General features: G+C 40.3%; 7 protein-coding genes and 2 long non-coding RNA genes across 20 annotated transcripts in view; 7 read left to right on the top strand and 2 right to left on the bottom strand.

Moving 5' to 3' along the window:
* Window positions 1-16,529: 16,529 nt before the first annotated feature.
* ZFYVE28 (zinc finger FYVE-type containing 28) lies at window positions 16,530-182,394 on the bottom strand. Of its 4 annotated transcripts, none has more exons than XM_056351085.1 (14): window positions 182,056-182,394; window positions 102,676-102,816; window positions 81,042-81,179; window positions 77,997-78,199; window positions 76,189-76,278; window positions 73,348-73,437; window positions 70,053-70,154; window positions 60,695-62,059; window positions 50,157-50,261; window positions 34,526-34,677; window positions 33,833-33,949; window positions 32,106-32,210; window positions 19,804-19,907; window positions 16,530-18,848 (listed from the first exon to the last, which is right to left on the bottom strand). In XM_056351085.1, the coding sequence occupies exons 1-14, from the start codon at window positions 182,092-182,094 to the stop codon at window positions 18,717-18,719; spliced, it is 2,883 nt and encodes a 960-aa protein (XP_056207060.1). In that variant the 5' UTR covers window positions 182,095-182,394; the 3' UTR covers window positions 16,530-18,716. The 4 variants fall into 4 exon arrangements, with proteins under 4 accessions (XP_056207060.1, XP_056207050.1, XP_056207079.1 ...); XM_056351075.1 differs by having other exon boundaries at window positions 34,526-34,680; window positions 182,056-182,393; XM_056351104.1 differs by lacking the exon at window positions 50,157-50,261.
* Window positions 182,395-182,781: 387 nt separating this feature from the next.
* On the top strand, window positions 182,782-246,457 carry CFAP99 (cilia and flagella associated protein 99). Of its 3 annotated transcripts, XR_008819372.1 has the most exons (17): window positions 182,783-183,075; window positions 185,860-185,987; window positions 197,834-197,978; window positions 200,825-200,919; window positions 207,380-207,492; window positions 210,198-210,372; window positions 215,038-215,118; window positions 217,287-217,352; window positions 218,307-218,366; window positions 222,320-222,408; window positions 224,628-224,832; window positions 226,575-226,716; window positions 227,888-228,039; window positions 233,537-233,742; window positions 243,418-244,460; window positions 244,550-244,750; window positions 245,944-246,053. XR_008819372.1 is itself a non-coding variant. In XM_056324117.1 (16 exons), the coding sequence occupies exons 2-16, from the start codon at window positions 185,868-185,870 to the stop codon at window positions 246,108-246,110; spliced, it is 2,070 nt and encodes a 689-aa protein (XP_056180092.1). In that variant the 5' UTR covers window positions 182,782-183,075; window positions 185,860-185,867; the 3' UTR covers window positions 246,111-246,457. The 3 variants fall into 3 exon arrangements, 1 of the variants encoding a protein (XP_056180092.1); XM_056324117.1 differs by lacking the exon at window positions 244,550-244,750 and having other exon boundaries at window positions 182,782-183,075; window positions 243,418-243,671; window positions 245,944-246,457; XR_008819369.1 differs by having other exon boundaries at window positions 244,550-246,086.
* A 4,123-nt stretch (window positions 246,458-250,580) lies between these two features.
* Window positions 250,581-267,826, top strand: LOC130149699 (E3 ubiquitin-protein ligase RNF4-like). Of its 2 annotated transcripts, none has more exons than XM_056339637.1 (8): window positions 250,581-250,717; window positions 255,578-255,742; window positions 256,106-256,226; window positions 257,176-257,255; window positions 258,400-258,409; window positions 259,747-259,912; window positions 264,648-264,696; window positions 265,050-267,826. In XM_056339637.1, exons 2-8 carry the CDS (start codon window positions 255,734-255,736, stop codon window positions 265,197-265,199), a joined length of 585 nt encoding a protein of 194 aa, XP_056195612.1. In that variant the 5' UTR covers window positions 250,581-250,717; window positions 255,578-255,733; the 3' UTR covers window positions 265,200-267,826. The 2 variants fall into 2 exon arrangements, with proteins under 2 accessions (XP_056195612.1, XP_056195621.1); XM_056339646.1 differs by lacking the exon at window positions 250,581-250,717 and adding an exon at window positions 250,824-250,856.
* Window positions 267,827-268,063: 237 nt separating this feature from the next.
* On the top strand, window positions 268,064-272,875 carry RNF4 (ring finger protein 4). Its single transcript, XM_056325554.1, has 6 exons — window positions 268,064-268,940; window positions 269,542-269,704; window positions 270,053-270,233; window positions 271,310-271,415; window positions 272,194-272,242; window positions 272,596-272,875. The coding sequence occupies exons 2-6, from the start codon at window positions 269,696-269,698 to the stop codon at window positions 272,743-272,745; spliced, it is 495 nt and encodes a 164-aa protein (XP_056181529.1). The 5' UTR covers window positions 268,064-268,940; window positions 269,542-269,695; the 3' UTR covers window positions 272,746-272,875.
* A 27,065-nt stretch (window positions 272,876-299,940) lies between these two features.
* On the top strand, window positions 299,941-390,390 carry FAM193A (family with sequence similarity 193 member A). 3 transcript variants are annotated; one of them, XM_056339747.1, is made up of 23 exons: window positions 299,941-300,457; window positions 334,952-335,017; window positions 337,701-337,946; window positions 338,959-339,125; window positions 339,398-339,565; window positions 341,985-342,219; window positions 345,467-345,591; window positions 352,894-353,038; window positions 357,886-357,963; window positions 359,556-359,668; window positions 359,816-360,058; window positions 362,030-362,183; window positions 362,285-362,464; window positions 365,537-365,788; window positions 368,248-368,446; window positions 369,631-369,903; window positions 370,242-370,524; window positions 372,747-372,933; window positions 374,836-375,066; window positions 376,936-377,779; window positions 380,536-380,617; window positions 388,226-388,353; window positions 390,302-390,390. In XM_056339747.1, exons 1-23 carry the CDS (start codon window positions 300,185-300,187, stop codon window positions 390,373-390,375), a joined length of 4,746 nt encoding a protein of 1,581 aa, XP_056195722.1. In that variant the 5' UTR covers window positions 299,941-300,184; the 3' UTR covers window positions 390,376-390,390. The 3 variants fall into 3 exon arrangements, with proteins under 3 accessions (XP_056195722.1, XP_056195730.1, XP_056195740.1); XM_056339755.1 differs by lacking the exon at window positions 357,886-357,963; XM_056339765.1 differs by lacking the exons at window positions 388,226-388,353; window positions 390,302-390,390 and adding an exon at window positions 383,392-384,273.
* A 16,631-nt stretch (window positions 390,391-407,021) lies between these two features.
* On the top strand, window positions 407,022-425,427 carry LOC130149615 (uncharacterized). 3 transcript variants are annotated; one of them, XR_008821962.1, is made up of 5 exons: window positions 407,022-412,806; window positions 412,902-412,991; window positions 414,821-414,970; window positions 419,317-420,785; window positions 421,701-425,427. It is a non-coding gene; the product is annotated as an uncharacterized LOC130149615 (long non-coding RNA). The 3 variants fall into 3 exon arrangements; XR_008821959.1 differs by having other exon boundaries at window positions 419,317-425,427; XR_008821961.1 differs by lacking the exon at window positions 414,821-414,970 and having other exon boundaries at window positions 419,317-425,427.
* A 239-nt stretch (window positions 425,428-425,666) lies between these two features.
* TNIP2 (TNFAIP3 interacting protein 2) lies at window positions 425,667-433,713 on the bottom strand. 2 transcript variants are annotated; one of them, XM_056339434.1, is made up of 6 exons: window positions 433,141-433,713; window positions 430,423-430,728; window positions 428,436-428,519; window positions 427,602-427,883; window positions 427,113-427,232; window positions 425,667-426,615 (listed from the first exon to the last, which is right to left on the bottom strand). In XM_056339434.1, exons 1-6 carry the CDS (start codon window positions 433,606-433,608, stop codon window positions 426,334-426,336), a joined length of 1,542 nt encoding a protein of 513 aa, XP_056195409.1. In that variant the 5' UTR covers window positions 433,609-433,713; the 3' UTR covers window positions 425,667-426,333. The 2 variants fall into 2 exon arrangements, with proteins under 2 accessions (XP_056195409.1, XP_056195416.1); XM_056339441.1 differs by having other exon boundaries at window positions 433,519-433,712.
* Window positions 428,600-432,019, top strand: LOC130149623 (uncharacterized). Its single transcript, XR_008821965.1, has 2 exons — window positions 428,600-429,672; window positions 430,492-432,019. It is a non-coding gene; the product is annotated as an uncharacterized LOC130149623 (long non-coding RNA).
* Window positions 433,714-434,526: 813 nt separating the features above from the next.
* The window catches only part of SH3BP2 (SH3 domain binding protein 2), a 92,786-nt gene continuing 89,630 nt past the window's right edge, over window positions 434,527-437,682 (top strand). Inside the window, exon 1 of the mRNA XM_056339406.1 lies at window positions 434,527-434,665. The gene's annotated coding sequence lies outside the window, so the exon portion shown is untranslated. The remainder of the gene's footprint in view (window positions 434,666-437,682) is intronic.

The raw sequence follows: 437,682 nt of genomic DNA, 5'->3' as shown, positions 1-437,682 counted from the left end.
TGGATGGGTTTCCTCAGTTTGCCAAGGATTCTGCTGCTTGTGGTCTGTGCTTTTGTGATAAAAAATTCACGTGGAGATAAGGAGCTGAACTCAAACCGACCAACCTCATGGGGTGGTTTAGGACTGCAAACCTAAATCTTTATCTGATCATTCACCACCGCAACTCTTCCCGCAGAAGCAAAGACCTTCTCAGCCACAATTGCTTCTTGACATCCCCACTTTGCACCTCATCTCTGGATGGTCAGAGCAGTGGCCAGTCTGACCCCCACATTAGACAGGGGAACTTCAGCTGAAGCAGAGGACGTCAAGTCACAAAGTCAAACCAGGTAACAGACTACCCCCATCTCAGTCCCGACTCAAGGTGACAGCATTCCTCCATCCCCTGGAAATGAAAGGTAGAACCATATTGCACCACAGAGCATGAAAGGGTGCACTTTGCCCCCCAGAACATCTTTTCCAGCTGGTACTTCGCTCCCCCCTCAATATACATTCCTACGTGCACAGTTCTGCTGAGCAATAAACTTATATAGAGCCTTTAAGGCACAGTCCTTCCTGTCTGTCCCAGGGTTTCTGCAGCATTTCCACTGCTCATGTTAATGGTACAGCTCTTGTTCAAACACACACCTCTTCCCCGCTCGCCTCAGCGCCGCTGCAGTCCCTCTCACACCAAGCAGCTGCGTCTCTACACCTGACAGCAGATTAAACCACTGCCGGCAGGATTTTACCACCTTATGTTCACAGACTGTTAATGTGCAAACACTTTCTCCAGTTTGTTTTAAAATATTTAGTACCTTTTTTTTATTATTATTTCATGTGATTTGTGGCTCACCCCTCACAGCTCAGCTTCAGAATCTCACTGGGACTGGTTCCTCCTCCTTCACGGGCAAGCGGTGCCTTTGCAGTCAGGGTCTCGGTGCTAACACTGAAGGAGACGCAGCTTTAAATTCCCTTTCCACCTGTCCTGAAGATGGGAGATTATGGCTGTACAGCAACATAAAGGACGTGTAATACAGTCAGCATGCAGGGATTTGAACAGCAACTATCGAAAGAAACCTCATTCTGACACATATTTGCTTAGTCCTTTTCAAAGAAGTGAAGATTTCCAATGCCATAAGAGCTTTCTTTTGGTGCAGACTGACAGCAGTTCTCCAAGGGGAAATCAGAAGCTAAATGGCAAAACAAATATTTCTCCACTCAAAATAGGCCAAAGATAAGAAAGTTATCCTTTATTGCATCCATGTGGTAAAAGGTGGGTGCCCAGCCAGTACAGACCCATATGTTCAAGGGACAGTTGAACCATATAACTTGGCTGATTTGGAGGTTTAGTCATTCCTCATCAAAAGTCTCTTCCATAAAATAAATGAAAACAAAACAGTAAAAGAAAAGGTGTCATTTTGTTCCTGCCTCAGGTTGAGAGATGGGAGATACAACATTGTCAAAATGGCCCCATTCAGTTTTGTCAAGAGACAATTTCTTCATCCTTTCCATGGGCTGTGGGGGTCCCTGAGGCAGTACGGCCACATCAGGACAGCACTGGGAGAGGAAAACCCTACTGTTATGCACACTGTCTGGAGCTGGGGGTTTAACAGGCAGTTTCCCACCATTTGTGGCTTAGCCATATCCACAGGTGTTAGGAAAAGCAGCGTGAAACTGTCCTTCATAGGATGCTGCTGGCTTAGGCCACCTCCACCTTCGTTCTTCTGGCTGCAGAGGTGTCCCCCTCATGTTGTCCTTGCAGAGGGTGGGCTCGCTGCTCGGTTTCAGTGGGCGGGAGGAAGAGAGGATGCTCTCCCAGATGTGAGCTGGAGATTTGCCTGTGGAAGGGCAGCTGCACTGGCCTTCAAAGACTTTTTTTTTTTTTTTTTTTTAAATAGCACATCAAGATTATCTCTTTTTTCAACTCTGCACCCATTTTAAAGAGACGTCCCAGTGTAATTTCCATGCTAATCAGATGAAAGCTTGAAAAATACATTCCCTTCAAGATATAAGGGCATGTATTAAGTTAACTCTGGGTGACCTGTGACTCTGTCAGTGACACACACCATTTAAATCCATGCAAATGAAAACCTTGCCCATGCTGCAAGCAAATTCTTTGCTTTTCCCATGCTGCTCACATGGATCTGGAAACATTCGATGAGTGAAGTCTTAGTGATGCATTTCAGCAATAATTCATATGCTATACATAATTTAGGACCTCGCTGCAGTCTCCCCCGTAACACACGTTGTACAGCATGTACACACAGGGGCAGACAACAGCTTTAAGGAGGCTCCAGGCATAATCCACAGTAAGAAGAAGTTTGATCCATCTCCAATTTGCACCTGCCAGATCATGAAGGGAGCTAATTGGATTAAAATACTGTAATTATCATTTCATTTATGTGTGGTAAAACCTTAGGGAAACATTCTAAATGGCAGAAAATTTGAGGATGCAGTGTCTGAAGTCTGCTTCTTAAAAGCCTAATGCTCTCTCCATCCTCCGTTGCCTGAGACTGGAGTTTTATTCCTAGGAAAAAGTGAGCTTGATGAGCAATGTGTTTGTAGCCGGTGTAGTGCACAGACCACAAAACACTGCTTGGTTTGATCACGGTTATATTTATCGAGGCTACTTAGATGCCTTTGGTATCATCAGTCCACAGTGACTGTGCCAAACTCTCCCTGCTGTCCCTACCCAGGAAAAATTAGTCTTAAAACACCCAAAAAGGACTTGACCCTGGAATCCAATGGACAGCTGGTTACAGGGTGACTGTGAGTCCAGAGGAGTGGAAAGACCCTTTTCTTGGGTTACAGTAGCAGGCCCTGTTTCTTCTCCACAGGGAGACAGTCCCATGTTTTAGGGCCAAGAAGCTGCTCCTGGATGCCCCAAGGAGGGTTAAACGAGGAGCAGCACCCAGCCCCACTGACCCACCTCACAAGCAGGACACACATCCCCAGATGGGGCTGGAAAACCACCTGCCTCCCAGCGCATCTCCTAGGACAGCATCCACCAGGTCCACGGCAGCCCAGCACTGCCATGCCCTGTGAAACGGCAGAGAACAGGGATGGCGTGATGCCTCTGTGCTGATGGCTGCCACCAAAGAGCAGGGAAACTACACGCACACTGTGGCATACAATCAGTTTCAGAGAATAACGAAGCAGAATATAAGAAAGGCCAAAAATAATGCAAAGCCACGTCTCCTCACACCCAATGTGTGCTCCTTAGGGGAGATCACCATGTAGGGCAGCAGATTTGCTTAGCAGATTTACAAGCCAGACCTGGGCTTTCCTCAATCCTACACCAGTTGAATACCTCATCTTGGATCAGGTATGATGCCACTCCTGTCAACCAGGTGAGTGCTCAACAGCGCATTCTGCATCGGAAGACATCTAATTAACTTCTGTATTTCTTCTGTGACACTAGTTCAGGAGTAAACAGTCACAGCCACCATGAGAAATAACATATAATGTTGCAATGCTCTTGTTTTCACAATAGCCTTAGGGTCTGCTCCAGCCTCCTGTGGAGCTGACAGGGAGCTACTGATCAAGAACAACTTCAAGCCTCATTGAGCGGCCAGGCCTAAGCATGAGGCAATTTTACGTGTTCTTCAAGAGCAGAAAGGTGGCAACAGGAGAACAAATATTACCCTTGGCGGGGGGTGGGAGGAAACAAACTCCATTTTAAAGAGTATATTAACCCTTTACATCAGAACATGAGGCTTTAAAAAATCTAGTTTGTAATTCAGGCCCTACTTACGTCAACAGTGAAGCATGGGAGCACGCGAGGGCAGCTTTAGTAGCTGCCTCAGCACCTTCCTGTTGGCAGCCTGAAGCCTACTACTGACACACTTACCTGATCTCAAGGTTACAGTTTCTTTTTTGGGGCAGCCAACTCAATACACAATACATGGATCTGATTTTCAAAGGGCAAGCACCCCACCCAGTCTGGAAACTGGAGACTTTGTAAGACACATCCCATCAGACAGGCAAAAATCAATGCCTGCTCAGTCATTAGTCATTCTGGAAACCTCCGCCTTGGTGAGTCAGCTGAGGCGCCTGGCACACCTGGCAAGCTGGAAGGGAATCCGGTTTGGGGATTATTTTTTTTCCCACCACCCCAAAGTTTCCAACCTAAGCTGCACAGACAGCAGTCAGCCTCCCTGGGAAACTGCCTGGTAGGGAATGCAAGATGAAACCCATTTCTGGTCTCACCATGTCACATCCAACACGTCTAAAGAATATTTGGCTACTAAGTTCACTTACTCCATAAAAAGCAAACAAGCAAATCTCACCAAAGCCAGTTATGTGATGATCTTCTGTTAAATGCACAAGCCCAAGGGAGAGGAGAAAAACATCTAAAAAGTAGAATTTGCTGTTACCTGTTTTTCGCTGGGGTATCTCCAAAAAGAGCAGCACCAAGGATAGCTGTGCAGAAACACATCAAACACAGCTGGTTCAGCTGGATCAGAAACAGCATTACCATTCACACAGTTCCTCCAACCTCAAAGTCAGCCATGACAGATCTAGCCTACATTTCTATTCTCCGCCTGGCCAACCCGGAAAATCATCAGATCTGCCCATTTCCAACAGGCATAGCTTGCTATGGACTGCAATGGAAAGCTAAGCAAGATAGCTCTTGTTACTACAACAACCCTAACTGCTGTGGATGGATGCAACATGTAAAGGTGTTTTACAACCATAAGTACTTACCGTTGAATTTCCTTGCCTTAGCTGGACACCATGCAAGAACTTCAGCCTTCCCAGGTTTAGGCCACCAACACACCTCTGTATGCAGTCAGTGCATCCTCCCCAGGGGGAGGATCCACACATCAGCAACCATTTTACATCCCCACTCAACAAGCTTTTGCCAATTCTGTGTCTCACTCGTGCTATGAAAGTATGTTTGGTCTTTCAGGTCTCTGCACTTGAACAGTGTTGATCCCAACCTGACTTTACTACAAAAAACAAAACAGGTCAATGGAAATAAAACTTTCAACATTTAGCTGTTGAATGCACGCTAATCGTGATTTGTAACCATTGCATTTCCGTGAACCAAGGGGTATGACCTAGGTGCTTTGGAGAGGAAAGCAGCCCATCAGAACAACTGTTGCCTTAATTTCTTTGAGACACAATAGCAAGTCACCATTTCCACAGTACAGGAGCTTCTGATTGTCCAACAGAGCTGCCTAGGTGAGCACCAAAGCATACAAGCAAGCTGACAAAACCCTGAAAGGCAGGGGATCTCGAGACCTGATGGCTCCTCAGCTCAGCATCACTACATTGAACCATTCAGTGGCAGAGCTGCTTGGGAACCATGATGCAGCTGACTCTCCCCAACCATGGATGGCTGCGGAGCCAAAGGGTGTAAAACTTTAATGCTCTGTTATTCTAGAGATCCCAGCACCAGTGGCAGTGGTCTCCTGAGCTTTGCACTCACAAGTACACACTCACCATAAGGCAGCATCTGAGTTTTATAACACAGTTTTCCACCACCACTGGCTACAGTGAGCTCCATAGTCCTACCACAGTCCCTACCAGGATCAAGGGATCATTTATTCATAGATGTGATGGTACCCTGCAGGTCAGAGCTTCTTAGCTTGTGTTGTTTTGCCTCACCAGTGACACTGGCTTGCTGGCTGCTGAGGGACACTTGAACAACTCGTTAAACATCATTAAGCCTTTAACACTGCTCATAAGCAGCCCTACTCTTTTCTTTGTGCTGTAGTGTAGTGTTTGTTTTTCCCTTTGGTTTTTAATGATCCATAGCATTTACTTGGCATTGCGACCTTACTCCCTCATCTCCTTGGAGGTTATCGGGGAGATCCCCAGGAGATTGCCTCCCCAGAGAGATACGTTTCTATGATCACCCATGAAAGGTGCCTGCCTCTTGTGATAGGACAAGAAAGGAGGCAACATGCAACTGGGACATACGAGAGCTAGAGCAAGACTCCTAGGGGTATGCTCCAAGCTGCTCCAGACTTTGGCTATTTCACAGGAAGAGACCAGCAGAAAGACAAACCAGTCTGGCCAAAGGGACATAGCTGGCCAACCCTGGTCCTCTGCGCTTCGGAAAGGACACAGACGTGATGAAAGAGCTGCTGTCTGCCACCCCACAGAGGAATTTCACTTGTGGTGTGAACTGTCTGCCTGAGCGCCACAGAACAGATCGCTCAAGGTTAAATTGGATTAAACTATTACAACTCTACTTTCCCACGTGTGGTTTAAATTTAAACGCTATAAATTTCACGGTGAGTTATTAAAACCTTCTTGGCAAGGAGAACTCATCTCTGCAAGAAAACAATATTTCTCCAAGTTTGCAAACCGGCAGGGAAGTCTTAAGCCAAGTTAACGGTGCGCTTTGCAAGCGGAGGAGAAGGAAGAGCTGCGGTATTTACGTGGTGGCCGGTGGGAGCGGCAGCCCTGCAGCCTGGCCCTGCTTCGCCGCCTCTGCCACGCACCAGGGCTTTGCTGCCAGCGCCGCAGCCCCACGGGCGCTGTGGGGACAGGAGCCCAGGGCCACATGGCACACCACGGTGCCCCGGGCTGGGGACCTGGGTGTTTTGGTAAATACTCATTGGCGTAAATGAACAAACGAGGAAGCCTTAAAACACCGTTATCTTCTGAGGAGTCCCAGCCTTTCAGCTCCTGGTACCACCGGCATGCGGGGCTCTGTGCATGGGCAGGGGTCGGCGCCATGCCGAAGGCCTTCCCCCTGCTGCTCATGGGCCGCTCCCCAAAGGGCCAAGGCAGGCAGCCGGCAAGCGCAGACAGAGAACGGTGAAGGGAAAAGGCCGAGACCAAGTGTTCGTGGCCGGGCGAGCGAGGCGCAGGCCCTTCTGCCCCGGGAGAGGCCACGGAAGGCCGGCCCGCGGGAGGAGAGCGGAGCGGCCTCAGGCCCGTCCCGCCGCCCCGCGCTGCCGCCTGGAGCGACGAGCCGCCAAGCCAGCCGCCAGCGGGGGGGGACGCCGGCACAGCCCGGGGGGCTGAACACGCCTGACAGCAAAAACCGATTTTTTTTTTAATTTTTTTTTTTTAAATAAGACCGGAGGTTAACGGGACTGTAAAAGCCTGGAAGCTGTAGTATTGCAGGAACGGCACCCTGCCCCCCGCGCCCCGGGGGCAGAAGCACGGCCCTCCCGCAGCCGGCTGCCCGCGCCCCGGCACTGCGCCCGGCGGCCGCACGGTGTCACACCGAGCCTGCGCCTGCCCGCCCCTGCCCGCCGCCGATCTGTCTCTGCCAGCCCGTGTCTGCCTGACCCTGCCCGCTTCCCGTCCCCCTGCCAGACCCGGGCTGCTGCCGGCTCCTGCTGCCTCCCACCCACTGCCTGCCTGCCTGCCCACAGCACCAGAAGCAGCTCTTTACAGGGCCAAACCTGCCACCTCCATATCCCCGGGGCTGACAGACAGAGCCCCGGGCCAGAGCGACGTGGTGGCGAGGGCAGTGTCAGCTGCATTTTGGCCCGCAGAAGCTAGAAGTAAAAACCTGAATTGCTGCTTTCATCCCACCCGTGGAAGTGGCTCCCTCGATGGAAGGCTCAGCAGCTTCACGCTGCAGCTGGTGGTCCCCGCTGGGCTCACAGAGCACTGAAAAAGGGCTTGAACTTCACACTCGAGCAGTGAGCAGGGCCCCGCGGGGCTGCAGCTTCCCCGGCAGCTGGAAGCATGTGCACCTGGCCCAGCACCAGCTTTACCGCACAGCAGTTAAGCAGAGAACGGAAGGACCCGGCACTCACGCACTCACCCCCTGCAAATTAGCTCCCACACAGCTCCAGCCCTTGACCTAGAAGTATGATTGACCCAGCCCAGCCGAAGCCCAGCAGGTAAAGCAGGCTTGTAGGTGAGAGCACTGTCTCCTCCCCACCCCAAGCTACTGGGCCATTAGAGGAGAAATTATGATTTGGCAGGAAGACTTGGAAAAAATAGCTCTGCTGCATTTTGAATATGCAACAGGGTTTTTTTTTGTGGGAAGATGACTTTAGGACACCAGGCCAAACCTTAAAAAAAGTTCAAAGGCCCCAGTGGAGAAACTACCCTGCATCAACCCCTCCCCCCCCCCCCCCAAAAAAAAAAAAACAACCAAAAAACCAAAACAAACCCCAGCCTTGTAGCTGTGTGATTCAATGCCAGAGCAGCAGATCACACCCCAGCAGAACAGGGGGACAAGGACTTATCGGTGGGGTTGGAAAGGAAGGGAAATGTTCTAGCACATGGCAGACTGCATCACAAGGCAGAGGCTCCGCACACCCAAAACACTGGAGGAGAGCGAGAAGCTGCAGCAGGAAGCATACGCAGCAGCAATAACACGCCGATTTGGCAGCACAACCACCAGCTCCTGCGGGTCCGGGGCCACCCCAGTGGTGCTGTGCCAGCAGCTCCAGTGCCTGGGCATCCTCAGGAGGAGCTTGTGCTGGCACAGGCACCTCTTATGCTGCGAATCAGTGCAAGCAACATTTAGCACTGAGGGCTGGCGAAACGTGGAGATAAAATGTGTGTTTGGAATGAACAAAACAAGCCAACAAGGCATCCAGGAAATCCAGGCAGCCTGGGACGCGGGAGATAGCCTGGATGTGCTTACACAGCCCAGGATCCGTGCAGCAAGCCTGTAAGATGCTTTGAGCAGCCAGGCAGAGCCAGCTATTACTAAGTGCAATTAACTGCTTCATTACCATCTCAGCAAAACAAATTAATCTCTGCAAATTTACCCAGAGAAGAAACTGATCTCCAGACACAAATATTGTCATCAAAGCGGCAGCTGTGACCCACACCCTCCAGCCCAGCATGGTGGCTCAGCTCCCCAGCCAGTCCCTGGGAGCAGATTTTAGGTGTCCTCTGCTCTTTTGGGCATTCTGACACCTCACCAGTGAGCCAGTGCTCAGCACCCTCATGAGCTGAGCCACCCCACGATGTCAGTAAATACCTGCTGAGTTGGAGCTGTAGACCCAGATGGGAGCGATGGAGACTAGTGTCACAGCACCGTCAAAACTAGCCAGCTACAACAAGGTTTTTACCATCCCATACCAGGTTAACTTCCATAAGTAGTTCCCACGCCTTGCCACAGCACAGCCACCAATCCCTCACAAGGTTTCAAAAGTTTATCTACCGTCCGTGCGGTTTCTTCAGCCTCTTCAGGTCAGTCCACCCTGCTCCTTCTCTCTGCTGCATCAGTATTCTCTCTTCTCCAGGCTCCTCTTCCAGCCAGCCTCTCCTCATCTGGGCTCCCTTCTACTCCCTGCTTCTCCCGGGCCTCTCCTCATCTCTCTTACATCCAGGGCACTCTCTCTCTCCTCCCTCTGCTTCTTCTGGGTCTCTCTTCATCCAGAGCTCCTCTTTCATACCCCTTAGAGCTATTTAACTACTTAGGAGGAACCAGTCACAGCTGCGCATAGCCCATGTCAATCACCCCACTGCCTTCGAGGCAAGGCCACAGCTGCATGTTATCAATGTTAATCACCCCACTGCCTTCATTCCTCTACAGACAACAGCAAAATTTAGCCTTCAGAGGTCCACCTTGACCGCTGGTGCCTATGCTTGATGCGTCCTGGAGATCTGGGAAGTTTTATCAAGCCAAATGAAAGCCAGAGATCACTTGTAAAATAAAAGCAGCCTGCCAAAGGCAAAGGGAACTTACACAGACTGATCACTGTCAGAGAACCAGGAGGAGCTGTGATTTTCGAGCTAGAGCTCAGAGCCACCACACGCCTCAATTTACATGGCATAACACCCTTCTTGTACAGACAAGGATAGACATTTCCCACAAGCTTTTCCCTTCCCACCAGACACATCTCTAGAAAGTGAATAAATCCCTTTAGAGTAGGACGCTTACTTACATCTTCTGTTGTACCTCACCGCAATCAATGTCTGTGCAGGGCTGGCCACCGTGTTCCATGCCCAGCTCCTCAAGGCAAACAAGCTTCTTGCCCTGTGGCACAGGAACCAAGGCACAGAAAGGATTTTGAAGTCTGATGCAGCACTCCTAGAAGGGGCTGCAAAGACTGTACCTGTACCCCAAAATGACCAACCTAAAGTTCACGAGGAGCAGGAACACAACTCACCGGCTCCTCAAATCCCAGCTTGCTGCCTCCATCACCCAAGGCCCAGCTACAAGGGCTGGCTCAGCTGAGCAGCAGAGTCGCACTCAGCAGTTTTAAAGAAAAATGAAGTGGAAGGATTTTTTCTTCTTTAACTGTAGTCTGGGTCTGGGAGAGCAGCGATTTTATACACCCAACCCTACTTGGTTCCCACGCATGGCATGCTGACGGCACCCACAGCCCAGCTTGGTCTTCTGCAGGGGTGATGCTTTCAGCATCACAGCAGCATTGATGAGCACTGCAGGAAATCACAGCCAGCTCACAAGGGCAGAACTGCTGCTGGCAAACTGAGGATTTCAGTTGTTTAGCTGATTATGAATTGCACATAGGGAGATTTTTGTGGTTGAGGATTTTCCTTCCTCTCGTTTTGATGCTGGGCTCCCAAATGGCAATGTATTTCCCCCTGCTTCCTTCTTCCTTGCGTTTGACCCGTTACCTTTCTTTCCCTACCGCTTATAACAGTCCCATGCCAGTATGACTCCAGCCCCAACACAGTATTAACTCCAGAGTGAAATGGGGAGATGGGGAGTGCCAAGTGGCTTTGCCTGGGCTGCTGCATCTCTCCCGCATGTCAGCCCATGAAAAATCCCTCTTCTTGGTAATTCCTGAATTGATTTAGAAACCTGAGACCACCATGACCAGCACCGCCCCTGACCTCTGGCACAGGGCAGCCCCACTGAGCATTCATTTCTGCCTTAGTACCAACACAGGTGGCCACACTGCTGTGCCTGTAGGAAGGCCCTGATGTAATGTTAAAAATTATCATAAGTAACCACAACTATTAGTTCTCTCTTTCAACAGCTCATTACCCACATGAGAATTGGCATCGTCTTTCTGAGGTGGATTTGTTCAAGTTGGCTCAGTTTTTGGCCGCTGGTTCCCATTAGACACCCGCCAGCTGGGCAGAGGAGCCCTGCTTATCAGATTTGTGCACCCAGTGTAGGCATTTACAGGGTAGTCAACTGTGTGTGCAATTAGTCTTCTCTTTGATACATTCAATAGATTACAACGCTGAAGATTCCCGGTCCCTTAGTCCCTTGCACAGCTTTTCCCTCAGAGCAAAATACACAGAAACGCTGGGTTTAGCAGTATGCTAGCTCAACACCTTCCCTCATTCAGCTACATCTTCCTTTTTGCCAGGTGCTTAAACCATTTTATAAAGATCACAAATAAAAGCAACCCTGCAGAGGCTCAGAGCGCCATCAGTGCTGAACCCCAGCAGCACCCAGAGCAGCAATGAAGATATGATTTGGCAAGATGCAATTTCCTCTGGCAGCTAATGCCGTGACAACATCTGAAGCTTGGGAGGGCACTGGAAAGCCTCCAGGAGTGGCACGCCAGGCAGAGAGGGTTTTATCAGACCGCGCTGGTATTCTCAATGGCTTCTGAGCTGTTGGTACTCAGAGGAAGCGCTTTTGTAATGCCTTGATTTAGGGTTAATGATTCTTCTGTTTAAAACCAAACTAATATTATTTAATGATGGGGCATTTATTCGCACTATGCAATTAGACCATATTATGAAAATTATTTGTTGTATGAATGGGAATTTGAGATTTTAAAAAGTGAACACTTTTTCTTACTACAGCAAGCACGCAGAAAATAGATTAAAAAGACAATCAATAGCAAAAAGACAACAGCCTCTTGCTGTCTCCCTCCACCTGCCAAGAACTAGTACTTCTGTTAACACTGGGTGGCAACATAGAAGTTAACACACCCAATGTGCTTGACTGGATTTTTCTCCAAGCTGCTTGAAAATACCCTCAATATAGAAGGTAAAGACAACACCTCATGTTCCTCTTGGCATTTGATTTTAGCAAAACAGTGGGGAAAAAAAAAAAAAATCCCCTTCGGGCTGTATCCCTTGGGCTGGCTCCTCCTCAGCTTCTCCCTTCAGCCTGGCCAGGGCTCAGCTGCTCCTGCTGAGCCAGATCCTGGGTCCCCACCACAGAGCTGCACCTGTGGGATCCTCCTTTCAGTGACTGAGGCTAGCTCTCTACTTTTATTTTTAGTAAGCACTCCCAAAAAGTTGCTTCCCAAGAACCCCTTAAACCTTCAACACTTTACACCAGCCTGATTTTTGTTTTCTTTACTGCAGAAACTACTTTGTTCTTGTTCCAGTGTAAGACAAAAGTTACAAGGAGGCAGCATTTGAATGCAAGACTGCATCTAAAACCTTCACTTTTTGTAACATGAGTTTGAGATGGACAGACACAGAAAACCAGCCACATTTCAAATGCTGCCTACAGGAAAGAAACATGGAAGTATTTTCCCTGACACTTTAGTCTTAACTCCAAATTTATTCCTTTAAAGAGAAAAAAAGTGAGAGAAAAAGTAGAAAGCAGAATGTGAGGAGCTAATGTGATGGAGAAAACCTCCTCTCAAGAGTACAGCTGGGCAAGGTTTTCCTACTTTGCTCTCCAAGCAAGGCTGATGTCCTGTCTTGAAACAAACTCTCAAAAATGCAGTAATTAGAGGCTATAAAATTGGTCACCATAGGAGTTTGTGGCAGCTTTATATTCTGTTCTAATACACTTGGCCCACATTGGTTGGATCTTATTTGAACAGAGCTTCTTTACGTAGGGAGAAATTTCCTTAAATTATTGTTTAAAATTAGGCGAGAGTTATTTCTAGACAAACATGAGTTACAAGCACTGGCTCAAGCCTTTTGTTTTTGTTCCCCACTAGAGACATTTTCCCCGGAGACCATCCATCCATACTACTCTTTCCACTAGCTAAAAGAAGTCCTCCTAGACAAAACCAGATGGTTCAGAGACCAGCATCCAGGACTTTTGAACTATTTGGGGTTCTGTTTGACAGTCAAGGGATCACAGGGTAGTTCCCTTTTAAATGTATTTATGAACTTGCAAAAGTGATTATTTTTCTGTTTATATCTTCAATTAATAATTTCCAGCTTTCTGCAGATAAGCCAAACTGAAATTAATTTTTTTTTAAAAAAAGAACAAACCAGAACAAACCATCCCCAACCCAGCAGGCTTTACTGCTACACAATAAACAGAAAAGCTGTTAACAAAGCAACAATCACAAATGGTCTTGGCCAGAAAAAAATAATTATCTATCAGGTGCCTCAGAACATGATCTCAGAGGCTCCTCAAACACAAAGGAAGATGGCACGGTGCAAGTCATTTGTTAATATTAAGCCAGGGCAGTCTCACTGCTCTGAATGTTCCTGACAGTGACTTCTCACGATCATGCCCAAGGCGGAGTCATCATCCCAGGCCCTGAAGGATGAGGGATGACTTTCTCCAACTGCCTGTTTTCAGACATTTCTTTTAAGAAAGATGGATATTTTCAGCATGTTTTACAGGACAGCATAAGTTACCAGCAGAAACACTATTCAGGACTATTTCTTCTCAGCATCTTACCCTGTACTGAAAAGCCCATTGGTTCTGCAGCCCAATTCCAGCTAAAAACCTGAAGTATGGTCACTGCTGAAATATTACCTAGAAATCGGTCACCTCAAACACCTCCCCGCTGCTGTTTTATCTCTTTTTTTTATTATTAACTCAGCAAATAAAGTCATGGCAGTAACAACGTTTTATGGCCCTGTGAAGAACTGCAAAAATATGTAAATAAGACTTTCTAGAGCAAGACATGAGTTTAGTGCTTGCTTAAGTGGCAGGAGCGGCTGGCATGGGGTTATTTTCAGAAAATAAAATCTCTGTAATGTCTGAGGTAGTTGCAGGTAAATGCTGGCTGGCTCTGCTGCTCCCAGACACAGCGGTCGCTCGCATCCCGGGCTGTGTCAGCCACCTCATGCTCATGAGAAAGAGCAGACGGCAGCATCACTCAGCAGCTGGGCACGGGCAACAGCCCCATTTGCAGGTGCCTAGTGCCCAGGGGCACACACAGCCCCCCCTCAGTGAGGCTCTGGAGCCTGGGCAGCAGCATGCAGGAGGCCCGGAGGCCCCACAGCTGGCTGCATCACTCCAGGGGCACAAGTTTCTCTTTTGCAGACAAGCTCAGTCAGAGCCCTAACAGGCTGGTGGTTCTTTGCAGAGAGAAAAATGAGAAGCAAATCGACTTCATACCTTTGAGTGAAACATGAGGGAAAATCATGCGTTACACTTCAGAGCCTTCATGTTTAGTGAAAACAAGAAATGAAATGAGTTCATGAAAGACTAATTGCCCAGTTTGTTTTATGCATGAGCCCCAGCATTCCTAGCACATGCGATTACAGCTTGTTTTCAAAGAGACCAATTATTTCATTAGAACATCATCTTCACACTTCCCCGTTTGCTATAACAGGTCTTCTCTTCATCCTTCTGGGCTGAATATTCTGCCATTTTTTTGGTTTAAGAGCAATGAGAAGAGCTGAATGAAAAAAATAGTCTTTGCAGTATCTATAATTTACTAACAGCTATTAAGACCTGGGATTTATTATCTGCCTTTTCTCCTCCACAAAGTAAAGAAATACTGGCAAGACTTTAAACACCTCAGTGCTAGTCCCACGGCAGCACAGGCAGCCAGGAGGGAGCTGTGTGGCAGGATGCTCTTGCAGGTACAAGGACACCAAATGAGGGTTAGAAATGAGCCTGTGCCTGGGAACATGAAGGGCAAGATCAGGAAGCAATAGGGACGAAAGCTCCTTGAATTGTCTATATTGCATCTAATATTTCGTTATCTGTAAAATATGCAAGGAGGCTACGTAAGACATCTAGTTTATACACAGCACAAATGGAAAGCTGGGTGATGGGGTGGGGTAAAAGGTGAAAGAAGGGAAAGGAAAACAGCTAAGGAGCCCTCAAAAGCAATCAGAAGGATGCCCACAGAGATTTCTGCCAGACAAGCAACAGAAATAAAGCATAATTCAGTAAAATATTATCATCAGAATACAGAGTTCACAGTAAGCATCTGACTCTGCAGCATAAATCCTCATTACAAATAAAGATGTTTGAGCAACCACAATCCCTCCTATGAACCAGAAAGCGGAAGCCTCTGTGCCTGCCTGTGCAGGAACAGAGTGCTGCAGTCTTGGCACTTGGTGGAGAGATGCTATCAGGGGTTGCCACGGCAACAGGAGGATGCAGACCCAGCAGCCTTGACTTTGCATAAACTGACAGTGAGTTCAGCTGGAGACAAGACACTGAGCACTGGTGGTTTCCTCCAGCTCCCAGGCAGAATTGTGATGGGGCTGCACTAGAAGCAGGAGACTTGACTGTACAACTTCCACCACCCACCTTTCGTGTCCCCTCACCCGTGTACAGGCACAACCACACGTGCATGCACCCCGATTTCCTCCTCCTTCCCAGATTAGGCAACAGACACAAAGGTTATTTTCCTCTCCCATCTCTTCCATCCAGGTTCTTCCTCACTGAGCTGCTCCGTCTGACAGCTCTTAAGTATTTTTAACTTTTCTGGACAGGGGTGTTCTCTGGAGCACCTCTTTTTTATTGAGGTTCCTTTCATTGCAGGGGGAGCTGTGATATCCCACCTCCTTTTACAAGCAAGAAACGCTGTACGATTTGTACAGATCTAGAACGGGTAACTTCAAAGTTTATTGTAATAATGTTTTTTCTGATAACAGCCTTGACTCAGAGAGAACGTGTCATACAGAAGAGCCCGACACCAGCTGAATTCCTGCCGCCTATGGCAATGCTGCTCTTACCTTATTATCCTGTATCGCTCTTTTTGGGGTATCCCCAACAGGAAAACCGCTGTGGAACACATCATTGTGGTTTAGAGAAAAGACATCCCCCTTTTCCCTCAAAACCCTGAGAAGATTTAAGTTTAATTTAAGAAGCCCCTTTACGACAAATTCCTACTGTTCATTTATTTATGCACACCTTAAGGCAGCATTATTTGCCCATAAATATTACATACGTTAATTCAAATGCCGTCTTAAACTTGTGTGCAGGCCTCCCATAAAATTTTCCTGTTGTTGCACCACTGAAGCCCAGATCCTAGTGTCATACAGATGCAACATGTTTTTTCCTCAAGTGAAATGGCATCCCAGAGCCATGCATTAAGTCCTCTGGAAAATAAAGTTAATTTTCATAAAACCTCCAACAGTTATATCTCATACAAGGAGTAGCACAAATCAGTACTGGGCATTTATGCTTCTTAAGAACAACTGTGCAGGTAAATCCAAGGAGCGCTGTTTTCATTGCAGACTTGCATCCCCCCCCCCCGACAAGATTATTCAAAAAGATGTGACAGGGGCAGATCAAATATGCCTGATGTGTGAAGTGGCCATTGACACAAGATATTCTGGGAAGGGAGATTTTCAGCTGGTGGCAAGAGAGAGCACAAGGCAATATTAAGTGACAGGCTAGTATACCAGTCTTGATTTACAACCCCTTCTCTGTACAGGAAACTTCCATTTTCAAATTTAAACTCATTTCTTTCATGTTATTTGCAAAGCGAGAAAGACTTAAGGCCAGTTTGCCAGGGTGGCAGCTGTCACTCCATGTAAACAGACCCCAAAATGAAAGAGCAAACCAGCACATGGAAGTAGAAAGTCCTGACACTTTAATTATCTGAAGAGATTACAAGATGAAAGTCTTCCTTGAGGCAAATGTATATTAGTATTGATATAGTCATTGTGCTTTTCAGTAAGAGAAATAGGAGTCTGTATTTACATAAGAAACTATAGTGTCTGAGATCTTTAAATATCATATTTATGGAAATGATTCTGAATTACAGCATTTACAAAATAAAAACAAGCTTGAATAAATATTCAGTCCTTTAAATAAGATATTTTTTTTCACAGAAGCAACTTTTGTGCATATTTATTTCACAATTGAAGTTTGTTGTATTTTTTTATCCTATAAAAGATGCATTTAATTTGATTTTTTTTTTCTTCTAAAAATAAAACTGCAATAATCATTGCAATGTGAAGCCTGAGATTTAAGCCTGAATAAGTATCATCACTTGTACCACACTACCCACCTCCCACCAATCACCCAGCCCCATGCCTCTTTCCAAACTCTGGTGAATGCTGACACTCCAGCTCAAGAATTCCATGGGAAGGATTTCAGGGAAATAATAATTAAAAAAAAAATAAATAAGGTGAAGACTACACATCATAGCTGACATCGTCTACACACAGCATCATAAGGCTTGTCATATCAACTAAGTGAAGGAGTTTCATCTGATTCAAAACGACAGTAGTGCCAAACTGTTGTACCCTTAATATGGCTCATTAACGCTGAACATTAAACCGCTTAAAGGGAATGTCCCTGTTCGCTCCCCCCCACCAATAATATTAAAAAAACAAAAACAAAAACCACTGGCCAGTTTTGCTTTATCATTTTGAATGACAACCTTTCTTGAGCATGATACCGCAAACAACTTCCTCATCCTTTTTTGTATTTATCACTTTGAAACACAGCGTGTAACACTGCGAGTCAGGAAAGGGGCTACAGCGAAGAGCTCTTGATCTCGTTTCCTCTGTAACCACAGCACACACTGCCTTGCTTTTCATGTGGCTAACTCAAAGCATGCCCAAACGCCTTTGAAACCTCAGTGCTCAGGGAGCTCTTACTGCAAATAGTTTGTGCAAGATCATAGCATGAATCCATGTGAGTCTTATTTCTTTCCGCTCCAAGTGGAGATAAAAATTAATCCCTGGTGTTTCAAATAAATACAAATGTCTTCCGAGTTGTTAGCATGAGTGAAGTAACAGTATGCAATATTTTACAGTTACTCTGCCAAATGTGGACAGCAAGTACCCTTCCCTGGTTGACCATTCTCTAGGACCTTTTGAATATATCATTATATATTTGCCTTTTAAAAACGATCTAAAAAAACCTCGGCATTGGCAAAACAGTTTGTCACATCTACTGAATTTTGCTGCTAAACTTTCAAAAATATGTATTTTCAATATTAATTAATTTGGTAACCATTCCCTCTGAAGTTTGTTAAGTTTTAAATGCTGATATGGAAACCAAGGTTGTGTGTCAGACTTTTATTAACAGGATTTAGCATAAGTGATGCAGGTTATAAATACTTCCAGAACTCCAAAATATGGAACTGGAAGTTGTAAAACTTAATTTCTAGAAGACAACTTGGAGTTATTGCTCTGCTCGGTAAATGAAAGGCAACAGAAATATACTGCTTCAGGACCTTCAGTGCATCCTATGTGATTCACAGAAAATTTTGCTTTTGTAAATATCAAATATGGATTGGAAATAATTTTGCTTTAATTAATCCTAGCATAGGTAGCAAAAAACTAGTAATGGGAAAGTTAAACTGCAGCAGGAGGGAGAGCGCTGATATCCACAGCCATGCTGGTATTCTAGTGAGCACAGAAGTGTCCGAGCTTTGGGACTGATTTGCTGGGATGGACTAGTTAACTGGCTACTCTGTTCCTAGCATGTAAGATAAGCAGCGGTGCTTGTTCATTCTCGGAGCCCTATTTCCTTCCACACAGTGCATTTGTTCTGTATATGGCATTGTAACATTAATGTTATAAATTTATGGAAGACAGTACTGTAGCCTTAGAACTACAGACTCTTCATACTTCCCTTTAGCAGCTTAGTAAAATGCAATAAAAACTGTCTCTACAAAATTTGTAATAATGGATGTCAAAGCCTACATGCCCTCACGGGGTCCCTCTTTCAAGTTAATTCTTGGCTTGGTCAAATATTATCAGTCCATGTAAGACTCCAGAAGACACACCAGTAGTTTAATATGTCAGATACCAGCTTTGTCACTATAGAAAGGAGTGACATGGAACATATAACAGTGAGTGCAAACACGGACAGGCTTCATCTGACCATAACGAGGTAATGGAGCAGAGTGGGAGGAACAGCGGGAACAGAAGATCTGGAAAACAAGAGGGAGATTTCACTTAAGCTCCTTTGAAATAACTCGATGGGACAAAATTAATGTCAAGAGAGGAGAGAGAAAATTTTACACGCTGGGCTTTTGTATATTGGCAATACCACCCTCAGCACAGCAAATGAAGGCCTGTCGCAGGCAACTCATAGCCCGAGTGACCAATGAACGTGACTGTGCCTTGTCTCTTTGGTGCGGGTGCCCAAGCACTGACATCAGCCAAGGCAGGCCCGTCTAGCTCTGCAGGTCACAGGGAAGGCAGGCAGCTCCACCAGAGATGAAAAGAAGCATCTCTCTCCCCTTTTTAAAGACAGACTAGGGGAATATTTGTGACTATCTCCAAAGTTCCTACTCTGCCAAGTACGCTACAAAGTTAGCAAAAATAGCTTCTGTCCCCTCTTCCTTTTTAACTTGTACACCAGCAAGCAACCAAGCGCAGTGGGATTGCAGATTTCTGGCTTCCTGAGGCACATGACTGCATTCTTCTCCCTCGCTCCCTCTTCCTCCCCCACAAACTTTCAAAGCAGCAGCCCTACGCACCGCAGTCATCCTTTTAGAATTGCTTTCAGAAAGAAAGCAAAGGGACACACCATCCCTGCAGCCGAGCTGTGCATCACCCCTCACAGTGCAGGCTGCTGCTGCAGCTTGTTAAAGCTTACAGCAGTCGTCTGGAGCAACTCGGGATTTGGGGTACTGGTTCCAGGATCTCAACAGTGAGTTCTGCTTTAGCAGACAAATGTTTATTGCTGTAGAGTAGTCATGACTCTCCCTTCCACTTTCTAAACGTAAGCTGAGCAGTTGACAGCCAAGACATACAAAACCACTTGTGATTTGAAAACCCTGGCCAAGTGCACACATTGTGTTGTGCAGCTGAGTTTGTGTACACGTGAATTTTTTGTTCTCTCTGGCGGCTTGTTTCTCACATGTTTGACTGAGTCATTACCTTGCCACAGCTCCGACAGTGGTGTTTCCTGCGAATGACTGTGAAAGGAGCCTTGCACGCAGTGCAGTAACTGCAGACTTCATCTGGAACCCAGTCAGGAGGATCTGTCAGAAACACAGCAACAAAAGGGAACATAAATCAAAAGGGAATAAAAACAAACATGCAATTACCAGATCCTCAAGGGAGTAGGGAGAGTAAAATATAACAGCAGCTGCTTTCATCCAAGTTCCTCAAGGTGCTTTGCGAACAGGCAACTAGGTGAGTTCAGGATGCCTGGGAGGGCTCAACACCCCCTTCTTTGCCCGGCCCTCCCTTCGGGCAGAGCACAGCAAGCACTGAAACAGCACACAGCAGCTTGGGACTCAACATGAAATATATCCGGTTCAAATGAAAGTGGCAGAGAAAAGGAGATAAGCAACATGAAATATGAAGACAAGAGACTACTAAAGTCGAGCTGGATCACAGGTGGTTTTGGTCAACGCAACCAGTCATCAATACAAGCTTTGAGCCGAGACCATTCCCAGCCTCTTCAGCCCTCCCTCAGAAAGGCTGACTGCTTTTCTGCAATTAGGCAGCAAGCAACTCTACACATAATAAACTCAAAGCCTGATTACTGTCTGCTAAACTATTACGACTCAATGGAATTCACCAGCAACTACAGTAAAACCACAAAATCAGGTGTACAAGACTTAGCAGAGAGAAAAGTCTACTGTTATCCCAAATAGCATGTTTCAGTTGCTTATTTCTCCAGTGAGCTCTCTAGCCTCTCATAAAAGCCAAGCAGGGAAATGATTCTGTTTTGGCAAAGCAAAAAGTATTAGGCTCACTTTTGTTGAGCTGCTTCTGCTAGTGAAGGGCTGACATGACCTCAGAGAATCTAAAATTACCAGTGTAGAAATGCTGTAGCCGATTGCTTAAATAAGTTGTTAAAAATCTAATGAAGGGCAAAGCAGTTCTATCCGGAAGGAATCCATGGACACAGTAAACATGAACTGCTGGACATATTTACCCAGGTTCCCTGCATGCAGCTTTTCTCCAAGTATTATTTACAGTATACAACCCATGCAATTGCTGATTTATAAGCCTGGCAAGCAAGATGCTTGCCTCAAGGAGCATATTATCCAACAACAGAATATATGGTGCAGTTAATGCAGAGGTCAAGAGGGCTACAGCTACAGGCAGAAAGAAGATAATTAAATGAAAAATCCACTACATTGTTCAAACATAACCATGACCAGTTTTCACGTGTTTGTCACATTGCAACATTTATCAAATTGAAAGTAAAAAGGATACAGCACTCAATGCAGGAAATGTTCAAAAAGCAGATTAATAAAGAGAACTTTAAATCTTGACTCAGCTTTTACAGGCTCCTCTATTTTGGAAGTTAAACTAGTTTAAGGAAGCAATTGTTCACTTAATGAACGAACTGGTCTAATAAAGGCCACAGCTACAGGGACAGCAACCAAAAAGTCTGTGTGCAGAGAAATGACCGATGTGGTGAAAACAAGGAGACTGCATATAGCAGCCTTCACCCCATCCTTGGGAACAGTTCACCAGAAAATGTTCTGTGGGGACACAAGGCTACAAATTCCTACCTCAAAGGCAGGCTTTCCTTCAGCAGCAGGGAGAGGCAGGACTGCCAGCTTAAGGCAAAGCATTAATAGCAATGAAATCAAGAGATTTTCCTTTCCAATTATTCTCCTTCTCTGCAACCTCCCTAGCTATTACATGTAACTTGCCCAATGAAACTTACTCCTAATACCAGTTTATAATGTCAGTTTTGAAGGCTTCCTATCACTTTCACAGGAATTTCTGATCTGAAACCATGGCAAGTCTGATGATGTTGGAGCAGCATGCCCACGTTCCCCATCCAGGAGGTCCCCTGGGTTACTCACATATATTCCAAACAAAATAATTAAGCCAATAATGACATTTCTGTTTAAAACTTGCCATTAGATGACATAGCCTTGATTATGTTTTCAGGGATTGAACTATCCCATTGATTCTCACTAATTTTAGAAACAGGAAAATTTACAATGTTATTCAAGCTCTGTGCCACCAGGTCTCCTCCCAAATGAACATGGAGCTGGTAGAAGCAGGTTTGGCAAGATGCCCACTTGCCTGCCAATGCTTTATCAACTGTGTTATAATGTGGGCTACCACGTTCAGCTAGTTACTAATTTTAACACTCCCAGAAAAGCCACAAAACACAGGCCCCCTTTGTACAAACAGCAGCATGTCAATATGAACTGCAACCTCTGCAGCAGCTAGTACCTCCTTCCCTTAGATCACGATTAGTCCAGGCATGTTGTAAGTCAACACAACCGCATCACAAAAACTGTGGAGCTCTTCAACAGAAAAAAGCTTTCTTAACAGGTGTTTACCATTTGAGTTTCGTTTTATATATTTTTGTCTGTTGTTATCCTTGAAGTGCAATGTTAAAAAAGTTTTTTAATTGCACTTGTATGGATTTGCCTCCAGTGCGAAAATAAACATGGCAAAAAAAAAAAGTCCCCAACCATAACAGCAAGTTTATTTTGACAAATAATGTCCTTATAAACTCATAATAATCAGATGATCTATAGTTCATGGTTACAGAATTATTTGACTGCCAGATGAATTCATCTGCAAACTTTGCTTTTATAATTGCATAAGAAAATAAATCACAACTTAGTGAGACTCAATGTAGAGGAAGAGTATAACCCTCTCTACAGAATGTTCTCCCACACTGGAGAGACTCTTTCTACCTCCACACTGGTGTCACATCAGCTGATTGACTACATAAACACATCAGTAGAGTGAGCTAAAGGGCACGTTTTCCCCGGACGGTGGCTCAACAGCAGTAAGGCTCTCTGACAGGGCCACGTGGCCAGCCCCATGCCCCATGCCTTCTGGGTTTCAGTGCCCCTCTAACATGCCAACTGCTTGCACCAAGCTCTGCTGCACTGCAGCACACCCCCAAATAGTAACATTTTGTTATGTAATGGCTTTTAACATTCAAAATGCTGTACAAACATTAATTGCTTTAATCCTCATCACCCAGCTACAGCCTGTAAGCGTGTGAGGAAAAACCAGGAGAGAAATGTCTTGCCCAAAATTACACAGTGGTACAGCCTTAAAATAACATCAAAATAAGAAACCTGGGGCCATTAGCCCTATGCCTTTGCTTCCAGTTGTGACCGAAAAAGTCCTTATACTGAAACACAAACACAGAGGCTTTGTCTTGAGAGTATGCACTTTGAGATTAAATGCAGGCTTGGATTGGAGCCCAGTTGCTCACACTGGCAGGAAGGATGAAGCCCTCAATGACTGTCTCTCTGAGCCCATGCAAGCCCCAGTGGCAACAGGATCACACCCCTAGGTCCCCTTCACAAGCCTCATCTCGCTCAACCTTGGGAGCAGCCTTTCTGACTTACATATATTAACGATTGAGTCATCAGGCTTTTTATAGAACAAGTTTTTGAAATATTCTCTGAAGAACAGTCTCAAGAGGGGATAAAGCTTCAAGATGAGGAGCAGAGTGAGTTATACAAATTAACCCCCTAGCATGAGCCTGAAGATGTGCTGGAAGCCAGGCAGCAGCACCGCACCCACAGGCTTTTTATGTTACAATCCTTCTCTGGACTACGCTGCTCCATTAGCTCTGCATGCAGCAGCAAATGGAAACATCCTGTCTCCAAAGCACTATCTGCCTGTGCTTCGGGGATTAGTACAGGGAATGGAGGGGAAAACCTTGTTCCTGGACTAATTGGCCCACTGCTTTATCATGCAATGAGAGTCAAGAGAAGTCTGTTGGGAAACAGATGAAGACCACAGCACAAACATCAAAGAGGAGGAGGAAGGGAGGGAAGGGATTAACGAGAAAGACTACAGGAATGAATTTTAGAGGAAAACATTAAAAGCACGTACAGAAAAAAAGGCAGAGAAAGGAAGAAAAACCAGTATTTAAATTAATAAGAAACAAGTTTAGAGAAAGGAAAAGGCACAAGATAAAAGTAAATGGCATGAAGACTGGAAAAGACATTTAAAGAGGAGAAGCAGTATTCTCAGCTCTTAACTATTAAAGAATCTTGTATTACAATCTCTCAAATAATGAAATTCTGTGGTGGTCTTTTTTTTTAATGCTGTAGCTTTCAGAATTCACCGTTACATGTCTATGCATCCTCCTTAGTTAAAAAAGTTTTCTGCTCTTAAAAAAGTTTTAAATCCCACATAAACCCAAAACGCTAGAGCTTTAAGAAAACCATAATAATGATCAACTCATAGACACCGTAAACTGTCGAAAACCACATGTGAACTAATTCTGCTTAAGTATGTGCAATAGACCTCCTGCAGTCTCATCTCATCTGAGAACATTTCTGTGTCCCAGAATATTAGAGGAAGAGAGCCTGGACCTAGAGTCACCAACAGTGCTGACCAAAACAACATTAGATCAGAAAGTTTAAGTGATGCTGAGACACAAGAGACTGTGGCAGGAAGAGAAACAATCCCAGAAGTTGTCTGAGGTTGCAGAAGGCCTAATCTAGCAAATCTATACTCTGGTAGAAAACATGCACACCAAGACTCCCTGTTGAAGAGCAGCTGCTAAACCCTAAGCTTGTCATGACTTTTGCATTATGGCCAGACAATTCAGAGAAAAGACCTTTTCTGCATCTTTTTATATACTATATATTTCTAATGCAGAACTCAAACTGAAAGCTCCTCCTGCATCAACATGTATTAGATTTTAGAGCACATCATATATAACCTTGATTATACTTTTACCTAACCTTAAGAGGGCTGCTCCTACAGCAGTCTGCGGAACTTAAACCACTGCAGATGTCAAAGCGCATTACCCTCACAGCTGTGAAAATGGTCAGATGAGCTCGCTGTAGCTCTTCTGATGAAAGCAGGAATTGTAAATTCTCACAGTTTTAAGTACAGAAAGTAGAAAGCTAAAGTCACATGACTTTACCGCTTACTTCAACTGCCACAGTAAGGTGAACTTTTTTGTCCCTTATCACATGTGATTTTCTGCATGTCATTCTGGGCAATCTGACTTTCATATAAGATTCCTAGGACACAACTGTATCAGTAATCTTGACCCTTGCTCAGTAGATTCAGTGTTGACTACAGCTGGCTTAAAGTTTTTCAATAAAAGTGAATTTTCTGCTTCAACATTATTTGATGAAAACGTCAGGGATGAAAGAAAAGAGGTACAGACTTACTAGCTTCAAGTACAGCTCTTGTCAAACAGCTCTCTTAGGATGGAGTTTCTGTGCAAATCTAGAAAGCTTTCACCAAAGCACAGAGCTTTGCAGACTTGGGCTAAAGCCTTTGCTCTGCCCAATTTAACATAACCCTGAACAATGACATCCTGTGTCCATTCTGTACGGCTACATGATCAGCATTCTTTGGGGAAAATAATTATTTATTTAAAATGGGACAACTCTGGCAGAAAATGCTGACCTCCATAGCAATAGGGTTCAAATCTTTACTTTAAATCAGAGACTGGATCTTCCACATCACCATTACTAAGAGTCTTTCTCTGTAAGAACTACCAATCATTATGGCCCAGAAGTGAGTCAGTAATGCAGATCTACATACAAGATGAATACTCAATACGTGTATCTTTAGGACAAGAGATTTTGAACTTAAATCAAAATCCCAGTTACGTCATTGTACAGCTGAATAAGCCCATGCTTTACAGTACCTATTGGGATGTTTTCTCCTCCTGCAATGGTCTCAACAGGCTCCACACAGAGCTGACAAAGAGGAATGGTCTCTGTAAAAGGCTCTGAACAAGTTCTCAAAATGTCAGTCAAATTATAGCAATTCAACCTAAAAACTGTGCAAAGTCCTGTAATTTTACACACATGATTAAATATGTGCAGTTGATTATAAAACATTGCCTCAATATGGAAAACTTGATGCTAGATTCTTCTCTCACACAGTGTAAGCAGAGCTGCTGAGTAAGGAAAAAGTAAAAAGTTTATGTGGACAGAGTATGTGTGGCCACTGAACTGTGCAACAATTCAACTTCTTTCATTTAGAAAATGTTGCTGGTCATAATTATAAATAATAAAGTAGCCATAAGCGTGTGGAGGACAAAAGAAAAATTGAAGCATTCAGCTAGGGGTGACAGCTAAATCTAGATCCACAGTGATTAGATTCTGCACACATAGCAGCATAGGTAGGTTTTCTTGACCTTGTGACTTCTTATTGCACAAGCACAAGACCATAAATTACTAAATTGTGCTTGTGCTGCTGGTTGGAGGGCTGTGAGGACTTCTGACTAGACAAAAGTGGGTGGGCTGGAATATTATGAAATGGAAAGGGATCAAGGAGAAATAGCGTGCTGCTGTGCAGCAAACAGATGCTAATACGGTTTGGCACAAACAGGTATTTGTACTGGCAGCCACAGCAAATCCATTATGACTGGAGTTATAACTAGGTGGTAGCAAGCAAGGCAGCTCTGCATGGATGTCAGAGGGATAAGGAGTGAAAATTAATGTATGGTTGCAGAAAGAGCTCAAACGCTACAGCAAATATTTTCATGGAGCACCAACAGATTCATAATGATTTCTGGTTTTCCTTGAGGAAAATCATCCGATTTCTAGATGTCTCATGCTTATCCTCAGACGAGAAGTATAACTCATCTTCTTAGCCAGCCTATAACTCATGACATTGACAACTAAATATATTAACCTTTCCTCAGTCACAACAGATGACTTCTACTGAGTAATACATTACCCCAAAACACATACATGGTCAAAACTCAGGTTTGCCAAAGTTCACTATTAAAATCATCAGCCTCACAAGAATAAACTTAACTGTCCCAAATATGGTTAGCAGGGCCTTTAGGCTTGATCACAGTTACAGGCTGATAAAGAAATGAATACATAAAAATCAAGACAAAAAATAAAGTTACCCTGGGTGCACGTATATTTATGCATAAGTATGTTGGCAAATAGAAAACAACTTATTTGTTGGGGCTAGAAATACAATCCCAGACACATAAATGGCAGAAAGATATCAAACTTCTACTTCCCTGATGTGTGTTTTTTTTAAAGCTATAACACACATTAAGAATGATGCAGCTCTGTCCTGGCAGGGACACATTTATACTAGGTTAGCTAAGAGTAATTTCCTTACATCTTCAAATGTGGAGGTTTCCTTTAATTTGTGTGCGATTCATGCTGCCCGCTCTCAGCGCTGTGCAAACTTCTTGGTCAGGTTATCATCCAACAGTGGTTTGTCCCAAGCAGGAGGTCAGAAACTTCCTGATAACCTGCCCATGCTGGCCCATAGCTCACCAGGACATGGAGAAAGGCAGTACCAACGGGTCCTGGGACACAAGCCCCTTCTGCCATTACTGCAATTGAGAGCAAGCACCACTGGTAGCAAAGAGCCCAACCTACTTTTTTCTGAGCAGCTTTCACTACAATTTGCTTTGAGTTTATATACAGAGCTTTGTCCCCACTGGCCATCTTCTCCATCATATAACCAGAGCATAGAATTTTACTATATTTAAATATAATATTGCATAAATTAGTCTTACAGTCTAGGAAAATATAAACGTATTTATTTTCTCTCCCTATAAAAACACAGTGCTTTTTATAATGTATGAAGTACAAATACATATGCTTCCTCAAAAAAGGAGTCCTAGAGCTTTAGGAGAGCAAGCATGAACATATACACTATAGGTTCATCTGCACTTTCAAAAACCCTTTTGTTTTGGAGTGCCAATTAATCTCTAGTTTATTGTATTTCAACCTTCAGAAGGTCACAGGATTTAACTCTTATACCCTTGCCAATGTCAGCTAGCTCATAAAAAAAACATTCATATTTGTTTTACGACCCAGACCAGCTGGTGAATTTTGTATACAGTAAGAATGAGAAATCTGACAACAACAAGTGATTCATCTTCATAATCTGAGTAGAGGCTGGAAGCTTCAGTAGAATCTTCCAAACTATTCATTTATTTGTTCAGGTTGCTGGGCTTTTTTTTTTTTTTTTTTTTTAAATTACCATTGACTGGATGCAATCTTAAACATTCTGTACTTTCGGTAAGAGGGATTTACTTGATCATTGGAAAAAGCTTTCCTGGCAGGTAGCTTGCTGGACTTTCTCAATCTGATACATGTTCATGTTCCGCCACGATGGCAGAAGGGAGGAGGAGCTAATGATGTGCTCATTTGCTCTAAATTGTTTTCACTTCCAGTCAAAATCATTGAGTGACCTGAAATGTGGAAATGATGTACAAAGAAGGATATAATTAATTTTGGTGCAATGGCATCAACAGATTGGTGCAATGTGCTCAGACTCTGTGTTGAATCCATTTGCAGTGATAACTGTGGTGTGCTCCTGTAGGAGGCCTGGGGACCAGATTTGGCCTGGAGCACAAACTCATCAGGTTTGCTGCAAGAATAAATAGGGCACAGCGTTCGTGCAAAGGTTGCCTTGCCTTAACCACCAGAGATCTTCCACCTGCACCCAAACATCACCCAAATCCAGGGGCTATTGCTTCCACAGTGGCCAGCAAAAATGAGGTAGGTGGTGAGGAGTTATAAAGGGAAAAAGGCACATGGCTGCTGAAGTTTAAATACTGCTTTAAGTTCATGCCTCATGCTGGATGTCTTAGGCACAGCAAAACCATGTATCCCATTAGCTATCACTGCATACCTCAGTGAAAAAATGTCTGTATGGCATTGCCAGCAATGACAATTTGTGATCTGAAGGGACAGGGATCTGTGATGTCTTGGAGGTGAGGGGACAGAACAGGTGTTTCTGCAGTTCCCACAAATTCAACAAACTGACCCACTTCACATGCCTCCTTTTGCAGATGTTTTGTGGTGTGTTCTGGTTTGGAAGGCAGAGCATGTTCCAATGGCTCCATGTTTCCTAGTAGCCTCTGTCTCTTTGTGATACAGAAAATTCCCACCCATCAGCAAATTTGAAGGCTAAGTAACAGCAGACTACAGTAGTTATCTACTTGTACAAATCAGTACAGCTCTGACTGCAAAAACTATTTACAGCATAACTGCTTACACACAAGCCAAGTAAGACTCCTAGACAGTCTGTATGGCGGTTGACTTTGACACACCCAAGCCTTCCCAGTGAGCAAGCAAGGTATCAAAAGCAGAGACCTGCGGGAGCACTGGCCAACTGGCTCTGTTTAGACGATGTGTTAGCAGGGGAAAGCATTGTGCCAAGGTAGCCAAGCTCATTCTGGCATCCAAGTCTACTTATTCAAAAGGGACTTGGTTATCCCACAAGGCTCTGCTTTCTATCACACAGGCATATGTGAAGTACCTGCTAATTTTGGACAAAGGTGCTGGCAAGGCTGGTTTTGCTGTAGTTATCTGTGTGTGCTATTAATACTACAGGTTGGGTTTTACCATTCACTTAGGGCAGGGACCTAATTGATTCATAATGCCTGGGTGCTGCAGAGACCCTTGTAACTCCAAAGGTTCCCCTTTACCATACTCCTATATGGCCACAACATCACCTAAGCATCCAGACTATTGTCCTCTATTTCAGTAAACAACATCCCAAGCCATAGGCTGTACTCCTCAAAAGACAAAACCTTCCCCGTGCCAATAGAAAATGCCAGGGAAAGCTGAAGAACCTTAAAATCTGAGTAACAGGCCAGGGAAGTGAAGTGACTTCGCTTCAACAAAATACATAGATCACTGAGGCTGTTCGGCATCCTGCAGTTCAGAGTAACCTGCATTTAAGTTCTGTAAGTCAGATTCACCAACAGCATCAGGCATTGATTCAAAACCAAAGAATATGAACTGAAATAGTAGAGAATGAATCATCTCTTGCATTCTTTTCCAATACAGCCTATACATGGTAAGGATTTTGCTTAAAGATCTGTTCTTTACTGCATCTTTTGTGACATTCTGAATTATGGCACAATAGAAAAATCAATTAAAATTACTACTGAACGCTTCTTTATCTGCACCAAATAATTTTCCTCCAGAAGAGATAGTATTTCTACAGCACGTAATACATAAATTAGCCCTGCTGTTCTAAATAAATAAGATTAGAGATGATTTAGCCTGCAGCTTCAGAAGAAAGGTTACCAAGCAAACCATGGGTTTTATAGAAGCACAAAAGAACTTACAAATACATCGCATTACTCTAAAATCTAACCTTTTAAGAGTCATGTTGTGTTGTCATCTCTTCCCCCCCAATTTCTGATCTTTATTACAAATTACATGAACCAACATTTATTTCCTGTTGGTCACCCACCCCTGCATATAAGCAGAGACATACACTGCTTACCACTCAGTTCTCAGTCATCCTGCTTTCAAAACCTCTCGCTGGAAGAACAGTAGTATATGTGGGCAAACAGACAACGATACATCAAAGTTTTAAAGCACAGGGAAATTACTGCACACTTGAATTTCTGGGAAGCTCAGACACAGTTTCACAGTTGACAGCTGTCTTGCATTTCTCACTTGACCACAGAGATACCACCACTCCAATAATTGAGCTCCTGGTGTGCTGAAACCACCACTTAGCCTTGAAGATCAAAGCTGATTGCTTTCTTGTTTGCTCCATCTCATGCATCTACTTTCTCTTTTCTTATTCTTTGACTGCAAGTGCTCTAATATCTTTCAATCCATTTTTTTATATGTTTACCATGCTAGGGCTATTGCATAACTAACTCCTAAGCACTCCCACAGCAGCTCAGATGAAAACACAAAGCAACAAGTTTTGAGGGCTCAGAATGCTTGAATCCCAGCGAAAACAGACTTACATATGCACTTTTTTTCACGTAACCTCAGCAGACTTACCTAAAACTAACTTTTTCTTTGAAGTAATATGGTGAAGAATATGAAATTAATAAGCAAAATAGTTTGATCAAAGACAGAAGTGAGTATGAAAGATACTTGCACCACGGGAAAAAAGGAGCACCTCCACATACAGCAAACAATATGAAAGATGCCTTTAGATGTGGCTGAGAAGACCTTGCTTAGGGCTTTGTGTAGCCCTCTGAAAATTGTCAGATGTAATATATGCAATATTAAAACCTTTACTATACTTTCTCCACTGATACAAAGAAACTCATACTGGATATGACAATTGGTAGATCAGAGTTGCATGAGGCCATTAGACAAAAATCTGAAAGAAATATGCTTAGTTTTATCACCTGTCTCTAAACCATACTATGACAACATCTTACACTCTCTTTCCAGAGCCAAACTTTAAATGTTTTCTCTTTTCATTTTAATGGTTGTTTTTTTAAATACAGAATCACAGAATCACTGGATGGTCAGGTTGGAAGGCACCTCTGGAGATCATCTAACCCAACCCTCTGCTAAAGCAGGTTTTCCTACAGCGGGTTGCACAGAGTCATGTCCAGGAGGATTTTGAATGTCCCCAGAGAAAGAGATTCCACAGCCTCCCTGGGCAGCCTGTTCCAGTGCTGTCACCCTCAAAGGAAAGACATTTTTCCTCATACTCAGATGAAACTTCCTGTGCTGCACTTTGTGCTCATTGCCCCTTGTCCTGTCGCTGGGCTCCACTGAAAAGAGCCTGGCCCCAGCCTCTTGACACTCGCCCTTAAGGTATTTGTAGACATCGGTAAGATCCTCTCTCGGTCTCCCCCAGGCTAAACAGCCCCAGCTCCCTCAGCCCTTCCTCATCAGGGAGACGCTCCAGTCCCCTCACCATCTTTGTAGCCTCTGCTGGACCCTCTCCAGTAGTTCCCTGTCCCTTCTGAACTGGGGAGCCCAGCACTGGACACAGCACTGCATATGCGGCCTCACCAGGGCAGAGCAGAGGGGGAGGATCACCTCCCTTCACCTGATGGCTGCGGTCCTCCTAATGCCCCCCAGGATCCCATTGGTCTTCTTGGCCATGAGGGCACACTGCTGGGCCGTGGGCAACTTGCTGCCCACCAGGACTCCCAGGTCCTTCTCCGCAGAGCTGCCTTCCAGCAGGTCAGCCCCAGCCTGTACTGGTGTGTGGGATCATCCTTCACCAGGCACAGGACCTGACACTGGCCTTTGCTGAACTCCATGAGGTTCCTCTCTGCCCAGCTCTCCAGCCTGTCCAAGCCTCGCTGAATGGCAGTGCAGCCTCCAGGGAATCAGCTGCTCCTCCCAGCTCTGTGTCACCAGCCAACTTGCTGAGGGTGCCTCTGCCACTTCATCCAGGTCACTGATGAACAAGTTGAACAGGACTGGAGCCAGTTCTGACCCTGGGAACACCGCTCACTACAGCCTCCAGCCAGACTCTGCACTGTTGACACATAACTATTATACATCAGTGTTGTCTCATTTTAGTTCTCAGAAAAAAGAAAGTACCTTCAAAGTCCCCATCTCTGGCTTTTGCTGCAAGTTCTGAGGATGATATACTTTCTTGACATAAAGCACAGTCTTCCAATGCTGCATTCCTTAAGCTCTGATTAACTGTAAAACAAACCAAAAAGTACTCAAATTCATATTTTTTCATTCGCACTTAAAATATTCATGCTAGGACTTCTGGGATTTAATAAAGTAGCATCTATATGTACCTTCTTAGACTTCTTGCTTTTTCTTCACCCTGACACAAATAGTGATTTAAAAGTCTCCTCTATTCTTCTTTGGAGTAACAGAAATGAAAGATGCCGTTATCACAGGACATACAGTCCTCTTCTAGCAGTTTAGCTGCATCCTATATTTTATTTCCCAATTCTTAACTTGGATCCTTTACAACAATGTAGATTATGAGAACAACCAGAGATTCCCTAGGTGAATCACATGGATCAAATCGCATATACCAATGAGAAACTTAATTCCAAAATTCTCTGGCTTTTACTTGCTCATTTTGTTTATTCTTACTTTTGTCTGCACCTTTTTTCTTTTAATGTAATAATTAATCCATTAGAAATTATTCCAGCTAAGTACTGTTGACTAACAGATTTCCTAGTGCTAGTTCTTTACAGCTCCAGCTTCTTTATTGCTTTTATTTGAATATTCAGGAGCTCTTTGAACCTCTTTAGCAATATTGTCTAATGCCTTCTTTTTTTCCCCAATAAAAAAACAGTCTCTTTTCACATCATGACATCCTGCCACCATAGGAGTGGAGTGGAACTTTCCACCATAAGTGATAAGACAGCTGTAATGCATGTTGTGAATTATCCCACTGCAGAGTTGGATTGGACGACTTCTGCTAACTTTTAACAAACTTTTAACTTAAGCTTTACATACAAAATCCTCAAAGCCTTTAACTAAAACTGAGAAAAAGGGAAAGCAAAAGTTTCCAATCATGAGGAAAGGGACAAAAAAAAGCACGCTCTGATCACCTTCAGATGCTGACAGTTCTAATCATAACAAAGGACAAAGGTAACTGCAGTCTTGCTGGGATGATATAGTTATTTTTAAATAAGTTGGCAGACTTTCCTCTTTGAAAAAAATATTAATCAAAATGGTGACAGAGGAAAAAATTTCTTGCATTGCCTCATGATTTAGTTCTGGTTCCGTTATCTTAATTATTCCGAATTCAAAAGTAGGTATTTTTCCATTTTGAAGTCAAATTCAGCATTCTGCAATTGCTTCAAGACAGGCCAGATTTCAGCATCTTACTGAGCATTCTCATCTTATCGTCTGCTCTTTTCACAGAGCTATTTAAACTTCAAGATCAAAGATATGCATCGTGGTGAATTAAAGCATATCTGGTGTGAAACAGTGTCAGGGGGGAAAAAACCCCCACATTTATGAAGTCCAAACCCTGCATACATTATGTTATGACTATATGGGCTACAACCACTGTTTTGTTATATATAGGAACACAGAAATACGCAGATGCACTCTGAAGGCTTTAACTCTTTCAACATTTGTCTCAAGACATACTCCTGTGTACCTATACTTCCAGTGACTTAAACCTGTTTACACTTCTCCATGCTTTCTTTTAAATTTAGGTCAAATCACTGTACAGCGACTCCTGTCAAGAAGTTAACAAAATGTTAAGGAAATTGTAAAATAGTTCGTGTATCCCCATGGGGCTACTAGCAGAGATTCACTATAGAAAACAAATGTTTAGAACTCTTTACCTTTCTTTTGCTTTTCCTTATCTTCTGTTTCGGGTTTGGTTGCCATAACTTCAAACAAGGTCTTTAAGATACTTCTCAGATCACTAGCATAATTTGTCTGCAGCTGGTCAGCAACACCTTAGGAATTTGAGAAAACAGGTGAAGCATTTCTATTACACCACCCTTTAAAAGAAGTATTTGCCTGTTGCTACCAGTAATGGCCTCATATTTATTTTTGAGGGGATCACTTGCTTGTGTTTGGAATGAAAACTGAACATCAAATTAAACTGATTTTCCATAATGGCCAAACTACATTCTGGCCTTTACACTACCTGTAATTTGATACATGTCTCCCTTGCCATTTGCAGGAAACGTGGAAAGATTCCTTTTGCAACAAAATCGAACTGCAGCAACAAATTTCTTCCTTTGAACACACAGAGCATCATCAAGGAAAAAGAAGTGCTTCAAAGTCAAACCTGTTGGATGCCCAAACTCCTCATCACTACAGGTCTAAGAAGTCTGCATCTGTGTTTCTGTAAGTTCCCACCCAGGTAACAGGTCTTTCTAGACCAGTGTGCAACTTAGGCCCCAAAACATTGTCTTCCCACCACTTCATCTCCAGTCCTCTACATAGCTCTGCCATAACTTTATGTGCACCAATAAACCCCGAGGATGAATAGTTTTTACATTCAGCACAAAAGGCTACTCTTATACCTGAGATACAGACAAAAAGACGGTGAATAAGGTCATTACTGCCATGAAATCTGGATCTGATCTTTTCTCGTGTGGCAATTTTAGCAGCCTGCAAAGCGAGCTGGATTTCTTCCTGATCGATGTCATCAGAAGAGCAAGAACTTGTCATTAAACTGCTGTTTGAAAAAAAAAAAAAACAAAAACAACAACATGTAAAGAAAAGTAATGTAAATCTTCACTCAGTTGTTCAGGATGTCCAGCAAATCCTAAAGGATTTATGACTCGGGCAAGAGTCTAGCAAACTGGAACTAATTGCTGTAAATTCTTGTTGAAGTTAATCAAAATGCAACCAATCACCACCACACATTTGATTTTCACTCTGTGGCATAGCTGGAAAAAACTTTCAAGCAGAAAATTATTTGTCTGTATTTTATTGCATTTTCCTTAGCTATTACAAAGTACTGTGCCATTTTTCACATTGACGACTTCTAAAAGCTCAGGACTGCAACCACAACTTCACCAAAAATCTGAAAGGGGAATATTAACCTAGAAATGAGAAGGTCAGTTCTGAAGTCAGCTTTGAAATTTATTAATGTGGAATTAATTTGAAAAAAAAAAATTTCAAATTATGTAACCTTAAAATAGTGAGAACAGTCTAAATATAACCTTAGATAAAAAAATAGAATGAATGATAAAATACAATTTACACAGTAGAGAGGTAGATTAGTCCCCTTACACACCTAACTGTAGAAATTGAGGAAATGTCAAACTATTGGCTTGTCAACTCCAAAGAGATTAAAATTTGTTACTAAATGCCTACTATAAATTTACATTTCCTTTTAAAAGCCAGATGCACAGTTGCCAGCCATTTCTACCTCCCATCCCTTTACGGAGTGGAAGAGTGAAACAATCCGAGACCCAGGGAAGCTTTGGTGGGAATTCAGCCTCTTCAAATATCAGGAATTACCTGAACTATTTGTACATCAAGATATTTTTTTTTTTTTTTGAAAAACGAAGTACACTTAAGGAAAATATATATGGAGATGATATAATTACATTGAAGTCCTAAGGATTCACTGTGTTGACTGAACATAACACGCCCTCTTACTCCACTGCATTCAGAGACAGACAGAACACTAAACCATTTTTCCCCACATACTGGAAAAAAATTAATCTCGGTGATTATTACAAATATAGAGTATATTACTTATAATCATGCTTTGTTTGTCCAAAACTCCAGCACTCTGTGCTCTGCAGAAAACTACTACGTCAAGGAAGTTACTTACTGCATAAATGGCACCCATAATGAAGGAAGTCATTTCTACCACATTCTAAGTTCAATATGCTTTTATTAGGTGCTGAAACTTTTACCACCTTGCAGATCCCCACCCCTATAGCAGTATGCATGAACAGTTATTGCAGGATAAGACACATAAGTAACATTTATAATTACACATAAGAAAATTTTATGGGATAGTTTTGAAATTCTACCTGTAGGCTATACAGGTAAACCTTTAAAGTTTAAAAATGAATTTACTAAGCCATACAATCTTACAAGACCTAGTAAAAACTGAAGTGAAAATAAATAAATACTGATATTTCTATCAATAACTAATCTCCAATGGAAAGTATGTAGCATGAGTACTTTAAGTGGCTTCCCATTCTTTTAGACAGAGTTAAGAGCAAGCTCGCAAGAGACTTACTTAGTTCATGCTATCTATTGCTATTAACAAAAATTATTGTAAAAAGGCATTAGATCTATGTTTACAGTTCCCTCAGCACCGTGACTGATAAGGTTTATTAAAGATACTAAGAAGCAAGTAAAAATTCTCAATCTCAATGTTTCCTTCGCTTTTCCATAGAGATTTTTTTTTTTTAATGCATATATATATACACAAAATAATAGCAAGCCTGTCAGTGTGGAAAGGTCTGTGTTCAAGCCAATGAAAAGGTCATGTAAGAATGTGGCTTACAAAGGAGTAAACTGAAAAGCAGTAAGAGCCAGGAAGAGATTCCCGATTCACAATGGTATGCAGTTCAACAATCACCTATTTGCACAGAGCTCACATACACAAATAAAGGAGTTTGCCTGCTTTGTAACATGGCCAAATAAGGTCTACTTGTTTTGCCCTCATTTTAAAAAGAGTCAATCATACAGCGGTATATACATTCACACTACAAATTGTTCTCCAAGGCAAGCATGGACCTCATGAAAGAGACAACTGCAGTCTGTGTGTGCAATTATATAACCCCAATACAATAGCCTCTTTGAAACTCCCAATTAGCAAAAACTTTAGCACAGGGAAAGTCAGGGTGCTGATTCAAGGACGACTCTTCCCTCCAAATCACAGTTGAAGAAATCTTTCGAAGTATGGTGTTAGGTGGGCACAGAACTGTGAAGAGTGCTTCTCAAGAATATAAGCTACTTCTTCCTTTCTGCAAAACAGAAAAGGACTAAAGGCTCACTCCACAATTTTGATCAAGCTCTGACCAATTTTAATAATGTTTGCCTTTCTGAGTCTCCTCCAACTGGGAGGAATGCAGTTTTACCTACTTCTTAATTCCTCCAAGGAATGGGGTTCCACCTATGTCTGTTGCAGTTCTGTGTTAGATCTTGTGGTGTGTCACTAAGAAGGGTCATATCACACCACAAGACTGGCTGGAACTTTTTTTGTCCTAAAAATCCCTAACATAGAGCACATATAACTTGCTCCAGCACTGTGGGGTAGAAGGTCAGCATCTACGCGCACTCACATTTATAACAATTTAATATGCAATCACATGTAAAGTACAATATCCATACACGAGAGGTTCAGAAGAGGATTATTTTGTATTTGGGATTGCCTGCGACCCTGCAAAGAGAAAAAGGGAATGCTCCAGAATGGTTTAAAACTGGACCTAGGAATCTCTACAGAGTTAGAAACAATTACTCTGCCTTTACCAACAGGACCAAGTCAGATTTAGACAAAAGCGATTCTCAAGGAACGACTATCTGTTCTTTAAATTATATTTTACTCTTTAAGAAGGTAGCCAAAAAATTAATATTGTAAAGGCAGTCAGAAATACTGTAAAAACTGAAATGTTGCAATTGTTTCAGGTAAACAGCAGGAGAGAGAGCTTTTCTTATAACAGGGTATCCCAAACAGCAGTGATGGCATCTAAGCAAATATTGAATATTCTCATGATTTTTTAAATTGATGTTATAAAAAATAAACCTGAATTTTGACCCGAGTTAATCTTACCTTTTCTCCAAATTATTCTTTCACACAAGTTATTTTTCTAGTTCTATAAGAAATAACTTTCCTACTCAACTTATCTAACATGCCTCATTTGGCTCAAAACTCTCAGCTGATACCAGATGTGTAGAAGACATTTAATTAACGTCAGACTACACTCAGATCTGGAATGCTTCATTCCAAATATATGCAGAATTAAGTATCACTGCAGAATACAAATAGCCACACTGCGTAGCTAGAGAAAAGTCCTCATTTTCTCAACTTTTTGTTGAAGGGAACCCTGCATTACTCAAGGAATTAGGTTAAGAGAAAAAAAAAATAGGCATGGAAGTCCCCTTGTGAAGGGTTTATCATATATATAATGTTTATCATGCAATTATTTTTCATGCTGTAAAAACATAGCAAAGTTAACACATCTGAAGGTGATTATCAAAGGTTGATTCCAACAGTAAAACTTGCTTATACATTACGAAGGTACAGATACCCTTGGACAGATACAATGAATTAGCTTTTTACCTAATGGTAGCATTTATCTAGCAATTTTAAAATTACTCTCCATTTGTCATGTTAGAAGAGTAGCAAGACTCTTTCAACACTTCAAAGATATACCTCTAGAATGGTTGCCTCACCTCAAGGCTTGACTGTGAAATTTAGCCAAATATGTACAAACAAAAGTCAATAAGGTAACTGTACACAACATCGTCTTTCACCTGTGAAACCTATCTGCTTTACAGCTTTTACGTTCCAGAGGATACTTAGCCAGGTTAGCAGCAGTGTCCATGCATAACCGAAAACAGGACTGTGGAACAGGAAGGTTGTGACTGACATTTTCAGAAGTGGCCAGCCGTTTTATGTAACCATCTGATACCATAGGCTTTCCACTGTATTTGTTGGTCACTGACACTATCCAAAAACAGTAAAGCAACAAAGTCTAAGATGGAGCAACCAAAGTAAATTGATTCAAAGCTGGTCCAAAATTAAATATTTTACATTTGTGCTCAAAAAATATTCAATACCAGCAGAAATCTGTGAGTACTCATAGATGTTTCTTTCCAAATTTGTCTAGAAGTGTTTGGTTGATTAGACCTCAAATCTGCTCTAAACTGAATGCAGAATGCACAAGATTCTCAAAGAATTTCTCATTACTCACAAAACCCCCGTCTCAGAGTATCTTAAGTATGCATTAAATATACAGCAGTGGCAGATAAAAAGAATTTAAAAGGTCATTGTATCAAATATAAGAAATACAAATCAACTGAATTATGTTTTAAAAAGAATCATAAAAAAAACCTTTAAGTGGTTTGGCTTTGTTTCTTTGCCTTTAGAAATCCTATACCAAAAGCACTAGCTGGTCACTGCTTGCAAAGGAGAAAACCCAACACACCTATTCTACTATGTATGATGCAATTATGTCACCAAATTTAAGAGGAAAGTAAGACCACCCTCTAAGGCTCTGATTTCAGGCAAGGTCTTTGCAACTGATTTTCATGTATGGATTTCAGAAGATTGTCAGTGGTGCCTTTAAACCAAGAGGGCTCAAGTTCCAGCAAGACAAACTCATCCCAACTAAGACTAAGAGCAAAACACTTGAAGTTCTATGAACACCACTACAAACATGTACTAGGAAAGTGTTAAACGGCATAAGGATAGTCTCTGAATTATGCATTATGTTCTACAAATACCTGTAACATTAGTGATTCCTATTCACTTGACATCTCCAGCAAACAAAAGCACATGCAGAAGTAGGACACAACTATTTGCAACAAAACAGGTAACACCTTCCTGGTGCAGCGTGAGTTCAAAGCTTGGGAATCCATTTCTATAGTGAATTCAAAAGTCCATGTACTAAATGGTACTATTCTGATGCAGACGTTTACCCACTTCCAGAGGGATGCATTCACAGACAAAATTGCTCTTTAGGAAGATTTCATACAAGCTATATAGTAGCATGTGAGACCCCTTCTACAGCAGGGAAAAATGTGAAAAATTTGCAGAAAGTTTTCTAAGATTTCACACATTCCTATTTACATAGAAAGACACTGCAATGATAAACCACGCTGAAAGTTTTTACAAAGGGACAGCAGTCCAATTCTTAAATATCAATTATAGTTCATTAAAAATCTGATGAGACACTGGCCTCAAATTACAACACAGTGCAGTTAGTTCCTTGGATATAAATGACATGAATTCATTTGCACTAATTGGCCTTAATGAATCTCTCACGTCCATTACTTAAAATGTCACACATTTTGACTAAGATAAACATATATACATGTATAGCTACACCATATTCCTGGATGTCCCTACACATATATATGTATGTATGTTTTGAGTAGTCTAGTTCTTAATATATTTCTCAAAAAACATTATCATGAGTTTCCTGGCTTTTTTTTTTGTTCCCACATAATTTAGCAAAATGGCCACCTTATGCTCTGTGTACAGTATCAATAACATATGCTTTTATCTGACCTGTGATATTTAAAGTTTTCTCTCCTATTTGATTTTTTTTCATACTTCAAGTAAATAAAAAAATCTAAAAAACTTACCCCAAAACTTCTGCATGCAAATCTATGTTATGGTCTGCACACAATTTCTGTAACTACTTCAGTAGCTGGTACAGTTGTCCCACTGATATTTGTGTAGGCTTTAACTGGAAATCTTACCACTAACCTGTCAACTTGTCTTTCCCAAGCTATTACTTTTATACGTCTCAAGGCTACAGTCAACTCGGGGTTCCAATATGTAAAAAAAACAAAACCAAAAGAACAAAAAACTACTCCAAAGGCCATGTAAAGGATCAGACACAATGGCTGGGGAAAGACAACTACATGCGAAATGACAACAGGAAAATGAGGGGTTTGAGCAATAGAACTGTACCTCCATGTCAGTAAAGAAAAATAAAAATATATGCTTCCTCTCCTGCTTTTTGCAGTACCTCTGGTGTTCCTTTTTGGATACTCTCACAAGGAACACTATAAACTGCAGGTTACACCCCCTTCTAACATGTACTAGTTTTGATACAGTGGGGAGGAAAACTACAAGATTAATGGTGTCTTACAATTATTGTAAATTAAGGGGATGGTGACACAATTTTAGAGTATTTTAAACCAAATCAAGTTCTTATTATTAGGGTAATAGGATATAGTTATTTAGCTAAGGACTATATTTTAAGGAACGACCCCAGAAGCTACATTTAAAGCAAACTAAAAAAAGGTTTAATTCAGAACTACATTTCTTGACTTTTTAACCCTAATATTTTGTTAAGTCAAGAGGGTTTTAAAATGTAATCCCTTAGGTATTTTCTCTCTATTTTAAAAGAAAAGGTTAAAGAGGGGGAAAAAAACCACAAAAACCCGACCAACCCACCCTTAAAGTGTTCTCAAGGCTTCAGAACTTTGTCTTGAAAAACACAAGAAAATAATACAACTGCGTGCAAATCCATCTATCAGGAATAATCTAGCTAGGCACCACCAGAAGCAGCAGACTTGAGTAGACTACGATATTGTATTTGTAGTATTACCAAATTATTATTATCAAAGCCCAGCTCCATACATAGTACAACATGGGCTAGAAGCCCCATCTGCTGTCAACCTTTTGAATTCCTCAGTAGGGGGATTTACTTTTCATACACTGCAAGACTTGCAGAAGCCCCTTCTTAGCTTCTTTTGCCCCACTAGAGATGTGCAATCTGACATTGCCTGCTTAAAACAAGAAATTTGGCTAGTGGGATTAGCCATGTATTCTAAGTGATATCTTCAGTCAGAAAAAAACCCTGAGCACGAGACTACTGAATATGAAATCAACAGCAACAACTTCTGCTCCACACCCTGGCAGCTTCTGCAGCTGCCCACTCTGCTGGAAGAACATCTTGAATCCTTCCTCAACTCTACAAACCTCAAACTGAAGAACATTCTTGTGGTACTTACCACGCTGGACTTCTCAAAAAAATACAGCTGTTAAAATAGCATCTTGCTGAACAGATCCTCCATAACAAACTCTACCAAGACAACTGGCTTATTCAAACTCATTAGCACTCTGCCCTGGGTTTTCAGAATGCAAAGATACTGTATTCCAAATCGGAATTAAAGTAAACAACATTGCCAGTGCAGGATTTAGCAGCTTTAACAGTGCTCTGTCCCAGACAGCTTTTTTGTTCTTTATAGATAATATTTCTGTAAGAGTGCATACAAACAAACAACTTAAGAACATTAATAATCAACAGGGCTGCCTTCTAAACATCAAAATTTATGTCAGATACTTACAAGTACAAGGTACTACATTTACTGTTTTTCTTAAAATTTAAACCAAAAAGGGATAAAACCTGCAAGATAAATATATGGTAGAAGTCAAGAAACAACAGAACTGAAAATATGAGTTAGAATATCGCTTAGGTTCTACTAAGATTTTCTCAATTCCACCACGACTTCTTTTTCCTGACACTTCCTTGTAATCAAACATGGATTATAAGCTTTCAAATGGTCACTCACACTGCAAAAGGACAAATATGAGATTAGAGCACAGAAATGTTTAAACTTCAAAAAATATCCAGTGGTAGAAAAACTGAAAGTGAAAACCAGAAATAGTATAGCACATATGAAAAAATGGTATGTAATATCAGCTCTGGTATCTTATACAGGGATAGCAACACATCAGTCCCAGCTTTTATGCCTTATCCAGAACATGATGCAGGATAGACAGAACCTGAATACCTGATGCCAGATACAAACACTTTCCAAGGGTAAAGAGTCCTTTCATATCTCTTCATCAACATCCTCTGCAATATGCAAGCAACTGTTCTGTATGGCATAGCAAAAAGTGAATTAATTTAGCATCCAATTCCAGCAGACACTCTCTTGAGGTGCAAATCCTGTGCGTGGCAGAAATGGAGATGGACAAGCAGCACTGAGAAACATTTTCCAGCAAGAGGAACTCTGAGAGATGGGAAACTTATTAGCACAATGTTTTCATATTGCCTCCATCAGTTTCCTCAAAAAATACAAAACCAGCTGAAGCATTAAAGCATCCTAGGGTCTAGGAGAATCCCATTGGAATACGGTATCCAGCTGTGGGAGTCAAAGCTAAAATAAACTAATTAAAGTATTAGGTGGAACCTTAATATTTTAATTAGAGAAGAAAGCTTTCTCTTAATTTTTCACCTTCGATGCCACTGTAAGTATGAGGAATTCCTCTTTCTTCCTCCAATAAAATTGTGCTTTTACAATGTATTTTGGTTTTAGGTATTGCCAAAAATTCTGCAAAAACTGCAGTTACTGTAGTGATTTGAGTTAATCACACACAAATGCAAAACTCCCAAACATGCTATTCTAATGATTTTTTTTTTTTTGGTTTAAAAAAACCAATCTGTAAAATAAAATCTTATTTCTGAAAGCTAGTAATTTTAGTTCTGTTAGTACCACAGGGAACACCAAGTGACAGTCAACAACTGATTTTTACATATCAAATTAACACAATTATAAATGTCGCCACATCACCGAACCCAAAAATTAAAAGTGAGCTATGCAGAAACAAGAACAAACCATTATTATCACTTCATGTATTATTATCACTTCATGTCAGTCTCCAGCCACAAGATATGCTTGATATGCCAGCTGGAATACAGTCCCCAAATGGCAAATTTTGGGGTGTCTACCAATTTTGCTAAAACAGACTTATTGTTTCTGCCACCAATGCTAGTCAGCGTAAAAATATTGCCCTATTTCACTTGTTTAACACAGAGAACAAAGTATTTCATACTTAATTTACTTCAACCATATCACACATTTTAACACCTCTAAATACGAAGTTTATAATTTTAATTGGAAAAGGCCAAAGAACTTAGAACAACTGAATTTTCACTCTCCCACTGTAACAAGCACTTGTTAACAATTAGTTCACACAAGGTACCTAGGTTATTCCTTAAGAAAATAAAATCTGCATCAATTATATATTACTGAAGACGAAGATACACATATAATATACCCAAAAATACTTTGTGGAATTTCCTAAAAAGAAACTATAGCTTTGAATGCTGCACCATTTGGAGAATTGATTTTTTTGTGTGTGTGTCTTGCAGGGCAAAGACCACAATAGGCATGAAACACAGCAAAAAGATTTCTGGCAGTGAAAAACTAGAGACATCTGCTTCAGTCACGTATGCCTTGCTGACTAAAATCATAAGCAAAAGCTGACCGACCTCATCAGTGCTACTTTTTTGTTTTGTTGGTACTGCTCAGCTGGCTGTTGGGGCAAGGGATTTAGCAGCAAAGCAAGAAGACTGTACACAGCAGCCTGTTTATGACTGTATTAATATGCATATTAGTTGCCCTTACACTACTTGAGTACAAAACAGCAAAGACTCTGTTTTGTAGAGTCTGTACAAAACAGCACAGACTCACAGTGCCTAAAACATACAGGCTGCAGTTCAAAATGATTAGCCAGGAGAAGTGTCTATACTGGAAGTAATTCTGATTTGCTCAAGGTATAAAATCCCTTCTCTTCCCACAACTTTTGTCACTGAGCTCTTTATTTCCACGATTCCAATAAGGTTCACATAAAGCCATTACCACCAGCCCTTTTCTGGTTATGAGAAGTCTTTCCATGAAAAAGAGGTCTACAGAAAAAAAAAGGGAAATAAAATCTACAGTAACTTATTGATCAAAACAAAGATGACTGTACCAAACATTAATGCAGAATTAATTCATCATTTTGCACAGCTTAAATATAACCCGATCAAGTTAACAATGGTAAAACTGCAAGACAGGAGATCTCGAGACATGGCTGACCAGGTAGACTGTGAAACATCAGTTAAAATACATTGTTAACTTATTTGTTGTCCTCCACACTATAATCTACAAGATCCCTAAAGTGGTTGTGATCTCTTTGTTAAAACCCATGGGCATGTAATTTTTGCTGTAGCTTTGATAGCACAGCTCTGGACCACGAGTTGAAAGAACTGCACTATCCTAGTATAATACACAGTCCTAGGAAAAGATCAAGTTATTTTTCCTTCCTGCACCCTCTTGGAGGTACTGATTCCTACTGATGAAAAAGCCTAGCATAAAACCTAGTTTAGTACGTAACTGTCCACCCATAAGAACTTCACTTAAGTCTGTGAGAAGGGCAGGAAGCAGGCTCACAGGCTGCCCTCAGAGTTTTAAATCTATGGGTTTTACTCACACTGGAAGCCTCTCACAAGTGGGGGACCCCCAGGGATCAACTGGGCCTCACACTCTCCAATGTCTCCCTAAATGACCTGGGTGACGGGATTGAGAGCACCATCACCAAGTCTGCTGACACCACACGGGGTGGTGAGGTGGATGCATCAGAGGGAAAGCCGTCTTACCAAGAGCCCTGGACAGGCCGGAGCAGCGGGCCAGCGAGAACAGGACAGAGTTTAGCAGAGACGAGCGCAAGGTCCCACACAGGGGACGACACAACCAAAGGGCCCGGTACGGGCTGGGATCTGCACGGGTGGGGAGCGGCCTTGCCGAGAGGGACCTGCGGGTCCCGGTGGGCAGCGAGCTGAACAGGAGTCAGCAGTGCGCCGCTGCAGCGGCAAAGGCAAATGGGCTGCAGGGACATTGCTAGCGGAGATAAGAGTTGCGATCGTCCCGATCTACCAAGCGCGTGTTGGGCCACACCTGAAGTACTCCTGTGTCCAGTTCAGGCCTCCACAACCCACGAGAAGACACAGACAGAGTGGACAGGCTCCAAAGGAGGGACACAAAGATCACCAGAGGCTGTAGGATGTGCTCTATGAGGAAAGGCTCAAGGAGTTTGGTCCTTCCTCCTCGGAGGACAGAAGGCTCGGGGGAACCCCATCACAGTTTTCCAGTACTTAAAAGGTGGCTACAAAAAGAATGGAGGCTCTTTCTTCACAAGGAGGCCCACGGAGAGGACAAGGGGCAACCGATACAAGTTGCACCAGGAGAAGTTTCACCTTGATATAAGACAGAATTTTTTTTACGCTGAGAATCAATCACTGGAACGACCTCCCCAGGAACTTGGTAGAGTCCCCATCAGCTGGAGTTCTTCAAGAAGCAGCGGCACAGGGTGTTAGATAATCCCATCTAGGCTCCCCTTCCCCCAACAGGTTGGGCCAGATGATCTTTTCAGGTCTTTTCCAACCTGGACTATTCTGATTCCATGAACTGACTGACAAGGTAGCTTCAAACAAATTCCTGTGAAACAACCTCTATTTTTGAAGCAGGTAATCAAAATTTCATCTCATCTATACACTAAGGTAACATTCCCTGCCTTGTTTCACACGCGTTTACACTAACAGGGACATAATCAAAATAAGAAATAAGGTAAGCAATATCCTTCAGATATATCCAACCAGTACACGACCCTGGGCTCTGTCCACATGTACATGAACACAGATATTCTAACAAAAATAACTAGATAAATACCCCATCCTAATTGCTGGCAGAGTCTTGCTGTTTTGGCATAGACTTGAGTCACAAAACATTGCAGATAACTCCTTTCACAGACTGTAAATAACAGGCTAAAACTTCACCACCAATTTTTGTAAACGGCTAAAATAGCAGAAAAATACTCCACAAAACACCAATATTTAAGGCACAATGACATGTCTAGTGACCAAGGAAGGCATCTATTGTATCATTAAGACTAGTTTAAGAATTTACTGTTTATATTTAAAGCTGTCATTTATCGGCTCATTGTAACCTTAAAATGAAGGAGTAGGCTTTACCACATACCCTAGGCAAGCAAACGCTTGAATACAGATTCAGCAGTTATTTCTTCCTCCCTTGCACTGTCTTACACCAAAAACTCCAAAGAGGCTTGAAATCAACTAATTATAACTACATTGTTCTTTGGTTGTGTCACTTACTTTCCCCTTGTCATTCCCAGAACAACTTCTCTTGCCATATTCCAGATCCAGTCTTTCAAAGAACTTAGGCTTGTTCTTGGCTTTAAGCATATCAAGTCATCTCATTCTGTTAGCATATGAATAGCCCTCATTTAGGTTTCTACTCAAATTAATGGCTTTATCAGGATCTTGACCAATAGTTCATATGCATGTTGAAAGCTGAAAAATTCCTGCAATTTATTTTTTAAAACTACTGATTTTACTGCTTCCAACATTGAAATGGCTAAGATTCCAGCGGTGTATTTTATTAGCTGCCTATTTACAGTTCACTAAGTTATAGGTATATTAAAAATGGTTCTAAAAACTGAATTCATGAAAAGAAACCATTAAAGTAATACTGCATGGATTGTTTCCTGGAGCCAATATAAACAATGGACTAATTGCCACTTCCCTGCTGTAACTACAAACATCTAATTTTCACTCAGGCCAGCAGTATTATTCCACAATCACACCAATGTAAAAAACCCCTTCTTTATACTCTTCTGAGTCTGCACAAAACCACAGTTTCTCTGAAACATTCAAAAATACATGGAATACATTTATTCCTTACCAAGAAAGCTGACTACTGACATGGGCATCTCAAGTCTGGATACTGCTTAACAAACGTCTTGCAAAAAAACACTTTCCAAACTGAGCTGAACATCTAACTTCTTGACCATCAGGCCTCTGCGACTAGAAAGAGGAACTTTCTACACAGATCAGGTACCAGTGAAATAGTTAACCCTTCCTTGGCAAAACCATTTGAGAAGCCCCCTTTACCTTTTATTTTTTCTCCAATTTTGCTCAAGGTTTCTAGAGCACAAGTTTTAAAACGTTTTTCTAATTACTCTGTGAGCACAGTTAGTAATAAAAGTATGTAACCATAGTCCCCATTTAAGATTGAAAAATCTTTGGCCCATATGCATTTCAACAAATGACACGCTTAACCAAGGTTTCCACTTTTCTCCATTGATTCAACAGGGAACCCTTCAGCAACAAACCTCTTCATGTAAGTATATCAGTTTGGTGCCTAAAACTAGGTGCAATTAATACAGCTCAAAAAATTACACAGCACTGGTTGATGATGGAAAATGTCTAAGGCAGTAAATCACAGGCTGATTTGAAGCAGCTGCCTTTAACAGGTCCCAAATGGTTCCTACAATCCTAACAGCCTTTTCCTCCCGATAAAAACCAAAAAGGCAAACAACGACCCATGAGCTGAACAGGGCTCCAGAATCTGAGTGGAAATTTGCTCCCTGATTCTCTATTTGGAAAACAATAAATGTATACATATATAGAGCTCCATATACACAATACTTCATTGTTTCAAATCCATTCTATACTCTAGTATACACTAGTAGTTCACTCAACACACTGTGCTACTCTGGCTAAGCTGGTTTTGCTACCAGAACCAAGTTGTTTCAAGGCACTTGGGTATTTCCACAACATGCTGCACTCTAACAACATGACTGTCAGCCTCAGCACTGATTATTTAACAGCACAAACAAGTTGTTTATAATCCACAGGAGGCTGTAAGGCCAAATAAATGCATTTCAAGAATTCTATGGTTAGCTCATTTTTTCAGATAAAATAACAAATGCTACACTTAAATTTCTAATTGCTGTTAAGTGAAAACAGCAAGAAAATAAGTTAATAAAAATGACATATTTCAGAGGAAAAACAATCATAAAAGAATTTAGGTATTTTGGATATGCATATGACATCAGGGACAACTTAGTTATTTCTGAAAATAATATTTCGGAGAGTTTGTCTTTTCAAGGAATACACTTGCTGTAGTATTTGTATGTTGTATGATACAGCTCTAGATAACTTTTCAATAGCCAAATAAAACTCTTCAGATAATAAAGATAAAATCTTTAAAATAAAAGATAAAAGATCAGGGGAGTCCTTTAAAAATAACTTATTCTAAAATGTTATACAAATAGATGTACTAAATATTACATTTTTATGCACACAGATCTAGGAACATATTAATATGAAGCAGCCGGACTTCTGAGCTTTTTTTTCCCCCTTCTTTTATTTTATTAAGCTGTTGAAAGGAGTTCATAGACTTCTTTTAAACTAAGTATTTCAAAAGGGGAGATGTATTGGCCAAGCAGGCACTTATCTATTTATTGGAGCATAGACTACAACAGCTAGATCTCTAGTAATACCAATCAGATACAGAAAAATAGGCAACTTGGACTTCTCGCATGACACACAAGGATGATACAAAGCTGTAGTTCAGTGCACAAGAGCAAAAATGTGTGTGTACAAATACTGCCTTATAAATCAAACAATGTAAAACAAGATTTGAAAAAAGGGAAAAGACAGATCTAATTTAGCTAAGCATCAATACAGTGGCAACTACGACACCAATATACAATGGCAGTACCGTAAGGCCTTGAGAAGAGGTGGTGCACCTAATGAAGACTTACTTACTCTTATTGCTCCAGCTGTTCCTGAAGAAAAACTGAGGTTTTCTACCGTCCATTCAGACAGCCCTGTGTGAAACAGTCTTTGATGTATGCAGCATTTAGAAGACTGCAACTGTTGCATGCAGGTATATTAAGTTTTGTTTCAAGAACCATCAAGAGGAAATATATTTAAAAATTAAAACAATGAAAAACAGTTTTAGTTTTATCTTTCTGTCCTTCTTATAAAAATATGAAACAAAAAACCTGAGCCCAAAGATTGGCACATCCTAAAAATATACATATATGTACTATTTCCTCTAACACTATTGGAAAAAATATTTTACCCTCTCTTTCTATCCCCAAACCTAGACAAATTTTGGAATTCCTGAAGTGCTGGGAAGAGATAAACAGATGAAAAAAGGAGAACAAGCGGCAGTGGAAGATCTACTTTGACTGATATAGTGGTCTTTCAGTCTGCCTGTACCACAGTAAAAATGTTATTGCATACAACGTATGCAGTATATCACATACATGCATGTTATGCAAATACTGAAAAAAGCAAGTAACTCATACTTCTGTTTTAGTTACATTTTTCTGCCCTAAACTTTATTGCTCTATTATTCTCCTTAAGTGCTCTGAACAAAAGTAAACTTAAAACTCTCGCGCAGTTTCAGAAGATGAGAATATAAACTAGTGTGCTTACCCGTTTTGGCCAACACCACTGTGGAAGTTAAATTACTGTTAACTGGAACGTTCCCCTTATTTTACTATGAGAAACAAAATGGAAAATCCATGTTTTCTAGAAAAAATCAAAACCTACTTAAGGCAAACATTTGGTACTTTCCAACCTAAAACCTGAAGTGTCTCTTAAGACATGCTGTATAGAGAAATAAAAGGGAGATCATGGACATATATGAATCCATTGCTTTATGCATTCAAACTTTTCTGTAAGTAGTTGTCTCAGTTGCCACAGCACTGAAGAAAACTGCTAGGAAAAAAAAGCACCTGCTGTTCAAAGGAAGAATACTTAGAAGTGTTGCTGTCACTTGATTGTTAATTCAATGAAAATTTTTAACCAAACATAACCCAATACCATCTGTCAAATCTGACTGAAGTGATGTTATTACCTCAGAGCGTATATGCTGGAGAGACTACATGTAGTGACAGAAACACTCTCATAGTCACTGCTGGAGATGGAGCTGAGGGGGGAATCACGTAAGCCATCCTGAGAACTGAAAAAACATACGGAAACAAAATGAACTGCTGAAGCGAACAAAGGTAAAAAACAGCACTGTGTAACTCATGGCTTGTTATGGATTATACAGAAATAAAGAGTAAACTGGCAGTTGTATTTTTGATCTTCAGAAAATGATACAAACCTATCCTGTTTTCTTCTCAAAAGCACAGACAATTTGGCAAAGTCAGTGGGCACAGATCTTACAAAAATCTTCGGTTTAGTTCATGCCATACAGTTAAAACATTCAGGAAAGAACCAAGGACCCTACATTTTCATAGGGTATAGAGGGAATAGTGTACTCATGCTGCTAAATATGGTTTAACATTATAAGACAGACATAAAACTGAAATTTCATAAAGTCACTGGTGTTTAAGGCCAAGACACCCGAAACAATAAGCTTCAAGAACTTCTGAAATATTGTGTAAAGTTTGACCTATGTTTCCTTCCAATGGGAATGAAATAGTCTCAGAAAGCAAAAAGCTGACTTTTCAGTGAAGGAAATAAAGATAATACACCTAACCCTATCCTTAAATTTACTCGGTCCCTACCTGTGTACCTCAAATTTTGTGATTTAAACCAACAGATAAGCAGGAAGGAGCAGTCCCATGGCAAACTACTGACACTTCGTTAGAATAAATCCTCTAGCCGCTAAGTAAAAATATATGAATGGTTTAAATAAATGGCACACAACTTCTCTGGTATCCCTGAGCTAATGAAAAGCCTTTAAATAACACGTCATTTTAGATCTTACATCACATCAACATAAACTTGGATTAGAAGATTAAAAGTGGTTTCATAAGCCCTACAGAACTACCTTGGAAAAAACAATTTTTTGTTTCAGTAAAAATTTACTGCTAAGCTACTGGAAATTCCACAAGCTGAAAAAAAATTATACTAGGTAAGAAAATGCATGATCTTGAGCGGAGATATCTAAGTTGTATTGCTTCTAGGCAGTGCAGAAGAATCATTTGAGCCTGCTGAACTGAAATGTTCAGTCAACAGAAATCTTTAGACAATACACAGAGAAACCGAAGAAGTAACTTTAGTTAAAAAAGGTGTAGTTATATAGGTCAGGATTATTTAACCTTCATTCTGCACAATAACTATCAGATTGTTTAATGCTCTTTTGATTCGTAGACATACGCAGGGTCCATCTCCAAACCAGCTACATTCCAAATTATTTTCTTCTACCAACTAGAAGTCTCGAAGAATGCTTAAGGGGAATACTTCAAAGCAGTATACAGAAGGTATGTGCTCTAATCCCACTAAAAATAATAGGATTTGCTTGCATACCTCCCACTAATCACTTGGAAAATGTACCCCTTCATGTTCCTCATTTCTGAATGCCAATTCGAAAATAAATCCCAAGTGTACTACGCTTTAGTTGAAAGGAGAGCCATAACAACTGGAAAATAATTTTATCAGACTTGAACAAAAATCTATTTAACTTTCATTCATTTTATGTAATTTCCCTTGCTAATTCTGCTCATTATGAGAAGATATATGCATTTAAACAAAGGCTTACTCTTTTATAGCTCATCATCTTTACCCATCCAATCTTACAATATGGTCATGCTTCTAGTATGTACTTCTATCTGTTTTATAGCAGCTAAATGATATTTAAAAACATTAGCATGTGATTTCATAGCATGATTGAACAGGTGTGGTGGTGTGATCCCCCCACCCCTTTTAGGCTTAAGCAATAGCCACCAGTGGCAGTCGCAGTGGCTGCACCCAGCTCAAACAATAGCTAAGGGCCATAAGTCTTGCTCAACAGCGGAGGGCTAGCTGAGCATGCGCCAACTGAAATACAGCTGGTACGCAAACATGGCTGTTAAGTCAATCACCTTATTTCATAAACAGAGGACAGCCTGGAGCCCATTGAGCTCTCCTGCACAGCAGTGGCTCCATGCCAGGATCTTCCCTTGACTAGGGATGCCTCTCAAGGTTACTCCTCAAGGCTGAGTCTGATACTCTGTGAGCTGGGAATAAGCGTGCTGAAACTTTGAGATCTTAGCTAAGTGATAAAAAGGGTTGATTGAACATACATAATCCTTTAGACATCAACTGTTGATCAAGCCTGGAACTAAGTCTGGATCCAGCCACACCTAGACTGCTCTCTAGGAAGCAGATAAGAACCTTAGGGGTCCTCTCAACCTCATGACTCAATGGGAGGGTCTCCCCAACAGTTTTGTCTGACCCAGTCCTCTGTGCAGTAAATACTCAAGTGTACCTTGCCATACAATCTTGTTAAACCACTGTCGCATTTACTGTTGAAGTTCAACTCACTGGCTTCTATCAATAAAACATACTGTTGCTTCTCTCTTGCAAGTGCATCACTTTATGTAACAGCAGGACAAGCTGTCTTACCAAGGTGAAATGTATTGTTCAGAATAAAGTAATCTTTGTACAGCAGGACCAGGAAACAAGAAAAACTAGCAAACTCAGCACCTTCTTTTACCCTTCTCTCACCTCCCCACCCATTTCCAGGTTTTTCCAGTGTAACAATCCTGTCAGCTGATTTAGGTAGTAAAAGTTTTTCTGAAAGATGTCAGGTTTGCTGTCTTTCAGTGCTTTCTGCAGAGCTCTGCCTGATATATTTGAAATCCAGTCAAAATATGTGTTACCAACAGCACATGAAACAAAATTATGAAACTACTTAAAAACTTAAATTCTACTTTCTTAGGTTCTGTTTTTCTAGATTGTTTGTTTTGTTTTAAATAATTTGAGGTTTTCAGCTCTTATACACAACACAAAGGGCTATCACTTTTGATAAGAACTCAAAGATCTCATACATTTTTTGAGAGCTAAAACATAAACCAACAAACCATAACCCTAAGTACCATCTCTCTATTAAGAGCAGTTATTATTTATTGTCAAACATTGTCCTAGAGTCACGAAACCACTTTCTATCCTGAGCTAACTTTGTGGAGTGGACAGTCCAAGCCAGAAGGCAAAATAACAACGGTGGCACAGAGTGCTGGACCCTTGATAGTAAACCTGATGAGTAACTTCTGAACACAATGGTACACAACCAGCTTACATTATCAATGATCTCAGTGGTACTTCTATTTTCATCTTCACAGATGGCCTCTGACCAGCTTACAAGCCTCATCTCAAACCTCTTCCCCATGCTACTTTTCCCCTCATTTGAATCCTCTCTCACCTCTAACCAGTCACTATCTGCATAACTTCCTCTCATCAGCTCCACCATCTCATCTCATTTTAAGCCTTGTCTTAACACGGTGTGCCATTCTAAACTGCATCATAAATGCCTTCATTTTCCACGACTCCATCTTTTACTTGGTGCCCAAACCTGGCCATGCTGAGCTGTCTGCTGATTTCAGGATTAGATAACCATCTGGTCAGTCATCATTTGGCAATGTAAACTGCTTGGACACACTAGACACAAACCATGCTCACAAAAGTTAGTTTATTGTAATAAACGATGTGTAGATTAGACAATCACAATGTGTAAACATTTTTCTCACTCCTGTGTACCAATACATATCATATTTTTGAACCAGAAATAACATATATTATTTACAATGTTTATTTCTGGTTAATATTCAAGCTGTAACTCTTCAGATAAGAAATTCTGTGTTTATTTAGTACCAAGAAATAGGAATGCAATAATGATAACTGTTATATACCTTCTCAGTGATGTACTAAATAGCTTCTTAAAAAAACATAACAAAAAAAGACTCCTGACATACTCATGGCATTCCTTCTCAGTACACGCAGACTACTAAACTCTTTGTAGAATTTCTTCTCATTAGTGTCTGCCCGAAGATTCTTCTCTGCTTTTCTAAGATGCTGGTACTTCCTGAGCTGAATTGCCCTGCTTTCCCCAACTCTCGATTCCTGTTATCAGCTGATGGCTTAGCATGCATGTTCATTAGCACAATTATAAGAAGAGAAGGCACGAGCATATAGACACATTCTATAGCTGATAGTAGCTAAACCTTTCTTCCCACACCAGCCCACAGGCAATCTGAACTTCACCACATCTCATGCTCATTTGAAATTAATGCAGTGTTGTATTGGGGTTCATAGGACTGTTTAAGCTGTCTAAGGTGGCAAAAGTTTGTTTCATTTGTGAGGTCTTAAATGCCTACAGTGATATTTTAAAAATTACATTCTAGCATGGGATAAAATCATTATCCATGCTCACCAAAATAGAATTCTTCAGCACTTCTGATAAAAGCAGAGGACAAAAATTTGAGGCAACACAGGCAAAGTGACACAGGGTGATGTGGCTGCCACTCTTCATGGAATACTGGCAGACTGAACTAACGACCATTTAATTAAAGCTGTTGGCCATTTTTGTGTAACTATTGAAATGAAAACAAACTGAAAGCCACCTTTATCCTGGCTTGTGAGCTCTTTTCCACTGGAAATGTGTTTCTAGCCCCTCACATGTAATTAAACCTCCGGCTGTTTCAGGGGATGGTTTCTTTATGAATGTTACTACTTGCGTTACAATTTCATTCCATGTTACATTAATTAATATGGCACATACTTTCTCTGTCTCACTGAAGGAGAGCAAACTCTAAAGCCTCATGCGTTAGCTACACTGAATCCACTCAAGTAAGTGGCTTTTAAAACTGTTTTACCTACTATATTAATTTCAGGAATCTCTATATTAAGAGTTAATGCAGTTCATTGCTGCTGCAGTGGATGTATGGACCTAGTAAAAGGGAAGCTGATATACAACAGACACCTTTTATTTGCATGGGCTTTGTAACAGCACTTAGGTGATCAGATACCGCACAAAATCAGCATTCTACAGACAAGGTCAAACACTGCCACTATAAATTTGAGACTTGTATTGCTAAGAAGAAGGGAAAGTGGGACTGAAAAAAATATTTTATACTGAATCTGAATTTGGCCAGTTACACAACAAAAAGAAACAGAATACTAGAAGGGGAACAGAGAAATTTTAATCAACAGCTAGCTAAAGGATTGCTTAAGGGAAGTTTTGCAGTTGAAAGGCTGATATTTTGTTCCCAATCAACTCTTTCCTACTTGCTGATGAGAAGTTTTCTTAGTCCTGAATAGCTAGTTAAAAGAGTAATCAGTACAAGACACTAAGCAGACATGTTTTTGTTTATGTGAACATGCACAGCTGTCCATTAATTTCTATGGAAAAGGCAACTTTGCAATGTAAAAAGCACACACACTTTAAGTTTTACTGTGATGAGAATATTATAGGGAAAGCATGAACTCAAGACATTTAATGAAGTTAATTTGCATTGCAATATCAATTAATCTAGTTCAGATAAAGGAGCACTTGTAGAATCAAATGCTATAAACTAAAAGACAAGCTAGAAAGGTAATGTGCGTGTGTGTGTTTTATAAATGTAAATGCTAGCCACCCCAGAAATACAAATGTTTTTCCATGCCTTTATAAAGGTGGAATGACTTATGTTAAAGTTGCTGTACTGAGAATGTGCACATACATTACACGTTGCTAAGGAGTGAATAAAATACAGCCAGAAGAGGCAAAATTAGAAACCAAATGTATAAAACAGGTATTCATCTTTTTACAAAGTCATTCTAATATGCTGAGGAAATATAAATTTAAGTATTTCACAGTATATACTATCGTAACATATAACTAAACAATATATACAATTTTAGACTACAGAATTGCAACGCTAAGAAATGGGACAACTTGAATACCAAGCTGGAGAAGAAAAAAAATATTTATCTTGTTCTAGAATTGCAACACAGATCAGCAAACAGCAAAACACGCTTTTCAAGCATGCCTTATTCCTCCTCCTCAAAAAACAAAAGCATATGGTGAAATCTTCTATTTTTTAAGCCCCCACAAATAAATGTGAACAGCACCAGCACCTAACAGACAACGGACACAGGTAGAGCTTGCAGAAAGTAAGAAGGTAAGAAGTTCTCTTTGCTACCAGTTTCAGCTCCTTTTACCAGTTCTCAGGTGCATTGTAAAAGGCTTCATCAAGAATACATTCAACAAACAGATAAAGAGCAAAAAAAAAGTATAGTTTAAGCTAGACATAATAGATCTGCAGTGGAAAGGAGAGAAACTATATTTAAACCCCCTTTTTCTTTATCAGAACTGCTTTAAGGTCAATATGAAGATAAACAAACATACAAAAGAACCAGTTATTTAAGACTACAATGTGAAAACAATAGCATTGCATGACAATATGAAACAAAGTGCCAAACTTCATAAAACATGTAGAAGAATCAGCAGTTTTACAAGGACTCTTCAACTCTGGAAAGAACAAAAAGCCAAGTATTTCCAAAACACCAAAAGACCACGATCTTCATTCTTCATAACGTTCTTACCCCTTGGAAAAACCAGGCAGAATACTATGACAGAATGAGCATTTAAAAAAATTTGTATAGTTCGCTTCCAGTTGAAAAGAAGGAATACTAGATACAGATCTAAAACTTGGTTTTGGTGCTACTTATCTTTTTTTACCCCCGGTCTTGCTGTTAACTTACGTTCTTTTTTACCCCCAAAACACCAAATGCTGCTTTGACATAGTTTTCTCATCTTCTGTGCTATACTTAGATTGTCTCCCCCCTTGAACAGTTTTGTTTTGCTGCATGAGAGCCTTTACTAATCACATTGTCCCTTCAGCAGGTCAGATAAAGACTACATCTTTGCTAACGCTTTTCTCATATATGCATCTCATTAATACTACTGTACAAGACTGTGCCCTTAATTGTTTTATGTCTTTCAGATACTTACAGGCAAATAATGGAGAAAGACATACTAGCTATGACTTAAAAACCAACGTAGTAAAGACATGTCAATACCTACATCTTAAGCAGAAGAGTATATAAGCTCTATTTTAAACTCCACTGAATATCGAGGCTAACTAGAGAAGTCTGAAATACTAGGTATTTCAGATTTAAGGATTAATTACAGTACACCTGACTGGATCATTGAAATTATACCTATGTCATATTGCATAATACAGGAACTGATTTACTAGAAGAAACAGTTTGTGCCATGACAGACACATTTGACAGCTGCTTGACTCTGACAAGGGAAAGAAAATTTTCTCCTCTAGTTGGTGACTTACAGTAACCAGAAAGTAAATACATTTTTCAGTTTGATGAATGAGCATATCCTGCAGCTATTCCATGTATATTAGATTGCTTATTGTTCTAGCTAATGGGTCCATCATTCTGAAAATAATCTACTGTCTCCAACGTTTCCCCTATGGTTAAGTTGGCATTCACAAGCATGTTAATAGGGAGCAGTCGACGAAGCCTAATGTGATCTTCCAATTTAAAAATACCATTGAAAAGCAGTGATTAGTCACTGCCCAAGCAGCATGAGTAAGAAAAGGTCCACAAAGTTCTGTTTTGTAACTGAATTATCTCTTTTAACGATAACATGACTAGTGATTCAGAGGTAAGAAACAAATCTATATATAGATATATGAGAAAACTAGGGATCTACACATAGAGAATTTTTTAATGTAGTCCTCAGTAGATCCCCAGCATCTCTCTTTCACAGAATATACGGAAGGACTATATGAGAATGCTTCCAAATAAAGGAGCAACAACGTAGTAACAAAATGCCTCCATCCCTATTTCTCCACTTCTGCAAAGATTGAATATTTGCCAATTAATAACAAAGGTACCGTACTCTTAATAATGAAAAGAGAAAATTAGATGTAATCGACAAAGTAACTGTGGAAGAGGCTATGGTGAAAACAGGCGAGACCTACTACCTTGTTAACAAAATATTCAAAAATATTCACCTAAAAGCTTTAGGAGAGCTGAAGAATGGATCAGATTAATTAACCTCTCATTTAAAACCTCCTTGATGCCTGGAGTTTAAAAGGTGGCAATCTCTAAAAACAGAAAGGACTCCAAGGGGATTCAAACAACTCCAGCTCTGTGAGCCTGATGATCGTACCAAGCAACTGAACAGAATATATCAGAAGCTAAAACAGGTAGCCAATAACGAGAAGGTCTGCCTGAGAAGTAGTAACATGGCTGCTGCAGAGGGAGCCCCTTGGAAGTTCTCTGAAGGGGTCAAGAAGCTTGTGAAGAATGGTAATTTGGCTAGCATCCTCTGTATTTCCAAACAGGTTCTGTCAAAACACCTCACTGAAGACTTTCAAGAAAACTAAGGTGCTATAGCATAAGAGCAGAGTCCCAAAACAGATAAATAATTCTTAACCATATATAGGGAGGAACTGTTAAAGAACCACTTCTCAGAACAGCAGGGTGCCACTGCTGAAATTCTTTAGGACCCTGGGGGTTTTGTTTTCACATACGATCTGCAAAAACAGGGCGAGAAATGAAGTCTGAAAGGTCGCTACTGGTGCAAAATTTTTTAGGGTAGTAACAATAACAGCAGACTGAAGAACTGCAGAGGATCTTAAAGTCTGAATGACAGGTAATAAAATGGCAACATAAGATTCAACTGGTAAACACAGGGAGAACAATTTTAGCATCAGATATAGAATGACAACATCTGAGCTCACAAACAGGATCTTAGGGTTTTGGCAGGCAACTCAAACTCTAAGATCACCACAAGGTAAAAACTCCAAAGTGAAATAATGGGAGCCATTGGAAAACGAAGAGAAAACTATTATGCCACTGTGCAAATCCATGGTTTGCTCCTATCTTAAGTGTAGTTCTGATTCACTTATCTCCAGAAGGAAACAGTGTAACTGAAAAAAGTTTAGAGCAAGACAAAAGGAATGATCAAAGCTACAGATAACTCCTGATCAAGTAGGCTGTGACTTCTCCAACCTGAAAAAGTAACCACACAGACAAGTGTGACTGAGGTCTACATCACAACCAGCATGGAGAGGCCAGGCAGGAACTAGGAGTCATTCAATGAAACTATTAAGAACCAGGTCCAGAGCAAACAAAAGGATACAGAGGTACACAGACATACAGAACTGTGTAAAAGGACAATTCTCATACAGAGTTTTTACACAGTATTAACAGAGGCTGGACAAACATGTGGAGAAGAAGTTATTACACCCACAAACCATGGAAGCTGAAAAAACAGCTTATATATATAATTTTATTACCTTTTGCAAACTTGTTCTCACAAGTTTCGCTTAATATCCTACCCAGGGCAAAAATTATTAGACAAATCGCCCGAGTTTTGTAAACAATGTATAATTTATCAGGAGTCTAATCAAACATACAATAATTACTTATAAGCAATATTCCACTAAGTGTTGCCAAAGCATGAAACAAAGGGATTTGTGAATTACTTCTTAAAATGAAGTCCATTCAGAAACCCTGCTGTAAGGCCTTGAATATGATACTTGAAGCCTAAGACTGCAAATACTCAGAATAATGAGATAAATAAAACTACCTACTCAAAAGTTGAGTTTTGTGCACACGAAGTTGTGATGTACACAAGAGGAATTAACTCCACTGTAAAAAAAACTCTTGATTCTTTTTCTACTACCAGTAAAATATTTCATAATTCAATAGGTCTGTTATTAAAAAAGTGTTTATTTCTGTAGCCTTCATACTGTGACAATGCTTCATGGTTCATGCTATCCCCCACTGTGTTATCCTGAACTCTATACACATATAACGAAGAGAGATACTGCATCACACACATGATCTCCACAGTACTGACACAGTGAGGCACAACAGAAGGTAACTGTCACGGAAATACAGAAAAACAACAACAACTTCCTTTTAAATTCTTTCCCCTGCTTTATGATATTAATACTTCAGGGAAACTGAGGACTTTACTCACTAGGAAACAGGTTATCTTCTGAACAGTAAAACAAAATGACGTCTTGTTTCCTACTGATGCGTATATGATCCCTAACGTCTAATCAAAGTTGAGCTGAAGCATGGCACTTTAATACAACTATTATTATGGTCTCTCCCTATCATCTAGTTCCTCATTTCCATTAAATATATAGCTGCTTCTGCACTCTATTAGGCTCCTTCAGCACAGAGGCATTCACAAATACATTTGTGCCCCCAGGCTACATTATCAGATCAATCCCATTCCCTCAAATGAAGCTAGGTAAGATGTGTTCAGATCCCAATTTAATCCTGTGCAGTGACGCACAAGTTCACTTTTCATTATCTGCCAGCCACTTTTCCTGCAAAACAGCAGAGTACCACAGAGATAATGACCTGGGTAACATTTAGCAGCAATGCACTCTGTTACGTTAAACTGGTAATGTAACATTGATTTCAATGATGTAGACGCCATATGATTAGAATCCAGGTGTTCTCCACATGTTTTCCGAAAGAGATATAATTAAGTCAAATAAAAAGCTACTTGCATTAAAAAAAAGAATATTGATAAATTCCTTAATCCTGCACCACATATTTTCTTTAAAATCAACATTATACACCAATCACTGAAGTACAGGAATATAGGAACTTCTTTACAAGCAAATTTCTACTGAGACATTAAGCGGCTCTTACCTTGAACTAGATCTTGACTTTACATCTTCCTTTGCTGTCCTCTCACTATTAGCATCTTCATTGGTGTCCAGTTTTTTCTCACTTAGTTGTTTTCTCTTCTCCCACTTCTGCTGCTGATTTGAGATGCTTTCTGCTTCTCCCTGTGAGTCATTTTCTGCTCCTACCTGCGAACCTGAGGAATGTGCCAGGCACTTAGAGGAGACTGGCAGGTTTTGCTCTTCCCTGCCCAAGTCTCCTTCTGCTAACAAAGCAGAACTTTCGGGTTTTAATGTTTCCTTTGCAGGGACTGAATTGTCCAAGTTATCTACATGGTCCATTTCCTTAGACTTTACTAATGTGTATGAAGCATTTACTACACCTCCTGCAGAATGTTTAGTCTTTAAACCTTCAACACTGTCCTCCCTGCTGTCTTCACAGCTGCCACAACACACACAGGAATTAATTAGACAGTTTGTGGCAGCTATACTGAGTTTATGGGATTCATCCTCCTCCTCATTTGCTAATGGATTAGCAGATCCAGGAACACAACTAATAGCTGCTTCTGGAGTTGTTACTGGGGATTCTGAGCTAGAGGGAGATTTAGGATTGAATATTACAGTAGCAGATATTTTCATTCCTCCTGTCCTGTGAGCTATCACTTCCGCCATTTCTGCGTCATCAGCGTATGCATCCCAGCCATTGAGGTACAATTGCGAGTCCGGACCTTCTAGACAGCTGCATGAATTCTGAACTGAAACACCAGATATCTGTTTGCTATCTTCAATATTGTTATTATTGCTTAAGTCACTTTCAGCATCTTTTAAAAGCACAGTTTCCTCTGTCTGGTGGCCATTCTCGTATAGCAAAGCATCTCTATATTGCAGGTTCTGTTTTGAATCATGGCAAGGGTTATTCACCCAAGCAAAAGTATCACTTACTGAATCCAACCCAGCAAGAGCTTCTCCTGCTCCATCTAGGTCATCCATAAAAAATACTCTGTCATCTTCATCAGCTAAATTGTCAAGATGGTGTCTTGTTGGTGAAGCCTCTGTGCTAGAACTATTTCTTAGGCTAGGCCTGTGAGCTGGAGATTGACAGATGCTTGGAGGGGAAAGCAGAGAAGACATTTCATCTCCAACTCTGTGTACCATCCTGTTCAGCTGTTCCAGCTCCTGTTCATCATACTGCATAGAACAAGCCAGCTCAGCCTCTGTATTTTCAGCTTTTGCTGAAAGCTCCTTAGCAGGCAAAGTCGCAGCTATGCCTGGTGTAATGACAGAGGGTGCTTCAGGATCTGCTCTGACTGGAAAATCCAAATCTTGAGAGATGCAGAGGTTACGTTCTAGTGTGTGCAGTTCATCCTCAGTTAATGTCTGAAGTAGATCCCTGAAAATAGAGAAATACACACATCACTGTGCATTTACAATCATAGGAGGAACTGACCTTACAGATCTTAAAAAAGCTTTTTACTGTTAGTACAGAAAGCCAGAACCTGAGGGCACAGAGTACTCTCAGCTGTGTAACTCAAGGTGCACTTGACATTCATATTCACAACATGTGATTGCTGATGCCTGATTTTGACATCATTCATGCAAATACAGAGTACCAAATTACTTAATTCCTGCAATGAAGACCCAAAATGAATCAAAACATGCCCCAAAATGGATCTTTCCCCATTTACATATAGTGTTACCCACAGTTAGATATAGTGTCATTTTAATTTAATTCACAAATTTGACTCTGATTAGCAAACCGATTTGCTATCCTTTATAGTAGATTCTGAAAACTGTTCTGTAAAAAGTACTGCCTAAGTTTTACACCATTAAATAGTCAGATAAAAAGAATATTATAAAATACTAATATCACTTCTACAACACTGATGTCTTGGAAGCCTGTTCACTGAAACCAGGATTGGAAGTTGGTTCACTCCTGCGTCAAATATGTAACTATGCTGGTTTTGGCTGGGAGAGAGTTAATTTTCTTCATAGTACTTAGTATGGGGCCATGTTTCGGATCTGTGCTAAAACCAGTATCCATAAGACAGGGATGTTTTCATAAACGCTGAGCAGTGCTCACACAGAGCCAAGGCCTTTTCTGCCTCTCACCCTACCAAGTGGGTGAGGGGGTGGGGCACAAGAAGCTGGAAAGAAACCCAGCTGGGACAGCCCTGCCCCACCTGACCCAAGGGATATTCTATATTATGGGACACCCTGCTCAGCATATAAAGTTGGGGGAAGAAGGAGGAAGGGGGGGAACATTCGGAGTGATGACATTGGTCTTCCCAACTAACCAGTACAGGCAACAGAGCCTTGCTTTCATAAAATCATTTAGGTTGGAAGAAACCTTTAAGACCATCAAGTCCAACAGTTAGCCCAGGTCTGCCAAGTCCATCACTAGACCACATCTCTAAGCACCACATCTACACTTTTTTAAACACTTTCAGAGACTGTGATTCCACCACCTCCCTGGGCAGCCTGTTCCAATGCTTGACCACCCTTGCAGTGAAGAAATGTTTCCCGATTTTTCGTGGAGGTGGCTAAACACCTGCCTGCCAAAAGGATTCCTTGGTTTGCTTTGCTTGTGCGCATGGCTTTTGCTTTACTTATTAAACTTTATCTCAACCCACAAGTTTTCTCACTGTTACTCTTCCAATTCTCACCCCTATCCTGAGGAGAAGTGAGCAGGCAACTGTGTACTGCTTACTTGCCAGCTGGGGTTAAACTACACCACTCAGTCATCAGGGAGTTAAGCTTCTGCTTGATGTTAAGAATCAGGCAGGCCTAAAAAATTTACATATTTACTAAACCACTTTTTCTAGAGACATGCAGCATTCTCCAGCTTTATCAAGTGTCCCCAGTGTTGCAGTTTCAGACTACGAGCACCTAAAACCAAAACATAAGAGCCTCAAATAACAGTTAAGTGATTTATAACTTTAAAACAAAACCACAGACCTAGCAGCACTTAATTTTAGGTCTGAGTTTTATTTACACTATGCTTCTCAATTAGAAACCACATATAAAAATATCCTGTCAAGAACTGCTGTCAATATTTTTGAAGACCACCAAGTATATTTTAACATAAATGAAGGGATAGGAAAAGGAAGACCTTCAGCTTAAAGAGAGGCTAGAAGTCCAGCACTCCACATGTCTTTAGAGATCACTGGCTAGCAGGTGACATACAGCTGGCATAACATCAACATCATATTAAAAGAATTCCCTTAAAGGAGTAACTTCAGTCTGAACAAAAGTACCAAAGAAAACCCCCAAAGAAACATTCAACACACATCACATGTTGATTTCCAGTCAATGACTTGCATTCTTAACTTGTTAACTCAAAGACCACATTTTTCCAAGTACTATCACTAAAAGACCACAATGCCCCCCAAAATACATCACTAGTATCTGACTCATATATCAGCCACCCTGCAATTTTAAAAAGTTAACAGTTTAGATAAGCATGTTTAAGCCAGAAAAAGTAGAGAATACAGTTTTGTAGTTATGTACATTCCATACAATTAACGTTTAATTTTTCTTTGAAAAAATCATGCTTTTATATGAGTTATATGACCCTGAAAAAAATTCTAAGCCGACAGAAGTACCTTATAAGAATAAATGCAACCTTTTCACTTGTTTCCATGTTCTCTAATAGAGAAGTCAATAGTTCTTTAAATCATTCCATATGCGCCTTTGAGTCCAAAGTTTGAAAATGTTTTCCATTATAAATGAGTAAGAAAGGGAAATAGGCAATTCTTTGTTAGACCCACTTACCTAGCAATACTGATTTATAACTTTACTATCTGGCATACTAGAATATTTTAAAATACATTCCTTTTAGTCTACAAAGTATATAATGATATCACATCATTACTCAGACATTTATTCAAATAGTAATGAGTGTTCTGTAAGAAATTAAGCATTTTAACATCACCATAAAACCTGACAAAAAATAGTTTAACACCAACATATAATATCTGTATTATTATTATTTTTGAAATAATTACACCAATACAATCAATAAAAACATAGAATAACATGATTTTTTGCCATGAGGCTTTGTACTTAAAAACACTTGGTCAGTTTTTACAGAAGTGCTGTGATGTAGCAGTTTATAAGCAGAAACAAAGTAATGCGGAATTTTAAAAACGGGTGGAGTTTTAGTTTCAAACACCACAACTGAGTAAGCACACAAATGCAACAGTGAAGGTTTTAAGCTTGCCTCTCACTTAAGATATTAAAAACGTAATATATTTTCATATCCATCAAGCAGAAAAGCCTGTCTCTGATAAAAGATTCTAAGAGCGAGCATAAGAACAGGACAACACAATGATCTCTGCTGAGTGCATCCTACTGGCTTGCAGCAGCCTGTAGCTCACAATTTCTGAACTAAGGCGGCATCCTCATGTTCAACAATCCTCAGTGATCTTTTCTTGCAGGGATGAAAATGTGCACACCAGTAAATGACCAACAGTTAACTGCTTAAACATCAACTATTCCTCTCCATACACCAGTCATACCCTCTTCTCAAAACATGTAAGATAAGAATTGGCAACTTTTACAAACACAGACTATGCTAGCAAGATTCATAGGAATTTGCTTTCCACCCAAGCACATCAGCATATCTGGGAATGAAACGGGCCTAGTAAAAATATAAGATAGAATATTCTGACTTTCTGCATCTAGTCTGGGATTTTTATTCAGGCTTCAGAACATCGCATGGCAGGACCCAGGATTCCTGGATGTCTGAGTGGCCAGAGCTGCTCTGCTTCCTTTCTGAAGACACAGAGAACCTAACTGCACAGACCTATCTGATACCAGTTTCACATGTTTACTGTAAAGGAACTGCTGGAAATATGTATTTACTTTACACTGACCAGCCTCATTGAAATAAGTAATGAACTCTTTGTTTCTGCCCATAACACCACCTCAAAATTTAAGAGCAATTGTGTGCAGTTTTGAGAATTAATAAATAAAGCTTGATTAAAAAAAATAAATCAACAAAATCAGCTGACAGTCCTTATCTCTTTTAAGGTCAGTCAGGTCCATGGTGCCTTGCAAGAGTTGCTATACATAATCTGTTGGATGACACATGGTAGTCCACCAGCCCTGTTATTTCAGTAGAGAAACAATCCTGCTTTAAATTTCAAGGAGATAAGCTTATTTTCTCAATTCAAACACCAGAAATTTTGTTATTAACAAATACAGCTTGTTCTAAAATAGGATCAGACAATTATCTTCCCCTCTCTGCATAAAAAACCCTAGACTCACCAGGCTGTTTTAAATACAAGCTTCCTTGCAAAGTGACAAATGTTCGGTCAACAGTTATCTTTTTGATATGTTGTGTACTAGATTATACAAGATTCACTGCCAACATTAGTAACAATTTTTGTTACTAATTAGTAACAATTAGTGTTGTAAAATGCCTATGTAGATATTAAGAATTAAATTAGTGTGAACCAGTATATGGAGAGAAACATCAAATCTCACTACTGAAAGTTTAAAACTAAGTATCAGGCATCATTATTAAACCATCAGTTTCAATTAAGCCATAGTTAATTCCACCCTTCATTTCCTTTCTGCTGAAGCATCTCTAACTCATCACTGGATCCAAACAAGTGCTGCACACATATGGAAAAAAATTTCTCCCTCTGTTTTCATTATTCAGAAGCCACAGGTAAAGACAGCTTCTGCAATACACCCCAACAGCAGCAGTGCACTTCCTTCTCACAGAGACTTTAGAAAACACTGAATTTAAAAAAGGCACATGTTGAGGTTTCACTTGTTTTTACTCTTTTTGCAATAGTATGACAGGAAGGCAATCTAGCCTTGAAAATATCAGGGACATATTTCTTCCAGTGGCAACAGCTACTGGAAGAAAAACAAGGCATGCTCTTAAGATGTACTCCGCTTGTAATGAGCAGTAGTAGAAATTTACTCTGCCTATTGCAAAACCAATAAACATTTTACTCTCCTGCCAGTATCTAGGGTGAAGAAATTCTTCAAAGATCCAAGGCTAGATGTCCATTTGAAGACAAAATTTGGCTAAAGAGTGGACAGGGCCACAAAAACACAAGTGAACTGGTCTTGCACATTCTCCAAGCCTCTTTCATTAACCCTGCTCCTATTCTGACTGGAATTCTAAATTTTCTGTTTTCAGAGAACAGCACCCCTGTTATTGCCAGCCCATGCTTCAGTTCATGCTCCGAACACAGCATTAACAGCTGCCTTTATGGAACTGCCACCAGAAGAACATGATGCAGGTACAGGAATGCAATTTGCATCCTCCTGCTTTTGCAGTGCTGCGCCAAGTCCCGCACCCTCTGATTCTGCACCACTTGATTTGCAATCTGCCTGATTTTGCACCACTAAAATCTATAGGGACCCTGTCATCTATTGTAATAGTCCAGAAACAGACACCAAACAGGCAAGCAGAGGGCTCTGAAAAAAGGGCAGAATTAAGGAGTACTGTGAAAACCCATGTTTGCTCACCTCAAAAACCTCTGTAAAGTAGCCTCAAATGTATATATAGTATAGGTAATATTTTATCACAAGGACGTTCAGGTGACAGGCATGTGAATTAAATATCTATGCATATACCCGATTATATGTTTTGTATGCTTACCAGGCAGACTACAGTAGTTTGTTCTTTTAAACTAAGACGTTTGAACCATTTTTGCCAGAGAAAATACTACTATGTAATTATGCATTGGTAGATGTACAATATACCAATGCTGATGTTTTACATCTAAACTAAAAATCAACACAAGCACCTGGCATAGGTATTAACTAAAACATTCAAAGTCTTCAATTGCTGCTCAACCACACCAAAATCTAAACAAGAACACTTACGGCTTTTACTCTGAGAGTCTCTAGTCTCAATTGTTTTGAAAGTTGCCAGCCACCAGTAGGGCACCAAAAAATTTCCCAGCCAATAGCTATTCTTCTCTGCTAGTTCTGGATTTAGTTAGGTGGATCTATATAAATACAGTACTTATCATTGCCTTTAACAGGAGGGAAGTTTTATGATAGTACACCTTAAAAATTGCCTGTAATCCTACAAAATAATCAGCTGTATATTTGGTGTTACTCCATGAGTTAAAATATTTTAGTTGGCTAAAAAGTTATAGAGCTTTGCAAAGAAATTTACCGGGATGTGATAATATTCTGCAGTAAGATGTTGTTCTATGTTGTTACAACAGAAACAAAACTGCAATACAAGAATGTAACTATTTTAACAGGAGACTACTTCAATCTTTTTTCATGCCTTAACTAGTGGTGATGGAGACTGGAGAAAAGACTCCTGGAAAAAATGCTCCCTTTTTGTTAGGGAGCAGAAATATCAAGTACCTCATTCCATCTTCCCATACAGGTTTCTGTGAATGTTCTCACTGAGTAGGAACTGCAGCCTGATGAGTTAAAGAATCTGTGCTAACAAAAAATGTTACAATGTAGACAGCTTAGGTACTTTTAAAAGGAATTTAATTATTCTATATGAACTGGACACGTTGGTATCTCATGGGTATTTTCATTCAATGTGTTGTTCTTTAAGGAGTATTACTAAAGAATCTTTTTGAGCCCTGTTTCTTCAAATATTCGAGTTCTTTGACATTCCTTTAATTCAAAAACTGCCAGAAATACAAATTCAAATTACATCTTAGTGTTGCTCAAAATTTTGCTCTGATAGATGCTATCTCACTTAGAACACTTAGGAAACTTTGTCTGCTAGAAAACTGAAATCACAATTTTTAATGCTCACTTGGCAGAATAAATGATATAGTTCAAGTGTATCAGAATTTTTTCCAAAAAAACCCAAACCACCAAGTCTTTTAATTTTTTGTGTTGAAAACTGTAGTTATTGAAAAAACAAGCATTCTACTGATGTGTTTTCAACCCAAGCATTAAGTTCAGAGTTATTGAAAATTAAATGGATGAAGCAATAAACGGATTTCATTGATTTTCATTTTCTGTGTTGTGAAATGCAAGGAGTAAGCAGAAAGTACAGATTATGACAAGTACATTAGCTTTTAAATATTATTTCGGCTTTAGTGAGCCATTGGAACGCTGGTAAAAATTTCTGTGTTAGCCACATATTGGGAAGAAAAAGGTATTTTTATGTAAATTCCATGGAGTTTTTTAAGCTTCAGTACCATTAAAGGGCTGGGGTTTTTCCCCTCTAACTTCAGTTTTGCTCATCAATTCAGGTTCTTCTTTACTCAGTGTTTTATGAAACCATAATCACTCAAGAAAAAACGCCCCAACCATGTTGATTTGTCAGTTTTAATTCTGAGATTTCAATATGAATATTATTAATGTACCTAAAACTAAATCCATATCACTTCTAAACAGAAATAGGAAATCTTCAAGGGATACAAAAGAATGTGGTCCGGATATTCATAAGAAGTTTACTTCAGACATCAGCTCCTCTCTGAACCATCCCTGACAAAGCTTGCATTCTCCCTCAGGAGATGCCTCACCTCTAATACGTGAGAGAAGATTAACATCGATGTGGAAACTATTCTTGCATCGAACTGTCATTATGACATTGAGGGAAGGTGATAAACAGCTGAGAATTAGACACCAAAGATAAAAACTTTGGCCAAATTATCTCTAGAGTTTTCTAAGACTAAAATTTGCAATTGGTATATAAAACTGAGTTCTAAAAAAATAATAGAGCTTAAATATTTAGAAAACAGTTAGGTTTTTTTAAACATCCAGATAAAATACATTAAGGGTGAACATAAAAAGCCCTGAATAAAGATCCTTTAAAGATACAGCTTGTATCTTTAAAAATACAACTTCTCCAAAGTAACAATTAGTCTTCCAAAGACCTCAAACTAAGAAAAAAATTTTAGTGCTCTTGATACTTGAACCAAAGCCCACATCTCCAATGGTTACCAAGACTGAAGCACTGTAAGAAGAAGTATATATAAAATGATCCATCCTATAAAAACAGATCCACAATATGAAAAATTGTTAGTCATTTCTATTAGATTAAGAATGATCTGAGTATTGCATCATAATGCAATGAGAAAAAGTAATAAACCTAGCTAAACAGAAACAAAGATGCTAATTAGAAACAGGATCTCCCCAAAATAAACTGCAACTTTAGTATTTCAGGCATCACCCAACCATAAGGAAAATCAGAGATGTAATAAAATTGTATTCAGAATAAAAACTATCACAGAGAGATGAAGAGTTCAGAAAACTCCCATGAAATGAAAAACGGCATTTAGTTATTTCCTGGCTATGTGTCGGGTAGATAAGAGGATAACACAGTTTATGGTTAACATCGCAAACACTTTTCTAGGCATTTATGAGTTCTTTAGGCCTTTGATTTTCATTTCAGAAGAGAGGCAGTTACAACCATCTTTTTTATTACTTGCCTTATTTTTCTTAGCAAAGTGTGAAAAGGTCTGAAGAGTTCAGACATATCTTCTGGTTTATGGTCCAAATTTAATGGTCCCTCGGAGTAGACAACAAGGCCACTGTAAATCAAACACATGGACGAACACACACAAAAATGAAAATCTCACTACACAGAGTTACTACTGAGTATGGAGCCAGAAAAGCAACTATACATAAACATTAGACCTACATTCAAGTTAATATTGTTATCTTATTTTTGTCTTATTCACCCAGTTAGAATTAAATACTATTTAAAGCAACAGGAAAAAGATCCCCTTCCCCTCTGTCCACCTCCGCTTAAACACGGGAGAAAGCAATGGAAGCATAAAGGGAAGAACATGCATTTGTTTTGTTGCTGTAGATAACCCATAAAAAAACACAAACAAGAAACTGATTGTCAAGTAAGTTGGGGAAAGCCTACTGACTTAAAAGGTTGCAAATGGCTTTTTCTTCCCAGTCTAAATCATTTCTATGTAAGATAGTTGACTCTTGAGCTCCTATTTTTCTAATATAAATATAAACCAGTATTAACATGGTAAAAAAAGAATACACATTTGCTAAATTAGATAAAACACATTTAGATAATAACGTGTTTCTAAATCAACTCAGCACTTGTAGGAACTTCCCTGGAAAGATGTTTGTTGATGATCCTGAAAGCCTCCATGAACTCCACTGTAGATATCTCAATAGTTCCTCCTGACCAAACTTGTTTGTGTGTCAGAGATTAAATAAAATTCACCTTCACCGTATCTTCTGCATCATACCACACTGTCTGAGAGAGTGGATTCCACCCACACCAGGCACCATTCTGCTAAATCGTTTAATCCTCTGCCTACTGCAAAAACAATGTATGTTTCTCAAAAGGCAAATGGATCACATGTTCTCACACCCAAAATAACAGAGGTTTTATTTTTCCCAGGCCATTTATTTTTTCCCTTCCTGTCCTTACAGTCAGCCCTCAATTACCCAAGGTATTTCAAAAGGTACGTTCCTTTTCTTACATTCAATTTACATGCTGCTTCAGAAAGCTTTCTAGCTACTCTGCATCCAAACCATCCAGAGTAATGGGGAGCCTCAGCTAAGGCAACTGTTGATGTCTTTTGCTCACCAGCTGTTTACTAGCAAGCTCCCTGAATGACCACCAAAAGCTCTCTGAGACACAGCAGCAAAGCTAGTGTCACAAGTTAGACAAATCCCACTGAAGTGTTAAAAAAACTAATAAAGTAAGACCATTTACACTCTGGCTACCATCTAGGAAACACTGCTCTTCTGTTTTTAAACCCAGAGTCTGGCTTATGCCCTAGTACCAGGATAGTACTGTGGTTTCCCATCAGGCTGGAAGATGACCATCAGAAAGTTCAGAATTGTCAAGGTAACAAAGGGTCCAAGAAATCTGACTACTAAGCTTGATCAACATTGCTTTGGGGACCAGGGCAGCAGTAGGGAAAGGGGAGAAGAAAAAAAAGAATTACTCCTTTTGCAAGTCACCTTTTTTTTCTTTTGGTGGCTTAAAAGAAATTATCCTGTTACCAAGATCATACACTTTTTTTTTTTTTCTAAGCTTTCTGGGCTTCAACAAGCAGGCTGCCACAAAGCACAGTAGTTACTGCTGACTCACATCCTGCGTTCTGCCTAAAGAAATGTTAGTTTGCTGAGGGGAAGTTTGAGGGTGCTCTCACTGAACCTCTAACTGATGCAATATCATCATACCTTTGGCTTTCAGGTATAGTTTGCTCTCCATAGAGCTTAACTCTCAGAATTAGTAAAAATAATAAAAATAACAACCACAAAACCAAACTGGGCTAGAACACTACAGAAGAAATTATGATGACCTTTGAGAGATTTCTGAATCAAAGCTTCAACACAGCTGTAACATGGAAAGAACTAAAAAAAAGGAAAAAATGTGTCTTAGTGTTTCCTATTGGTTCAAAATGCACTGACACCTGCTAACTATCTAGGCAACATACACCGTATTAGAATCCTTAGACAAAAATGACCCTGAGAAGTATTCCTTAAAGCTTTGCTATTAGAAGACCAAGGGGATCCAGGGCTTCTCCTTGCCCCAGATCCATCCTTCTCATTAAGACACAGAGCAAAAGCACAACAACTTTGTGTTGCATTTGTCTTGTGTTTAAAGTTTTCTCCTTTCACAGTACAAAAAAAAGACTTATATTTCCTCCAGACAACACTACTATCTGGATGGTGTAATTTTTCTGTGGAACTTCACATGGCAGTGATTTATTTTCAAATCACTGAATACTTACAAGCAGCTACAACTTTTTTCTCTTCTCCCTCTCTGTTCTTCTTTGTAATTTGGGATTGACATGGTATATTTTCTAGAGAGCCCTTGGCTTTCCAGATAGTCACTATATATTATTCCTCACTGTGCCTTCCAGCAGACTCAGAGTTCCCGCATTCCTGTTGTTTATTGATAATCTGATTATTACTGTTATTATTTTTAGAAAGACAGTTACAGACAATATCCTATTTAACAGGAACAATGGGCCACAGGGATTTTCTGAGGAGAAGCACATTACACTCAGGATTTGAGGTTTCTTATTTCCCTCAATTATACTACTTATATTAGCTAACCTTTAAACATTCATAATGGTAAAATACTGCAAATATGCTGGCTTTACTCCAGAAAAACTGCTCTCTCAAATCATGAAGACTTATTAGCAAAAATACATCCAATTTTTCAATATTGCAAAAACTGCATGAAATAAACCCACTGTGTTAATTTAGTTGTCTTGAATGGTCAATACAGGACACAAATCTACACATAAATTATGTTAATACTTTCCTTGAAAAAGATTTAAGCCTAATTCAGTGGTCACAATAGTTTGTCATAACAACTCCTTTTGAACCCAGAGTCATTAAGAAAATTACACAACTTGTATTGAAAATTTTTGCTTTTCAAGACTTATATGCTTAGGTCATACTATTTTTGAATGACACTAAACATGTGCTTTCAAAGAAATATATTTCTGACAATGTGTCATTCCACAGATTTTATTAAATTTTTAATTTCTTTCTGTAGGACGACTGTTCCAGGTTCCTATCTTCTATATTTAGTTCTACATTTCCCCCCCCCCCTTCTTGATATTCCACAGGAAAACACAATGATTTAAAACAAAATATAATTCTCTGATATTTTTGAATAAAGTACAAGCAAACTCAGGTGAAAAAATACACCAAAAGTCCGGAAAAAAATTAAAATCTTCAGTGAATCTTTAAATGAAGCAGAAGGGAGAGTAGTTAAAGATTACTTACCATACAATGGCTAATCTTGGAATTGTAAACATTAAAGCTGGTTCATAGTCATCTATCATATCTTGAGTGAGGTATCCAAGCCTTAAGGCTCTAAGCAGAAGACAAATATTATTCACTAAGAGACAAAATGCTCCAAGAACATTTCAATAGGAAAAAAATTGAGAAGACTATTAAAAGCCTAACAAAATTGATAGTATTTAACTTATGAATTATTTTTGTACAATCTAAATCACTATATAAAATAACTGACTACTGCACTCTCTAGTTTAAAAAATATTTATAGAAGAAAAAGAACTTTAAACACTTTAAAAAACTTTAGACACTTTTAAAAGCTTTTCTAGCCATCCAAAACCAAAATAATTTTAATGCCATTTTTCCTTTTCAGTTACTATTTCACACCAAGATTCAGTTTGTTACTAAAAGCCACTGGTGCTTAGAGTTTTTAAACTAAAAGGAGTATTTTCCAAGTAACAGGGGAAAGTATTTGGTTTCATTTTCAAATAAAACTTCCTATGATCACCTAGGTCAACTCCTTATCTAACAAACCAAACTAAAAAAAAAACCCACCTAGTTCTATACAGCAACTATTATTGAAGTCTAAGGATTTAATGTTTGGGGGCCACTTCACTGTCCTCTAATAACTTTAGAAATATCTTAAATCCCTTTTAGGATAAAACCCAATTTGTTTCGGCTTTTCACTTGGCTATGTTTTCCAGGTTTCTTCACAATTTCTTAGATTTCCTAACACTCTCAAATTTCTTCTCCAATGTGTCCATATCAGTGAGTAAGATAACACTCAGAACTGCACAGTAGTCCTGCTGAGGAGTGGTCCCAGAAAGAATGGAAATAACTTTTTCTTATTCCTCATCAGTACTCATCTTGCAAATACTGCTAGTGGTGGACAGCAAAACGACCAGAAAGCAAGTTCTACTTTGTACTAACAGATGGATGCAGAGCAAGGCCCACCCTTACTCCCTGTTCCTTCCTACTGTCCACTGCCACATTATCCAGAGCTGCTAATGAGAAACATCTTTTTCCTCACACTGGCCAAATATGAGTGCATGTAGTAGCTCTCTGACTGATGGAAAGTAATTCCTCCTCCTTGCTATGATTACTTTGAGCTATAATCTTGTTTTTTAAAAAACCTGAAACACCTGGTTGGGGGACAGTGTTGATGTGCCGGGGGCAGGGGGCTCTGCGGGGGGCTCCGGGCAGGCCGGGCCGAGGGGCCGGGGCCGGTGGTGTGGGGGTTCCCAGGGCTGAGCGCCGGGCCCTGCCCCTGGGTCACACCAGCCCCCGGCAGCTGCGGGCTGGGGGCAGGGGGCTGGGAACTGCCCGGCGGGACAGGGCCCGGGGGGGCTGGGCGGCAGCGGCTGGGCATGAGCCCCCAGCGTGCCCAGGTGGCCCAGGAGGCCAGCAGCGTCCCGGCCGGTGTCCGAAACGGTGTGGCCGGCAGGGCCAGGGCAGCGCCCGTCCCCCTGCCCTGGGCACTGGTGGGGCCGCCCCGCGGGGCCTGGGCTCAGCGTTGGGCCCCTCACGGCCAGACAGACACTGAGGGGCTGGAGCGTGTCCAGAGCCGGGCAGGGGCTGGGGCAGGGGTGTCAGCCTGGAGAGAAGGGGGCTGGGGGGGGGACAATACTGCTCTCTACAACTACATGAAGAGGTTGTAGGCAGGTGGGGGTCAGTTTCTTCTCCCAGATAACAAGCAATAGGACAAGAGGATATAGCCTCAAGTGGCACCAGGGGAGGGTTAGATTGGATATTGGGAAACGTTTCTTCACCGCAAGGGTGGCCAAGCATTGAACAGGCTGCCCAGGGAGGTGGTGGAATCGCCATCCCTGGAGGTGTTTAAGAAAACCGCATAAATACGGTGCTTAGGGAGATGGTGTAGTGGCGGACTTGGCAGTCCTGGGTTAATGGTTGGACTTGATGATCTTCAGAGTCTTTTCCAACCCAAATGATACTATGATTCTATTCTCTGGCATTGGTGTCATCTACAGATTGTGGCAGTGTGCTGTGTAATCCTTCATTCCTTCCCAGAGTCCTACTTCACAACTTCTCCTAATATGACACTAAACCGAACACTTACTGCAAGTGCTTCTTACAGTCAATTGGTCTCCAATAATTCCACTCAGACTCCAGTTCACTATTTTCCTTTTGAGAACTGCTTTACACTGCACAAAACCTCACTACAGCTGGTTATTTCACATGCTGTTCCCCTCCACTGCCCCCCACTAGGCTGACTAGTCTGTGATGGGGTGGGGGGGAAAAGTTGTTCAACAGTGCATTCCAAACTCACATTTTTGCTTATCACTTTATACTTCTCAGAGAACTAGTGAACTACTGTTTTGGTTGTTTGCCTTCTTTTAACATCATATCTTCATACATACAGAGTCAAGCTCCAGCCCTCTAAGATTTTAAAGAGCCTTTACAAGTTCTTCATGATAATCACCTAAAGGTTCACAAACTATTTGAATCATCTCATGTATTCCTGCATGAAATATCACTAAGTCTTAATGCCTTAAACAGATGGAGCTTATCTAAATGTTTAGCCTTCATTTACATATCTATAACTAGGCATACAGACAATATTGTTGGATTATTAACTTTTGTGTTTGTTTTCTAGAAAAAAAAAAACAACCCACAACCAAAAAAGTACAGGCTTGTGCCTGGCAAGCACGCTTAATGCTTTTTAGCTTTCTACTTGGATATTACTAGAAAAGCAAAATGCCTAGTATTTTATGATGCTTCCTAAAGACTACAGTCAAAGTACTTCTAGAAAAGCTCAGACTGAAAGTAAACACAGAAATTAAAAACCTAGTACTGAACTAAAATGCTTACCTCTCCACAGTTTCACAGAAGAGTACGATTACCTCTTGCTGCACATAATACTCTTTTGGAGACTTCACAGGTACCATGGCCGACACATAACTACAAAGATTATAGAAAAACATACTACTATTTTACACACTTTAACAAATCATAACATAGACAAAAACAAGGCTATGATAAATCATCATAGAAACCTAACCTTTCATGTACCATTTTGTATTTATTTTGACAGCACTCCTACAAAAATTACAGCACAAGAATCTATAAGAAATGCATCCAATTTACTTATTGCAGATAGAGGCAGTGGAACTCAGTTTAGAAATGTCATTACACACATTTAGCAACCAGAACACCATACTGTGTGGCACAGGGAGGTTGGTTCTAGAAGGATCTTTATTGCCACATCCTGGAGACAGAGTAGTTCACTCTGCACTTAAGAAAAAAACCTGACTGAAAGACAAATTTTAATTAAAAAGGTTTTACCCGAGATAATATTAGGGAAATTTCAGCCACCCAAGAGAAACAATTTAGGAGACTTAAAAGCTGGCCTCATTTCTATGTGGAATTACATGCAGAAGTACTAACTCACAAGGTGAGAAATTTTGGTAAAGTGGTTTTCTGTCACCATATTACTTAATCAGTCATTTGTAGACTACAGGTAACACACAAAGGGGAAAAGTTGTTTGCAGAACAATGGCAAATTAAAATGCTCTATGTAGAGAGTTGGTATGGACAGGCCCAAAACTGCACAGGTACTGTCAAGAACCAGTTACTGATTGTCATTGGTGTCTGCACTCAAAACCACACTTAAAAACATTTTTAGCTAATGTTTTCAATTAAAATGTTTTTCAGTGTAACAGTATAATGATAGGGTTTTTTAATCAGAAAAACCTGCTTACATGAGTAAAATAATACAAGATAATATGAATACTGAGGAAAGGCTAAGAGTAATGGGAGTCAAGACAGTCTATGGGTTATTCCCAGAAAAAATTTAAAACACTACCCAATTCTAAGAAACCTGTCTTGCAGAGGGTAGTAATGGCTGTATTATATTACATCCACAGATAATCTTGTCCAGTTATCCTGTCTTTAACTATGCCCAGCACTACAACCATCTAACAAGTATGCAGGAAGCTGGCTTAATTCCGAAGCACAATGCAAGACCTGGTCAATGTGACCCTTGATGCAATAAGCAGTTGCTTTTCTCATCCCAAAAGCAGTTATTTTTGCTTTTGCTATAAGCCTCCAAGCCATTCTGCAATCACAAGTTTTTAAATCACTGAGTTCCTGCGGTTAATTATGGCTTGTGTAAAAGCACTTCCTTCATCAGTTTTCAATTTGCCTTAAATTCACTAGGTGCATCCTGCTTGTATCTCTAAACACAGGAGAACAAGACCTCATAATATCTAGACTATTTGTTATCTTTTTTTTTTTTAAATGTATCTTATTTGTCGCCTTTCCTCCAACAAAAAAACTTTAAGTGAAGAGATTTATGGCTTCCTTTTTTGTCTTGGAAAACATCCCTCAAATGCCATATGCCAGCATGCAAATGGAAAATTACAGTTTAGCTGAATAGAGCAAATATTAATTGCTAAAAAGCTATTTAATTTTCTCTTCGTTATTACTACATTAGACGGAAAAAATCTAACAATACAACAAATTACTGAAGAACTCAAATACCATGATAAAAAAAATGACATGCTTTTTCCATTAAAAGAAAACACAACAAAACAGCAAGCTTCCAAAAACCAACAAGGCACACCACAGTTGTAGTACCCAAGCCAATGCTCACAATGCATTTACATCGGATCTTTTACCTTAATTCAAATTCAGCAAAAAGGACATCAAAATGCTTGAGTGAATCTTTCATTTTTTCTGTGTAGAGGTTCAAATCCCTTAAGGCCTGGTCACGAATGATATTTCTAACTTCCTCCAGGCTTCGAGTCAGATCCTTCGCCAATGGCCTCATAGCCATACTCTCAATTTCACGATTCATAATAATTGAACCAGCAGCCAAACACTATGAAATACATTAAGAGAGAAAATATTAATTTTTACAAAGTTAATTTTATGTTTAAAAGAGAACAAGATGTGATAGTTAATACTTTGAACAAAGGCAGTACTTAGCCCCAATTTGTTGCAAATTATTAAACAAGTGAAAGGTTTAAAACTGATATGCTGAGAATCATAAGCCTTCACATAAAAGGTTAGGGAGCAGCTCAGTCCAGGAGACATGGGAACAGAGGAAGGTTCAAGTGCAAGAACCACATAACTGATAGAATAACTTTTAAAAAGTGCTTCTCCCACTAGGTAGGCATGTATTGATAAAATATATACTCTATGTACACGAAGATTGATTGCGTAAGAGGGATGTGGATCCAGCTGAAGTACAATCAATGGACTCTCTTGATCCAGGCTAGACTGCTTGATTTTGTAAATCTACTCCTCATGAAAAGGACAGAAATTCTGCAACCGTGATGCCACTTGCAGCAAAAATACTCACATTGGCTGTCAGACCAGGGAGTGAGCTAGACCAATAGCCTGCCTCCTACAGAAGCCATGCATATATTTTATAGGAAAAAACATAAAACCAGGTCACAGAGTGATTCTTCCCTTTCAGTTTCTGGGAAGCAGCTATTTAAGAGACTCCTTGGCCCAAGAGTTACACAAGGGCTCCCAAAGACATTAAAAGTAGATTTTTACTGTAAGACATTAATAAAACTTTTTAAAATATTGCTGTTAAAACCAGGCTATTTAATAATCTCTGCTGCTGGCTTTATTCCTTTATGGATACATTTGGAAGACAACAAGCACTGATGTAAATCATACTTACTGGATTAATGGAAATATTTTTATTAACTGAAAATATACACGGTTCTTCTAGTCTCAAAGTTATCTTTTTTTTGTTTTAAATCTTCATTCGCAGCTCTGTTCCACTTCCTCTCTGCCCCTGCACTCCCCTGGATGGGAGGCATTACTGCAGCTCTGTGAGGGACCTGCCATCCCAACCCTTGCTCAGCAGGCTAATGCATTGATTTATGTTTTAAGGCTACCAGGAGAAGATGATGTTCTTACCTCTTATCAGTCAAAGCAGTATTTGTGGGAATGTATGGATAAGGCAAGTCTTAACTGCTGACAGGTACTTAGTCCATCAGAGCGATTGCACTGACAAGGGCACATAAGTGTATATTTTTAACAGTCCATACAGTTTTCCTTACTACATGAATTTACAGAATGACAGTGTCTACAGTAGTAGGAATTAACATTACTTCATCACTGCATACGTTACTTTCTCTGAAACCAACAGGTCTCTCCAAGCCTGTTGATTTGATTTAGGAGACAATGAAAGTTGGATTTGGAAAAAGTAAAAGCATTAACTTATGTAACAAGCAGTGAATAAAGGGAGACTATTTTTTTCATCCCCGAAGATACTAGCTGTCTCTGTGATCCCCTCAAGCATATTCCACAACGCAAGGAGAATTTACTGCATGGGCTGGCATTTTTCCTGTTCATTCATTGCTGTAATCCTGGTTTGTTAGTGCCTTCAAGTAAGAAAGGATAATGAGATTCACAGGGATTCATTATGGACAGCTGCAGACAGAATGACCCCATGTTCTCCTACCTAATGACCAAAGAAGCACCATTAAGCAGATACATCAGACACTCAGCATTTTAAAAACAGAGCATGGTGTCACCTGTATGATGGCAGTGAAGGTCACACACTAATTAGAAAAAAAGTTGCTGCTGTTTTTGCTGAAGATAGGGTTAGAAAGCATTGAAAAATCGAATTAATTTTGTAAATTCTACCCGGGACTTGCCTGACTCAGAAGAACCTACAACTAACAACTGTCAAAGTTTCAGAAACAGAACATATGGACGCATATTGGACTAAACAAGATAGGAGAGCATGCACTTTAAAAAGAAAGGAGGAACTGGTAGAGAACAGAATGGATAATAACAGGAGCCAACGAATTGCTTCAAATACAAGAGAGGCAAAGTTGAAAGCAACACCACAACATGCTGTTGTGTGGTAGGATGTCTAGGCTACTCTCCTCAACTCTTAAATCCATGGTGCTTAAAGTCACCCTCAGGCCAGCAGACCTGAAGACACTAAGTTTATCATTAAAGACTCCACAATGAGTTTTTATTCCTTTTTCTTAGCCAACAGATACCAGTAGTAACAAATAAGTATCTTACATATCATGTCCTTTATTCTGACACTTCAAGCTTCCCTTGGTTAAAATAATTAAAGCTTATTCACCACAAAAAATCCCTTGTTCCTACAGGTTGCTGTCAAAGCAGGTCTTTGAGAAAAGCCACATAAGATAAGTAGACTTCAGTGCTTTGCACAGAAACCATTATATTTTAAGCCTAAACATGTGAAACAAATGAGTTATGCGCAAAAAATACCAGCTCCAAGTTATAATATAGCCTTAAAATAAAGTAAGAGCATACATTTACATTTGTTCGAAAAACTTTTATCCTGCTATAATTCCCTTATATATCTTTATTTGTTTCTAAGATTTTTAAAGCACGAGGTGGCCCATCAGGACAAAAAATAAATTTGAAAATCAAGAATATTAATCAGATGCTAGGTCACAAAAGAACAATTTTTAAGACGTGGTCATAACGGCAGTAGACAATTATGGAAATAAACTGGTATGCTGTTAGCCCAAGCAATACCAAAACCACAGTTAAAGTATCCCCTTCCACTGAGCATCCAGAGCAAGTTCTCAAAGATGTTTACTCTTTAATTATACGTACCATTTGCAGAAAAGTCTCTAGATGTACTTTAAACTTCTGATTTTATACCACACAAAAACGGTCCATTAACCCCAAGTAACAAAACATGAGAGACTTACTTCTGCTCCAAACCAAAGCTGTCCTGCAAGGTTGTCATGGCGTATTTCCTCCGGAAACTTAACACAAAAGTCTCGGTTGGCCCGTTCATGTGGAATGCATTCATCCATGATTTGATTTATGATGTTCAAAACATTATCCTGAAGCAAAATATAGGATAACATATATACTGTTCCCACATAAATCCCAGATATTTTTTTTCTAAGTTTTAACAGAATTTTAGCGAGGCAACAACAAATTAAGAAAGAAAATGCAGTATTTAACTCTTAATGGTCATCACACACACAGAGAAAACACAGGAGGATATTGCATCGAAAGGAAGAGTGGCGAACTTCACTTTTTTTAGTTTTCATAGAGACAGTTTTTCAGATTCACTGCACTTAACTGACTACTTTAGTGGGACTTCTGATGAGGAGGCATGATTTAAAGAGCTCATTAACTGTAAAGTATCAGTAAATAAACTATAAGCACAAATAAACTGACTTCTCATTTCCTCTCACCAGCCCAAATGATATTCACTTCATTCTTCCCCAAAAAAAGCACCTGACAGAGTACCCCGGAGACCTTAGAAATTGAGTTACATTGGGATCATTGGAGTTGAAGAATTAAACTTGTCCTGGGAATCTAAAGCAGGTGCTTACTACACTTGAGTCCCCAGCAGGCAAGGGCTGGCACACCTGCCTGCTGTTTCTCCCCCTGGCCATCCAGGAGGATAAGGGAACACCACACAAGTTAGAGAGTCTTAGTAACTGCTCTGATCTATGTCTGCATCAGGACAAAGATCAAAGACCCCTAACCAGTCTCTTGATATGCAGTAAATAATCCATATTCATTTATTTGAAAAGGTAATCTTTATGTATCCCTGCTGGGAACCACATGAAATTTGATTAACATAATAAAGGTAGGTTCAGAGTGTGAAAAACCCTGAGTGCTTTCATTAAAGATGTTTTGTCTCATCCTTCTTCCATTATTTACAGAATTCACATTGTTTTGAAAATATTTTTTCAAGCAATTAAAAACAAATCTGTCTGCATAGAACTGTTTAATAGAGAATTGCTTTACGCCTAAGCTTTACTGGTGTCTTTTCCTCTGCATTTACAAAAATAAAAGAAGAATAGAAATTTTGAAGAAACCTGCCCCTTTAGTTTGTTCCCCACTGAGAAAGGCAAAACCTACTTTAGGTACAAAAAAAATAATTCAAATTTTCAGTAATTTCAGTGCAGACTGCTGTTGCCACAAAATAATCTTAGCATTAATGCCATAATCCCAGTTGTCTAATCCAAAATAAATAAACCATTGGCAATATTTATTACATATTGGTATAAGGTACTTTATGTGCTAACAATTAAAACATTTTTACATAAATTATTTTTGCAAGTCTGTCATGAGGTAACACATTTCATTTTGATAAAGTTGTAACAAACAAACAACACCCCATACATTTAAAACAACACTGGCATGCATAGTAGTCAACCATTTTCTCTAAAAAAAAAAAATATCTGAAAACAGGGCTCTGTAGCATCACAAAACAACACAGACTGTGGCCAGCAGGTATGAGAAGAGACAAAAAAACCAAAGCTAGATTCACCAACGTATAAAATAATTTTAAAGATGCACCCCTCACTCTGCAAGTGCAATATACTGCCAGGATTAATGGGGCACTTGGATCCCTAGGAATCCAAAGAGATGCCCATTGTAGAAATTGAGGGAAAAGTCAATGTCACAGTTTTCCCTAGTGTAACTGCAAGGTGAACTTCAGTTCAAGTTCTGGAAGACAGATCAGAGCAAAGATGCTCACACCCTGTTTCAGCAGTACCATCCAGAATCACTGCCTGAAGAAAAAAGCCAGGCTGCCACCATCTCCCCTCTCCAGGATAAAATGCAGACACAGCCAAGGGATCACATATAAATTAGTATGATGCCTTAGGGCAAGAAAAAGCAGGCTAATAGCAAGTTTCCTATTTTCCTTCCTTCCACTTCTTAATTCCTGGTATAGAGTATGCTTCTTTCATCATTATTTAGCTAGATCTTGCTGGGAAGTCAAAATATTTTGAAAGTAGGTCCCATAAGAAAATAAACTCCTAAACCACTTAGTTCCTACCCTTACAGAGCAAGGAACGAAACTGAGGATTAAAGCATTTAAATTGTAGAAGGGCATGAGTCACTCATGATGCACTTAAAATCAGTTATTGCTGATCTATTTTGAGACCAGGTGCTGTGTCTCTAGCTCCCACTTCATCACCAGAACAATACAGGTTAGCACATTAGGATGAAAAAGCAAGATTCCTGTTTTCAGGGAACTAAAAGTTTGAAAGGAACTTTTCACATTTGAGAGATACAGTGCTAAAAAGTCATCCTACCAGTTAAATTTTACAAAAGCTGCAGGATATTCAAAGAAATATTAAGGCATGGAACTCTGAAAAGAATTACATTTGAATTCAATTATGTCAGATTTCAAATAAACCAATTTATTTTATTTTAGGACATGATACTCCTATTTATTTTTTTTGCCACCACACTCAAATATGGGAAAACATTATTTTCAGCATCCTGCTTTTTTTTTTTTTTCTAAAAAGCTACACAGAATAGGATGAGACCCATATTGAAAAGCTTCGCTCAACTTTTTTTCTACTTTTAATACCTTATTATTTAAATGCAAGCTTATTTTGCAGTGGCTACAAAACAAATTAAATTTCCCTTTTATAATCACCCACATACGTACTCAAAATTCCTGATATATCAAAGAAAGTTCTATGCAGAGTAAAGCAACAGGTCTCATATCTGGCCAAGCAACTGTCCCATATCTTTGTTCTGTTTTTCGAATCATTGTACTTGTAAAAAAGTACTAAGATTCTATCTAAATCATGTTGGGAGATATAATTATGCTAAGCATCATGAAATTTTGTACCTTAATGCACTGAAATGAAATACTGCAACTGAAGGCAACCAGATATAATAAAGACAATGAAAGTTTTTCCAAAGCAAGTATAATACTAATTTTTCAGTATACCGTTTGTTTACCACCTAAATGACATTTAGTATTCTTCATTTCTTCAATATTTTTGTACTCTCTAGATATTTATACTCCAAAGCACCAAAGATCTACTAACACATCTCCAAGTACGCCAAACCGAGTCATTTTAAAAAAACCCCGGAAGTTATTTGCAACTTATGCAGTACTAGTAAGTTAAATCGTAAATAATTAGAATTTTAATATACACTTGCCAATGGAGATAAATCACAAAAGCTCCATCTCTGGATTAGTAGCAGTTTTTTTACAAAGAGTTACCTGGCTTCACATAGACAACTGATCACTGTCAAAAAGCGAAGTGAAAAAAACAATTCAAGAAATGAACATGTTGTCCTGCATGCTGTAATGGTAATAGGGGAAGATTAAGGAAAGACTACTTAAAAGAACTTTGCCATTTAGTGTATAAATGTGAACAGATTTCTACAAGGCTAATTGTTTCAAGATGTGCAATTGCCCAAATTTTCTTTTTTTCTACAGGTTTTTTTTTATCCTACTATAGAAAAAACCCAAAACAACAAAATCTCCAACATTTTCCTCCCCTCTTCCATTCCCTCTTGTTATGATGCCCAGAGCAGAGTAACCTAAAGAGGAGAACTGGAATACTTGCTCCCATAATGATTTCAAATCTCAGCTGCTTTGAAACTGGAAGGATGCCAGCCAATTTAGACAGGCTATCCAATGCATTATAAGCAAGTCAGTCTTTTCTTCAAAAGAGCTTCAAGAAACATTCAATTTAGTTAATTACAGTATTCTGCTTTGTAAGCTAAGAACGAATGGGTTCAGATACGTGGTAGCACTGAGGTTTTGCTCTAACTTAAGTAACAGAAATCAATTTGTTGGAATTGAAGTAGTAAATCTTTCACTTGATCCATCTTTCTACATAAAAGCCTCTGGATTTAATGTACCCTTTGGTAGCTTTATCTGTTATCTTTTGGTTCATTTGCATACCAGGATGAGCACAGTTTTGTTTCAAAGCTGCACTGTTTAGGCTTTCCAGCAGCACAACAGGCAGCTGCTGCAGAAATTCTGCTTTGGGATTTACTCCAAGTTCCTAATTTCCTGGAAAAGAGCTCAATGTTTTGCATAATGGAAAGCACCTATATTTTATTTTGATAGGTAAGGGAATGAGTGGTAGTGAGACAACGTATGTAGCTCGCCACAGTAAAGAACAAAAAGTTAGTTTATTCTTGACCCAGCAGTAATTGGCCATATACTCAATAATCTGTACATAAAGCTAACAGCAACTGCTGCATTAGCTTTCAGAACAGGTACAAAATGAACAAGCAGTAACTTAGTTTTACTTACGCTCTTAAACATGTTTAGATCAACATGTAACCCTTTTGTACATGTCCTTCATAAAATCTGTGGTGCTCTTCCACACCATTAAATTTAACATGACCTTCCTGAGATCTTCTGCAAGATTTCTTCAGACGAAGATAATTTCTCATATTGTTCAGTACTTCTTCAATATAATTTTTTTGTATTATCAGTAAAATTAGCCAAGGTATTACAGTCTGTGATAGTATCAGCATGAGCTTAATAGCTTCACATTTTTTGTTTCTTTTTCTGGCTTGATGTCAAATAGCAGACCTCCATCAACATCACATTTATGACAGCAGAACACAAATTAAGGCCAAACAAAGGAAGATTTTGTTGTCATTAGCTAGTATTCAGGGTTCTTATGGGTGACTTTCATTAACAGAAAAAACTAATAAGGTGACATACTCCTTGATTTAAGTGATAGGAATTCAAGCAACACCCAAAAGTCCTGGCTTCAGAATCCAGCAGGGTCTTTACAGAAGCTGTTTCATCCATCAGAGATTGAAAGTCTCTCTCCAGACAGCAACAAGTTCCATTGCTTTCCCTCCAGCCCGTCTTGCACGGATCCCAAAGGCCATGCTTTCAGACTCCCTTTTTTTGCCTCATCAGCTATTTGACTGTTTCCTACTGCCAACACAGAATCACTGAAGAAACACCTTTAAGATCATCAAGTCCAACCATTAACCCAGCACTGCCAAGCCCACCACTAAACCATGTCCCTAAGTACCACGTCTACATGGCTTTTAAATACCTCCAGGGTTGGTGATTCCATCACTTCCCTGGGCAGCCTGTTCCAACGCTTGACCACCCTTGCAGTGAAGAAATGTTTCCCAATATCCAATCTAAACCTCCCTTCATGCAACTTGAGGCCACTTCCCCTTGTCCTGTCACTTGTTACCTGGGAGAAGACACTGACCCCCACCTGCCTACAGCCTCCTGTCACATAGTTGTAGAGAACTATAAGGCCCCCCCGAGCCTCCTTTTCTACAGCTGAACCACCCCAGTTCCCTCAGCTGTTCCTCATAAGATACATTCTCTAGACCCTTCACCATCTTTGTTGCTCTTCTCTGGACGCACTCCAGCACCTATATGCCTGAGGGGCCCAAAGCTGAACACAGGATTTCAGGTGCGGCCTCACCAGTGCTGAGGTCCTGCTGGTCACACTGTTTCTGATGGAAGCCAGGATGCTGTTGGCCGCCTTGCCCACCTGGGCACATTACTAGCTCACGTCCAGCCGGACATCAGCCAGCACCCCCGGGCCCTTTTCCTCCAGGCAGGTTTCCAGCTGCTCTGCCCCCAGCCCTCAGCGCTGCGTGAGGCTGTTGTCACCCAAGTGCAGTACCCAGCACTCAGCCCTGGGGGACACTCATGCCACTGTTCCTGGCCCCTTGGTCCAGTCTGCCCAACCCCCCCCACCCCCGTCACCCGCAAAGTCTCCTGCCCAGCCCCCCCTGCAGAGTCTCCTGCCCTCCAGCAGATCAACGCTCTACCACAAATTGGCATCATCTGCAAACTGACTGGAGGTGCACTTCTAGATGGCCCACCTCCTACAAGTAACTTAGAATTTGTTTGTCTGAACTTTGGGCAGTAGCTCCCAGTCTAACCTAGCCCACTATAGGGCAGTACCAAAATTTACCATGAATTGAAGGCAACTTGTATCTCTAGCAATTTAAAAGCTGTAGCACCCCAGCCCAACAACAATTGTTGCAGTTTGTGTTGAACGGCAGCATCAAAGCCTCTCTTGCTAAACTGTCTTGCTAGTATACCATCACGACAGGACTTCATTCTCCAAATATCACAAGTTTATTAATGGAAATTTTGATCTTAACCTTCATATATATTCAAAATTTATTTTGCATACACTGACTAATCTTCCCAAGTGGAGCCACTGACATATGAAGAGGTGAACACCGGCACATTAATTTTCAAACAAAAGAGCTTACAGATATTTAAGCATGGCTTCCAATAAAAATGGTTCTTTAGCCACGATGTAGTATTTATTTATTGGCTAAAATGACATTTCCCAATAAGCCAGTGTGTACTCTTTTGACAAATTACCTTTAAACTTAACGTACATCTGTTCTAAGCATCTCTACCACGAAGATAAAATCACGGAATTAATGCCCCTCTTTTCTAACCAGCCACCCAAATATAAATAAAATATAATTTTCCTCAGTAAATAAAAGAGGAAACCCTATTTACAGAAGGGCTGTTAATAACGAAGATCAACTTGAGAGACTACATGAAGTACAGCATTGTTACAGGGCATCATCCTCTCTCTGCAGAGAAGAAAACTTTCAGATTTCAAAAATGGTGCCACCATAAGAAAAAAAATAATCTGCTCTATTCCTTCACACCAAGAAGCCATTAACTGATGTTAGACGAGGCAGCATTTACTGAAACGAAGTGTAGCCAAACCTACACTGAAAGACTGCTCTCAGTCAAGCCTCCCTTTATCAGTAACAGATAAGAACTTTGTCCACAGTGAATCAGAATATCATGGCTACAGACATGCTCTTTCAGCAGTATCTACATACTTAAGCTTTTTCTTATAAAGGCTCTAAAATGTTTGTCCTATATTAGAAAACACTTGAAAATAATCCATTAAGTAACCTGGTATAGTAACATCCCCTTCTACATAGTTTCATAGCAACAGAAGAATAAGAGACATTCACTTTGAACATGGGTATCTGCCACACCAAACATAAAACAGGCTTTCTCCTCCAACCAGTACCAGGCAACTACTTTCCTACCATGGTACAGGGATCCAAAAGGTGCCCTAATAAGTACTTCAGTATTTTCCAAGCATGAAAGAATTTAAGCCTGGCACAGAGCTGGCACAGTCTTCTTCATATTGGTCCAAAGCTGCTCCACAGCTGAGGCCACGAGCAGAATGCAGGCAATGCAATCATGACTTACTGCCACCTTTGCTTTGCTTGCCTTCCCGTACTGCAGAGTGAAAGAATCCTGCATCCCAATACAGTGCTGAACTGGGGGGGGAGCCAGCTTTCCTCCCTATGAGGTTCTCTGCTGCAAATTAATTCCCTGACCTACAATGTACAATATTCTCAAACCCACTCTGCCTACAGTTTTAGATAACAAGTAGTTTCTCTGAATGACCTATTTGATCCATACAAACAACTGGAAACACATTAAAAAGTTTGTAAATATGTAAGACTACAGTATTACACACTATTACAATGCTTTTTTTCAAAGAAAAAATATCTTACAATATTAATCAGTCCCTACATCATACCAACTATGAATCTAGAACACAAAAATGAAATAAAATTATTGTTAGTTGTCAAGAGTTGTACTGATGGCTCAACTTACAGTCAAGCATTTTATATTTTCTAGCCATCATGCTCATCATTCTATAGTGAAAACAGAAGTGACCAAAAGTTTCCCCAAAACAATGAAGAAAAGCTGTTTAAACAGACAAGGTTTTAAAGCACACAATTATTTTATTTACTAATTAGAAATGTTTATTGCTGCATATTTGTTTCCTACCCAGCTGTATCATTCCACTGATCACTTAACATTTCTGGAGGGTGGGAGGAAGTAAATTTAAAATCTGCATTCGTAGCCTAACGGAAGAAAAATCAACTCTTGTGATACTTACAGGTTATTTACAGTATTTAATTATACAAAATAATTTTCTTCATTCACAGTGATTTCAAGTACAGTAAAAACATATGAAAGGGTTGACAAGCCTGCATGTTTTCAAAGGAAATGTTACAAGCTTTCACTCACTTGCATAACTAAATAGCAAACAGGTACCTGACAAACTGTTTGAAGATGTCAGGTAGCACAGAGAAGACATCTGTTGGAGCAATGCAACTCATACAAGTAATCATTACTAGCAATAATGAAATGACAATCAATTATAAAACAACTGAAATAGAGATAAAACTATAGGGAAAAACCTTACAAGACCTACTATCACAGAAACAATACAGCAGACTTGCATTGTCTGGAATTTAAGGTTAATCTTGACATCATCACTTAAATAAGAAATACTTTTCTTCTCAGTTTCACTTCCTTTTCTAAACTGGCACTGTCTCCACTTAAATTAAATTGGAAGAGATTGTAAAAAAGAGAGAATAATTTTCTTTGAACAAGACTTGGCTCTCCCACCAGTTCCAGTCCTTCTTTCCTACATCTGCATCATGTCTTATAAATCTAGACCTCATGAGAACTTCTCTAGAGCCCTCCAGCTCTGTTATGTTTCAGAAAAAGCCTCAAAATCAGGTACAATTCTGAAAACTAGCATGATTATCTCCTCACCATAGATCAATGCCCCAGCATTCTGATGTAACTGAATGGGCTGGAGAAGGTCTGCTTTTGGTTCCTTCTTCTTCGCTCTACCTACTCTAGAAAAAAAGCCAGACACCCCTCCTCATCTATTCTCAGTTACTAAACTTTAGAAACATGAAGGTTTCTTTCAGTCAGCTTCTTCCCTCAATCTCAATAATTACTCTTCTGTCTCCTTCATTGACCTCCACTAACATAACTAATATAATGTCTCAAGGGTTGCAAATTAAGCAGGCTAGAGAGACTTCGCCATTACTTCAGCTAAAAGTACTCCTGGCTCAACTCACACCGTTTAACCTTTCTATCATTTAATAAAATAACATCAGGAATAGATTCTTGCCAACTTTTAACCAATCATTATGTTACAGAATCCAGCTGGGAGTTTTACAGCTTTAGTCTAACTTGTCTCATTTAAAGAGATCTATTTCTGCCTAATTCTACAAGAAAATGTTCTGCGATGGACAGATGTAATCAAACATGAAAACATTGCACCTCTGAACTGCCTCATTGTTTCCAGCGATTATGGTACATACTCCCAGCTTGCTCTTGTCAAGAATGTTAATGAACACAATTAGTATTTCTTAGATAACTCGCTGCCAATCTACTATGACACAGGCATTGTCCTATGAGTGATTTAACAGCTCTTTACAGATACCTTCTTCATTAAGGGATGCTCATTAATGCTGACTTTTCTTAAAAATTGCTTCTCTTCAGCAGGGATACAATTCAGATAAAGCACAGAATAGAAGGGATTTTTTTGGAATTTTTTTTTTTTTTTAGAGATTGCTTATTCTCATACCACTTAAACTTATCAGAAAAAAGGAAACACCTTCAGATCAGGTTTTTTACACCTGAAATAGAAAGGCACTTTTCATCTAAGACAGGCAGCAAATAGCATAAGGCCATTTTGCAGTCTAATCGTTAGGCAGCAAGGCCAACTGACAAGCCAGCCCCTTCTCTCACCTATTTTACAGCTTTTGTTCCTATCTACAGGCTGTCACTGGCCTTCTCAACAGCACTCTCGGCTTACTGGTACAAGGGGCATAATGAATGGTTTCAGAGCACTGACCCACGGTAATCCAGGTCATTTCACTGTTCAAGGTCACAGAACGACTCTGCAAATACATGCATTAGCACAGTTGAAGATGTGGTTTCCTAGAGGTATCAAGCTGACCACAGCTTATTTAAACTGGCTATGGATAAGGATCTATAAACCCACTACACGCTCCCCACTTCTGCCTGCAGACACTCCTCTAGCTGTATGTCAGCACTTGGACGCCATTGTGCATCCGCACACTCAGGGCAATCAATATCCCACCAAAGCCTCCCCCACAACCAAGCTTCCAGGTCATCCCACCTGCTCCATGACCATTCACTCACTGCTGGAGCCAGGTACCTGCAGCACACTGGTTAGTGCTGGAAGAAAGGACAGACAAGGCTACCGCTTTTGATGGCTGCACAGTCTCAAATCAGTTTAAGCTAATAGGAAGCTGTGCTTTGAGGGGATGCCATGCTGAAGTATGGGGATAAGAACAAGAATAGTGCAAATGTGGAATGGAAAAGCTTTACACTGACACTACCAATGAACCATGCAATGATGCCTAAGGAACTAACTACATGCAATAACACAGAAATACACGTTTCGGCAGATTTTTTATGAAATCAAAGTTTCTTTATCTTGTCTGCCCATGCTCAACCACATATCCAAGCAATAAAGCTAAGAGATTTACTGAAACTAAAACGTTTATAACATTTCTAACCAAGTGCCCAAGGGCTTGTTTGAATCAAAGACTAGGCAATCCACATGCACAGCTGCTGAAGTTTTCATAGGACTCTGACCAAAACCACTCAAATTTACATAAATATTTCCATCTGAAATCACTCTATGCATTTCCATTAATACCATTATAAAGCCTAGCGGTGTTAATCCACAACACTGGCAGATTTAGAAACCTTAACCAGCTAGGAGAAAAAGAACATATTTGGCATTAAACAACATTCTGACTTTAGTGAATAAAAAATTGAGAGAGTTATGTTGAAGTACTGCAGCTGTAGACAAAAGACAAAGGCCAATGTGGTATTATACCACATAAGGAGTTATAACCAACAACAGTTTGCCTCAAAACTACAGATCCCAGATCCTTAATGACCTCCACTCAACATAACAGTGTTCAGGTCCAGGATCATTTCTACTGTCTGTATACTGTAATTAAGTGATTTAAGGATCTCCTAAAAAATTACATAAAGATAATGCTGCCTTCCCTGTTGAGGGATACCTTCAAAATTTTATTTCATCAATTAGGAAATAGGATGTATTTTCAGACTCTTAATTGCATTGCAGAATAAGCCAGACAGCCAGAAATACATTCATTAGATCTACTGAGAGAACTCCTCACATTCCAGCTACAGGGTTAAAATATTTTCGAGTCAAATATGCAAAATCCCTATGGAGGACAATAATACAAATAATAAACAGGGCTGACACAGAGGCCAGAGGTGCACAGGAATGTGTAAAAATGGAAAATATTTTAAAATCCCAGTTATCATGCCAGTCAAAAATAGACATCACTCTGCAAGGCAGCTAGGATTCATCCTTGTTTATTTAAAAGACTACATCAGACCTTACGAGGCGGGGGGGGGGGGGGCGGGGGGGGCAAGGAAATTAAACAGAAAATCCCCTCCAAGTATCAGAACAATTCTAAAGCAAAAATTACAAGAGCTTACATCAGTAACACAGTTTAACTTAGCGTCTCAGTTGCACAAATCAATTCAACAAGCTTTGCAGCCTAAAGATGATCACTTACGCTTCTACATGAACTCCTGCACTGTTTTATTATGAGCACTATTAAAGTGGAAAAACAACTTTAGCAGTACTTACAGATACCCTGGGGCAACTGAGATATCAAAGCAAGAAAGAGAAATTTGTATTCTATTTGCTTAAATAATCTTCATCTACAGAAACCTTAAGAACTGAAAAGGTATTCTCCGGGCAAACCCAAAAATTTATACAGAGTACATCACACAGTGGTATCAAGAACACTGTATTTTTAAATCAAATTCTAGCTTTTTCCTGAACTATGAAACAAGATGTGGTATTGGCATATAAAAAGTTAGCTTTATTTGCTTTGCAGCAGGAAGAATAGTGTATTTGGGGTAATACTGCTGTTTATCTCAAGACTACTTTTTAAAGTGTTGAAAAAATAGCACTACTTTGAACTGGAAATCCAGCAGGAGTAGATGGCATAAGCAAAAAGGTAAGCATTCTTGCCGAACACAGCACACTTTCTGCATAATTCATTTCACACCAGTATTTACTTCCCACAGCCTTTAAAATGGAAAGTTTTGTGCTCAAGTAGTGCAAAAGCATGTAGTAGCAAAGCCTACCACCTGACAACAAATTTTTCCTTATCACAAGCTGTTTCCACATCAACCGTTTAAAAATCCTGTGAAGCAATACTAACTTGCTAATACATGCAAATCTTTCAAAAATGTCTAAATTTTTAAAATTACTCTCTTAAAGCCTGCATTTTTTTCGAGAACATTGTGCTGCAATGAGCTAACAGAAATACATTCCAAAGCATAAGTTTGATGCAGAAGACAACCACTCTATCTTTACATCAGAGAACAGCAAAAAAAGGGCAGTCTGAAATTCATCTGTTCTCTCAAACTGCAAAATATTTTGTCCTCCCTCCTTCTAATATGTAGAAATTCTTGTTGGGCCCAATGCATAGTATGTAAACATCTAAAGGCTTTCTTTTGTTTAATGAAAACTTACTTATGACACATGAGAAAACAAGGTTACACAATATTCCACAATTATTCATCATAATCTATTATTTGTATTTGAAATATAAATTTACACAGTGTTATAGTATTGATGTTTTATCCCTTGAAAATGGATGAAGTAGTTAATTTATTAATTATTTCACATAGAAAATGCCAGACTAACCTTCAAGGATGTTAAGGTCACAATGAAAACTAAATTCCACTGCTAAAAACTGTGTTTAAAAAAAAATTTTGCCTTTTTTATCATATTTCCTGAGCATTAAAGTAAAATTATATTAAGGAAAGGGGGAGGTTTCTTTTCTTACATCATTAAGCAAAAAAGCTTCTAACGGAGGAAAACAAGACTTAATCCCCAAGTATGGAAATGTCACCAAATAAATAATTTGCACGTATCACTAATTGTGCTAACATGGTGCTACCACACACACAGAGGAAAGGCAACAAATAGCAGCTTATTTAAGTCATAAGACTACATAACAATTCAGTGGCTGATTTTATCCTTATTTGCAAGAGTAAAAGAAAAAGATTAAAAAGGAGGAATGCAGCAGAGCTGACAGCAATCCTCTGATGGTACTGTTGAAGAATGTGTAAGAACTATAAAGGCCCTGATAGTCAGCCATGTCACATTACATTAATTCCTACAGAATTGGATCTCGTATAGTCTCATAATTCAGAAACGCTGAGAAAAGTCAGTTTTAAAGTGACCTGGCTCTGCTGTCCTCATTTAGCCTTCAAATGCTCCGGGAATTATACCAGTACATCTTGGGTCCGCTATGTCAATATTCAAAGTATCAATGTGTCAATTTTTCTTAATAGAAAGAGTATTATCTAGGGCAGATAATCATGCATTAAGAAATGAAACATCTTATCTTTTTAAACAGAAGATTTCAAAACCTCAAAAATTAAGAGCCTTCTACAGATGGGCTCTCCTTCACAAAGAAGAAAATACCATTATTTTTTAATTTGAACAAAACTTTGACATCTGGACAAAAAACTCCCTGTTCTAACTGAGGTACAGATAAAATATTAATCTTGCTCTCCTGTTATGGCCTCATGTTTTAAATGGATGACTACCTCATCTTCCACCTAAGACAGTATTTTTCCATAGGAGTTTGCATGCAATGAATGTGGTCATTGCAAGCAGATGGTGCAGTATAAACTCACAACACAGTCCCTTCAATAACAACCTATGGCTTCCTCAGCATGAACTATTTAATATAATATAATTACATCCCTTTTTTACTGATAAAAAATTAATTGTATTTTGTATACAAAGATAAGTTCCCTTTTCATTATTTATCAACTTGTCAATCTAGCTTCAGTTTCACCCTTATGCATTATTGATCACCACCTGTGCTGTCATTCCATTCTACACAAACTTTAATTTATTTTTAAATATGTATATAAAAAAAATCAGAAGTCACACTCTGAAGACCCTTTCCATTTCCTCACTACAAAGGAATCCATGCAAGTTCAATAACACAGTTCATTACAGCTCAGTCATGGCCCTCTTCCACTCAGGGAATTTTAGTAGGCATCTTGCAAATCCTGCAGCAACTTCAGCATTGTGTGTGGTGGTGGTGGTTTTTTATTTTGGGGGTGGGGGGGGTGGTGGTGTTTCTAAATCAAAGAAAAAAGCAATATAGAAATATGCCCATGTACATGGTACAAGCTGAGGTGAAAGGTTACTGGACTGGTTTCCTTGTATCAAGCTGAAATTGGTAACGACACGCTAAGTAACCCATTATCAAACAATCTTCACTGCTTCCATGAGACACTAAAGAGTATCACATACAGAGCTACCCTACTTTTAGACTGCCTTATCCATCCATCTCCAGCTTAAGAAAGCAAATAATGTTTTTATGCTTTTAAGATACACAAAAGGCATATTTCAAAGATGAAGAATATAATTTTTTTTTAATTAAAAATTTGATTTTGATTCAACAAGGCCAAATGCAAGGTCCTGCATCTGGGACAGGAAAATCCTCAGTATCAATACAGACTGGAGGTTGAGCAGATTGAGAGCAGCCCTGAGGAGGACTTGAGGGCATTTATAGATGAAAAACAAAATGAGCTGGTAACATGCTCTAGCAGCCCAGAAAGGCAGCCATATCCTGGGCTACATCAAAAGATGCATGGCCAGCAGGTTGAAGGAGGTGATTTTCCCCCCTCTACTCTGCTCTCATGAGACCCCACCTGCAGTACTGCATCCAGCTCTGGGGCCCCCAGCATAAGGACACAGACATGCTGGAGCAAATCCAGAGAAGGGCCATAAAAACGATCAGAGGGCTGCAGCTCCTCTCCTATGAGGAAAGGCTGAGACAGTTGGAGCTGTTCAGCCTGGAGAAGAGAAGGCTCCAGGAAGACCTTAAGCAGCCTTCTAGCCCTAAAAGGGGGCTACAGGAAAGCTGGAGAGGGACTTTTGACAAGGGCATGTAGTGATAGGACAAGGGGTAACGGCTTTCAACTGAAAGAGGGTAGGTTTAGCTTAGATATAAGGAAGAAATTATTAACTGTGAGGGTGCTGAGGCACTGGAATAAGTTGCTCAGAGAAACTGTGGATGCCCCATCCTTGGAAATGTTCAAGGCCAGGCTGGATGGGGCTTGGAGAAACCTGATCTAGTGGAAGGTGTCCCTGCCCGTGGCAGGGGGGTTGGAAGTAGATGATCCTTACCATCCCTACCAACGCAAACCATTCTATGATTCCATGATTTTAGCATGCTCCTTTGTGACAAAGGAGATTACCCAGATGGGCTCCTGGCAGCATTTTACTCTTTACTCATTGTTTCCCACAGCCCATTTTTAGCCTCTTCCCACACTCTATGGTAAAGCTCCTTCTGCCTGTATGGTGTAAGTGTTACATAGCAATTATAACTTTACAACAGGACAAAGCTTTGTTGTTATTGACACTTGATTCTCAACTCATGTCTCTCACCTGTTAAATTGAGCTGGAAGAAATACAGAGTAAGCCTGGCTGAAACAGCATTTTTGATAGCACTATCATAGAGTCATTTAGGTTGGAAAAGACTCTGAAGATCATCAAGTCCAACCATTAACCCAGGACTGCCAAGTCCGCCACTACACCATCTCCCTAAGCACCGTATTTATGCGGTTTTCTTAAACACCTCCAGGGATGGCGATTCCACCACCTCCCTGGGCAGCCTGTTCAATGCTTGGCCACCCTTGCGGTGAAGAAATGTTTCCCAATATCCAATCTAACCCTCCCCTGGTGCCACTTGAGGCCATTTCCTCTTGTGCTGTTGCTTGTTATCTGGGAGAAGAAACTGACCCCCACCTGCCTACAACCTCTTCAGGCAGTTGTAGAGAGCAGTAATGTCCCCCCCAGCCCCCTTCTCTCCAGGCTACACCCTTTTCCTCATCTTTTGTGGCAATACTCCTTGCTGCACCCAATAAAGGATGGAGATTCCCCTTGGCCCTCCTCCTGTTTTTTGTTAAAAAATACTTTGTTATCTTTCACAGCAGTGGCCATCCTGAGCTCTGGCTGGGGGCTTTTACCTCTCTAATCTTTGCCCTGCATAACCTCACGACAGGCTTGAAGTCCTCAAGAGTTGCCTGCTCTTTCTTCCAATGGTGTTAAACTCTCCTTTTTTCCCCGAGTTCCAGACAAAGCTCTCTGTTCAACCAGGCTGGTGATCTTCCCCGCCAGCTTGCCCTTTGACACATAGTGACAGAATGCTCCTTTAAGGCTTCCTTTTTGAAGAATTCAAGAACATTCACCACCTATTTTATATTTCTACAGAAGTTGAGACAGACAAGCCGTAACAACACTGAAATATGCTTCAGTTTTCTCTAAGGGCTCCGATTCTTCAGCAACATTAACTTACACTGTGATAAGTAATGAGGTTCAGATTCATAGGTGTCTGCTGCTCACCCACTGTATGAAGGAGTGACCTACGCATGAAGGAGCCCACTAAAGCCTACATTCTGAAGCCTAATGTTACAGCATACTGAAGCTGCTGATAGCTGACTTGAAAATGCTGGACTGCCAGTCACAGTTATCCAGAACGTGATTCCCAAGCAAACAGCAGAAAAAGAATGAAAAGCCAGTAAAATATGCTACCAGTCAATGCAACATCCATCACTCATAGCAGTTAGCCACAAACAGTCATGTTTTACGGATATTACAAATTTTGCATTTTATTATTCTGTGGTACAGTGGGAGGGGTCACACAACAAGGCAAGTCCACAGTTTGCTTCACCCAGTGCCCTGATGGGGCAAATACCTTCTCAGTGTACTTTTAACAGATCGAATTACACATTGCTGAAACACCATCTGCAGTTCAAGGAATAATTTTGATAAAATCATGCTAGGAACTGACTCATATGCTATTCTGAGGCCTTGCTACTGTATGCAGAGAAGTAATTCTCAGTATACTGAAACAGCAAGTACTATGATCCTGAAAACATCTCCACAATGTCAAGTACTTATGCACCTATGAAGTCATAACAAAACCTCTGAGTTAGAAACAAAGGGGTTTTTTATGCTTTGCTCTTAAACTGGTTTAAAATAATTTTTCAGCTATTTAAATAGAATTAGGTTTACTGTTACATATTACAGAACTTAATTGGTTTTTTTATCAACTCCAGTAACAAGATATTAATCTATGGAAAATAGCAATGATTGAGGCAAATTAATTTGAAGAATGATAAATTAAAAAGTGTAGCAAAGTACCATTACTTATAAAATTCAATACCATGTGATGTTGCGAGCAGCCTAGAAAAGGACACCTTATTATACCACTAAAACAAAAATACTTCAATGAATTATTTGTGTTGCAGGGAAAAAACCCTCAGATGAACCAGCACTGCATATTACTGAAGATTCACTGATGCAAGCATGTTTTCCTTAAGAGAAAGTACTTTCCCTCTATTACCATCAATAAAATGAACAAAAAAATTTCAAAAACCTGAAATATGACACCCTACCTAACCTCTTCTTTCATTTAAGAAAAACTTGCATAGCTTTTCATCATGCACATCTTCATGCTGAAGTAAATGTCAACTTTAACAGAAACTAGTAGAGGAAGAAATGTTTTATTCTGTTGGATAGGTATTAACCACACAATAAATGCAAGGTACTGTATTAATAGGTATGTTCTTACAATATTCTACCAGACATGCAAACACCAAAGCAAAATGAGGCATGTCATTTTGATAACAGGCTACCGTAACTAGGAAAAACTGTTATATCACCTTAACGTAAAAATAAGACGCGAAGCTTTGAAAACCATTACCTTGATTCTTACTCAGATACATGCCACTCGGAATCATGCTATAGTCAGCTCACAGCATTTGAAATTCAAGTTGCAAGACCTTCAGAAGTTTTGAAAAGTTAATTTACTGTAAAAAATATTTTTTATAATCAAATGGCTTAGTGCTAAGGCAAAACAGTGTAAGACGAGATTTAGAGTTACAGTTCTTTACTAAAGAAGTATCAGTCTTGAAGACTGATATTCTCTGCATATCCACAGGAATAACAGAATGCACCATACCTTCAACTTGCCTTCACTAATACTGCTGGTTTTAAGATAAAAAATATGATGTCCACTATAAAGCATTACATCCTTTAGGCAGAGTCCTTCTGTTTTTGTCTGAATCTGTTCACACACTATAGTAACCTTACAGCTCTTTAGCAATAGTACCAAAAGCTAAAAACACAATGATCTAAATCTTGGATCTTAACAGTATCTGAAGAGCTAACAGAATATAACCTCTCTCTAAAAAGAATCGACTTCTAAGACTTGTTGGTGTTTCAGAAATATCACACTAATTAAAAGGTATTTTTCTTCTCTAGTTAATAAAATGAAATCCAATTTCAAAACATATGTTAATCAAGCAGACACTCAAATCTGAAAATAAGCAATCCAGGAACAATGAAATAACTCCAAAACCAGATGAAAAGACAAAAGGACAATATATTTTTGAAAACTTTGTCCCTAGAACACACTGAAACCTGATAGAAAGATTATGCCTCTGTAAACTTCATGGAGGTAAAAACATGGGAATAACCTGGAAACCTTAATAACATGTGGAAAAACAAAAAAAAAGGGAAAAATTATGCAAAGACTGTGAGTTTGGTTAACTGTTCTGTGGTTTCAAGTTCCTTTTCAAAACCATTGCCTGAAGACTCAAAGAGCCCATTTCTCAAAAACCAGGTCTCAGAATTGTGTAATTGCCATTGCAGGTATCACAGAAGTATTGCACATTGTAGCTGCTATCACTACATTCACATACACGACCTTCCATTACAACCATTTTGACCGCAGAGTTGGCTGCTGGTTCTCCACCTTCCCACCGTACCTTAGGCTAAAAGTACTTTTTCCTCTTATCATGCCATGTTTTATTAGCAAATACTTACATTCTGAATCCTTACTAAAATATTGACCCTTCCCTTGCTTGGCATTTACATGACATTCTTAAACAGAAAAAGCAGAAAACTTTGATTTTACACAAAGGAATACAAAATAATCATAAAAGTCCTAATTAGCAAAGCCATTTTTGACAGGACATTTGACAATGCATCTGACCTAGTCTACAGAACTTTGAAAGTTCAAAATTACAAGAATAGCTACATGAAAAAATAAAACCATCTTCATCTTTTCTTTCACCTCTAGCAACAGATTGTTTTAGTAACATCAATCTGTGTGACAAATTAAGAAATTACCAGGCATTAGAAGGTACCAAGAGTCACAAGGTGGTGAGTCACTATATAACCAGCCAAGCAAACTGACCAAGGAGCTATTAGATTCTGCATTTCTTGCATTTCTGTAAGTGAAACATTCAGAGAAGCTACTTTTTGAACACCTCCTCAGGTCTGCCTGTAGTACAAGAAAAAAATCAGAAAGCCTGAGAACCTGCAGACAAACAGGGAATAAATTGTTATCTCCAGGGATAAAACAACCAACAGGGAGATGATCTTGCACGATGATATTGTTCATCCACCCTTCTTACCAGAAGACCTTTCCTAAAAAAAAACAGTCTGGAAAGAATTTGCCTAAAGTTTGTGGAAGGTCCATTACTGGAGGTTTATAAGAACAAGTCAGATAGAAGTGTGATTTAGTTACAGCTGATCCATCACACAGCAGACTAAAGTCAATGAGCTTTCAAGATAAATCTCTTCACTGTTTTTTTCCCCTCCAAGTCACTGAATTTTGATTGTTACTAAACTTACAATTTCCAGTTTGGTCAACCCTTCAACTCCACATTTTTCTCTAGGGACAGTACAGTAGAAAACTGAAGATATTCAGGTTAGAAGTATTAATATTGTTTCTGACATAATAATACGCTGTCAACTCTCTCTGTAGGTGCTGTTAAAAACAAACAAAACCCACACACTTAAAATTTAATTTTCCTGCAATCAAGCACATAATACTTGACTTTTTTTCACTTCAACACTCAGCTAAATTAATGTGAACATTTGCTATGATAATCAGGACACTATCCTTAAATTCATCTCAACTTGATTAGTGATTAAATTCTTTGATACAATGAAGTTTGGTATATTTTATGAGTAGTAACAGTAAGAAATTCTAGCAATGGGTGAAGGAAAACATACTTTACACTTAACTGCCATTTTTCATTTGGCTGAGATGTAAACAGTTCTTTATTACTATTGTCTTTCCACTTAAAATTCTCCTGACTTGACAGGAAGCCTTTACTTGTGATACAGAAATCCTCCTACCACCTGAGCATGGTGTATTGTGGACTTGAACCTACTTCAGTTTGAATTGTTTTTCTTGGGTGTGACTGGGAGAGGAAGTATCAAAGCATTTGTGCAACTATGAAGTGTACCACAAAAATAGTTTTACCTCTAAAAAATTGAATTTTACTACTGAAAAACTTGGTGTAGAATGGCATACAGTATGAGAGGGACAGTTATATTTTCTTAATTTGTTCTTCAATTTCTGATTTTTTTCTTAATAAATTGTCATGGTTTAACCTGGTAGGCAGCTAAACACAACTCAGCTGTTCACTTGCTCCCCACCACAGTTGGATGGAGAAGAGAATCAGATAAAAAAAAAGTAGTGAAATTCATGGATTGAGACAAAGACAGTTTAATACGACAGGAAAAAAAGGGAAATAAATAAGAATAATTAGAATATTCAAAACAAGTGATGCAAAATGCAATTGTTCACCACCTGTTGACCAATGCCCAGTCAGTTCCTGAGCAGTGGTCCCCTGCCAGCTTTTCCCCTAGTTTATTATACTAAGCATGACATCATATGGTATGCAATATTTTTTGGCCAGTCTGCATCAGATGTCCTGGCTGTATCTCCTCCCAGCTTCATGTGTCCCCAAAGCAAGTGCTGGCAAGGCAGCACGAAAAGCTGAAGAGTCCCTGACCACTGCTTAGCAGCAACCAAAACCTTCAGCATATTATCAACATTACTCTCATCCTAAACCCAAAACACAGCACAATACCATCTACTAGAAAGAAATTTAACTATCCCAGCCAAAACCAGGACATAATTCAAATCAGAAAACCATCCAAGTTAGAAAGCTAGACTTAGCTTAATTGGTCTTAGCAGTCTCTGGTTGTTCTCCCTTCAAGCCTCAGTCAAACTATAGCTGCAGTTTCAGCAAATGCTCTCAGGAGTCTCGTATTAGGTGAACTAAATTATACCACAGCAACTCAGACACAGATTCATACTTTTGACAAAATTTACAGATAAAACCCCTCTTCTCCTTGGTTCCTCAGTAGCTCCTCTCATCCTCAAGACTATTTACATGAAGCAGATAATATCCCTTAAAAAAAAAAATCATCAACACTAACAGCTGTCTTTATGTAGTTCATTTACTAACAAAAAGTTAGCAGAAAGCTGAGCAGCCACAAAAGACATGGCTACTTTATCCTGCCTGAAATTTTGAATTATTTCTTATGTTCTATTAAGGTCTGTATGCTTATTTTAAGTAAAAGAAACAAAGTCTTTAATATATGCTCTTATTGAAGGGAAAGCATCAACACTCTTAAGTGAGATGTAGTAGATTTGATTTATGGATCGTGTTTTCAAAAAATTTACCTTTTAAACTAAGGTAAGGCATAGATCTGCCAAAGGTTCATTATAAAAGGATTTGACAATAAGAATTAATACAATAAATAATATGTAATACGTTTAATGTACACAAAAATGTCAATAAAATCAGTAAAGTGCCATTATGATTACCTGACAAGAACGAAACTGGTTGACTAGCAGCGTACATCTCTGTGGGTCTTTTCTTCCATCCAAACTGTCCAGTTCAGCTGCTACTTGATTTAGTTCCTCATCAGCATAGTAGAACTGAGCAAGGAGCTGTGGGTCTGTTCTCTGTAGTGGAAACAGAGACATATACAAAATGACATGATTTTTGCAAATAAAAACCCACTTCAGCTAATTTATTGCATTTTTTTTTTTTTTTTACATTTAAGCCAGATAAATAAGAGTGCTTTTGAGATATTTATGCACACTTAGAAATTTTTTCTACCTTGAAAAAAAACCCAAAACCTCTCACCTAATGAACTTGAGGCATTACTCAGCTACTGTTATCTCCAAAACCATCCTGGCATTCTTACTACTTGTGCCATAATTATCTGGTGAAGTAAACAACTGAATCACCAGTTTTGTTTATTAAACACTTCAGTTCTAGGCAAAACAAGACAAAGTTGCGTTCCAAATTAAAAAAAAACAAACCACCCCCCCTGAAATCTATCAAGCAATGTGATATTCTACCAAGCACTGTGGTAACCCCTGCAACACAATGGACACTGCTACCTGGTCAGAATCTTCACTTTGAGTATCACAAGAATCAAGCCACAGAAGGTAAAAGGTACTGAATCTACCAGATACATTACCATAGACAAACAGATGTAAAGACTTCACAAAGCAAATAATGTGACTAAACAAGGCATTACAGCATGACAACTATGCCACAAGTCTTCCAAGTGGCTAAGGACAGAGTTATCACAAAGGATTTTTTGCCACATAAAAACAAAACAGCAATTTTAACAGCAATAACAGAAAAATGAAACAATACAACACCAAAAAGAGACATATTAATAAAATTTTATCCCTTTTATTAGTAGTAAATAATAGTAAAAAAAAATAAATAGTAGTAAAAGAGCTACTCCCTCCCTCTTCCTACCTGCAGGCGCCAGCAACTTGGTTAAACATTTATGGGCTTAGATAAGACAACCTCATGTTATTCTGAAGTAGTCATCAGTAAAACTTACACAGATTTGTCAGAGATGTATATAAAATCAAGATAGTTGTTTTTAATCACAGCATCAGAAACATTAATAAACTAACTGTAGACTGGGTATTACAGTTAGTTGTCACTAGATGAAAGAAAAAACCCACGTGATACTACTGAAAAATAGCTGCAAAGTGTCTGAAATTGATTCTTAATGCACTGAAAAATGAAGCAATACAAAAATACTTTTAGAAGGACCTATTTATGTGTAGAACCAGTAAAAATAGAGACAAAGTTGTATGGAAGCATTTCCCAGAGACTCAAACATTGGGATAAAACGACAACATAGGAGAGAACTTCCAGGTACAGAAATCCATTGGGTTAAAAGAAAACATTGCTTTTATAAACTAAAGTTAATAGCAACAGCATAGAAATTACCCAGTAACACATTTTCCATGACAACTAAGTAAGATGTACAAGATGAGTACAGCAGAGCAAAACATGTACCAACAGAAACAAATGTAATACAGTGAAGAAATTAGTCAACAACTAAACTGAAGATAACATCACTTTAAAAGTCAACATCACCAAATGCAACAAATGGCAAATGACAAAACCACTGAGGGTATAATGAGAGGTATCTTGTAAACCGTAGCATTTTCTCTCTGAAACATTTTCAGTATTGTAAAAGGACAAAACACCAAAAGTTCTTAAGGGATTGGCATACGGATGCAGTGGTATCAGAAATGCTGCTCTAAGCAAACCACAGGTTTAAAGCACTAATAGAGGTGATAAAGGCATATTGGAAAGCTGAATCTCATGCTTCACATAAACCCAGTTCTGCAGCGCTAGTCCAGAAGACAGGAACTGTCTTCGATCACACAGAAAGATTAATGGCAACCCTCTGCCAACAGCAAAACAGGTTCAGAAGCAGTGAGAGCACTATTAAATGGTGTCAGGAGTCCCTGAAAAAACACACTTATTTTTGCTTCTTACTTCCAAAAAAAATTTCAACATAAGATACCACACCATATTGTTAAAATCCCTATTTTAGCCTCCACAAAATACATATCCTGCAAAAGAATCCTTTCAGGCCTTCATAGTGCAAAAGCATTAAAACCTGCACAGCTGTTCAGTCCCTGAAAAGGAGTAACAGAGTATTAACAGCTTTTGAAGAAAACAGTATACATCCTCCATACTTGACAGGATCAAGGAGTCAGGTGATGCTAAATACGCCCTCAGTGTTACATGCTGAATTGGTTCCCAGTCAGCAACTTAATGAGACAACAGCAATCCACCCTGAAAACAGAGGCATCAACTCCTGTTCCTACATGCCTTACTTGTGCATGAATACAGTGATTTTAAGGCAACCTTTAATATTGCTGTGAACAGTCACACTGCCCAGCAGCTTCCTACACCACTACTTCACACCACCCAAATTCTGAAGCAAGTCAGAAATGAAAAGTATTTTCAGGCAGTTGAAATGTTGTAACCAAAGTGTTAGTTTCTTTTCTTCTTTAAGCAGCCACTATTTACAAAACACAGAGCCTTTCTAATCATATTCTTCCTCTTAATAATAGATGACATTGAAAGTATTAAGTAGTTTCAATACCCAAGTATAAACTCTCAAAAATTTACAGTCTTGCATAATGTCTTCACTACAGCCTGCCCAGGGAGAAAAGTAAAGCTTGCAATATATGGTCAGGGAAGGAAACAAAATTCAAAATGAACGATAATAAGAGGGAAAGCCTATAATTAAACTACCAAACTTAATTTTGTCTAGCTCTAAGTTTCTGCATTTATAAAGTAAGGCTTAGTAAAGCATTTCTTTCAGCATTTCCACTACCCAACTATATTATTTCAGATTTTTACTTTTTTCATCAGCACTTATCCACATTAGTTAAAACTTTCTAGACAAAGTTGTTAACTAAAGATGCAGGAGAAGTGTAGAATTGCGGCAAAGCATGACTGCTGATTTATAAACATCTAAATTCTACTGGGGAAGCAAAATAAGGCAGTTTATTAAGACTGGTCTCAAGCAAAACAAGTAAGGCTGGCTGAGATACTTGCTCCCATGTGGCTGATCTTTTAAATTGAAGGAACAATAGTTTTAATTGAGTTCTCTCTACTGTGTTATGTTTGGTGTGGATTAGTTGCATGATCTTTGATTAACTGTGTCAATCATATGTGGTCCCTGGCAAGCCTAAGCTGCATGACACTAAATCTCTTCACAGGGGGCCATTTAAAGCAAATAACCACAACTTTCTAAACTCAATTTGTTCCAATTGGTAGCAGAAAATAAGAGATAGTGCCATGCTCAAAGCCAATGTTTACTTTCAGTTTATGCAACATATGGTTTAGTTATTTCCCTCCAAATTACTTATTATTCCTTGGCAGAATAAGAATTAGTAATTCCCATTCTCAGAGGCTCAAATTAATAGAAAGACTTCATGTGAAAGCACCTAATCCAGAACCTACCACTCATCCTGGTAGTTTGTTTCAGGAATTAATCACATTTACCACCAAATTATGCAACTAAATTCTTGTTTTGATTTGCTGGACTTCAACTTCTAGATACTACTCATTTTACCTTTTTCCACTAAAGCACCAAGTACTTATTTGACTTTCTCCATATCCACAGACTGTAGAAGCCCCTTTAACCATGCTGCTGCTGTAGGTTGCACATACAGTTTTGATTTTTGGAGGGAATTTTTGCTGGGCTCTGAGTAAGTTTGTGTGTGGTGGTATTGTTGTGGTTTTCAGTCTGTTACCATCCCAACACTGTCCTGAGTATGAGCTATCCAAGTAGCAACCTCATTCTACAGGTATACCCTGTGCCTTCTGTCTTAGTACTTGTTTATATTCAACAACCAACATTCAAAAGGATTCAGCCCAGCAAATGGTCCAAGTTATCCTGCGTACCTATATGGCCAGGACATAATTTACCATACCACTGGAGTACATTCACAGATTTGAAATCAGCACTTAGGTGAGTCGTAACTTACTATCCTGATTTTATGATATACATCAATTATCACTCCACTCAGTACAAAGACCAGAATCAGCACGCCATCAGTTACTTTTTTTTAAACACTTAGCCATGTCATGTAATACTGCATTATTTGTCTTTTTTGTGAAAGATCACTCGCTGAATATTTGTTTTAATGACTTTTACTATTTATTAGGTACCACTCCCATTAGGTCAGAGATCAAAATCACAAGACTGCCTGCCATCCGCAAGGTCAGTATAAAACTGTTCACACGAAAAAGTTGCATTAACTCTTGCACCAGTTACACTCGAGTTTTGCCCATGAAGTCCCACCAGTAAAGAGCAACTAGGATGAGGTTGCACAATGAATTTTGATTTGATTTTTCAAACAGGATGTATACTGACTATACTTTCCTTTTAAAAGGAAAACAAATTAAGAGACCTGTTACAGGTTATTAAACCAGTAACAGGTCTATAAGATTACTTAATTGCATGTTACCAGCTGAAGAGATGGTATTCTCACATCTTGTAAACAAGTTGGTCTACCAAAACCAGAGGCTGTTATATAAATAAAAGTGTCAACTAACTGGGAAAGGAAGAAATTCTAGCACAGATTTCCCAATCAGGACAGAAGCAAACAGCTGGATGGAAAACTGATACTACAATGAGAAGCCAGGGTGCCAACATATCCATCTCAAACGATACAGTAATTCTAGAAACTCCTTGAAAAGAATCTCCTTGAAATAATACATTTCCAGAAATAAGAGGTGTTCTTGGGGAAGATTTTCTCCTTTTGAAACAAGCTTGCAAGTGTCTTTGATGTGATTTTTAACAACAGCCTTCAAGTATCAATACTGCTTCTCTTCAAGTAACACATAAAATATGCATCACCTTAAACATAACTGACAGCAGCCCATAACTGGAACATGAAAGGGAATGTATCCCTCCCATTTCCACGATCCTTTGTAGAAAAGTAAAGGTATTGTTGAGGCTTTTTCTTTTACTGGCACTACAACACGAACAGAGCCCCCACCACCACAAAAAGAGACAGAAGACATAATCCCAAATGAGCCAAAGGAAAAACAGAAGCAAGGTAACCATGCAAATGAGCCAGATCCCAGCTAATGATACGACTATCTTCTGATGCCTGTCAGTTATCGTCTGGAAAATAATATTCATAATTCTGAACTGCTGATCTAAAGGCTTCAGGACAACAGCTAAACCCCAACCATGCCTAAAATAAAATCCACAGACCCAAGATGAAAGGCTCCAGATCTCACTTGTTCAGTGGCATTTTTCCAACACTAAGAATTTATGTCTTTCCCATATGCTCAGAAACCCTGACTTGATCCCTATGGAAAGAAACTATATGAAAGTATTCATTAAATGCATTTTGCTGATGGCAAATCCAGATTGCTTTTCAATAAGGAAACAAAGTAAACCTACATCCATCAGGGTAACTTTTCAAGGTAGTACTTGGTAAAAAGTGCCTTTACCAAATACATGTATTTTGTTACACATTGCAGAAACTGCATTCACAATCACAGGGCAATATTGGGCAACAGGCCATGCGCAGTACTTTTTAATTGCTGTAGGTGCCACACAATGCTACCCTTCCTTAGCCAGGAAGGTTAATAAACATCAACTACCTGCTCAACAATTTCTGTTCTGCCACAACTCTTTAACAGCTCAGGTAAAACACTTTACAGAAAGGCCATGGCATTCACATCAGTGGAACTGTGTTTCATCTATGTAGGTTCCTTTATTCCCCCTTTAGGAAGGGAAAGGATGGTATAAATGTTTCTATTACTGCGGGCCCAGTTCTCAGTCTAAATCTGTTGCCTACTCCATTTTCAGGGAACTGAAAGAAATGCGTTGTCACATACCCAGATATAAAGGGTCAACCTCAAACTTTCCATTCCCCGAAATAAATGCTGGCATTATCAGACACTGCCAAATACAAACCATTACTGCATAGCACAGAAATCAGAAAAAGGACTTCAGAATTGAAAGCACATAAAGTTTGAGATGAGAATTTGGAAATGGTGTAAATTAAGAACATGATCCTACACTGCAACGTACAGAAAACGTCACCCTAACAATTTGGAAAAGAACTCAATTGTATGAGCTGTAATGTTCTGTGCACAAGGCACAAGAATTAGGTCCTAAGCAGTTTAAATACAGCCAGTGATGAGGCAACACAGTATTTTTAAAGCTTACAGTTGATGTTGCATGTAGCTACTTTTAAGCTAATTAAATTTAACTAAGACTTATGAGAAGGAAAAAGTGTTTTGTCCCAAAGCAATAGGATTTAGGCACAACATCCCAAGTTTATTTATTGTGAACATTAAGAGACTTCCAGTGAGAGAAAATTACCCAATTGAAAACTGACTATGCCAGTCACATTTGTACTAGTAGGCTTAACTGGCAGATGACAAATTCCACAGATACAAGGTATTCCTTCAGAAAAGAATACCAGCAAGTTCTTTACATCAGTTGATTTTTCACTTCATATGTAAGCAAATGTACTTACATCATTCCTCTGGACAGGTCCTTTGAATCTTGCATTGATTTCCAAGTGCTAACAAATAACCATAAGAAACAATCATACTCTAACAGGAAAGCGACCCAAAATTTCAGGTAACTAAATTCAAGTTTCAATTTTTAGTAGCAATTTTTTTTTCTTCCTATTAAAGAAGAACCCTGCTACTCCAAGTAAGCAGTTGTTTTGGGGCCTTCGTTGTTTGGATTTCAGTTTTTGTTGTGTTTTTTCTTTTTCCTTTTAATCTACCAACTAATTGAAGTACTAGCCATCAAGGAAAAAATTCCCCTCAACATGCATATTTTGTAAAATAGGATGAAGTCTTAAAAGTGGTGTGGCACATGCATAAAAAGAAAAAGGAATCTAAAATGAATATGACAATTTGGAATTGGTTGTGAGGATACATAAACAACAAGCACTATGAGAAAAGCTACAGCCTGCTTAAAGCTTTGCCAGCTGCTCTGTGCTTATCTACAGAATATCATTACACAAGCAAGACAGACAGGTGAACAGCTTGTTAACAAAATAAAACAGTAGCAGCACCTTAAGCAAACACCCTCCCCCCAGAAAAATCAGTGAGATAATGATTTATAGGAAAACAAAAATCAGGTGGATGTTTTTGCAATACAAGCACAGTCTCCCCACACACATTTAAGTGCTTCTTTTCCCCTACAGAATGGTTTAATACCAGCCCTCAAAGGAAAATCTGATAGCTGTTACACTGAACTGGAGCAGCAAATATTTGAGACTGCCACACAGTCCATTTTCACTCATGGTGAATTAAGTCACTGCACAGTTTCTATTTTTGAGTGTTCATAATACTAATCTAGAAAAGCATGAGCTCAAATCCATATTTTCTGGGGAAAATACATAAGCATATGCTGAAAATGTATTACTTAAGCTTTCGGACATGTGTTCTGCTGAATAGGAGCACCCAGCAGCTGAACCATAGCTTACATTTCTAGTAAAGATAGACAGACTTCAGGAATAGAAAGGGGGTTTGCTGTGGAGAAGTCAACATGCTAAGCAGGTGTAAGAAGTGATGGAGCAGCCCCTTCTTCCATGTGAAGAGTGGGTAACTTGCAATACTGCCTCCACACCCAGCCTATAGAAGGTTATTTTTAACTAGCAAGAACTCTTCCCCAAATTGAGTCTGTTTTGCCCACAGCAGTAACTGGTGAGTGATCTCCCTGTCTTTATTGCGACCCACAAGCTTTTTCATCCTATTTTCTCCCTCTGGTCTGTTGAGAAGCAGGGTGAAAGCACAGCTGGGTGGCCATCTGGCAGCCAGCCAAGGTCACCCCACCCCACTGAACTTGTAAAACACTTAGCAAAAGCCACCTCCTGCAGCTAATATATCAAGAGTTTGACCTTAAGATAATCACATTTCACTCTCAGCTGCTGCAAAACCATAAAGGTTAAAGAACAAATATTTACTTAGAAGCAGCAAATTCAGCTTGTCAGGATACATATCAAAACAGGCAAATCACTCTTTAAATGCTCTTAGGCAGTTTGCCTCAAATTTGTCTAGATTGTTTTATTTAAACTCAAACATTACATTAAGTATCTCTTCAAACAAAATAGGTAACAAATCACTAAGAACATTGCAGAATCTATCAACATGACAGCCAATTTAGCACCTTGTTGATTTATTACATTCAATTTGAGATCTACAGCCCCCCCATTTTACAGAAGAATGGCATAGCATTTGGAAGTGGCACCAAACTATTTTTCTTCAAGTAATGCAAACCCCTCCATCTTGCTACACTGCATGTATTTGCAACTTCCAGCATTAGGGGACTTAACCCACCACAGGTTATGTTACAACATGTTTTATGGATGTATCTAAATATTTAACAGTTTCTAAACACTGAGGCAAATTATGCCCTCTTTGACATGTCCTCAATGTTAATGTCTTTCTAATGATTAGTTTGCTATACCCTTTTTTCCCTTCAGAATCAGGCTTCACTCAAAAAAAAAACAAACACAAAAATCCAAAACCCAACAAAGAACAACTGAAAACCTCAAAACCCCCACTACATGCAGCAGAAGGATTGCTTTGCAACCTCTTTTCAGCTCCACCTTGTTTTAGCATGTACATATCCTAATAAGATGATTTTTTTTCCCCTCCCAGGTCTGTAGTTCCAGTATTTTGCTCACGCATAGCAGACCTGGTAGAATGCCAATTTTGCCTTGCTCTTCAGTACCAACCTGTTTTGAAGAATCTGCCACATACAGCATTTCACTTCTGGATCATGAAATAAATGTCTCCGTCCATGCCCTGATTAACTAACTGTAATAAGAGGGAAACCTAACCCAGCAACGAGTTCAAGCCTGCTGACTATAAAACAGTTACACTATAGTCTCTCAGGTATTAACAGGCATAGCACATTCCTTAGGTTTCCTCATATTCAAAGTGCATCTTTATATTTCTTTGCCCCAGCAAACTTGCTTATGATGAGTCTGAGGTGTTCTATATTATTTTAATAAAAGCACAGTCATCTGTGTAAAGTTGTTCATACATAACCTCATTTGCCTTGTGGGAGGCTTTCAGTAAGCTCAGGTCGAACACCTTGCCAGATGTTCAGGATTTAACTACCTTGGCATCATATCACTAGCACAATCAATCATTGCAACAAAAAGGATTTCATCAGAACTTTGTTCCGAAACGCATCTGTTCAAGCCCACAGTGATGAAAGAAACTGCTTTTACGGCCCTGACCACACAAACTTTTCACAGCTTCTGCCTTCTAACAATAGCTTCAAATGAATGTCTGCATACGTAAATCTTTTTATCTTACTTCCAGTATTTCAGCTACAGCACATAAAAAAGTAGCTTTCTGAGTGTCATAAGTCAAACTTGATTTCCTATTCCGTCTTCCAGATAACAAGAAGCTTCAACTGATGTTTGTCTTGTGCTCACCACAGCACCCATCTGTGAAGATTCATCCATGTCTAATAACAAACGCACTCAAGGCACAGTCTTTCAGGCAGAGTACTTAACATTATCTCTCTTAGCAGAAAGTCCTCATCTACTTTCAGGCAGGGACCTACCTAAAGTTGTAAGAAACTTTAAGGACCTTCATGACTTTTAAGGACTTGATACAGAGATCAGTATTCTTTTTCCAAGCATGCCTGAAGGTGAATAGTGGCTTTGAAAATTACCAGAAAATGCAAAAGAACAGAGTGAGGAGAAAGGCACCAGACAGACCAACAATGGGATCACAGAGGACTTTAGAACATGCTTTTAAAAACTTTTTAAACAGTATGGACTGTTTAAAATAATGGACTATAAAAAATAATAATATTCAAGTACACAAAAATCATGTATTTGCTGCAAGACAGTAAACTAGCTGGATGACAACGCATGGCAGAAGGCTCCCCTGCGCTCCTGCTACCACCCCTGCTGAACTGAATCTTTTTGCTCAATTAGGCATTCCTGGGTCTATTCAGACAGTAACTTCAAGGTTCGTCCTTGGTCTCCTGGTCACGCAGAAAATCTCTCCTGGGAAACAAATGGGTTTGTACAGCTATTCCCATTTTCTGTGCTAGCTCAGTTTTAGTTTGACCGTTTCTCCACATTAGCATGCAAGTTGGCTAAGCTGTATCAATCTTTAGCTATTCCCCCCCTGCCCAAACAGGTTCCTTTTAAATCAACACACAGAATGCACAAAAACTAAGCAGAACTTAAATACCAACATGAATGCTTTTCTGATATATCTATTTTCCCAAGGTGGACAGTTCTATATTCATTTGTTTAGGGGAAATTAAACTAAAAAACCCCAAATACCCCAAACCCTCTGTCAATACCTTTCGGCAATTCATACAAGGATTTAAAAATCACACACTGCCTCTTCCAGCAAGATCAAGTTTCTCAGACCTGCTGCCTGTTTAGGTAAATATAAAAATTACCAACACAATTCTGGTGCTACCTATTTAACAAAGAGACCCTTTTCCCACATTCCCAAAAACACCTTTCAGGCAAACTATAATGTGTACAGCCTATTGCCTATTATTCTTTATTGATCAGCAATACCACTTTCACATTACAACTACACATGTTCAGGTTCTCCCCACATGCATTCTGCAAATTTCTGGTTACCAAGTATTTTCTCTAGTATGCTAAAGGACAGAGGAGGCAAAGGTATTAATTGCATAACTGCTGCTAAAAAGAAACGCATAACCAGTAATGCTTATTGTAATATTTACAATGCTTTGGCAAGGATACAATTCAAACTAGTTCTCCTTTGTTATATTCCATAACAATATCAAAAACAACGCTCCACTTGAAATACCCAAAAAAAGAAAGTCTTATCTGTGAAAAACAAAGCATGTCTAAGCAACACAGAAATATTAATTTATACATGTACAATTCACTTCAATTTCAATGTAAACACTTACTGCAGGTATTGTCAGCAGACAACAGTAACCTTAGTCTTCCACCACAGCTGAATGTCCTTCCCTACCATCACTGCTCAGCACTGGCTCTGCAACTCAGACTTCAGAAATTAACACTAACTAGAGACCACACCAAAACGAGAGACAGACTCATGACTTTTCTCACATATAATGGGGCAAATAACTGTAGTGTTTCCAAAGCATTAGGGAACAACACCTGCTGTAGTAGTCATAGCTCACATTTCAATGACCCAAGTTAAAAAGTTCAATTGGTTTTGCTGTGAATATTACATTTGACAGAAGGTTCAGAGTACATGCAGTCTTGGATCAAAGCTAAGCATTGATTTTCAATTGAGAAACGGAATATTCTTCTCTGAAGAAAAATACTCAACATAAGATCAAAGTGTCAAGAAAGTTGCTTAATAACTCTGAAATCAAAGTTACTAATTATTCCCAGTAATTTCAAGACTCCTCTGAACATACATGGTAATAGCTGCATCCAGCCTGACTTACACAACTGTCCAACCTAGAGTCACATGATCACTTTACTTGCTTAAAAACACAGGAAATTGCTCCAAAACTAACAAGACAAAAATAACAACTGTCATCTCCCATCCCTCAGGTTTTTCCTGCACAAGCCTTTCTGTTTTGTGTAACAAAAGCCAAGTAGAGGTCGGAACTTGGAAGTATTTTCCAGCTGTGGTCTTTGCTTGAACCAGACAAGTCTCCCTCCAGCCCAATCAATACTTCATTGTTCCATTCAAAGGTTCAAAGACAAAAGCTACAGAAAGACCCCTCTAGATTTGCCACAAGCACAGCAGTACAATTTCCTTCTGAAGGTGAGACGCATCTGTTCAAACCTACTGAACTAAAAAAAAAAAAAAATCTTTTTTGCCCTCACTTGCTACCTTAGAGACCACGCTGCCTTCCATCCAAATTTATCTCCAGTACCTGTAAGCCTTTTCAGTTTTGCTACCTCCAGCAGCGGTTACTGTTGCACCAGACCTGAGCCCAGCTCTACTTTAATCTTCAAAACACAGTATGACATGGGCAAGCCTGCAGACTGCAAACGCCTGCAGAACTTGAGAGGACTACCAATGATGATCTAAAAAAATCTCAAATCATTTTTAAACACTAAAACCCCTCTTTCAATATATATGACCCAAACAACTGCTGAGAAATACCTAAAGGAGAGTTATATTTTGCACTTTTGTGGTGATTTGCAAACACACAATTAATAGCGAGTCTTACAATAACACTTTAGGTTATTCCTCCAAGTTAGCTTATCTAGTCAGGCAATCGTTTCTTTATGTAATAAATAATTTATAACTTCTAAAGAAACATTGTTTTCCTTATCAAAATATATGTGGACTATAGTATTCCCTTTCGAAGAAAGTATTGTGGAGACTGATAATTTTTTTAAAAAAAATTGCAAATATATATGTCAATATAATGTAACTCAGGTTTTTTTGTACCTACTATTTGTTTGCTTTGATATACTTGTTATGTTATTTGTAATCATCAATGATATACATTAAAAAATCATTACAAGTTAGGATAAAACAGAACATAACCAATTAAAGGCTCTGTTCAAGACAACACATTAACTTCAGAGGATGATGTTATCACATCCTCAAATTGCGCTGTGAACAGACACCATTCAAAATTATGAATAACTTCCATGATTACAGTATGTGTTGAGAAACATTTTTTATTCATTTACTTTTTGAATTGAGACAAAAATAAAGTCTAGAATTTATCAACTAGAGATGACAGGCAGAAGAATATAGCCTGGAACACATTAAGTTTGAGGATATGCATCTATTTTTGAGGAATATTGAAGTTTATTTATACTCAACAAAATATAATTATGTTTTTAAAATGGACTGAAAAAATAGCAATGTAATTCAAGCTGTCATTATGCTTTTCTCCAAGCAGTACTGCTTGATTGTTTATGTTACTACCTACAACATTCTACCAACTAGTCAGTTCCCAATACCACCTAAGACAAAGGAAAGGGCATTAACTATGGGAGAGGGTGTGTGTAATTACAGGAAGATGGTGAAAGTACCAACTGATTATAATAGGATGACTTATTTCAGGAATATGCACTTATATATTTCTTCCTTATAGAGCAAAATAATATGGCAAAAAATGATGGCAAAAGTTAAATTTCAAGAGGTATATGAATACAGACTGCTTCACAAAAAACAGTTTGAGACAGGCAGTGGCTGCATGTAAATTACACAAAATCCACATGTGGAATATAGTAGTCATTGTTTAACATGTCACTAAACACTGCAATAAGGCAGGCAATAAAAATCTGAAGTACAGAATACAAAAACCCCAAAAAATACTCAGCTAAAGACAGAAGCTAAACCATCTATCAGTGTTGAGAACAGGACAAATATAGGAAAGGTATCACTAAAAAGATGGATTTATAAGTTCAACACAAACCTCACCTCCGAAAAGCATCTCCACATTCCCAAGTAAACCCACTCTTGCTAGATCACTGGAAAAGCCATTACAAACATCTTTATTTCCCAGGAAATAATTTCATTAGAAAAAACATGAAAAACCACAAGACTCCTAGATTTCATAATAATTATATATGTTTCTAATCAGAAAGCCATTAGCACTTGTGAAGAGCAGATGTGTACATAAAAGAGCTTGTCTTATATACACCAAATTTCTACAAATGACCCTAAGAAGGCTGTGGTCTGCCACCCCACCTTTATCAGGGTGCCATTCGTTCCTCTCATGTAGTACATGTGGCTCCATGTTACTGCCGCAGCTGGAATACTGGGCTGAGTGCAGGTCCAGGTGGCTCAACAGAGTCTTGTTACTGAGCAGATAGAAGAAGTTTCTCTTATACACTTGATTTCTCTCTGGACATCTTGTTAGATAGAACTTGTAAAGTACTTAGAGCAAAATAGACTGCAGGAAAAAGATTGAAAACTTTTTTCTTCAGTTCCTCTTTAACTCATTCTGTCCAGGCCAATACTGATTCAACATCCATCCCTGTGTATGATCCTCTGCAATACATGGGAACACTCTCCAGCACACCACCATTACACACTTCAGAAATTAACTATAGAAGACAACGTGACTCTCATACTTTTCATTTCACATACTAACTTGCAATAGATGATGCTAAAGTCTTGCCTTAGTGCACCTCACTACAAGCATCACTCAATACAGGAGGCTGTAATCTGGGTAAACCAAACCCACTCTATGGTGTCAACTTCCAAAAAACAGGCTGAAGCCACAATATTGTTACCAAAAGCTTACTGCTTAACAGCTACACCATAGAAAAACAGCTGAAACTATACAAAAAAGCAAGGTTTTCACTCATTCCCTGGGACACCCCAAAGTCTCAGGCTGCTAGAAGCCAGATACAACTACACTACGTGCAGCCACAGCAAACATGAATTTGTTTTGGCAGAGTAGGCTTCCTCACTCACTGAACCATCTTTCCCCATGTATGAAGCACATGTGACTGCATTGTACCTCCAAGTCCTACAGCACTCTTCAATTTTCCAGCTTCCTTCACCCTGCTAGTACAAAGCACATTGCTCCTTACCAAGGAACCAAGGCTTTTGTTTAAAAGGACATAAAGTAATAGAGGGAGGGCTACTCCGGCAACTATTTTTAGCTGGAGATAAGTTCTTTAAAGTCACTTCCTGAAAAACAGTACCTGTGTTCAAACAACAGATGATGAAAAGCAATGTGCTAACTAAGGACATGACCCAGAAAGTCGTATTTCTTCCAGAGGGAATAACACCTGAATTCATTTCAAACATGGGTTTTCTCTGTGCCTATTTTTAAAACCAGGCCTAAACCTAGAGTTGTACTCAAAGCTACTGTTCGGTATTCACAGTAGTCTAGCCATGTTTAGGATATTCACCCCAAAACCTGCTACTATCCCCAAGGCTGTTTTGTTGCTAGCATGTCTAGCCTTGAGAGAAATAAGTTATATTTATCTGAAGAAAAAGTTAAGGAATTAAACCATAATAAAACATGGTATGTATTCACTATATCTGATTATGAGAATTGTTTTCATGCATAAGGGACTTACATAATAGGAATAACCCCTTCCTTTTCAGCCCACAGCTGAGGGCTGGAAAACCTACAACACACACAAAAATCGAATCTCTTATCATAACAGGAGCCTCTTCAGTAAAGACACGAGTCTGGTGTCATGGTAAGACCTCAGCTACAGGAGGTTGTCCAAGACCCTACCAGCATTTTAGCTGGATGAAACATGATAATTTGCAATTTAAAAAAGCCCAAACAAACCAAAAGCCAGTAAAGTATCCTTCTCTTCATTTTCCATCACATGTCACTAAACATATGGTTTTATCAAGCTGTGTACTATTCTTTTGTGTTACCTCAAAATTTCTAGAAAGGCTCAAAACAAACAAGGAAAAAATACGAACTGACTCTTGAGAGACACACAACCTTAACCAGAGAGAGCAGCTTGCACAAACCCATAACGTAAAATACTATCAGAAATTTACATACCCAAAAAAGCAGCCTTCCACTAAATACATGTCTTGTACAGGTAATGATAATTATGATGTTTGTTGGGAGAGAGAGATCCTAAACATCAGACCATCACTCACATCCAGAGAATAGCAAGCAGTGTACTGTTAAAATTCATTATCTATACTTCGGCTGTTTATAAAGAACACAGCATGCCCCTTTCCCTTAAGGGAAAGAAAAGTCTGGATTCAGTGCTCTACACAGCTCAGAGTTCTCAAATCACAGATGATCACAAATTTACCATCCCAGTCACTACTATTGTTTTACATACTTAGAAAAGATATGAATAGACATGCTTGGTACTGAAACACTAATCTGTCCTCGTCTCCTGACTAAGCTAGTAGTGCATTGCTTCACATTCCCACCTGACTTAGACACAGAGCTTTCTAGACCCTTATCCAGCCTAGCCAAAAATACCACCTAGACAGGGATAACTCACTCTGAGGACTTCCTCCCCATTCATAAAAACCAGTGCAGCTGCTAGCTGGCAAGAGAGTCATAAAGTACCCATTTTTTCAGAATATTTCTTAGCTTTGTCTGTCCAGTGGGACCAACAAAAATCTCACTCAGGACAAAAAGCCACAGCACCCTAGGAAGAAGGAGGGGAAGGTGTAACACTGAGCCACATAAAGGTGGGGGTGGGGTACAGACCAGGTTGGTACAGTCAAATTACACCACATTCCCCCGAGAACTGAGCATTAAGCATCTGGTCTAGTTTATAGTGTCATATCCTAAGACAATACACCTCTGCAACAGAATGACTGCTCAGCCCCACAACACACCATGAATGCACAGTAAAGAATAAAAACTAACCAAACAATTCTGCTCATTCCCAAGCACAATACGGCCAGGAACTAACATATGCAGACATTCCCTTCAAAACTTTATAGTTCTGTGCAGCAGATGGCTTAGCTGTGCTAAAATACTTCTGCAGTACAAGATGTGTTCATTCATGGAAGCTCTTGCTACTCAATTTCCCCATTTGTCCTCTAGGACCAGGCTACTGAGGCAGCCCTCTGCTGACATGCCATTTCTCCTCAGAAAAAAAAAAAAGTTAAGACTGAAGTGGAAAAGTTGACATCATACCTGATGGCTCCAAACTGCACACACTTTATCCACCTGGGCTTATCCCCAAAAAAATCTTCCACAGAAAATCAGGTAAGGTGTAAAGAACCAAGGTTAATTTCAAGAAAAATCAGTAGTCACTTCCCAGGGAAGACAGATGTGATGCTTTAGCCGCCCAATGCCATAAACTTGTTCTGACAGCTTTGCATCAAACAGAAGTAAGATGCCTATGAATTGAGATCAAACCGACCAAGACTGAAACACTGGCAGAACAGTAATACTGAGAGAAAATGGCAAAACAAGAGAGAAAGAAGGATTTCCCTGGAAACTGCATCTACTACTGGGCTAAGGCAAGAATTATCTTTCAATATTTTTTCCTATGACTGATGGAAAAAATGTTGGATTAAAACTCCATTCTGCCTGTAATAAGCTCCACTGAATATACTAAATGCATTCCAAAAAAGCTAATCTTTACCCATATGCTGGCAATACTTCATTGAAGGCAAGATCAATGTTCTTGCATCAAGCAAAACCAAAAACCCCAATAGGTCACGATTATTACCATGGATTCATTGAGAAACCAGCAATTACAACATATATTACTTTGATTATCAGAAAGTCAGAAAAGAAAAGTAAAAACAACACTTGCCCTCCAGGAGAGAAAAATGATCTAGTTAGTGGACTTTAATTGCCTGTACTAAGTAGTTTTAGTAGTAACATACTGCAGAATGCATTGAGTGTATACACCGATAGATTTATTTTTTGTAATGCCTTGAAATCACCAAGTCTCCTGGACATGATGGCAAAAGTTAAGGTGTAGCAGATTCAGAGGACTGCAAAGGAAGGAGAAGTATGCAAACTGTTTAACATGGAAGAACGTTTTCACATACGCTTAGGTTTATTCTTTTGGTAGTCCAAAACTTTTTTCCTTAAAACCAAAATCCTAGTAGGTTTTTATTAGAGTGTACATGGGCATAAAAAACAGAAATATTTTAACATATACATTTCTAATACGATAGTTGCGAAATAATTTAGAGAATCAGATGACCCTCTAATCCTACACAGTTCACATTTGCACCAGCAGAAGTTCAAATACTAGTATCAGGACATCTAGACATTTCTGAGAATCTTGGCATCTGGTTTCTATACAAAAAGCTGTTACAGTTATTTTGGCTCAGTTTAAAAACAAGCTACTGAGCCACTGTAGCACACTGGGGAAAAAAATACATTTAAACTTGGGTTTACACATAAGGATCCCCAGCGGCCATTTGCTTTACTCAGGAAAGGTTAAACTCCTCAGAAAAATTGTTTTTGAAGATGCTAGAAAATGAACCACATCCCATTTTTTTTTTTTTGTTAGCCATTACCCATTCAGGCACCATTCTTCCCTACTAAGATAAACATGAACTTGTTAGCATATACCCAGGTGAAATTTTGTACTGAGAAATAATAAACTACAAAGAAATTTCAAAAAAATGCTAGTTAGCTTCCACATCCAGCTTTCCAGAGCACAGTAAAATACTTTTGTCTAAGAAAGAGCTGCATTCCCATTCTTTCAGTATTCTGCAGCATATGGATGAACAGCCAGGATGAAGGCAGACTTTGACAGATTTAGAGATTTATATGGGGAGGGGGGGGGTGGGAGGGGCAGGGAATCTTTGCTGGTTGCCATTGGAAAAGTTCACATAAAGCACCAAACTGACAGATTGAAGTGGTTGCTGATAATGAACTGATAAAATAGAAAGCCGCTTCTTAAAGCTGAAATAAATATTTTTCTTAACTCTTTGCTTATCCTACTTCATTCACACAAAACAATTCTTCTAGAACACAGACTTTTTCAGTGACATCCTGAGAAAATGACGAGTCACTAGCAGTAAAACAATTATCTCCCCACATTTAAGGTGGACATGCCTACAAATTCTTAATAAAAAAAAAATGGGCATTCATGGATTTTACGCCACTCATACTTCCTATCTTCCATCTTTCATTTATTAGCAAAAACATTAATTTCATTCTAGCTTGGTAATAACCTAAATAATTACAGTTTTCAAAAACTTTGTGTCCCCTTCTACAGTTTAATAACCAACCTTAATATAATATTTATATTACCATAATTTTAGGAGGGCTTCATCACAACCTGATTATGTTCCAGTGTTCCCAACTCATCCTGCGAAACAATCTCTAGCCTCAAGACTTCTGGTTTTCTCTTTAAAGCTTGCTGTGAAGTCGAAGGAAGAACCCCAACAAACAGAAAGCGAGAAACAGGCTGGCTGTGTAAACCTGTACAAGGCATTAGCTTCACACTGCTTTTCCTCCCTTGCCTTTCTGTAATAACTGGTTGAAGTTCCTGTCTGCTTGCTCAGTTACTCAGCTTTGCTCTCACCTCCTTTTCAGAAATACCTTTTTTTTCTGTATGACACATAAATGTAACGTTTAAGAGCATATTTTGAGACCTAATAAGAGGCTCTGTTTTCAGATGCTGGCTTCAGCTTGTACATGTAGTCTTCACAATTTGTTGTACAAGTAATTATTTGGATTTGACTTTTATGTCAAGCGGCTACAGGTATGTTACTCCTTCAACATTCAACAGCAAACCAGAAAAAGCCAAAAAGACAGCCTGGAGTTAATCACCTTGGTTTTTACTCAGACCTCTCCAGAAAACAAACCAAACTTCAAAAAACGAACAAACAAACCAACAAAAAAACCCAAAACAAACAAAACCCTTGTATTCCTGTTTTATTCCTGTTCCCATGCATTTAGCACACGTTTAATGTCAGGTTCATAGGTTCAATGATAATAAGCAAATTACAGAATTCAAGATGACAGCATAAGTTACTCCCTGTTTTCTTTTAATCATAAAGCGTCTAGAATTTTGTATATTTAAGAAGTAGTGCTATCGCTGTAACACTACTATAACACCTTTACAGAAGTGTTAATAGCAAAATAGAAGGTTACTCTAAATCTGAAGAAACTGGTATTTAGATATAACTGTGCCAGCAATTCAGCCACACTTTTCCAGAGGCACTCTACACACAGCATCCAAACATGCCCATTAACCACATAATTCAGCTCACACAGCAACAGGAGAAAACATTCACTGCTACAGGCTCTCTACACTATTGCAACCTACCCATGACAAGTAGCATAAATCGCAACTAGGAGCTGAGAACTATTACAGTAAGAACTTTGCAAACAAACTCAGCATCTGCTTACAGGTTCACTCAAACCTGTAAGTTGACAAATTTTTTTTAAGCATTGTAAATGAGAACCCAACTGTGTTCTCATTCCAAGTATGATGAAGAAGCCTTGATCCCATACAGAACAGTGACACAAGGGCAGAAAAACTGTCTGGCTAGCCCAGGGTCCCACTTTCAGCTGTGGATCACAGATTCCGAAAGACTACATGGATAGTGGAATCTGGCAAGCATTACCTGCAGCTAACCAACTTTCTGAACTGTAGTGAGGTCTACAACTTCACTTATTCCATTTGCTTCCTGAAAATACTGTAAACACTGGGCATCTGCAGCATCCAAGGGCAGCCTGCTCTACAGGTCACTCACATGATGAAAAAAGTGAACCTTTTTGTGTTCTGGCCCCGATTCATACAATGCCTCTTACATTTTCTACTACAAGAAGAATAGCAAATCTCTTGCCTGCTCACCACAATACCCTCACGTAAGTATCTATCATGTCATGCCTTGCTGAGTTTTGTCTCAAATCTAGAGCTAGTAATGACCTAGACAGATTAGCCTCATGTAGATATTCACATTCAGTTTGATTTTTAACATACAGGATCTACAAGAAGGGACGCTTCAAACCAAAACAGAGACAACAAGCACCAGAAGGCATAGAAAAGCAGTACTTGCTGAGCAAGATGCACCTTACAGTAAATAATGATAGCTGAGTAAGCTCCCTGACATGCCCAGGACATCAAAGAGCATCCTTGAGCCTCAAGGTTTCCTCCAGAAGTTTGTCAGAAATACTCTGTAAACAGGTACCTACTGAAATACTGAAATGCAGGGGGAGAACAGCCTGCATGAACCAGCAGAAAGCACCATGTGAACCTAACATCTTGGTTATTTTATCCCTGGAGATGAGTAGCACTTACACAGTCTATTAGTAATCATACTGAGTGTTTTGCAGTAGCATGTTGTACATTTCAAAGCGCAAACAAAACCATGACTCAGGAAAATGAGGTAAGAAGTGGACTTTGACAGTTAATGTGTGGTAATTTAATACACAATCTTAGTTCATGATCACATATTTGAATTGAAAGGAACCTTTAAGACAACTTACATTTTAAGAAATTTGCATTTTAAACACAGAAAACAATGGAACTGACAATTGCCACCACACTGCAGAATTGGAAAATCCAATTTTCCTCACTGTAGGTGAAAACAGAAAAACACTAAGACTCATTCTGAGAAATGTGACTATAAAGAAGAAATAAAGCTAAAGAAAATACTTCAGGCAAAAAGGGTAAGAAGTCTGCATACACATTTAGAAAATAAGGTTTCAAGGCAGAAGAGAAGCCAAATCTCAGACCGGGAAAACTGAAATTACAATCCAAACTGGGTTTTGTTATTTTTTTTCTTAAGTTGCTTTTTGTCATGTTATAAAACTTATTTTCAGACTCATCTATAGGTGTCAGTATCCAGCCAAAGCGGAAGTGTGGAACCAATCAAATTCACAATCTCTACAATGTTACACAGAAGTTCCCTCAATTATTTACTCATAGAAGAAAAAAAATAATAAAACGGTACACCAACTATATAGGTAATCTGGATAAATTCAGGTTTCACAAGTAACTTTTTCCTCTTTGTTAAGCGAAAACAATCCAGACTACCTAAGACCACATGGAACCTCCATCAGATCATCAGAAAAATATTTCTGATGTTTTGCAGCACTGACATGCTTTTCTCCTTTAAGTTCTTCACTAGTTAGCCTCACAAATCCACACAAAAAATCAACTGTTGATTGATGCAGCATGAAGACTAGAGAAAACACCACCAACACAAAAAAGAAGATACCCAAACAAGAAGCTTCATATTTGTATTGGTTTTTCCTATTTGTATGCAAGTGCATATAATAAATACGAATATTTGATGGGAAGTTTTCTTATTCTTTACCTCTTTCATGAAAAGCTTGCTTATAAATTAGCGGATTTCACAGTTTTCAGCTTTACTACACATGACCTCCCCTTTGCTGGAACACTGTCTTCAAGTATTTTACTCTAATGTTTTCTTACCTAAATAAAATTGGTTTTCCACCAAAGCTTGCCCAGTTGTGGAAAAATAAACCCACATCAAAACATAGTAAACTTTTCCATATAAAGTTCTCTGCTTTTTACAAATCTATTATTAAATGGCTATGTTGGATAAGTATGAGCAAACACAAGTAACTCCAGCTATAGTTTTAGGCTGCTGATGTGCTACAGATTGTAACCTGAAGCATTGCTAAGCTGGTGACATTTTGGTAAGGAACCATGATATGAAGAAGCACTAAACTGAAAACTATATTGATTAAATAAGGGGGGTAGGGGGTGGTGGGGTGTGTGGGGAGAGAAGGGGAATAAAAAGAGAAACAAGGAGGCCCCTAAGGAAACAGTAAAATGTGCATCCTCTTAACTCCTGCAGCTGAGATCTGTAGCCTCATTCAATTCATGTGTTTTCTCTTAGTGTGTTTCTTTCAGTTCTCTAATTCCTATCCAAATTATTAAACACTGTAGCTCTTAAAGCCATTTCACAAACTTTTTTCTTGCTCAGAAGCTGTGCAAAATAATATTTTAGAAAACCAAAATAACATGAAAAAGTGAAATGAACCAATAAACATTAAATAAGGAATGGACCTCCCCAATCTTAATTCTATATTAACTTTCATGTCTTGAGAGGCCTGGCAATGCTGCTGACTGCTGTATCAATATGTGTTAGCAACATTAGCACTGAATCCCTCTATGACCATGGACAGTTCTAGACCTTTAACAATATGGTCAGAGTCTTCCATTTTAGTCGGCAACTGTATGATTAAGTTTAATAAAACCATGGTTTACCTTGTGACTCACACGAGAAGTCATCAGGAACATTCATTGCACTAGACCCATAACATGTTCATCCCACATGTGGAAAATTAAGGTAACATTTCACTCACAGCGCTCCCTTATTGCAAAGCATTACAATACGGAAGAACATTGTGAGAATGATCTGTGCTTGGAGATTCTTGGATAGAAGATATAATTAAAAATTAACTAACTCTAAACTAGTCAGAGACATCTTGCATCCTTCCCCAACAGAACTCATAGCCCTACGCAGTGCTACCACTACAACACTACCCACTTTCATGGACCTTGCAAGGACAGAAACAAAGTTAATTCCAAAGTTCAGCCCTGCCTGAAGTTACAAACCAGAAGCTACCACAGGTGAGGAAATGGAGCTTTTTTATTTAACTAAGGCTGAGACACACTAAACCTGAAACTTTCAGCCTCACTTAGATTAGGAATCAATACAATAAACCTTCAGTGAGCTTATATAGTATTGCTACCATAACTTTTTAGAATTTTAAACTATCAATACTTGCAGAAAAAATATCATGACTAAGCAGTAAGAAAGGTTACAGAGACATTCAAATGAAAAACTGTGAACACTCGTTTGCAAGATTTTTATTATCTTGCTTTTTTGTTACTTGTAAGCCAAGTTAAAAAAGACCAGGAATCTTCACTGAAATAATTTTTCAGGTATTAAACAATCATTTCATATAACAGAAGAGCTATATTTCACCTTTTAAAGCCCACTACCTCGGAAACTCTACAAACACATTGTAACGTGTAATTTCCATACTGAAAGAAAAATTGCTATAAGGCAGCAGCGACATCAAGAATTTATTGTGCAACTCTCCATATGTATATTATCTTTTGTCCTAAAAAGACTACAACTGTTTGAAATGAGACACTTGGTATTATTGAATATGGGGAGGACAGCAATAACCATAAAAATAAGTTACACATTATCAGCCGTTGTATAATTCTGTAGAATCAAAAGTTACCCCTAACGTGCCTTTATCACCAAAGAAGAGGTGCCTGAAAAACAGCAGTTTCAGCGAAGGTAAGTTCAGTGAAGACATTACAGGCAACTGTGGAAATGAATGGGGAAGTCTGTTGATCTTCAACACTTCCACTAGAAGCTTGAAGCTAGAGTAACATATTGGCAAAATTAAATTACGATACCGAGGATGTATTGCTTACATACGCCACACCAGATTTAGTTACCTGCACTGGATACCTTGTTATGAAGCATCCTTCAACAGCGGCTGAATGGTTCAAGTCTTAAGTGCTCTGAAGTGTGTGTTCGACATGGGCAAGCTAGATACTGAAAAGCAGAAAATCCAGCCAAGACAGAAGACACTGATTCACATCAGTCAGCTGTTAAGACTTGACCACACAAAACGGCAGCAATTCTAACCAGCCTTACACTGTTAGTTTTTTCCCCCCACCCCACTCAACTGAACATGCAAGGCTTGCAGGACATCCTTCAGCTTTTACACAGCAAAGTTCTGGGCTGCCAGTTCTCCCTCCCAGCTTTTTTGGTTACCCAAATTGTAAGAATTGCCAGTCTCTATAATCTCTATTGACAAGACAAACCTACCCTGACAAAAGCTAAAGCAGCCCTTCCCAGCATTCTAAATGTTGCATACAACAGGCAAAGTAAGTTGGCATGTTGAATACCCAACTAAAAAAGAACAAAAAAACCCAAGCCAGCCAACCAAATCGCAACAATATAAGTCTATTACAATTACATAACATTACATTCAGAGTCTGGAAAAAAAACTTGAGGTAAAACCTGGCAGATATTACAAATAATATCTTCTTTCTCTTGTCTTCTAAATATAGTAAAGGCAAATAGCAAAGGTATTTCGATTGTTTAGGAACAGGTAAAGGCTTGAACATATTAACATTCCACAGAATCACAGAACAAAGTGGGTTGGAAGAGACCTTTAAAGGACAGCTTGTGCAACCCCCCTGACATGGGCAAGGGCATCTTTTACTAAATCAGGTTGCTTAATAGATTTCTCTATTTAAAGCATTAAGTTCTGTCCTAGCTTTGCTTGGGCCTCTCGTGCTTTTTCAGAGCATATGATTGCTGCCAGTGGTTGCGTAAGAGAATTACTGAGATTTTCAGAAATGCCACCAAAATTAAAAACCATAACCCTAGGAACAAAATGGAAATCCCATTACCTACAACTTTTCCTAGATACATTGCTTTCACAAGCAATAACCTGGATTTATGTTTAATTTTAATATGCTCCCTCTAAATCAAAAATCCATTTAAAAAAAATATTATGCATTTGTACAATTTTAATTAGCTGTAAATACACAACTGACTTTCTACAATGTCTGGCAGATAAAAACCAGAGAAGTAATACACGGGGTCTGTTGCATTTGGAAAGTTTCTTCCTTCTTCAGCTAAAATAATTAAAGAAAAGATCTGTTAAGACTCCAAATACAGAGTTCTGCTGTGAGTCTAACACAGGCCCTCTAGCAGCAAGATTATGTGATTATTTCTGGATGCCGCAGTCATGTGGTTGCACAGCAAAGCTTTTGTCAGAAACATGACACAATCCCATTGCACTCAAACTGCTGGCAGCAACTTGCAGTTTTGCATTTTCCTAACACAATCCCCCAGTGACAGTAAAGAAATACCAGCTTTTCAGTGCTACGGTCTCAACTAGTCAGAGATTTACTCCAACAAGGAATATAAACTAAGGGCTCATTTCTCTTTTTTACTGTGTATCTCTTTGGGTGCACGTTCACTGGGCCCACTAAATCACACAGCATTAACATTCACCTACCTCAAACTACCCCTGACTAAAGACTGCAGAGCAAGGAATTTAAAAAGTTTTGGTTGGTATTTACTCATACCCTTATCTTTCCCTCAAGTACAAACAGAATTTACAATAGCAAACTACATAATACTACAGCAAAGGATGCAGAGTACCCCGTAAGGCATCTATTTGGATATTGTATATATTCCATGTTACACATTTTTCAAACATAGCAATACAGTTTTTCATTGTGCTTTTTAGAAGAACACCAAACTTGCTAAAGTATTTCACTTTATTACATCTTAAAGGCCAACTCACTTGCTCAGCTTTAACTACTTGTGCCTCTCAGACTGCCTTAAACTCAGAATATTTACATATTCAAGGGCTACATGTACTTAGAAACAAGGAAATAGTTAAAGCCTATACAGAATACTAACCACTAGGTATATAATTGACAACTTTATGAAAACTGATGACAAAAGTATGTTGGATGCTAAACAAAACAGAACAGAACAAGCTATGAAAACGCAGATTTGGCTCCCATCACATGGCTTGTTTTCTTTTACCTATAAAAATATATTCACTGCTGAGCACACTAAATACTAGAAAATGCTTGATCTAATCACCCAATTTCAGGATAATCGGCATTTGGCCATAACAATCAAATCTTGTAATTTGGTACTCGCATGGTATATTTTTGTAGCACTTCGCTTTTCCCTCTGAAAGCTCAGCAAATAAAACCAACTCCCATCTAACAGTTTTGCAAAACGCTATTAAATATAACTAAATACAAAACCTCATATTAAAAGTTGCAGATAATTACAGCCACTGTGGGATTACTCAAATATACCTGGGAAAAGATTCTGCAACGAAGGAACACCTACTCCCAGATTCCAATCAACTCACTTAACTTTAAGAGTGGGCTTTCCTGTATCTATACACACTACTCATTTGCTGGGAGACTTAAAGCAATCAAAGAGCATAGTTCAATCACTAGTCATTGCAGCCCTCCTAGAAGAAAGCTCCTCAATTGTGGCTGTAACTAACACCCACCAGTAGGGCTCTCGGCTGGAAACAGATCAGAAGCGATTCACAAACAGTAAACCTAACACAGAGTTTATACTCCAGCCTTTGCTAATTCCTGTAATAAAAGTCTGAGTTACATTGGACAAAAATGTTCTTTGACCTCCTTCTGTTGGCCAGACTGAAAGGCCGTATGCTGTACCAGCACAACTGCTCCTCTGAAACCCTCCCCGAAACTCCTCACAAGTTTTGGGTTTTTTCTGTTGTTTGTTTTAACAGCAGCGTGTGTGATTTCATCCCATCACAGCCAGCATCCACAGGACATCAAGGCTTTGCTGGTATACCTGGCTGAACTCTGGCCACGTCTGCATGCAGCAGCTCAGAATAGCATACAGGGGGGTGAGGCAGAGTTTAATGCAGACTTTGTACAGCTGAATGCATGAGTAGCAATTTGCTTTTTTTCCTTGGGAATACACTAAATGAGCCAAGCTGTAATGAGCTCTGTTGTAATTGGTTAATGATTTTAAAGTTCTAAAAAAACAATTCTGAAAATCAAGCGCATCTGCATAATGAAAGCTTGAAAAGTATTATTTTGCCCTTTTGGTGTGTCTACAGATCTCAGTTTAAAGAAAAAATGGAGCTATCAGATTCAGACAAATAACAGCACACAACCATTAAGCATCTTGCTCGTGGTCAAGGAATGCTGAGAGTTCAAGTTATCTGCAGCTTCAGGGAGCTGTGTTAAACATGGGTGTATACATGATAAATTGCAGCTGGAAGTCTCAAACTAGACAGCCAAGACCAGTGCCTTCTTGATATCTTTTGTTTCTTTGTACAGCATCCATAAAACCATTCTATAATTAGAAATTTGAAACCATTATATAATTATAAAGTCAGCCATATGGCACAGACACACCACATTCTAAAACCTCTGAAGTTAAATAAGCCACAAAAAGCATCGTACTTGACCTGTTTACAATAAACCACAACAACTAATTGAAATATTTTTTAAGACGAAGCCATGAAGTTTAAAGATATACTGTTTTCCCAATAAGCTAAAATAATATTTCTGAAGAGGAAGAAGAAAAGAAACAGGTAGGAGAGAAAGCAAAGACTGCTGCACTTGGAGAAAAGTGACCATGTGTATCAATGCATCATTAAATGTAAAAGTTCCATTATCATTTTTAGGATGGATTATTTTCTTAGGCCTAAAAAGTTTCAGACACTTTGCAACTGATTCCCACATTACATTAATTCTTAACACCTTCTAAGATTTTTCTCCCACTATAATTCTATGAGCAAACTAAAGCCACTTTCTATCAGTTCCTGACTGTTACGTTAGCACCTTCAGAACCCATCGAAGACAGTTCAGGTATTTACTGCACATTTCAAAGGCTTTCAACTCAGGGTACCAAACCTGTTGATGTAACATTTCTCACAACTAGTTCTGAACTGAAATGTAAATCCGAAGATAGAGTCTCTCAAGCAGGTCACCACACAGTCTCAAACAGAAACCTTTGAGAAAAAGAGAATTAATGCTGACTGATGATATAAATACCTTTTTGAAGGAGAGAGACCAAGAGCAAGCGGGACAATCTTCCTAATTCACAGTAAACATTTAAGGCATGTGCTATGAGGATGGGCAAAGCACTCCAAGCCTAAATAAGAGTGTCACAAGGCTCATTTGGGACTATGCTAAATTACCTGTGACTATAGAATCTATAGGAAGCCATGAAAAAAATGAAATTAACTGTCACTAAAAAATTCCAGCTCATCATTCATGTACATAAAACAAACCTAGCATTTTGAACAGTGCACTTGATAGAGGCTATTTTATCAGGGCTGGCTATTAACTTCCTACCCAGCATCCTAAGGTGCTGTGGGAAAACTGCTTGGAGGGGGGAATTACACACCTAAAAAAAGTAGTATTAGAACAGCCTTTTTAAGTAAATATACAAATGCCACTTGTGAATGGTTGGCACGCACGGAATCTATTCCATCATGGTTCCTGAGGCAACACAACCTGCTATCCTAGAGAAGTAGTAGAGGGTAGACTAAAGTGGAGACACCGCGGCCAGGCTCTGCTGTACTCCCTGCAGAATTGGGAGCCTGATGGTACCATACAGCTAATAAACTGCATGGCAGCTGTCAAATGGAAAATATACGGAAAGATGTCCATTGCTGGGCCAACAACTGTGGCAAAGACCAAGCATGACCCTCATTATCTGCACGACAACGTGGGGAATTCTGCCTCCTGAGCACTTCAAGAAAGGACAGTTAGTACAGATGTAGATGAGGTCAACAAGAATGGAAATAGCATGTCCTCATCAGAAGGCTCCTTAACTGCTAAGGAAAACAAAGTGCTGAAGAGATAAGACTCAAAGATGCTAGAGTGAAGTAATTGTGGTAGTAGGAAACAGCGACCTCCTAACTCAAATGGCCCTCGAAATAGAGTGAATCCCCCCGCTCGGGAAGCGTGGTAGTAAATTTAAAATGAACTGTATCTTTACATGGAAGCGAGAGAACTTTACACCAATCATAATAAAGGAATGTATGATCAGAGTCACTCAAACTCCACCTGAGAGTCAAGGAAAGTATAAAAAGGTGAATGAATGAGGGGAGAAGTGGTGGAAGACACCACTGAGAACAATTTAAGGGGAACTCCATCTCAGACTGTCTCTGACTCTTGGGATCAGCCAACGGGATGACCTTCCCCCCCCCCCCACTTGAGACACCTTTGGTGAGATTTCAACTAAGTGCTTCTTTAGGAAATTTAGAAATATCTCTAGACAGTTTTTCTTAAACATTTATAGCCAGCCTGCACTGTTTCTAACTTTTCCTTTCGGAGTGTTTTGTCCTTAAAAACATTTTATCCGCACATGCTTTTTTGCACAGTCACTATCACTAGCAATCAAAAACCCTCTGTATCTGTTGCACAAATAAAACTGCACTATTAAGTACCTAGTCATCGCAGTTTCTTATTGAATGCTACCAAAACCCTAAAGTGCGGCCGTGCTAGTTGATGAACACGACTGGACTGGCAATGCAGACTGCTATTAGTGTATCCAGACCCATGGTAGTTTAATGTACATATTAAACACGACTGGACTGATAGTGGTAAATTGACATCATCCAGAATTTAAACCTAGCTGCACCTAATATCCCACCTCGGTGAGGAGAGTTAGAACACAAGAGGGTTTATCTTCTGCCAAATTACTCCACCCCCTTTAACGCAAGAAGTGCTCTCATTACACATACCTTTAAAAAAATTATTATAGCATTAATAAACCTGCCAGAGATTACAGATTAAAGTGACTTTTTTCCATCAATATGTAAAGAAGTATTGACAGTAAACACCAGAAACAGAAGAAAAATGTTTATGGTATTGTTTAGCTATTACGGACTCATTTGATGAGCACATTTATTCACTACAACTCTCAGCCCTTCCCATGGCTAATCAGGGCCTCTTTAACTGCCCTGCTCGCCAATCAGTAATAGACTGCATATAACTAAAGCAATAAAGAAAATTTACCTCAGACTTCCTTTTCTCACTTCAAATAAGTTGTCTTGACTCTGCTTCTGCCAGATTAATTCAGCTATTTAATTCCTGAACTTCATGACTGTATAACTACATTTACATCTAGTAAATATACAATTTTAACCTCACTGAGTGTACATCTCCAATTATGCTGATATGTAGTCATGTGGCACCACAACTCCCTCAAGTAAAAACTGATAAAGCTGCATCTGTTCATTTTAAAGGGAACTTGAACAGGGCATCGAGTATCCTATTTATCTCAGGACATGTTAAGATACTGAGTGATAAAGATGACCCATGTTCCATATTAAACATTTACCTGATGATATGGTGATTTTATTTAATGTTGAACCTGCTCACCAACTTTTAACTTTGGTTTTCCCATACAAAAGTTGAAGCCCTGATACATCTCTCTTCATATTTAATGCATCTGCTTACCCATGCAGCTTAACAGTTATATAGTTAGATTATATTAATTTGCTTGCAAGAGATAGTATGTAATTAGTAACATCCCTCCACTGACAAATTAATAGAAAATTCTTCCATTCTGTAACCCTCATTCTGTAAATACAGGATACACAGACACAACACTCCAAATAAACTTCCAAATCTTCAAACATAGTTTCTCTGGCAGTTTATCCATTCAGCTGAGCACAAGAACAGTCTGATAGTCAGTCACAGAGTAGCATTAGCTCATTACACAAACCCTTTCTAAAGAGCAACAGTAGTTTCCACTAGCATCAAGCAGCCCATCTTCATAGCTGCTCTTAGAAAAACCACACAGCCTCACTTCGCTGTTGTTGGGGTTTTTTTAACCAGAGAAGTCCTAAACTTAGTTTAAAAGTCTGTCTTGCACATTCCACACCACCAGCCTGTTCAGGACTAGGGCTGGAGAGAAGACAACAAGCTATCACACATAGTGGTTTCTATCACATGCATCCTAACCAGCTACACCAACCCTTAAAGATGCTTAAGCATCCTTTACCTTGCAACTTTCTTGGTAAATCCCTCCTCTGAGCAGCAGACTAGGTTTTCTTACTTCATAAAACAGGTCTGGCCTCACATTCATCTTCCACCTGGAACAGCTTTTTGAGCCTATCCAGTATCAGCTGTCCGGTGAAAAGAGTTTGGAGTGGGTTGACCACAGCCAGCTGCCAAACATGCACCCTGCCTTTCACTCACTCCCCTCCCCCAAGGGAAGGAATGAAAAACAGAAGATAGACCAAAAGAATACTGGATCAAGGTAATGACAGTTTAATGAGAAAAGCAAAGATGAATTCATTCGTTGCTCATCTTGAGCAGGCAGATGTCCAGCTGCCTCCTGGGAAGTGGGTCCTCAGCATGGGCAATGCTTGCTAGTGAAAATAAATACCATAATCACAAACAGCCCCCACCTCGCTCCCCCTTTCCCTGAGATTTCACTGCTGAGCACAGTGTCAAACAGTAAGGAAAATCCATTGAATCAGCTGGGGTCAGTTGTCCTGGCCGTACACCCTCCCAACCTCTGGCCAAACCCCAGCCTACTCCTTTTTGCTGTGCTACCAGTATTCTTTTAGGCACCAATGCAAAGCCCAGCACCATATAGGCTGCTATACAGAAAGTTAACTTCACAACTCCATCACAGCCAGAACCAGCACAGAATTCCTGCAAGACGTCTCAGATTCCAAGAACCAGTGTAAGACCTGTTTTTTCAGTCCCAGGATCCTGACTAAAATATGACTTTCCATCACTAGCCTGAAAAACGGGATGGTGTGGTGGTGGTGGTGAGGACCTTTAAAAGGATCTGCCCATATTTAAACAGGCATTTTCAGAAATTCGTTAATGTATCAGTTGGGCACAACTTCCTTAGCTAAAAGTCAGTGACAGTTCCTTGAAGTTACTTCACATCCTGCCTCCCACAGACCAGAGGACCACAAGTGGCAGAGGAAGGCTGGAGAAGAGCAGACTCGCAGGGAGTGACATGCCTTGCAATGCATGCACTTTGTTTTGTTGAAGTCATTTGGTTAAAAAAACCAAACCCCAAAAATCTATAAAGCAAATTCATCACAAGATTCATCACAAGATACTTGGGCATTACTACGCAGAAAGCAAAAGAAGAATACAAGATACTCCTTAGTAAAGTTTTCTTTATTTATTCCTTCCAGTCCTACCACTTTTGTGCAAGTCAGTTAAGACAACTGTGGGGTTATATTTTGAGTTTGATATCATTGTCGCCTTACTTTCTGAAGCTATGAAGCTGCAGATACTTCCTCTCTGCCCCCCTCTTATTTTTTAGTGTTACTGCTCTTTCTCTGCAGAGCAAGCGTACCCCAGGTATGTGTTAATCTGGTTGCCAATTTAAGTGCATATTGGTTTGCACTAAAAATGCTGAAAAAAGTTTGTACAGGTATTCCTTGGCTGAAGGAGGTATATATTCAACAGTCTGATGTACATATTCAGTCTTACTTGGTTAAACACAAGTTGCTTTCAAAACATTTTGTTGCTCAGATCCTCATACCCTGCATGCAGTTACTGTCTTTGAAAACTTCCTCAGTAGAAGATACTCCAAACTAGTATTCAATAATAAAGCCATGCAGTAATGCTTGCTTCATGACAGGAGGAATGCAGCAACTGGACTATCCATAGCATTCAGATTCAGAGTTCCACACATATTTTAAAGTTACCTTATTGTGACTATTTTTTAAGTTAATACAAAAAAATTTATTTTTTTAAGACTTGATGCACCATCTGAGATCAGAAATAATGAACATTTTACTACAAAACTGGGACAGATTCAAATTTAATGTTAACCAGTGTTTATTGCCAGCATTCAAGTTAAACCACAACAGTTACATTAACAAATTTGCAATCACTTGGCATATAGTTAACTCCCAAGATTTTTAGTTAAAGTGGACTTGGAAAATAATTCTTTAATCAAAACAATCAATTATCTGCTACACAAAGTAACCAACTTCAGGCAGGTTTCATTATAACAGACATAAAAAAATTAAGTACAGGAAGGGGTTTTTACCTTTTTAAAATATATCTTTGTACCTTTTGTTTTCTTCCACAGAACTGTGAAACCCTAAAGATGATAAACTATATGATGGGACATCTTTTCAAAACTTTGTTGAGATGCTTTTTCATTGTTCCATTCTGCTTAGCTTATGATAACCTGTTCTCCACAATTTCTTCCTTGAGCCATGACCATAATGAAACTTGGTGACATTTAGAGCCAAGGAAACCCATCTGCTGGTACATGGACAGCTAGAATCTTTGACAGCTGAATTTTCATCAAGGACAGGAGAAGAAATGATCTCTTGCTAGCACCACATATATCACAAATGGGATCAGCCTGTGCTTTTCATTATTCTACATGGATTACAGTTGGAAAGGAAAACATACTGCTGCATTAATACATCTCATTGCGCATCCACAAAATCTGTAATTGTAGAAGTTTGAAGGCAGAAAGAAGTACATAAGGGAAAGAGATTTCTTAGGGGATATCAGGAAATGAGTGGAGGATGACTCAAACTGATGAACTTTCCAATGTATAAGTTAAGAGACGATGCAAATTTAATTCATGTGTTAGAAAATTTGGAAGAGATTAAAATATACATTTTTGTCTGTAAGTGGGCAGTGCTAGAATGGGAACCTGTTGTTATAAACTCCAGAAGTATTATGAAGGTTATATGTTGCATAGGAGAGATAAATCTTCGCATAACCAACAACACAGCCCCAGATGACAAATTTTATATTGAAAATAAAAGCTCTGTGAAGCCCATAAAGTACCCTAAAGAAAACAAAGAAACGTATTATTGAGTCAAACAAGGTAGATTTATTGAACATTCTGTCGCACCATCATAATAGGAGGCTGACTCTCCCCAACCTGTTTTAGCCAGCTCTCGGGCGGGAACAGCACCAAACTCCCCTACACACACCCTGCATATCCTGTGACTCTCACAAGCGTATCACATGCATTTAAATTTTTATTATTTATTTTTTAATTTCATGTCTCCCTCAGCTCCATGTATAGATCCATAGACACAGACATATCTACAAGGAACATGTTAACTGAATACACTTACTCTATGTTATCACAGAAATTAGAAAATAATAGTTATGAGATAGGAAGCAGGATTTTCTTCCACCTCATACATCAATAGCATTGTTACCAGATTTCAATTGCAGAAGTATCTGCATCTCATTTCTAAGCCATCAAGTATTTGGTATTTGAGAATACTGGCATAAGTCTTAGGTATAATGAAACAAACACAAATGAAATAGCCATGGCCATATAGAAAGAGGCTAATTCAGTGTAAATACGTGATTAATAGTTTATTTTGTCTGCAGGCTACTGTACTCTCATGGTCTCTGCTTAAGTTGTTACTGAACCTCAGGATCACTCCTTAGTAAACAAAGCTTAACCTTGCAATTCAATGTACTGTGCCAGAACTTGTTACGAGACATGCAAAAATATCGTGCTTCTTCATAAATCAATTCTTCATGGGCAACAGTGGCTATGTTAGCAGCCACTAACAGAACTGCTGTGAGGATAAATGCATTTTGAAGAGCCCAAACACATTTAAATCCCCCTAAGAGACCACAGACAAAACAAATTCACAGAATCATTTAGGTGCAAAAGACCTGTAAGGTAATTGAGTCCAACCATTAACCTACCACTGCCAAGTCCCACTAAACCATAACGATACCTGTAGCGTAACTGCATGGCAAAAGCCAAAGACCAAGAAAAAGCCTATACTTAGTGAAGCTGAGCAATTCACATTACTCATTTCAGTTCAACTTGAGGATCATTCTTCATGTCTATTCACAACAAGAAGCTAAATAAAATCTGGTTGGGATCATCTTTTCCTACAACTTGTAGTGGACACTAAAGAACACACAGCACATTTACACAAAATCTCCATATCTCCCATCATGGGGAAAGAAAAAAAAACCAAAACCAGAATGGGACAGCTACAGAAAATAAGATGTATTCAAGTAGCATACTGAGGGAAGAAAACCAAAAACTAGTCATAATTTCTAATAAAGGTATTTTCTTTTCTCTTGAAGACTCTGCACTTACATTACCTTAAACTGCCAGGTCCTTTCAATCTACAGATTGACAAGAGCCTTGCTTTAATGGCTGACATTCAGCCACAAACCACCCCCAGAAGAAAACAACTATATCAGGATAGTAAATGCCATTAAAGTATAATAGAAGGATGAGAAAGATGGAATAAGAAAATGTTTTTAAACAATTTAGTACCAAAGTAGGGTAAGTGAAATCTTCCATTCCTTAAGCCAACTGTTTTTAATTCCTCCTTGTACATCTTACCCCTTCTCCCACACAGCAGTTTCTCTAGAAAGACAGAATACAAAAAGTTAAGAAAAAATTGAATATCAAGCACATTTATGTTCAACTTTTTATGTCTTGAGAATGTTTTTGATATGAAGTTATATATATGTATATTGGGTCCTATTTGGAATTTCTTTTAAGCCAGTAATGACCAAATTTCTTACTAGTGGTTTGAAGTTATCCTCGTGCCAGTATGGTGTAGAACAGTAGACGTGAGCCACTTTTAAAAAAATATGCTCTAGGCTTCCTTTTCCTAAGTTATAATTAATGAAACACTAACAGCTTTAATACTGACATGGTAGAATTGATTTAGAATCCAAATTTTTTCTAGCAGTTATGGACACGCAACTCATTTTACTTTTTCAGTTATAAACATGAACCTGGAATAACATGAACTAGGTATAGTGAATCTATGACAATCACTTGCAAATTCAAAACGTGAATGTTGAAAGTTGTATCACAAACTGCAAAGCAGAGCAACATGCTCCTGTCACCGAGTAACATAGGATTATGAAACAGAAATATATCATCAGTTTATTAGAATTTGTATTTAAGTATGTTTTTCAACTAGCGAAGGCCGACAGGTTTGGGGTTTTTTTTTCTGTGCTCTCACCGAATAGCATGTCAAATATTACATTTGGGATTTTAAATTTTTAGCCTTACAGTTAAAATCATTAGCCTTCAAAAGCCTGCATGTGGATTTATAAGTGCTGTCTGAAGAATTCACTCGAGCAGCTTTAAAATACTCAGAAGGAGACAGCACAACATCTGTCCATGACAAGCTGCTGAAAACCAGGCAGCAAGCCAAGTACTCCCCAAAGTTCCAGCCCAGCAAAATCAGACAATCTTGAACAGCTGTAAACAGTAAAGCAAGAGCTGCTTTTAGCATTAAATCAAAGAAATAAAAGCTTGCAATAAGCACATAGCAATTGTTCCTCTAAGTTTACAAAAGAAGTGAGGCTCAGCTTATCCAGTCCACAACAACATATTACAGCTTGTTACTATTTTACTGATGAAGATATATTTGTGCTTTTTAAAATTACCCTAGATATGAAATACAGGGAGGGCTTCATCACTTTGCAAAACTAAACTGATTATCCTCTGAGGAATTCAGTATGCAAATTCATTGGAAAAAAACTAGACAGAGCAATACAGTAGAAGAAAAAAGACAACACAAGCTATACTTCGGGATGCTTTTGTCCATAAGGTTCTTATCCTGAGCCTTTCCAGAGTTTCAGCTGTCTTTTGAGGGGTTGCATTGCTCTGAAGGAAACAAAAATTATACTGCAATAATGAAAGCTACAGAATAGAGTGAAAAAGGCTTAAAAAGTCAGAGATAAGCAGAGGTACAGGGATGTAAAAGAAAGGTACAGGAAATTCTAGAAGTAGTATTCTAACAGGAAGTTCTAAAATATGTTTAACTCCTGGTGAAAGAAAAAAACCAAAAGCCTGATTTTATTACTTAAAAGAAAGCCAGAGTGTTATGAGAATGAAAGTATCACTTCTTTCAATACCCCAAAAAACCACCTCAAAAGGCTTTTTTTACCAATAACAAATAGAAGTAAAATGTTTTTGAACATGCTGCATTAAAAAATAGTCTCAAACCAGGAATTCTTAAGCTTACAAAATCCATCTTGAGCAAAATTTTACTAAAACATGCACAGTCCCATGTTTTTACTACCTTAAAATGGTGTTCATCTAGCAGACTTTTCACGTAAGAGATTTAACTACATTTTTCTTTTTCTGCTTTCTCCCAGAATGCTGCCAAATCACGTAAGACCAAAGTAAAGGGGAAAAAAATACCACACAATATTCCATCGCCTTCTCTTTTTATGTATGATATCATATGTTAGGCTGCACAACAGCCAAGGGACAATACATGGGATAGATTCAGAGTAAGCCTTCAGGCTACCTGAGGGGGGGAGTGGGGTTGGGGGAGGATGGTGGTGTGCAGCGCAATGCACAAGCCATCTGGGTAAACCTGATACTCTAACAACACAGGAAGGCTGTGAGATATACAAACCCAACTCTCTGGAAAAAGCTCAGTGCCATGAGATCTGGGAAGAGCTGACCATGGAACTGAAAGAGACCCCTGCAAGGCTGGGCTGTTGACAAGTGCAGCTGAACTGCTCTGGCAATATTAACTGTAAGAACCATGTAATAAGGCACTATTCAGATACACATCTTGACTGCCTGTTTATTTCCTGGTGCTTTCAAAGCACTGACAGAGCCCTGTACCATTACTGCATAAGGCTGCTGCTGCTCTTGCGCCACGCAGTAGTAGAAGGGTGAAGTGAGGTGTTTAAACAAGAGCTTCCAAAATACAAATGCCTAGTGACAGGCAACATGCTCAGCAGGAACCTGCACGCAGTGATTACCTTCCCTGTCAATCTAAAACAAGCCAAGCATAATCTTTCAAAAATTGTACAAGCCCACCGACTTCTGTATTTGTTCTTCTTGTTACTGTTACCTTTGGTTTTTTCTAATGGGGTACTATTTAGGAGGCTGCTCCACTGTTGTTCTGAATATCCTTCCTTGGTTTTGTTATCTTCATGAAAGGGACAGTTTATTATTGAAAACTTCATACTTTTGACTTGGTATTTGAGTAAATACTGTAAGTAAAATTTAAGTAGTTTTCATTTAAAACATAAAAGGAAGGCTTATCTGAGCTGACTGACAGCTTGGAGTAAAGCGGAACTGCTAGTTTATCAGAGGGACACAGGAAAGATGGGAGCAAAGTAAAATGGTGATTCCACGTTAAAAATAAGGATCATCTACTTTAACTTGCAGCTGTGATGCAATAAAGTACTGGAGAATACTCTTCTGAACATCATTCACCTTCAAGACAAATTATTTTAGTTCAAGTGCCATAGGAAACAATACAGCCTTGAAGCGCCCCAGTAAAAAAAAAAAGCATTCATAGCTTTCCCCCTAATATAGAAGATATTGATAAACTAATTTTTTCCATTTATCTTCACAGGTTTGCACTGAATCTATTCTTTATCTTCTATCGACCAAAGAACTAGGCCTATACTGATGCTGAAAAACATAATTTAAGTCACAATGAGTTCTGTTTCCTCTAAGCAGGACTGAACACAAGTTATCAAGTTATCATCATCCTAAAAACTTAATGAAAAGAAACCACAATTCAAGCTTTTTTGGCAAGATAATACTTAAATGGCATATTTCCCCCTAATGGCAGCTACATGCAATGTGATACTTTGTGTCTGTAACATAGACGTTATGGTTTTCTTTTACATCTAACTAACAATAAATGAAATATCTTGTATAAGTTGCTTCAAAGGGTTAAAATTAATTCATTCAGACACCATTCCAAAGCAAGATGAAATAATCTCCACAAAACCAGTCATCATCACAACCACCCCTCCAAGATTAGAATAGTGGACTCGTTTCCTACAAACCGTCATACTGCTGGTTTTGGAAATAATGTATTAGGTTACAGGGACTGGTGTCAGGGGTGGCTGAGAGAGGGAGCAGAAACCACCAAAAATTTGGAAGACATATTTCTCAATTAAAAACATACGTGTGTGCCACAGAGTAACCAGGGATAAGGATACTCCGAATAAACAGCTTGCAATGTACACAAAGAGCTAATACTTGCTTTGCTACCTTTCCATATGTTTGGTCATTATGAGCGAAATGCTAATGGGAACTTAAGACTTGTATAGTTATCCATTGCAAGACCTAAATTCTTGTCTTTACATGAAACATGATGATATCACCATCTATTATCATCTCCCAGCCTCCAAAACGTGGTACAATATATACTAGTGATACTACAAAGCAGTTCAATGATTTGAAATGGCATTAAATAAATTTACTTGAACAATGTGTATGGCTTCTAAGAACTACCATAATGGTAGTATCTTATTACCAGTACTATTAGTAAGACACCAAATGGTACAGAATCTTACTGTTTCATAAATATTTGCAGCTAGATGGAGCAGGGCTGGGGGTGGAGATGAGAAGAACTAAGATTAAGTTCGTAATCAGTCAGATGCCGAAGTTAAATAAACAGAAAACCCTTGTGAAAGGAAAAGGAAATACACAAAACAAGCAAGATCTCTAACTCAAAGATAGCCAGCAACTGCAGCATCCCCTTTGCCCTGGATATCACTCAGATGATACTTCATAACTCAGGTTATAAAAACAGTGAATAAATTCCCTCTCCCTGCTAACAGTACTTGTCTCATCTCAGTGCTTGTGCTCATCTCCCCGCTCTCCATGACATCCTTTTCTCTCCCAACCTACTGTCCACATCAGGGCTCTTGTATATTGCTCTAAACTTCCTGAGTATTTGGAGAGAGTGAGAAGAGCTTTAGAATTTTCACTCAAATACAGGAACAAGATATACCTAGCATACTAATTAATCCCATAAGCAGGTTAGCTACAGCCATATTTTTTATGATTACATAGCACGAGAAAAAAAAACACCAAACTTGAGTTCCCGTCAGGGAGCAGCAGGGAGGAAAGCTAACACCACAAGCTGGGTATTACTGTCCAACTCCAGAGAGCTGACCTTTCAATATTAAGCAAAACCTCCTACATATGCTGGAGATACATGGAGTACGTGGCTCAGACAGGAAAACACCAAAATATAAACGAAATAGCTTATGTCTGCTACAATAGGGAAGAGGGAGGTAGTTGAGAACAGTGCTAAATAAGCATACAAGGTAACAGTAACCAGTTCAGGTATTACTTTGAGTGACCATACAAGTCTAAATGCAAAGGGAAAAAAAAAGTTATTTGGTACTGTCAATGAAAGTACTGAATTAGAGAAAAATGTGACAGCAGTCTGCTCAGAGTGGTTTATGTTTGTGGACGTACAGGAAGGCTGTATCATACTGATGCCATGCCAAAAGTTAAAAATACCAGACAGACACAGATTAGAGACAAAGTCTACTCAGTCTGAAATGGCACAGCAGGGAGAATTGAGGAAAAAAATCAGGATAGTAGGACTACCCAAAGAAAGATCAAGACACATGAAAAGCAAGAGCTAAGCCAGAGAAGCACTGCAAGGTACCTGACACATGTTGAACTTTAACTGAAATGCTCCAAAAACTTTTTCCTGTATAGTGAGCTTGATTACTCATCCTCTTCCCAGGCCAAAAAAGCTACAGGCAATAGACCACTAGAGTAAGGATGCTCTTCCTTTCCAGCTCTACCTCCAGCGTTCACACTCAGCACAGTATCACCTTGTTGCAGCTACACAACACTTGTAGATTTACCTCCTAAATCAGAAGCCTAGACCTCTTCCAAAGTGGCACAGCTGCCTATGTCACCTGCAAAAAAGAAAAATCTACCAGCAGAGCAGGTGTGTATCTCCCACCAACCTCCCCGAGCTGACCAAGCCCTGGATGGGAAGAGGCCAGCTGCCTCCTATGCCCCCTCTCCCAGCAGCTCAGAGCTTGGAGCAGGCAGGCCAGCACCATGTCCTCCTGCAGAACAGGCTCTCCCCAGCATTTTGCCTACAATCAAGTATCAAGCAATTTAACTGCATCTTTTTAGTTATCTCAGCTGTTAAATGTAAGAATAAAATAAAAGCTGAAAGAGGGTGGTTTTTTTAATACAGTGAAATTTCCTTATAGGTGGGTGTAGCATGCCAAGATTATTTTTAAAATGCCTTCAGGGCTAAACCTCAGGAAATTGAGCTTTGCAGCTTTACTTCCTTTAGAGGTGCATATGAGAAGCTATCTAGTATCGGGAGCCACAAACAAAAATCACATTAGATAAGATTTTATATTGGTAGAGAAATTGGACTGTTCAAAAAGACTAACACTACCTACCACACTATCTGCTGGCATTAAGGGAATTTCAAGCTATTTCCATTATAATTCTGATGTTTTCAATTTATCACAACTCAGAGCTAGCTTGCAAATCAGTATTTTACAGACAGCATCTCTCCCAGTACACAATCTTCCCCACCCTCCAAAAATAAAAGGTTTAAACAGAACCAGTTCAGTTAATGCAAGGACGAAAAAACCCCAATCTTTTCTCACGAAGAACAATAATTATTTTCATGTACAACAATCACAAGCAGTTCTAGCAGTAATAATTCTGAACTCAGATGAAGTCTGGCACATCAACATCTGCCTCTGGGAAAGCCAAGAGACAAGTAAATTGCTCCACAAACATCTTAAGTTTATTGCTAGCTATGATGATTTTATGACAACTTATTGTAACTGTATGCATTTAAAAAAAAATACAGAAGCTTCTGCTTTGTGAAGCTGAGCCCTATTTTACAGTAACTTTTACAGTAGTCTGCCATGTTCATAGTCACATTGTACCTGCAAGGGAAAAACTGCCTGGAATTTGGACTTTACCAAACCACTACATTTCAAGGCTCACTTTTTGGATATTGTCCGTGTTAAAAATTCCAGTTTCCTTGCAGATATATTTCTGTGAAATTCAAACCCCTTTCAACAATAACTTGCATAGGTTATTTCACCACAATACAAAAATCAACATATACCAAAATGAGCATGAGCTCCTAAATACTTTAGGGAACTACCTTTAATTGATGAAGAAAAAAAGGAAAGTGCAAGCCTTAACACATCGAGCAAGGGTTTTCAGGAGACATGATTTGGGAAACATCTATTTTTGTATGGTTAACTTTTGACACCTTTAAAAGAACTTTATTTCAAATCAAACACATCTAGAGAATAGGATCTTTAAAAGCAAGTCAGGCATGTAATATACTAATATTTCCAAATTTTCATGATCCTTTGTAATCGCCTTGCCTATTCACTGGATCAGACATTTCCTTTCCAGACCCACTCACAGCTAGTTATAAACAAAAGCTGACATAGAAGTAAGCATTCAGAAATCTTCTCATTTCCTGAAAACAGTGGTCACTGCCCATTTTCAGAAAGACAGAGACAAGGGAGAAAAGACTGTCAAGGCATTCGGTATACTGTCTCAGAATCATTCTAAATAATATCATTACTTACTTGCAACCAAACCATAATACTGAGATTATTTTTTTAAGTTCATAGTAACGTTCCTAAAATGAAGGTCAATTTTTTGTACTTATGCAGTGTTTTAAATATTAAGACATATGTTAATAAGGTAATGATAAAACCTGTCTCAGGAGTAATGAAAAATATCATATGGTGTAACATTATTGTAGAGACTTAATATTGTCCATAGAATTCATCATGGGATATGAACAAGAAGTTCAAAGGAAAGGAGAACTTCCTATTGAAGAGCATTTTCTTGTCAAGCAACACACAAGATTTTAGCCTGAGAGTTCTTCCATCAGTCAACCCAGAGGTTAGATTGCTAGTGAATTCAGAAGAGTAACTGAGCAAGACTGCTTTAAGAGAAGCAGGTTACAGTTTTGACTCAGCTTTTACCAAGTCCCTTAACCTCCATTTCAATTTTCCACTGGAGATTAGGTTTATCTTTTCCTGTAGATATGAAAGCTCAAGGAAAGACATACTGCATAGGTTTTAATCAATAAAACACAAGTTAAAATTTAATTCCTCCAAAGTGCATTAAGAAAGCACAAGAAAGGGGATTCAGTTCTTCAGATCTAATTGCATGCATTTGTACTCCAAACTGAAGTCTCAATACAAAAAATAGAATCTTTTAAAAAGATTGCTGACTTCTCTCCCTACAAGCAACGTCTCCTCAATCAGAGCACTAGCTAAGGAAATAGAAGAAGAATAATCAACTACTTGATTCTTCTTTGAAGCATACACAAAAAGTGAGTCAACAGGCTAAACATCAATCCTGAAAAAGACCACTGAACTTCACGTATTTTGTGTGCCTCCTTAATTTCTACTGCAGATGTGTTTTTATAAGTGAGAGGCGTTACTTATTTGCTTCTCCTGAAAAAAATTTACTTTTTTAAAAAAAAAAAGATTATGAGTATTACATCAATAATAAGGATCCAGAGGATTAAAAGAATTGTTAACACAAGGACAGCTCAAGGCTTCAGTAGTGGAATGGAAGCCAACAGCAGAACAAGATGCACAGGAAGGTGTAACTGGCACTGAACCACACCTGACTTTCCCGAGACCTAAAATGCTAAGGAAAGCACAAGAAAATACCTCGCATGATCTTCTCCCAAGCATCAGAGCTTAAATGCTCATAAGAGTAATGGTGGAAAGTCAGAAAAACACTCAAACCAACCATGGGAAGTACTCAAAATGTGATTTCTGATCAATCAGAGCAAAGTTTAAATACTGTAACCATTATAATGCAATCCATTTTTATTTTAGAAGTTATTCCTGGGATTCCTTATTAACAATTACATTAACTACAGATGAATGAAAGACAGAAAAAACACAGGTATAACTGTTACACCACAGCATGTGGATTCCCTTTCAGACCATACTACACCTGCACTACCCTCCTACATCTGCTTGAGACTAGAGAAGAGCTTCTTTATGAACTTCCTGAACATATCCAACAGACACCTTCAGGATTTTAAAAGTGTTATTTCTATTACATCTATTAGGTTGTACCATTTTTGCAGCATTGAACTATTAGCCAACTTAGCAAAATTTTCTAGGGTGGTGGTAGCTTTTGGTTTTGTTTGGGTTTGGGGTTTTTTGTGGTCACAGCTATCTTGTTTCTTAGCATTAAGAAAACCTCAAAGTATGAAGAGCTGAAGTGAGAATGAGAGACAAAACCCTGCTAATGATGCAATATACTGATACTATCCAAATCTATAGTAAACTAAGGGCTATGTCGGGAGGCAACTTCACAATTAAAAACACTAATCTACTGTGTCTCAGTCTTACAGAGCACATTTTTCCCAAAACAGCTCCAGCTGATGAAGCTTTATGCTATTCATGCTATACAGAAAGCTAAGGAAAAGGTGGCCACTTACAGTCATAATAAATCCAATACAGAATCTGACATAATAATCTCAGACCATCGTTTTTGTACTTAAGCCATTCCAAGGTTGTATTAATCATGAAAGTACAAATTGCTTATAATAGTCAAAACTGGAATAAATATACGAAATCCCCATTCCTCTTGCTGCAAAGCTGTTTATTGCAGTTACTTGCAATGTGCATCATTCAAACTTCCAACTTGGTGTTTCTTCAAACATCACATTCACTGTTGCTAAATGCAGTCTGCTTGTCTGAAATTTTTAACCAACATACAAAAAAAAAAATCCATGTTATATAAAGCACTCTTTCCTGATACTGATGATGCATAATATGAGTCACCATTTCAAAGCCTCCAACACGCCACATAAGCCACATATTTTTAAGTCACGAATAAACCCTGAAGTGGTTTCTCCTGTCTTACTTCTAACGAAGCATCCTCAGTTCCCAACAACAAATTGTAACTTTGTCAGACAGGAGAAAATAAGCTCTACAAGCAGAAATGAAAGCTTCTAAACAATACATATATCTCCTTTATTTCAAAATGCAAATACTCCCTACACCTATTATTTTTCAAGCTTTTAACAAAAAAGGCTAGAGTCAAACCAAGTAATCAATGAAATGTTAATACTACATATTTGTTAATTTATTTTTCAGGATTTTAATACTGAATTTGCGGTGTGGTTCCACTATCTGTAACAGAAAAGGGGAGAGAAAAAAAAAAAAAAAGCAAGATGGTCAGAGCATCTGAAATTTAGGAACACAAGTTACTGCCTGTCATGTGGCTTATGGCGACTGCTGTGTGTGCTCTTCACCAGGGGCAAATGCCAGGCACTCAGACATAAGGATCCACTCAACACAAGATGGTTAAGCCAAATAAGGTAACTTCACTCTTGCCAGAAGTACTAGACATATGATGTACAATAACCTGTTGGTATTACTTGGCCCTGAAAAATCAGAAAAAGGGAAACCCTCTTATCTGAACAAGGAAAATAACAGAAAGTTATTCTTGCTCTGGAAACAATCATTCCTTCCTGGCTGGTGACAACTTCATCAATGAGAAATGCTCTCTCGCTGAGTTTGAAGCACTTACACACCCTATCTACACATACACACAGCTGCACATAATGTTTACCCATGTCCACTGAGACATCTCCTTTGGCCCACTCAACAAATGCTGTAGATGTGGTCCATGAAGAACCCAGCACCAAGAGACCACTGTTGCAATAGTCCAGGTAGGTGCAATAGTCCACCCAGATTTACATGATTTCTTGACTTCTTCACAATGACAAGAACTCCCTCCTTTAAAAAAAAAATAGTTTCTGGAAGTTATACTGCCCACCTTTCAAGAAAATCACCACTTAACAGCTAATACACCAAGGCTTTTCCTTTTCTTAACTTACCTGCTTAAGCCTCCCCAAAAACACGGGCTCTGAAAAAATGTACTGGGAAGCGCACAAGTACTGTAGCATGATAATGTCTGATGGTAGGGCAACTGCTTTAGTTCAGGAGAAATCAGTTCAACTACATTACATGTAAAACTTTAAATTAAATACCTTATTAGCTAACAGTAGGTAAGGTTTGGAAAATCTCCAAGCAGATAGTCTACCTCAAGTGTAGTCTACCTCAAGTGTATGTCACAATTTAAGTACTACTTGGTTACTACCAAACTGTAACAACACAGTCAATACATGGGTATACATAAATGTGTACACCTATACAAACAGACATATAAGTCTATTAAAAACACCCAAAAAAGTCACAAGAGCAAGGCAATGCTTCGGATGGTATTTCCAAGCAACAAGTAAAAGGATGCCCAGACCAACTGAAACAGCCCTGCCAGTGGCAAAGCAGTCAGATGTTATGGATCATCCCAAACACACAGAACTGAGTGATACAGCACAAACAGGAGATGATGCTCCACTGGAAGAAGTAAATATTAAAAGGAAACAATAGAATTTCCTTTCCTAGGGAACTATTGCAATCAGCTTTTGCCATGAGAGGGATCAGTGTGCACAAAGCACATATCCATATGTGAAGCTGCACTAGTGAGGTGCTTAGAACTGCCTGAATTTTTTCTACCCAGGCAATCATTTTAGAAGAAGTAGTAGATACTAACAATACAAACATTCAATCAAAAAGATTTTCTGACACATTTTCATCTCTTTCTTTAACCAGAATAATTCCAATTGCGGCAAGGTCACTATTCCTCATTTGATCTCCAATACCACAATCTATAAATGTCTTCACTTTTACCACCGAAACAAAAGTAAAAGTTATTTATGTATATTGGATCATCTATGATAAACACTGATGGTGCTGTACACTGTAGAACTAGCTTTACTCTTGTTTCTACTCAGTTTATTTTGAAATTTAGCTACCACATCTCTCAGTTGTGTTCACAAGATTGCTGGTGAGGCCATCCTGAAAGCCCTGTGAAGTTCTAGCCTATGAAAAAATACTGGTTTTCAAGGAAGTACTGTTTAGTGATGAAATACAGTGTTCTTAACCAGTGTTAATATACTTGTAAATTACAAATTAATTTAAAATTGAAGGGTAGCTTTATGGCAAAACATAAGTTTTCACATCCAAGCTTGCATTGCAATTGAGCCAAAACCAGTAAACAAACAAGAGCTAGTACATGTCAGAACTCAGCTCTGACAAAAACATTAACACCTTGTAAATAAAGCATGCCATCAGTTATACAAAAATAACCCTACCAAAACCAACAAGCTATATATATAAATTTGCTGAAAATGGCAGTAATGGTAGTACTCAAGCATATCTTCAGTATGTTGACTGCAACAAATCTTGAGGAGATCCCCGTATATCTAGCCATAAAATGGGGGTGAGGGGTGGGGGAAGGGGTTGGTTTTGTTTTTTGTTTTTAAGTAAGACTTAAGCAGATGTTATAATCTTGTATTGTAACCAGAGTACAGGTGGAAAGCTAGCTGAGACGTCTAACATGTCTCTTTGCATTCTGATATAAATTAGTAATTTCAAAATTAGTAACAGATTAAGGGACATTCCTGCTCGCTATTTTCATGGTTGGCTTCTTGAACTGCACTCCCTTCCTTTTGCTCTGCAACTTCAGTTCCAGCCCAGTTCAACTGCAACATCACTAGAGATGCAAGGTGCAGGGAAGACAATAATACAATGAGGTTAAATAGTCATGATTAATATTGAGACCCTGATACTGCCCTAGGAACCAAAATTCTGAACGTGTTTGAAGATACACTAGTATCTGAACAAAAAAACCCAACCCCCAAAACAAAACAGCGTTTTTACCTCTCCAACACTTTTCCACATAGCAGGAAGACCAACTCATTCCCGTATCCTGAACAACCCACATGAGCATTAGAACGTTATGTTGGCTACTTGAACTTGCTGATACAAGACTTGAGCTTCCTTCCACTAGGAAGCAGTGTAAAACCAATGAATAAATGGTTGGGATTAAGTGACCTAGCTCTAGAGTACATTCAGAGAAACAGGTAGTACTCACTTCAGTATAGCAATCCAGCAGAAGTCATGCCACTTCTCCTAGTTTCAAGTGACCAGTGTCATACAAAGCATTGAACTCAAGTTCAGTGGTACGCAAGAGGAAATATAAAAGACAAATAACAGGCCTGTTATTTATATTTGCTAAAGAACGGGAGCCAAGCTCTAGAAAGGGCAGACTTCACTATAGCCTAACAGCATATAGAAATTGGTCCTTCATATCAGACTGGTAAAGCCACATGTAGATTTAAATAAACTATATACAGCTACCATATTATGGATTCAAAACTCCAAATTACAGAACTTACCATTACCACATTGTTTTAAAAGGTTACACCGTATCAGAAAGCCTACTCCAAAACCTACACTGTGCTACTAATTTAACTTATTCTTAGGTAAAAGAAAGAGCAAAATGCTGTCAACTCCTATGAACATTAGCTAAAGGTATCATCTTAGTTCCTGGATGGATTACTTTCTAGAGTGAGTAGTTTAGCATCAGCACTAAATTCAAACAAAATTATTACTGTTCCTAAAACTAGAATAAACTGTGACAAAAACTGACCACACAGAAAGTCAGTACAACCTTGGTTAAGTAAGTAGAAAATTCTGACCACGTTAAAGTGAAAGTGATACTGCATTAATCTCATTCCAGAGAGTATCTGCAACTGGAATTTAAATTTAAATACCCATACAACTTACCTTAAGGTTTTGTTCTTCTCCCAAACAAGTTAATTATTTCCCCACAGTATTTTCTCTTGCCTTCCCTACTAATCCTCTATTTATTCACAATGAGAAAAAGAACATACAACATTTGATTGCAGCATACCATTCAACAGCTGTTTTGAAATATTTAGTAAGCATTCTATTTTGCCTTTTGATAAAGTACAAAAAAGAAGGGGGTTTATTAACACGTTTATCAATAACAACTAACTCCTCTGAAAGCCATCGCATATTTTTTTTTTTTAACAGAACACTGCATGTGTCAATTATAACCTAAAAGACAGTAACACAGCAGTATGACAGCACACCAGAAGTTTTTCTGCTCTCCACTATTGGTACCAAGGGTTGACAGGATCACATTTTTTGAAGTTGCTGTTTCAAACTTTTATCCAGACCACAAAGGACAGCAGCTCTCAAGTTCTCAAACCATGCATATCAACTTTGTTTTGGTATGAGTTGGCTGAACATATTTGCCAACAGAGACAGCAGCAGGTTCATGACAAACTAGAGCTTTTTTTTTTTGCCATAGGTCTGTTATGTGTTTAATTTTATGTTTCCTTTTCTCCTTTAAAAATTTAAGAAAACAATGCAAAAACACTGAAGTGCTTTCAGATTACACATCTTACGGGCACAGATGTTCTGCCATTTCTAATCCTACTTAACACAAGAAATCTGCAGAGCAGCATACAGGGTTTGAAGCCAAGGTATCTATATACTTTTCCTAGTGCTATCACGTGCTGAGGAAGCTTCAGCAATCACCTCCATGACTGAATGAAATTACCAGGAAAAAAAGGAAAGATAATGATTAACATCTAAACAGCTAAATTCAAAAGACTTAACAATATTTAGCTAAGCATATCTGCAAATTCTTCCATAGGACACATTGTACTCCAGAATGGACCTCTGGTGAGAGTTAGAGACAACACGTGCTACAGAGTCAGAACACATTAGCAATCAGAGGCCATCAGGAAAAGGAACCTTGCAGTGAAATGCATATCCCAGCCGCAACCAAGAGAGTGGCTCCACGGAAAGAAGTTGCACATCTTGGGCTCCTGGGGTGTTGCAGAGCACAGCTGCCACTTGCAACCACACGGTCACACTCACAAAGAGCTTCCCATATCAAATGACACCCTTGGCTGCAGATTCCTGGTTTGGGGAATATTTTTTCCCACCACAACACTTCTTGCCATGAAGACCAACTTGTACAAATGTAAGAGTAAAAAAAGAAAGATCAGGTATTATAGACCAATATAAGGAACCATTACATCTTTCCCCACACTCCCTTCACACCGAACAAAGCTGGAAGTGAGTAGAATTGTATAGAATTGTGTAGAAACCCACAGGCATAAATGGAAAGATCTAAAAATAGCACAACTTAAATACAAGAAATATCTGATAACCAAGAACATTTTTTCCTAAATTTGGCCTTCAGAAGACATGTCTAATTGATCACCTAAACAGGGAGAGTCAAGACTAAGATGACAAGCCAGCCAAAGGCATTACATCAGCACACATAAATGAAAGCACATGAAAACTCTTGTAAGGACATTCCCTCTAGGAAGATCAACCTGAGAAATCAAACAAAGGCTATCATGTCCTCTGCAAATGGGCATAAAGTGTTTTAACTTACAAGCATTAGTTTCTCATCTTTAGTTAATTCTATCAAGTCTCCTGATTGTGACTGGATAGTCAATCCCTTAGACATACTAAATAGCATAAAAGAAAACAGGGAGTGCTAACACTTAAAAATAAAAAAAAACCAAAACCCTAATAAATGGCAGAAAAATAGAAGATGTAAAAATACAAGATTTGAGAGAGTAGAAGCTTCAGCACTTTTTTCATCCAGTAAGAGCAGCATCAAAATCCTCTGTAAGGGATAACGCAGCATCTTCCTCAAACACCTGCAAGCGGGACACTGCCTGCTGGTAGCTACGTGCAGGCTCTTTCTCCTGTGGCATTTGTTACATATTTTTCAAGAACCATAACTTTCCCTTGCCCTAGAAGCCCCCACCCCAAGCCTCTTTCAGTAGTGCAAAAATGCAGATGAACAACTGATACAAGAGAAGCCCTCAGTGCATTGCGGTGAGTACTTCGAACAAAAAACACATTTAGAAACCATTATAACCGTGGCCTCTTGGAGTATTCACAGGTTAAAGTTCTATAAACACTTACCTGGGCTCATTAATTTCCCTTTGGGCATCAAAATTGTAACATTGTATTCTTATTTAACTAGTACAGAAGGCTTACCATCTCCTAGTCCACTCATTCAGTATCAACACATGAGAACTACAGTTTGCCTAAGGATAACATTTCCTTGGCACACTCAGCCTTAATAAGCCAACACAAATTGGTTTCAAAATCAGTTTATCCCTGACAGTTCTACACTATCTTTACTTAAAGATACTATAAAGTCAGTGAGATGCCATACCATTTCCTTCAATAGATTTGAAATATCACACATTTTTGAAAAGTTAAATTCCAATACAGATGAGTGAAAATTAAATGAAGGCCACACTGAAGTGTCTATTACCCTGACATTTGGAAGTACAGAGCTGAATAAACTAACATGACTTAAAAACTTCAAATAGATTCCATTGCTGCAGGTGGCACTACATTTATTTGGTTCTATGTTTCAGTGTACTCCAGAAATCCTGCAGCATTTTCATGTTATCTCAGCCAGTTCACTATCCACATGGTTTAAGACACAAGAAAAAAGTTTACCAAAGTTAATTTGGTGACGATATTTTTAAGGGTAAAAACCAGAAATATTTTAGTTACCTGGTCTATCTATAAAGAAAAAAATATACCAATCTCATTCTATTCCTTACTCCATGACACAATCACCACACACAACACTCAGAATAGCAGAATACTTTTAGGCTACCCTTGCAAGCTTGTTAAGTATTACCTTCCAACAGGCATGTTAATGGTCTATTTCTGTTTTGCCCATTCCAAGGCTTCTCTTGAAGCTTAAGTCCATGAAATTTGTCAAACACTAAAAGCACAGAACACGCAACAAAAAAATCTGGGAAGTTCAAAACCTTTGCAAGAAAACATTTTACCGTGTCAAGACTAACCTCAGATCTTTAAAATTATTTAAAGCCTTGTGGTGGGTTAGTCCTGGCTGGTTGCCAGGTGCCCAAAGCCAATCTACGACTCCCCCTCCTCAAACTGCACAGGGCAGAGAAAGTGTACTAACAGGCTCATGGATAGAGATAAGGACAGGGAGGAACTGCTCACCAATTACCATCATTGGCAAAACAGACTCAACTGGGGGAAAACTGTTTATTCCCCATCACCTCACAGTAAGATAATGAAAAACAAAATGAAATCTCAAGAACACCTTCCTCCTTCCTGGGCTCAACCTCACTCCTGATTTCTCTGCCTCCTCACCCCAGCAACGCGGGGGACAGGGAATGGGGCTGGGGTCAGTTTATCACACACTGCAGCTGCTGCTCCTTCCTCCTCAGGGGGAGGGTCCTCACATTCCTGCCCTGCTCCATCATGGGGTCCCTCCCACAGGAGACAGTTCTCCATGCATCTGTCCAACATTAGTCCTTCCTACAGGCTGCAGTTCTTCATGAATTGCCCCAGCATGGGTCCCCCTGTGGGCGCAGCCCCTCAGGCACAGCCCCTGCTCCAGTCTGGGTCCCCCTGGGGTCACCAACCCCACCAACAAACCTGCTCCCACCGGGGCTCCTCTCCCCATGGGGCCTCAGGCCCTGCCAGGAGCTGCTCCAGTGCCAGCTGCCCGTGGGGTCACAGCCTCCTTGGGGCACCTCCCTGCTCTGGCGTGGGGCCCTCCATGGGCTGCAGGTGGGGATCTGCTCCCCCGTGGACCTCCATGGGCTGAGGGCACAGCTGGCCTCGCCATGGTCTTCACCACAGGCTGGGGGGGAATCTCTGCTCTGGTGCATGGAGCCCCTCCTGCCTCCGCCTGCACTGACCTTGCTGCCCACATGACTCTCTCTCACATGTTCTCACTCCTCTCCTCTGCAGCAAGTTCTGTGTGCAGCAACTTTTTCCCTTTCTTAAAACGTGTTATCCCAGAGGCGCTAACACAGTTGGTGACTCGGTCAGCCTTGGCCAGCAGCAGTTCCAACTTAGCAGCCAATGCCAGCCGGCTGCATCACACATGAGGGAAAGCTTCTAGCAGCTTCTCACAGAAGTCTACCACTATAGCACCCCACTACCAAAACCCTGACCCACAAACCCAATACAAGCCTTCTAAGCTACTCCTGGACTAAGCAAAAGATTCTCTTCGCAACATAAAGGTGTTTGGTAACAGTTATTGCAAAAGAATGATTACATCCCTCCCACAAGGCTTGGGTTTAACCTTTCAATTGCGTTATGTGCTGGTTTGCAGTATGTCACTGATGATACCAGGGTCAGAACTAGTGCTGTCCATAGAGAATGCAGGTTCTCTAACAGTTATTTCTTTTGCAAATACCATTCCTATGAAGAACCGTTTGCTGCCCAAGTTTTGTGAACGTACTCACCCTGAGGATGGACAACTCTGAGGGCTGTGCAGAACCAGCACACCCTACCACATGAAAGGCACTTCCATTGCTCACTGAGCTAAGTGTTTAGTTTCCTGACTTACTTTCAGGATACTCTTCTCTAGTAAGAGACAGAAACTCCACACTGAAGCCTTCTTTGCAATTATAAACAGACTTTAAATAGTTACCAACTATATTCTGTCACAGCCGGAAAAACAATAGCTCTAACTCCTCACAGTAGTCACACCGATGGTATTTAAGTCATTGCTACACTATATATACAGAAAACTACGCATGGGCAACAACAACAACAAAGACTAAATGATTTACACAAAAGAAACTATTCCTTAAAATGACAGTTTTCTTATTCCATTTTAAAAGCTTCATCTAAAACAATTTACAAACACACACCTTTGAGCCACAAACCAAGTGCAACAGCAGTCAGGCTTATATCTGAATACCTTTTTTGTACATAACCATGAGAACTATTTCGTTCAATCACTTTAAATCTTATCAGTTCTGAAATACTGCCCAGTTTCTGTCCCTCCATCAACAGCCTTAAAGGCATATTTAGTGTTTAAATTTTAAAAAAAAAAGGCAGACCCTGTTATTTCACACGAGGATTTAGTTTTTCCTGATCAAAGACAGCATTTGTTCTTAATTCATCAGTTACATAGTTAAGTATCACTGCAAGGCAACTGCAATACAATTAAGGTTTTATGAAGTATGCCAGAAGAGTCTAAGATGGGCAAGGAAAGGTAAATAAGAATTTTAATACTGAATTCCTACCTACAGCTTCATACGCTTTATTAAGCAGTGGTATTTCCAACAGTAGGACTAAAAATTATGTTTCTTGTCACTGAAGTATCACACTTTTAACACGTACAAAAAATTACATCCCTTCTGAGAAACTAAATGTGGTTATACAAAGTCAAACCATACAGCATAGATAAACATGCCAATACACCAAAACAGTTGTCATGTAAGACACTATAGTGAAATTACGTTAGAAAGCCTATTTAATGTAACATTGGAAATTGTTCATAGAAGTTTAAGGTCCAAAATAGCCCATGGTTTATTTTGTGAAGCACCTTGCACTCTGGTCCTTTATAACTTTTTACCACCTAGTCAATGATTTAACCACAGTAGTCTCATCACAGTTACTAATGAAAACAGTAAAGAACTTAAGTTGCATAAAAAAATCTCTGGCCTTTTCCCGTAATGAAAAAAATATTCGGTGTTCAAGAAAAGTTACTGTAATGGGAGATATCTATTCAAAATAATCTTCAAACCAGACATATTTACTTTGGGTTTCTTGGCAGCCAAACTACCACAGTAAATCCCTCATGAAGCTCTACTTTGTTCACATATTACACAGATTACAAAATGCAAAATAAAAACAAAAGCAAAAAACCAACAGCAAAAACACACCACCACCTTCAGGAGATAAGAAAGTTGTTCAGAACACTGGAAAGAAGTCCTAAATCTCAGCTACTTGCTTCCACTTCCCAGAGAGCCATCATATTTTGATTCTTGGCTTTATTTCCCTCCTTCCCCTCTCCTCACTGCATTTTGCTTGCGATAATCCCTCCTTTGAAAGTATACAAAAACTTAGTAAGTATAAATAAATTTGTACTTCCACATTACTTATTCCTTTGTCAATATCATTTCTAAATCTATCATCTTATCTTTCCTATGTTAAAATGAAAATCAACTTTCCAGATTAAAAATCAAAATTAAGAAACAAAAATGCACATTTTCAGTAGTAACTTGGTCATTTCCCAAATTCACATCTGGTAAGTCTTAAAAGGTCTGAAACTATTCTAGAAGTTGGTCAATCACACATTAAGTAGTTCTGCTAAGCACCGGCTCAAACAAGAGTTCCATTAGGCACTTTGAAACACCAGCTCCCACAAGCTGTTTTATGTGGCATACACAGCTCCTGTATACCATGCCAAAAATATAGCCCATTACTAAACTGCAACTAACTATAATCTTCCTGTTCTTTGTGGAGCACATTCAGATAACCTGACCCTAATTCCAGAAGAAAATGGAACAGTGAATGAGAACATTGTAACAATTTTCTTTGCTATCACAAGCAAAATAGACAGGCCTTTGAATACGTTGCATGTGGGTTTGATACCCCCAAAACAAATGCCTAAGCTAAAATTCCATCAATTCAAAGAATAATGGCTTTGATCATGCTATGCAAGTTTTCAGTTATTCTAATTTAATATCAAGATTTTTTTGTGCAACACCAACCATCAACAGGTAGAAACTTTAATTTCTAACTAAGCAAGGACAGAGAATACCAAAAAGAACAAAGTCAGAAAGCATCATAAAAAAATTCTCAACAAAACTGGTTTGTTGTGTTTTGGGTTCCTCCCCCCCCGCCCCATTGAAACCTGTTCTATGAAAAGATTCTCTTACCAATTTTACCCAGAGGTAGGATTCCCCCCTATTCTCTAATACCTATTTTGGAAAGGCAGATCTTACTTCTGGGGTTGTGTTGCTCAACAGAGACTTTTAAAACATGTCAAGGAGAAAAGTCCAAACAGCTCACCTCGTTTGGGCTTTCAGTAAACTATCTTCTAGACTATCTTGCGCATCATCCTTACACATGAGATAGTGACTTTGTGACTTGCCTACAAATAGTGAAATCTGTTATGAAACCCAACACTAGTGCTGAAGAGTTTCTGGTTACTAGTCCACATACAAATTCAGTAGCGTTTTAAACCCTGCCACAGCACTAGCTTCAGCTCTTTGCTAGAAGAGCATGAAAGACTATGTTGAAGAACGCACTCTACCTTTAAAAAGAAACTACAAATCCTCTCAATCCTCAAGCCCATTACTTTTAACTTACATGGCAAGTTTAATAGTTAGTTCCACATCATAGAGAAAAGCTATTGATGCCATTCCCTCTTGTGTCATTTTCAGCTAATTTTCAGATGGATTGCTCACCTGTACATACCAACAGAACAAAACCTCATTCAGTACTTAACACAAAACAGTACATTTTTTAACAGTAGATGCTGTCTAAATAACAAAATCAGTGATTTTTTTGCTGGAAAAACACTGTGCATTCAGTAGACAGAACCAAGTAGCAGCTTTGGGGTATTACATGTACCTCACATGAAAGACCTCACTGAACAAGTTGCTTCTACTACATGATAAAATTGATGCATCCACAGTTTATCATCACATTTACTACAAATTACAGTGTTCAAGTGCATGTCCAGGTACACCATGATCCCTTGAACATCAGAAAATAATGTCCAGTTTTAGATATGCAAGATCACAAATTGCTATCTGTAGTGGCAGCAAGCTTTTGGATATGGGGGCCCAGTCAGGTCTACAAAGGAACTTGGTAGAGCTTGGTTGTAAGACTTGGGAGCTATCCACAAACTTCAGATTTACTTCTCAGAAGGAAAACAATGAGGGAGAAGAGAAATTGCAACTGAAGGATTTGGGGCAGTGTAGCATTGAGGGTTTTATTTCTTCCATTTGACTATAAAAAAACATCATGCAGAATGAGAAAATAACTGACAAAAACACATTCCACACGTGGACCTTGTCAACAAGTGGCCTTTAACACTGCATATGTATGAGGTCTTTGACCTTAACCAACTATAAAAATGTGCTGCTTCAACACACAGGAAAAAAAACTAGAGAAAAAGACACAATTTTTAAAGTACTCTTTATCTCCATCTGCTGCTCAGCTAAATATTTCAGAGAGAAAGAAGAATTCCAGGAAAGATTAGTAGGAAGCAGTCATCATAAGTTTAGACATTTACAATCCTTAATTCACCCCATTCTTTTGTACACTGTTTAAGCAATGCAGCATACAGATTATCATTTGCTAGGTTATGCTGCTTATTCAGTCCTCACTCATAACCATCTCTACACATGGGAATGAGTAGTATTAAAACATGTACTAAAAAATACACCAAACCTGGTAAAGCCTCAGAGGCAACAGAAGAAATCTATACCTAGTTCCCTGCAGTCTGCTACCTATACCAATTCCATGCAAGCGTAACTTGATATTCACTTATCAAGTTGCTGGTAACAGGTCAAATAAAACTAACACAACAAAAACACACACCCCAAACACATTTGACTGATTTTCTGTGAGGCTACTGTTTTAAAACTCTGTTGATTTATAGTGCCTAGTAACAGACTTTTAAAACACTACTGTGACACCAGTAAGTTTCTACCTGCTGTATTGTACTTGCATTGTAACACATTCCCACAGCCTACTAAGATATGCACTTAAAATGCCAAATCATAAAATTGGAAAAAATGGTTACTTTGAAAAATTTGGTTAAAATTAGAAAGAGTGGAAAAGATTACATTTTCAGCTGTGTTTCCAAAAGTTACCTGGTTCCCTTGCATTAAAATGTATATTTGCATATTTGTATATAATAATTCTAATAAATTAAAATCCATATTAAAATTGACACGTTGCAACCAGAATGCTTATTTGCAGTTTATATATCAAGAAACAGAACATGCAAGTTAAGTGAACTGTTGATAGATGTTCAAATGTTTTAGTTTTACAAATTATGAACATTTCTTCGTAGATAATTTGTTCAAACTGGTGATGGGCAACGGTATTTTTCAGCTAGCAACTACATAATATATGTAGTAAGGAAACAATGAGAATATTTGATCAAAAGTATTGTTACTTGCTGAACTAGTACAAAAGTATTTCATGTCCCATTGTCAACACGAACACAGTCACCTCCACTTAAGATGTGCATTCAGTTCATGTACTAAGTGATTTCATAAATTAATTACTATATTGGAGACTATTTACCTAAGGGAATTTACAGGAACAATTATTAGACAACACTTTTGAAAATAACTGAAGCCATTAAATCTCACTGCCACAGTTAGGACTGTTTCTGCACATCACAGCAACTCCAGCTGATGCTATCAAATTGCTGAACTGCAAAATACTTCAATCAGCTGTGCTAAATCTCCTATAAGCTGCATGAGGGATGCCACACAAGGAACAGAAAAGCTACCAAAAGTTCAGTCACAGGGCAGGTAGATTAGACAATTTTCTAAAAAATTTTTAAGAAAGCAAGGATGAACTAGGCATGCCTATGCCCAAATACAGGAAAAGTTAAGTTACTACTATAACTACATTTCCAGATATTATGTTCCGTTACTGATCTTTTCCTAGTCAAACAATAGAAAGTCTGGTCAGGGGAAGAAAAACAATCTCAAAGTCTTAGCCCAGGTAATACCTTCCAAAAGGTAGGTATGAAGTTTAACCGCCAACAAAGTGAATGACAGAGTTCCCTTTGACTTGAGACGAGGATCAGGATATTCTGGGTAAATATGGGGGTTTTTTTCAATTGTTTAGCACAAAGAGTCCTAATCTAGTGTTAAACTAGGGCAAATCTAGTATTGTTGGAAGAAAGAAATAGGCTTTTCCTAAAGCAATTGAATTTATTAAGAAAGGTTAATCGTTTTAAAGCAGTTCAGAAGAAAATTAAACTTGTGAACCAGGTAGATAAAGACATTCCTAAAGCAAGAAGAGAACTACGTTTTACCCTAAACATATTCAAGGAAAAGCCAAAGTGAAGCAGCATCCATAGGTATTCAAATTTTGGATTAGCACTCTATAATAAGATTAATTCAGATCCAAGAGGCAAACTTCTGCGTTTTTCGTATGACAAATTGACGGCTCTGCCTTACCACATGCCAAGTACTGTAAAATGTTGACATCAAAGCAACTTCAGGTCACTTCGTTTTCAGAAAAAGGCCTACATTGTAGAGTCTTACACTGCCCATGTTTAAAAGTGCCTTTTACGTGACATTCATCTACACAACGATCAAAGTTAAGTGCAATAGATAGGTAGATCCTTGCCTAGCTTTAGCCAGACAGTCACAAGCAATGGAAATGAAGGTACTGAGGACTAAAAACCCCAGAAGCCTGTTAACTAACTCACATCAACTCAACATTCATGCTATAATGTAAACCATACTATAATGATCCCTTTCCTCTGCTGAGAGCCCTGAGAGATAACAACCAAGAGCATGCTGAATGGGGCCTGACAACCCTAACTATCTTACTAAAATACTTATTTTGGCTAGTTCCCAGTATCAAGAAGCATCTGTGACCAACTTTTTAAATTTTATGATGGAGCAGCTAATCCTAGCAACTATTTCCATGCATATGAATACCAAGAAAATCACCATAGTCAGCATGGATTCACCAAGGGCAAGAAATGCTTGACCAACTTGACAAACTCCTACAATGAAGTGACAGGCCTCATTGACAAGGGGAGAGCATAAGATATTATTATCTACCTGGACTTCAGCAAGGCTTTTGGTACTGCCTCCCATAAAAACCCTAATAAACAAGCTGTCAATGTACAGGCCTGGATGATCAGACAGTGCGGTGACTGAAAACTGGCTGAGCAGCCAGGCCCAAAGGGTGATCAGTGGTGCAGTGTAGTTAAGGCCATTAACTGGTGGTATACCCCAGCAGTCAGTGGGTCCAGTCCTTTTAAGATCTTCATTAGCAATCGGAATAATGGGGAAGAGAGTACCCTCATCAAGTTTGCTGATGACATGAAGCTGCAAAAATTGACTGATACTCCAGGGTATTTCTGCCATTCACAGAAGAGGACCTGAGGTCCTTGTGGACAAGTTGAACATAAGCCAGCAATGTGCCCTTGCATGAAAGGCAGTATATGGCAGCCTGAACTGCATGAGGCAAAACATAGCCAGCAGGTCAAGGGAGTTCATACCACCCTTTTACTCTGTACTGGTGAGGCCACACCTGCATTACAGCATCCAGTTCTGGGCTCCCCAGTATGAGACACACATGGACAGAATGCATAAAGTCCAGCAAAGGGCCAGTCAAAGATGAATCGACTGGAGCATCTCTCCTACAAGACAAGTCTGAGAGAGTGGGTACTGTTCAGCCTGAAGAAGAAAACGCGTAGGGGGATATTATTAATGTATATACCTACCTGAAGGAAGGGGGCATAGAGAACAGACCCAGGATCCTTCCAGTTGTGCCCAGCGACGGGACCATAGGCAAAGGGCACAAACTGAAACACAGGAGGGTCCCTCTAAACCATCAGGAAACACCTTTTTCCTCTAAGCGCAACAAAGCACTGGCACAGGTTGCCTAGAGAGGTTGAGGAGTCTGTCCTTGAAGATACTCAAAAGTCACCTGGACATGGACCTCAGCAACTGGCTCTAGACAACTCTAAGCACGGGGTTTGGTCCGGATGACCTCCAGAGGTCTCTCCCTCCCAAGCTCAGCCATTTTGTGTTTCTGTAGTTCAGGTGAGAAACAACAGAGACAGAAAACAAAGATAATCCTTTCTCAAACTTGCCCTTCAGACAGGACAAAACTACCAACAACATCATACCTACTTAAGCCTGCAAAATTAAATGCCAAAATATATTTTGAGTATTACGTTTAAAATGCAACATTCCAATTCTGGGAAGTTATTTGCTTCCAATCATTCAACTAAACCAACAAGTTACCTTAAAATAGATGCAATATTTTCCAGTCCTTAAACAAAAAATAAGCCGTAAGTGTGAATTTTCTGAGACAGTAATTGGATTTTACCTTGAGGCAGCTGCTACCGTTAGCAGCATTCTGGCACCAACAAAAATTGCATTTACAAAAGCTGTATGAAAGCACTCAAACAAACCAAGTTGTGGCAAATCCTACTAAAAAGCTCTTCAACAAATTTTTTCTTTTTACTCTTGGAAGCCATAATACCTTTAAACAAAGATTCAGGGCAACTGATGCTGTTCTCATGAGATAAAAGGACAAAGTCGGAAGCAAAACAGACTAAAATAATATCAGAATTGTGAACATCCTCTAGTGTCTTTCAGACTTATTTGTGCGAGGTTTTTTCCTCCTTACTGAAGAACACGACTTGAGGAAAGGTCAGAAACTGGAGGAATCCTATAGAGCATGTACAAACTCTTAACTGATTGCTATGATTCATTTCCATTCTCCAACATCTCTAAAATTCTAAACTAAAAAACTACGTGCAAAACCCAGAAGTACCTCTTATGGAGAAAACAATATTACTTCAAATGTTGAGAGTAGACTCCTCAGCTCACTTCAGGAATTCCAAGGCAAGTATTCACAGAAGCCAAACTTGCAGCAATGTGACTTGCCCTGCTTAGAAGTCAACAGAGAGAAGAGGAGAGAAGAGCTCTTTTAGGTGGCAAGTCACACAAAAAAACCCAACTACAGATGCTACAGACTGTCTCCCACAGAAGTGTCTTTCACTTCCTTGATGTGAGAAGCAAACTAGCTTCACTAGGCTAAAGTTAGCTTTTGAATAGCTTTGCAATACTTCTTCCTTTAGGAAAAGGAGGCAGTATACCTCCCTCTGCAACTCTCGCAAAGCCTACATAATTGCAAATTCTCTCAGACTCCTTTTGCAAAAGGAAAAGAGAAGTCGTCAACAGTTTTGTTCTGAAGCTTCATGGCTTCAAAAAATAATGCTGTTGAAGGTATGTGTGGCCGCAGCACACAACATCGAACAGGAGACTGGCAGACGCAGCAGCAAGCCTGCCCCAGGCTCTCCTCACATGCAAACATCTCTAAAAGAACTACCTACAAAAAGGCTTGTATTTCTTCATCAACTTCTGCATACCTTCTGGAAACCTCTACTACAGTAATGCATAAGAATACCCCACACCATGCACTTACACAGAAAGCTGGCAACAAGACTTAGAATGAAACAATCAACATTTTTGCAAGGTATATGGTCCAATAATGAAGTATCAGTCACTGAAAACAAGAAGTTCTGTCAAAACCCATCCTTCCTCAATAAAGGACCTGAAAAAACCTAGCCTTTTTTTTTCTGACATTTTTGAAAAGAAAATATATTAATTTTACTGCTCATTCAGTAACTTTGGTTACTTTTTCTCTATTTAGGGTATATCTCAGATGTTTGTTCATCTACCGCTTTTGGCCTGAGGCAATCACATTCAGTATGAAGAAAGCAAGGGGTTTAATTGTACTTTACATTAAGTTCATGAACCCACAGGAGGCTTGGAAACTCTACTTTTGAAACATTTATTCTCCCAATATTCCAACAGAAGAGTACTAATAAGTTACCACTAACAAGAAACTTACAAGTCCTGTAATCCATTTCTGGTACTGAAATACACGCATATCTATCAAAGAAATGGTCAAAACCTAACCTAAATATTAATTCTATCAGTAGCACCAAACAAAATTTGTTAGAATAGTTAGGGAATGAGCCAAAGACCATCTCATCGAAGAGCAGAGAACACTAGAAGGACCAAGAACAGAAGTAAAAACAACATTTTGCTGAGTTGAGGAAGTGAGAAGGATTCAGAGAAGCTTAGAAAGATACGAGGAGGGAGACACACATTAAAAAAAAAAAAATCTGTAAGTTTGGGAAGGACAGTAAGTTAATTAACTACTGACATTTTCTTCCACTAAGGACAAAAGACAGTCCAATTCTCTTCTTCTAACATAAGTCTGCTCTAGTAAAGACAGACCTCTTGACCTCACTAAAACTCTTCACTGACCCATGTGACATTTTTATCAACAAACTGAAGAAACACAATCTAGATTAAGTTGCCCTGAGATGAAGACTAACTACTCATGTAACTTTAAAGTATATACTATTTGGTGTTAAAATCTGAACATGCTTCAAGTGCTGTCATGGGCACAGTTCTAGACAACTTGAAGGAGCTGTGGACACCAGGTGCCAACCAAAGCCACTTTCCCACTCCCCTCCTCTAACTGGACAGAGGAAAGAAAATATAACAGAAGGCTCCAGGGTCAAGACAAGGGCAGGCAGAGATCACTCATCAATTACCATCACAGGCAGAACAGCTTCCACGAACCTCTCCAACTTGAGTCCTTCCCATGGGCTGCAGTTTTTCCACAAACTGCTCCAGCATGGGTCCCCTGCAGGGTCCCCAGCCCCTGCCTGGGCTCCTCTCCCCACGGGGCCACAGGCCCTGCCAGGAGCTGCTCCAGCACAGGCTGCTGATGGGGTCACAGCCTCCTTGGGGCACCCCCCTGCTCTCGTATGGGGTCTTCCATGGGTAGCAGGTGGGGATCTGCTCCCTTGTGGGCTCCATGGGCTGCAGGGGCACAGCCAGCCTCACCATGGTCTTCACCATGCTCTGCCAGGGGAATCTCTGCTCGAACACCTGGAGCACCTCCTCCCCCTCCTTCACATATTCTCACTCCTCTCTTCTGCAGTAATTTCTGTTGTGCAGCAACTTTTTTCCCCTTCTAAAACGTGTTATCCCAGAGGCACTACCACCGTTGCTATTAGGCTGAGCCTTGGCCAGAGGCAGGTCCATCCTGAAGCTGGCTGGTATTGGCTCCATTTGACCCAGGGGAAGCTTCCAGCAGCTTCTCACAGAAGCCACCCCTGTAGTATGCCCCACTAGCAAAACCTGGCCATGCAAACCCAATACTTACATTAATTTCATCAAGGCACAAAAAATGGTTCGGAAAGCAGGGAAAGAATTTACATTTGAATCAACTGACTCAATTTCACTGATGAACTTTAAGGACTTGCTGTTGCCAAATACGAGTAATCCATTTCTCTGAATCCTCCTCCCCCATTCCTGCATACCTGGCTGGCTACCATTTAGTTCTTGAATGACTAGAACTCATCTGGCTTTTCATTGTCAACTTGATTTTATCAGCAAATCGGGGGGGGGGGGGAAGATTTCCAAGGGGCAGGAAGAAAAGTAGAAAAGGGGTCAGTTCAGTTCTTACAAATCCCCAAACCATTTTCTTCTAGGCTTTGTGAGTCAGCTCAGCAAGGGCTCCAACAAATGCCACAGCCAAAGCTGGGGAAGAAGTGGGAACAAGGCAGAGAGTGAGCAATGGTCGAAGGACAATGTCAGATTGGGTCAACTGCATCATCACATTAAATTCAGTCTTTACAGACACGATCCAAAGAAAAAGAATAGGATGATACTCTACAAAATTACAAAATAATACTTATAAAGGCCAGGTTCTAACAAATGACAAATACAAAGAAGGATCAGCTAGTTCCAAAGTATCAACTGAAAGTAAGTCATTGTCATAACACCAATAAAAACACGATCACATGTAAGCTACCACAGATGTCCATTCTAGTTCATGCCACACTCTTGCCTTCTTAGTTGAAGTCCTGCCTATCTAGAGTCACAGAGATCTACATCTCAAACTAGAGAAGGAGCAGAAAAGAAACAAGAATCAGAAGTTTCAAAAGACCCAACCTATAGAAGTATTTTTAAGAAGAACTCATTTAGGGCAGAGAGGGCAGGGGGGAAAACCCAAAATAAAACACAAACACTGCTGTTCTGGTATGGAATAAGTCTGGAAATAAATTACTTTTCTATGTCTCTTCGAGATAAAGAAAGAAAGAAACTACATTAATTTGCAGAAGGAAGTAATTAGCATTGACAGTTGGAAGGGAGCCAATTACAAAGGAAGAGCAATAGACCATCCAAAGAAACAGTGAAAATTATTTTTGCCCTATCTGAAGAAAAGGTCAGCATCAGCCCTTGCACCAAAGGGGGCCAACAGCATCCTAGGCTGCGGTACGTAGAGCATTGCCAGTAGGTCAAGGGAGGTGATCCGTCCTTACCACTCAGCACTAGTGAGACATATAGAGTGCTGGGTCCAGTTCTGGACTTCTCAGTAAAAGACAAACATGAACATAGCAGAGAGTCTGTCAAAGGGCCACAAAGACAATTCAGGCCTTGCAACATCGGTCATACTTGGACAGACAGAGCTGAAACAGTTCAGCCTGCAGAAGAGAAGGCTCAGAGTGGATCTTATCAATGTGCATAAATATCTGATGGGAGAATGGAAAGACAACTGAGATGGCCATGTCTTCGTGATATCCAGTGAGAGCAGAGGTGGTAGATACAAACCGAAATACAGGAAATTCCACCTGAATATCAGGAAACACTTTTTTACTGGCACTAGCACAGGCTTTCCAGAAAGGTTGTTGAATCTCCATCCTCAGAGACATTCAAAATGTGACTAAACATGGTCTTGAGAAACATAAGGGTGTGGACTAGGTAGTCTCCACAGCTCCCTTCCAACCTCATCCTTAAAGCAATTCTGTTATTTTTGCACAGCTGCAAATCCATCTATAACAGGCAGAAAGCTATGATGTAACATCACCACCCAAGGCCAGGCAATTCTACACAGACACAGCAGAGAAAACTCCCATATCCTTCATTAGTTGTCATCAGTTATCATTACAATATTCTGAACAAATCCTTTAAAGACACTGAAGAAACACAAAGAAGGCTTGACATTACCGGGTATATATACAGTGTCATTGATTTTATAAGACATTACAGAAAAAAATTAAATTGCTGTTGTACATTAAGGACAGCATTCACCTATAAAAATAAGTCACAAGTTGTTCATGGCTCAATTGTACAGCCTTGAATGCCTTAGAATACCCTATTCTGCAACCTAAACTAACGTGGCCCATCAATTAAGGAAGGTCAGCCTGTCCAACAGCAGATTAGAAGAAACACAGATGTTTGCAAAAAGTCCACACATTGGTAATAGACTTGGTCACACCCTTTCCCAACCTGACCTGAACCAATGTCCCAGCGTGACACCAGTGATAAGTCTGCTGCTGAACCAGGTGTCCTCAAATGACTCATAGGTTACCAAATCCTGGAAACTTGTGATCATAAGGCACTTAACTGTCAGTTCAAAAGGGGAATACTTCTTAAGCTTTCCTCCCCAGTTTATTAAATAGCATCATAATGTGCTTATCATACAGAACTAATTGTCACACAATTCCCATTGGATGTGCTGTTCTGTACTTTTTGGCTTGAACTTCAGTGAACCTACAGCAACTGCTGAGAGTTTTCTTTTCACGAGAGGTACAGTAGGATAATAGACACAAAAGGTCTACAACATGCTAATTAATTATTTTCCCCAAGGATCTACCATTGTACTTTGACAGGCCTGCAGAGCAGTATAAAGCACCTGGATACTTAATTTTCCTTTTTGGACATTTCTACCATTAATCTCTCACCAGAAATGTACAAAGCTCATTTAAATATTATTACAAGGCTGCAGAGGGTGCTTCAACACGGCTTATTGACAGTTTCTATTCAATCCCCAAATTCCTCAGCAAATCCCTCATTGATTTTTCAGAAGTAATTAGAATTTGGAAATAATTTTGGAGGCAGGTTAAGAATAGACTTCCCCTAACACCTTGTTTTATGCAGAGAGAAAGGTGATATGAAGTGCAAAAAATTATCTTCCCCACCAACAGAAGGTGGTCTGAGTGGTGATAACATCTAGGAAAGCAACACTTCTCCATAACGTTGCCTTTTTTTAGCACCTAAGATAAAAAATACCTAATTGCTCCACTCTAATGGACTGGGAAGTGGGGAAAGTGGGCATACAGGTATGGAAACACATGGAGTAATGTCATCATCCATGTTGCTTCAGCAAATAGCTTCTCTAGAAGAAACTTCTGCTGCTTTAAGAGCAGCTCCTCAAAAATACCAAAGCTTTTAGCTCTTTTTGCAACCACTCAACACCACTATAAAGCACTCTCAGTGCAGAATGCAGTGACTTGTGCAGAATGATTTACATTGGAGGAGGGAAGGGCAGAAGGAATACACAAAATGCAAGTATGCCAGATCTTACTTTTGTATTTAGCAGTGCAAAAGTTGCTTTCAAGTAAGCAAAGTGCAGATAAGAAAAGCCCTTCTTTCAACTAAAATTCAGGTTAACAGAAATCTGTACTTCTCCCCTTTCTTACAGGTTTTTCTATCTCATTCCCATAAGCACACAGTGAGAAACATTAAGTTATCTGACAATGCTGCCATTTAAACATTAATTCTGAGTCAGTTAATGAAAATTAGAGGAAAGGCTTTTAAAGGCTTTGAGATTATTTTTTTAAAAAGTTGAAATAGTGTAATTAGCTGATCCTTCACTTCACTGGCTTCAAGCCCCAAATTAGCTACTTCTGTGTTTGACAATTCATATATTGAACCTGAAACAGAACAGATATGCCAAACACACAATAGAGCATTAACCAGACATCTTGACAATTCTTTTTTGAAAGAACAACTAGCTCAAAGCATCGAGTAGTTCAAGAATAAAACCCCTGCCCTTCACATAACTCACTATGTTGCTTCACTACTTCTGCAGTTTTGCTTCCAGCAAATACTATCTGTGCCTTTGCCACCATGATTACTTGCATTAACATTTCATACAAGGTTTGCACCTTATTCTCATCTAAAAATAACTTTGGTTAAGTCTGTTTTACAGTAAAGAACTGAATCAGAAGTCCAACTCTTAGTCCCATGTGACCTCACCTGCATTTCCGACTGTTCCCTGCATTACAGGAAATAATGTATTTCATACAAAGAAAGCAACAAAATAGCTGTAATTTGCATTAGGGTTTAACTTTACCAGTATTTATATTATGAATACAACATAAAAGACAAGCACTAAAGACACTGAAGATACCTTGTACCAACTATGGGGTTGCAATATAAAGACCATGCTGCCACCGAAAGAGGCATTTGTGCTGTCCCTCTCCCCTATTAAGCTGACAACTAACTGCAACATTATTTAAACGAAGCAAATTAGTTCCACCTGTGTTGGAAAGCTGATCCAATGCAAGACACAGCCACACTATTTCCAGTACTAGCAGCAAGGGGTTAAGACAGAAGCACACTGCCGTAAGTTGAAGCACCAGCAGGGCACTAGCACTACTTCTGCACTTTTCTCGTAGTCTCTTGGTTGACTTAAAATTCACAAGGGGAGTGCACAAAGATCCTTGATAGGAAACAAATTGTGAAAACATATCCCTTTGCTCTGAAAGGATCACTACTGCACTAATACATCTGACCATACTTTACGGAATATTTAGGTTATTATAACAGAAAAGTAGTCTAATAAGCAGTAAAAGAAGTCATGAACAGCACATAGTAAGAGTCAAGTAACGAGGGTTGTGATATTGAGTAACTATAAAATAGACTCGTATTCTACCAGTAGAGTTTGCAGCAAACAAGTTCAAAGATTAAGTTTAGTCATTACTGATAAAACTTTTACCCAACACTGTAAAAGCTATATACATTACAGATGCCAGCATTTAAGAGACTCTTCTAATTTCTGTTTTACTATGCAGCATTTATAACATCAACTTTATTTCACACAATTCAAAAGGTAGCATCCACAAGCCAAATAACCCACCTCAATGAAATGGATTGTCTGTACTTTGCACTTAGGACCTGCGAACAGTTACTGACTTAGAAGACACACCCCACCCTTCAAATTACAGAAGCATTTCTGTAGGACAAAGCCTTTTTTCCGCCCTCAGTATCTCTGCATGTCAACATACACCAGTGATTTCACCACAAGGGGGAGAGGAGACAGACGATAAAACTGACTGAAGGCATGGTTAGTGAGGCATTGGTTTAAACACGACTAATTAACAGTTGAAAATCACCATTACCTATCTCCCATATGTTCTCATTTGTAAGTAAGAGTTGGACACTGAATCTTCACATATGGCAACAGTAAATATCACTCCAGTCTTCGAATAGCAAAGTACCTAAAATGTGGTCCACTGCTTCAGCTGTATAATCTTACTGCAGGGTAAAACCTAAAAGGAAACTCATCTCATATAAAGTAGCGGACAAGGAGAAGTAGCAACTGAGGAATAAAATAGTTAAAAAACGCCTAAAATTAAGCTTTTCCGGGGAGTCTGGCTACTGACTTACATTTAAGGCCACTGAATAACCTCATCTCACCTTCATGCCTCAGTCCCCCATCTGAAACCTAGGAAGAATGACTATTTGTATTGAAAGATGCACAGATGATACACAAGTTTTGGTACATACACACAACACATTGGAACACATAGATATATAAGGACAGAGAGAGAGAGAATGAGAGAATAAAGAGCTGAAACCAACCTCACAGCATTTCATTGCTTGATGTGACTGATAACAAATTACTCTGGACTAAGCAAAAACTGTGCTTAGCTGTCTTATATTACAATTAATAGGTGACAACCTTTCTCCTGGAAACATTAACTATTCAGAAGCACTCATGAAGTATTGTTTGAGTTTTACACAGTTGCTTTTTTCAAAAACCATGAATTAGTATCTTTCAGAACCAGCCAGGCACCTTCAATTCACTACATCTACTTGCTTACATCAGAAGAGCAGATTATATATATATATATATGTACATATAGACCAAGATACACATATTACGTAAGTTAACAGATCATTTCTAATGTAGACTAAAAATTTTTTTTTATATATACTGAAAAGCATGTCATGGTTTTTTAAAGATGCATTCATTTTTTAAAAAGTTTAATGCCAGTTCTTTAAAATTCCGAAGTGTAACATCAACTTAATGGTTTCTTGTTATGAACTATACACAGCACTGTCTACTATGAAAATGCTAAATACTAGCTTTCAAAGTTCAATAAGAAAAGAAGAAATTCACTGAAAAATAGATACAACCTAAGGCTAAGTCTTTCTTAAAGAAACTAACTGTCAAAGGAAATACTTCAGCCAATTAATTTTTCTGTCCGGTTATTTTTAAGGTACTTTTTCTCAACTAACATGTCAAGGGAATATATACTCTGAAATTAAGACAAATGCCCAATAAGAAGCCTTGCTTCCTTCCCTCTTCGAGTGAGAGAAGCAGTGAGAAAAAAGCCTACTGCCTTGCTAGTTCAGTACCTCCCTTACTACTGTCACCACTACTATCAGGTATAAGTCTTGTCAGGTAGCCTGACTGAAATCATGAGGACAAAAAAATTTGTCTGCAATTAATTACACCCCCTCCAAAAAAAAAAATCTAAAGGAAGTAATGCTTTTCTCACATAAGCAGAAACCATTGCAAACACTGAACAAAACTTCTGGATGCAGAGGTATCGTATAGCCTCATCAAAAAAAAAACACAGCTACCCCCAACAACAACAATAAAAACCCCACAAAAAAAACTGGTGTTACTGAAATTGAAGACACTTGCTCTGGATAAATTTTATCTTCTTCAAATATACTCAAATGCTTAGTCAAAACAATTACCTAAAAAAATATCATAATATAGTAAAACTACAAACTTCCATACACTTTACTAAACACCTCCAAAATACCCCCATGTTACCTGAAAACCAGATTCTCCAACTTGAACACATCAGTTCTGACAAAAATGTTCAATAATCACTTCAATATAAATAAAATACTAGCCAAATTAACAACTACAGCAGTGAACAATAGGCACTTTTTAACATAAGGCACAAAATAACCTGCCCTTTTCCAATTGTTTGCTACTGATCATGACGTAACATTATGCTCCATTTAAACAGCAATTTTAAGATAGCTATGAAGTGCACAGGAGGATCATTCCTTGAAAGAACGCAATGCTACCTATAGTCTTCAAAACAGATCCCAGATCTGGCCAAACTCACCACAAGAAGTATACATATCAAAAAGACTTACAGTAAAAGCAGTACAAAACTGTCTCATATCCCTTTAAAACCACCCAATGGAACCTATGCATACGCTTGCAAGAATGCAACACATTTCATCCATAGCACTACACGTCCCTACAGGATTTACACTCATGCAACCACACAACCACCATGTTCAAGGAGGAACATGCACTAGTCCTCACCAAGGGACACAGAAAAATCTAGTTGTCATTTCCACTTCATCTCTTAAACCTCACTGAAGACCTACAAGATTCCTTAAAATACAAAGCAAAATATATCATGGGTTCAAGATTAAATTTGTTTGACAGCAGTTTACATTTTTTCCTACTCCTTACATCATATTAACTCTTCCTTATTCTACAAGGGCTTCCATGCATCATGCACCATAAAATGACATCATTTCAATTGCATCATGATATTTTTGAAAGGCTGTTTACTAGATCAGGTATACTGGTCCAGCTTTATAAAAAAACATGAATTAATGTGTTCGGCAGTGCAGGCACTCCATATAAATGAATCTTGAAAATAAAGTAAAAGCAGATAGTGCTTTGAGAAAATTTGGAGGGTTTTGTAGAAAGCATGCTGATATGTTCTCATTTGCGTGGTAAGAGCACACAAATTCCAGCAACTGAACTAAGACAGCAAGGTGAAATTGCTGCCAGGAAATTGGCGCTTACAGAAGGATAATTAGAGAAAAAGGCACTAAGACAGCCCCATACCATTCCTAATAAAGACTCCCAGACAAACATCCAAAAGCCACTTACAGACAAACATGCAAGACCCCTTTCATGCTCAGCTCCTTTCATGGCAGTAAAGAACAACCTGAATAAACTGGGTTTTTGAACATCTTATGAACCTCAGAATGTCAGGATGTTTCCTACATTAAAAGGTTTACAAAGGAAGGTGAGAATTAGAAGAATGCATTGCTGAAATGCAGAACACCCTGAGCATCCAGTTAGTTTAGCTTCAACCACCTATAATTTTCAGAGATCAAAGTGCCAGTCAATGGCAGGAATTAACACATTCCAGCATAAACATCACCCTGATTTAAATTAACTTGTGTCCCATATGAAAATAAAGAGCAGGCATTTTGAAATACTAGGAGAGTAATCCTCCCTTTTTCCTTCCTCAAACTATTTTTCTTAGATTTTTAGGCCAAGCATTTTTTTCCACCCTATCCTCTTCACCTGTGTCCCCTTTAATGTCCTTTACCCCATTTGCTTTCCTTTCATTCATTCACCCAGCATGGTGTACGTGGAACTGACATGATGCTCACTCTTGCATTATTCATTTTGAACAGCTATCAAGTATGAATAAAGGCCCTGCAAGAGAAAAGAAAAATGAGCTTATGGCCCACAAAGACAGAGCAAAGTAGAGGCTGCCCCTGCATGAAGCTCTCAGAGGTCAACTGTCCTTGCTGTAGATTGTTATACGCTTCCGTAGCCTCACTGCAGAAACCCATTTCCTTTCATAACTCAGTTCCTGTTGATCAGCTTTTTAGGCATCTTATTCCTAAACAGGATCCAAAGCAATAATACTACTGGGAGGAGAGTGGCAAATACAGAGGAACCTAAGTAAGAGCCACCATCAATGTGATCAGAAAGATCAAGAAGAATCACCAGGCTACAGGCCCGAGAAAATAATGCAAAGTCATCACTGATTACTGGGGAGACAAGAAGGAAAATTTGTACACTCCGCAGAGTAGAACAGAAACACACAAACAGGATGTAATCAGTCTGACCCACGTCATCAAAATAAACAAGAGCAAGACTACCTGGTTATAGCAGCAAGGTATGAAGATACAGACTTCCTGTCTCAGTAAGTTGTCCAAACATTCTATTGCCCAAAAAAATTCACTCCTTCCTATACCCTAAATCTAGACCTCTATAAAATGCATTACAACTTTTGTCACTCTGTTTTCAAACAGCCAGAAGCTGACACTGCCTCAAAGGAAAAACCATATTCTATTACAGTGAGCTTTCCACCAGGCATAGGTTAAATGCTTTGCTTTAGCTGACTTAGGGATAGCTTGTGTTTACAGGATTCAACAGCTTCAGCGAGCATGGAACGCAGCAGTTTGCCTCCTGAATGCAAGCAGGGATCAAATGGCCATTATACCATCTATCCCCAGCATGTAATTTTAGATGAAGAGTTGGAATATTTCATACTTTTAAGATGAAAACAAAGACTCAGCTGAGAACAGGCAAGACAGACTCCAATTTAGCAGCATCCTCCAGTAAAACAACCAGGCTGAAAAAACTTGCTTTTTCACATGCACTGCAAAGGTTGGTCAGTCTTCAAACATGAACCAAACATACTCAGCCTTCAATGAATTTTTTTTTAACATCATTATTTAAAATAGTTTTACTGAATTAATCTAAATGAATTTGCTAACACAACTACCAGGAAAGTAGATCATCCTAACTATTAAAGCAGTTAAACAAAGCATGTCAAAAGTATCTGCACTGTTTTTCAGTTAGTTCGGTATGAAAGTATTCTTCTCTGGTCCAATGCTAATGGTATTTTTGGCAGGTTTGTTTTTATTTTGTCATTTGTCTACAATAACCTAGGAAGAATACACTGCGATCATTAAAAAGCAATGTTTCCTAGATTCTGTTAAGTGCCACCATGTGGAGGGAGGAAAGGAACAGAAGAATCTAAACATCCAAATTAAGTTTCCAAGAGAGAGCAGAAAAGAAGTCTGCAGGTTAAGAGACACATTAGGTCACACCAATGACTGCTTGAATAAGTTTATAAAGAAAATGCTCACCTCACCAGAATGAAATTCACCTTTAAGCACTGGGAAGCCAATAGTTATTATGGAGACCAGAAGTATAAATTAATTGAAAAATTATTATACATTAAGGAAAAATGTTCATGAGGTACCAAATTATAAGGGTACAATCTGCAGCTCAGCAAACTCTTATGCTGCAGACTATCCTAAGTTTAAAAAAAAAAAAAAGCCCAGGGTAAATATCAGTTTCTATTCATCTCATCTTTTTGTCCCCTAGGTATCTGTTAGAGGAAACTGGGATAGAGATAACCACCAGACATCACACCAGTCTAGATGGACCTTTGATCTGATATACTATGGCTATGCTCACAGTATTCCACATCAAAAATAATTCTGCAAGGTGTATGTATTTCTCTTATATCAAAGTAATTAAGAACAGCCAAGCAATTTTCTTAATAGACAATGGCAATAGTTACTTCCCTTTTTCAGATTCAGGTAATATCAAGGCTAAAACAATATAAGTGCAGGTAAATATCTTCCATCAGCCGCAGAGCTAGAACAAAACAGCAAAGAATTACAGTTTCCACACTTGTGTTCAAACCACTAGATGGTGCTTCTAAAATGAAGCAATACAATATGCAAAACTCTAAAACTGAGTTATGTAGGATGATTTACACGTTGCCCTCCTCTGGACTGTTATCAGTAACACTGATTAATGTGGTTCAGTAGCTGCAGCCTCTGATCAGACAGCAGCAACAAGAATAATTAAGCAGTAATTGAGATCTCACAGAGCTGATGAGGAAAACAGTGAAGATTTAAAAAAACCACCACCACAGTAACTGGTGTTTCCCCCAATAATAGGAACTCCTCATTCTGTCTTTGGAAGTCGTTCGACGTTAATATAAATACTACATTAAATAAGTTTTGTTCACAAACTGCTATGCCCAAAAGCTTTGATCACTGTATGGCACCAGTAAAAAAAAAGCTTTATGCTGCAAATAGCATTTACCTCTATGACTCTTCAGTTTAATTTCTTCTAAGACATTTTTCCCCAGACTGAACTCACTGTAGTTCTGTGAAAAGCAAACCCTTCACTTTTAATACTTGGAAAGCAGGGGGGGGAGATGTTTACTGCTTTGTCCCTTTCACTTTTTTAAAGTCATCCTCCCTTTTTTATTCACTTCCCTGACACTAGTCTCAGTAGTTGCTTGGCTACTCCCTTTTCCATTTCCATCCATCCAACACTGCTTAAAGTAATTCTGCCTTTTCGTGTAAGTCATTTTACTGATCAACTTTAAAAATGCTCTTTGCATTACATTAAGCACATAGCTGTGTAATTTTTTTACAATCTTCCATTCTTCTAAAGTTCAAATTTCCATTCATCTTTAAAGACCCCCTTCCTTTTTTCCTATGAACTCATTTCTTCTCCTTAAAAAAAATTAAATAAAGTTTTGACTATTTCAAATTGTATTTCCCATCTTTTACTTCTTTGAATCAGCTCTGCCGCTAAGCAACCCTAACAACACTGCTGAGAAAGATAACCCTATGGGCAGCTTTTGATGTTCAACACTTACCTAGGCCTTTTTTTTTTTTTCTTTTTTTTGTAAACACTTCTTCTGCTAAGTAATGCAGAAGCTCCTAGAGGTCTTTTGATATTTTTTTTTTTGTCATTGGCACTCACATCGCTACTTTAGGGGCTTGCTCTTGATCCCCTGGGAATGCTCTTCTCTTCCTCTTACTTGCATGAGATAATCATCCAAGATACCATTTACTACCTCCTGGTTTAAGCCTTTTTTTAAATTAGCATACTTTTCTTCAAAGTCCTGTTAACAACTATTATTAGCAACAATAATTACTAGCTATGGCTTACTTTCATGAAATGTAGCTTAGTAAGATGACCCTTAAAAATGTTAGAGAAAGGCACTATGCACAAACACAGAAACAAGCCTCCTCCAAGTACCTCCACTTCCACTTATCACTTAGATGCTATTTCTGATCAGAGAGCACCACTGCAGAAACATGGCAACAGGCAGCAAGAACCTCTTGTCTTGAAGATGCATCTGCTAATCCAGCTGCAGAAAATCACGATCAGATCTTAAAAAGAAATCAATGTAAACTATTACAAAACAAATACCCAGGAAAATAGCAACCACAATTCTCAGCATCTCCAAGCACTCCAGGGCAAGAATATGTGTAGCCTCTACAGCATGTGAAAGAGGTCTGCTGAGTAGCTACTTGTCAGTAAGTCTTCACTCTCAGCTACAAGTGGGTCCATTTCTGCAAACCTGTCCTCAAATCGCCATTGCAGTTATACAGCCTTTTATTTAAAAAAAGACACCAACAGTACAGCCATACCTTCGTCAATCTTAGCAGAGAGGTGTTAAAAAAAAATAAAGATACAAAACCTCCGGGCTTATGCAAGCCCTGTGAGCATCATTTAACTGGGACAAAGCATTCACAAAATCTTTACTACCAATGACTATGAATTTTGGCTAAATTATCAGAACATAAGAAATTCTTTGACTTTTACTACAAAAAGTTCACATTCTTTTACTATGTAAGAGAAACTAGGAGCAAAAAATTAGGTTAGTGGAATGCACAACTGAAACAAATATTGACAAAAGGTAGGTCTCATGAAAAAAACATATTCCTTGCCTTTTATTCCCCAGGTAAAAAAGCATTCAGATTCATAGATATAAAGACAAAATAAAAATATTAAAAATAAGCATACACTGCAGATGTTTGTCTTATACTAAACAGATTAAAAACATCTTGATGTTGTGGTTAGAGGCGGACTTTTTTTTGCCCTGTGAAACACTAAACAGTTCTTTCAGAATACCACTAAGTTTGAGCTCAATTCTAACAGCTACTCCAACAAATTCATTACCCACTCTTTTTCAAGCTGGTCTCTAGATTTTAAGCAGTTACATTCATAAAAATTATTCTGGTTATCAAACACATTTCACAACTCCACAAAGCCAGTCCAGTTCTGTATTTTTGCTGGATGCTCAGATCTGCCTGGGAGCAAGTTCTGACCTGACACCTGTGGAATGCTCCAGCAGCAGAAGGTACGAGATAAGAAATTCCCGGAAGTGACAGAAACATTTCTATTATATCTGTGCATACAGACAAATATTTTGATTTAGAAGGGATCATCCTTTCTCTCAGAACTGTGGCAGTGTCTGGGAAACCTGCAGTGTCCTGAGGAGGTCAAACAGAGTATTATTCCACCTGCGTGCTGCAATTCAAGAACACTATTGTTCTTATCAGTCCTGTGCATTTTCTCCCAGTTCAAAAGCAATCACCAACCCCCCTCCAAAAACTTAACACATTGAATCTGCAGTCTCCCAAAGGAAAACACATCTTACAGATAACATTTAAAAAATTAAGTAACAATCGATGTGGCACAGGAGGCTGGAAACAGTATCTCATCTCTGCTTGTCTCTAACATATCACTTAAGAGTCTGCCTCCTACCAGCTACACAGATCACGTCACAGCTATTTATTTCATTGTCTGGTTACCTTTACCATCGGCATTCAATCTGTTTCATTAAAATCTGGTATATCAGCATATCTGAAGAGTAAGGCTGGACAGGAAGAGCACTGACTGCACAACGATCTAGGAAAGTCATGCTGTTCTCGTGACATGCTCATATTAGTCAAGACTTTCCACTTCCTACACCCACATTTTCTCTCCCATCCTTGTTTTTTTTCAGAGATGCAGCAGTTCCTAAGTAAATATTCCTGCCTAGATGCAGGTCCCTGCATCTTAGTGTGACTTGATGATTATCCTGATAGCTTTGTGATTCCATCTTGTTATGCAATTTGATTCTATTCCATTTAGCTGAATGAATTCACATATTTTGAGGTTGGTGTTGTGTGGGTTTTTTGTTTGTTTGTTATTTTCTTTTTTTGGGGGGGGGGAGAATTATGAAATTGATACCCTGGGATTAAGCTAAACCATACATTCAGGTTTCTGAACAGGCTGTACTGTGAATTTGCTGCACTCTGATGTCATCTCCCCTGCCTTCAGGAGTATGTCTGAACGGCAATAAAAGCTGTAGGCCAAATGCCCAGTACCATCAAAATATGCTGCCATGAGAAGTCCTATTATATGATAGTAAGATCTGGAATACTTCAGAAGAAGCATTCCCCATCATTGCTAGTAGCAAAACCTAACTGATAAGATCTACCTGGCAATCGGGTACCTAACAGAGAATTATAACTAAGCAACAGAAGTCACTAGTGGTTATAGCCCCCACTAGAATAAGTATTCAAAACAAGTCATCTTCAAAATAAATTATATGTAAAAGCATTTCAAAATAGTCTGTGGAACCCAATAACCTTATGGGAAGGAATCCTAAGGATTCCTTGACAAAATAGGAAAGCAAGTAGTATAATCGGGAAAGGTACAGTCTCTAAATGTGAGCTCCTCCAACTTATTTTCTACCAAAAAAGAGCTATTCAAACGCTTGCTTATTTAATTATATTATCCATAGCAACTCAATAGGCCCATGAGGAAAAACGCTTGTTTCTGAAAGAATGTATGCTATTACAATTCGTCAATAGCCTGCTCTGAATACAAGTACAAAATTATGTAGAAAGCTACTGAAACAAAAACGATTTGCAAAGAAAGTATTAGATATACAACAAAAAAGGGCACGGTGTTGGTTTTAAACTAACAGCAATAGATGTTACTGATTTATGAGGCCCAGTGTCATGCGACAGGCTTGGAAAGTTCCTTTGCCACAGAAGAGTCCCACAGAAATATGAGCATACACTGTTTAATACAGACCTTAGATGCTGAACATACTTATTAATATACTGCTCTTTTGTTGTGTGCTGCAACTTTTATCCTAAAGACAAAATAAAAATTAAAAACTAATTAGATTTCACATTAATTTTCTATCTAATAAAGAATTTGTGAAGTCTAATTAGTTTTTATTTTAAAAGTGACAAAAACTATATTTACAATTGTTTCTTCTGCATTTAAGATCACCAGAATTTCTTTTTCTTAACTGTTTCTTAGTCGTTCCTTGATAGAAACCATAAACAACTAACAAAGTTCATTGAAAACTAACTGTAATCTGTTACCGTGTTTTCAGTTACTTAATCTCTAAATTATTTTCCTTTCAGTTACCATTAGCAATAGCAGACAAGTATGTGTTCTTCAACAGTACTCACTCGGGTTATGACTACACAGAAAATCCATAAAACCAGCACAACCTGAACTTATATTATGCAGTATCACCTCGGCTTTTTTTTTTTTTTTTTAAAGTACTCATGTATACTGGCTGTAATTCAAGCAAAAGGACTGTGCGCAGAAGGTGGTTTACAAAACATAGGCTTAACACTGTTAAATTAAAACAGTGGTGGTAGTGACAGAGGGATACAAATGAAGTTCTTCATAAAGCAAACAACTATACTGACTGCTGCAATGCCTGGACAAAAAAAGACTGTTATAGGTGTTCACAACCAGTAATGCCCTTCCTGTACGATCCGAACATCACACGCGAGACGAGATCGCTCTCCAGGCAGTTGTTACTTAACTCGTGCCAGAAGATGATAACTTCATTACAAAGCAAGCTATGATCCTTGGATCCCTTCCAACGATTCCAAAGCGAGAAGAAAACGGCCGAAAATGAACACACCTACACAGCACCACTCAACAATTTTTTTAACTTAAAAAAAAGTTCTCAGGTGCAGGCAGGTAGCATTAATAGCAGAACCCGCGCAACTGATCCGGCTCTCCGCGGGTCCGGGCGCCGCGCAGACCGCAGCCTCCCGGGTTTGGCCGAAGGAGGCTGCCCGCACCGAGCTCCGGCGGGGCCGCCCCCGCGCACACGGGCAGCTCCGCGGCCCCCGCTGCCGGCGGCCCCCGGGAACGCCACGGGCCCGGGGAGCGCCCCTGCCCCCGCCTCGGGCCGTGCTCTCGCCAGGTCCAAGCAGCACCACGGCACACGCTCTGCTTTGTCATCTCTCCCGCCGCAGCGGGCGAGCGGCTCCGCGCAGGGGCTGCGAGTGCCGGCCCGCTCCGCCGCCCCGCACGGCCCGGCCCCTCCCGCCCACCCCACCCCCCGTGGAACCGCCACACGCCGCGTCCGGCGGGACCCGTCCGAAGGCAAACGGACCCAGCGCCGCGGCGGCTCCCGGCTGAGGCACCGGCGCGAAACGGCCCCGCGCCCGCCAGCGCCGCGGCTGCGCGCCGGGATCCGCGGCTCAACTTCCCCGCCGCGGGGTGAGGGTGACCCCGGCGTGAGGCGAGCGGAGGCGCCGCCGGGGCAGCGGCGGCCACCCCCGCCGGCGGCTCCTCACAACTTACCTTGGGTTTGTAGAGCCACTTTCTGAACCTGTTCATCATCACCGCGGCCGCTGCCACGCCGCCGCCGCCTGCCGCTGCCACAGGGGCTGCCGGCTCCCCGCCCGCGCCGCTCCGGGGACCGGGGCGAGCCCTGCCCCTCGTCGGGAGGCTCCGCCGGATCGCCGCCCCCGCCGCCTCCTTCTCCTGTCCCTCAGGGCAGAGGCCGCCGGCCGCCGCGGAGCGCGGGCGCCGCGCGCTCCCCTCAGCGCAGGGACCAGCCGCCGGCACCGCAGGCTGCGCGCCCGGCTGACAGCCCCCAAAACATTGCGCGGCCGGCAGCGGCGCCCCTGGCGCATGCGCAGGGGCCGGGGGTCGGGCCCACGCGCTCCCTCCCGGCTGGCTCCCGCGCCCGCAGCCAATCCGATGGCGGCCAAGGACCGCCCCTCGGCAGGCTGGCCCCGCCCGCCCGGCTGCTCATTTGCGTAACACGCGAAGGGGGCGGAGAGACGACGTGCCCCGGCATGCCACGCCTCGCAGCTGGAGGGGCGGGGCCAGGCGCCGCTGCCCGGTGGGTGCCGGGGCTTGTAGTCTGCTTCGCGGGGCGCGCCCGGCCCAGGACCGCAAGCCCCTGCCCGTGGCAAGCCCCTGCCCGTGACAGCCTGCCCTACCCGGTCGCCTGACAGCCGGCTGATTGTTTCCTCGCCGCCCGTGAGCACAAAACGTCGCGAGGGGAGGGCGGAACGAATTGCTTGGCAACGGCGCCAAACAATCGCCGCCATCTTCTTTTCAGCCCGGGTAGTTCTTTGCTGCTGGGTCGGGCCGTTCCGCGGCGCGGAGGCGGGCGCGAAGGAGAACTACAGCTCCCGGCAGCCCGTGCGCCCCTTGGCAACGGCGTCGGGCCGGGTCGGGCCGAGCCGCCGGGGGCCGCGCCGGGGTCTCTGCGGCCTGGGGGTCCGCGCCGCCGCTCCCGCCACGCTGATCGGGGAGCGCCAAGCTCCGGCGGGCACGCAGAGGGCCGCCCGGACTGGCGGGGCCAGCCAGGTACGGGACCGGGCAGCGCCGTGCTGAGGGGTCGCCCGTGGGGGCAGGGGCCGCTGCGCGCCCGCGCATTTACCTCAGGCGGCGGCGGCGCCCGCCCAGGGGCCCGGGGTGTTGCCCCCATAGGCCTCGCGGGCGTCTGCTGGGCAGCTGTAGCCGTACGTGGCACCTGAGACAACAGAAACGGGTAAAATGCTTGATGTGTGAAGTGCCAGGGCCCCCGGGCAGGCTTACAACTACTTCACTCGTTTATGACGTGTTTATAAATACAAAAGATCAGCGGGGCCCGTGTTACACAGTAGGCAGGATTGCTGGGCTTTGCTCCCAGCACTGTCACTCACTCTTGTGCTTTTGGGCATGTAGCCAGCCTTGGTCTCCTTTGGCTTAGCTATCTCGTGAATATAATACAACTTATTTCCAGAAGGTTTCATACAATGGATATTTAATTGTAAAGTCCCACAAGATGCTAGGTAAAGAAAGAGTGTCAAGTAAAATACTTGTAGTAGGTATGCAAAACACTGAAATATATGCAAATTAGAAATAAACTTCGGGTCCAGGCCATAGCTGCTCAGGGTGAATCTTTTCCATCTGACACTTTGCTGCCTTAAGGGAGGAATCTGCTGAAAACAGGACCTGTGCCCCGAACTGCTCTCTGCTACACTCAGCTGACAGTCAGCGATGCAGAGAAGTCCGAGTAAATGAAAATGGCAGGATGTAACCACTGGGACAATTGTGCCATGTATTCAGTGGCTCTTTTTCTAGCACACAGTCGAGAGAAACACCTATTCCATCTTGAGTAGTAACTACTTGATCTGTATGAATTTTGCAGGGAGGCTTAGTTCAGCCCTCTTTTTAAGGACAGCTTTTGTCGGAGAAAATGCAGTCACAGTCTTTCTAGATTAGGAACACAGGAGCAGATGGAAAACCTGAAGAAATCTTTCAGGCCATTGAAACCAGTCCCTAAAATTGTGGACAGCTTTATCCTTCCTAACTGCTTTCAAAATATTTCCAGGCTCCATTGTAAAATGAGAGTCAGGTTCTTACCTCCTTTCACTGAAATTCTGCATCTGATAATGGAAGAAATTTTCTACCATTTTGTACATAGTATAAATTTATATCCTTTGTATACCTAACAATTAGAATATTCTAAATGGCTGTGTGGAAATAAGGGCGATTGTCATAACACAAAGCATTTTATTTCTGATGTGTATGTTTTAAAACAATGATAATAACAGTGGTTTCTTTAAATACAATCACAAGTGAAGTTCTTTCTATTAAGAACCACTGTATGTCCAGAGTTCTCGAGGTGTTACTATATGTCTTAGTCTTCATATTCCAGATTTTGGGTTTAATGGTTATGTGGAGGGGAAGAGTGAATATCAGCATGTATGGAGCATGAGAGCTCAAACTTATTTCTGCTGTGCCAGAAGAAAAAATATTTGTCACTGGTAGAGCTGTTGGACCCTGAATTATGACTCAGCCTGAATGAATATGGAGGTATTTCTTTCTCCCTTATCCAAAATCCCTTGTGAGTGTAAGAACCTTGACAGGTACAGAGAAACAGATCATGATTCTCAGAGGAGTGGAGAAACAGTGATTCCCCCTGTGACAGAGACACAGTAGCACCTCTTTTTATTTGCCATTCCTTGTCATGATCCAGCCCTGTTTTACTGGATTTTTTTTTTAATTGGACATTTTGTCTTGATTATACCAGGTAACTAAATGCCTGTATTGACCATAATCACAGACAAACTTTTTTTTCAGTGGTTTGAGATTAGTAATTAGAAGTGTTGTTTCAGCAGTTATTATGGTGTATGGTAGTGCTGACAGGCAGAGTACAAAAACACCATGTCTGGAAATGTTGTGATATCCTTTTAAAACAAGAAATGAATTATCTTTACCACAGTGGGAATGAATCATCTTGATCAAGCATTCTTTTCTAACATCAAAATATTATGATATATAAAATACAAGAACGATTTTCAAAAATGTATTTTTATTTTCACCATGGAAAATTACTTCTGTATACATTTTTTCCCTTGGCTAAAACATATTGCTGACTTTCAGCCCTGATCTTTACTATCATTTGTCTTTCATACACAGCAACACGTGCATGTGTATAAACAAATGCTTTATATTTCTTGCCATGTGAACATTAAAATCAACACAGCCAGTTCTACAAACTCTCACACATACGAGTAAGACATCATTTGAGATAGATGTAATCCAATCATTTCACAAAAAAAGCATCAAACCTAAGAAGTACCCAACTGCTGTGCCTTCAGAAACCTAGACTACTGGTGCGTTGCCCACCTTGCTGACCAACACTGTCTCATTGCTGCCTTAGAATTCCTCTGTGTTCCTATTTTTTTTGTTGTTTTGGAAAAATAGGCTGTTAATAGCAACATATGATAAGATTTAAGACTAAAATTTTTCTTTCAGTTGCATGTCACTGGGAAGAGCAATATATTAAATAGGACCTGTACAGCATACATGCAAACATTCATGCTTTTCTCTAGTACCATCATACCATTTTAGGTATCATTCTAAGGATTTTTTGAGACGTTTCCAGAATAAGAAATATGTAATTATGTCTTCTATTTTATTGTTGTTTTTATTGTATTTTCATTTCTCCTGTTAGCTGTTCTGAGTAACTGTGATTTTGAAAGCTTGACCTAGATGTTCTCTTCTACATTACTGCAGTATATCTTCTCTATGAGCCTATCAACATACATTATGCTACAACTGAAGGAGGCATGAAAAATTAATGATTTACTATATTTATAGGATTCTCCATGGTGAAGATGGTCAGCCATGGAAAACATATCGCAATAATAGTCCAACAGCTTAACAAATTTAACCCTGAAAATCAGAGCATGGAGGATTTCTTGAATGAATCAGCCAAGATGCTGCAGGTATATTAAGTTTCAGTTTACCTTACATAGTTTACTTCATTTTAAACTGTTATTTTAAATATAAAGGTAGCTGTTTTCTAATATGTTGTTGTAACTTGCATAGATTTTTCTTACAGTGACATTTTTCATTTGTGAGTAAAGTCCAAATTTCTTATGGTTATCACCACAAAACAAGGAAGTAAAGATCAGAGTGTCTGAAAAACTACCTGGATAGCAACAAAAAATGGGAAAGCAACAACCTTCTAAAATGGATCTGACAGTGATAGGGCAAGCTTCTCTTCCTCTTCTAAGCTGTTTTGTAATTTCCTATCTCCTTTCCTCCTTCCAAATAGAAGTTTCTGTAGCACCACCCATTTCTATGTATGAATGCAGTTCAGATGCTGACTCTCAGCATCACGTATTCTTGCCGTGAGGACGTAAGTGACCATCAGAACAGTGGGATAGAAGCAAGTGACAGTAAATTGACTACCTGATTTTAGTCTAATACTGCCAAGAAACCAGACCAAGATTTCTCAGTATGCAGCTATACCAGCTGAAGCAGTTCCTGTCCTTTCCTGATCATAGTCTGTTACCTCTTCCTATCTCATTGTCCTCGGTGCCACCCTGACTTGTGCTGATGCAGCCACCCGACTGAATCAGCTTTAGAAAATCACTAAGGGAAGACAGTAATATTGTTTAGACTGCTATTGTCTGTGCATGCCATGTATTATCAAACTACATTGTTGGAGCCCTGATTCCACACTGACATGAAGCTCCAGTGCTCATTTCCACTTCTGACAATAAAGTGCGAATCACTGCTATTCCAGTTAGATGGTCCTTTACATTGATTTTGCATAAACACAAATAACTACAAGAATATAAAACTGTGGAGGTGTGATATGAAAATCAGAGGCTGAGTCAGTGGATCCATACACATTTCTTGGGTGCTTGCTTTCTTAAACAGTTTCCACTCAGGCCCCTAATTTCTGCTACTGTCCATCTGCCTTGTAGTACTGGCATAACATTGTGTGTTCATATGCTGAATTACATCAGGGAAATGATCCAGTTTCAAAATAATCATTTTTCACTGGGCAGAGAGCAGGTAAATTCAGCTACCACTGCTGCCAAAATAAATACATGTAAAAATTAATGTTCAGATCATTGTTCTTCCTAGCCCAGGGAAGGTGATACAAAGATAAAAGTAGCAGTAACTCCATTAGAGAAACATGAATCTTAAGTTTCATAATAAACCCTTTCAAAAGGGGAAGAGCTGGGGGGATAGCTGATGCCAAAGGTAGGGCAGAAATCTTTCTCTGGGATAGTTTCAGCTCAGTTACTACATAATATTTTTACTGTGAATTTATCCAAGAAAGTAAAATGTAAGATCTATGTTTATATAAAATTCAGCTTTGTTTTAGTACCAAATGGGTGATTATAATTCATCATGGAAAATACACTTCATTTCTTTCTTTTTGTTTCATAATAGTATATGATAGTAAAAACATTGCAGAATTTTTCTACACATCATTTCCAGGCTTGGCGACTTACCAGTTAGACAATATTAACTGACCCATGCAGAAACTTCCTCCAGTTTGTATCCTGATTAATGCCATCACTTTAAATCACAGACTAAATTTAAGCCTGTAGGTCTTGTGCTAGCAGCATGACAGATAGCAAACCTTGTGCTGTGTACGAATGACCAGACAAAAATCAGGAGGGTCAGATACCAAGAGCACAAATCTAAATAATTGCAGGACACAGCTCTCTTTGTATTTATTTACTTACTTGAGTATGCAGTGTACCAGACTTGACTTTTCTACAAGTTACTATCTCCTATTCTATTAGACTTTTCTAATTGGTTAATTAATTTTCCATCCCCTAAAAGTACAGTCAGATTCCATTAATTATCAACACTGTACGTTTCATTGATATTATATATCTTTATTGTATTTGGATGTTTTACAGTCCTTATGTCCTTCTAATATGATATCTGAGGTGTGTTGTCTAACTCTTTGATAACTTGTTGATGACCTACATAAAATATGCTTGTTAGGCTATTGTCCAGCTGTTTGTGATTGTTCCTGGTGAAACAAACATTTTTGAGCTAGATTATTTATCACAAAATAAAAAGACAGCACACACAGGTCATTCCAGAATATGTTCAAGTTTGTTCAGCACCCCAGTAGTGTCTCTGCTGAGCTACAGGAGCCCCTGTGGATGCCAGTATTGTCAAGTGCCAGATTCTGGAGATAAGTACTTCTGACAGCCACATATTCTCACTTCAACTGCAAGGAACAGATAGCAAAAGACATTTTACAGAGCAAAACTTCTGTCAGAATGAAGTAGGTTTCCAAAAGCAATATAAATGTTTGTAGGAGCTGAACAAAAGTAAATAAAATGACTTGTTTGGAAATCTAAGAAATGAAATGAGGAGAGGGGCATCCTTGGCTGATCAGAAATGGGGGATGACATCAGTGAAGAATAAGAGATAATAGGTAGAATGGAACCAAGTTGTGAAGCGTCTTGATAGCAAAGACAGGTAGCTTTCATTTTATGTGCTAGAATCAACCATGAGATGCTAGGTGGAGTCAAAACTGGTCAAAACAATGGACTAGCAGAACAGTCTTAACAATAGCATTCCAGAGAGTTGATTTGCTAGAGAAGGACTGGATTAGTTAAACCCAGGAAAGAGATGCTTATTACAATAAAATAGAGAATTTTCAGGCACTACCTTAGATTTTTAGCTATGAAGTGATAGAAAAATACTACTTGAAACCTACTGTTAACAAAAGAGTGAAGATGTGCACATAAACTGGTTGGAGAGTAGTCTACATGAAAAAGGACCTCTGAAGTCATGGGCTTGACTGACAGGCAGGGTGACAATAGTACCAATAATTGAGGAAAGAAGTAGCATGAGAGCGCGGAAGTTTTGTTTTAACATCGCTGAAATTAGGCTGACAACAACAGCAAGGAAATGTCACAGAGAGAGGCCAGCATTTTAGACTGCAGTTTAGGGTTCTTATTTGCGTACATGATAAATGTGAATATGTTATGAGAGGAAGTTGGATTTAGTGCTAAGGGAGTAAGTCTGGAGGGCACATTCTGTCTTGATCCAAATATTCCTGTCAGCTGTCTAGCAGGGACATAAGACCATTCTTGTGGGAACCCTTGCAAATTAAAGCAGTAAAAATTGCTGGTGAAGTGAGGCACAGGAAAATAAGTGAAAGCAGGCAAGCAAATAGGTTAAAATTAAAGGCTTTACAATATGAATATATAAAGAAAGAGGCATAAAATCCAAAGCGTCAAAGCCATAGTGTGAAAATATACTTGCTTTGCAAATGATAGCAAGAAGTTACTGGTAGATTTCCATATTAGATCTTTTACTAAGTGTAGAATTGGTCTTTGTTGAATGCTTTGTTCAAAATCCAACACAACATTTCTGTTGGTTTCACTATGCTGCTGCAAAGGTGACACAATCCAGAGATTTGTGTATTAACTCTTCAGATTTTCTTCTTAGTTTCTAGATGCTCTAATTTTACTTACATGTAAGGTTAGAAAAATAATTAACACAAAACCCAGAATATGTTATTGTGCAAAATAATAATAGTATAGTTTGCTCTTTCATAAAGGCTGTGTAGAAGTGTTTATGTTATCAGTCCACAGTGGTTGGGAAATGGCCGTACTGTAGAGCTCTGGAATACTCTTACTCTTGCCCTCAAACTTACTTTCCCAGGTTTAACCTGGCCTAGCTCCATCTCTTCAAGTTGATTCCAGTACTATTGTCACTGTCCAGCAAGTCCAGCTTGCCTCTTGGTTTTGTTCTGCTCACTGCAAAGTTCTTGCACGTTCAGTTCCAGTCTTTACTGTACCTAAATCAAATCAGAAATCTCTCTCTTCAAGCTGAAGCCCACAGGAGGCACATGTCACAGAGAAGATAGGTAAGACAGATTCTTTTCTATCAGTTTGAGCTCCCAGACTCACCCAGCGTGGCTTGTCCCAGTCTCATCCTGTATTGTAGTGAAAGATCTGCTTGCCCTGGGCTGGGCATGGTAAAGGCACACAGAATCTTCAGGGAAGATTACTGCTACAGTATAAACTCACACAAAACATATGCAAATGGATATTTTTCACTTGGCAAAATGTGCATGGATTTTCATAAGAAAACCAAAAGGCCAAATTTGTAAGTCACTGCATGGCCCCTGTGTGCCACTTTGCAAATACATCCCTAGCTGTTTCCTTGAATTTGATTTGCAACTGCTTAGTATTTCCAAATAGCTAGTTAAAAAAATGGAAGTTTTGACAACTTTCTATTAAATATCAGTTTATTTTATCAGACCATGTGAGCTACTCTCATCTTGTTCCTCTTGATTAGTATGGGAGGGTATCCATTAACTTAACAGAAGCAGAAGCAACTTCTTGATTATTATTATTTTTAATTCTTATTGCAGCTTTATCATTTTACTTAAATATCAATGTTTCCATCTCAACATGTTCTCTCATTATAGGAAATCTTGTTGCAAGCTTTGAGATAGAAATCTGTTTGGAAAACATTTGGTGTACAGTCTGTTTCCAAGTATATTCCAGAGTCATTGCCCAAAGTCAGAAGCATTACTCTGTACACATATTGGTGTAGATGAGATAAGTAGTTGGCCATCTTTATTTATAGAGAAACGATGGCGTTAGATACTGTTATCAAGAGTTATGTTTTTCTAGCTGTTTGTGAGATTTAGCTTTACACAGTCCCTTTACAGTAACAGTGGTCACACATCTAATCACTGTGTACTGCTTTGAAAAAGTACCCATCTTTCCCTGCACTTTTGTAATTGAGGCAGATCAAGCAGATAACATATCCAATAACTGTTAGGATACATTTTTCTTTTTCACTTATTGCACTTTGCAGCCACTCAGTATTTCAATATACAAATAGGGAATCAGAAAATTAGTTCTAAAGGAATAGAAAGTGAATTTTAAAAAGCAGATATTAGACCATTACTTTGACAGTTCAGGTCTGTCTGAACCACTGTATATATAAAGATAGAATCATCTTTTGGTGTGATGGAAATGTATAACTAAATTGCTGGAGTGCCAGGTAGTTAATAGTGTTTAGAACCAAGGCATCAAAAGAGAACATAATCTGTGCAAGGCCACTCAGGAAGCAAGAGAGAAAGATAAGCTCCAGTCTTAGTTCCTATCTTCCAATTCCTAGTTCAGGCTTCTGTATAAAAGCGGAGTTAGCAAAATTCACTGGCTATTACCATCCTGGTTTTAGAGAAATACAAATGAAATATGGTAAGGATTTTTAATGCTTGAATAGTGGGAGATAAATAACATGGTTTCCTCTAATTAGAATGTGATCGAAATTAGTATAGAGGTGATTCTTTGTTAAACTCCATACATTTTATTTCTGCAACATGTGAATTTTATATCATAAAAAGAATTTCTATTTGTTGCATGCAGTGAATAATCAGATTTGATTGTCTTCCAGGAAGAAAACTACACTTTGAGTTGTAATTCAGTTATTTACAGTCTTCATGTTTATTGTATTTTAAGTTATGATGTTTATAACATAATATTGGACTTGTTTTTCACTGCAAATATTTTCAGTAAGAATGTAGTTTTATTATTAACATGATGGGTTATTCCTAGTTGCAATAAACAAACCTTCACCTTCAATCATGAAGAATCATATTATGTCCCTCAGACCTCCTAAAAACAAGTAAGTGCAAATAAATACTTTTTCTTCAATGTTGTGAGCTTGTTATTACAACAGAATTCAATTTGAATTATCCTGAATAGCACATTAACTTAAAATAATTCTTTATGTCTATCTCAGTTCTTTAAGGTATTGGTATTCACATTCAAATTTACATCTGTACTTCTGTTCTTCATTTGAATGCCCAAACTACTTCTCCTAAATGCAGTTTAATAGACCTTTCCTCAGACTGCTGCCCTCCAGGTTATATCTTCATTCTTGTGTGCTAACCCCCCCATCTTTTTATTAAGTATTCTTCAATTAAATCTATCAAAAATGATCCATGTCCAGAGTGATCCTTGATGCAGTGTACATTGTACATAAGGATATAATTTCATCAGTCCATTTACAGAAATGGACTGCAGCTGTTCATTTTTGAAAAAAGATTAAGTTTTGTATCTAATTGAAGCATCCCAGGCATCTTTTCTTCCTTGTGACTGTTAGAATCAAGCTTTTGCTATGATAATAAGAGACAGATTTTAACACAGAAGTTACCATGCAATGTTTGTGCCTTTCTCTATGCAAATAATTCACCTTACTTTCAGTGGAATTACTTATTTCAATTGGAGTTTCAGGATCAGAACCATCATACTGACCTTTATACATCCCATCTACTGAAAACCTTATTTCTGCAAAATCAGAACTGCCACCCCAAATTCACTGTTTTACTCCTTTATCCCTCTCATGTTGATAGCAAGATGAACCTGTTTATGAGCTTTCCGTTTTGCAAGAACATGGTGTAATTTGGCATGACTCTTCATAGTTCTCATTTGTGTTGGTTCAGCTGTGTCTCACACATGCCCACTCAACTGTGAGTAAAATCCCCAAATGTCAAAAGTCATAGATGTGGTTTTAAATATGAAAATAATGAAATGGAAGATTATTTTGATGCAAGTGGTGGAAAAAATCCTACTAAACTATACAAGTCTAATTTTTGTATTAGTTACTGACATCAATGTAGCATAGGATCTTTCTAAGGAAAGGATGGAGTCTGATTTTTCTGCAATGTCCCGCTCATATGATTGAATATTAAGTACAAGGGAAAATAATGATAACTCTTCAAGATGGTCAGCATTATCACTTGAAGATGAAAATACTACCTTGTAACTGCAACATAGACTGTGACTAGTAGAAGCAGGACGATTTTGTACTTATATCCTAAGATCCCAAAATTTTTTCCCCCCTTGAAATTGCTGGAAGCGTTTTCGCTGACTTCAGAGCAAAAGAGGACTGAGTTCTGGAGACCGATTCAAAGTCACTAGGAATATTTTCTTTCATTTCCACAGCATTTTGATTAGACCCTTGGAGAGGACTAGCACTGATATCTGAAACACTATAAATTAATCAGACTTCATCTGCAAAATATGCATATTCTGCCCAGCAGTAGAAAAGTTCAGTACATATTATTACACTGTTCTTTCAGGAGGTGAAAGCTTTTTTATCTTTTCATCAAATATTATCTTCTTTCTAAAATGTCTGTATCACCTTCAACTTAATCCTTATCCTGAGATGTCTCAAACAGGACATGGCTGATGTTCCTTTCCTTCCTTCTCTCTAGAAAGAAAAGCTTTTCTTTCTCTTCTTACCATCCTTTTTCTGACCTCTCTAGCCCTTAAACAGGGGCCATTTTAACTATCCTTATTACCATAGACCCACCGTGGCAAAGCTTGCTTTTTGCAGATACTTCTCTATTTAATTCATGATATTTCTCAAACTAACACATGTTGAAAGTTGTTTGTGTACGAAGTCCTATGCTTAAGCTTTCTTACACAGTTTCTCCTCTCCTTGAAGAAACTTGACTGGTTCCCACCTACAGCTAAGTGTCAGGAAGCAAGGAAAATATGTCCATGGAAGCAGACTAGGGGCATTAGGGATTTCTCAAAAAGGGGAGGTAATGCCAGTCAGCACATATTCTGACAGGAGTCGCATTTTTTCACAGGATCATTCAGGATAATTTCAGACAGGATCAATCTTTTACTATACATACTTGGGAATCAGAAAAAGCTGAAATTAATTCCATAGAGAGAACACTTTGAGATGTTTGTATGAGAATGACATTTTGAACACATATAACTGTATTTTACTTACATCCAGTGCAGCTATTGGTCAACACAGTAATATATAGGCTTCCAAACATTAAAAATATAGGACCCTCCAGTATTCATCTACTGTAAACTTATTAGGCTTTACACAACAAAAAACTAAATAATAAGCTGTAACATTAGAAATAGAGAGGTTGTTTCCTGAGCATAGAATAGGCATATTGATCGAGATCTATTTTGTCTTCTGGTAAATTTGAATAATTGGTGGAACAGAAGATGATAGCTGCATGAGTTACTTTCATCTGTAACTGTATCTGGCTTTCCTCATCCTGAAGGACCCATGCAACACACTTGCAAACATAGCAAACTGGTGGTTGTTTCAGAGAAATACACGAGGTAAATTATACTTGAAAAGGTAAGAAGATGCTCTGAGAACAAAGGCTCACAAATTAGTGTTTATTAATTCTTGTTGCTACCAATGACTTGCTGTGTCACCTGGGGCAAATCTCTTATCTTCTCCATATCACAGTTCCTGCATTTACAAAATAATGTTAGCCAAAAGGAATCTCATTAAATTCAATTAATGTTAGCACAGTGTTTTGAGAATCTTGTTCAAAAGGTGTTATAAATGTATAGTCTGTCATCATATTGTACTTTTCAGAATCATTTGATCCACTTTTGAAATACATCCCACTGACATAAAATGCCACATAAAGCCACACAGAAAGAATGCACTTAGGAATTAGTGCTAAAAATTACACCTACCCAACGTATTTCTTTCCCAAAGCAATTATGATTTCAGATATAATGATAAACTGTAAATATCCTTGATGGAATTTGTTGAGGACACAGTGCACTTTCTATACAGAGTATCCTAACTGTTTTAAAGCATTGGCTTGTTTTTTGATTCACTAGATTATCAGGAGGGCTTAACCAACAACTGGCTCACCTTTGAGATTTCTTATCCAAGTACTCATCCTGCCCAGTCTTGTTTAGTTTATTATGGTGAGATCACTTCCTTAGATGACATAGCTGCAGGCTGCTTAACTATTCTCAATTTGTGTGTGTAGAAATGGAACACAGTACTGTTTGTAGATGAAAGCAGATTTAATTGGTAATATTTCATGAGAAGACATTTTGGCTTGTGCTCCACAGAATTACCAATCAGTACTGATGTTCTGGGGCACAGTTTGTCCCCAGGCTGCACCTCCTGTCACCTTGTTGCTTAGCTCGAGGCCATGCAGTAGTTATGTACTGTCTTGCTCAGGGAGTAAGCGAGAGTAAGCACTTATTTCTGTGTTGTCCTAACAACTAACTTGTGACTGACTTGTTAACTTGTTAACTTGTTAACGGAACAGTAAAAGCAGAGCAAATGTAAATATGCAATTGAATTGTAATGCTGTAGTCTTTACTGTATAGGAGATATGATTTGGAAACTGGTGTCATCTAGTTATTACCTGTTTGTCTACTTTTGGTCATCTCTCCAAAGTACATTAGAAAAGCACTGCTTTGTTATAGTACTTTATACATGTATGATGTATCAAAGTACCCAGAAGGTGAATGCAAAAATTCCAATCAAATAAAGATCTTGGAAACAATTTAAATTCTAGCTTTCTAATGCAGATAGTCGTGAGAGTTTTTGCAGGGCTTGTTAGCAATGGGCTTGCCTCCAATGGGCTTGTCCAGTTTTACTATGGACTTTCTGTTTATTACCAGGGCTACTGTTGTCTGCAGATTGATCTGTTCGTTGACAGAGCAGCATTTGTTCAAGGGGACCATGTGTTTTAGATTCAAAATGCCACAGTCCTACTTTTACCGGAACTATGTCATCCTCTCTCACTTTGCCATTCAGATATTTAGATTTGCATTTGCCTTTTGTGGCAAATTCTCAGGTAACTCATACCAAATAAGGTATATATGTTTGAGCATTTAGTGTGGAGTTAGATTTCTGGATTTTCTTTGTCAGTTTTGTGAAAGAATCTCCATGAATCTTCACCCAGAAAAGGTATATTTGGAATGCACTGTGTACCTCACAAGAATCCTCAGTGCTTAGCAAGATGGAGTCCATGCTTCCCATCAAATTAGTTTTTTTGCATATTTTCAGATGTATGGTCTCTTCCCTTTGCCCTTCCATTTGTGTCCATCCTCCATTTAAGCCCTTCTGTACCTCCTGTTTTCCACTACCTTCCTTTTTCACTCCTTTCTCTGTGCTGCTTCTTTGCCACCTCTCTCTAGTTGACTCCATTTTCCCAAATGCATTCCCCTTTATCTTTCTGTCTTCTCAACCACAACCTGTTGGTTCTTCTTTCTCTAGAGCTTTGATTAAGAATGTAGGTGATATGCTCCTTATTTGCACTCAGTCTCTGGTGCTGCCCAGCAAACTGTGAAGCTTCCATGTCTCCATGTAATGATAGTTTGGTTGCACTCTATTTCTTTTTATCCAACATATTGCATCACAGAATATATTCAGAGTCATACCTGATGACTTCAGTTATAGAAATAAAGCTTTTCTATGACTTTAACTATTATTAGCCTTAAGGACCTAAAACGCACAAACTGAGCTTGATTTTGATTCTCTATGTGTATCATTACTAATATTGTCTATTATAGTTCTGCTAGAGAGGTAGTCAGATGTATTAGTGTAATCCCAATGGCAGTAAAGAAATTATGCAGGTGTAATTTTGCCTGCATAGATGTGTATGTCTATACGCATATATAAATATATATTAATATGGAGACAATTATATGGAGGCACTATTTTTTTCTAGTGGTGATGCACAAACTGGAAGGAACAAAACCTGGCTTTTGAGCAGGAGTCGTGAGGAGAGTTATTCTTGCTCTGACTGGCAATGTGAGAAACTACACATGGAGTGATTCTGCATAATTTTTTACATTTGAAAATTAGAACTGTAATTATAAACTTTTGCCTTGTATTTGCTCAGTCTCAAAGTCCTATATAGTGTCATACATCAGAAAACTCACATAGTTCCATCCAGCAGCCTATAATCATACCTTTAAACTAGAAATTAATCACATTAGGGAAATAAAGCAATCAATATGCTAGCAGATAGCCTACTAGGCAAGGTGAACCTCTCATCTGATGTATTATTGCAGCTCAGTTGTTTCCACATCTCAGAGCTGTGGGAAAGATCATATATTAAATGTGGACTACATGTTTTCAGAAGATGCACTTAGCTTCTTGGCTAACCTCCTTAAGTTAAAGAAGCATTGTTTGTCATTTTGTCATAGTGTGTCTGTCCTTTTTCAATTCCTTTAATAACAAACTGTTCTGGGCCTCAGGTTTTATTGCAAAGTTTGTAAGTGGTTTATACTAGTAGTTTATCTCATGCAGTAACAGATATTCTGCAGGTTATTTATTATGACTGAAACTCTGTAAAGTTCAGGAGCATTAAGACTTTTTAAAGAGATTATAAGGTAAGATCCAACTGGTGTGCAGTGAGCATCTGACCCTCCTTTTTCTGTTCTCTTGTGGTATTGCATGAACATTATGACTGAACGAGAGGACAGCTGGATAAGAACCAGTCTGCATTAACATGAATCTTGGCACTCACAGGTTTAGTTAAAATTCATCATGTTCTCCAATATTCGGTTACAGTAGCAGTTAAAGAGTCGTTTCCACAATCTCTGTCCAGGTTCTTCCCTGAATCTGATCTCACCAAGTAGCACAGACTTTACTGACAAAGAACACGTTTCCTACTGGAAACACACACTCTTACTGAAACTTAATCATTGCTCATAGCTCAGAAACTTCCAATTTTCTTTGCATTAACTGTTAATATTCACATATCAAGGCTTTTTAACTAAATGTGTATGTCAGCAAATAAACTGAAAGTTTAACATAGGGGAAGGTTACATTTTACTTAACAAGGGTCATTAATTTGTTAGGGCTGCCCATATTTGGTAGTATTAGAAGTGCATCAGCCCTACCAAAGGCACTGCTATTTGTTATTCATGTTTTCCATTTGCTTCAAAATGATTGTACTTCTATTTGTACACAACTAGCATTTTCTTTCCAGATTACATTAATCATTATTAATTTTCTGTCTCTATAGACTCTTAACATGACAGAAGAAAAATTCGTGTTGGATACACTAGCTGGATGCATAGAATATAAACCCTTATTGGATGTAGTAGTCAATGCCTTTTTTGTTCAGGATGGGAGATACTGCCTGTTTTCTGAGCGTAATCTCTATATAGGTAAGTTTTCTTCAAAACGCCAAATGTGCTTACCACAAAATTTTTAAAAATATTATTTTACTAGTGTAGGTCTTAATATTATATTACATTTGAAGCGCTGTCATTGTGCCCAGTGCAATAACCATATGATGTAAAGCCTAAATCCTGGAATTGTTATTTAGTCTAGACTCTCACAGGTGTTAGCTGGAACCTAAGAAATTTTTTTTATTTTTTTTTTTTACCTAAGAAAATTCAGCAGAATATGCCTACAGATTAGGTAACGTGCAGATGAAAAATAGCTTCAGTGGCTGGAAGAAGTATCTTGAAAGTTTAACCATCACTTAAAAAAATATTCTTCAGTGATTTCCTTTTATTCTCTTCTATGCAACCTAGTATCTGCCATTCAGATATGAAATTGTGTAACAAAGCTCTGTCTGCTGAGGATATGTCTCTATCCATACATGGATTTCTTTGTTACTGATCATCACAGTGATGTAAATAGACTTCTGTCTGTCTCCATGAGTGAGGTCAATTATTTTGCTTTGATTAGTTACTCGGTTAGAATCAGTTACAAAACAACTGTATCTGATAGTATGAGCTAGTTAATCAGAGTTGTTGTTACTCCCAAAGTTATTTCAGGCATTGAGAAGTACATTAAAAAGTAATTTAAAAATTTTTTTATGCTGTGCATTTAATACACTTATACTGAGGCTGATTTATTAACTTGCTAAATAAGCTGGCATCAGAAATCACACTGGTATTGGTTCTGTAAGTCAGGTACATTCTGAAGCTTTGTGGGTACTTTCAAAAGTCCAGTCAATTTAATTCAAAGTCATTGAAAAATACAAAAACCCCATATCTAATACAAGTTTATCTGCATCTTGTGGTTTAAAATGTACTGATTTTTTATGCCATTTCTGGTTGCTTCTGTGATAGTCTGGAAAGGTATAGAAATTTAAATCAAATAACAAACAAAAGGGAACCTAAACTGTCAAGGATGAAGTTAAAAGTGTATTGAGTATATTCTAACTGGTAATGCTTCATTGTCTCCATTTCTCCAAAGCCATGTTTTTCACTGTCTGGGGCACATAAATTATACCTTTAAGCTGAGTGTTGCTATAATTGGATTGTCAGGACTGGTCCACTCAAAAGCCTCCATTAATCATAGGCAGAGGGTAGGCCATGGAAAATTTTCCTTTATCAACAAGTTGAGAGTCTAAGGTCATTGGCTTACATTTTTTTAAGCTGCTTGTGATTCCCTTTGCCAAGCTGCATTGACACTTAAATGATCAAAGCTGCTTAAAATGGCTGTTGCTATGTGTGAGCAGATTTGAATTTAATAAAGCTTGTAGGAGATAAATGTATATGCTGCTAAGACTGCTTAAATATGTTGCTATGCTAAAGCACAAGACTGAATTGGCGGCAGCATATTGGTCAGAATTTACTGATTTTATCATTACTGTTTGGTGGCAGCTAAAATACTACAGTGCAAGTGAAGCCTGATTGATCGAAGTGGTTATGGTCAAATGAAAGCTGATACAGGAGCTCATGAACTTTACAGATCTGCAAAAATCTCACTGCACTGCCTGTGCCTCACCCTGTATCAAACTGCACAGTTTTGGATTTCCCAGAGAATTTCACAATTTAAAGACTTGGGTTTATTCTAATTTAGAATAAAACCAAAGATTACAACACTCTCTGTAAAATGGTCACTTGCCAAAAAAAAAAAAAAACAAACCATACTAGAAATATGACTTTTTAGGGTTTTTTGTTAGTGTGGGGTTTTTTTGTTATGTATGATAAACTATGATTCTGGAACAGAAGAATAAGAGCTATCCTCTCTGAAAACATTAAAAACAGAGTATGTTGAAAAATTCACTATCAAAACTTTCTTTTATTTCTCCTGTTCATGTTAAATTTTCCCAGAATAAACTTGCTTACACTGAAAATTTTGGCTACATTATGAAAAAGCTGTTTCCAACAATGTAATAATGTCAGAAACTTTTCAGTCATGTTTCTCAGGAGCCATCTGACTCCTGTTCTCCCTGCCTGTTGCCAGACTAACAGAATTTCACTGATGGATTATGCAAATATTTGTTGTATAAACTGGTACTACTACCCAAAGAAACAAGGTGCCTGTTTTCTCATCACTGGCCACTCATTCTCACCCCTGTGTCATATCTTCTCTGGGGTTAGAACTTGTGTTTAGCAGACATCCAGTGAACTGATCAAGAAAGTGCTTCAGGGTAAAATTTACAATCTGTTTTAACTTGGTTGTGTGGGTGACTGTACTTGCCCAAGAGAAGAAACACCAGGAAGTGAAAGGATGGGATGAGAACAAGCAATTAGGGGTTGACAGAGCTGCTTATTTTAGTGGTGATGTTGGCATAGTGAAACAACTGTGAAATCATGGCAAGATCTTACTTTCAGCCTTGCAGGATTCCAGACACTACTATGGTAGTTCCCCCAGTTTTGCAAACACATACTTGCAAGCATCAGAAGGACCTCTGTGAATGACTTCAGATAACTACATTTGTTTTACATTTTTAATGTAAGTGGCTAGACCCTCAGCTGTTAGAATTCTATAAAATCATGTAGATTTGCACTAGGCTGGATCTAACTCACAAAGGAGATAATTTATATGAACTATAGCATAGAGTCATGATGCTAATAATGAACACAGAGTTAACATTATAACTTTGTATTACAATTTCTCATTGTCAAGCATTATGTTGCTCAGTTAGATAAACAATACTGAAGATTATTTAAAGTTACAGTAACAGCCTAAATCCCAGAGTACACTGAGTATAGAGTATAGGTTTGTTAGAATTACCTGCTGTATTTTAAATGTATGTATCTTTTGACAGTTATTTGTTACCTGGCTACTTTTCAACTAGAAGAGCTCGGTCTTCAGCACTTCAGCAGAATTGTGAAATCTCAGGACACTGCAAAAATGCAAAAGGTAATGAAACTACAAAATATTTTTTTAAAGAAAACTAATAATCTATTAATTGTGTTTGATTAATCAGATGACTTTTCTCAACTTTCAGGGTAATTTAAATTAAGTAATTAGTGTTACTTTCTGTTTAAATTCAGAATTAGTATTTTGTTATCACAAAAACCTTCCATTTCTATACTTGAACAGTGACTATCTCATATTCAATCAAAGATTAATTGGAAATGTATTTTATATCATCTAAGAAGGTAGAATAATCACATGATTTACAGTTAATGTGATTTCCAGTTGTCCCTCTAATTTGCATACTCACTCTTGGCTCTGCCCACATTCTTTGACTTTAGGCAGGAGAAGTTTTTTCCATATACAATGAACCTATTGGAACTTGTTGTTCCTGCTGATTAGTGTTCTTTTTTCCCTGAACAACCCACTGCCACTTTGATTATCCAGCCTATTGCCCTTCCATCACTTTTTCTCCTTCCTAATACCACAATTGTTCATTTGGAGTTTGCATGTACCAATGAACCCATTAAAACATACATGCAATTGATCAAACCATTGCTGCCAAATAGAAAGCATGACAACAAAGTTCTGCCTGCTTTTTCTTCTCTGGAGCCACAAATTTGGGTTTCACTCCACTACTTGTTTGCTAATTTAAATGAAATTTATACAAATACAGATATCTTCTGCTTCTGTTTCAAAATGGTTGAAAGTGCTGATTATCTTAAAAGCTGTGTTCTAAAGAGGTGCAGAGGGACAAACTGAGCAGCAATTCCTTCTCATAAGCCCTGTTTTCTTAGGAAAATTGGCTAAAAATTAAATACTGGTGACACAGCATATGTGAACTTTGATCATCCAGATGTTTTTAAGTATAGTCCAAACATGGTGTTTCAATAACAAGTATGACACGCAAGAGATAAATAGGCAAATTTTAGTAATTAATACTCAAAAGGCTAAGGTTTAGCCTTATACTGATGACTTTGAATGTTCTTGTGGATGCCAGCATCTCTTTAATGAGTACGGTTGCTTTGTGATATGTAGGGAGAGAGTAGGTTAGGTTGTCTGCATAATGTTTTTAGAAAAGCTCTATTCGCTTTGGTTTGATGGGCTTGATAGGGAATGTTTTTTTATTAATTGCCATTCAGAGACAAAAATGTTACATTTCATTAACTGTTAGAAAGAACAGAGAAGTGGCTGGAAGAATTATCATAATCTGGTAGCCAGACAAATCACTCTGCCTAAAATGCTTTCCCAGACCCTTCTTTGGTAAACATCCTAGACACAAGCCACTGGATTGGATGCATCCTGAGCTCATTCAGCTAGCAACAGAATTTTCCCACTTCATTCCAGTTTTCTGTTGTTGATTCCATTCACCTAGGTTTATATGGCTTAAGCATCAGTGCTCTGATGTTCTCTTTCAGATAGTATCTCCTTCCTTGTCTGGAATAACTCTTTTCTGATAGGGAAGTGCTGCATTATGGGGATGGTCTGCACCTGCTACTTTTTTTCCTCTAGATGTAACTTTGTTTGCTTAAGTATCTTATCAGATCCTCATCACCATGGTACCTAGGTTTTCTTCTCTTGCATTAAAAGAGGATCTTTATCTTCAAAGTGATGTTAGATTATACTAATGCACCTGCAGCAGAGGATTTAGAAGCAGCATTTGGTCCCCCCAGCAACAGAGACAATAACAACAGAAGGCAGATAGATCTGCAGCCTTAGCAACAGAAGTTATCAGAAATTTGGGATTCTCCTTCAGGATGCTGACCTGTAGATTTTGCCTGATGACTATTCTGTCTGAGTTCAGCTGAGATGCAGCAAAATTATTCACACATATTTGCTTATAATAGATCTACTTTAATAAAAAAATACCTTTTTCTGCACATAACAGACAGTGGAATTTTCTTAATCATACAGATAAACCTTATTCAAATGAGTAGTCTTCACCTGAATGAGATTAACTTTTGTGAGTAGACCTCTCTCTTGAATGGAATCCATTCAATTTGAAGTCACAGTATTTCCCTGTGATTGATGCATGTTCAAATATTTTCATTTAGACAGAATATCCAGGCAGAATAATAATGCTATCTCACTAACACATGTTCATCTGCTGGAACAGGAAATCATAGGATCTCATTCTGTAATGTTAAAAATACATGCAAAAATTTTTTATATATATACAATATATAATTGTATAATTACAGAACCATAGGATAGAGCCCAATTTTGTAACTTCGGTGTGATTGTTCTTCCAAGAACTTAGCTATGCATTGCAAGCCCAAGCCTATTTCTCTGTTCCATTATTCATACATATTTTTAATTTATATTTGTTATAAAATTTAAGGGTTTATATCTTAGAGAAAATACATCATTGAAAAAAAAGTTGAAGTAAACAGCTTTATAATTTCATTATTGCCTTGTAAAAAATGCAAAATAACTAGTGCTTGCTTTCTAGCGTTCAGGAACCTGTTTTGCTCTGCTTCATGTTCTGACTGCTTCTAACAGCATTAGAGGTCTTTATAAAGAACTTCTGAGATCTGCAAAGGAAAATCACTACATAAGAACTGGTTGTTGTAATTGGTGTTACAATGAGGTAGGAATAGTAGGACAAGATCAGTAAGAAGCAGGACAAGATCAGCCTCATGGTGGACATGGAGGTAAAAAAAAGTCCAAATTGGGTCATGCGATGGCAGAAGGACCTGACACCATGCTAGGACACTCTTCTCTACACCTTTCCCTCAGGATCCTCAAAATAGATTACAGTTTCTTCATAGGAAAGCCTTAAGAGCTTCTTGCCTTCCTCTTCGTTTCTCTGTTGCAGCCGAAAAGTACAATCCTACAGGTGGTTGAGCTAGCATAGCTGAAGAACTAAACTATAATAAGAGGGAAAGAATCAGACGATGAAGAGTGGACAGAAGCCTCCTTGATTGCATTTGCTACTACAGCAAATAGCTGTAGATATGTACAGACGAAATAATAGCATTCTCAGGTAGTGGCTGATCTGTGTGGAAAAGCAGAACCTGCTGTTTCTTGCAGTTACTTCCTTAAGAGTCAAAAGCTTATGTTGTGAATGTAAGGATTTCAGTTCTGCAAATGACCACATGGATGTAACGATAATACCAGATGAGGAAACTTACCATTTTTTACTTGTTTTTAGAAATCTATACAATCCTACTGTGTAAAAATTAGCAGGGCACATTCAAATTCTCAAAAACAAAATCTCAATTCAGCCCACCTGTAAAAATGCATTACAAAACAGTCTTTAATTATACACACCTGTCTTACTACAGCCAGAGTATATTAAGATAGTAAAAATGGATACAGTTAATTTCTGGTGTAATTCCACTGCTTTTCTAGAAGGGAATTGAATCTTGGTTATCATGATCTGTGAGTAGTGAAACTCTTGGAACGTTCAAGACAGAGGAGTAAGCAGAATAATGCTCTTACCAAAATGACTGTCCAGTGACTTTTCTAAGGAGACAGATGCTGGTAACATCCAAACAGAAATCCGTGAGAACTTCAAGCCACATGTTGCTGCTGTAAAAGCAAGAGCTGCTGATACTGGGATTGCCACCTGTGTCACAGGTGGCCAAAGACAAAACAGAAATATAAGGGATTTTTCCTAGCAATTCAGTTCACAAAACACAAAAGTTTTTGTTGTTAAGAAATGAAATGCGCTATGGCTTAATGGGTATTATTATGCCTACATTTGCCATCTGTGATATGGATTATCAATACCAAGATTGTGGCCTTCAGCTCAGGCAGAATCTGGTCAGAAGTGATGTCTGGTAATCCTGCATTGCCATTTGCAATCTCTGCATTGCCTGGATAACTGTTTCAGAGCTGCATTCAAAGCCTTCTCTAGTGGGGTGCGTACTGGGGCGTATCCTCACTGTTTCTCTGGGGACTGTGACTACAACAGTACTAAAATATACATCACAGTGTTGATATCTGATTACACACTTAACCATTCTCTGTACCTCCTAGGAGTACGTGATAGCATTTATCAATCACATAATTACTCATTTGTCTTAATACAGTGTGAAATATTAATAACCAGTACATAACTGGTGTTGCAGCAGGAGGCCTCCAGGGGTCCATAGCCCTGTTAAATACAACAGCTAGAACTTGGTGACTGTGTGCCTTTATTATAGTTTCGTCTGCCTTGAAGAGGTAGTTGAGTTTCAAGTACCTTGTGAAAGATAGTTACAGCAAATATTTAGAAGTCTAGATGGAGATCAGTCAGGGAGAGCTGAAACAACAGTTCAGAGGCTTAGTTTCATGTGGCAATGTGGCAGAAAACTGACTGAAGCCTCTGAGGATGGACTAGGCTATAAAAGAGGAATCCTGAGGACACAGAGAGGGAGGAGTTTCAGGTCCCTCTGAGATTAAATGAAAGCTAGTGAAAGAAAACTGGAGGATTTACAGATCACACCTACAGTATTTCTGCATCAACTTCTTCTGTGAGCTCTCTCAATACCTAGAAATTTGAAACTAGCTTCACCCCTCAGGTCTGCCTCAGTTTAAGTATATCAGCTCATGTTCAGTCCACTCCTGTATTACTGCTTACATTTGTTTAAAAACACATTTTTTATAAACTTTGTGTATAGTCAGGGCCTTCTGTAAGGTAAGAAGAGTACTTTGGCAGGGGACATGGTCACTAGGTCTATAATCCTATATACAGCTGGGATAACTGGATGTAAAATATTGCTACAATAACTGGTAGAAGTAGCATATGTACCATGCGTCAGTTCTGTTGCAGAGTGAACTCTGTCTAGACTTCTAGCATTTTATTTATACTTGGCATAAGTAGAAGTTGCTATGTTAGATGAAAAATGTAATCCAACATGCCTGCACTGCAGAGGAAGATCCTCCAGAAGGATGAATGAGTTTCTAGACCAACGGGATTAAATGCATCCCTTACCATACACTTAGCAAACTCCAGTGAATCTGGAAGCACCAGAAAACAAACTCCTTCACAATTCAAGGCCTAGTTTATAGTCATACTTTTAGGGATTAAATATCTTCTTTTGGATGGTGTGTTGATGTGCCAGCAGCTGCAGTTTTGGGGAAGAGCAGTAGTTTCTAGACAGGAATGGGAATCCAAGGGGGGTAATATTAATTTAGTCCTTCATCAGTCTTTTGACTCTATCAAAAGCACAATAGATGAAAATAAGACTAAAATTACAGGTTAATTCCTTGGAAATGGTCACATCGAGACTACAGATTTCAACTAGTAGGATTTCTGCACCTGTTGAACATCTGCAGCAAACACCTTGAGTCAAATCTGAATTGTTTATAGCCGAATTATTCACAAAGCTCTAAGCCACCTTGGGCCAGGCACCACATGTGAATTAAGAAAGAAGCTCCTTGGTAGTCCTCCAGAACTAAAAACTCAGTACAAAGACCTATATGGCTCTGTGGAAACCAACCCAAGATGGGGCTGATACCAAGTCTGGACTAGTAAGTTCTGCAGTCTCCATTGAAAGCTTCTCAAGTGACTGCACATTGCTTTCCAGTATGTCTCATAATGTCAATATTATGTAGCGTGCTCTTTTCTGTTACGGGGATTATTTCAGCATGATACTTGCTTGTACTTTCATTTCCAAGAATTTTAATGAAAAAGTTCATGTTCAAGTTTGGAATTTATGTTGCTGTAAATGATACAGACTGAATCTGAGTGCCATTTTTCAAGAGTGTTGCATAAGGCCATTTGAACAGTTCAGGTTTTAAAGAAAGGCTCTTGACCTTCTGGTGAACTCCAGTGGGAAACAAAAATTCAAGTGTTAGTTGCTATTTCTCCAGCATGTAGAGCCCAACAATGTGTAAGTGTGCCAAATTTCAGTCTTCTAGTTTAATGGGTATATGCCAATTAATTATATTTCAACAAAAGAAGAAACCATATTGTACAGCAGTTACTTTAGTTCTCAGCAGTTCTCCCTGCCCAGTTCCCAGGGAGCTGATAGCAAATTAAGTAGTTCAGGTACAGTACCAGGCTTGCCGTGTTTCCGGGCACCGTGGATCATCCAGCTATAGATAATCAGGAGCTGATTGTGGGTATATTAGGCTCTGAATCTCTATTGTATAATTATACTAAAATCAGTGTATTGCAATAGTAATTACTTTCATTTTCAATAAAAACTTTTGTTTCACAATATTTGAAGCAAATTAAAGCTGCATTAACACATTCCCATGTTGTAGCTCCTGGATTTTTTTTTGGGCCACTGAAAATATTTTATTATCTATTAGTGTTCTACAAAATAGGGCTGAAAGACATGGGGCTGTCCTAACAGAACTAAGAAAAATCTACAAATACCAAGCACCTATGATTATAATTACAGGGTAAAATACAAGCAAGTTCTTCAGCATTGTTTGTAGTAAGAGCAACTTATCTTTTTTGTAGTCTTATATATACCATGCCTCCAGTATTCAGTATTCATATTTAAAAGAAACTACCTATTATTAGTTTCTTAGATTCTTCTTCAATGCCTTGTATTTGAACACGTGGATAAAAGATGAATGGAGTCGTTTCTACGATTCAGAGTATGTAAAAGAGAACTGGATTGATCTACTGCTAAGGTAAGCAGTACTTAAGTAGCCTGTGGCCACCTCAAAGTTTAAAAGCTGAGGAAAGCTCCCCCCTGAAAGCTCAATTTGCTCTTAAAGTGTCTCTCATATTGAAGTCACTCAGAACACTTCTTGTCTTTGTGAGACCATAGTAATCCCTTTTACTTACCCAGAGGCAAGGTTCTCTCATAGAGGAGTCCTTTCTCAGCTGTCGTATATTTGCTTCTCGGTGCCCCTGAACAGATCAAACATCATACTCTGAAAAAAACATTCTAAAAAGTAGAAGGTTCAGATTATCTCACAGAGTTAGACTTGTGCCTCGTCATAAGTCACTTCAACATCTGTCTAACATTAAGCATTTGAAAAAAGGTGTTTGGCATCCTGAGTATGTCTTTATGCACAGACTTGTTTATGCCAATGGTCAAATGCCGTCTGAGGAAATCAGATAAGCATGTAAACAAGTCTTTTAAAATCATTAGGTCAATTGCAGCATCATTTAACAGTTCAGGTGGTCTGAGGTGCCAGGTGTGTCCCCACATTGGTTAGGTGGCGATACAGTAGCATGAGGACCCTTGCCAGACTGAAACATTTTCATGTGGAGAATCAGTAGCTCTGCAGCCTATTGTGTCACTTTTCCGCTCTCGTTTTTACCCAGGAAAGATAAATTAGAGCTAGCATTGGTACACTGATATTGCTGCAGTCACACATCCTCCTCAGTGCAGTATAGATTAACGCAGGTCATGGCACTGTTAGACAAAAGTATGCTGCAAATAATACCAGCTAAAAAAGAGTTGGCATCTAGCTCTGCCATATCAAAGTCAGTAGAATTAATCCTTTCATACTATGTAGATTATGCCAAATTAACAAACGTGTAGTAGAGATTTGGCTTGCAGTACTCCAGATTCCACTGAGTTCTACAGGAACTGCAGCGATATATTTGAAGTCAGAATTGGACTCAATATATTCCATTGTAGTGATTCTAATTGTAACATATGCTTACAATAGTAAAGATACAGAGATGCATAGATATATACGCACATATCCATGCAGGTTTTGTATGTACATATGCATGCAAGCAGATGCTTAATCTATTCCTTATTTAAACTACACTAAGCTTATTGGACCTGTCCTTCACAGTCAGTTACATTCAATGTAACAAACACATTTTGCCTAGAAGTAGTAAATATAAGTTATACAGAACTGTATATTCTAATACAATACATACTTTGAATCCTGGGTTCAGCTTTGGGCCCCTCACTTCAAGAGGGACATTGAGGTGCTGGAGCGTGTCCAGGGAAGGGCAATGGGGCTGGGGAAGGGTCTGGAACACAAGTCTTATGAGGAGTGGCTGAGGGAACTGGGGTTGTTCAGCCTGGAGAAAAGGAGGCTTGGAGGGGCCTTTTTGCTCTCTACAACTACCCGGCAGGAGGCTGTAGGCAGGTGGTGGTCAGTCTGTTCTCCTAGATAACAAGTGACAAGTCAAGAGGAAAGTGCCTCAAGTTGCACCAGGGGAGGTTTAGATTGGATATTGGGAAACATTTCTTCACTGTGAGGGTGGTAAAGCATTGGAACAGGCTGCCCAGGGAGGTGGTGGAGTCACCATCCCTGGAAGTGTTTAAAAAACGCATTAGATGCGGTGCTTGGGGACGTGGTTTAGTGGTGGACTTGGCAGCCCTGGGTTAATGGTTGGACCTGGTGATCTTGAAGGTCTATTCCAACCTAAATGATTCTGTGATTCCATGATGTAATGTTAAAGACCATATTTGGTTACTGGGTTTGAAACTTCCTTCGGGGGCTGAGAATGCACTGATCAGTTTAATCAGTTTAATAGCTTAAATTCTTTTAAGTATGTCTTTTTAATGTCAATGAGGTTAATATAAAAAGTCCTATTTATTTTAATGGAGTTGCATTAATTGCAGAAGTTACTTGCAAGCTTCATGCCATAATGACAGTGCTAGCTAAAGTAAGTCACATAAGCAAGTTACTGTAAATCTGCATTGTCAGCTGCTTTTTAGGTTCTGGGAAAGCTCCGCTGCATGTGTAATGCCTAAGGATAGAACACATATAGAGGAGGAATAATTGACATGAAGCTGTCATCATAATTAGCCCTGTGATTACCTCTTTGTGTCTTACCTTGAATTCTGCACCTTTCTGTCATTCCTTGGAAGAATGCTGAACCTCCATACAGGCCAAAATCCAAACACAGAGAAATCAAAATCATCTTGGCTGCCCCACAGGGTTCACTGAGGGTTCATTTGCTAATCCACCAAAGTCCTTACATCTTACTATTTTTTTTAATAGAACTGCCTGTGCTTTGAGGTTGATCTATGTGTATGCTGTCAGTTGGTAAAAGAGGCAATACTCAGACCACTGTTTGTTCACAGTCTCTTCGTCTAAGTATGTTAAGTGTGTACTTAGCTTATGACAGCTGCCTTTCTGATTCACAGTCTGGTGCTGCTGCAAAACTAACTGGTGAGGTAGCTGCTTACTCAGTAAAAACTGTGGCTATTTCACCACTAGTAGTCTGAATGGACTAGCATCTATCAAGAGGTGAAATAACACAGTCCAACTAAATCATGAGTACAAATTCATAGGTCAGTTTTATTAAAATTGAATGGCTGAAAGTATTATGGAATTTGCACCAGTGCCAACCTCATATACTGTAAGTTTGTGTGAAAGAAACTAAATAAATCTAAAAAATCTGGGTTTTTTTTAAGGTGGCAGCCAAAAGTACAGCAACTGATTGAACAGCTCACAGATAAATTAAACAACGGTACTACTACTGTCAAGACTTCGATGGTCACTCACCCAAAGGAATTTAATTTGACTGTGCCCAGACGACGTGCCATTCCTATACCTCTGCCAATACCAGTACTGGAAAAAAGGCCACCGGTGAGTTTTTATGCTTTGAGATTTATGTATGCTTGTGCACAAAATCATGGTAGGGGAGTTAATAGTCTCCTTAAAAATAATTATAGACAATCTTCAACCTTTGACAGATCAACAAAGATTTTTGTAATATTGTGGTACTGAAGGTCAGATTTCTAAAAAAGCCCAAACTAATTATTTGCATTTCAGTGAATGTTTTGTAAGCAAACTGTAAGCCAAACAAAGCAAAGGGAAAAGGTTGCTTCCTGCAGTTGTTCTGTGACTTCAGGAGGCAGAACTATACAATGGGTACAGACTGATGACAGCACTAATACAAGTGTTTCTGGTTGTCCTTGGATTTGTAAGATGTTTGCTTTGGATAATGCACTGAAGCAGGTAAGAAATGAACATTCAAATGAAAATTTTTTATAAGCTTAGATTTTTTGTAGATGAACTCTCAGTAAAATAAATGGCAAAGCAATTTCACTGCAGATGAGATGGACTCTTTATGTTTGCAGCTCCTTCCTGAGGGTGGAATTTTATTCCTTTCTATGTGTATTAATGTTGAATCTCTAAAATTAAGGTTTTTCAGTTTAAATAGATTGCTTATGTATAAATGAGACTAAATTTATCTTTGAAATGCTAAGCTATTGTTTTACTCATTGTCTAAGATTGTGCTTTAGTTACATGGGTACAAATTGGAGACACACGATTGGTTTTAAGTTAGCTCACTGGGGTAAGGCAAACAGGATTTGGGATCAAGCTGCTATGACTAACTTAATAAAGAATCCAAAATCATCTATATTTAAATGCAGTGGGAAGTGAGCTTGGAAGTCATAGTTTTGGGCATTACCTGCCACCTTGTATTAGCACTTCAGGTTTTAAATAATACATGTGTTGAATGCTTTTAGAAACCATTTACATCTTAGAATGGCAGAGCAATTTAATGGTGCTGTGTTATACAGTTAATGGGATTTTACATTGAAACAGCTTAATACCAGGCTCTGAAAAACTGCATTTAATAACTACTTAATCAGTATACAAATGAGTCATATTGCTGTCATTTTAGTACGTTTATGCTGTGCAGACCCTCTTAGAATAAATTTGCTTTAAAGCGGATGCATTTACTGAAGTTCATTTGTGTTGTTAGGATTATACTAAATTTGGTTTACATTCTGGCCAAGTCCGCAAATTTAAAAGCTGTATGAATCTAAAACCCATTAGTGTAGTGGTGACATATGTTGTGCTCATTTCTGTACCTATCTCAGCAAATTAAGCTTCACTTTAATTTGCCATATTGTTGCCAGTATTCCCATTTTAGATCCTGAAATGAACAGAGACTGAAAAGACAGTCCAGATGGCAAGAAAGAGTTAGAAAAGTGAGAGCAGGCCATAGTTTTGGCTACTGTACGGTGGAGAGTTGTATGTAATTGAGAGGAATGCACAGGAATAAAGCTCATCTAGATAACTTCCCATAATCTGCTGCAGAAATTTTCTCACCCATTTTCTCACAGAGTTGTTCATTTTATGAGATATCCCGTTTTTTCTCATGGCTCTCATACGTCTGTCAAAGAACTTGTCATGTGGTGTATTAGCAGGGACTATGGTCACAATAACTACAGGCGTAGTTACTGCTCAGCTTTGAAACTGCTCTGTGAAATCGTACAGAGGCATCTAGATTCTGAGCAATGACTACTGATCAGTTATTGCATCCCTATGGTGAAATTAATTCATTCTGATTAATAAGATTATTATTTTAGGTATTTCTTTCTGCTAGTAATCATTATATTCCATAGTAGGGACAAAATGCAAAGTAAGATGAGATGTGTTACATACATTTAGTTCAGGAGCTGGGATAGTACTGCTGTCCTGTACCATGAACATAGGCTTCCTTTACAGGAGAGGACTGGAGATGCGGGTTACTGCAGGAGGCAGGGTTGTTGCCTTATGATCTATACTGAGATGGGACTCTCCACTGACCTTGGAAAGGTCTTTTGGAGTAACATAGGCCTAGAAGGTTAGGATAATCATTCATTATCATAAACATTCGTCAGAAATGGGGAACACTAAGTGAAAAGGAAAAATACTTTAATTTTGAAATTTAATAATGAAACATTTCACTCTATTGGTCGAGCAATTATAAATTCTCTCCGCTGTTCTTTGCACACTAATGCATATATGCACACACAAGCATGCAGATATGCATACACACTTCATAAATACAATTCTAGAAACAAAAATGAGTGCTTTAGCTTGAAGTTTGCGAAGGAAACAAATGGAGACAGGTGCTTAAACCTGATAACATGCAAAATTATTTGGACACATTTAACTTCCTTGGATATCTTGACCTTGAGTTACAAATAAAATCCATTCTTTTAATGTCACCACTGTACTAGAATAATAAGATTATGCAACTATTTTAATTTTAGATTTTCTGTAAACCAATAATGTATTTTAAAAAAATAAAAAGGCTGCACTGAGATGTTACTGTAATAACATTCAGTCAGATTTAGCGTATTTTTAAAATCTTTTCCTGATTATTTCAGCTGTGCTTCATGAGTGGGGTTGCTGATTTAAAATAATTAAATGGGTGAATTCATTTGGCCAATACAGAGGATTTTGTTTGCAAATATATAGACCAAGTAATGTATTTATCTTTATGTTCTGGTTATATATAAGAGTAGAAGCTCTTAATACACTAGAATTGCATGAGCTTGCTCTTGTCCATCTTACGACAGTAACTTTAAAAAAATAGAAGAGTGATGACTACTGAAGCTTTAAGTGATTATTCATTTTGTTCTTCCTTAATCTTCTTGTGGTACCTACTCCCTAAATAAACCTCTGGTTAAAGGATATCCAGAAAGCATAGGTGAGCCTGACCACTGACTGGAGAGGAAAAGCAAAGTTGCTGTCTCTTACTCACAGCCCCCTTTTTTCACGTTAGGATTAAGTAGGTACGGTTTGGCCTTTTTCATGTCTCTAATGCTGGAATTTACAATTTACTTATAGTGACTTATTCATTCTCTTCTAGCAACTGGGTAATTGCTGTAGTGTCTGTCTGTCTCTTTGATTGGTACTCATCAATCACCATGGTATCTGAGGACTAAGTTTCAAGGCTAAGTTCATTTTTGAAACAGAGCTGACTGATTCGAAAATCTCCTCCTTAAATTACTTGGAATAAGCATAGCAGTTTCTGAGGAGAGATTTTCATCTTACGCTGGCAGATGAGTCCAGTTCTGCAGGTAAAGCACATGGCTAGGGAGAAGAGTGAAATAAACTGATACTCACTGCCTGTGCAACCCTTTGCAAATTCTCTGGGCTTTAATAGATAAAAAGCACAATAAAATTTCTTAGATACTGCTGGGAAACACTTTCAGTTCTACTTAACTTAAAAAGCTCACAAAAATATTTGAGCAGTCTCACCAGTGCATGTAATTGCTAGCTTCTTCTGTCTGTGCATTTGTTTTACCAGCAAACAATGTCAAATAGCAAAGGCAGTGAAAGTACATCAGATTCATGAGTTTTTCAGAGCGTAGCTCTTTGTATAGTTCAATAAAGCTAGATGGGATCCCCATGTTCTCTAAAGTGACCTCTGGTACAATACAGATTATAGGTTTTTCCCATTCTTGAATTAATTCTGTAACTTCTAATTGAGCTAGAACATTTTTAGCAAGGTAAGTATTTAAGCAGATGTCCAGTAAACTGGCAGACTATCTGACCCACATAGGAAAGAAACATTTTGGAGTTTACTTCTGGGCAAAATGTATGGGTCAAGCAAATACTGAAATCCCCCAGAAGTTTCAGCCCAACTCAAAACCATACAGTCCCTTGTCTCCTATTGATCCATGTGGCAGCCAGACAATGTCTTTCCTCGTCATTTTTTCTGTAGCACTTTCTGACATGTGAATGCTTTCCCAAATTGTTGACTAATGCTAGGAGGACCCTCTCAGTCCTCTACCTCCGAACATTTAATGTACACCTCCAGTAGTGTTCCCTTACACAGACATTAGGACAGCCATAGTAAACCAGAGCAATGGCTCATTCCACACAGTGTATTTTCTCCAGCAGTACTAAGACAGATGTCTAGGAACACTACAGGGACAGGACAAGCATAGCTGCTGCTTTCTGCAGCTGCCTTCTCAGTCTTCCACCATTTCAGCTCAAAGACTTCCTCAGTTACAATGAAGTTCAAGTATTTAATAAACTTCAAGATTTATCTTCTCTAAACTTCTCTGGAGTCTCTATAACTTGTTGCTAGTACCACACACTGTGCCAGAGAGCTCCACAGCTTAACTTTATTCAGCTGTCCTATCTGACTGTGAATCTGAAGTTTATGAGTTACTAAACAGAACTTTTCCCCTTCTGGCAACTTTTTTTGCCTTGATAGGGCCTATAGGATTCATAATTTCTTTAGCATTTCTTGTACTAGTTTCAGGTTTTTCTTTCTTTCTGGTCTTTTGACTAGGGGTTATATTACATTGGACATAACTGAAAAGCCTGGGTAGTCCCAGCTAATTGGAATCTGTCCATGCTTTCTGCACTGGCATTAATAGTAAAGAATCAATATTTTAAAAATAACTGCAGCTGTTCTACAGTAAAAGTGAATGTTTGGGGTTTTTTTCCAGCAAGAATGTGTTGCTTGAAATGTCTTATACCCCATATTTTAGACATTATTTCTTTTTACTATAGGTTCCTCCAAGCACCTACAAACCTCCAAAGGAAAAAAAGCAGCTGGAGGAAATCAAAACAAAAAATCGCCGAAAAGCAGAAGTAAGTGCGTTGTGCTCTTATTCTAGTCTTTCCTTTCTTCTAAACTGTTTCTTCTGTAATATTCCATTTTCATAAGTCTTAGAAATTTATCTGAACCATATTTGCTTTTGTACTAATAGCTCCTGGCTCTTTCTCTAGAGTCATGAAGTTTGTATCCTCTGTTCTGTTCTTTCACCCTTTTTCCTTATTTTATTATTAAATGTCTGAGGCAAGGTCCTCCTTTATTCACTATACATACCATGTGAGAAATTATGCAAGTAGCTATGTAAGGTAGCAGAAGCATGATTATTGTCTTCACAAGCTTGAAATAGTTTGATAGCTCTTTTACTCCCACAGGATATGTGGGTATTTAAGGTACTCACTTAATAAGGGCTCAAATACAAAATATGTTCAATATTTTTGTTTGTTTTCTATAGTAACTGATAAATAACCACAAATCATCACCCACTGTTTTAAAGTATCAGCAGATTATGACTTCTCTTTTGCACAGACTCCATACTCCTTCCTTCCGCAGGCTGAGAGAGTGGGAAGTCATCATGATTTGTAAAGAAGCAGAGTACATGGTCTGTGTGTTAAGAGAGCAGGAGAAGGGAGGGCCTGGAAAAACAAAGACACATCTCTAGTTATTTGATCCAAACTTTGATATGAATCCTGTTCAATGAGTTAGTTCCTATCATAGTTAAAGCAGACTTTTGTTGTCTTCTCCTTGGAAGGGAATTAATTAAATGTCAGTTTCCACTTTATTTCTTCCTCCCCACACTGCAATCACCATATCCAATCGAGTAACAGTATAAGCTTGATAAAAGGTATCCTATTTGACTCCTTTTTATCTGCACTCTCCCACCACCATTTTGAAAATGCCTTACTCTAGCTTTCACTAGCCAGTACAAGTTCATTTGTCACTGTTCTGGGCTCTCCTCATGTCCTTGTGAAAGGGGCATTGGATTCTGTTCCTAAACTATAGTAAATGCTTTAATCTGTGGTGGACTCTAGTGGGATAAACATTGCATTCTTTTTGCTGGCCCATCATATTACCTATGCTTGATATTTCATTATAAAACAATACAACATTTTTTATCCTTTTTTCCATATTGTGGAGAAAGCACACGCCTATTTCTCTGTGTGCTTATTTGTACGTACAAACTTCCTAGAAAAACAGGGCGGGGGGGGGGGGGGTAGGGGGGGGGGGAGGCAACATATCACAGTGCCTATATTGTCAAAAATCTATGACAACTATAAAATCACCTAACAACCAGCCCCATTGTTCAGTGGAGAAAATGCATGAATACAAGGAACAAAGGAAAAACACCACAGAAATTATAGCTGCAATAACAGCAGTTTTTGTCGCCTCTGGAATGTTATAAAACGCATCCAAAGCATTCACAAAGGTCAGTTCCCTAGACTGTTTGCTGAACAAGCTGAAATGTTAGGTCCTAAAAGAAATACGCATTAAAAATACCTTTTGTTTCTTAGCATTTTTGCAGAAGCTATAGCTGTCATTGTAAGTACCATGTCTGATCATCTGTAAGGAGGGAGAACACTGGAAGCCATACTCTAGATGAATCCTGTTCAGTGAGTTATGGACAGCTGCTGTCCAGAAAGCCATTAGAAAATCTAATCTGTTTTTCACAGCTTTGATTAGAGATTTGGTTTACAAACAAAAGAAATACCCAAACACTAGAAACGCGGCTGCCTGTACTTCCCCCTTTAAAATGACAGGTGGAATTACTGCTAGGGGTGTGCCTGTTGGAGCAACACTAGGATCTGAGATGCCTGATCATGATCTTCTAATTTAACTCAGAAACAAAAGTCATTGTTTCTTAGCTGTGTGGAAACAGTTACCACCTATGGTACTAATGTGCCATAGATAATAATGAGGCTTTTAAGCTGAATTCCTCAGGAGCAACATGTTTCATATGGGCAGACCTATCAAAGGCCTGATGCCCTATGCAAAGGATATAACCAGGCAGAAATATGTAGAAAATCAAGACTTGCCTACTTCAAGTCTTCAATCAGGAATGAAAATTCCTATCAATTCTAAGTCAAGATTTCATTCATTGGAAACAAATGAATACACTGCTTGGGGCTGCAAGGCTTTTCTAGACAGATAATTCTTATTGGAGAATTTAAATGTACCACACTGTTTAAGCTAATTGCTTTAATTTTAGGATCTGCTCCTGAAAGCAAATGCTGACCAGTTCAGGTGTGCAACCATGAAGCCTGAAAAGAGAGAGGTATGCTACAAAGATTTTTTATTACCTAAAAATCCCCCAGTATGAAGATGAAAAATGACTGGAGTATTTAAAAATATCTCACAGTGTTTGAAAAATTTTGTTTGTTTGGGGTTAGGAGTTAAGTGCTACGATTTATAGCTGTACTGTCATTTCACATCCGTATACTAACATTTGCCTCTTTGGATGCATGATGCACAATCCCCTTTCTTATACCTCTGGTGCTGCTTTATTATTCTCCTAATTTTGAGACGAGCAGCCTTCCTGTGATGCTCCTCCAAATGGACAATTTTTCTCTAAACCCACATATTATTTTTCCATTAACTTTTATGCCACAGAGCAGCCAAGCTGAGGGAATAATGGTCCCATTCGTACAGAATTCTTGCTTTGGTTGATTTGGTTGATTCCCAGTTCATAACTACGTCACCAAACTATGTATGTAATATATTCATTTCAACATCACATCTGCATATTTTATTCACTGTGTTCATCCCCATGATACCAGACACTTTCACATCAGTATCTATAGCTAACACCATGAAATTAATTTAATAACCATCAGTAGAATTCTACCACTATTTAATAATTTCATGAAGTGTGCTTTGACACCATACTTTGTCTTCCCAAGATCTATTTCAGTTAAGAGCTGAATATATTCATATATAGGTAATATTTCATAGTCAAAACATCACTTTTTTAGCATTATTTTAGTCAAGAAATTTTAGTCAATATTTGGATGTACCTTTGTATGGTCATTTGATATGAAATATTCCCACTAAGTTGGGTGTACATAGCAAGTTTTTGTGGATATAACAATTGCAAAATATGTCCCCTATGATTGTCTGTTACACTAGATGAATATTCAAGAGTGGTTTTTGGTAAATATCTAATAATTTTGCTGATTACTTGAAAGTCTGTCTCTGATACGAAATAATGTATTTTTGGTTTGAACTGCAGAACACACATGACAGTATGAACAGTAAACCGGCATTCCAGGCTCAAAAGATCCAAAGCAAGGTGAGTAACCTTTAAGGTACTGTTGTCAGATGTACTTGAAAACTTCGGAGTGAAAAACACACATGCAAATTTTGTCGTCATGCAAGCTCTACTGTAATCCCTGTTTTTACACTGAGTTCTGTGGCCAGGAGCATAGGTTGGATTGGGTCTATAGCTCATAAATTTTGACCTATGCACCATTAATAATCCACAAAGAAATGATCAGGGAACAAAAGTGTGGCTACTCCAGGAAGGAAGAGAAATGAGGAGCCAAAGGTAATTAAAGCACAGGCAGTGCTCTCACCAACCAGGCTGTTGGTGACAAGGTCATAACAGCAAGGTTATCTGAACGTGACAAGGTCAACGGTAGTGACAGGTTCTGCTGACAGCAAGTCATTCTTAGACAAAGCAAGGAAGCAAGTCAGGTCTGGGGTCCACCCAGGAAGTCCAGTCAGGAGATAAGGCTACAACAGCAACCCAGGTCCATGACAGCAGGAGACAGAACTGGAGAGACAACCAGGAGCAGAATTACCTCCAGCATAACAGGAAAGGACTGAAACCCGTATGTGAGCTGAGGTGGGGCTCCCAGACCAGTGAGCAGAGGGTGTGAGTGGAGGTCCTGGGTGAGGCTGGCCAGGGCAATTAAGACCTCTTGGTTCCCTGAGGACCCAACAGGTAGGTTGTGTGCCATTGCGCTATGTAACCTTGCTGCCTCAAATGTACTTTCAATTATAAAGGGAGAAGTTTCTGTGTAAAATTATAAGGTCTGACAATAGTCCACAGGAAAGAAAAGAATTTTAAAGCCCTGGTGTAAGAACTCAGCACAGGGACAGAAGAATCTTCTGTCTGTAAATCACTGTTTCAAAATGAGATCCTAAAGAATGCTGAGCAATCATTTCATCTAATGACTGTCTGATACACAATATGCAGTCAGTCTGGATGTTTGTCTTGTTTCCTTTAGGCACATACTGAGGTCATAAAATCCACTATACTGATTGCTTCTCTGCTAGGATTTCCAAGGGACAGAGAATTGTAAACATGGAAAATGGGCTATTCAGCCTTAATGGTACAACACATGAAAACTCACACTGCTATTTCTGCAATAACTGTACTGCAGATAATCTTAAGTCTTACATCATTCAATCTGTCATCTTTCGTTTGTTTCAAGTTCATATGCAGAATAATGTAGTGTGGAAGCTGTTCTTGTATGTCACAAGTATCTTGTGAGCAGCTCTACCTACTCTTTAAAAAACCTACTATTTAGGTACAGCTCATACACATTGGAAAGACTGATTCCCTGCTTGGGGAACTGGGCATCTGGCTACTATTTCTAAAGCATATGTAGCCTTTATCACATACTGAAGTTTTCTTTAATAACAGTGTCACCTACTCGGTCTGCTTGTTTACAATCTAGCAGTATTTAAATTACAGGAAAACGGCTAGATCCTAGTTCCTTCTGTACTGGAAAGGGGGGGGGGGGGGGGGGGGGGGATGACACACTGACACACGACACGACCAGGAAACATTCACATAGTTAACCTAAACTTGCATGACCTGTAATTACGTGGGCTTAGTTCAAGACTTTTCTGATAATGTCAAATACTGAAACCTTAGTGCAGACTAATGAAAGTCAAACCATCTGCCTAAATTGCATAAAGAAAATATGGATCTGGCATCTTACGGCATTGATCAGGGCCATTTCTAACACGTGCTAGTATCTTCTCTAGCCGTATGATCAGTTTTATCTCATCTAAACACATTTGACTTAAAGGTTGGTTATGTGGTATTCAGGATGCTGCTGTAACTTTCAGGCTGAGATAGGTATATCATTATTGACTTTTAAAATACTTTCTGTTCCTGTTGCCTTCCTGCCTGTGCAATTCTGTGAGTAGAAAATCCTGAGGAAGGTTTATCCAAGTTGTATAAATAAGATTATAATCTGTCCTCAAATTAGTGAAATTATATAATACTTTAACCAACTATTTTTCCTTTCCTCCTTTTAGAACACCCACAGTATATTAAATATATATTTTTTCCATTTCAGACACACTTATTATGTGCGGCAGCAATTCTTTCTCATTCCTGTTACAAAATATCTATTCATTTTTTTCACTGGAAAAATGAGATGGTACAAATGCATCAGCACTCTGTCTCAATCTGCCTCGCTCATATCAGGCCTTGCTGAGCCATTGTATGTTCATTAGGTGGCTATAGTGGACACAATTTTTTTCCAGAAGAATTACAGTGTTCTGTGATTTTCCCAATTATTTCCATTTTCTCACCTTGAAAAAAGGGAAGATATCTCACAACAGGAAGACAACGAGTAAAATTCAAAACTTCCTCGATACCACGTGACATAGAAGAATCTATTCAGTTATTTTACTTATACCTGCCTGCATGTATCTTGGGAGTCCTAGTTATTGTGCATATAGGAGCTGTCATATTTCTGTTTAATTTTCATACAGTCATATTCCTGTTTAGTAAATTGGGAAACTGAATTTAAAGGTGTTTCCATAATCATTCTTAGTTCAGTTCTGTATCCAAATTATAGTTAGCCAATACAAAATATGAAATCTGTATACACAAGTAATTGCCAAAAATTTCTACTTGTGTCAGAGAAAATGTCTAAGTAGACATTTTATACATAGTATAGTGTATAAAATACAGACTGTAGAGGGAATGTTCATATAATGCAAAAGACTTTGAGAAGAGTAGACCAAAAGGAAGGAAGAACATCATTAATCATTAAGGACAGTAAGTATAGTGAGTCATACAAAAGGAATAAAATACATTGTTTTGGATTATTTTCCTAAATTCTTCAAGTTATCATCATTTTGTCAAGAAACAGGTAATTAGTTTTTACCCATTAACGTGTCATCTGTGTGGAAAACACAGTAATTCTACTTGGTGAATTTCTACGTGATAGCATGTGTTTGTTATCCTTAACCTACCTAATTAATATCAATTATAAACCATCCTTTTCCTACTTAGCTTATGTATTTCAGGAGACTGCAGTACATATTTGTGCATACAATATTTGCAGTACATAGCTTGAGTGATTCTGTTGCATCTGTTTCTCAGCCGCTCTTTAAGCTGTTAATTTGGAATTTAAATACATGCTTGGATTCTGAACACAAAACTTGTCTGGATTTAGGTCAAATGTGTCATGACTAAGCTTTGTTTTCTGCAGGAATGATCCCAGTTCTTATCCCACCAGCACTACATTGCCTCAGTTCAGATCAGGTCTCTTACACTCTTCAAAGGTGATACATTTTTTCTGAATAGCCTGTTTGGGTAGGGACCATTTTTAACTGCGAAAGAGGTTGATCCTTTCCTCCCTTAGTATTTAGATGTTGTATGGGAGTTGTTCCTAAGGCAACTTTGAAGAATTGTGAAGCAGCCACAGGATCTAGTCCAAGTCACACCGTGAGGCCTGAAAGTCACTGACAACTGTACTTCATTTCTACTATCTAGACAATGAATATAGCAATTGGTGATGCCATTTGTCTTAGAAATATTTTGAAGTTATAATAGTGATTATTTGTAAAACACTTCTGAAACCTTCCTGTGAAAGGTGGTGCTTATGTTTTACTTTAATGGTTTTGGCTAACTTCCTGTCTTTTAGAGAAGCAGTTTATTTTCTTTGTCCAAAGCAGATGGAATCTGTGTACACTACGTACATGAGCACTGAAAAAAATTAAAGGAAGTGAACACATTCTATGGGATTTGACATGGTCCAAGAGTGATTACAAATTTATAATCCACTTGGGAGACTTTGCTGATTTCTTAAGCTGCTTGAGTGGTTTATGAACAGCATGCAATTTCATTGTGAATGTCAGATTAATGTTAGATGAATGCTTTAAGCAAAATTTATGCCTTCTTAGGTCGATTTATTTAACCCATTGAAATGTGTTTATACTCTGTTTTATGGTTTACATTACTAACTATAGTATATACATTCCCTTTCCTGACAGGTTGACAATATACCTATTAAATTAAATGCTGCAGCTATTTTAAGAGAGGGTGCCCTCTATCAGCGGAAAATGGAACAGGAGCTCAAGAGGTACAATCATGCTTCCTTCTCAGATTACTTTTCACGACCCTGGATACAGAATAATTAACCACATAAAAAAATAATTGAGTAAATTCCAGGGAAACTAAAGTAATGGATCTGTTGTAAGACATTAGGAAGCTATTCTGTAAACAGAGTTAACAATTAAAGAGAATAGTGGACTGAAGTGAAACTCTATATTAAAGTCATTGTTTTACTGTAGATGCTATAGAGTGTGACCACGCCAGATTTAGCACTTTGGCTAGTGCCCAGTGGCAAAGTCCAATAAGGATCACTTGTTACATTTATTCTAATTCCCCAGAATAAATAATGACCCAAATACACATCTATTTCTGTGTCCATTATAAAAGACACAAATATATTAAGCAAAATAATTTCATGTATCTCCATTTTCTTCAATGGTTTGTGGTCAACTACATGCCAAATTTGATACTTGCAGTTGTTTATATGTATATAAAAATGCCTGTCCATTTCTGTTACAGTAAGATATGGAGGACTACAAGTGTGCTGCTCCACAAGGCAGGAGCTGTGAGTGACAGCAAGGCGTGTAGGGACAGCGTCCTCACTGACAGCAGCTCAGTTCCGTAGTACCCTGGCAAGGCAGTGGAGCAAATCCAGGGACAGACAGCAGGGTCAGCCAACAGTCCAGTGATTGTTCAGATGAGTCCACAGTGACAAGTCAGGGCCGAGGTCAAGCCAGGAAGCCAAGTCAACAAGGCAGGGTCAACAAGGTACTAGGCTGGGTGCAGGCACACCTACAGCGTAGCTTAGGCAAGGACAAAGGCTGTTAACATCAGCGTAAATGTGGCTCCCAGGAAAAAACTCGACACACACAACAGGGCTTTTCTTAGCTCTTCCTCACACAGTTCTTTTCACTCCAGTCAGATCCAATGTTCTGCGGTTGCACTGCAACAGAGCTGTCTTTGAACACAAGCAACTAAATCCTAGGCAGGGGCGAGGAATGAGAGGTTGCAGGTCCTTTTGGTGTACTTAGGACTCTAAGGAATCCTGACATAAGGATTCGTCTGACATAAGGAATCCTTATTCAGCAGCATAGGTTTTCAGCAGACATTAACTAGGGAGAGGGTGACTCCTGAATGGCCACTGCAGGCTGTATTCTATAGCTAGAATTTCAGAACATTTTCACTAATAATTTTAACAAAGATAAAACCTATATCATGTCATCTTGATTTAGTATTATTTCTAATCCACCTGACTTAACAGGCTAAGTGCTAAATATTGTTAGCGTTTTAAGTGCCAGAATGACTGCCTAAGAATGGATTTGGTCTTTGGACCTAGAAAATTTTGCTATATGGATCAGGATTCTAACAGTAAAATATGCATCACTCAGGTTCTGTTATAAGTTATGTATGTATATTGAGGTTCTTTTGTATTATATATGATACTGTTCACTCTATCGGGCAGAATTTTGTTCCACTCAGCAAAGGAATATTTTCACTATATCTTAACACTATTTTATATTAATGAGTTTTAATCTTCATCTGCATTTAACACACAACAGATACATAATTATCTGCATTGGAGAGCAGCAGTAAGGCACCATTCACTGCATTTTTGTGTCTCTGCCCTAGTTCTTGGCTCATTCACTCCTCTGCTGCAGGACTTTGATGGGCCTGCCCTAGGGCTTTGCTATGCTTTTCTCTCTCATCCAAGCACAAAAAAATAAGAATGTGTCTTTGCTTAATAGCTGAATACTTCTTTGCCTCATTACAACAATATTAATTGACAAAATACAAAACAGAAGTAGAATTAAACAGAATATTTTTTAGTTCTCTATGTTGAAGTGGCCAAGCAGATTGCCAAAGAGAAAAGTTATTCTTTCTACCTCTAAACAAAGTAAAGTTCTAAGAAAATGTACATACTTTCAGCCTGATTCTCCCCACTCCTTATGAGAATCCATAAGTTAGCTAAAGTTTGCCCTCTCTTGGGGCTTTGTTTTACTGAAAACTTTCAGATCCATGCTCTCATGCACATTCTTCCAGCCTAGCTTTCCCAGGCTTTCCACGTATTAGAAACATCTCTTAGACAGGAATTAAAATATATCTGTCAAACTTTGAAATGACCACCTATTTTCTCTGCAGAGATCAAACACCTTATATCACAACAAGCTACTAGAAATGTTTTATGAACCCTGGCAGGGCTGCAGAGCCAGATCCCTAGAATCATATACTCTTTTCTTTCCCTTGCAGAATTGAAAATTTGCTACAAGGGGCTGGAGACCCATCTGAATTCTTGAAATGGCAAAAACAGATGCGTGGAAAAGATTTGGAAGAACAGCTGGCTGAAATAGAGTGTAGGAGGCTTCAAGGGAAACTGAGTCACGAAGAGGCAGTTCTAGCCCATCAGAATGTAATTCAAGAAAATAAGAAGAAAGCTGACCTAATGAGAGAAGAGGTAATACATACAGCATGGCTCAAATTTTGCTTACATTCAATCAGCGCGAAGCATACCACAGATGACACCTACTTTGAGAAGATGTAAAAGTTCTATACAGTGTCTTTACTCCCTGGAGTCTGCAAACAATGGAAAAACAATTATATAACTTTCAGATGGAGCAATGCTTATACATTATAGTACTTTTTTAAAGTGTTTGATTTACTTGATAACACTTGCAAAGTAAATTAAATAAAACAGGAGGTTAGAGCATTCTCCCCTATATTCCTGTCATTGTGCATATGCTTTTTGAACAGATACTGAGATACTAAGCACAATTTGCAGTGAAATCAGCACTATATGACTAATTTCATTATTTTGTTAAAATGAGAGCCACAAATATAAAATAATTTGTTTTCTTAAACTAATATAATTCAATTTACTTTGTATTATCTGACATACCTAGATGTCTCTTAGGGAAAATTGAGGCAGAGTGCCCTCTTTGGATCTGTATATATGGAAAACTGAATATTTATGCCAAGAAGTACTTTCACACAGTTTCCAATATGGCAAATCACAGCAAAACATTGCTAGATCTTTTCATTATTTCCCCAAAGTCACATTACATTTTTCCAGTGCTTTTCCTATAAACAAACAAGTGATCTAGAAATAACTAATACTGTAATTTTAAAATTTTTCATAGCCACTATGACAGATTTTTCTATTAACCCAGTTTGCTGCTATGCCCTGTAGGCCAGTCAGTATTTTTCTCTTGGCCACCTCCCACAGATGTCTCTGCAGCATCTCAGCAACTTAAGATGGTACCACAAATGTACCAGATTTTCATAAAGGCCATGCTGCAAAAGGGAAACCTGATTAATGAGTCCCTTTTCTGTCCTATAGAATCTTTCAGTCTTTGGGGGCATTGAGTCTTTATGTCTGTTTAGACAGGCTGTAGCAAGAACTTAAAGTGAACCCCCTATCTACAACTGACCACAGTGTGATTGCTCACACCCATTCCAAAGTTATTGTAATTATTATATTCACCTCAATTTCAGAGCATATATGTTTTATCTGTTAACAGAAATGTCCCAATAGGTATAAATTTGGGGATGTGCAAATCAGACTTGCTCTAACGTTAGCAATTCCAGGCAGCTCCCTTCACTTCTCAACAGATGCCAGCAGGGCACTTCATCCACATGTAGATCTCCAGAAGTACTGAGCACCAATTCCCCTTTCACCAACATCTGTCATTCTGGCCCTCTTCCATCTTTTAAAACTCTAGTCTTCCATCTGAAACAGAAAGTACAGTAAGGAATCTAGTTTGGGAAAGTCCACTTTCCTGCTTCTCATTCGTTTCCTCTGACAAAGAAAGAAACATAATAGCCAAAAGTGGACTTTTGTATGTTATAGAGATATGACTTAGGACCAATATCCTGCAGACACACAACCAGCTGTTAGCCCTTTTCTTGGTATCTCCAGATCCAGAGATGGCTTTTTTGGTCTGCTTATAGAAACATGTAGGAGGGAATCCTGGGAAATAGCACTGCAAATGTTATGAAGGTCTGTTGTGGGTAAATAAATATAGAGAGGGGAGCTTAAATCTGGGTCTCTATGTTGTCCCCAGCCAATGTCCTTTGCTACTGTTGTGGATGATGTAATACTCTGAATCCAATTGTTCTTGCCCCATTTCAGTTGATTTGAGGCACTCGGATCACCAGTTACAAGGAGTTTTATTCACCTGTTTGTTTTCTTTAATTTAGAAAGCAGAGCTGATGCAGCAATATGCAGAGAAACGTCTACAGGAACAGAAAGAAATGAGAGAGCTGGTGGAGCAAGTCGTGGAAGGACACAAGAATGCAAAGCAAGCGAAAGTAAAACTCCAGAAATACAAACAGCAGATAGGTATTTATATACTGCCAGTAAAATAAGAGATTATGTCAAATGTCCCCGGATTACTTCATGATTCTTTTAGCGGGCCAATTACAATTTTTACAGAAAGGAAAGGGAAGTTGAGGCCATGCATGCCAATGAATGCATGAATACATAATCCAATAATAAGTTGGTCATAGGTAGATCAGAAACTCTAAGCTACTAGTCATGGGAATTACTTTTGTTTAAAAGGAAGAAATACAGCACTGATGTTCTGCAACTAGTTTCCCTTCCATCAAAAATAGCATATGTGAATAACTCTACCTTTTGTCAAATTAAGTTATGAAGCTCAGATTCTTGTGATTCATATCATTATGAGAGGATTTGCCTAGCAACCACTGTGAAAAAATCATGGCTCAAGATTATTGTCTTCTCCAGAGAAGACAGTCCAGAGAAGAAGACCATAGCTAAGGAAAAAAAACACATCTCCTAGAAGGACGGTGTCACAAGGGAGAAGGATGTATCACCTCCAAGACAGACCAGTCATTAGGATGAAGGGAAATAATGTTACTCATCCTCTGCTATTTTTAAAGAAAATTCTTCAGTTAATGCATTAGCTAATGAAGTCCAGGGAGAAGGCTGAGTGGCATGGCTGTACATATTGCAATGCAATGCCATGTTAACATCTACTGTATGAACAGGCTACCTCTAGTTGTGCATATTTTGGTGAGCAGACGTTTCTCCATTTGTGTGTCTCCATACTTGTATCAGTAAGGATTGAGGAAGGCAGAGGGTGGTAGCCACTCTGAAATGGGCTAGCAAAGCCTACTGGCCTTTGCAATTCAGTGGTTTCTAGGATATAAGTAGCTTGAAAAATGATGAATATTTGCCGTCGTATAATATCTTTTTATTAAATAATGAAACAGTATGCATAAATTAGAACAGAAATTACAAAGCAGTAATTCAAAGAGTCTGCTTTATCTATGTGTATAGTATGTTTATGTGCTCAATAGAATGATAGATAGTGGAGGTGGGAAGAACTCATTTGTTTCTCTAATCATTCCTCCCACCAATACCAGACTGTTCCCTCAAGTACCTTTAGATCAGTATTATCATTATTCACAAATGCATATGAATTTTCCTCCAGATGGACTATTTGTTAAAATGTGCAACTAGCTAACAAAGATTAGTTCTTATCTTTCAGTTCAGAAAGTTTGTGAAGAAAATGGAGAACTTCTTCAGCAAGCTTTAGAAGAAGAGGAAGAGAAGCTTAGGAAAAGATATGAATTAATTCAACAAATACGAGCTATTGAGTCTTTACCAAGCATCAGACATAAGTTTGTTGATTTAACAGAGGTAAGTTCAAAAAGAAAACCTACCGTTTTTACATAAATGCATATTGCGTATGTTTCACACCTACAGAGGAATTGTGTACTGCATGAAGAAATACCACTGTCTGGATGCACAGCGTTAAGTGCAGAGTGACCCCATGACACAAAGGGTAGACTTGAACTGGAACTTTCACAAAGTTTATAAAATTAAAATTTTACTAGGAATAATATTCTGATGTAAGTGAAATCTTAGTCCCCTTGAACTTTCTCTGAGTTTTGCCAATTGGATCTGGGTTTTCCTGTGTCTTTCAAAAAGAGACTGTCAAGTGATTACAAGTGATGTTCTGTCCACCTGCACAAACTCATAGATTTGTCTGTCCTGGGTAAGGGCTGAATGAACACAAAGTTTGGACTGATGTACAGTTGTTCATATTGCAGTGGTGATTGCCATGGTAATTAGTGAATTTAATTTCCTTTGCTTTCAAAACTGTCAAACATTCAGGTACATGAAAGAGATTGTCAAGAGAATCCCAAATCTGCTGAATTGTTATGCATGTACTGTGCAAATGATGTGTATGTCTGGTTAGGTTTACAGTAAATGTATCCCAGACTTCTTAGACTTACTGTTGATGCACAGCAACTGATATACCTGAGACTGGGCTTTGCAACACCCACTTTTGCAGAGTTTACAGACTTGGACAGCATCTGGAAATCTGTTATCTTACCACTAAATCAGAAGCAGATTAGCTGAAAATAGTATTCCATTTTTCTTATCCACCCTGAAAGAAGAATAACATGGAATGAGATAAAATGATACTAGCAGTTTAAAATAGAATCTTTTTGGGTTTTACTTCCCTTTCTTTTTCAAATGAAGTTTTCAAATGAAGATCACAAAGTAAAAAATTTCTGCTAGTCTGCAGAAAGCATACGCAAGGAACAGGTCTTCCTTCAATGCGGCTGTTGGAACAGTCGTTATGTTGCTTTGGTTTTATCTCCTGCTTCTATGAACAGAACTGAGCCATTCATTGACTCCAAAGCTACCTACTATCTCTGCAGCCACCATATAGATCCCCCATCTCATTTATCAGATTTTAAAATACATTTAACGTTAAAGAGCAAAATAAGTGAATAAGAATAAAATCGTTTTCCCAGATGTCCCGTCCTCCTTCACACTCTTTGGCTGCCTTGATGGCTGCTGCCATCACTTCTCTTCCAGCCAAAGGCAGAAATCCTCTTTTTTCAAACCCAGGCTCACTCCACCCATTTGTAGAGAAATATTACTGAACCAGAATGGAAGAAGCAGGGGGAAAAGTGAAGAGTACAAAGAACTATTGTACACCACAGATACTGTAAACCGTGTGCATGGAAATGCCAAAAGGTACTGCAATTTATAGGTCTTTTACTGCTTCAGATAGAGTTACACATTGTGTCAACCCTAAACACAGCCCTTAGCATAGTCTCACTGCACATTTGTTACCCTGATGATTCAGTCACAAGATGTAGGCTGCAAAGACACAATGGTATGATGTAGCTGGATGTGGAAATATCATTACTTTTTCAATCACAACAACTGTAAAATGGTGTGCAGGCTCTTATTCAAGAAAATGAAGGTGACTGGAATGTCAGTACTTTCTTATTTTTGAACCTAGTTCACTTATTGTCACTTACAGTGGCTGTCAACTCTCACATAGAGCTACCACTGAAATACTGTTTGTTTCTAGGTACATAACGTGGCTTTAAATATGTTTTCCCACCTAGTTCATCTCAAAAGACAAAACAGAAAAACACAGCAGGTTTCAAGTCATATATGAAAAATTCATTCAAAATCCAAGCTGATCCTATTTGTAAGGCTATTAAAGTATAAGGATGCTGAAAATGGAGTGGCCATACAGGTCATATTGCAAATACAAAAGAATGGACCTGAATGATATGGGTGGACCGTTAGATGGATAAGAAATTGGCTGGATGACCGCATCCAGAGTTGCAGTCAATGGCTCAACGTCCAAGTGGAAACCAGTAATGAGTGGTGTCCCTCAAGGGCCCATACTGGGACCAGTAATATTTAATATCTTCCCTCATAACACATATAGTGGGATTAAGTGCACCCTCAGCAAGTTTACAGATGAAATAAAGTTGGGTGGTGTAGTTGATAGACTTGAGGAAAAGGATCTTGACAGGCTTGAGGAGTGGGCCCATGTGAACCTCATGAAGTTCAGCAAGGCCAAGTGCAAGGTCCTGCACCTGGGTCAGGGCAATCCTCAGTATCAATACAGGCTGGGGGATGAATTAATTGAGAGTGGCCCTGCAGAGAAGGACTTGGGGACATTGGTAGATGAAAAATTTAATAAGAGCTGGCAATGTGTGCTTGCAGCCCAGAAAGCCAGTCATATCCTGGGCTGCATCCAAAGAAGCACGGCCAGCAGGCTGAGGGAGCTGATACTCCCCCTCTACACTGCTCTTGTGAGACCCCCACCTGGGGTACTGCATCCAGTTCTGGGGTCCCCAGCACAAGAAAGACATGGACCTGTTAGAGCAGGTCCAGAGGAGGGCCACAAAAATGATCAGAGGATTGGAAAATAATTCTGTCAAGAAAGGCTGGAGAGAGGATTGTTCAGCCTGGAGAAGAGAAGGCTCCAGGGAGACCCTATTGCAGCCTTTCAGTATATGAAGGAGCTTATAAGAAAGATGGAGAAAAATGTTTTACCAGGACCCGTACTGACAGGACGAAGGGCAACAGTTTGAAGCTGAAAGAGGATAGATTTAGACTGGACATAAGGAAGAAATTTTTTACAATGAGGGTGATGAGCCACTCAAAAAGATTGCTCAGAGAAGCTGTGGCTGCCCCCTCCCTGGCAGTGTTCAAGACCAGGCTGGATGGGGCTTTGAGCAATACGGTCTAGTGGAAGGTGTCCCTGCCCATGGCAGGGGGTTGGAGCTAGATGATCTTTAAAGGTCTCTTCCAACCCCAACCATTCTGTGATTCCCTTATACTCACTATTACAGTAGCACTCTGAGTGAATTAGCCCACTTTTGGTGATAGCTTGCCCTGGTTTTTTCTTTCTACAAAAGTCTTTTTCAGGCTTAGAGAAATTAAGTATGTGTCCATAAAATTCTCATTCATTCTCATAATTTTTGACATACCAGTTCTTCCCTTGATGGCACTTAAGTTTCTTGAACACCAGTATTATCTACTGCACGAGTATAGGACTTTTCATATTTTAGGAACCACTTCACTGTGTTCGCTGAGTATTTTGGAAATTCAGACACTCAAAAAATTCAGCCTCTGCCATTCTATGCTTCTAGGAAATTCTCTTCCCTAGACCTTTTTGGTATCTGCTTGGCATGCTCAAACACTACCAGTGGTATATAAGCCCCGTTGCAAAACATTTTCCTTTCACTTCCTGTCAAGTGAATTTGATGGTCATTGACTAGTTTAAATTAGAGACAAGGTATTATAGCACTTGCTACTTGCAAATTCACTCTAGATTGAAATCTGAGAAGGAGATAAATTAACATCTACTGTTTCAGTAACCTATGATAATACACATTTTTCAAAAGCATGCAAAAATGAAGGCTGCTTAATATTGAACTATTTTATCTATCTTCTGCTGATGCTACTGGTGACCATTGTTTAGGTCACATTTGATACACATGAGGAGCATGGAAGGAGAAACCACTGAGCCAAAATTGGAGTCAGACTTTAGATAAAAAAACAGTGAGGATCTCTTCTTATTAACTAAAGGAGCTTTAGAAAGAGAAGCTATGGGGACAAAAACTGCAGGAGAACTCTTGCAAATCTTGGAGGAGTTCCCAGGGATGGCTACCCAAGGCATTTTCTTCTTCACTGACAAGCTTCTATCATTAGATTCTCCAGACTAACTCAATAATAATCCCTCTTAAGCATTAACATTGCAGCAGCAGAGAGCCAAGCCTGGTTATTTTGTGGGTTTGTTGCCCCTGCTTACCCCTGCCTTGCCTTACTGTTTTATTCATCTCTCTTGGCTTTCCTTCTGTTTCATGCACCCACCGCTCTGAACAGCCAGAGAATGATCACTGGAGGATGAGTGATTGACTAGGCTGCTTAGAAGGCATCTCAGATCAGAGAAGAGGGACCAGACCCAGGTCAATTCTTGCAGCCAAACTGACAATCTGAGCATCTATCTATGACAAAGCATCCTTCTCTCTTCTTCTTTTTTTTTTTTCCCTTCCCCTTCATGTTCTGTTTTGTGAAAAGCTCAAAAGCAGAAAGGCAACTACTATTCTGACAACAGCCCACTCAGTATTTAATGCAAGGGCTTTTTTTCCCTGCTGAAAAGGATTGCTTGAAGAAATGAAGGCTCTTTAACAGAATAGTTTCTCTCCATTAAAAGGATTGTAATGAGTTTTACTTATATGTGTTTATCATTACCACTTAATTTCAGGCTGGGAGGATGCTTTTGGATTCCACACACTCCCGACACACCCCTTCATCCTTTCCAAACTTTATCATTAGTTTTCTGTCACTAGTTCTATGGAACTAAGTAGACCAAGGTCTGTGTGATTAAATCCTAACCAGTGTTAGGATTAACTCTTAATGTTATACAACTGTATAGCAAGAGTCATGTTAGCATCTTGACTTCCTGCACCCATGCCACGGTACAAGATACACACCAAAGATACGTACCAAAACTATGTTAAGATAGACAAAAGAATATTAGTTGAGGTGAAACAGATTAAATTTTGCAAAGAAAGTTATACAGAAGTTCAGTATTTATGTAGGTTTATGCAAGTTTTCCATATACGCAGATGTGTACATGTGTAGACTTAGAAAAAGGGAGAGTGTATGTAAGAGCAAGGGTCAAAAACTTCAAGTGTTCACAAATCTGTTTAGAAGTTATCTGCCTTCGTATGCAAACTAAGGTGCAGAAGTTTGTCATTGCATCTCAGAATCAGGCTCATTGTCACTCTCATTGTAAAGTGGATATTAAAAAGCCTTCATTAAACATTCAGATTTGAATATTTTAACTTTGGGCATTAAGATCTGAATTTCCTGTGTACAAAGCATTTTTTAGTCCTGATCTTTTCAGCTAAAAATAGTAGATGCCATCATAGATCATATTCATACTTCAAAAATAGATACATACAAAAAAAATGCATGTTTTTTTAGTGTAAAGTTTGTTCTGGTTTGACAAATTTAAAAAAATGCACTTTTAAACACTGTAAAACTTCAAAAGTCTAATTAAAACTAGAAGTCAACTAGAATTTTTTTGGACAACAAATATGTTGTATTTATGATTAGTCTACTGTATATTTCAATGCTTTCATTAAATGTTTTATGAGCCTTGTGTTTTTACAAATAAAAAAGATAAGCTCTGCACCCTAAAAACAGCTTGTAAATAGCAGGTTGGGGCCATCCCTATATTTCTTGAAGTCAAAATATATTCAGCAGGATTTGGAACACGATCAAAGTATTCTGGTTTTACTCATTTACTCTCTCCTTGGTATTTACAGTGTTATTTAAACCTGTATTTCATGTTCTTTAGACTGGGGGCCATGGTTTAATTTGTGAAATGTCAATAGTGGAACTACGTGAACGCCTCGCTCTACTCAGAGAAGCACAGAAGGCAGCAGAGGAAGAGAAGAGAGAGCAGATAATTCATGAAAAACAAGCTAAGGAACAACTTCTTCTAGACAAACTGGACCAGATTTCCCTATTCAGAGCAGAACGTGGACGAGCAGCTGCTTTAAAGTCAGTATAAAACAACATGTGACATTTAAGACATTGCAACTTTGTTAATATTTTGCTAGCCCCTTGAGAAAAACAAGTAGAGGCAAAATACTTCCCTTTTATAAGACAGTATGACTTTTGTCAAGGGTTACACTGGGGCCAGGATTTCCTTTTTATTCTTGAAAATAATTTGCATCATATTTAACAAATCTTTTTCATCATTTATGGCTGGAGACACTCCGTAGGCTAGCGTTAACAGTATTGCCCCAGGATTCAGTGCCAATATTACATATTGAGAAAGAAGTTCTGCTTTTCTTCTGTTCCTTTTCAGCTAATCAGAACTAATTTGATGTTATTAGAATCATTCCAGCTTGCCACTTTAAGTGGTTTCTCATTTTCAACTACATTCAATACATTAGGGCTATAGTTTTCTTCCTTGAATTAGATTTGTTATGTGAAAATGCAAGCCTTATTCTAGAAGTTAAAAATATTTTAGGAGGTTTTCTGATAACTATAATAATTGTTATCAGAAATAACATAAATTGATTTATGAAATAAAATGAATATATTATAGCAGTAGATCAAAGAGAAAGTTCTTTGCTTACAGACTCTCTGATCAAATTCTGTATTCATTAATCATATTTATTATTGTCATATTTCTTATTCATTGTCATAAAGGATCCATAACCATCGTAGATGCTCCACATATGCAGAAGACAGGTCACTTCCACAAAGAGTTTAAAATCTTAAGTTAAAGCTATTTAAAAATAGTAATTTTTACTGCATTTTGACTATTTGTTATTGTTTTCCTGTAAGTTGTCTTTCACCTTTTCCCTTTTGTGGGTTTGAGAAGTTAGTCCTTGTCATGCCATACTTACTTCGCAAACAGATGTTCAGGCTGACATTCTGAAGACATTCTATCTAAAAGCACAGGTCTTCAGACATGTCTCAGGTTCATGTTTGCTGCTGAGATACTGAAGGTGGCTTCTTAGAGTTCAATTCATGTTATTGATTTATCATTCAATTCTGAATCTCAATTACAGAAGGCAGTATTGATGTATTCATTTAACTAGTTTTCACTAGTCCCAGCTGTAATTTGGTTTCTTGCTGATAGTTAATCTCCAAAGACTGGGGTTTGTACCATGTTAGTACTTAAGAAGATTGTTTAATGAGTTTAATGAATCAATAAATGCAGCTGCAGCGGATTGACTGCATAGATCATAGAATCATAGAATCATTTAGGTTGGAAAAAAACTTTGAGATCACCAGGTCCAACTGTTAACCCAAGCACCACATCTACACATTTTTTAAACACCCCAGGGATGGTGATTCCACCACCTCCCTGGGCAGCCTGTTCCAATGCCTGGCCACCCTTTCAATGAAGAAATTTTTCCTAACATCCAATCCAAACCTCCTCTGGCGCAGCTAGAGGCCGTTTCCTTTTGTCCTGTCACTTGCTATCTGGGAGATGAGACCAACCCCCACCTGCCTACAACCTCCTTTCAGGTAGCTGTAGAAAGATCAATGACCTTCTATGTTCTATGGAATATACTGAGAAAAGATTTTAAGACTAAAGAACCTGAAATAGAGTTGGAGCTGGAAATATACTCTCATCGCTAAAGATTCAGTGTTGTGAAAGCCTGTGGGAGCAACTCAAGCCACTGCTTCCCACTAGCGATGCAAACTAGGCATTAAGAGCTTGTATGCATAAAAACTGTTTCACTAGCAACTACTTAAAGAATCATGTTACGCTAGATGTGCAGTCTGAGAATTTTGTGTAGTGCTGGGTTCCTTTAAAATAGACTTTTGGCTTAATTCTGATCTAAAAATATTCTGATCCTGATATAAGCTATGCTTGAATGAGAAGCTAACTTTGATTCACTTTTTGTTCTGACATTTGAAAATTTTTTTAGAACAGACCAGCATGCTAGAGATGGTAGAATCCAAATGAAATTAAACACTTAATTTGCAAGCTTCTATTCAGAGTCATGATAAGTACTACGGTAATTTTAATGGAGCCCTGTTTGCTCTCCAAATAAAGAAAATACAAAGTTTCATTAGAGATGTTGTAAAAGATTTCTTTTCATGGCTCCCAGACAATCTCTGTGTGTAAGCTGGAAGCATCTACTATAAAGAGGCATTACCAAAGCACACCAGAAATGTTGTTCTTTGCAAGTGTATTATTTCATGCATTTTCATCTAGAATCCAAATCTATGGTGTCATTTCTGTTAATATAGGAATATAGCATGCTGGCCTATTTACAAATGCTAGACACTTTGCTGCAGCTTTTATTTACCTCTAAACAAACTATAGGCTTTGTACGTTAAACCTGATTTACAGATCTTGAATCCTGGAATATCTGTCAAGTGAGTGCGAGTGATTAATTGCTTGGGTTTTATTATTGATATGCTGCACAGGAGAGGTAAAAAAGCAAATTTTTGCATTTACAGAATTAATTCATAATTATAGGGATAGATTAGCAAATCGTACCAATGGTCCTCATAAGATAGCCTTATGCATTAATATAAAATTACATGTTATGTCTGAAATTGCATTATGTGGAAGGCTACTGCTAATCAGCTAAGGTATGTCAACTAAGCTTTGCCAAACAAATGTGCTTTAGTTGGTGTCAGCTGGAGTTTAATTGGGTCCCTACCAAGCAGGTTGCTTTCAATATCATTTACAAACAGACACACATCAACACAAGAGCAGCACATTGAGCAAGCATATAATGAGCTATATTAAACAAAATAGGAAACAGAACATGAGAAATTATAGAGACATCAGCTTTTAATAGACTGCAAGCCATAACATCCATCACAGCAGTGGCTATGTGAATGCTTGCGTAACACTTAGGAATCAATTCAGTATATGTTCTGGATGTCCCTTTAATTCTAGAATTTTAGACAGTTTGAAAATGAGCACTGGCATGTGAAGTGGACAAACATTTGAGTTCTCAGCTTTTGAACATGAGCACCAAAAGATTTACGAGTGTTTGAATACATGCTAATGTACTGAAGTTACGTGCCTGTATATTTCAGGTACAATTCCCTTTCATTCCAGTGAGGCTACATCTATTACTGCAAGTAATCTAATGCACTGAGAACCAAGCAACAGATCAAAGCAGTTGGTGCTGAGTCTCCCTCCATCCACGTTATCTGTGTGTTTGGGAGGTTTTACTTTGGGTTGGATTTGTTGTGGTCTTGGGACTGCATGCTCTCACCATTCATATGGTTTAAAGCTGTCCAGAGGACAGTTATCTGATGAAACTTCACATACTCCGTTCCTGGCTGCTCTGTAAGCGCATTAATGAACACTACACGATCCTTTTATTTGTCTTACACAGATGACAGCAGCACATCCATGCCCCCACCAGCCACTGGCACATATGTAAGGTGCACAGAAGCCAGCCTTATTTCCGTTCTTCCTCATTTTCCTGCCTTGTTTGTTTTTCTGCTCAATTTCAAGTGACATGGCCTGCTGCTCAAGCATCCTGCCCTCTCCAAGTCAGGACAACATCCAGATGAAGGTAGCAGTTGCAGTTCCAGGGTGACACTGAACTGACTGTAATCCTCCTTGACTTTCTTGTGCAGGAGGAGGATGCACAGATGCTCACCAGCACAAAAGTTTACCATATCCCTGTCTCATGCTGTGGTAGTGGTGTAGCATGCTGGGGTCTCAGCACTGGATTACAAATGATGGTATGTTTGCCAAAGTGGCAAAGCACCCCTTTCTCTCCCTGCCACTGCCAGTGCTCAAACCCCTCCTTGACAAGAGGCACTGACAACACACCAGCATAACACCTCTCTCTTGGCCTGAACTGAAGAGGGGTAGAAATAGGGTGAAGGCAGCCATGGCAGGAGGACAAGGGGGAAGGATGGTTATGAGGAGGAAGAGAAGAACAAGCAGAAGGGAGGGTTATGGATGAATGAATGACTGCGATGGTCCTTTCCATGTAGAACAAGCTCCCCAAAGCAGGTGTTCCCTGCATTGTCCAGGTCTGACATGAGGGATCAAAGGCCTTCTGGGTGAGGAGGGGAGAATGGAGGCCCATCCTCCAAAACCTGTAAGACACCCTGGCAGCACAACCCTGTGATGCAGCTCACAACTGAGGGAAGGGGCAGATGGCACACGGAGGTGGAAAGATGCAACAGGGGAACATGTGTGGTTGTTGCTTCAGACCTTCAAAAACATAGCCTAGAATAATGAAAAAAGCTGAATAATTAGCAATGTAAGGGACTTTGGTTTGGTACTTCTTAATTATGAGATCATTAATTTCACAAAATTCATAAATACTTAGAGTTCTGTATGTGCAGTAAGGAAGTAAGATTTAGTTTCTCAGTCCCTATGGCTGGTAATGAGTTCTTCACCAGCACTGAAACAGAAGGAGGAAATGTATCAGCAATGATGCATCAGGAATATGAATATGTGAAGAGAGGCTCTAAAGAAGACAGAGCCAGGCTTTTCCTAGTGGTGACCAATGAGAGGACAAGAGGTACAAGAGGAAACATAGGAGGCTCCCTCTGAACATCTGGAAATTTTTTACTGTGAGGGTGACTGAGCACTGGCACAGGCTGCCCAGGGAGGCTGTGGAGAAGAGGATTCAAAAGCCATCTGGACACAGTCCTGGGCAACCAGCTGTACGTGGCTCTGCTTGAGCAGGTGGGGGTGGACCAGATGACCTCCAGAGGTCCCTTGCAACCTCAGCCGTTCTGTGAGTCTGTGAATGAACTTTGATTATGCAGCTTCATAATCTTTATTTCACATGAGGAAAACACTGTTCTGAATAACAATCACTTCCTCACCTAAAATTAGGTGCTTAATAACTTAATTGTTTTGGAAGGGAGTCAAATTTTGAGTGCTTAAAACCCTCATATTAGTACAAAACAGTAATCAATCTAATAGCGTAATGTTCTTAAATGTCAAAATAATGAGTCCCTTAACAGTGAACTGTTAACAGTTAGATACATTCGTTTTCCTCACTGCAATAACTAAGAATTATATAGTGCAGGACAGAAAAAAGGCAAGGTACTATGAAGTACAGACAGCACTAGTCACTGAGACTGAGAGTATAAGGAAATCAAATAAGAAAAAAAAAAATAATGTATTGCACTATGAGGCAATCTTGCTTTAAAAAAAAATATTAATATATTTGTGTTTATTGCACAAGACTCCATTTTGTAAGGTGAGCTTATAAGTATAGTCGCAGCTGCTTAAGTTGATATTTTGGTGCCTAGAATAGCCATTTTTACTGTATCTTAACTGAATGAGTCGGTTAAGAGCTGTCATACATCTGTCTCCTTATACTGTTGACATAACACCTGGAGTTTGAAAATGTAAATGAAGAGCAAAATGTAGTTTTCAGCAGGAATCCTCTGTGAAAATCTTCAGATTCTCCATTTTTTAAACACAGTTGAGGACCTAATCCAACTGTTCCAAGTGTTCTCATTTCCTGCAGGAAAACCTTTAATGCTGAATTGCTGCTTCTTTGGTTATAGTCTGGATGACCTGCTGGACCTAGAGTCCGTTTGGCCAGATGCTAAAATTGCAGGGCAGATAGTTAAATAATTAAAGGGATGTGCAAGTAAGAAGAATTATAGAATCTTTTAGTTTGGAAAAGACCTTTTAAAGCATCAGTCTAACTGTTAACCTAAGACTACCAAGTCCACTGCTAAACCACATCCCTAAGTGACACATCTAAATGTCTTTTAAATACCTCCAGGGAAGAAGACACTGGACTGCCAAACTCCACAAAAAGTTTGTAAAATGTGAAGTAAAAAATTACATATTTTTAAGAATCAGGTTATTTATTAAGGAAATTATTGCGACAACAAATACAGGATGTCAACTGCAGTTTAAGATGCCTGGAATATTATTTTAAATAGAAAGATACTTGGATTTTACAATCACTGATGTAATTGTTCTGTACTTCATCACAGGCAGCCAAAATCTTTCGGCAGTTGACTGTCCATACAGCTTACATGGAAAGTGAATCGAGAACAAAATCAATCATAGATAAAGAAATGTTCACCATTTGCTTTTATATCCATATTCCAATGAATCTTTTATTAATCCCTTACTTTTCCTCCTCTGAATAGTTTATATGTACACCCCACACTACTACAAACTTCCATAAGCACATTCAGGAATCCCATCTCATTCCTTAACACTAAAGGGTACTTTCTGACTAAGTCACTAAGCAAAAACTATAGACTTTGTTAAACCATTTCAAAGACATACAGATCTCAAAAATATTACAATTTTTTCAAAGTCTTTGGTAGGATGTGGTGGTTTGAATCTGGCTGGATTCCAGGTGCCCACCAAAGCTGCTCTATCACTCCCCTCCTCAGCTGGACAGGGGAGAAAATGGAATGAAAAGCTCATAGGGTTGAGATCAGGACAGGGAGAGATCACTCTGCAATTATTGTCACGGGCAAACCAGACTCGACTTGGAGAAATCAGTTTCATTTATTACACTTCACATCGGACTGCAGTAATGAGAACTAAAATCAAAACTTAACAACACTTTGCCTCACCCTCCCTTCTTCCTGGGCTCTACCTCACTCCTGATTTCTCTGCCTCCTCACCCCAGCAGTGCAGGGGAACAGGGAATGGGGGTTACAGTCAGTCCATCACAGGCTGTCTCTGCCACTCCTTCCTCTGTATGGGGAAGGTCCTCACTCTCTGCCCCTGCTCCCACTGGGGCTCCTCTCCCCACGGGGCCACAGGCCCTGCCAGGAGCTACTCCAGCGCTGGCTGCCCACAGGGTCACAGCCTCCTTGGGCACCCCCTGCCCCGGCCTGGGGCCCTCCCCGGGCGGCCGGTGGGTCCCTGCTCCCCACGGGCTGCATGGGCTGAGGGCACAGCTGGCCTCGCCATGGCCTTCACTGCGGGCTGGGGGGGAACCTCTGCTCCAGCGCCTGGAGCCCCTCCGGCCCTGCCTGCACCCACCGGGTGTCTGCGGGGCTGCTGCTCGCACATATTCTCACTCCCCTCTTCCACTGCAATTTTGTGTTCTGCAGATTTTTTTCCCCTTCTGAAACATGTTATCCCTATGGAGGTGCTACCACCATTGCTGATGGGCTCAGCCTTGGCCAGCAGTGGGATCTGTCTTGGACCCAGCTGGTATTGGCTCCATAGGACATGGGGGAAGCTTCTAGCAGCTTCTCACAGAAGCCATCCCAGTAGCTCCGCACTACCAAAACCTGGCCATGCAAACCCAATACATAGGGAAATATGTTTTTAATTATGGCAGATCACAAAGGGATGGATGATTCTTGTCTGAGAAAATTAACAAATTCTCCTTTGGACCAAAAATTTGACATTATGTTTTAGGAACTGGTATGATTCTTAAAGATTGGTTCTCATTCAAAGTACTCATTGAATACCAGTAGCTGGTAAATAAACTTAAACGTAAAATTAAAATGATTTCTTCATATTTTTTCATCAATCATCACATAATTTCCTATTGAATCTGGAGAGGATTTTTCTGACTATGTACTACCCCAGTCTGACTGGCTGATACCTTACTTCCTCAGGAATTACTTGATATGGGGTGAAAGAGATCATATGAGCTTTTCCTATCTTGAGTCCTGAAAGTTCTCAACTGACCATCACAGAAAAACTGAATTTTAAAATCTCTTTTTTCATTCCTTCCCCTTTTTAAGTTTCTCTTATGATGTGGTGTGGCATCTTAAAATCTATGGGATTGGCAGCTTTTTGGAATCATGTAGATGACTGGCACATGACTTCATCTAGAAGAGGACTGAATATTAATCTGAGGATAAGCAACTGTTTACAATGTTAATTCAGAAGCAGCTGCTGCTGCTTCCTGATGTTAAACCTCATGCTGTATTTCCTGTAATTGTATTTACAAGAATCTGGATTTGCATGTAAGGAAAGGTTTTGTTGCTTATTCCCACTGACAATGTTTAATCATCAAGTATTTACATAAAACCTTATTATATTCTCCTATATCCCCTGAATGCAATGTCTTGTTACAATGCAAATAGAAATAATCCATGTTCTCAATTAGATTAAGTGATAGTACATAATTTTTATATTTACAGAATAGTGTTAAAAATTAATCTCAGTGTAGCAGAGTATATCACAGTATTAAGAAGGATAAGGAAGTGTTATCCTAACCAGACAGCATGACATAAACAGCAGTGAGATTCAGGAAGTGTCTCAGGAAAGCAACTGGAAATGAGAAGCCAGGCTAAACTGTGCCCCTACTTTAGCATTCACAGTCACATTTCAGATCGTAACACAGGTCAAATCTCCCCTTCATCCAGTTCCTTCGGATTTTGGGAATGGCTACTCTGAAGAATAGCTGGTGTTACAGAGTGTTTCCTCTCAGCAAAGGTGAAGCTAGCAAGGCAGACAAAAGCCACCTCTCCCAAGATGAAAGAGGTATTTGCACCCCTGGAATCTTGAGACACTTAAAGCAAATTGGTGGGTTTAGCATCAGGAAGAACTTCCTCTTCCCTCTCCTCCAGATCCTTGAGAAGAATGTGACTTACACTGAAAACACTGTGGTATAAGACTCAAGAGATAAGGGAAGAGTTCTCATGTAAAACGTTTCCAAGGGGCAACCTGTCTGTGAAAGTAGTCCTGCCACTGACAGCACAACACTTAGAGTATCCACTGAACACCCCAGTGCACTCTGCTCTTGGTCCTTTGGAGTCTTAATCTGGTTTCCGGTAAAAGCAATTGTAATGTGGCACACCACTGCAATACGTAAGGACCTTTTATAAAATTATCCTTGCCAGATGAAAGAAGGCATCAGATCTAACCTGGTTATACATCATATAATTATATATATTCTTTGGTAGATCTGACACTTCCTTTAGCTCTGAATTTGCCAGAGAATCACAGCTGCTTATGACATAATATTAATACTACAGCTTGATCATACTGCCATGATCAAGCCAAATTCAAGGGCAATATTGAATAGAAGAGAAAGTTGGACATTAAGTGAAGCACTGGTATGTGCTAATATTAATTAGAATATGGTATGACCTACATGAAGAGACTGTGAGTAAATTTTGCCAGTTGGGTGAAAGTAAGCAAAAACAGATGACATGTAAACTCCAGTGGAAAAAAAAATAGCTACAAAAGAAGGGGGGTGGCAGGGAGGAAGTCAGACTATCCAATAACTTCTCTCTTACGCCTTACTTTTATGCTGCACGTGGTGCTATCAGTTTATGCTCACCTAGGCCAACTAACCTTAATTAATACATCACCATCCCATAGATTCTGAATCTAGGCATTGAGCTTACAGAGAAAAGAATATCTCCGTTTGCCAAGGAATACAGCAATTGAGATGAATTCTGATGATCTGATAAGGAAAACTCCATAGTTCTCATAAACAAAAAGCTGCAGTATTACCACAGATTTTGCACATGCTTTTTCTAAAGAAAGTCATGTCAGGCTTGAAATACTTCAGATATTGTCATCATGGCATCCTGTGGGAAGATATTATTCTATACTGTTTAGTAATGCTGTTCTGTAAACAATGAGAAGCAAGTTGTGAATATGACATTCAAGCTTTATGATTTAAACCTCTTTTGAGTCTAACTGGTTCCCAGAAGCAAGAGCAAATTCATTATTATCACGGTAATATATGCTCAGATGGATTTATTCTGTGGGTTGATGTTATTTTACCTTTTCATTGCTTCTTTTCAATTTTACAGGCAGGAAGAAAAGAAAAGAAAGTCCCAGTCTGGTGAAAGGCCTATGAAAGATGAACGCATTTTAAACCTGGAGAAAAGGATTGCAGAAAAAACAATGGAGCGTAAAAAGCAAGCAGGACTATTAAAGATTACGACCCAGAAAACCAGCATCTCATCAAGGAAGGTCCAGGGGTTACATAAGGAGAAAAGCTCTGCAATAGACCTGCTGTTCACAGACCTTTGCTCAACTGTCAGTGCTGGCAAGGGGGGCAGAGGTAGATGGTGCCATACATGACTGGCAATAGCAACGCCTTGCTTCCTTACATAGGCAGTTTCTCCAAACCACAGCCTTGACCTCACCTCTTGTCACACATTCTGCTACCACAGAGTAGGACTCATCCATACGACACCTAGCTTCCCACTTTTATTACCATACACTCATCCCATCAAAACAGCACCTTTCCCCCTGTCTCTAACTCTTGTCTTTCTCAGCTTCCTATCACACACATCCCATTGCACCAAACTGGGATGCTCAGCCCCTCTCTCACCCAAGACAGGTTACAGTTTATCATTGCCAAGGTTTTTACCTTGCCTTTCCCTCAGCCTGGTCCCACAACATGGGATGGCAACACCAGTAGGCCTACAGGCTTTGTGCTGCTTCACACGGATTGTGTTTCCTTGGCAAGTGTCTAAAGACAAGCGGTGAGGAACTGCTGCTCCTGATGCCACCTCTGCCATTGCCTCATACATGCCTAACATTTAGAAGTGGTTCACATACCAGCAGCAGTACATGTGCCACAGCCTATGGAACACTGAACAGTCATGATGGATCACTTTTTAAAAGCTGTACTAGCCCAATGTAGAATTAGAACCAAATCTCCCAATCCATTAAAATAATAATAACTCTTCACCTATTTCGTGAGAAAGTTATATGAAGCTGAATTCAATGAAGAAAACTGTATTTTTTAAGTATGTATAGTTTAAAAACCAAGATAGTGCAATTTTTCAGAGTATCAATGTTTGCTGCCTTCAGAATCCCCATTTCAGGCAAGCAAAACATGTAGGTGCTTATACAGACAAGAGAGTGCAATTTTTCAGAGTATCAATGTTTGCTGCCTTCAGAATCACCATTTCAGGCAAGCAAAACATGTAGGTGCTTATACAGACAACTAGGCTCTATCCTTTTTAGCATAGAAAACAATGAAGACCTATTTGAAGAAAGGATTTCCTAAACTGGGATGGCTTTTGGAACTGAGGTTTTGAATGCATGCTTAAACACTTTGCTGAATGGAGTCCAGAGTAAAGTAGAAGCAATTAATGCAGACTTCAAAGGAAAGCAGCCATATAACTACACGTGAGACATTTTTAAAATATACAAAGATAAATTATATATTCAGAACTGGAACTTTTGACTACCTGATGTGGGTCTGTATGAGTGCTCTGGTGTCATATGAATGAGCAGAAAAGCCAGGGTGTGAAAGTTATTTTGATGTTAGATTTTGTCTTGTTCTTCAGCTTAGCTTTACACAGTAAGTCTCTTAAGATGTCAGTGTTTTTGTTTATGTTCCTCAGAAATGCTAAGACATCTGTAAAAAAAAAAAAAAAAAAGAAAAAACAATAGAAAAAATTAAAGGTTACTAAATTATTTAGCTGTTTTGGTGTATCTTCCATCCATGCTGTTCAGCTCTGCATGACCCTACCGAATGTTACTACAGGGAAGTGGCTCAATTCTGGTCAGATATGGTCAGCAGCATCTTTATTGCAGTTGAACTGCATATTGCTGAAAATGTTGTTAAATGTGACTACAGGAGAAAATTCCTTCCTTAGTTATAATGCAATAGTTATCTGGCATTCAGTTTGTACTGCTACCTTTTAGGTTCCTCAAGAAGTAGAAAAAAAGTGACACTAATCCCTTGTATTAAAGTTCCAGATTGTGGCTTCAGTTACATTTGTGATGGCCCTTTGGGCCCAATGGGTTTGTGCTGATACAAGTCAAGGTAACATTTATTGATAAATCACTGTCATCTTCTTAATAAAACAGAATTTATATTGCAGTTTGGGAAACTAACCATAAGAAAAGCTACCATTAATGAAAAATACTATTTTTCTACCATTTTAAGCAAAAAATCAGCTGAAAAAGTAGCAGTTTTTCTGAGATTTTTTCAGAATGCTTCCTTGTGAACCCAGCTTTTGAATAAGCAAACCGCTAGAGTCTGATAGGATTTGTGCAACTATTAATTTGTGGCTTCAAGAATAAGCTGTTGGCAAAGAAAGAACGTAAGGTTGCAAACCATCCAGATGTAGTTTTACCTTTACTTAACATTTTGTGGAGTGTTACAGCTGTGTTTAATTCATCTAAAACTGGAGAACCCACTCGAGTTCTTTTCTATTCGTCATGTTAGGTTTGATGATGACAAGTTTCCCAATCACATTAGCAAATAAACTGTGTTGACAGCCAGCCAGATTATCAAACAGAAGTTCAGGGTATCCTTTAAAGAGAACCAGTGTATTACCTGCAGTCTGATCACCTGTGTGTCTTTCCTGCAGGATTCTTTGCAATTGAACCATTGGAACGAACTGGAAAAGAGTCGGGAAAGACAGTTCAAGAACCTTCAACGTGGCTTCAGGGCCAGAGAAACAGCCAGAAAATGGCTGCCTATAAGGCAGCAAGAAGTGGAGCCACAGTCTGTATATTGCGCTCCGAAGTAAAATAAAATACATTTGGAACAAATTCAGGCCTGCTGGAAATCTCCCAGGTGTGCCTACTTACTACAAGGTTGAATTTTAATCTTTATTTCACCTTTACGATGTGATTAGAAAAAATTAGGTCATACAGGAACAACAGAATAAAAATGTGTTAAATTTTGTAATAGAATTTTATTTTTACACTATAATGATACATTTTTTTCTGTTAGAATCAAAAGTCTTAAGAAACTAAAACCTTAACATCAGAGCTTCTACAGCAGAATGGCATACATCTGGGTAAGAATGTTGAGATCTGTATTTCTGTTATCGTTGTATACTATGCTGTGGTTTGCTATGCTCATCTTGCAAAAGAATAAAAATGAGGGCAAAACACAAGCAACATTTGCTTACATATGCATCTTTTTCAGAAGGCGTGGTCAGCCCAAGTTCCTAATACGTCTTCTTATATGACAGTAACTGTGTTTAACAGGACCACCAGTTTCAACACCGCTTTTAGAGGATGAGGGAAGAACTGTTTAGAAGGTTTAGATGCGATGTGATAGCCTCCAGGACCAAAGTCTGGATTCAGTTGCCCAGACAGACCACCCCTCTGTTTCCAGATACAGATTTTTTTCAGTCTTTAAAAAGCTGAAGGAGAACATAACAGAATCACAGAATTGTTTAGGTTGGAAGATGGAAAAGGCATTCCTATTCTCAAGGGCTGATCAGACTGTCAAAGTAGGAGAAAGAAAAATTTAACCAATCAACCAAATTTAACCACTCAATTTCAGAAATAACGCAATTCCACCACTACTGCTTGATCTCCCTATTACCAAAATGGCCTTGGCATAAACCTTGTGACAAAGCCAAGCCCAGGATACACAATTATGAGAGAAAGGAAAAATTGTCAAAATATTTCTTTTTTACCAAAGCTCTATGTTTTAAGCACTGTTGAACCACCAGCCATTAAATGACACAGCAATGAACAGTGGTGATGCAGTGTGCCTCGAACAAAACATTGTTTGATCTCTTTAGGGAGCTGCCTCCAGAAAAAGTCAAAATTCTGTTATTCACCTAGAAGATACTTTGCCCTCTGACAATTTCTATACTGTGTAAAACAGTCTTTAAATCACAAGACTTATTCTAGGCACAAAGCCATGGAGGATATAAATCTGAATTAAAATCTGCACAGCAGTAAGATGATGTAACATATTTCTATTTTAACTCTATGCCAGTTACTAAGTGTTTAATTATGGCTATTGCAAATATTTAAATTGAAGGAGACTGTTCCTGACATTAGAGTCAGGCAGCTGCTTTTAATGCTCTCACAACATTACATTTCTCACTTTTTACTGAAGGAAGTCAAATGGAATTCTTTTGTTGCCATCTAGCTGTGAAGATCACTTCCACAATCCACAAGCTGATAAAATGTGCTGTATTTTTCATTCAAAGTAAATGCTGCAGTATTTCACAAAAGCAATGTAGGGCTCATGTTCTGTAGCAAGAGTTAAGGAACATAGGAGAGTGGAAAGAAGGAATCATAGGAGAACTACGGAGGAGAAGGAACTAAACACTGTCTAGTGGGGGATTGTAATAACTTATAACAACAAACCAGAAAAACCTGTGGTGGCAGGGAGTTTACCTTCCTTTGGGGTTCAGCATTCTGTAGCATTGTATTGCAGAACAAAGCCAAGCGGTGACTGTAACACCTTGGTTTTCCAGAAGCTAGCAATTAACTGGGCTGACAGTCATAGTCTGGAATATTGCACAGTTGAATAGTTCCTCTTAAACTTTTTGATGTGTTTTGCGTTTTGAGAATTTTTTAAAAAATAAAATCATCCTTAAGCAAATAGATAGGCAGGTGTATTTAGGTAGGTAGTATGGAAATTTTGAAATCCTATCATACTGCATGCTTTTTCCCCTGTGATGTTGGACCCAGTTTTCAAATTTCTTACTGAATTGCAATCAAGCTGACTCATAACTATTTCCTTCTGCGTATTTTCCCTGCTCTCAAATGAAAGGACTGAGGAATAGAAGAGTGAATAATCTAGCTGTTGAATTTTTACCTTCAGAAGTCACAAATAGCCATATTACTACTTTAGGATCTGATGCATGAAGTCATCTTCAGAATCAATGTTTTGAGGAATAAAAAAGAACGTGAGTCTTTTGGGAAATACATCAATATATTCCTACATTGATTTTTTTGTATCAATATAGCCTTTCAATTTTCCAGTGATGGGAGATCTTGCAACAGAATAACATTAAAAATACTACATCCTTCCTGCCAAATGTGGATAATTGATGCTGGAGGCAGCAGATGCTATCCAGAACCACTCTGCCTCTGGCCACCACAGCACCTTCTCTATTATTACCATTCCAGCAATGCAGTACACAGAAACCTGCGGTGATCCCATGCAAAGCCACCAAAAGTCTGGTAGGACTTGTTAGCATTATATTATATGAGGGTAAGAGAGCTTGGCAAAATTAGTGGTACTAAAAAGAAATCCAAGGTCACTTCAGAGAGGGTTTGCACAGCTGAAAAACCAGCAGCTCTTAATGCAGTGACCACATATTGACTGCGGCATGTGAAGTTGAGAGAAAAACAGGTTGATGCAATTGTGGCATGAGCAGTCTTGTAACTTTCTTGCTGCTTGCGTGTCCAAAGAAGGGCAACAAAGCTGGTGAAGGGTCTACAGCACAAGTCTTAGGAGGAGTAGCTGAGGGAACTGGTGTCATTTATTCTAGAGAAGAGGAGGCTCGGGGGCAGGGGTAAGGGGTGGGACATGCCACCTTATCACTCTCTACAACTACCTGAGGTTGTAGACATGTGGGTGTGGGCCTCTTCTCCCAAGTAACAAGTGCTAGAATAAGCACTTATTCTACAACAGCCTTAAGCTGTTCTAGGGGAGGTTTAGGTTGGATCTTGGGAAAAATTTCTTCACCAGAAGGGTTGTCAAGCATTGGAACAGGCTGCCCAGGCAAGGGGTAGAATCACCATCCCTGGGGCTATGTAAAAGACATGTAGGTGTGCTGCTTAGGAAGATGGTTTAGTGATGGACTTGGAAGTGCTGGGTTAGCGATTGGACTTGATGATCTTAAAGGTCTTTTCCAACCTAGATAATTCTATGATTCTACACTACAAAAGCAGCTGTAATGCCATTGGAGTCAGGTAAGCTGTGAAACAACACAGCTGTAGTCACACTGCTGTCTCAGCTGATGTCTGTGGCACAGACCATCCACAACCTAGTTAATCCATATGCACAGATAATTGAGTCAGCAATGCTTCTTCACTCATTGCACTACACAGAAACACAGGTGGATAAATAATTCATGTTTCATTCCTTTACATGAATTCATTACACTATTTACAGCCAAGAAGACAAGACTGACTCTTAAAATATCTAACAAAACAGATTTACAGAATCGGAGGTTTCACCAGTCTGATCTTAGTGCCAAAGCTGCACATGCCTGAGGTCTTGTATTTCAGTGTAAATGGCCAGACCACAAAAGGCTTCACATGCAATTGCAGTGTGACAAGGTGTAAGGACGTGCAGATTACCTGAGAAAGACCGAGGTGTTTCAGCCCTCTGATGAGCATTGGACACAGGGTGCTCACCCCTCATGTAACACAGGTGCTGCTGGGTGGCAGTTGGCTCCCTCTTCCAAATCAGCCCCTGTAATGAGGCAAAGCCCACACTCAATGACTGCCTGGCCAGGTAACCTCACCTGCCCTAGAAAGCACAGATATTTTATTATTTAAATGAAAATAAAGACACAAAGGCAGTGGGAATGGTAAGCAACAAAAATATCTAGTAAAAATTTTAAGCACTGTTCACCTAGGGGAGAAGAAGGCAAAAAAAGTCTCCAGGAAAAGCTATGAGTTTATCTACAAACAACCAAGTGGCTGCGCACAGGGCAGTAAGGTTTAGTGAAGGCCAGATGACCCCTGCACTAAGGCAGAGCAGCTAGGAAAAACCTTCTCAAACGGTGAGGCGAGGGCATCGAAACACCTCTGCAAATGTTTATAACAACTTACATAGAGCTTCTGGACTAATTATGCCACCGGCAACAGGTAACACTTTCTGAGTTCATGGCTCTGATGAGTGTTGCTCACTGCATTGCAAACCTTTCCAGAAGATTGGCAGGGGGGCTCATACACACAAACACCACCCTGCCCCGCCACAACACTGGGGAACACAGCAAAAGGACGGTAGTGCCTTAGCCAACTCTTTCAGAGTCCGTCAGGGCTAAAATAACCCTAGGACGTACAAGAAGTTCCCTCAGGTCAGGCTGCCCCGCCGTGAGGGGGCGGTGCGCCGGGGCTGGGCTGCGGCGCGCGCCCGCTCCGCCCCCCGCCGCGCGCGCAACTACAACTCCCAGCACACCCCGGAGCCCCGGGCGGAGGTGGGGCCGCTCGCCTGACGTCTTTCTAATTGACGTGCCCCGCGACCACTCGGCGAGTCGCAGCGCCGCGGTCTGCCCAATGGCGGGAGAGCGAAGGCGGGCGTTGTGCTACGCAGCCGCCGGGCCGGGTGTTGGGAGTGAGGCCGAGGGGTCGTGTCGTGCGGGTGGGAGCGGCACTGGGGCCCCCGGGCCTGCCCTGTTTTTCTGAGGTGTCTAGGGCGGTGGGCGACAGGTGAGGGGGAGAGGGAGAGGCGGAGGGGAAGGGGGAGGTAGAGGGGAAGGGGGAGGGGGAGGCTGCCGCGCCTGGCCGCGGTGGGGGAGGGGCGGGCCGGCGCAGAGGGGAGCGGGGGAAGACGAGGCTTCTTCCACCGGTGAGCGGAGCTGGGCTCTGTGCAGCTGTACCGGGCCGGCGCTGTGCTGCGCTGCCTCCTTCACTGGGGCGGGGGCGGTGACCCGGGCCCCTTCCTCCGGGTGCGGAGCGGGGCCACGGCCCTGCCTGGCGCTGCGGCGGCCCTCGGGGGATGTTTGTGGCCTGCCCTGGCTCCGCCTGGGACGCCGTGCCCCGCTCCCCTCCATCGCCGGTTCTGAATTTTGTTTTTTTATCTCCGCCGCGTTGGAGGGCTGCGGGGCCTGCGAGAGCGGCTGCTTGGCCCCCGGGTCGGCCTCGGTCGTTCCTGCCCCCACGCCGGTCGCGGCGGTGCTCCCGTGGCCGGGCGGCAGCCCCCAGCTCCGGGGCACGGGCGGGCCCGCGGCCGGGTTGTGCCTGTGCTTCCCCGAAGGCGGGCCTGGCTGGGCGGTGCGGGCTGGCTGCTCGGCCTCCTGCCTCCTCGCTGGGGCCTTGAACGGCGTCTGCTGTGAGGGCCCTTCAGAGCGTGTCCTGAAGTGGCCGAGGGAGGTAGGTGCTGGAGACGAGACGATAGCCTTCCCCCTTTCCTCAGGAGGAGCGGGGGTGGCCCGGTGCATGCGGTACAGCTGCGTGGAGTTGTTAGTCTGTCCTCCCATTTTGTATGATAGCAGGAGTGGAGGAGACGCTTCTTTCCTGCCTCAGCGTCTCCCTGACGTGAAAAGTCACCCTCTTTTTCTTTCTGTATCTGATTTTGGGACTACTGAACAAAAGCTGTAGCCTCTGTCAGAAACTTGTGCTTGTAAGAGCAATGAAGAACTTTTCTTTTGGCCTGTCGTCATTTTTTTTTTTCTTGTTTCTGAAATGGGACATCAGACTAACAAAAAGTTTTGGTCCATTTTATTAGCTTCTTTGTTTTGATTTGGGTTTTTAGTTTCGTGGGTTTTTTGTTAGTTTGTACATCTTCTTACTTGTCTATAACTGAGTGCTTGGAGCAGGCAGGCTGGTATATCTGCTTTGTAGGCGTTTATCACTCATCTTTACTCTTTATAGTGCCTTTCACCAGGCTTCTGTAGTGTGGGACTGCTTGACCTAATTTGGATAAAACATAATAGACTCATTTTCTGTTTTCACTGAAATTGGTGTAGTGCCTCTGAAAAAACAAGAATGTCTTTAAAGGTACTGGAAATACACGTGATAAGAAAGTTTTGGAAGAGTAAAATAGCAGACAACTGTTCCCTGTAATAAATTCAAGACTAGCAGTTTGTGATTGGTATGTGCATTGTTTGACCAGATTTATTTTTATACATGGTGCATATTTGATAGAGTGGTTCCTGTTAAGAATGCAAAGAGAGGTCTTAAGAGTAGAAGTGAGAAGGAAAATCTTAAAAGCATAGTATGTTATGTTTTGACAGATAAAAATGTGTAATGTTTTTGTCATCTGTGCTGTGCACACATCAAACATTTAGATTGGCATTATCGCTTTCTTCAAGTGGTTGCTTTAGTGTATGTGTAAAGTTCAGGATGATTACGAAGTAAAGCTTTGTGTGTTAGCGAGACTTGGTAAACAAGAAGTAGACATTTTTAAGTTAATTTGCCTCAATTCATGCTAAGCATGTGGGAGACCAAGACTTTGGTAACTTCTTACACCACTCTGAAAACAGTTTGTTGTCTAGAGAATCTTTCTTTTTTTTTTTAATTTTTTAAAAATTTTAATTCAAACATGTTACACTAGGTCAACTTGAACTCAGTTGTTTATTTCTTTTATAGTGGAAAAAAATTAACAGCAGACTTAAATGATTAATATGGGCATCAGTATTCCTTTACTCCTAGTGTAAATATTCTTAACCAAAATGGCTTTATTTTTGTCAAGTATCTATCAGTACAGAGAAAGATTGGTGGGGTATAGTCCTTAAAATGCTAGAGTTAGCTAATAGAAACCTTGAACTTCGTTGTTAAGAGGACAGCAGTGTTTAAGCCCTTGGGAGAGAGATATAACAGGAAAAATAACAGCTTGTGCAGAGCTCTGTGTATGAGAGAAAGGGGGAGTGACTCTTTCTGGTACTGTATCATCCTGCAGGGATGCAATAAAAAGTCTGTAATAAAAGCAGTCTGCTTGTTAAATTAATCTGCTAAGTTTTCACATTTTAAAAAAGTCATTTTTTTTTGCTTTTTTAAAGGATCTTAGTTCTAGAATTCTGAATTGATGTCTTGAATGCGTGTTGCTGCAAGTTTAATAGATGAGCTCGCAAACAGCTTCAGCTGCGCTATGTGGTGCTTATGGGTTGGGGCAGCGGGGTGTGAGGTTGATGCATAACTCTATTTGTATTATCCAGTCTTGGGATCTTGGTGCTGGGTTTCACAGTGACTGCTGGAGGAGGAGCATGTAGACCTTACCGTTTAATTTGGGCTATCCTGTCCTGTATAATAAATAATACTATTAAATTGAGTAGTCCTGAGCCTTTGAAAATCTTAAAGGAATTCTTACTGATGTGTATGTCTCTAAACACAGAAAAGTGGGAACTCTTCTGTTTACCTCTGTGCACTACAAACTTGATCAGTGGTGTATTCAAGAAAGTAAGCTTTGATTTATTTCTGCTACCCATTTTTACAGTTTGGGCAACTAACTTTCAACGAAGCTTCCAGAGTAAGTCAATAATGTGGAAATCTATAGCCACACAGAAGAAGTTTTCTTCTTACAAGACAAAAATATTGCTGGATTATAAGGTTCCATTCATAGTCTTAAATTCTGGCAGTCTTGATTCTCTTAATAAACATCTCTCTGGAGTTGGGTCATGTTAATACTGATGAACCTGCCTATAATGATATATTTTAAGCTGATTTTTATAGATGAGCTTCTCTATGGGTATCCATTCTCAACTTTCTTCTTCAGAAGAAGCCTCTGAAGAGGTTAGAGTCACTAGCAGCTAGAACATTTCTGTCTTATGTACTGTGTTAAGTATAAAGGAAGGCTACTGTTGATGTTGTAAGATTCTGAAAATTAAACCATCTAAATAGCAATGATGACTTCTATCACTTAGTTTAAGAAGTGACTCTGTCTTGTGTTGCCTTTGAGGTCTGATACTACATTCTCCAAGATATGTTGAAGTGATCCTATCAGTAATTGTTCCTTGTAATCTTGGTAAAAAAGTGTACGAATATTTAACGTGGGTAAGGTCATTTTAGTGTGACATCTTCAATTGTGTATTACTTTGGTAATTACACTGTGATTTTCAAGTTTAAGTTTGTGGTTGGTTCTTTTGTTGGTTGGTTGGGTTGGTTTGTTTTCTTCAGCTATAGCTGCTCTTCGACACTTAAGACACTTGTGGCCAAAGAGAATCTGTGCAACATTTATTTCATGTTTGGAGTCATCCCAGGTGCTTGCTCCCCCTATATTTTTAACGTTTTCTAAAGATACTTTGTCAACACACTATTGCAGTGAGTTGTATTCGGTGTTAAAAACACCCAGTCTTGTGAAACCTTCTGTATGTTTTACATATGAAACTGTGCTGTTAGGTGAACACGTTGGACTTGATTTTTTGCTGTCTTCCAGCAACGTAGATCCATCAGCGTATCAGGTTACTCTAAAAGCTTCTGTCTAAAATTGATGACTGGCATATTGTGTTGCTTAAAACTGCATAAATAAATCTTTGGGCTTAGTAAAAGTATCAAACTTTTATTGTAAGGATTTTTTTGATGTTTTTTGTTTTGGTAGTCACGATTCAGTGTTAGTGGGTCTTTTAAAGTGATTTAAGAAATACAGAGAGAAAATATAAAAGGGAAAAAAAATTGCTCAGGCTTCCTTGAACTCAAGGTTATGCTTGACTACCAGTGCCATTTCATCCCACTGTGTGGTCTCGCTGTTTCTTAATCTGAGAATAGGTTAATTGAGTGTGTGCTGGTCTTTGCAGCATAGATCAAGGTCAGTATTGGGAAGAGAGTTCTGCAGCTCTTAATTGTTATCAGAGAAGAACACAGTTACATTTATGGCCTTTGTGTTCTTTACTGATTTCTTGTATGTAATTTTACGTAATAAAATGTAATTTTTTTTTTCCCCTGGGGTTTCCACTGTTGGTCCCTGCCCCACCCCCACCCCAGCTATTCATTGTGTGTTGGACACATGATAATTGCAGCATGAGCAAGCTTTAAGATGTGAACTTCAGTACTGTACCAGCTACTCATAAACACCTTAATGCTTTCCAGTTCTTTTCACTTAGCCGTTCGCTGTCGTATGCATTGGGGCATGCACACCTACAGTTACCATAGAGTAACTACTGTAAACTTCTATTCTCTTGCCGATCCATGAGTAAGGCTCAAGTGAAATTTCTCTGCTCCACATGCTTTAGAATCCCCTCAAGAAGTTGTTCACCTCCCACCTGTTGGAATCTGGAGATTGGTTGGAGAAGAGAACTGCATATTTGGAATTCTTTCTTCTTTGAAGATTGCTGCTTAGGACACAATTTCCAGTGATTCCTGCCCACACACAAACGTTGCCCTGAGCATCAATTGGTTGCTTTTCAGTTAATGGGGATTTCTTAGCATTTTTCTCGTTTGCTAACAAACTGGTTTATCTTGGTGTTTAGTTTAGGAAATGGATGAGAATACCTAAGGCTCGGGTGCCAAACCCTGGGACTTGCCCTCTGTTTTTGGACAGAAACTGGTGGTTCAGAACTGGGAATCTGGGAGAGGGGGTGTACTTAAGAGAACGGGCATTACAGGCAGGTAATCTTCTCTCTCCTTTTCTTACAGGTTTGGAAGAACACTGTTCTCAGAGCCTGTGAAATCTGGACTCTTTTAACGGTGTGCTACCTGAAGGAATGTAAGGATTTGCTACTTGGTGCTTCCTTGCAGTTACTCTTGTGGCATTTGTACCTCTCTTTCTGTGGTTTTAGGCCAAGAAGCGCTATGAGCACAGTAAGTATTTTACTGCGCAATGCAGACCTGATTCTTAAAAGGCATTGTTAGTGGTACCTCTGTAAATGTTTTTAAGAGTTTGTAATAATTACACTGGAACACTAGTGTAATAAAAAATCGTGTAACTTGGTGTTCTGCGATACTCAAGACTTTTGACTTCTTGACCGGTAAGAGGTCTGGGGTGATGTCTTTCCCTGGATGTGATGCTTTGGGTAGGAGTGACCCAGAGCACCGTTCAAGGCATGTTCCGGCCTTTCCGGGGAGTGTGTTGTGTATCCTTGTGTGCTTTCATTGGTGGTGCAAAGATGAGGGCCACATTAACATTACTCCCAAAGAAGAAGCGAAGGTTTTTTTCTCTCTTAGACTCAACGCAAGCGCCGTGGAGGAGCAGTTAATTCTAGGCAAGCTCGGAAACAGAGCAGGCTGGCAGCTTCTACTGCAGAAATGGCTTCAGAAGCAGAGCCAATAGAACTTGAAGAAAGTGGTAAGCTTTTGTTTTAACTTGGTAAGAGCATAAACTGCTTCTGGAAGGTTGGGGTCCCAGTTCACCTGTGTCTTTGCAGTTTCTGGGCCTTTTGCTGGGGAGGAAAGGACACGTCTGGTTTTAGAGAGCATCTCGTATGGCATCTATGGACAGCAAGCTTGCTAGACTACTGTTTTGGTTTATTAGTAAGATGCGATGCATTCAGTGCTGTTGATAAATGAATTGTGTATGAGCGGTCCTCAGGTGCTGCTCAGACATCTGAATGTCTGGGCTGACTAGCTGGGAGTTCCTGCAGCTGCTGCTGCAGATAGTAGTAACTTCTGCAGTGTTTGGGAACTCCCAAGTTTTAAGAAGATAATTAAAAGTTTGTCATCAGTCATGCCCCGTCCCTCAAGGGAGTGGCATTACTTGGTTAGTATGGTTTTACAAAAAATATCAGAATGTAAAAAGCCTCCTTGACCTTCTAGATAGATATTTAAATTGCCTTCTGAAGCTATAGGAGGGGTTAAAGTAACCATTGGTCTCTGGGTGATTACACGGCGCTCTGTTCTTGCTGTGCATTTGACTATGAGAGTTTGGAGGCGACATGAGATGGGAACATTCACAGCATGGTACTGTAAAAGTATTACGTTCTATATGTTTTGTTCTGTGTGATAAATATTCTCCTATGTTAGATGAATTATCTGGTGCTGTGTAGCTCCTGCAAGCTGTTGTCATACACCTGAACTGTCTGAGGGGTTCAGCTACTGTTCCTCTTGCATTGCACGTTGCAGAAGACTGGGGTGGTGATGTTTTAGGTGGATTCTTGAGGGGTTGAGTGAAATGCTGGATACGTTTCAGTAGAGAAGAGGGATAGAGCCATGCTGAATCACACCTCAGCCAGTTTGATAGTGGGAGGCAGTTTTATTCCTCTGCAATCTGATCTCGATTCTAATGTTCTGTTTTTAAGCTGGTGAAGAAGTAGTAGATCTCACATGTGAATCTTCTGATCCTGTAGTTGTTGATCTAACTCGCAATGATTCTGTTGTGGTAAGTAGCAAATGGCACACTTACCTAAATATTGTATTCAAGAGACTTTTCTGATGTGCTCCCTGATACAATCTGGCTTTAAGGGTAAATTTTAAGTTCAGAGCTAACTTCTCAGTGCTTGAAAGCCATGTGTTCCAGGTCAACACAGAAGCTGCTCTGGAAATGCACTTGCAGTTAATGAGAGGGTAATCTGAAATGACTTATTGCTGTAAGATTTGGGGAAAATGCACACCAGTCATGGCTAATGTCACATAAGGAGGTGCAATTTAAAGTTGGAGCTATGATAGGTATATCAAAGATGTAGGCCAATGATTTGAAAAAGAAGTGAAGGAGGTAAGTCTTTATTGCACAAATACGAAGTCTTTAGCTGCAATGTCAGTTTAAGGTATTCCTGTTGCAGAGGTGCCAAGCGTAACTGTAGCTGACCACAGTACAAACTGGTTCAGTTTATTACTCCAAGAAGCCTCAGAAAAGTCCACTTTTCCTTACTGCTGTTCTTAAAGCTAGCATAGTGTTCAGTCCAGTCCAGAGTGTCCTCCATGAACCTCAGTTTTGGGATGCCCCTGCAGCTGTGCAAAGCAGGAACAAGCGGCAGGTATAACATTGGGGTTGTTTCCTGCTGGGACTGTTCCCAAGCCTTGGCGAGGGCAACGCCTCAAGCTTTACGGCACAACCTGCATTGCCCCAGCTCTAGTTCTGCCAAAGACAGGACAGCGGGTTTGGCTTTTGTATTTTTTTTTCTTCAGCACCGTTGTTAAAATATTTAGTGTTTATGGCTATAACACCTGAATTTGCCTGTTTTGCGGAGAAAGAGGGAAAGAATCTCCTCCAGCCTCAATCAAATCAGGGTACTGAAAGTGGGGAGCGGGGAGGAGGGCGTTCTGGAGATTGTCAGCTGCCTCCATTACTACCCCTGTGTAGCGGTGTGCGCAGAGCCAGAAGTGACCACTTCCATGTTTCTAGAGCAGCAGCTGATGTGTTCCTGCCGTTAACACTCTAATGAAAAGGAGACTGACATCCTGCCACTCTGGGCTTGTTTTGTGGTGATTGCTTAGCTTACCTGGTGTATCTGTAACGCTAGGGCTGCACACCGAAGTCTAATTGTGTTTTCTTTTCTCTCCCTTCCCGTGTGCGCTGATGCAAGATTGTTGAAGGTGAGTTGACGCTTTACAATTGATAATAGAGTTGTCTTAAGCTTAAGGTTTTCTTTTTGGCTTTTCCAACAAACGTGAGCAGCCTGGGTTGAAACTGTGTTTACCCAGTTTCAAGGGAAAGGAAAGAAAGTATCTGGCCAGTCTCTTAGAGAATGGATCCAGTCTGTGTTTGATAGTTGCTATCAGAGCTTGTAGGAAGTTATCTGAAATACAGTGCATCAAAGCTGCTCAAAATGTGTGTTCTTACTTTCCAGATACTGTAAGCCCAAAGTTGATAATAATTTTAATTAGCACTGGAATATCTGCTTTGAATAAGAAAATGCTGAAAGGGTTTTGAAGCCAGTGTTGTGGTGAAGGAACTAGAAAAGGAAGTTACTTGTGGTCATAGTATTCACTTCCATGATCTAGTCTAACATGCCTGAGATTTTGTAATGAGAAGTATTGACTGTGGGTATTTATTTATTTTTTGCTTTAGGTGTTTTACAATAGTTATAGGTATAAAGAAGTTCATCCTTTAGACCTTTCAGACCTTGTTCTGATTATAATAACTTACTAATAGATATCAGACATCTGCTTATTTAGAATGTAATGTGTTCTGTGCTCCGAATGAAGCAAGTGCAAGTAATAAATACTTGCAGTAAATGTTGTAGCTGAGTACTTATGCAGGAAGGAACTTTAATTTTGTGGCTATTTATGTAATTGATTAATGTTTTAATGTACACTGGACTTGCAGAGATAACTATTGCATACAGTTTGTAATTGTTAAAAAGCAGACAGCTGTTCTTTAACCTTTGGACGTTACAGACCAAGCAATTAAATATTTTTTCAACTGCTTTTACTTTGGGCAGTATAACTCAGTTTTCAGTTTACCTTAACTCAACAGGAAGATGATGAAAATGTCAAAGGAGACACTGCTCGAAGTATTTTTATAATTTCCAAGTACTCTTTTAAAAAGACTCATTTTATAGAAACTGCCTTTGAGTGGGGACATTTGGTTTAACACAGACAAAAAGAGTGGAACAGTTCAGCATCATATGTGGATAGATCAGTGAGGAACCAGAACAGTTCCGTAACTTTCATTTTTAGGTTTAAGTATCCGTTCCATCACTTCTGAAACTTTGTGAACAAAGAACTCTGTGTATTACCAGGTCTTTTTATTGTGTATGTGCTACCTTGCCAGGCTACTACTAAATGTAACTTCAGTCCTCTCTGTCTCTCTTGTGTCACACAGACATATATTTGAACTGTCACAGACTGCTTATAATCATGCCTTTCAAGGATAGTTCCAGGGGGAGGGGGAGAGACATATATTATATCTTCACTTACCTAAATTACAGAGAATCAGCGACAAGGGAGAAATCTTAGACTAAGAAGCCAGCGACAGTCAGACAGCTGTGTACTGAGTAGCGATGATGAAGATGAAACTAGAGACAATGATGTGTATGTGACAGATAAAGTATCTCGAGAATTGGGACCACTGGAAGATGAAACTGCAAGTTCAAAGTATGTATGCCTTATGATCTACCATACATTGAATTTTCCTTTTCTTATACATAGAGGACTAAGTTATCGCTATAGCCTGGCTTATCTGGGAAGTCTTAATTTACTCTGGTCAGTTCTCTCTTTCAATGAGTACAATGTCACATTTTGCATAATGAGCGAGTAATACTGTTTGCACTTCAGGATAAAAAGGCAGCTTAAGACAGATGTAGAGCTTTAAATACAACCTTAGGATGAGTGTTGGAGTACTGCAAGGAAGGAGGATTAGTTGCAGGGCATAGCTCATAATTATTACGTTTACGTTTTATGCAAAACTCTAGGAGCGATGTTAGATATGGATATATATTCATTGGTGTCAATGAGGCTTGGTTTTGTGTGACCGGCAGGCAGCAGCCTGGCAAATTCCACTAAAAAATATTACTCAATCACTGGTTTTCTATACACTGTGCCAGTTAACTGCCTTTTCTCTGAGTGGTAACCGTTCTTCCCAAGGTATACTTGTAAGGCAGTTATGGAGGTAATATTGTTATTGACAGATTTTATTCTGTTGCATGTACCTCATAGGGCTCTGTGTTTGCATGTGAGATGGCAGTGTGTCACTGTTCAGGTCAAGGGCTTGCACAGTGAAGACCCCATTTTGCAGAGAAACAGTAAACTCCAGCTGTTCAGATGGGAGTTTTATGTTAAGAATGTTAAGAAATACAGTGAATTTAACTAATAAGGTGTCTGTGTGACTAAGGAAGACAAAGTACATTAGAATTGTGGTATAAGCATTTTGTAAGTCGAGGAGGGGAGAAGAATACAGGTTTTAATAAAGCTGGTGTGCTTTGAGCCTTTTAGGTGACCTGAAGGCAATGTAGGCAGACAACTTGGGTATGGAAATTTTGGGTGTCAGGTCTTAAATATGCCACTTAAAGGGTTTATACTGTTCTGAAATATAGTGGATTTTGCCAGTGGATTTGTAGATTCTTAAGTTTTGCCTGTTGAGTATGTAGGTGAACAAATCCTGCTAGTTAATATAAAAATTAATGTTTTCTTCCTCAATCTCAACCTCCTCTATTAAAGAGTGTGTGTCATGGTTTAATCCCGGCTCGCAACCGAGCACCACACAGCTGCTTGCTCACTCCCCCCCACCTAGAGGGATGGGAAGGAGGATTGGAAAGGAATCTCAACCCTTGAGTTTTACATAAGAACAACTTAATAGGTAAAGCAAAAAGCTGCGCACGCAAGCAAAGCAAAGTAAGGAATTCATTCACCACTTCCCATGGGCAGGCAGGTGTTCGGCCATCCCCAGGGAAGCTGGGCTCCATCATGCGTGACAGTTAACTTGGGAAGACAAATGCCATAATGCCAGATGTCCCCCCCCTTCTTTCTTCCCCTAGTTTATATACTCAGCATATGGTATGGAATGCCTCTTTGGCCAGCTTGGGTGACCTGTCCTGGCTGTGTCCCCTCCCGGTTTCCTGTGCCCAAGGAACTGAAAAGTCCTTGACTTAGTATAAACCTTACCCAGCAACAACTGAAAACATCAGTGTCTTATCAACATTGTTCTCACATCATAGCCAAAACACAGCACTGTACTAACTGCTAAGAAGAAAATTAACTCTATCCCAGCTGCAACCAGGACAGTGTCCACCCCTTATTTCATACTATTTAAGTCATGCCACGCTTTCCAGTACACCCTCATTAACCACCGTCAGTCTTCCCATCTTTTGACATAGACTAGGGGAATGATGTCTGTGTATTATGTACCACCACTGTCAAAATGTCTATAAAATGTCCACTGAGTTAATTTAGTCCGTGAACACGATCTCTTACGGTGGTCTCTCAGGAAAAGAGAGGTTGTGTGGGGTTATCAGGCATCAGCTCAGGTCACTGTTGCACTTGCACTGCTTTTTGTAAGGCTTGTCCTCCAGTGGTTCTGGTGGTTGCTGCTATAGTAATTCCTATAACATGAAACTCAGATCATGAGTTACAACAATTTAAAGGTATATCCATTACAGTCTCCACCCTGGACCCTTTGGACCACTCCGTAGGGTTTAACACTGCAATGAACTCCTCCCCTTGCCCCTGCTCCGGCTTGGAGTTATCCACAGACTGCAGCAGGCTCTCCAGGGGTATACCTGTTGCAGCATAGACACATCCACAGTCCTTAGAGGTGCCCTGTTCCAACATGGCCTTATCCATGGGCCATTACCATAGACCTGCTCCAACGTGGCCTTACCCACAGCCACAGTCCCTTCGGAAGTAAATCAGCTCCAGCATGGCCTTATCCCTGGCTGCCTCCAGGGCTGTTCCTGCTCTGTCATGGGCTTATCCATGGCCACACACTTTGAGATGCTCCAGCATGACCTCATGCATAGCCAGTGATGCTTCAAGATGTACCTACTGCAGCACAGACTTATCTGCAGCCACAGATGCTTCAAGGTGTCCCTTCTCCAACATGGACTTGTCCTTGAGCCACAGTTTCTTCAGAGGCATACCTGCTGCAGCACAGACATAACCATGGCCACAGACACTCCAAGATATATCTACTCAGACATGGACTTATTCACGGCTACAGGGTCTTTGGGGTGTCCTGCTCCCACGTGAACTCATCCATAGGTCACAGTCCTTTTGACCGAAGTTCACACTGGAGTTTCAGCCTGTCTGGTACAGCAGCACAGAAACAGCAGCGATGCCCTGGCCATCTGCCAGCCCCGGAGCATAGCCATTGCTGTTATCAGAATGTTCCTGGGCACAGCACAGTGTGATGATAAAGCAGTACAGCAAGCAGCAAAAGCAAGAAGCAGCCACTAACAAGTACTAGACTAACATACGTTAAGGCAAGCAAGCCCCATGGTAAGCACAGAAACCTGCCCCTTCATAGCTAAACAGAAATAACAGCTATAAATTCGAACTAGCGCATTCCAATCAAATATGTTGTTATCTCGAACCTGCGTTGGGCACCAAAAAGGACTGTTGTGGTTTAACCCCAGCCGGCAACCAAGCACCACACAGCTGCTTGCTCACTCTCCCCCACCCACAGAGATGAGAAGGAGGATTGGAAAGGAATGTAAAACTCAAGGGTTGAGGTAAGAACAATTTAATAGGTAAAGCAAAAAGCTGCGCACGCAAGCAAAGCAAAGTAAGGAATTCATTCACCACTTCCCATGGGCAGGCAGGTGTTCGGCCATCCCCAGGGAAGCTGGGCTCCATCATGCGTGACAGTTAACTTGGGAAGACAAATGCCATAATGCCAGATGTCCCCCCCCTTCTTTCTTCCCCTAGTTTCTATACTCAGCATGACAGTATATGGTATGGAATGCCTCTTTGGCCAGCTTGGGTGACCTGTCCTGGCTGTGTCCCCTCCCGGTTTCCTGTGCCCAAGGAACTGAGAAGTCCTTGACTTAGTATAAACCTTACCCAGCAACAACTGAAAACATCAGTGTCTTATCAACATTGTTCTCACATCATAGCCAAAACACAGCACTGTACTAACTGCTAAGAAGAAAATTAACTCTATCCCGGCTGCAACCAGGACAGGGTGCCTTCCTGCACTGTTAAGATGAGGCTAAAACATCTCAGTGCTGCAGCATTTAATATTGACAAAAAGATACTAATGCTGGAGATTGCCACAGCACCGTCTACAGCATTACTCTATAGTGGCAGACTACTCTTGCTTATATGAAGGTTATAATCAATTGTAATTAGTTACTGAGTTGGTATTATGGCTGCTGCATGAAGAATTTGAGTATAAAAATAAATGGGAGAATTGAGTTATATTATGTATGTGAAACTAGAGGTAGATATTAGTAGTGCTCATAGCCTTTATCCCGTAGTCTTAAATTCAAGCAATCTCATGCTTTCTATTACTGTTTAGTTAATAAATTATAAACTTCCTTAGAATGGGTGGTGACATAATAAAGCAAAAATATATATATTTTGACATATGTCATAGTAAAGTTCATGGTAAAGAAAAATGAAAGCACCTTACTGTTGTCATTTAAAATAGAGATGAATTTGTGAATAAAAGTGGCAGGAGCCTGTTCATTTTTCTGATAAAGAATATTATTCAGCACTCAACATACCAGATATCTCTTTACACAGAATAGCTATGTTTTCAGTAAGTGTTTGTGCAATACAGCTTTCCTGGAGGACGAAGGCAGGAGAGGTACATCTGTAACCATAGCTTGGTAACAGGATGCAAGTTGATTTTCCTTCTCTGAACTAGAAATTTATTTTTTAATATTTCTTATGTTGGTGTGTTCCTGCCCTACATCATATAAAGGAGTTCTTGGCACGAATATGTTGCTGGGCAGGGATGTTATGATAACTAGAGTTAGGGGGTGATTTAATTTCTGACCGCCTCCTTCACTTGTAGATTAGGGAGGTTCCGAAGGACAGCTCGATGCTTTTCTTACAAGATTCTTATGACCTGCTGAAGAGGCATAGTGCCCTGCGTGTGCTGCACGGTGCTGTAGGTGGCTGTTAGTTGTAGTACTAGGGCAGGGTGGCTCACTGCACCTTCCCCCGGGTGAAAGCCAAGAGAGTTTCCTTGAGGTGAGGCAGCCCCTGCCTGCTTATTCAAGGCAACAGACTGGGAGAGGTGGAAGTACGCAGGGATCTTCAGACGGGACGCGCCCACGGCTCGTCTGTGCAGTCAGGTGATTACATGACGTTTTATGTATCGGTAACCCTCGATGCACGGTGAAATTAATGGATGCATGTTCTTTCTGGTTTTGTTCTCTACCGCAAGGCCGTCTGGTACCGTTAGCTGTCCGATTTGCATGGATGGCTACTCAGAGGTAAGGATCAGTGTGTTGTCGTCGTTTCTTTGTTGTCGGAGGGAGAAGGGGGCAGAAGGTGAGCTGCGCGACTCTGTTGGGTTCCGTGGGATGCTGCGGGCGGCTGGCTTCAAGTGCAGAGCTCGGCTTGACGGTGAAACTCGGTTGTAACTCCAAAAGTAATTTCTTAGTGGCGTACGTAGAGGGAGAAACACTTCCCAAGGTGGCACTGAGAGAGAGAGCTCTGGGTTCCGTATTACGATAGTGGCAGCGTACCGATTCCAGATACTTTGGGGGCTGTGTGCCTGGTGCCAGCAGACCAGCCGAGTTGAATTCTTTGCTCCAAGTCCCTGTTGCGGTTTCTTTTGTTCCAGATTGTGCAAAGCGGGCGACTGATTGTGTCAACCAAGTGCGGCCACGTCTTCTGCAGTCAGTGCCTCCGTGATTCCCTTAGGAATGCCAGCTCTTGCCCAACCTGCAGGAAGAAACTCACTCACAGACAGTATCATCCCATTTATATATGAGTGCTTCTCTATTCTCAGGACAGACTCAACTGGATTTTTGGGGAAAATGTCATGTTTTCAGTGCTCTGAAGATTTAAAGAGCAGCAGGTTGTGCACACATCCAAATAAAACTGATGTTTTTGGAGAATAACTTGTGCGTATACAGACAGCTTTTCTATGGTCCAAGCTGCTTCTTGTTACATCCCTGGTTAGAATGTTGAATTTGTGACTGTTTCTAAAGTAGACCAGCAGCCTGTATCAGAAAGGAAGCAGCTAATCCATTTCCTTCTCCTTTTCTAACGCTTAAATAAGAGGGGCCTGATTATTTTGTTGTTTCTTACTCTTTAAGTTATTCCCACCTTGCATACAGATACGGAGTAGCTACCTTTCCAAATGTAGATGAGCAATTTGCTGTTTTGTGACACTTTACAGTTTTTATGCCAGAAGAAGCTCACGACTATTGCTTTGTGCTCTGCCATCTTTGCCCAAGTAGAGTTAAGTTCCGCAGTGATGGATTGTTTTGTCGTAAATCTATATTAAATTGACAGCCAAGGTCATGCAATAAAATAACCTGCTGTTCACCAGCAATCAGGTGTTTTAAGCAGAAGGCTTGAACATGTAGATGTCTTTATGAACTCCATGAGATCTAAAGTACATTGACAAATTGCAACATGTACAATGTGAAAACACTGCTTCGAATGTTTTAACTGTCAAGATTTCCTGTGTTTGTATCACAACATTGAATTTCCTTTCTCATATGATGAGATGACTCTTGGGTTTACTACTCTTCCGTAGCGCTCTCTCCTGATGACTAAGGAGCCATAGTCTTCTCTGGGCTTGCTAGTGGTGAATAAGTAGCAAACTGTGTGCTGTCCTCTTGTCAGCTGAATACCAAACTGCCTACAGATCTTGTTACTGTATCAAGTGTATCCAGCCTAGTGCTTAAAAGTTCAGTGCATTTGTTTTGCTCTTTCTTCTGTTCTACTGACACCTGACCGGTTTTAGCCTGATGGATAGGACTAAAAAATAATTGCGTTGCCATGGAGTTAGGTCACAGAGCCTTTAAAAGGTGTTTGATAGCACTCTTGTCTTGGCCGCTTTTTGAGAGCAAAGTTTAATCTCACTTTGCCCTGAGGGTTGTCCAGCTTTCCTGATATATGCTTTATTAAACAAGAAGATAAGTTAGATGCATGTCCTGAGACAATTCCTTTGTTTAAGCAAGGCAATAATACACAGGTTTCTGGACTGTTCCCCAGTCACTTTTCTGTTTTTTCCAAGACTGAGTTGTACGTGTCTGCTTTAAACCTGTAACAGCTAAAAGCCTGCTGGCTGATGTGGAATCCCAGATGAGCTGACACAAACAGGATTATAGTAATTAAATATAGTTGAGATGATTAAAATCAGTGTTTCATGATCTACATCTGCAGCAGCCACATCTATAAAAAAGTCCAAAAGTAAATGATTAGAGGCACCATTCTGTACTCCTGGTGCAGCACAATTGTTGGATGTGTTTAGTGAACATAAATATCTGATGTGTCTTTGCTAACCTGTCCTAGGGATCTGTAGGAAGCCTTTAATTGAAGCAGCTCTTCTAATTAGCTGTCTCAAGTTCTTAATTGAAGATTGCAACCCGGAAGTAAAGGGGTTTTTATTAGGATGTTTAGGGATGTATCTGGATGTAGCAATACAGAGTCTTGTTCCATAAAGGCTAGCTTCAGGAATGCAATACCTTCCCCTCCGTGGCTTGGAATAGCTTTGGTTCAGCACTGTTACCAGGAATATGCCGTTTCTGCAGAGTGCTACTATGGTAACTGCTAAAAAGTTACACGTGTTTAGTTACCGTCTGCTCCCATTGAATATAAACTACAAACAGTTGTCTTAGGATAGTGCAGTGGTGACAACAGCTGGCATTTGTGTCCCAAAAAGCAGATAATCGATGAAACAATTCTAAAGATGCTTAAAGCATGAATTGCCTAAAGAGAAGCAGCCCACCATTAAAACTGTCAAGAATAGTTATGGGCCACAGGAACACCTTTCTTCCACTAGCTTAACAAAGAAAAAATGAAATAAAAGGCCAGTTTTCCTTGGTGGCTACTGTACGAGAAGGATGATCAGAAGAGGATTGAAGGGATTACCTATGGGGATGTGGGTGTCACGCATCTTTGCATCTTTCAGAGTGTACTAGCCATAGCCTAAAATGACTTTGCACAACTCCCTCCATGTAAATATTACTTTATAGTTAGTGTCTCAATAAACAGATCTAATTGAAATTTAGATATCACAAACTATAAAATATTGAACAAAAACTTTTTTAGCTTTTGTGTACCCTGTGAAGTGCCACAAATTTTGTGCATCTCAAAATGAATTTTAAGTCTCAGTACATGGGAAAACACTAAACTGAGTTACATGGGTTTTTTTGAAGGGGAAAATAAACAACAAACAGTATATTTGAGTTCCAGTGATGTTTCACTTTGCCAGAACTGATAGATAATATAAAGATTTTTTTCATTATGTAAATGTATGTCTTGTATATAGCTCAATTTTCCCTGTATTTAACTGTATTCATGTCTGTCTGTCCCATCTATGTTGGACTCTGCTGGCAGGCAAACCATTCTTTTAACAGTTGGAAATAAAAACTATCAATTTGATCAATCGGAAGCACTCATTTTTCTAATCCCATCCCATTGGTGGGGGGTGGGAGGGCTGGCACAGAGGTCCTAAATCCCCAAACCTTTTGGTTCTTTTGGCCAGTGTGTGTTGTATGGGGAGCAGGAGGAAGGTGCTGCCTGGGAGGTGAGTGATGGGGGGGGGGGGGGGGGATGCCGTGCTGCTCGGGGCTGGGGGAGTGGGGGGAGCTGGTGGCAGAGGTTTCACTTTAAAGCACAGGGAAGGGTTGGGCCGTCTCCCTGCTCTGGAGTTGTTGACAAAGCTCACGTGTCCTGTTGTGTATGTGTGTGATGTGTGAAGCACCGTGGTGGGGAGAGGGTGAGGAGAAATGCTGCAGGGAGGACCAGACATGTAGTGCTGTGGAAGTCAACATAAAGCTTATTTTATTTCTTTCTCAGGTTGGATCCTGTTGCCCTGAAGTTCCTTTCTTGTGCTTCTTACTTGCCTCTATTACTCATTTTTTATGAAGGTTCTGCACGTTAAGGAGAAGAGAAAAAAGTTTCTATTCAGGCTGGCCAATTTCTTTATCTGTACGCAGTTTATAGAGCATGTCCACCAGGATTGCTTGCATGTGCAAATGCATGACATCAGAGGTCTACCTGAAATCTTACTTATTTGATTCATCTTAGAACGAGTGTTTTAGGGTGAACCTGAACAGCTGCTGTGTGAGTAAATACGTTACTCAGATTTACGTTGCTGCCAATTAGGCTCATGAAGTGTGTATGTTTTCTACCGATCCTTGTTCACAGCAGACTGATGCCTTTCTGCATCTTCCAGTGGTGATGGTGGTGGTGGTCTTCCCAACTCTTTCTGCCCTAGTTCTGGCTGTGCTGGGAAGCAGTTTTCCTTTCCAGAAAGAAAAAAGGTACCAATTCTGCAGCATTCCAATATGCGTGTACAGAGAACTTGGAACTCGCATTACCTGCACGCAGAACGTTATGGAACTGGTTGCCTAGGCGAGTTCTGCACTGAGGGTGCAGGAGACTGAGAGTCAGTTCCCGGCTTTCTCTGACAGGGAGCAGACTGTGAGCCTTGGTCTTCTGCGTCCCAAGTGGAAACGATTACCTCGCATTTGTGAGAAAAACTCTTTTAAGCGTAAGTTTGTTGGGTTTAGTTTTTGTTGTTACGTATTTCCTGTCGTGTAACAGAAATCTTAAAACTATGAAAACCGATGAGGTTCATGTTGTCTGAGTTCAGTGCAGTAAAATGCAAGTTGCCTGGCAGGCTTGATTCCTAGGCTTCATGACCACTTTACTACTTACATTAAACAAAGTATTTTCCCTATTAATTCATAATGCTTTGTCTTCTAAAATTAATTACCTGGCTTTTTTGGGGTCCCCCTACAGCCTCCCCCCAGCTCCTCATTGTTAGTTGGACACATGATAATTTTACCATGAGCAAGCCCTGAGATGTAAACTTCAGTACCACGCGCAAACGTTGCCCTGAGCATCAATCGGTTGCTTTTCAGTTAATGGGGATTTCTTAGCATTTTTCTCGTTTGCTAACAAACTGGTTTATCTTGGTGTTTAGTTTAGGAAATGGATGAGAATACCTAAGGCTCGGGTGCCAAACCCTGGGACTTGCCCTCTGTTTTTGGACAGAAACTGGTGGTTCAGAACTGGGAATCTGGGAGAGGGGGTGTACTTAAGAGAACGGGCATTACAGGCAGGTAATCTTCTCTCTCCTTTTCTTACAGGTTTGGAAGAACACTGTTCTCAGAGCCTGTGAAATCTGGACTCTTAACGGTGTGCTACCTGAAGGAATGTAAGGATTTGCTACTTGGTGCTTCCTTGCAGTTACTCTTGTGGCATTTGTACCTCTCTTTCTGTGGTTTTAGGCCAAGAAGCGCTATGAGCACAGTAAGTATTTTACTGCGCAATGCAGACCTGATTCTTAAAAGGCGTTGTTAGTGGTACCTCTGTAAATGTTTTTAAGAGTTTGTAATAATTACACTGGAACACTAGTGTAATAAAAAATCGTGTAACTTGGTGTTCTGCGATACTCAAGACTTTTGACTTCTTGACCGGTAAGAGGTCTGGGGTGATGTCTTTCCCTGGATGTGATGCTTTGGGTAGGAGTTCAAGGCATGTTCCGGCCTTTCCGGAGAGTGTGTTGTGTATCCTTGTGTGCTTTCATTGGTGGTGCAAAGATGAGGGCCACATTAACATTACTCCCAAAGAAGAAGCGAAGGTTTTTTTCTCTCTTAGACTCAACGCAAGCGCCGTGGAGGAGCAGTTAATTCTAGGCAAGCTCGGAGGCAGAGCAGGCTGGCATCTTCTACCGCAGAAATGAGCAGAAATGAAGCAGAGGCTTCAAGAGCAGAGCCAATAGAACCTGCTTCAGTACCACACGCAGACATTGCTCTGAAAGTCAATCGGTTGCTTTTCAGTTAAACTTAATGGGGATTTCTTAGTATTTTTCTCGTTTGCTACCAAACTAGCTTATTCTGGTGTTTAGTTTAGGAAATGGTAAGAATGCCTGAGGCTCGGATGCAAAACCCTGGGACTTTCCCTCTGTTTTTGGACAGATACTGGTGGTTCAGAACTGGGACTCTCGGAGAGGGGGTGTACTTAAGAGATCAGGCATTACAGACAGGTAATCTCTCTTCTTTTAGTGTTTATGGCTATAACACCTGAATTTGCCTGTTTTGTGGAGAAAGAGGGAAAGAATCTCCTCCAGCCTCAATCAAATCAGGGTACTGAAAGTGGGGAGCGGGGAGGAGGGCGTTCTGGAGATTGTCAGCTGCCTCCTTTACTACCCCTGTGTAGCGGTGTGCGCAGAGCCAGAAGTGACCACTTCCGTGTTTTTAGAGCAGCAGCTGATGTGTTCCTGCCGTTAACACTCTAATGAAAAGGAGACTGACATCCTGCCACTCTGGGCTTGTTTTGTGGTGATTGCTTAGCTTACCTGGTGTATCTGTAACGCTAGGGCTGCACACCGAAGTCTAATTGTGTTTTCTTTTCTCTCCCTTCCCGTGTGCGCTGATGCAAGATTGTTGAAGGTGAGTTGACGCTTTACAATTGATAATAGAGTTGTCTTAAGCTTAAGGTTTTCTTTTTGGCTTTTCCAACAAACGTGAGCAGCCTGGGTTGAAACTGTGTTTACCCAGTTTCAAGGGAAAGGAAAGAAAGTATCTGGCCAGTCTCTTAGAGAATGGATCCAGTCTGTGTTTGATAGTTGCTATCAGAGCTTGTAGGAAGTTATCTGAAATACAGTGCATCAAAGCTGCTCAAAATGTGTGTTCTTACTTTCCAGATACTGTAAGCCCAAAGTTGATAATAATTTTAATTAGCACTGGAATATCTGCTTTGAATAAGAAAATGCTGAAAGGGTTTTGAAGCCAGTGTTGTGGTGAAGGAACTAGAAAAGGAAGTTACAGACTACTTGCATAATTATGCATTTCAAGGATAGTTCCAGGGCTGTATAATTTATAATGTATTTGACTTAGCAAAATTAAATTACAGACAATCAACAACTAAGGAGAATTCTCAGTCCTCTGAGGTGCCAGCGACCGTTGAAATTCTGTATAATGAGTAGCAGTGATGAAGATGAACTAAGCAACAATGATGTGTAGGTAGCAGATAAAGTGTCTTTCTAAAGTCTGATTTATGGTATACAGTAGGAAGTGATTTTTACTAAGCATTTTGTTTCCGTTATATTACTGTGTGAAAAATTCAGACCTAAAATGTAATTGCATTTGTAGTCGAGAACTTAAAAAACTCAGAAAACAACACAAACTTTTCTGCTTTTCGTCATTGAATCATCACTTAATGTATCTTAAAGTATGGCTTGAGATATGCCGAAATGCTTACAACACATGAAAGACAGAGCCAAACAGTCGGAAAATATGCTCCATGTAATCACACCTTTTGTAAGGAAGGAGTTCTTGGCACGAATATGTTGCTGGGCAGGGATGTTATGATAACTAGAGTTAGGGGGTGATTTAATTTCTGACCGCCTCCTTCACTTGTAGATTAGGGAGGTTCCGAAGGACAGCTCGATGCTTTTCTTACAAGATTCTTATGACCTGCTGAAGAGGCATAGTGCCCTGCGTGTGCTGCACGGTGCTGTAGGTGGCTGTTAGTTGTAGTACTAGGGCAGGGTGGCTCACTGCACCTTCCCCCGGGTGAAAGCCAAGAGAGTTTCCTTGAGGTGAGGCAGCCCCTGCCTGCTTATTCAAGGCAACAGACTGGGAGAGGTGGAAGTACGCAGGGATCTTCAGACGGGACGCGCCCACGGCTCGTCTGTGCAGTCAGGTGATTACATGACGTTTTATGTATCGGTAACCCTCGATGCACGGTGAAATTAATGGATGCATGTTCTTTCTGGTTTTGTTCTCTACCGCAAGGCCGTCTGGTACCGTTAGCTGTCCGATTTGCATGGATGGCTACTCAGAGGTAAGGATCAGTGTGTTGTCGTCGTTTCTTTGTTGTCGGAGGGAGAAGGGGGCAGAAGGTGAGCTGCGCGACTCTGTTGGGTTCCGTGGGATGCTGCGGGCGGCTGGCTTCAAGTGCAGAGCTCGGCTTGACGGTGAAACTCGGTTGTAACTCCAAAAGTAATTTCTTAGTGGCGTACGTAGAGGGAGAAACACTTCCCAAGGTGGCACTGAGAGAGAGAGCTCTGGGTTCCGTATTACGATAGTGGCAGCGTACCGATTCCAGATACTTTGGGGGCTGTGTGCCTGGTGCCAGCAGACCAGCCGAGTTGAATTCTTTGCTCCAAGTCCCTGTTGCGGTTTCTTTTGTTCCAGATTGTGCAAAGCGGGCGACTGATTGTGTCAACCAAGTGCGGCCACGTCTTCTGCAGTCAGTGCCTCCGTGATTCCCTTAGGAATGCCAGCTCTTGCCCAACCTGCAGGAAGAAACTCACTCACAGACAGTATCATCCCATTTATATATGAGTGCTTCTCTATTCTCAGGACAGACTCAACTGGATTTTTGGGGAAAATGTCATGTTTTCAGTGCTCTGAAGATTTAAAGAGCAGCAGGTTGTGCACACATCCAAATAAAACTGATGTTTTTGGAGAATAACTTGTGCGTATACAGACAGCTTTTCTATGGTCCAAGCTGCTTCTTGTTACATCCCTGGTTAGAATGTTGAATTTGTGACTGTTTCTAAAGTAGACCAGCAGCCTGTATCAGAAAGGAAGCAGCTAATCCATTTCCTTCTCCTTTTCTAACGCTTAAATAAGAGGGGCCTGATTATTTTGTTGTTTCTTACTCTTTAAGTTATTCCCACCTTGCATACAGATACGGAGTAGCTACCTTTCCAAATGTAGATGAGCAATTTGCTGTTTTGTGACACTTTACAGTTTTTATGCCAGAAGAAGCTCACGACTATTGCTTTGTGCTCTGCCATCTTTGCCCAAGTAGAGTTAAGTTCCGCAGTGATGGATTGTTTTGTCGTAAATCTATATTAAATTGACAGCCAAGGTCATGCAATAAAATAACCTGCTGTTCACCAGCAATCAGGTGTTTTAAGACACGTAGGCTGTGTGATGGGGAAGTCTTTGCTGCTTTAGGTAAGCCCTTGTTCTGCTTCTGCTAAAATACCAGATCCATCGGAACTACCTTTTGATCTGCAGTCACATTTGATGCTTTGGTGGGATGAAGCATGCAGCAATTGCAGAAAGGTTTTCTCACTTGAGATCTGAGTCTAGATCCATTTTTTGAGAGGAGAAGGGGTAAATATGAAATATGTGCCAGACACTAAAGTTTGTGAAGCTGAAGTTCATGTCCAGGGAAGAGCAGTCCTGGACTAGGAGGACAGGTAAGAAGCACGGTCCAGGTGTTAGTTGGAACATCTGGGGGATGCTCGCAGTGCCGCAGTGGCTGGAGCAGAGGGTGAGATGAGTGGGGAGGAATGTGCTGGGGCCTGGACTGGAGTGGAGAGCAGTGCTGTGCACTGGGGACCAGTGGTGGAGCATCGTGAGTCAGAAAATGGAACTACAGGGCAAAGTGCAGAGATGTCACCACAGCCGAGTTGTGTGTGAGCAGCCAGATGGTGAAGGGGAATCGCCAAGGGTAAGCCTTGGTGCGTGCCAGGTGGAGCAGCTTAGCAGCACCACAGCTGCTACAAGGAGCTGCTGCGTTCTGCTTGCAGAGCTTAACCCTTGATTTGCCTGGGTTAGGTCACAGGGTGGTGACCCAGCTCTGGGGCGATGCTTACAGGTGATGCAGTGCGGGCTGTGAAGCTTTGGTGAACTGTAGAAACATATGTCCTTGCATTGTGTCTGATCTGCACTTTGTGGCACCGAGTGCTATTTTGTATGTTCTGTCTAAATCCGTTTTTATTTTCTGGGTCAAGAGACTGAGCCTTTGGGCTTGTGAGGATGTTTAAACCTCTGAATATTTTATGTCTTTTTATGTGTTTTGCCTGATGATGTGAACCCAGCTTGCTTCTTTGCGTGGTGCTCTCTTTCGTCTGAAGACCAAATTCATACTAGTTTTTACAGCTGACTTAGGGCATACTAACAGATGCTTCGGAGCTGTTTGATATTCTTTCTGATATCCTAAGTCAGAGGTCCTCAAACTACGGCCCGCGGGCTGGATACGGCCCCCCAGGGTCCTCAATCCGGCCCCCGGTATTTACAGAACCCCCCGCCAGGGGTTGGGGGGGGAAACCAAGCAGCCGCAGATGACTGCCTGCCACTGCATCCGTGCGCCGGCCCCCTGGTTAAAGAGTTTGAGGACCCCTGTCCTAAGTCCTCCTACAATTTCTCTTTGAGGGTTCTGGGAAGGTAAGAGGAACAGGAATATCTGGTCTGGGGCTTCCCAGAGGAGAAGGTTGCCATCTGTACCACGGAGTATCCCCAGGGCTGTGTCCAGATGCAGACCACGAGTTCTTTACCCTGAGATGTCACTTCCAAGAGGGGTACCACCCGTGCCATGGGGAAGGATGAATACAGAGGTGATGTGGTGTGTCCTTCTGGTCTTGTTAGGAATGAGATGGAGGTGTCTAAGACCATTTCAGAAAGATACTGAATAGTTGCAACATCTTTCATTTAATAAAGCCCTTGATTACACCTGCAATGTAAACTTGAAAGCCTTACTTCCCATTCGTAACTCTGCTATCCGCATATTGTAGATTCAGACTTGGTGTATTTTTATTTTCCATATTAGATGCTACCTTAAGGTTGTAGGCAAGGCAGCTAAAAGCTGATACATTATGAATGAAAATGTGAACGGGGAGCTGCTTATTTCTAAACCTGTTTCCTTTCTCAAATGGCATGAACAAGATGTTAATTTTAATGTGCATTAAAAACCTTACACAGAAAAATCAGAGGTTATGATATTGATTTAATATAGAGGTAATAGAGGTTGAGGGATTAATGGTCTTGGAGGTCTGTCTACGCAAGCAATTGCAGACATCCATCTTAAACACATTTCAATTATTTATGTGGAAACTTGTTTCCCAGGGAGTGCACAAAATGCATTCACATCTAGTGAGGGATTCTCCATGCTTCCCGGGGAAGGTGAAGGACCTCTGCTTCCCCTAGCAGTAGTTTATCACTCCTTTCCTTTAGCAAGCATTTATCCCTTCAAAATACCCTGCGATAGCCTCTGCCCTTCCCCGTCCCAATGGCACATGTGGCAGCAGAGCAGAAGCAGCCCCTGGCTCAGTGCCCTCCACTCCTGCAGAGCATCTGCAGGTGCCAGGTTACATATTCGTCCTGTTGCAAATTTCTCAACTGCAGCAAGGTTCTTGCTGTGCTCCATGAGTTCGCATGACTCCTAATGGCAGAGTGATGGAGCGTAGGTGCCTTGTGGCTCTGTGAGATGGGGAAGATGGAGCAGCATTATTTTTTTAGTGCAAACTCCTGTGTAGCTCTTCTTGCATATCTTGATTTGCTGCATCATGACAAGTGGGCACTTTATAACTAGCATGATTAAAAGTGCACACGTTGCAGTGGAAGGGAGCGTGTAAATTAGACGTTAAAACCTTGCTGCAAAGGAGGTGGCGTACTACTGCTGCTTTCCTTTGTCATAAATTCCTCCATAAATCTCATTCCAATTCTTGCTCTGTGGAGGAAGGTTATGAAGCTGTGGCTATTTCAGTGACCAATGTTCCAGCACCATTTCCCCAAATCATTTATTAATAGCCGCAAAGATTGTAGTTTATTTCTAGCTAATTCAGCAATCAAAATTATAGATGTGGATCGTGCATATATTTGTGCCTTCCTCCTCGCTGGAGTGCAGACAAATGAATTTTAAAAATAGCCTGGGGTGAAGGTTTAAGTCACTCATTTTACAAGGTTCTTTAAAAGCTTCTTTTCTAACCTGCCAAATTATAGGACGGTTATAATTTGTTTAAGTCTTACAACATCTAAGAAAATGCCTGCTGCATATTGAAGCATTAGTACCCCTTAGCTGAGCAAATTGAGCGTGGGGCTGTGGGAGCAGCCAGGACTCCACTGGGAAGCGAGCTGTCTGCTCCACACGGGGCCTCATGAATTGCAAAAAGCTAATTAGAAGAAATGCTTGCAAAAGACTGATTTCCTGACACTTCCGGCTAAAACATGTTTGAAGTGCTTTTGTTACGCTGAGAGCTCTCTGTCAGTAGAGATAGTTTATTAGGTTTGCCATCCAGTGTTCCTTTTATTCTCACCTTCTCCTACCTCTTGTATTTGAAGGCAGAGAGCAGTGCTGCTTGGCTATGTGACTGTCACCTTCGCTCAGAAAGAAAGGGGACTTCCCGCTGGAGGTGCTTGGACCCTAAACCCGGTTTTTATGGTTATTTTTATTTGACCAGCAAAATTGGTTCCGTAAAGTTCTACAGCCACCTGCAGGAGCCGCGAATTGCCCCCTCGGGCTGTTGTCCGGGGGGAGCAGCAGGGAGCGGTGCTGGAGGCTGGCAACTCAAAAATGCTGCCTTGTTCCCAGGCGAGAAGTCAGGCGGAGCCTTCGTGTGGGAGCCCCCTCCCCTGAAAGCGGCCGGTTGCTTGCCACGTGTTTGGGGACGCTGAGGGGAACGGCTGGCACCCTGCCCGCCTGATCTGCGAGCCCACCGCTCCCCTGGTGGCACTGGGGCTTCGCGGGGCCGGCACGGGGCGATACCTGCTCGTCTGAAGAGGTGAATGAAACGGCTGCGCTGGGTGCATGGCAGCTCCTTGGGCGTGGAAGGGAAGTAGGGTGGGTTTAGTATTCAAGAGATGGAAAGTAAAGCTGTGCGTGCTCTTGTTATACTTCAGCATCACTACCTAGGTATCATGTAGGATTTTACTGCTTTTACTACTGTTTCCTATCTGTTAGGATGCCTATAAAAATCTTAATTTGGCATTCTTTTGAAAACAAATGTTTATGCATTTATTATCGGTACTATCCTGTACAGCTGAACTTGGCTATTCTGGACAGGAGTGAGACTATCACCTCTAACCTCCTCAGTCATTGCTCTGAGCTTCCGCTCCTGAATTAGCAAACATCCACAGCCTGCACCCTTAATGTCTGGGGGATCCCTGGGGTAAGGCAGCGTGTGTGTAGGCTGGGAGATACCTGCAGGCCTGGGCTTGTCCCCTGCATCCCCTGTTCCACGCCGTACTGATGCCCAGAGCCGTGGTTAGCCAGGCCAGGGCGCAGTGCAGTTCACCAAGAAGGCTCTGTGTGTCTGTTTTAGCTTAGACCCAACACTGAGGAAGAGTTTGAGGCTTCACTAGGGTGAGCCTGGTGTTTGGCAGCGTGGCTTTGGCTTGTTCCTGGACAGGCAGGGTTCCCTGGGCTGGAGCTCACCTCCCCGAGCCGAGTTACATTGCTTCTGCCTCCCATGCCACAGCTGCATCACCCTGGACCCCGTGGGAGAGACCATCCAGCACCGACCTGCCCCACGTGGCTTGGGGAGCTGTGCCCTGCTGCTGGCTTTCTTCTGGAAAAGGTGGGAACACCTGAGGAACATGCCCTGGGATGCACTGACCTCATGGACAGGAGGAAGTGACAGCACAAGAAGGACTTGGTTTCATGCCAGTTCTTTCTTTAGGGTTTTGTGCCATGTCTCCCTATTTTCTGGGTGTGGGAATAATGAATAGGATAAAACCAAGATGGGGAAATATGCTGTTGGCTGGTGCCACATTGTTTTGGTGTGGGCACACCCTGACAGAAGTGTGGGATTAGTGTTTTTAACCAAAATCCAAAGCGTATGCGCAGGTAAGCCACCATTAGCTTTTTTTTTCTTGTCATAGGATCGTAGAGTACTAGTTTGGAAGGGACCTCAAGGATCATCTGGTCCAACCTTTCTCGACAAAAGTATGGTCTAGACAAGATGGCCCAGCACCCTGTCCAGCTGAATCTTGGAAGTGTCCAATGTTGGGCAATCCACCACTTCCCTGGGGAGATTATTCCAACAGCTGATTGTCCCCAAATTTTCCTCGTGTCCAATTGGAATCTCTCCAGGAGTAAATGGTACCCATTACCCCTCATCTTTTCCATGTGACTGCTTGTAAAAAGGGCATCTCCACCTTCTTTCCAGCCACGCTTTAAATACTGGAACAGGGTGATAAGGTGTCCCCTAAGCCTTCTTTTCTCAAGGCTGAACAAACACAGCTCTCAGCCTTTCCTCACACGGCAGGCTTCCCAGTCCTCCCAGCATCTTTGTGGCCCTTCTCTGGGCCCTCTCTGGCCTGTCCACATCTTTCTTGCGCAGCAGGCACCAAACCCAGGCACGCTATTCCAGGTGTGGCCTGACAAGCACTGAGTACAGTGGGATAATGACTTATTATTAACCAGTGATGCCCTTGTTGGTGCAACCCAGCATCCTGTTGGCTTTCTTTTTATGTTGTAGTAAAATATTGTCGGAATGCTGGGTTGAAGATTTTGTTCATTAATCAACAGCAATGAAACTTGATTAGAAATTAATGTCTCTCTAACTAGTCTATTTTTGCTTTATGCCTTCAGTAATTTGGAGAAATTAGTGGTGAATAGCCAATTTTGTCAGTGCTGTGAATAATTATACCTGTGATTATTAAACACTTGCTATTAAAGCAGATGATGAAGCTGGCAGTTCCTGTGTAAGCTGCATACTGGTAATGTTAAGGAAGCCAAAAGAAGAACAATGGAGATGATTAGAGATCTTGGTGGGACACACGGAAGAAAGCTGGCTTTTTATTCAGCCTAACCAGGGAACTGTTAGAGAGTATTTAACACAAGTATTTAATATATTGAAGTTTATTGTGGTAACAGGCCCAGTACAAGAGGGAAGGGATTGTTCAAGTTTAACGGCAAACGGTAAAACGTGTAGTTGTGGTTCTTTATTTTCTTCAGCACTAAGCTGTGAATCGGGCTTCACACCAGCATCTTACCTTCCCTTTTACACATGAGATAAGAGGAGAAATGCCTGGCTAACGCGTGGGTGGACGGATGAACAGCAACATGACACAACTCACAGAAAGGCAATTTGAATTTAGCACTAAATGGAGCAGTAGAGTCTGCTGGGACCCTGTCAGGAGCTTCAGCCCCTGGAAGTATCTGATGTTGGAAAGGGAGAAGTGCAGCCTGGCGCAAGCCCTGGCGAGACACTTGGGGCTGGCGACCTCACAGCGCAGTGGTGGTCCCTCGTGCTCTTCATGCTGCCCCTCCTGGCTGCAAACCTTGCTGAACCAGGAGGAGAAGATCCTCCTGCCCCTTGTTGGAGAAAAAAAACCTGAAAATATTTGTAAAAAAGGTAAATAACCCCCCTCTTGGAGTTTTCTGGGCGGCATACAAATGAAGAGCTACTCAGAGGCATCATAATTCAAAAGAAAAATATTTTTCTTCAAGAACCAAGTGTTTGCTCAGAAAGCATTTTTATTTGTAACTGTGATAGCCCCATGGAGGACGTTGACACCACAACATGCAGCTCTTGCTGGCTTCCCCACACCATAGCACACGGGGTTTTGCGAGCACCTGTGCTGGGGCCAGAGAGGAATTCGTCCCCTCCCAGCTGAGACTTATTTCAGTTCATGCTGATTTTAATTCATACTTGGTTTGTTGTTATATTAATTTCTCTGTCAGAGAGCTGAGCCCATTCAAGGCGGGGACTGGCGAGCAGCAGTGTCCCCCCTGGGGCTGCTCCCTTGCTGGGGCACGGCGGGTCTCGGCCACAGGGGAGCTACTTGTGGCTTTGGCAGATGCGCTGTTGGCGTGGACCAGTCCAGGAGCAAAGGCCAGACAAGCCGTTTTCCTCTGGCTGGAGGAAGGACAAGAGTCTGCCAGCACCACAAAATATTGCCACTGCTACTTGGAGGGGCAAAGACCGGGTTCTGTTCTGAACACAAGGCCACCTTGAAAGCTATTTTTACCCAGAACCCTGCTGAGGGCTAGCACGTTCGGTTTGTATATATCCAACTGCTGTTGCAAAAGGATCAAAATAAAGGCAGGCAGCTTCATGACTGTTCTTAAGTCAACAAGACAACAGGGATTCCTCAGAGCTGGCTGTTGTGCTTAGGTGCCAGGATCCAGTGGATTTGCTTTTGAGAGAAGTTGGTCGCTGGTGCTGTGGGGCACGCCAGCACATCGCTTGGCTGTGTGCCGGCGAGGATTTGAGGATCCCGGTGTTGCAAAGTCACATCGTATTTAGTTCCTGCAGGTAAGATGCCAGGACGATGTGCCTAAACGATGATTGGCTCTGTTTACTCTGGGGTCTGTGAAGAAAAAGAAATGGTGCCTCAGAGTAGAGATGAGAGATGAGCGAAGTGAAAACTCCTGTTTTCCGAATGACCTCAGCTCCAGTGTGGAGATTAAGGGGCAGCATTGGGATGTCTCCGCTACACAGATCTCTATCTAATGGTTCCAGTTACTCTGAAATATTTTCTTTCTGCTGCTGTAGAGCAGATGAAGCTCTACTAGAGGAAAATAATGGATATTAACTTTCAAAAGGATGGTGATTTGGACTGAAATACAATTCCTGTGGTTGACAATATGTGCTGGAGTTATAAGATCAAGTAGTGAATTACTTATGCAATTGCTATGGGGAAGTCTTTGAAGTGGTGAATTGGGGTAAAGTGTGCCGTAATATATTTAGCAACTGATAATGCAAATTGCAGGAGAAGAGAGGAGGAGAGGAAAATAAATCAACTCTCTAAAATGTTGTTGAGTATTTATGGGGAGGTAATAGGTTTCCTGACACTTCTTTTGAGAACCTGATCATTAATCCTGGGATCCTGGAGAAATGCCAGTTCAGGTAATTGCGCTCTGTCAGCCTGAGCCGCGGCCGCAGCCAGGTGCTGCTACCTTGTGTCTGCTCCCAGCCCCTCCACTGCACGGGTGCGCGCTTCCACCTCTTGCCTGCCCTTCTTAGGGTTTGCAAACTGGCCCCTCCAAAGTTATCCTGGTGTTTCCAGACCCTTAAAGATCAAGGATGAAATGTCTGTGTTCTGGCATGAAGTGTGCCAGTGTTTTCCTGGCCGGCTGCCCGGTGGCAGCACCACAGCCTGTCCCTGTGCCTGGCTGGAGGCTGGCACTGGCCACGTAGGAGGCGCCGGGTTCCTTCCCTGCCCTGACTTGGCTGGGCAAGTGATGGGCCTGCTTCTGACGGGGGCTTTTCTATGAGTCCTGGGGGTTTGGGAGCTGTTGGGAGTCCAGATCATTAAAAAGATTGGTTGTCGCTCTCCCTGAAGGGCACAGGCTGGTGAAGTGGAGAGGGAGAAGTCCCCACTTTGGCATGGGAAAGCCTCTGAGATCAGCTCCTGTGACAACATCCCTTGCCTGTGAGTGAGGGGTTTGGCCCCGTTCTCTGTCTGGGTTCCCCATTTCCCCCCTGCTGAGCTGCTCTACCAGGTGCGGCGGAGAGCAGTGGACCATGGGTTTCAGAGGAAAGCTCCCCGTTATTTCCATGAGCTCCACTCCTCACAGGTGACGGGTACCTGGATCAGCAGGAGCTTGGGGAGCCTGCGATTAGATCCAGCTGCTTCCCAGTGTTACACATCCTCGTAGGCAACTTTGAACGTGGCCCTTTTGTTACTATTATATTGAAATCCAATTGGTTTTACATCTGTGAAACAGACTGACATATCCGTTCAGGTCTAGGTAAGATTAATTGAAAAGTAACATAGCTCCTGAAAGCCATAAACACTGAGCCATGTATTTGCCTTACATGAGACCTGGCCTATGCTGCAAAATATTCTCCTGCAGGCAGCCAGGCTCTCTGATTGACAAAATCTCTTTTTCTGCATGGATTTAAAATCTCTTCATCTGAATCCTTTATGTTCTCTTTGGACTTGGGCACTGTAATGCATCTGCAGTGACCTTTAACTCTCCAGGGTCACCATGCTGTACTTCACACTGCCCTGGTGAACATGAACTGCCTAAACATGCTCTTCTGCTGCAGCTTCAAAAAAATTGGAAAAGAAATCATTCCCCATTAATCTGAAAGTTTCTTACATTTTTTCAGTGAATGAGAGAATCTGTTTTAACAACCTGAATTCTTTTCTAAAGGTCTATGTAAAAATGAAATTTTGAAATATTAACATGAACCATATCAGCGTGGGTGGGAGTTTTTGCATCACTGAAACAATTAAGTGTAACTGGTGTGAACTTGTGAAGTATCTTGGTTATCTTTCTTTTTTCTTTCTTCTTCTTTTTTTTAAGGGAACTGCTGAGAAATTATTTACCCAGCTCACCTTGAGAACAGAGCACCTATTTAACAAGCAGGCATAAACCAGGCCAGAGTGCCCGCAGGATGCTCAGCCCTGCCCGTGCCTGGTGGGCTGATTTTTGCCAGTCCCCATCTCCTGAGCAGGTGCTGTGCACCAGAGCTCCACCAGCCCCTTCAGTTCCTCTGTAGCGCTGGAGCTGTGGGTCAGGCACACGAGCAGGTCTCTTGGCACCTGCTAAGGCCAGCGGCAGCCTTGCAGCACCCGCTCCTGCTTGCACAGCAAGGGAGTATTGACCCTTGCTCAAGTGTTGCCCTGGTGCCTTGAATCACTCTCATTTTCAGTCCCGGCATGATGCAATCACCATTTCTCATGCATATACATACAACTTGTTAAACAGTTTGGCCACTCCAAACCACTTGCTCAGCCGTCTTTCCACCAAGGCTAACGTGTTTTTTGTGTCTAACATCCCCGCTCCAGAGGCACTGGTGCCAAGTGTGCCTTGGTGGTGCTACCCACCACAATTTCATTAGCAGCCAATTTCATGCTGTGAGGACTTCCTGAACTAACTGATGTAAAAGCGGAAAGCTGTGACCTAAGAACATGCTCTGCATAATGCAATTAATAATTGGGGCGCATTTAAAGCAATAGGCCCGGTGTGTGCCTCACGCCTGTGGACATGCATGTAGGGTGGCCAAAATCTGGACACGTGGGTGTTGATGATGTCAGTCTACAGGAGAAACACTTAGCTAGAGAGAGGTTATTGCTTTGGTCCCCCACCATTCTCCTTCTACCTCCATGCTCCCAAAAGGACACTCTGCAACAGTTTTAATTGCTGGGACTGGCGTTTTGTGATCCGCACAGCACAACTGGCAGTGCGGCACTTAATGCTGCTCCACCAGTGACCTGCAGCTCTGGGCTCCCAGGAGAGCTGGGTGCCAGTGGTGGCTCACTCCGCAGGTCAGCTGGGGCATCAACTGCAGACACAGCTGGACCAGGTAAGGGAATCCAATGGCCCAGAGGGCTGACAGGTGAGAAGAACTGGAGTCTGGGTTCAGACCCGCTTTCACATAGAAGCCTCAAAAACAGCCTCCAGGTTTAGCTAGTGATTTGTGCTAGTGGCGAGCAAACCTCCTGGCTCTCCAAGCGAAGTGCCAAAATCATAGAATCTTTTAGGTTGGAACAGAACATTAAGATTACTGAGTCCAACTGTTAACCCAGCACTGCCAAGGCCACCATGAAACCGTGTCCCTAAGTGCCACATTTACACATCTTTTAAATACCTCCAGGGTTGGTGACTACAACACTTCCCTGGACAGCCTGTTCCAATGCCTGACAACCCTTCTGGTGAAGAATTTTTTCCTAATATCCAATCTAAACCTCCCCTGGACCAGCTGGCAATGATTTCCTCTTGTCCTGTCACTTGTTACCTGGGAGAAGAGACCAACCCCACCTGCCTACAGCCTCCTGTCAGGCACTTGCATGGAGCAATAAGGTCCCCCCTCAGCCTTCTTTTCTCCAGGCTGAACACTCCCAGTCCCCCCAGCTGCTTCCCATCAGCCTGGTTCCCCAGCCCCTGCCCCAGTCCCGTTGCTCATCTCTGGACACGCTCCGGCACCTCAATGTCCCTCTTGCAGCCCAAAACCGAACCCAGGATTCCAGGTGCGGCCTCACTCGTGCTTCCCAGTGATACCCGGGCGCTCAGCCGGCTGCCAAGGGGGGCGGGCAACAGCAACAGCCCCCAGAGACAGGGCAGGGCATCGTCTCACCCCCATGGTTGCTGCGCAAGCACAGCCTGCAGCACTACGTGAGGCTGCCCAAGCTGGGGAGAGTGGCTGTTCGCAGACAGGGGACTGCAGCCCTGGCTTGCAGCAGCCTCTGTCCCTTTGCACTCTTCTGCCTTGCACCTCGTTCCAAGCCCTGAATGCACTTCGAAGAATTATAAATCAATAACAACGAGTGTGTTGCAGAAGTTCAGTACGTTGGAGGCAGATTAAAAGGCTGTATCTTTCATGAACAGAAGTAAGCATCAAGAGAGATTTATTTCGAAACAGCTTTGGTGCTCCCTGGTGCTCCCTGTGCCAGTTAGGATGAATGCATAAGAAGTCTATAATCTGTCAGTGACTATATGCACAAAATGCTGCTGAACTGATGCTTGTACCCTAATTCAGACGCATATTGTGCCCTCTGGATGCACCACAGTGCTGCCTGGAACTCAGCACTGCAAATAAATACGCATGTTCTTACGGAGTCAGAAAGCAGAGCTGCTGTAAGCCTAGGATTTGCACAGCATGGGGGTCAGTGTGGTTTAGATTTTGCATGTGTCTTTCATCATTTTCCATGGAAAATAAACTTCCCCTGACTCCTTACCACACCACACCCCAATTTCTCTGGGTACAAGTAACAAATGCATGACGTAATGCAGGGCTGTGCTGCTGGATGTGGAGGCAGAGGTTTCACAGCACCCCAAACCGATGCTCAGGCACCATGCCGCAGCCACCAGCAGCTCTTGTGTGGTTGCCATCCTGCTGCGGGGAGAGCCGGGATGGGGCCAGCCCTGAGCTGGAAAGGGGCAGCCAAGCCCTGTCACACCACCCCTGCTCTGTGCCAGGCTGAGCAGTGCCAGCGTACAGGTAATCGTGAGCTGCTAAATAAATAATTTATATAAAAAGTATATATAAATAATACATTGCAGGGTCTTTCCCCTGCAATATAGGTCATGCTCTGCATCTTGCTGGCAAAGGAGGAGAGCCCCCCGGTCTTCTCACTGCAAAGCAAATCCTGCCTAGGGAACAGCAGAGCTCACATGGGTTTGTGCCTGAAAAGGAGGGGAATGAACTACCCAGCTCACAGAAGTATGAATACATTTGTTGTCTATTGCATTTTAACATCAAAACAGAATGCTCCTGTGTTGTATGGCTTACTTATTCCCAAACAACCATGACACCAGTCTGGACTCCACAAGTCTCTGTTGCATCGGAGGCTGTGGCTGAGAAGACCTCCAGCTCAGTGGGTGCTTGGTTGCACAGCCACAACCGTGTTATGCTCCTAGTGAGGACTGCAGGGAAGAGGGGAGATGACCAGAGCTCTCTTCACCTCCCTCCATCCTCATCCTTCCCAGTTTTCCATACTCCAGGAGTTTCCTGGTCAGGCTGGGGCTGACCTTGCGTTGTTCTGACCTCCAGCACATTTCAAGAGGCTGACGACAGCGATTCAAACGTCCATGCTGTGCTGCTGCTTACCATCTCCCAGGCTTTAATTTCATTTTGAACTCTACAGGACTGGGCAAAACTGCCCTGGGAAAAGATGTCCTACAAACTGCCCGTGTTCGAGTCCCAGGGCCGTTTTTATCAATTTTCCTTTAAAACAGCTGTCATTGATTGCTCAGAGGCAGGTGTTGGTCTGACCTAGCTGGACATCAAAGACTACCCTGCAAGAACAGATTTTAATGTTTTAAAGAAATGCCCATTACATCCAAGCGCATACAGCATATGCTTACAGTTTCCCCACAGAATTACCAGAAGGAAAACCGAAAAGGAGACAAGCATCTTCTGGGGTCAGCTTTCTGCTTGTTTTCTTAGACCGAAACATAGCTTTTAAACCAAGCATCCACTGCTTGCAAAACCATGGGGTGTTACGAAATTTTGAGCTGAAGAAGCTCGGTAGAAAGACTCCAGTGAGAGTAAACCAAGCTTAAAGTGAATGTGGGTTTTTTTGCAGTTTGTGGCAAAACTCTGGAGAAGAAATTCCAGAAAGATGTTCTGAAGTTTGGAAAACGTTCCCCAAGATTTCAGGAGGTCTCAGAGGCGGTGAGGGGCCAAGTGCTGCCTCTCCTGCAGAGGAGTGCAAGTCTCTCCTCTAAGGAACTCACGGAAAGGAACATACACCTTTTGCTTTATAAAGTAAGAAACCTTAAAATCAAGAGTCTTCCTCAGGCAACTCAAGACTTAATATCAGGCATGAATAATATTTGTAACTATCACCTTAGAGGACAGAGCTAAAGGAGGACCAAATGATTTATTTTGTTGTTTACAATGTAGGTACAGCGCTCATTCCCAGGCACAAGGACTTGAACTGCATTAGAAAACACACACCATCTCATAAAATAAATGCCCTATTTTGTCTTTTTTTCTTACCAGTCTTTAAAAAATGATTACAAATAGATCTTTTCCTTCCATCCTATTCCTACCTCCTTTCAAACAATGGCCCATCCAAGGGCATCTCTCAGCTACAGCTGCTGCTACCTGCAAGAGAATATATAACAGGCTTCACCTCCAGGCATCACCTTGGAAACGGCAGAGCGGCTTTATGCAGTGTCCAGAGGAGAGCAGGATGCTTTGCAGGGAAATAAAAAAAGGCATTGCCCTTCTCCAAAGTGCTCTCACTCTGTTGTGTATGGTAGGTAAACTTACCCAGGTGGATGCATATTGACATGGGCTGATGCTTATGGCTGTCAGCCTTGACTCCACAGCCCTGAGCACGGTGGGGTCAGCGGGATGAATGTGGTTAGGCGCACAGTTCTTGGTTCCCAGGCCCGGGATGTTGTTTCCAAGACTGGTGTTAATATCAGTGATGGAGGTCCACCCAGTGTGTCTGTCAGTGTCTCTTGCTTTTGCAAGGAGCCTTTGCGCTGTCTCAAAATGTTCTGCACAACGGAGGGAGCCTGTGGCTGTTGCAGCAACAGAACCTGCATTACAAGGAATTGCGTCATGCTAAAATAAATCACACCCTCCATAGGCCGATGTCACTGCAGAAAGGAATGGCCTCAGAGCCAGCAAATCTAAGGCTGTTAATGGACAAAATGGCAATGCATGCATGCAGCTTCCCATGGAAAAGGTTTATTCATTTCAGACAGAGCAGAAAACCAGTTGCAAAACCTGTAGAAAAAAACAGGTGAGTAACACAGACATTTACAAAGCTGTAGAATGAAGTCAGGCTGTTGTTTCTACCTTCCTTTAATCCCACCTTATCCAAGCAGCCTCGTATTGTCACCCACCCTCACTCTGTGCACATAGAATAGGGCTGCTGGCTGCCACAGGGTCAGCTATAATGTCTCCATGTTGTTTTGGCCACCCCAGAGATCCTTTCCGACACATTGCCATAAATAAGGCAAAGAGAAGGCCTGGGAAGGCACCTATGGTATAGGTCAGTCTTATAGCATTTGTCCTGCCGCAGGCTAAGGGGATCCTGCTTGTTTTATCTAATTACCAGGGGATTTTTCAAGAGCCATCCCGTGCAAAAGGGATGGCAGAGTTGGGGGAGATGTCATCGTGCTAGAGGGGTGTTGCAGCCTGTGGTGATGTGACAGCTACATGTGCCCCTGGCTGTGTTGTGTTTCTCATGAACTGAGCTGTACTTTGTAATATTTTCACAGCAAAACACAGTACTGGGGATGCTGGTGAGAGGGAAGCCAGAAAAACGGCAGGTGAGCAGAGACTGTGCGACTGGGGACCAGAAAGCACGCGCTAATTGTCTTCAGCTTGTCAGCTATCTGTGATATTTGTACGTAGCTTTATTTCTAGAGGTGATAAGGGGATGCTGTAAGAATGAGGATCACTTCAGTTTTCAGAAAGAAGTATGCTTTTGCTAAAGGTGAAACGTATTGAGAACACTCCTGACACTGAAAAGACATTTTCCTCCATGCTTGGTCTTGATGGAGCATCAAAGGTGGAGATGCTGCACGTAGAGTGGAAATCGAGCTTTGCCCAGCTTACTGTCTTCGTTTCAGGTGAAAAACTCGCTGTCCATCCCAGGAGCTCACATCATGCAGCCTTCAGCACGCCACGCTGCCAGCTGCCAAAGGAGGGAGGCAATGCCTCCCAGTGCCAGCAGCCACACGTGGCATCCGTAAGAACTGGCAAAACTTGATGCACAATTTCCCGTCATGGATGGAGGCAAACAGGACTTCAGGACTGGGGACACTATCTCACGTAGATAAAGCCAGGAGAAGCTGTCACCTGCTGAGGTACCAGGGTTGTGCACGTGTTGGTGGTCCCTTCGTATCTCTGTGAACCTCAGAGGAAAGATGTGGCCACACAGAACAACTCAGCAGCCAAGCAGGACGGCTACAAACCATAAAGCAGGCAGTAGCAGTTACTACCTTGATCCTAGCAGGCTGCCTCGGGCTGAGAAGATCAAATGATTCACCGAGAGTGAAGCAAATGGAAAAATACAAACATCTGTCTCTGGTGCTGGCTGAGGGTCTGGGAAAAGAAGCTCACCTGCATCTCAAGATGATGGAGGCAGCAACAGGGCCTCAGGCTTTGGGAAATGATTGCGTGGGGAAACCATTAATTAGCATTGTTATTGGGAAAAGCAGAACTCTGCTATTATGAACGAGGTGAGTTCATGGGCAAAATCTTTTTATTTACAGATGTTTAGGTTTTTCAGCTGAAGGCCTGAGCATGAGGACATGTGCAGCCATGCACAGCCTCCCCAGTGCTGCAGCAAAGCCAGGACTAACTTCCCTGACAGCGGTTACAACTGGGGGGAAAAAAGGAGAAAATGGGAGCTTGGTGTTGCCATGGTTACTCTGAGCCTGGACTTGCTGAGAAAGAACAGGTTACAATAATTTGGATGTACCTTAAACATTAACTTTTAAGAAAATGCTTCAATTTTGGTTTTGTTTTCGTTTTTTTTTTTTAAAGAAAAAGGTTTCACCCTTTGCTCAGAGGGGACATGGCTTGCAGTGGGACATTTTGAGATTACCACTACACTTAACCATAGTGCACAGTCCCGCAAAGGTGCTCTGCCCAAGGAAGTGGAAGAAGGGATGGCTCAAAAACCTCAACATCTTTCCTTGTTCCCTTTGCCTTCTGTTCTGTTTTCCATAGGTTGCGTTTTCTGCGCCGTCCCCTCCTGGTTTCTGCTTCTTCACCCTCACCTCTTCCCCTCTTGGCCGCTCAAGCAGCTTGCTGGTTTCTCTTCAGGATACCCTCACCACAGCTGAAGTCCCAGAAACATCTCCAAAAATCCACGTTTTCCTTTCTTCCCTCCAGTCACTATCTCCCCTCTGGTGACACTCGCTGCTGGGATACTCACTGGCTCTCCCAGCTCTTTTGGGACTTGCAGCCCTGTGAGGCCATTGGTTTCTTGGGTATTTTAAGGGGACATTTTCCACAGCCACACCATTTCCTTCATTTGCTCCTCACTACATCCAAGCCTACGTCGTGCTCCTGGCCCAGCAACCGCTGGGGACCTGGCAGCTTTTCACTCCGGCTGCTACTTCACTTCTCTGCTTGGCCAGGTAGAAACGGCTGCTTCTCTCGTTTTTTCTGACATTGGACATGGCAGCTTTGATAGCACCACCTTCTTCCTCTCTTTCGCCTCTTGGATTAGGCTTTTTCTTATGACACAGCAAGCAAATCCAAACACGACCCTCTCGGCCCACAGCTGAACCCCAACGTGTCCAGGTTTCTCCACCAAAGCACAACAGCCTTTCTGGTCTCCGCAACAGACTGCAGTGTGCCCTAAGGGGTGCCCTTCTCATCTCTCCTCCACTCTCCCTCTTCTTTCTGTTCTTACCAATAATTGCAGCTGGGGTTAGGCAAAGCCTTCATTGTACTAGACCTCCAAATGTAACAGGAAGAAAACACTGTCAAAACTCACCCGAGTTAACCAGGCAAAACAGATGAGACTTCTTGCACTTTAAGAGCAACAGTGGGAGCTATTGCCAATTTCATGCAGAACTTAAAAAAATGGTTAGTGATATTCTCCGGATAACAGGGTCACATTTTAAAACCTGGGAGGGGAGGAAGATTTTACTTTAACAGCTAAGAACATGCTCAGCGTGAACTCAGACAGATCTATTTCCCTGAGTTATAGGCAGACCAGCGTCTTAAACAGTGGAAAGCGCCGCAGCTCCTTTGGCTTAACACGATGGTTTTCAGACTCCAGCATCTCACCCTGGGTCAGGAAACAGGAGCTGTGGTCTTTTTGTAAGGCTTTAGCAAGGCAAGCGCTAAGGAAATGCTGTATGTAACTGGTAGAACTAGAACAGTTACTGCATTGCTATGAGACAGCAATTTAGTATATTACTGCCATTTAAAAATAAAGAAGTGTTTAAGCTGTTTTAATAAATGCTTGAGGGATGGTGCTATAACCAGCTACCATAAATACTGTGACAAGGCAGTCGATTTATAACTCCTTACTGCAGATCTGAATTGCCCAAACATCAAGCCATCGTTAACAGGATGACAAAACAGAGATCACAGCTTTTCAAGCGCTGCCGGTGTTAGACTTCTTAGATTGTTTTATAGTGATTTGACCTGTGCCTATATAATTCCACTCACTTTTACATGATGTTACTGTTGTGTTTTGTAGGAGAAAATGATGGTTTAGTTCAACTACGGCAGCATTTTTTACAGATCAACCTACGTTATAGATCAGATTTATATGGTCCCTGCAATCTTCCATGATTTTTTCTGGGAACAGTAAGATGCCGTGCTGGAGAGGCTCAGAAGAAAGATTTGCACAGTGGTTTTTATTTCCATTATATACAAGGGAAAGAGCCCAAGGACGTTAAACAAATGGTCAGAATCCCCAGAATTCCACAGGAAATTCAACCCGGACTCTGCACAACCTAAGCTACAGCATGAGCACCAAGTAACATCCAAGGGGTAACACAGGTTAGACCAGTTTCTAAAGGGTATCCTCAGTGGAGAATCTTCCACATTTCTGGCAGCCCTTCCCCTGCCAGCCTTCTAATCTTTCAAGCTGCCAAAAATGAATGGCTCTCTTTGACAAAGCTTTTGAATTCATTCAGGCTGAATCTGCTGCCCCTTCTGGATTAAAGTTATTAACCATTATTTTTTATCTACGATGCATCCGGCTGCCATATACTTTAAATAAAGACATTTTCCACTTCCTTCTTTTGCACTTTGAAGCAAATAAAATTGCTTGAAATGTAGAGAGGTGACCCTTCTTTGAGAAGCGTAGGGTTTTCAAGTAAATCTTTAGCATGCAGTACTTCTCACAGCAGCAGGTTGTTTATAGAAGCACGCTATGTAGCGGGTTTATATACTGTTTATTTGCAGTCATGCAATGAAACATGTCTTCTTTGGTCCAGCCTGTTTCTAATTTAGTCACCAAGAAATAAAAGAATTCAGAGAATACACCCATCTCTTATCTGGCACAACAGCAATGTCATATTTTTATTTTTGAAAGAGGTGACTAAAAGTGCTTCCTAAGCCGAAGACGTGGAGCTTTTATGTGGCCTGTAGAAGCTGAAATGTGATAGAAATATGTATAAATAAAGTCATTGTAACCAAACCCGACTACAGCCTGTTTCCCTTGACACGAATTGCCTACAATAATGTGGACATTTTAAAAGGGAGAAGAGAAAACTTCTCATTTCTCAGTCAGCCATGACTCACGTACTGATGAGCCAGGATGGGGGGAAATTACCTTTAAAAAAACAGTTTCTGACTATTTAAATTTGCAGAGCTGTCTTGCCCAAATTCATTTGGGCACCATCCTGGAGGGAATGGGGAGACGTGGGAGGAAGACTAGCACAGAAGAAGAAAAAAAGAAAGAAAGATGCTGCTTTTGTGCCCAGGCTTTCCAGTATTTGCCAGGGGGATAAAGAAGGCAGATATTGATGGAGCGATGCACAGTGCATTTGAAGCTGCGTTTACACGCTCTCTCTTGGTGTTCTCTACAACTGTAGGCTTGCATGTGGTAAAATGTTTGCAGTGTCCAGTCTTCCCTTGTTCCACCCCTTTCCCAAACAAACAGCACATTGCTGATGGCACGATATGCTCTCTGGAGGCAGATGCTTTAAAAACAAACCGTGGTGGATAACTGTACCCCGGTTCCTCTCTGGAGTTAAAGGTATGCTCAAATGTTTATGTTAAATGTGACCATAGGCGTTAAGTTCCCTTTTACTCATATACACGAACAAGCCGGTGCATGTGCCATTTTTACTACTTCAAAATAAATAGATAGACAAACTCAGACTAGCAAAAGCCCTGAAACCCAGCAACTGTAGCCTCCTGCTAATGGTTTCTGCCCAGAAACAGTGTACATTAACAAGCCCATCTCTGCTGAAGCTTTTGGTGTTGCTGTTGCACTTGATAACTCTGATACTGAAGTGGCTCAGCAAACGTCTCTGCCAGCCTTACTAATGCACAAACTGCCTCCTTGCACTTATAGAAATGCCTCTTGCAAGCACACACTGTGCAAACATGTCAGTGTTTATTAAATCTGGGGCTGAGATGTATGTGGAGTGGCCTCAGTCTCCTCTGATACCAAGGCAAACGATGTTCCACCCCCTGCAGGACCAGCTCTTAGCTGGTAAATAATGCTATATTCTCATTCTTTGTCAAGTAAATTCCCTTTCTTTGGCAATCATACACTCTGGAGTGACGCCAGCCTTATCCAAATGTGACTTTCCCTTTGGGGAATTTCCTTTAATATTTTCTCCTGTAGGGATGAGAGGAGCTCAGGATTATGACACCCTGTATTCATATAAATACCATGAAATGGTTGTTTACAGCGCACTGCTTATCAATCCAGCAAAAAGCCCCTCTGTGCAAATGATGTGAATTGGTTAGAATAACAGGTAGGTCTTAAAGGACCTGCAGACGAAACCCAGGTGTATTTATACTTGCTGCTGTGAGGTTTCTGCTACTCAACATCTTTTTGGATCACGTTATTGTATTAACTGCTCAAGTTTTCTGAGGAATAAAAGACCTTTAGGAGACAAGATGGAAATGATTCGACAATGCAGGGGCAAGCCCAGTCAGTTCCAATAATCTCATCAAGCAAACTCAATATTTAAGTTGAAGTACAGATTCTTATTGTGGTAAGGAATTTGGTCTGGACTGGAATTTCACAGCTGGTTTTGGTATCTTTGATCTTGGACCAAGTGCTAGCCCCCAGTGCCGCAGGCATGGGGGCATCTCAGCGCGGCCACCTCTGAATCTCAGTCCTCACGGGAATACACTGCTAGATGGAGAGTGGCAATAAAGTTTCCCATGGGGTTGGACTCTGCATCTCCACGTTCCTTCCCTTCCCTCCCAGCTCTCTCATTTCCTCGATGCCTTGGGCAAGCGGCTTCAAGTTATGCATGGGCTGACTGGCCAGTGGGTTCTTGTCTCTCGTTACTGATAAGAGATTGAAAATGTTTTTCCCTTTGTGGGGCTGCCCTGGAGAAGTGAAAGTTACTGTCTGCCTAAAACTTCTGGGATGGTGTATCTGGGGGATCTCTGCCTCTGTCAAATGGGACTGAAAGTAATTGGTGGAATAAAAAAAATCTTAAGCAGGTCACTGAGACAAGGTGGTAGCATATGGTTTGGTTTCCTTTGCACAGTACTGCTAGCAACAGCTTAAAGAAATTAGCTTTTCTAGCTTTTTAGTACTTAAACTGATATGTTCTACAGCCAAAACCCTCACTCCAAACATGAGATGTGTCTTCTGCATGGCATCGGGTGATTCAGGTTAACCTTGTTAAGCAAAAGCAGCAAAACTTAGTTTTGGTGACTTTTCCTCCACTGTGTCAAGTAGCTAAAGCATCACGCTTTGGTGGTAGGTGTCTGAACCACAGCCTAGTGTGCAAAGATAACAGGTTCATGGGGGTTTGCATCCGTTCCTGTAAAGGACCTAGAGGCTTTTGATGTACCTCTTCTCTCTCAGACTCTGCTCACGGTGGGGACAGGAACAGGGACTGACACATTACAGAAGACCTAGAGAAACTGGAAATCTTTATCCCTTTTCGCTGGCATAGGTTTCTCAGACATAGGGTTGAAACCTGGCTTATCCGTGAGCTCTGTTGTGCAGCCTCATGTTATGAAGAGGTCTGCTACTACAATCACAACTCAATGGTAGGGAAAAATAAATTATTTGGGATATGTTGAGGAAACAGATGACAGAAGAGTAATAAGATATTCTTTCTTCCCCTGTGGTGATAAATTTAAAAGCCAAAGAAGCAGAATGATAAACAGTCGCAAAGATTCACAAGCTGTATTGTTCATTTTGATAACGTTAAAAAGCTCAAGATCAATGAGTGCAAAAGCAGAACATGCTTCTATCAGCACCACGCACACTGAAATTGGACATGTGCTTGTAGGTGCTAATGGCTGCCAGGAGGCAAGTTCTAACCATTCAGCTGTCATACCCTGGATTAAAACTGACGGGTGGATTTAGCATCTTCTAAAAAGTGAAATGAAAGGGTCAAAAGAGCCCAAACCTTGTTATACAGCAGTAGTTGGAAACAGGAGGAAACACTGCTAGAATAATTCTGACCCAACAGGCAGAACCAACTCAAAATGCTGGGAGATCTCTCAGCAAATGGCCACCATTGCTTAATTTTAGGGGTTATTGGCAAAAACGATGGAAGGAAAAGGCAGAGAAGGTGAACATCCCTGGTGATCATGGCCTTCGGAGGGAGCGGAGAGCCTGGGCTCCTCAAGGCACAGAGCTGGCTGGGGCTGGGCAGACAGGGCTGGAAACTGTGAGCAAGGAAACTACTGCTGCATTTTCCTACGGCGCAGGGACTCTGTGAATAGAGAAGATCACACTATGGAAATATCCTCTTCACTCCCTCAGCACATCAGCAAAGCTCTGAATGTGTAGGTTAACACCTATGCTGAAAGGTGGAAATTGGATTTTCTCCCAAAACTCTATCTGAGAGACTAAATTTCATTCTCCACACACTTTATTTCAAGGGTTTGAAAGCATCTGAGGGCAGACTTGACCGAGCTTCTCTGCTTCATTTTTAACTGCTGCTGGTATTGCTGGTAGGACATCCTCCAGCTGTGTGCCAGCAACCTGCAGTCGCAACGTTTCCTACGTGCAGGTATATCTCATGCTTTTGTCAGGAAAAGCTGGGACCGGGATCTGCAGTCTTGGTACTGATGTGCAAAATGTTTCTTTGTAACTGTTTCAGTAGGCAACAAGGGACAGCAACGTGGCTTTTTAATGCAAAAAGGCCCCATATTTCATTACGTAAAATGTCAGCTGGCAGAGAGCAACATGACATGACGTAACCCGTATTTCAATGGCCAGAAATAAGCAATGCTTTGTAAAATGCAGGTTATCTTTCAAAGGACATTCTTCAGAACAGGCTGGAAGAGTCTATGAGTTAAGCTGAGAATCAAAGAAATTTTGGGATAAAAGGTGCTGAACTAAGATCAGTTTAGTAGACATACGTGTTCTAGCATTCCCTTTGTAATAAACAGAACTTCATTCAGTTTAGTTACTGAGGTATTTGAGAGGGGGGGAAAAACTTGCTTCTCTGCTTCTGCATTTATTGTTTCTAAGTTCAGCATAACACAGGAGTCTTTCAATGTCTTTTCACTGTGAATAAGAACCCAGGAATCACACATCTTCTCACCTACAGCGAGTACCAAGTCAAGGTTTCCCTGGGATATTGTTCTTCATGGCAGATGCTCTGGAGCAAGTCCAACTTTCCACGAGACCTCTGTGCTTATGGCTTTAAAGAACACATTGTTTAAGGACCAGTGAAGATCATCTAGGGAAAAGCCAACAACCATAAAGCCAAAGGGGTCATAAAGCTCCTGAAATCAAATTTTATTATACAACATGTGAGATTCCTTTTATTTTGCTCTAAACATTTTCAGCATTATATAAAGTTTTCTCAGCTGAGGCATCTGGTTGTGAGACAAGTTCCAGAGGAGACTGGGTGAGACTGAATTTAGCCATGCAAAGGAAAACTTGCAGCCCTTTGCTTTACAGAAAGCCTTGCTAGAAGAATGTTGCCTGCCATCATTCTTCAGTTTAGTCCCACCAAGCAACCAAAAACTCTCTCAACCAAAGCCAATAAATCAATAACCTCATCCTGAGAACCCTTTTTTTCTTTGAAAAAGAGGCAGTGGCTAGACTCTGTGAAGGCCATGCAGGAACTTGTTGTCAATATCCATTGTACACAGAAGGAGCTCAGATACTCTGGCATTGGCATTGGGTATCAGAGCTGGAGGTAAGCTGATTAAAAGGTGTTTGGTGTAGATATATTTTGTGATGCTGCTTTAGTGATCTATGTGCCAGTTTGCAATCATGAGACTATTGCCATGTGACCAACAGACAGAGCTCTTGTGTGAGACCTCAGTCACCACCAGGTGCTTTCTCAAAGAGTGGTGGGATGTGAGTTTGGTATGCATGGAGGGGGTCTCTCACTGTTATGATGATTCTTAAATCCAAATGACAGAAATGCAAGGCTGGAAGAGCCCTATCCAGTCCTCATACTGTGCTGTCGCGAGGTCCAGTACAGCAGGTCCTCTTAACCCAACCTGGAGAAAAGACAGAACAGCCTCTGCAGGTGAACAACATGGACCTCTAATGCCACAGCCTCTGTTAACACTCACACGAGATGAAGTCTCTGGGCTCAGTATTTTCTTTCGTGTTTCCACTTAGGTGTGAATACATTCTTCCCTATACCCACACACCTGCATGTTCACTCTCCTGTAGAGAAGTCTTTTAGAAAAATGAACTTGCTATTAAAATGACAGCTTGTTGGACAGCAAAGCCAAATTAGCGCTTGTTGCAGAACAATTACATTGACAAATTGCTTGAGTTGTGTAATGTTAACGTCAGTGAAACTGTAGCTATATGAGAAAAATGGAGAGAAACTGGAGAGGAAACCAGGACCCCAAAGTAAAGTTTTGGAAATGTAAATAACACAATAGTTCTGTGAATTGGGGTAATTACAGAACAGTGGGGAACACAAGGACAGTATTACACTCATCCTGGGGCTGCCTTGCGTATGAGATGCTCTTTTGACTTCATTCTATTACTAACACCCCCAAGTAGCAGTTGCAAAATTGGGAACTAAGTATGTGATTAAGACCCCCCCTGAAACTAAAGAAACCATGAATTTTAACCAACCTGGCACAGAGACCATATTTCAAGAACAGTAATGACTGGCAGATCTCTTATTTTTTACTTGGAAGTTATAACAACAGCTCAGTGTATGGACTCCTTACATCATTGTACATCAACAGGAGACCAGCTCAAATATTCCAGCGAGGTAGCAAAACCATACTGAGCTTTCTCAGCCACCTCCATATCTTGAAGGCAGAACTTGAAGGTAACTGCACAACTCTTCGTACAGCCTTTTATTGACTTTATGGCTCACAGAGAAAACTACAATGCTGCTGAAACTGGGCTTGTTCAAAGAAAGAGTATGGAAAAGCACTGCAGTGATCTGCACTGTTTATCCAGTTATGTTTTATAACTGTCATTCCCAGAAAATTTTAAAAGTTTCCAGAGTATAAATAATTTTTCCCCCCAAAGGATTTTGAAGTGCATCGCCATGCTTTAAATTAACAATGGGGTAAATTAAAGTTAGTTTGTTCAAATGACTGAGTTTATTTTCTTAGGGATGAGGTGGAACATTTTAAGTAATTTGATTCAGGTAAGGGCAAGAAACTTAGCTGTCGGTCTTCACAGCAGTCAAATTAATTTTCTCTCCCTTTTGCTCCGGTTCATACAAATGTTCAAATCTACCGCCAAATTGGCAAGTTCATTTCTAAAACAACCTACCGGCTCAGCAGCTAATTGTAAGTTAAAAACAAGGTGTGGTAGCTGAGTTCAGTTCAAAACCATAAACATACATTTCCCTGAGTACTAGTATTTACTTGCAGGTTTAAAAAAAGACTCTGACCTGCACAGTTTACAAAAACTTACTGTTCCGCACTGTGAATTTTCTTTAATATTGAAAACTGTGTTTAAAAAAAATCATCTGGATGGCCTTTATTTTCTGAAGTGTAAAAGGAAAACATTTATGTCTCTATAATGAGAGTATGGGAATTAAATGCTGTGATGTCAGACTAAGCAGTATTACTTTAGCTTCTGTACGGTTGAGTGATTTTACTATAATAGTTTCTCATAATAATGCTTTTTATCTGTAATACATAGGGGATAGAGAGACTGACAGAGCTGTAATCTTTCTTTCAGAAGCATGGTGTTAAATGAACGGGGACCAAGTGAAAATATAATTCTGAAAGGAAGATAAAGACGGCCCTATATAAGAGTGAAATAAGACATGTCACCATTTCGAGTGAAAGATGTTAGCTCTGAAAATAATGCCATATATTAAGAGATGTCACATGAAGTCAACTTCCAATTTATAGTATAAGGCCTGGAATTTATGTTTGTGGCAAAAGGCTGCATACAATTGTGTGACTTTTATATAGCCCCTACTCTGCCACTACTATTTGCTGTTTCTATTTGCTGTTTATGCTGTGCTATGTGTCCTCCTGAGCACTGAGTGCATTTAAGAGGACTAGGGCCCTGCCCCAAAAAACTCACTATTTACTTGACCACATAATGAACAAACATGTTCTCCTGGTTTAACAGCTGCCCATGTGTACATGCAAAGCTCTTCCACATGTTAACAAGGCAAACTAAGCCTGGAACAGCTTCAACATGGATGGTAGCTTCTACTGGAGGACATCATCAGGACACAGTGAAATTAGTGCTGCCTTCCCTTTCTCTCCCCGAATTCCCGAGCTGTCTTTTCTGTGACCTTTTAAGCACGTACAGTCATTGGAAAAAGAAAGGCAAACGTGCTGGTGCCCCTGAACTATGCTCTGACCCCACCACCACTACCACACAACACCATCAAAATCTCAATGCTGCAGTAAGATTTATGCTGCCATAAGTTATCACTGGGTTTAACATGCTCATAGCTATTATTTTTACATCACGCTGCCCCATCACGTCAAAGCCCAGCACTGTAGCATTCCATCTTTCCTGGGGCCCTATGCATGATGGAGTGTTGTGGAGAATGGCCCAGGGATTCAATGGTGATCGAGGCAGCGGCCTGCAACCTGCCGGCAGGTGACGGTGGCAGAAGCGGCATGCCAGCCATGGCTAACGGCAGCCTACAGCGGCGCCTGCTTTGGCCTAAGCTGGAGGCCGGCACCTCAGGTGCGAGGAGAGCATGTGGCTGAGGCCCACCGGCCTGGGGGCGCCTCAGGCGGAGCAGGGAGAGGTGTAACCTCCAGCTTCTGCCGGCCCTGCCCGGGAAGTGGGGAGGGTGGGCTTTGTGGGGTGCTGAGGGCCGCGGTAGGGGGACAGAGCCCCCACAAAGCCGGTGGCCCTAAGCACCACGCGACGCTAAAGCGGTTGCCCACCGAAGAGCTGTGTTCCGGCAGCGCGCCGGGCAGGCTGCGGCCCCTTCCGCGGGGGCGCGCCCATCCGCTAGCTCTGAGGGAACGCGGCACTTGGCACCACGGCCCCTACGGGAGACATGGGGAGCTGCGGCCCCTTTAAGGCGCGGGGTCGCGCGTCACGTGGTGCTCGCCGGCTCCCGGGCGGCGGTGTAGTCCCTTGACCGGGGTGGCAACGTCGGCCGGCGGGGCTAACGGCGGCGGGGAGGACTACAGCTCCCAGCGAGCATCGCGGGGACGGATGAGCTCACCGGCCGCGCCCAGGCGGGTCTCGCAGTGCACGCCGGGAGTCGTAGTCCAACGTTGCCCTGAGGCGGGCTGCGCGGCGGCGCGGGAACTACGTATCCCGGCGTGCCTCGCGGGGCTGGTTCCCGTCAGCGCAAGGGGGAGCCCCCCGACGTAAAGGGGGATCACTTTCCCCTTGTGTCCGCCATATTGGACGGTAACTCTGGTCAGCGGCGCTGGGGCCGAGGGAGTCCCCGTTGCCGTGACAGTCGGTGCGCTCAGCTCCTCGGCGCCCGGGGTGGCCCGTGCCCCGGCCCTGCCCGTCCCCTCCGCTCCCGGGCGCTCGCGGCGGCCCTGCGCCCCTTCCCCTCCTCCTCCTTCTCCTCCTCCCCCCCGCTCCCTCCTCCCTTGCCCGGGTGTCAGGCGCGATGAGTCCGGCCGACGCCAAGCGCGGAGCCAAGCGGCGGAAGAACAAGCGGGGCGGCGGCCTCAGCAGCACCGGCGGGCCGGGACCCAGCGGCGGCGGCGGCGCCGGCGGCCTGGGCAAAGCCGGGGCGGCGGCGGGAGCGGCCCCTTTGCGGGCTGCGACCCAGGCGGCCGCCGCCTCTCCGAGCGCGGTGGGCGGCCTGCTGACAGCGCCGGCGGCGGCCGCCGGCAACGGAGCCTTGGGCGGCGCCGGGGCCGCGGCGGGACACAGCGAGGTGAGGGGGGGCCCGAGGCGGGCGGCGGTGACATCCCGCTGCGGCGGGTCCGGCACACACCCACGCGGGCGGCGCTGGCGGCCGGGGGGGTTCGCCGCGCCATCCGCCCTCCCCGCCTGCCCCCTTCGGCGGGTGCGGGCCCTGAGGCCTCGGCGGGGCGGGGGTGGCGGGTGCTGGGCCTCTGCCAGCGGCGGGGGGCCGCGGCGCTGCCCTGGGTGGCGGGGCGCTGGGACTGGGCAGTGGCCCCGGCTCCCCACCCTTTGTGGGGGAAGGGCAACGCCGGCTGCTCGGGGCCGGGGCGTCCTGGGGTTTCTCCTGAAATCCCGGCAGGAGCCAGCTCCGGGGTCCCCACTGGCGGGGGTCTTCGGCTCGGACCCCACCTTAGTGGAGGAGCTGTAAGTAATAGGCCTTGAAAATGAGAAAATATACCATTGTGTATGGTTTTTTCCCCGTTGATGTTGGAGCCCTTTTTGCAGCGGGCAACTTCATTAAAGCACAGGAGGTTCATTGTAGCTTGGGCTGTGGTTTGCACTCTGGTGCCTCTGAATAATATAGATCTGTTACGTTATTCTCTAATACGGGAAAATTTACTGGGAACAGATTGCGTGGTTTATTTGGTCTTTTTTCAGGAAAAATTGCTCAAGGATTAGGCCTTTAGAAAGGTATCCTTCTGGCTTAAGTGGCAAAAGAGGAAATAAGTTACGTTCCTTTCTCTCATGAAGGTTCCCCCCAATTTTTTGTTATCTACGCTAAGCTTGCATTTAGGTATCATATTTACAAAAGCATTTCCTGCTGACAGCGTCTTCAGATTTCCATGTGTATGTCATACAGCCTGCTCTGTTTCCTCTCTCTCCCCCATAAACTTGTTGTACACGTGAGGGGGAAATAGAAGAAATGGCTTTTGTGATGTAGGGTGTCTGAAACACCATGATGTAACAAATGGGGGTTTTGTTCTCCACATGACTTTATGCCCATCTATTTTGCTAGGTCAACAAGCGTTTTAATGATTGTTTTTAATTCTACCCCACTCCCCTTTAAAACTTGTCTTTCTGCACACTCAGAGTTGGTTATCCAAAATCCACAGTGCTTTAGATTAACCGTTTCTGTATGTCTGACCTAATCTGGTGCTTATTTCAGGCATAATTTCCTTTTGGGACAGTAGCCCTTATATGATTTATGTGCATAATGAAGAAGAAGAATGATGTGCATAATGGTAAAGAGGGGTGCAAGTTTTATTTGTAACTTTGCAAGTCATCACTAAGCTCTGTTCTAGTTAAACCTCTGGCAGGAAGATGCATCTTGTTTTGTTTTGTATCTTAAATTGTAAGCTCTTCCAGGTACAGGTTCCTAGGTATTGTTGGAATAAGCGTGATAATGCCAAGGGAAATAAAACAAGAAGTGGAGCAATATGCAGAATGGGACATAGATGTTCAAATAGCAAAGGCTCCGCTATTCCCTGAATATTTTGATGTCAGTATCTTGTGGTTATATGTAGCCTAGGACTAGATTAGGTTCTAACCTAATCATACTGTATCTGATCTTTTTCTGAAATTTGTCTGAAAAGGGTGACATCACTGCTAGTCTTCCTACTTCACGTTTCTTCTTTCTTTCAGATTAGGTAGTTCCTAATAAAATTTCTCAGTCTTCAGGAGTCTTTGCTTGGAAAGTATAAGTCATTTCTTCAAAATTAAATACAGTATTTCAGCACTAAATTTCCGGGAAAATAATTGTGTTACATGTACTGATAACTTATTCATACCCTTATAAGTATGCACAACTTGTTACTTTGTATTTGTAACTTTGTCTTGATGGATCTTTTCTGCTTGTACTTTTAGATGTGTATACAATTTGTGAAAAGTTTCCATTTCACTTAAGTGATTCTGAAGACTGATGGCCAAGCAAGGAATTAAGAAGTCTGTTAAATAGTTCAGTTAAGCAAGAATAAACCTGTAACACAGACCTTAATTAATCAAAAAGCATCTTAGAATTAGATTTTGAGGATAGATAAATCCCTGTGCTCAGGTTCTGAAGGGTAAATGCATATACTCTGTAATACTCCTTTAAAGTTGGTGTTACTTCCTCGATACTGGTTTCAGTGACCTTTTTCTTGACGTTTTCAATACCTTTCCAATGGTGATGACTTAAAAGTTAACTGACAGTCTTGCTTCAAAGATGAAAGGAAAGATGAAATCTTAAAGCATCATTACATGACTATCACTTATGTGAAAAAGTAATCTCCTTAATGATTAATAATTTGCTGGTTAAGGGTACATGTTCAAGACTTCATTCTTTGAGTGAAAGACTAGCATATGTTGTTTCTGGATGAAGCTGAGAAAGAAAACTGTATTTTACATGACTGATCACTTACAAATTAGATACAGTGCTTTGGCTGGATGGAGAGTAAGCAATGCACTAATAGCTGTAAGGTAGTAACCAGAGTTGCTTTACTTTCATCTTACACTGAATATTGTAAAATTTCTGCTAGTGGTTAAGAGAAATCATCAGCCAATTCTCTGCTGGACAAACTTTAATGTGGAATCTCTGAAAATATATAAAGCATTAAAGCCCCCAGAATTTGCTGCACAGCATGATGTTTTTTACTTGTTAGCATCCTTTCTATTTCCTGCTTTTGTCACTTCCTTGGTTTTAGGGCATCCATTCTGGATGTGGTACGCACATCCTTCTACTAATGTTCTATTAGATGCTTCTTCCAAAACTTCTCTGAAATAGTGTGAAACATGGCATTTAAGGAATAATCCCTGTGTGCACTGCATTTTTGTGTGTCAATGATTGTTCAGAATGAGATACAATTTCAGCATGCTTTCTAAAACAGGTTGAACGGAGTTTTAAAATGGCTATATTTACAGTTGAAACTAAAAGCACGTGTTGTGCCATTATTGAAATTCTAGCTAAGCCTGTTAGAGCTAACAAATATATTTTAATTGAGGTTTTTGTACATCTTATCTGGAGAGGTTTTTTTTAAGACTGTAGGGTAAATTCTGCATTAGAGTATGTGCTGAGTCTTGTTCTGGGATGCAGGTGGGCACCTCCTAATGGAATCTTCCTGGAAGCTACATTGCCCCATGCACATGCTTTATGGCATCCAAATTCATCCTCTCTAGTATTGTCAGATGTTTTGGAATGATAGTGAAATTAAGGATGGTTTGGCAGTGTTTCAGTGCAAGGGAGTATCTCAGTTTTGGAAACCTGTAACTGTTGATTTTACCTGGAATCTCAAACAAAATCATTTTGTTGTGTGGTGCTGCTGCAGGACTTCCCCAGCAGTAATGTTTTTTCCTTACAGAACTATTTACAGCAATGTTACGGAGTGAGGAGTCAACTATCCTATAAACAACAGTAATTGGTAACCAGAAAATAAAATAAATACTTTGAAGTTTAATGTATATATTTAAAGAAATAGATTTTGCTTTCTGTTGGTTTTTTTAGTGGTTTTTTTGTGTTTTGTTTTGTTTTTTTTAATTCAGTAATGCATTGCATCAGGCCTTCATAATTTGATCCTATAAATTTTTGACTACGGTTGGATTCTTGATGCTATGAGATGCATTTGATTATCTGTATCAACCACTGCATAACTCGGATATGCTGTAGTAAAATGGGCTGTTCCTTAGTATGTGCAGGTACTTTGAAGAGTTGTATGTCAGTGGCTGATCAGCTACAGGAGCATTTTTTGTTACAGACCAGACTGATCTTATGTTATTAAGGGGAATAATTTAATAGCCATTTTACAATTCTCTCACTTGCATTTTTCAAAGTATTTTTTATTTGTCGAGTGTAGTTATATATTGTCGTCTTATGTTTGAGAGCTGTCTGGTTTAGGATTTCCATAAAATATTTCACTGGACTAATCTGTTACTATGAGATACTGCTTTTTAAATAGAGATTCTATACATATCAGACAATATATTGCCACCTTTTAGACCAGTTTTTTCAACAGCTTCATAGTTCATGGCATTTCACTGCTATCTGAGCTTGATTTGTTGTGTGAGATTTTTCCCTTTTCTCTCTTCCCCCTCCATGATTCAAACAGTCAAAAGAAATAGTATACAAAAGAGGAGCTTTGTCAGGAACTCGGAAGTTCAGCAAATAGCTAGCTTTTGTACTTTTATGTAGGACCTCCTCCTCTCCGAAAGCAAACTTACTTTGGCCAGTTTTTATCAAAGCTCAGGTAAACTAGATAATTTCCAATAAAGAGAATAGTACTGTAACGTCTACTCTTCAGGCTGAGGAAGCAGGGACTTCTAAACGCTGATAACACTTACTCAGTGAAAAGTAAGTCTTTTTAAGTCTTGTAGCATATTTGTTCCTCTGACTAAATGCAGTTCACTCTCTTTTTTTTGAAATAGACATGTAGTCCCTACCCTGAAGAGCTTATCTCTGCTTAGTTTTTTAAATAAAAGGAGATGCAACAGAATGGAATGAAACTATTAGCATTGCGTTTAGGTGGTACGGTTGAGCTAACTTGCTAATTTAGAAAGAGAATCTATTGTGATTTAAGTGATTCTAACTAGAACATTTCAAACTTTAAAACAAGCTGAACATTTGCATACCATTCACATTTTTAAGTGAATAGATCTGAGAGCACAGGCACACGTATTAGTGGTTCTTTCAGATCTTATAATACTGCCCCTGGGAAGTGTGTGCCTGTGTGTACCCATGACCTTAATGTATATCCAGTCTGAGTGCTCCATTTCTTCCCCACCTCCTGCACCTGCTATATCATGGTCAACTGATAATGAGAATAATCAGTTGTGAATTGTTAAATGAAACATGTGGAAAGGATGTCTGAAAAAAACGGCATCTGGTTCAGCAGTGTCTAATCTGTACTTGTACTAGCTCAGTATTCTCTTGTGGCTTTGTTATGAGACAGTTGATGCAAGGTGTGAAGGCAAATGGTTTGCTCCCTCTGCCCCCCCCCCCCCCCCCCCCCCCCTTACTGTATTGCTTGCAAAACGGTTGAGAGATTGAGAGAGAAGCCTTTTACTCTTAAGAAAAACATAGTGGCTCCTTTCCCTTCCAAACTTTCGTTTCTTGACTGTGAAAACAAAACATTATTGATTTAATTTGGAACTGGATTAATATGAAAAGTTAGTTCTGAAATAGGTGTGTATTGATAGAATATTCAGGGTTCTTGTCTACAGGTTTTTTTGGTCCCAATTAGTACCTGAAGCATCATTTAGGTATTTAATACCACATTATTTCGTTGGTTATGGCATGCATCCTTTTGTAGTGGTATCCCATCTTGAAAGGATCTGAGGGCTCCCTTCTCCTTTACAGTCTTTGTAAAGAAGGGATCCAGGCTTACGCTCATCTCCTTGGCTGGCAAGGCATGCTTAGTGGCTGTGGAAAATCAATTTGGTGGTGTTGGGTGCATACAAGAATAATGCTTAGTCCCTGATGTATGTGTAGCAGGGGTGGTCCTTAACAAATACAGGTCTGCTGAAGATGTGTTGTGGAGATGTGATTAGGAGGAATAACTGGGAAATAAAGTTGCTTTGATTAGGATGTATGGGGCTTCATGGATGTGCTAGGCAGTGTTCCAGGTTTATATGGATTTAGGTAATCAAAGAAGATACAATATTTGTTGGGGCTCCTTTACTGGTGTGAAAGGAGGTCATATATCCTTTTCTATGAAGATAATGAAAACAGTTTCCACATTTTCCTTTCTTGTGGTGACGTATTTTTTTAATAACAACTGAGGTAGCTTTGGACTGCTCTGTTGTGAGAAAGAGTATTCCATGTGTGAAATTTTCCCAGGAAATTAAACAGAAGGAAAAATTTGAATCAAATGGATAGAAGAATGCTGCAGTTGAGTTCTCTTTCTCTGCTGCTATCTTAATCTGCAAGTTCCAAATTTATTATGCTGCAAATGAAGAGTTCAACTGCGAAATGATGTTTATGATGCTGCTTTTAAAGTCATTACGGGAACTGCCCAAACTGAGGCTTGTCTGAGAATGTAACAAAACAAGTATGCCATTGTTTTTTTTGACAAGAGAATTCTTAATTTTTATATTGTAAAAATTCAACACAGCCTGTGACGCTATTGACCTTCACCTCCTAGCCATGTAAGGAACACACCAGAAACAGTATTAAAGATAGGTCTGAGCAACGTAGCAATTATCTTGGAGTATGGATTTTCTTTTTTATATCTTTTCTATATAAAATTTATATATATATATATATATAAATGTACACCTGCTTTAGTGGTGCTGAAGCTAGCTTGAGCATTGTTTTACAAAGTGGATTTTAGGGGAAGAATGAATGGGTTTGCCTGCAAGCCTGTCTGAGGCTGTTGAACTGAAGCTGTTCATGTTGGACCAGTGATAGTGCTGGAGAAAAACTTTCTTGGAGTGTGAACTTTAACCAGGATCTTAAATAATCAACTTACCTTCCATTGCACAAGCCACAAATGTAGTTCTCTATCTCAAAATTCCTAGTTATGACAGAACATACTCAGGCATCTGAGAGGGAGGCACTGCTGTTCTGCATCACTCTGTAGACGGGTCATCTCTCTCCACTCTTTATTAAATGAAGCCTTGAGGGACTTGGGTACAAGCTGGGTGCCAAAGTTGGATGGTATGAAAAATCTCTGTAGGAGGCCATGCTTAGCCTCTAGTTGCCTATTCTGTTATGACTTCTTTCAAAGAGGAAAAAAAAAAAAAGTTGGAGCTCAAAAGGGTTGAGATAAGTGACCCCCTAGGTCATTTCTTAAAACTGAAAGAACAGCTTTGCTTGTTTATAGGGAGGAAACAAAAGATTAACTCCACTATGCATTTCTCAGAAGAAAAGCTCTGGGTACTTCCATGAAATATTGCTGTGCATAGTCTTTTCTCAGGCCTGGAGAAATAAAATGAAAGTTTGCAAATGCCTCCGTAGTTTTACTTATGGTGGAATGTCATGAACTTAAGTTATTGTGTACAGTAGAACTTTACAATAGTCCTCCTTTTTAACATGTTGAGCTGGTTTGCAGTAGCTTTGTCAAGTGTTTACTTCTGAAGGAACCTGAAAAACATGAGACCACAATCATCCAGGTAAATAAGTTTGTACAGGGTTACAGAAGTCATTGTTTTGAAGTCCAGAGCTTTGGACTGCCTTGATCTAGATTAGACTTGCCATGGCATCTGGGCTTTAAGGCTTCTCTTACGGTCTCATCTTCTACTCGTCTTAGAACGTGGCTGTGGGAGGTGAATTGCTGGTGGTGCAGGATGGGCTGGGAGCCCTGTGCCGCAGTAGGCAGCTAGGACTAATTTCTGGGAGTGTGCATGGATGGCAATTGCTCTTAGAAAAAGCTGCTGGATTATTTTTTTTTTTAACTGCTTTGGCAGCAGTTCAGTGGTCTGTGTTGAGCTGCGAACAGATGGAGGATGTGATCAGCTGTTGGGGCAGTGTTTGTAGCCTCTAAATAGCTGTTCCTTGTCTTCTCCAGGGAAAGGTAGCAGGCTAGATAGAAGTGTCCGGCTGGCAGCCCAGGGGACATCACTGTTCTAGATCTAAATTTTCAGATGCCCATCTTTATTCTAGATACTAATTATGCCTATGCTATCAAAAGTGTTAGCTTAGTCATGGCTTGCATTGCAATGTCAGCTTTGCTCACTTTGATCCATAAGTCAGTTGTTGCTCTTTTTGGAAACAACAAATTCTCTGCTTAAAAGTTAAAGCAAAACGAAACAGTGAGGAAAATGGGGCAGTGGTTGGTTTATATCCCACATCTGTGAACATGTTGATGAGGTAAGCTTTCTAGAGATTGTATACAAATATATGCATTGCTAGCATATAAAACTCTAGTGATTAATATCTGTTTATTAAATATATGTGGTTTATATGTTAGCTACTTAATTAAATCCAGTAGTTGTGTAAAAAAATAAAAATGTCAAGGGCTCCATGAACCCATAACTATCTTTAATTTTCTGAATTAGGAATTTAAACACTGTCAACTTTTAAGTCTGGCCTAAGGCTTTTATTACCTAGACTTCTATGGGCAACAGTGAAATAATTGATAGTTATTTTTGTGTAGTTTTCTTTTTTCCCCTCCCACTTAAGGTCTCTCCTCCATTAGGAAATCTAAAAGCTGAGCAGAAGAAACTCCTGAAATTATTCCCCAAAGAGGGTATTGGAGAGTGAAGGGTAGAGTAGTACACATGTTCCTCTACAGCATCGGAAGCTGAAGGAGATGTACAGTAATGGGTATCTCATTTCGTTATAACACTCAGAAAGCTATTGGGAGGAGTGGGAAGGGGGAGAATGCGTATGGCATGTTGTGTTAGGAACATCCATCTCCCAAGACAGCTTTCATCTAAAACTGGTCATCTAAGCTAATATATGATCTGGATTCATGGTCATAATCTGCCTCTTAGGTGGACTTAGCACAGCTGTGTGCTAACATGCCTGTCTAGCTTCTGCCAGAGCTGGTGCATAATAACTCGGAGTTAGTGTTGAGCTGTATCCATCAAACATTCTTTATGCACCACCACCAGCTATTTAGGAGCTATAAGCCTGATGTTTGCCCACTAGACCAACATCTGAGCAAGACCCTGAAACAGCACCTGGATATACTTCGTATGTAGCAAAATACTGCTTTCTCAGGGAGTGGCCTTTTTTGGTCTATTTTTATTGTCCCCCTGTGTCAGAAGAAACAGGTGGCAGTTACAGATCTGGTAAGTTAAGAGAAATCTGGGATTGGTGAATGAGGATGGGGTCTTTGGAAGGATCGAATAAGACTAAAGTGGCTTTTTCTTTCCTCTTGGATGATGTAGGAGGTGAGTTAATGTGAATGAGGAGAGAAAGAGCTGTAAAAGAGCAGGCATTATTGATGTTATGTGAAATGTGCTTAGCCTTCTGAAATGGGCAAGTGAGTTCATGGAAGAAACACTCTTGAACATACTAATTGAGAATTACATTATATAACCTTTCTTTTTCTTAACTTTACTAATAAGTTTTGGTCATGTCCTTATAACAAATACAATATTTATATACAATACAAATGATAAATTATTATTATATATAATTATAAATTATAAATTATTATGTATAATTATATATTATATATTATATTATATATATTCTACACAAATTATAAATTATGTATAATTATATACAAATATATAAATGCAATATTTATATACAATATAATATAATGAAATATTATAGTATTATAATATATAATACTGTAGGTTTTATAACAGACACTGAAAACTATAGGTTTTCAGTTATGTAGTGACATCTAAAATAAACTTAATTATATCAGCATTGTGAAGTGAGGAAAAGAAGGCTGTGGATTGAATCCTACTCCTGGAAGAAGTCTATTAATGCAAGCCATGACTCTTCAGAACTTATGTATGTGTTTATTAGGGCATATCTCATTGTGGGTAGTGCTGAGATTTGATGGAAACTGTATTAAATTCAACATACGCATAATGTTCTGCAAAGTGCTATAAGGCTCTACCTTGACTCCTGTTCTGCTTTAAGGTCTGGGCTGTCAGACTGCATCAGTGACAGCTCTTCACAAACAAAAGTGGCTTTAGACAGGGGTGCTGGACTTGAATGCACTCTGCCACCTGCTTCTTCTCTTTGAGGCTTTTTTCAAAGAGAAAGAGCTAGTGCAAACAGCTGTATGTTGATGTGGCTGGAGTCAGTGTGCTGACTGTGGGCACTGCAAACTTTTGGATTTTTTTCTGTGTTTTGGGATGAAAGTAATAGATTATTTTTTTGAGAGCCAAAGCTTGTTTTCTGGTTTTGTTTGGTTTGGGTTTTTTTTCCCGTATATGCAGAAGTAGTAGCTTTAGCTCTCAGAGCAGAACTCTTCCAAAGCTGGGAAGGTGGTGCTACCATTGAATTGTACACAACAGTAGCAGCTGTTTTCTATACTGTGGGTTTTTTTCCATTGATGTATGTGCAACAAAGTGTGATTTAGAAATACCTTTCTTGAGTTCATGTGTTTTCTCATAGGCAGACTTTGGTTAGTTTGTGGGTATTATGAGAAGTTATGGAACCCCTTACAAATTCTATAAGCATGTTAAGCCCAATGTTTCAGACTTGTTGTAGGGAGTGTTTCAGAGATGGATGTGAGGCTCTGAATTTGGATAACACTAATGTTGATGCGAGCCCAGAGACACTTTCATGGACAGATGTGTGTGTGAGAATGTGTGTGTGCATGCTCATACATGTGTGCGCATGTATCTAAACTTTTTAAAACACTGTATTTTTGAATGTGGGTTAATGTGAGGTTGCTGTGGAAGTGTAGGCATGAAGTATGTATGCATGTACTTTTTTTTTTATTAGAACATGTACATATGTGTTAGGGCTGCTGATGTGCAAAGAAGTGCCTGAGTAAATGTTTAAAGGTTCTTCACCACACTGGGTCTCATAGTGAAGCCAGTCATTGGGAACAGAAGAGTTTGCCTTAAAAAGCAGTCCTGAGCCACAGTACAGTTTCGCCAGCCTTTAATGTTTAATTGGTGTGGAGTTAATGACCAAAAGATTTCTTAATTGCCATAATGCTTCCAGGCTGCTTATCTTCAATAAGCTGCTGCCACAGCAGATGGCAAGTTAGTGGTTTAACTGAGGTTCGCTAGAAGTTTTTCCCCACTTCATTTTAATGGCCATAACTTATCTATGCGGCAATAGATAATGTGCAGTTGAAACCCAAGTCTTTGCTGGCATAGGCTTAAGATGAATTAAAGTTTTATTTTGTCACTCAGCAAGAGATAGAACACTCCTTTACTGTCAGAAGAAACTTTGCAGTTTTATCTGTGTGATCGTCTTTATTTTATCTTTACCTTTTCCTGGCTACTCCCAAGATTCATCTCCACTGTAGTGTCATTCTCCGCTTCTTTTCAGGGAGCCTGCAGGGGATTGTACTGGTGTCTGCTGTGATTTGAGACAGCTTGCAGCAGCAGCCTGAAGCTGACTGGTTGGTTGTTTTTTTTGTTAGTGTCATAACTAGCTAAGAGTCTGAACCACAGGAATAAAAGTGGACAAAATTAAGCGTCCATAACTTTCAGATATACTTTGCTTTAAAAAAAAGATTCTTATGTTTTCAGTGGAAAAAAATTATGTGTTTTTTTTCTGTCCTGAAATCAGGCTACCATACTTGTACAGTATTCTCCACTAGCTATATGTTTGAAACCTTACGTAGGACGAACAACAACTTTATACTGAGGAGCATTGCATCGTAACTAAGTTATTAGTTATTATTCAGTATTTTCGGAGGTGTTGTTGTTGTTGACCTAAATTACTGGTTTTCAGAATTATGGGGACATCATGACACTTATTTGTGCATACTTTGAATATTTATTTAGCCTGCTTGTTGCATGTTTTTTAAACTTGGTCTTATGTCTTCATAATAAGAATGAAGAGGAATATTCTTTTGTCAATACTTACAGTAATTCTGAGCCTGTATTTTCATTTATAATCAGCTGAAAAATCCAGTGACAATTTAAGATTTAAGGGATTGTTTTGGTCCCCAGGAATTTGTTAAAACATTACTAGTAATGGCCTGTGGGATTTGATTCCTTAAGTACAAGTAGAGCTTTTGAATAGAAGTCTGAATGTGTGCTTGCCTTTTGTGGCTTTTGACTAAGGACGTAGAAATGAGTGTGTGTCTAAATGTGAAGCCAGTTCTGAAACAAACTCAGGAGTCAGTGGGTTGTACCTCATGATGTTACCTGTTGGTGAGATTGGCTCATCCTTTCAGTCAATGAGGTACTTCTGATGATTTGACAGCAAAGCTGCAAAAGTCTATGGTAGTCCCTGTCTGGTCTCTGTTAAAGTCTAGAGGATCCTAACTAGTGTTAAACCTCTGTACTGAAGATGCTAAAAAAATCCATTGAAGAAAGTTACTCCCAAGCCTGTTAATATTTATGATAATCCTGATAAAGTTGACATGCCCTATCATTAGCTTTTTTCATGAAGTGTTAGCTTGGTGAAATGGCTGATATATAGTGTGGAATGTTATAATGCAAGGGTACTTGAGGTATTGCCCTAATGGAAATAAAATAAATCCCAAATATTTTGTGCTTTTACATTGTAATTGTTTTCCAAACTTAGGGACGAATGATTCTGATGAGAGAAGAATTTTCCATGGTTTCTTTGTGATTCATGCATTTCCTTTTTTTTTTTTTTTTTTTTCTTATAGCAGGAAGTTAGTCTTCACTGTTTTGTTTTGCTTGCATTGTCCTATCTCTGATGCTTCTGCTACAAATATATTCTTATGTGTAGTTTGCTTGAGTAATTTCACTTCTGAAGTTAAATGCAAAGCTTGTTTCTATTAACTCATGATCAGCAGAAGTTGGTGCAATGGACTCTGCCTTTATTGATGCTTTTGAGGTTTTATGTTTATGACTACTAAATTTTTAGTGTCCTTACTCTTTTACGCTAGAATGGATGTTTTGTAGAGGGGCTGTCCATTACATTAGAGGGTTTGGATAAGTATAGGAATTATCTATTAATAAGTGTTAGTACATGGTCAGGGAGGTGTTATGTCTGATGATTATTTCTCTTGTAGGTGTCTCTGCTTAGTGGGGTTTACTGGGGTTTAGTGGAGCATGAATCCCTTTCGTTAAATCCTGAGAGGATCACTGGAAGATGTCTTTTTGGCACCTGTTGTGTCTGCACCTTCAGTAGTTTGTTGTTATTCTGCCTTTCCTCTTAAGCAAAATTTGATCAATGCTAGTGAGCAGTGAGGATGACAGTAGCTCCTCTTCCTGGAAAGCCAGACGTCCTGATCTAGTTGGCCTACTTTTAAAGGAAATTACATTGGATAGGCTTAAAACTTCCCTATAATGCCAGAAAATGGTGGTGGGGAAGGCATAAAGGGTAAGTAACTGTGTCCCACTGTTACTGTGTGGGTATATCCTTCTAATCAGGCTGTCTCTTTTTTTTTGTGTGTCTTCCTAATCACTTTTACTTGTATGTTCATGAGAGAAAGCATGCATTTGCATAACCGGTGAGCGGGCACTGAGCCCCCAGGCAGAGCACAGGCATGTATCAGGAGCTGGTAGACCAGGGAACTTGAGCTTTGTGGCTCTGTTTTTACCTTTTGTGAATCATCTTAGGCAGACTCTACTGATTAGAGAGCTTTTTATCTTCTTTTGAAATATTGAAGGACAACAGTATTGGTATTTATCAGCCTTGATATGTATTAAAAGGTGAATGATTTGTCTGAAAAATACAATTTTATTTAATTTTTTTGTTTGTTTTTGTAATTGCACTATAGGAAGCAGACATAAATCCAAGCAACCATCTTTTAGAGTACTGCTTCTCACAGCACTTATTTGGCTATGCTTGCTTAACCTTTTAAATCTCTTGCTAGCCAAGTAGCCAGACTTGCTGCTAGTCTGAAATAGCAAAATGCTTTGCTAAAATCTTACTGAAAGACCTGTCTTAAATTTCTTTCTGTTAGAAAGGTATCTTTGCTGAATAGACCATGGTTCTTGGGGGTGGGTTTGGTGGTCTTTCTTGTTAAAGAGCCCATTAGAACCTGATGTTTTGTTCTTGTGAAGGTACTTGTTTATAGTAACAGAATTACCCTTCAACTTCCTTTTTCATAATCAAAACTCATTAAACTCAATTATTCAAGTGTGTGTGCTGGCTCTCATGTAGTTTTATGGTTCCTTCTGCAATTTTCAAACTACCTCCTAAAGTTTAATACCAGAGCTGAATGTAATATTCCAGAGTTTCTTATGAATGCTATAAAATCTTGACTTCAAGTTTCATTCCATCCTTGTTTTTATCTCATTCATTTGTCTGTCTTCTGGCCAGTGGAGATAGTGCTGATTATATTTCTTGTCACTTGTTTGTCTAACCTGCTTTTAAAGTGACCTTGTGGATGGGAGACTGCCAGACCTTGCCAAGCAGCCTATCTTTGTCCTTACGCCGTTACATAGAAATCTGCCTTGCTGCAATTCAAACATTTTATCGCTTGTTCTGTTTGCTGTGGAGAACTGACTTTTCCTCTCCTCAGTGTTCTGATCTGTAAGCTTAGTGCCCCCAATTCTTTCAGCGTTTCCTGGCAGGTAATATTGTCTACACCTGGTAGTTGTTCTCTTGTGCCTTTACTCCAGCTGTTCATGTCTGGTTTGAAGACCTGTGTTCAGAATGAGTTGCAATTGTCCCTCTGAGATTTACCAGAGCAGTATTACGTGGAAGGATTATGTCATGTGTCACATAAGCTATACATCCCAAGGTGGCATTAGCTTTTTTCCAACAGTCTGACCTTGTTGACTTCTCTTCTGCATATAGTCAGTCAGCTGTGCCTGTTTGGAAATTCGTGGTAGTTCTATCAAGATCCTGCTTTTTAGTTTGACTATGAGAACATCTCAGTAATTAAGACTGTCACAAACATTAATCAAGTAAATCATGACATGTATTCTTTCTTCCCTGTCTAACTGTCACAGAAGGCAGTTGTACTTGTTTGACATGTCTTGTTTTTGACAAAACCAAGGTGGCTGTTCCTCCTTTACATATACTACCTAAGTGCTTAAAAAGACTTGTTTGAATATATTTGACTTAAGTTCTCTGGGACTGAAGAGATGCCAGTATTATTCCTCAAGTGTTTTTGCCCTTCACCTTTCTTTTTTTTCTCCCTCAGTTGTGTTTGTTGTTGTTGTTTGTTTATGAATTTTTTTTAGGTATGACATTTATTTGCTTTAAAGAAAGGGTTTATATAGTTCAGCTTTTTCTAAGCTTCTGATATCTCAGACATCCTCCACAAGTTTTCAGAGATGGGATTATTGATTTTGAGGTGGCTCAGATGATTTCCTGAGCAAATTGGTTGAATGTTATAAAATCTAACTAAATTAGAAAAAAAATATGACTATTTCCAGTAATAGGCCACCTCTGAGGGGGTATTTTTACTCATTTATTTGTGCTGATTATGCTAGTCACCTGCTTGTAGTTGTTTTCTTTAGTGAGGACTTGTTCTTCATTAATCTGTTTTCCCTCTTCATTCAGTAATGGACAAATTCTCTTGGTAGTAGTAGTGTACTGGTAGAACGATTTCTTAGTAGCCTCAAGCTATTTTGTGCCTTTAGCCTTTTTAATTTGTCCCCTGTATTCTTTTGCCATTGTTATGCTTATTATTCCCTTTCTGTGTGCTTTTTCTGAATCATTATTCTCTTGCAATGTTTGCTGTTCTCTTGCTGTGCTTTATTTTCTTGAATTTGTATCTATTGTGTCACTGGAGAATTAGCTCTTCCTTGCCTTTGACTCGCCTTCTGTGAGCTCTTATTTAGTGATGTTAAATCTTGTGTTTTGCTGTTCTGTCTTCCTTTCCCTCTTCAGTAACCATTGACTTGATGGTTCACTTCCAATAAAAATCTCTCATTGTTTACTGTCAACCACTTCTTTCTTGCTGGCTACAACTAAGGGAAGAGTCTCTGGTTGCTGTTTTAAAAAAGCAGGTTCCTTGAACTCTCACTGGAGTTCTGCAGTGTTCTGTTCCCAGTAGGTGCTTAGGTTCTTAGTATCTCCTTGTAACGGTAAGACCTATGCTTTTGTTACCTTTTCTGAGCAGGCTTGAGAGTGATCGTGTCTGTCCTCCATTTTTTTATGGTCTGTAGTAAGCTTGCAACGTGATAGCACTCATGTGGTTTTTTACTTTTATGATTTCTAGACTTCCAAGATACCTCCCTCTGCATTTGTGATGCTTGTATCCTTTAAGTATAGGGCATAAACCACTGCTGGGCGCTTGAATTTGTTTGGTTTGTTTGTTTGTTTTCCTATGAACTGACTATATCCTCTTTCTGTTAGTATTCCGGCTGGGTATGGACTCTTAGGGAGTAGATCATAGTCTTGATGATGTTCAGAGAGTTCTAGCTCCTTTTTGTATGCTTCATACATTAGTATCCATACCTCTAAGATTGATGAATTGGCTGCTTGTTTTTGATAAACTTTGCGTGAATAATTACTTGTTCTTAGGCTCTTGTTCAGGTTGTTCTACTACATTATCTTTGGACTCTTGATGCTAGCGTAAAATATTCTTTACTCAAGTTAACAGGAAGAGCTTCTTTTGTGTGTTAATTCCTTGAGATCTTCTACATTCTCATGTACCAGCACATGGAACCCCCATCACATGATCAGAGCAGCCAAAGCTGTCCTCTGATAGCATTTACAAAAGTGGGGTTGTCTGCAGGATGAGTTTGTTCCTGACAGTGTTAGGATAGGGAAGGCTGATGGGGAGCTTCTTACTCATTCTTGGTCGTTGTTAGCAGTATAACTAGTACCAGTGTTGATAAGCAGCCATGAACTGATACCAACAGTGGTTGGTGTGAGGGATGAATGCTGAACAGCTTTCTGCAACACCTTTGAGGTGTTGCATATCTGCCTGTTGGTTAGACCTGATATACGTGGTTTCTGCTCCTCGTAAGAGTTGTTCCAGACAACCATTTTGATTTTCTTGGGTCTGAAGAAGGCAGACAACAACTGGGTCAGTACGCAGTCCTAGATGGTGTGTGCAGACACCTTGTTCTCTATGACTTTTTCTCTGATAAAACTGTTTAGCTCCTTTGTCTTTGGCAGTCTCTTCATAGGTTGCCTGAAAGACCTCACAATCACAGATGTTTCAGCTGCCTCCTACATCTCCTTAACACCCCACCCCCAAACCAAAACCCACACCCAAACCCCCCAGACCACTTTATAAGACAATCTGTAATGACGAATGTACTGCACTGGATTTTTTTCCTTGTTATCTTCTTCAGTGTAGGAAATATAAGCAACTCTTCCTACAAATCCAGCAAGGACTTCAGTTTGGTTTCGTATCTGAATGTAGCCCTTACATCTTTGGGTCAGGGAACATATGAGATGAGAGTTTTGGAGATGCCACTTTTTTGTTCCAGGTACGTATGTTGGCATCATGGTTGGCTTCCTGCTATTGGCACCCCTGCCTTTTGGTGATGGGTAGCTGAATATACTCCCTGAACTCTCAGATCTCAGCTTCTTAAGTTGCAGCAGTAAATCAAATGCTTGGGTCAAAGGACTTTTAAGCTTTACATGTTTCCTCAGTTAATTCAGTAAATTTCTGGTCCCTGCCGTAGTGGTAGTTGAAGCATACCATGTGTTAGGTTTCAGTAGTATATTTCATGTGGCTATAACAAATTTAGGATGTGATGTGATGTATGCATGAATGGTGAACATCTACAGCTGGGCAATTAGGGAATAATGAAGTACAAGGACTGAGGTAGTCCGCTATGTATATTAGCGTAACGTGTTTTTATTAACTTTGTAGTGATTTGTTCGAAACATAACCTTTGAATGCAGTTCTGATGCTGCATCTCTTCCTGTAATTTTGCTGATTGCTCTTAATTCTAGCTGTTGATCTAGGACTCTGATTCTCATTGATGCTGTTTTTTGCAGAATTGAAGGGGCTTAGAATTATTTCTCTCCCTTGTATTTTCTCTGTCATGTCTGAATACAGCGTATACAATTTGCCTGGCCGTCTTGTTTCTCTGTTATGGCAAAAACATGGCTAGTTTTTGAAATTGTATTTGGTGGATCTTCCTGAAAATGCTCTCTCCCATTCATGGTTTTACTTAATATTTTAGGAGATTTTGCTGTCAAGAGTGTGCATGTTTAACCCTTTACCAGTTACCAGGTGAGGTCATTTTCTTCTAAAATAATTCCTGGAGTAGAGCATTTATGGCTGTATCATGGAAGCTACATAATCAAGTAGTTAATTCCTAGATGTTGTTCTATGCGCCTTTAAACTTGCCTTTGTATGAATGCTTCTTACTGTTCATAGGGAAAGTGCTGGCACTTCTTGGGTTTTTTTGTTCTTTTGCATAATTGTGTTCATTTTACGTATTTCTGTTCAGGGCTGAACTATAAACAACAGATTAAATCTTGAACAACTCTCTATTAGAGAAAAAAAAAATATATAAAAGCATGGTAATTAACTGTCAGGGCTAGTTGAGACTACTTGGCAGGATTTTAACTACCTGCTCAGAACACTTTTGACCGTTCTACTGGGGAAAAGAAATGCTTGAATCATCTTTGTTATTAGACTTTTGTTGTGTGGGTTTTTTGGTGTGTGTTTTTGTGTTGTTGTTGTTGGTTTTTTTTTTTTTTTTTGTAGCACATATGGCTGTATGATTGCTGGAAAAATGTTGAACATTTTTTTAGTAGAGGAAAGGCAGGATCCTGGTAGGAGGTGGATTGGCTCTGTTCTGCTGTGTCGTATTTGGCTACAGTGAAGGGAAATAATACATGTGGGGTATGGGCTCCTAAAGAGTTTGTGATGTGTGTAATTAAACCAAAATCTCCTTCCCTCCCCTTGTCCCCTGGAGAGCCTGGGTTCTTGGTAGCTCCACATCTGGGTATTACAGGCCCAGGTCTCTTTTTGCTCAAGTTTCAGTTTGTCTGCATTTAAGTTAGTTTTATTTTGTATACCTGCTCCCATTTCATTTGTCAGCTAGGGAATAGCATTTAATGCTGTGCATAAAACTCTTTAAATATAATTAATTACTAAACTTCAACAGTAAAAGTCATGATTTCCTCTTCCTCTTTCCCTTATGGCTTAATATTAAATTTGATTTTAATTTGGTTTCAGGTTTTCAAGTTTGCTTTATCTTGCAGATTGTACATAGCTTTATACAAAACTTGAAATGCTAAATTTTTGTCGTTTTTATTTTAAATGCAGCGTTAGGAGATATGTAACAGCCTTATAAGAACTACTGTAGGCAGATTTCCCTTCATGTTCCTTGCCACAAATAGAACTTAAAAAAAGGCACAGGCAGCTTATCTATTACAATTGGATTGCAGGTATATTTGGGCAACTGCAAAGCTTTTTCATGTGAATGGTGATAAAAATGTGAAGGGATCTGGGCAGCCTTTTAGGTACTGTCTATCTGTAGAAATACTGTAAAATGTCTTTCATAAACTATTCCACTTCATTTGAAATAGATCTTCACTATCCCTATCTTCAGTTCTGCTTCACATCCTTCATGCTGTGACTGATAGTATTTTACTTCAGTTGGAATGTATTCCAGGACATTTTACTCTGGTTTCACTGTCCTCAGTTTAATTCTTGTCTTCCATCTATCCCCAGTGCACTGACAGAGGCACCTTCATTGCTTAGCTAAGCTAAATGAACCAGCCTCTTGCTGGGCTGTCACCATGTCTATTCCAGTTAGTAATTTCTTGAAGGTGGTTGACTAAATGAGCTTTCTTCCACAGGCTGCAAAGCAGCACTAATAATTTCCAGTGTCTCTTGAAAAGAGCGTGATGCATCTTGGAATCCTGTTTGATTTTCATGGTCTTACGGATGAGCATAAGCCATGGGTATAACCAAATCCTTCTCCCCATTCACTTCCAAATCGTGATAGAGAATTAACCTCAGAAGGTTGCAAATATAGCACAAGACACTTGTCAGTGTCTCTGACTTTTTTGAAATGTTCCCTTAAGATGTGAAATTTCTTGATTTAAGGCTAGGAATTGAAAAAATCTGACAGCTGAAAATGTAAACTATGAATAATTATTTGAATAAGATGAAAGGGATGAAGTTAGAGAATTATCAGTAAAAATCATTTAATAGACGTGCACAGTGATACTTAAAATATGTTATTAGAAATTGATTATTTTTTTCAATTTGCATGCAGTATCTCAGATCAGTGCAATGCAAAATACAAAGAAGATAAGGATATTAATTGCTGCTGGCTTTAATCTGAATAAATAGTCTTATTTAGCCAAGTAATTGGTTGCACAGGTATAGGCGTACTGTAGTTTCTTGGTTACACACAACTTAAGAGCTGAGTGCCTCGTACTTTATTATAGTTGTTTGGCTTTTGTTCTGTTTAAAAACTTTTCGTTGAGAAGAATGAAGGTACAAGAAAGATGAGCACAAGTTCTGTGTCATGGTTTGCAGCCTTTTGACTTGTCCAAAATGTAGGGCTTTGATTCTTCCTGTCTTCACAGTGTCTTTGCTGAAGTGTTACTGTTCTAGTATACAAAGTAAGTTTTAAGGGAAGAAGTTAAGATGAGGTTTAGTATAGAAATACTACAACTTACCTTCCTCCCTTAAACTTAAACATAGATACATTTTTAAAAATATTTTTAATGGCTCAACCCAATGTTTTGTTTTGTTCTGGAGGTAAATTTTTCCTCTATTTGTGATGCTGTGAGGAAATGGCTCATCAGCTGAAGCTGCCAATTTGTGCAAATAGTGGTGCTGTAGTTAACAGTGAAGTTTGACAGTTAGATGAAAGTGCAGTTTTAAGCTTCTATTCTGTGCCCCCCTCGCACCTGCTCAAGGGCCGTATCTTTCATTTATTGCAATACAGTGTGAATTTCAGTATGGTAGATGGTATATATTTTTCTAGTATGTGTTCATAGATTTAAGCATGGTATAAATTGTGATTCTGATACTTCTAGTTCTTTGTAAGATGAGACAGATGGTTTTAGGTTCAGAGGAAGATAAAATGAGAAGATGGGACTTGCAGTCATAGGCATTTTTCACGGCATCAGGGATCCGTTGCTTTCTCCTGTAGCAATCCTTCTCTGCTGGAAGGCAATTAACCATTAACCACCAGAGACTTCAGTCAGTGCAGGTTTGCTATGATATTAATAACTGTTGCTTGGAAGCGTACATTTTCCTTGAGAATGAATATTTGCAGGGCCATGGGGATGGTTGGGGAGTTTTATCTTCAGGGCTGGGGTAGCATTGCGTCTGGGTTTACTGCTTTTGAACAAGTAAGGGTGACTTCAGCTTGTTAGCTCTGTGAATGCAGTAGGAGCATTTTTGTTCCCAGATAATGTGGATCTTCCAGATTTTTGTCCCAGAAAACCTTCGGTTACTAATTGTAAAAGGGTATATTGTTAATGGGTTGCAGAGAACTGTGGTAATGCTGTTAACTTTTTTGTGTTGGCTTGGAAGGAAACATGAAATTTTGTTCATAAAGCTTCCAGAGGATGTAATGACTTGGGAAGGGATAATAAGAGCTCTCGGCTGATTGTGGAAAACCAGTATTTGTTCCTATGCTACAAACAAACGGTATTCAGGCAAGCATTGCCAAATTCCATGTGATTTACCTAGCTAGATAGATTAACCTTCAGTGGCTGTGCTGATGGCCTATGCCTAGCTGCACAATATTTTGTGTACTAAAAAAAGACTTAACCTGGTCCTTGAATCTATTCACAGTGGCATGTAATGGAGTAACAGAGAAGTTATTTGGTATCCAGTGGGGATTTCTTGCTGCATACCAGTTCTTGTGGCTACCTTGTAGGAAGGATCACGCTAATTTGTTCCTGACTTCCAAGGGGCCCGTTTTCTAACTCTTTCTGGTTTCTCAGAAGGTAACAGATAAATGGTTCATCAGATGGAAGCATCTGAATACACAACAGAAGAAAACTGATGATCAAGAAGGAAAAAAAAAATATTGCTAATTGATTCTGAACCCAGGTGATTTCTGTTTTAGATTATTTGCTACTTGCAGTCTTTAAATAGGGCTTATACTAGATCATATCTTCTGGAAAAAACAACCAAATAGGAATTAATTCAGGAAGGTCTTTGGCCTTTGCTAATAAAGATTTTATGAGATCATGTGTCAGGCAGCACTTAGATAATTTTCTTAAGTACAACTTATGTAGGTTTGGTTTTAGCGGTGGAATTCAACTTAGAGCATCTGCAAAGCACAGCACGACTTCTGATAGGGTCTGGACACTTAGTTCTATAAAACAACATTTTTTCTTTTTTTTTTTTTTCTTTTTTTTTTTTTTTTTTTTTTTGTCCTTGGGATATTATTTGATAGTGATTAGTTGTCCCATCAGACCTTAAAGAAAAGAAAAAGGCTGGGGGGTTTATTACAGTGGTTGAGGTAGGAATGAATATACCCATCTGTAAGTTTCATGGAATGAATAGTCTAAGTCTGTAGTATTCAATTTAACATCCAAGGAAGTAAGTTATCCTTGTTTAATAAAACAAAAGAGATAAAGTTTAAGTATAGCCTGGCTTTAACTTCCAGTTAAAAAACTAAGTGATTATAAATCAATCTGTCTTGTAACAGCATACAGATCAGAGTTTCATCTTCTTAATTCTGGTTTATGAACCCTTCTTAGTTCCTGTAGAGATTGTAGCATATTTTTGTGTGTGCGAACATTTTCATATTGTGGCACTACAATCTGTGAACTACTCATTTCCTAACAGGTGCTCATTTCTTGAAGGATGTATTCTAAGATTCAGCTGAAAGAAGAATTGAGTGTTCTATTGAAGAACGTGTGGGAGGAAGGGCATGGAATATAGATGTTGCTTCCTTAAAATTCATTACAGAATAATAATATCTGTGTTCTTTTGAAAGTACTACTTCAAGTTGTCTGAGATAGTACTGAAAAAAACTTTCCTAGGATAATTTCAGGCCCCTTTATTTGCAGTGTAGCTCATTTCTTTTAAGTTGGCTGTGTTTGAGTGTAGCTTTTTATCAATCAAGGTTTCATGGGTTTGTGAATTTAAGTAGCTGTTTAGACTTCTGTCTACTCCGGTTACTGTGCTAGAATAGAATTGTTAAATCTTGGCTCTGAGGACCCAAAAGAAAATAAGATGCAGCAGGTAAATAATCGGTTCTGTGTAAATCTACCGGAAGTGTTGCTTTTACCTGCATTCAGAGGACCTGCGTCCTTAAACAACTGGAAGTAGAAAGAAGGCTGGTTTTATTCCTATTCTGCATTGTTCACTGCTCTTATTTCCTTCCTCCCTGCTCTGTTTTTAGGCTTTTGTATGTGTCTGGTCATACTGTGATTATGTATACTTTTGCACTGACTTTTTAAAGCTATGTATGGGATTCAGCAGATGCTAACAGTACCAGCAGTTTTCCATACAGTGCTGAGGGGGGAGAAATGCCTTTAACTTTGTCCAACTACTAATATTATGCCTTAAGTTGAAAATCAGGGCTGTATACAGGTGACTTACCCCCTCCTCCCCCTCCCCCTGTGATGAGCCTGTAAATAGTTAAAACTTATAAAAATTTTTGGCACAAGGTCTTGTTGGCCAAGTAACTTAGACTTGAGTTTTATTTAGTAGGAGGTAGTAGAGGCTTTTCATTTTGGTTCTGGTTTAGGGTGTCTCCCAAAATGGGCGAGATGGGGACAGCCTTCTCACCTACCCCCAACCCCTTCCTCTTAACTCATAACTTTTGCTAAACCAGAAAGTACTGATCTTTTTGAGTAAGTCCAGTGTATCTGTACTACTCATACTTTTTATAATTCCTCTCCCTAGATAGAAAACCTGTAATGATAAAGGCTTCAACTGGAATAAGTATTTCCTTTCAAATAATTTTAGTTTATGCTGAAAACTCCTTTGATGTTTTGACTTAGTATCAAAGGTCCTAAAGGACTTCACTGCTGGGAAAGAAGCAAATGAGGTTTGGGGTATGGTGAGAAGAATAATATTTTTGTATTTTTAAGTCATTCATAGCAAACTTGCTTTGTTATCTATATGCAAGGTAGATTGAGCTTTCTAGATTGTCTCCCCACCTCAGCTTGTCAGCTTGTTTGTCATAAACAATTTATTTTAGGAATAATTTTAGGAATTACTAAACTATGGAGATATGATGTTATGTTTCCTTAAATCAGAGTGATAAGTTATGATAATATGACTTGTTGAAAAAGGGAAGCCTTCGGAGAACCTGTCTTGCAGATGAGTCAAGTTCTGTAATGGTGTGATTATATTTAATAAAGAAACCAATGACACAGAGAGTCAACTTTATTACATTGTAAAGATTAAAATTGCAATAGAAGTGTAACTAAAATTATTGATGTCTCAATGTTGTAATTTTTCTCATTATTCATATACAAAGAAGGATTTTTTTTTTTTTGTATTTGCTAAAGAGGGATTTACCTGGAATCTCACAAACTATATTTTAGCAGTATCAAAAGTCAAAAGAGATAGAAACCATTTTGCTCATAAGAATTTTCCATGGAGATGCTTGGATAGTGAGTTTCTAATTTTGGACTAGTGTGATGGCTGTCTCTTTAGAACTTCTAATAGATTTATGAATATGTTGTTCCTAATATGAAGCAATACCATACTTCACCTTTTGGAGGGCTAAATGAGTGACCTACTTGATGATAGCCCTGTTAGCTCCTTGAACAAGTATTTGGGTTTGTAATTGAGTGCAACACCAGTGCTATCTGCTCTGCATTTTCCTATTTTTTGCGTGTCTTAACAAACAAAATTAGTGTGAATTGTCAAGCTAGATGAATTGACTTTTTCTAGTGCCAGCATTGTTTGTCTTCCTCCTTCCCCCTTCATATAGATTATTTCCTGTGGTTAGCCCTTCAGTATATAATTCCCACTGGCTAAGCATGATGGAGGGAGAGTAACATGATAGGCTAGCATGCTTTACAGTCACAAGACATCCAACATGTGGTATCCAAATGTATATACACAAGAGTGTACATAAATCAGTTTTAGTAACATGCTGTCAGTTGTTGTAGCTAATTGATATATCTCACAGCTAACATGTTCTGCAGCGAATCTGCTTCCACAAATGAACTCTGTGACAATTGTGTGTGTGCAGTCATGTTGTGCTTAGCTCCTTGACTGTCAAGTGGAGTTTTGCCTTATGTCTACTTCAGATCAGTATGGTAAGGTTATATATTTGACTGAGCTCTCTGGTATGATGTTAATGATTTTTAAGTGTGATAGTTATTGAACATAAATGTGCTGTGTATTAGATACCAGCGTAAGTAAGGGTTGAGTTGACATACTAGCTGTATTGATGTGTAGTGCGTTCTGCCATCTGGAGCCTCTGCCAGGTTTCTCACTAGCGCCTTACTCCTGGCTGTGGTTCAACTTCTGGCAACTTCTCTCTCTCCTGCTACTTCATTATTTCAGATCTAAAAGGTAGTTTATCTGTATTTCATAGAATCATAGAATGGTTTGGGTTGGAAGGGATCTAAAAGATCATCTAGTCCCAGTCCCCCTGCCACAAGCAGGGACACATTCCAGTAGGCCAGGTTGTTCAAAACCCTGTCCAAGCTGTCCTTGAACACTTCCAGGGATGGGACATACACAACTTCTCTGGGCAACCTGTTCCTCAAGTAAATCTACCCTCCTTTAGTTTAAAACTGTTACCCCTTGTCATATTGCTACAGGCCCAGCTAAAAATTCTATCGCCATCTTTCCTATAAGCCCCTTTTAAGTACTGAAAGGCTGCTGTAAGGTCTCCCCAGAGCCTTCTCTCCTCTAGGTTGAGCAACCCCAGCTCTCTCAGCCTGTCTTCATAGGAGAGATGTTCCATACCTCACATCTTCATGGCCCTCCTCTGGACTTGCTCCAATAGGTCCATGTCCTTATGTTTGGAGACCCAGAGCTGAGACACCATTCCAGGTAGTATTCTCCAGTAGAGGGGGAGAATCAACTCCCTTGACCTGCTGGCCACACTTCTTTTGATGCAGCCTGGGATTCAGTTGGCTTTCTGTGCTACAAGCAGATATTGTTGGGCAATGCCGAGCCTTTCATCCAGCAGCACCCCCAAGTCCTTCTCCTCAGGGCTTTTCTCAATCCATTCTCTGTCCAGCCTGTATTGATACTGAGGATTGGCCTGACCCACATACAGGACCTTGCACTTGGCCTTTCTGAACTTCATGAGGTCCACATGGGCCCACCTCTCAAGCCTGTCAAGGTCCCTGTGGATGGCATCCCTTCCCTCTAGCATGTTGACCGCACCACTCAGCTTGGTGTTGTTGCCAAACTTGCTGAGGGTGCACTCAATACCGTTGTTTGTAGTGCCAAACAAAGATGCTGAACAGCACTGGTCCCAGTATGGAACCCTGAGGAATGGCATTTGTCACTGGTCTCCACTTGAACATTGAGCTGTTGACCACAACGCTTTCAGTATGACCATCCAACCAATTCCTTATCCACCAGGTGGTCCATCTGTCAAATCCATGTCTTTCCAGTTTAGACAAGGATGCCATGTGGGAAATATTTGAAAGTAATATTCAGGTTTTATGTTTCAAATTTCAGATATAAAGAGAATCACGACAGCCTTGTAACACTCCTTGAAATGCTTGTTCTTCCACAGCCTTCACTTTATCTCCCTGATAATTGACATAAAGATTTAAAGGTTCTCTGAAATTACATGTAGTCCAGTAGCTTTCTAAAGGAGTACCAAGGGAGTGATTTGTTGCATCACTAACTTGTTTATGGATATGTTTGTCTTCGTTGAAATTTTTTCCAATGTCAAGAGTGTGAACTACACTAGAATAATGCAGCCCGGTCTGGGAAGGGATAACTTCATGAGTGTTAATGCCCAGAATAGCATGCTGTGTAAAATGGATTAATAGTCTGCAAAATTAATCAGTTGGCCAGATGAAATGTTGGCTGCCTTAATATGGATATTTGAATTTTAGTTATCTTCTTGTCTTTGCTTTCTCTGGCTTCTATTTGGTACTTTGGCATCCTTAGTAAAACGAAGGATCTTGTGTAAGAAACCTTCACAACTTTCCCTGTTGGTGATGTTTGCAGCTAAACAATAATCACTTTTTCTGTTGATGTGTCTCCTACAGTACTGAGACTCCCTGGCAAGCAGGTAAGTATAACTGCATTCTGATCAGTGTCACTAGAGATGTGGGATTTTCACATGAAAAATGTAGATGTTCATAATGTCAATTTCTTAAGCAAAACACTCCTGGTTCTAAATCAGGGAGGGATACTATGGTAGGATGGCTGGCCCTCGCTGTTTCCCAGACCTGGAGGCAAGAGGGGAACTCTAGAGAAAGGAATGTTACCCTGTAGTCTAATAGCATCATGTTAGAGAACTTAGACTTGACACTCAAAAACCCATGGGCCCCCATGGGATACACCCCTGAGTGCTGAGGGAGCTGGCAGATGTTATTGCCGAGCCACTCTCTGTCATCTTTGCAAGGTCGTGGAGGACAGGAGAGGTGCCTGAGGACTGGAGGAAAGCCAGTGTCACTCCAGTCTTCAAAAAGGGCAAGTAGGATGACCCAGGAAACTACAGGCTGGTCAGCCTCACCTCCATCCCTGGAAAAGTGATGGGACAGCTCATTCTGGAGGTCATCTTGAAGCATGTGGAGGAAAAGAAGGTTATCGGGAACAGTCAACATGGATTCACCAAGGGAAAGTCATGCCTGACCAACCTGTTACCTTTCTATGATGGAATGACTGGCTGGGTAGATGAAGGGGGGTCATGTTGTCTATCTTGACCTCAGCAAGGCTTCTGACACTCTCCCGTAACACCCTCCCAGGTAAGCTCAGGCAGTGTGGGTCAGGTGAGGACAGCGAGGTGGATTGAGAACTGGCTGAAAGGCAGAGCTCACAGGGCTGTGATCAGCGGCACAGAGTCTGGCTGGAGGCTGTAGCGAGCGGTGTTCCCAGGGTCAGTACTGGGTCCAGTCCTGTTCAACTTATCCATCAGTGGTCTGGATGAAGGGGCTGAGGCACCCTCAGCAAGTTGGCTGGTGACACAGAGCTGGGAGGAGCGGCTGATCCCCCGGAGGCTGCGCTGCCATTCAGCGAGGCCTGGGCAGGCTGGAGAGCTGGGCAGAGAGGAACCTCATGGAGTTCAGCAAAGGCCAGTGTCAGGTCCTTGTGCACCAGTACAGGCTGGGGCTGACCTGCTGGAGGGCAGCTCTGCGGAGAAGGACCTGGGAGTCCTGGTGGGCAGCAAGTAGCCCATGGGCCAGCAGTGTGCCCTCATGGCCAAGAAGACCAATGGGATCCTGGGGGGCATTAGGAGGACCGCAGCCATCAGGTGAAGGGAGGTGATCCTCCCCCTCTGCTCTGCCCTGGTTGAGGCCGCATCTGCAGTGCTGTGTCCAGTGCTGGGCTTCCCGGTTCAAGACAAACAGGGAACTACTGGAGAGGGTCCAGTGGAGGCTACAAAGATGAAGAGGGGACTGGAGCATCTCCCTGATGAGGGAAGGCTGAGGGAGCTGGGGCTGTTTAGCCTGGGGGAAGAGAAGACTGAGAGGGGATCTTGTCAAGGCCTACAAATACCTTAAGGGTGAGTGTCAAGAGGCTGGGGCCAGGCTCTTTTCAGTGGTGCCCAGGGACAGGGCAAGGGGCACAAACTGCAACATGGGAAGTTCCATCTGAATATGAGGAAAAATGTCTTTCCTTTGACGGTGACAGAGCACTGGGACAGGCTGCCCAGGGAGGCTGTGATATCTTCTTCTCTGGGGACATTCAAAACCTGCCTGGATGCCATCCTGTGCAATCTGCTGTAGGAGAACCTGCTTTAGCAGGGGGTGGACTTAGATGATCTCCAGAGGTGCCTTCCAACCTGGCCATTCTATGATTCTGTAGTTTGTTCATCTTTTATCATTATAGCTAATAAAAGTATTTGCTGGTCTTCATTCATATACACCCCATTCCCCCCACCTCAAAGCTGTGTTTTGCTACTGCATCACGCTAAACCACGACTACGTGAACTATGTTTGGAAGTAGGAGCCTCCAAGCTTTTTACTGTTGCCAATTAAACATTTACCGATTTCCAGGCTACTGCTTAAAAGCTGTATGGAGTTAAATTTTCTGTAACTGACGTAAAAAGAATTTTTTCTTCTAAAACAGTAATAATAAACTCTGATAGCACCTTGAGTTTTCTGAGTATAGCTGTGCCAATGAACCTGGAAATGTGTTGTGTATTGCTGATTGTTTTCCTGCCTGTTGTTGGGTATGTTAATTTTGCATTCTTCATACTCCAGCGCTAGGGAGAACTCTTACATTTGATGTTTTTTTAACATACCATTTTAGTATGCTCTTCTAAAAGGGCATGTCCTCTTACTGCAAAACCTCTGGTACTTTGGGGGATTATCTGAGACATCAGAAATCTTTAGACCTCTATCTTATCTTCTATTAGAAAAAAATATTGTTCACCTGCCACTTTGGTGTCAGACTTTCATGACCATGGACAGGGACTGTTAGTCACCTTGGGCCAGCCCAGGTGCCCCTGGCTGAGTGCAGCAGCCCCAGGCACACACTGTGTCAGAGGACACTTCTACATTTCTTGGCCATATTGATATTGATGATAAATATACTTGTAGCTGCATTAGTAATGTGGTGGTCCTTTCTGAGAGGATTCCTGAATATAGTTCTGGGTCATTGCTCATCTGATTCCAGAACCACCCTGGATGATATTTTTCCCCGTGTTAGACCACCCATAACAACTACTTTGATGAAAAAATGGAGTTCACTGTTCTTTGTAGTGCGGGTAATGTTCTGCTTTTAGGCACATAAGCTTTGTTTTGCTTTGGTTTTGGAGTAGTTAATATTATGCAGGGCTTACACTATTCTGGTGAGTTTGTTCTTCCTATCATATGGTACTTGGAACTAGTCTGTCCAGAGTGTAGCCAAGATAACCTTTTCTGTGAGAAACCAGGCAGTACTTTGCTTCATCTCATGAATGGGTTCTTCCAATGCTTTAAAAAATGTGCAAGGGTTTCTTAAAGTACAGCAGCTGAAAAATAATCATAATGTTGAAATACATGAAATCACCTAGGTCAGGGGAATGACACTGCCAGGTAGGTCTGTTTTCAGTTTGCTCTTCCTCTGAAAAACTGTGCATACCAGATAGTTAACTAGGTATAATATGGACTTAAAGGGATTAAGGAAGGTGTAACTGTTGGTAGTTTACTGCTGGTTTTTACATTTCAGTATATTTTGAGTGCTGTGATATACCATCTGCAGAGGCTGTTGCTACTGCAAAGACTACAGTCACTAGTGACAATGCTCAGGAGCAATGTTTAAAGCCAACAAATCCTAAAATGTTGCTGTGCTAGAGGTCTGGCCAGCATGCTGTCCTGTCTGTTGGTGCTTTGTACTAGATGAATGGAGAAGATAACTCTGGTGAATGTGTAGAATAATTGTCCTCCCATGCGCCTTTCCAGGTCTTACCAGTCCAGAGATGCCTTCTTCAGATTTTGTTGGCTACCTACTGTTGAACCTTTCTCTCATGCACTTAGCGTTATTCTTTCCCCTCATCCATGCATTTGACTTTCACAGTGGTATATCCTTTGTATTGGTTGGGGTTAGAGAGGAAGGAAGGATGCTAAATTTTCACTTACGGAAATCCCATCGTTTCCTACCTCTTGAACTGTGAAGGCATAAAGAAATCTTTCTTCATATCTGAAAATCACTTGGTATTTTGTGAGTGGCGCTCATCTGCCAGCAGCAGTTCTGTAGTTCTGTGACCAATTTAGCTGTGCCTGGGAGAGGAGAGGAACAGCTCAGGCTGTGGCTGGAGAGCACCCAAGTCAGAGCTTCACTTGGGCTATGGGGAGGGAGGTCTTCACCAGCCAGTGCAACTTGAGACTGCTGGCTCCCAAACGGTGTTGGGCGACAGTGGTGGAAAGCGAGGCAGAGCTGCTATGTGAAGCTGCAGAGCAATGTTGTAGTGTGCTGGCTGACTAGAAGCGCCTGAGAGAAGGCTTAGCACAGAACAGCTGTGGCAAATGGATTTTGGCATAAAAAATGTAGGCAGGAGAGTTAAGTGGCTTAGACAAGATACCTTGATGAGTTTTGGGGGGAGTAGCCAGGGTTAAGTGCAGTACCTGTCCTCAGTGTTACTCGGACACAGAAAATGTGTTGTTTCAGATGTTTTAACAGACTTTAATTTTTCACTTCCCTATATAAAAGTAAGGGAATTAATTCAAGTGGTATGCAATACCTTTGTTATATTAGGACATTGTAAAATAAAGTGTAGCCTTAATTGTCTCTTGATAACATTGTAGTTTTTTCTAGTCAATATTTTCCCTTACATGCCTGAGAAAATCAGTGCAATATTTTCTAGCTGTTTTCCCCCAGGAGAGATTTGATTAAATCCTGCATTCCTTTTGAGCATCGCGTTTCTGTTGAAATGGTTAGGGTTCAGTGATGATGAGCCAAATCTAAATTTTCTTCCTGTGCTTTTCTTTTCCTGAGCTCTCCTGAGACGTTGCATCACTCTCACTTCCATAATGTTTGTGTGACTTCACCAGCTTCAGCTGCAAGAAAGATGGGGGTGTGTTGTCTAGTAGTATGTCATTCAGCCCACTGAAGGTCTGATTTTGATAGTGACAGGCTATTGGGGCAAATTATGGCAGTCTTTGAGTGTTTCTGTTCTAATTGCTCAACCAGTTCTTCAAGGTCATGCAGGTGAAATCAAGGAGCATTGTTTAAGCTGTGATTCTCACTTCCTTCATATTTTCTGGTATTAATTATACTCTGCCAAGGTGGTGTATGCTGTATTATCCAGAAAACTAACATTTTATAGAGGGTGAGTTAGTGTGACAACAGCTTGCAAGAAAAACAGTATTTCCATATATCTTTTCCATTGTAAATGATATTTGTAGCAAGAACAGAAATTTTTTTATTCCCCCACCCCTTCCCATTATGGTGAAGAGTGCATGCAGAGATTCTTATGTTCCTGGTCCATGTCAGCCTTCCTTCTGGCCCTTATCTTCATGAAACAGGTTTTTAAAATGTAAAACTTAAAAATGATGAAAAAGGATACTCAGGAGTGTAAAAATAAATTTTATTTAATGAAAAAAAAAAATTAGGGTTGTCCAAAAGTGATATCTGTGTAGCTTGTTACTTCTACTTTAAATCTCTGCACACAGAATTACATCTGTCAACATACGGCCCAGTAACTAGATCTTGTAAGGTCCTGCCATTCTTCTGTCTCTTTAGTAACATGAAGAATTTAGTGCTATTGCTTAACTTCTTAGTCTTGGGCATTTTCCTGACACAGACTTTGGATAACTGCAGTTTACTGCATCTTTTTTGAAAGTTTCGTAAATAAATATATTCTTTTAAATCATATTTTTCTCTAGTACTGGTGAAGTATAAAGCAAGCATTAACGTACTGAAATTATTAGTGCAACTATAACGTCCTTGAGCTTCTTTAGAACCCTTGGCTGAATGTCAACCACTCTTGGTGGTTTGCTAGTTTTTGAGTGGTCCATTTGCTCTATACTTTTTATTCTAGCAGTGCTTTGCTTTGAGACAGATTCTTTAATGCATCTCCCATAAATACGCTTTTCACTGGGAAAATAACTTGAAACTCCTCTGTAGGTAACATGAAGATGCAAAAAATAAATGTGGTGTTTCTGCTATGACCTTAGCTTGTTTGAGCATTTTTTAATGCATCTGTTTGTTTGTTAGCATTACAGATCTTGACAGGCTACCTACTACTGCTCCTTGCTCCTTGTGAGCCTTGAAAAAGAATGTAGTTGTAGTTTTTATACTCCCCCCCCCCCCCCGCCCCCCTTCCTTAAATTATCTGTGAGACTGTCTCTTTTTTTTTCCTCTCTGTCTGTTTTTAGCTTGCTATTGTTCGAGCCTCATTTGGACAGCTTCTACAAGATTCTTCTAATGTTTTCTCTAATATGCTATTTAGCCATATCCTTCCATTGCCTGCCATTTCATTATTCACCCCGGCTTAAGTCCTTCTTGTGATTTTTGTATTAGCTCTAAGCCTCACATAAAATTGTCTTAAATCCCATTGCCTATAGACAATTTTTGATTATTCTCTTCAAGTTTCCTCCTTTATCTAACTAGTTTCTTTAAATTCCTTGAATTTTGTTCTTTCTGCAGATATTTAGTTTACTAGGAAATTCTGGGGGGGTTACACTAATATTTTGAACCAAATCCTGCACAGTGTTCGAGATCAAGAGATGCCTTTTCTTTTGTTGTTAGCATGAAAACTCATTCCATGAAGCAGTCAGTCCTGATGGTCAGTATTTTGTCTTGGCATCCTGTGACATATTAGTGGATAACAAACTTCCCACTGTTTTTGTCTTCCCTTTGTAACATTTCTGACTGCCTTCAGCTTGGTCACTGGACATCTGCATGTTTAAATGTGATAGTTCATGCATTTCTCATTATGGTTGTCTTGAATGTAAAAAAAGGTAAATGTACTCCCTTGATGAATAGGTAATGTTTTTGGATAAACTTGTCTTTTTTTTCTTTTTTTTTTCGTCTCAAAAACTTTTTTTTTTGAGCTGCAGGTAACAATTTCATTCTAAACTTTATTACTAGTTCCTTTGTTATTGAATGCATTATACATCCTAATACCAAGTGGACCTCCAGTACTGGAGGATTTATTTTTTTGGTGAAGAAGACTTTTCTTTAATCCAAGAGACCTTTTCTTTTTTCCACTTTTTGGAAATTGGCTGAATAAAAATAGGGAACTTGTTCCACATGACCGTTTTTGCTCCCATGATTTTAGATCTGAGATGCTTGGCTTGCATATGAGGGGTTTTTTGTTAAATGCCTACTCTTGGAAGTCAGCATAGGGGTATGTAAGCGAGGTTGTGTGGTTTCTGATTTGTATCTTATCTACAATGATTTGAAGATTGTGTTTTATCCTCTACTTTGCCTTTGAAAAATACTGCTGGAAACAATGGCTTCGCAATAATCTCACTGGCTTTCTAAACTGAGCAGTCAGTTATTCTGTGAATGTATAAAACTGAAGGATGCTCCTTTGTGTTGGCGGAGGCTCCAGTTTGTTTCTGGTTTGGTAGCAGGGTAAAAATATTTCCTGAACTCTGTACATCTAACACTAAAGATGTAGGGGTTCCTATGTTACAGAGACTGTTTTTTGTTGCAGTCTTTAGAGTATTCTTAAAAATATTAATATCAGATAATAGTAGGTGAAAAACTGGAGCACAAAAGTGTATGAAAGGTAGAACAGAGGCATGAGGTAAATTATATCTGGAATTCAAGAGACAGGCCAATACCCGAGAAGAGGGGAAATTAAAGAATAAAACGGTTGACTGACTTTATTCCCCCCTGCCCCTCCCCCCCCCCCTTTTTTTTCTTCTTTAAATCAAATGCCTTTTCTTCAAGTCCAGTGTGATCTAGGGCTCTTCACTGTCAGTCACTTCAATTTGTATCCTGTCTTAACTTTACTCTTGTTTTAGTGTCCTCAAATAATGCTGAATAAAAACACTTGGAGCTTGTGAAAGACACATCACTTACAGTGGTGTAATCTCTCTTAACACTTGCGGAGAAACAAGGTATAGAAGATACCTCTGAGAGGTTTCTGTATGAATTATAACCTGGGGCACTGCAGGCTGCTGCAGCGGAATAGCCGAATGTGATTTAGAGGCTTGCTGTGGAAGAGTCCTCCTGGTTAACACTGCATATTTTTCTAAGCAGTATTGTATTCAGCTTTCAAAAGGCAAGAATCTTTGGTAATTGTCTCAATTCACAATGGAGTTTGAAAGCTACATGCAAACAATAAAATACAGAAGGAAATATGCCATTTTGCTTATGACTTTTCTTTTTTCTCTATCAATTTTTTATCTCAGAGTTGTTAATAAAACATCTATAGTGCAAAAGCTTAAAAGAAATTTTAAACTTTTGCATCTGTAGAACTTTTATTACAAAAGAAAAGGGACTTTCCATCTTTGCAGTCAAACATTCATTCAAGTTTCAAAAGCTGTTTTACCAACCCTCAGATGCAGGGGAAGCTTTTGTTGTTCAGTGTTTTTAATGCTCTTTTAGCATTAACTATTGTAACCAATATACTGTTAATTTTTTCCCAGGTTTCGCTAAATGGTACACAGTTTACAGACAGTTCTGTTGGATCAGAGTTCACAGGTGTTTCTCAGGTATGTGCAGCCAGATTTTGTGGGTGTATATGTTAGCAGAATTATTTACTAATGGGAGAAGGTATTCAATGGTGTTAGATGTACAAGAGAAAACTCTTCAAAAAGATTTCTGTTTGTTGCTGGGACTTTGATGACTTCACTAGTCAAGCTTTAAAAAGCAGTGAAAGCTACTATTTCTAAAGTGAAATGTTATTGTTACAATAAGCTTGAAATTGGACAGAGATGTAAAAAAAAGCTATGCAGTTTTATGGTAATAAAGTTATTCTTGGAAATAAATGTAAATACATAGCAGAGATGCAGTTATTTTTGTTCTGGCTTGTCCCGCTTCCAGCTTTCATTTATGAATGTTGTATCCGAACATGTTTCAGGGAGAAAGTGAGACTGGATGTTTACTTGCAGAGATGCATCACACAATTTTTTGAAGCTTGACTACTGGAAAAATATCTTGCTTTTCTCAAAATGTACACTTTGTTCTGATTACACTGAAGACATGTATAAATGTATATGTGACCTAATTCCAAGCTCATCTAATCCAGGAAGAGTCTACTGACGGTGTTGAAATGGTCACATGAACAGTCACTGCATTTATAATCTTCTAAATAAATAAGAAGCTGCAATTCATAGCTTCATTTTAGTATAATGGAACCATAATGGGAATATGAGATGCTTATGGTCTAGTTTTTGTTGAGGTTTTAACTGTCAGTTTTGTTAAAAATAAACTGCTTAGGAATTCTCATTCTTAGCAGTTGATTCATATTGTGCTCTAAGAAACAAGTGCTTTCATTTGAACTTCAAATTTGTCATAAATACAGGCCTAGTTGGGAGATTGTTAGGGCTTTAGAGTCTGAGAGTTGGCCAGAATCAAAGATTGTTGTTCCTGCTGTATTTGCAATGGCTGTTGTGATGATTGTGGTGCAACTTCAAGCACATTGTATCCATAAGTCTTAAGTTCTAGGCAAAAGGGTGTCAGGTTGTCTTAGCTTCTGAACTTTTAAATTTTTGCTCTTGCTTTTCCTGTTTGTGTTGGAAGATGTCCTACAGATGATGTTTGTAAGGATTTGCCTGCAGTAGCTATAAAGATGTCATCGTCATTCCAACAGAATTAATCTGGCTTCAAAAAAATTAGTTTTAGCCAGGAAACTTTCAGGGGTAAGGGAATGAGCAGCTGTGGCCTCCTGCATGCAGGGTTTTTAGACATTAATATGTCTGCAGTTGAGCGCAGGTCAGCCAAGAGGAAAGTCTGATTTGAGAAATCTGTTAGTGATTATAGAGCTGATAAGGGGATGGTTGGTCCCAGCCTCTCATGAGGCAGAGCAAGTCTTCCTTCACGAGAATGTTTTCTGAAAACCTGCAATAGACACTTGGGTAAATTGTCTTCTTTTTCTTGCCGTAGTGCTTAGGTGTGAATTCCTGAAGTGGCATCAACGGATAAAGAGATTAGCTGTTCTTACTAAATCTATTCACTTAAATTTCTCATGAACTTCTGGAAGAGAAGAAGATCCTTCTGCAGATGAATTCAGTCATTTTTTCCGTCTTTTTTTATGTCTAGAGTTCTCAGTTTCTCTCTCCATATTGCGATGTCTGTCAGCTTTATAAATGCAAAAAGCAGAAAAATCAGTTTGTAATGCTGTGTTGTTTCTCTTTAGATGTCAGCAATAGGGAATGGGATTGTTGTTGCTTTGAAGACAAGAGAGTGAATTGTGTTACAGCTTGAACTAGTCCTTTGCCCTAAAGAACTTTTCACCTGTGCTTGTGCAGTTCAGCCCTACGAGATCTTTAAAGTAGTATTTTTGTTAGTATTGAGGCTGGAGCAGTATCTAGAGGCACGTTTGCATGACTGACTTAAATTTTGCCTTTCCTTTGAGAAAGAATTTAACTGTTTTGAAGCTTATGTAGAAGACGTTGCTAATTACGTCGGAGCTAGTAGCTGTAATATAAGCAGACAAATCTGTGATTCTGCCATTACAAGATGTTTTATTCCATTCATTATAACTTTGCTTATGTCTTGTAAAGTTGGGTTCTCTTTGGCTTGTGCTGCTTGACGTATTTTTGAGTATCAGTCTTGGTGAATAATCAACGTTTCATGGCTGAACCATAATTTCATGCACAGTAGTATCTTGGAAGAGGAATTAGGTTTTGAACTGCCTCTGTCCTCATAAGTTACCAAGTCTACTTTATTCAGTAGCGAGTAGTGGATTTTAAGACCCTACTGATTGATTGGTTTTATTAAAACTGAGTTAAGCTTTTATTTTCTAACAGGCTTAGCTGACAGTGTCTTTGTTTCAGTTAGTATTAAAAAAGGAGATGGTACAGAACTTCCAAGAACAGTTACTTTCCTTTTTATCTGTAAGAATGCCAGCAGTAGAAGGAATTGTACTATCCCTCTTTAATTTTACTTAGTAAATGATTGCATCTAGGCTGAATTATTTTAGAGGGAAAGGCTGTAGGCCATGCTCCCTGAAAACATTACTTTTTAAATGGGAGTGTATTCATAATCAGAATTGTTTGTGACATGGATATTAAGACTGCTGCATTTGATCTTGAGATACTCCGCATATTCACCATTTAATAATGACTGGTTTTGTTTTGGGTGTTTTGTGGTTTTTTTTCCAAATATCAGAATAACTTTTCCTGGTACATGTTCTGTGAATAACCATTTGTCTGTCAAAACATTTGTTTGTAGACGCCGTTTACCTTTGGCTTGGGCCAAAGGGCACCATATACAACTGGCGAGCATTGTCTTCTTTGTAGAAGTGAACGAAAAGATACTTCGCTTTCAGAGAGCGGAATAAAAAATTCTAGCAAAACAGCACTTTCCTCATCTCCAAAAGCAAACAATATGCTGCATCTTCCACTGTGGGTGTGTCCAGACTGTCGAAGAACAGTCGAAAAGGAGGAGAGGCATGCTACAATAGAGCAGTCTCTTGTGGTAAGTTGAAGTACTTTAGTGTAATAAGAAGAAATGTGGCTGTGGGTTGAATGCTACTTTGTGCTTTGGAACCGCTTTTTGAGTTGGTTTTCCTGTGACCTAAACTGAGCAGGCACGTTGTTCCAAAAAAGTTCTGATTTTGAATTTTGGATTTCTGAGTAGAGCAAGGTTTGCATTTGCTTCTTGCTGGTTTTTTTCCCTTTTAATTTATTGGATATCATACTTCGTCCTTTCCCCCTTTACTTAAATTCTGTTTCTTCTACTCTTACGAGTGTGACTTTAATCATTACACTTTATTCTATTCTCTGTCTGCTTGTGTATATTCGCCCCTTTGTGAGGTTAACTATCTGAATTTTCCTTGGTCTTTCTGTGGCACCAGGCAGAGACAGCCTGGGGAGGGTGCAGGAGGGAAGCATGGCATGTACTGGGGCTGGAGCACAGAGAAGGGAGAGAAACAGGAGACAAAAATACCAGCAGCCCTGGGGGAGAGGTTTGTGTCATCTGCTGGTACTGAACAGTGCTGTACACAGGATATAGCAGCCATTCGCAATGACAGCAGCCTTCTAACATCCATTACTGTGAAGTAGTATGGCTGTTATAAACAGGGAGATTTAATGATTTTTGCTCAAAGGGGTAGTTAAGCTACAAAAGTAAAACATACTGTCAAGTAGGGAGTGAGGAGATATTACTAGTTTATGATGAATCACGGATGATGCAAGCCTTCCTTTAGCTTAGTTCATTGTTTATGCTGGAGTACATAAAGGTGATAATTACAACTAACATACTTCCGTTATTAGAAAAGAAACTATGTTTGTATCATTGGTTTTCTCTGTCCATCTTTTGCATTTATTAGGCTTTTTGAAGGTAAATTTTTTGTGCCTTGTTGAGTGTCCTCCCAAAATATATTCAGCATTAAGAATTGCCACATTAATATTTGCCTACCTATTAACATTTCAAACTTCTATCTTAAAAACTGAAGGCTGCCTCTGTGGTTTTTTTCCTTTTCTTTCAGAGCCAAGATTTCCTTTTGCACATGCCTCTTGGAAACAGTGGATCACAGCAGGAATCTGTAGGAGGAGGAAGAATAACTGTTGGTGCACAGACGGTACCTGCTGCAGATTTTAGCAATTCCTCTCCTTCAGACATAGCATGCAACTGTGAGGCCTGTAATGAGCGCAGGTAAGAACTGAATTCAAACTCAACAGCTTGGTGTCTGTAGTCAGTGTCAGCAGTGTTGTAGCTTATTTGTCCATGTATGCTTAAACTCTTTAAAAGGGCTATCTGACAATAACAGCAACTTATGGATGGCAGCTTCTATCTAGTTTTATACTTGACTTTAGGCATTTTCAAATATATATTGTTTTTCCTGAAGAGCATCTTTGGAGTAGTAGAAATCAGTACACCTATGTGATATACAAATAGTGTGTCATGTTTTTTGTCATTATTTTCAGAGAGAATTCAGCAGAGCCTGAACGTGAACCTCAGCAGCTTCAAAATTACTGGTCAGAAGTAAGATATATGGTTCGGTGTATATATCGCCAAGCTGGGACCCCTTTGGCAGATGACCAAGACCAGTCTTTGGTACCAGATAAAGAAGGAATGAAAGATCTGGTGGATAGGTACAGCCCTCTGAAAAAAATCTATTAACTGCTAAGAGGATTTTTAAAATTAATTTTTAAGTAGGTTGGAATATTGCTATTTAATAAATATTATTTACCATCTGTAAGGCTGGTTGCTTGTAGTGCTCTCCACTACAATGCAAAGTCAGAACAGTCAGTTCTGTTTCATGAAGGATTTTTAAATGCTGGACCAAACATAACGGGAAGCTCTTACATTTTTATGCTGTTTCCAATAGGAATATTAATGTATAATTAGGGAAGGTCCCAAAATCTTATTCTTCAAAAGACTTTGAGATAGTTATTTTGAAGACAGTTATAAATAACTTTTATGTTTAGTTGGAATTGTCCCACAGGAAAATCTTATGTTGAGCTAACCTGAGTTATAATAGTATTTGCATCTTACTGTAGTTGTAACAGCTGGAATACACTTCAAAAAAAATCCAGATAATAGCAGCCATTGATAGCTAGATGAGGTGGATTTGGAGAACTTCTTTCGCATTTCAGAAGTTGAAATTGTAGCTTTTCTAGGTGTGAGGTTGCAGATGTGCTTAATGAGATCCTCATTTGTGGCGTTTTTTCCATTTAAGAATAGTGTGGCTGGCCTTAAAGTGCTCCAGGAGGTGGTTCTCAGTTTCTCTGTAACTGAATGTGTGGTCAAGGAATAGTTGCTCTCCCTTGGTTCTGTACGTACTTAATATATCAAGGTATGACTAGTCTAACAAACGTGTTAGTTCTTACGTGGAGTTAGTAGTTGAAATTCTGGTGAGATAAGGAAACTTTTGGACACCAGCATGTCCAGTCAGTGATGCTAACATCACTCAGAATTTTTTTTAACACAGCTAATCAGTGTGATATTGGAAGTGTATAAACAAAACAGGTAGATAAACAAAACCAAACAACACACACCCCCCCCAAACAAATCATGAAGATGGCACGCCAGAGATCATGATGTGGCCAAGTAAATCTATGTTAGAAAGCAGAAATTCTTCAATTTTCAACAAAACGCAGTATGTGCTCAGCTCTGTTAGATGCAGCTGGCAAGAAACAGACTGTCTGGTCATCTTGAAAATAAGTAGTGGTGCCAGGTACTGTCCATATTGTATATTGGAGCACTTTATGGCAATATGATAGTACTCTAATTTGTGAGCGATAAGGGAAGAGCAGGGAGTAGATAACAGCAGACTTCCATTCATCTAACTCTTTGACTACTTAAGTAATCCCTTTCTTTTTCCCCACCTCCCTGTGCTGTGAAGAAACTGAGGGAAGTGCTTAAAGTCCACGCACAGGACTTTAAATAGTACATTTGCGCTCTAAAGCGCTTCAAAGCAACCATCGTGGTCACTTCTCTTCTGTGTGAGGTGGTACAAAAACCCATGTCTCACTTCCAGGAGAGTGTCAGGCTTGGCCAGCTGTATGCTGTCCTTAGCAGGAATCCCTGACCCTCTTGGAAGCTGGGTCTTACAGCGACAAGTTTTGCAGGTATGAAGTGCATGGAGGGTAATACAGTTCTGGAGCTTCAGTATTAGTCTGCATCCTGGGGACAAGCGAGTCCCAAATTCTGGTCTCTATTCTAGACTTTAAAAAAAAGTAAATTTTAAAAATACACCAGTCATTTGTAGTGATTGCACTTAGGAGCTACCACAGTAGAGTGCCCTGAGTCACGTTCCCTGAAGGATGTTCTTTCTGGCCCTGTGAGTCCCACACCTCTGCTATGGAGTGGCACAGCTTTAATAAAAGGTGCAAAAAATGCCCTTGTACAGAAGATCTGTAGTTTGGGGTAAGAAGCTCTCAATGTAGGTGAGAAGGAGGTTCATGAATGCCTTGAAAGCTTCGTAATTGTATGAAATGTCTTCTTTCGATTCAGCCCAGCAACAGAAGGGTCCCCGAAAGCAGTCACCGAGTCCAGTCTGTGCAGTATGTATTTAGGCATGTTCTGGCTGCCTAGCGGGTCAAGCTCCTTCAATGGCTTGAAGTAAATGCCTGTCCTTCTACAGGATATTAGTCTGGCCTAGGTCTGGCTGTTCCAGCTGGGACTTTTACTAGGACTGTATGTAAGAACGTGGAGAAGTTGTAAAGAAGCCTCTCTTAAGAGTCGAGGTATCTGTAGGGTTGTATGCAAATTGAGTAAAGATACTTCTAGCTCAGAAGTTGAAGTGAAATACCAAGGTCCTAAATTTATTTGTTCCTCAGGTGTGCAAGCATCCTTGTCCTAAAGCTGCACAGGAGCTCAGTTCCACCATGTAAAAGTAGGGAACTGGACTGTGTTCTCCCAGATTTAAGGTAGTTACGTAAACGCTAGCCCCTTTTTTTTTTTTTTTTTTTTTATGACAATGATGGTAACTGGTAAATATTTTTAGGAAAGTGAAAATTGTTGGTTATATGCTTTTTTTTTTTTGTCACAAATATTCTAAAAATACAGGCTTTGTGAAAGAGATCCATATCAGCTTTACCAGCGGTTGGAACAGCAAGCTAGAGAATATGTGCTTGAAATGAAGGTTCGTCTGCTCAGACACTTGTCACTGGGATCTAAAGTTGCATCAACATTAGCAATACAAGGGCCACCACAGGCACATCAGTTCATCTCACTCCTCCTTGAAGAATACAGTGCACTCTGTCAGGCAGCATGTACAATCAGCGCCTTTCTAGTTACTCTGGTAAGAGTGGAAAAATAACATACGCTTCTACTTGCTAGGGGTCATGCTAGCAGAGCTGTTCCAGGCTTTTTTAGATGTCTTCTGTGGTTTGTAAAATGCAAGGTTTTTTTGTGTGTGCATGCTTAGAGACAGGGAAACTCTGAAAATGCAAATTTAATTCTTCAGGAATGTACATTAGGCATCTCTTAAAGTGAAGTGATTATATTATCCTTTGTAAAGAAATAGGTGGGATGCTGTTTCTGGCACCTGTTCTGAAACTAATCTTTATGTCTATCTACAAAATGTTAGATAATGCCTTTGAAAATGTGGGAAACACGTCTTTGTTAGTCTTTAATGGTCTGTTTGACAACATGTTCAAAGGACTCAGACTTTTATGAGTACAACTAAATTCAATTTTTCTATGTTCAATTTTCTTTTCACTTATAGGCAGGAATGGCTACTTGAAAAAATGATCTCTTGCCTCAGAATGTGTCTGCTATGTTATTTATTACTTCTAAAATTCTTGGACTTCACTAAATGCTTTTTTTTGTTAGCTGATTGTGATGTTGGATGTGGGATTATATTGTCAGGTAGAAAGTTAACAGTAGCCTTAATCTCGGAGTAACTGTCTATCATGAGTGAGTAATACAGTAAACATTCTGTAGTTCTGTTTTAAGGGTTGAGAAGGTTATTAATACTGGATTTTTTAATAATCCTTTCCTGTTCATCCTTTGCTGCTGACCTTATCCTGTACATCCCTTCTCTTGTGTAAACTTTGTGCAAGGAAAAAAAAAGGCGGATAAACTGGTAAATTTGGGGTTTATTGCCAATTAGCTGAAAGTGACACACTAGGTGTATAAAGAGGAGAAAAGAATAGGCAGTAACGAGACTATGATAGCTACAGGTGAAACATAAAATGGAGGGGAATCAGAGTGTCATTACTGAGGTAGGGCTGTTAATGCAATTGAATTGGCAAAGCAGGAAGATCTTACTGTTAAGTAACTTGAGCATATCTGATGCTTTTTTCTGTTGTCGATGGTCTGCATTTGCTGCTTCTGTATTGTCTTCCCCAGCTTTATTACTTGGATACAAATGTGAGGTCACTGCCATCTCTAGCTAATTGGCTGCTTTTAGTAGTCATCAAGCCTCTAACAAGGTGCTTGAGAGAAGATTGCTCTTCAGGTTGATCCGCATTGGAACTTAGAAATTTATTCAACTGAAAAGCAGATGAATTAGAGTACAAATGTTACCTTTCTCAAAGTAGATCTACCAATAGTGAACCCATTAGTGCCAGAATTGCATAGCTGATTAGGAAATAATATTTTAATTCCCTCTCCCCCCCCCCCAGTTATTATTGTGAACTAGTAGTCACAGAAACTTGGCAGGTATGAGAGGTTGAGATAATGGTCATGAAGAGATGGATTTTGAACTCCCTAATATATTCCTTTTCTTACAAAATTCAAAGTTACACAGTGTTTCTATTCTCTTTTAAAAAACGGAGCATAAGACACAAAATACCCCAAACTTAACTTGTCCTTTTCCTTATGAAGCCCACTAAGTACTGAAAACTTCTTTCTACTAAGCTTTGACATTCAGAAGCTGAAGTGTGAGAACGTGGGATACTGACTCTTATGATACATTTCTTAGACTTACTAATCCTTTTATTAAAAAGGTTATTAAATATGTCACAGCTTTCAGTACAGGTAGTAGGGTTGCTAGCCTTTTCAGTGTGCGTGGCTGTTTTCTCTCAAGATGCCAGTGCAGTATGGAAGAAGGCATCTTTTCAGGTGAAATACATAAAAGGCAGTTAAGATCTCTAAACGTAGTGCAGCCTTCCTTTTAAAGGTGAAATCTTTGCACAGAGCATGCTGTACAGAGGTGTGTAATGCCTTGAACCTCCATCTATGAGGAGCTACTTTCTCAATGAAATTAGGAACAGTTGTCTTTCCTTTCAAAGGAATCCAGCTCTAACTAGTGAAGTTCAAGAGCAGGAGCTAACACCTTGTGCCCACCAAGGAATGACAGATTATACTGAAAGCAAGCTGGGAAGACTGTGATCAGTACAGAAGAACCCTTGAGTAAACAGGATAGCAGACTGAAAGGGAAAACTTGCCTGGTATTTCTTTGTGAGAAATACAGTAAGCTGCACAATACGATATACAAGATTTTGTAGATGTGTTGACTGTTCACAGCATATTGAAATTGCTTAGAAAATCAACCTTTCTCAGTGTTGACACTTGAAAAATTATTAGCCATTTATAGAAGTTTGAAATATTTGGAAGACATAGTATTAAAAATGAAAGGGTACGTGTGTCTTGTGCAACTCAAGAAAAAAACCAAACCCTGCCTACCCTTCTCTAGTAATAAAACTCCAAACTTGATTGTCTTTTTGAATACTGATAGTGTTGTGTTTAGCTCTGATATAAATATGTATTTGGTTTTTAAGCCATTATGCTTAAGAAAACTTTGACATTCCAGAGTATTCTGATATTTCTGGGTACTCAGGGTTATAGTATATAGAGCTCACTTGCTGATTGGATAGCCAGAACACTTGTATTTAATTTTGCTGTGTGTGGGAGTCCTAGTACAGAAAACCTGCATACCACTGGCTGTATGTGGGAAAACTTACTGACCTGAGATAATATTATACCTGTCATAGATTCTTATGGTTTCACAATAATAGATTTGAGTCTTAGGTCTTGTAAAATTACATACAATTATGTGTTAAATCACATAAAATAGAAAACCGTTCTGCTTACTAGAGAAGTAGGATCTTGGTCTCTCGTCTGTTTAGAAAACTTAGTTTTTGAAGCTGTACTTGGAGAGAACTGTTCACTTAATTTATGTCTATTTTGAATAAATATTATAGCTTGCAATTATATGTCTGTTAGTAGATGATTTCGAAGAACTGAAAAATAATCACAGACAGACAATGGTTTGACAAGGAAACCCGAGAATAACTGGTTCAGATGATAAAATACTTTTTTCATTGCAGAAACAAATGGAAGCTTTCAACAGCTTAGTCTGATTTTCCTTTTTCTTCTACTCCATGAAAATTTAGAAAAACAAGGAATGAAGCTATGATTAAGTCATTAATTACTTAAATTCTGAGTTTCTGGGTATTTAAACTGGGTAAGAACTGAGCTGGACAATCCGGCTTGTAGGTTGGAAACTATTTTTAAAAAAAAAAAATATCTTGCATTAGACAGAATTTGTTATTTTTATTTTCTAACCCTGTCTTATTTCTGATTGGGTTTTTTTGTTACAGGAAAATGAGCATTTGAAGAAATTTCAGGTGACATGGGAATTGCACAATAAGCATCTGTTTGAAAATCTGGTATTTTCTGAGCCACTCCTGCAGAATAGCTTGCCAACGTTGGTGTCACAGCTAAGGTAGAGATTAATTTTTCTTTTGTAATTTAAAGGAGAAATGAAAAGCCATGTTTGCAATCACAGCCTTTAAAACAAAACAGAAAAAAAAATCTCTGCTGCTTCTACAATGTAATAGGTAAAATTCCTTGTTGATCTGTCTTGAAAACAGTGTTGTTGATTGAGCAGTCAAAACTTGCTTGTCAGAAGAATTGCTGCACTAATCTGCTTATTTGTAGATCACCTAGTAAAATGACAGCATCCTATGAAAGTGCTGATGATATGACTGAATAGTATTGTTATCAGGCATTGCTACTGTCTTTACAGCTCTACAAGCAAATTAAAGCCTCAGTACCTTCATGTTTGTCACAGCGCACAAATAGCTCCATTTGGAGTTTTAAGTAATCTTTTTATTGGAGAAAGCAAAAGAAACAAAATCCCTTGCTATATGCTTGTAGGTCTGATGGCATATTGTGTATCCTGGGGCTTTAGAATGTGTATTTTGTTAGTAAGGTTGCTCTGTTTATAATTTGTGTACATGCAGAGTGTTTGGGTTTTCTGGGGAAAGAGGTATTAATTCACAGAAACTCTATTCTTTATCTAGTGTCTGAACATTTGTAAAGTACAGTCATGGATGGTTTGTGTTGACCTCTCAGTTTTGTTTCTAATGGAGACATGTATACATGTGTTCTAAAGGTATTGTCTTGCATGTTTTTCCATGGTGCAAGATCAGTTTGAATAAGTCTGTCACAAGAGATGTTGCTCACAGTGAATAAAGAAATTTCTGATGAGTTCTCCTTTTGCTAGGAGATACTAGAAAGGAAAGCCAGAAAAGGCAAGAAAGCTTAATAGTCTTCAAGCTCAGCAAGAAGTCTAAGGTCTCTCAGAATAATTTGTCTAATTGGTTTACATGAAACTGTGTTAGTACTGAAAAGGGTTTTTTTGTTTTCTTTTTTCTTTTTTTTTTTTCCTTCTCTCCAGGCAGGTAAATCTGTTGCTGTGCTTAGTAGGACGTTCTTCAGTGGCATATTTTCCCAGTGATCTGTGTTTGACTTCCCAGTACCACTGTCACTGACACAGTATCCCTCAATCATCTCCATGCTTTCTGATAAGGCTTCTCTGCGTCTTATCCAGCAATCCTGCCTATATAAGACAGTTTATATTGCCTTCATCTGCAGAGCTGAGAATGTCTTAGTGAAGCGTATGGTCATTTTTTAACAAAAGGTTTTCATTTACCTGTTGTTCTTAAGTGCTAGTGCCATTGAAGTCTGAGCAACAGAAGGTGTTCCTCTGCAGAACTTCACTGCAGTGACAGCTAACTTCAAGGCTTAAATATGATGAAGTCAGAATCTCTTCTTGCAGGAATTTATTTTCCATACATCTGTGTATGGTAGATAGCTTTAAGGCTGTTGATTGACATAAGTGTTTTGGAAAGGAGAGGTTCAGCACAAGCTTCCTGTTCCATGGTTTTTGGTTTATACAGTGTATGTCTTGTTTTTCTTTGGTAAACGTAGGTTATGTCTGTTTTCACGGACTCCCAGGATTTTACTGCTGAGTTCTCTGGGTCTTGAAGTAAGAGAATTAGGTAGCCTTCCCTGGAAAATTTTTCTCAAGGATAATCTGACTTCCATTGGGAACTGGTGGAGAAACATTCCATCACAGAGGCCTCACATGGAGAAGAGGGATCAGCCTAGTCCCCTAATCATTTGGTCAGTAGAAAATCATTTGCATGCAGCGGAGAAGGTGTTGCCAGAGTTTCTTTACAGAGGAGCGTTGGCCTTGTTGTTTTCTTTTCCTGAGGAAGAAATGTGAAATGGCATTTTGGCGTCTCAGCCTTACTGAGGTGTTCACCCTTTCGCTCATCCCTTATTTAAATCACTAAATCTTTTGTGTATCTCTGACTTTTTGAAAATATATAGTTGGTGTGTTGTGATTATTTCCAAGGGTGTTTATCCGATGTCAGACTAGGAGACATGCTCAGTTAGGGAGGTTTAAACATAGCAGTTTTGTGGGGATGTAGGTTATTAACTGATATGAGATCAGCTGTGTCTGAAGTCTCTTCACAGGACTGGTCTTCTACTCAGGGTAAACTAACAGGGTCTTAAGTGTGTTGTATCTTGTTCTGCTACCTAGTCAGTGCCTCTGGTTTGTATAGGAGGCGTACTCAGTTGTACAGTCTGCAGACCAGCTGTAAGAACTGTCCCTATCCTTAACAGGAGTTAATTTATCAGTGAGATTAATCAGTGAGATTTCTAGATCGGATGCAGCATTTCATAAAGCTGTATTTTTATAATCAGTATGTAAGGAAATCCAGTCCTTTCATAGGTTAGTGACTAGTACTTCCTAATGAAGGTGTCTATATGAAAAGTTTCTTATAACTTAGGGTTAAGGTGCTTTTGTTTACATCCTACCACTGACATGCCTCCTACATTCAGTGGACTGCTTTGTTGGGGTTTGGTAATGAAGTAACTGATACCTGGGGGTTTTCTGTCCTATTTGCTTTCCCTGTATGGGATGGGACAGTGCTCAGGGTATATGGGTAGCTTTGGTTATATGCTGTTCACCAAAAAATTCTGGGTTCCTGATCAAGATGGCTATTTCAGTGAAGTTTGTGAAGCATGCTACTGCAGCAAAGGTGCTCTGGAGTGGAGGAATGTGCAGAGGGACTACTGAGAAGTGAGGGGGGAGTGGGGTGGTGTAGAGGAATGAAGGTGGGTTAATTAACATGGATAATACACTGCTGTGGGCTGGCTTCAGGGACGGTGGTTTGGCTGATGTAGATAAGGTGCAGCTGTGGCCAGTTCCTGCTAAGTGATTAAATAGCTCGAAGGGGAGCAGCCAACGGAGAGAGATCTGGAAGGGGAGGAGAGAGAGTGTGCCCTGGATGAGGAGGGACTAGGAGAAGGCAGTAGGGGTGAGAGGCAAAGGGACTGGCTTGATGAGTATGAGGAAACAGCACGAACAGTAGATAGACCTTTGAGGCCTTGTGGGGGATTGGTGGCCCTGTTGGGACAAGGCATGCCAACTACTTATGGAAGTTAACTTGGTATATGATGGTAAAAGACCTTGTTGAAGCTGGCTAGTTTTGAGAGTGCTGTGACAGGGTGGTTCATCTCCTTGCCCCCCAGCAGGAAGCATTGAGACCCTGATGAGTGACAGCTGTGACTCAGGACTCAGAGCAGGCAGGACCAGGAGTGAAGATGGCTAAACCTGCATATGTACAAAAGCAGCCCCCCAAGAGCCTGAGCAACCAGAAGCACAGCAAACAGAGCAGACCAACAGAATGTAGTGTGCCAGTTTGTGCAGGAAGGGCACTGTCCCACTAATGGCTCAAAGAGGTGAGCTTCAATAGTGGTCACTGTGCCCTCTGGAGTAACCTAGCTGTGGTTTCCACTTGGCCAAAAACCAGTGTCAGGAGGCATGTGGCAACCCAGATGGAGCTCCCACATAAACGTGCAGCTGTCCAGGTCACAAGCAGCAGGGAGTGCCTGAGCCTGTCACTGCTACCAAAGTGCAGCAGATGTAACAGCTGTGTGAGGTGTGACCAGGTGGATGATCTGCTCAGCCTGGTGGCAGAGCTGAAAGGGGAAGTAGAAAGGTTAAGGAGTATCAGGAAGTGTGAGAGTGAGATAAGTTGGTGGACCCACTCCCATAGCTGAGACAAATGAATGGGAAGGGCACAGAACAAAAAGCAGACTCTCCTGCCTACTCGCCTTCAGGCAGATGGAAAGGTCCCTAAGTGATGGGGAGGAATGGAAACAGGTCCCTGCTCAGGGCAGCAGGCGAATCACCCCCCAACCAACTTGACCTTTCTGGGTACCTCTTTACAATAGATAGGCAGCTCTGGAACCTGAAGGAAAATGATGATATGGGTGAAATCCTAGCCAGGTTAAAGTTACCTAGTGAGTCAGTCAACCCCACACATTCCACCCAGTTCTGCTAGGAAGAAAAGAAAGGTCGTTGCCATCGGTGACTCCACTCTGAGAGGAAGAGGGATATGCCAATCAGACCCAACCCACCGGGAAGTCTGCTGCCTCGCTGGCGCGTGGGTGAGGGAGGTTACTAGAAAAGTCCCTTGTCTAGTATGGCATTCTGATTATTACCCATTACTGCTCTTCCAGGTGGGCAATGATGAATTCCAAATTACAAGAAGTCTTGAGGGCAATCAAGAGAGACCTCAGGGCCTTGGGGCTGCTGGTTGAGGTATCAAGAGCATGAGTGTTTTCTTCTATCCTGCCAGTTGCAGGGAAGGATGGGATGTGTCATCAGAAGATCACACAGATCAATACCTGGCTCTGGGCCTAGCATCAACAGCTGTGTTTCAGGGCTTTTTTTGATCATGGGTCAGTTTACATGGCACCAGATGTGATGGCAACAGATAGGGTTCACTTGTCTCAAAGGGAGAAAAGGATCCTAGGTCAGGAGTTAGCAGGACTCATCAAGAGAGCTTTAAACTCGATTCAAAGGGGGAAGGAAATAAAACCAAGCTCATTAGAGGTGAGCCTGGGGGTGGCATGCCAGGGTTGCAGGTGAGATTGATAGCACAGCTGAAGTGCATTGGTGCCAATGCCTGAAGTGTCGGCAGCAGGAGGAGCTGGAAGCTATTGTGTATCAGGAAGACCAGGTCATAATCAGCATCACAGAAACATGGTGGGTAAACTCAGGACTGTAATGCTGCCATGGATGGCCACAAACCCTTCAGAAGGGATAGACAAGGAGGGAGAGGTGGCAGGGTAGCTCTGTATGTCGGGAAGTGTTTCAACTCCCTATAGGTGAATGATGGTGACAGCAGAATTGTGTATAGGTAAGAATCAGGGGGAGGGCCTACAAGGATGGTATGCTGGTGGGAGTCTGTTATAGACCACCAACCAGGATGAACAGGCAGATGAAACACTCTGTCAGCAGCTGGGAAAAGTCTCAAGATCACTAGCCCTTGTTCTCATGGGGGACTTGAACTTACCAGCTGTCTGCTGGAAATAAAACACAGTGGAGAGGAAACAGTCTAGGAGGCTCCTGCAGTGTGTGGAAGGTAACTTCCACCGAAGAAGATAATTAATGGAGCTGGTGAAGGGTCTGGAGCACAAGTCTGATGAAGGGTGGCTGAGGGAACTGGGGGTGTTCAGCCTGGAGAAAAGGAGGCTCAGGGGGGACCTTGTTGTTCTCTGCAGCTACCTGACAGGAGGTTGTAGGTGGGTGGGGGTCCATCTCTTCGCCCAGATAAGAAGTGACAGCAGGACAAGAGGAAATGGTCTCCGGTTCCACCAGGGGAGGTTTAGATTGGATATTAGGAAAAACTTATTTACTGAAAGGGTGATTCAAGCATTGGAACAGGCTGCCCAGGGAGGTGGTGGAATTGCTGTTCCTGGAGGTATAGATGTGGTGCTTAGGGATGTGGTTTAGTGACAGACTTGGCAGTCCTGGGTTAACAGTTGGACTTGATGATCTCAAAGGTATTTGCCAACCTAAATGATTCTGTGATTTGAAGATATGCAGGCATGCAGTAGGATCTATATCAACAGGTATGCTTTGAAAGATTTGGTTACTGTAAAGTAAGCAATTCTTAAGTTCTCTGTATGTGATGCTTTTTATTAACCTTTTTTTGGTACAGTCCCGGAATATATTCCATCTCTGTTTACAGGACTGAAATATTGCCTAGGTTGTTGCTTTGTACTTGCCTTGGGGGGTGAAAGTGTGTTTATTAGTAGCATGTTCAACACAATAAAAATTGAAACCATAAATGCTGTTGTATTGCTAATCTATATTTATAAAAGTGAAATTCTTTTGCCTCTGACTTGAGAGCGCATTGAAAAAAGACTCTGTGCATGACTAGTGTTTGAAACAATAGCACTACTCAGCAGCAGTTATGAGAATAAGTTCTTGACTTTAGTACAGTAGGGATCAGTATTTCACATAATTGCATAATACCAAAAATGCAGGCTTCAAGTAGTAAATTGTGATCTAGTAACAGGAATTGACACTGTTTGCACTAGTAGTGTGGAAGTGTTGTATCCTAACCTTAAAATGCTTTTTGTATTCTACCAAACAGGGACTTTCCAAGTCTTTAATGTGCAGAATTGCTTATGCACCCTTCTGAAGTGGTTATGTTGCAGGTTCTGGGCAAAACCAACAAAACAAACCAAACTGAATTTATTGGCATCCTCATGCTAACAGCTGTAACTTTAATGCTTACTGAGTTGTCTGTTTGCTTAGCTCTTCATTATACTTAATTGCCACATTCAAATTAAGGGCTCAGTTCTTTGGCAGATGATAGGCAGAGCGGTGTAGTTCTTAGGTTGATTTCCTGTTGTAATGGAAATCTGTAACAGACCTCCCTAAAATGCTGGAACTGGGCTTAAATATAAAATTTGGAGATGGTTAACTTTTGTTTCTTGGTACTGGCTTTGAGTCGCTATACAACCTCTGTGTGCCTGATTAACTACCATCCAGTTTCATCTTAATTACCAAGTATGAGAAATATTGAAAAGCTTCAGTTTATTTGTGTCAATTTACAGGTCATTACAATTCAATGTGCTTTAAACACACATAGAATTGAATAGAACAGTTTTGAGTAGAATTTTGTCTTTTTATTTCTGAAGTCAAGATGTTGTGGGTTTGCTTATTTACTTAAGAATCGTGATGTGCTTTAATAGATTTTTTTAAAAGGAATTTGCTATAGAAAAATGTGGTAGTAGAAAGGGGAGGTAGATCTGTTTTAGGGCAGTCTCCTATTTCTGGAGTTCCTTACAGAGACAGTCATCAGTGAACGGCATAACCACATTTTGAACTTGATGCTGCTGAAGTCATGGTAGATAACCGCATGCAACCAAATTATCTCACTTGCTTCATTCTACAGCACTTATCCCAGCTGGAGCTGTGACTTGTGTAGTAATCTTTTTTAGCATTGATCATGAGAGTTCTGATTAACAAGCTTCTGTCTTTATTTTTACTATGTAGTTCTTCAGTAAATAGTCAACGTGTATATTTAGCCCATAGAATTTGGAAGGATAAATATTTCAAGCAACAAAATTTGAATAAACACAGCCCAGTAGGTTTGACATCTGGTTGCTCGTGGGAAAGAGGTTCTAGAAATGTTGCACTTCCCACATTATTGCTATTGCTGGTTACAGAACATTGGAACAAGTAATTGTTGGATATTTTTTTTTAAAAACTACTAAAAATACTCATATTTGGGATACAAGCAGCGATATGAGCCTAGCTGTATCCGTAACTGCACTTAAACAACACTTTTTGGGCTGGTAGAACTTAAAAGTGTGCAAAATGTCAGTGAAATGTCTCTTCTGTAACAAGTGCTATTTGAACTTTCAGGCTTGGAACAACACACGATTCCTGTAGTGAAGATATGTATAGTACCTTGCTACAAAGGTATCATCAGCTGGAACAGGAAATGGGTCAAGTTGCTGAAGCATGGCTTGAATGCCAGAAAAGAATAGATGATTATGTTGATGAACAGGTAAGAATCATGTAGACAGTCTCAAGACTGCATCAGCTGCTTCCTACATAATCAAGCCTGTGCCTCCAGCAAAAGAGTTTCTGTGGTAGTTTTATCCAGAGCTTTGAAGCAACAAATGGGACTTTCTCATTGATGTCAGTCTTTCAGAATAGGAAAGAACACAAACATACCAATATGTAGTGATGATTGTTACAGAAACATCTTCAAATCGTTGAAGCAGGTTGTTGTGCCATCATATAGAGAGGTTCTGTGAACACTTTTTAATTTCTTTGGCCTGCAAATTACCCATAGCACAGTAACCTGAAACTTTTTTTTGTAGATGTCACTGTGAAAAGGAAAAAAAAAACCCCACCCCACCCCATAAAAATCCCTAAGCTTCCAAAATAGTAACTGCACTAAATGAAATTCGGAGATTGCTTTTAAAAGCTATTGCATGTTGTGTTGTGTGATGATGACCTTGGTACAGGTGTCAAAATCAAAACTCTGGAGTCTCACTACGTAAGTATCTGCAACCTCTGAAGTTATCCTTTTTTAATTAAGTATAGGTACTGATAGCTGATTCTTCTGAGTTTGTGCTGTGTTTCAGAAAATAATCGCATTGTTCTGGTGACTCCTACATTATCAAGAGCTTAATTTTCAGAAAAATAGCTGTTTATTTTGCAAGTGGTTGTTTATACTCTTCCGAAATTGCTCATGTGCTTTTTCTTTCATGTTTAAAGCACTTGAGTAATTGTTTTTAAAACACCTCAGGATAAGGTATTGAAAACTGTTTAATTTTATCTTAAGTATAGTAGAAGAAAGAATGTGTTCTGAAATATCTGAAGATACAGAATTGTATAGACCTTATTCTTAAATTTTGAAGTTTTATGAGCATTAGGAGTATGGAGATCCGATTTGAGACCTAGTAATGCAACATTACTCCTATAGATAACATATTTATTTTGAAGTCTTATAGTACACTGTAAACGCCTTTCAGAAGCTGTTCCCTGTGATGAAGATGTAAGTGAACTTTTACTGTTAATTCCAGTACCCTCAAGATGGAGACAGGACATAACTAATCTTACTTTTAGAGATCGTTCTATATTTGGAGTCTGCATCTGTGAGCTATTAGTTACAGAAAACCAAGTTTTTTCTTGGTCTGGCTGCTTTCATGCACCTAAATATTTGATGAGATCTCAGTAAAATTTCATCATCTCACATTTTCTGCTACTAGAAGTAACCTTCCCCATGGTGTCAGGGTGTCGTGGCTGTCTGATACTGCGTCTACAGTAAGAAAGGGAGCCCAGTTCACTTCATTTGCTTTATTTTTCTAAAAGATGGAATTTCTGTAGAGTCACATTCATATCAGGCTTCTGACTGGTTGATCTGTACCACTTCAAAATCAACTTCTAACTGATTTATTTTCATATTGTTCTGTATCAAGTGACCATGCAACTACCACAACTACTGTCTTGGAGCATTTTATCTGCTCAGTGAAGCCTGCATCCTGATGCAAACATAAACCTTTTTACCATTTGGGGAAACTTAATGTGATGACTTCTTCCTAATGACAAAAAAACCCACCACTGCAAGGGGGCTGTGTAGGAGAAACAATTCCAAACCTTAAACTATTAGATTTTAAAGGAGATACTGATACTTATATTGGTATTTACATGTAGAAAAAGCATTTTCACAGTCATGCTTTACGCCCCATGTTGATTATTACCTGTGGTTATACTCTTGATCAAAAACACATGATTCAGTATGACCATTTACCTGAATTTGCAAGCAATATTTTTGTCAACTAGATAGAATTCAGAAAGCTGGGCTACTATGGAAACTGTAGATCTTAACAGTGAATGTGTATTCATTATTTGCTGCCTCTTGGCTTAAGAAAACTGTGAAGTTTTATTGCAAGTGTATCAAAGGTTTAAAGAGAGAGCATCACAGAGGAAAACCTAAGAGTGGTCCTCATTTATCTGCTGTGGAACTATACCCAAAATTTTAGACAGGGCATCAGCAGAGATAATTAATGGACCCTCCGGTATGGTATGGTATGTTACTACTTCTTGGAGAAAAAGGTGAATACTTTTGCAAGCAATACAATACCTTTTTTTAAAGACTGCATAAGACAGCTGCGTCATGCTCAGACATGTAATTTGATACGCTGCTGTAATAAAATTCAGAATAAGAATTCATTCATATCAGCACGTGTATTCATCACATGTTAAAATCTGAGGAAGATGTTTAGGGTATCTGGAATACCAGAGAGTTTAAATATATGTAGCTTGTACCTCCAGATCCTGTTTCTCTTGGCAAATTTAGACTATATTTTACTTAGGAGGTCCTAAGTATATCTGGATCATTTCTATAAGTAGTGGCTAGATAGTCATATGTGTGAAAGTATTTCCTTTTTTTTACTGCTGGCTCCCACGGAAGAAAGGGATATAGAAATAGCTTTGCCCAGCTCTACAAGAGCCCACGAAGAGCTTCTTGCTTGTCTCTCCATATTTGTGTGTGATTATTTTATTTTTTTTAACAGTCCTGGACAACTTAATAGAAAAAAGTGTTGTACAGCCATAATGGTTTTTTGTCTTTATGGTGACTGTATAAATAATTGAAATGCTCACTATTTTTGGGTGCTTGAGAGTTTGTGATAAGAGGAGTTAATGTTATTATTTCTAGTGAAACAGGGTAGGAAAATAGATTAGGTTGACAGGTGTAATTTGGGATGCTCAAATATGCTATTCACATTCTATACAGGGTATTTTTTGGAAGCAACAAGCATCTTGTGATGTATGTATGAACATCACAGTTATCATAGGTGATCTAGTGGTATGTGTCAGTTCTGACCAAAACTGCTGGCTTTTTTTGCATGATGAAATCTATTTTAGAATGGGAAGTACTTGTTCACCTGTCTGTCTCACTTTTACTATGTCTTGTCTGATGGATCTTAAATACTTTTTGGTCTTCAATAAACAGGGAGGAAGAAAGAGGGTGCTAGTGGACTTCTTTTCTCCATTGGGTAGCAGTGGTAGTGTATTCATTGCAGATGTGCAAGATTGAAATGTAAATTTTTACTTATGGCATTTGATTTTTATCTCCCACTCGCTAGCAAAATTTTTGGGCGTGAATGATGTAGCTTGTATTGCAGCTGCTTTGCTCTGCTGAAATAAGTATTCATTGGGGAAAAGAAAGAGGGAGAGAAGTGATTTCCAATTTTTTATGGAATCAGTAACTTGATATACTTGCAGACATGGGATAGTGGAGAGACTGTGAAGCTGGAAGTAGGAAAACTAGCTTCAGCCCCTGCTACCATTAATACTCAAGAGTACCAAGACTTAAACCATGCTGTTTTATTTGACAGTTTCTTGGCAGGCTTGAATAGGCAGCTCCCAGTTAATGCACTGGCTGTTTTAAAAGTCATTCTTTGGCATTAAAGTCTTCTCTTATAATGTGTAGTAAATATAGGTGGCTGTCTCTGATGGTGAGGATTTAGCTAGGTGGCAGGGCACCTAAGCTACTGAGTGTTGCCATATTGAAATATAACTCAAGGTTTCTCAGAAACTGCTAATATAGCCAGGGTGGAATTTCTGATGTTGTTGGCCACAGGCTCTGCAGTACCTTTTAGTGTGTCTAAGAAATGGCATCAATGGTTCAAGAGTATTTAATGTATGCTGTTATTTAAAAAAAAACACACATGCACATGATAAACTCCTTTTTTTGTTGTTGTAGTTAATGTAACCTCACTGGAGCAAAGGAAACCAAAATCCACAGTAGTAATTATAATTGCATGCTGCTGACTTTCAGAAATTCATTAGGCAAAATTTTACCATTTAATACTGTTTCAAATCCCCAGCTTAGAATTTTGTTTTCCCAAGTTAGGTAATGATAATAGCAATAATACACTTGGGTTAACACTGAGACTTTAAACTTTTGATCAAGTATGAGTTTCTGGAGGCATGCTTTTGAAGGAAGAAAAAGAATCGCTAGTGGCATGACCTACTGGACTTCGGGTCACTAACTTATCTTTATGAAGCAAATTGCTATATTCTATAAGGTGGTAGATTTTTTAAAATTAATTAGGTAAATTGAAAAGAAGGACTGTAAAAGATAGCCTAGATAACAGTTTTTCTTCACTGATTAAGTAGTGCTCTTAAAATGTTGTAAGGTACAACAAGAGAGGATCTGTTCTCGCATTTTGCTGTGTTAAAATTCATGGAAGCTTTTCGCTTTCTCTGAGCGAATTGCTTTACTAGATAAGAAAAAATATTATTTGTGTACGAAAAGGTTACAGGCTTTATGTACGTTTATGGTGATGTGATACAGGGACGAGTGATTACAAAATATTTTTCCATGGGCATGAAATACATTGAGGAACAAAAGTGATAAATAGTGTTTGTCTAGGTCACTACTATTTTTTTTTTGACTCTTTGATTGGGTGGTTAGTTCCACATGTGGGACATCAGAGTTTGCACTTGAGCCTGTGTTAAGGCCTTGATGACAGTCCTGTATTTCTAGATTTTAAATGGATTTTAGTGGATCTGACATGTTGAGGATTTAATGCCAGTCATATTTTATTGAAAATGCTATGAAAATATTTAATGAGAAGAATTATTAATGTAAGGAATAACAGTGGAGAAATCTGGCTGAAAAATAATGTAAACTAATATTAATATCTTACGTTTAAGTGACTCAAATCAAATGATTAGCAAAAAAATATGCTTCATATTGACTAAGTATGTAAGTACTTTCAAAATAGTATAGACAAGCTAGGTTTAATGAAACTGATAGACCGATTGACAACAGCATAGGTTTTCTATGATTAAATCAATGAGTTTTCCTTAAATTCTTAAATTCTGTTTTAGATGGCAATGAAAACAAAACAACGCATGCTAAAGGAAGACTGGGAATTTTTTAAGCAGAAGCGTTTTATTGAAGAGCAGGTAGGTTTTTTTTTATACCATACTAAGTTATACTAATGCTTCATGTATATTTGTAAGATGCAATCATATGAGTGTAGTAATTGTACTAGTTCTATGTGATATAATTCTAAACTATGCCAGGCATGAAATTTGGTCAGCTAAGACACAGAAAAGCAAAATCCAAGATGAGTATATAATAGTATGTAATCTTAGTTGCTAAAAGGTAAACACGTAAGCACCATAGTCTAAGGATTGAAAATCAGTTGTTAAAATACTTTATACAATAAAAGGGGAAATTTTGATGCCTTAGACTGGGGTCCGAAACAGCCAATACATTGAGTATGGAGCTGCCTTGACGTACATGATAGAGAATACTGTGTTCAAGAATTTAACATATTCCCTTGTGTGTGCAGAGCTGGGAAGTGTTAAGCCACAGTAGCAGGGCACATGATTGCATCCGTTAGGACTCTGGAGATGGCTCTTAAATTTGTTTTGTGGGGAAAAGGCTGAGCAGAACTATCTGCCTTTCTTAAGCTGTAGCCAGAGAGGGGCCAGTAGAAGTTCCTACTTTTATAAAATTATCTGCAGTTTAAGACATGGTACTCCCTTTTATAGCCTAGAAGTGCTGGAATATGTATCATGCTTTCCATAAAAGTACAGTGCGACTTGGCCAGAGTCAAGTCTGAGCATGGGGAACGTCTCTGTTCCTTTACCGCTGTGCAGAAGGAAATAATAGTCATGAGCCAGAGAGAGTATGACAGTACATTTTAATAAACTTAAACTGAAGCTTAAATTGGCAGTGTCTGAAAGCAGTCATCAGTAAGTACTTTTACCTAGAAGGAACATAAGCCTGTGTTAACCTTGTCTTTAGAACATCTGGTATACAGGGCTTCTCAGAGGACTTGAGGAAGAATTCTTTTTTTCCTTGATCCTAATTGAGGTTAAGTGAGCTGTAAGTCCATGGCTGCTCTAGTATGAATCAGGTCTGGGCATCTGTAGAAGTGGAAGCATAGCCACATCCTTGTTTAATTTAAGGTTTGTATCTAATGAAATTAGGTGCTTTCAGGATTATAGGTCTCTGCCAGGTGGAGGTTATTTGAATTATATTTTTTCATTAATGCAGTCAGGTCCTGTTTTGGAAAGCTACTTTGTTCCTGGGATCTATCCCATTGTTGCTACAGAATTAGTCCTAATTCTTTTTTGCAAGCTAGGGTTGAATTTGCATTCTCTCTACATTTGTCAGCAGTGTCCTTTTGCGAATACCTTGGAACAAGACAAGAACTGCTCAAGTTCAGAGTGCATCAGCAGAAATACCATGCAAGATGCACATAGTAATGAGTCAAGGAGATGGGCTTGGCCACTTTACTATTCCATAGCAGAAACATACTTATCTTTGAGGAGTTTTGGTGCCAAATGTTTGTTGTTTGTTACTTCCTTTTTTCAGTCATGATCAAAACACCACCTTCATGAAGTTACTGTGAATTACTCTGCTTTTGAAATATTTTGTCCAAAGAACCGTTTTTCATTATGTAGCTTGTTAATCATGATGTGCCATTGAATTGTTAATGGAAAGACTTGCACTACTAAAACACTGCCTTTATAATTTACTTCAGCTTAATAACAAGAAAGCACTAGCTGGGGAGAACAACTTCACAGACACAATGAGACACATGCTGTCATCACGTTTGAGCATGCCTGACTGTCCGAACTGTAATTATAGAAGAAGGTGAGCTGATGTTTTTAATATGAAATCAAAATAAATCATTAATTTCTTGTTTGAGGAAAAAGGAGATATATTACTGGAATAAAGAGTATTACTTTGAATACTAGTTCAATAAGGTTATAAAAATCTGTAATCTTAATTCTTGAACAGATGTACTTGTGATGACTGCAGCCTTTCACACATTTTAACATGTGGCATCATGGATTCTCCTATAACGGATGATATCCACATTAACCAGTTACCGCTACAAATTGATTCTGCTCCGGATTATCTATCTGAGATCCGCCCACCCAGCATGTCTTCGGCAAGTTCAGGATCAGGTTCCAGCTCGCCTATTACAATTCAGCAACATCCCAGACTGATCCTTGCAGATAATGGTTCTGCACCAACTTTGTAAGTTCTTTTGTCTGTTTTAAATTTTTGTACTGAATTGAACTTAAGCAGGCAAGTTGCATTGGCTGACTTATCATCATGTAATGCTGTTTTACTTCAGAAAACTAATTAAAAATGCACTGTATTCAGTAGACCACAACTCCAGTGCTATATGTTGTGCAAACATAAATAAATAGATCCTTCTTAAAATTTTCTGAAGATATTGACATAACAGTATTGCTAGAAGTGTATGATGTATTTTCCTGCTTTGTGATTACAAAGACATCAGATACTGATCTACTTCAGAGCATCATTTTAAAATCGTATTTTCTTAGACTGAGCAAGGGAGCTGCTGTTTTTTTTCTTTGAGGAATTGTCATTTCATATGAATCAGTTCCAGAAAAGCCTTTAGTTGGGAGGTTTTTTAGGGTTGTTGAAGTCAACTCAAATCTTGCATCAAAAATTGTCCCTATCAAGGAGTATGTGCTGCTCTTTTTTTTTTTTTTTTTTTTTTTTTTTTTTTTTTTTTTTTTTTTTACCAGATTTGAGGCATTAGTCAAATGGTAGACTTCTGTTCCCTCTGTAATTCTGAGGTTAAAAATGCTTGGTAGGCTGGCTTCTGTATGTGCTTAAGGTACAACTAACAAGCAGTCTCTTCTGTTATGTGGTATTCTGAAGAAATAATCAAAAAAACCTGAATTCAGTACTGGTGGGAACACTGATGAAATAGCTGTTGTCAGTACAGTCAAGGAAATTGGCATTAGCGTTCTGTGTTAATGTGGTGTGATGAAGGAGAACAGTGCAGATGTGTGTGATGATTCTGATGAATATCACTGATTCTGATGAATATCACTTCACTAAGTTTGATGTTCTTCTAAATGTTTACCTTTGCATCTACTACCATTGGTGGTTTAATCTTCTGTAACAGGAGTTTAGTTTCTGAACCCGTTTGAGGAGTGCTTGAAAACAGATTATATGGCAGTATGTTTAGCTACTTAAATGTGTGGTTTGAAATTTCTGTCTCACCAGTTTTGGTACTGAAATGTCCAAAATTGTTCAGTTTATTTCTTCAGAAGCTAGTTCAGTTGAATCCAAGAACTACTTAGTGTAAGAAGCCTATTTTTAGGGAAATACCATTGCTCCTTGGGGAAGGGCCATTTTATGTCTTAAAATATCTGCTGTGTTTTATTTCCTCATTGCATATTTGAAATACGCTTAATGGTGCCATCATGTAATTAAATTTTGGCACAGTATCTCACAGAATGCAGGAAGGATAAAGTGCACAATTTAAGAGCTCTTTTAAGAGCTCTGGATTACTGTAGAAACATGAACTAACCAATCTTTGCAGTACTTCCCTAGAGCAGGTAATTAAACATGCATGTTCTTTTACTAGCTGTCTGTGTGGAAAAAAATGTCCATTAAGTATTTTAGAGCAGATTCTGAAAAGCATGTAGATGTGAGGTTGTCTAGGAACTAATTGCTGTTGAGAAATTTAAGAGTTACTGTGATGTGTTCAGTGTTCCCTACTGACTGTTACTGGTTTGACATTTAACGTATGGAAAAAACTTCATTTTGATATTGTACTTTTTTCCACTTCACGCTTTCTGTAAAGGAAATCATTGGCATAGGGCTGTTTTTCACCAAATTAAAGGTCATCCATATCCTGTCATTATTAATTCCATAGATTCTTGGTCAGAAAAGAGAGGTGGAAAATTATTTTACACAGAAATAGAGAGATTCCCATTTTCGATCCAGTCTGGTTTTCAGGCATGCAGCTGCTAATGTTCAATAGGATTATATGGCAGGCTGCTTGGTTTTACTTGCTTGAAAAAGAAAGTTCAGTTTAACGACTTAGAAGAGAATTCTTTGACTCCTAACTGGAACATTAATACAAGGGATGCCCTCAACTTTATTTCATTTTGGTGTTCTACCTGCTTTCACGGTAACAGATTACTGAGCACTGTGATTTATCTAAGCCTCTTTTCCCTGCAGTGGTAGTGATGATGAAGATGTTGCACCATTACCAGCAAAATTTGCTGATATCTACCCACTGAATAATTATGATGATGCAGAGGTGGTAGCCAACATGAATGGAATTCACAGTGAGCTAAACGGCGGAGGTGAAAATATGGCATTGAAAGATGAGGTACAGCATTTATAGTGTCGTATCTTTTTCTGGCAGTTGGATGTGCTTGCTGGAGAAAGGCTTGTCCTTCACCTCTGTGTTAATGAGTTAATGTTGTCCAGTCTCCTCAGGTGAGCAGTACTAGCAGCAGTTCCTCAGAAGCAGATGATGAAGAAGCAGATGGGGAGAGCAGTGGTGAACCACCAGGGACTCAAAAGGAGGAAATGTCTCTAGGAAAAAGGGCCTTAAGGAAAGATGAAGCAAAAATAGATAGTCCACCACCTTCTTATCCTAGTCAACAGGTATAGTAGTCTAAAAGCAACTCTTTTAGTCAACTAATTTTTTGTAATGTGGCTGCTCGAATGATAATACATTCACATCTTCAGTTAAATATTTAACATTTAATATATGAAGTTATCAGTATGTAGGTATGATACCTAAAATATTTTTCAGCCAATTGTATTATCGTTGTGGCTAATATCTTCCTTTAGTCAGAACCTGAGATATGTTATTTATATTGAATGTGTCTTCAGTAAAAGGGGAAAAAATTTATTCCTGCGAGTATGAATGAGAAGCAGAAACTAACAACCATTTCTGCTTGGAAGTTTGAGCTTGGTCTTTGTTAAATATTAATGTTATTTGAAATTAAGGAGGTGGAGTGGGCAGAATTATGCTAAGTACTTAGTTAATGGGTACTTCTTAATATTGTATATGAAGAGTAACTTTCCTTGTTGAAACCCTGTAGTTAAAACTATTGCATGACTTATGGCCCGGGTCTTGGTGTTTGATTTAGATCTCTCTTCTTTTTTTTTTTTTTTTTTTTTTTAAATAATTTATTTGATGTTATTGAGCTCCTTACTGTAAGGTCACCAAACCACCCAGAGAACCATGCTTAGAGTATCTGCTCAGCAGGTAGCAGTGTTTGGTTTATCAACTGAACACCAAAGGAAAGCATCGGATGGACTTGTCTTTGTCACTGTGTGGCTGTCATTCTGAGTTACCCTGCAGCTACAACACGGGCTTGCTGCTTTGAGAGAGAGCATACCAGTTGCTTTTGTTGCTGATTGTAAAAAGAAGCCACATCAGGTGGGGTACCTCTGAGAGCTTAGACAACGATCAGGTGGAACTCCCATTAGATGTTCCCCTGTGGTTAGGAAGTTTGCAAGGCCTTCTGCTGAAAGTATTTTCTCATGTGTTAAGAGTATTAAGCTACTTCTCTTTCAGTGAGTATGTTGAGATTTTTTTTTTTTTCCTGTGTGTGGCTGACCAATGGCATAATACTTATATGGGCCAAGACCTTAGTCAGACTAGTTTGAAACTGGTGAACAGATTCAGCATTTACTGTAGAAAATCAAATGAGATTATGCCTTGCCTTAGGGATGCCAGCTAAAACGCAAGGTAAGAAGTCGTATTCAAACTTTTTCTTTTTTGTATTCATTGAGAAGAAGAATTTTCTCGGTGGTGTTCTGAAGAACTCTTAATGATTTTCTGTTTTTTATCTCCATTTTCTCTCAGACTGAGTGTCTACCTTTTAACACTGCATTCAAGTGATTGATTTCACTGGTATATGTCATGTGCATTTGAGATTTTTTCACTTTATCTGTTGGTGTTGTTCATTTACTTGGTATCTTTTTTTTTTTCTTCGGATCTCTTGCGTGCTCAGTACCAAAACGTTTCTCAGAATTGGATGTTGAATCTCACCATACTGTTTGATGTCTCCTTCCCATTTTTTCTTAGTAGATTAGTATTGGTTTCCTGGTAATGCTAATTTTTTAATGAGAAAGTTGTTTTTTTCTTCTCTGTGTAGCTAGTAAATCAAATACAATGATTGAATTAATGAAGTCTTTGGCTGTTAAAGTATGTCTTATGTCAAAGGCTGTAATGCTTTTAAGTGGTAATGAAGAGTTACTTGTTTCTGAGAGGAAGGCATATTATAGAACAATACCACCTCTCAGTTCTTTTCTAGAAAGAGAAGTTAGCTCATGTTGTTTTTTGGAAAAATATGTACTTCCACGTTGCTGGGAAAAATAGCTGTTGGGAACTGTTCCTGGTGTTGCTTCTGGTAAAATTATCTTCCACTGAAATGTCAGGTGACAATGGCAGGAAGAAGTACCGAGTTGGGAGAGGGAAGCGAAGCTGCTCGTTCCTGGGCTGCTTTTCTTCCAAAGTCTTGAATCCTTTTGAGACAACAGAGGCTATTGATACTTTGAGAGCAGTAAAAAGTTCTAAGAAAGCATGGAATTTTTCATGGTTGATGTGATTATGAAATTTGTCAGGAGAAATGTCTGCTTCACACAGTCACAGAATATTTGAGTTTGGAAGTGATGTCTGCAGACAGTCTAGTTCAGCCCTCCTGTTAAAAGCAAGGTCATCTAGAGAAGGTTGGTCAGCACTGTCTGGTCAGGTTTTTGAGTATCACCAAGGAGGGAGGCTCCAGAACTGCTGAGGGTAACATGTTTCAGTGTTCAACCACTCTCAAAAATAAACACTTTGAGTGGAATTTCCTGTATTTCAGTCTGCCTGTTTCCTCTTGTCCTTTCATGGGATACCACTAAGAGGAGTCTGGCTGTCGTCTTTCCTCTTCCCTGCCCAGTCAGGAAGCACACTCTGGTAAGATCCCCCTGAGACATCTCTCTTGAGGCTTGAATGGTCCTAGCTCTCTCAGCCTCTTCTTGTGCAATAGATGCTCCAAGAACTAAACCATCTTTGTGGTCCTTCACTGGACTCACCACGTCTTTCTTGTACTGGGCAGCCTAGGACTGTACCCAGCACCCCAGGTATGTCTCACTAGTGCTGAGCAGAGTGGAAAGATCACCTCCTTTGATTTGCTGGCAGGGCTCTGCCTAGTGCCATTCAGGACTGCTTCCAAGTTTATCAGCTAATGAACACATTACTATTTTCTACTCATACTGTTTATCCATGTGTTTGGGAAATAATCATCCCATTTGATTTTTTTGTAGAGGGGTAATTAGTTCCTAGTAACGATCAAATACTGTCAAGGTTCCTATTTCTGTCTGTTCTTGATTATTTGTATCAGTATCTTGCTTGTTGTCAACGACAGTGGACGTTAAATGTCTGTATAGTATGAAATGTTGTCAATCTTTAGGGCATTCTTTTCTTAACTAAGATAAAAACCCTCCAATAGTGCTTCTCTTCCACTACAAGGTTTTTCTGTTTGTATTAGATGAAAGAATTCTGTGCATTCTCTGAAAATATTAATTGGTGCATTCTCTGAAAATATTAATTGGTGCATTCTCTGAAAATATTAATTGATGTATGCAAAATGAAATAACTGATGATTACTAAGAAAAAAGGATGGGGGAAATTGCTGATTTTACTGTAGAGTAGATTGAATTATTTTTTTTCCCTTACAGGCTGACCAAGGTCCAAATGCTTGTGAATGTCATGTTTGCAAACAAGAAGCCTCAGGTTTAACAGCCTCTGCACTTGCAACTGGACGCCTGCCTGCTGGCCACCAGTTTATGAATCCTGAAAAACCTGCGCATCCTGCACTTCATCTTTATCCTCATATCCATGGACATATACCATTGCATACAATTCCTCATCTGCCTCGTCCCCTTATCCATCCCACCTTGTATACAGCTTCTCCCTTTACACACAATAAGGTAAGCCTGATGGAGATGAATGCATCCACATCCCAGGAAAAATACTGTATGTGTGTATAAACCAGCATGACCAAGTATCAGTGAAACCATGAAAATTGCTTTAAGTTGTGGTCTGTTTATAGTTGTTCTCTTGGAGGGAATAGTGATGGGTAGGGAACAGGACAGATTCAGAACTGGTGGAAGGTTCATACAGGAGAGCGAAGGGTAGCTTTTGTCAGGAAGACTGATCATTTCCTTACTGGGATTAGAAAGCATGTGGAGTCAAATGAGTCTTGAATGGTGGTAGCAGTGATAGGACTTCAGTCAGTGTAATAGGACTAATGAACTCTTCATTTCATTTCTATTGAAGGTCAAAATTTAATATTCCATTTTGGCAATAATATTCTGAGGCTTCTAATTAAAAATGGTAGTGATTTTAATTTGTGAGGTTTGGGGGTTTTGTTTGAGTTTTGGGGGGGGGGGGGGAACTGAAGCGTAGGAATCTGTAAGGGGGTTTTTTGTGCTTTGAGAGAACTTACTTTTTTGCAGGTTCTGCAAAATTGTTTTGACCCAAAACTCGTGAGTAATAAACAAGAGAAAGATATGGAAGAAGGATTAGGACCAGGTGACAGCTGTTCAGAAGTATAAGTCAATTGCAAGAAATACTTTTAATGTGGTGGTTTCACATACTATTTAAATCAGTCAAACTGTGGGTGCTGTTGAAAGCAGCAAAACCTTTGGTCACTATATACATATTCCTGTCATCTCCCTTCCATGTGGTCCAGTGGTCCTGTGGTTGCAAGGAGAGTTGACGAAGATGGCTGTTACTTACTGTTACTGTCCTCCTTAACATTCACTTAGTTTTTTCCTGTCTTATTGGTGTCTGTTGCTTATCTCTGTTGCAGTGCATCAGTTCTGTAAGTGCAGTATGCCAGCCTGCCGTTTCTCAGCAGCCTACTGCCATTCCTGTAGGATGGCATTCCAAACCCCTCATTGCTGTACCTACCTTCTGCCATCTTTCCAGATCTCCTCTTGCATCTCTTAGAGCAGTCTACTCAAGCTCCCATTCCTGATTTCTGCTGTCTTCCCTTTCAGAAGACCTTTGTGTAGCAGAACATCTGCAGCACGCTGTCAAGGCTGCACCAGAAGCCCCATGCAGAGTAGCACGTTGCTAGCACTAGAGTGGCTTTGTAATGCAGGCCAGATCTATTAACTCCGGCACAGCACCTGAACCAGCTGAGCTCCATGTGTTTATGTTGTGCTGGAGTTGGAAAGACATATGTGGAAGCTGAAGCTTTAGGGAGTTTTCACCTTTAAAGAGCCAGCTGAATTCAGTAGAGCTGGTAGTGAATGAGCTAATAAGCCAGCCCTGTTGGATCAGGCTTGGTTCATCATGGATAGGCTGTTCTGCCCTGTGAAGTGTTCCTTTGTACTCATGTATATGAGTTTTCTTTAAGGCAGGGTATTCCAGCCCCTCCCACCTTCACCATTAGTTAGATAATGAAAATCCTTCTGTATAGAAAAAGGAGACAGGGGTATGCAAGTAGCTTGCTTGGCCATGAGTGTTTAGACTTTCATGTCTGAAATGTCACTGGACTCAGCTGATATTTTTAATATCTATATCTACTTCTGTGTAGCTTTTCATTGCACCACATCTAGTGTGAAAATAGAACTCACTTTTCCTTGGCTTTTTTAAAGGTGACAGTAATTGAATATAATGTTTGCATTGCACAAGGTCCCTAGGAGAAAGTTAATTTTAGAATGTGAATAAAATATTTCAGCTAGGAGAAATGGGGTAAGCCAGTACAACTTGCCTCTGTAAAACAAGCAAAAGTGTGTGTTCCTGGGTTGGGTTTTTTTTCCCCAATTTTTAAAGTAAAAGGGTGTATTCCTTGCCTGTTAAGTTTTAAGTCAGGAACCTGTTAATACTTAGAGATGAAAAAGCAGAAGAATATTATCAATGTTAAAATTATGTTTTCACATAATGTGTTTTATTTCTTTTTCTACTGTACTTATTTTCAATCCTGAAGTATTCATAAACCGTTTATCACAATTGTCTTACGTGGTAATGAATTATCATGTCACAGAATATTGGTTTTGGCAGCTTAGGCTTTGAAAGGTAATAATTCCTAACAAGTTCTGTGTTCATACAAATACTGTTTTTAATTAAAAATGATGATAGATCAATATCAATAGATATTAATCCAAGTATTTTTGGAGAACACTTTTTGTATTCATCAGCAGAATCTCAAAGCAGTGTTTGTGATTATAAAATATATACATGTACATACAATCTGCGTAATGTATTATCTGCTTTAAAAATCAACAAACCAGTCTTTATATCACTCTGGGAAATATTGTTTATTATGCTTTTTATAATGCCTTTCACAATTGAAACACTATGATTTGAATATTGCTGTTGGAGTGACTGTGTAAGCAAACAGAATATTAATGAGGAAAACACACTTTATTTTTTATAGGCATTACCGCCAGCTCCAGTTCAGAATCATACAAACAAGCATCAAGTATTCAATGCATCTCTCCAAGATCATATTTATCCAAGCTGCTTTGGGAGCACTCCAGATTGGAATAGCTCTAAATTTATAAGTCTTTGGGGATCAGAGATGATGAATGACAAGAACTGGAATCCTGCTACGTTTTTGCCTGATACAGTTCCTGGTGAGGGTTTATTACTACTTCACACTGACTAGTTAAAAGCCTTATGTTTTGAAATGGACTTGTAGCACTTGTTTCCAGGAGTGGTAGGTTTCATCATCATGGTTTTATAAGATGGGATTCTGACAGAGATTTGCTGCCATTTCTACTCCAGTGGGGCTGAAAATTGAAAAATAAATTCTTAGGTATTGGAGAAGGGATGCTAAAGGCAAAAGAATAGCATGCTGTTTTTCACCTACAGTCATTGTAGAGGTATTTTTGTCTTCAGAAGTTCCAGTTTGCACAGAAATGGGAATTAAGGGGAAACTTAAATAACTTTTAATCTTCTGCCACAAAGGCCTGCTCTTATTCTACAGGTTTGTAAGAGCACTGGTCACATGGTACTCCATGCTGCAGTGTCTTATAACGTGCAGAGATAACTGCATTGTCATTCAAAAAGACAGGCATAAATAGAGCAAAAGATTACTTTAGCCCAGGAAGCCTTTGAAAACACTAGTGGTTAAAGTGAAAGAGAATAGAAGAGAAACAACAGTGTGGAGAGAGAAATATCTTTCCATTTGCAATGTAGCAAAGATGAAAACACTTTTTTTTTTTTATTTTATTTTTTACTTGAATGAAAGAGGAAGCTCAGATTTGTGTGTTGGCTTTTTTCAGACTGATCTGCTGCTAACTTGTGTCATGCTGTTACAGTGATATTTAAAAGGAAAAGTATTAAAAACATCCAGAAAACTTCCCCAGTAGGACAGCTCATCCATTTACTAATGTAGTTAGGGATAGGTGTTCCAAAAGCTATGTTGCTCCTGCTTGTAATTGTTGCACAGCTAACCTGGACTTAAGATGTTGAAGCTTATATACTTAACATGTAAATGGTGGACTGATTTTAATCTTAAAATGATACATGGATGAAGTTATCGGTAGCATTTTTGCTACTTGTTAACACAATACTGTTCTTAAAATTTTAACTTCAAGTTTGTGACTTCTGCTCTGAGACTTCTTAGCACCTTGTTACAGCTATGTTATTTTGGGGAGAGGGAGGAGGAAAGAAGGATCACTAATCCTACAAAGCCAACACTAACAGTATATCCTTGCTTGTCGGCATATAACTTATTGAACGTTTAATTCTAAATGCCATAAAGAAAATTTTGTAATTCTGTGATTCTTAATTTCTGTGTGTGCTTCAATTGAAGGGAGTGATATATTAGCACCAGCACTCTCAGAAATAAGACCCGAAGCACTTCCTACTACATCTAGCAATGAAGCAACAGCAGTTACTGATAGCAAGGAGAAAAAAAATGCTGCAAAGAAGAAATGTCTGTACAATTTCCAGGATGCCTTTATGGAAGCTAATAAAGTTGTCATGGCAACCTCTTCTGCCACTTCTTCTGTCTCCTGCACAGCAACTACAGTGCAGTCAAGCAGCAACCAATTCAAAGTATCATCCAAGAGACCTTCATCGATAGGTAAGGATTTGTAATTCACATACAGCTTAGTGACTGCCCCAAGTACAGGTAGCTAACCATAAAGGTTTATGTCTGTTTATTTTAGTAATGTTACGTGTCTTAGTGGTTTTCGTTAATTGTTGTTCTTACTCTTGAGTTAGTCTCTGTACTCCTGGATTAAGGAACTTTGTAAAATATCTTGATGTTAGGGTTTGGAACTAGTAATAGAAAGGTGTTGAAATACTGCTGATTTTTACTGAAGCTGAGAACTTCCAGCAATTCGTATGATTGTTTGGGTAGTTATTGCAGATATATTAGTTATTATTGATTTTAAGTGGTTTGTTTTTCCCCCAATGTAGGTGAAGTGTTCCACAATATTAATAAAGAGGACCATAGACATTCAGCACCAGTTGCACCACGAAATAGTCCTACCAGTTTAGCATCCCTTCCTTCTCTTTCTCCTGCTGCACTGTCTCCAGCCTCTACACCACATCTTCCAAATCTTGCTGCTCCTTCTTTCCCCAAAACTGCTGCAACAGCCCCTGGATTTGTGGATCCTCATTCAGGTCTTTGTCCTACTACAGTTGCGCCTCCTACTTCAACCACAGACAGCTCTGTAAGTGCCCCACCAAGTGTCTGCAGGTGAGTTTGTTGTTATTGTTTGTTTTTTTTTACAGTAGAAGGGGAATTAAAATACGTATGCATCTTCTCTTTTGCCAGTGGTTGTAGTGTGAAAGAAATGTGTGCTCAGCAAGTGAGACAGAGTTCAGATACTTAGTATGTAACTTGGTGTGAAACTTCAAAAATACGATTTCGGCTGCAAAATCTAGTTGCTGAGTTTAGAGACTTATAAACAAAAGTTTGCTCACTTGTAGAAATGTGACCTGGGATAAGTAAGTCAGGCTCTATTCTTTCATACTCTGTCATTGCCAGTAGTGATTGCTGCTGCTGAGGCAAAAACCTGCTGTATATTATATCTGTTTTCTGTCATTTTGGCATTACATGGCAAGTAGGAGTGAAAAGCTGTGAAAATAAAGAGTCTGTAGACAGGTTTAGCTCAAACTATAAAAAGGTCATGTGTGGTCTTGAAATCTGACATATAGTAACACATTTTCCGGACTACACTTAAGACTTCTTAGGCATTAGTCCCACCAGTGGTTGTAGTGTGGAAGGGTGTTCAGATACCCGAAGTTTTTCAAAGGTTTTGGAGTTTAGGAGGAGCTTGGTAGGGCTGTCTTCTGGTAGTGTTATGTATTGTGGCAGACTGACAATGGCGCCAACTCTTTGATATGTCTGAAGAGCGCAGGTATAACAGAAGAGCAGTTAAGTCATGGCTGTAAGTACTTGGTGACTTGTAGGCCTGTGGTCATGGTTGCTACGAGTGTAGTCTCCTGGCTATTGCAGTAGTTAGCAGAAGATGATGTGAGATTTAGGCAGAGTTCTGTAACTGCATACCTGAAGTGCTTCTAAGAATATCCTTATTTCTGTTACCAACTGTTTTTATTGATAACACAAAACATGTAATTGTTCTTTCATGCTTCAGAAATACTGCAGTTTCGTAAAGAAACTTTCTTACCTAGTGCAGGGAGAGAATTTAATATAGATTATTTAACACAATAGAAATCCAACTTCTGTCATCATCTCCAGGTGCTAACGTGGTAACATTATCTCATAAGGAATGAACTGGGAGAGAACCCAGAAGCAATTATTGCAGTCTACATGAATCAGTGATATCTATAATGGGGAAAAACTGCTTTGTGCTCTAGCCTTTCTGTGTAGTGACTGAGCAGCAGAGTTAATGAAGCCTTGATTTCTATGGGATTGTATCTGTTGCCCCTAGCACATAGTGTGCCACCAAGCTGCTGGGCCCTGTAATGCTAACTCTCAACAGGCAAGAAACAGTGATGCAAGAGCTGCTCAAACTGAGTAGTCAGAGCATTTGTACTGACTGGTGGTATCTCCTGTTATGTGCAACAGTTCTGCATGCCTTTTTCCTAACTAGGATACTGAAGTTGCAGAACTTTTCATTCTGTCCTGGTTGCTAATTCTTGAAAGACTTACGGGGAGGGGAGAGAGAAGCAAGATCAAGAAAGAAGATTCACATATATTTTGCAGATAAGACAGATTATGGCCTGCTTTCACCTTTCTAACATAAAAGGAAAGAAATACTAATGCTAGAGGAATGTTTTTTTAAAAAATATTTTTTCTTTTGAAGCAAGATCACATCAGTTTTTGAAAAACCGGACAGTAGATATGTTGAGTGCACAGTTACACAGAGCCATGGAGGGAATAAACTGCTGTGTATTTAAGAGACGCACTAGTATTTCCCCTTGAAAACAAAGGTGCAAACAGGGTAATGGAAACACTTCGGTTTTAGCTGACCTTGAATTTTTTTATTTAAGCCAAGAGCTAGAAAATCTTACCTAAACCCAGGAGGTTTTAGAAATTAGTTGAGTAACTGCAGAGCTCTCTTCAGACCGCAAGTGATGAGATGGGTACCAGTTTCAAAACCATTTCATTTAAAAAAAGCTAGAATCACTACCTCTGAAACTGTTTTACCTGTTTAAATTCAGGCAGAACAGTTGTGAAACTCATTCTCTAGGCTACTTGTTCAGTGAGTCACTAAATGAGTTCTTATAAATCACTTACCCATGTATAATCTTCTCTTGCTGCTTGGTTTTGAGCATGTCCATTTGCAAGCTGTTGGATGCATCTGCAAGGATCTGATGCATCACTCGTGGCTTATAGCCCAGTCTGAGAGTCATTGTTGCTGGTAGATGTACAATAACTGTATATGTTTTTCTCAGTTTTCTCTTACTGATTATAATTAGAGTTTTTACAAGCTTTTTCTTAATTTAATATAGTGATCCTGATTGTGAGGGCCATCGTTGTGAGAACAGTAACACGTATGATCATCAACAGTATGATGGAGAGGAGAGTCAAGATGAAGACAGCTGTTCAGAGCATAGCTCCAGTACCTCAACATCCACAAATCAGAAGGAAGGCAAATACTGTGACTGCTGTTACTGTGAGTTCTTCGGCCATGGAGGAGTAAGTTATTGGATTTTAAATTGGTTTTATGTGATTTCTTTATTGTTTACTCATCCTTGATTTCATGTGATTTATCAGACTGCAATTAAGGGGGGGTGGCATTGGAGTTTACTCAACAGAAGTAGTAAAAAGGAGCTTGCTTAGAATAATTTTCCTCTTTGAATTGGAGAATTGGAACAAACCTTTCCACTTCAATGCAGTTCAACAGTAATAAAAGTTACTAAAAGATTTAGGAAGCAACTGACTTGATTAGTAGATACCATGTTTGATTGAAACTGCAAACAGGGACATTGAGCCATTTAAATAACTTTTCAAAATTCATGCAGTCATCTGTAGTAGTGTAATTATGAATAAGCCACAAATCTGGGTAAAAATACATTTAATATAGGACATTTTTTAAAATGTTTGTGGCAATTTATGAACCATTCTCCCATCTGTCAAAACAGCAATCCTCAAAGTATTTATGTTGTTTGTTGTTTTTTTAAAAAAGAAACTATTCTTACCTAGAACTTAGGCAGTGTAATTCTAAATTACACTTTATCAGAGGAAAACCCAAACTACATTTTCCCTGTCTTCAGTATTGCAAAGCATTTTCTTTACTGGTACATCTTGATAGGCACTCAGTTGTATTTGTATTTAAAGGGTGTTTTGAGGAAACTATTAAGTTCTAAAGCATGCAGGTTATACAAAATCTTTTCCTTTATGTTCTGTATTTTACTACTTAACACTTCGTATAGCCCTTAAGTTAATTTCATACTAGTAACATGTCTAGTGACTTCTTGTAATCATGTCTTTTCATTTGCACAAATGAAATGCTAAAAGCTGTTAAGTGGCCACATATTTTTTTTTTCTTAACTTAAGATTTAATTTTCCTGCTGGCCTCATTTCTAAATCTGTGTAGTCCGTTTTAATAATCAGTTAACTAGTACAATGTGTATCTGGCCTTTTTTTTTTTTTTTTTTTTCTTATTTCAAGTAAAAGCTTAACTTACTGGCCCTGTATTTGAACAAATACAGTTTCATCGTAGGGCCTGAAGTGAATTAAAAGCCCCTGCCCTGTGGCTGAAAGGGGTAGGGAGGGGATGTGTCCATGATTGATCTGTCTTTGTTAGTTGTCTGATGGCACAGTAAGTTACTCATTTTGCTGAAGTGGCAGAATAGTACAGGATTTTTAAGTTTGTGTGTGTACCTAAAGCCATATTTAACAGGCAACAGGCCTGTTAAAATCCTTTTAAGGATTTTTTAATAGGCTTAGTTTTGTTGGTTTAATGAGTTGAACTGGTATAGCTCCAAACAGATGGGCATTAGATCTGGTGCAGGAGGGGAGAGGGTAAGGCAGCAGGAGTGAGGGAGGAATGAGGAGTTGAGATGCAGGAGCAGTGGCTGGGAATACAGATATGAAACAAGACGCAAGGATTCGCCTTGCAGCAGTGTTAACAAGTTATTGATGCGACTCTGCTGGAGGGTATGCTGGCATGCTTCAGTGCAGGGTAATCCAGCCTTCACAGTTACAGCCCAGAGGCCTGTGTAGCCCAAACTCTGAAACAGACTTAATATAAAATGGAAACAGCAGCAAATGCCTGCTCCCTTCAAGTTTTCAAATGTGGTATACCAATCACAAGAGAATATGGAAATCTCTTTGCTTTTAAAGAGGTAACTTTGTCTTCTTACTTGTCATTCCCTTGCAAGAAGAGACATCCTTTTGGTTGGAAAATACAGTTGACAAGCTAGCACCAAGTCTGATGAGTTCTGTTGCCTCTCTTTAGGTACACATACAAACAATAAAGAGTTTGTTATTCAGGTTTAGACCTTCCCAGCTATTTGCAGGTCAGAAATGTCAAAATCTCAAAGTATTAAGTCAGTGAAATTTTTATAGTTTAATCACTAGATATTTGTCCTTCAGCCTCCAGCTGCACCAACCAGCAGAAATTATGCAGAGATGCGAGAAAAGCTTCGTTTACGTCTAACAAAAAGAAAGGAGGAACAGCCGAAGAAACCAGATCAGATCTCTGAAAGGGAAAGTGTTGTTGACCATCGAAAGGTGGAAGACTTGCTACAATTTATAAACAGCTCTGAAACCAAACCAGTAAGCAGTTCTCGGGCAGCCAAACGAGCCAGACATAAGCAAAGAAAGGTAAGACATAAAAGTAGATTTATCCTAGACCTCATGTTTTTGAATCTGTGCGCACTCTGTAAGTATAGTGCTGTACACTGACTTTATGATATTGGTATAATTGGCTTCTGTGTAGTTTGTGGTACACCGCCCGTTTGTATATACACAGCTAGCTCTACCTGTTCTGATGCTACCTGAGGAATCTATGTAGTAGACTGGGAAGATTCCTCACAATGTCATTATCATGTATTTGGTTGATTTGTACTGGAATTTCCTACACTTTAGAAAGCTATTTGGAAGTGTTGAGAAATGTTAAGCATTTGACTGTTTTGTAGAATTGACATATAACAGCGGTGGAAGTTAGAGAACTTAGTGTTTCTGTATTGGTATAAAGGTTATGATAAAGTATCTCTGTAGGAAGCCAAGAAACGTAAGGTCAGTGCTTTTAAGAGAAAGGAATAGTAGAGATTTAGTATTTTTAGAATGATTGCAGCAGGCACCTTGCTGTCCTCACTGAAAGAGGTTAAGTGCTGTGCCACGTGATGACGTGAAGGGCTATCCCAAGCTGGAGTGAAGTGGCAAGCTGCAGAGAGGGGACAGGGAGGAAAAAATTACAGGTTGCTTTCAAATAGAAACGGTCAAAAAGATTTATTAAAAACTCCAATGTGTAACAGTGATTTATTTTTTTTTTTTTTTTAAAAAACACCAGTATTTGCTGAGTTAATAGAGGAAATATGTTTGGGTTTTTTAAGTTGAACAAGCAGGAAACTGACTTTTTGTACTGCAGTTCAGTATCAGCCTTTGGTATAAAACTTAAGGCACAATGAGATTAGTAGCGGAATGTTTTTTGAGTTCTGGTAAGCATGTTGTGTGACCACACTATAATACTTCTCGTTTGTGGATTTCCTTGCTGGCACTAATTCTACACTCCTTCAGACTGTTCCATGGGTTTGGAAGACCTGATGTTCACAAGTTGTGTTCTTTATGTTCATGTTTTAGCACTGTTCAGCAACCTCAGGACTTAGTGAGTTATTTTATAAGTAAAATTCACAATGCAAATTTCACTTTGCTCTTGCAATGCAGTTAGAGCATAAGTGGAAGATTCTCTTAGGGTTTTTATGTGTGCTCTGTAACTGAAAAAGTAATCCAATACAAGCACTCCTAAATGTGCAAGAAAATAAATGGACATGATAGTTCTCAGTGTATGCCTTCCTTTCATTTTGCTAATGATGCAAGATCTATGCTGCACAGCAAAGTTTCAGGCATTTGCAATAATGGTTGGAAAAAAATCCCTTGTGTCTGTTTTATGTGGTTAATGAACTTAAAACTGACAGTAGAAAACCATACCATCCTTATTATTTTTGACAATTTCAAGTGTAACTTTAATGTGCTTAGTGTTTTGCTGTAAAATGTTTTTAATGATTGCTTTTCCTAATGTTTGTGAACACTGAAACAGCGCAACTCTGCTACCATAGCAAGAGAACAGGTAAAACATGCAACATAATACAAACCCAAGTTACCTTAGTAATACATGCGGTTGTTGAGGATTAAGCTCAATGTGTTGTTATCAGCTGGTTTTTGTGGTTGTAGAAAAATTTGATGTGGAGTTAGGTTTAGCAGTAGCAAAGAGAAGACCAAGAGTTGGTATGAACAACAGTCAAATATGTTACAGAAACATAGACAATACAAATACTGAATTATTTTTATGTACTTTAAAGGGCAGCTTTTGTATAAATAGTTATTTGCTTCCTGTATGGCCTGGTGGATTAAATATGTTCATATGTTAACATCCTAGGATTTATAACATTCATAGAGAAAAGTATTAATAATCCCTAAAACTTCACTTTCTAAAATATTTGTCACTTTCAATAAACCTTTATTGTTCTGTAGCTTGAAGAAAAAGCTCGACTTGAAGCTGAAGCCAGGGAGAGGGAGCATCACCAGTTGCTTGAGGAACAGAGGCGGCGTGAAGAAGAAGAAGAAGAGAGGCTGAAACAAGAATTACAACGGCTTCAAGAACTGCAGCAGTTGCGGGCTGTAAAGAAAAAGAAGAAAGAACGGACAAGTAAAGACTGTCAGAAGGTGGACATGCTTACTCGAAACTGCCAGGCAGTGAAGGAAACTGTCCCAAACGCACCCGAAGACATTCAGAACGGTACACTTGAGCAATCAGAAAAGATAGAAACCTCCTCTGCTTCACTGTCAAGACACGTGAATCATACAGAACAGAGACCGGTTTCAGAGACAGGCTGTGAACTATCCAATCCTGTAAACACTAGAGACTCAAAGCTGCTTTATCAGAAAGAGGGGAATGTAAAGCAGCATGAGCCCCTCTCTTTTCTGCTTGATATCATGCATCAACATAAAGAAGGAAATAGCAAGCAGAAATTAAAGCAGATAAATAAACCATGTGCTGAACAAGTGAAAAAGCCTGTTGAATCCCCCAAAGCAGCTGAAATACAGACTAAAACCAGAAACCAAATAGAATCCAAAGCAAAAGCAGCAGAGCCCCCATCATTTGCAGAACCTAAAAAAGAGGAGAAGAAATTAAACAGTAACAACAAAAAACAGTTGAACCATGTAAAGGAAGAGAAGGCACCCGTAACAAGTGAATCCCCCTCACCAAGTGAACAGCAACAAAATAATAAGCTAATACTTGCAGATTCTCCTCAACCAAAAGGCAAGAACAAGAAAAACAAGAAGAAAAAAGGGGACAAAGTCAACAATTCCATTGGTAAGTGTGTAAGAAAGTTTAAGAAGTTGGGTTGTTTCTTACCGTTGTTTGAAATTTTTATCTTCGGTCATTCCCGCCAGTGTAAGTTAGGGAAACAATGGCTCAAGTTTTCCTGACACCAGTTTCACTGTCATTGTAACAGTTAGGACATGCATGTAGTTTTAGTAAAGAAATGCAGGATTCTTTTAAAGAATGAATGAATGAACTTACGTATATTGCTGCTTTTGTATGATGATTGTGTCAGTTAAGGAAGCCAGTCTCCTGTAAAGCCTATCTTGCTTAAATAAATAGATAAATAATTTAGTAATGTGCTGAAATCCATATTGGACCTTATTAAAAGCAATAGTTTCTCTCACAGCATTAAGAGTATGGTCTAAAGTTGGTCTTATTCTTTGAGCGAGGAAAATAAGGGGATTTTGCAGCCAAAGAATGATCATTTATGCATAAATATGCATTTTCTCAGTGCAAATTATTTCTTTCTTACATTTATTAATAGGTAGGTGAGTAAATAAGAAAACTAATTTAATTTTTTATTTGTCAGAGTGAAAATTTAGTGGGATGTTAAATAGTTGATAATATTGAGTGTTTTCTCCACGTGACTATTAGGTTGTGCTAGTAAAGATATCTTTAGTATTTATCTGACAGAAGAAATTAAACCTTAGAAGACCGAGTTGCCTCAGATAAGCTGCACTTGCATGATTTTCTTCCCAACATATATTTTTTGTTTTCCTGAAAACATCTGACAGCTAATAGAGCTGAGGAGCACTTGCAGTGCTAGCTGGCTGGCATTGTCAGCACCCTAACCAAACTGCCATTCTTGGGCACAAGTTTATTCCCTGCACATGCTTGGTTCCTTATGGAACTGCCAGCTGGGATGGCACTTGTGCAGTATGGACATCTATCTGCTTGGAGTACCCGATCATTTCCCTGGGATCACCTGGTAGCTGAGTGGTAACAGCAAATAATTTAAATGTCCATTCACAAAAATGACTTAATATTGCAATTCTCACTGCTGTTCTGTCTGGTAAGTACATTGAAATAGAGACCTTAATCCTTCTGTAGTCTCTGCCAGGGTTTCAGAATACTTAAGATGTTGATTAAGTGTTGTTATAAAAAATGTAGACTGAATTCATGGTTGTTGCAAGTGCTAGGTGTAGAGCCCAACTTTATTTTTGTGGTCTCTTGGTTGGGTTGAGTCAGCCCAGTCTTTCTTTTTAGCTCTTATGTTCAAAGTTTTCGATTTCATGTCAATGAAGCAATGATACAGCATTGAACCCTTTTCTCTGATACCTTAGTTCTTGTGCATACTGTGTTGTGGCATGTTTGGGTTTTGTTAGTTGTTTTTTTAATTTACTGAGAAGAACGTGCTGCAGTCATTGGAGCAAGACAAAAATCTAGAATTAGGAGTAGAAAGAGAAGACTAGAGACATTTGGAGCCTTCCTGCAGCTTTAAAATAAAGTATTTTTTTATTATTATTATGGAGGAGAAAGCGTTGAAGGGAGTTGGGGGGTGGTAGAGGGTTTTTACTGTAAGAGAATGCAGGTAGTTTCCAGCATCTTTTCCTCCTCCCTGCCCCTTACTGCTGTTTTCTGCTGCTTAATCAAATATAGTTACAGTTTCTGAAGACTAATACTTAAATGGGAAAAACCAGCGATATATGTCTGAATTTATAAAGAGATAATTGTGCTGCTCTCTGAAGAGTTGGGACTGGACTGCTACTTGGAATAGTTCTGACTTTAGAACTACAAGAGAAATACTATAATATACAATTTTTCTTTTAGTTGTCATTTCTCAAAGATACAGAGTTGATGTACCAAATTAGCTAGGACACAAAAGAAGAACTAAGGAAAAAAAAATTAGAACTAGGGTAAATGAAAGAACATGAAAAGAGGCTAACAAAGTTTGGTGTTTTTTTTAAGTGAATTTTTAAGTAAAGTGTTAAGGCAGTGAAATTTATTGGGTTTGGTGTGAGTTCTGTTTCTGAAAGTTTATTCTGCCAGTAATTTTTAACTCCTTGTTATGAAGAGGCTTAAGAAAACTAGGGGTATAGAGAAGCCCCGTGTTTATACGGCTTTCTGCTGCTTCAGAAGTAAGTTGCACAGCAAAGACATGCAACTTCTCTAAAGGCATTCCTGGTAGTTCAGAAGTCATTTGTTCCCATAATCTCAAGGATTATGGAGAGTCCTGCTGTGTTTTTCTGTTAGTTTCTTCGTCTTGCCCTTTTTGGAATGTGTTATGAAGCTGCTTCAGAAATTAGATTGGAGCATATATGTAGTAAGAAATGAGACTTCAAGGGGAAAATAGTCAAATTGGTTGCTACAAAAATTTACACTTTCTTTATAAATACCATTTTTAAAATGTTTCTAAAGCTGTCCTTTTGTTAGTAAGGCAAACAGCTCATGAGTATCGTTTACTTGAAATCTATCTGAATCATTGAGCCTTTTGTGTAATTTGACCATTCTCCTGTGTATTCCAGGTTTATGGCATCCTTTGCAACCCATGTGATGAGTAAATTTGCTGTTGATTCATCTCTTCCTTGTTCCTAACTACCTAAAGCTTGAGCAGATGTACTAGCATGGGGTTTTTAAGAAGTGTCTTCTTAATTACAGTTTATATTAATTCAGTCTAAACATGAATAATCGATAGTCCACCAAGTTCAGGCAGTCCTCCAAAAAGATCTTTAATGCAGCTTCTTCCTCTCTCCTTCCTCCCTCCCCATGGAATCTAATACTATGTTATCCTTTTTCCTTTGTAGATGATGTGTTTCTTCCCAAAGACATTGATCTAGACAGTGTGGAAATGGATGAAACAGAGCGAGAAGTGGAGTATTTTAAAAGGTAAGGTGCTGTAATCCCTTCGGATAAAGTTGTTTTGCTTCTTCCCATATTCCATGGGTTAAAAAACCCCACAACGTGTTAACTAACTTGTAGCAGGAGAGCCTGTGTTGTAACATAGCAAATCCTGTTACAGCTGACATTCTGAATACTGTAACAATCACGAAAGCTGTAGATCTGTGGACACAAATCATAGCTGAGTAGCACAAATACAGAAATGAGTGCCAGAATCATCTGTGTGTCCCTCAGGTTCTCATCAAGGCTTTCAGAATATCCTTAGTTACGTATTTTTTCTTCTATAGGCAAAGTTTGCATTAATATTTCTTCTATTATCCATGCAGACCAAATGCTTATCAGTGTTTTAAAAAATAAGATATTAAAAAGGTGCGATGTTAGGTGTTAAATGTTGAACAAATAAAACTTTTTTTTAAATTTCAGAACATATACTTCAAAAAGGTTTGTACATGATGTTTTCTTCCTTGTTTATAAGAGCTATTAGTTTGGAATTTTATACTGTACATGGAGTAAAGATGGTATAACTGTGGGATAGTCGCTTATGTTAATCAACAAAAGGGGACGCTGATGCTAGTGCAGTGACAGTAAAAAGAGTAATACGAACCTGTGCCTGTGAAACTTTTTTCTTCTGTGCATTCGTTATTTTTGGGATTTACAAATCACTATTAGTTACCTTTAATTCCTCAAATATGAGCAGACAGCTCATGTTTAAATAATGTAGTACATGTTCTTCCATAATACTGAAATCTACTCAAATTTGTGTTCTTCGATGGTGGCTGGGTGTGCTAGTGTCCCATGAATACTTGTAGTAAGCCTTTCATCATGATAGCCAAATCTGAAATGCTATAAATAAATCAGTTTCTGCAACTGAATAATTTAGGAATCAAGAGCAGTATTTCAAAAAACAACTAAATCAATTTGTTTACAGGCTTTAAAAAAAAAAATGGCTTTCAGTATGGGTTTCAGTTTCTTTTCTAAATTTATGTAGCTTTCATAGTCTGTGTGCCTGGGATTTAATATATGTCTAAGTCTTGGAAAGAACAGAGTGCAACTGCTTCTCTGTGCTGCTGTACAAAATACAAAAATTTCCAGTTTAATGTCAGTGCACAAATGAAGTAGGTAGGCTCAATGCTGCTATCATGCTATAATACTATACAGAATGCATATGTCTGTGATTATTTATGGAGTTACGATGCACTAGATGATGAAATTTTCAAAAGGACAATCTGCCCTTAAAAATCATTTTTCTAAGGGCTCCCAATTAAAGGATTTTTTTAAATCAGAATGTAGGTTATTATAGGCGAAATGTGTCATATATTAGTACCAATGTTGGTTTAGCATAAGCCTTTGTTAGGGGTTTCATGGGATATTCGTTGCTTCATTCAAGTCGGCAGCATCTGTAACAATAGAAAAGCTCTTTTCACCAATTTCCTACTCTAGATAGCATAAATGAAGCAGCAGTGTCTTGTATTTGCAGAAGTGTAGCTGAAGTTTGGCGATCAACTTGTCAAACATGATTCCAAATGAAGATTTAACACTTTTAACTGTACTGGTTTGTAATTATTTTAAATTAATTTTGTAATTAATTCAGTAATTGGTACCATCTACTCTTCACTGTAATTTCACATGTTAGGAAATATGTGTAACTGTCCAATATTTTTTATGTATGTCTCTTTAGAAAAGGTGTCTGAAAAACCCTGGTAGGTGCTTTTCTAGGGGGGAATAACAACTACTTAATGTTGTGAAGGCATCTTTAATGCTTATGTTTTCTATCACTTGATAATTTCTGACATAGTATTTAGAAGGCTAGCAACATCACTTGTTTCAGTAACCTTCCATGGTAATGAGCTCCACAGGCATACTGTTTACTGGTAGTTTGTTACTTCATCAGCTTTTCTACTTGCTTTGTAGGGCATAGTAAATGGATACTTTTAATTACACCCTGACTTCAGAATTAAGTTTGCAAGCTACTTGTAACTTTGGCATGGAAAGAACAAGTGTCGTTGTTCTAACCTTCCTCAGTACCTTTTCTCTTTCACTCTTCCCGTCTACTCCCCTTTTTTTTTTGGCTTTCAATTGTTACAGAAGCTGTTAACCTTGCAGAGAGAGGTATGCGCTACCTTGATGCTGTCATGCAGCCTTTAGCTTAAACAAGCTACATGTTGCCTCGATGAAGTTCTTCAGTGTGAACTGTCACTGAAATGCTTGAACATGCCAACCTTTCAGAAGTTCTTCCATAAATTCTGTTTAGTGATGGTGAACAAGTGAATTTTCGTTCTAAAGGTGCTTTTTCCAGGCATGTGGGCTACTGATCTGCTGTATTATAAACAAAACTCCTTTCCCTATATCTCAAACATTGCTGTATTTAGAAGAGAAGCAGCAGCGTCTCATGCTATTGGGGCTTCTGCTTTACACATTACCTACCCCTCATTCTTACTGTTAACAAGGTTTTAGGTAAATACAGCAATGTCTTCTGTTTCTAGTTAACATTCAGCTAGTATCTGTGCTGCTAAATATGCAGTGTTCTTTGCTAATTCATTCACTCACTCTTGGTGATGCAGTGGTGTTTAAAGTAACAGGTTTATGATGTATTTGAGTGATGGACAAGTAACTTCTTTTTTTAGGTATTTTTTTTTAGGAGGTTTTGTCTTTCTGAATGAGAGGCCCTCTTCAAAACAGAGGGATAACACCAGTGATTAGATTTTAAGTGTATTGGTTTCACTATATCATTTATACTTCCACTCTTAACTTTTTCATTTCAGATTCTGCTTGGATTCTGCCAGACAGACAAGGCAGAGACTTTCCATCAACTGGTCCAATTTTAGCTTGAAAAAAACCACCTTTGCTGCACATTGAAATGACACAATATGGGGAGGGAACCCTGCAGGAATCAATGAACGACAACTCCACTTACCTGTCCTGCTGTGCTGAGAGCTTATCTGGTCTTGAGCCAGTGCTGCCTTGCCTTGTCCCCAGTGCTGTGTGGATCTGCACTGAACCCTTTGGCCTGATAATTCTTGCGGACTGAAAAATTGCCACTTTCTACCTGAATTTGTTAGCTTGTGTGCTTGTAGTCTGTGAGTGAGACTTACTTGATTGTAGCTGTATGCCGTTGGAGTTGGAACAATAGCTCTTTTCCATCTCCTTCTGAATGCCTTGGCCTCAAAGACTTTAAATTGCTTAGGCTTGGGTGGAGGCCAAAATACTAGTTTGCATCATCTGCAGTGGCTCCTGTCACTTCTGCATCTAGCTATGTTTTGTCATTCTGACTCCTGACAAAGGAATGGACCTAGTCAGTTGTGCTTTCATCTGCTCCAGAATTCTCCTGACATGACTTCATGAAAAAGAGGCTCTTACTGGGACAAGTATCTCCTCAGTTCTTTCACAATCTACTGTTTAAGAGTGTACAAGTTACGCTATTTGTGTTTTGATTTTTTTTTTCCTGACTTGTAGCCAGCTTGTGTAAGAATACTTGCAGAATGAGAAAATTTAAAAAAGAACAGTACTCACACTATCAAATCTGTTATAGAGTGTATAATTGTATTAACACTGAAGCCTAACTGGCTACTTTTTTAACATATTGTTAAGTAATATTAAAATCATGTCTTTCTTTTTGAAAGATGGAATACATTAGTATGGCAGAATATTTGTGTCTTGCTTTTTTCGTTTGGGTGGGGAAAGGGAAAAAAGAAACAGGCAAAAAAATAACGGTTTTCTAAACTAAATTTCATCTTGTGTCAAAATCAGTCAGTGAATGCTACCTAACTTTAGCATATTTCTTGTTTACCAGCTCACCTGATGGGAAAAATTGCTATCTGCTAGAGCAAGAAAGACTCCTGCTGAATGCTGGAATTAAGTTTGTGAATTCTGTGTATTACTGTAATGCTTCTATTTCCTTAGGTAACTTGTAAAAGCCAAGGTAGTACAAAAATTTCCAGTTTAATGTCAGTGCAGAAATGAAGTAGGTAGGCTCAATGCTGCTATCATGTAAACAGTTAACGATATAGTGATGTGGAAGAATGGAAGTGTGGAAGAAAACTGCTGATTTAGGATTTTGATCTGTATAAAGATGTTGCCGTTGTAGAAGTTTTCCTGATACTGTGCTATTTATTGAAAAGGAGACATCAGAAGCTTTCTTCTTACTTCCAGATGACCGTGCTTACCAAAATTATACGGCAGTCTTCCACTCAGCATGTATTTAAAAGGACAGTATGGCTTTAAAGCCCACAAACATTCTTTTCTAGAACCATTCCACGTTTTTCTTTCTTCTACTTGTTAACACATATTTTTCTGTGATACACCCACTGGGCTTGGGACTGCTTTGCAAGGCACGGTGTAGTTACACTTAGCTTTGGACTTGAGGAGGTTTAATGGATGAATGCTTTCATGTGCTCTGTGGTGCCCAGATCTAGCAGTAGAGTTGGGTTGCCTACAGACCACTGAGATATTTACAACTTCACATCCCTGTTGTTGGTCCTGGAGCTCCTACCCCAGTGTGTGCTGCTGACACAGAATATAGTTGCTCGGCTTACACCCAGCCACTGTAGGTAAGAGCCCTCAGTTTCATCTTGTAGAGGAGAGAATGACACAGTACTTCTCAAAATATAGTCCAGGGATGTATATCGGACAACTTGTATTACTCTTCTTCAGATGCAGGTTGAGAAAGGGATTAATAGCTTAGCCTTGCTTTTTTGTCAATGCTGTACTGTAGCCTGTGCATTTATTTGCTTGTGCTGGAGGAATAACATCTCAAACATAAAAGGTAATATCTATGCCACTTAGCACAAACCGTCTCTGCAAAACTGTGTACGATTGAAAGTGCCTGCATCAGTTAGTGGAGAAGAATGAACTTTGTTTCTTGGGATCATGAAGGCTTGCATCTGTTGCAGCCTGAGTTAGATCTTAGTTTTGTAAAAGTGGAGAGGCTTCTCATGTGGGACAGTGGCTGTGGGGGAGGGGAAAAAAGCTCTTGAAATAGCTCAAGCTGATGTTTGTGTGAAATCCTTTTCACGTTTTTTCAGTTCTAAACCGTAACACAAGATGGCAGTGTATGTCATCATTAGTTACTTCTACGTCATTGATCTCAACAAATTGAGTCCTGGGATGGAAAAACTAGTTGATGTCACATGGGTGAATATTGGTGCAGATCCCAGCCTCTCTAGAGTAGGAACGCTTTGAAAGTACTGAGATATTTAACGGTGCTAGAAAACTCATTTCATAGCGTTTGTTTTCACTAGTAAATGGGGAAGAAAGTTGACTTTATTCTGTACTAACAAAGCTAACATGAATATGACTGCTTCTCTTTATTTTGAAGTCCTGGGTTAAGACTACAGAAGAAATCCTTTTGCAATATATATATGTATTTGCATATATATATATATATGTATTTGTAATATCCTTCAGAGATATGCCTTAAGATCCATCATGGTGTATTAGTTCAACTGACATGATTCCACACACTACACAGAAAGCATGAAGGATGAGTCTCTAGGGATCTGCTGTTGCACCTTGGTGAGAACTTAAAGGCAAGTCGTATTTTTATAAATTCATAATTAAGTGAGGTTAAGTGTGGATTAGTCTGGGAGCCAGGAGATTTGAAAGTACTGGCTTTACTTCTACCACTTTTTTGACCTTGGGCAAATAAGTTAGTTATTGTTACTCCATTCATTAAATGGTTTTGTTAAGCGTTTTCGGAATTATAAGCATGTTTCTTAATGCCTAAACGTAAGTAGCGATGTGGAGCCTGCTTAGGTGCAACACTATAACCTATTGGAAGTGCAAATGGTCTAACACTGGTATTTGTGTAGTTCAGATGCATTCAATCCAGATAAATAGGTTCAAAGGTAACTTTGAGTAGAAGAGACCTGTATAAATAACAACATCATGACTGAATAAATTTTAATGCTTCCGAAGATTTGGAAGGGAGAAAAATTCCACCTTTGAGTAGGTCACTTTAACTGTAGTGTAAGTTGACCTCCTATTCCTTACTCATCGTAACCTGTGTGAAAGATGAGTATTTAAGCTCTGGAGGTGGCTAGTGGCATTATCTGTTTTAGGCCTGTCTGATATCCGTGCTCCTGAATCTGAGTGTGTGGTGGTACTTCAGACATTTTCGTAATGGAAGAGGGCATAATTGCACTGCAGTTTTGTATCTTGGACAGTGTTGATATTGGAGACTCTTAGGACATCTCTTAACACAGGGTTGTCTCATCTCTGCTTGTCGTTCACTATTGCTGCTTTCCAAGGCAACAGAATTCAAGAGTCTTCAGCGTGCATTTTTCATGTGGCATCGTCGGTACTTAAGCATGCTGGCCACACAAATCTCGCCATAGCCTGAGAGGACTGATATGTTAAAGATTATTAATTAATGTGTAGGAGTTCTGTGGTGCTCATTGCTGCTCAAAAAGGCTTTGCAAGTAGCTTTCTGTTTTGGTGAAAAGTTAGCTCACCTTTAGTGTGGATCCTGTTCTATCATGGTGGAGAAATTAAGGGTTACTAGCATAAATTTTTACACTAATTATTACAATTTCACATATCTCCAGTACAAATGAAGGTGTGCAACTTGTAATTGCAGAAGCTATTCTGAAAAAAAAAATAATTTTCTGTGCTTGCTATGTTGTAACATACATCTGAGCAAGATTAGGTGTACATTATATTGTTGTCTTTGGTTCTTTCTCTGTATTTAAACCTCCAGGAAATCTGGAGACTGAAATGTTTGGTAGGGGAATTCTTTGAAGTGAAGTCACAAAAGTGTTGATTGAATGTCTCCCTTCCTCTTCCTGTCCATCAGAAAGAATCTTTCAAAATTCCAGTTTTCCAAATTTTAAATGCCTTCCTAATTGCCAGCAACATGTCTGTCCTGTGTTGCCCTGTAAGTCATTGACTGGAAATGTTAAATGATCATAAAAATGTTGTATCTTAAGTGCTGCTACGGGCAGCTTATGTAACTGAACTGTCATTGAAAGAAGGATGTTTTTCTCTTCTTTTTCCCGTTGAGCAAAGCAGTAACAATATGCAACTTAGGGCCTCGTTTGTATTCTTCACAGGTCTGTGTGTCCAGTTTCAGCTCTGCTGCTGCTTTTAGCTATACAGGTGGGGCTCTCCCAGCCCAGTGCTTACAGATGTGGAAGAAATTACCTATTGGTACACTATGGATCTACATACATTGGTGAAAAACATGCCAGCTAAACATGGGTTTTCATGTAACTTTTGGGGGTTTACTGGGGTTTGCTTATAAAGATAAAAGGGATTTTGAAGTGGGTGGTCTCCAATTTCTATCTCTGGGGAAGATGTGAAAGGAGAGAAGGTATATATTGATTGTGTCTCCTCTGATACGTTTTCCTTAATGATTTTTTTAATTTTTTTTTTTATATACAAACCCTTCCACTATTTGAATGTCTCGATTTAGGATGGCTTGAAGCATGTTTTCACTCTTCAATCACAGGTTCATAGCCTTTAACATTGCTGTTTCACCAGGTATTATTTGATCAGAAATATGTAGTTTTATTGTGACATTAGTGGCTTTTCAGGCAGAGTTGCCAGGAGATCAGACTGTCTGTAGTCTAGATGCTTGTTTAACCTCAGTTTTTCTTCCAGTGTGGCTGTGTTCCAGAAGTACAGCAATCCACAGAACTGCATAGATGCAATGTGTGAAGAGGGATCTGCTGGACAGTTCTTTTCTAGAAATTGGCCAAAGGAAACCTCTGCCAGTGATGAGCGTTCAGGTATCTCTTGTCAACTCTTAACCTCCATTTTCTTCACCAGTTTTTCTGGAAGCTGAACCGAAAAGTAAAACCAGCGTATCTTTGACAATGCTGTAATACCCATAAGCTGACAATTTCAGATTCTTAACTGACAAGCAACATGTGAGAAGGTAATATTCTTTCTGCAAATAATACTTATGTCCAGCTTGCCGTGTTTGGAGAGAGTAGAGAGAGGGCAGATGGAGTAGAAGAAAGATGTCATGAAGAAAAACTGATGCTTAGTATTAAATCAAAGAATAAATAAAAATCAATTTCTGAGTGCATCAGTATAATTAGGACACTTATATTGCATAAACTAACATGCATTCCATACCAAGTATGTCACCGAACCAGCTTATTATACATGTTAGATTTTTTCACAGGGAAAGATGTCTAGACTAGTTTTCCCAGCCTTTAAACAGGTTATGGACACAAATGAAGTTAGTACAGTGTTTTGCACTGGTTTGGGAGGGGGCTTGCTTTCAGGCAACATGATGTTGACTAAGGTTGTTTTGCTTGTTACTGAAATACAAGATTTTTAATCCTGCATTCTGGAGCAGAAAAGCTGGAATGCTGAACTCATCAGACCAGATAATTGCTGCCTGCTGTTGCTTCAACAGACTTCATGCTGCCAGCCACTCAGTGTCAGCTCATGGGAGAGTGGTTCTATAGTATCTGGAAATAGATAATCAGCAAAACCTTTTTCCTCCAAAAGGGGGAAAAAAGGTAGGAATCAAGGTATTTGAAATCAGATAATTAATCATATATACTACATGTCAGGCACTCTTGTCTTCAAGACCTTGTACAAGTTTTTGCCCATCTGTTGCTTGACCACTAAATGGGTTGCACAGTATTGCTAAGGGCAGTTAAGGTTTTCAAGGTTTTTTTGGTTTGTTTATTTTATGTTGAGGGCAAATTAGAGGTAGCCAGTTTGTGAGAGGTCCTCTTAGGACAGGGGTCCTCAAACTACGGCCCGTGGGCTGGATACGGCCCCCCAGGGTCCTCAGTCCGGCCCCCGGTATTTACAGAACCCCCTGCCGGGGGTTGGGGGGGGAAATGAAGCAGCCGCAGATGACTGCCTGCCACTGCATCTGTGCGCCGGCCCCCTGGTTAAAAAGTTTGAGGACCCCTGTCTGAAGACAGTCTTCACAGACTAACAGGGAAAGACAAGTTTAAGCAACATTACATCAGCCTCTTCACTTGCATTTGTTGATTATATCAGGGTATGAGCTGTTAGCTCTGTTGAGTGAATTCTAGAGGCTGGAAGCAGAACCATGGTTGTATAGTCTTGGTGACTGAAAGATGTCATTGCTAGAACTGTTTCTTGAAGTGGGAGGGGAAGAGAGTATCCTAGTACACTAGTACCGAACATAGCAACAGTATTGTTGCCTTTATCCTTTCATGCAAGGTCATCTCTTAGGTTTCTTAATTGGGCATACTCCTACCTTCTGTAACAGTCTGCAGCTAAAGTCTTCATCTTCTAGTTAACAAGTAAACAAACTTTTCCATCTGAAGAGTAATGAAAATGCAGTTTGCTGCTCTTATATGGGGCTTCTACTATTCCTTTCTGTGCCATCAGTCTAGCTTATAAGCTTTAAAAGATTTCTCTTTCCTTCCCAGAGTCAGAGTGCGTGTCTGAAAAGCCCCTTTAAAGAATTAATGAACCTTTTCAGTAATGGGCAAGTGGCATGCACCGCAGTTACAAGCCATTTTATGTTCTATAATGAAATTTCATTGTCCCCAGTTGCCTCTGAGCCTTTGTGTCATTTACATTGGTCATACTTTACATACTTCACCAGGTGAGGAAATTCTCTGAAAGTTGTCTTGAAAAAATTCTATCCTTTTTGTATCACGAGTAATGCTCTTTAAAGAGGCATGAAATTGTGTATTGACTGGTCTATGTTTTTTTTTTTTAAAAAAATAAATCTAGGACTGCCTGTGGACTTCAAGTGTAATTCTGGGAGGAGCTGGCATAATGTCAGTGAAGATAAACTGACTGGGTAAGAACAGAATTAGAAGGCAAAAGGCTTATATCTGTGTTGCTCCTTATTCATATTACAGGACTTTTGTTTAACACTTAGCAAAGTAGTTAACTGAACAACCTGCCAGAGAAAGTTGTATGTACATTACCCACTCTGTACTGTGTGTTGTTGCTTTGTAAAGTGGTACGAAAACATAATTGGCAGTTGAGTGCTGGTGAGATAGGTGAATGCATGTGTAAAGGTGTAAGAGCTTCAGCTGTTTCTGAAGTTCTCTGCTGATCTACAGCTGTGGACATAATGCTAGATAGTGAGGTGAACAAGTGGAAATGTAGGAATTAAGCAGGTCAGTGTACTGATTATGTGGTGTGAGAAATAATCATCTTAATACATCAGAACTGTTACTCTGAATGAACTGAAGGAATATTTTGGAACAAAGACCACCAATTGTGATCATTATTGTAACTGCTCTTCTGAAATCCCATTTTTAACCCATCTCAACAAGAAGGCAATCCAAACTGGTCAGAGCCGAGTTACTGGAGAGAGTTGGCATGTTCTCATGTGATCTGAACTTTAGTCTCTTTGATTTTGTCAGTGCTAGCCAGTATAGCCTGGTTTTCTCCATGCAGATGCCTTTTTTTGGACACTAACCTACACTTGTGCAATAGGAGCATCATCTTTTCATGCCTTGGAACATCTTAGGTGTAGGATTCGGGGGCTTGAATGGATTAGGCATTGGCAGAGATGTAGACTGTGGCAGTGCCTTAAACTAGGATGTGATAATCTGCGTGATGCATGCCAATAGACTAAATGTGGAAGAGAAGTCTTAAAATGCTGAAGTCATTACCCATACAAAGGTGTGTTTGTCCTTGGGTTGGAACCCTTAAAATGATGTGGTGTAGGGACAGATAAGCTCTGGCATCACCTGCTGCCATTTCCCTTTTCTCATCCCAGCAATATATTAGCATGACATGGTATGATGTAGGAGAAGCATTTATTAAAAACAGCTGAAACACAAATACAGCTGTAGATCAGAGTCTCCAGGCTGGCTTATTTTCCTTATTGCTGAGTTTCTTTCAAAAGCAAAACCAACCAACCAACACACACAGACACACACCCCCAAATACTAATGTATTTAATCTGGGGGATTATCATCTATACTCTGGATTTGGTTTTTATGCCAATTGACGCTTTATAATGGTTAGCCATTTGCAATTTAAGCAATCTTGAATGTTGCTGTAATATAGAATCACCCAAACAAAAGTAGCCCAATGAGGAAACAGTGCAGCTGGCTGAGAAATTGTGGAAGTGATAGTGTTTTGAAATGACTGGGAGGAAAGAAAAAAAAAAACAAACCACACAACACAAAACGTCTAATTCTTTTGGAGTATACACTGGAATGCATTCTGTGTCTTAGATTGCAAGAGATAATGCAGTATAAGAATGAACAAGTGTGTTACTTCAGTTATGTGTGTAAATATGGATGCCCTGTTGTAATGTGTAATGGACTAAAATGGTACTTGCCTTAAAGGCAACATTGTTTTAAATGTGTAAATCTTAAATGTTGCACAGAGATGACTTCTTAAAATTCTACTTCCTCTTTAATTTTTTTTTTTTGTTGTTATGGTAACATTTTTATAGGCCTGAACTCTGTAAATTGTGTCATTTCATGGCCATGCTGAGCAAGTGGTGTGCTCTGCACGACGTCAGTCATTGTATCTTCTGTGATAACCAAAACTAGGTAGCTGTGGGTAAATGAAGAAGGGGAAAATAGCTTTTTTAAAGTACTTTTTTTAAAAAAAAGATATCTTTTTCTTCATCCGAAGGTCTTTAGTAATTATTTAATTTTTTTGCGTTTTAACTTGATTTGTAAAGCATGTAAAAGAAGTTTGTTCTAAATCTTTAGTGCAAACTCTTGTGTCCTGCAGCTCTTAGGAAATGTGTTACTTCCTTTTGGTAAAGGACTGATTTGATCCACTTGTTTTCTTAAATAGCTTTTGCTTTAACCTGCTCATAGTATTTCTGGTTTCTTGTTACCCATGCAGTTCATCAGTTCATCACTGCACTGAGAGTTGGTCTTTCCTTAGGAGGTTTATTAATGGATATCTGAACTGTGGTAAAGCTGTCTCCAAGCTGACACTGGTGTCCCACGCTAATGTACAACTGGAATACACGTGGCAGGAAAGATGTGAGGCAGCTATGACTTTACTCCATTTTACGGAAGAAGCATCATCGCAGATATGAAGCAGCTTTGCCCCAGCTACCATTAAAGTCTGAAATGAAGTTGGAAACTGAACCCAGTTATCCAGAGGCCTGAGTCCATGGTCGATTTACATAATCTTATGTCATGAGGATTTATGCAAGAACTACCCCTGGATATAAGAGAGAAGCACTGTGAAGCATTAGCCTCTTCATGATGATTTTTGCACTAGATGTTTTCCTCATCTGTTTACTCACACCACATCCCAGACCATCTCATTGATCCTTCTTGTTGCTACAGGTCTTGTGGCTGAGGTTCCCTGCAAATACCGGAGTGATTGGGTTGTATAAGTTGTAATGTGCTCCTGAGGCTTTTTGACAGCAGAACTTAGGAATTAATACCGGGAGCTTAGTTTGTTCTGTTAAACTGTTATCTCATGCACGCCTGAAATGCCACCATCACGCAGTAGTGTTTCTTATCATGTGTGGACAGCTGTGAGGCTGCAAACGGATGAAGTGCCCTGTGCTGTAGTCAGACCATGTTGCAACCGAGCTTGGTAGGGTCAGAGGGAAGTAAAACTCTTAGCTGTTCTCTTAACAGTGTTGGATGAGAGAAGGAGGAGGGATCTGGTGTTTCTTAGCTCATTCATTCCGGGCACAGTAACAGCATGTCCTGTGCTAGAGGCAGTCACTGGGATGGATGGGAGCTGTGGATTTCCTGGTCTGTTGTAATCTGTCTTGGTAGATTCTCACAAATTGGGAGGCAGGTAGCTCGGCTGTGATCAGACTGCAATCCAGACACTTAGTGCTTAGTTTTCTGTGGGTCACTTTCACCTCTGGTTTCAGTAAATTTGTCTTGCCTTGTCAGGGTATGAGGTTAATCTGGTTGCTGTTTTCTATCACATGTGACAGTGTTTACTTGTGGGAGCAGGGTCTGTGAAGTGACCCCGAAACCAAGTATCAGTTTTGTACTTCTGAAAGATGGTTTAGTGGTTATTAAACACTACTTTCATACTCCTGAAGGATCCTTGGTCTTCAGAGTATGGAACAGGCATGTGGGGGGAATTTTCGTCTGAAATATGTCATGCAGAAGTTTAGCAGCAACTATTAAGTGGGGTGATGGGACCATTAAATGCTAATTAATGGTGTAGGTTACATTCTGAGATCAGCATCGAATGGACTCGCTACCTAGTGCAATATCACCTTCCTGTTGTATGAGGAAGTGAACCAGCTGGCTTACATGTTTAATGCTTAAATGCTAAAGACAGTTCAACTCGTGTAGTTCAACTATGGTATAAATGTGATCTCTAGCAGTGATTGTTTGCTGTATAGAATGGCGATAGTTTCTGCTCACTAGACATGAATTTCCAGGAAAGCACATGACTTCGTTCACCTTACTTTTCCTAATAGAAAGAAACTGAGAGCTTTCAGCAGCAGCAGCAGGTTTTGCATTGAGTGCGGATCCTTGTCTCATAGCAGATGTACTCATTTGCATGGGAGCGGGCTAATTTCCAATGATCAGCACAGAATGGTTTCATCTAATTGAAGTACTAAATCTGGCACTTCCTGTGAGAAGTGTAGAGGGAGCTGAAATCATCTACTGCTGTGCAAACCTGGGGAAGGAGACCAGGTATATGTGAAGAGCTTGGCCAAGTGTGTATAAGCACGTTGGTCTGGTGGGATGGCTTTATTCCAATAGAATGAAAAGTTACCTCTTAAAGCTTTTTATTGAGAAGTGACTATGAAATCTGACACTTTGTTTTAAAAAATAAAAAAAAAATTCCAGTGATTTGGTCTTCAGATGAGAAAATAATCTTCCCTTTAACCAGCAAGACAGGATACTGACTGGTAGATTTCGATCACTTAATATTTGCCTTAATCTGCAGAATATTGAAACATATCACTTGCTGTGTTTCAGCCAAAGTGAACTCGCCAGGATTACAAAAGCTGTAACTTTTTTAGTGGTGACTAGATTCAAAGGTTAACCTGAAAGGTTAATGTGCTGTTTGAGGGTAATGTTCATTTAGGTGCAATTTGGTTTGCCTTTCGTCTGCAACTAAAGCAGAAGCTCGGTCATTGGAAACTTGAGTTTCAGAACAGTAGGTCTGAATTTCACTGGTGGGAATCACAAAAATAATTTGTGTGGATTCTGTCCTTTTGGAGCGTGGAGGTTATGTCCTGCCTCTTCTCTAGAATGAGTTGCTGAAATACTTCTGCTGCCTTCTGTAGTGGCATTCTACTGTTCCCTTGATGGAGAAGCTGCTCAGAAAGGAAATGCTCTGGCCGTAGTGAGAGCCACGTGACCAGTACAGAGGTTCGTGTGCTTTGTGGCCAAATGAGCTGCTTTTTTATGCTCGCTGTCATCTTCCCCTGCTGTTTTCCATTGCTGACACTAGATGCTTTTTCATGTTCAGGGATCAGCATCAGGAATTTCTTAATTTATCCAAATTTTATATGATTTCCAGGTTTTTGTCACTTACCCTCATATAATATACCACTGATATACCTCAAGGGACAGGTGAGTGCTTTGAGCAGAACTTAGCAGCTGCGCTCTGCAGGAGGTGGGAAAAAAGTGGTCAATTTTCAGGTAACAACAAAGCTGCAAATGCAGTTTGATGCTATTCTTTTCAAAATAAATGGGACAACCATGGGGCATCAAAAAGAGTGCTATAAATTCTATCTGGCTCCTTGAGGCAATTAGCCAGGGGTGCTGCTAGCTGAGAACAGATGAGAAAAACAGATGACAGGAACAAAGATGCATTTTACAAGTTTGGCTGGAATTTTAATTGCACTTATCCCTGTGTTAATTAGGAAAACAAATGTTTAGCACAGACTAGTGAAGACTGGTAGCATGCACTAGAGAAGGCTCCCGGTGCAGCATCCTGCCTGTGCTGTGATTTTTATGGCAATTGTGGTTTCTGTTGAGCCTTCTAGTGAAGTCTAATGCACATTTTAGAGCCTGGGCATCCGTTTAGATACTCTCTAGCACCCTCCCTGTGCTCCCTCAAGGGTTGTTGCCCAGCTCTCTGGTACTCTTTAAAAGTGGCTGCGCTACCTGGCAGTAGATCAGGTAGTTGATGATTTCATTTTATTGGGCGGGAGGGTTAATGACTTCCTCAATTTACAGCTGGAAAGCCTGCAAGGGAAATTTTAGTTCTGAAGCTGCACATTAACATGTCTGTATTGTCAGGCTTGATAGTTTGATAGTCTCTTTAGTCAGAGGCTGAACCCAGGAAGGCTGCTCAACAGGAACACAGGACAGGATAATTCAGGTCCAAGGGGACTTAGAAAAGTTTCCCGTCTAGCCTCCTGCTCTAAGCAGGGTCAACTTTGAGATCAGATTGGGTTATTTGGGTGTCTTACCCAGTTTGGCCTTGAAAACCTTTTATAATGGAGAGTGCAACCTCTCTGGGCATCTGTTCATTGATTTATTGGTTGTAATAAATTGGCATTTTATTATTATTGTTCACTTCCTAGCCTTTTAGGCTCATGTAACATGTTGCTAAGCTTTTTGTCTGTATTGGTAAAAGCAATCTTATGGCTTCTAAGCAAGTTCTGGAGAAAGCCTGGGGATTAAGCCATGTATTTCAAGAATTTGAAAGTGAAACAGCATTGCCATTCCAGATTTTTCCATTTTCTTTAAGCACATTCCCTCCCATTATTTAAAACCAGCACTATCTTTTCCTGCTTCTTTCTTCATAGGTTCCCCGTCCACAACTATGATAGCAGTAGAAGAGGAAGGACTCTGTTTTCGATGAATCTTGGGCTGCTGCTAGGACCTTTAGAATATCTCAAACCATTTGATGATGCTTCTAGTAAGTTAGATATGACCTCGGTTTCTCAGGAAGTGAAGGATGGAGGTGATGAGATGAGAACAGGATCCAGATCTCCTGTTCTTAGGTACTGCAGTAAGCAGCTCTTTGTGACAATTTGTATTCATATAATGTTTCAGTTGTTGAATACTGGATGGTGAAATGCCTGGTTTACATCAGCCTTGAGGGAGAGATCGTGTTTCTGTGGTTCCACTATGTGACAATAATGTTATGAGCATTGCAATGGTAGTGTTTGTTCATGGCGGAGTAGCGTATTAAACCTGGCATGCAGTGTGATATGTTTGTTAATACTGTATTGGGCTGGTTTTGTTGACGAGGAGCCTTGTTTCATTTTGGCCGCATCATGGCTGTCTCAGGCCTTTCCCTTTTTAACCTACTCACTCTGTTTAAGTTATATTAAGGAAATAATAAATAAATGGCAGCGGGCTTTCCCTGGCTGAAATTAGCTGTTGACCTTAGACTAACAGAAGCTGCACCTACAAAAAGCCCCCACTGGTTTTCCTAGTGGGCTTGAGGAAACCTCTGAGCAGCTTTTTGTGAGTTAATATTTGGAGGAGGTGTGGTGGGCATGGTGTGAATGTTATATAGTGTTATGCTACAGGAGCTAACAGTTGCTTGAATGAGTGGACTTCCTGATTCAGAGGTAAAGAATGAATGGTCTCTCCTCATAGTTTCAATTTTATTACAGAAGGTACTTAACAGCAGCTCAGTGGTGTCTGCAACCCCACGCAAGTGCTGCCTAGACAATTGTTTCCACTGCTTGAGAAAAAGTCCATCTGACGCACCAATGGGAAGTTGATGCTTTCAGTTCATTAAAGGAAGCATCTATGAGCGTATGTACTCAGCTGAGAGTGTTTCAGCCTCTAAGGGTCTGAAAAAGGCTCGAACTTTAAAAGCATCCATTGTCTGAAGGCACAAGCTGTTACAGCTCAGCTCCCTCTTGCTGTAGCACTGGGACTGAGTGCGTAGTTGCTATTTGTTGCAGCAGCCTTGCTTTATTTAAAAATAATAACCTGTTGCTTTCTGTGTTTGCAAGGTAACCATGAATTTGGAACATGTAAAAAGTTATCTGGCGGCTGGTTCTCTAGGGACCTGTAGAGAGAACTGATGATATACTCACTTTTTACTCATTTTGCTGATGTTTGTGTGGTTTGTTCTCTTTTTTTGCAGACTAGCTCCTTCAGTTTGGTTGTTACTGTGATCCAGGTATCTCTGGAAGGTGGCATTGTGGGGGCTTTTTCCCTCTATGTTGCTCTAGTGGTTGCTTTGAGATTGCATCAAAATAATGTCACTTGTTGATGCAGCAGGGTACTGATGGCCTCTGGGAAAGGTTTCTTAATACATCGGCGGTTGCATCCTACAGACCAGAGAGCTCAGATAGTCTTGGAGAAGTTACCCTGCCCTGCTGTTCAGGTTTGCTGTCTTTCACATGGAAGTTGTTACTGCCTTTTTCATCCTAAATGAGTTTACTGTACTGCTGAAGCAACGGACATGCTTGCTCTTAAGGGCTTGGGGGCTTTTTAATATTAGATTATTACAGGATTAAATATTCGGCTACCAAATCTCTGATGTCAGCCCCTTGGTAACAGAGGGATGTAATGATGTTAACAGCTTTTCTCATATGGCTTAGAGGGCAGCACTGTTTGCCCCACCTTGTTCTTACCTGACATATTGGTGTCAGAAAACATAACTCCAGTGATGACATCATCTGACAGTTCACTGTATATGGTTAGGAATTCAAAACTGCCATTTCTTGTATGCATTGTTACGTCTTCTCTCTCCAAATATAGCAGCCTTTTAGCTTTGGCACAGCTATGGTTAGGGTGATAGACAGAGATGATACTTCTATTTTTATTTTTCTTTAAATAGCAAAAGAGTTTATGGTGGTCCTTGGGAACTGGTAATCAAGACCAGTTGAAGTAAGAAGGGACTTTAGCTGGTCATGTGTTGTCTTTTGTGACATATAATTTCCTGAAGTGACCCCTAATCTACTCTTTCTTTGCTCTGGGTCATGCTTCACTTGCACAGACTCTGCCACTACCTTCAGGGAGGTCTGAGAGCTGACCTTCGCAGCCAAGTAGACATTTTATACCTTGGTGCTTTTTTTGTGCCCTTTGTCCATGGACCAACGTTTTCCTTGCTGCTGAGATACTTCTTGTTGCCGTCTGTACCCCTTCCGTATTTCAACTTCAGCCAGTGTTTTACTTTCCTGTCCTCGTGTGTGCTCAGGCACCGTCTCCATATTCCTCCCCAAGAGCCCATCCCTGCCATACGCTTCCTTTAGCGCTTAAGCTCAACCAGGAGTTCCCCCTTGGGCAGAGCTGGCCCCCTGCCATGTTTGCTTGACTTTCTGCACGTCGGAACAGGCTGTTCTGCTTTGAGTGGTTGTTCTTGGAGATCAGCCGGCCCTCCTAGGCCCCTTTGCCTCAGCCTCCAATGGGACCCTGCCTGCCAGTTCCCTGAACAAGCCTACATCTGCTCTTCCGAAGTTCAAGATCTCTATTCTGTTACCTGCCTGCCTCACTTCTTTTGGGATCTCTATATCACCATCGTACGTACCAGCTGCTGCCAAGGCTGTGATCAGTCTGCACAGCTTTAACTAGCTCATCTTGATTAATGAGTAGCAAATTGAGAAGAGCCCCTCTCTTTGTCTTATCTGTCATTTTTTTCAAAAATTTGTCCTCTTGGATTGCTTGCACCCTTCCTTGTTGCCTTCCCAGCAGACACTGGGGTGCTGAAAACCCCCAGGGAGAAAAAGAGCCTGTGATCAAAAGGCTTATCCCAGCTGATTATGGCTAATTTCCTCCACTGTCTCTGTTTTTCTCTCAGTTATGCTTATTGGTCTTTTCTGTTGTCCTGACCCATAAGCTCTTGACCACTCTGTCACCTGTTGCTTTGAAGTGTTTCTTTGTGTAGAGCACAGCCCCAAGTTCTCATTTTCTCTTTTTTTTCCTTCCTGAAGAGCCATCACCCATCCATCCATCACAGCACTACAGTCACATTAACTATCCCACCACATCTCTACTTACAGAGATATTATAGCTCTGTCTGCATGTGGACTCGCAGCTTTTTCCATTTTTCAGTATTTGTGTACAGGCCCTTCCGAGAGGTCCCCCATGATAAACCTTGGGAGGGGGAGGGTCTTGGGAAGAGATTAGGGACACTGGCTGCTATTTTTTCCATAATTTTTCTTTTCCATGGAACTGATTGTGGTGTCACGGTGTTAAATCTTTTCATGAAGCAAAGGAGCTGCTCCACTTGTGTAGGGATTTCACTCCTGGGTACTGTTACATCCTGCAGAAAGACCTTTCGTAAACCCTCTCTAGGACAGAGTGAGCAAGCACATGGTAGGAGATACAGGCATTTCTAAACTGGCTCTTTCATATGCAATTTCTGTGATAGAGGGTGGGTTTGCATACCTGTAGAATGATGCTGGCCTGCCTCTTATGGATTGGTCACTCTTTAAGACAGTTTGCAAATATGCTAAATCGCACATGGTTTACTTTAATACGTTTTCATCTACTTAACACACTTGCACAAATGCACATGTGTATTCTGTCTCTGGATAACTTCTTTTCAACCTTCTTCCAGCAGATTTTGCTTTTCTTCAGCATTTTTTCCAAATGGTGGACTCTGACCCACAATGGATTTGAGAATTAGTCCCCAGAGAGGAAGAACAGAGGAAACCTTTTCCTTCCTCTCTCCATTGTAAGGGAGCAGAATCAGCTGGTGTCAGTCCCATACTTCCTCCTCCTCTTCTCAGAAGCTGGCAGAATACAGTTCCCTCCTCCCACATCCTCATCTCTACTTACATATGTACAACTATTGATGATTAGGAGTCTTTTTTTTTTTTTTTTTTTTTTTTTCCCTCTCATGTACAGGGTTCTTCGGGTGAATTCCACCCATGCTGTGATAGCTCCTAAATTATGTCCTGACTATCTGAAGAGGAACTGTCCTAGAACAATTGCTAAGGAGTTCAGTGCACGCTTCCCCTGCGCACTTCTCCATAGCTGTGGAAGTTACAATATGCTCAATGGCTGTAGTATCTTGGTAACTTCTCTTTGGCCTTTCTCTGTGAGGGGGTTCTGCTGTATGTAGTTTGAGAGACTTTTTCAGAAGAGAAGCTAGCCAGTCATTGTGGTGTCCTGTGCTTGCCTGTCCCCTCCAGAAATTCTGTCTATTGTCAAATGGGTTTCTCTTAAGCTAGTTAAAACTCAAGAGATGCCTCCACGCTCTGTAATGTATTTTGAACTCTGTGCTTCTGTAGCACAGGAATTGTCTAACTCGTCACAGCCATAGCTGTGCTGTGTGCCCTGTGCTATACAGCTGCTGCGACCAGATGGCTCAGTTTTATGCTTGTCTTTACTGTACCTGTCTATAGCCAGGAGAGTGTGTCTTGCAAGGCTACATTGGGGCAAAAACATTGTGATAGACTGGAGACTGATGGCAGCTGTAAAACCTTGGGGTGGAGTGCCTTGCTGTGACATTTTGTGGCATGCAGCCTGTTACTAAGCAGATGTGAAGATCGAAACAGCCTGTTACTAGTAGAACCCTTTTCAAGATGGAGTAGACCTTTCCACATGCTCTGGCAGTACAAGAGTATCTCTCTGTAACTTCCTCATCTTACCACTTACCTGAGGGCATGTATGTTTTGATGAAATCATTGTGATGTGTTTTTCTTGTTTCTGTTGTTACAGATTAACAGACTAGTGTTTTGGGTAACTTCATTTTCTCATCTGTAGTGTAATGACTGCTCTGTCCTTTTCTATTTGTCCCATGTTTGATACAGGCTCTGAGACTTTTCATGCAAACAATTGTTGTTTCCTTTCCTCTTTGTTTTTTCACCTGTTTTATCAAAACTCTGGCTTCTTTCCACTCATAGACTCCTTAAAACATTATCTAACAAGTCATCATATACTTTAATGGTGACTGTATTGCAGTAAACACGGTATTTGGTCCAAAGTAACTTTCAATACCAACGTCTGTCAAAGCAAGCTCTGCCTCCGTTCAGTCTCGTGTGCACACTTACCCTTTCAGACCCACTGCTGAGTTAAGCTTTAGCCTCCTCCACTGCCAAGCCAGCTTCACCCTCCGAACTACTGTGCTTTCTGAGCATCCGGTGCCTCAGCTGCATACCTCTGCTCCTGGCACATTGGTCCCTGCAGAGATGCACAGAGGAAGGGTCTTGCTTCTCAGTATGTTGCTGCTTTGTGCTGATCTTTTCTCTAGATGTTGCCCAGATTTAAGTGTCAAAACCAAGTGAAGCAGATAAACCATAGTCCTGTGTTTTCTCTGCGAGCTACATGTTTCTCATTCACAGCTTTTGAGCCGGAGCAAACACAGAATGCCTCTGCTACAGGCAGTGTTGAGGCTAACCTCTGGTCTTGACCATGAGGTTTCCAAACCCTTGTGGTGAAGGCTAGTATGGGTAATGATGCAGAAACGGTATCCCACTAACAGTTTCCACAGCTCATTTGTCTTCCCTGCTATGCAGAAGACCTTAAAGTGTCAGCCTTCCTCAACCACAGTCTGGTTGTGGTGGCTTAATTTTGCAATAGCTGTAGCCATCTTGGTAATTCCAGCGCACCGTTCGCGCGTAGCTTGCTCATCTCAACAGGGGCATTCCTGTGCATGGCTCCCATGCTGACAACAGGTGTCTGTCTTTGTTCCTGTGTAGAAGGATTTTCATCTGTGTGTGCAGCCCCAGCTCCACGAAGCCACTGATGAAATTGCCATTGACTGCAGTAGGGTTTGGCATTTCCCCAGCTGTGCTTTCCTTTGTGCCTACGTTCATTCAGCGTGTGTTCGGCTCTGGTTTCATACTTAACTCTCTAGCCCTTCTTCTTCCATTCTTTTCTCCTTAAAAGATGGTAGAAACACAGAAATAGCACTTTGTACAGTCTTCAGAGGGGTTATTTTGTGGTTTCCTGGAGAGTCTAAGCTTTTGTCAGTCTGTCTGGTTTTTTTACCACCCACCCCCCCCTCTCCTTTTAGACTTACGTGCTGAAGGCACAGCCTCACAGGAAACCATCCTTAACCAAACCACAGCAACAGAATTATCACATACGTCCCGCTCCCCAAACCTGTCTGAAAGATCACATAGGTGGCACACTTTCACAGCCTGAAGAATTTCACTGCTTTGCAATGGGAATGCACACACTGGGTAGGAAATCCCAAGACCTTCCACTGTCTCTGCGTCAAAGGGCCAGTGCTCATTAGGCTCGTATCAATTCCTTTTAGGGTTTTGGGGTGAGGTTTTTTTGCTGGGGTAAGGGAAGGAGGGACATTACTTGTACCTTCATCACAGTGAGCTTCAAAACAGCAGTTCTTTTTCAGGTTGTGCATGTGCTGAAGTGGTCATGTGTTGAAGTCATGCTGGGGTTTGACTAGGTGACTGGAACACCAGCTGGAACCTTTTTGAAGTTGCTGTTTGTTGCCTACCATCGTGATCCTTTCCGTTCTCATGCCGGATGGCTTTTTATTTTTACTAAGATGTAAGCTCACTTAGCATCAGTACTGAATCAGGGATGCCTTCGCTTATACTAATGATGCCTTGTTTTGGGAGTGTGCTGGTTGTCTGTAGTTGTGTTCATTGTTCATCTTTGTCCTCCACGAGCTTTATGGTTGGATGGGGTTTTTTCTGCTAAAAGGTATTGCTACCTGTCAGGCATTCTTTTAAAGTTCTGTCTCTGATTTTAGATAATGCCATTATGTTGGCAAGTAGCGTACTGAGCACAAACAAAAGATCACTGAAAATTGCCTTTTTGGCAATGGTGAGTTTATATTTGATTTAACTCTAGCTTTAAATACTACTTTTTAGTAAAAAGACATGTATCACTGCTTTTAAGCGGTAACATTCCATGGGATCAGCAGAAACAAAACTCTAGGTTTCCTCTGTGCTGCAGCAATCACGTGTTGTGTTATATTCACTTTTCAGGCTGGTAGAGGATGGTAATCGCTCATTAGCTCCATTGCATAGTACGAGGAATAATTTGAACAAAACCCCAAAGTTACCATAGTAAGTTAGCATTAAGTCAGAACTAGAACTTGGAATTTATGTTGAAAATCTTGACCCTGTTTTGTCCAGAAGGTAGTGAGCCCTTGAAGCTGTTCCTGTTTTCTCTCTCATGTCCGGCAGTAGTTGTACAGAAATTAAAACATCCTCATAGAACAATAACATTTTCTGATAGAATAATGAGGCCTTTTAGTTAAAATAAGAAACCATGAGTTTGCACGACACTCCACCTCATCTGTTGGAAGGCTCTTTTCCTGTGCTGTTCCTTTTGTTAAATTTAGTCTTTTCAGATTTCTCAAGTTTATCTGAATTTGCTAACTTTCCTCTCTGATTTATGTCCCTAGTCCGGACTAATTCCACCACTCTCACCTTTATTATTCAAGATCTGTAACAATGTAGTGGAAGGCCAAATTCTGCTTCTGGTGTTGGTTGACCATGTAAGAAATTACTTTTTCTACATGTTTTATATTAGTATTTATTTCCTATAGTAAATAATATCTATCTTAGAATCTCTTTAGGTCTGGTCACTATACTGTGCTTTTTGTAGCATGCTGAACAAATTATATTTGCATTAAGGGTGGAGGTTTTTTTGTGTGTTTCTCCATACCTTCCTTGAAGGACAACTTTATTCTTCTCATTCCAGGAGATGGAAAAGAAGCTGCCATGGGTATTGCGCAGCTTCCTTTCCTACAGATACCCTGCTGGTGCTTGTCACAGGCAGAATCTTGGATGGGGTGGTTATTTAGTTTGCGTTTACAGGGCAGTAATGAGCAGTAGTAAACAGTGAGCCCATGGGCAGACCTTGCTCACCTGGAGGATGCTTCTCAGTCCTTGCTGCTTGAGGGCGGGGGAGGTTTGGAGGTGGACATTCTCTACATGCAGCGACTGCAGCCTCCCCTCTCCTTAGTGTCACCATGGCTGCAGGTGGGATCCCACCCATGTCTCATACCTGCTCTGTGGTCTCTACCGCAGTTACAGTCGGCATCTTCAGCAAGCTCCAAAGTCTGGTCCTCCCTTCTGCTGGCAAGAAAAAGACCAAAACCAGTTGTGTTTAACACTTGTGGAGTGAAGAAGCCCGAGCGCTATGATGCGTGGTAAGGAGAGAGAACACATTGTCTTTCCGATTATTCTCTCCTTTATCCTTCCCCTTGAGTTTCTGCAGCGTTGATGGTTGTTACCATGTACATCTCTGCCTTGGATTGGCAGCTCATGCCAGACTGAGCAATGAAAGAGTTTAAAAGTATAAGGAGCATCCTAGGGCAGGGGAAAGAAGAGATTTGTGTGAGAGAAGGGTGATGTGATGTAGTGAATGATGCAGCTGTTGTCTGTCTTGTGTCCATGCGCTGCTTCGAAGCTGTCCTGCATCTCGAAAGCCTTCACATCTCTCTCTCTGGGGCTCAGAAAGATGATCAGAAGCTTGTTCTTGGTTCACGGCTCGTATCGTGAACCTGTTCGTGGTAACATCCAGAGCCCGTTTGTGGTTTACACTTGTGCTGTATGCGGTTCTGTACTTTTGGACAAGCAGTTCCCTGATCATGGAGAGGGGATGAGCAACACTGGGAAACCTGTTCAGGAGGAGTGACACAACCCCACGTGGCTGTGTGATATGGCAGACTGGCCACGTGACGGCGTGATAACATCTGGCGCATGGCGGTTCTGACCGCAGGTACAGAATTCAGTCGTTGGATGGGGAGATGGGGGGAAAACCCCAGAAGAATTAAAAAATCTGCTTGGGGAAAAAAAAGAAAAAAGCTCTTGGCCTTCTGGATGTACTCTGAACCAGAAAAAACCTGCACACGTAACAGTTCAAGTAACAAGCCATAAAAGAGACCACACTGTGAGATGAAAGATTTTTTTTTTTTTTTTTTTTTACTTGAGATACCAGTGATGAAAACTGCCGGAGGATGTTGCAGTCAATGACTTAAGGATGGAATTTCCACATTTCTTCTGGGTTCTCTTGGTTATGCGGAGTGACGCCAGCCCTTTGGGGTTACTTGAATGCTGATGGTTTTGTAACAGTCTCTAACGTGCAGGGATTTTATTTTGGACATCAGCACTCCTATCTCATAAGTGGATTTGGGTGACGTTTTCATGTTTCTGTCCAGGAAACATGAGAAATTCTCTCCTGTTCCTCCTGCATGGTCAGGGGAGGCAGGGGAGAAAAGAGGACTTGGTTAGCGCTCTCAATAAATGAATAAAACTGTCTCTTCAAGATCACATTGCCTCTTGTGTTAAGAGATGTTCTTTGGAGCACTTCCAAAGATGGTCTTTATCTTACAGGAACGAAGATATGTATATGACTGTGTTTGCAGTTTCCAGTAACGCTGCTGTGATTTTTGCTTCTGATTGCTCTGAGCAGACGTGAACAGAGCTGCTAAGTGGTAGGTAGCAGGCACAAGCAGTTGGCATTGCTACATGAGGTTTATATGGCTTATAGTTTGCTTTAATGGTGGACACCACCAGACTTGCTCCTGCTGTTCTGATGCACGATGTGGAGGTCTTTAAAGTTGTTCAAATGAAAAAAAAAAAAAAAAAAAAAAAATTGGGTTTCCTCAGCCCTAACTTTACGATTTTGGTTCCTGATGTTATTGGCAGTTTTACCAGGCCAGTACTGAGATGGGTGACCTGAGGTAATTTTTCTGACTTCTAGGAGGATTCTTTAACCTATTTATTACAGGCATAAGTATGTTCCACTTTGGCATAGAGGCATTATGGTATTGCAGTGACTAATGCAACTCTAATGCTGCTGTAGCAGGTTGGTTTGAAAACCCCAGGTCAAATAAAAGTTAGGCTGGACATGGTGACTGTTCTCAATTGCAGCAGGTTTTTGTGACATTAGTAGTTTTAAAAACACAGTGTTCTAGGAAGAGTTTGTAGCTGTGGCAGTAAATGCTTCTTCTAGCTGTCACCCCAGGTTTCATGATAAAATTGTCTGTTTGTATGTGTATGCACATGCCCCTGGTCATGGCTACTTGCAAAACTTACTTGAATAAATTACAGTGAAGTGTCTGTTATGCTTTCCCAGGCAGCTGTGTTGTCCTCTGGCTGTCAAGAAGTGAGCTTCTCTGCTTCCTGTGCCGCGTCCTCGGGCGCCGCAGTGTGCTGCGCATGGTGAAATCAGGGAATTTCAGTGAGCTAGAGAAGGAAGTGAACGTTCTGTTCTCCTGCATGGTCGTGGTCATGGCCAAAAGTACACAGATAAAACTGGGGGTGTGTGAAAGGGGACATGTTCAAAGAACTGTGGGAAGCATACTCTTTATCTTGAGCAGATAGATGCAAAATCCCTGGATTTTCAAATGTAAGTCTCCAGCAGAGGAGTTTTGTGACCCTAACACAGCTGTGCTGTCTGCATGCCTTTTCATTAAGATAAACTGTGAAGCAAATGCCATGTTACACAGCTAGCAGGTAGTTAACCAAAGGGAATTTCACTTTGCTGCGGAGACGGGAAACCACAATACGTGTGTCTTCCTCCAGGTTATTCAGTGGGCTTTTAGAGAAAATATCCTGGGGGTGGAGGATGTGGAGAAGATCGTGAAAATCTTAAGTTTAGGTTCCTCTAGTTCATTCAGACACTCTCTTAATAGATCTGCTGGGTGGGTGGGGAGGGCTGAGTTGTGCCACAGATAGCTTTAAGAGCTCTCCTGTCATTTGTTAGTGGTATCAAGATGTGTAATCACATTATAGTCAGTATACCTGTTTTAAAGGGCACTACTTCCAAGTGCCTTCAGCAAACGATGCATTTACAGTAAGGCTATTAAAATGGGCTCCTCAGAAAGGTCCCTTTTAAAAGCAGCAATTGGAAACTACAGGTTTTGGACTGCTTGCTTTGTGCTGTTATGACCAGGGACCAGTCTTACTGACTGGCAAACACTAAGCAAAATGTTTTTTCTGCTGAACAGACTAGCTGAAGGTAACCTGCAAATAAAGAAAATCTGACTGGTGATGTTTTAGGTTTTGGGCTGGGTTGTTTGTTAATATATGATAGAATTTTTGGAGGGATTTTAAGTGAAGGAGGCAACGTAGGTCAATGGCCAGAAACCAACAATTACTGCTTGCTTGGTACCATAGGGATGTCTATCCTTTCAGTTGGATTGCTACCTGGATTGGCCCTTTTTGGTGTATTTTACAGAAACAAGTTAAGTAAAGTGATATCTGGACCCAGAAGAGCATTACGCAATGTCAGACACTCAGTAATTTCAGTATGTCCTTCAGGTAGTTACACTGTAGTAGTGGTACATGTGCACCAGCACATAATTTACAGTCATCAAAAGAAATTACATCATCTGCTAATGTGATTTTTTTCCCTCTTACATGTCCATTTTCCAGATGCTCAGAGACAGCTAGAATGAACAAGACTAAAATCCATTATGCAAACACCCAAAGACAGATTTTCTGTAGGAATCTCCCAGAAGCAAGAAGAGGTGCAGAGCTTTGTTCCCTGCGCATACCAATACAAGAATGTGAAAACTACAGTCCTTGATAAAGAGTCTAGGATCAGCCTCTGACAGAGGCCAGTGATGAAAAATAGAACGATGACTATACATTTGCGCTGTTTCTAATCTTACTTCCCTGAGGATTCCGTGCTGGCTTTTGTCACCTAGTGATTGAGGGACTTCTGAGCCTTAAATCTTCTTTCCTTCGGTTCATCTGATCATTTTGGAAACCGTTTATCCTTTTGCCATCCAAAACATCCCATGGCAGTGAGTTACTAAATCTGGTTATACCTTTTCTGTGCAATAACTTTATGGTTTCAGCATTTTTCATTTTCACTTGATACTGAATTCTTGCATTATGAAAAGCAGCAAGTACTAATCCTCCATTCTCCACCTTGTTTGCTCATGATTTTATAAACCTCAGACATCAGTCATGTCTTTTCCTACTTAAGAAGTTTGAGTTTAAATATCTTTCCTTGCACGGAAGCCTTTCTGTGTATCTCTATCTGGTTCCCTTTCTAGATATTCTGTATGTTGTCTGCATTTCATTGCTTAGAAGGTGACCCAAGCTGTATAGTGGTGATGAGAACTGGATTTGTAAGTCAGCACAGTGTCTTCGGTTTGACTCTCCAATTCCCAGCTTCTTTTTGTCTTTGTCGTGGCACCCGATCACTGCCCTGGTATGTTCAGGGAGCTTAAAACGAACCTTGAAATGGCAAAAGATGTAACGTTTCCTGACTGACTCACAGAAGATACTCTGCCTATAAATGCTAGTTCACACTTTCTGTGGGAGGTTGTGCCAACCTGTATCAGTTAAGACATGGATTTGTGATTTTTACAAAAGCTTGACTTGCTAGAAAGGGTGAGGAAGGCTTTGCGTTGTTGTAAGTTATAGTCATTGGTCCTCTCCAAGTTCCATGCCTGTTTCCTTCTGTTCCTGTCTCCCCTCCCAAATGACCCAGCTCTGAGAAATGGAAGGGAAAAATCTTCCCTAAACCTGTTTTGGTTCTTTTTCTGATTCTGAAGGAAAATACTCGAGTTGTGCTTCAGAATACCAGTAGTTCCCAGTATTACAGAAGCAAATAACTTTCTTCGTTTGATTGTAAGAAGGGGAACTGAGAAGAAAACAGAAAGCTGGTCCTGCATGTGAGGAATTCTATTTCAAAAGCCTTCCCAAACACCGGGGTGGAAAGTGCTGTCGTTTTTGCAGCAACTGAGGAGTTTTGTCATTGGCTTTACTGGTTTGAACTACTTCTGGTTTTGTGGGAAGGTAGAAGTATGAGAAACTTTAAATGTTAATGGTATGTGCTGATACATCCTTGATCCTACAGAATCTTTAAGCATCAGGTCTCTTTTGCATATGTGTTCAGGTGTACTGGGAGGTTCAAATGTATGTTAAGAAACTTAGGTGTTTAGGAAAGTTCTGGGAACTTTCTGAGAACATTACTGTAGTACAATTGCTGAAGCTTTTAATGAATTTTTTTAGACTCATAACATCTGAAACACTAGTCTTACTCTGAAACTGTTGATCTTTTTCTTTTTGGAAAAACTGAAGGAAAAATGTAATGAATTTTTCAGCCTTACCACAACTAAGGCCAATTCTGGGGTCTTGCTGCCCCAGGGAGATGGGACAGGCTGTACTTATGATGTGGAAAAGGATGAAATACTATTTCGGACCAAGATGAGATAGAGGGTTAGCTGGTTTTTCCAAGGTATTAGTTGATCTAGTGAAAGATACAGTCTTTCTACAAATCCTTGCCCTGAAATAACAAGCACATCAAAGATGACATCAGACCTTAGTCTAGTGTTTAAGTTCCATTTCTGCAGGATGTATTACCTTCCAGCCCCTCTGCTGTGTCTCTTTGTGAAGTCTTGTTGTATTTGGGCTGCGATGCAGAGCCAGCATTAAGTATGCATTGTGTTTTCTTCAGTTTTACTTGATTTTTATTCCTTTCCCAGATGACTTTGGCTGGCATTCCTCTTATCACTATGAGACAAAGTACTATTTGTTTTCTTGCCTTTTGTTTTGTCCCCCAGCCGCTTTTATATAATTTTGTCAGCCCTCAAGTGTTTTCCTTTGTAGCAGAAGACACAGCTCTGCAGCAGGTGTGTCTCAGTTTCGGGTATATGGTACCTCTGCTTACAAAGTCAGAGCACCCAGCTGCAGCCAGAGAGACCTCCCCTTAGCAGGGAGGCGGCTGTAGCGGTGTGTGTGCAGTGTCCTGTCCTTGCTCTGCTCCCACAGCCACCCTCCACCTGTGCAGAGAAGCTGAAAGTGAAGCCAGAAGTGTAGTTCTCGCCAGTGCTGCCAAAGACAGGATTGCTTTCTTGGTGTTTCTCCCACATCAGCCCTTCCACTCATCACCTTGTCCATAAATTTAGTGCCCTTCTATGCTGTCCTTTTTTGCAGCAGTGCCGGGCACTCCTTTAGCAACACCAGACTGGCCAAGTCAGGGTTACTGGGAAGCTCTGAAGCTGGCCTGAGTTCTGCTGTTACAGACCTGGCTGCATCCTGCTGCATGCTGATGTATTTCACCCCCGGCACAGGTGGTAAAACCCCATTGCTGCTCTGCTGGTGGCTCCAGCAGCCTCCTGCCCTGTGCCTTCCCCACCCGTTGCAGGCACTGAGCAGTCCCTGGCAGAGGAGGCTTTTTGGAGTCAGCTTGGGTGTTAAGTCACTCCAGTCTCAGCTGTTTCAAAGGAACCGTAGGTGCTTTAACCACTCCCAGTCTCTGTTGTTAAGACTAGGGCTGCCTTGCTGCTGTGAGGCTGAGATCTAGAAAGTCATCTGGTGAATTGGATCGAGGCGTTAAAAATCCAGGAACTGTGTTCAGTGGGATCAGGCATTTTTTGTTACCAGATAGGGGGGTGGCACAGGGAGTGTACTCCCACCCCCCCACCCCCAAGTTTTGCATTAGCCGCTGGTGCTGATGAAAGCCCAGCCCAGCTTAAATAGGTTGATGTGACTCCATTACCACTGTGTCAGGGAACAGGAAGGTAGAAACGGATAGATGCTATCACTGAGTCTGACCCTAATGAAATAAGTGCCACTATGTTAGTCATTGCTAAGGTGGTGGCGGTTAGTGGAAAGGCTTGTACAGGAGCCAAGAAGAAAGTAACAAAAGGTTAAGCCTGGAAGGGCGGAGAAGGGAAGAGTTGGGCAAAAAGAGGAACTGAGGAGCTGGCAAAAGGGATTCAACTTCTTGTAAACATGCAGTTTTGTGAAAACATGGCTAGGATCTGCATAGTAGAAGGTTTTTGGAGGCTGGAAGAACAAAATCTCTTGTCTTTTATAACTTTTCTACTCCTGACTAGTGCAACAATGATGCAGAATTTTTGTCTGTATTTCACGTCCTTGGATTGGGGGAAGCATCCAGATGATGCACCTCCCAGACATGCACTTGGCAGAACATGGCACCAAGTCATTTCCAAATTGCAGTATTTGGAGAATCAGTGAAAACAGGGTGGGATGTTTGAAAGAATTGACAGTACCATGCCTGGAGGTACTTAGGAGGTTTTGAAAAGCTGTTTTGGTTTTTAGAGAAAGCTAAATTAGCAGAACCAAATCTTCTATTGAAACTTAACCTCAGTTGATTCTTCCAGGGGAAATGTAGAAAGAAAGACTGCCTATGAACCAGAAGGCCGAGGTGAAGAGTGGGCTTATCTGTAGGTCAGAAGAGCCAGGTTCAGGTCGTCTTCTAGATAGTCTGTCTAAGCCCCTGTCGGTATTTGCATACGTAGTGGAAAAACTTCATCAGGACAGAAGGAAGAGGCATCCCTGAACAACCTGTTGCTTAGAGCACTGCTCTGCAGCCGGAGAAGTTCCTGCCCTACCACCAGATGTAGGTGCACACATGTACGTGATTTAATCAAAAATACACTCTTCCGCTGTATGCCTACATGGATTTTGGAGATTCTTTGCAGGCAGTGTAGTGAGCAGCTGTGGGAGGCGGTGCACAGCGTTGTTTCTCTTCAGTTTGTTGCAGAAGTACTGCATAATGTGTGTCATGTTTGAAAAGGGTAGATGGCAGGAGGCAGCTGCTAGTTTATGTGGTCCTTGGAGTCAACTTAAGTGCTGTGGAGGAAGGGTGAGAGGGATCGCTCCATCCCCGGGAGTGCTCTGCTGGGCCTCGACATGCTCCCACAGAGCAGGGTAGGGCTAGCAGAGAGCTGCAGCAGGCTCTGCAGGCTGCAAGGGCTCCTTGTAGGAGAGAAGTACGTAAGCACAGTGGCAGAAAAAGGGGGTAACTGTTTGTAGCGACCAAGTGGACACTGCATGGAGTTTTTCCGATCAGGGAAACTAATGGAACTCGCTGTACTGGAAAGACTAGGAGGCAGGCTGTGTGGTTTCCTTGCCTCTTGCAAGTATGTAGCTGGACTTCTCTCAATCTTCCGCTCTGTTGTCATTTTATAATCCTTTAAGTCCTCTGGCCTTTTGTCCAATTCCACCCACCATGCTTTTCTTGATGTACAGTTTTCAAAGCATGGTATAGTACTTCAGCTGTGCTTTATAAACACCATATGGAGCAGAGGGCTCTCTTCGCATCCAGCTGACAGCTGTCCTGTTTATTCTCTGCACTTTGCTGTCTGGCTTATTTGCAGAAACCTGTGACTCAATCCAGCCTCTGAACCTTTTTGAGGAATTGCCTCATTAGTGATTTCTCATCGTGTATTTGTGCAATTCATTGTCCTCAAACTATGTGTTTGTCCTTGCTGAATTGCCAGCATTTCCCAAACCACCTCCCCAGTTTGCCAAAGCCATTCTAATTCCTTTCACCAATGCACTGGCACCTTCTTTTCATTTGAGATCTGCACGTGTATAATATATAAATAAATATAATAATGTAACACATAAATATAAAATAGACCTTTTCTGTCCCATGCAATAGTGAAAATATCTGATTGTTACATCCAGGACCCATCTTTGAGGAGCCTTGCTGATATATTTTCCCGGACTGATTTTTGCACCCCTTGAGGTAATGTTTTTTAGTTTGCTTATTGAAACATCGTGTGAAAATGACACTCTGTCAGTAGCTCTCACGATATCTACTGTTTTTCTTCTGTCTACAAGAGCTGTTACCCTGAAAAAGGAGGAAATGGTTTGACCATGAGTAGCAGCCAACATGGATTTGTCAAGAATAAATCACCTCCCTGCTGTCAGGTAGGCACTTAAAAATCACCTGCTTGTTCCTTTTGGTGGGACATTGAAGTTAGTTTGTTTTCATTTTAAAGATGTTTGTTCTTTCCAGGCTTCTGAAGTTTCATCCATGACTTCCCAAACAATATTGAGTATCTTAGGGAATTCAAAAAGTTCAACCAATTTTTTTTATTATAAACTTTGCGATGATTAGCATCAATGCAGTCACTTTGGAAAAAACTACCATGTCCAACAGATCCCTAGTATGAGGTCATGCTCCCTTGTTATCACTTGTGTGTGTTGTGTTAACCGCTCTGTTACAGCTGACTTCTGGAAGGACGGCAGGAACCGTGCATTTCTTTTATCAGATTCCTCCAGTCCTCTTCTCTTAGTCAGAGTCCAACTCCTTCCTTTGTCAGTCTCTTTTAGTTTAATGTCAGGGTCCTAAATGTGGTATGCACGCAAGTGAGGTTCAGGACGCGCTGAAGTTCAGTGTAATTATATATAGGTTCACTGTCATATTAAGATCAGAAAATTGATAACATCAGTAGTGAGTAATGCCCTTCTTCTCTTCGCTGTAAGTCCCAGCGGTTCAGTTCCTGGCTTAGAAAACAGCAGAAGTGTGTTGTGCTTGGTCTTGCTCTAGTTCTTCAGTAGATGTAGTTCAGCATCTCGGGGCCACTTCATGCAGCCGAGGAAAGTGCAGAGGTTGCAGGTCGCATTTGTGGTGCACCCACAAACTCATGGGAGAGTTTCCAAAATGACTGCTTGGTTTTAGCCAATGCCACTGTTACCTCACCTTCGTGAGCAATGGAGCCACATCAGCATCGTAATACAGAGGAGGGAATACTGCAGGCACTGACAATAAGCGTGAGGGATTTTTACATTATCGCCCACTAGTTTGCACATGGTCTGGTGTGATTCATCATCTTCACAAAATGTGAGAGCAGCTGCAAAGAGAGTGATTTAGAAATCTCATCCAGTTGAGCCATGAGGAAATCAGACATAACAAAAAGGCGGAAACAGTCGCTGTATCCCAGGCTTACCGTAAAACTCTCACAAGTTGCAAAAAGCTACAAATGTCATGGACCGTGAAGTCAAGGAAGAAGGGATAGCTCTGAACAATATCCAGCCAGGAGAGGAAGGTGTCTAATGTATGTATAGCAAAACCATACTGTCAGGATTTTAACATGCTGTGATTTAGGGGACCTAGTTATAAAATAGGTACCTGCATTAGACCTCCCAGGTTCTCAAGGCACTCTTGCTTTCTACCAGTCTGTTAGCTGAGTTTTCAAAACAAGCCTGTGCGTTAGAATTGAGGAATTTCTAGTCTGCAAAAAACCAGTAGATTTCTTTCCTTCCTCTTCACTCTCCCTTCCTGCCAACAATGGACTGTGTAGTCTTATAAACACTTCAAAAGTGTTTGTTTTAGAAGCCATGCCAAATACACCATTTTTCTGAATATCCAGCACTGGTTCCTGAGACAAGTGACTTTTTCTAGTGTTTTACCTGAGGTTTTAGGTGTCTCCTCTGTATCTCTGTAGGGTATTTATTTACCTGTAGATCTTGAATACTTTGACAGTTAATAAATAAATATATAAAATCTATTTCAGGATTGGGGTTGGTGGGGGCGGGGCAGGAGAAAGGGGAGAATTAGGTCTATTTTTTTTAACAGTAATTATTCATCAAATTCAACGAGCGGGTGGGTTGTTTGGCTGGTTTGGGTTGTTGGTTTTTTTTTTTTTGCTTGACTGGTGTCAAATAGCTCAATCTAAGGTCGCTCTGGTAGTCCTGGTAAGCACATTGAATGTGAGCATCAGGCTGGCCCTGGAACTAAAGGTGGCTGTCCTTAGGCAGAGCACTACCAGCAGGTCGAGAGAGGTGATCCTTCCCCTCTGCTCAGCACTGGTGAGACACATCTGGAGCAGTGAGTCTGGTTCTGGGCTCCCTAGTATGAGAGAGACGTGGACATACTGGAGAGATTCCAGCGAAGGGCCACAAGGGTGATTGAGTCCTTGGGGTATCTGCTGAACAAGGAGAGGTGGGAGCTGGGACTGTCCAGCCTGGAGAAGAGGAAGCTCAGCGGGGTCTAAATACCTGATGTGGGGACAGTACAGAAGATGGATCCAAGACTTTTCTCATTGATACCCAGTGACAGGACAAGAGGCTGTGGGCACAAGCTGAAATACATGAAATTCCATTTAAATATAAGCAAAAACTTTTCTACTGTGAGGGTGATTGAAACCAGGAGCAGGTTGCATAGGGAGGTTGTGGACTCTTCATCCTTGGGGGTGGTCAAGACCTGACTGGCCACAGCCCCAGACAGCCTGCTCTAGCTGCCCCTGCTTTCAGCAGGCGGGAGTTGAACTGAATGATCTTCCGACCTTCCTCTCCTCAAGCTCAACTGTTCAGTGATTTTTGTAAACTTGCCATTGATTGTGATAGTCATAAATCTGATCGTGGTGAATAATTCATGCCTAGACCTGCTGTCTTCATTCAGAAGTTCCAGTAAGTTTCTTTCTGTGTTTCCTTTAGGTGCTGGCTCTGTGCCAGTGTCCTTTTCTGTGTAGTTTAATCCCTACCAGTACTCTTGCATGCATACAGAATTTTCCATTATGGCTTTAATGGATGATTAAAAGCTATTCTGCTGTTTATTTCCTAAGAATCCTTTCCTTCGTGATCAGTCTTGGCTTCAAATCAGTAAGCTTATATAGCCTTTTGATGTGTTTATATTATTCTCTTCCATATTTGAGAGTGGAAATCCCAAACTCCAGACACACAAACATAGGTTGCCATTTTCGGAACCTGTAGGCCACAGCTCTTGCTTCAAAGACATTTTGGCTTTCCTAATGTGAAGGATCCTGCACTGCTTACACCGGTGTCTGAGTTTTTTACATGCATCGGCTGCCAGCCTCTTGTGTAGGTCAGAGTCATCTGGACTCATAAGTAATTGCATCAGTAACTGGAGTAATTGCACCAGTATAAACAACTGTGCAGCTACAGGTTGTACTGGTTTGGTGCACTGAAAGGCTGTCGGAGGTTGCGTTGCTACCACGAATGCTCTCTGAACTCCTTAGTGGCTGAACTTTCACTGTTCAAACCATGCCTGTTTGGAAACAGGCGTTAATGATGTGTTGATGTGCTGAGTAGGGCAGGTTTTGATCCGCAGCCTGTTCATGGGCATCAAATAATGGGATGGGGTTGGCTGTACTGGGCACCTGCTGGTTGTTCTATAGCTGGGAATGTTAGTCAATATAGCTTTTGAAGGTTTTTTTTTTTCTTTTTTCTTTTAACGCACTTGAAAAGTTGCATGATCATTGTAATTATTTAAGTACATAACCCCCAAACAGGGGCATGGTCTTAAACTGCAGCGGTGTGTCAGGCCTCAGAGTTAGCCTCTTCAAACCAGGCATGTCAAATCAGTGACTGCCTAAAAGTGCAAGTGGATGCAATTTTCTGGTCCTTGCAAAAACCAAGACATCTTGGGTAGAGAACCAGGCCTGCCTGCTTGCTTATTCTTTGTCAGGCACCAGGAGGAAAATAATGTGGAAGACACTGGAAAGAGGAGCCCTGGTGGAGCCTGTGACCATACACAGTGGCTGTACAGGAGACCTGAAGCTGAGATTTTTGGCGTACTCAGCCCAGAGCTTTCTCCATGAAATCACAGGGTTGTCTCATTGAAATGATGTCAAAACAGTTGTACTGCTTGCACAAAGCTTCTTCTGGTTTGTGTTAGTACCATCTCTAGAAGAACAGCAGGGATGCCCCTGTGTTGTGCACAGTGCCATAAAACACAGCGCTGAAATGAGTCACAGCTTTGTTTTCCTCAAGTTGAAAGCTGCATAGAGGAGACTTTTAAAGTCCAGTCAGACATTAGCCTTATAACTGTATTAACACCAGCTTGTAGACAGAGTGATCAAAGACACAAGCCCAGCTTCTCGCTTACAGACTTGGGAGTCCTTTTCTGTTGTTGGGGACATTGTGTGTCCCTCTGGTTAAGGTGGCAACCAAGGAGATCAATTTTGTGGAAATCTGTTACAAGTTATAATCTGTTCTCACTATTTGTTTTTCAATATTGCAGCAAAACAGAAATATTTGAATGTGTGTATAGTGTAGGCATCCTTCTGGGGCTTGACTCAAAGTCGTTCAGTTGCTCAGACCCTAAAACAGGTCCAGGTATAAATTTTGGTGACTGCAGGATCTGGGTTGTTTAGAGCTGCTGGGAATGCAAAGGCACAAGCTGACTGCTGGCAATCTTAAAAGGTAGCACTTGCCTTTCTAGGCTGTGAGAGTGGCTTTTACTGCTCGAGTATTTCCCAACCTAGTTACTGCCCAGTGTGTGTAGCAACCGACATTAATGCACGCAAGAGAGTGCAGCAGAGGCAGGGGGGAGAGTGTCCTCATACTGTTTGCAACACTGCACGTTAAGTTCCTTAGCTGTGCTAAGAGGAAGTGGTTATTCAGTTTAGCTGCCATTTCAGGAAGGATAAAGCTCTAGTAAACTTTCCCTGAGAGAGTCACCTGGAAACCACAGAGGTAAAAATTAGCATTTGCCCACTGCCTGTCGAAGGAGCTGGTGCTAGTGGGAAACAGGACAGGGTGAGCACAAGCCCTGACTTGAGGAGAAAGGCAAGACCAGTGCAGTCCCCACTGCACAGGAGTTACACTGGTCAGCACACGCTGGTTTTTGCCCCCAATGGCTGTTGTTAGGAGCTGAAGATCTTTGACATTTTGTAGGAGGGGGTGAGGTGCCGTGAGACAGGTGTGTGTAGGTGCCACAAAACAAAGCCTCAAAACGGTTCACAAAATAAGCTGTCACCCGTTCTTTGGGTGATGGTGGCAAGGTGGTTGTGCTCGTCAACTTTTTCCACTGCATGTTGTGTCTCCCCAGGAGCTGTCGCTGCACAGAGAGTTCAGGGGATTCCACATCTGGTTATCAAAGGATGGATCTTATGTAGGAGGGGAAAGCCTGCCTGCACCCCACACTGGCTCCTGGTCTTGGCCACAGAGATTCATGTAAAAAGATGACTTATTGCACATAACTATCTCTAAAACACTCTGGTCTAGTCTCCCTTGTTGCATCAGTGTCTCTTTCAAACAATTTCTGCCTTATTCCCCTTTCCAGACCCTCTCTGCTTGGCGGTGAGCGCTGCAGAGCCATCCCTTCTGTGAACTCCTGACTTGCATATAACACAAGCCTTTTGGGCTGTCAGAGACCTCCCATCAGTCCCAGCACACCACTGGGCACGATCTGTGTCCTGTATGTTTTGGAGTATCTCTCTTGCAAGAAGACTGGCCCTGAAAAGGTGTAAAACCTCGCAGGTGCTGCAGGGGAAAGTGTTGATGTTACCTCTGGAGCTGAAATGCCTTCTGATGACTGCTTGTCTCTGTAACACAAGAGATAATTGAAGAAGCAAGGGCAATTGTGTGGTGCTTTTAGGGCCAAGCTGTGTGTCTTGGTGATCAGAGGCACTTGACTGGAGTGGCTGGTGTCACGGGCTCCGGGTTCTGCTCCAAGAACTGTTGTTGTTTGAGTGTGATTGGAATAGGGCAAAAGTGGGATCCGATGATCAGCGAGTGGACTGCTCAGGGGAGAGAGAGAGGGCCAGGCCTCCTCAATCCTGTTAAAAGAGATTACTTGTGGTTTTAAAGCGATTTTAGTGTCATAGAAGAGCTGTCAAAATTCTGTTTGTTTGGGTTTGGGTTTTGTTTTTTTTTTTAAAAAAAAAAAAAGGTGCAAGCTTGGAGGCAGACAGAGCTTATTTTGCAGCATTCACCCTCTAATAAAGGCTAAAATACCTTCTTGTATACGCACTTCTTCTTGTGCCAAAACCTGCATGTGTGTGGCTATTGCCTGCTACACGTGTTTCAAATTCCCTACAAACCACACCATTCCTTGAGCACTCCCTTGTGATGAGGTGTTACCTTCATCTATTGTCTCTTCAGCTTCCCTTTAGGGCGCTACTTTTCATGGCTAATTTGAGGCTTGACCTTGCAATTACTGGTACCATGAGCTTCAGCTTTCTGTTTAAAAGCTGCTCTCAGGACGTAGCTGTATAGAGATGAGGTTAGTCTGGATTTCGCTTGCTCTTCCTGCAGAATGTTCTGTAGGATCTTCTCTTGCTCTGGTTTCGCATCTCTTCTTCTCTTAACACATTTAGCCAGGGAAGAGCATCCTGGACAAATGAGTACTGGTAAATGGGAGGCTGTTGTTTTAAGAGCAATTAAGAGCATTAGAGTAGATCAGTATGGACCTTATTAATGAATTTTGTAATTACAGTATATCTTTCCACTCCTGCCATTGATAAAGGTAAGTTGTAATAACATTTAAACCTCATACTCTCTCCAGGCAGTTGCATTTGGTGTGATGCCCCTCCTCTGCGTCGTGCAGCGCTGAAGCACAGACACACTTCCTGCACGTTTCTGCTTCATTTCTGGTGTGACTGGGGATGCATCCCTCATCCTAAGAATCATCTCACATACATTCACAGTTGCCATCTCTTTGGTCCTTAACTACAGGTACAACTTGTCCCTCCCAGGTCAAGGTTTGCTGGCCTCATAGCAGAGGAGATGTGTTGTTGGAGAGCTGTCACTGGGAAGGAGACCTTCCCCACTGCTGTGCCCAGGTAGGCCTGCACAGAGGTACCCTAACGTGGGGGAAGATGCCCCCCTTAAAACCACTTCCTTTCTTGTGCCCACCACATGTGTGTGTAACAGGTGCTGTTTCAGTGCATCATTTAACTGCCTGGAAAACAGGGTGTGTTTCAGGGGCCAGGCCACGCAAGGAGGGGTCTGGAAGATGCAGGCTGCTGGTGCTCACCTTGCCTCGCTCTGCTGCTGTTGCTTTTCTGGCTCTTTGCTTTGACTGTCCCGTTGTGCCATGCGGGTGGCAGAGGTGGGCTTTTGCAAACTGCTTGAACAAGTCTCAGATGCCATTAAGAGATAGGAACTGCTCTAGCTGTTACTTTCTAGGGACCCTAAACCTGTTCTCTTAGGGGCTTGTTCAGTGGCTCTGGCAGTGCAGAGTGGTCAGTGCTGAAGGAGCAGTTCATAAAATGTACCCGGTAGGTGTATCTCATGTGTGACATGTTCCTGCTGGTAAGGACCAACCTCTGCTCAAGGTTAAGGTTCAGGTTAGGAGTGGGTTTGGTGGTGGGCAAAGAGGCTGCTTATCACAGCAGCCAGGATCAAAGGAAGATCCATTTCCCTCCGGAGATGTCTGGTTCCCATCTGCTGGCTGTCATTGGAAGTGGTAAGTGGGAAAGCTCTGCCCTTCCAGCTGGCAGGGGTAAGAACAGGTCTTGCAGAAGGTGGAGCAGAAGGTGCTCAGTGCTGAGGTCAGAAGAGGAGCTGAGACCCACTAAATTAGATCTGCATCACCGAGGGCAAGTTCAGATGGTGGAAAGGAGGAGTAGGATGCTCTTTCAGACTCTGTTCAGCTGTTGTGTGCATGAGTCACTTCACATCCCACCAAGTCCCCCTTAATCAGCGATGTTCTTCCTCAAATGGCTGTGGACCTTCGCATGTCTCTCTGGATGCCTGAGCTTTCTTGAGATGTGGTGGTGATGGTCAGAATGAGGGGCTCATTCCTCTGTGGGTGTCTGAGCTCCTTTGTGGCTTTCGCTCCTCGAAGGAGCTGAAATCGCTTAGTTGAAGGAGATCTGACCTCCTCTCACCTCCTTCACTGCATGTTCCGAGAGGGATGGAGATCCTACCCTGCAGCGCGGTCCGAGATCTGCTTCTGGCTTTGCACCAGACAGGAAAAACCCAGGGCTTTGCGAGTGGGTCTGGTCACAGTTGGGGCTGCTCCCAGAGCAGGTATGTGTGCCTGTGGCTCTGCTCCCAGCCTGGGGCCCAGGTGGCGGGTGCAGGTGGCTGGCTCGGGTGAACTGCAGCTGGCCTAGCCCAGGGAGAGCTGTGGGGGCACAGCTGGAGGGAGACCACAGGTTGACACCTTGCCCTCTGGGCCAGCAAGGCACTGTTTCCCTTGGCGTGGGCTTCTCAGCAGAGAAGGCACCCCTGGGCATCGCCCAAGTCCGGACTGCTGTGGAGCAGGACAGGGAGCTGTGACACCCGCTGTCCCGTTCGGCCATGCCATTTTGGGCTGTGCGGGGCAGGTTTGGGATGGGGAAGTCTGGCTGCAGCAGGGACCCAGAAGCTCAGCAAGGCATGGAGTGTGCTAGTGCTGTCGGAAAAGCCAGTAGGGCAGATACCAGGCTTGCCTGGTAACGTGTGCGTCCCTCTTGTAAAAACTGCTGCGATATTTGTGTGTGACCAAGAAGGTGCTATTGGTGATTAAAAACAAACAAACAGTTGTTGTATGAAGACAGCTTTGACAAAGAGATTGGGTGAGTGCAGGAGCGGGGAGGAGGAGGGAAAGAAGGTAGCAGCTGTGACAGGGAGGGGGTGGAGGTGAATCAGCAAGCGCTGCAGAACTGGGCCCCACTACTTTTTCCTCCCTCCCACTCCTTGAGAAATTAAGAGTGTGAGAGCCTTGGGCAAGGTGAGTTCATGTGACATGGAGAAGGTGGGCATCCGCACAAGCAGCCAGATCTGCCCCACTCATGGGTACTCGGCCCATCTGTCAACCGAGTTTCCAGAAAGCATGCTGGAGGGCTGGCCTGGGGAAGGATGGTGAGGGAACAAGTGTGGTTAAGCCAAGTACATGCTTCAAATAGGTTGTTTTGGTGCCTTCTAGAAATAAGCTGTCTCATAACCCACCATCTGTTTCAGTGCTGTCTGCAGCAGAGCTCTGTGTGCTGTGAAAATATCTCAAGCTCCTGAGGGATGCTGTCGGCCATTATCAACACCATACATCCAGCACATGTTGTGAAGAGTTCCTGCACCAACAGCTTCTTACCAGTAAATGTAAAAAGAGGAGGGAAAAGTGGATGTACTACAGAGAAAGGGGAAGAACACACTGAGCAGCAGTGGGAGTGGAGACACAGAAGTGCTGTGCCAGTTGGGATGGTTGGTGCCTTTCAGGAGCCCCTGTGTAAGCAGTTTCTGCAGCACCTTGTAAATCCCCACCTCACCTTGCTGGAGTTCTGACCCCCTGGCTGGGACAGCCTGTGGCAGGGAATCTTTGGCAAGGAATGCTTCAGTGAGGGTGCTGGGCTGCCCTTTGCCCTTGGTGAGCAATTTGAGGCATCAGGTGAGATGGCAGGAGTGCTTAACCCCATACCTCATCCCTCTGCTGAGGTCCTGCTGGCTTGAACTGGTGCTTTGTAAGTATTTCTTACACTGTAGGTTTTCAGTTGAACCTCCTCAGCTGAGAGCATGGTACTAGGAAATATTACTACAGCATACTTTGAATTCACATAGACTTTGTAGAAAAAGAATTTGAGACTTCCCTTTTCTAGAATGAGAAGCACTGCTGTTCTGAGTACAACGGTGTGGCATCTTGTTTGGAATTTCCCTTGCTTTCTATATATACACATGCAGCAAAGCCACAGGAAATGGAAGTTTAAAAAAAAATACCATAGAGTATAGGTGTCTGCTTCTTGAACAAATTTTACTCTTGTAGTCAGTTTTATTATTAGTGAGCACTTAATCTTGAGGTATCGTTTAAGGCTTGTTTTAAAAGATGTGATGTCCTAAATCATTGGAGGGGGAAGCAGGCGTTGCCTTAAAAGTTGCAGAAGACTTAATATGTTTTTTAGGTGCTATACTGCTTGTGCTACAGAAGACAGCATTGTTGTTGATCTCTCCCTTGGGGCTTTTAGGGTAGGGACCAACTTCTGAGACTTCTCCCAGTTGTATTTTCTGAGATTTAATGAGTCAGTCTTGTCTACAACTGCTGTCGTGATTGTGTGCTAAGGGCGTGCTTCTGCATGGCAACCAGCATAGTTATTGGTAAACAGCATTTACTTTAAAATCCCCCCCAAAATACATTATAATTAGGTTCAGGAGTAGTGAAAACCCACTTGCCAGCAGTTGGAGGATATGTGGTCTGAAAACCTAACTGTTGGTGAGACAGCTGCTCGGGAGCTCTGAGCTTTTCCTGGGTCTGAACCCGGCTCATTTGGAAAGCAAAACTGAGGGAAGGTAATGAGGGAAAAATTTTAGGAGAAGGATGGACTAATCATGAAGGTAATTGGATAGATACATCTTGGCAGCTCTTTATACGCTAGGAAACACTCCTACAAGTCCCAGAAGAGACAGTTACCCTGCCTCCTCCCAGCCTCCCTGGACCTACAGAGGTACCGCTGTCTGTCTTCCACTGTTGGTGTGCCTCTCCAGTACGGGCATTGCTCGCCAGTAACGAGAGATTTACAGAAGCCTAAACAGGCATTAACTTTGCCTGAAAACAGGGTTTGTTTATCTTGGATGCCTTTTATTACCAATACAGCAAATAAGGAACCGAGTCCCATATGGTCCTGAAGTTTTTCTGTATGGTTTCGAGTCTCTTGTGTGAGGACTTGTTTCTGCAGTTTTACACTTGGTATGTGTTACAGTGAACAACCGTAGTACAAGTGGATAATTAAAGTTTATGCTGTTGAAGGTCCTTTTCATTTTATGCAGTTACTTTCTTACTCATACGCTTTTTATTGCTTTCTTTTAGACAAGAAGCTGGGTTGCTTTTACCATTTTGACAGACAAGACAGGCACTACTTGGAGGGCCATCCAGGTGGCAGAGAATGCTGTTGTGAGGCCAGAAGGAGCTTTCCCTGATTTAAAGGATTCATGCTGGGAGCTCATGGCTGCTTTCACTTCAGTGTTGGGACAGTGGAGCCTGAGAAGTTTTATTCATTCTGGCCTGCAGCCTCAACTGTGATGTAGGTGGTGGTGGTGGTGATTGCTTGGGATGCCTTGATGCGTATGCTTTGCCTGGTGAGGAGAGGGCAAGTGAAGATTTTATGGTTTCTGAAGAGATCTACCAGTGACTGGTGTAAAAAGTCAAAGCGCTGGGTAATAGAAAGGTTGTCTTAGAAGGGACAGTTTACGCCCTATAAACTGAAACAAATATTTGCATGTAAGCCAGTGGTGGTTCTTTACAGTGTTTGTAACTGGTACCTTGGTTAAGCCAAGACAAGAAAGAAATAGGTAAAGCTTTTTATCAACAAGAAAAAAAACCCCACCAACTCTGTAGGAAATGGTAAAGTGAAATATCTCTGAAGTGAGGCATTTTTATGCTGAAAACCAGCAGCTCTGTCCTAGATTTTTGCCACAGGTGTTCAAATGCCAGCCACCATTTATTGCACAGCTTTAGGTGGTAGCTGTGATCTTTGCTTGATCTATGACTTGACCTGTTTGTGTCTGTTGACCTGCTGTGGTCCCTGTTGTAGGTATATCCATTTTCCCAGCATTGCAGTGCCCTCCTTTCCCAGGATTCATACTGATCTATACTTTGACCAGGGACTGATTCACAGGTCTTAAATCCACAAGAATAGGTACTATCACTTTCTGTGTACTGCAGATTCTTGTATCTATTTCTAATAGTTTTAGGTCAGTCTGTCCACCTATACCCACAGCGATAAACATGAGTGGAAACCTATAGCAGACTGGAGCTTCTGATATATATTAAAGCAGTGATCATCTCAATGCAATAAAAAAAAAAGGTACTGCCAAGATCTAACTTACAAACACAACAATAAAGTAACTGTCTTGTAATGTGAATCACTAGGAAAAAAAGTCCATATTTTGCTTTATCAGTTGCTGGCCATATAGTATTGATATAGACTAAAGCTGTCAACAAGGCTTGTCTAATGAGAACAGTCAGCAAAACTTAAGATTAGCTTATGCCACAGGAAGTTTAATCATGTTTCTCAGCCTGTATTCTGTGGGCTGCATCTGATCTCTACAACCTTAAAAGGTGATGTATAGAGTGGTCACTTAAAAAAAAAACCCACACATTTCTGCATGTTTGTGCATGTTGTGGAAAAACAAGCCAGTAATCAATCACAGGTTTGTAGTTAGTTGAAGATGAGATTAGTAAGAACCACTGTACCTGCACACTGGATGCAATGGCCCAGGCATCTTTTCTGGTAATATCCCACCGAAGACAACATTAGCATAAACCATCATCTTCCTCTGGGGCTGTAAAAGTATCAAGGAAAATATCCACAGTACTCCTAATGGGTAGTACTGGGCAGGAACCAAAGCAGAAGACAGGAGCGTTATCCAGTGTGAGTTTCCTTGAATTATGAAAGGCCATGGTTGTACTAGGCCTTTACTTTGTTATCCCATCCTCAAGTCCAGCTCTGACATGGTGAGAAACACCCAGAGCCAAGGATGAAAAAACTGTGACCTTGTTGTATCTGTACACTTTATCTTCTGATACTTCTCAAAACAGTCCCCTGCTCTTTTAAGTTTTCTCCAGGGTAGATAGGACAAGAAGAAGAAATCTAAACTAGCACTGGTGTAGTCATAGATGTGTGGCAGGGCAGGGTGTTCAAGGTGTTCCTGTGCATCTGAAAGGCCGTTCTTTCTCTTGTAAATCAGGAGTGATTTTTCATGATATTTGAAAATAGTCTGAGACACTAGTTATTGCTGAAGTAATAGCTCCTATCTGAAACAACAACATTTAGTTTGCCCTTAGTTTAGTTACTGGGCCTATTTCACATTTCAATACCTACACTGAAAGAGATTGTTTTTGACCACTTTACTAATGTAGTAAAGCAACTGCACAATCACTTTTATTATAAAAATAATTCTTGGGTAAAATAAGAATACAATCAATAATTACACTAATACACATTTACAAACGTGTAAAATATTTACTTCTGGCACAGAAAAAATAAATATCCCTGTACATTGTTTCTGTGCAAAAAGACAAGCTAGTTTTAGTCAACAACCAGCCCTTTTATGTTTTCTTCACTTCTCCTGATTTTAGTTGAGCACAAGGATTTTCAGGCAAGATGTCTGAAAGTTCACCTTCAATAGACAAGAAAATACTTTCGCTTTTAATCCAGATAAAGCACAGTAAGACTTTTTCCTATCTTCTGCCAAAAAGCTCCTCCCCCGTTCTTCAGCCTACCTTTTTGGAAGACAGTAAGTTCAATAATTTTTTTCACAAGCCTTCAGACTGCTGTGAAGAATTAGACTCAAATATGAGTCAAGCTGCACTCTGAAGCAAACTACCACTGTAAGTTTCAGCTTAGTTTGTAGTAGAATTTGTATTATGCTTGCCTTCCTCGTAGCTGCCAAAACTAATTCATCATAAAAGCACCTTGCTTTATCTTGAAGTCTTTCATACAGTGTAAGAGAAGGTGAAATCAAAGAAGAGGTAGATATTGTTCATCCTCCTAATTCCTAAGAGCTGTCCATTTGAATTACTCTGTTTGAGGACTGTAGGAGATATGTATAGAGCAAAGTTTTACTGTCTATAAAGTAGTGATTGACTTAAATGCCTCCCATGACATGGTCACTGACAGCATTCAGCAACATGCTTGAGGAATTCATCACTGAGTTCATCACTGAAAAACCTCATACAATGAGGGCATCTAAGTTCACCCTGTGCCCTGCCCTCAGATCCTGAGTTTCCATTGTCCGCAGGAGGAGAAGCTTGTTCAGACTGTGAAGATGTTCTTCTCATGCCTGTTTGGCCTGGGCTGTTGCCCAGTAGATGTTCAACGTTTGTCTGTACATGCATATGATTTTGGTTACCAATGTGAACTCTGAAATGACTGCTTGTGTCTCTTGAATCCTAGAAAAAGAAAGGAGAGCACTTGAAAAAGATGCACTGAAAAGTTATTCTTTAACAAAATTTTTATCATCTGTATTTGAAACACTGCTCGTTCTTATCAGAAGATTTGTAAATAAAATATGCATCAGGTTTTGCGGTTTTATTGACACAGTTGTTAAAGAAGGCTTGCAGAAAACACAGAATATAGCCAGTACGCTCTTGAAAGATGCCACTGTTCCAAGACTCATAGCTGTCCTTCTCCTCCTTCTAAGAATTCACCCTTACTATGCTGATCCAAAATATAAGAAAAACGGTCTGGAAAGGGGTATTACATGTGTATTGGGGAGCATCTCTGTAAGAACTGACTACAAAATAATGTAAGGTTTTGATAGCTGCACAGAGCTGAATTGGTTTTAGAAGTACTAATATATTTTTTTTTTTAAAGTATATTTTAGTCCTGAATCCGGGCTGAGATGCTTTAATTGAGGAAAAAAAAAAGTAACTTGTTGCGTTCTTACCTGTCGTCTTGCTAGCTGGTGTTGCAGACATGCAACTTCTGCCTGAAGCTCTTGTATTTTACTCTGTGCTCGTTCTCTGTCAGATCTCTCAGATGTGAAATCATCTTTATAAACTAGGACCTGAAAAATAATTACTATGTTAATATTCCATAGATTAGAGCATTGGCAGGTTAGATTAGAAAGCTGAGGCAGTCCTTTGTTTTTGTAAAAACGTTGAGATTCTGGGAATAAGTAATCTTCTGTATTTTATCTGTACTTTAAAGGTATTAGTATTTTTTTTCAGATCTTTGACATCTTGCATTAAAGGCAGCAGAACTGCACGCAGTTCTTTAGTAATTTTCCTTTAAATCTGTGGTTTATCTGTATAGCCAAATGTGGCAAGACCAGCAGCAAATGTCAAAAGAATTAATTTCATTTTGTCCCCTTGGATTTCAGTTGTCTGGGGAGAAACTAAGAATTCCCACCTATAGGAAAAAGAAACTTAATGACCTGTTGCTCCAGCATTTGTATGCGTTCATTATCTCCTTCACTGGCCTTCTTCACATCTTCTAATTCTCTCCTTGTTTTTATGCATTCATTCATTTTCTCTTCCAGTAGCTTGTTTAACCGGAGTATCTCTTTGTGCATCAGGTCAGAATTCGTTTGTGTGGAAGTTACACCATGCTGCTGCTCCAGTTGTGACTTCATCTCTTTTAGCTGCAAGTGGAGTCGCTTCACATACTCATCCCTACTTGCATCGTATTTCTGCCACTTTGCATTTAAGTCTTCCACCTGAAAGATTACCCAGGAGATTCATGAAGAGCATGAAGACACAAACATCCAAGCGTTCATAGAGTGTCCATATATGCAGGACCAAAACTCGTTTAAAAGATTATATAATATGCTGGCTGAACCACTGAGTGTGGCTAAGCCACCTTACAGGGGAGCAGATTACCACGCCGTAAGCCAGGGTCTTCACAGCCAGCCAGCCTTCCCCATTCACCAGTCCATATGGACATTATTAAATAATACTGAATGGGAGGGGCTGGCAGTCACCCTGGGCCCAGTGCTGTTCTTCTGAGGTGGAATACTGATGTGTGGAAGGAACACTGAAATTCTCTTCTGCAGTGTATTTTTAACAACAAACACCCAATACATTAAAGATAATGTTGTTGTTAGCCAAGAGAATAAAGACTTACATGCCTTGTTGAAAGGACTAAGAAAATTTTGGACTCACATTAAACTGCTATTTAATTAGATTAACCAGGCTTTACCTACTTTGAGTTTACTGTAATTCAAAATACTTAATCAAATCTTACTCTTGTACAAAATGAAAGTACTCACATGAGCTACTTTTTGTTTTAACATCCTGTTTTCATCTTGTAGGTTGCAGATAAGAGCTTGAAGTGAAGTTTCATTGTCTAAAAGCTATAATTTTCAGATAAAGGAAGTGTTACTTTAACATAAAAATTGCAAATGCTGCTTAGCTATGCTGTTAAACTGTAAGTAATTTTTTTAAATTCCTCAAACTGTTTGCTATTTGTGAAACAAATGTGTACATCTAGGTCTACTTATTTCTGTATAGTCTATTCACAAATACTAATAGTATAGCCTACAGCTTTTATAATAAATAAGGAAAGCAAAAATGTACTCCGGTTTTTACCACCTCAGTATTGCTTTTAAGTAGATCTGCGTGGTGTCTGTCTTACCAAATTCTCAGCCTCCTAAAGGTAACGGGATTTTACACGCATGAGGGCCTACACTGATGACAGCAGACCTTAACAGTTTACATGAACTCCTTGGAAGTTCTAGTAGAAACTACTAGTCTGGAGTGGGGGAATGCATGACAAAGACACAGATAGGCTTTCATTTTGCTTTGTTATTACTGTCAATTTTGGCCAGCACTAGGAAGAAATTACTGAGAAAAACCCTGCTTGCTAAATAATTGACTGAAATGATACCTCTTTTTTACAGTTGACATCTGCTTAAAAAAACCCCAGTGTACATGAGTAATATAGAACACTTTTGTACAAAATTCCCTAGAATCAGCTAGTAATTGCATCTGAAATTTCTCTTCTTCAACAGGGAAGTCCCCGCTGTACAAGGTTAGCTACTTATTACATATATCAAAGTCAATCAAGTTTCCTGTCTATCAATTACACGTAAAATATATAATACTAAATGCTTCCAGTCCCTTAAAAAGTCCTTTTCTCTTATCTAGTCATTTCTTACAGGTAACTCTAATGAGAATTGGTTTTGTTGGAAATGCTCCTGGGATGTTTTACAAAATAGAACCGAGCATGTATAGTTTGTCATAAAAGCATAGGTGAGTGATCATGTGAAACACAGCATTACCACTACATAGCAGTAAGAGCATGAGACAGAATTTCTCTTTTTTGTGTGTGAGAATTGGCTGTAGCATCCCACGCAATACTCTGTTCTCTGTTATTGAAGGCAGCACCACTAATGTTATTTCCTTATGGTATTCTCATAATTATCTAACGAGTCTGAACCATCATGACTTCTGGAACAAGAGAACACCACAATCTATTCTACACTACGCTGAAAAGCTTCAGCTAAGGTGATGATGTGGTTTCAAAGCCACACAGCCATTAGGAAAGTACATCAAAATCCAGGTGTTTCTTTGTAACATTTTTGCCACCTTCCTATCATGAAGCAATTCTTCTAAATATCCCTGCTGCAGAGAAACATTGCCTTGCACTGGGAGGTCGGGGGAACCCCAGCGGGGGGTGGGGGTGGGGGGGGAAGTAGCACACACCTTGACTCATTTTTCCTTAACCAGCTTTCTGTCCGTCTGTACTACATGTGCAACACCAAATCCTGATCTAAGAAGATCACGTGCTATATCATTCTTAATATAAATACTACTTTAAAATATCTCTACTTGGTTTTGTGATTTAGATGCTTAAACAAGTAATCAGGAGATACCACCTTCAAAAGCACAGCACCATCTAGTGATTCACTGAGGCATGCTGTGGTATGAAGATACTGTCCCCTGTATATGCAGGGAAGAATTATCATGGAATTGCTGAGGTTGGAAGGGATTTCTCAGGATCCTCTCCTCCCTAAAAAAAAAAAAAGCCTCTGATGATAAGTGAGATGGCTAAAATGCAAGTGATGGACAACTGCTTCCATCCTGTATTTTTGGTACTGTGAATTACTTAGAGCCTTGCCATGGTAGCCTTTTCACCCTACATGAAATTATTTAAAGGGATATGTCTCACCATTCTCCCGTTAAAACTATCATATGCTAACTTAACACCTCAGAAACTAATAAGACTTTAAAGAGACATAGTAGCAGTAAGAATACCTGATCAGATCTTCCCATAAGTGTCTGGTCATCTGAATTCCCCTTCTCTTTTCTTTGCTTCTCTTCTAGACATTTTGCCAGATGTTGACACATTTCTGCTGTGGATGCTAATTTGCGTTGCAGTTGGTGGGTTTCATCAGTGAGTGAACGGCACAAAACATCGCTGGTGGCCTGAGCTTTTTCTCTCTCTGCCAAGCTCTTCTGAAGTCGTAAGATTTCTCTCTCCTTTTCAAATGGAGGTTGATTTATCATCTGCTGTATCTCTCCATTTTTCTCCTCTAGTTGCTGATTCAACTTCTGTACTTCCTAAACGTAAGGGAGAGGGGAAGTTATTTAAAAGCAAAGTGAACTCATATGTTGAAATATATTTAAGACTGAATTCCATATTGCAGGAATTCCATATTGCCTCTACGCTCATTGCAAAGTGACTTAAAAAGTAAAATAAATCCAATTCATTTCTGTATAACCATTCAGCCTTGGAACCGACAGATCAATCCATCAAAATCAAGAACTGCTTGGACAGCTATACAAGCGCTTCCTAGTCAACAGTATGAAGAAACAAGCAGGAAAAAATCAGGAAGGTTTTTCAAAAAGATGTGCAACTAACTAAAGATGTACCTTACAGGAAACAAAGTAGCTTAAAAGGAGTAACTATGAAGGCTCAGAAATGCTTACTGGTCCTACATTCTAAATTGCCTCATAGCAGAGATTTTCCTCAAAAACAAAAACCAACAACCAAAAAAACCCCACCCAAACACAGAACTGGAAAATCATCTTATCAGAAACCAGCAAAGTGGCTTTATTGTCTGGCACTGTCACAAGGACAAAGCAGAGGGAACATACACAGCAACTTTCTCACCTAGGGAAGGGACGAGCATTAAGGACAAGCAAAGAGAAAATTAAATCCATGTGGCAGCAATGACTCTATTTTGGCCATAGCTGACTCTCCAAGGTACATGAGGGGGTCTGACGTACTCCTGCAAAACAAGTGTGGATCTCATTGCCACATGTTCTTGTTGCATTGGAAGCTCTGTGGGATCATCCAGACTGCATTAAGTTAACATCTCTGCAGGTGTTTTGAGAAGGAAGAAGTTTGCTGGCAAGCTCTGTAGTACCATACATGTGAAGTACGCCAGTCCTGACTTTTGTCAAAAGTAGCTTGTGCTTGATTATCTTCCAAAAGTAGTGGATGCTGGTAACTGCAGAGAAATCTCTGCAGCACTGCTTTGCCAGAATCAGTGATGCCCTAGATGCCAGCGTAGACCATGAAACAGGTACAAGTTTGACTTTACCCTGCCAGCTCTTCAGAAGTGCTAATGGAGCTGTAAATCACAGGGAGCACTCTTTGCCAACATATGGGCCTTGGACTTCACAAAATGTCTTTTTTTGTTGTTATTTTTAGTGGCAATGATTTCAGTGTTTCTGATTGGGTGTGAAGTATTTATTTCTAAAAATAATAACATTAATATCTAACTTACAGAAATAGCACTTGTTCCTGTTACTGACTTTTGAATTCTTCAGCATCGTGCTAAATTTCCACTTTGCTATAGATTAAAGACATTCAGTGTCAGACTTCAAAATATATCCAGATACCCCAGGTTTGTCATCTGTCTGCAAAGTGTCTTTTGCAGAATAAGATCATCTCTCATTACAGATTTCTAAACTTGAGCTTATTTAAATGTATTTTAGGTCAGTGTCATATATGGAAATTGTTTTGTATAAGCATTAAGTCAAGAGATTACTTATGCCAAAAATACTTGTTTCAATTTTAAGTATTGACTTCTCAGTTTGGAAATTCCTTTATCTGTCTAAAGAAGTGCTTTAAAATTCTTTACGTATTTCAGACTGAACATGGGTAAGGCTTAGTGACAGTAACAAAAATAGCACTTGTGGCAGATGGGAGCGGATGCAGTTTCGAGACACTTCTTTTTCTGCCATAAAAGATACCACTCTCCATTATCGATCTCCTCACAATCCAGACTTGCCAGTTATTTCTCCAAGTCTTAACGTGCTGCCTTAATGTCAGTACAAACCACCATTTTTAAGTGCACTTAAAAAAAAAAAACCAACACAAACGGTTGAATAGCAAAAGCGGTGGCATCAGTTGTTTATCTTACAGCACAAAACTGCTGCATCAGGTCAAGAGACGGGTCTTCAGTAGGTAATAGGGAGCTTCCGCATTTCAAGATTTTTACTATTTTTCCTTCTTGTAAAAACAGTCGCATGAAGATTTATAACGCCACAGTAAGTTTTTGGCTGAGTATTTTATGATTTCCCTTCTTTAACTTACATGCAGGGCCCACCGGTGCTGCATACAAGTGACTGCGTCGCTTTGGGCACAGCCCAGCTGGGGACGCTCACCGCCAGCGCCAGGCCTGTCACCCGCACCCCGCACGGCGCTGCGGGGCTCGAACCCGCGGCGCTCTGCTCCGGGCCCTGCCCCGCCAGCTTGCGGCCCGGCCCGTGCGCGCCGCTCGCCCCCCGCTGCCGGCGCACCCCCCCCCGCCTCCCTCCGCTTCCACAGCCACCAGCGCGCGGTTCGGCGTGCAACACGGCCGCACCCTCCGGTCCGGGCACTGCCGCGCTGACCGAGCCTGCACCGCGCCTTTTCCGAGCGCGGAGCGCGGCGGCGCGGCTCCCCGGGAGCGCCGCTGCCGCCCCGCGGGGTACGCACCCTGCCGCCTGGCCGCGCTCTCTGGAGGGCACTCGCCGTGTTACCTGGTTCAGAGCCTCCATTCGTCGCGCCGAGAGTCGCTCGCTGTCCCTGAGCTGCTCGCGGGCCTGGCCCAGCTGCTCCAGCAGGCTCTCCACCAGCGAGCGGGCCGGCTCCCCGCCCGCCGCCTCCGCCTCGCCGCCCGCCGCCGTCGCCTGCCGGGCCAGGCTGCTCCGCAGCTCGCGGATCGTCGCCTCCTTGGCGGCCAGCTGCAGCTGGAGGTGCCTCAGCTGCTGAGCAGACTCGTGGTACAAGGTGCAGAGCGCGTTGTACCGAGGCACTTTATTCTTCAAGCTCCTGTTTTCCCGGTGCAGCCTCTCCAGCGTCTCCTCCACCTGTTTGAAGCGGGTCACCAAGGGGTCTGTGCTGCTACCCTCGCTTACCGAGCACATGGCCGGGAAAGGTGAGCTGCGGTCCCAGTGCTGCCCCTTCTCCTTCTTCTCCAGGGCGAGCAGCAATCCAGCCAGGTGCATATAAACCCGAAGAGGAGCCAGGCAAGGCCGGGGCTGCTCTCGCTGGTGCTCCGCTCTTCCGCCTTCCCCGCCGGGGGAGGAGGCTAGCAGCGCTCCTTTAAGGGCTCGCAGGGCCCGCCCGCTGCTTTTCAGCCGCCGCCGCCGCTTTCCTGCGGCGCCCGGTGGGCCGGGCTGGGCCGCGCCTCGCCCCTGCGCGGGGGGATCCCCGCCGCGGGGGGGGGGCAGAGCCAGTCCCTGCCGCCGGTGCGGGACCCGGCCCCGCGACCGGGACCGGGCTGGCCGGGGAACCCCGGCCCGGGGCGAAGGGGAGAGGAGGCAGCTGGGGGCTGGGCCGCGCGGGGGCAGTGCGGGAGCGGGAGGCTGCCGCGGGTACGGGGGAAGGCTGGGCCGAACGAGGGGCCGCTGAGGGAGGGCGGCTGTGGGTGAGGGGGCTGCGGAAGGCGCCGCCGAGCGGGGAGCTGGGCCCGGGGATGGGGGGGTCGCGGGGAAGATGGGGCCGGCGGGAAGCCGCTGAGGGGAGAGGGGCGGCCCGGAGCGGCGCTGGCGGACGGGGCTGGCCCCGCGTTGCGAAAGCCCCGTAGCGCAGCGCTCCAGCAGCAGCCGCTGCGGGAATTTCCGGGCCCGGGATGGGACTTTCCCAGCCGGCGGCGACCCCCGCGACCGGGCCGCTCGCCCCGCTCCGCCTCCCGCAGCGGCCCCGGGGCTGGGGCAAGCGCGACGGGGGGCGGCCCGCGGGCCCGGCCCCGGGGCGCGGCGGAGTCCCTGCCCCGGCCCGGCAGTGGAGGAGCGCCCGGGGAACCCTGTGCGGCCTGTCGGGGCTGCGCCGGCAGCAACGGGAAGGCCTGGGAGCGGGCAGAGCAGCGCGCCTCCCCTCAGAGGCTGCGCCCCTGCGCAGGTGCTGCGGAGAGCCCTCGGGGCGGCCAGCAGCTCCTGGTCATCAAAACTCGGTCACCGGGTGCAGCTGGTGCCCTCGGGATTGCACGTGGAGGTGGAGCTGATGACAGCAAAACCAGATGCCTGGCACTGAACACCCGGGTGCCTGTCGGCCGTCCTGGAGGTGGATAACTTTTCTATTAGCAGCCTAGAGAGAGAATCTATTAGCCGAGGCTGTAGCAGCTATTGGAGAGGTTACCTTGGTCTTGTATTTTTCGTAGGAGGAGGGAGTGTGAGAAGTTGGACTCATGTATTTTTTTGGATTTGTTTAGTTATGACCACGTTACACTGGTAGAACAGCTTGGGAGGAAAAAATCTTAAGCAAGTACAAAAATAAAGGCCGGATGACATTTGATTATTATACATGTTTATTCTGTGTGTATGCATGCACATGTATAATAATGTATGTGCACGCAGCCTCATTGCAGTAGGTTCAGCACAGTCGCAGATGTTTCTGGACCAAAAAGCACGTCTGTCCGATTATAGAGCAAGTGAAAATCACCACATGCAAGTGGCGGGGGGACAAAAAGAGAAGACTTTAGTCACTGTAATAGGGAGCAACCTGCTGTGTCAGCAGCTGAGCTACTCGTAGGTGTCACAGTAAACAGACATAGCAGTGAAAAATCTGTGTGGAGAAATTCACAGCAATCAGAACCTGATGAAAGAAGATACCAAACTTCAAAGTCGAGACACTCAGTTTCACTGGTAATGGGAAGCCTTGTGGTACTGGTGCATGTGAAACGCAAGATACAATGTTTCAGCCTTTCTCAAAGACAATGGTTGTAAGCTCAAACAAGAGGTTGCAATCAAATAGAAGGAAAACTATTTCCCTGTAAGGGCAATCAAACATTGGAAGTACTTTGAGCAGGAGTTTGGGCTAGAGACCTCCTCAGGTCCCTCCCAACATGAATTATCCTGCGATTCAGTTCAGCTTTTTTGAGGTGGAAAGTCATTATTTTGTCACCTCAATTATGCTAGAAGGGGTTATCCAAAAGGTTAGGAGTCATACATTGAAAATGGTCCATTAGCTTAGCTATTTCTAAAAATATAACTTAATTTTATATATGTAGAAGATCCTGTGTGACAGAAAAGGCTAAAACACTTGCCTAGGGTACAGATCTGTGGTGTATTTGCTATTTCAACTTAATTAATGTAAACGCCCCGTGATTAAGAACAGTGGAAAATCTGTGGAAGCTGAGGGAATACCATTTTTGGCTTTTTACTTGGACAGTTATGTCCTACAACCTTAAGACACTGTTTTTGCTGTGAAGAAAATCAAGTTCCTGCTTTAAAGTGCCCACACTTTATAGTTTTCATATACATTAGTAGGAAAAGTGAAAAAAATACATTGACTTAATTTTATATTTTCAGCATCATTGTGCTACAGTCAGAGTTAAGTCAAAAAATTGGAGCAAGATTACTTTTGCTTGTTGTCAAAATATTTTGTAGAAAAGTACAGTGAAGCCCTAGTAATAGATGAATCTGTTTGGTTTCCTGCCAGTTCAAATAGCAAACTGCAAGTAAACTTAAAAATCCCTTGTCTGCAGATAGGGCAGCGATGTCCTCAGACTAAACATCAGGGAATTTAGTTACTTATCAGAAAGAATACTTTATAATACAGTTATATTTGTAATTGTATCAGTATATTAAAATGAAGGATTGCAACTGATGACTGAATATTTGATATGAATAGTTCCTTGGATAAAGCCTGCACTCCCCCGAGGAAAACACCATTGTGTTAAGGGAAATTCAACCTGCGTAAGTCTTGAGTAAGAAACGGATCCCGTATGTTCTCGGGAATGCCCTTAGATGACTGTTTCCTTTTGCCAGTTCTGAAATACAGAGGAATTCCTGGGAATTCGGTAAAAGAAGCTGGTGCCAAAGGATGAGTCACATCTTGAGACAAGTTTTTTAGTGTACCTGGCTTTTCCTGGATTGCCTCTTGCGTGCTGTTCAGCAGTTTTGCTGACAGAACAGCTGGCCTATGGAGTAGCATGTTTGTCTTTTTTCAGTTTTAGACAAACAAATTAAGGCTTACTAAGTCCAGTAGTTCCGGTCAGCAAATAATTGCACGAACAACAGATATGCTCTGCACTACTTTATATAAGGAAAAAGCTATTTTCCATACCTTACTGGTCTCAAGTTGAAATACAAGGTGAAGTTCATTTTAACTCTTTCTCAGCATAGGGTGTAACAGGATATTAAAGTCACGTCAGAAAAATTTAATCTCAAATCAGATTTTGTTAAAGAAATATTGACAGTTACTTTAAGTAATTCTATGCACATTACAACCAACTGTTAGAATGCATGAGAAGTGTCATACAGTGTATGAACAAAAGTGATAACTACCTAGAAATAAAAAGGAGATGAAGCAGATCTTAGGAAACCAGGAGGAAAGGAAGGTGAACAATATAGTTAGATGAAGTATGCACAGACGTATATTTAAAAATTAATTTTAAAGCATGAGTTATTTTTAGAGCTGATAAGAATAATTCCTCTGGATGTAGTAGTTACACTTCTGTAACATTAGTGCAAATCATAAGAGTCTCTATATTTAAAAGCGTAATTCTGTGTGGACAAAGCTATAAAACATGGGGGTGGGAGGTTGTCTGTCATTCTTCCAAATAGTGACGTAGGTTCAATTTGCAAGAAACTGTATTTTTAACTTGTGAACTCGAGGCATTGTTCAGTCAATCAAGCTGTGGTTTTCCCCATTGTCTTAAGTCGCCACTAATTATCCTGGTGGGTAAATTATGACCTAATGATGCCTTGAGCTGATTTACCTAAGCAGAACTGATGAGAAATTAGTGATTAGTTAGGTAATTCTCTTGCTGCTGTAGGCTAAAATATTCAATAGCAGTTCACATTTCCTTTGATGTTGATTTTGCAGTGCAAGAGGGAGTAAAAACCTGTAATGGTTTATTTTCCCCAGTTAAATCATCTGATACACTCACTGCTACAAAAGATACCTGTCTTAGAGCTCTATGTGCATGTGAGAATCTGATTTTCATGGTGAACAAATAGAATGTCAGTGTTTTAGTGACTCACAGATTAACAATAATTACAAGATGCGGCCATGTTTACACTTCTTATGTGGGAAGGGATAAACATCCTTTGTACGCTTTACTGTATTGGATGTTC

Source organism: Falco biarmicus, chromosome 1, assembly GCF_023638135.1.
Source record: "Falco biarmicus isolate bFalBia1 chromosome 1, bFalBia1.pri, whole genome shotgun sequence".
Classification (NCBI taxonomy): Eukaryota; Metazoa; Chordata; class Aves; order Falconiformes; family Falconidae; genus Falco; species Falco biarmicus.
Note: the sequence above shows the minus strand (reverse complement) of the source record. Positions and strands in the feature narration are given on the sequence as shown.

Coding starts and splice junctions, on each gene's coding strand:
- ZFYVE28 (XM_056351075.1), bottom strand. CDS start 182,094: ATGATGAACAGGTTCAGAAAGTGGCTCTACAAACCCAAG. Junction 81,180..102,675: donor ACCAGTTTCGTTCTTGTCAG/GTAATCATAATG, acceptor ATTTTGCTTCAG/GATAATGTTTTGAACATCAT. Junction 76,279..77,996: donor TTTGCTGAATTTGAATTAAG/GTAAAAGATCCG, acceptor TAATCTTTGTAG/TTATGTGTCGGCCATGGTAC.
- CFAP99 (XM_056324117.1), top strand. CDS start 185,868: ATGGTGAAGATGGTCAGCCATGGAAAACATATCGCAATAATAGTCCAA. Junction 215,119..217,286: donor AAAATCGCCGAAAAGCAGAA/GTAAGTGCGTTG, acceptor CTTTAATTTTAG/GATCTGCTCCTGAAAGCAAA. Junction 233,743..243,417: donor GGACGAGCAGCTGCTTTAAA/GTCAGTATAAAA, acceptor TCAATTTTACAG/GCAGGAAGAAAAGAAAAGAA.
- LOC130149699 (XM_056339637.1), top strand. Junction 256,227..257,175: donor AATAGAACTTGAAGAAAGTG/GTAAGCTTTTGT, acceptor TCTGTTTTTAAG/CTGGTGAAGAAGTAGTAGAT. Junction 264,697..265,049: donor GCATGGATGGCTACTCAGAG/GTAAGGATCAGT, acceptor CTTTTGTTCCAG/ATTGTGCAAAGCGGGCGACT.
- RNF4 (XM_056325554.1), top strand. Junction 270,234..271,309: donor AGTCAATCGGTTGCTTTTCA/GTTAAACTTAAT, acceptor ATTAAATTACAG/ACAATCAACAACTAAGGAGA. Junction 271,416..272,193: donor GAACTAAGCAACAATGATGT/GTAGGTAGCAGA, acceptor CTCTACCGCAAG/GCCGTCTGGTACCGTTAGCT.
- FAM193A (XM_056339747.1), top strand. CDS start 300,185: ATGAGTCCGGCCGACGCCAAGCGCGGAGCCAAGCGGCGGAAGAACAAG. Junction 337,947..338,958: donor CAATAGAGCAGTCTCTTGTG/GTAAGTTGAAGT, acceptor CTTTTCTTTCAG/AGCCAAGATTTCCTTTTGCA. Junction 359,669..359,815: donor AACTGTAATTATAGAAGAAG/GTGAGCTGATGT, acceptor ATTCTTGAACAG/ATGTACTTGTGATGACTGCA.
- TNIP2 (XM_056339434.1), bottom strand. CDS start 433,608: ATGCACCTGGCTGGATTGCTGCTCGCCCTGGAGAAGAAGGAGAAGGGG. Junction 430,729..433,140: donor GAATGGAGGCTCTGAACCAG/GTAACACGGCGA, acceptor CCTTACGTTTAG/GAAGTACAGAAGTTGAATCA. Junction 427,884..428,435: donor TAAAACAAAAAGTAGCTCAT/GTGAGTACTTTC, acceptor GTAATCTTTCAG/GTGGAAGACTTAAATGCAAA.